This window comes from Candoia aspera, chromosome 13 (genome assembly GCF_035149785.1).
Source record: "Candoia aspera isolate rCanAsp1 chromosome 13, rCanAsp1.hap2, whole genome shotgun sequence".
Classification (NCBI taxonomy): Eukaryota; Metazoa; Chordata; class Lepidosauria; order Squamata; family Boidae; genus Candoia; species Candoia aspera.
This window is the reverse complement of record NC_086165.1, coordinates 19,175,668-19,727,539: the sequence shown is the minus strand read 5'-3', so window position 1 is coordinate 19,727,539 and position 551,872 is coordinate 19,175,668. Positions and strand designations below refer to the sequence as shown.

General features: G+C 42.7%; 4 protein-coding genes across 7 annotated transcripts; 2 read left to right on the top strand and 2 right to left on the bottom strand.

Annotated features, from left to right (window-relative positions):
* Positions 1-21,475: 21,475 nt before the first annotated feature.
* Positions 21,476-40,726, bottom strand: SYNM (synemin). Of its 2 annotated transcripts, XM_063314537.1 has the most exons (4): positions 39,893-40,726; positions 33,749-33,873; positions 30,667-30,740; positions 21,476-27,885 (listed from the first exon to the last, which is right to left on the bottom strand). In XM_063314537.1, exons 1-4 carry the CDS (start codon positions 40,667-40,669, stop codon positions 24,107-24,109), a joined length of 4,755 nt encoding a protein of 1,584 aa, XP_063170607.1. In that variant the 5' UTR covers positions 40,670-40,726; the 3' UTR covers positions 21,476-24,106. The 2 variants fall into 2 exon arrangements, with proteins under 2 accessions (XP_063170607.1, XP_063170608.1); XM_063314538.1 differs by lacking the exons at positions 33,749-33,873; positions 39,893-40,726 and adding an exon at positions 31,652-31,770.
* A 45,380-nt stretch (positions 40,727-86,106) lies between these two features.
* IGF1R (insulin like growth factor 1 receptor) lies at positions 86,107-281,897 on the top strand. Of its 2 annotated transcripts, none has more exons than XM_063314540.1 (21): positions 86,107-86,304; positions 111,882-112,424; positions 238,928-239,240; positions 242,387-242,532; positions 245,884-246,028; positions 249,177-249,391; positions 251,033-251,159; positions 252,133-252,371; positions 254,922-255,089; positions 256,206-256,410; positions 259,068-259,357; positions 260,993-261,129; positions 263,163-263,322; positions 264,050-264,152; positions 265,552-265,622; positions 267,131-267,360; positions 268,534-268,644; positions 270,785-270,944; positions 272,349-272,478; positions 275,796-275,930; positions 280,264-281,897. In XM_063314540.1, the coding sequence occupies exons 1-21, from the start codon at positions 86,211-86,213 to the stop codon at positions 280,628-280,630; spliced, it is 4,089 nt and encodes a 1,362-aa protein (XP_063170610.1). In that variant the 5' UTR covers positions 86,107-86,210; the 3' UTR covers positions 280,631-281,897. The 2 variants fall into 2 exon arrangements, with proteins under 2 accessions (XP_063170610.1, XP_063170609.1); XM_063314539.1 differs by having other exon boundaries at positions 264,047-264,152.
* A 25,634-nt stretch (positions 281,898-307,531) lies between these two features.
* On the top strand, positions 307,532-352,100 carry LOC134505029 (protein FAM169B-like). 2 transcript variants are annotated; one of them, XM_063314543.1, is made up of 9 exons: positions 307,532-307,605; positions 320,753-320,886; positions 324,950-325,049; positions 331,695-331,780; positions 335,941-336,115; positions 342,800-342,982; positions 346,054-346,182; positions 349,727-349,803; positions 351,636-352,100. In XM_063314543.1, the coding sequence occupies exons 1-9, from the start codon at positions 307,560-307,562 to the stop codon at positions 351,843-351,845; spliced, it is 1,140 nt and encodes a 379-aa protein (XP_063170613.1). In that variant the 5' UTR covers positions 307,532-307,559; the 3' UTR covers positions 351,846-352,100. The 2 variants fall into 2 exon arrangements, with proteins under 2 accessions (XP_063170613.1, XP_063170614.1); XM_063314544.1 differs by lacking the exon at positions 349,727-349,803 and having other exon boundaries at positions 351,636-351,774.
* Positions 352,101-495,690: 143,590 nt separating this feature from the next.
* On the bottom strand, positions 495,691-510,275 carry ARRDC4 (arrestin domain containing 4). The gene is made up of 9 exons (XM_063314047.1): positions 509,955-510,275; positions 509,119-509,123; positions 503,612-503,681; positions 502,197-502,344; positions 499,988-500,090; positions 499,211-499,467; positions 498,573-498,735; positions 497,374-497,528; positions 495,691-497,276 (listed from the first exon to the last, which is right to left on the bottom strand). Exons 1-9 carry the CDS (start codon positions 510,269-510,271, stop codon positions 497,220-497,222), a joined length of 1,275 nt encoding a protein of 424 aa, XP_063170117.1. The 5' UTR covers positions 510,272-510,275; the 3' UTR covers positions 495,691-497,219.
* Between the last annotated feature and the right edge of the window lie 41,597 nt (positions 510,276-551,872).

Sequence of the window (551,872 nt, the reverse complement as noted above, 5' to 3'; positions counted from 1 at the left end):
ACTGTTGCCCAGGGGATGCCCGAGGGGGCTCCTTTCATGTCCCTGTTATTTTCCCACCGAAGTGGTACCTATTCATCTACTTGCATTTGCATGCTTTCGAACTGCTAGGTTAGCAGGAGCTGGGACAAGTTGACGGGAGCTCACTCCATCACGAGGCTTGCGCTCTCAGGTTTCAAACTGCCGAGTCGCCGACCTTAATGATCCTCTGACTCAGCGTCTTAACCACTGAGCCACCGCAGCCCCTAGACTTAACCCCCAAGTAGGACATGAAGGCATGGCATTACAGTAGCACATAAACCAACTAAAACTCTTCAAAACATATTAAGCAACCCAAAAGACCCAATAGCCCAAGAAGAAAAAACAGGAGTTATTTACAACATACAATGCAAAGACTGTAACAGCCACTATGTAGGACAGACAGGCAGAAGACTAGCAGAGTGCATCCACTAACACCAACTAACAGAAGACACAATGAGAACTCCTTAATCTCACCACACATGGACAGACTCAACCACAGTTTCAACTGGGAAACTCTGAGCATCCTAAACCAAGCCAAATCCAAAAACGCCAGAGAATTCCTGGAAGCCTGGCACTCAGACCAAGCAGCCATCAACAGACACATAGAGGTAAACAACATTTACATACCATTCAAAAGAGACAATAGAAAAGCCAAAAGACCAGTACACTCCCTTGCCAGCAATCAACACCCAGATATGCAAAAATCAACACTAGGATTAACACCAGATGAACCATCAAACAGCACAATACACCCTAATCAAGGAACTATTGACTCAGGCAATCAACCAAGCAGCAAACGGCCCAATCAAGGAACTCCCAAGGAGAGAACAACACCCCCACCAACACAAGCAGGGCAAGCCACGGTATATAAACTGAGAGCAAGGCCCACTCCCTCCTCACACTGAAGATATTGCCTAGTCTGGCAATGAAACGTCTGTAAGAAAACAACAAGGCTCAGAGAGCACCAAGGACTCCATGTGAAGGCAATGTTTGACTGACTGTTGCTGGGGGAGAGGACAGGCCTGCTGTAAACCAGGGGTGCTTCCAAGTTCAACTCAAGGTTGCACCCAAGATGTGTCTTGGTGATTGGGGAAGGAAAGTCCTGGGAATGGGTGCTGTGGGCTCCCAGGTTTTGTAAGGGGCTACCAATACCTTTCAGCGGCAGACACAAAAGAGAAAGAGAAAGCAGTGGATGTAAAATTATATAAGCAAATTTCACTTTGTTCTCTTGAATTTGTTTTGATGTATGGTTTTGAATGTATCCATGTTTTCTAGTTGAGTGCCACTTTTAACACGCACAGTGCTTGGTTATTCTCTCATTGTCAGTACAGGTAGCATTATAGCTTCATGTCAAACAGCTATTGTGCACAGTCAGAATGGGATAATCTTAGGTACACACATTGATGCTTACTCCCTGACTGAAACCAAGCCAAGGTCAACACAGGCTTCCTATTTGAGTTCTCATATCAATTAAGAACAGTTTCTTGTGACTAATTCAGAACTAGACTGGTTGGAATTGTGATGGAGCAGTTCATTCACAGGAAAGAGCTACTTATTGGAGTTTCTCTTTCAAAAATTGTGGGAAAAGCATTATTACACTCCTAAATTTTAAAGATGGTACAAACCAGGGATGTGGTGGCGCTGCAGGTTAAACTGCTGAGCTGCTGAGCTTGCTGATCGGAAGGTCGGCAGTTCGAATCCGCGTGATGGGATGAGCTCCCGTTGCTAGTCCCAGCTCCTGCCAGCCTAGCAGTTCGAAAACATGCAAATGTGAGTAGATTAATAGGTACCGCTTCGGCAGGCAGATAATGGCATTCCATTTAGTCATGCCGGCCACATGACCACGGAAGTGTCTATGGACAAACGCCGGCTCTTCGGCTTTGAAACGGAGATGAGCATCGCCCCCTAGAGTCGGACATGACTGGACTTCATGTCAAGGGAAACCTTTACCTTTACCTATACAATAAACCAGGCAACCACAAACGTATTTTCTGATGCTTCTAATTAGTAAAAAAAATTTCCCATGCTTGCTTCAATCTTCACAGAGTTTCAGTATTAACCTTATCAAAATACAAGCAGCCATTTCATTTAAACAATATTTGAGAAATTTCCTGACAAGTCCAAACCCATTAAGATGACTTTAAGAACAACCAAAGGCTTGGTGTCTTCCATTGCATCAAGCAATCTGCTTTTAAAATTGCTCTTTGTAAGGAAATGGGCGGTGACAAAATTTGAAATATCAATCAATCAGTCAGTCAGATAATTCTTACTTCCAAAATAGTTTTGCCATTTGGCACAGAGTTCTCTCTGGCACCTGGATGGTTTACAAAGTGCTTTGGATCCCGAGCTATATTTGTGATCAGACGCCAGTTTTCTTTCACATAATACCAGCTAGCCCTGTTTAAGGAACATCCAAGAGAGAGAATCAATTTTTTCAGGACTCCAGAAATCTGAGGCTCTGGATTTTCTGTGCCACTCATTTCAATGCCTGGAGTAATCTAGATGCCCAAGTGCCATTACAGTCATGTTGTTTCAGGTTGGGGTGATCTATTAATTATGCACGTAAGTTATCAACATTGTTATCCAGCATTTAAAACTGGAAGATCTGCCACTCAAATATGGACAGCTGTATTAGTGTTTTCATGTTGGAAACAGTTCCAGTGCCATGCTTTTTAAAGCTTGATTAACTACAACCGGGAAACAATCACTCGACAAATCTCCAGGGGAAGTCTGAGCTGATGGGTCGAAATCTGTGAGTTCACAGCAAGAAGAAATCCATCCTATTAATGGCTTGCTTAAATTTTGTTCCGCTGTACCTCAACTTACTTTTTACAATCTGATAAAACTTTAACAAGATTAAAATACATCCTGCATTGAGATTCCAACCGTATCAATTCAGTAAAGGAGATAGGAAAAAGGATTAAAGATGTAATTGAGACATGAAAATATATGTACTCAACAAGCTCTTTGAATTTCAGAGCTTCTAGAAATAAACCTCTCTCCAAATATTAATTTCAGCAAGATTCTTGTGGCCTAGTCAGCTATCTTTTAAACTGCATGGTGCCAAAGCACTAGCTCATCACGAAATCTGCACTTCAAGTTCATTAAAAAACGGATTTCCCCCTAGCAGATGAGGCGAGATCCTTTCTTAAATAAACTAGACTGCAGTGACCTTCAAAAACTATTAACGGCACTACAGACCACCAATAAATAAGATACAGCTTTCCATGGGTTATTAATTGCTGTTGTTAAAAATGAAGCAGAAATTTAGATCACATTTTGTGGTTATATGGCAAAAGGAAGCACCCTTAACAGGTGAAGCAGCCATGTCCTCCAGAAAGTTTTTGCCCAATTGCTAATGATGGCTTTGTCTTGCCCACATACGTGTGCCCAGGCAACACTTCCATAGGGTTGCTGATGAAAGATATTAATTGTCAGATACAAAAAATGGAATTATACTGCTCCATACTAGACAGAACATTCTTATATCCCTAACCAACACACAAGAATTCAGTCGTGTTAGAAAAACTCCCTGTCAAGATAAGGATACTTATCTTGTAAGGATACTTATAAAACTGATTAGAATACAATGTTCTAAGGGGGGTAGTACACTCCATGACAAAGAAAAATGCCACTCTAAATCCTTATAACAGATAAGAATTCTATTATTGCTACAAACGGTATTATGGGTATATAAATATCTGTATATTTATAGGTTCCCTGAGTAAATAATGAAGCTGCTGTAGATAAAATAGTCACATAGCAAGTATTTCGCATGGTGATATTCCTTCGCTTTTGTTTCATAGGATAATGTCTATAGGTTCACAGACATTACCCTGCAACATGGGGAATGCCAGTACAGGTAGTTCTTGTTTAGTGACTGCTTCATTTAGTGACCATTCACAGTTATGACAGTGATGAAAGAGTAACTTTGCCACCAATCCTCGCATTTATGACCTTCATAGGTCTGTAAAGCAAAGAAAAGCTGAAATCAGACTGTAAGCTCAGCTGAGGTTTTGCTTAATGACTGAGTTGTGGGTCCCAATTGTGGTTGCTAAATGAGGACAACCTGTATAGGAACACAATTAAGTCATCAAAAAACCTGAGTAGATCAGGTCTTCAGTAAAACAGGGAAGAAGAGCTCATAATATACTGTTATATTATGCTGAGGCTTTTTAAAATGGCTTGATTTATAGGAAGATATCTGAAAGAAATACAAAGATATTTTCCTATAAATCAAGTCATTTTTAAAAGCTTCATGCTGTGGTTGGGGCTGTTCTTCGGCCCTGCATCAGTTAGATATTTTTCTAGTTGAAAGGTCTTTTTTTTTCTGGGCCAGCCATTTTGAAGGTTAGATGTTAGCAAGCATCTCTGTGCCAACTTGAGCACTAATATCCAGAACCCTATTTGAACATGTCCTTGGCTTGGTGGTTGACTGAGATTAAATATGGAAGTGAAAATCCATGGAGTGAGATGGTCTTAGAAAACTCAATTTAGCTATGCAATAGGGTGGGACATAGAATCGTAGAATTGTAGGGATGGAAGGGACCTTTGAGGTCTTCTAGTCCAACCCCCTGCCCCAGCCCAAGGCAGGAGTCCTCATATGATCTCGGACAAAGGGTTGTCCAATATTTTCCTGAAAACCTCCAGCGATGGAGCACCCACAACCCTGGGAGCCAAGGTGTTCCAATGCTCAATAGTTCTCACTGTCAGGAAGTTCCTCCTTGTTTCCAGGTTGGAGCTCCCTCTGACGAGCTTCCACTCATTGTTTCTTGTCCTACCCTCAGATGCCATGGAGAATAAATCGATCCCCCTTCCCTGTGGCAGCCCTTCAAGCGTTGGAAGACTGCTATCATGTCTCCCCTCCATCTTCTCTAAACTAAACATAGTTCCTTTAGCCATTCTTCATAGGATTTAGCCTCCAGACTCCATTATCATCTTTGTTGCCCTTCTCTGCACGCTTTCCAGGGCCTCAGCATCTTTTTTGTGTTGTGGTGACCAGAACTGGACACAGGATTCCAAATATGGCCTCACCAGTGTGGTATAGAGAGGCCCTATTACTTCCCGTGATCTTGATACTATCCCTCTGTTGATGCAGCCCAGGACTGCGTGGGCTTTTTTGGCAGCTGCAGTACACGGCTGGCTCATTCCTAACATGCCAGACTGTTCAACAATACGCTTTTTTGGCAATCAATCATGGTCCATTGAAAGTATCTTCCACCAACATTACATTAAATTAAACATTACATTAAATCTCATCTTTTGAATTCTCACTCCAGCCCTCACCGCAGTGTAAATCTTATGCAACAGCAAAAATAACATTAATCAGTAAGGGATTACACAGCCATGTATGCAATTATATACTGTGTACGGTATATCTGTTTTCTATTCCTTTCCCCTTTTCCCTTTTGATTGTTTAGTTTCTTTCTGTTGCTTTTTACTTAACTAATAAAATAACAAAAAGTGTCACAATTAAAAACTAATGTATTTAAGTCTTTAGTTAAATTCAAAGCCCCAGAACAAGTACCTCCTGTTAGATTAATGTAATACAGTAATTTCTTTAGTTGTTGTTTTATGATAATAGGTTGAGATTCCGCCTTGTAACTTGTAGCTAAATGTAGCTAAATGCACCTTCATATCTATTGGTCACATCCAGATTATTTTGTTAATCAATTCTCTTAATACAAGACTGTTGATATGAGCATAAAAACAATCAAGGCTGATGTTCTCATTGATTCCTACACGTCTACCTGAACTTTCAGAAGTACTTGACACTGGCCAGGAGATGGCGCTCTTGTATATCTAATGACCAGCATTCAGCATTTGCCTGTCAGTGTTTCTCAATCTGGGCAGTTTAAGCTGTGTGGACTTCAACTCCCAGAATTCCCCAGCCAGCATTCTGGGATTTGAAGTCCATCCATCTTCAAGTTGCCAAGGTTGAGAAAAACTGATCTAGATACAGCTAGTCCTTGACTTACAATTATTCATTTAACAACGGTCCCAAATTGAGTCAGCCTTGGAGTGGGTGCTTTACGGCCTGTAAAGCACTTCTGAGCATCACAAAAGTTGCACCACCCCCGTGGTCACACGATCACATTTTGGGCACTTGGCAACCAGCTTGCATTTATAACCAGCTGCAGTGTTCCGTGGTCACGTGATTGCATTTTGCAACTTTATTTATTTATTTAGCACGTTTTTCCACCACCCATCTCAAACACAACTCTGGGAGGCTTATACTACATTAAAACAACAACGGTTCATATCAGTTAAAAACATTATAAAATATAAATATACAATATAATAAAACTCTAAAAATATATAAGTATTATAAAATATATAAGATAAAAAGCTAAAACCCAAGAAGGTAAGATGTTCAAATTCCCCAGGGCCGTATTATGGCGCCAGCCACCCCCACTATAAAATATCCCCTCTTCCGCCCCAAGTGAGGTGGCCCAGCCACGTCTTAAGCCCCTTCCGGAAGGCCATTTAATTTTTGCCATTTTCCAGCAAAAACTGCCCATTGGGGAAGCTGGATTCACTTAACAACCTGTGATTCACTTAACAACCACCATAAAAATGGTTGTAAAATCAGGTCCGGTCCCATGGTGACTCAGCTTATGACAGCAATGACTTACAGTGGAAATTCCAGTCCCAGTTGTGGTTGTAAGTTGAGGACTACCTGTAGTTTAATAAGAAGCACACAATTGCTTGTTGGGACCAGTCCAAGTAGTTGTGATTGTTGTTGTTGTTTATTCGTTTAGTCGCTTCCGACTCTTCGTGACTTCATGGACCAGCCCACGCCAGAGCTTCCTGTCGGTCGTCAACACCCCCAGCTCCCCGGGGGATGAGTCCATCACCTCTAGAATATCATCCATCCATCTTGCCCTCTTCCTTTTGCCTTCCACTCTCCCTACCATCAGCATCTTCTCCAGGGTATCCTGTCTTCTCATTATGTGGCCAAAGTATTTCAGTTTTGCCTTTAATATCATTCCCTCAAGTGAGCAGTCTGGCTTTATTTCTGGAGTATGGACTGGTTTGATCTTCTGGCAGTCCAAGGCACTCTCAGAATTTTCCTCCAACACCACAGTTCCAAAGCATCGATCTTCCTTCTCTCAGCCTTCCTTATGGTCCAGCTCTCGCAGCCATATGTTACTATGGGGAACACCATTGCTTTAACTATGCGGACCTTTGTTGTCAGTGTGATGTCTCTGCTCTTAACTATTTTATCGAGATTTGTCATTGCTCTTCTCCCAAGGATTAAGCGTCTTCTGATTTCCTGACTGCAGTCAGCATCTGCAGTAATCTTCACACCCAGAAATACAAAGTCTTTCACTGCTTCTACATTTTCTCCCTCTATTTGCCAGTTATCAATCAAGCTGGTTGCCATAATCTTGGTTTTTTTGAGGTTGAGCTGCAAGCCAGCTTTTGCACTTTCTTCTTTCACCTTCATCATAAGGCTCCTCAGTTCCTCTTCGCTTTCAGCCATCAAAGTGGTATCATCTGCATATCTGAGATTGTTAATGTTTCTTCCAGAGATTTTAACTCCAGCCTTGGATTCCTCAAGCCCAGCACGTCGCATGATGTGTTCTGCGTACAAGTTGAATAGGTAGGGTGAGAGTATACAGCCCTGCCGTACTCCTTTCCCAATCTTAAACCAGTCCGTTGTTCCGTGGTCTGTTCTTACTGTTGCTACTTGGTTGTTATACAGATTCTTCAGGAGGCATACAAGATGACTTGGTATCCCCATACCACTAAGAACTTGCCACAATTTGTTATGGTCCACACAGTCAAAGGCTTTAGAATAGTCAATAAAACAGAAATAGATGTTTTTCTGAAACTCCCTGGCTTTTTCCATTATCCATCGGATATTGGCAATTTGGTCCCTAGTTCCTCTGCCTTTTCTAAACCCAGCTTGTACATCTGGCAATTCTCGCTCCATGAATTGCTGAAGTCTACCTTGCAGGATCTTGAGCATTACCTTACTGGCATGTGAAATGAGTGCCACTGTTCGATAGTTTGAACATTCTTTAGTGTTTCCCTTTTTTGGTATGGGGATATAAGTTGATTTTTTCCAATCTGATGGCCATTCTTGTGTTTTCCAAATGTGCTGGCATATAGCATGCATTACCTTGACAGCATCATCTTGCAAGATTTTGAACAGTTCAGCTGGGATGCTGTCATCTCCTACCGCCTTATCATTATCAATGCTTCTTAAGGCCCATTCAACCTCACTCTTCAGGTTGTCTGGCTCTAGCTCACTGACCACACCGTCAAAGCTATCCCCGATATTGTTATCCCTCCTATACAGGTCTTCTGTATATTCTTGCCACCTTTTCTTGATCTCTTCTTCTTCTGTTAGGTCCTTGCCATCTTTGTTTTTGATCATACCCATTTTGGCCTGGAATTTACCTCTGATGTTTCTAATTTTCTGGAAGAGGTCTCTTGTCCTTCCTATTCTATTGTTTTCTTCCACTTCCGCACATTGCTTGTTTAAAAATAATTCCTTATCTCTTCTGGCTAACCTCTGGAATTTTGCATTTAATTGGGCATATCTCCCCCTATCACTGTTGCCTTTTGCTTTCCTTCTTTCTTGGGCTACTTCTAGCGTCTCAGCAGACAGCCATTTTGCCTTCTTGGTTTTCTCTTTCTTTGGGATGTATTTTGTTACTGCCTCTTGGACAATGTTGCGAACTTCTGTCCAGAGTTCTTCCGGGACCCTATCTACTAAGTCCAGTCCCTTAAATCTATTCTTCACCTCCACTGCATATTCCTTAGGAATATTAGTGAGCTCATATCTAGCTGATCTGTGGGTCTTCCCTAATCTCTTTAGTCTGATCCTAAATTGTGCAAGAAGAAGTTCGTGATCAGAACTGCAGTCAGCTCCAGGTCTTGTTTTTACCGACTGTATAGATGTCCGCCACCTTTGGCTGCAAAGGATGTAGTCAATCTGGTTTCGGTGTTGTCCATCTGGGGAAGTCCATGTATAAAGCCATCTCTTAGGTTGCTGGAAGAGAGTGTTTGTTATGCACATTGAGTTGTCTTGGCAAAATTCTATCAGCCTGTGTCCTGCTTCGTTTTGTTCTCCCAGGCCATGCTTACCTGTAATTCCAGGTGTCATTTGACTGCCCACCTTAGCATTCCAGTCTCCTGTGATGAAAATAACATCTCTTTTAGGCGTGTTGTCCAGTAGGTGCTGCAGATCCTCATAGAACTGCTCTACTTCAGCTTCTTCAGCATCTGTGGTTGGGGCGTATATTTGGATCACTGTGATGTTAGATGGCTTGCCCTGAATTCGAACTGAGATCATTCTATTGTTTTTTGGATTGTACACAAGCACTGCTTTAGCCACTTTACTATTAATTATGAAGGCTACTCCATTTCTTCTGTGGTCCTCTTGTCCACAGTAGTAGATCTGGTGGTCATTTGATGTGAAGTGGCCCATTCCAGTCCATTTCAGTTCACTGACGCCCAGAATGTCTATCTTTAATCTTGACATCTCACCAATAACCACATCCAATTTGCCCTGGCTCATAGATCTTACATTCCAGGTTCCAATGATGTGTTGATCCTTAGAACATCGGATTCGCCGTTCACCACCAGCACCGTCGGCCGCTAGCTGTCCTTTCGGCTTTGAGCTAGCTGCGTCATCACGTCTGGGGCTAGTTGAGCTCATCCTCTGTTCCTCCCCAGTAGCATTTTGACCATCTTCCGACCTGGGGGTCTCATCTTCCGATGGTATACCGACATATCTCTGGTTGTACTGATCCATTTAGTTTTCACGGCAAGAATACTGAGGTGGGTTGCCATTACCTTCCCCAGGGATCGCATTTAGTCTGACCTCTCTGTCATGACCTTCCCGTCTTGGGTGGCCCTTCACGGTTTAGCTCATGGCGTCATTGAGGTGCCGAAGCTCCAGCACCACGACAAGGTAACGATCCTTTGCTGAAGCCACCCAAGTTGTGATTAGAGGAGACTAACTCCAAATCTGGAAGGTGCAGCTGTCTCAGTGTCAGTGTTTGTACATGAGCGCTCTGGATAAGGGGGATTGTCGCACTCCCAATCAATTCAGTGCCACCAAGGGCAGAGCATCCACCTGGGCCAGTGTGAATCCCTTCCTGCATGAGGGTGCAGGTAACATTGCCTGCAGAGATTAAACCGCACAGAGATGACCAGTCTGGCCTTTCCTTGTTCAAACCTTGCCGGCCTTTGCATCCTAGAGTACTGCTACGTTCTCCAGATCATAATCCCTCTGGATAATTCACCAGAGGGTGCTGGTGAATTCCCTCCTGGCTTGCAGTAAAGGTGGCATTACCTGGAAAGAAGAATTTCAATGTACGGTCCACCTGGATGATGAGAAATTGATTGCCAGATGGGCTGGTTTTGCACTTCAATTAAAACGTGACAGGGGATCATGAACGGTGGATATCGGAGCGCATTGTAGCTGAGATATCAGTGGTTAAATTAGGATGACCAGACGTCCAGCAAAAGGAGAACACAACCTCTTTGTCCTCACCTTCTCCGTCTGGCAGGCATAGCCTTAAAATCAAATATTGTCCAACGTTTTTTAGTGTCTTTTTAAATTTTTAAAAAACTTTTGGGCCATTTTCACAATATTTCGCGTATTGGGACCTAGTAAATTGTCTGTTTTTTCTTTCTCTCATTCGTCGATAGACTATCCAAACTAGATTTATGCGTTTTAATTGATGTCCTGGTTCCAGCCATCAGCTTCAATCCAGCCCCTTCAAATCGATGATTGCTGTAGTTTGTAGATCGCATGACTTACCCTATGTTTCTACGTAAAATTTGGAAAGCGCATCATTGTGAATTCTATATTATTGCTAGCATATGGTCTTGAAAATAAAGGTTTGTTTTGCAAAATATTGCAATGGAAAAACCAGTCTTTCTGGTGCTGGAAAAAGTAATTTCATATACATGTAGGCTAAGGACATTTTTTTTGCAGTTTTTTGCTATAATCTTTGTTGAAGATGCCAAGAAAGTTAAGCAGTTAGTGTGTCCTTCTTTTCCTCTTTTCCAATTGCCTATGCCCTCCTTTGCCTGTTCAGATATCTGGTAACTTGAGCTGAACTGACTTCCAGAGTTTTTGCTTTTGGTTCCCCTTTTTGTTTGTAGCCAGATCAGGGTGGCTTCCAGACTTGCAAGATTGATGTTAGCCCTTGCGAGGTGGCCCAGACAAGAAGCACAGCCAGAAATAGCTCTGTCTTTATTGTAAGGTTACATTAACATAGGCTGACCATATTTCCTTGAGCCAAAAATGGGACATTGGGATGGCAAAACAGGACAGAGCTGGGTGACGGGCTGGATCGGCAGGCAGGAACTTGTCCGGTTTTCTCGGGCTGGGAATCTTCGGATTCCTTCGTTTGCGAGAGGCAAGGCTGGGCTGGAGAGCCTAGTGAACAGTTGTCCCCGACAAGCCATTCCTCCTCTGGCCGTGCTTTTACATTCTTTTCTTCCCTGCCTTTCAAGGCAGGAGCCAATCGGCTCGCCCTTTTATCACCGCCTATCAGCCAATCCTGTTTTTTTCTTTTCAGGTTTCCCGCCGGGTTGAGCTCTGCAGCTTTTTTCCCGCCATTTCTGCTGAGCTCCCCCTCCTTCCACTCAAAGTCAGACTGCATTCTGACAGGTTCGCGGGAACTTTCAAATTTTTAAGTAAGGTTTTTAAGAAAACGGGACAAAATGGACATTTATATTAAAACAACAGGACGGTCTGGAAATGTTAAAGAAACAGGACTGTCTCATTCAAAATGGGATGTATGGTCAGCCTACATTAATAGAATCTTGCAAGTCTGAAAGTAACCCTCCCACCTCTCATATTTACTCTCCCCAAAGCTAGAAAGTCCTTTCTGAGATGCTATCACCACCCCTCCTCCTATGGACTCAAATTTCATTTATGAGACTGTTGTCCAGGCTGTGGCTCTTCCTCTTGTCTCCCAAGGTCATTCCCACATACCATTATAGTCCCTAACCTGGTCCTTCAGGTCTTCCAATGGTGTCCCCATCACCACTGTGACTGAGGCCCTCCACCTGGCTGCTGGTCGTCCTCTTCTTTTCTTTCCTTCCACCTTTCCCAGCATCAGAGCCTTCTCCAGAGAGCTGCTAGGTATTTGCATGATGTGTCTGAAGTAGGATAATTTGAGCCTGGGCATTTGTGCCTCAAGTGAGAACTCTGGGTTGATTTGTTCATTGATCCATCGGTTTGTTTTCTTAGCTGTCCACGGTTTTCTCAGGAGTCTTCTCCAACACTGAAGTTCAAAGGCATCAATACTCTTCCTATTCTGCTTCTTCAATTAACACATAGCAAATGTGGGTCTGATAATATTTCCAAGGGAAATATGCTGGGTGTCTCTGTGGTTTATCAACTACTATATATGCCATAGTCGATACTTTTCTCAGGTTATGTACCTGGACTTCCCATAAATACTTTGTTCCCACAATTCTCATGTTCTAAGAAAGTACAGTTTAAAGCTTACTCATATGATTTAGTTATTATTTTACTGATTATTTACTACTTTCAGTCTATGTAAGAATAAAATGTTCCACTTTAAACAGTCTATGAAACCACCCAGAGTCCCTCTTCTCAGGGAAGATGGGCGGTGGCAAAATTTGAAAAACAAACAAACAAACAAATGATTGTCTCATGTTATAACAAACCACAATTTAGCTGATTTGCACAACATCCTAAAGAACACCAACTGTTATCTGCAAACTACACTAGTGAGATTCACAGAACATATTAAGCCATGAACAAGCAATCAATCTTTTCTCTTTCCTCATCCTCTTAGCAAAATGTATGAATCCAGCCAGTGGAACTTACTTACTAAATAAGTTTGCCTTAGAAATGTATCGCAGGGGTCCTCCAGTAACTCCCAACTAACTTGTTGGTTGCCGAATGAAAATAATTCAAGCTTTGTGAACTTGAAAAGACAGTTACCATCAGTTTAATACTAACATTTCACCCTAGCACAGAGGAAGCATGCAAGACATTTTGGTTTTGTTTACAGATTGTACATAAATTACATTCAGTCAGAATGTCTTTGAACAGCAGCATTTACTTCAGTATAAACCTTTAAAGGCCAACATGTAAAATGGGTTGGAAATTGGCAGCCTTGTTAGGAGTTGTTTTACTCTCTGCAGTCCACTGCTATGCCTTTTCATGGTTGACTGCTATTAAAATATTTGAATACAAACTCCACAGTAGATACTGGAAGGATCTTTATTTAACAACCCTTTCCTACCACATTTAGCAGCAGAAATAATGGAGTGGACAATAAAGTGCTCTTCAAAGGATTCCTTCTAAATGTCCTGCTGAACCTACAGTTATTTTCTAGGACTCATTTTGCTACAGCAAAAGAGGAGTCCTCAATTGGTTCAGATGTAAAACCAATTTCCAGCCAAATTTATACTGTAAAATCCAGATTAAAGGATTTTCTGCTCGCTTCTTTTCCCTCAAGGTTCCAATGCAAAAGAGCACCACAGAATTCCTTATTGTTGGCAACTGTGTACTAGAAGTAAATTTTATTTGTACAGTGTTATACCAATCAAGTTACAAAAATAAAATAAGCACAAGTGTATGCTTAGTTGAGATCATATTTGCAGGCGCCAGCATGAACAAATTTCTCCCAAGAAACAGATGCAAACCAGGCATTTCTGGTGATGGCCCCAAGAACGTCATCTTTAGCAGAAGACGTAAAGAATATTTTATAATGATCTGACCAATTAATTTTGTTCTGCAGGATGAGTGACATATATTTTTCCCAGGTCCTTGCAGAAATAACACAGTGAAGCAAACAGCACAGTTGTGTAGAAGAGGTCAGCTTGTGATGCAGCATAAAGTTTGCAACATAGAAGTTTATACTAGCTCCCAAATATAATATGGGGCTCAAATGCTAGGGCCGGTTCTTTGATCTACAGAGATACCATATGTAAAATTTGACCTTGCTGATATAGCAGCCCCATTACAGTCCTATTTTGGGGGTAGCATTAGCAATTTCTTATTAAATGGGATACTCTGTATGTATTTTGTGAAATATGCCAATTGTCCTTGCTTGGATCTTTCAGTTACTAAATTAACCCATGACCTTTAGTGAAAGTATGGAGCAACAGATGGACGCTCTTAAATGAAACCGTCCTGAGGACCAGGATCCAACATAGTTTCTTTCATGCTGATTTACAAGCTAAAGATGACAGCTAAGTTGTGCTTTGCACAAAGAAAGAAAAACCTGAAGCTATAATTTTATTTCACCACATCTACTATAATAATCAAATACCCAAAGCCAAGATAATGCGACCCAGTCTTCCCTAACTACCTCTAGAATGCATTTATTTGTTTGTTTGTTTTTTGTTAGTTTGTTTGTGTGTTTATTTTAAGATTTATAAGGCCGCCCAACTCAGACAGTGTGACTCTGGTTGGCATGCAACATAAACACAATAAATCAAAAAGGAGAAAAAAAGAAATATCTAACAACAAACAAACCATAGATAAATACAAAATGTAAAATTGGCAGCACAACTGCCTGGATTTCCAAATTAGCCTATTTGCAAAGTGGGATTCTGGGAATTGAAGTCTCAAGAAAGGCTGGGGAAGACTGAAGTAGTAACAAAGATTACTGAGGGTCCTTGTTACTTTCTCTAAACATTTTACCTGATGATAAAGCAGGGGAAAGGGGCAGATCATTTACTCCACCCTGAGAAAATCATCTTTCTTTCTCTTGAGAAAATGGATTATAAGCCATCATATCACAATGCTGACTGAGTTATAAACCAGGATCTGAGCTCATTTCGGGATGAATACTACCTGTGTCCCAAGGAGGAATCCCTTTCAGTCGGCTGGTAAAAAACAAGCTGAGAATTTTGTAAATGTCTTAAACAACTGGCAGTTTTCAGCTCCTGTTTCTAACTTCTCAAGATTTGTTTTCTTTACAGAGAATTGCACCTACATTAAATGTCATGGGCTACAAAAGGTTCTTCCTTTTACAGGCAGATCTCACTTAATGATTTCCACTTTGCAGTGCAGAGGCTTATTGGCTCCACAAAGGGGGAGGAATTGCTGGCAGAGAGGCATATGTTTAGCACGCAAGATATTTAAGAAGTTAAAACACCTCCTACGCTGGGCAGAACAGGGTGACATTCATCTTAACGCAGGTAAATTACATTCTGAGGGAGTTGCTTGGTGAGCTGAAAGTCTCCTGTAAAATGATGTAAGTTGTGGAATGCCCCTGAATTCCCAGGAGTGATGTGAATAAAAACATTTAATAGATGCTTTGCCCTAAAATTCCTCTTCCCAGTCTTAAAAGGGGTTATCACTTAGCATTTAGTGCCTCGGCTGTTCTCAAATTGTCCAAGACCAAATTAAATCCCTTAGTAGCCATTTAGTCCCATGAGAAATTTAGCAATTTTTTTAAAAAAAAGCAGTTATATGTCTGCCTGCTCAAAAAGAAGATCCAGCAAATTCAATACAACTTACTTCCAAACTACTCCTAAAGAGAACAGTTAACTATCAAGTAGTACATCCCTTACTTTTACCTGCAGATCTGCAAGAAGAATGATGCCAAGGTACCTTTTGTTTTCTTTTGAATGTTGTTAATGGTTTCTGATGTGTGTTCAGCTTCTCTGATAATTGATGGAACTCTGTGAGGTTTCCTTTTGCAGGTAGTCCTCACTTAATGGCCATTTGTTTAGTGACAGTTCAGACTTATGACAGTGCTGAAAAATCCTACTTACAACCAGTGCTCATACTTAAGACCATTGAAGTGTTCCCACAGTCGCGTGATCATGATTTGGGTGCTTGGCAACCGGTTCACATTTATGACTGTTGCAGCATCCTGTGGTCACATGATCGCCATTTTCAACCTTCCTGGCCGGTTTCTGGCAAGCAAAATCAATGGGGAACCATGTGATTCACTTAACGACCATGTGGCTTGCCTAATGACCATGGTGATTTGCTTAATGACCACAAAAAAGTCATAAGATTGGGTCAGATTTGCTTAATGACCATTTTGCTTAGCAACCAAAATTCCATTCTCAATTGTGGTTGTTAAGTGAGGCCTACCTGTATTCATTTGGTGCACCCACAGTTTAGAAAGGTATAGACACAGTTGTTCAGAATTTCCACATGTGCTTATTTAGAACAGATGTTGGGAGAAGAAAATGCATTGCAGCACAAAACACACCACATTGGCATGACTGCTATCTTTATTTTGTTGTAAGTTAGCTCATAAGGTTATCAAAACCCAAAAGCAAGTACTTGGAAATTACATAGGGCTACCATGTTTTGACTTTTGAAAAAGAGGACACTCTGGAGGGCGGCTGGTTTGTGTACTGCCATGCACAAAATATATTCACTGATATTTGTTCCTCTACTATAGTGAAACTGCAAATGGCTCATTGAAGCAGTTATGGTTCCTTTGGCACTCCTATTAGATATAACTGGACCTGCAGCAAAGTTTCAAAATAAAAGTCCCTAAACCAACATTTATGATATGAATCACAAGTCCTTATGCGTTAAACTTAAGCGTGTCCACACAGTATAGTAAAAAAAAAGTTAAGACGATGACCATGATGGTGCGATCGCCATCATGGCAACGTAAAATTCAGGCAGAGCTTTGATCACATCATCATGGTCATCATCTTGACTTTGTTGATCCTACCCCATGGATATCCCTGGTTAAACCAGCAGTCTCTGTGACTGATGCCTTTGTCATTTAAATCCATATTTCTATATGAAAACACCAACCTTTGTGAGCTAAACTAGTGTTTGTGATATGCAGTCAAACAATGCAATTTAAACCAGTGTTAGTGGTATGAAATCACAAGTCTTTGCAGTTTAAACCCTTGTTTGTGGTATGAAACCAGTAGTATGTTTGTAGTATGAAATAAGCATAACCTAGATGGTTGCTGGTCTTGTTGGCTCAATAGCATATCGTTTACTATGGCTCATACAAAATGTGACTGAGAATATTGTGTATCAAGGGTCAAATGAGAATAAATCTCATGTTTAAAATAGCTTTCCCCAACCTGGTCTGTAACGATTATGACTTAGAACTGCACGGCCTGAAGGCTTGTGGTATAACTGAGTTGTTGAAGATGAGCTTATGTGAATCAATCTTGGTATTCTGTATTTAGCTTCTTAGGAGAAAGGTACGTTTTGTATTAGATCGAGTAACTATTGATAGATGTGTTCACAATTAAATAAACACTGCTACTCACCGCCAAATATGGTCGCACCCAGCCAGCCTTGACTGATCTAAGAAAAAGCTAAGAAGCATGGACTGATGGGCATCTCTTGGTACCCATCAGGATGCCAAAATGATGAAATGAGGGTTTTGCTACATTGCTTCAAGAACGTGACAGAAGATGCTTCCTAAAGAATGGAACTAAACTTCCACCCATGTAATCCTTGCTTATTTTTTTTGTATTTCTTCATATGTTTGATTGATTGATTGTCTCTTTTGCTGACTTCTTGGCAAGGAGAAGAAGAGTCTTGACATCCTAACACAAGCTCTACCTTCTGGACTTGCACTGCAGAATTGTATGCAGGTACGTAAGGAGCAGACTTTGCATCACAACATTGTGATGTACGTTTTGCCACTTTGCCCCCCACCTCATCCTCCTCTTGCAGATGCCAGTGGTTGGTCCAATTAATGCTTGGAGGGGAGACTACCAGGAAATCCAAGTTCAATAAGCCAAGTTGAAGAAGTTGAACAAAAACATACTGAAAGAAGGCAATAGTTACTGTTTCTGTATTCTGCCAAAAGAACCATATGGATAGGCCCATTTAGACCCTGGGGAATGAGCTTGACAAAGAGAATTCATAATGTTTAGAATCTCCATTAACCTTAAAAATTAAAGGGTCCTCGGCTCATGTTTATTATTTACCCATCCATCAAAACGTGTCCTTTTTCCTCAGACGGAAAAGATGGGTTTTTAAAAAATCGACAGATACCCGGGAGTCAGCCATAAGCTAAATCTGTGCAAGACCGGTATCGTTCCAGTGGTATTTCTGAAGCCTTTTCCAGTAGTTCAGAAAGGATACATTGCATGGCTTCTCGTAAGAAAAAAAGAGGGTGGAATTCACAGGGCAATTTGCCTAAAGCGGAGTAAACTCTCTTGCTTGTGAAGCCTTTTAAAGTATTACAGCTGTCTCTGTAGCTCCCCTGTCAGAGTCTGCTGTTCTTCAGCAAGCGTGCCTATTTTTATATTCTCTTCCTGGGTTCCTGTCCTAAAAACTTTGCTAAATACGCTATGTCTATTTCTGCATTTTAAGGGTAAACATTTTGGGTGGAACAAAAGGGTAGATCAATAGGTAAAGAAATATTACACTTTCTTAAATGTATTGCATATTAAAATGGTCCTTCTTGAATTTTTTTTTAGTGTATCTTTTTTTAAGCAGTCTGAAGATGAAGACAAAGGGTGCTTTATCTGCATTTTGATTTTGCTGGCTACTCTTGCACAACAAAATTAGCCAGCTTCAGTTTCTCTTAGCGTGTTTTTGCAAAGCTGACCTGTGGGTCTTGCAAACCTAGTTCATTGGATTGAGTGAACTATGGTTAAGCAAACTCTTGACTAGCATGTTATACAAGCAGAACCACATTCAAGAGGTTCCCCCTTTACACGTGTTATGAGATGGTTTGTGACCATCGTTTATTGTCTAAAGCACTGCTGGGAGGATTCATATAGCCTGCTCCCAGAATAATTCTTGCAGTTCAAAGTTTACAGTAGAATTTGTGATTGTGGACAGCAAAGTAAGCTATACGTGACTACAGGCCTTTTTATCATGTACAGTATGTCACATTGTACCTTGAATTACATATTGGCTTTTTTAACAAAACTATTGAGGTAATAGCTTTTTAAAATATATATTTATTTGAGCGTTTACTTATTTGATTTATTTATCCATACTTACCTGGCAGGGAACATACCATGATCATGAGGGTGGTTTTCCCAGGGTGAGGCTCATCCATTGCACTCCAAGTGTGCTGTGATTTCCCCAAATGAGATAATATCAGACTTGCTCTCAATGGCAAGTTCCTGGTTATAATTTCATTTAATTATAGGTCTCAATTCACCCCCAAAGCAGGACGGCACCTTCATCAAGTAAGCCTCTTTCTATGGAGCAGGCTTTAGCACCAAAAAAATGAATCCTTTCTGATAGGGTCCACTTCAGACATTAGAACACTTCCCAACATATTGGTCATATTGATCATAGGTAGTTATTCAAATCCACAGAAGAAATTCCTTTCTTCTTTGCATAGAAAGTAATTGGAAGCATAAAGGAGACGAGATCACCAATGTCTTCATGACAACCTTGCTATACAGTTGTCCTTGTCAATTTAAGATGCACATTCCCAAGCAAGAGTGACAGGCAGCTTATGTCACAAAAACACCGTTTGAAATACAAACGTGTCACGATACCAAAATCATTCCAAGGCTACCACTTTGTACAGTAATAGCTGATTTTGGAATCTTGTCTTTCTCCAACAGTGGCATCGCTGATCTAATTCTGGCATGATGACATTTGAAGAGTCACTCTGCAGTTTTTCATTTGATAGTATATTACTGTTACCAAAATTGTGATTCACAGTCCTGGATTGATTTTTTTTTCCCCATTCCTATCACAAAGACAATGGTGGCCCCAGTAAAACAGGAGAGTTTGCTTCATTAACCCATTCAGAGACAAGCCACCGGCTTTGTCAGCCAAACTTGTTTTGAAATGTATATATGTCACGAGCACTGGTGGTGAGCAGGAGGGGGCCCCTATCCAGGGGGGAAAACGCATGCGTAGTGGCGAGGAATTGAGCAGTCATTCAAAGAGACACAGAACAGACCCGCCTTGACTTTTGGGGCTGATCTGTCTGGGTTTTTTCCCACGCTTCTTCAGTTTGTTAGGATTTTCTGTCTAACGTAGCAGTAATAAAACACTTGAGACCTATTCCTCATCTCAGCGTGGTTCCTGACTGTTAGGACAATATACATTTTAAACTGTCTATACATTTTTTAAAATTGTAACAGGGATGCCAACCCCATCAGCATGTTGTTTCATAGCTTAGACTTTGATGCAGAATAAACAGAATTAGCTGTTGATCTTAAATGTATTTGATGGACCAATAAAAGGTTCCTTGGGGATTACATCAGAGTGCGCACACACTCTAATATACTTACATTTATTGTAGGAAGTGCTCCTACGATAAATGTAAGACAAAGCTTATGTGCCTTTATACACCATAGTAAGCCTATGGAAGTGGGTGTAGAAAGCGGTTGGTGACCCATACAACTGCACCTCCTGGAATCACAATTACCCAATGATGCCACATTCTAGGCCAGCTGCAATGTCCAGAGTACATTCAAAGGCTACCCCATTGCAATATTGCAACTTTGGGTTAGTAGATCGAATCTGAAAGGATCTCCCAAACAATTCTCAAAGGGTTGAGCAGACATCTCCCCATGACAGCAACTAGAGAAGTAGGAATGAATCCACTGCATAACAGAATGTTCAACCCCAAATTTCTCCTGAAGCTTCCAAAGAATAAACATTTAATGTTTGAAAAAACATGTAAAATCCAGGAATAGCAACAGGGTTGTACTTCCCCATCTCTCTCCCAGGACAGGACAGGTGCTCCATCAGGTTGGCCAAGATGTCCCTGGACCAAAACTGGATTTCAACCTAGACAGAAAAGGGTTTAGATGACCTGTTTCCACTAAGAGTTATCCAAGCTGCAGGGCCAGCTTGCCCAGCTACTGTGCTAAAAACAGATTACTGAACTTTAGGCAATGGTTGTTCAAGATGGGCTCTTAAGAACAATCTCACCACCTCCTTTATGATTTGTTAAAAGGAAGGCAAGAAGTCTATACCGTAGATTGTCCTGGCAATTTTAAGCCACAATTAAATTCAAAATCTGAACTGCAGCAATTGCAATGTGGTAGAACGTGTGCTTTTTAATTGTTAAGGCTCAGATCCAGTTCTCAATAATCGCAGTTATAGGACTGATGGGAGTCAGGCTGGGAGACCCCCCCCCATTTTAACAAATAAATAAATAAATTGAAACCTATTGTTAACCAATGTAGATTCAGAGGATCATACTTCCTATTTTTGCGATTCCACATCCAATATGGGAAGGCTGAAAACCAGTGTGCAGCAGTGACCAGGGTAGTAAGGCTAGAATAAACGTAATCTAAATTCTGTAATTAGGAAGCTTAATGGTGACCACTTGTAAACCTCATAACAGCTGGTCTTATGCAGCATGCTAATCCAAAATAAAATATGCTGCTTTGTAGCTTAATGTGATGTATAAATCCAATCATAATCCACTATAGATGCGCTGAAGCCCACTTGATTGCTTCCCATTGGTCCAAACTAAGAAGAATGTAAGGTTTGGGAATAATACCTGGGACGTTTTCTTGTTCCATAACAGAACTTTGGCATTCATAAGGAGAAACAGACACCTTCTTTTTCAATGTTTAATGCTCAACAGAAAAAAAGTGCAGTCATAACAGTGTTAAACCATCACCAATGTTACAACCAGAACTATCCAGAGCAAAATAGACTACCAAATCCCATCTGACATTACTCACCAATTAAAGCATCTACTAGACTTTGAGATCACCTACTATTGCCATCTTCAGTCTACAAGTGTGCAGATCTTACCCTGCAGCTCAAATGCGTTTTTCATTTCACTTGCTACAACATCAAGCTTACTACAGTTAAAACCAATGGAGCAAGTTAGTAACAAGTACTTCCACCCTCGCTTTCAATTAACTTAAATCCTGACACTTTATTAATTTCAGGTCCTGTGCTATAGTGAGAAGGCACATCTGTAGATGAAAACTTCCGTTGAAGAGGAATTTGCTTCCAGATTAGATTTTCAGCATTATGAAGCGGAAGAGTCTTCCACCCTTCGAAAAAAAAGTTGCCTAAACATGTATTTTTATTAAATATTTCCCTCCAAAACTCCACGTTGCCCACTTTCAGTTAAAGTCTGAACGAAAAAGTTTGAATAAGACCTACTATGAGCAATATTGCTGAGGTAATGGTAATACTTTCTTCAGTGCACACATTTAAATGGAAGATTTGCACAAGTGCATATTTATATAACATTAAACAAACCTTCATTGGTTCTGCTCTTTGTGAGAAAAACTCAAGCATCAACCAAAACCAGATCCAGTTCTAAATGTACAAAAACTAATTGTGAAATCGGCTTAAATTAGAAGTGCAAATCCATTCATGTCACAATTTAAGCATCTGTTTATAAATTCTGCTGGAAAGAATCAGTCAAATCAGGCCGCAACATTGAAGAGACCTCTGTTTAAAACCCTGACAATGTTGCCAATAGATTGTCTTAGATAGCACATAGAATAAAAAAGAGGACAAAAAAATGACCTAACATGTATATGCACTAAGCTATAGAGAGATTCAAAAATAATTACGACGACTTGCAGAAATGCAGTCTATATATCACAATTACAAGACCGTGATTGGTGAGCTGTGGGCCTGTTCCCTAGATGCATCCGGTGGATGGGCAATGTTGGGGCCTCCATTCTTCCTTCTTTTTTCTTTAAACCCAACTTGCCTTTCAATGGAAGACTTTCAGTGGAAGGCTGTCCTCTAAAGTAGAGCACAAGACTATTAATCTATGGTAACTTTATTCATGCCTCTGATAGATTTAATAAACTATTTACTTAGAGAGGTTTGAGCTAAATCTGTATGGCGTATCATTTGCAGCAAGATTATTTTCATCAGCAGCTTGGGGTTTCCCAAAGGCATTTGGTTGGTCGCTGGTAAAACAATTACGTATACTGGGTGATGGGCTGTTCTTAATTTGAGATTCAAAGCTGTAGTTGTGTTGGCTTTTCTCCACAGTGAACAAATTGTAAGTCATGTAACTGAATACATTCTAAGTCATATAGCTTATGCTAGGAACCTATCTCAGAATCTCCTGCCCATGACGACCCTTGACATGATCCTTGATAGGCTGAGAAAATTGCTGTTAGAAAATGGTCACTTTTTAATGCAATTTCTCTATTCATATTTATTTGCCAGCATTAAATGCTGCTGCTTTAATTAATTTAAAGTGCTGAAGTATGTTCCAACCTCTAGCACCTCTATAAAAAAACGGAGCTTATGCTCACTGGATCCCAGGTTCACGGTGAATGCCCTCTCCTTTGTGACCCAGCCAATTCCAGAAACTGGAGCTGTGCAAGAATTGTGCTCCATGTAGTTCATTTTAGACAGAGTAGGTACCTGCTCCTGTGACTTTAATCAAAGCACGACACATTAATTTAGCGGCTGAAGCTTTTCTCATGCTCTTTCATTCATGAAATATGGAAATGCATAAGAGTGAGAACCTATTCCTCATAAAACTGGCATTATTAGTGAAACATCCTCATTGCATTCTCCATTTTGCAACAAGAGTGTAAAGTATATATGCATGTGGTGTGTGTGTGTGCGTGCGTGCAAAGAGAGAGAGAAAGTACAAATGGCACCGAACTAGAAAGGCCGATGAGCTAGGACACAAGGCAGCCTCTTTTGTTCCTATTTGGTCACTTACTTTTGAAAAACGTAGCTGAACAAGAGTTTAGAGTTAGATCATCTGGCAACATTAGCCACACATTTTTGCTAAATGTGTACAGTTTAGACTTGTTTTGCATAAAATGCAATCATAACAAGCCTGTCTTTATTCCTTAGGTTGTTAATATGTTTATTCTGGGCAATCCCTGTGTATCAGTATGATTTCGACTTAAATGATCAGATTGTTGTCTCTCTTAATGGCCACTCTTTTTAAATTCAGTGGAAATGGTGATTATCCTATACTCACTTAAATTCTTTCTCAAACAGAATCAAGGAAACTACAAAAAACAAAAAACAAAACCTCTTTCAGTGTCCACAGCAATAATGAAATGAAATCTAACATAATGTAAGCAGAGAATGCTGCTAAAAATATTCTGGTATCAGAAAAGGTATATTCAAAACCATCAGTTCATTGTTAAGGGCAAAATTATGAGAAATCCTAATGTTTAAAACTCAACAATGCAGCAATTAAGCTTCTAGGCTTAAAAAAAAACTTGGAAAATGTACTCTTTAGAACCAAGGTCCATCATCCTCCTCTTCCCCCTCATTCTCATTTAGATAGAGAAGGGCAATTTTCTTTTCATCAGAAATCACAGATCTTTGGTCAACCATTCTTTGCAGTTGCACACTTCGATCAAATGTTGACTCTTCTGACTTTCGTTCACCTTCCATGTGGTCTTCAGGTTGACTAGTATCTTTTTCTTTCCTACTTGATACAACAATTGTAGCTTCTTGTTCTCTCCCACCCACTTTGCTTATGTCCATCTGGAAGATAAAGGATGTTTCTTTCTGTCCTATTTTTATTTGCCCAATAGATTTGCTGCTTTCTGATGGCCCATCTGTTTGAGAAAATTCCATACCACTGGATAGTTTAGTATCAGGACTATGGAACATCTGCCCAGTTTGAGTTTCAACTGGGCTCAGCTGAATGTGGTGCGTTGATCTGCTGATCTCTGCAGTACTTACTTTTTTCAAGGTGTCTTCCTTTGGGGAACCGATTCCTGAAGATTCCAAAACGGAATCTTGGTACACAATGTTGTCACGACTCTGGCCTTCTTTCTGCCCTAATTTAATTTGATTTACTGACCCTTCAAAAGAAAATACCTGCCCCTGTTCACTGAGCTTTTGGTGCTGTTCAGAAATGGGCTCTGTAAAAACAGTTTGCTCACTTACAAATTCCTTTGGACTTAATTTAATATGTCTGATTGTGGTGTTAACATCCAGCATCTTCTCCTCACTAAGCTTGTCTGAAGCATCACCAGATGTCTTGGTGAGAGAATTGTCATAAATACTTTGGTCAGATATTTGTGTGTCCTTCTGTCTTAATTTAATCTTTTCTGCTGTTTCTTCAGTCAGATCATGGCCTCCAGTGGTAGTATGCCCAGATCTGAAAAAAGGTCCTTCATATATTTCTTGTTCAATATGTACTTCCTTGGGCTCTATTTGAATGTGCCTTATTGATGTGCTGATTGCTGTTGGACCTTTCACCTGTGAAAAGATGTCCCTGTTATTATTTGATGACAAGTCTGAAGTTGATCCCTCAAAAATGATTTCTTCAACAATTTGTTTTGAATCTAATGTAATAGAGGATCTAGTATCACTTGAAACCTGTGTCTGAGTAGAATTTTCAGGATCACCAACTTCCACAGATTTATGAACAGGGCTTCTGTAAATTATTTTTTCTGTGGTTTGAATTGTTCCAGGACTCAGCTTGATTTCCTTCACGGATTGACCTGTATCTGCTGGTGCTCCTGTGGTAAAGTCAGCTGTTCCGAACTTCAGAGTTTCAGAAATAGGACCTTCATATAAGACATGCTCAGTCTTGCGAATTTCAGTTGGACCAACTACAACATGACGGATATGTCTGTTGATATCAAATGATGCCTTAGAAGGATATGCATCTTCTCTGTTACTGGTTCCTTCTGTGGTCCAAAGTGTGGAAGAAACGTCTACTTTATTTTTTTCATCAGAGCAAGTTTCTGGCTCTTGTTTTATGTATTTATCAAAACCACCTTCATTTGGTGAAGGTTTGGGCAACTTTATCTGATCAGTCACAACTTCACCAAGCAATTCGGTATTGAACTGGTCAGAGTCAATTGTCTGGGACAGATTAACTTCTGCAACAATAGTAAATAAACCCTCTTTTTCAGGGTGCTTTACTTTTTTAATATCCACTTCCAGGCTACTAGAATCAGCTTTGCCTTCTTTTGTTAGCTCACAGAGTTCCTGTTTTACACTTTCTGGAAGAGTTTCTTCAAGCTTTTCTAGTGCCTCTTTCAACTGATGTTTAGGGTCCTTTGACTGGTCATAAAAAAACTCCTTTATTGACTCCTGAAACTCATGTGGGATTTTAATCTCCTTCTCAATAACTACAGATTCAGCATGGGTCACCTGTTCCTTTGGGGCTTCTGTCTTTGAAAAAAAGGGCCCTGCATCTGCACCAGTTACCTGATAAATCAATTCTGGTGAAGCCATACTTTCCTTTACCTTTGTTTGCGACCCTTGCAGAAATTCATCTTGCCAAGAATATCTAACTGTTGATTCTTCTTCAATGTGGATCTGACCATATGTAGAGCTTTCATCTTGCTCATATCCAAATGGGCATTCATCTGGCGTGGAAACAAAGTACTTTTCTTCATCAACTACATCGTCTCCCTCGGATACTTCTTCCACATGAGACACAATCACGCTGGGTTGTTTTTCCTTAGATTCTCCAGTATCACTTGTGGTAGCTTTCTCTTTATCACTATAATATAGATGTTCTGTCATATCTTCTGCTTCCTCTACTTCAAATGGTGTTGAAAATTCCATTCTTTCATCAACTATAGTTACCGGCTCTTCAATTATCTCCACTTTAACAGTCCTTTTGGTTTTGTCTTCCATTCCCTTCATCCCAGCATTAATTATATCTTCTATGACATCTTCAGCTAAACTTCCTTTACTATCATCCAATACTTTTTCAGTATCTTTCTTTAAGAAACTTTCCCATTCAGACTTATTAGAAACATCAAGGTCATCTTCTTGAACTGTTGACTCTATACTGATCTCAGTTTTCACTTTTCCATCCTTAGAAATTTCTTTTTTTTCAAAGGAAGTTATTTTCGTATCAGGAAGAAGTCCTGCATCAGAAGATTTCTGTACAAAACCTTTAAGAATGTCAGAAACAATGTTCTCTGCTATACTTTCAGTAAGCAATGTATCCATTTTAGAGTTTTCTTCTTTACTTACATTATCCTGAGTAATTTCTCTGCTGAGTTTAAATTCAGCTCCACCTTTTGGCTTTTCCAGAGAAGTTTCGAAGCCTTGCAGTGTAATGTCTATGTTGTGACTACCCTCTAGGATTTCGCCCTCAGTATGTCCTGAATGAATGGGGATCTCAACAGTTTCTTGGCCTCTTGAGGACATGCTCACAATTTTCTCCCTTTCCAATGTTGCTGTATCTACTGGAATATTTTTTTCTTCTGCTTCCACTTTAATCTGTTTCTCCCATCTTGTAGGAGGCATTTTATCTTTCATTAATTTGTCTTCCTTTCTGGTATCTTTAAAGACGACATCTTCCACCGTATACTTTTTCTTATCCGTGCCTTCCTTAATTTCAGCCATTACTCCACTCAATTTCTCACCAGCCTTAATGGCGGAATCTGTTACTTCTCTGGCCAACTTTTCCTTTGGCTCTGCTCCTTCTACCAAAATATGGCTTTCTCCTTTCACTGGCTTGCTCGCTTTGATCACTTCATTGATCTGGGCCAAAATCCCTTCTCTAGTCTCATATTTAGTTCCTTTGGAAGGAGAACTGGAGCTGTAAGATAGAGATGGAGAGATACCTACTGTTGTCCTCATACTTTCAGAACCGGTTGGTCTTCTCATTTGTTTCTGAAGAATGTTTGATTCCTTTAAAGCAGACGCCATACTTCCCATTCCAGTTGTCTTTCCTTCAGGCAGGGTTCTTCGAAGAACTTCACTTTCTCTGCTAATACGATAAGGTGATGTCAAGTTCTGCCGTTCTCGTTGTCCTATCAGGGTTCTTTCATGAGTCATGTATCTTTTGGATGCTGCTGAAGGATGCGATTCTAACCTGAAGGGCTCTTTCGGTAGCATTTTCTCAGGGAGAATCGCCCGCATTCCAGCATTTTTTGTTCTCGGTGAAGAAACCACAGAGCTGCTAATATTTGCTTGAGGGAATTTATATCTTATGTCAACATTCTGGATTGCAGGAAAAGGTCTCTTTCCTTTCTCCTGTTGATAAGCAAAGTATCGGTCGCTATACTCGTAACGCATGTTTCGTTCACCTGCCAGGAGATAAATGAAAATGGCTATTAACACAATGTACTTAAGTCATGTTCAAACACAGGAATGTACATTAGGCTTAACTCTTAATCGTAGCCTTAACCTATGAAAAATAGATCCTCCTTGCTGTCCAATCTATTCATTTTTGCATCTCATTATGAAACAACAGATGACAAACTTGGACTATAAGGTTTTATACTTGCTTCAGTTTTTATTACAATATATAGACAAAGTAAATGAGTTTTGCCCCTGCCTAACAAGCAAATGATACTTCTGCACACAAAATGAAATGCAATTCCATGACACACATTCAGCGTGTCATTATTACAAGACATTTACAAGGAAGCCATAGTATTCTATGCCACAAAATAATGTCCATGCACATTTTAATTTCTTTCAATTAGCTGATGCGCTGAAATCCACTAGACAAAAGAAAACTATATTCACAGTACTTACTTAGGTCACCCAAATGTAATGATAACTTTATAAATTGCGATGATCTTTTCTTATTTTGCATGATGAATCCTACAACTCTTACTACTTGAATTAACGACATATAATCACTTATCCTATTTACCATTATTCTGTTAATGTTACGTCTTGATATGGTCCTGGCCAGGGGCGTTTATAGGGGTGGGGGTCAATGTGAGAAATGACAGGAATGACTGGGTGATCAAAGCATGCACATAAAAAGGGGCAGGCTTTGATCACCTTGGTTGTGCCCATTCTTTTGATGCTGTTGGCCCTCCTCACATGGACACCCCTGACCCTGTCTACAACACACCATTCTTCAGAAGCCAGATGGGTATCCTGCTCTTCTCAAACAATTCTAATATTTTCTCTTGCTATTCTTTCCTCTCTCTCTTTCCCTAACCCCCCCATGAAAATCCAACTTTTCAGCTCTTCATTGCCTTTAGCCCAATGAAACAAAGTACAGCACTTGCATGTCCTTCCTCCACTGATCCCGCCTTGTAATCACTCTCTTTCCCTGATGTTTTTTCCTCTATAAAAATTATTGTAAGCAGCTTGGGACAGAAATCTGAAATATTTTTGTTGCCCTGTTGAGCGTGCATGAACATGTATGGTCATGGGGCAATACAGAGCATTTCCATTCCACCTTCTGACTACTGTAAATTTTAAAATCCTTTCTGGATCTCTGAAATTTCACATTGCTAAACATATTCAAACATCTCTTCAAAGATAAGAACTAAGAGTTAGGTTATTTTTTAAAAAACAAGAAAAATAAAATGGGGATCATCCGGTAATTAACTTATATTAGGTTGCAGCTTTTTCTGTGGTTCCGTAGAAATTCTGTGTAAACGCCGTGAGTAGTTGCTGGATGGGAAAAAATACGGAGCCCAAGGAACAGATACGGTCATGTACCAATAAGTCTTTGGTATGATCCCCAATGTTTGTTTGTTTTGACCCTAAAAGAAAGCATGTTTACAATTAGAGTACTCTGAACTACTCTGGAGTCTCCAAACTGTCAGGAGCTGGTACTACAGAAGTAAGTTGAGATGTTGATTCTAAGGAACAGAAGCTGTTTCTCTTGTTTAAGATTCCAAAACTGGCTAAATTGGGAAGGGAAAAATAAATACGTTGTTGAACAAATATAATGTTTCCAGAATTGGCTTAGCCAATCTTGAACTTTGAAGAAGACTACAATTTATGATGGCAGAGCATTTGCATACTTTCCCCATTGTTCACCAGCTGCCAGCTTCTGTCATGTGCCAAATCTCACTGCTTTGGCCATCTCTGAAAGATCTCCATCCTGGAACCCAGGGTTTGCCCATACCCCTTTCCACTTAGGAACCCTTCATCCAATTTTTAAACCTACCTTTAAAAAGTAGGCATTAAACCAGGGTTTCTCAACCCTAGAGTTCTGTAAGAGGTCACTAGGGGTTCCCTGGGAGATCATGATTTATTTACAAAATTATTTCGAATTCGGGCAACTTCACATTAAAGAGGTAAGTTTCATTCTTTATTTTTAATTTAAGAACACTGTTAATGCATACAGTATATACATGTCTACCCATGAAACTAATATAATAATTTTGTATCTTCTGGCCTATACTTGAGCCTGAATGTGCAGGGGTTCCCTAAGGCCTGAAAAATATTTCAAGGGTTCCTCCTAGGTCAAAAGGTTGAGAAAGGCTGCATTAAACCCTTGGGGGGGAAAAAACCTCCTAATCTTTTTTGTTTTATTTCACTGGCTGTATTGTAAAAATAGATATAATAAAGGATCCATCAAGTCTTGGCTTCCCAACCTGATGCCTTCCAGATGTGTTGGGCTTTGAAATCCAACCTATCTGGAAGGCACCTGGTGAGCATGGACAGATGTACAGTAGCTTCCATGAATGTGTCTTATTCCTTCATAAAGTCATCTAAGCTTTCTCATGCTCTATGAAATAATGGTTTATTTTGGCTTCCCTAAAACTACTGGCAGATGTGCGGGGTCCATGAGGAGGCAGATGACGACACATGGATGATGATGCAATTACACAGATGCTGCAATTGATGCTAGTACGTTATTGTGGCATTTGTGTGTTATTGTGTGCCTGTCATCCTTTTGGCATCAGGGAGGCTTGCTGTGTGCTGCTTCTTGCAAGTTATTGTCATTGCTCCCGCCCTAATTTCTAGTAATGCAAACGCTTAAAAAAACCATATATACAGTGCATCTAATTATACAGACGTCCATATAGTTTGAAGCAAAGCAGTAAAGGTGTTGATGCATCCCTCCCCTTCTGTTCTTAAATGCATTCATGTATTTTCATTATTTGTACCTTGTGATAACTTTTTTCCACGTTCTTCATTCCACATCAGGATCCACTGATTACTCTCTCCTTCTAGCAAAGTTCTATCATACATAAAAACAAAATGTTATTAATACCAAATTAAAAAGTGTACGTCATGCAGACTATGATCCAGTGCAACATCCAAGGTTTTTAATTTTTCCACTGATGCTCTTATTTCTTCTACTACTACACTGTCTGTCTCACAGTGACAGATTTTTCACCTCTCTTCCCTTTGGGGCACTAATTGTTTTGCCTGTGCCATGAATAGAATCAGTCTTGATTAACATTAACCAGGGTTTATAAATAACTCTCACCAATCATGTTTTTAAACTGATTTAAAGTTAACCATAAGAAATCAAGAATATTCAAGTTATACTGTAGCATTTCCAGAACCAGAAGGAAATAGGTATTGCATGTCTACTGACTGACTGAATTAACACAGCATGTAATTGAAATTCGGTCTTCCACATTCAGGTTTTTTTTTAAATGGTATTGGAAGGATGTGGGAATTTTACACACTGGGATAGCAGCATTAAAAAAAGATTGAATACATGAATTAAGCTTCATATCACTATTGCAACTACAGGAATTGATATGTGGACCCTCTGGAAGGTTTCCTGTTCAGTCTGCAGCATCTCCAAAGTAGGGCTGGAAAACGTCTCTGGATGCTTGAAGCAATTCAGATGATCAGTAATATTCGATAAGAAAGATCAATAGATTTAATTCACCATAAGGCAGCCTCCACTATTGTTAGAATTTCTTTTTCAACATTAATTGCTAACCCACAGTGGGCTCATGCTCTGAAACAGAATTTTTTTTAAAAAAATGTATCCTTTGAGACTTTGTAGTTGTATTATGGATAGAGAAAGAAGGGTGCTTAACATGGTTAAGGTATAATATATCTGTCCACCAAAGTGATAGCTGGTATAAATGTCTTCATAAGACAGAAATGTCTTCATAATTTCATACAGACCCATGAAATTCTCCTACAGCTGTTATTAAATGCTGGGTTCAGACAGCAAGACTTTTAAACTGTTGTAGCCTCTCAAAACAACATTTTCAGCTTCACTCTGCCAAATGCTTTGAACAGATAATACAGAATGGCTACCTAGCAGTTCTCGAAGGAGTTCATCTGGAAAAGTCTGATAGTGGGACTTTTGAGTTCCTGGAAAGCCAGATGAAATTTAAGCCACTTGCCTTTAAAGGCACACAGTGCTCAAACACAGAGGAAATCTTGCTTATTCTGAGTTATAAAGCAATAATGCAGCCAAAGAATTTCACAGATTTCTAATCAGTTTAATAACTGCTACAGGAATTGAAATGTCTAGTAAGTAAAACGCAGTGGAAGTAAATAAATGGATACAACCCTGTGTGGAATACAGTGGTTAATTTTCTTTCCCCTTTGGACATACTGTATTATACTGTACTTATTTTTTTAAAAATGTAGGCTGTGGTTAGAAGCATCATGATGACAGGAAGCAGCTGTTTCTTCTGTCCCAATCAGACTGCATCTGGTATAGTGTGAGAACTGCTACCAGCCTCAGATTAAGCAGGACTTTAACAAACTGGAGTACACAATTTATAAAAACATTTGAAATGACTACTTAGGAAGATGTAGAAGGTAGCACAGATGTGCTCTCTGTTGCTCTGGAATCAGTGGATGAAAACTGCAGGAAAGCAGCATTCGGTTAAACGTTAGGAGCAAATTCTCAGTATTACAAAATGGCCAGTAATGGAACAATGGCTTTGGCAATAAATCTCGACTCTCCAGACATTATTTGGTATTTAGGAACTTGCTTGCAAAAGAAGCTTGCAAACAGGACAAAACCGACTAAGTTGCTTTGCTGCAGACAACAGAAGCTATATACGCACTGATCTACCACGGGCCTAACACAGAAATCAACGTCTGCGTGTTGGCTCCAGGGTTTAAATTCTTGAGACTGGGAAACACTACCTGCGTTGTGTAGACAGAATGGTTCTGTCGGCCCTGGTTCCTTCCTCACCATCTCCTATCTGAGATGCGATGGGCTCTCTCTCACTGGAGAAATTTGAGCAAATAAGACTGGGAAGATATCTGTCCCAAGATACTTTATTTCTGTTATTCCAGCAGGATTAAATATTACAATGGGAATCAAAAGTAGCCTCTTGGTACAAGTTTCAGCAACTTATTCTGAAACCAGATTTCTTCCTATCTTTGGACTTTTCTCCTCAAACTACACTACATGTAAGAGCCCTGGTAATATTGCCAAGTAACCTACAAGCTTTGGGATAACCTCATTTTAAGAATCTGTTTTTATTGTTTTTCTTGGACTTCTTGATTTTTGTTGTCACCTGTGAGGATAAAGAGAAAACTGATGTCTTCTCGTTCCCACAAAGTTGCCGTGTTACCCCCATTTCTCCACGCAAGAACTATTACATTCCAGAAAAACAAATCTGAAGGTCTTCTCTAACTCCTTCGCAACCGAAGTCCCTGAAAGCCTTAACTATGATGACAGAACGCAGGAATGCAGGAAGTTTGACGAACGATGGCTGGCTGCTGATAAAACAACAGTTTGCGCAGTTGCCAGAGTAACATAGAAGTCACTAAAAATAAGTCTCAAGCAGTGCAGTCACTGTATATGGCAAAAGGGAGCCATGCACAGCTTTAAGCTCCATCTCAAAGCATGACTTGAAGAAACAAGTCACACATTACAATAAAACATTGACCATAAAAACCACTTGACAAAGACAAAAAGGAAAAAAAAGGGAAAAAAAGGAAAGGCAGTGCCTCATTGCTTCTGATCTATCTCTGGTCCAATTTATGAAACAATTGCTATGACGCTTATAATCTTGGGGAAAAGTACAAAGGAAATCAACAGTCCACCCCTAAATTGCTTTCAAGCACCTGCTGATAATTTCATACTCAATGGTAAGACATTAGGTTACTCATCAAGACTTTTTTCCTTTCTTCAAGTTCTGCAGAAATTTCATTCCAGCAAGAACCTCGAAAACTTGTGCTGAGATTTTGCCTAGTGTAAAAGGAGGTTAAGGTTTCTCCCCATGTCTTCCTGCAGTGTAAAAAGATTCTTACCTGTAAGTTGCAATTTCAAGACTGAGACCTGCTTTCACCTGCAGGAGTTCATGGTAATCCTTCAGGTACCCTGCAATGGACATGGTTAAGAAGTGCTTTTCTTCTTCAAGGGCTTCAATTATCATCTAAACCAAAACACAGAAATAATCACAAGTGTTGGCTGGATTCTTATATTGCACTAAACCATAGTGTTGCTTAGTAGATTGTGGCTAATCATCATTCAGATTTGTAAGCCATGTTTTATGACTTGTTCAAAGAATCATGGGTCAGATAAACCACAACGTGTGACCTATAAGTCTAAGGGTATGTGGGAATGACCTTGGGAGACAGAAGGAAAGAGCTGTAGACTAGACAACCGCCATGCAAAAGGTATCTCAGTCCACAAAAGCAGAGGGGGAGTGGGGAGGGTCTCAGAAAGGACCCTCCCTAGTTTCCGGAGAGTAAAAGGAAAGGAAAGAGGAGTACCTTCAGACTTGCAAGATTCTGTTACTGTAACCTTACAGTAAAGATAGAGCTGGTACTCCTGGTTGTGCTTCCCTGGACTACACTGAAAGAATACCAGTGAGTGAACTCAAGGACCAATCCCTTGCAATGACAGACTCTGCACAGGGATGAAGACCATCAGGCACTTTCTCCAACGGAAGAACCCCGGACAAGGCCACTTCCCACGTTCATCTTTGCTGAATCAGCCGCAGTTCCTTGCGAGTGTTCACCCTGCTCACCTGAGGGTTAATAGTGGGGAGGAGACACGGATGCGTCCAAGTACCCTCATCCCCTTTATTCTCAACATTCTTGTGATGAGACTTGAAGGAATGTTGACTCTGCCCATCTTCGCTTGAACAGGAGTCGGTATCTTCACGTGCACAAAAGCCCAGCTTTATCAATGCTTGGTTTATAGTTACAGGGCCTTTCCACACTGCAGCTTTAAGCTGCTTGACACCCATGCATAGGCTGGGAGGAAATGATTCTGCTTTAAGAAATCCCTTTACGGATTTCAATCCTTTCCTCCACTGTGATACTGTGATAGCCTGGCATTCTGTTTGCGCTATTCACAGCCCCTGATCGGTTGATGCTACCTGCTTCTTTACATCCTCCACTCATTCCACAAAAGCAAGACCAATTTCCTCCCCCCCTCCAGCTCTAATAGGAACAGTAACCTCATGAAATGTGTTTCATGAGGTCACTATTCCTACTAAGGGAATCTTCAGCCTTTTTCAGAGCCCTAGGAGTCCTCAGGTACACCCAAATATGTGCATGCAGGAGAAAGGGAGAAAGCTGCAGAGGGAAGGCCTTGGTGCACACACGCTGACTTGCTACCAGTCCTCCATTTCTAATTACTTATTTTTTTGCTCCTCAACAATCTCCCTTTGAACTCAGCAGAAGAGCTTCCAGGAACAGTGAAAGGAGGCACAGCACTGATAACAATTCTGGGAAACCACTGATCTTCTGTCCTGCTGCAAATTCCACCTCCCCTCCGATTTACTTTAATGAGATTCCCAAGTTAAACTCTCCCACTGAATTTAAAAGGAGATGACTGCTTTGGGGCTGGGAAAAGGAAGCACATCATGTCCTTTCCTGGTCTGGTCACTGCACAGAAGAAAACACTTATTTTCAGCCCAGGGATGAACTTCATCAGCCTTGCTGCAGAGATGCAGTAAAAGGACTGTTTTGTGGGAAGTTGTTTTGAAAGTGACTTTTTTTCCCTTCTTCCCTGTCCCTATGAAGCAGGATAAGGAGAGTATTGATGCTTTTGAACTTTGGAAAGGACTCCTGAGAATACCAAGGACAGCCAAGAAAACAAACCGATGAATCATTGGACAAATCAACCCAGAGTTCTCACTCAAGGCACAAATGCCCAGGCTCAAATGATCCTAGTGAAAGGATTGAAATCTTTAAAGAGATTTCTTAAACAGAATCATTCGGATACATGATGCAAGACCCGGCAGCTCTCTGGAGAAGGCTGTAACGCTGGGAAAGGTGGAAGGAAAGGGAAGAAGAGGATGAGCAGCAGCAAGGTAGAGGGACTCAGTCACAGTGGCAATGGGTGCACCACTGGAGACCTGAAGGACCAGGTTAGGGACACATTGTCATGGACAAAATCTTTCTGTGTGGATATTAGGAGTAGAAAATGACTTGATGGCACATAATCAGTCAATGACAGGGACAGTAGGAAAGCACATCATTGGGTCTGTAGAAAGGGCCATAATTTTAGGTCCTGTCTTCTCTTATAATTTACCACAGCATATCACAGCATCATCCTGCCCTGACCAACCTTCCTTCTCAGCCATGCTACCCTCATCTCATCCTCAGCCCATGAGTCAAACAGCCCTATGTTGTCCCTTCACGTATTGGACTAAAAGTAGTTTTCTTCCTTTAAAGCAGTGTTTGTCAGACTTAGCAACTTGAAGATGTGTGGACTTCAACTCCCAGAATTCCCCAGCCAGCATGCTCTGTTCTGGTCCTTCACCAGACTCATCTGCAGTCCTTTCTCTCTTGCCCTCTCCATTAGCTTCATGTTTCCTGAGCTCCTTTCATATTCATCACCTCTCCCACCCCTTTTTCCGAAACCAAATTCTCTCTAGGCTTCCCGTGAGAGAAAGGGCTAGAAAGGAGACTTTGACCATTCCATTTGGAGATGAAGAAGGAGGGCACATGCACAATTCCATATTAGTTCTACTCTGCAATCGGGTGAGCAGGCATCTTTCTCTAGCAGAGGTCCTACCCTGCTGTTCTGCCGCTCACAAGGGATCTTAAAGGGGGATTTTGTCAGTTTCCCAGTATTTGTCAATTTCAATCATTTCACATCCCCCATGGTTGTTCAGCCACTCAGTTTTACTCATCCGGCCTCCCTGCCTTTCTTCCTTTCACATTATTTGAACTTGGAAAGATGATCAAACGGGGGGTGGGAAGAGGAGCAGACCTATGAGGTTACGGAGTCAGGCTTGCTCCCTCTACTGCAGGACTCTACCTGGTGGATGGCTGGCGACATGCTGAAGAAAGAACAGCAGCAACGCCAGAGAAGGAAATTAATCACGTTAACTGTAACAACTGGCACGCTCATAAATCAGCACCGTTCAGTAGTGACCTGGAAAGTCACAACAGAGGACAGGGTAGGAACTGGCAGGAAGGCTGGCAAACATCTTGGCCACATTTTTGCTGACAAGAGGAAGGGTGGGCAACATTTTGCTTTACTTCAATAGTAGGGGAAATTCCTTTGGCCCCATTGCGATTGAGTTGAAAGGGCTCAGTAGCTTGGCCAGGGAGACATAATGGAGGTCTTTAAATATCCGAGTATCTCATGCAGACGATAAGAGAAAGAAAAGGCAGAACGGTAAGAGTCTTCAACCTATTACAGAAATGGCATTCTGACAATCCAGACAAATACAATTCTGCCTCTTCCCATTCAGTACATTCTCAGGATCGGCCATTACTTCGTTCATCATGCACCTAAAGGTAGTCTTCGTTTAGTGACTGCCTTGTTTAGTGACCATAAACCATTCTAACGGTGATGAAAAGTTAACTTTATGGCCAATCCTCACATTTATGACCTTCACAGGTCTGTAAAGCAAAGGAAAGCTGAAGTCAGACTGTAAGCACAGTCGCAGTTTCACTTAACGATGCTTCACTTATTGACCGAGTGGCCAGCCCCAATTGTGGTCACTAAATGAGGATGACCTATATTAGCACTTGCACGTGAGTAAAGTATGCATTAACAGGAACAAAATGTTTTCACAGGAAACTGAGGTAGAGAGCTGAAGTTAATTAACTTTCACCTAAGCCTTATAAAAATGGCAGCCACCGGAGAGGAATGGCCCTAATCTCTTCAGTAAGAGTACTGGCAAAGGTTGCTTTGCAGCAGGGCACAGTTCCATCCTTCCTCAAAGATGTTTACTTCAGAGAAATTCTCCCTCCTAATACAAGATTGTAGGGGCCAGCCAAGGTGATTGGTGGCATGGAATTCAGAACAAAGCAAAGATGTGCTTTTTGTAATTATTTTCCAAAATGTGCTGCCAAAAGGCATGACAATGGCCATTAGCTTAATGGCAGGAAGATGGGAGAACCGAATTACAGTAGATGAATTTATGACTTTTCAGCACAGAGAATCCAGCGGCAATCTAACTCTGAACGCCAAGGGTTTGGGAGCAGCAAGAGGCACAGTGCTTACCTTCCCTCCTCATTTGGGGGTTTCTCAGTGGCACTTAGTGGGCCAGTGAGGGAAGCAAAATGTGAAATAAATGGAACTTTGATGTAACCCAGTGAGACTTTTCATACACACAGTTATATTGTCTCAAATGCAACCCATGTCAGCAAGAGACCAAAACATACTCAACTGATATCAACTGAGGTCCTCACACTTATGGATCAGTGACCCTCCAAAATGCAACAGCTACCACATATAGGCCAGTTTGGTGTAGTGATGAAGACGCTGGACTAGAGATCAGAAGACCACAAGTTCTAGTCCCTCCTTAAACATGAAAGCCAACTGGGTGACTTCAGGCCAGTCCCTCACTTTCAGCCCAACCCAACGGGCTGTTGTTACAGGGAAAACAGAAATTGTCTACTTGAGTTGGACAGAATTAAGCTGAGATATAAATCTAAAGAAGCTTCTCACAGTTGGCTACAATTGTTATGTAGACATACAGGATGCTTATCCAGACCATCCCAGAAATATATTTATTACACTTTGCTAGCCTACTTTTCTACTCCATGGTACAGGTGCCTTAACACCTGTCTTTTCACACTGCGTACACCTGGCCGTCCAGAAAAAAAAGTAGCTGATTGCCATTTCATCTGACTATTCTCTGGTGTTTCACTACAGCCAAAAACACTGTAGAATAGTCGTGGCAGGCTGCCCTTGGTGAAATTTAAACCTGGCCATGCTATTCTCAGCAGGGGAGAGTGGAAAGGAGGCGACATGTCTTAATTTCACTCTTACAGAGAGAACATTTTGTCCTGGGCTTGGACAGTGGAAGCCAAATGTGAGCCATTCTGAGTCCTCTAGTCATTTTGTTTTGCTTCGTGGGACAAGACGGAATAGGTTTTCAGGCTGAATTTGATTCCCCACCATGGCATGAATAACTGCATCTAGGCCTGTAGCAAGGGGAAAGTAACAGGAACAAGCATCTACAGCAGAGTTTCTTGACCTTGGCAGCTTTCAGATGTGTGGATTCCAACTCCCATGGCTGGCTGGGGACTTCTAGGAGTTGCGGTCCACGCATCTGAAAGCTGCCAAGGTTGAAAAACACTGGTCTGCAGCGAGGCAAGGGATCCTGAAGATCAGAAATCCTGTTATGAAAGATCAATCATCATTGTAGTTTAAAATTTAAAGGCAGCAAAGAAGATATTATTCTAAAGTCTGTGCAGAAAAGTCCACCTATAGCTGTGCCAGTTCCCCATTGCTACCACCATCTCCAGCCCAGTAAGAATTGGTCTGGGAGCACTGGAAGCTGTGGCATGGGTGGCGCAGTTTAATCCTGCTGTTAAGACATACATGGTTTAAAATTTCTAAAGCTTCTTGACCTATCACTTGCTGAAGACTGAAGCCAGCAACAAAAGCCTGAACAATAAAATCCAGTAATTAGCCTAGAACAGTCTAAAAACATTACTAAAAGTCGATTTAAGCAGTTCAATTTGCAGTTCTACAGTGTCCAGAGTCTTGCGGCCAGTGAACACGCGGCCACTGAAATCAGAATTATAAATAGGCAAATTAACAGTGTGAGAGCCAGTTTGGTGTAGTGGTGGAGGCATCAGGCTAGAAACCGGGAGGCCCTGAATTCTAGTCCTGCCTTAGGCACAAAGCCAGCTGGGTCACCTTGGCCAGTCACCTTCTTTCAGCCCTAGGAAGGAGGCAATGGCAAACCGCTTCTGAAAAACCTGCCAAGAAAACTGCAGGGACTTGTCCAGGCAGTCTCCGACTCAAATAAACGGATTAAAAAAAAAAATACTACAAAATTAGTTCAATCACTTCAGGGGGTCTGGCAAGGGACAGCAAGGCTGGCCACTCTGAAAGAGGGGAGCAACCTTTTCCTACCACTATTTAAAAAAGAAAAGCCCCAGCCCCGGGCGAGCGCCAGCGGCGTTGCGCACGGAGGCTCGCCTTTCGCCCGGCCGCCCCCGCTCCCCGGCCCGACGGAGCGGCCTGACCTGGCAGCGGGCGAGCTCCACGCCGTGGCGGTCCTGCTGCGCCCGGCGCTCCTCCTCCAGGCGCTCGCTCAGCGCGCACAGCTCCTGGCACTGGCGCTGCAGCTCCGCGAGGCGCCGGCGGCTCTCCTCGTTCTCGGCGCGCAGCTTCCGCAGGTCCTCCAGGCCAAGGCCCCCTTCCAGCTCTTGCAGCGCCCGGAGCTCGGCCTCGTAGCGGTCAAGGCTCCGCGCGCAGCTCCAGCTCAGCACCAGCGCGAAGTCGGCCTCCAGCCGCCGCCGGTCCACCCGCCGAGTTTCGGCGCGGGCGGCGGGCGGCGCGCGGGGCGGCTTGGCCGGGTGCTGCCGCCGCGCCTCCCGCAGCCGCTCGCGCTCCGCCAGCAGCTGCCCCAGCAGCGCCTCCAGGGCGGCGCAGTCCGCGCCCAGGCCGGCCAGCCGCTGCCACTGCTCGGCCAGCTCGGGCTCCAGGCGGCGGCGGCGCAGCTCCTCGGCTTGCGCGCCCAGCCTCTCCAGGCGCGCCAGCTCCTGGCGGAGCGCGTCGCGCTCCAGCTCGGCTTCGCCCTTCGCCCGGCTCAGCTCGGCCACCGCCCAGCGCAGCTCGGCCACCGCCTGCTCCTGGGCCTGCCCGCCGCCGGCGCGCTCCTCCCGCCTGCCCAAGGCGGCCAGCTGCTGCGCCAAGCGCCGGTTCTCCTGCTCCAGGTCCCGCACCCGCGACACGTAGTGCCCCAGGCGGGCGTTGAGCTCCCGCAGCTCGCTCTGCTCGTCCCACTCGTCCCGCTGCATGGCTGCCTCCGGCTGTCGGAGCGGCCGGGCTCGGCGGCGGCGGCGGCTATCCGGCTCCCGGTCCCGCCGGAGGGTGCTCCTTCTCCGAGGCGCGCCGGCGCTTTGCCCAGCGGCGGCTGCTTCGGCGTTTTGGAGACGGGACGGCCGGAGGGTGGGGAGAGCGCCGTGTCGAAGGCGGCAGAGCAGCGGCCTCTGGTGGCAGTTTTCGCCCCTGGGGGGCCTCGTGGGCAGAAGAACCCCCAAGTCCCCTTCCCAAGAGATTTTGGCCTGCGCGGGGGAGAAAAATCTCAAGTCACCGTTCCTGTTGCTCCGAGAGTTGAGCTGAAGGGAATATCAAAAAGTTTTCAAGGAATGTCTTGAAAGTTTTTGAGGGGAGAGGCAAGAAGCCCATTTTCGCACATAAATGGGGCAACACGCTGGATCGAGGTCCCCCTCCTGCCTTTTTGCTGCCTTTGATTTTTTCCCCTCCATTATGAAGTCCTTGAAGTTCATGGCCCAATAAACAGGAATGTGTTGGGAAAGCTAGAATATTGAAATACAGTAGAGAAGAGGAATCATTTATGGTCTTAAAGGAAAAATATGGATCCATGTGATCATTCCAAAAAGTGAGCCGTATTTGGGATGGAGCTTCTCCACCTGGGGTGCCTGTAGCAAATGCCCCTGTTGCCTGTCTAGAAATTATCTTTTTGATACTCCCTTCAGCAAAGTTCTCGGCCTCCTCCTCCCCCAACTCCTGCTGCACTTTGTGCCACCCCTATTTTTGGACTTCAACTTCAACCCATCTGCAGGATCAAAGGGGATGGTTATCCAAACTTTCTAGAACTGTGTTTCTCAACCTGGGCAACTTTAAGACATGTGGACTTCAACTCCCAGAATTCCCCATCCAGCATGCTGGCTGGGGAATTCTGGGAGTTGAAGTCCACACGTCTTCAAGTTTCTGAGGTTGAGAAACGCTGACCTACAGAATCGGAGAGCAGGTCACAAGCTCTAAGATAAAGACTCCCTTAAATTAGACTCAACAATCTTGATGCCTTCACACATCCACAGATTTTACTTGGCACAAAATGAAAGCTTTTATCACTGCCCCCTTGCCTTCCTCCTGCTGCTTCTAGCTTTCAGCCTGGGGATTTCCAGGTGCTTTTCCATCCAACTGCTGGTGCTGCTTAGCTTCTTCAAGATTTAAAAAGTCAAGCCGATCATTAACTTGTCTACTTTCTAATTGATCCAATGATAAGCTATCCCAGGAGAGACCTATGGAGAGAAAAATGTGATACACTTTTGAAGAATTTTTTGTTGGGGGGGGGGGGCTATTGTGGGCCAGACCTTTTCTCCCTGAGTTGGTGTTTCCAGAGAGTGCCACTACATCACCTCTGCTGCAGCTGTTCTTTTTTTTAATCTGCTCAGTCGTGTCCAATTCTAGGAGACCGCCTGGACAAGTCCCTGCAGTGTTCTTGGCAAGGTTTTTTTGGAAGTGGTTTGCCCTTGCCTCCTTCCCAGGGCTGAGAGGGAGGGACTGGTCCAAGGTCACCCAGCTGGCTTTGTGCCCGAGGCGGGACCAGAACTCACAGTCTCCCAGTTTCTAGCCTGGTGCCTTCACCACTGGACCAGACTGGGTCTCACTGTAGCTATAAGCGCAATCACCATCCCAAGGGGACATAACAGTTTCTTCTGCCCCAAAGAAGCCAGAGAGAGAAGCATAAAAAAAATCACAGATTTCCTTCCCTCTCTCATTTATTCCAACTGGAAGAAATAATCCTTTGTGAGAGGGCTGGTTTGTAAAACATGGTTACCTAAAACTCAGCCATGGGTGTGTAGTTTGCAGTCATGATGTTCAAATGGACTGGAGGGTGAGGGGTGGGGAGAGAGTGTCCAGAATAACAAGACCAGAGAGTTGTTTAAGTTGTATCCTTCTGTTATTATGAAAGTAAGCATTCAGGACAAAATAGGTACTAAAAATAAACATAGTATTTAGAACTGTTATTTTAATGGAAAAAGTCCAATGTTTACCATCTGAACAATTCAGTTTTTTTTTTATCCATTCTGATTCTTGGGGACTGCCTGGACAAGTCCCTGAAGCTTTTTTTGGCAAGGTTTTGCAGAAGTGGTTTGCCATTGCCTCTTTCCTAGGGCTTTGTGCCCAAGGTGGGATTAGAACTCATGATCTCCTGGTTTCTAGGCCGGTGCCTTAACCACTACACCACACTGGCTCTCTTGAACAATTTGATAGATTCAAAAAATTCTAAAGATATATAGAAACATGCTATGGGTTCCCACGCCCTGGAAAAATACGTGGATGGGGTTTGGAGGATACTCTGCAGCAGCTTGCCTCCAAAGCAAAATGGACACCTATCCTGTTATCCTTTTGGAAAGCAGTTAAGGCGGTGCTTTTTTGCAGAGCTTCCCAAGAGGAGAGCCCTGCTTAAGGCAGGCAGCATTTGGCAGACAGCTGTTGGCTTGGCCAACTCAAGCTGTTATGGTGCCTGTTGCTAACTTTGTTTTTATTGCTCTAGAATTGTAAGCCCCTCAGATCAGTTGAGTAGCAGATATACAAATACCTATAAATAAACTCAAATAAAAATAAAACTGTAATTCTCTGAAGACTGAATTTTCAGTATGAAACAGCCTGTAGATAGAGGAGATATATGGCTTAGCCCACAAAGCCAGAACAGGGTGAGGAAGGAACGCAAGACTGGCACACATTGACTCTCTTGGGTAGAAGCGGGCAGGAAGGGGAAGCACTGACAGGCTTTCCAAATTCTTAGAGCCTTTATCAATAAAATAGAGTTCTAGTATTTCTGGTGGAGTCAGAATCATAGAATCACAGAATCATAAGGTTGGAAGGGACCTTGGAGGTCTTCTAGTCCAACCCCCTATCTCTTTCCTGACCTGGTCTTCCTGCACAAATTTGCATGGGTGCATAAAAGAAAAAGAAGCAACTTGATCACCTGTGTGACTTCCCAGTTCACCCCTTTGTGTCTTCTGGCTCATGTTATGCTAATAAATAGAAATTATGCTAATATGTGATCTTTTAAACACCACTGCTTCTCCCACAACTACAGAGCTAGGGTAGGCAGGTGGCACTAAATTGCATTATAAATACATCAGATGTGGCAATGTATTCATTAACATGTCCCCAGAACAGCTCAGAGATCCAGAGAGACCAAGGCCACTTTCTATATTTGAGAACCTTTGGCTGTTATAAATTTTTTTTTAAAATGTTGCAGGGTAAAAAAAACCCAGAAGGTATCCCCTTCCAAAAACGAGACATGAATGTGTTTAACATTTGAATATGTTTAAGTATTAAGAATAAAAAGGTTATACCATCTAGGACTCTGTTTGACCGTGGTGTACTGACCGAAGAGCCCTCTTGCCTCTTCTCAGTTGGCTTCTGTGTTTCCATCAAGTGCAGTTTAAGAAAGAGGAGAAACTCAGCGCAATGTTGCCTCAGAAGCCAAAGAGATTAAACATGAGTGTGGATTCTGCCACATTCATGTTTAAATGCATTGACCATGTGCATTTTAGCAAGCCAGGCAGGCTATCCATGTGTGTGTGTGTGTGTGTGTCAAAACAGTTGAAGTGACAGCCAGAACCATGGATCAAAACCCCGCTATCTTGATTTTTTTGACCCCCTCCCTGCAGACACTCCATTAATATCTTGGGTGGCTGTCAACCATGTTGTTGGTGAGTGAACAATACTTGTGAATGGGATTGTTGTTGTTTATTCATTCAGTCGCTTCCGACTCCTTGTGACTTCATGGACCAGCCCACGCCAGAGCTTCCTGCTGGTCGTCAACACCTCCAGCTCCCCCAGGGACGAGTCCATCACCTCTAGAATGTCATGCATCCACCTTGCCCTTGGTCGGCCCCTCTTCCCTTTGCCTTTCACTTGAATGGGATAGGCTCTTTAAAAGCGCATTTAAATATGACCAAATGGCTTTGAGATGTTTCTCCAGCAAAGGCTTTCCCCATAACTTGCATCTCCCTTACCGTTCAGATTAGCAAGGTGAAAGAGTCCTGAATTTATTGGGTTCTGCAATAAAAAGTGTCTGAGGTCTGTTATGAGAGTTTCTTTGCATCTAGGTTTCTTTGGATCACACTGGAATGTCCTCAGCATGGAACTTAACCCCCTGGATGAAGTGCGCTGTGAAGGAATGTAGATCTGATGTTGGGAAGAGGGAAGGAATGAAGAAGCTGTTAAGAGGGGGACTTTGAGAAAAGATTAGTTCTGAGAAAGGAGAGTGTGAGAATGAAAGTCAAAACAGCCCCCCCCCCCATTTTGTTTTGCTTTGGATGAGACACAGAGAGAAGCTTGGACTGGTTTTCAAGATTCTGTTATTGTGATTGATCGATCGATTGATTGATTGATTGTCATCAAGACATTTTTGACTCCTAGCAACCACGTAGATAGATTTTCTCCATGGTGATCACTCCCTCACTTGGTCTTTCAGTTCTCCCAATGGGGCGCCCATCGCCACTGTGACTGGGTCCCTCCACCTGGCTGCTGGCCGTCCTCTTCTCCTCTTTCCATCCACCTTTCCCAGCATCAGAGCCTTTTCCAGAGACCTGCTATTCTATTCTAGTACAATAAAGAACGTTCCTGAAATCCTGCTGTGCCAGTTTCTTGACCTTGCCTAACTCAGAGGGTTGACAGGTGCCTCTTGCTAATCTAGTCAATAGCTTGATCATGTTTGCGTGATGCACTGAAACTTAAATTTACAAACTTTTTTTTTAATCCATTCAATCATGTCTGATTCTCAAAGACTGCCTGGACAAGTCCCTGCAGTTTTCTTGGCGAGGTTTTTCAGAAGTGGTTTGCCATTGTCTCCTTTCTGAGGCTGAGAGAAAGTGACTGGCCCAAGGTCACCCAGCTGTCTTCGTGCCTAGGGTGGGACTAGAACTCACGGCCTCCTGGTTTCTAGCCTGATAAAGCTCAGCAAGGATGTGTATTCTACAGGCACAGTTGTAATAAAGTTAAAATATCTTTAGCAACCCTCTCCAAAGAAAGGACAAGATTGCCATATTGTTATTGTTATGCTTCCTATGTGATAAAAGAATCCCTTCCGTTTAAAGGCTATTAGAGAACATCTCTTTATTTGTAGTTATCCTGCTTGTTCAAATCTGGTGTATAAATTAAGAGACAAAGGGGCCTTGAAATTTCCTATTCAAAGTTTTCTCCAAAGTCAGGTTTATTTCATATAATGAAAAATACATTTTTATATGAAGTATGTTTCATATATTTCAAAAACATTGCAAAGGAAAAATGTATATGTAGTATACAACAAAAAATAACAATTATCTGCTTCTTTTTGCAGGGAAAAGTTGATGCTGTTCCTATCTTTGTGATGTATAATTGTCACAATGCATATTGATCCAGTTAAATTTCTCTTTTCCTTAATCGTAATCTTATGGCTTTCTTTTTCAGACAGTTCATCCTCCTTCCAAGCAAGCTTTTCCTTTTATTCATTGTATTAGGCTTTCTTCAAGTGTGTCTGTTTTAAGATGCTTGCAATTCCCGAGTCTGCCTCTAGATGGTGCATTTTATTCATTTTAGGGCTAAAAACAGAAGGCTTGTTGTTATTATTACATAACAATCTGGAAGAATTAGTGGCACCAGTCTGGGAGAAAAAAACATTGTTAAGAATGAGCAAAATGGATTTCTGAAGATCTTACATTTGTAGCAATGGAAGTCTGACACTTAGATTCGTATTTTGAAAGGAGGTTGTATATATGGAAAATGAGTTAGTATATTCTCTTTTCTATCCATCTGTATTAGAGGATTAAAAATCTGTTTTAAAAATTAGAGGATTTATAAATCTGTATTAAAGGATGTTACAATAACAATGCAATCCTGTATATGTCTGCGCAGTGCAGCTTTCTTCCAGGAAGGGTTGAGCGAAGTAAACTTGAAAATATTTTGATTAACAGAAAATTTTGGCAAGCTTTTTATAGAGAATGCCCTTCCAAGGAGATTTTTTTTAAGACTTAATATCCAAAAAATGTTTTAGATATAGAGTGTGACCCACATTAAAAGCTGGCAGAACTCTGATTCACAGCTGCACCTTGATTTTTTTTTTTTACCATACCTTGCAGACCTCTTTGGATCCATTCATCTGACAAGATAAATCCCATTTAAATGATCAGAAGAGAGAGTATCTAAAATACTAAGATAACTGGCAAATTATATGCAAAGCTACTGTGGTCCTGAAATATTGGAGGTCAACTCAAGGGCTATATGTTTAAAGGTTCAACTGGCCAAATACTGCTGTGGCTGTTGAGTGTCCCTTGAAATTTACTTTGACTTCAGGAGTAGAGCGATTTGCAAAAAAAGAAGGACAATTTCCAGGATAAAGCTGTTGCAGCATTTAAAGATGGCAGTCTTTAAGTCTCAGGCGCAGAGAATCTTACCAGCCATAAACAGCCAGTTAGGTAAACTTTAAAACATTCTTTGTTTGAAGAGAGCAAAGTTAAACCATTTGGTGGGCGCCATGAGGAATGTTTCATTGAAGTGTGTAAAATTTCACATTCCTGTATTGGGCTCCCTGCAGAAAGGCTTTCCAGGGCTATTAGTCTTTTATGTGGGCTTCTCAAGGTGTTGCAAAAGCTTTTATGGAGATTTCAAGTTGTCTTCTCCACTCCCAGCCCAGATTCCAAATCCTGGGGAGCTGTAAAGATCAAGGTTATTAAAAACCTATATAGGGATGTTCCCAGCTGCAGAACCACATATGGAGAACGTCAGTATGGATTCAAATCTCGGTAACAATATGATGGCCCCATGTGGAAGAAGAAGAATTTGAGGTAGACGACTGTGATCTTTCCTCTCCTTTACTTCCAGTCTTCTAGCTCCAGGGTGATAGTCTTTCCCCCTTCCCATGTTAGGGATGGGTTGGAGAACAAAAGATTTTGGTTCTTCTTGCCTTCTCCGTTGTCTATGACCTTTCTTCAGCCTCATGCCTTCAGGGTACTGAAAAAAAGATCAAGCTGGTGGCTGTGATGGTGTGACCAGAGCTCCATCCATTTGTGATGAACATCACAACTGAACCATTGTGGCTGACACCTTGGTTTTTTTGGCCACACCCTGCGGACATCCCTGGTCCTAAACATTCTATGGACTCTGGACCACCTCCTAGAGACCACAGAATTAAGATCGTAAGAAGAAAAAATATTGATTGGAAAATCTAAGCATTATCAATATGTTTTGTTGGTTGCCTATTAAGCTGATTATGTCGTATATAGAGGGATGGGCAGACTGGATGTAAGTGTTTGGAATTTACAGTAGCATGCCTTGAGAACAGGTCCATAAAACCAGAAGAGCATCCTGGGAATTGGTGCCAGAAAATTGGAAGAGGATCTTACACTGGAACGTCCATTTAATAGATCAGTTGCGGGAAGGTGTCCACTGCTCCCAAATGTGCATTAAATGGCAAATTTCTTCACAAGGGGTTATTTATAACATTTGTGTAGTGACGTCATTACTGAAAGGATGCCAATGACCCAGCCACATCAAATTGCATCATTTCAGATGTTGCAAATTGCTGTAAAGGTTGTAAAACTAATCTAAATTCAACTTTTTGACCCCAACTATTTTGGATGCAATGGAGTTCCCTGTTATGGGGGGCAGGTGGGCCTGTCTGCCTGGAAATTTGGACTGTTGCATCTGAAGTCTGTTAAATGGAAGTCTGTTAAATCTAGGTTTCACTGTAGGTGCATTTTTATAAAAGGATATTGATGGTCCCCATGTTAGTGCTGTTAGCTCCTTCTCCCCACCCCACCAAGAAAAAAGATACCACAAAGAAATGTCCCAGTAGACACAGCAGAGGTCAGCAGAAAGAGATGCTCAGCCATTTCTTGTCTCAGGGAATCTCTCGGTTGCTGTTGATCAACAGTGTAGCCTGATTTGCAGGAAAGGAATCTGTCTCTTAAAACCTCTGGGAATTTTTTGCAGGGGGCCCATGGCAAACGTGCCAGGAATTCTAGAGACAAACCAGTATGTCTCAATCATATAATTTTATCCCATCTATTCTGTTCCCACTGTCATCAACCAATTAAAAAAAAGAGAAGCCTTAATATACATATTTTAATCAGTGGTGCCATGAAGGCCAGACTCTCAGGAACAAGTTCAGGGCGAAGTGCTTAAAGGTGCCCCAATTTCGGCATCATGCATTTAAAAATAAATGCAAAAGTCATCAAAACTTGTTCCTCCTCCTCTTCTCCCCTGAAAACCCGTTGGAGAAATGATGATAGGAAGTGCAATTATAACAGCCTTCTTACGTAGCTTTATGTACATAAAGGGATTTATGTAACCCCAAGTTAAAGAGAAAAACAACATGTGAGTGTTGCTGAGTGTGTTCATGGGGAAAGGAGCAGCAGGGACCTTGGTGAGAGCTGTGGGAACATCCAAGCGTCTGCATGTGGAGCACCAGAGGGCATCTTGCCCAGGATCATGCCAACTCTGGTAGCACCACTACTTTTAATATATATTTAAATGCATAGTCTTGTATATTTGAAGTGCCAAGAATTGCATCACCATTCTAAGAAAAGGCGCAAAACTTGTTAGACGGCTAAGTTGCAATCTCAGAATGAGCTCAGGGAATCCAAGGGAAGACATTCTGGGTAGGAATTAGAAAAGGTCCAGGTCCCTGGCCAACTGGAGGGATTTGCCAGGAGAGAGTCTCTGGGAAAGGAGTTCCCTGAAGCTAAAATATTTAAATGCCACTAGAGGGAAGTCTATCCTTGAATTGTCTTAGAGCTTCAGGCAGAAAGCCACCCTTGGCCAAGATTCGTTTCCAAATCAACAAGCTTTTTGTTTGCATTTCATTAACTTCAGCTGATCCCAAAGCCCAATGACTTACATCTATACTGTGAGAGTTCCTTCTCAGCGTAATCAAAAAAGTGTTGGCTATCAAAAGGGCAAACCGATGCAGACTGCCCCTCCTTTTCAAAAGAGGGGGGTCCTTTGCCTAGAAAAAATGCTAGGAAATGGACGAGAGTTTTGACACCTGAAAACCGACTCTCTGCCTAAGAGTTTCATTCGAAAGCAGAGGACTCGTTGGAATTTTTGTGTTGTACCTCTCACCTTCCTTCTAATAAATACTAATAAATGTTATTACTAATCAGAGCACCCAGAGTCCTGTTTTTTGGATTAGCTGTTTTCAGATCCGAGGGAAACAAGGGAAGGCTGACCATATTCGCCTGCCCCAAATGGGTTCCATACAGAAGCGTTAAATTGTAGGGCTGGGAACTCTTGAAGGCCACGCTGGCTGGAAATTCTGGAGTTGCAGTTGAAACACCTCTGGAAGATACCAGGTGGATAAGGTTGGTCAATGCTGAGCAGATGCCATGTAAATGCAATCACATTACCCTGGTTTTATCAATCTCATTTTAATTCCATGCCATGCTGGAATTATTTATTGCTGCTGATGCATCTGTGCAGTTAACTTTCTTACTTGTGCACTTAATATTTAGCGCTGGCGTTGAAACTGACCTGAAAGGCAACCGTTCCTTACGATGCAAGACTGTGCTTATAATTTCAGAAAAATGTTTTATTTTTATTCAGGACAATTTAAGCATGGGTTGTTCAAAGAGACTGATTCACAGCCTTCTGCTCAAAGAATCAGTATCTTGAGTAACAGAATCAATGTCATGGTTACTGGTACTTTCTTCCCCCAGCGTCCAACCATTCTTTCTAAGCAGCTGGTTCACTTAAATTGGTTTGGTGTAGCATAGTAGCCATGCCTTCTGAGTAGTATCATTCCTGTTCCAGAGCAATATTTATTTTGTATTGAATTACAGGTTACTTATTGTTATGAACTATGTGCACCCATGTTGCTTCTGGTCTTGCCAAGCATCTGTTGTTGCTTTTTAAGCAGAAAAGGATGCCGTTGGATTGCTGTGGAAACAAATGCTAGGAGGTTTCCAACATAAAAAGCTCTTCTCTTTGTCCCCCAAAGTGCATGGTGCCTAATTCATGCGCATCAGCTTTGAGATCAAAGGCAATATTCCACTCACTAAGTTTGTTCTAAATCCCAGAAACAGCCACTGAGAAGACCCTTTCTTGTCATCCAGATAAGCCACTCTGGATGGATCCACAGGATAACAATCCCATCAGAGGGAAAATCAGCAAAAAATTACAATCTCCAGAGAATCTAGGTAATAATAGATGGCTGGAGGTTTGCGGGGGGAAATGGTTTTTAAACACTAATGGAAAATGGCAAAGAAAACAATTAATATGATCACTGAAGGAGGGAAAAATGTCAGCTGCAGAAAAAAGTCAGTCCTGCAGAAGCTTCCATGCCTCAGAAAGCAGTGGGTTGCACCAAACAGCCTCAGCAGTGATTTTAGATGATGGATAGACTCACCTGAGAGAGGAACCCTTTTAAGTTTCAAAAGGAATGACCAGCAGATCAACATCTGCTCAGAAATGGATGGGAAGCCCTGCATTTAATCCTGGTTAAAATGTAACAGCCACACTCTGTACTAACTGAGGTTTGTAAACATTCCTGGGAACAACCCCATATAAGTGAGTATTGTAAAACTATCAGTTAAAATAATGCCTATTTGACTGTGGCTAGGTCTAGGAACAGACTTGATTTGTGACCCAGTTGAAGATAAAAGCAATTCCGTACATGGAAGTTTTCTCAATGATCAAGAGCAAAGCTGTGTTTAGGGCCACCCCCATTTAAATTTTTCTAAGGAAGCCTATTCCCCTATAGAATGAAATGACATCCTGTCTGGACCTCATTTATGGAATATCTATCATTCAGAGATCTGCGTTGCTACCTGATTCTCTCTCTAAAAAGACAGTGGCATGTGTCGGTTGAAGGCACACTTCATATTTGCAGAGTAGTGGGTTATCTGACCCCATCCCAGCAATCTTCATCCTCAATGTATACGTGGGGATGCCTGCTTAGATGCTTCCACCCAATGGCAATTGTTCTCGGTTGGTTTGAGCTGGAGAAAGTTCATTGTCATCCAAAACATCCCATGCAAATGACCGTCCCAAAGTACCCAGGCATTCTTAAATCCATAAATCTTTGTTCTTTTTGCTGAATTACACCACAGTCTGACAAGTTACTCCAATATTATAAGCTACATGTTTTTGCACACTTCTGGAACTATCTGGGCTAACCAGTCAAAACAATTCTGAAGCCAGCTGGGCCTTTGCTCTGGATTGTTGCAATGGTCAAGAGATGCTTTCTCTGAAATAGTGTTCCCTTCTTGTAAGTACCTCAGCAGCAGCTTTTCTCTAATGATCTCTAATGATCATTTCCTCCTCTTCTTCCCTCCTTCTTCCCCCACGCTCCCCCCAATCTGCAGCTCTTCTGTCTTAATCCTGAAAGTGCCTTTTGTCTTCCGTAAAATTCTGCACCAACCTGTTTGCCCGTTTGTTTAGATCTTTAAACACATCTACAATCTTAGACAAGTATGCGTACACTAAACGATAGGATAAAGACAGGATAATAAACACAATAATAATAATATAAATAATAGCATAATAAAAATAACATACTAATAAAGATCAAGCGAAACTAGGCAGGAAAAGTCGAGCAAAGGAGATCAGCCTGGGCTGACAATACAAATAAGCTAGGCCCGGCTAGCCTTGTCAAGACGGGTCCTCAAGTTATAGGGACACCTGAAAAGAGAACCGGGGATCATTTGAAGTAAATCCCACTGACTGCTCTTCTCCCCTACTAGGAAAATAAAAGGATGTGTTTCAAAAGCCAAGCCAAGCCTTATTCAAGGGAGCCACATTGTGCGATATGGGCAGTGTTTTCTCTTGCCTGTCTAAACTGAAAAATGGTCCTAGTCTGATTGTGCATATTTCTGCGAGGCTGGAGAAATGGAGACTTCCTGGACAATTCAAGTCAGAAAATGAGGACAAAGCATGCTGAAAAGTCCAAGGTCAGATTTCACATCAGGATCATGGCAATGGGAAAAAGCATTAAATCTTTCCTCTTGTATAATTTACGTAATAGCATGCGATATGCTTAGTTTCCTATCGCATATGGCTCGGTGCTGGGATTACAAATTGCTCCAGACTACAATACAACAGATCAGAGACCATCTTCTACCCTTTGCTGCATCCAAATTGTACATTGGTTGGAAACAGTTGGGAATTTTGGCCTGGGAAATAAACTCCTTAAGTTTGGCTGCAGCTGGCATGGGAGCGTTGGGTTGGGGATGACAGAAACTGAATCCAATGCCCTGAAGAACATGAAGTTGGGGAACGCTGATTTATTGCACAAAAACAGCTGAAGGGACAAAGCAGTGTGGTCATAACAGGAAGCTTTGCAAAGGGCATTTATGGGAATCTATAAACCATGACTACTTTCTCTCTCCTTTCTTCCTCCTTCTTGTTTAGCAGCACACCAATTACTTGTCATTGTGGCAAAACAACCGGGGTTTCATTATCATTAACATTCGGAGGGTGGTAAACAAGTTTATTTATGCTTTAGCACTGCAGAAGAAACAAGTCCCACAGAAAAAGGGAAACTCGTAGTAGGTGGCCCAGATTTTTTACGTTGTTTTGTTTGTATCTCCCTCGCTCACTCCGTGTCTGCCCTGGAAAATAACTTTCCCAAAATCTGAACTCTCAGAGACAGTCTGCTGCTATGCAAGCCACCCTGGGTTAAGGAAAGTACTGGGTGTCCTTGTGAAAAAGGACCAGGACACTAGCAGTCATGGGTGATCACATTGTAATGGGATGATATGCCACCCTTTGCTCCTTCCAATGTTTCTGTCTTTAACTCTTTCCTCCTAAAAAAGGCATCTTTGAGACAATTGCCTGTTTCTCCCCTAAGGGTGGGCAAAGGGAGCGAAATCTGGTATTCATTTCAAAACCAGTGACTAAAAACAGGACTTCAGCATCAATGAAAGTAGAGAATGTCTGTACTGTATCATGTTACCATTTCAGATGGGGGTTAGGGAAGAAGAGACTTACAGGATTAATCAACGTCAGCATGAAAGAAAGCAAATTCTATAACTATGGAGTTTCAGCAGTGAAATCTCATCCTGACCGGTAGACTCGCACACAGTACAGTGGGCCCAGGTCATGTCAGCCAAAAATGGTAGCATTTCCCTTGAATTGCACTACTTGTGACTACAGAACCAAAGCTTGCGAGACTGAACAATCCCGGGCACTGTATAGAACTACCATTTCAGTCTAGAGTTCTCCTTAACTTTTTAAAAAGAATTCTTTAAAATATTTTTCAGCCTCTTGCTGGCTTGAAAATGACTAGAAAGATGTTTATAGTAATAAAAGTAATACATTAAATAAAAGACCTACATTAAAGCTACATGTTCGCTTTAAACTCGGGGGGAGATGGGCCGTGATAGAATTGTGAACAATAAATAAATAAGATATTGTAGAACTGTGTTAAAAAGAGGATACCCATATTACAAGGAAGGCATATTAGCATGCTAGCTAGCTAACATGTATAAATCTGGTGACAGAAGGAGATCAGATCAAAAATCTAACCATCTTTCTTTGGACAAGAGATTGCAGACCTCCACAACTAAATATATGCTTCCCACTAGTCCTGTTGAATCCCAACAGATTTGGAATCAGGAAGAATTTTAAAAATGCCTTAATGTGGAGTTGGATTCAGATGGATTTTGTGGAGGAGAAAGCAGAAGTCCTTTGAATCCTGAATTCCGAACTGTCCAAATTTAAAGTTAGGATATGCCAACGCTTTGAACTGCCCCTGGAAACAGAGCTTAACAACACACAGCTTTAAGAGCTGGCAAGATATATTCCACCCAATCAAGCATGTCACTTTGTCCTCTGGCCACGTCACTCTAGCATGTCACCTAGTCAGCAGGAAATAGTTTATTACCTTTTCCCCCCTGCCATGGTTCAGGGGTATCTGCAAGGTATGATCAGTAACGTAAAGGTGGTGGTCACGATGGTGCGATCAAAGCTCTGCCAGCTTTTTATATGTGTTGCATCTCATAAGTAAATGGAGCCACTAATTTTTCTTCTTTAATTTATTTTCAAATTTCTATTACTGCCCATCTCTCCCCAAAGGGGGACTCTGGGTGGTTTACAATAAAATTAATTGAGCCATGAGCATGTTATCGTTATAAAATGAGCAGAAGCAGTGAGCTGGCCAAAGATGAGGTACTCTAAATGGCATATAGCCTGAAACACGGGGTGACCGCCTCTCCCTGCTCATCCCTAAATTCAGAATGTAGGTAGAAGATTAAGGAGCCATTCCTCTGTAGGCCTGGATGCTGTGAGTGGGTGTGAGAGTATGGCAGGGTTCCGATCTCACATCTGCCACAGTTTCTTCACCATCCTCCATGCCTCTGGGCAAGGTTCCTCACTTTGCAGCTCCTTTTCTACCCTCAGTCACAGGTAATAGGAGGAATATATTATATATTACAAACAACCTTCTTTAGTACAGTGTCCTCCAAATGTCCTCCCCCTCCTCCTCTTCCTCCTCCTCCCCCCCTTCTTTATCTTCATCTTCGTCTCCGTCTCCATCTCCTTTTTCCTCACATAACATAGAGATTAAATTCACACATTGCCCTAAGCCATGATTTAATTAATTATGATTTACTGAATAAAACACACTTGGCTGTGTTCCCTCAAGGGCCCACCATCCATGGCTTACAACCTCGGCTGGATTCCTACATTTATACAAAACCAAATTCCATTGGGGCTTCATAGTTGATGACTGAGCTCATACTTTGCACAAAGGTATGCTTCGCATTACTGAATAACACATTGTTGGTTGCCCTTACACCAACAAGGCCAGAATTTTAACATACGTAGACAGGGCTGGGAATCACATACCACTTGTGTTCGTTGGGTGGCTCTCTCAGATGAAGAAAGATAGATTTTTTTTTTCTTTTTCCCCTCAGTGGAATCCTTGAAAAACTATCATTCGATTTTGGGTGTTGACAACGAAGTGGTTTGATTTTAGAGAAATAATGTTTTTAAAAGTTTAACTAAGAGTCAGGGATCAACTTTTTTATATGCTTTTATATCTGTGAGGTAGAAAGTCAGAAGTCACCTGTCCTTTATACCTTTCTATCTATTTTTGCACTGTTTTAATTCTATTTGTTTCTTTTTAGATCTGTATTCTATCTGTTCTATATTCTGTATTTTAATTATATTTCAAAAAAGATTAATAAAGCTTTAATTAAAAAAACTATCATTGTCAATATATGCCACCTCCTGAAGATTCATGAAACATTGCATATGCTCAGCCCTTTCTGCAGGTACAAAGCTATCATCTAAATTTTTCTTCCCCTAGATCAGTGTTTCTCAACCTTGGCAACTTTAGGGTATGTGGACCTCAAACATGCTGGCTGGGGAATTCTGGGAGTTGAAGTCCACACACCTTAAAGTTGCCAAGGTTGAGAAACACTGCCCTAGATCCTAAGGACCAGAACTTTAGGAGACTGTCCCTTAGGACCACTTTCAGTCTGAGAAGAGTTTTCTTGCCAAGGCATCACCACCTGATCAGCACTTTTAATATCCTTTATGCTGCAAAGAAGGAAACCACAACTGGCTTCAGATGCCCACAGTGTTGAATGCCATATATTACTAGCTCCAAAGTCTTGGGGATTCTTGAATATCATTTGGAGCTGACTGAGCTAAATTTGATTAACCGCATCTGTTTTTGACACCAAGTTGACAGTATAAACCTAATAGGCCTTCAGATGTCAAATCCTGCCAGCCATTTAAAAACACCTCCCCTCCCAAAGATTCAACGGATGTTGTATAATCCTGCGTAAAGGGGAACCATTACATGTGCATCATCACATGTTGTCTTGACTTTTCTGACCATCAGGACTGTCTCAGTATTGGACATCAAGCACCATGTGGTCATTTTCAGTCTGATAGAAAGAAAGAAAGAAAGAAAGAAAGAAAGAAAGAAAGAAAGAAAGAAAGAAAGAAAGAAAGAAAGAAAGAAATTGTATAATTGTATTGAATTAAATTTTAAATTAAATTGTAAATGTAAATTAAATCTACATTTTGTCCTAAGCTCATCCACTTCATGTAACAACTCTTCCCTTTTTGCAAGGTTCTCTTAGCAAACCATTCAAAAGTGAGGTGAAGCTAAATGTGTTAAAGAAAAATACCTTCTTGGGCTCATCCAGAAAACTACTTTCGTCCAGGGCATGAGGCAGCACAAAAGAAGGCCAGCATTTGCTCCATCCAGTTAGCCAATCTCTATTTTGGCTCAACAGTGAGGCTATCCTTACAGTTTCACTGCAGTTAAGGGAAGCAGTTGGCGGGGGAAATAGCCACCAGTAGATCTTCTTAACACTGTGATGGGCCTGGATTGAGTGATTCTTTTTTTAATCCATTCAGTCATGTTCAATTCTTGGAAGACCACCTGGACAAGTCCCTGCAGTTATCTTGGCAGAGTTTTTCAGAAATGGTTTGCCATTGCCTCCTTCCTAGGGCTGAGAGAAAGTGACTGGCCCAAGGTCACCCAGTTGGCTTTGTGCCTAAGGCAGGACTAGAACTCATGGTCTCCCCGTTTCTAGCCTTGTGCTTTAACCACTACACAAGACTGGCTCTCGGACTGAGTGATAGGAGCCTGGAAATTAGAGACCAGTCACTAGAAGCCTGTTGACAATCTAAGTAACATATCAAAAATATGATATGTGCTCCATCCCACCTGTTCCAGTGGATACATCACGAATGTTACTCTGGGAGAATGGTAGACACACATCCCCGCAAAACCCAGGTTGGTAGCTCAGTGGCATGGTTCAGGGTCATGGGAACACGTGGGAGGGAGCACAGGAAGAATGCTAGCCAAGCTCTGTCCCACTTCATCACAAATCCAGCTGCCCTTTTTTGACAGCTCATCACAAAGATTTACGGGAAGACCACTGTGAGGTTTAAGGCCCAATCGGAGCAATGGTGGAGAGGAAACTTGCTGACGATCTTCATAACAATCTTGCTCCTGCTGCGCCTTATCCGTCTATGTTTTCTAAAGAGATTTCTTGAAAAGAGAGATCTACTGCAGAGTTCTTTCTGTCCCTCTGAACAGGTGCTTTGAAAGAAACCTAGGACTGTTTCATAACAGAGATGAATATGTATTACCAAATGAACATCTCATGTAGTTTCTACCCATCCTACATACTGTAACTAGGCAGAATCAGCATGCTTCGGGTCCTACTGATTAAACAATGTCACCCAATGGCACTCAGGAGGTGGGCCATCTCCGTCATAGCACCTGTCCTCTGGAACAAGATCCTCCCTGAGATTTATGTGGTCCCCACCCTGGCCTTGGGCTATATCAATGGATGGAACTTCTGGGGTTGTTCAGCTTGGCAGTGTTGGTGTTTTTTTCCAGATATTCAGTTGTATGGTTTTGTTTTATTGTTGCATGCTGTATACTGCTTAGGTTGTTATGGAGTCAGGTGTCTTATCAATCAATCAATCAATCAATCAATCAATGTGACTTGTGCTTCAGCAAGTGTCACCCAGCCATTCTGTAGGCAGTTTCCTGTGAAAGTAGGTGTCATGGCAGTTGATCAGCACAAACTAAAAGGGTCATAGAGGACAATGCCCAGTGAGTAGAAGGGAAGGAGCATTTACGCTACAACTGGAAGTAGCCAATAGTAGCTGAGATGATGCTGTTCCATCGTAACCCAACCATGGTAAGAGGCCTCAGTTATGGGCATCACAAGGATGTCCTTAAAGAATGGTTAGTAGGGCATCTTCAAGCCACACTTAAAGGAACGTGTGGATGAGCTTAGGCCTACATGTACAGTATATGGAATTACTTTTTCCAGCATCAGAAAGACTGGTTTTTTAATTGCAATATTTTTCCAACAGATCTTTATTTTCTGGAACATATGCTAGCAATAAAATAGAATAATCAACCTGCTTTTCAAATTTCACCCTAGAAACTTATGCCAAGTCATACTTGGCATCTACAGACTACAATGGTCATAGATTTGAAGGGGCTGGATTGAAGTCAATGGCTGGAATCAGGCAATAAATTAGATCATGTAAATCTAGGCCGTTGAGTCTGTTGATGGACGAGGGAAAGAAAGAAGCAATTTACAAGGTTACAATACACAAAAATTTCAGTGACTACTGTTGTGAAAATAGTCCAATTTTTTTTAAAAAAACAAGATACTCAAAAAGCTGGACCATATTTGATTTTTAAGGCTATGCCTACTGGCATGGAGGACCAATTACATCTCATGGAAGTAGATAAGGGGTAGAACTTGTTTTGTGAAGTTACAGTGCACATTTTTCCATCGTGACAAAATCTTGGCCTGCTGCAGATGCCCCAAGTTGTTGGAGACTTTTTATTCTGAAGAGAAGATGAAGTCATGCTGGGTTCACCTAAACTAGGCTGTAAGTCAGTCTGTTTGGTTTTAGTTAAGGTTTATTGCTCTCTCATTGCCTAAGAGCGAAGGCCTGTCTGAACCTAACCTGCACCTGGGCACCTCTGTGCTTGCCCTTGTAACACTAAATCACGGCCTAATGTTACATGCAACCTCACTATCCCATGTTATTAATTTAATTTGGCTTACATTTTGCACTTTTAAATCTTAAGTTTTGTCTAAGAAATGGAATTTTTTTGCATTAAACATAATGCTGAAATAAGTTTATGTTCTATCCTTTTTATTAAAACCTACAAAACCACCCACAACCACCCACATACAAACTCTGCAAGCAACCATATGAAAAATATATTTAGATTCCTCCCCTGCTCCATTTTTTAAAATTTGTTTTGGTTCCCAAACTGAATTTGTTTAATGGGGCAATGTTATAATTCATAAATATGAGACAAGACCTATGCGGATCTTTAAAATATGAAAATTATATTAATATATGCATAACACTTTTCCTTAATGAAAAGTGTTATGACTGAAGTATGGGGAGCATTGTTAGGCATGGTAGATTTTTTGCATGTGCCATAATCTCTAGCAAGAAGGCATGGAATCATAGCCCTAAATATAATTCCAGAAAGATAAAAATGAGGAAAACAGCACATATCTGCAGATACTTCTTCAGTTCAAAGATTGTGGGGGTTACGGATTGCTATAGACCAGTGTTTCTCAACCTTGGCAACTATAAGATGTGTGGACTTCAACTCCCAGAATTCCCCAGCCAGCCATGCTGGCTCTCAAACTTGGGAACTTTCCTCCCAGAATTCTGGGAGTTGAAGTCCATACATCTTAAAATTCCCAAGTTTGAAAAACAGTGCTATAGACCATAGAAAGTACCATGACAGCGCTTTGGTGTTTAAGAGAGATATAGCCTGTAACACGTTCTACTAAATCAGAGCTTGTTTAACTGTGGTTTGTTAAATAAGCCAGAATGGCTAGATACAAACAACGTGCCAAGCCAAAGTGAGAAGAACTGACCATTTAGTGTGATGTATAAGATTACCCAGCAAGTGTTATTGTTGATCTTCACCTTTACAAAATCCATGTCCTATGACCAATAGCTAACCAAACCATGTGGACATTTTGGGGAGGCATGCGTAGGAAATACCAAGCATGTAACCCTAAGGCAGAGATGAGAGATACATCACTTTTTCCCCAGCTGGGGGCCACATTTGAGGATGGGCTTGTCCTCAGGGTATGGTCAAACAAGTCAAATGAGATTGAAGTTCTGCCTGTATGTTTTACGTGCAGTCTTGACTTTATTTGATCACATGCTGTAGACTGGGTCTACACCTGGGTCCTCCAAAGAAAACGGTGAGGTCATTACATTATTTACATTTACATTTAATTAATATTAAATTAAATTATATACAGTGTATATGATTCTCCTTCACATTTTAATAGTCTGTTCCTTCTGTCACATTAAAAACCACCTAAAATGTTGATTACATCACTCGGAGGATCTCTCAGGTGGTGTATCAAATATTTTAGGGAGCTGTAAGAGGCCTCAGGGCTTGTCTCATAAGCCTTAATGATATTGATTTCATGAAAGGGCCAGCTTACCATCTAATATACATCACAGCAAAAGGGGAATTTGTACCCAGACTTCCATTAGTGCAGTCTAGTACATTAATCATCACAATGGTTTTTATATTAAATGTTTATTTCTTTCAGAATTGTGGCATTAAAAGATTCTAACCTGCAGATCAACCCCACTTTCTCTTACCCGTTAATGCAATGTTTCTCAACCTCGCCAACTTTAAGATGGGTGTACTTCAACAGCGTGGCTAGCTGGGAAATTCTGGGAGTTGAAGTCCACCCATCTTAGAGTTGCTGAGGTTGAGAAACACAGCTCTAATGGAAGAAGCTGGGTCAGAAGAAGTTGGTCCTTCTCAGCAACTAAAAGTACGAGAAAGATTTCCTTTTTTAAGTGGGGAGCCCTAATTTAATAGCAACCATAGCATCGTACTATGTAATCAGGTTGGCAATGAATGCCAGGACTCTGGTGGTAACAAGAGGAGACTTAAAAGTTTCCTAAGGTAACAAATAATGGCATCAAGGATCCACATTCCTTTTTCTTTCCAGTCCTGACTTTGCTCATCACTTTCAGTTAACCTTGAAACATCCATGAACAACTGCAAATGGTACTAATGTTTGTGGACAAGTATTCATGTGTTTCCAGTCCTGAAGACAGAGCAGCAGCCACAAAGAAGAAAGAAAGGCTTTTGCTGTTGTTGTTGTTGTTGTTACTGTTGTTGGTAAAATAATAATTTCCCTTTTTCATCTGGTGGAGAAGTGTTGCCATGACTGAATTTCAGTGCAGGTTCATCATGTTTATTCCTTTCTAGTCTCAGAGATCTGGAATGGGATAAGGATTGAGTGTGATCAAATGGAAGTCTGCAATGTCTGTTCTTTGACCTGGGGACCCCAAGGTCCGGTGCTGAAATCTGGTTCTTGAGTAGGAAGGCCACAGGTGTCATCCAGAGGGACCTTTACCCAGCTTCTCCTCCTCATTCAAATAACCAGCATCAGTGGAGTCCTTGGTGCTCTCTGAGCTTGGTTGCAGCTCCAACAACCCAGCTCAGAGAGCACCAAGGACTCCACAGTTCGACCCTGAGCTACATAGATTCTCTTCTATTGTGGTCATCTTCTGTAGGATCTCCCTTCATGGCAGACAGAAGGCTCAACTGCTGTTCCTTCAAGGAGCCCCTGGCAATTTTTTCACTGCCCACCTGGACAGGAAGACTAGCTTCTGGTGGCAATCAGCCGTCTTCATCCAACAGAGGTTCCATAATCTATTTTAGGTGATGGCTTAAGTAAGATTACACAGGAAGAGAGAAGCAACGGGAGCAGGGCTGTGGCACTGCAGATTCCCAGCCTGTATCAGAGGATGCAGAATTTATGTTCAGAACTATAGAAAGTGATTCTGCAGCTAGAGTACAGGATAGCAAAGCCAAAGCCAGGCTAGCGTTTGATTTCAGTGCCTCTCCCAGCACCGCTGTAACTAGCTGAAAAAGTAAAGAATAATCTCTGGTAGGCTTTTCTACTTTTCTCCAGCTAGTGCGGATTGGACATGTAGTAAACCAGTTAGAAAATCCTCATTGAAATCTTTGGGTTTGCTAGAAGAGTCCAGACAGTGTTCTTTGGAATCGCAGAGTAGCAGCAGATCTTGACAAAGTCAATGGGAGAAGGAGTCACATGGCCCAGGCACGGAATCTGAAGGAAAGGGAGTGATCTTGACATTGGATCCCTCTGCCTCCTGGGGTGGATGCGGTGGCTGTTCACTAAAGGAGGGAAGAGTTGCCTCCTTTAGTGCAACTCCAAAGAAAAGCCAGGGGTTCAAGATAGTGTTGTTGGAAGTCCTGGCAAATCCAGCATGCCTCATTTGCATGTGAATTAACACGTAAATTGAGTTGTCCCACAGTGCAACTCTGAGGAAGCTGTTTGTTGCCAGTCCCACTTCCTTCCCCTCTCTTCCTTCTTCTCCACCAGAAGCCAGCACACGGACGTGTGCTGCTCTCCTCCATTCTGGGCACCATATGGTGGGCCTGGAATTCTCCTTTCTTCCACGCAGCTCTTGGCAGCTGTAGGGCTGAGAGTTTAGGGCAAACTATGTAATTAGAAAGAAAAGAAGAACAAAGGAACTTCATCTTTTCCACCAAGATGGATGTAGCAGAAGCAACAATAAAGTCAGTAAGAAATTATTTTACTTATCTCAGCCTAATGTGTCTAAGCCTGTGATTCTTTATGCTTGGGAGGGCTGAATGTGTAAAAACAATAACCTGCATTACTCTGGCATGCTCACTGAAGCTATCGAAGACAATTTTCCTTTTTCTGTGCCAGCTTCTCAGCTATGTTATAAGTTCTGCTCCATTTCAGTGGTTCTAGCAGGCCACTAAATTGGCTTCAAGTGTAAGGATGGAGAACCCAGAAGCAATGGCTAATTGCGACTGGGTGCTCCAACCTTACACATCAGGGGGAATGAAGGACAGAGGAGAAACAGTGGAGGGGCAAGGGATGAGAAGAGAGCAGCTAGCAGCAATCCCACTCACAACTGAGAGACGGAGAAACCACCATCACGCAAACTGTCAACGCAGTGAAAGGGGTGCAACAAAGAAAAGGCGGGAGGAAGCAGAACCCAGTCTTGGCTTTAATGGACTGAGATACAGACCTAATAAAGAACTTTGCATATCCATCGTGGCTTGTGCTGTGAGTTTCTGAGATTAGATCTTACAGTCAAGACCCTCACAGATAGCCACTTATCTATTAACTAAAAGAAGGGTGCCAGAGGGTTTCATAACTTGCAGAAAAAATTTATATAGATGTTACATATGCAAATATATGTGTTTGTAGTAAAATTTCTTCTCTGAATGGAAGAAAGCTGTTTTCTCTGGGTGATGGGTTGGTTCCCTTCATAACCTGGATGCATTCAGGGAGAGTTTGCACAGCAACTCACTCTCCCCTACCTTTGCACCAGCACCGTTGCCACCCATGCACCAGCGCCATGGGCCGTGTCACACCACCGTGCAACGCATTACTTGCTGTCAGCCCTTCAAGCTGGGCCAAGTCAGGAAACAGACAACAAAAGAAATACTAGGTTTACAGATCAAGGTTATAACAACAGAATCTTGAAACCCTGATAGCATTCCTCTCCACCACCACCCCACCATACTTAAGCGAGTGGGGTGGGACAATCTTGATTTTCTTTCTTATGCCTTCCTGTTTCCCAGGTTATGTTAATATTTTCCCACTGGTGACCACGTATTTTCTTCAAGGCTATCTCCACAGTCCTTTGCAGTTACCAACAGTTTTTGGAAGGGAGGAATATTCATCCTGTGGGACCTTTGGGAATTCTGAATCCACTACCTCCAGATTCCTCAAGAGTCTCTCTTCAAATTATGAAGCATCCAGGAAATTGCTGACAGGTGTTGTATGCTACAAGACATACTACTACTCTGTAGCATAATACTACAGTATCTTCAGAAGTTTTCTGATTATCCATAAGAGGCCGCAGATTTAGCAGGGGTGAGGGGCTCAGAGGACACATCTGAGTGTCAAGAAGCAAAGACAAGAACTCTGTGGCCTGACTAAGAAGAAGAGAAAGAGGAAGCAATAGGGTGACTAAACCATATCATTATTTTATCCACATTGCTTCTCAATGATCCTTCCATTCATCCTATGGTCAACTAATTCTAATTCTGATCTTATTTTATGTGTGTTGCATACGTGTTAGTAGTACTGTTCTTACTAGGCGTTCATTGAGTAGTAACACAACCCCAAGAAATTGTCAGCCTTGTGAGGTAATCCTCACAAGAAGCATGCTCTAACTTCATTGTAAGGTTCCATTGACAGAATCTTGCAAGTCTGAAAGTGCATCTCTCCCTCCTCGTCTGTAGAGCCCAAGAAACTAGGGAGGGTCCCTTCCGAGACATTTGGCACACCCCCATTGCTTCTGTGGGCTCAGCTGCCTTTTATCTGACCCTTGTCTAGTCTGCAGCTCTTCCTCCTGTCTCCCAAGGTCATTCCCACAGACCATTACAGATATTGACAGCTTAGGGTTAGGGTTTCTTCAATTCAATTAATTTTTACTGGGCCATAGACCAGCAAATAAAACAAAATCACAATTAATTAAGATCAAAAGAGAAACACCATAAAATTCTACAATATCTAAGAAAAATTAGAGATATGCTACAGCTCATTATGCAAACTATGGAGCAATGCTTTTAGCTGTGGTCAACGAAATAAAATCAGATTGATCTGACAGTAACAACTTAAGATAAAATGAGTCAGAACAACCAGGGTGTTTAGTGAAGAGTGGAGATAATTCTTCACATTCTGGGATTAGGGTTTCTTCCTTACTGTTGCATTCCAAAGTTTTTAGCTGTGAAACCTTTGGCACAATCCTCTACGTATATGCAGTCTTTTTATTTGTCAACAATACTACCTTTATTAGTCCTCTGAAGAATCACTTGCATGAATTAATCCTCTGGAAAGGATTCCTGAAATTAGGCTAAGAGCTGCCTTGTGGCCAAAGGATTACTAGTTGCCCAGTCTTGTGGTAGGACAGTTCACTTCTTTTGTGTCAGTCTGCTAAACTTGAGAATGTTTAGTTCTTTTATAACCTCTTATATTGCATGCTAAGATCGAAGGAAGTGATATACTCTCCCATACTGCTTTTTAAAATTGTGCTTTTTTAAAACAAATCTATCTATCTATCTATCTATCTATCTATCTATCTATCTATCTATCTATCTATCTATCTATCTATCTAGTGGAAGGCCTAGCATGCTTTTCTTTCACAGTCCTGTTTATGAAGCCAGCAGCTCCTTGGTTGTTTCTCATTATTTCCAAGGCTAAGAATGGTCAACTGAACTTTCTCACTGTATCTCCTGAATGTGGACCTGTGTGGCTGAATTGTGCATGACATAATCACCGATCATGTAGACACCAATTATCCTTCTTCAGCTGTCTCACAATGGAGTTGATTGGAGCATTATTAAAAGGTCTTTTCATCAGCCAGAACGCGGTGAAGGAAGCCATGCCCAAGTCCTCTTTTGGATTAGTTAAGCATCATTTATGAGAAGCCTGGCAGAGGATTATTGGATGCGTGGTTTGACAGCCTCCCTCTGCAACATTGCTCCTTGCTCTGGCCACCCACTGTGTTTATACTTCATAGGAATTTCATTCACACAAGGATCAGTATTGGAGAGTCTTTGTATATTATATTATACATACATTAACGACCATATTAGCATGGAGGACAGTCCCAGGATCATAATGAGGCGAAGCTGACGGCTGTGGTGCGTTGGCCTCCTTTTTCAACACTGCGTCATCGAACAATCTTTAAAAGACTTCAGTCTAGTTCTGCTTGCTTTCCATGCCCATCAAGATGTCTTTCTCAGCCACTGCGCTATCCCTCCTCCACACAGTTAATGCTTGGCCTTACGTTTTAGAAGAAAGCTGTAGAATTAAGCCTGTGTTTATTTCTTTAGCTCTCTGAAGAAAAAAAGCACATTGTTTTCAAGTATGGAACCCTTTCGTTTAAAAAAAAAAACAGTGAAAGGTCACCCAAGGTGAAAGAAATGGAACGGGAAGAGCTTGCAAATTTAGTACCCTTTGTGGTTGACTGCTGTGTTTCTTAGAAGCTCAGAGGTTTTTATTGTTAGACGCTTCCTGCTTCCCAAGGCGTGTTGCTCAAGTTTTATTTCCTCCAGAAGAGGCATGCTGGAGACTTTGGGTATTTTAGTGTTTTATTTACAAAAGTATAATGTTCTGATAGATGTAAAGTGGCACTTCTCCAGATCAGTCCAACATTAGACTCAGTTCCCCTGCTTCATCCCCCTCCTAAGAATATTTTCCCCAAGGTTTTTTAGCCCTTTCATAGCTCATTCACTCTGTGACCCTGTTCACAAAACATGGTTAATGAAGTTAGGGAATAGTGAAGTAGGAATGTGCTCACCCTGTCACTGGGGGTGGAATTGGTAGAAGAAAGTCTTTTTAGCCCCAAACAGCCCCCTGTTTTGTTCTGGCTGAGGGCCCACAGGAAGTCAGATGTGGCTAAGTATTAACTGAAGTAAAGATGTGATAAGCCAACGGGCAGCTTAGCAAGAATGCCCACTCTGCCATCTTAATATTGTCCCACACTTTCCTTTATCCAAGGTCTATGGTTTGTCTCAGTCTACACATTTCTCAGAACCTGGTGTGGCTGTCACTTCAAGTTGATGGTAAACGGGCTTGAAATCAGTTACTAATTTTGCTTCTCACCCCTTCTTAGCATGTCCCACTTGGTTGCGGGTCCATTTGTGTGCAGTGTGCTTGCCCAGTTCCCAAGCAATCAATGCGTGATGTGACAAGAAGGTTGTTTTTCAGCTGACTTATCACAAAGCCTGGCATTGTTTGGGGGCTGAGAAGGGGCAAGTGGCTCAAGGTGACCCAGGTGGATTCCCTGTCTAAGAGAGGACTATGACCTGGGTCCCTTAGCTCCAGCACCTTCACCACTACAACACACGGGTTCTCAACTTAATATTATGTATACTGTAATAGAAATGGCAGCCATTCCAAGTTCAGGCAACACATGTAACTTTATGGAAGTCTAGATCCTGGTTCAAGAGCTATGTGAAATAAGAACCAAGATGTGGCAGCGGGCGTTCTCCAGTTAATATGATCAGAGAGTAGAAGAAGCTTGTGAAGGCCTGTATTCGAATGGCCTGTTAAGCCAAACTGAGGTATGTCATCTGAATCCAGAAACTTGTTATGACAGGAAATTAGGAAGAAAGCTGTTAATGCGGATTAGAAACCAAGGATTATCAGAGGTCATGATGTACAGTACTACCAATGGTTTAGCTGTCTTTTCTGAACTGAGATAAGACAGATAATTTAAGGTAAACCCTAATTCTTTGCACCTGAAAACAGAGGCTAGAGCATGGCTGGCAGGGGAATTCTGGGAGTTGAAGTCCACACGTCTTCAAGTTGCCAAGATTGAGAAACACTGAACTGGATCAGCTGTAAAATGGGGCAGCCCTAATCACAGAACCCTTTTGTTTCTTTGTTTATTAGTATTATCCTCTCTACCACACAAAGTTCTTTCTTCACCTACCCCATCTGCAGCGATTCCGACACAGACTGGCCACATCAATTGTTAAATGAAGCTGTATGGGGAAATAGAGGGAAGGTTTGCCAATGACCGTGAACATGGTTTTGATACCAGATGATTTTGATTCCAACCAATATGGATACTAACCAGCAAACCAGGGTTGGTCTTGGTTTGTTGTGTTGTCTAGAGCTGGATTAATGGCTAAGTAGTTTACCAGACATGGGTAAACATGTCACCTAGACAGACATAATGTTTGGAGTCTGACAGAACCCTGGGGAGACCACTGAAAGAAGTTACTGGTCAGCTTAATCTCAGCAAGAGAATTATTATTCCAGGAGCTATTAATGGCCAATCAAGGCTAGAAGTAGGCTTCCAGATGATCCCTAAGCTCTGACTTGGTGTGCTGCTGATTCTAAATTTAATGAGTCCTTTCCTAAGCCTTGAGCTGTATCTGTAAGATGTTGTTCCTATAAATCTCAGCTAACATGCCTCGATATTGCTTTCATCATGTGTTGGTCTTCTACTAATGTTTGTGATTTACTGTGCTGTGCGGGCTTAAAAAAGGACACCATCCTGGAAGTCCAGAAACTGGGATCCATCTGCTTATCCATCTACATACCTAAGTAGCTTCCTATATACCTACCAGATTATGCACATGCACACTAGTCCTATGCCGAAATCTGTTCTTCCAATTTTCTGAAAGTTATCTTCCCTTCCCCTTTGAAAAAGACCTCTGTTTTTATATTTCACTCTCAGGGTGCTTTAGAATTCTATTAGAATTTCTCTGGTGGCTGGCTATGAGCTTACTTTGTGTAGAGGAGTGTGGAGATAAACTTGAAAAATGAATGCAAGAACGGTTAAATAAACATCATCTTAGCCCTGGGAAAGAAGAGCGGGTGAGAAAGAAACTCAGGATAGCCTCACCTTGATTCTCTTTGGTATAAGAGTCACCTTATGTGAGATGGGCAGCTATATAAATGTGAGCAATAAATTAGTAAAATAAATAAGAGAGGGCAGAGAGAAACTCTGTCAGGCTTTCAAGATTCTGTTATTATACCCTGAAACAATAAAGTAGCATTCTTAGAATTCATGTCATGTCTGTCTCCTGACCTGGTCTACCTCAAAGAGCTGACTCTTTATGAGGTAGAAGAAAATGCTAATGTGGTTGGCTTTTTCCTCTTGCAGTACAGGTAGTCCTCGTTTAATGACCGTTCATTTAGCGACTCCGGAGTTACGACAGCACTGAAAAAATGGACTTATAACCATTTCTTGCACTTACCACAGTCAGGTGATTGCGATTTGGGTGCTTGGCAACCGTCACGCATTTACAACTGTTGCAGCATCCCATGGTCACATGATTGCCATTTTTTACCTTCCCAGCTGACTTCCGATAAGTAAAATCAATAGGGAACTGCATGATTTGCTTAACATGTGATTTGCTTAATGATTTGCTGCAAAAACGGTCATAAAATTGGGTCTGGATTCACTTAATGACCATATCACTTGGCGACCTAAATTCCGGTCCCAGTTGTGGTTGTTGAGGGGGGACTACCTGTACATCTTTCCCTTGCTTTGCACCTTCCCTAACTCTCCTGTTCCCTGATTTGAAAACAACGCCCCCCACCCGTGGGAAGAATTTTTTCTAAGGTTTTCCCTCGGGATTTAATGGACAGACGGGAAGCTGAGAAGCAGCAGAGCCACGATACTTGAAGGAGAGACTGGACACACCCGCATGAGCCCAAGCGAGCTGCCAGGACCTCCCGCATAACTTTCTCCAGTTTCTAATTCTCCTCTGAGCTACAGGTAGGTCACGATTAGTGTGTGTCCAAATGATGCAATATTCGCGTTAGCATGAATTGTAAACTGATACCGGGTTGCGTGTAGTGCAACCCCAAATTCAGTGAGTGTGATGCTAGCACGTGCGCAACTGAGGCTCGTGCGTGTGCACTTGCGGTTGGGGTTTAAGGCCTCGCTAATCTTTGTGTGTGCAGAATGGAGGAATGGAAGATTCCATCAGAGGAAAACCCAACGAGTTTAATGCTGTGACTTTGTTAAAAATAAAATATATCAGTTTGATTAGTGCAGATTTGAATAATGGAACCATTTCGTGGGATTCACTAACCGCACTAATCGAGACCTATCTATATTTCTTTTTCATCAACCTGCATCGGATTGATTAAAAAACGTAGAAGAAATTTTGGGCATGGCATTTAGACGTCTAGGCAAGGGTAAAGAGAGGAAGCTTTGTGTTTATGGCTATGCAATATGTATGGAATTAAAGTTCAATATACAGGATGTCCCAGGCTTATATGTATGAAAGAACATCACAATGATAATTTTCAAAGTGATGTTGATGACAGCAGGGATATCTTGATCTCAGAAAGCTAATTAACCCTGTGGCTAATAGAGGTAGTCCTTGCTTAATGACCATTCATTTAGCGATGGTGCAGACTTATAATGGCGCTGAAAAACCAACTTGCAACCAGTCCTTACACTTACGACCATCGCAGCGTCCCCACAGTCACATGATCATGATTTGGGCTCTTGGCAACCGGTTCACATTTAAGACTGTCACAGCATCTTGTGGTCATGAGACAGCCCTTTCAACGTTGTCGGCAAGCTTCCGGCACACAAAGTCGTTAATGCTTAACGACTGCGATGATTCACTTAATGACTGGTTGTAAAATTGGATTGGATTTGCTTAATGACCGCTTTGCTTAGCAACCAAAATTCTGGTCCCAATTGTGGTTGTTAAGTGAGGACTACCTATAGGTGTATTTTGCACGCAAGCAAATCCTTGCAAGTAAATTCTGGAGTCCTGCAACCAGCATTCTTTAGAACAGCAGTCAGAAGTCTTAAGGTGTTAGAAGAACCCAGAGGAGATGTTAACGGCTTCAGTGCGTAGAAGCGGCGCCATGACCACCTTGCGTCTTTATCTTTGTTCCCATTCCTTTTCCAATGCTTTGAGGATGGCTTCCTTTGGTGCAATCATATTTTTCCTGGTTTCCCAGAAATCAAACGGCACCATGTTGCGTTGAGTCATTTCCTTGTCTATCATTGTGATGGTGTGCTAAATCAGATATTTGCTTATTTTGGCAAAATATTTTGGGATAAACACACGGCTCCACAACTCAATGTCTCCAGTGTAGGGGAAGATCTGCCTGCCTGCCTGCTTTCTTCTCCTGCAAACAGGATGAACATTTCGGTTGTACCTTGCGGATCGTTCCAAGATGCTTGCTTCCTGTTTTTGTTGCCCCTTCCCGCATTATCTAAATATTTTTAGTTTCTTATCATATGCTGAAAAGCAGAACAGTCTTCGCAGGTTAGGAGCTGACAGGTGTCTACCGCTTTTTCATTCAGTTTTTCAAAAGATGCTTGCTTACTTCTTTCTCTGATCCCGAGAAAATTCACTCCCATCCCAGCTTCCACCAGTCTCCACAGACCCAAAACTTTCCCAGTAGTTACCTTCCTTCAAATCACACCTTCCCTTCCCTTCCCTTTATTTTTAAAGCAGTTGTGAGAACAGCAGTTTAAGGGTTCAAGGATAGATTTCCCACTTTACGTCTATAAACTCTGATAGTTCAGTAGAGTAGAGATAATGCTTTGAGCGCAGCTCAGCTTCTGATGATTCCATGGTTATGTCCGTCTACTTTTCTTGGCAACGAGATGAAAATTATTTGCCACTGTCTGCTTCAAGGAGGTTTTTCAACTTTACCATCTAGCTCAGTGTTTCTCACACCTGGCCACTTTAAGAGGTGTGGACTTTAACTCCCCATGCTGGCTGGGGAATTCTGGGAGTTGAAGTCCACACCTCTTAAAGTGGCCAGGTTTGAGAAACACGGGTCTAGCTCATAGCTGGGTGATGTTGATTTCCCATTCAGTATTAACCAGGTCCAACACTGCCAGCTTTTCAAGACCAATCTACAGTTCTGGGATTTCCTGATGCTTCAAATACTATGGTGCAAAATTTCTGTGGAAACCTGAAAATGCAGCTTCTGTAAGAGCACCTGTAACTGCAGACTTCTACGCATTTGCAAGCAGAGAATTTAATTCGATCCCAGCCAGAGAAGGATTTGGGGAGTTTAAAATGTGGTCCCATTTTAAAAGTGTAGAGGGGTTTTACGAGCTTCAGCATTTCTGAATCTGGCTTGGAAGATGCTTGTCAGCATTTCTAAGAAAGCGCTTGAAACTTAAAATCAGTCATACAAGTGTGGCAAAGCCAACCTCCAAGTTTTGCAAGCAGGTATCACTGTTTCTTTAGTCCCAGTGGACTTTTAAAAATCATATTTAAAGTATTTTCCATCTATATTGCTAGTGCTTTCAAACCCCCATTTTTCTTCTTGTGCAAAGGAAACATTCACACGTGATGTTTTCTCCTCTGGTGGCAGAATGAATTTAGGTTACTGTTTTTCATTAAGTAACTGGACATTAATTCTGTTGAAAAGTAAACTTGGAATTTAAGGGAAACTGATGTAATATGTCTGTATCACAGACAGAATTGTACACCGTTCTATGCACGTATACCGACTTGAAGTCCTAAACTGATGAGGACCAGGCTACGAGTTGTAGTTCTGGGAAGCAAGGTTTAAATGAAGAATTACATAAACCAGGACTTCTGGGTAGAAGCCGCAAGAATTTCCTATAACCTTGTAAAAATAAGTCCGGATTCACACGCTGCACTAAGCTCTAATGGGGTTTTGTTGGTTGGTTGGTTTAGCTTTACTGACTGAGCTCAAGCAATGTGGTTTATAAAACATACTTTATGGCTTAGTACATTGTGAGAACACAGCCAGTTGTGTTTATTGGATAAACCTGGGTTGCAATAACCATGGCTTAGCAGGGTTATTTGCATGCTGTATGCAGAAAGAATATTATATTTGCTTTTTGCTATCCGGATTCATGTATGTTGTTTCTAGCGGAGGCCAGTGAGATGAGAAGCCTAGCAGGAATAAAATTGGAGGACAGTGGTAGCTGATCAAAACTTGTACCCAGATCACACGTTGCCACTATATACTTGCTTATTTTTCTTGTGCTGAACACATACTCTGTGGTAGTATTTCTCAACCTTAGCAACTTTAAGATGAGTGGACTTCAACTCCCAGAATTCCCCAGCCAGCCTTAGCTGGCTAGGGAATTCTGGGAGTTGAAATCCACTCATCTTAAAGTTGTCAAGGTTGAGAAACACTGCTCTATGGCTTAGAGTTACTTTCTACGATACTTAGAAATTGAATATGTGCTGATAAACATTTTTCAAATTCAGAATTTGACAGGGCTAATTCAGAAGCGTTATACTGTATACTGGGGACTTATACGTTCATGTATGAATGTCTTTGGCATAGAGAGGGGAAATATGTATGTGCTTTTCAGGAGCTGGCTTTATTTTCCTTTTCATGTTGATATTAGCTGCTTTTTACATCAGCTAACATAATGCAAATATTGCATGCCTTTAACTTGGGCACTTTTTTTAAAGGGTGCAGAGTTTCTCCTGGAACAACCAATATGCCCAACTATATACTAAAAAAATCCTCCCACTCAGAAGCAAGGTTTGAAGATCACTATAATCAAACCAGGAAGGAGAATGAGTGGGAACATTTATTTCAACCTGCAATGGGGTATCTGAATGGCTGACCCTTAATTTTCTGACCAGTGTAAAGAATAGAAACTCTAAGCCATGTGTTATTATACTGCTCCCTATATAAGGACTCTAGACAGACCCTTATATGTCTGATTTTGAAGAAATTTCCAGGTGGGGAGTGTGATTTCTATTTAATGATACTTCTTTCAGACAAGGACCCAAAAATATCCTCCCAGGTTGCCCAGTTTTGTGCTACCATCTGCACAATATGCCACACCAGTACTTAGGTTTATAATTTCTTAAAACAGTATGTTATTTTAATTTATTTTAGTATTTTTATTCTTAATTATTTTTAGATCCTATCATACTTAATGCTTTTCTGTGAGAGAGGTATAGAGATAGAATACTGTTACCACCAGATATTTTGATTGTATCTGGCCTTAGGGCTGTAATCAACTTGATTTGACTTGATTTGACCAATGTACACAATGCTTGCCGTTTGCCTGGTCCTAATACTTTGGTGGTTCCGTTTCAGCAGGTGCATTAACTTCACCCCCATTCTATATACGGCAGGGTAACATTCAGATACTTAAAATACACAAACAGACTTGCATAAACAACGGATGAGTAACCCGAAGGACCGTTTTCACATCCACTTCTGTGTCCTTCCAGGGTCTCCCTGCACCGTCTTGCTCAAACACGGTCCGTTTTCTCACGTTGGTTCCCCAAATAGTAAAATGTCTGCAGTCTCCTAAGCCCTACCCTTGGAAAGAAAAAAAAAATAGAGTCGAATTTTAAACGACAAGATGATGGCCGAGACTGGTAGACGCTGGGCAGACGAAACCTTCTGGTTTGGGTGCTGGAAAATGCACCAGAGCGTTTTCTAGTGGAAATCGCAGGAAGGCAGATTTCAGGAATGGCTGGTCTGCCTCGAACGCGTCTGATTTCGGGTGGATTTGCCTGGAGGCTCTTCTTGTTTTTTGCATCGGGGAAGAAAGGCTTCGGGAAGTCGCCGCCGGGCATAACCACCTCCCAGATTCCATTGAAACAATGGAAATGCCCCTTCCCCGTTTCTCTTCCATCTTGCTTCCTATTCGCTTCGCATTTCTGTCTCTCTTCTCGGCCGCCTCTCCCGTTTGCACCTCCGTGGCTGTCCAGCGAGCCACAGCCCTGTTGATCAGAGTAGCGTATATTAAACCAGCATTAATTTAAACTGTGGCTACCGAAGCGGTCTGTACGCCCGGCGGGGCGCTGGGGGAGCGCGGTCTGTTTGGAGACTGGCTGGCACTGCCCAGGGAAATGCACGTAGAATAAACAGGGCCTATTTATAGCTCGGCTCAGGCAGCCTGCAGGCTTTTGTGTCGCGCTGTTTTCGTCTTTAGCATTGCATGAATGGGGTGGGGTGGGGGGTGGGGGGTGGGGGGTGGGGCTCAATCCAAAACCGGGTTCCGGAAGGGAAAGCAGGAAAATCTGTCCCGGGTTTTCTGCATTACAGAGAAGGCAGCTCATATGTCATAAGCAAAATATGCGATGCCACAAAACCCGGGGTGGATTCTTGCGTGGGCGGGATCAGGATTCTTCTTAGCCTGAGAAGCATTGAAATCGCGCGCAGGCTGATTCTTCTTGCAAAGGTCGGAAGGAAAGGGGACGCCAGCGGGCTCCAGTTTCTAGCTCGGATGTTGTGCAATTCATTAAAGTAATTGAGACAGTGTGGCACCTGATTGGCCGTGGATGTTGTCCCTGAGTCTGAAGGACACATAGGTCATTTGCTGAAAATGGTCTCTTTAACAATTTAACCAGGAGATGAGTTCAAGTTTGAAGCAAACAGTTCCCCAGACTGGAATCACTCACCCCAGACATTCATGGATTGCTGAACTACAGTTTATTGAATAAACCAGAACTGCCTGGCTTTATGCGAGAGACTAGGCAATAAACCATGATCAGGTTTATACTAAACCAAGACCAAACAAGCCCAGTTCAGGGAACTGCTCAATTGTTAGATCTCAGCAAACTTGCAGTTTGGACTCCACATCCTTGGACACTCAGACCCCTGGACTCCAGCAACATTGGAATGCCACAGGTAGCTTAGCCCTGTCTTAGGGGGTTAGGCAAAGTAGTTCTGCCAGCTAGAAACACCGAGAGAGAGAGAGGAACTGACTTGGCTGTAGAAGCTAAGCTCCCTCTTCTTTTTTTTTTAAATTGATACTTAATATACACATCTGATTGAAAGGAAGATATATAAAAATTACACTCCTTTAATTCACCTAGATATTGAAAGAACTTCACCTGTTGAATTTCTACCTAGCTTCTAGCAGTTCTAAGTACTGGAGCTTTGTCTGTAAGGTCTAGAGCAGTGTTTCTCAACCTCAGCAACTTGAAGATGTGTGGACTTCAACTCCCAGAATTCCCAAGGCTGGCTGGGGAATTCTGGAAGTTGAAGTCCACACATCTTCAAGTTGCCGAGGTTGAGAAACACTGGTCTAGAGGGCAGCTGGGGATTTCTGATAACCTTTTCTCAGATTAATTCATGTTCAGCCTCCGTGGCAACACTCTGCTTACTGCAGCCTTGACCAGGCAGGTATTTTGCTGCTTTGGACCTTCCATTGCCAGAATTCCTCAGATTTTGGGAACTGCAGCCCCAATTCTGGAGAGTGCCAGAGGCTGAAATTTTGTATGCTTTGAGTCAAGATGGTGAACTTCTGCTCACGTTGTTGGGGAAAGCACCTGCTGATGTTGTTGTGTATCTTCTTGGGAGAGAGTTGTATACAATTATTTAGGATGAGAGATGCAACCCCAAAAGTAAAGTAGAAGGCTAAGTATGGAGACCCCATTGTGGTTGTGCATGAAACAAGCTATCCTATCAGACATTTCTGAATTAAAAAATTGAGAACTGAGAAATTGAGAATTCCTGTCCTGGATACATAACTGTACAACAAGTTTCTGAGTACAGGAAACAATGGATTTCTTGAAATATCCTAGCTCTCTCTAGAAAAAATGCTAACGGTTGATTGCTTTTAAAAAACAAAATCATATCGTTCTAAGATGATGGAGAAATGCAAGTGATTTCTCTTGTGTGTGAGAGAGAAAGAGAGAAACTCTCGATAAACATTTATCCAATAACATGTGAATAGATATTTACAGAAAATGTTTTGTTGGTCTTGTAATTGGGTAAGAGGCTGTACTTTTAAAAGGAGAAATTATCAGAACTTATATCAATCCATCAATCAACCAAAATCAGAACATAGGGAAAGAGCTCATTTCATATTAATTTTGAGAACTCCCTGTCTGAAGCTGCAAAGTCATGTTGTTAAGTTCATGGATGCATCCCAGTAAATTTTGCATGAAATGTGAGTATGTCTGACATAACAAAAGCACCTTTCCTTGGTGCCTGCCCTAGATCCACTGATACTGAAAAAAGGAAAAATGTTTAGAAGTCTTGAGAAGGTGGTGGTGCAAGACGAGGGAGGCAATTCACCCAATAATGCTCTGTTAAAATGTTTCTGCTGCTCTTTCTGAGCCCCCTTCCTCCATAACTGGCTAAGATAGTGAATACTCAATTTCCAAGGTAACGTGCATCTTAGCCTTCCTGGTTAATTAAACATTCCAAATGGAAAAGTTAGATAGTTCCTGTGTTGCAGAAAAATCTCAGGAAAAAAGCAAAGAGTTCTTAACCTACGCCATATAAACAAATTGCTGCCCAAAGACAAATAGTGAACTAGTTAAAAAACCAATAAAAAGCTGTAATTGCAGTACAACTCTAATTTCTGGGTTTAAAACGTTCAGTCTGCTATTAAAAGTGGTCAGTGAATGTTTAATACTTCTTTCCTCTTCCTTCATCTCCATCTTTTTTCTTTCTTTGCTTAACATTCTTTTTTTTCCTATTTGTTTCCCTCACTCATTTCTTTCCTCACTTTAATAGGTCTACTCAATCTGATTTATATCCAAAAGCATGCAGAGAATGTTATGCATCAGAGAAGAAACCCCATGTGTTGATCACTAGATTATGTAAAGCATTCAAGAAGGGAGATTGGGAAAAAAATTTGTTTTCAGAAATTACTGAAAAGCAGCAAGTGATGAATATGGCTTTATTAAATCCAAAACTCTGATTTAAATAAATAAGCCTGTTGTTTGTTTTAAATATATGCAGTGACAATGGAGTTCATAAGAAAGGATCTGAAGGAGTGGAGAGCAATGCAATGGGAACAATATTTTCATATTGTTTTAATTATGCAGTATCCAATCACTTTTGCAAAGCTCATTCTCAGTTCTGTATCCAGCATTTTTCCTGGTTTTTATTCTCTTCTCCTTCTCTTTCTCCTTCTTCATTTATTTCAGGTTCTGAATAATATTTGCTGGTCATTTTTTCTCAGTCTTAACTGTTCAGAACCAAAACAATGGGTTAAAAGAAGACTCCTGGGACCAAGATTGTGAAATGGTTCAGAACCCTTATGTGAATGTTTAGTTCTTTAAAGAAAAAAAAACTTTTGTAGGCTTCCAAATAAACGTGTTCAGGCACAGATGGAAAATCCATGGATTTGTTGAGGGAAAAGCATAGAATAGAGTGTAATTCCTCCTAAAACAGGTATACAATGAACTATGCAACCAAATGGGTTATTTGATTAGGGGTTCAACTGGATGACCATTTATAAAAGTCTGAAGAAAAACTGAAAAAACAGGCAAAAAAATTGAAACAGTGAAGATGACATTTTCACTAAATTCACATATCACACTAAGTGACTGTTTTATTGTAATTAAACCATCATAGTTTACAAAACACAGTGCTTCAGCTTGGACACATGTTGAACTGTAACCAGACAAAACACTCCATATAGCATAATGTTTAACGTTTGAAATTTGATGGCTTCTTGGGACCACTGGTCTTTCCTGAAGCTAGCTCTAGTTTCTTGTGGTCCTACATTTTCTTTGTTCAGTAAGTTGAACAAACTTGTCTATCTGTTGGACGCAAACACTGGAGGGGTATTAGAACTGTGTGACTCTGAATGAGGGTGTGGCTGACTGCCTGGGACTTTATTAACTAGGTAACACCTACTATTCATCTGAAATGTTGCCACTCAGATATGATATCCCCTCTATTAAAGAGACTTATGGAGTCCTTGGTGCTCTCTGAGCCTTGTTGTTTTCTTGCAGACATTTCACTGCCAGACTAGGCAACCTCTTCAGTGCCACTTGACACTTGTTTTTTTCTATAGTTGTCAGCCCTTTGAGGTAGGTCAAGACAGGAAACAGACACCACAAGAAATACTAGAACTCTACTTATACCAAACAAAGTTAAGGTAGGGCAACACTGAGTTTCTTTCTCACGCTTTCCTGCTTTCCCGGGCTAAGCTCACGTTTTACTAACAGTTGCTGCATATTTTCTTCAAGGCCATCTCTGAACCCCTCTGCAACAGTTGATTCAGGCAGATGAATGGGCAAAAAGACTTGCATCTAAACCACTGAGAAACAAGATGGTAAGTATCAATGGATGAGGAAAAATCTACATTAAGTTACGCAGGAGAGGCTCAAATACAATCTAAGCCTTAAAGTGGTGCATTTGGCACATTGTGTGAAAGGTTGTGTGAACTCAACAGTTGTGGCTTCATTAATAAACCATGGTTAAACAAACCAGAATTTAATCTATCAGCTACTGCTCACAGGCGATGTAGATGGCATTGTGACATGGCATCTTGTGCGACTCTATTGCCACCAGTCAGTAAATAAAATAACCTATCATATTATATACCACAGGGATACCGAAAGCAACTCATTTGTTTTGCAAATACTGCCACAAATTGCAATAAATATGTACAAGCAATGGTGACTGAAAAGTAAGAACTGAGTTAATTATTTTTTTTACTAGTCAAAAGAAGGTTCAGATGTAATCTTCATTGCAACCAGCCAACTGCAGCATTCATCACACAGTTTTAACAGCATGATTTGGGAGTAGCAGCTAGTCTTGTTTAGACTCAGATGTTACCTAGCCTTTTAAATTTGTAAGCACATAAAAACGTACTACCCATTAAGATCTTCACTCTCTCAGAGTTCCTCTGCTTTCTTAGGAACATTATGTTTTCAAGGAACAATCCTATCATTCATAAAATAAAGGTTTTGTTTGATGCAACTGGTAAACTGAATGTCTTTAGAATGAACCCAACCCCGTAGCTTAAGAACTATCCAGGCCAGAGGGTGCCAATCCTTGGTTCACCAAATATTGTTGACCCTCCCTCAAAGCCAGCATGGTGGGGAGGGATGTTATAGTAGCACCTGGAAGGACGTCAGTTCTGAGCATGTTGACTTTACATTAAGTCAGTCCTGTCCTGCTTCTGTTACATTCCACTATCACTTCTTTTGCATAACTCTGAATTTAGGACCATCACTAACAGGAACGGAAGTGCAGTAGTAACATTAAGGCGCTGGTGATGAAAGTCACCTGCCCTTTGGCTCCTAAGATGATCACCTGCCTTCAGGAATGATGGAGACAATATCCTAATGTCAATATTTAAGAAAGATGAATTTGACACTTCTATATAGAATAGGGAAAGGGAGCACCACCTTGTTCTTCATCTCAGGTACAAAAATGTCTTGCTTTGACCCTGCCAAATTCTGCTACAACTCCACTTACTGGGAACCATCAAGAGAGTTTAGAAATGAGCCTCTGATTTCTTGTCTCTGTTGGTCTAGGCCTTCAAGTAGACTTCCACAGCAGACGTTCCCTGTAGCTGATGTCCTGTGAATGGACTTTTCAGATCGAGGAGGGCAACATCCTCTATCAGGCCTTTCAATCTAGGCTGGCCTGGTAAACTGAGCATCTTGGCTTACTGGTTGAATTTGCATGACATGCTGAGCTAAAATGGGATTGGCTAGTTTGGGGCTAAATATGTGGTGTGAACAGATCTGTACAACTCTTTACGCTTCAGTGCTCTAGGAGCACACCAGTAATGGAGCTAATTCGGTAATTTAACATGCTGTGCACACTCGCTCTCTGGCTTACTCTGCATGTCCTTTGCTTCACACCTGTACCGTCCTGCGGCTTTGTCTGCACAATGTGCTGATCCGTGACTGAGCTCAGTATAGTTGGTTGAATAAGGCACAATTCACTTGGTTCGTCCAACACTCGAAGCCACAGATCTTGATTTACAGTCTGAGGGAGCTGAAGAGGCACTAAATGAGCAAACCATGTTTTGGCATTCGTGTCAAGTGATCCTAGCCAGTTTCAAGCTTTGTATTACATCTTTGGCTTCTCCTGAACTTCCTGTTTCTGCCTGGTATCACACACAGGCTAATCTGGTTCTAGCCTTCAACTGTCCCCCTGCTAGCTCTATCCATAGTCCGTCTGGTTCTGCCTATAATTTGCAGGATGCCGTCATAATTCAACCTTGCATGCGTCGTTCTGGCTCTGCCTTTGGCTCCAGTCTATTCTCTGGCCTGAAGATTTCCCTAGAGTTCCTTAACTCTGTTCTCCTGGTCCTGCTGAGATAGCTGGTATTGTTGTGTATTGTTAATATAGGTAATCCTCCTTTAGCAACCACAATTGGGACTGGCAACTTGGCCGTTAAGCGAAGTGGTCCCTAAGTGAAACCATGACTGTGCTTATGACCTGACTTCAGTTTTCTTTTGCTTTACAGACCGGTGAAGGTCGTAAATGCAAGATTGGTCGCGAAGTTACTTTTTCATCACCATCGTAACTAAGAATGGTCGCTAAAAGAGGCAGTCAATAAATGAGGACTACCTGTATTTGAGGGACGCGGTGGCGCTGCGGGTTAAACCGCTGAGCTGTCGATCGGAAGGTTGGCGGTTCGAAACCGCGCGGCGGGGTGAGCTCCCGTTGCTCGTCCCAGCTCCTGATCACCTAGCAGTTCGAAAACATGCAAATGTGAGTAGATCAATAGGTACCGCTTCGGCGGGAAGGTAACGGCGTTCCGTGAGTCATGCCGGCCACATGACCCGGAAGTGTCTATGACAACGCCGGCTCCAAGGCTTTGAAACGGAGATGAGCACCGCCCCCTAGAGTCGGACACGACTGGACTTTACGTCAAGGGAAACCTTTACCTTTACCTTACCTGTATTTATTTATAGGTCCAAAGTAGAGAACCTGTCAGAAAAAAAGAAAAACCGATGCCACACTTATAGTTGAAATTTTATTTAAATAAACTGTAATTATAGTCAAGTCTATAAATGAGAGCTCCCAAGGGCTCTTAGGAAGTTTCAAAATGGCTTTTGCTTATAGTTCCTCCTAAGAACCTTCGGTACAGATTGTGGTGTCCCCCCCCCCCCCATTTTATCCTCACAACAACCTGCTTGAGGTAAGGCTGAATGACAAAATGGATCCCTCTTATATCCACCTCGGGAGAGATTTAAAATTTAATCTGGCTGCAAAGATCTGAAACACAGCTATCCTGCTATGCGTATTTCGTACACAAAGACACCCGATGAAAGATTGGTCAGTCAACCATGTTGGGATGAAGGCCAGGGCTCTCCCCAGTTACAGCACAATTCTTCTTCATTCAGAGGGAAGTATAAAATGATCTCAATTGTACAGATAAGTTCACACAATTTAAGGTTCTTTTATGTGAAGTATCGAAGCCAAACAAAATCCCTGTGTATAAAAAGTAGTTACCAGGCAGAAGACTAATGATACATTCTTAGATTCCACCTAATTTTGGATCCTTAGATGTTGGAGAACCTCCATGATCCCCAGCCCCATGGCTGAAGCAATGGGACATAGTTCAATATTTATTTGGGAACTATCCTATCTTCACATGCTACTCATCTGGAGGTTTTAACAGGAAATGATACTCCATTGCAGTGTTCCTCAACCTCGGCAGCTTGAAGATGGGTGGACTTCAACTCCCAGAATTCCCCAGCTGTGCTGGCTGGGGAATTCTGGGAGTTGAAGTCCACCCATCTTCAAGCTGCTGAGGTTGAGGAACACTGCTCCATTGCATCACTGCCGGAATCTCTCACTCACCAATGCAAAAGCAATGGCCGATATTCCACCCACAGTAGCCAAGCCATCTTTCCAGCCTTCGCTTATATAGCACATCTGCAAACAAAGCCATTTCTAAGCTGCACCCTTTCCGCTGCCGCATACCTCTACAGTTGTTTCTTCATTTAAATTTTTTTTAAAAAGCACAACAAACGTTCAGTGACTTTTTCATCATAGAGAATCACTGGGAAGGATGTTGAACTGCTGGGATTTCCAGAGAATTCTAGAGAAATGGGAGATGCCTTTTTTGAAACCCGCCGGCATTGTAAAATGCTAACCAATGCCAGGAATGCTGGATAAATACAGCCATAAACTTGCCACCTCTGCTGCTTGCTAACAAGGCAGAAAGTGACTTACAATTTGAAATAATAAGCTTAACCATCCTCAATCCGCATGGCTATCGGTGAAGTGCTGTTCCCATTCAGTTGCTTAACAAAATCTGCAGATCTCAGCTTGCCTCATTGATTATTGTGTTTTAACTTAGTGTTCTTGGCACATGGATCATGCCCAACCTTCTTCCTTTCTCTACCCTTTTGTGACTACAATGTTACTCGGCTGGCAGTGTGTGAGTGGTCCGTTTTTCCAAGACCAGCTGTAAGGAGCGAACATAAGCAACACACAAGAGGGAATGCAGGGGGAAACCTGATGTCACCTCCATGGCTATGGAGTCTCAAAATACTTTTCAAGAGTATGTTTTACAGCATGTGAAGTTAAGATTTACAGGTTACCCGGGGGTATTAATAGTACAGCACAATACACAATACTTTCAAGCTACACATTTGTTTCACCATTTGCATTATAGACTTTTCCTCCCCACTTTGGGGAGTGAGCACAGCAAGATTTCAGACTAATTTTTCATATGCATCCGTTGGAATGAGCAAAGGACGTTCAACTCACAAAGTGGTACAGACAGCTAAGCCATCTTTATTTAACCGTGGCTTACTGAACAAACCACACTTGACTGGATTTCAAGCCAAGCAAAAACCCAACGCACCATCTCAAGAACGTTCTGTATAAACCAGGCCTGTGTTTCTTGACTCCCCATTTGTCTTTCAATCCCATTAGCCATTGATTTTATTGAAATTGTTAACGAAGATTTGTACATTTCAAAGCTGCACAGAACGAACCGGCAGCCAGAAACTGTTTCTTTGGATTGCACGAGCGTCTACTTGACTTGCTTTAATATGCAGATGCTACTGATGGATATCTCCAGCTGCACATTTTATAAGGAATCAGTTGAATAACCCTATCAAGTGAAATGGATTAAAACTGATTTGGTCTGCATAAATTCCACACAGGAAAAAAAATACTTTTTTTTAAAGCATTTCTGCTTTGTGTCGGCTATCATGTCAGAAGAGGCATTCCTCACTCTTTGGGGTGTCTCTTCTGGCTGCAATTATTTTGCTAAACACTGGCTGGTCAATTAATAAGACACTTCACAGGTGTTCATTTTTAATCTCCCAGCCAATTTAGCAAGACTTGTTTGGGGGGCTACCTATAGAATTGTGCCACTCAGCCACAAAATCCTGCTTTCAGTTGTGTTGTTACCTCACAGGTTGTGAAGATCTGTGTTTGTCAAGCCACCTGCTGTTCTGAATATTACGGATAACCAGTAACTTCTTAGTCTTTCACTTCACTCCTTGAAGGTTCAGGCAAGTAGAGGTTTATTGGCCTTTACATTTAAATCCCTTGATGGTGGGTGGGTGGCTGGGGGCAGTGGGAGAATACAAGGTCACTTAACACCTGAAAGAGAAATGTAACTTCTTTGTGGCTTCAGATTTGGATAAACTGTGGATAAACCACACACAAACCAGGTCAATGTATTGCTAGTAGACTGGGTGAGTTCACAAAAGCTGGTTGCCTTCACGTGTGCTCGTCAGGTTGAGTTTTAATCTTGGTTTCCCACCTAAAGTCAACAGAGCCACCCTCATTAGTTTGTAACTGGTGTTGCTGGAACCCAAACAACTGGATGGGGAGGGGGTCTGCGCATCCGGCCAGCCAGGAAAGGAGCAGTTACTGGCCTGGCGAACCGATGGAAGTGGCCGCCCAACCAGCCGTGCTTGCTGAGCTGCGTTCACACGACACGTGAAACCTCGTTGGATCGAAGGCATCGGACGGGCTGGCTTGACATGCCTCGCTCCGCTTTTACCGTCCCCCCGAGCTGGGTCTGTCCAACGCGCCAAACCGGTCTCCAACCCACCGCATTCCGGTGGAGCGGGTTGCGTGGCCCAGGGCTGCCGGGCCGGCGTGCCCCGACTCGCGTCGTTGCCCAAGAGTCGCCGCCTCCGCCGCCGTGCAGGCGCGCTCGGCTCCCCGCGCCCCCGGAGGCTCCGTTCCCAGGCGCCCGACCTTCCCGGGCTCCTGCTCTTATCCCGGGCTTGCCCGGGCCCCGCGGCAGACCCGGGGGCCGCCTCTCCACTCGCGCGCCGCCGCTCCGCGCCTCTCTATCTTTATTCCTCTCTTCGCCGCCGCCCCCCGCCTCCCTCCCTCCCCGCCGCTTCGGGGCGTCCCGGGAGCAGCCGGCAGCCCCGAGGACGCCGAGCCGCCGCCGCGGCGAGCCCGGCGCGGTCGCCCCGCTGGTGCAACCCGAGCCGCGCCAGGCAGCGAAGGCGCCTCCGCCGCCCTCCCCAGCGCGAGACCGGGCGGGGGGGGGAGGGACCGGCCGCGCGGCGCTGCTCCTTCCGCAGCGGCGACAGCAGGAGGAGGCCCCGCGCGCAGACCAGCCCGGAGGAGGCGGAGGAGGAGAGACGGGCGAGGGCCGCCGCCGCCGAATCCGCCGCCCGCGCTCGCCGCCCGCTCCGCAGCCGCGCCGGGAAGCCGCCGACAGGCGGCGGCTCGCGGGCTTTGTTCGCCGCCTGCGCGGCCCGCCGGCCCCGGGCCGCGCTCCTCCCCCCGGCCTCGGGCGCCTCCCCGCGCTCCGCCCGGGCTCGGCTGGAGAGCGGGGCTGCGTCCGAGCGGGACTCGCGGACGGCGCTCCGGGCCGCGGCAGGGGCGCGGCGGCGGCGGTGGGAGAAGGGCCTGCCCTCGCGCGGCGCCCCTCGGCGACGCTTTCGCCCCGCGGACGGCAGCAGCGCGGCGCCCGCGGAGAGCGGGCCGGGACGCGGCGGCCGGCGGGGCTCCCTCCGGGTCGCCTCCCCTTCGGAGGAGCCTGGGAAAAGGGGAGGGGGAGCGGGGAGGAGGCGGCGGCGGCGCGGGGGAAGCCTCGCCGTCCTCCCGCCCTCCATTCATCGCGGCGGCTCCGGATTTTGCCTCTCGCCGAGCCCCCGGCCGGAGACGGCGCAGGAAGCGGGCGGGAAGGCGGCCGCGGCGCGGTTGCGCGATCGCTTTAAGGCAGCCGCGGGGCTCCGGCCAAGTCGCAGCGGAGCAGCCCGCCGCCTCGGGAAGCCCGGTTTCCGCTCCCGCTCGGACTGAGGCGCTCGTGGCGCGCCTCCTCCCCCGGCCGGGCCGGCCTCGCTGCGAGCCCGCGGTGCCCGGAGAGGCGCCGGGCCCCGCGCCCGCCAGCCCTGCCCCGGGGGCGCGTTCGGTAGAGGGAGCCGGGCCGGGCCGAGCCAACATGGAGGTCGAGGATGCGGATCGCTCGCCCCGGCGCGCTGCGTGCGGGCTGCCCCCGGAGGCGAGCAGGCGGCGCTGAGCCTGCCCCGGCCTCGCGCCGTAGCCGGAGGAGGAGAAGGCGGCGGCGGCGGCGGCGGCTCGGGAGCCTCCTGGCGAGCCCCCGACCGGGCTTGGACCCCCCCGCGCCGCTCCGCGTCCCCCGAGGGGGCCCGAGAGAGTCCCCTCCTCAAAGCAGGCCGCCTCTTCCTCGGAGCCGGAGAGAGGAACCGCCGGCCGCTTTCCTCCCATCTGCCGTCCCCGTCGGCGGGTGGGCTTTTTGGAAGGGGAGGGGTTGCAAGCTCCCCCCTCCCCGGTGTTGTTGTTGTTGTTGTTTGCTTGTCCCCGGAAGGGGCGAAGACCCAGGACTGAATTGCTGGAATTCTTCGAAGGCCATTTTGATCCCAATCACTAACCACCAAACAGAGGAATGAAGCCTGGCGTTGGAGGGGGGTCCCTGGCCTTATCGAGGGGGCTCCTGGTGGTCTTGGTAGCGCTTTGCCTGCGGCCAGGAAATGGAAGAAGTGAGTATTTGGGAAGCGGGGAGGGGGAGGGAGCGGGCCCGTCCGGGCGTTAGTCGGGGGGGCGGTGCGGTCGGTGCCCTCCTGCCGAGGCCGCGGGAGATGGGGGGCTGCGCCGGCGGGCTTCCCGGTGGGAGCGGGCTCCCGAAAGCGTGCCGGGGCGCCGCTCGGCCGGCGGCGTCCGCTGCCCTCGGGAGGGAGGCCGGCGGGTTCCTCCCTTTTCAGCGGACGGGCTGCAGAGCTGGGCATTCCCGGCCTCGCCAGCCCCCGGGTCTCCCGCGACCCTCCTTTCCAGCCTCGCGCAACTCGCGGCGGGCACTGACACGCCGCCCCCCGCGAGCCGCCCAGAGGGGCGGCTTTGGCTCCAGGCTTGGCAGCGAGGCGTGCCCGCCGCCCGCTGCAACCGGCTCGGCTTTCTCTTCTTCCCGGGGGCGGCTCGGAGACGCCCGGCGAGCCAGCCGTTGCGTAAACAAGGAGAGCCGCGCCGGGACCCGGAGCGCTGCGCCCGCCGGCGGGCGACCCTGGAGGGCCGGCGGCTGAGCCCTCCGGAGGCCGGGGCGGCGAGCCTGCTTTGGAGAGCCCCCCGCCTTGTTGGTTGGTTTTTGCGGGGGCTCTTTTGTGTCGGAAGGGGCGCACGTTTGGCGGGGAGCGCGCGCCCCGGCCGGTGCGGGGAAGCCTCTCTTGCAGACAAAGATTTGGGAGGGGGGGCCTTTCTGGGTGAGATGGGCCGTAGGTGTTGGGGGGAATCTCTTAAAAACACAACCCCCCCCGCTTTGGTTCCCTCTGTGCAAAGGGTAAATGCGGGAGAAAGGAAGGATGCCTTTATATAACCCTCCGTGTATTTATATAAAGATGTGTAAGTTGCAATTAAAATGTTACTCAGTGAATACTCACCGTCCACGGTCTGTGGCTCGTAAAAATAGGCAGGCGATGGATGCCTCTTTGTCCTCCTTTCTTTTTCACTGAAATGTTCTGATTTTTTTTTTTTTTGAAAGACAAAGGGGGAGGGGGAGAAAGAGAATTGGGCAGGGCCCTCTTTGGTGCAATTCCTGAAGCTCTGCCCTTGGACAGCTGGAGTCTTCCTGCTTGGGCAGAAGGTGTGGGTGGGAGAAAATACAGCATGACCTCCGTGTAAATGGGGTGGCGGGGCAGAGGGGAAGAACTTGCTTTGATGGCTTGTGAATCAGTAAAATGGGTGGAGAAGGCTACACCCTCCAGATTGTCTGGGGTGATCCTGCCCTTCCCTTAGTGCAGACCTCTCCTTGTATAGAGGGAAAAAGAAGACACAGTCAGGTTCAATAACGTGTTTTGTGTGTGAGTGTGGCTTGTTGAGTTTTGTGGAGAAAGCAGTTTCACATTTGGATTTTTGAGAAGCCTAAACCCAGTTCCAGCTATGTTTGTCCTTAGGGACAATGCCTCCATCACTTCGTTTTGGGATTACAAGGTCAAAATGTGGGTCGTACATCAAATTTCTAAAAGGTTTTGTCGCACCTCATCTTCCAAACACACTCTCCCCGTGGGAATAGCAGGGGATCTCTCGGCCCGTTTGGTGTTTTTCTGTCCAGGTTTAATCTTTGACTGCACGTAAGGATTTGGGCCGGGGTGGGGGTTGAAGAAATGGCAAAACTTTAATCCATTTAGAGGTGGAGTAAAATGAGAAAGAGGCAAGTAAACAAACAGTGCAGACAGTGGTGTCCAGGTCTACTTAGAAACCCCACTGATTTCAGCGAGTAACAGTGTACTGATGCATAAAAAAGAATATCCTGCTGGGTGTAGTTCTTTTAAAGTACAGCATGTGCATAAAATGGCATTTTATTTGCTGTTGTTATTGATCTAGTTATCCATTGTTTTCTTAACAATTGCACTGCCAGCAGAAAAAAACAGGCTTTACATTACTATATTTAAATATTCACTGATCAGTAAAAAAAAAAAATTCAATCAGAGTGGATTGTTTGGGAGTGAATCAGTTTTTGCAGCTGATGAAAAGAATGAGAAAGCTTTGGCTTGCTAATTTGTTTTGTGACTTTAAGGAAAAAATAATCCCTTGAAAAGATGCCCCCCATGGTCCATGGTACATTACTCTCCCTCATTGTAACAGAAGGAACATCTAGTCTTAATTTTATGTGGGTTTTTTTTTTTAATACATAGAACTTGTCATGGCACAACTTGCTCTTCCATTTTCGGTCATAAGAAGTCATGCATTCCTAAATAGGAATACACAAGAGTTGGAACCAAGATAGTATGGGAAGGCTGTCTGCGTGATCTTCAGTTAATATAGTTTTGAAATCTGCGGCATGATTGGTAGGTAAAATAGTAATTAGGATGTCAATTGGAAAAGGGGGGAACTTGGCTTGGCCCTTATGGAAGAGGTGTCCCTGTTGGGGAGTGAATTTCCATCAGAGGTTTGGTCAGCAATGCTTTGCAGGCCTTCAAGAAAATCCTCAAAACTCACTGACTTGGTCTTGACCCTCCCTTGTGATTTTGGGGTGTGGATTTTACATGCCGTTGTCAGATGTCATCTTTTGTTGAATTGTTTCCTTCCTTCCCTTGGGCTGGCAGCAGTGTTTACGGCTGAAAATAATTTTCAATAGAATAATACAATGTGTGAAAGCCTGTTCTGCTGGGAAGTTTGAGGGCAGGTATCGTGAATGGATTCAAATGGAAAACACGATTTTTGCATGAGGTGGGTTTTCTTTGTGCTGTAGAGTGTATTTTTATTTTTTGTGTGTGAGTGTGGCTTGTTGAGTTTTGTGGAGAAAGCAGCTTTCACATTTGGACTTTTGAGAAGCCTAAACCCAGTTCCAGTGATGTTTGTCCTTAGGGACAATGCCTCCGTTGGCTTGGCCCTTAAGGGAGCGGTGTAGAAAGGTGGTTGCTGTTGCAGAAAGAGCAGAACCAGTCTTCCCATGCCCTTATGAAGTTACCTATATAGTCTGGTTGGCATCTAAGCCCATCTTCTCCCTTGTTTTATTGAGTGGTGAGGCTTCTATGTGGGGAAGCTAAGTTGCTGGTGGTTTGGTGCCCTAAAATAGTGTTGTTTTAATAGACCGTGTTTCGGCTCCTCCGTGTTAGATCTCTATCTCTGGACACTTAGTAAAATCCTTATAGCTGTAATTGTGTGTGCATGTGTATAGTATCAACATCAATATCTCTTAATGCACTTGCTGATAAAGCAAACATGGTTATTCTGGGAGAGAAGATCAGGTAATTCCCTGCGTAATTTAGATACCGGCATGTAAAATGGTTTTGCCACTAAAATAATTGTTTTACCTTTCAGGAATCTAAATGATAGAGGGACTGAGGATTTCTTTGTAAAACAGCTGGAGAGGGCTCTGCCAAGAGATACAATCAGCAGTGAACTCTTTTTCCTGGGAAATCAGGCCTGCTGTCTTCAGTTTGCAAACCAGTGATTGTTTGGGTTTAACTTTGGATGCTGCAAAATGGTTTGGTACCTTAGGACAGGATAGCTCATGGTTTGTTGTGGATGTTTGTTAAGAAACTAGCATTGAGGATGTCAGGGCTTAAATTTCAGGGGCAAGTACTATTAGCAAGGAATCAGTGGGTGCCTTTATCCTAGCACATGGTGAAAAATGACATTAAGAATCTGCTCTAGATACTACGGTGCAAAAGCATGCAAATAATTGAGTGCAAGAGAGGATGTAGTAAACAATCTCAGATAGAGCAGCCAGCAAGGCATGAAGGAACTGGCATGTCGTAAGAATTTGAGAATTTCTGCAGCTCTATACCATAGTCATGGGATTAAGCCACATCTTTCCCATGATTCTCTCTGGTTGGTAAATCCTGATTGTGGAGTCCTTGGTGCTCATTGAGCCTTGTCCCTTTCTTGCAGACGCTTCAGTGCCAGACCTGGGTTGATTCCTGTTATTTCCTGGTTCCCGTTATTTAGAGTCAGAATATAAGGGCTGGGTTGAGCTGAAATAAATAGAACTGCTAAATAAAATAACACTTTTCAAATAATCAGCAGGCTAGATTTACAGGTGGATTTATTTTAAAAAAATTAATTATGTATTATTCTCCCACTTTTCCCACTTAAAAGCATTGAAAGCAGCTTTAAGTAGACTTAACTGGGCTATAGCATTAGATTTGATGATCTGTTCTTAAATGGATGTAATTGTTGACATCATCCATGATTAACTTGACCATGGTTTATGAAAACAACCCAGGAGGTTGGGTTTGCAGGGTGCACTGAACCTTAAATCAATGATTAAATCAATGATTAAATTAATCATATGGAATAGAATGCTGATGCTAGGGAGAGTGGAAGGCAAAAGGAAGAGGGGCCGACCAAGGGCAAGGTGGATGGATGATATTCTAGAGGTGACGGACTCGTCCCTGGGGGAGCTGGGGGTGTTGACGACCGACAGGAAGCTCTGGCGTGGGCTGGTCCATGAAGTCACAAGGAGTCGGAAGCGACTAAACGAATAAACAACAACATGGAATAGAATGAATTTGCCCACTGTACCTAAGTTAAATTGTGCTTGGCTGGTTTATGGTGGAGCAAAAAGTACCTGAGCTATTGTATAGAACTTGAACAGAAAAAGGGATCTTGTTGATTCTTTTTTCAGTACTTCCAACTGCGTTATATTTCCTTTGAATCATGCTCACCTATGATGAGTACATGGATATTTCCATGTAGTTTCCCTGGCAATAATAGGGAAATGTTTTGGAATTTTCTTTGGAATTTTTTTTCCTAATTCCAAGTCTAATGTGCAGTCTTGGAGTTTCTTAACAACATCCCATCCCAATACTAACTAGGTCAAATTCTGCTTGGTTTTTCCTGAAGTCAGCTAAAGGGTACTTGGGACTATAGCTTTCATTATCATTGTTCATGCTACTTGGGTAATAGCTGCCTAAAATATTTGGAAGCTACTAGGTTGACTTCCACTTAAAGAAGTGTCAGCACAGAAGAATTACTAGTTGACATTTACCTGTATTAGATACTGTCTCTCCTAAAAGAGGAGGATGCTTCATGTAAGCAATTCTTCATGGCTAAAATGATCAGACTGATACCTGTTTAACAAACCATGCTCTGAAAGCGTTGGATTTATTCTGAATTGTTGCTGGATTTGTTTGTTCATCGGCTCACTTCTTAGCTCTTTCATTTACCTTCACTTGTTCGGCTGGGGCATCTTCAAATGATGATGTTTTGCTGAATACAGGGATCTATTTTCTGAACTGTCCCCATGTAGACCATCTTTATTCTTTAGGATAGCTTTTTAAGTTGATTTGAAATCAGAACCTAGGAAGAAACAAGTGAACAACGTCCTATGTAGAAGGCTTTTAGGTTTACATCTCATCATCTTTGGATTTAATTAACAAAATAGTACTTAGGCTTATAAAGCCTGAACCCAAACGTTACTATTTTCTTTCAAAAGCCAGTGCAAGTTTAAAGCCAGACTCTTATCTCAGGAAATGCACAATACATCGCTGATTTCTGCTGAGGGTGGCTTAGGGTTTCAGCAGTGCTGAAGTAAGTACTTTGCAATTGTTCCTAAACATGTTATGATCAGGTATGTACTTCTGAAATGAATTGGGAATTTCTTTTAATTATATGCTTAGGATCAAAATGGATGTTTCTAGAAGCGTAATTACTGATCATCTGAAAGTTCTTAATCGAAAGGAGTGGGAGGATACAACCTTGCTGCAGTTCTGGAGGGAGGAATATTGCAAATGCAGGTTTCACTCAGTTGATCCATTTTAGGTGGGGAAAATGTGTTTGCCCAACCTGTCTCCTTAACTCTTTACGAACAGTGGAGGACCCCAAGAGAGGCTTAGCCAAATGAATTGTAAAATTCACAAAATCAGCGACCTGTCCTTTGGTTACACAGAGAATGAAAATACCAGTTTCATCATCAAGATCATAAATACTGAGAGCTGGAATGTTCTTTACTATTTCATCATATTAAGACACTTCCTTAAAAGAACAGTAGTACTGAAGACCTTTCAAAACATTCTTGTGGCTATGGCTTTTGAGGTAATATTTCTTAAGAAAAGATCTTAGAACTGTTTGTTGTCATCTTGGCCAGTAGCAGTTAAGGGAAGTGTTTTTGCACTGAATTCAGTGAGATGGACCCAAACGCATTTTGCTGGTGTCATTTAAGAAGCTTTTCAGCACATGTGTGATTCTTGGCTTATTCTCTAAGAAGCATGTTGGGGATTGCAATTCGGATAGCACAAAAGTAACCCACGGGCTTTTGAGTAGGCCAAGCAATAATTTCTAAGAGCGTTAGCAAAGGTAAAAGTATTTTGAATGCAGAAAAATGTTCTGAGAATTTTAAGGGTATGGAGACTTTGAGAGTCTTGTGTTTATTTAGAGGGAAATTCCATTGGGAATCACTGCTAAAGGATGGGAGCCATACCTTCTTAAATGTAGAAAAGAGAAGTGCTTTGGGTAAGTTTGGCAAATTTTTCCAGAGGTGAAAAATGCTTTCTAAAATAATTGCTGTGGATGTTGTAGGAAGCCTGGAACTGAATTCATTTGTTTTATTGTTGTGGACATAGATAAAGATAATACGCTCTGTTTACAAAATCTGCAGAGACTGCATTTGCTGGCATGAGTGACGTGGTCTAAATGTGCGATAGAATTACAGTCAGTTGCGGAGTTCGTAATTTGTTGTAAGCTGTCATATGATAGGTTTAGTTTTAGCTTAGCTTGTTTGGCAGACAGGCAAAGCTGAAACAGTTTGCAAATCATCACATATGACTCAATGTGTTGTGTGAACCTGACTAGGGTTTTAGTAAGAGCCTGTTGGGAGGGGAAAGGTGTATGAGAGAACACATATAGTAAGTGGTTAAGGCGATGGGCTAGAAACCAGGTGGCTGTGAGTTCTAGTCCTGCCTTAGGCACGAAAGCCGGCTGGGTGACCTTAGGCCAGTCCCCCTCTCTCAGCCCAAGAGCCAATCGGGCATCGTAGGAGCGTTCTAGTCCCGCCTTAGGCACAAAAGCCGGCTGGGTGCCCTTGGGCCAGTCCCTCTCTCTCAGCCCAAGAGCCAATCAGGCATAGTAGGAGAGTTCTAGTCCCGCCTTAGGCACAAAAGCCGGCTGGGTGCCCTTGGGCCAGTCCCTCCCTCTCAGCCCAAGAGCCAATCAGGCGTGGTATGAGAGTTCTAGTCCCGCCTCAGGCACGAAAGCCGGCTGGGTGCCCTTGGCCCAATCCCTGCCTCTCAGCCCAAGAGCCAATCAGGCGTAGTAGGAGAGTTCTAGTCCCGCCTTAGGTACGAAAGCCGGCTGGGTGCCCTTGGGCCACTCCCTCTCTCTCAGCCCAAGAGCCAATCAGGCATAGTAGGAGAGTTCTAGTCCCGCCTTAGGCACAAAAGCCGGCTGGGTGCCCTTGGGCCAGTCCCTCCCTCTCAGCCCAAGAGCCAATCAGGCGTGGTAGGAGAGTTCTAGTCCCGCCTTAGGCACGAAAGCCGGCTGGGTGCCCTTGGGCCAGTCCCTCTCTCTCAGCCCAAGAGCCAATCAGGCGTGGTAGGAGAGTTCTAGTCCCACCTTAGGCACGAAAGCCGGCTGGGTGCCCTTGGGCCAGTCCCTCTCTCTCAGTCCAAGAGCCAATCAGGCGTGGTAGGAGAGTTCTAGTCCCGCCTTAGGTACGAAAGCTGGCTGGGTGCCCTTGGGCCACTCCCTCTCTCTCAGCCCAAGAGCCAATCAGGCATAGTAGGAGAGTTCTAGTCCCGCCTTAGGCACAAAAGCCGGCTGGGTGCCCTTGGGCCAGTCCCTCCCTCTCAGCCCAAGAGCCAATCAGGCGTGGTAGGAGAGTTCTAGTCCCGCCTTAGGCACGAAAGCCGGCTGGGTGCCCTTGGGCCAGTCCCTCTCTCTCAGCCCAAGAGCCAATCAGGCGTGGTAGGAGAGTTCTAGTCCCACCTTAGGCACGAAAGCCGGCTGGGTGACCTTGGGCCAGTCCCTCTTTCTCAGCCTGAATCACCTCACAGGGTTGTTGTTGTGGGGAAAATAGGAGGAGGAAGGAGTATTTGGTATGTTCGCTGCCTTGAGTTGTTTATAAAAATAATAAAGGCGGGAATAAAATAAAATGAAAATAAAAAAAATAAATTTGAATCCAAAGAGTTGATTTACTATCATTAGGATAAAATATATCCCTATAAACATCCCTGTACATGCAGTCCTCACTTAATGACCATTTGTTTAGTGATGGTTCAGACTTATCATGGTGCTGAAAAAACTGACAACCAGTGCTCACACTTATGATTGTCACAGCATCCCCGTGGTTGCATGGTCACAATTTGGGTGCTTGGTGGTTGGTTCGCATGTATGACCATCATGCCACTCCATGGTCATAGGATCACCATTTTCGACCTTCCTGGCTGGCTTCTGGCAAGCAAAATCAATGGGGAACCATGTGATTTGCTTAATGACCATGTTGAGTTGCTTAATGACTGCTGCAAAAAAAGGTCGTAAAATTGGGTTGGATTTGCTTAATGACCGCTTCGCTTAGCAACTGAAATTCTGGTCTCAATTGTGGTTGTTAAGTGAGGAGTATCTGTAATACTCTGTGCTATGATTTGCTAAACAATAATATATTGAATACACCACGGCTGGTTCGGTTTATCTGATATATTGAATTATAAACCATGGCTTATGAATAACAGGTGGTTTAATGTAGTGTGCTAAGCACAAGCAAGTAAGAACACATGGTTTAGGGTGTTATGTGAACCTACCTTAAAAATTCAGGCAGCTGCTTTTCTGAAGATGCACAGGGTCACTTGCAGAGCAGGATGTAGAAACTGCTTTTAAAAGATCTTGTTAGAGTGGTGAATACTATTGATTTGTTTCTGTTTTAGCCATTGATTTTATTTTGTAAACCTTTTTTCAAACGTGGGGCATTAGCAGTTACTACAGCAGAACAACAGGACTGAATGTAACTATTTTTATTATTGTTAGATTTATATCCTGCCTTTATTTTGTACAGCTCAAGGTGACGTGCCTAATGCTCCAGCTCCTTATTTTTTCCACAACAACCACCCTGCGAGGTGGGTTGGACTGAGAGGGGGGGCTGGGAGAAAGCCACCCAGTCAGCTTTCATGCCTGAGGGAGGACTAGATCTTGCTGTCTCCCAGTTTCTAGTCCAGCTAGTCCACTGTTATAACCACCAGGAAAGATCTCAACAGGTAGTCCTTGCTTAACAACCGTTTGTTTAATGATGGTCTGAATTTACGATGGCCTCAGAAAAAGTGCTTTATGACCTGTACTCACGCTTACGACTGTCACACACCGTTGCGTCACCCCCGCAGTTCCCTGATCGCAATTTGGGCACTGGCAGCCAGCTCACACTTACGACCAGTTGCAGCCTGTGGTCATGTGATCATGATTTGCAACCTTTTTTTGCTGGTTTCTGTCAAAAAAAAAGGCCATTGGGGAAGCTGGACCCAGTGATTCACTTAACAACTGTCATAAAAATGATCATAAAATTGGTCATATGGTGACTCAAATACTGCACTGCTTAACAACCAATTTTCTGGTCCCTGTTGTGGCTGTTAAGTGAGGACTACCCGTATTTTGGATGAAGTTCATCTGGTAGTTTCATTTACCTAAATAGCTTTTGTTTTGAGTGGGTAATGACAATAACAAATCACAATATATATTTATATTGATTGTTTCCAGAAGATGCTGAATAGCTAACAATCCCAATTGCCAAGCCAAAAGCATACAAACCGTATTATAGCTTGGCATGCTACGTGACCCAGACCATCATGTTAAGCTATAAGGTGATACATGTTTTGTTTTATTTAGAGGCTTTGGGAATGTGTCCGTTAATTAAATGAATTGCGTGAACGCAGATATTTAAACAATCAACAAAATAGAAGAGAAGCCAAACAATTATTTTAAGCAACCAACCGAACAGTGGCAGTAAATAATAATACTAACATTTTAGTTACAGTCAGTCCAGAAGCCTTGCTCAGAGGGAAAAAAAATGCATAGTAAAACCTGGTTAATAAGAGCAGGGTGTTTTAGATTACCCATGTGTGGTGGTGGTCTTGGTAACATCATTAGTGTCCTGATCCTCCTCCTCCTCACGATGGCCCTGATGATCATGGCCTAGTTGGTCATGAAACGTCTGCAAGGCAACGACCAAGCTCAGAGAGCTCCAAGGACTCCAAGTTCAACCCTGAGCTACAGATGTTCTCTTCTATTAACCACAAAGATTATGTTCATTCACAATCACATCTAAGGATTTTTAGGCTGTGGAAAACAAGTTGCGAAGTGGTTTACGCTGAGAATAATTTAGATGACAGAATCCAAAAATAAAAAAAATGGCCTGGAGGTCTGAAATATTTTAAAGCTAGTTAACGTATGTTAGAGTAGCACACTTTCTGCTGTCTTGTTGCTTGGGAATTCCACAAATCCTTGCAAATGTTTGTGGCTGGTAGGAGTTGAAACCCTGAACAGTTGGAGGACACCAAGTTACTCCCTTAAATTGTAGATTTGTCGCACCATCGTTTGCTGTCCACAGGGCCGCAATGGGGGGAGGCAAGCGGGGCATTGGGCGTGGCATCCATGTTTGCCCCAGGTGACACAGACCCCAGTTGCGGCCCTGGGTGTCCATTCACATCCAGTAAAAGGAAGCTTCTTGGAAACTCGGGTCTCAGGCGGGACGATCCTCTGAAGAAGCATCCCTGTTAACTGAAGCTTATTTCCAGTTACAGATCTTGAGTGGTGAAATCGTGACTTTTCTTCTGCTTAGGGAGTTTGTCCTGGGCACTTAAAATCACATCTCTTTCCCTTTGTTTTCCTTCCCTTTTCCTGTTTTGGAGTGACTTTCGTTGACTTTGTTTGTACATGAGGCCAACAAATAGCTTTTTTTTTTTAAGTTATGGGGAGAATGTTATCATGTGCAGCCCTGTGATTGATGACACTGCACGATAGCTTTGTTTACTTAGAAGTGTGAACTGAGAATGCAGCCCGAAAGGGCTGGGCCTCCGCTGCGTTTGGAAGCTTGCTGCTGGTGAGGACAGTGTTTTTTCGGAGTGGAGGTCCAGGGGAGCCGAGGGCTGGCCAGAGAAGATACTGTGGTTCTGTGTCTGTGCGAGAGGCCAAGACGCATGCTGCTTGATGCACTTGCTGCTCTGCATCTGCAAACAGCCCTGACCTTCCTGACTTCCTCCTATCTTCACTATTTGAACAGTCTCGCTATTAAAACAAAATATAGAGCAGTGACACTCTTGTTTTCTAAGCTTTCCAGATTTAAAACAAGGCTGAGCTGTGTAGCAATAGCAGTTGTGGTAGCCCTGGTAACTTCCGCTGTCTACATCGGTGCTTAAAGGTTTGTGACCTCTTTTGAATTTTCGACATTCCTGTATGAACACAAGCTAAAACGTGATCTCTTCTCCCCACCAGTCCTACAACTGTTTAAAGAGAACCCACTTGGACAAAGGAATCTAAAACAGTAGACTTGTTCATTGATTTATTGAGGAAAAGGATCCAGAGCTACATAGTTGTCTCTGGCAGAAGTAAGTGAACCTCTAGATCAACCTTTCTCAACCTTTTGACCCCGGAGGAACCCTTGAAATATTGTTGAGGCCTCAGGAACCCCTGCACATTCAGGCTCAAATAGAGGCCAGAAAATACCAAATTATTATATTCGTTTCATGGGTGGGCCTGCATATATGCATGAACAGTGTTCTGAAACTAAAAGAGAATGAAACTTTCCTCTTTAATGTGAAGTTGCCTGGATTTGATACAATTTTTTAAATAAATCGTGATCTCCTGGGGAAGCCCTAGTGACCTCTTGCGGAACCCGAGGGTGCCACGGAACCCTGGTGGAGAAGCCCTGCTCTAGGTTATCCATTCATCTGAAGGAGAAATTAGAGCCAGATCTTTCAGTCAATGGGATGATAATCAGGTGTGAGTGTGGGAGGTCCTGCCTTACTTAAAGAACAGAATTCTGGGTATTTGCTATCAAAGTCTGATCATCACAACCCAGGTACAGTATGTGGGAGTGTGTCATGGCTCAAACAAAGGAGATTTTTGAAGATCAAAATAGCTGTTGATGCTCACCAGGCGGAAAAAGGCTACAAAACTACTTCCAGAGAGTTTGGACTCCGCCAGTCTACGGACGGGCAAGTCGTGTACAAATGGAGGCAGTTCAACACTCCTGTTACCCTCCCAGGAGTGTTCGACCAACCAGGATCGCACCAAGAACAAGATGTGTAATGTTTTGGGAGGTCTCAAAGATGCTCAGGGTAACAAAGAACTAACTCGCCTCACAGGGTTGTTGTGGGGAAAATAGGAGGAAGGAGTATTAGGTACATTCGCCGCCTTGAGTTATTTATAAAAAAAATAAAGGGATAAAACATTTAAAAAAATCTTTTGCATTGGTAATGTCAGAGTTCATGAGACCACCATCAGGAGAACAGTGAACGATAATGGCGTGCATGGCAGGGTTGCAAGGAGCAAGTCGCTACCACTTCAAAAAGAGTGTTGCTGGCCATGTACAGTTTGCAAAAGACCACGAGGACAAGCCCGAAGGCTATTGGAGGAATGTTCTGTGGATGGATGAGACCAGAATAGAACTTTTGGGCTTGAATGAAAAGCGTTATGCCCGGCAACAGGCAAACACTGCATTCCAGCGTAAGAACCTTATCCCATCTGTGAAACGTGGTGGCACCATCATGGTTTGGGCCTGCTTTGCTGCCTCTGGACCAAGGTGGCTTGCCATAATTGATGGAACTATGGGTTTTGAATTGCACCAGCAAATTCTACAGGAAAACGTCATCAGGTTTATCTCTGAACTGAAGCTCAAGAGAAAGTGGGTCATGCAGCAGGATAAGGGACCCAAAACATACTTGTCATATGGCCAAAGAACGGTTAAAGTAGAAGAAAGTTAATGTTTTGGAATGGCCAAGTCAAAGTCCTGCCCTTGATCCTATAGAAATGTTCTGGAAGGACCTGGAGCGGGCAGTTCATGCAAGGATGCCCACCAACACCCCTGAGCTGATGCTATGCTGTAAGGAGAAATGGGCAAAAATTCCTCCAAGCCAATGTGTAGGACTGAGCAGCAGTTTTTGGGAATGTTTAGTTGCAGTTATCGCTGCCCAAGGGAGCCACACCAGTTCCCAAAAGCAAAGTTTTGCATGCTTTTGCCACACCCAAATATGTAGCTTTGGATCATTTTCCTCAATAAATCAATGAACAAACAATGTTTTTGACTCACTCGTCCAGTTGACTTCTCTTTGTCTAGTTTTAGGGCTTGTGCGGAGAACACATCGCATTTTAGGTCATATTTAAGTATGGAAAATTCAAAAGGGCTCGCAAGCATTTAAGCACCGCTGTAGGAGGCATGCGTTCTACAATTGGAAAAGTGACCTGGATTCAGTACACTGAACAGGGTGGGCAGCTGGAATCCACATTCAGTGTTGTCCTGGAGGCCGGGTGTGCAAACACATGGGCATGCATGCATTTATATGTGCGCACACATGCAGATGCTCAACGGGGCATAGCCTCTCCCTCAGCTTTCTAAGGGGAGGACATGGAAACCTCATTGCCCACCCCCTACTTATTAATGATTTTCTGTGCTTTAAGGCCCCAGAGACCCGAAGTCCTCTTAAGGGGGATCTTAGTGCATTGAATCCTGGATAAGGTGCCATGGCACCTTATAGGAAGGCAGTCCTTTTTTGTTTTTTTTGCTTTTGAAAGTCTCTGAGACTTCGTTTGGCAGAATGGCTAACTTAAGGTTCCTCTGCAGAGTATTGGCGTTGTGGTTGTGTCCCTTAAATATGTTAAGATGGGAAGTGGCAGAACAAATGGTTCCTCTAGTTTGGTCTTACAATTCTGCTGGAGAAATAGTGTTTTCTACGATTGGCCAAAGCAATTAGACTTTATTTGCTCCATTGCAAAAGTTGGTGTGCCATTTGCCATTGCTTTCTTCTGAGGTTTTTCTTGACTTTCCTGGTCTCATCTGCAGCCCTGGGATCTCGTGATGAAGATCTTGTTGGCAGAGTGCTAGAAAGCATTTTGGCCTAGGAGAGATCAGAAAAGTCACACACCAGGCATTTCTGTAAAAATAATTTATTTACAGAAAACAAATATATTTAAAGGCTGTTTGCTGAGAGGAGAGAGTTCTCTCAGCTGCATATTCTCTGCAAGCCTACACAGAAGGGAAACTGAAACTAAAACAAGTTCAGGCAAGTTCCTCCCTTAGGCAATACAACCATTAACAGGTGAAAAGGGGACAATTAAATTCAACATCTTCACCCGGCCAAAATGATTAGTTACCATAGTAACCTTAATCTGTAGTAGAAAACCATATTAACAGATCTAAATTGAAATAGTTCATGAAATCGCATCTTAGGAAGAAGGAGATTTGGTTGATGCTAAAGGAAGGATTTGCAGGTCTAGCCTGAATCATGGAGACCTGATTGGGAAAGAATGGGGATGTAGCTCTGTCCAAAATCTGCCCAGTATTTTGGATGTGCCAGGAGACTTCTTGCCACAGCTGGGGAAGGAGGCATGGCGATGATTGTGAGACTTTGCTAATGACCAGAAGCCCTGCCTACCAGGTGGAAATACCTATATGCTACATTAGGCCTCAGGGATGGGCTGGGGCTGTTGCTACTCTATTGACCATCCTGTGGCCTGGCTCTGGCCCTAACCTTCTGTATCTTGTTGTGGGACTCTTGGTGAATCTCCTGGACTTTGGGTGCTGGGAAACTTGAATCTCCATGGTAACCCTGGTTTTGTTCCAAGCGATCACAGGCCTGGCAGAGGCAGCCACCTGGTGGATCTGGCATTTAGGTTGGAGTAGGTGTAACATGATCAGAAGGTAAAGAACATTGTTCTTAATCCTTTGCTGTGGTCAGATTACTTGCTGATTCACACGCACTGGACCTTTTGATCAAGATGGTCTGCCCTCGGTGCCTGAGGAACCCTCTGAATTTTCTGAAAGTACTTAGGGAATTCCTCAGTGACCCTGCAGGTGGTTCCACCACACATCCTTCAGATCCTTGAAATGCAGAGGCCGTGGGGGCATTGCACTAGAGTGTCTCCTCACAAATCCCTATGGGCTCCAGTAATAATAATAATAATAATAATTGCATGCCACCCAACTCTCAAAGACTGGGCAAATGAGGGGTCTCCCTCTCCTTTGCCGAAGGCCTGGGTGGAGCCAGAATTACTGAGAAGAATGAGGAGTTGTAAGAAATAATGCAAGTGAAAAGACTGCTAGTATGACACCAGAGGAAAATGAAGACAGTTTGATATCCACGTTCAGGAAAGTATCATGGCAATAATTGCATCAAAGTATGCACTTTTTTTTTTTATTGTGCCTGCAGATTTCAGTTGAGACGCTGAGTTCGAAGTCACCTTCAGCAAGGGTGAAGATTGTTTTGCAGACCTTTGGGACACGTCTGTGAAGGTTTTTGTAGATAAAACTGCTCACAGGGACTGATCAAGAAGACTCGTGTTTTGTGAGGCTGTCTGGGATTTTTTGAGCTTGTCGAGGCCACGGGGGTGTTTAGCGCGCTCTGTGGAAGTTGGTTGGTGCCTGTCTGAGAGACGTTGCAGTGCAGTCTGCTCAAAAGGAGCGGCAGTGATAGTCTTCCACTTCAGAGAGGCTGTTTCTCAATCCAGCCATGGGCCGCATCTGACCCTCTCTTCTTGGGAAAGGTTTTGGAGAAGACAGCAGGGCTTATGATGGACCCTTTGAATTACAGATGGGGCTACAGGGAATGGGTTTTCTGGATCTCTGTCCTTTGGGGTGTGGAATAGAAATGGCATTGGTCGTCCTGGTGAATGACTTTTGTGGGACCTAGATGGAAGGAGTGTGCCCTTCCTGGTCGTACTAAAACTCTTGATGGCATTTGAGCGCATCAACTGTGATAGCCTTCTGACAAAGATGGGGATTGGAGGCCACTGTTCTCCCGTGGTCTCACTTATTCCAAATTGGGCAGTTCCAGCGACTGCCTGGGGCAGAAATGGTTGAGTCTTTGGCTGTTCCAATATGGGATGCTATAGGGCGTAGCCTTCGCTGTGTCATTCGGCATCTATACAGAATCACTGAAGGAGGTCATCCATTGACCTGGGCTGCTAGTTATCACCTATGAAGCCCTCCATGGGTAGGGTCCTCGGTGTTTTTAGGACCATCCCTGTGTCGTTTGACGGAAGGATTCCCACCTCATAAGAAGTGAATCCAACTTTGCCCTCTGGAACATCTTGCTGCCTGGGGTATTCATTTAACTCATGCCCTTTTATTTTTTACAGCCCATGGCAGTGTTCATATTATTTCCTCCTCCTGTTTTGCCCACAGCAGCAACCCTGTGAAATGGGTTAGACCAGTGTTTCTCAACCTTGGTGACTTTAAGACAGGTGGACTTCAACTCCCAGAATTCCCCAGGCAGTATGTCTGGCTGGGGAATTCTGGGAGTTGAAGTCCACTTGTCTTAAAGTCACCAAGGTTGAGAAACACTGGGTTAGACTGAGAGAGAAGTACTGGCCAAAGTCACCCCTAAGAGAGGACTAGAATTCACATTTTCCTGGTTTCTAGTCCAGCACCTTCACCATGAAAACACACTGGCCTTCATTGTTGGTTCTTGGGACTTGGTTGTGCTGCAGGGTATTTGAGCACTAAAGGTGATAAGGCTGCCTTGTGCTCGTGAGTTTTGCTTGCGTGTTTATGTTGCTTTCTGAATTGTAAGTTGTTTTGCCCTGGGGTTGAAAACTGCCTTGAGTTTACAGGTATATACAAAACTTTGCATTCATACATAAATGATTGTTTGGAAGACATGGTTCATGTTTTGTTGCATTTTTTGGGTGAGAGCTTTAACAGGAATTCTGACAATCAGGGTTAACTCCCATGTATTCCATTGCTTGGTTTGGAGCAGAGAGATGAACACAAATGGATGCAGGGACTTAGTTTACGCCTAACTGATGGTCTGAAACAAAACACTGTAAACCCAGGTGAATTGTTGAATTGATTCTTGAGTAACGTACCAGTTTGGACAATCTTCTCGTTGCACCTCCAGTTGTGTTCCCAACATTCAGGGGTTCAACTCTGAGCGTCAATGCTTGTGATGCTGTGCATTCAGGTCTTCAGACTGTGTTGAGGACGTGTTGCAAGATAGGACCTGTGGGAGGAGAATTTGGCATGAGTTGCCCTTGGAACTTCAAAGTGATTGTGTTTATCTGACCCAAACACAGCCTGCCTTTGTGGGGGCAGGTGGAGAGTAGTAGCATATTTGCTTTAGAAGTTCCATTGTACTTGTGTCTTGAGTTGATGAAGGTGTAACTGAAAGGCAACCCCTTCTGTTTCCTCCTGTAATGACTAAAATATTTCTGTTTCTAAGAAACTAGCAGGGGGGCGGCTCAGGTTTGGGGGGTGTTTTTTGCAGCTTCCAGAAGTAAACCCCTAGATTCTGTGAAAATGAATGGGAAGGAAGCCAGGTACAGATACAGGTGTGGACCTCTTGTTCTCTGGAGTTGTTTAAAATGTTGTTAAGAATGAATTTCACCAGCCAGATTAGAAAAGGTAAGTTGCAGTGGTGGGGGGTAGACGGTCAGGTAAATAAATGGAGCATCTTTGGTGTTAAAGTGTTCTGCATCCTGGTTTGAATGGATCTCTTAGAAATGCTTGAAACTCCAAGGCTGTTAGTGATGGACCTCTGCATACTTGATGTTCTAATGCTCCAGTTGTCAAATTTCAGAAGTTTCCATTGGAAGAATAGACAAGAGAGAAATGTGGCCAGAATGCAGAAATGATTGATTATTGTTTCTACTCAATATGGTTCAGAAAGCCCAAATTCCTTCCTCCAAGGGCAATTTAGAAATATATAGGCAATTAAGCACATGCTTAAAAAATATTCGTAAAGCATTAATAACTGTTTAAAAAACTCAACCGGAAAAAGCAGCAAGAGACCACATCTCAAATAGGTTTTTGTTGATTTATTAGCTTGCTAAGAAAAGTGAACAATTAAAAAGAATTTCCATCCAGTCGTTTAATAGGCACATGCTGGTATCTGCTCTTCCATTTTATTTATTACCGTTTTATCTCACTTTTCAGAATAATAGTCCTCCCCCCAAAATCTTATGGTTTACACAAGTGTAAATAAAAATGCAATAAATATTCTAAAATAAATTTCTGCGGTCCTTTCTAGAGCAGTTGGTGGCCGGAGTTTTGGGGGGAAGGAAAGTCCAGCTGAGCAGGCAGCAAATTAAATGACAGCAGAGAAATGATACATTCCAAAGTGCTTAATTTATATTAATCTGTGTAGGAATTGATGTTCTAGTTTTTATTTTAAACCAATACCCAGCTTCATTAATGTTAAAGTAGGCTAAGGCACCTGTTTTAGACAGTGCAAAATCATTCTCCAAATGTATAACAAATCTTCTTATCCCGTGGAAAGAATATACTCTGTGTGTGTTTTTTTAATTTGTTCAGTCATGTTGGATTCTCAGAGACTGCCGGAACAAATTCCTGCAGTTTTTTTGGCAAGGTTTTTCGGAAGTGGTTTGCCCTTGCCTCCTTCTTAGGGTTGAGAGAGAGTGACTGGCCCAAGGTCACCCAGCTGGCTTTGTGCCCAAGGCGGAACTAGAACTCACAGTCTCCCGGTTTCTAGCCTGATGCCTTAACCTGTATCCCAAACTGGCTTTCTATACCAGACTTTCTCAACCTTTTGACCCTGGAGGAACCCTTGAAATATTTTTCAGGTCTCAGGGAACCCCTGAAACCACATTCAGGCTCAAATATAGGCCAGAAGTTACAAAATTATTATATTCGTTTCATGGGTAGGCCTGTATATCTGCACTAACAGTGTTCTTAAACTAAAAATAAAGAATGAAACTTACCTCTTTCATGAGAAGTTGCCCAAATTTGAAGTAAGTTTTAAAACAAATCATGATCTCCCAGGGAACCCCTAGAGACCTCTCGCGGAGCCCGAGGGTCCCACGGAACCCTGGTTGAGAAACCCTGCTCTGTGCTATACCTGTATCTATATATTTTAATTTTGTGAATTTCTGTATCCAGTTCATAGTGTCTTGGATCTTTTAGACAGCTTTGTTTGTGAAATTTTCGGAGTGGGAGGGTTACATCTATACCTAAAATAATCCTTTCTCCTCGTTCTTGGTAAAGTGCCCTGTGTTTGCTGAGGCCTCCTCTGATCGCCACGGGTCCCCTCTTCGAAAGCGGTGGAAAAAAGGCTGGGGCAAAGCAACCTGGCTGATTCAAAGTTCCTCTTTCAGTGACTGTTGTAAAATGGACCGGTCTCCTTTGTAAGGCTGTGGAAGTGCCCTGTGTCTGAGGATCCATTCTCTGCAGCACCAGGATGAACTCAGGGCTGCCCAGGCCATGTTGCCTGGGTTTTGGGGTGGAGGTGGGGAGGCCAGATGCTCTGAATAGCTGAAATTCCTGACCCTGCCAGGTAAGAGCTCCTGTATTCGTGCAGGCTCCCCTTTTGCAAGGCATAAACACTTCTTTTCTACTTCCTGATGTGCTCCTTGCAAGATTTATGGGTAGGTGGGGGTTTGGGGCAGATTGTTTGTTGCTATTTCCTTTCTGTGTGTAAAGGCAGGCTTTGAAGGAGGAAAGGGTGCTTGTTGTGATGTTTGAGGTTACAAAGGGAACCAGTCTTGGACTTTGAGCTACTCCCTTGGGGGCAGTTGGCAGTGGATGAAGGAGGGCCCCCCTCTTTGTCCTGTCCGGCATTATGTATCTTGGGTTTACACAGCGAGCGAAATCAAAGTGTTGCTTATGGTTAGGTTTGGGCTTATGGAAACCAGACTGTGATTTGTATGATTGTATGTGTGTGTGTGTGTGTGTGTATTTGTATGTATAGATATTATTAGAATTTTTCAGTAGGGTACAAGTATACAAAACAAAACAAAGCTATAGTACAAAAGAGGAAAAGGAAGGCAATGAAAACAAACAATTATGCCTTCCGCCCTTCTTTCTGTTGAGTAATTATCTTAATCCTTTCCTCAACTTCGTCTCTTTTTAATCCCCGAATCTGAGGTGAATTGCAAGAAGTCATTTCTTGACTTGGGGGTCTTTTTCTACCTCAACCCTTCCCTGATCTCTCCCTCCCTCTATCTCTGTTCAGTTGTGTCCGATCCTCTACCTGGACTAGTCCCTGCAGTTTTCTTGGCAAGATTTCCGAAGCGGTTTGCCATTGCCTCCTTCCTAGGGCTGAGAGAGAGTGACTGGCCCAGTCACCCAGCTGGCTTTGTGCCCAAGGTGGGAGTAGAACTCACGGTCTCCCGGTTTCTAGCCCATTGCCTTAACCACTAGACCAAACTGGCTCTCAATATATTTAAGATCTTTTAGTGTTGTACTAAACCATGGGATATTTTAAGAATCGTGGCCTTACTGTGATATGATGGTAACCCCCAAACCATTGTTTAGAGATGCCGAAAAGCAAACAGCTACATTGTGGTTTAGCAGGATGCTTAAACCTAGGTATTGTTTCATATTTGCACTGTGGTGCAGGGTTTTTTTTTAATGAACATAATTTTGTGGCTCTCTGTATTTTGAAATGGCTGTGGTATGGTCTTAATCCCTGGATTGGTTACTTTTTTTTAATAGAGACTTTGTGTTGCTCTTTTATTGATAGTTTATTGTGTTCATTTTGTTTTAATTAGTGTGCCACACAGGCCATGTTGCTCCTGAGTGTCTAATACAGTGTTTTTAATCCTTGGGAACCTTGAGATGCGAGGACTTCAACTCCCAGAATGCATGGCTGGCAGGGGAATTCTGGGAGTTGAAGTCCACACATCTTAAAGCTCCAAGGTTGAGAAACACTGATCTAATACAAGGGAGGACTAAATGAAAAGCTAAATAAATGTGTATTATGGCCTCTTCAGGAGGACTTGTATTATGGTTATTGAAGTGCTAAAAACCAAACTTGGAATAACCTTTTTCCTGTTCTCCTGTGATCAGCAAAATAAAAAGTAAAACTATTAAAGAAGAATAAGAGTGTAGGGTTATATTCACACATACAAATAAGGATTCCCAGCAGAGTGTGAATGAGTTGTGTGTGAGTGTACGACGGCTGCTGGATTCTCCTGCTTTATTACCACTTGGATGACCAGATAAAGAAACGAGGAACTGGTGTTTGGGGTGCATCTGAACCTGCAGTTCTACTTTGCTGTTCCTGACAAACAGGATGCTGAACAGCAATGCATCCAAGCTTATTGTTCATTGAGGAAACTGGCTAGCTTGAGTGTAATGCAAAGACCTCAGCTTGTGATTGGTTTATTTGTTTAGGAAGGGCAAAGACATGTCACGTACCTTAACGCTGTAAGCCAAGTATCTTGGCTTGCCGTTTCATGCAAACAATCGGGGGGGGGTTGTCTAGTAAGCCAGAATTATAAGTGATCAAGCAGTGCATGTGAGAGCAGGCAGCTAGGAACTTCTGCAGAAAGTTTTATGCAAGATGGAATGTAATTTTCCCCTACTAGTTATAGCTAGTAGGGCTGTGCCTGTGAATTGGCATTCCAATGCATTGGAATGTTTGCAAAGCGTCTCTTTTTCAATGGTTTAAGCAGCTGTGTCATTCACAAAGCTTGTACAGCTGCCCCAGAAGCTGCCCCTGGTTGTCCCCACACGCATGTGCCAGCACAGCTGCTTTGCTTTCCCCCCCCCAGCAAAGTGAAGTGGCTGCGCCCACACACACGGATGGAGATAGCCAGAAGCAGCAATGATGCAGTTGCTTTAATGATGCCAAAAGAAGTGCTTTGGGAAGCCTGCTGCTTTTGAAACATCTTTTTCAATGGTTTTACACAGCCCCATCAGCTTGTAGCACATCCCAAGTTTGTCCTGTCAAAGGATGCCCTTCATCATTTCGCTTTCCCTTACAGTTATATGCAGAGAGAGAGAACCTTCCAGGACTGTTAGATGCCTGCTTGGTGAAAGTTGGGATAATAGAAATTCAGGTTTGAATGATTCATGACCCGGAAAGTCTGAGTAAAGGTGGTTTTGCTCTGTAGCAGTAAGAACTAAATGGCTCGGTGAGCAGTTGTAGCATACACACTGCTGAATAGAAACGTGTTCTGGAAGCTGGCTAGTCTAAGCTTCTGCATAGCTGAATTATTCCTACATCCCCTACAACTTTTAATTGTCACTTCAGGGCTAAGGAGAAGCCAGGCTCAGATTTAGGACTTGGGCCAATCAGTGGTATTTCTAGGGAGGACTTCGAAAACCCGGAATACCATTGCATTACAATCGGGGCTCACCCTTCGTGCTAAACTGTTGGCATAACCATGGTTTGTTGAATAAATCACAGTAGCCAGGTTCAAAACCTGCTAGGGATCCAAAAGCAAACAAGACTCATTAGGGTTAGGGTAATGTATGAATCCAGCCACTTACAGTCCAAATTATCTAAATGGAGTGATGGCCACGGAGGGCTTTTTTTGGCTGGCATAAGGGCAACAGGGTGCCAATTCAATATGTACTTTGGCATGAGCCATATCTTCTGAGTTTACTAAAAAGGCTGGGTTCAACCATTACATGAAATGACAATGTGGTCACCCTGGTTTTGCCATAGCGTGCTGTGTGAACTAGCCATTGTGGTTTATGAGCCGAATATAATGGCTTAGTGTGACGATCCAGTGACTGTTCTGCAAACTGTGATGAAATGCATACACAGCTATTGCATAGACTTGAGCTGCAAAGGTGCTTTGTATTTTAACCTTGGCAACCTTTGTAATTGTTTTGAATTTATTTTAATTTTGTTCGCCTCCCAGAGTCACTTGTTGAGATGGGTGGCCATATAAATTGGATGGATAAATAAATAAATAAATGGAGAGCTTTAGGAAGTCATAATTTTCACTGGGTACTGTAACACTGAAACAATTGAAAGTGTTATAAAGCAAAATTTGAGTTATTTTCGATGAGATACATTTGTCTTCCTTAATTTACCGTCCTTTTGTCCTAGTGTTCAGCTCTCATGCTTATGAAAATTGAAATTGAACACATCTAGAGGGCACCAGGTTGGAGAATAGCAATCATGCGTAGTTAAACTCTCTGAATTACTTAGTGGTGAGAAGAAAATTAAAGAGAGTTTGCATGAAATGCTGAATGAATAATATTATGTTTGATTTTATACTTTGGAAGACACATCGCGGTGTGTGTGTGTGTATGCTGTACACTTGTACCTCTGTGTCTGTGTGTAAACCACAGTCCAATGAAAACACGCAGCAGCCAAAAAGAAACTCTAATACTCTTTGAACAAGGATTAGATTGTCTTTTTATTACGTTAATTTCAAGGCAAAATAAACAAAAATAAAGAACTGACGTATTAGGCAGTCGTTAACTATAGTTGAATGGAAGAACTTTTAGAAGAAAAACAAGGTGGAACGTAAGGGCGAACTTGGCTGGATAAAGATACAATGGCTGAATGTTAGATATGATTTATTACATAAAATATTCAAATCTTATTAAACCGTCATGTGAACTTCTTTTAAAACCTCTAAATTCAATTTCTCTGTAAGCCAAAGCTTTCCTCCAGGGGAATAAAAGGCTTATTAAACTGTTGGAAAATCAAGAGCTGATTTTCCTAGTTGAATTCTTACTCATTCCCCCAGTGTTGCCTGGGTTCACACTTTGCATTAAGCTATGGTTTGCTGAATAAATCACCGTTGGCTGGGTTTACACAAAACTAAGGCACAATCTCTGGGTTAAAAAAAAGCGGCGGCTGGATTTACCCCATCACATTAAATGCAGATGGCACTCTGTCCCTTATGGGTTCCTGTGAATCTAGCAATGGTTGTATTGCCAGCGGACCAAGAAATAGAACTGAGCTGAGTCAGTGTAATTTGTAGCTGGCTTGAATTAGGTTTTTAGAATTAGGTGTTTTTTTTTTTTGGCTCCCTTGGGTCTGCTTTAGCCTAATGCCAGACCCTTATTTAGAATTTTGTGGACAACCCCTAGACTTTGCATTTCCCATCTCCAGTACATCTGTAAGCAGGATGTATTAAAAACTTGATTTTGCAGTTTACTCTGGCTACTTACTTCTATCTGGAGTCAGCAGTTCATAGATAATGCAATTAGTAGAAGCTGCGCAGGTACTTCTTCCTTTTTTCCCTATACGCGCTCACATTAGAGAGTTCGTTGTGATTTTTATTGGCCTGGGCCTCGTGCTAGAGGCCTCAAGACGGCTTCTCCTTAAGAGGGGGCTCATGTCGCTTTAGATGTTATATACATCTAGTACAACCAATGTTTTAGGGTGGGGTTGGCCCAAATTTTTTATTTCTGAGTTTTCTACTTACTGGAACCTTGGGACCTCCATCAATGGTTGTGGCAAAACAGCCCCCCAGCGGAAGAATGTAACTAAGAGCTGTGGACGTATACGGAATTCAGAAGTCGACGCCTACTCCCCCTTCCAGATTCCTGTTTCTGCAACATGATTGATTGATTTAGGCTTCAGTGCTACTCAGTTCCTGTGAGCTCTAAGGAGCTTCCAGAATGACACAGCAAAGCTTAAAATAAAATTTAAAAAAATCCGGTACATAAAGACCTCATAAACCTTGACAGTACCATTGTGGGAGTGGGCTAAACTTTCACACCCCCAGATTCTTCAAACAAACCATATTATGGGTTAATATGTAGCTTAGTTTTGGTTTGTGAAAGCCCTAAATATATACAGGTAGTCCTCACTTAACGACCACAATAGGGACCAGAATTTCAGTTGCTAAGCAAAGCAGTCATTAAACAAATCCAACCCAATTTTATGACCTTTTTTGTGGTGATTGTTAAGTGAATCGCCACGAGTGTTAAGTGAACCACATGGTTGTTAAGTGAGTCATGTGGTTCCCCATTGATTTTGCTTGCCAGAAGCCAGCCTGGAAGGTCAGAAATGGCGATCTTGTGACCACAGGACGCTGCGATGGTCATAAATGCAAACCGGTTGCCAAGCACCCAAATTGTGATCATGTGACCGTGGGGATGCTGCAACCGTCATAAATGTGAAGACTGGCTGTAAGTTGGTTTTCCAGCACCATCGTAAGAGCCGCTTTGGTCTAGTGGTTAAGGTGCTGGGCTAGAAACCGGGAGACTGTGATTTCTAGTCCCACCTTAGGCACGAAGGCCGGCTGGGTGACCTTGGGCCAGTCCCTCCCTCTCAGCCCAACCCACCTCACAGGGTGGTGGTTGTGGGGAAAATAGGAGGAGGGAGGAGTATTTGGTATGTCTGCCACCCTGAGTTATTTATAAAAATAATAAAGGTGGGGTATAAATTAAATAAATAGTAAGCTGGAAACATCACTAAACAAATCGTTGTTAAGCGAGGACTGCCTGTATCTTAAATTCTGAGTTGTTTAAAGAAAATATTGGCAGAGTAAATAGTGGCAAGTGTCTTGATAAAGCTATCTTTACCAGTGAATGATGGCTTATAGTTTAGCTTGACATGTGAACCATCTATTATCTTCCTATGTTAATAAGCTACCTAATATGCGAAGTATACAGTCTGATAAAGAAATTCTGGAGTACATTAGGTTGGGGAAGCCTTATGTTAGCCCAGGTTATGTTTTGCTGAAATTAGATTTGGAAGGGAAATAGATTTATGTTTGCATTTCTAAAATCATGAACTGAACCATCTTAAATCATGTCCTTTTGTCTCTCCAGTTTGTGGGCCAAACATTGACATACGCAACAGTATGGAGCAATTTAAGCAGCTGGAGGGCTGTACAGTGGTTGAAGGATATCTCCAAATTTTGTTGATCCAAGGAGAGGACTTCACCAACTTCCGCTACCCAAACCTAACAATGATCACGGACTATTTGCTGCTTTTCCGTGTGGCTGGCCTGGAGACCCTCAGTGACCTCTTTCCGAACCTCACCGTGATTCGGGGCAAAAGCCTGTTCTACAACTATGCGTTGGTCATCTTTGAGATGACCAACCTCAAGGAAATTGGGCTGCACAATCTGCGGAACATCACTAGGGGAGCCATCCGGATCGAGAAGAATTCTGACCTCTGTTACCTCTCCACGGTGGACTGGTCTCTGATCTTGGATGCTGTTTCCAACAACTACATTGTAGGAAATAAACCACCGAAAGAATGTGGGGATTTGTGTCCAGGAACAGCAGAGGAAAAGCCCCTGTGTGAGAAGACTTCCATTAACAACGAATATAGCTACCGCTGCTGGACTTCCAACCACTGCCAGAAAAGTAAGGATTGATTGATAGTTCAGTTTCAACTAATAATGCTGTGACCTGTGTAATAACACACTCCTGCAAAAGTACACATGTATATATTTTGTCTTCTCCAACTTAGTTTCCATTAGAAGTATTGGAACTGCAATTCCCATATTCCCAGTAGGAATTGTCAAGTTATTTGGTAATTCCATTCCCAGCATCTGGTGGGTACTGGTTTGGGCAAGGCTTTCTTGGATAAATTTATCCTGAGTATACTGTGCTGGTGTTGATTTAGGACGTGCCTGTAGAAAAACACTTTTTAAACCATTATGCATTGGGCTAAAATGGCCTTGAGTAAGTCAGTTTGTGTTGTCTTTTTGAAGCAGAAATTTCTAGGAAAGAACACACAAGACAGCTTTGTTCCTTTCTTAGGTTTACATCCTGTTTTTGTTCTGTGAGGGAACTCAAGGTGATCTGTAGAAGCCATCTCCTATCTTGACCTCTTTAACTTCAGCACATGGTTGTTCATATCAAGTCCCCTTGAAGTGTCCCGTTTTGACCTGCAAGTGAATAATAGCGCATTACAGCGATGCATTGAAAGAATGGCTTGCTGTGACTGATAAGAACGGATTTATGGTGGTGGGGGAGACATATACTGGGAAACGGTGGCTTTTATCCCTCCACCCTGGACACTTGCCCAAACTGGTACAGTCCAGAAAAAGTGTAATGTCTCTGAACTAAATGGATAAACGAGCTTTAGCCTTAAGTAGCTTAGCACAGGTAATGAGGTCCCGGGACAATGGAATGTGGATGTCATTGCCGCCTTGAGTTATTTATAAAAATAATAAAAGCAGGATAGAAAATAAATTAAAAAAGTAGATTTTGTTTTCCAGAACGTTTTCAAAGTTTTCCCTGTAACTGGCTTTGAATGGTGGTGTGTGTCTGTGTGTGAGAGAGAGGACTCAGCCACAGAGCAGATAGTGGTTAGGATACAACTGTGGTCTTACGTAGCTCTGAAATTACCTACCCCTCCCACCCATTTGATTTCTCTTGAAAAGTATAGCCTTATGGAACCCGAGACCAGGGCAAAGGAGGTAGGTCTTGAGAACTGGAGTTCATGGTCTTTCCATACACACGAATCCAATCCGGGTTATCTCCTCACTTGCAATCAAAGTAGTTGCGGACGGAAATGTTTCTTGAATAAATATTATGGGTGTTTATTAAAAATGTAATTGTTACAGCCAGCTACATACTGCAGCCTTGTTCTTACTGGTGAGTTTTTAATCAAACAAAAGCAAAACAAGTAATTGGGCTGGGCTTTCAGCAAGCCTTTTGGGGTGGGCATGAGGAAATATGTCAACCTAGCTTGTCTCTGGTTAATGAATATTCTGTTCATTCAGGGGGCATTGAAAACAGTGGTTTTGAGTTGACAGAGTGTATTTTAAGCATGGAAAGAATACCTCATTGACAGCCTTTTCATATGCTCTCTAAGGTAAATGGAATTTTTTTTTTTTTTTAATCTGTTCAATCGTGTCCAATTCTCAGAGACTGCCTGGACAAGTCCCTGCAGTTTTCTTGGCCAAGTTTTTTAGAAGTGGTTTGCCATTGCCTCCTTCCCAGGGCTGAGAGACAGTGACTGGCCCAAGGTCACCCAGCTGGCTTTGTGCCTAAGGCAGGACTAGAACTCTCAGTCTCCTGGTCTCTAGCCTGGTGCCTTCACTACTATACCACACTGGCTCTCAAACTTCTAAATGGAACTTGTTACCTTATTTTATTTACTATATTTTACCTTATTTTAATGGATGGAAATGGAAGTAGTTAGCCAAAGGATCTTGGTTGAAGTGGGCATACCAAACAGTTTCTGTTTTACACTTACCCGTTTTGCTGTAAAAATTATTGTCTAAACTCTGGCATTTTCTTGTCTGTTTTTTTTCAAGTCACCAAATAGTTTTTATTAATCCATTTTCAGACAGACGTAAAATAAGATGAACAATTCTTACACAAAAATAAAAATATAGAACAAATAAATACATTTAAAAAACCAACACCCCCCTTGTAATTACAACCTGTTGTTTAATGTGAAAAGTTTCTCTTGGGAGATGGTGCTTGTGAAAATGCCACAACACAGTGCATTTTGCTGATTGACTTCTTGAAGGTGATGAATATGAGAACTTAAGACTCTTACCTAGTTAACTGGATATAGATTATTTGATTCCATGGCTACCATAAATTAAAGTCGGAATAGGAAGCTTCATATTTTATTGCAAGTGAAATCTCCAGACTTCTGCCCCAACCTAAAGTCAGGAAGGTGCATGGAATCAGCAATTAGTTTGATTAAGATGCTACTCTTAATTTCCCAAACGTCAGCATCCATTGTGTGTTTGTCACAATTCTTTATGCATCCTGGAAACCTGTAAAACCTAAAAAAGATTCTTCTCATCATTACCAAACGTATCCTAAAGAGACACGGGTCCCTCCTTGTGGGGGAGATGGGCGGCGATAAAAATATGATAAATAAATAAAAATAAACATTGCTTGCAACTGTGGGTTAGATTTCAGGTCCTCTGCTCTGCATCAACGAAAAGGAAATGGTCCTGCAGGATCTGTAACCAGCCTCCTTCGTTCCTGAAGGTGCTGCAGGGCATCTCTTGAGAATCGAGAGCCATGTCATTAAAAGGCCTCATGGTAATGAGCCTGAACTGCAGGAAGGAAAGCTTGAGTTTTGCCAGCACTTGCTTGGGGGAGGAACTACTGCCCTTTTGGAAGTAAAAACAAGGGAATTACAAATGTTCAATTGTTTAAAAGGAAGCGTCCTGTTTACTCTGCTTGGGAGGAACAAGAAACGGAGGAGTGCGACAGAAGGGGCCAGGCGGGGAGGAGGCAACAGACAACAGAGTCTCTGTGTTTCAGGACAATCCTGAACTTAGGATCCTTATACTCAACAGCACCTAAGTCCAGTAAAACCAACGTAGTGTTTTTGTAACACCTCCAACGTGGTATAGTTGCAAGGAGGTGAATAACAACAACGATTGATTAAACTTGCTCTCAGTGACTCTGGGCAGCTCACACTAATTAAAGAAATTATAGTCAAATCAACGGAAAGGTAAAAGCTGGCAAGTGTGATGAGGCAAGGGGTTTCACTCTGCCTTGCCAAAGGCCTGGGTGAAGACCCAGGTCTTCATGGCTCATCTAAACAACAGTGGAGTGGGACCCACTCTGGTCTTGCTGTGGGGAACCTTGTTCCAGAGGGCAGGCGCTGCTGTGGAGAAGGCGTGTTTCTGGGCTCCCCATAGATGGCATTGTTTAATCAAAGGAACCCAGAGGGCACCGATCCTGCAGGATTGAATCAGCCGGGCAAACGTTATGGGAGATAGGCAGTCCTTTAAGTAACCAGGCCCTGTGCCATATGGTGCCTTAGCAGTGGTAGAGCAAATGTGCAGTGCAAAAACTGTGTATTCTCTGCTACAGCATCAGAGTTTATATAGGAGGGGGTGCTGGGTTGGGATTGCAAGAGCTGAATGGAGCCTCCATGATCAGATGCTGTCTACCCCGGAGTGCTAGACTCAGCAGAGCCCACGTTTGGGGTTAAGCTTTATATTCCTCCCTCTGAGTCAGTAATAAATGTTATGCCATTATCATTCATACTGCTGCTGAGACAGAACCAGCGATGGATCTCAGAGATCCCACGCTATGGTAGGAAGGAGGAATATTTGAATATTTAAGAGGCAGGGCTAAGTTTAATAAAATTGCCTGATTTACAGAGTAGGATTCTGCACTTGATTTGCCTGCCTTCCAAGGTGTGATGCCTAGCATAATTTTCCAAAACAGTTGATTTGCTGTCACCGTTTCCCATGCCAGGGATCCCCCCTATTTACCTGTGTGATAGTGCCCCCTCTTCTTTGGAGTCCTTGTTTAAATCAAAATGAACCACCCTCCCTATAACACGTTTAGCTTATGGGGCTGTTTCAAGGTCATATTTCGGAATTGTCGTCTTTCTCACCTGTTGATGCCAAAACTAAGAAGAGCATCCACCTGGCGTTTCTTGTTCTTCACTATTCCCTTTGCTTTCTCCTGTGGTCAAAACTTTAATGCACCCAGGGAACAAGGATATATCATATGGAAGGCACTGATTGATTGTTTTAAGGAAGGAAAAGTTACTTAGGATGCATGTTTTGCCTAGGCTTCCCAGAAATGCTGCTTGGCCACCAAGGAAACAGAATGCTGGACTATATTATTTTGGGTTGATGCAGGAGCAATTTTCTTAAGTCTGTATTGATCTGAAGCAGTGTTTCTCAACGTTGGCCACTTTAAGACGTGTGGACTTCAACTCCCAGAATTCCACTGGGGAATTCTGGGAGTTGAAGTCCACACGTCTTAAAGTGGCCAACGTTGAGAAACACTGATTTGGAGTATTTTTCAACTAAGAAGGCTCAGAATGATCTAAGTAGAGTCAATAGCAGAAGGTCTCTTGCTGCCTTCAATGTTATATTGAAGAGACATGAGGCAGAAGGGAAGTAGAAAGGGGAGGGAGGGAGGAAAAAGGAGGACAAGGTCCAATGCCGATTCTTCAAGTTTGGAAGTTCTAAAAGACTAAGTTCTGTAGTAGAGGCCCGCAAGATACAATTCAGAGAGAGAAGGCAGACGGAGCAGATTTTTCAGGAGGGATTATGAAATGTCCTGGTCTCCTCTCTCAATGCTTTGGTTCTGTCTTGCTCTGAAGCCCTTTAAAGGTTCATTTCTTCTTCTTTCTCCTGCTGGCTGGTTGTCTTGGGGAAGGACAGAAGGCTGGTGGTTCCACCTCCCCAGGAAACCTGTATTCAAATCCTTTTGTTCTCGTCAAGTCCTTCCACTAAGTGGGCGGGCAAATGCTGCACTGGGAACGCTTAGTTCTTTTTGAGGAAGCTGGTTGTTTAATTCTGTCCCTGAGCAGAAGCTGGTTATTGCAAACAAAGGAGGAGGGGGAAAAATCTGTTTCCTTCAGGATGCTTCTCTTCCAGAAACAATGAGGAGTGGGCAGGGTGAGCCGCTTCCAGCCACTGTGCGACGATTGATGGTGTTTTTGTAATAATAACTAAACTCAGTGGAAAAGTGCAGAGAAGAGTTTTTGTTCTTGGGTTGTTTTTTTTTAAATGGTGGGTGGGGAGGAAACTCCAGTTGCCTCCTGCTGTCTTTGGCCGCCGCCTCCTCCTCCTCCTCACTTAACCTTTGGGGTAGTTGTATTCGGGTAAGTTCCCACAGGCATTTGCAACGTTGATCCTGCAATATTTACTCTTCGCTTTTTTCTGGGGCTGCAGAGAAGATGCCAACTGCTTTCCACTTACATCTCCTTTTGGCAGGAGAACTGGGGAATGATGTTGCGATTCCGGATTTCCGGAAAAGCGAAGTGTTTGGAAGGTTGCCACAGCTGCTGGGACGAGTCCATCGTTGTTGGTTTCTCCCCCTTCCTCCCAGCCTTTCTCCCCTCCCCCCCGAAGAATTGGGATATGTTGTGGAGAAAAGCTGGCACAGCGATCATTCTCCCGGAGACCAAGTATGGAACCTCCTCACTCCACGTTGCAATATAAACGTTAATGGGATCTGCTTTGGATAAAACAGCCAACCCTTCTCTGGTAGTTTCACGATTATCTTCCGCCATGGGCCAATACCATTGTTTTAAAAAAAAAAAGCAGAACTACACAGGGTTTTTTTTTTTATGCTGTTGCAGCTTGTGAGTGTTTTCAAGGCCAGTGTGAGAATTGGTCTCTTGTATACAGGTAGTCCTCACTTAGTGACCATTCATTTAGTGGTGGTTCGGGCTACGACAGTGCTGAAAAAACTGACTTGTAACCTAGCAGTCCTCGCACTTACAACTATCACAGCATCCCCCTTATTATGATTTGGGCGCTTGGCAACGGGTTCGCATGTACAACCATCACAGCGTCCTGCGATCACGAGATCACCATTTTTAACCTTCCCAGCCAGCTTCCAGCAAGCAAAATCAGTGGGGAACCATGTGATTTGCTTAACGACCACGCGATTTGCTTAATGACCGCTGCAAAAAGGCCGCAAAATCGGGTTGGATTTGCTTAATGACTGCTTCGCTTAGCAACCAAAATTCTGGTCCCAATTGTGGTCGTTAAGCGAGGACTACCTATATGGTTAAGAAATGTCGGTGTTCCTTGGTCCAGGTTGGACTGCCTTGGGAATAAATGGGAGGTGAAGCGTGTGCCACTTTGAATTCTAAAGAAAAGGTGGTGTATAAATACAGCACATCAGGTAGCCCTTGCGGGCCTGTGCCCTAATGTGCCATCTGGTAACCCAGCCACAAAAGAAAGCATCTTTATCAGCCAGGGCTTTTCATTTGTGTCTATCTCTTTTTCGTCTGGCTGGTGTCTGATGCTTTTTATGTCTTCAGTATGAAAATGTGATTTATTCTGCTTGTTGAGAAGAAGTACCCCTCGTGTGTGCTGTTCGTGCTATATGCTGATTTTACGGAAAACTAGTAAAGAATTTAAATGGGTAATTTAATTGAAGTCTGAAATACGCTTTTTAATAATATGTTATATATATATATACAGTACATTCCTGAAACCTACCTGGTCATGACTTTAAGAACTGATGGTTCATTGTTTTTTCCCCCCTCTTTGCTCATCATTTCTTCTTCTGAGTCATGCTGTTTAGAATATAATCTTTTGGGCTAAAAAGCAGGGTAGAAGTGTTCTAAAAACACTCACTGGAATGCTTCTGATCATCAGACCCAGGGGCAGTCATAAATGTGGAATGAGGCGCTGAGATCTCACCAGAAGTATCCCTGTCCTGTTTTTCCTTTGGGCCATATTCAAACACTTTACCCATCAATTCTTTGTGGAACAAAACCTTTGATAAAGCACCTAACCCCAAAAAGTGACTTGTTGGGGCCACACAAGGAGTCCAGAGGAAGTCTGAATCTTGATTTACTTAGCCAAAATTTAAAACTGGTGAAACGTAACTCTCCCCTGCAGTGTGGATCTGTTTTGTGTGAAATTGCCCCTTTGCAGAACAGTTCCTTTCAGTTGATCTACTGTAGGAGGGAACTGCCTTTGGTGTTTGGATTTAAAGTCTGCACTAGGGCAGGAAACAAAACTGCTATAGAAACTGGGTGACCCCTTCGCTGCTGGCATGCGCTGAATTAAGCGGGGCTTGGCTTTCAAGTCCTTGTAGCTATTTACGTCAATTGGAAATCTTGTGCCGTCAGCTTTTGCGGAGTGAGTTACAAGGCACACCCGGCCCCGGTCTCTCGTCTTCTCCTTCAGTCACCAAACCATGTTCTTTGTCCTTTAGAAAATGTTGAATCTATGTGAAGTATGCAGGCATGAATGGAAAAGGGAAAAATGCTTTTGCTTCTGAATTGGTTCCTTCTGTTATATTTATAAGCAGCGGCTTGCGTATGTGCTCTGCCCTGGAGGAATGCTGGAGGAGCCCGCAACTGATCCTGAAGCTGGGCAAGCAAATGTCTGAATCCAAAGAACACGTAGGCTTTGCATGGGTAAAACGCAGACCATGCTAAATGAATAATGCTCTCAACATTAAGATGGGCTCCCTGGCCCCCAAAGGTTCTGGAGCTCGGACTTAGTGATGTGTGATTCCCATCCAGTTGTGACTTACTCAGTAGACCACAGTTAAGCTGTGTTTATTCAACAAACCATGATTAAGCATGCTATTTGGACACAACCCATGTGTATCAGTTTGGAAACGCATTTCCCCATATCCCTGTTAATCTTTTTCTTTCTTCCTCATGGGGAGGAATTTTGGATTGTTTCTTCTGGGTGAGGAAGAGTGGCCAGTCTTTGGGTTCTTGGCCAAACTCCTGATTGCAGTAGATATTCAGGGGAGGAGATATCAAGAGAGGAGGAAAAGTAGGGTTGTTCAGAAAAGTGGGCTTGGTTAAGGGTACAGCTGGATGGAGGGGGAAGCTAGACTGTCCCCTTCTGATTGTATTGCTGCTGAGCAAGTACAAGCAACATTTTGGTGACTAAGGATCACACCTAACCTTGGGGCTGGGACTACAGACTGCAGAGTGGATGGGGCCATAATACCCACGTCCTGCAAGTCTGGGAGCTCCCTTCGTTCTTTACCTGGGATCTGTTGATTACTGCTAATCCTTCAGTTCTATTATTTCCTTCCTCAAAATGAGGAAAACTGCCTTGTCAGTTTTAAGCAGTCATGGTTAGGTCTTCAGGGGCTGCAAACTGGGACCTGGGGCTGCAGATTGACCACCGTTCTTTTAAGGTACCGGATAAAGGGTCGAGGTTCAAGATATTTCAGTGGGAAGGAGAAATGGCGCACGTTGGATGTTCCAACCAGGGTGCCCAGGGAAGCGATGCTTGGGGAAGTCCATGGACATGGTGCCCTCCATTTGAAGTAGGCAACCTGGTGTTCTTATAGTCCATTGCTCTGGATTGTGCTATCGGGCTACGGTGATGGGAGTTGAAGTACATGACGTCTGGAGGGGGCTAGTTCAGAATTTCTTAAAACTGTGTCTTGCAGATCCCTAGGAGCTCTGTGAAACACTGAGGGGGAAAAAAAATCAGTTGAACGAAGCCAGTTTTTATCACTAGAGCTTTGCCTCTTGAACAGGGGTTCCAGGTTTTTTATTTTAAACTAAAGAAGCCTGAAAAACCCTGGGGTAGGTCAACTGATGCCATCTAGATTTGGGGCTACAATTTGGTAGTCCCTGGTGGAAGAGTACCAACTTGGAAACTGGCTTAACGTAGCCAGGTACGCTTGTCAAGGGCCCTTTAATCAAAGTAATTGGCTTATGGCCTGCACTTCAGGGCGATCGCTTCCCAGAATTCCATGTTCTCCAGAACAAAATGGAATCCCTCAGGTGGAAGATGGGTTGACTTTCCTTTCCTTCCTATATGCCACCGGTAAAGAAGAAGAAAAACCTTTTTCATTCAAGAAGGGGACTTGGTTTTAAACCCAGGTGCTATGGATGTTGCATTCTTGACTGCTGAACAGACAGGGCAGTGTTGAAATGGACTCACAGGGTAGTAGTTTTTGTCGTCATCTGCTAATCAGCCTGTGTCAAGAACATGCAGATGGTTGCTAATCTGGGCTTTCTGCCTTCAAGATAAACGCCTGTGGGGTCAGTCTCTTGAAACAGCCTTAACCCTGGACCTGGAAGAGCCAGGGTTCTGCTTTCTGGAATGCTTTGCTAGCATTTCTTACGGATTCAGTCATCCTGAATGAATGATGCTCAGCTTTTTGATGGTGCTCTGGCGTGTTAGTAAATGCTCCACGTATAATCAAGTAATCCTTCCGGTAGCTCTACAGAGCGTGATGGTGACAGTTGCACATGCTTTGTGTGCCTGGCTGGTGAAGCCTCTGACACTGCTAGCTACGGTGGTTACAGCCTTCCACCACCTTGGTGGAAGTGGTTAGCAGCTTTCTCCTTGAAAAACCTACAGTTGATTTCTTGGCTTTTGACCAGTTGAGAGAAGCAAAAGCCTAGAAAGTGATAACAGACACTGAGGGCAAAGAGTCTTCTGAAATGGAGCACTTTGTAATTTTAGGGAAATCACTTTTTTTCTCTAGAATGATGAGGTATCTTTTTAAAGCATACCTCTCAGTATGTAATGCTGCAAAGAATTGTGGGGTCAGTCTGACCCAGTTTGGCACAATACCGATGCTCTTCTGTTTCAAAAGAAATTGGTGATGGATTCCTTTTACAACCCTGGATGTACAGTAGATGATTCCTCTCCTTAAAGTATTGGGAAGGTAGTCTTGTTCTGGCTGGATATGAATGTGTTTTGGGAACTCAAGATGCTTTTGAGGAGAGCGGGGGCTGGTTTGGAGATTTAGGGGACTACCTTCCCCCAGTTGTTTTTCAAGGGAGGTGATTGAGGGAGAAACATTTAAGGCTTCACTGCAGAAAACTTTTGTTTGCTTGCTTGTAAGCTGTGAATCTTCTACACTGGTTCTAGGTCATTCATCTTCTAGCTGTCACAGTCTAAGGACAACTGGCTGTTAGTTTTGTGGCCTGCTTATGGTCTTCCTGAGGACATTTAGTTGTTTCTTGTTGGAAAGAGGATGCTGTGTTACATGGACTTTTGGACTCCTAGCCAAGTTTTGGGTGCTTATGCTAACTTAATTGCAAGAGTGATGATGTCTCTGGTGGACTCTGCAAGGCCCATCTTGGCTGGTGGGTTGGTTTGGAGTAGAATAATTACAGTGTTGGGGGTCATTTTTAAGGATAATTACTAGTATTCTGAAGATGGGGATGCAGAGCCTTTTTGGTGGAGAATAAGTGAACATAGAAGATACTAAGGCAAGGTTTTGTAATTCCTGCTTAAATTTCATCTTCCCTTTTTTCTCTCAAACTGTAGAAAAAATGATGAAATCTTTGAGAGGGACAACTTTGCAAGAAGGCAACTGTTTGCAACCCTTGATTATCACAAAGCCTCCAAATAATCATCAGTTTATGCATACAAATATGGTAAATACCTGGGAGTCGTGATGGCCTGATGGCCAATCCCTGCATCCACCCCACCCCACCCCAGTCATTTGCATATCTTAGTTGTGCTTGTCTGGTGACTTGTGGGTCAATTCCTTCTTTGCCCAGAAGCCTGAAAGCTACCTTAGCAGGACAGAATACTTGCAATCTTGAAAAGAGATAACTTATCTCTTTAAGGGAAGGGAAGGAAAGAGAATGGGTAGTTCTCCAGCACAGGACTGTTTAAATGCAGAGGTGCAGCAAGTGTGTATACTTCCTCCTTTACTTCTCCTGAGGATATCTAACCCTCCATGCTTCCTGCAGTCTAAGCAATGATAATCTGCAGACATCTTCATTGATGGCTTTTCCAAGTTGGATTCCTCCCCCCATTTTGGAACAATGCAACGTGCATGGTGGTGCTTGTAATTACCATAACTTTTTAACATGACTATTTTTAAGAAAACAATCCAGTATTCAGAGTCGGGCAATATCTTCATTATTAGGTAAAGTCTCTTTTGAGATGAGCTCAACTCCTGGTGACTCTTGGGATGCATCAATATGGGAATGGTTTGCAGCTGTCTTCTTCTGCGATGGTTTTCAAATTCTCAGTCGAGTCTTATTTTGTATTTTTGTGACTTCGCGTCAGCATTGACTAGTCCCTGCAGTTTTCTTGGCAAGGTTTTTTGGAAGTGGTTTGCCATTGCCTCCTTCCTAGGGCTGAGAGAGAGAGACTGGCCCAAGATCACCCACTTGGCTTAGTGCCCAAGGCGGGACTAGAACTCACAGTCTCCCAGTTTCTAGCCTGGTACCTTAACCACTACACCAGACTGGCTCTCCAGTCCAGCCTACACCCAGTGATTCCCTAGAGATCTTCCATCCAGCTGCGAATCCAGCCTTTCTCTGTATACCCATCGGCGTAGTATATTATTAGAACCAACCCAATGGCTTCTTCATCCTGATGGCTGTCTTTAGCGATCCCGCCAAACTGGAATGCTGCACAACATTTTTAAAGCAGCGTTAAAATCAACCAGATGGTAGACCCTAGCTGACTTTCTCTGCACTGGGAAGTTAAGCAGGGACAGACAGGTTTCTAGTTGGACAGGAGACCACCAGAAATACCAAAATTTTAGGCTACACTGAGAAAGCAAAAAGGGTCTTGGAAGAAGGAAGTGACCAACTGCTGCCAGAGGAACTTCTTGGACATGCCCATGCAGTTACCAAGAGTGCAGCTCAAGGCAAATAAAACGTCATGTTATAAAAAGTGACAGTTTGTGGGCAACCTGCTCTTCTGTCTTTTTGTAAAATGTCCTGGAGTTGTAGTTCATGGCTGAGACAGTAGGAAAGGAAAGTGAAAGAGAGATGGGTGGAGGAAAAAAAGCTTCTAGTGGAAAAAAATGCTTATGGAAATGTGGTTATGGAATAAAATGGAGGGATTGGGGATTTGAGAAGAAGGTAGGGCTTCCTCTGAGGAATGAGTTGGTAGTTTACTAACCAGCCACTATACAAGATGCTTGATTTGTTTTCCAGCTCACTGCAGCAGAGTAAGTAGCTGAGTGACTCCCCAAGACTAGCTGCAGCATTGCCTCCTGCAAACCACACAGCTTGGTCCACAGATTCCGGAGATCCGTTGGATGTTTGCTATTTTGGGAAGCTTGAATGGGAAAGTTTGCTCTAAGTTTGCCAGTTCACAGTGCAGATTTTAGAAGCGGAGAAAGAACGATTTGGAGCCCTTGCTGCATCAGGGCTCTTGGATGGCTTGATTCTCTACGTCAAGTGTGCGAAAGCGACGATCGTTGTCTCGTGCTGGGAGGGAAAACGGGTGAGACAGATAAGGGAGGGCCTGTCTTCGGCTAAGCTGCCGGTTCTCAAGGGAGAGTTTTTGCACTTGGTAGTAGGCTGGACAATAAGAGTGGAGAATGTGAGAAATGGCTTGGGGCAAGGCAGAGGGAGGTGGTGAATTGTGGAAAAAATGTCAGACAAATGTCAAGTGTAATGCCAGATGAATGCTGTCTTGCAAATGCTGAGTGGCAAAAACTCAGTTTAGGATTAGCTCCTTACTATTTTTTTTTAAAGGAATATGTGAAAACAGGAGGGCAGGTGTTTCCAAATTATGCTTCAGAAGGAACCCACGCTTTCTGAGGCCTTATTTCCAATCTTCTCATGTATCCCATCTTCCTGTGGTGTTAGAAGCATTGTTTCTCTGGTTTGCAAATGAAGTTAAGGTAGCCTCACTTAATGACCATTAATTTAGTGATGGTTCAGACTTATGACGGGGCTGAAAAAACCGACTTACAACCGGCGCTCACACTTACAACTGTCACAGCATCCCTGTGGTCATGTGATCACGATTTTGGCGCTTGGCAATTGGTTCACATTTATGACCATCACAGCATCCCGTGGTCAAGTGATTGCCATTTTCGACCTTCCTGGCTAGCTCCTGGCAAGCAAAATCAGTGGGGAACTGCATGATTCACTTAACAGCCATGTGATTTGCTTAATGACCATTGCAAAGAAGGCTGTAAAACCTGGTTGGATTCGCTTAATAACCGCTTCGCTTAGCAACAAAAATTCCAGTCTCAATTGTGGTCATTAAGCGAGGACTACCTGTATTTAAAATGTCCAGTATTGATTCTGAAACCAAAAATGAAATCCTGTTTAATTAATAGTGAGACTTCCTTCTGGGGTTTTTTATGCATGGCTCTGATCTTGTAATATATAGATCTTCTGTTAATAGTTCATTGACAAAGAGGGCTGTTCCCCTTTTCGTGTTTCAAGAAAGACTGTATACAGACACAGCTCATTTCTGTAATGAAATGGTGTTCTTCAATTTCCTGTCTCTTGCAAAGTTTTTCTATGTTTTAAGTTACGTTAGGTCAACAGAGTTTGCAAACAAGGTGCATGTCAAGGACTGTTGATCAGGCAAGATGGTTTGACAGTTCAAAAGAGAGGGAAGAGGTGAAATATAAATGGGCAGCATTGGGCATTTCTGCACCATGAGACAAACTTGGGTGGCGGCTTGGGGTCTGCAGATGTTCAGCCTCTTCCTGATAGAGTTCTTGATAACTCAGAAGCTCACAGTGGTTTTGTAATCCTTTGGTTGGCCTAATAAAATAGGAATTTTGTCACTTGTTTTTTAGAGAGCATCATATGCACCATTCCAATAATCATTTACCTAGGAGTAAAGGATGCAGGCTTTTTTGTTTTGTTTTGTTTTGTTTTCCCCCTGCTGGAGCAAGATGTGAGGCTGAAGTCTTGCATTACCATAGATCTTCAAATCTACAGAATTTATGTACCTGTCAAATTTAGCTAACTCATGCAGACATATTCATCTGTGTCAGCCATGTACTGCTTCACTAGCCTAAAAACAGTGGCATTTTTATACTGCGTTAAGTCGTAATAGGATTTACTTGTCCTTGGCTTGCAGCATTGTGTAGATCCAGCAGTTGTGGTTTATGGCTTGGTGCTGGGATCTGCGAATTGGGAAGTTTGGAAAAATATTGAGGTTGCCATAAGTGTGGATCTTGCCCGTTAGTAAGTAAATCCTATTACGGCTTAACGCAGTATAAAAATGACTTGCACAGGAATTGTAATCAGTTAGAAACGTCCATTTACCAGAAGACAAACTGCTGATGGTCCTAGATACAGATGAGCACGCTTCCAAATTAACACTGGGCTGCAGCTGTTCATTATTTAATTTCTTAAAACATTTCCTGGGACCAGACATCCTTGGAAGGTTTTTTTAAAAATCATAATTATAATGATTCTTGTATAAAAAATTCCAAACACCATACTTAAGTAATATGCCTATTAGGCTCAGCTAGAATAACACTTGTGTGCAAGCTTTTGAATTCTGAAGCAAGATGATACCAAAAAACAGGTGATGGAGAGGAAGCAATGCCCTTAGAAATAAAATTAAGAGCATGTGAGGGAGAGGCTTTCGTTTCTAATTTAATGAAATCCAGGTGGAGAAGGGCTTCAAGGGAGGTTTCCATGGGTCCAAAGTTATTGTGTTGTCAGAAGTCTGCCAATTCTTGTTCGTTAAAACAAACACACAGGACTTGGTAATGTGTGATCGCAACTGAACAAACATCTTGGTTTGCCCAAGATAGTTCTTCACTACAGCAAATAGTATAGAGGTAAAAGACTGAATTGTAAGCATCCGATTAATTATGTGCCATCAAGCTGTTTTCAACTCTTAGCAATCACATAGATTTTCTCCATGACGATCTATCTCCAGCCTGGTCCTTCAGGTTCTCCAGTGGTGCCCCCATGACCACTGTGACTGAGTCCCTCCACTTGGCTGCTGGTCGTCCTCTTCTTCCCTTTCCTTCCACCTTTCCCAGCATCAGAGCCTTTTCCAGAGAGCCGGGTCGTCGCCTAATGTGTCCGAAGTAGGATCGTTTGAGCCTGGTCATTTGTGCCTCGAGTGAGAACTCTGGGTTGATTTGTTCGATGATCCATCGGTTTACTTTCTTGGCTGTCCATGGTATCCTCAGGAGTCTTCTCCAACCCAAAGTTCAAAGGCGTAAATACTCCTCTTATCCTGCTTTTTCAGAGTCCAACTTTCACTTCCATAGAGTGTTACAGGGCTTACATGATTTTATAGGTGAAGACAAATCACAGCATTTGAATATTTCTACCAAGTGATAATCTGTGGCATATTTCTTGACTGCTTGTTCCTTTACTGATTATGGTTGATCCTAAAAGGGAGAAGCTATCCACCATTTGCTATCTTCATGGCCAAGTCTAAGGCTGGTTGTTCTACCTGTTGTCATTAGTTTGGTCTCCTTTATATTTAAATTTAGTCCCATTTTTCCACTGGGCTCTTTGACTTTTAGCTACTATAGAAGCTGTCAAAATAATGTCATGTTCTTCATGTCATTGTATAAATGAGGTCATAATGTGATTGATGTCTTTGGGGCAATGATATCATGCTCCACACATTGCCTCTCAGGTGCCCATGCTTTGAACTGACCCATGGCAACTTCTAAAATCTGTTTCTTTCTGTTCCTGTTGCGTTCTCTTAGCCATATTTTGCTCTGTATCTCTGGGGTAAGGAAATGTTGACTTTCTGGTTCAAGTACATTTAAGTGCAAGCTTCTCCCCCAAGTACACCAGTTATTGTCGGTGTACCATTGTCTTCTTTTAAAGTTCAACATGTATTTTCCAGGTACTTCTTCTTTTTGTCTAAGTAAAATGACCTTTGGGATTTGAGCCCTTGCCTGCTGCAGAATATTCAGTTTGCAAAAGATTTTCCAAGGTATTGGGGCGTATTTCTGCTTTTAGATTAAACGCTGCTAAAGCTGCATTTAAAGGGTTGTCTCTCTTTCACCTTTAGAGAATCTAACCGTTAGTCATTTAACGCTTATTTTTATTTGCCAGTTCGTGTTGCAGGACGGCTTTGCGTTGCTTTTTCAAAAACGGTTTTTATTGAAACTTTTAAAAAAGAGGATACGAACTAGTATGGAGTAAGGAAGGAAAAGGAAAAAGAGGAATCAAAGAGAAAGCAAAAAGTGCAAGAAGAGGGGAAAGAAGATGAAAAGAATAGAAAAGAAAGAAAAAAGGTGCAAGGAAGTGGCTTCCATCTTCTTCACAGCAGTTATCTTTTAACTTCTCTCTGGAGTCACATCATAACATCTTTCTATCATCTTTCCTGTGTAATCATCAAAGCCATAAATCACAAGTTCATTTGTTTCATTTTTAGGCAAAAAGTCCTTTGCTTTGCCCTTTTTAGTTCCGTGAATAAATGCAAATGCCTCCTTTTTTTGCAATTTAGTCCGACTGAAGATCGGCCTGCGAATGCTTCTGAACCAAAAGATGGATTAGGTGCTGGAGAAAGGAGGCATTCTAAAGTGACTCTGAGCACGGGTGGGTCTCCGAAGGCGGCACGTACCCAACTGGGTGGACGAGAACTCGGGGAAGGAGGTTGGCTAATCTGGTTTCCTCCTGTGAACAGAAACGTCCACTATGGGGTGGCATGGGCTTGGTGGCGTCTCTGTTTCGAGTGGGTAGGGGGTTGCCTGTCCCTTTAAGTGGGTTTATAATTGGCCAGGAATTTTTATCAGCTTAGTCATTCTAGTGCTGGGCGGATGAAATGGGGTGGGGGTGAGGGGAGAAGCCACAAGCCCCATCCGTTAGAGGCTCTTGGATGAGGATGTGTCATCCCTAAGGAATGTATGTGAACAAAACATGCTGTGCGCGCGGCTGCAGCCGTTGGCCTGAACAGTGATGCATTCTTAGAGCGTAGCTCCGAGTCAAATGGAGCCAGATGGATTGTTTCACTAAAATGGAAGCTGTTTCGTTGTGGGAGAAGTAGTGTCTGTAGTTTTTAATGGGTCTGCCATTGGAGACGAAGGGTGCTGTGGGTCAAACGCTGAGGTGGGATCATTAGGAAGGGATTTAAAAGCAAAACTGCCAAGAGGGTAAGGACCTTAATACAAATCGGTGACGCATCTGCCTCTAGGATACTCCGCACGGTTTTGGTCACCACACTTGAACAAGGATGTCATAGAGCTGGAGAAGGTGCGGAAAAGGCCACCCAAGGCTCAGTCTCCATTTTGAGAAGAGGCTAGCATATTTGGGACCCCTGTGCTTAGGAAAAAAGGAAACAGTGAGGATATGTTTGAGGTGTGTGGAATTGCACATGGCAGGGAGAAAGTGGACAGGGAGATGTTTTCTCCCTCTCTCCAAACGTTAGAACCAGGGATCATCCAGGGAAGTCACTTGGAAGAAGGTTTAGGATGGACGGCAACATGTATTTCTTTGCATGGCGCATGGTGACCTGTGGGATAGGTTGCTACGAGATGATGTTGCATTACCTGGTTGAGAAAGGAGTTTATGGAAGAGAAGGGCAATTTAGGCAGGTTTGGTCTCTTCTCCTCCAAAAGATCACACAACCATGTTTGGTGTGGATTTATTGCACAGTCCCCATCAGAAGGGAAACTCCGTAACATAAAAGAGCACGTTTGGCAATATTACCTATTCTGATCATAAGAAAATACTTTCTTGTTTACATTGTGATAATACAATTTTGAGAGTGCAGTAAATAGGCAAGTTATCTCCAGATCGCTTGCTATAAAAAGCAGACGGAAGAATAGGGAGAGCCCAAGTGGATACGGAAGTCATGAAATCTGTGTGGTAGAGACTGAGGGTAGAATATGGGAGAAAAACAACAGATTTCAAATAGGTGTTACGTGGTGCTGTTCATGGTTTCCAGCTGCACCCTGCAGTATCTCTAGGAGTGATGGGACCCGGAAGTAAACAGTAGCCAATCCTTTGGGAGGGGTGGAAGGCCTGAGACTTTCAGCAAGTAGAAAACAGGAGTAGAGGGAGACTGACCAGTGTTTATTTTAGTAAAAGTAGAGGCAATGCCATGGAGTCCTTGGTACTCCCTGAGCCTTGTTGTTTTCTTGCAGACGTTTCATTGCCAGACTAGGCAACCTCTTCAGTGTTACCAGTGTGGAGTCTCTTTGATTAATACCAGTGTAGCAAGGCATCTGTAGAATCAACCACCATCTTGTTTTTGTGACATCCCTCCTCCTGCAGATGACCGCAGGCATAAGACAGAATTGCCAGTAGCTGTGGGTGGCTAACAGAACTTACAGGTGCACTTGCTGGAGAACTATAACAGATGTTAGAAGTACATGAGGAAATGAAGTTTGAACTACACAGAGATGACCTGATGGGTCATGGGTATCAAAGCTCATTCAAAATTATCGAAGGATATAGTAGGTTTCCAGGATATAAATCTGAATGGATGGGATTCTATTAGTCAAATACTGAAGACTTGAAAAAGCCAGTAGAGGCTTAAGGATGTTTATATAAAGAAACTAGACCATCATTTAACAGCTTGCATAGATTGTAGATGCTAGATAGTTGATTGAAGATAATTCTGTGGCCTGATAGGAGAAAACTATTCAGTGCATAGTTATGAAAAAGATGAGTATCTCGTTGCATTGGTGTTGTGATCCAAACCTTCAAGATTTGGATTGCCTTAAGAATTGGGTTTTGGTGCCAAAGAGTTTAAGTGGACTTCAGATAGCAGAACCATCCAGCTTGATGGGGAGAGCCTTCCGTCATGGAAGTGGAGCAGAGCCGGAAGACGGCCATCTTTTGCCCATGGTGCAATGCACATTCGTGGAGAACCCAGTGCTAAATCATTCGTAGATGACTTGATTTGCAACCATTCCTAGATCACAATTCAATATATGGATTTATACCACATCCAAAATTCGGGTTTCTATCTGCATAACATCTGTATTTTAATTTTATAGGACTTCTAAATTAGAATAGACTTTTTTTTTTAGTATGGACAGAATTTATTGCAGCTCTTAATTTCATTTTATGAATTCTATTGTGTTGACCAAGATTCCTGATTTCTGTGCTTTGCTTGGAGTTTAATAGTCATTTTCAAGCTTTAATAACAATGTGACGTATTCAGTCACTCTCAATCAGTTAATGGTATACTGCAAAATTATCATCTCTATGACATTTGTAAATCTCTTGTTTACTAAATTGTATACTAATCTGGTATCTCTTCCTTTTGTTCTTTTTCCTTCCCTGGCCCTGATTATATATTTTCTCTAAAATGTCTCTGTCTCTCTAGATAGATAGATGATAGAAAGAATGAATTTGGTTTTGCAAATATATAGGGATTTAATTTGTAATAAAAATATTTAATAGAGTTAACTTTTAAAAAAAAGCCTGGTTGAGAAGCTTCAGTTCTTTCAATATTTAAAGAAAGATACTTGTTTGATAAAATGCCAGAACAGTTGGGCTTAAGAAAATGACAAGGGGGGGGGATTATTAACTAAGTAGAGCAAGGAAGGTTAAGGTATGATTATATCTAACTTAATTAGAATTGAATCAAAATGGGAGAGTGGCATGGAGAGAGCTCAGAGAAGAACGGGTGTTGTTTTTCAAGGCTTACTTTCAAAACTAATGCAAAATATACCCCTAGCATTTCATTAACAAAAAGTTTTGATAGTAAATACATTAAACTTGCATTTGGTAAATGATTTTAGTTGTATGTTTTCTGGAAGGTGAATGAATAAAATGGAAGAAGAAATTACAACCCTTCGCTTACTTAATTCACGGTATTGACAAAGGAGCAAATAGTGGCAAAACCACAAACCTGTAATTGACTTGAGCCCTGCTGTTGATCTCTGGAGTTCAGTCTGCAGCATGCATGTTACAGGTCTGTGTTGTGGTGCTGCTGCATACAGAGATGTGTTTGGATGTTGCCCATCTAAAGACCTGGCTCAGGTGAGGTGGTGTTTTAAGGCTCCTGGCTTCTGATTATGCTCCTGAGCCTTGCATTTCACTTGGACTCTTGCCTGTTTTCCCCCTGGAAATCTTCACCCCACAAATACATTAAATGAAAGAATCACTCACTTAAGGATTTTCCACTTTCCCTGTTAATTTCCCTACTGTATTGTGAATCATGCCTTCCCTGCTCAACATTACATTGCATTAATGTGCTTTGCATTTCCAATGTTAATGCATTTTGCGTTCTCAATTTATTTCCATTCTACAATGATTTTTGGAATTTGGGGGAAGAACTAGGTACAGCTCTTTGCTTCTGGTGTTGCAGAATGCCCAGAATTATCTGGCAAACCCCAGAGGCAGCCAGGGAACCAGTTAAACAGGCATTGATGCTTCTGTTAATCAGACCTGTTTGGGGGAAGGTTCACCACTCCAAGAATGGATGCAAACTCTAGTTAATTCCTTTTGGCTTGGAAAGGAACAACTTGTTCCTCTCCACAACTTCTAGGCTGTCCCGACTTTTTGTCTAAGAGCTGTGTCGAGCAGCAGGTCTCTTTGTCAGAATAAGCCCCAGGTTGCAAGTGGACGGGAGCGTCTTTGTTTCTTAACGGTTCAATTTTTCCATAGTAGACTAAACAGCTCTTGCATGTCATTTGTTTGTAGCAGGAACAGCATGAAGAGAACAGCCATCTTATAGAAAATGTGTGAGTCACTCATCCAGATGGTCTTGTTCTATGCTGTGCGTGGAAGAACTTGATGTATTAAATCAGTCCCTTTTTTGGGTTGTTTACAACTTCCAGATCCTTAGTCGGATCACTTTGGAAGGGTTGCTCAGCTGCTGTGTTACAGCAGATCTACACAGCCTTGTGCAAAAGTTCTTGATCCAGGTCTGTTGGCTTTCTGTTTTCTTCCTTTGTAATTGGTGCTGTGAAGTTGGGTTGAGTTTAGAAGGCAGGTGCTGATGTCTGGAAGACTCTCTCCAAGGCCTCCCTAAGCACCAGAAGACAACATTGATGCCTTCTCCAGGACCGTATCAAACTCCTTTTGAAAGTGCCTCTTGAATTTGAAAAAGGTCTGTTTCCAATGGAAGTGGGAGACATTTGAGTCAAAACTGGCTCCCTTAAGTGCTGCGCTGAGCTATGGGTTACCTAGCCTGGAAAGTTTGGCCTCCGTACTACGCAATCCTGAGAAACAGTAGTTCGGTGAAAAGTTTCTATATTTAAGACAGTTTTCCTGCCTCTGCCAGACCACAGAAGCTTTCCCTCCAACTCTGGGTGCCCTCCAGATGTGTGGTCTTTAGATCCCAGAATTCTCAGCAGTAGCCATGCTGGCTACTGAATTTTGGGAATTGAAATCCATGCCCAAATCAGTGTGGGCTTCCTAGCAGGCTATTCATCACACTCAGCCAGTCTGAATCTGAATCTGATTCAGATCTGCAGATGTTGTCCCAGTGGCTCAGACCCTAGTGTTAATGTTTCACTGCAACATTTACACTGCGTGCACAATTATTAGGCAAGTTGTATTTTTGAGGATGAATTTCATTATTGAACAACTGCAGTGCTTTCGGTCAATCCAAAATGTTAATAAACCTCAAACCTGAATATTTAAGAAAGTAAAAGTGAGGTTTTGGCTTCCTTAGGAGCATATCTATGTGTGCACAATTATTGGGCAACTATCAGTGTGCAGAATTACTATGCAACTAAATGAAAAACGAAAATTCCCCCATCTCATTCGTTTATTTTCATCTGTTAAAGTGAGAATAATAAACAACTCAAAATTTACAAATAAACATTTCTGACATTTCAAACAAAAAATCGGTGACCAATATAGCCACCCTTCTTTGCAATAACAGTCATAAGCCTTCCATTCATGGAGTCTGTCAGTTTCTTGATCTGTTGACGATCAACTTTTTGTGCAGCGGCAACCACAGCCTCCCAGACACTGTTCAGAGAGGTGTACTGTTTTCCTTCACCGTAAATCTCCTGTTTGAGAAGGGCCCGCAAGTTCTCAACAGGGTTTAGGTCAGGTGAGGAAGGCGGCCATGTCATTATTCTTTCATCTTTGAGGCCTTTACTGGCTAGCCACGCAGTGGAGTACTTCGATGCATGCGATGGAGCATTGTCCTGCATAAACATCATGGTCTTCTTGAAAGATGCAGACTTTTTCCTGTACCACTGCTTGAAGAAAGTGTCTTCTAAAAACTGGCAGTAGGTTTGGGAGTTGATTTTGAGTCCATCTTCAACCTGAAAAGGTCCAGCTAGCTCATCTTTAATAATACCAGCCCATACCAGTACCCCACCTCCACCGTGCTGGCGTCTGAGTCGAAGTGGAGCTCTGTGCCTGTTACTGATCCAGCCATGGGCCCATCCATCTGGTCCGTCAAGAGTCACTCTAATCTCATCAGTCCATAAAACCTTTGAAAAATCTGTCTTCAGATATTTCTTGGCCCAGTCTTGCCATTTCAACTTATGTGTCTTGTTCAGTGGTAGTCGAGTTTCAGCCTTCCTTACCTTGGCCATGTCTCTGAGCACTGAACACCTTGTACTTCTGGGCACTCCAGGTAGGTTGCAGTTCTGGAATATGACAGCACTGGAGGATAATGGGTTCCTCGTAGCCTCACATTTGATTCTTCTCAAATCTTTGGCAGTTAATTTGCGTCTTTCTCAACATGTTTCTTGCGACCCTGTTGACTATTTGCAACAAAACATTTGATGGTTCTGTGGTCACGCCCCAATATCTTAGCAATTTCAAGAGTGCTGCATCCCTCTGAAAGACTTTTTACAACTTTTGACTTTTCAGAGTCAGTTAAATCTCTTTTTTGGTCCATTTTGCCTGAGGAAAAGAAGCTGCCTAATAATTATGCACACCTTGATAGAGGGTGTTGATCTCCTTAGGCTACAGCCTCCCTCATTGCACAAATACATATCACCTGACATGCTTATATCCAATAAGCATTCAGGTTTATACAGCTTGGAGGTGGAAAATATGCATAAAAATGATGATATGGTCAAAATACTCACTTGCCTAACAATTGTGCACACAGTGTATTTGATGTGGGAATTCATCCTGGCATTGTCATGGTTTGAAGAGAGAGTTAAGAATCTGTCCTTCTCAAATGACTGTCTTACCCCATTTTTCATGGTAAATGGAATGAAGTATCATGGAGAAGGGTTTTTTTATTATCCCTGTCTCTTTTAATTGATGCTGTGCTTTATTAAACTGGGAGACAATATACACATCTGTAACAGAGATGGCAATGTGATATAAATTTAAAACCATATAACGGAGACGGTTTTACGTCAGCTGTTTTGGATGCGCTACCTACCACTCTCATCCGTCTCTCAGCCAGCAGAGAGAGCGGTGAAGGATGATGGGAACTGCTTTTCAAAATATTCGCAGGGCACAATGCTGGGAAGAATATTTTGACTTCTGCAGCTTGTTGGCGTTGGCTTAAAAATAGAGAAGCTGATAGGAAAAATCTGCTCTAGTTATTTAAAGACATTTCAGCCGTGTATCTCAATTTCCCATTTCTCTGGAGTCAGCCATTTTATGAAAATAAATTAGAAATGAGTGCCACATGCAAGGGGCGGTCAGGCATCTCTCTCACTCTGTTGATGGTATTTGTTTTTCATTGTCATCACAAAGTCCACCAAATGGCTCAGGATGGAATTCTATTAGATCAGTGTTTTTTCAAACTTGGTGACTTTAAGATGTATGGACCTCAACTCCCAGAATTCCCCAGCCAGCCATGTTGAAGTCCACACATCTTAAAGTTGCTGAGGTTGAGAAACTCTGGTTTAGAGACTCTCTCATGGGAATCACTGGTGCCCAAATCACTACATCTTAGACTTGAGGAAGAAAAAACTGTAATTTTGGCTCAGGAATATATTTATCAGAACCTGGCTAGTAAATATAATTTTTGTTTCTATTGCACACCCACTAACCCAGGATTGCTTTCCAATTCTGTCCCCGCCCCCCCCAAAAGAAAGAAAAAAAGAAAAAAGGCAGTTTAATTTAGGAGTACAATTTATTTTAGTAAATGTTTTGTTAGAATTGGGAATAATCCAGAGATCTGCTGCTTACCTCTTTCTGCAGATAAGATGGGGAAGAAAAAAGAAAGATAAAATGTTGGTTTATTCAGCTGGTAACAATAGAAAGAGTATGAAGCTCCAGTCTTTCAGTTTTGGGGAAAATGTAATAATGCCTTCTTAAATGGGATGGCAGCGAATTTAAATTCTATCTTGTTCCTTCCTTTCCCAGGACAACAGCACACACAAACACACAAAACCCCTCAAGAATTGCTTAAATCAGAGAAGGGCAATATGATTTGTTACTTGATTTATAGTTGATAAATCCTTGGATAGAGAGTACAACATTTTGTAAAACTGCAGTAATGGAACACAATAAAATAACCATACACTTAAAATCATGTTATTGATGATGTGCCATCAAGTCGTTTTTGACTCCTAGCAACCACATAGATTTTCTCCATGATGACCACTCCCTCACTTGGTCCTTCAGGTCTTCCAATGGGGCGCCCATTGCCATTGTGACTGAGTTCCTCCACCTTGTTGCTGGTCATCCCCTTCTTCTCTTTCCTTCCACCGTTCCCAGCATTAGAGCCTTCTCCAGAGAGCTGCCAGGTCTTTGCTTCATGTGTCCGAAGTAGGATCATTTGAGCCTCAAGCGAGAATTTGTGGGTTGGTTTGTTCAGTGGTCTATTGGTGTGTTTTCTCGGCTGTCCACGGTCTTCTCCAACTTCCAGTAAAATTAAGCTATACCATCTACTACAATACTGGTCATTCATTCAAGCTGCAGAGGTTATTAAACAGCAGGCTAAAAATAGGTTTTCATTTCTTTAAACTGACTTACCACTCCTGTTTCCTGGGGGAAGAAAATTCTGTAAATCTCCCAATTCTCACTTATAACCCTCTCCATTTTAACACTCTGATGTCATGAACTAAGCAAGTAACTAGTACTCCGAGACTGGAAGCATTGCTGCATAGTTTTCTAGCTTGTCATAAAGCAAGTTCATACCAGAGTTTCATGTTCTGTCCATTTACTTATAGCATCAACAGGAACCTAGTGATTTCACTAGCCCATAATTACCTTATGCAAAGATATTACACTGTTTGAGAGTGGGATGATCAGATGTTGTCTTGTTACTCTAGGCGAAGGGGTAGCAACCTAGCCAGACAGGTGGATGTACAATAGAAGAGAATCTCTGTAGCTCCACAGGGTTGAATGATGGAGTCCTTGGTGCTCTCTGAGCTTGGCAGTTTGCTTGCAGACGTTTCATAACCCGACTAGGTAACATGCATCAGGTTGATAAATGCTGAAATATCTGAATATAAATATACATATAATTGCATATTCTGTCTTTATCTTTTGGATGAGGTTATTGTGAATTGGGGAGGCTCCATCAAAGTTAATGACTTGTGGTGCTTCACTGATAGGCATTTTTGATGAAACTTTATATGTGTCCATTTGATGAGGTTTTTTTTTTTTAATTGCATGGCATAGCAGTTTGGCGTTCATGCTGCTTTTTTCTTGCTGGGAAATCCTTGTGAGGTCCAGCAGCCAGATGTGTAGACTATTTAGCCCTGACGAGTCATGTTGCCCAGGGTGCACCATGAGGAGGCTCGTCTACATTGCACCAAGTTGGGCTGAGAGGGAGGGACTGGCCCAAGGTCACCCAGCCGGCTTTCGTGCCTAAGGCGGGACTAGAACTCTCCTACCACGCCTGATTGGCTCTTGGGCTGAGAGAGAGGGAGTGGCCCAAGGGCACCCAGCCGGCTTTCGTGCCTAAGGCGGGACTAGAACTCTCCTACCATGCCTGATTGGCTCATGGCCTGAGAGAGAGGGAGTGGCCCAAGGGCACCCAGCCGGCTTTCGTGCCTAAGGCGGGACTAGAACTCTCCTACCACGCCTGATTGGCTCTTGGGCTGAGAGAGAGGGAGTGGCCCAAGGGCACCCAGCCGGCTTTCGTGCCTAAGGCGGGACTAGAACTCTCCTACTACGCCTGATTGGCTCTTGGGCTGAGAGAGAGGGAGTGGCCCAAGGGCACCCAGCCGGCTTTCGTGCCTAAGGCGGGACTAGAACTCTCCTACTACGCCTGATTGGCTCTTGGGCTGAGAGAGAGGGAGTGGCCCAAGGGCACCCAGCTGGCTTTCGTGCCTAAGGCGGGACTAGAACTCTCCTACTACGCCTGATTGGCTCTTGGGCTGAGAGAGAGGGAGTGGCCCAAGGGCACCCAGCCGGCTTTCGTGCCTAAGGTGGGACTAGAACTCTCCTACTACGCCTGATTGGCTCTTGGGCTGAGAGAGAGGGAGTGGCCCAAGGGCACCCAGCCGGCTTTCGTGCCTAAGGCGGGACTAGAACTCTCCTACTACGCCTGATTGGCTCTTGGGCTGAGAGAGAGGGACTGGCCCAAGGTCACCCAGCCGGCTTTCGTGCCTAAGGCGGGACTAGAACTCACAGACTCCTGGTTTCTAGCCCAGAACCTTAACCACTTGACCAAACTGGCTCTCCATTTGATGAGGTGCTGCTACATAATTCTAGGAATTGTAATCTTAACTCTCCTGGAAGCTAACAGGTTGGGAAAGGCCAATCTCACCATTCCTATTTCTCCCTTGGGTACCATTTGCTCCGGGGATAGCAGAAGAGATCTTCATGTTTCTATAGAGGATGTTAACTAAATGTTAGGCGCACACATTTTTGGTTCAATTTCTTGTTGAAGTATCAAGAGTTCATGCATTTCTCCAGTAAACATGTGTTCTGCTTTTTTGCATCATGACATACTTTCCTTATTTGCATTACTTCATGTGGCTTTCATTTTGTATCACATGCCTTGTTTTGGAGGGATTATGTAAGTAACCGTGTGGTCTTTAAAATAAACTTGATTGCACATCTTGTTTCGTATGCTAGAGTGGAACATTTTGCTTGGATAAATGTACATATCACCTTCCCTGCAAGGATCTTAAAGCATAACGGCTCTGTGAGACGTAGATTAAGCTGAAATGATGTAGGGGTTCGAAGGCCATCTGTTGAACTACATGATCAAGTCAGGATTTGTTCATAGTTTATTGTTTTTGAGTCTTCTATTTTAACAGATAAAACTGAACATTTTGGTAGAGGTTGTGGTGCATCACTGGAATTAGGTATCTGTGGTTTACTCAGTCACTGCACTGTAGGCTATGACATGAAGCACACTTAATTCATCTTAAAAGCTTTTTTTAAATGGACAACTGTTATTCAGAGGTTGAAATGAGTGTAAAAATGCTGAATAATTGGAAGCTTTTGATGCATCTTGGTTTTTCAGCTGACTATGGGTGATTATGTACTAGTACTGCATACACAGCAGGAAGGAAGGGAGAATATGAATGTGTGTGTGTGTGTGTGTGTATATATGTATGTACATATATATGTATGTTGCATTTCTCCTGGAGAGCTCTGATTTCGTGTCTACTTAGCGGTAATTTCCTCCTCTGAGTCTGTGAGAGTGGAGAGGTTTGTCTCTGCTACCTGTGGCAGACAGAGGTTCTGAATTCCTGAGTGGAGGAGGGGGGAGTCTGTATTTACTCCCTAAGAACTTGAAGACCTCCTGAGCAGTTTGGGTAGGGGGGAATCCATTTTCTCTTCTCTCCCTTGGAGCCTGAACAGCTACTCTGCAGCTGCAGCATTTTAAAACTTCACAGCATTTTTTTTACAGCAGCATTTCCTATCCTCTTGTTGGTGGAGCCGTGGTCCCCGTTGTGCTCTCCCCGCATAATGCAGCACTTTTAACTTCCGGGTCCGGGGCCACCTTCAGTGCCAGCCTTCTCCAACTTGGCAGTCCCAAATTGCGTTTCATCCCCATGGCCATTGTTGGCCAGGCCGATTAGGGTCATTATGATTTGGAGGTGGTTATGTTTGGGGGAGGCACCAAGGAGAGAAGAAGGAAGTCCTCTTTAAAGCTTGTGAAGCACTCATAAAGATGCCGCACTGATGAGAGCCCATATGGGCAGGTTCCCGATTACTTCTCTTTGATGTATTTTCTGAAGGAGAGCCTTAATACCTGCCAGTCTGGAAGCAGATGGTTCTCCCCTCCCCGATTAATTAATGTGGAGTACGTGGCTGTGGATGTACAGCTGTGGCTGCCATTCAGCCTATGAGTCAGAGCAAAGAAGGGAATCGCTGAAACCACCTCAGAACCCTTGGTTGTGTGCAGGAGCGTAGAGTTGCAATTTTGGCTGACTGGCAGATCAAAATTGAGGCGCAGCATTTACCAGTCTTAAATTAAATGCCAGTCTTCCCGGAGTGCTTGTGGCTGATTATTTGTACAGATTGGCTTCAAGAGAAAAGGGGCACTAACTGGATGTTTGCCTGGGTGTCGATGCTTAGCTGTTTCAAGTGGGCAGCGCATTACTTGACCATTTAATAGCCCAAGTGAGACCAGTGTGTCTCCAGCTGAATCAACCAGTTGACTGATCTAATGTTCAGGAGTTGATCGGAGCATTTTGAAGCTTGAGTTGCTTCCCATTATCCTCTGGTCTGAGTTACTAGGGCATGGCTGGCTGGGGAATTCTGGGGGTTGAAGTCCACACCTCTTCAAGTTGCCCCGGTTGAGAAGCACTGTTCTAGGGTGTGTGCACAAGCCATGCACAGAGATGGCAGTTCTTTTAGTAAACAGTCAAGACCAGCTGTCCTTCCAGGAGTTTGCAAAGCATGTTGGGATCACATCTGATTAAACATTTTGTAAACTCAAGATATGTTGTTTTTTATTGCCTTGATCAGCTGGACGTTTTAGGTAATTGAGCATGCTTGTTATAAAACTATAAATTAGGAAATGATGACAGTTTGGCAAATAAAAAAAATATTGCCTCCTATATGGGGGGAAAAAATAAAACACTAAAAGGATGCAGGGTACTGTAATTTCTACATGTGGATCATATCCAAACTGTGCAAGAAGAAAAGGCTCCCGTGGAATCCCGTATGAAATAATTTGGCTGAACTTTGGAACATGGAAATCGAAGGGGCTCTGCTTTCCTTTGTTGATAATAGGCTCTTTGAAAAAGGATTTGTTCATGAATGGAAATAGGGGAAAAAATGGCATGTTGCATACAAGAGTTAGGTTTTGCAGTTTGAACTAAGCCAACACGAGCATCCCGTATGAATGAAAACGACCTCGGGGCTGAAATGTACTGTATCGATCTTCCAAAGTCATCTTGAACTTCCATTTTTTTCATGCACGGATTCCAAATGTGGGGGAATCCCTGCTGTTTTTATTTTGCAAGTGTGCCTGCATCTGTTGTCGCTTGCCACCGTTGCCTTAAGGTGTCAAGCCACCTTATAAATCGCACAGTGCCGTTGTAGAACAGGTATGATGTGGTTCTAATAAAGACTCTCTTGCTCAACAAGTAAATATTTCTCTTAAGGCTGTTTCAGACGATTTGCAGGCTCATCCACACAGAATGATCCTGATCACAGAACAACGCGTCTTGCTTGTCTCCAGGGAAAATTAATGGTACTTGAAATTTCCTTGAGTGGGACAGCATCTAAAGAAAACCAAAACGACTGTTCAAAATCAGTAGTCGCCACACTGGCTGTGAGAAAAAACATCCAAAATCCCTAAAGACGTGCCTTTTTTTTAAAACAAATGTTTACTGAGCAGTTGCAAGTGTTTTAAATTTCCAAGGTCTGTTCCTCAGACAAGATGGTTAAAAGTCAGGGGGAATGGTGGGAGAGGAAAAATGTGTCTGATTTTTGAGCGATACCTCAAAAACCAGGATTCAAAATGATTAATATTGGGGCTTTAAAAAAAAAGCTTAGTTTTTTTTTAAAAAGACAGTAAAGGTGGAAGAAAATTGAGATGTTTCAAATTCTATTATGTTATGGAGAAAGAAGATAAGGAGAAGTTTTTTTCCCCCCCTTCCCCTAATGTTAAGACACTTAACATTACTGGATCATTAGTTCAAACTGGATTACGGAAGGGGCAGAACAGGGAGGAATCATTTACTGCCCTTTATAAACTGTGGGACGTGCTTCCACAATTCCACCTTGGTGGTTGTTTCCATACAATGCCCAGTTATAATGGTGGAAATTGTTTCCATAATTTGCTTCCCTAGTGATGAATGTCAGTTTGGGTTTGAAAAGCTGATGGAAAGGCTATCAGCGAACTGGGTTCTCATGTTACATGAAGCTCTTGCACGATTTGTTTGGTTTGGGCTTAGTGTAATGGATGAACCCACCAGTTGTGGTTTGTAAGAGGGGTTTTGTGTCTTACTGTGATACGTGAATTCAGCAAATGTTGGTCCTTTCAACAAGCCATAGTTTGGCATGGCATAAGTTTGTTAACAGGAGTGCCTTAACTCATTTTCAAAGTTTTCCCTTTCATTTGAATACTATTTTGTATGTTGTATACATGTTGTATGTAGGACCATGATATTTATTAGGGATAATGATTAGGGGAGTAGAATGGTAAAGAATATGTATTATATATCATAGTAATTATTTTTTGTGAGCCAGTTGCAATGAAATTTCATTTTAATGTGCACTTTGGTGTAAGGTGGAATGACAAAAAAAGTCTGTTCTGTTCTGTTCTATTCATTTCCCGGTGTTTCTCAACCCTGGCAGCTTGAAGATGTGTGGACTTCAACTCCCAACATTCCCCAACCAGCTGCCAGGGTTAAGAAACACTGCTATTTCCTGTTTGAATTCCCCACCCCTGCCCCGGTTCTGGGGAATGGGAATGCCTCCTGTAAACAGTTGGTTGTTTTGGAGCCCCAAAGAACCATGAGAAGTTTACCAGCTCACCAAAAGACGCTCACCTGTGTCCCAGCACGTACCCTAATCACGTGGCTGCTTTGTCTCCGGCAGACTGACTCACCTACTGAGAATGGGGACTTGCCTAAGGCAAATAACTGATCTTCAGTTTGAAACTCCCAAGTCATGGAGAAGAGCAGGCTGGGTTCTTCTCATCTTCACCCTCCAGCTTAGCCAGAGCTTGAGCTGGAAAATTCACAGGTGCTTGGGATGATCCCTGGGCTAATAAAGTTTGTGTCATGATCGCCGTTGCGATGTTTGTGACATCGTAACGGCTCACATGACAAAGCGCGGATGCGTGTCAATGGCTGGAGAGGTGCAGGTGATAAACCGGACAAAGAAGGTAATGGGGTTGGGAGATCTACTGAACAAACAAGGTCCCATCGCCCGGTAATCGGCCATTGACGCCCCTGATAAAGGATCAGGGCGAGGTTTGGAAAGGGGACATCCCACACCACTTGGAGACTCCAATACCCCCAGACGCCTGAGAGGAAATTCTCAGGACTGCCGATCGGGCAACAACTGGCAGCGCCGAGGATGGACAATCCCGTCACACCGGACAGGATCAGGGCTCTGGAGTCCAAGGTGCAATCATTAGAGCACATGCTGCAATCCATGTCAACTGTGGTGAGTGAGCTCACGAAGAGTGCTGCTGCGCAGGGCGCAGGGAGGGGTCTCGGCATCCCACCCACCCTGTCGCCGGCCCAGAGAAGAAGGGGCCAGGCGCGGGACTTTTTCCCAGGGCCCCGTGGTTTTATTCCGGTGGGGGTTACCCCTACTCACTCACAGGTTGGGGTTTCTCCAGTTGGTGGGATCGCTAAAGACTTTCCAGTAAAATTTGATGGCGACCCCACGAACCTGTCATTTTTTTTAACCAACGCAACAAATTACGTACAGCAATACGGACATCGTTTTGCATCGGAAGGGGCTAAAATCTCGGCTATTGCCACAAAACTTAAGGGCAGAGCCACGGACTGATACGTACAAATGTCAGAGTCTGGAGTCCCAGCCCTGCCTACCTTCCACACCTTCCTGGCCGCCTTGAAGTGGTACTTTGAAGACCCCCTGGCGAAGGAGAGGGCTAAAGGCGCTCTTAAAGAACTCAATCAGGGCAGAAATCGGTCGCAGATTACGCCCTAGAATTTAAGGTCTTGGCAGGGAAGGTCCCTGAATGGTCGGAGGCCACCCTGATCGATATGTTTAAGGATGGCCTCAATCGAGAGGTATTGCAATGGGCGCTGTACAGAGACGATCCGGACTCACTGCATGACTGGATCTGTCTTGCCGGGAAGGCTGAACACGCCCAGTGCACCTTCATGCTGGCGACTAAGAGAGACAGGCGTCCTCCCAGCGGGAAAGGGCCAGTGCCACAGTCAGGCAGTGAGACACCGAAAGACAACGTCGCTTTGCCCGTGGGCAATGCATCAAGTGCGGTAAGGCAGGTCACCGTGCGGCAGAATGCCACAAGGCTAGGACGGCGGATCGCCCACCTAGACCGACGCAGAAGGCTCCGCAGAAACCACCCAACCCTCCCCGATGGCTAATGGGCACTAGCGACCCTGGACGAAGAAGAGGACGTCTACCTCGCGGGGGATGGGTTGGCCGCCCCGGAGCAGCCGGTGGAAAATGCCTTCGACCTGTCCTAAACAGCGCCGCTGGGCAGGTGGTGGAGAATGGGCGCGATACCACCAGGGTGAGTGCGGACTGTCCCATCCTGGCCGTAAAAATTGAACTGAGCTACTGCTCCAAGACCATAGAAGTCAGGGCGTTGGTGGACTCCGGGTGTTCCAGATGCCTGATCCACCCCAACCTAGTCGCTGCGCTAAATTTACCCTGTTTCCCTCTCCCAAAGCCGCTGATCTTCCAGCAACTCGATGGTTCCACGGCGGGGGGGGGGGGCACCCACCAGGGTACAGGTAACGTTACCCTACAAATAGGCACGCACAGGGAAACCATAGAATTTGTGGTCACCCCGGTGGGCAAGCCTATAGTGGTTCTGGGAATCCCCTGGCTAACTTGCCACAATCCCTACATTAACTGGAGGACCCGTACGATAATGTTTGAGGATGGGTTCTACCAGGCGCCTGCTAAGGGGAAATCCCTCACTTTGACTGTGGGGAGGGCTGAGATTGTCGACCCTCAAGTTCACGCTTCCCCCATGGAGGGGTTGCCGGAACAATACGCAGACTTCACTGACGTCTTCGGGGAGGAGGAGGCGGACCAGTTACCCCCCATCGCAAGGCGGACTGTGCCATTGAACTGCTCCCTCATGTCCCATTGCCTAAGCCAAAAATTTACCCAATGACACAAAAGGAATTGGCGGCGTTGCGGGACTTCCTCAATAAAAACCTCGCTCAGGGCTTCATCGAACTGGCAAACTCGCCAGTTGGAGCGCCCGTTCTGTTCCGCGAGAAGAAGGACGGTACCCTAAGACTGTGTACAGACTATCGTGGGTTAAATTCAGCCTCCTTGTCAAACAAGTACCCCCTCCCCCTCGTGAAAGATATGTTGGCACACTTGTCGACTGGAAAGGTTTTTTCCAAACTTGATCTCCGTGAGGCGCATTACCGCATTCGCATCAGGGAGGGGGACGAATGGAAAACAGCTTTTAACTGTCCCTTGGGCTCCTTCCAGTATAAGGTACTGCCTTTTGGTCTTGCAGGGGCCCCGGGGGTTTTCATGCAACTAATTAATGAGGTTCTGCATGACCATTTGTTTAAAGGAGTACTGGTTTATCTGGATGATGTCCTGATATACTCCAAAACTGAGAGAGAACACGAAAGATTGGTAAGACAGGTTCTCACCAAGCTTCAGCATGCTAAACTTTATGCTAAGCTTTCCAAGTGCGAATTCCATAAGTCGCGCCTGGATTACTTAGGTTACAGGATTTCAGATAAGGGCATTGAAATGGATCCTGCAAAGGTTCAGGCTGTTTTGAGCTGGGAGCGCCCAAAGTTTCCTGGGATTCGCAAATTTCTACAGATCCTTCGCAAAAGGGTTCGTGGAGATTGCCCTGCCCTTGACTGATTTGTTGCGGACCAAAGGCGTCGGGGAAAAGCGCAAGGTAAAAAACCCAGGGGCCGTGCTCAATTGGACTCCCGCCTGTCAGGCTGCTTTCGACCGGTTGAAAGCTCTCTTTACAGCAGAGCCAATTTTATCCCATCCCGACCCCGAACGGCCTTTTGTTGTTCAGGCTGATGCCTCTGATTTTTCAATTGGAGCTATCCTATTACAAAAGGATTCTGCCGGACTCTTGAAGCCCTGTGCCTATCTCTCCTGGAAATTTTCCGAGACGGAAAGGTGCTGGCATGTCTGGGAAAAAGGCATTTGCAGTAAAAGTGGCACTGGAGGCTTGGCGTCACCTTTTAGAACGGGCGACTTGCCCTTTTGAGGTCTGGACAGACCACCGCAACCTTGAGGCGCTCCGCACGCCCAGGCGCCTCAGCCCTAAGCAGATTCGCTGGGCTCAATTTTTTCAGCCGTTTTAACTTTCAGCTGAAGTTTATTCCGGGGAAGAAGAATTTTTTGGCAGATGCACTTTCCCGACAGGCGAAGCCTGTCTCCGACGTCGTGGGGACTGTGCTCTCTGAGTCTCAATTGGGTTTGGCTGCTGTCACCCGGAGCCGCGCTTGGGAACAGCCTCCCCCCCCTTGCGAACGACTCTGGCGCAGCCCGCTCTGGGCCGCAGGCAACCACAGATGCTGGGTGGGTTGCGTGCAGATTTTGCCCTCGCATTAAAGTCCGATCCCTGGCTCCTTGCTAACCCTGACAAGGTTTCCATGGAACAAGACCTCACCTGGGTGGAGGGACGTTTATACGTCCCTGACTCGCAACGATCAACTATCCTCAGCTGGTCTCATGACAGCAAACAGGCTGGTCATTTCGGGTTTCTCAAATCCCTCCACTTGACCCGACGCCAATTTTGGTGGTCCTCGCTGAGGAAGGATGTCAAAATGTATGTGGCATCCTGCCCTGTTTGCGCAATGTCTAAGTGACCGTCTGGTAAACCCCAGGGGCTGCTGCAGCCCGTGGCTAACCCTTCATGCCCTTGGGATGAAATCTCTATGGATTTCATTGTGGATTTACCACCCAGTGAAAAGGAAACAGTCATTTGGGTAGTCAAAGACTATTTTTCCAAACAGGCTCATTTTGTCCCCTGTGCCTCTATCCCATCGGCGCAACAGCTGGCGAAGCTCTTTTTGGTGCACGTGTACCACCTTCATGGCTGCCCCTCTCGCTTGGTGACCGATAGGGGCACACAATTTACCTCACGGTTTTGGTGGGCTTTTTTGAAATTAATTGGCACCGAGCAAGCATTGTCAACCTCCTGGCATCCCCAAACTGACGGATCTACTGAGATCCTCAATGCCACCCTTGAACAATTCCTCCGCTCCTACATCAACTACCACCAGGACGACTGGGTGGATTTGCTTCCTTTCGCGGAGGTTGCATACAATAACGCTGTGCACCAAAGCACGGGACAAACCCCCTTTAGGGTGGTATCGGGTCGGGACTTTGTCCCCATTCCTGAGCTCCCACAGCCCCTGTCTCCAGTAGTGGCGGCCTGTGATTGGGGTTCTAAACTCGCAGACTCCTGGCCTGTCATTAAGGACATCCTCAATGAGGCGCAGACCTCATACAAACTTCAGGCTGACAAGCACAGGCACCAACAGCCACCTTTTCGAGTAGGGGGCCTGGTTTATCTCTCCACTAAATTTATCAAGTCACCTCAGCCTTCCAAGAAACTGGCCCCCAAATTTATTGGCCCCTTTCAGGTTACACAAATTGTGAACTCGGTCACGGTGCGTTTGGATCTACCTCATACTTTGAAGCGGCTGCACCCTGTGTTCCACTGCAGCTTACTCAAGCCGGCCAGTGACCCCTCCCGGTGGCATCCACGCACTCCCCCCCCCTCTACCCGTCATGATCGACGGACAGCAGCACTTCGAAGTCAAGGAGGTTCTCGACTCCCGCAAGCTTCGTGGCTCTCTCCAATACTTAGTGCGCTGGAAACACTTTCCCCACCCCAAGTGGGCCGCTGCCCACGACATTCAGGCCCCCGAGCTAGTCTGCAACTTCCACGTTGCATATCCCTCCAAGCCCTCGATTTTCTTCAGGGGGGTGGTATGTCATGATTGCCGTTGCGATGTTTGTGACATCGTAACGGCTCGCATGACAAAGCACAGATGCGTGTCAATGGCTGGAGAGGTGCAGGCGATAAACCGGACAAAGGTAATGGGGTTGGGAGATCTACTGAACAAACAAGGTCCCATCGCCCGGTAATCGGCCATTGACGCCCCTGATAAAGAAAGGATCAGGCCGAGGTTCGGAAAGGCGCGTCCGGGCTTTCGAGGAATATCGAGGTCTAATCGCCCGGTAATGGACCATTACCTCGCAGGAAGATAAACAGGGCAATGCCCGGGGTGAATGGGGCTGGACGACCTCTCACCTATCGAGTCTTGATGGCCTGTCACTCCATGGAACTCGTGGGGCACACCCGGGGAGTGTGGGGGTGGAGCGCTGTTTGGCGCAAGACTATTTAATTCAACTTTTGGCGCGCTTCCCTCACTCTCAGCTTTCTACTGGTGTGCATTCTATTCTAAATAAAAGCCAGAGCTTAAACTTGATTTAGAGTCTGAGTCTTTTATTTGGTCTTAGGCATTCCTTACAGTTTGGCCGTTGTGTTTGGCCATTGTGACACTGACATTTCATAGTGTCAGATTGATGCAGATTCAAATTTTCTTTTAGAGCTCTGGAATTTCAAGTATTTTCTCCCAAGCTTTGTGTGCAGGTGTGTGGTTGCGTGCAGAAATCTAATACATCTTTTATATCCAGCGATGGAAATGCACTGTGTATTTCTTCCTGCAGTTTTTAGCCTGTCTGTTCCTGTCAATTAGTATTTCTCTCTACCATTCCTGTTTTCTGGAAATTGAGGTAAAAATGAATTTACCAGCATTTTAAGACACAAGTTCTACAACCAAAGATCTCAATTTAATTCCAAGCATCTTTGGATAGGTCTAGAGCAGGGTTTCTCAACCAGGGTCCCACGGAACCCTATGGTTCCACAAGAGGTCCCTAGGGGTTCCCTGGGAGATCACTATTTATTTAAAAATAATAATTTCAATTCCAGGCAACTTGACATTAAAGAGGTACATTTCATTCCTTATTTTTAGTTTAAGGACACGGTTAAGACATCTAGACAGGCCAACGCATGAAACAAATAGAATAATTTGGTAACTTCTGGCCTATATTTGAGCCTGAATGTGCAGGGGTTCCCCGAGGCCTGAAAAATATTTCAAGGGTTTCTCGGGGGTCAAAAAGTTGAGAAAGGCTGGTCTAGAGGATGTCAGCTGCCCAAAACTGGGTGAGGATTAGTGGCCTCTCAACACAAACAATATTTGAACTATAAGTACAAACCCATTGTCATGATGGATTGCAAATTCAGTTTTTCGGTTTCTGCTGTGGCCGTTTTGTGTAACGTATCAAAGGAGTCCCATGTCCAGAAGCAGTATTAGCAATCTTTTTATTGGTTAATAAAGCTTAATGGCAAGGACCCTACTGTTGTAGGGTTGTGCTTGTGAGCTTCCTTCATGATTTGCATAACCATTGTTTTGAAAGGGGACCTGAACCAGCTGATACCCAAGTTCTGGTATTGTGCTAAGCCAAATCTGGTTGGTTGGTTTCTTGCCCATTCTGTTGTGTGAATCCAGCCCCTTGTGGCTTATTAAAATAGCCTTGGTTAGGTGCAATGTATGAGCCCTAACCAATAGGCCACCCTAAAGACAGGTTGCTTCTCCTGGAGCTTAGCTGCCATGAGTTGATGAAACATTGTTCAAGTAGATCTGATTCACATTCTTTGCAGTAATATGAACTGTGAGGCAGCCAGTTCGGGCTGTTGGTTTGGAATATTAAAAGCTGAGAGCTTGATTCATCTTAAGATGAATTAAGGCTGTCCTGTGCTTTGAGAGTCTTGGTGTGAAGACAAGGAGAATTTTGAAGCGTCCTGCTTTTCCAGTGTAGGTAGAAGACAACATGTTTAGAAACTGCTTCCGTTCTCTTGCCCCCTCCCATCTTTAAGGGAAGTGTGCCGTTTTTTAGTTGAACTCCAACTTTACGTCATAAACCAAAATGCTTATTTCCTCTTCATCCCACATTAGAAACTTTTAGCATGGCTGACTGGGGAATTCTGGGAGTTGAAGTCCACACATCTGAAAGTAGCCAAGGTTGAGAAACACTGCTCTAAAGGCCAATAGGATCAATGCTTAATCATGTTTGAAATATCTACTCTTGGCTCAGTCATTTTACTTATAAACTGCCTAGCTTTTAAACATATTTTAAAGAAAGAGACTCTCTTAGGACACATTTCATGAGAGGTGGTAGCAAAAGTGAAGCATCTTGTCTTCATACTCTAATTAAAAAGCCTTTAATTTTATTGTGGCTGGTGAGCTTTTAAACATCAAATTTAAATTCATATTTCAATGGCACTTGAATGCCTTCACTGGAATTTCAGAGTTTCATATATTAGATGAATCTCCCACCTTCCCTGCCTGCTCCCTTCACCTTGGAAAATGAGACTTTAAGGTTGTTTCTGCTTTGAAAAAAAGGGGCTTAAGCAAACTGTAATTGCCCTTCAACTTGAATGTACACAGCATCGGATTGAAAGCTTGATCAAGTTACCAATGTGCCTATGTGATGAAATGATGAGCCAGGAGAAGCGTATAGGGGTGTGTGTGAATGTGTGCATGCCAAACCGCCCCCCCACTTCTAAATTAGATAGGGATGGCTAGTTACCAGTCATACAGTAAATGTTTCTGAGGTTGGCATACCTATTGGTGCCCCTGAACTGCTAGGGTTTGCTCCTCAGAATGATAACAGGTGGATCGGAGGCACGGGGCATCATTTAGCCATCCTTGGCTGGGAGGATCTGGTTAGTGCTTGGATGGGAGACCCCCAGGAGAGCCCAGGACTGCAAGTTAGATTGGACAAGTGAAGAAGCATTCCAGAAGAAGGCAGTGGCAAACTCTTTTTCCTTTGGTCCCCAAGAAAAGTACAGGTAGTCCCTGTTTAGTGACCACAGTTGGGACCGGCAACACGGTCATTAAGAGAAGCAGTCTTACTTCAACTTTATAGATCTGCGAAGGTTGTAAATGCGAGGATTGGTTGTAAAGCTACTTTTTTATCACCATTGTAACTGCGAACAGTCACTAAAGGAGGACTACCTGTGTGTGGATGTGGAAGTCTTGGCCTGCGGGATGAAAAGGACTGGGGCAAATCCTGCACTACCAGTTTTTGAGAGACTCAGATCTTCTGAAATTGGCCTAAGGGGGAAAGGGGCTGGTGCACATATTCTGAAGAGATGCCATTTGCCCTGTTTTCTTCCCTGGGTATTAAATCACATACAGAAAACCTTCCAGCGAGCTGGGGGACTTACAGTTGTTTCTGCAACAGCGAGTTGCTGTTGTTACATCTTTTCTTTCCTTACATAATGGTCAAGGCAGTTTTACATTCCTTTTTTTTATTACTTTTAAGGGGAAAAAGAAAGCCAAATACTGTAGAACTATAGCACAAATGAACCAGTAATTCCCCATATATTAATATGCAACCTTGTAATCATAATAAAGTAGTACCAGGATATTAACAGTTCAAGCATCCTTCTCCAGTTTGATGCACCCCCAGATTTATTGGATTAGAATTCTTAAGAGTGTCTTGCCAGCATGGCTGCTAATGGAATGGCTGGGAATGCTGGCAATTGTCATCCAGCACCTGGTCCTCTTGAAGAAGTTTCATTAAATGGGTTAGGCAAACTTTACACCCGAAGTGATTAACACAGGCAATAATCACATAATAGACCAGGGTCTACAGTTCGACCGATAAACTCATTCCATAGGAACAGTTCTCCTGCAGCAGGGATCCTTGAGCCGGTTGGAATAGGATACGCTTGACAACAAGTGTAAGTGACTTGGAGCAGATGGTCTTTTTCACACCATAGAGCCTCTGGGCATGTTTTGAGAAGCAGGGCCCTTTTTCCTTAGAGTAGGTTCCTTTGCTCTGCGCTACACCCATGTTAGTGACACAGGGTAAACATGCTCCAAAGACTACTGTTGGCAGTTGTCGCCTTTGTGTGTAACTCTCAAATGGCTCAGCATGTTAACCTCAACCTGGTAGCCATCCAGGTGTGTTAGACTACAACTCTGATGATTCCCAACTAACGTAGACTTGCTTCGTTCGTTTTTCTGGATTTTGGCACTCCCATTCTAACAGCTTTTCCTGTGAAAGCAGAGAATGGGCTGCTCTAGAGTTGTCGGATCATGAAAAGGGTTCAATTCAAAGCTGGCTTGACTTGTGTTATGACCTGGTACCCTTAAAATCAGAAGCTGATTAATGGGATGGCTGCTTCAGTGTGCAATCTCAGCCTCTTGGCTGTCAGCACCTCAAGTCACAAGGCCCCTGTGGTGTGCATTCCTTTTTGGTACATGATGGAATGCTGTAGAAAGAGGGCCTGGTGCCTTCAAGCAAGGGGTCACTCAACAGGCTGCAGAGTGGAATGCTGTGCTATTTAGAGTTGTTGAAAGACCCAGGGTCTTAAAAGAGTTGGGGCACCTGCTTGTCACTTGATCAGGGATCATTAGTTAGTGAGTTACCTGTTGCACCTTGGGGTATGCAGGCACTCCTGTAGCTTCTGTTGCTGGGAGGGTACCTTTCCTAATCTGCCCTTGGATATTGCTCTGAAATGCAATCTGGTAATAGTGTTAAGCATAGGTAGGCAGTGTTAGAAAGCCAGTCTGGTGTGGTGGTGAAGACACCAGGCTAGAAACTGGGAGACTGTGAGTTCTAGTCCTGTCTTGGGCACAAAGCCAGCTGGGTGACCCTGGGCCAGTCACTCTCTCTCAGCCCTAGGAAGGAGGCCATGGCAAACCACTTTTGAAATCTTGCCAAGAAAATACAGGGACCTGTCCAGGCAGTCAACAGAAGTCAACACTGACTCCAAGGTGCGCACATGCAGGTGCACACACACAAGCCAGTGTCATCCTCATGGGCCCAAAGGATCTGTCAGCCCTTCCAGGTAAACCAGACAGGAAACACGATTAGATGAACTAATTCTACTTTATTATTTAAGAATATTGTTTTTATTATATTTTAATCGTTATTCCAGTTTTATTGTAAACTGCCCAGAGTTGCTCTTTGAGTGAGATGGGCAGTGATGAAAATCGAAATCGAAATAAATAAATAAAATTGTAAGACTACATTAACAGAATCTTCTAAGTCTGGAAGTACAAATCTCCTGCCCTCCCTATTTACTGCTTGAGTGGTTGGTCATTCCTAAGTTTCTTCTTTAGACCGTCACCCTCTCTCAGACTCCCTTTCCTTTTATCTGATCATTCGCTAGGCAGCATCTCTTCCCTTGGTTCTTCAAGGTCGCCCTCACATTCCATCACAGGATCCTCCATTGGCTTTGATTTTTTTAAATATGCCGTTAATTAAAAAATAAAAGAGAAGTAGATACGGTTTCAACCAAAGCGTCAGCCTTCATCTTTCCGAATACTGTACGCTTCTGGACCACCCATGGATCCTATCGGCTTCCTTAGAAAATAAGAAATTGTGCTGCAGCTCCCTGTTTTGCTTGGAAGAGTATGTGTTGGTTGAGAAAAAAAGAAGACAAAGGTGTGTTAGGGTGGTGGAGAACATTTGATAACGGAGGGAAGCCACACCAGCAGTTTATCGTAGGGCCAGAGTAGCTCTTTGTTGAGAGTGCCCATCACACGTTCTCAACATTACAACCGAATCAAAAAAGTTGCTTAACTCTGCCAGATAAATTCTGCTTTTGCTTGTGGTTGGCAAAGGACCCCCACGAAATGTCAGATACTATTTTTTCAATTGCTTTGGTTTTCACTAAAAAACAGTGGAACAACTTGCCTCCTAGAGTTAGGGGTGCTCCATCGCTGGAGGTTTTCAAGAAAAGATTGGACAACCATTTGTCTGAGATGATAATGAGGATTCCTGCCTTGGGCAGGGGGTTGGACTAGAAGACCTCCAACCCTATGATTCTGTGATTAATGAAACCTTTGCTCCATCACCCACAACCTTCCTGCTTCTTCTGCTTGTAAGTCCCCTGTTGTAGCTCGGGTCCCCTCTGGACCATCTCCCTTATTCTTTGGCCCCTAGATGAAACCCCAGAATGTACACAGGATGTCCCCAGGATGTCATAGTGATGGTGTGCTTGCTATTTTTCTGTATTTTAAAATTAGAGGGTGCAGGACGGTGCAGACCTCTTGCTTCAGAAGCCCACCCACTCTTCTGTCCTCCTGTGTGTCATTTTTTTATAGGAGCAGACACTCGGCAGCCACACCCCATGGAAGGGGACTTCCCTGCGTCTCTGCATCGGACTGATTTAAAAGATCCAGTCTGCCTGCAGAAACGTGGCAAAATTGCTTTGTTCCCTCCAGAAACCAACGGGAAGGAGGCTAGCCCAGAGCAGTGAACTGTGCCAGCAGGTTACCAACAGCCCCTCTCTGCTTATTAAATGTATTTTTCTGGCCAGCTTGGCTGTTCCCTTATGGCATGGTGGTGTGCCCTGGCACGCAGTTTGGGAATCACTTCCTTACTAGCTCCCCGTATGGCAATTGCCATGTTGAACCTGTTGCCAAATTGGGTGTGCTGCTATTCAGGCATTTGAATGTATTGCCACTGGCATCTTGCCGGCTTGGGAGATGGGGGGAAGATGGCAAAGTCTGTTGGATTCTTAATTACCCCAGTGCCAGAACCTGCTTTGTTTTGACACCCCACCCCCCCATTGCCTTGGCTGTCTGTGGCTTTTTCACACCCAATTTTGCTGCCTTTGTGCTGTGCACGTTGTCTGTGTGCAATATTGCGTGTGCAAATACATTCTGGATGCGCATGTTAAGCATGTTAAGCCCAGCTGTAGCTTCAGTAGCATCAAACCCTCCCCACACCTCCCCCGGAAGAGGTACATTGCCCAGCTCAAGGCAGTCCAGAGAGAGAGGATGCACTTATGAATTCTGAGTGTCAGAGACCAATTTGGGGTCATTTTATATCTCTCCGGAGTAAATAAAATACTGCCGTTGTGTTCACTGATGTGGGACAATCAGTGGCACAAAGCCAGAAGTTATTTTTTAATTTTTTAATTACTTTATTACAGTAATAAAGTTTAATAACTTTATTAAATTTTAAAATCGAAAGATAAAATCTAACAAGAACTAACAATTCTTTAGCTCCCAAAGAATAAAGTAATCAAAATGCTCATATTTGCTTCTGCTGAGTGCTGTTATTTTCTTTTAGTAGGACATCGTGCATCATCATTATCATCACCATCTTTGCATTTTCTTTGCTGGTGCTTTCAGAGTTGAAACTTGGCTGTAGATTGCTAAAAGCATCTTTTCACACATTCATGCCACCAGAGCACTAGGAGAACTTGAAAATGATTTTGAACAAAACCATTTTTCAGGATGCAGCTGCTGGCACCTCTGGCGGCTTGGCTGCCTAGGCTCAGTTTCTGTCACTCAGAATCTCTTCCCCAGATTTTGTATAGTGAGGAAATTTCTTCCAGTGTTCAGCTGATATCTCTGCAATTTCCACCCATGGCTGGTAGACCTGCAGGGGAAGGCACATCAGTAGTGTTGTCTGTATGAGGTTTACTTGGGCATTTGAAGTTGTCTTTCATATATGGTAAATCATATAATTAGTTGTCCACTGGTTCTCCAACTATTGGCAGTAGAAATTAATTCTTGTATCACCCTGGCAGTAGAATTAAGATCTAAGTCAATCTGCAAATGCTATTTGTTCTACACATCTCTTTCACTATAGGGAGAGGCAACAGCTTGAAGGATGTTTCTCCCAACAGGCTGAGCAAGAAAGCTTGTTTGGTGAGCGTGTGCGTGGTGCCTTTTTAATTTCCCCTCACGCCATTGTACAACTGAAGTTTTAGGCTTACTATGATGGTTGATGTTGAGTTGGAAGTCTTGGACCCTTTTAACCAGGATGCTCTCATTTACAAAGTGCCTCAGGACAGCGTCCAGTGTAAAGGGATATCAAATGCCTCTTTGAGTCTGCATGACGAATAAATCTAAAACCTCTGTTAAAGAGGGCTGGGGGTGGAGCAAAGAAATGTCACAGTGGGCTTGTGGATGCCCCTTGTTCAAGATGTCCTGTGAACACACTAGCAATATGATAAAGTTGGTAACTTCTGATATGATGAAGTTCCTAAGTTCTCACTTAATCTGATAGGGAATTGGATTACTACTCGTAGTAATAATCCTTGCTGCTTGGTTTTCCTGTAGGTGTTAAAGCGGTCTTTTGCAGTACTTACAGTTGAGGATTGTTAGAATACCAGGTTTGTTGTTGGGACCCTAATTATGCCTAAAGCATGAACTGCAGCTTTAAAATTAATAGAAGATGGCTTTTGAGGGAGACAGATGACGATTAGTAGAAGATGCTACCTGTATTTTTTTTTTAAAAGCATGAGTTACCAGCCACTGATGTCCCTAAGAAATCTCAGTGATGCCAAAATGAAGGTATGCGCATGACAATGCCATCCTACCAATGCTGCAATTGTTTACTCGCACCACAGCAGAGGTTGCAGCTTTGCATAATGCACGTGTCTCCTGGTGAGTGCCCGTGAGCAGGTAAGCAAAAAATGGATGTTCCTGATATTCCTGGCAGTTTTTCTCCAGCGGATGCCCTTCAACTGAACTGGATGCCAAAATCCTGTAGCCCAGCCGAGCTTGAGATATTAACTTGGCCTTGCCTGTCTAAAGATCCAGATTTTTTATTTTCTGAAAGCTTTTACCTCTTTCTTTTGAAGATTCCCCGCCTCTCCTTTCCTTTGAACATTTCAAAAGCTGTGGGTGGATGTCAGCCTAAATTGAAGTTTGCACTTGGTTTTTCAGCTCTGGCGATGGAGGGTGGTCCCCTTTTGTGAAAATATAACACTCCCCACTTTTCAGTGGCCTTTTGCAGATAATGCATTCTTTTTTGTTGTTAATGTATAACTTCAACTCTGCTTCACCCTGGAGATGCTTTTTTTCCTCTTTCCGGCATGGGCTTCCTGGGAACCCCTCCTCAAATGCCTTTCCATAAGATGGCCCCTACTTCCTTAAATTTATTTATTTTTTTTCTTACAAAGAAAGGATCCTGTATGGATTCCTTTTGGCACAGGAAGCGTACTTAGGTAGTGAAAAACATCCCCTGTGGCATTTTTAGTCTTCAACCTCATCTATTCCATTGTTCCTCTTCGTTGGTTGTGTTCATAACCATGCTAATCTATATTTAGTTTCACTATGGCTTATTGGGCTGGCGTAACACATAAATCATAAACTATGGTTTGCAAACTGCAGTAAATGAGGTCACTCAGCTGGAAGCAAAATTCAGCGTGGTTTAATAGATTGTGTGAATCAGATTTTGGCTCGGTTGTTTGAATTCCAGCCTCTCAGTGTGTATCTGTGAGAGAGGAGAGGGGTGGAGATTGGATATGGTTATCATGGTTTAAATACATTAATTGTATTAATGTACACGCACAAAACTGGGTGTCGTTGGCAGAATTTCACCACCCATATTCAGTAAGCCAAGATGAGACATCTTTTGCTCACCAACTGTCTTTGTTCTTCTCTTTCCACAAATAGTAGTTAAGTTGGGAAGTCCTTTGTTAATCCTCTTTGCTTTGGTAACCATGTTTGCTGAGATACCAGCTGGAGAGCAAGTAAGGAACACTGCCCACTTTGAAACCAAGATTCCTGGGCTGTTCAGATGCTGATAATCAGGACTTCCCGGCTTGGTCAAAAAGGGAAACGAGGATTGCAAACTTCTACCACTCATTCAAGCATATTGAAAGAGCAGCTTTTGCCATGATCTATGGGAAGATGGCCGAGAAGGTGTCGTCCACCGTTATTCCGTTTACTCACTAGAGCCAAATTTTTGTTTTGGTGTGTGAGGTGCTTTTTCTGGCCCTTAGGACGAAAAGTGTGTTTTGTGTTTGGCGGCAGTTCTGAAACATCCTCCAAGTCTAAGTTAGTCCTGTATTTCCTTTGCCAAAAAGGGAAGGCATTTTTATTTTATTTTATTTTTTATTTATTTTCTATCCCGCCTTTATTATTTTTTTATAAATAACTCAAGGCAGGGAACATACCTAACACTCCTCCCTCCTCCTATTTTCCCCACAACAGCAACCCTGTGAGGTGGGTTGGGCTGAGAGGGAGGGACTGGTCACCCAGCCGGCTGTCATGCCTCAGGTGGGACTAGAACTCACAGCCTCCTGGGTTCTAGCCCAGCACCTTCACCACTAGACCACACTGGCTCTCCATTTTTGCTTCAAAAGGACTGTTATGCACAACCTGCAGTCTTATTACTGCTTATTCTAAAGTGTAACACCTTTCTCCTTACTACTGTACTGTTTTGCTTGTGTGTGTGTGTGTGTTTTTTTTAAAACAACACTTTCCGTTTTTTATTTAACGATGGGATTTATATGCTGTTTGTCTACCACTGGATGATGCTCAGGTTGGGTAGCAAACCAAAAATAAACACACAAACAATTGCAACAAGCATACAACGTTAGTGGCAGCTGTACTCCTATGAGTAGTTAGGGGTTATTATTTTAAAAAGAGGGATGTGTAGTATTTAAATATTTAAGTGAATAATTTTCTCCAAACTAGATGGGAAGTTGTTAGTCCTAACAGAGCCAGAAGAAGGCTGAACTCTGGTGATCGGAACATAGCGGGAGCTGTTTGTAGGTACAGGAGCTGAAGATGCGTTCGAGGCATAAGCCATCACGGTGATGCAGTGAGGCGAGAATCCATGTCCCCTTCATATTAAGAAAAATGTACTTGGATGAAGAGGTGAATCCACGTGGATTAGATACAGGTAGTCCTCGCTTAATGACCACAATTGGGATTGGAATTTCAGCTGCTAAGCAAAGCAGTCATTAAGTGAATCTGACCCAATTTTACGACCTTTTTGCAGCAGTTGCTAAGCGAATCACTGCAGGTGTTAAGCGAACCACGTGGTCGTTAAGTGGATTATGCAGTTCCCCATTGATTTTGCTCACTGGAAGCCGGCTGGGAAAGTAGAAAATGGCCAGTCATGTGACCATGGGACGCTGCAATGGTCATAAATGCCAAGTGTCCAAATCAGTGGTCACATGACCACAGGGACTCTGCGACAGTCATAAGTGTGAGAACCGGTCTTAAGGTTTTTTTTCCAACACTGTTGTAAGTCCAAATTGTCACTAAACGAATGGTTGTTAAGTGAGGACTACCTGTACTAATGTTAGCAAGCAGAGATGTGTGCTAGCAGTAGACCAGAACTACAAAAGGCCTCTTTTCTGGCCCTTTACTTTTTCTGTATCTTAATGAAGCATTGAAGTTTGTTTACTGAGTGATAAAATATAATTACTGGAGTTCTGGCTTTGGGCCCAAACGATCTTGCCGGAGGAGTGGGAAGCACGAACATTTGCAATGGCTTTAAAATAGTGTTTTAGAGTTCTTTTCCATAATGCTATCTAATAATTACCTTTATTTACCAAGCAATGCCTGTTGCTGGAGAGTTTGTGTACATAATAATGAAACGCTATGAATGGCTCATTCTTTCCTGCCGTGCTGCTCAGTGGGGCTTGCCCGTTAGGAAGTGCATGTCTCTGGGTGGTGTGGCATTCCTTGGGAAAGGCTTGCATTGTGGAGAGATGCACAGAGGCCACACCGTGTTGGGTGTTGCTTTGCAGGAAGGTGGTCGAAGAAGCAGATCATGGCCTCAAGATGGGGAGCTCCGATTTAGTGGTTGTGCTGCACAATGCTTAAGCCATAGTTTGGTTAACCATGGCTTATTGAATTCAGCACAGTTTGCTAAATTCACACAGTACACTTAACTGCACACCAATTTACAATTTACACTAGTAGCAGAGGACTATGGGAGGTGATCAAGTTGCCTGTCCCTGATTTATAAGACTGTATTGATTGGATTAATATGCATGCATGTGTATAATCTTTGTGGGAATCGGTCAATGTTGTTGTCTTTTAGACAGGTTTGCCCTTTGACTTTCTACCTTTACAAGATCATGGAAATGTCTCTTACATTTTCTTCCAACACCTCACAATAGAAGACCAAGGTCTAACTGGAAATGTGGGATCACTTCAGCCTCACTAGTTTGTGGAAGACTTGGACACCGTTGGGTGCTTTCTCAGCAGAATTCCTGAAAAGTAGGGTTCTGACTGACTTGCTTCATCAGAATCATTTTTATTGATTGAAAAGGCATCAGATGGAAGATTGATATTTTTTGATATGAAAACAGTGTGGTATCATTCTTAGAAGGGGAGGAATAAGATTTGCAATGAGATCCATTCCTCTTTAGCTTCTGGCCTGTGTTCGAAATGGAGTCTGGCGTGGTTGCCCCAGTGATTGCCTGAAGCTGGAGGAAGTGTGGGGAAAGGGCAGACTTACTTGTAGCACTGGGCTCCTCTGAATACAAATGGGTCCATTACAGTCTTCGTTTAAACAATCAAGATTTATTCACAGCCCGAGACCAAACTCATTGAAAGACCAGCATATCATATAACTATAAAAAGAAATGTTTAAAATTACCAGAAAATCCTAAAACAATTAGCAGCTGACAGTTGATAGCATGAGGGGGGAACTAGATGGTTTCTAACAGCTATGGCTGTTGCTAAGGATTTGGCGACCTTCTTAAGAGGGTTCTGTTCACCCTGAAGAAGTGTAACAGCAGTGGCAATTAGTTATTAACAATTTGGAAGTATTAAACAGACAATCAACTGAACTCCTCCTGTTGCACTTTCTGTTTTGCTTTCGTTGTAATCAAATCATCACATCAACAGGATACGCCCTCAGCAATATTCCAAAGGATTATGCGGTAAAGTTAAAGAATAGATTTAATGCATGAGATTTGATAGAGTGCCTGAAGGACTCCAAGCTGAAACGTGTGACATGATTAAAAATGAAGCGAACCCAAATAGGCTAAAATGCAAAAAAGCAAGGTGAGGTGGCTCTCTGCTCAGGTCCTGAAAATAGCTGAAGGAAGGCAGATAGCAAAAGGGGAAAGGCGGGGAAGAAAATTTGCTCAGCTAAGCACTGAAATCCAGTCAAGTGCAAGAAACGACAAGTTTTACAGGTAGTCCTCAACTTATGACCATTCGTCTAGCAACCCCTCAAAGTTAAATGGCGCTGAATGAAGGGACTTAGAACTAGTCCTTGCACTAGTCCTTATGACCATCGCAGTGTCCCTGCAGTCACATGATCAGAATTCAGGCACCTGGCATATATTTATGATCATTGCAGTGTCCTGGGGTCATGTGATTGCCATTTGTGATCTTCCCAGACAGATTCTGACAAGCAAAATCAATGGGGGAAGCTGGATTTGCTTAACAAACACGTGATTCACTTAATGGCCACGGCAAAAAAGGTCGTAAAATTGGCCATGACTCACTTAACAACCTCCTCGCTTAGCGATGGAAGTTCCGGTCCCAACTGTGGTTGTAAGTTGAGGACTACCTGCATCTAAATCTGCAGCGCAAAGAAATTGAACATCACGATAGAACGAGAAAGAGGAGAGGTTTAAGAAAATTGCGGAAATGAAGAAAAACCCTTATGCAAAGATTGATGCAAGACTAGGCAACCAACACCAAGATCTACCATGGAAGGAAGACGTAAAGAAAAGATGACATGAATATGCAGAAGAATTGCACAGAAAAGACCCCCAAATCAATCATGGTTAGGAAGGTTTGACCGCTGAACTAGAGCCAGTCATTCTGGAAAGTGAAGTTAAATGGGCCCTAGAATATATTAGTTGCAGGAATGGATGAAACACTGGCAGACCTATTTCAAATCTGACAAACTGATGTAGTGAAAGCACTAAACGAGGTTTGAAAGTGGGGATAGGAAAAATAGCAGTAGGAAGGATCAATTTGCATTCCAGTATCAAAAGGACAGTGCCAAGGAATGCTCAAACCACCCAACAGTTATGTTTATCTCCCATATGAGCAAGATAATAGGTTTTGAGATGTTATTTGCTCTTAGCTTAAAGCAGCATTCTGCAAATACTTTCCATCTGGACACGTCAGGTGGTACCTCCCGTCCTCTTTGTCCGAGACGACTAGAAGTTGCATTGCAGGTGACCCCAGGATGGAGAAAGCTGGCTTATACTATCCCATTGGTAAAGGCAATTCTGCATTCTCAACTTTTAGCCCCCCCCTCCCCTTTTGGGAATTAACTATCCCTGAACTGTTCCCACAAGACAAATTACTCCTGTGGAGCTTGCAATGAACAGATATTTAATTTGCATTTATGACATTTGCCTGTCTGGTCTCTCTGCCCACACCTTTTTCAGTGGATGATGATTAGATTAGGATCTTTAAGAGACTTCTAATTAAACATAGCTTTTATTATAGTGAAGTTAACACCCCCACCCCAGCGGACAAGCAGGGAGAGGATATTGCCGCTAAATGGAGATGCATCATAAGGAAATCATTGTTTTCGTTAATTTTAGACCACAGGAATTAATTGTTTTATTGATGCATTGTATTCTTTTTTAAATCAACAAAGCAAGATTAGACTTGGCCCAAGAATGAGTCACCTGCAAACTGCCAGTGCATTCCTAATCCAGCTGTCATCGTAACTGGCCTGCTCGACTGCAAAGAAGTTACTCAGTCACAAAAATACATTTATGCTCCCAAGCAAAGCCCTGGGCTGCAGCCACCTACCAGTTTTACTTTCTAAAAATGCTTATGGAATCTCTGTGGGATACAGAGGTCTTCTGGAAAATTAAGATTATGTTTGAGGCAGGTTTCCATTTAAGATTTAAGGATCTTAAAATTAGGTGGGACATCCAGACTGGTGATACCATGTTGGGAAGCCCACTATAATTACATATTTTGCCAAATCTCAATTGTATCCATATCACAAAAAAGTATTTTAAACTTGGATTATAATCCTGGTTGCAAATGGTATCAAAATAGGACTTTCAGTTCTGGCTTGTACTAGCAGTTAAAACTATGGATTTCTGCTTCAAAGTAGAAACCAGGACTTAAATAATACCTACTGCTTTTTGATGCACCCAAAGTAAGTGCAAGTATTGTGAGGTGTACTAGAGGAGTCTAAGGCTGTACTAGTACATCATGGAAATCCATGGTTTTATTTACTATGGCTTGTTGAACAAGTCAGAAATCAGTGTTGTAGATGAGCATTGTAACCATGTTTTTCTTTGGTCAGTTTCTAGTTACTTCTCTATCCATTTCTTTGGCCAGTATCCAGATTTCCTTAGTGGAGACCAAAAATAAACCAGAACTAAGCTATGATTCTGAGTTTAAACAAACCATAGTTGAAACATAGCCAGGATCTGGGGTAAGAATTTCTAGACCATTTGGAGCTAAAACCTGCCAACCACATAATGACATACTAATATGGTGTATACTACCCATAGTACTGATACATGAACCTGGCTATGGAGCAGCGCCAGCCATTGTGATGTTTTCTCCCTTGCTGCTTATACTGATTAGACTTGAAAATATGTCAGGGTTGTTCTGTATCTTTTGCCAAGGCATTGCTTGTCCTTTTGGGATGCACAGCATGTCCTGGTGCCTTTCTTCTTATAACCAGAAAAGGGTCCAGGTGATTGCATCTCCTTATGTGAAAAAGGAGGTAGGCGGTTCATGGTGGACCAACTGGTTCCTTCAGTTAATTGAAGCGGTGGGGCTTAATCTGAGTAGAGTGAGAAAGTTTGAACATGGTGGTATTTGGTTAAATGTTGGGGGTCTGCGAGAGAAACTGGAGCACGTTGGGTCACTGCTTTGCAAAGCCCTTTGGCCTAGAGATTACAGTATATAGATGGAATGGCTTCGCGAGAAAAATTTGGCTAACCCAAATGGCAGACTTAAATCCAGCTAGCAAACCATCTCTTTTTCTGAATGCTTGGTTGAAGAGCTGTTCCTGAAATGCTTTGCAGATAATGTCCTGCTAGTTTCCTTTTGGCTCATCAGGCAACGTTGACGTAGTGTTCTGCAAGACATTTTTTGGGGCATTTATTAACGCTCAGCAATGATTTGGTCTCTTAAGTTCAGACAAACTGGAGCCCTCAATGCAGGTCTTCCCCATGCAGATAACTTGCTGGCGTGAATTGTCACAGAGCTCATGTATGGGAGGTGAGTCAGATTTGCCACAGCCCTTAATAGCACTGGTTTCCAGTAATTGCCAAAAAGACACACACCTACACATGTGCACATGCACACCATTGTTCCTGAACTTCAGAGGAGGGGAGAAACCTGTTCAGCCTCCTGAAAATAATTCATGAGCTGGAGGGCACAGTTCATTTCCCTATTTGATTTGCATGCTGAGTTGAATTTGCTAACTAGACTGACAGTCTTGACAATAGGCAAATAACACATTCCTTTGGGAAAAAAAACTTGTCTTAAACCACCCTTTCTCAACTTTTTGACCTGGAGGAACCCTTGAAATATTTTTCAGGCCTCAGGGAACCCCTGCACAGTCAGGCTCAAATATAGGCTGGTAGTTATGAAATTATGATAAATCGTTTCATGGGGCGGGGGTGTTAGTTGCCGTCGAGTCGATTACGACTCATGGCGACCCTACGTATAACAGAATGAAGTGCTGTTTGGTGTTGCGCCATGTGCCTGACTGTTCCAGTGTTTGCATCCATTGTTGCTGTGATTGTATCAATCCATCGCATTGAAGGCCTTCCTCTTTTCCACTGGCCCTCGACTTCACCAAACACGATGTCCTTTTCAAGCGATCAGTCTTTCCTGATGATGTGCCCAAAGTACGAGAGTCTCAGCCTAGCTATCTTCGCCTCCAGGGAATGTTCTGGTTGTATTTCTTCTAGAATTGATTTGTTTGTTCTTCGGGCAGCCCATGGTATTTTCAGTAATCTTCGCCAACACCACAATTCAAATGCATCAATTCTTCTTCTGTCTTCCTTTTTTGACGTCCAACTTTCACAGACATATGTGGCAATTGAGAAGACCATGGCGTTTCATGGGTAGGCCTGTATATATGCATGAACAGTGTTCTTCAACTAAAAATAAAGGATGAAACTTACCTCTTTAATGTGAAGTTGCCCAAATTTGAAATAATTTTTAAAATAAATCTCCCAGGGAACCCCTAGTGATCTCTCATGGAACCTGAGGGTGCCACGGAGCCCTGGTTGAGAAACCCGGTCTTAAACTGGAAGTATTTGAATCTTCTTTTGGAATTTTTTTCACCTGTGAACCTTCAATGTAGGAATGCATGTCTTGTGCATTCGTACATGAAAGATGAACGCATCTCCTTTCCTTCTCCCTTGGAAATGTAGTTGTATGTGGTGAAAATGGAGTCTCTGTTAATTATTTATAGGTAGAATTTGCAATCAATAACCGGAAAAGCATTTTCCTTGTCTTTAATTTTGTCTAGTTTAAATAGCTTCCTGCATGGGAAAAAAAAAAGGGGGGGGGGTTTATTAATCACATTTGTATAACTGCCCATCTCACAGTAAAGTGACTCTAGGCGGCTTACAATAAAAACAACCATAAAAAACTAAATGTTAAAAACTACAATTAAAAGATATCCATGATGTTATGAATGACAAGATAGTGGAGAGAATTGATGTGAAAAACAATGCACCCATCTCATCAAATAGCCATTTCCTTGAGACCCCCTGGCCTGCTGACATAGCCGTATTTTAAGGGACTTCTGGAAGGATGTCAGGGATGGGGCCACTCTCACCTCAAGGGGGACACTGTTCCACAGGGTGGGTGCCATTGCAGAAAGGAAGGCCCATCTCCTGGGTCCTGCCAGATGACACTCTTTCGCAGACAGGACCTGCACCATACCTCTTCTGCTGGACCTGATTGGATGGTCAGATGTAATTGGGTGGAGGCTGTCCCTCAAATAATTCCTGGGGGAGTAGCAGCTTTATTATTATTTTTCCTCCTTATGTAATTTATTTATTTCCAGGACCTCTATACCACCAAACTGTAGAAACTTGAAAGGGCTTGCAACATGCAGGTAGTCCTCAACTTATGACCATTCGTTTAGCAACTGTTCAAAGTTAAGACAGCACTGGAAAAAGTGACTTATGGCTGGTCCTTGCACTTACGACCAGGGCAGCGTCCCTGCAGTCATGTGGTCAAACTTCAGGCGCTTGGCAACTGGCATGTATTTAGAATGGTTGCAGCATCCCGGAGTCATGTGATTGCCATTTGTGGCCTTCCCAGCTGGCTTCCGACAAGCAAAGTCAATGGCAGAAGCCGGATTCACTTAACGACCATGTGATTCACTTAACAACCACAATGGTTCACTCAATGACTTCAGCAAAAAAGGTTATAAAATGAGGTGTGATTCATTTAATGACCACCTCACTTAGCGATGGAAGTTCCGGTCCCAATTGTGGTTGTAAGCCGAGGACTACCTGTATAAAACAGAGCAAAAGCCATTTGATAACCATAAACCCAGAGGTACAATTAAAATTAAAATAGAATTAAAATAAAAACCAAGCATTAAAATAAATCTGATATGCTGAATGTTAAGCTCTGAAAGCTTTTCAGAAAAGCCTGGTCTTATCAGCTTTCGTATGTATGGCCAACATGACTGCCATCTACTTTTCAAACAACGGGGAACTGCTTCCAAAGAACTGGGGCAGCAGTAGTGAAGCTTTCCTTCTAGGCCATACCCCTAAATATATGGATTATTTTCCCTTTTTGTAGAGAATTAACAAGCCAGCTAAAATTAGTTGGAGGGACCCGATCCCAGAGGTAATGTGCATCCAATCTCTACAGGGCTTTATGAGCCTAGCACCTTGAATTGTAGCTGTTGGAAATCAGTGCAGTGCCTATAATACAGATGTTATATCATTGAGCTGGCTCTTGCCTGTCAGTGTGCAGATGGTTTCATGTTGCACCAGTTGCAAGTTCCAAGTAGTCTTCAAAAGCAGCCTCAATAGGGGCTCACTGCTGTAACCAGTATAGAAGTAATAAGTGTGTTGGGGTCACTGTTGCCAGAGCCTCCTGCTCTAAATAAGGCCCCCACGGAATACTAGCCATAGCTGCAGAAAAGCACGCTCAGCATGGCCTCTTCTGTTGATACAGCTGGATCTGCATATTCAGAAGCATCCTGAAGTTGTGGACCTGCTCCTTCAGGGATAGTGGTGTCCTCTTCAGAGCCCGTGTAGGAACCAACTAATGATGCACTTTGTCTACAAATAGGCACTGTCTTGCTAGGATTCACCTTCAACTTGTTGCATCCAATCCAGGCTGGTTTAGTTTCCAGATATTAAGTAAGGACCTTCCCAGCACCTTCTGCCTAGCTCCAAGTGGAAATGTATGGATGGAGATAATCAGCATATTGATAATACCCACTCTGAACAAATGGGATGACCTCCTTAGTGGCTTTGTATAGATTTTGAATAATGTGGAAGAGTGCTGAATTTTGTGGTACTCTGTATAGGAGAGGTGAAAGACTGGACCATTTATCCTTCTCCACAATTGATTGGTAGCATCCACTTAGGAAGGAGTGAAACTGTAATAGCATAGTCTCCCCAGTTCTTAATAGTCATAGGCAGCCCAGGAGGATACTGTTGTATCTGAAGTCACTGGAAGGTCTGTCAGGACCAGGAGAATGCACTCCTGCCATACCAGTTATACCATGCAGATCCCAAAGGAGCTAAACCCAGGATTCTTTGCAGCTGAAGTCCCATCACTTTCTGCAAAATCTTCCCCAAAACCCCAGAGTGGAAGTTGAGATGGTTGTTGTACAGTGCTGTGAAGTCAAGACGTAGCCTTTCAAGTGGGCTGGACCACCACCACCTTCAAGATGATAGGTACTACTTCCTAGCTCAGAAGGCCTTTGCCACCTTCCAAACCCACTCCCTCATCCCAGTCTTAGTTACAAAGTGAGGAAGGGGTACAAACTACAAGTGACAGAGCTTAGATTGCCCAGCATCCTGGCCATATCCAAAGAGAGGAGAACTTTCTACCTATTTCCTCAACTAACCATCTGGAGGCCTTCCTCGCCTTTATGTGTTTCCTTTCCTTCCCAACTTAGAAGCTAAGCAGGATCCAGCCTGATTAATTCTTGGACGGGAGATTTTCAGCAAATACTAGGATTGTAGACTAAACTGGGCAGTTGAAAAAAAATCCCAGAAGAAGGCAATAGCAAACCGGTTGCCAAGAGAACTAGGTGGAAGTGTCTATGAAGTCACCAGGAGTCAAGGTCAATTAGGATTCAAATAATTTCATTTCAAGTTCAATTCCCCTTGGATTTGCAATTACTTTATCCCAGCCTCCCTCAGCCTGGTGGACGGACTCCCTCCCTCCCTTCCCCACAATTACGGAAGTGAACTTCAACACTTCCAAAGGGCAGTATTCCCACCTTCCAAGGAGAAGGTGAATGGAGTCTAGCCCAACTGAAAGGTGCCAGGTTTTGGGACATTGTTTAACTTGTTCGGTAATTATGACCAGAACATCTGTGATGTCTCAGGTTCTTTGAATTTCCTACAACTGCAGAATAGCTTCCTTTTCTGAAATGTGGTTTGGTTTTAGGCAAGGCTTTACATTTTCCAAATTCAACTTTATCTATCTTGAATTTTGATTAGTCTTTGAAATGGATCTGAGCTACTGGTTTTGAAGAGGGAGGACTGCAAACCTGTCACAGCTGCCCCTTCCCTCACCTCCAAGTTGAGGCTTTAGGAAGGATTAGAGATATTTTCAGGAGCAGAGATTCCAGAAATTCCTTAACCTCTGGCTGATTCCCTTATCTACTGATTTGGTAGGCTAATCTAGATAGGATCTCCTTGGTGATTTCATGGACATGAAGTTTTCATATCAGTTTACTTGGTAACTATAACCTTTATAGTTATAACTAAGTGATTTGCTCACGGTTTCTCGTCTAGCTTATAACTCCAGTATTTCTTGTGGACTCCCATTTAGATGCTAGCCAGATCAGATCCTGCTTAGCTTTCTGAGATCAGCCAGTTTCAGCTTGGTGCTGCCACCTGGCTGGGCATCTTGCTCCTCTCCCATTGGTGTTGAATCAAAAAACTGGGTGGGCTTGAGATGAACTAGAGATGAACGCCTTATTCAATGCAGGAATCAAGAGTAATGCATCTTGAATGTGGAGAAATTAAAATAAATTATAAAACCACAGAAATGAAAAACTAGACAGAAACCCAGGGCCTTTTAAATTTCAGTCTTCCAGGCATTTCCTCAGGAAATTTTAGAAAAGACTGAATATTGCAAAGAAAATTGTGAGTCACATGTGTGACTTTGGGCCAGTCCCTCTCTCTCAGCCCAAGAGCCAATCAGGCGTGGTAGGAGAGTTCTAGTCCCGCCTCAGGCGTAAAAGGCAGCTGGGTGACCTTGGGCCAGTCCCTCTCTCTCAGCCCAAGAGCCAATCAGGCATGACGGAAGAGTTCTAGTCCCGCCTCAGGCGTAAAAGGCAGCTGGGTGACCTTGGGCCAGTCCCTCTCTCTCAGCCCAAGAGCCAATCAAGCGTGGTATGAGAGTTCTAGTCCCGCCTTAGGCATGAAAGCCAGCTGGGTGACCTTGGGCCAGTCCCTCTCTCTCAGCCCAAGAGCCAATCAAGCGTGGTATGAGAGTTCTAGTCCTGCCTTAGGCATGAAAGCCAGCTGGGTGACCTTGGGCCAGTCCCTCTCTCTCAGCCCAAGAGCCAATCGGGTGTGGTAGGAGAGTTCTAGTCCCGCCTTAGGCATGAAAGCCAGCTGGGTGACCTTGGGCCAGTCCCTCTCTCTCAGCCCAAGAGCCAATCAGGCGTGACGGAAGAGTTCTAGTCCCGCCTCAGGTGTAAAAGGCAGCTGGGTGACCTTGGGCCAGTCCCTCTCTCTCAGCCAAACTCGCCTCACAGGGTTGTTGTTGTGAGGAAAATAGGAGGAGGAAGGAGTATTAGATCTGTTCCCTGCCTTGAGTTATTTATAAAAATAATAAAAGCAGGAATGAATGAATATGAATATATATATATATATATATATATATATATATATATATATATATAATAAATGAAAATAAAAGCAGGATTATATAGATGGATGGATGGAATGGAATGGATAGACTGGATTTTGTTAACCAAGGGACTCTAGCATTTTGATACTGAGCAGGCTGAGTAAGATGGATATCTGTGTTTATAATAAAAGATTAGAAAAGTTAGGATATTTTTAAATGCATTTATTTTATTAGTTTTTTTTAAAGAATACACAAAATACAAGAAAAAATTAGCAATAATAAGCAGACAAAAAACTGAACATAGTTAATAACAAAACAGAAAAAAAATATGGAAAATCTAGTCATATCACCTATATGCCAAGCATTAAACAATATATGAACATTTCTAATTAGAAAGGAAAAAAGCTGCCTCCTGTTGTAAAATATCCTGAGACAGGTTAGATTAGCCTTACCTGACCCAGGTAATGGTCAGGGGAGATGGTCCGTCTCCCTGCAGACGTCTCTGGATTGGAAGAAGCTTGTTTGTCTCAACTTTAGGTAAATAATTCAGCTGTAATTATTAAGGACAATGTCTGAATCCAATCTATGCATGCTTAATCCCTAAATCCAAAAGGTTTGAATTTCCCGGAGTGGCGGCATTTGTCGGCCTTAGAAAATTGCCTGTGGTAGAACGTTGTTCCTGTTTGGAAGAACTGGGGATGAGTGGATGTGCAAGAAATAAACACCATCACACTTTTTTTGTGTGTGTTACAAATCTCCCCCTGCTCCCTCCCAAAGACCTTTGAGTTGGGGATGATGATAAGAGAAGAGGATTTAGGATTAAAATTGTTGTCTACACATAGTCCTGAAATAGTTCATTCAGGGACAGCTTTGCTACCTGTAAATAGAAATTAATCCAGCAGAGAAGCTGCCCCACTGTATATGAATTTTGTAAATAAAGAAGCCTTGTTGAATCATTCTGAGTGAGAATTTTGATGTATTAGCACTCCCCTTGTAAAAAATCACCCTTACCTTGGCAGTAAAATGAATTAATTTTAATTGCTTGTGATTTGCGCTGCCATGTGTGTTTGGTGAAGTAGCAAATCGTGTTTGCATTCTGTCTAATCCATCATGGGATTGCTACCCAGGATGAAAGGAGAGATGGGGTGCACAGGCAAAATACGCGCTTCAGTCATGCACAGCCCTTTGTTTCCAGATATACTGAATGATAAGTTCCATCATCCCCAGTGAATGCATCCAGAGGGTAAATAGGTGGAGGGAAAGCTGCTTCTAATAATTTGAGAGAAACTGGCTTTGCATCTCACAGTATAAACTTTTCTTTTGCAGTTGCCTCTGGGCCAAGCAAGTTTGGCAGGATGTTTAAACAATGCAAGAACCTGGCAGATCTCTGCAAGCAGAATTGAAGAGAGCGGGGGGGGGGGGGAACCCCAAACACAATTGCTGCTTTTGTAGGCCCCTGTCAATCTCTGAAAACTGTTCTTTCCTCTCTGACCAAGCTTGTAGCGCACGGGTGAGGGACCTCTAGACCTCTAGATGATGTTGAATTATTATTAGACCTGGTAGCCAGCATGGCTGATGGGGAGGGATGCTGGGAGCTATGGTGAAGCAGCCCCTGTGGGACTATCTGCCTGCCTTCCCTGCTGTAGTCGAAAAATGAAAGGTATTGGTTCCATGCTGAAGTAATTTCTTGGGTGCCTGTTTGCAATTACTTTATTATTTTATTTTATCTTATTTTTTGACTTTATTTTATTTTATTTTATTTTATTTGTTTTTTAAGATTTACATAGCCCAGTGCCTGTTCACAATTGTTTGAATGATTTGATTTGATTTACATAGCCACCTATCTCAGGTATCATAACCCCGGGTGGCTTACACATTTAAATAAAACAATAAAAAACATAAAGGCCAGCATAAAAACTCCTGGTGCCCCCCAAAGCAACTCGCCCCTCACATCCAGCCAACAATTTTCCTGGGCTCCAGAGACACGCACCACCCAGCACTAATGGGAAATGTCAAGATTGTGCTGGTTCATTCCACGCCATCTTCTCTTATCGATTCCTTGGTACCAATGTAGCTTGCCCTCGAGGATCTGTGGGCGTTATGGGTGGGTGGGGGGTCTCCAGTTCATCCAAGGGGTAGCTAGAAAAAGTAGCAGAGTGGGCTGGTTCTGTGTACAACCACCTCGCTTACCAACCACCCATTCAGTGATCATTCAGAGTTACAACAGCACTGAGCGAATGGTAGTTACAGCCAGTCCTCGAAGTTCTGGCTGTCGCAGGCCCCCCCCCCCCATAGTCACATGATCAAAGTTCAGGTGCTTGGCAGCCTTCCCACACTTACGACTGCAGAGGCACTTCAACCCTGCCATCTATCTCCCCATCCCCTCCCGGGAGGAAGATGATGATGAAGGTTGGCTGGGGGCAGTGGGGGGTGGCAGAGGTACGTGGCAGAGTGCAGGGCAGGGCAGCCAAAGGGGCAGAGGTGGGGAGGAGATAGGTGGGTGGGGGAGTTGAAGTGGGGGCGAGTGCGGCAGAGCAGGAGAAGCATGAGGTCCTTGCCTAACAACTGCAACCTGGACTACTGGAACTTTAATTTTCATTTTTTAATCTTTAAAATATTTTTTAATTTTTTAATTTTTAAAATTTAAAATTTTTAATTTTTTAATTTTTTTTAACTTTTTATTTTTAACTTCCTTTATTTAAAAATGAATGGGAAACTAAGTTGCTGCAAAGCCAACCAGCTTCAGGTATAATCTATCTCCCACAATGATTTTGAGTCTTGTAGATCTCAGAGGCCTTTTTAGATAATAAGATGGATTAGCTCCAACCCAGTCCTCTGCTTTCCTTTCGGTAGATGGATGTTTTGGGACTGCCCTCTCTCCCCACAGGAACTATTTTGTTCTGGTAACGTGCTTTTGAAATTTCAAGCGGGCACACAGGGTCAAAAAGTTTTGGAGGCTATGACCCATGGATTTATGCCCCCATTCTAGGACATCAAATCTAATCCAGCTTTTAAATTAGAAAAATATGAATCAGACTTAAGCTATCATAATGTAGGAGAAAATAAAAGGAGTAGCCTAGAATGAAGAATCTGTTGAATCTTGTTTTGTGATGTCTGTAGCCACTTCTCTGGTTCAATTATGTTGTTCTGCAGTTGCAAGCTTTCTTTACAAGGGTTTAATTCCATTAGTGGACATTAAGTAAAGATGTGCAAAATGGAATAGTTTGTGTCCAAAATGTTCCGTATTCCTCTGGAACGTTCCACTCTTTCCTTGGAATGGGTGGGAAAAGGAAGTGGCTTGTGGTGTTCCAGATGGGCTGTTTTGGGGCTCGCCTGTCTCTGGAACCACCACAAACCACTTCCTGTTCTGGATAATACACTTGCAGAAAGTCACAAGGCAGACCCAGAATTGGGATTGGCCTGAAATGCTCCATTTCGGCATAATTAATGCCAAAGAAAAGTTAACCATTATCAAAGATGATGGAATGATGTGAGGAATTAAACGATTGGTTGTAAACTTTGATTTTCATCAGCAAAGTTGGAACTGCAGACGTTTAGCCTCTGCAGCTGGGAGATAATTGATCCAGCTTCTGGTCCAAAGCACTTCAAAACCAGATGTTGCTCGCTTAATCCATAAAAAGATTCTATTGTAGTCTGTTGTTTAGAACAAACACTCAACGTATCATGAGAAAAAAATGCAAGTTGTCTTTTTCCTTGACGGTGAATGACCGCCATGGTTTCCTTTAGACATAGTTGTGGAACAAGCCATTGTGGCTAGGTTCACAAACCATTTTGTCAAAACCCAACAACCCACGTTATGCTTTAGCATGATATATGGACTTGGAGGTGACTACCTCTGCTTTCCCAAACCAGGAACATGTAGGCAGGATTTAACCTATGCCTCCCATTTCTACATATCCCCCAAAGAAATCATTATTCTGCATTTCTCTCTTTTTTCTGGGTCTTCTATTATGCAGTATTTTTCTTTTTCTGCTGTTCAGTCATGTCCGATTCTTGGTGATTGCCTGAACTAGTCCCTGCAGTTTTCTTGGCGAGGTTTTTCAGAAGTGGTTTGCCATTGTCTCCTTCCTAGGGCTGAGAGAAAGTGACTGGCCCAAGGTCACCCAGCTGGCTTCATGCCTAAGGCAGGACTAGAACTCACGGCCTCCTGGTTTCTAGCCTGATGCCTTAACCACGACACCAAACAAGCTCGTGGCTAAGGCATCAGTATATACATATTGTTAAATTTATTTCCTTTCCTTCAAGAGAACTTCCCAGGGCAGCTTATAAACAAATCACCAATATGATGAAATAACAACATTAAATTGCTGTAAAAGCAGCATAAAAAACAATTGCTTCAACACCAGCCTCGAGGGCAGAAGCCGTTTCCTTTCCTTGATATCGGCAGCACTTCCCTTTGGCCGAAATTGGGTTTCAGTTAACTCTTCCTTCAATTAATTACCAAGCCCAGGTCCTTGTTCAGCACTTTTGTTTCCTGACCTGTATCAGCTCTAAAGGCAAGAGAGTGAGATACTGGCGGTCTGTGGACCCATTATTCCAGGCCTCCAGATAACTCAGTTTTGATTTCACAGAGAATGCTGAAGCAGTTTGGGGTTAGTGCTGCTTCCAGGCCACATGTGCAAGAGCAGTGCACTTTGTTTTGGTTTATCATGACGAGCAATGCAGGTAGTCCTTGCTTAACAACCATTCGTTTAATGATGGTGCTGGAAAAAAACCAGTTTATGGCCGGGCCTCGCATTTACGACCATCACAGCATCCCTGTAGTCACATGATCACAATTCGGGCCCTTGGCAACCGGTTTGCGTTTACGACTGTTGCAGCATCCTGCAGTCACATGATCGCCATTTTTGACCTTCCTGGCTGGCTTCCAGCAAGCAAAATCAATGGGGAACCATGTGATTTGCTTAATGACCACATGGTTCGCTTAATGGCCGCAGTGATTCACTTCACCACCACTGCAAAAAAGGTTGTAAAATCGGGTCAGATTCACTTAATGACCACTTTGCTGAGCAACTGAAATGCCAGGCCCCATTGTGGTTGTTCAGCGAGGACTACCTGTAAATGGTTATGGTTTAGTGTTTAGAATGAGGCCATTATGGTTTGTTCAACAAAACTTAGAACATTTTGGGCTTAGCGTTCTGGTATATGCAAACCAAGTGAGTGACATGATGAAGTTAAAAGAATGAACAGACTCCAGGTGTACGCAAACAATATACCGTAACACAAATGCCATTTAACCATGGAATAATCTGCATGGCACCATCGCACTGAACAGCTGATCCTTGTTGGACACACACCGTATAGTGGGATTTTCCGTTTCTACTCCAGGTAGCCCACCTAGAGAGGTGCTGTACTTGGTGACATGGGATGCTGTGGAAAGCTGCAGAAGGTTAAGCAGCAGCATGCTCACCTGCCCTTTGTGTGACTTTTGGAGATTCGTTGCAACTTGCGACTTGTGTGACTTCTGGAGGTTTGCGGCAACTTCATTTATTTGAGTTTTATGTATTTATGTGTTTATTATCTATCACCGCCCATCTTCCCCTGAAAAGGGGGACTCTGGGAGGTCTGAAAGGTCAAAGCAGCGTACATGAAACCCTTCCTCCTCTCCCCCCCCCCGAAGAGCAGCGTGATGTGAAAAATTGACCCGAAGTCACCCAAATGAACTTCCATAACTGAGGATGGACTCACTTCTTAGATCAGTTGTAAGGTGGTTGTTTTGTTTTGTTTTTTGGTAGCAGGGAGACAAGCACCAAATGTAAAAACAGTACATCCCAGTTGTCTGAAGACAAAACAAAGCAGTCAGAAACATTTTCCACATCTGCAGGCAGGATGTGGCCACTGAGATACTTTTATGTAGATAATTATTATTAATTAAATTTATATCACCGCCCATCTCCCCCAATGTGGGACTCTGGGCGGTTTACAATAAATAGCATTAAAACATAGCCAGATAAAAATTACATTAAAATATACATAAAAGCAAACATGAAATCCAAGTGGAGATGGATCACTAAGGGGTGCTGTGGCGCCAGCCATCCCCAGGTGGAGCTATCTCTCTCCCCCTCCCAAGCAAGGCGGCAGAACCAGGTCTTCAGTTTCTTCCGGAAGTCCGAGAGTGAGGAAATCTGTCTCAACTCCGGGGGCAAGATGTTCCAAAGGGCAGAGAAGGCTCGCCTCCACTCTGTCTTACCAGGGTTCAGTTGAAGCCTGTTGTTCCCCATCCAGGCCCCCACGGCCCCCAGGCACCTGGAAAGGGTGGAGACCGCATCACTTACTTCACCCGGGATGGAGATATATAACTGGGTACCATCAGCATATTGATGATACCTCATCCCATGGTGACAGATGATCTCACCCAGTGCTTTCATGTAGATGTTAAACAGGAGAGGAGAGAGTACCGAATCCTGCGGCACCCCACAATGGAGGGGTCGAGGGACGGATCTCTCCTCTCCTATCACCACCGACTGGGACCGGCCCTGGAGGAAGGAGGTGAACCAGCGCAAAACTACCCCGCCCACCCCCAACCCCCTGAGCCGTCCCAGAAGGATACCATGGTCGACGGTATCGAAAGCCGCTGAGAGGTCCCAGAGAGCCAGGGTGGATGCACTGCCTCCATCCCGCTCCCGCCAGAGATCATCCGTAAGTGCGACCAGTGCAGTCTCCGTCCCATATCCTGGCCTGAAACCTGACTGAAAGGGGTCCAGATAATCTGTTTCCTCCAAAATTCTCTGGAGCTGCAACGCAACCACTTTCTCAACCACCTTTCCCAAAAAGGGAAGGTGGGAGACAGGGTGAAAATAAAAAAAAATTTGCTTTGCTATTCTCAGTAGGTGTTGCACGTTCTAGAATACTAGGAAACTGTTTTCTGTGCTGGTCAAAGGGCTGCTGTGGCTTCTGAAATACGCTTTAGTCGTAAATTTGCATTCTGTTTGGAGACAGACCGTCTTTGCCAACAGAGCCGTTGCGATTTGTTTTAATCTTCAGAGAAAGGCAAGCTCTCCAGTTGAGGTGGGATATGGAATCGTAGGACCAAAGCATACTGGGTGTCCTCCTCCTCTTCTTCTTTTTTTTTTTAACTACTTTTGGAGGGTACCAGGCCTGAAAATCTCTTTGAATACATTCCTTTGAGGGAGTTTTAGACAAATATTTTCATATAAAATGTAGGAAGATACTTGTTCTTTTCATGATATTTTACCTGTGAAGCATGGCGCTCTTTTTGACTTTTCTTACTTTCTTTTGAGTGCCAACAATGACTTCTTTGGATTAGGGATTTACATGTAATATTTGGAAATAAACTGTTTTCCCTCATATCTAGATGACATGGGCTGGTGGCTGATTTCCCTGCCTGCCCAACAGTTAATTGCACTCTTTCTCTGCTCCTGTTATAAATAATTCAACCCATTGTCTCTCCTCCTCTTCTGTTTTATCCTGGCCACAACCCTCTGGGGCAGGTTAGGCTGAAAGAGGAAGTGTCCCAAAGTCACTCTGTGAACTTTGTGGATGAGCCAGTTGCTTTCAGAGTTAGCACCAGTGATGGTGAGAATAATATGGAGGAAGCCTGATATATAACATGCTTCCTGTGAGGTTAATTGAGGTTTACATGGATCAGGGTCACAGACAAATGAAAGATCAAGAGCAGACTCCAGTTCCTTTGGGGTTTGCACTGAATCCCTGGAGCACATGCCCTTGGTTCCTTAATGGTTTTCCCAGAGCTTGCTGAGGACCTGATGTAGCCATATTCTTGGCTATAGATGATAGGAGTTGATGTTTGTTAGGAGAGTACTTGTATCTTCTTACAGATAGGTGCAGTTTTGTATTGAGAAGGTTTTTCTTCGTCTCCATTGTCTGCGTGCAAATAGGAACTTCTTTGAGATTAACTGATTTGTAGCAGCCATTAAGGTTGTGGGCTTACCTGGAGAAATTGGATCTGGGCACTGTTGGGTTGGGTAAGCTGGCAGAAAGCGAGTTATTGTAGGTGGTTGCTACTACAGGATTTCTCCTTCCTTCTGGAGGTTTTCAAGAAGAGGTTGGACAGTCACTTCTCCTAGATCAGTGTTTTTCGACCTTGGCAACTTTAAGATGTGTGGACTTCAACTCTCAGAATTCCCTAGCCAGCATGAGAGTTGAAGTCCACACATCTTAAAGTTGCCAAGGTCGAAAAACACTGTCCTAGATGGTTTAATTGGTTTTCTTGCACTTTGCAGTGGGTTGGACTAGATGATCCCAGTGTTGCTTTCCAACGCTATAATTCTATTGTTCCGTTCTCTGGCAACCCACAGATGTCATTATGTAGATTTGGGTAGTGGTGTGTGTTCCTCCTCTCTAAAAGGGCTGAAATGTTGATGACCTGCCCATAATTTTTTATTTTTAATGGGGGGTGTGTGTGCAGAATTTTCACCAGATTTGCTGGTTACAAGTACTCTCTGCTATTTCTTACATTTCTAATTTAATTTGGAGAGGTTTTAGGTAGCGAACAATAGCCATTCTTGTGCTGTGGAAGTTTTGTACTTTTAATTTGTATTGCCAGTTAGGGTCTCTAGCTTTCTCCTGTAAACCTGATTTTTTTTTAAGTTTTCATTTAAATGACCATGGTTTGCAAGCATGATTGAATGGTAAAAAAGATGTAACTAATCCTTAAAAAAAATCGTGTCTGATTCTCGGAGACTGCCTGGACAAGTCCCTGCAGTTTTCTTAGCAAGTTTTTGGAAGTGGTTTGCCATTGCCTCCTTCCTAGGGCTGGGAGAGTGACTGGCCCAAGGTCACCCAGCTGGCTTTGTGCCCAAGGTGGGACTAGAACTCACGGTCTCCCAGTTTCTAGCCCAGTGCCTTAACCATGACACCAAACTAGCTCTCAACAACTAATCCACACTGCACTTTCTGTGCTTATCTATCCTTCCCCCCATCATGAGCTTTACTGTTGCCTTTTCTCTATCTAAAGTTTGTGTATGAAAGAGAAAATCTGAAATAATTGGATGTCAATAACCCTCCCACTGGCTTGCTCACCTTCAAACCTTCAGGACCTCCGAACAACTGTGATTATTTTTAATAAGGGTTTGAATCAAACCAATTACACATCTCCTCAGCATGGGATTGGTGTTCACTAGGTATGTGTTTTCACTTAAACTCCCTATCAAAGGGCAGTGAAAGGACTAGACTGAAATCAGCCGCAGAGTTTCCTAACACTGCCCCATGAGCCAGGCACAGTTGCATTCCACATCCCCTGTTAATCAGCTGTCTGTGTTTTATAATTACTGTTTATTTGAAAGAGAGATTTTAAAGCTACCCAGAGAGAAGGTGAATCATAGTGAGTCCTGGCCTTTGCAAAAAGAAGGTCTTTTTGTGAGAAAGTAATATTTAATCTGCCTCTACCCCATGTTCTTTCAAGGTCCTGCTTTATAGCCACACTCTTTCAAGCTGGAGTAAGAGAGATTATGTTTGATATTCTTACACTTTTTTATTGTTGTCTTCATCCACCAAAGACATTCCTTGAGTGGGAGATTCTGTGGCTTAAATGCTCCCTGGTTGCTGCTGGCTGACAGTCCTTCCTTCCTTCCTTCCTTCCTTCCTTCCTTCCTTCCTTCCTTCCTTCCTTCCTTCCTTCCTTCCTTCCTTCCTTCCTTCCTTCCTTCCTTCCTTCCTTCCTTCCCTCCCTCCTTCCTTCCTTCCTTCCTTCCTTCCTTCCTTCCTTCCTTCCTTCCTTCCTTCCTTCCTTCCTTCCTTCCTTCCTTCCTTCCTTCCCATGCCCTTTATCAAAACAACTTGGTTCCTGCCTGGAAGAACAGGTTTTCATTACATCAGTCTTTAGTTTTCAAGTCCCCTTTGCTTGCAGAGTTGTTGGGTAATTGATGCTTTAAAATCTTTTTAGATCTGGGGATAAAAAGGCTGGAGGAACGGATCCAAAACTACATCTTGTGACTAATTCAACCCCCCCTCCTTCTCCAGAATTACAGATGCAGATATTCCGAGGCTTAGCAAGGCTGGAAAACCTCTCCACGCTTGGTTGTGCTTGCGTAGAAAGCAGTATATTGGTCAACATCAAAAGTAAATGTTAAGAGTATGTGTTCTCTTCTGCTTACGCAATGAAGTTAGGGCAATTGTCTTCTGTCTAATCAAGTGGTAGAGAGGGGGGAATTCATTACATACGTGTTGCAGCTTCACTCACAACAGGTTTGCTTCAACCCACAGGTTCCATCTGGGTTCACATAATAACTCAAGACTATGGAAACATAGTTTATTAAATAAACACATTTCCCTGGGTTTGCCTGACACGCAGTGGTGCATGGTTTACAAATCACAGTGGTGTGGATCAGCCGCATTATGATTTAGGGCAGTGCTTCTCAACCTCGGCAACTTTAAGATGTGTGGACTTCAACTCCCAGAATTCCCCAGCTGAAGTTGAGAAACACCGATTTAGGGTGTTGGATGAGCCAGCCCAGTATTTTTTAAGAATTAGAAGTATTAGCCAAGAATCCTGTTTTAAGCGGTTGCACCTTCAGACTTAACACCCTTCTTGCAAGCTCAAATATTTAAGGAGGGCTGGTTGTAAAGCCCCAGAAGAGTGTTCCTGAATCAGAAGCCACTTAGTTCACTAATTTAACGTAAACCTGGATCAGCCCCAAGCATTAAAACCCCTTTGGGACTGGGTTTTGTTTGCAGTCCTCTGCATAAAATTTGCAAGTTTTTAGGATTGTGCAGTCAACTTAAAACCAGGGTAGAAATGCTCCTTGTTTCATGCAAAAAAATAAAAAAAGTTTCTGCTTGGGTTGGGAGAAAAAGGGGGGGCCCTTGGCAGCTTAGAAAGGCTTTCCTGGGAAATATTTTTCTCCACCCTCTTTGGAGGCCCAGCGCTTGCTCGCCTGCTCCAGGCATGAGAAGGCTCTGCGTCAGTGAGGCACCTCGAAAGGGGGGTGGCAGTGGGGGTGGGGAGAGGAGAGGAGGGGTGGTCCCTCTCCGCCCTTTGTGTGCAAGGAAGGGGGGAGAGCTTTGGAACTCTGCACCGGGAGCCGCTCTGGAAGCCCAAAGCCAGTGGCCTGAGCACGTTCTTCTTTTGGATCGTCAGTGCTGACCGCTCATATCCAGAACTTCTCTGGGGCACAAGGGGCTCCGTGTAGGAGCTCTGCATATGCTCTTCTGAGAAAGCAAAGACAGGATTAATGGATTTGCTTCCTCTACCTGTTAATCTCCATTTCCTCTGTCCTGCGAAATGGATAGCGTCGGGTCCCCTCCTTGGCTGCATGATGCGCGTCCAGCTGCTGGCAGCAGAATATTTGCCGTTTCGCTAGGCAATGGTCTGCTCTTGCGCTGATTTTACTGACCTCGTGCTTCATCTCGTTACAGCTCACACAACTGCTCCATTAGGGAGCAAACAACTTTGGTGTTCCTCTGGGTGTTGTTTTTCTGCTGAGAAAGGAGCAGCGAGTATCCTGTTTGTTAGGAGCGAAAGATTCATCCCCAGAGTTGACCTTCCATGATACTCCAGGCCACGGCTGTGTGTTTCTGCAGATTTGGTTGGAGAACCCTCATGTCTGAACGGTGCAGAGATAATTGGGCTCCCACTGTTTTATTTTTACATTTACCGTGTGTCCAACTCATCTTTAAAAAGGGTGTTTTCTTCCTTTCTGCCTTTCCCTCTCCTCCCCCCCCCTTTTTTAAATCAATGTATGTAGGGCCCTAGGTTGCTTAGGGAGATAGTGATCAGCACCCGCTACCCCAATGCATTTCACGTTTGAAGCAGAATGTGAACTTCGGTTTCCCCAGCATTGCCTTGATGCTCTGGTCACTACACTGCATGGATTTCTAAGACTACAATCCTATGTGATGCATGTCAGTGGGCTTCAATAAGTTAGGGTTAGGGTTTGTGTGTTTGCTCCCTATCAGTTTTGTAGGGTATATATGCTTACTTTGCAAGTCCTTCATACATTTTGCACCCATCGGTGGTTCCTTTAATTCTGGCTTTCTGAACAAGTGGAAGTGGCCTAGTCCACACTTTTAACACAGGTAGTCCTCGTTTAACAACCATGTATTTGGTGACTGGACTTATGACTGGAAAAAACCACCTTGCGACTGGTCCTCGCACTTATGACCGTTGCAGCATTCCCCCAAGGTCACGTGATCATGATTTGGCCGCTTGGGAACTGGTTCGCATTTATCATTGTTGCAGTGTCACATGGACACCTCATCGCCATTTTCAACCTTCCTGGCCAGCTTCCAGCAAGCAAAATCAATGGGGAACTGCGTGATTCACTTAACAACCATGTGGCTCAGGTACTGCTCGTGGTGATCCATTTAGCGACCGCCACAGAAAGGTCATAAAATCAGGTCAGATTCACTTAATGACTGCTTCACTTAGCAATTGAAATTCTGGTCCCAATTGTGGTTGTTAAGTGAGGACTACCTGTAGTTAGCTCTGAAAAAATGATGGGGGAATGAATTGATGTGATCTGAAAGAAGATTTATAGCCAGCTCTCCAGCTTAAAATTGTATTTGAGGTCAGAGTTCCTCCATTCCTTAGTTAGCAACTGAAATCTCCACAGATCGGGTATTTTTGTTCAAGAACAGAATACAAGTGTGGTTTCCATGGTTTCTCCTTCTCCTGCTATCAGAATATCTTTAGAAGCTGACTTTCCATGAGGCAGAAGACACGGCTACATTAAATGGGATGAGAGTAATCAGTTTAACATTTCGAGGAGACCAGATGTGGCAACACACATCCAGCTGTGCAAGTTGTCAACCCTCCTAGCCCCTGCTGCAAGTGGAAATTTCTCCCAACAAACACATTGATTTATTGGAGGTGGAAAATCCACGTCTCTATTGAGTCCGGTTCATTGATAAGCTGCCGAATTTAGAAACATGCACTTCCCATACTGAAACATTCCTCAGTATATTTATTACACACAGCTTGCATTTTAAAAACCTACAAGGTTGGGATCAGAACAAGGAGGAGACCAAGATTCCCTTTACCAACTCCACAGACCGTTCTTTCCGTTTAAATGCCGGCGCCTGTTGATCGTGTATGACAGCTTTGCCAATGCAATTCCATCCGTTCCTGTACTTTCAAGAAATCAAGGATCAGAAAGGAATTGATCTTTTGATTATACAGATTGGATTAGCTGGATCTCTTCCCTTTTATTTTACTGTGATTTTAGCTGAATACTTAAGGCATGTAGAGTAGGATGTGGTAGGAAAATATTATATCACAAATAGAGGATTTTTTTTTTATATCAGGCCACAGTGCCTTGGTTCCTGCTGATAAAATATAGGTATGGATTTGTGGGGTATTTTCCAATGTGAAAAAAATCATTTTGTGTCTCCCGTGCCAGATCTCCAGCCAGCTGACGCTGACAGTATAGTCGTGCCAACCCTAATGATCCCTTTTATCCTGCACGTGATACAGTTTTTGTCCCCCAATATGCTATTTATTCATTTATTTATTTCCCAGTGTTGGGGCTGTAATGAGAGTCAACTTGAGCTAAAATGAGGAGTACATATTAATATTTAGTTATTTTAGGACAAAACTGCCACTGCCATCTTTTCCTTTCCCTGAATGCCAGGGGCTATTAATTGCTTGCCACCGTCAACCCGTTGTGTAAGAAGAGACTCACCCATGTGTTAGTGGCATCTGTAGTGTTACACGGCTTTATCAGTTTTGTACCGGACCACGTGCCACTTAGTTAGCGGCTGCAAGAAGGTCGCACAGACTGACTGCAGACGACGACCCAGCAACGTAGCGACCATGGTGCGTTGGAATATCTGCAAGAAATACCCGTTGCCTGCAAGCAACAGCTGGTGGGACCACAAAAATAGACAAAGTAGTAGAAAACGAAGAAGCCGAAGAGTTCTGGGTCTTTCGAATTTGAACAGGCAAGCACCTGCCACCCAACGCCCCAGACTTAAAAATTGTTGATAAGAAGGACAAAAAAAGTCTGGTTATTGGACATGGCGGTACCTGGAGACAGCGGAAGAGAATGACAGTTTGAATGACACCGTTGCAAAAAAAGGTGGGGGGGCTTTTCTGTCCTGGAATTGCAGCTGGGGGGTGGGGGAGCAACATGCTAAACCTGAGATAGATGGTAACGAGTTTTTGAGTTGCCCCCTTTTGGCAAATTTCTGTTGTATTTTTTCCAAAGGGCACACCTCTGTGTGCTTGGGCTATGTTCTCCCCTCATTTTTTCCTCTCGTTTTCTGCAGTCCAGGGAGAACTTCGGAGCCGTTGCAGCTCTGGCCTAGGACTTCGCTTGTGCTTTGCAGATCAGGAAACAACATTTTTAATGGGCTGCTCTACATTGGAGTACCTTTTTCAGAGGAGCTCTTGGGCCCCCTTCCTGTGCCCTGCCAAGCTTTCTCATTCTTTGCCAAAACATTCAAAAGTGTAGGATTGAGCAATGCTGCTTTTAATCTCACCACCTCCAGAGCTACCCCCAGCAGTTTACAGGGATGAAATTTACATGCCCTGAACAGCTCAGTTGAAAGACCCTGCTACCAAACCCAGAATACAAATTATCCTGCTAAACCTATACAGGTAGTCCTCGTTTAGCGACCACAATTGGGACCGGCAACTTGGTCGTTAAGCAAAGCGGTTGTTAAGCGAATCCATGACTCTGCTTGTGATCTGACCTCAGCTTGCCTTTGCTTTACAGACCTGTGAAGGTCATAAATGTGAGGATTGCCCAGAGTCGTCATATGCGAGATGGGCAGCAGAGAAATCTGATAAATAAATAAATTGGTGGCAAAGTGACTTTTTTGTACGGCCGCTAAATGAGTCAGTCAGTGAATGAGGACTACCTGTATAAAGGAGAATGGGATCTGGTTACATCTTATGCTAACCTATGTTATGGTGGACTCTGATTAGTAAATAAACTCCATTTGGTTTATACAAGACACTAAACCAAGGCTAGGTAAACCGCGTTACAACTGCATGAGAACCCAGTTATTAGCCGTATTTATTATTTTTTAAAAACTGTTCTAGGACAGCATTTGGCAGGATGGAGTTTTTCCCTCAGCCTCCCATCTCAGAGGATGAGCAGTTGACTAAAAGGAGAACAGCTCTGGGGTCCTTGGGCTCCAGCCAGTTCCCTTGCCCCCTCCCCTTCTTACCAGTTACTCTGGAGTATTTTGCAGTTTGTGGCATTTCAGTCACTCCTGTTGTTCACAACCGTGCTGCAGTTTTTCTGACCGTGGCACCCTTGTTTCCTATTTAGTAAGGGAACGAAGAGACTGACCATTGTTTCAGGGCATAATTGAGCCTCTATCGAATTAAAAACAACCACAACAACAACAACAAAGACATGGACAGTCCAGTTTAAAGCTGGTCATTTGAGCCTTCTAACTGTGGTGACTGCATAGGATGAGAAACCTAATTAGAAACAATAAACTCTTTGAAGCTTGTGCTTCATGCCCTTTGTTGGAAAAGGACTTGCATCCACAGAAGGAAAGAGAGAGAGGGGAAAAAGAGAGTTCACACACACACACACCTCGTTGTGAAATAGCTGTTATTTTATCAACACTGGATTGCCACTCTTAATTGCAGGCAACAGACATGCCCGTACTCAGGCGATCAGAAATGGATACCAAACGACGGAAGGCAGTCCTCAATAATGCTTTTATTCCTTCTCCCCTCCTAAGTCTTAAGTCTCTTGTCTGTTCCTCAGAAGTATCAGTTGGTTCCCAAATTTGAACCTTGTTTCAGGATCTAGATGTGCCACGGACTTCCTTGTGTGATGCTGGTTGATTCAGTGGCCTGGTTCACACACTGTTATAAGTCATGTATGTCACAGTTCGTTGAATAAAGCTTAATTGATTGCTTTTGCATAATACATGAAGCCATAAATTCTGGTTTACAGATACAGTAAACTGGGTTGGCACACCGTAACTGTTAGCACACTATATTTACAAATATAGTAACTGGGTTGGCACACCATGAGCCAAAACTGAGCTGATACTTCATGGCCCAGTGTGCTGTTTGCCTACAGCCAATGTCGTTGTCTTGTTCTCTGGCTTGTAGAAGAGAAAAAGTGTGGTCTTTGGTTTAACTACAGGGTCAGTTAAGGAATGGTCCCATCCACTACTAGTCACTTCTCTTGGCTCTGAAATCAGATGGAGTTCATTGTTTGCTTCATCCAAGCTTACTTCTGTTGGTGCACGGACAACCACCCTGTGCCTTTGAGTAGTGCCTAACAACGTGAGCACAGCAGTTTGATTCGAAGTAGGTTGAAAAGCCACAATACTGTGGCACATTTGAGATATATTTGGCTTACCACCATAGTCCATGTACACTAGTTGAAAATGATGGATGTGATAATGCAACACATCTGGAGGGTATTGGAGAACACCGTGGAGATATGGAACCAGGGTCCCGAATGTTCAGGATGGCTTTTTTCTATTAGGATTCCTACCAGTGGTCATAATTATATGGGATTCTATGAGTTGGATAACAACAGCTTGGAGAAGGTGAACATAGGTGGTCTTTACCCATAGATTGTTACATCAATCTCCCTGCAGTGTGTGGATTGTTTGCAGTGTATGTCAAGAAAGTGAAAATATCAACTTGTATTGTCATTAAGGATAATAGAGTCCATCACCAGCTTTCATCTTTCTTTTCCAAGGGAAGTAAAGAAAGAGAATCTTAAGTGAATAGCTTGTCTCCCTTGTTTACATTCCCTCAAGGCTTGTTCAATTCATGTTTTGAGTGTAAGAATTTATCTGATTTTCCTGGAGTGCTGTTATGACTTGCTACAGAAGTTGACACAGGTTGCCTACACTTGTCTTATTTCTTAAGTCCTAATGAGTAATTAGAGTTATATCTAAGATGTTGTAACTGGTTCTTAAAGGGCCTAATTTCAATTATAGTTGGAAATGCATCCAGTAATAAAACTGAAGGATTTCGCTTATTCAAGATTGCCCATTAAGGTCTCTGAATTTGTCTTTTACTCCGTGTATAGCATTCCTCATTTCGAGGGCTCTGGGTGAACAGCAGTAAGTTCATTTTCAACCAGTAATAGAATTTTAATGGTGGATTGAACTTCCTTTTTGCCTGGCTGTTCTTTCTGAAGATACTTACGAAGATGATCTTGAACTTTGGGTCAAGAGTTCCAGCTTGTAGTTCTGATAGATGCCTCTAATTGTGCCCAGCTTCTCTTGACTGTAGTAGCTGAGGATTTTGTGCCCCACCCAACTACAACCTAATTCACACATTAAAACATAATGTTGCTTGTTTAATTTTAGCTTGACAGTGAATTATGGCTTATTCAGTAAAATACAAGCCATCCGTGGCTTGCTGCAACACGTGAAGCGGTCAAGGTACAATCAGACCAAGGTATGTAATTGGTTATGCTCTGAATTTCGACTTCTCAACAGCCTTCTTCAGGCATTTAATTTTAGGGTTGCTGTACATTGAATCAGATTTTTGAGAATTACATCCTTAGTGACCTAGAGATCACCAGATGGGGAAAGGAGGTATAGGATTGTCGCATGGATAAAGCCCTGGGTGTTTTGCCTTTTTTCCCAGCCCTCATTAAATAGATGTGTGCATTGATCACAAGAAGTAGTGACAGAATAGCTTCCATGTAGATGGATTTTGAGATTTTCTTATTTATTAAACAGAAATGTTTCAGTCTGCTAGGTCAACATTCAGCTTAAAGCTTCAACATAAATCTCTTCACTGTACACCAAAAAAGGGAATAATAGGATCAAAAGTCTTCAGTAGGGCACATCTGATATTATTTTCTCTGGCATTAAAGTTAAATTGAAGCTGCTGTGGGTAAAAGGTTGGTAACATTCGAGTTGATCTGATGCAGAAGGTAAGAAGGCAGGGTGGGAGGTCTGTGGATCACGATTCTCCTGTACTGCTGTTGAAGGACATGGGTGAGGTTCTTGATTCAGCAGTCTTCCTTCTTGGGAATGCTTCTCAGCTCCAAAGAAGATTCCTGTTTGAAACCACTGAGCACTTGATGGATCTTTCTGTACTGAAGTCATTCTCACGGTTTGCTGATGACTTCATAGCCCACGCTGCTGCACCTGTTTTGGGATTATTTAGAATAGCACGTTCCCGACCTTACAGCAGGATATAGAAGACAGTTTTGGGATGGCTAGCAGGGATGACCTATGGGGAAAGTGGGGGAGGAAGAGGAGGTGGTGAAACAGATGGTACTTCAAGGCAGAATCTTTCCCCTCCCTGGCCCGTCAAGTGTGAGCTGATGAAAATGGTCTTCTGGATTTGTTCAGGTAATCCTATTAAGAGTTTCAGCTCCGTTGAAAACAAATTGGCTTGGGCAAAATTATACAAACTGTTTAAAGAACCATTTGCAGGTTGATGTGGTGCTGGTAGGAATCAGGGATCCAATATCGATCTGTTCTTTGATCATGGATCTCTTCCCCTTTGGGTTTGGCCTTGGAGTTAAATGGGTAGTTTTTGTCTAATGCCAAAGCGGTGCTGTTCGTTGGAATAATTCTTCAAGCTTTGTGCATGCTAACTTTGCCTTGTCTTCTGGTTGAGATGTGGAATTGTCTCCCCTCCCCCCAATTTTTGAATTGTTAAATTAGCCCTCCCCCACTTCCTTAAGCTGTTACTCTTCCACGTTGTGTTGACATACTAATGTTTTTCTGCATCCTCCCCCCTACACCTGATTCCAAAGTGTTAACTAGAATGTGTGCACCTGGATTCCAGAGGGGCAGCAGGTGCAGGTGTTTACCGCTCACCTGGAGGGGTCAAGTGTGTTGGGGAAGGCATGACTCTGCTTAAGATCCCACCCATCAGTGCATGTTCCTGGCGTGATGTTTATCAAGCTTATCATGGCCCGGTTGCTGATGGGCCTGCAAAAGCTTTCAAGCATGGCCCTCTTTCTCAATATACATTTTTGTGTCCTGTAAGCAAGGATGGCCAATTCCAAATGCTATATATAACAGAGAAAAGGGATTGTCACTTTTGCTTGTGTGTATACGTGGATCAGGGATTTGTCTAGTACACATCTAGCTCCTCCCCAGTTTTAGATTGGGGGGACATTGTGAAATTTGAGAACCAATTGTAGGCCTTCTTGGGGGGGAGAAGGTAATTACCGGGCTACCTGCAACCAGCATGGTCCTTCTGCTGCTTATTTTTGTTCTTTTTCCAGGCAGATGAGTGCACTTCCTAGTAAAGTGCTGGGCTGTAGCCCCTGGTCCCCCGTTTTAATTTTTAAAAAAATGTTCATGGAATCCATTTGAGATCCTTAAGCATTTTTGAAAATAAAGGTAACACTGAAGGCTGGCTCTTTGCTTTATAAGATTCCAGCTTCCGATTTTTTTGAAATGTACAGGTGGGCAGGGATGCGTCTGCGAACACACAGGTGGCCCTAGGTACGTGGGTGACCCTAGGCATAACAGGGTGGAATTAAATGCCACAAAACTAGAATTATGCTCCTTTGTTGGCTGTGAGCAATAAAAGTGGAGATTTTATTGTGGGAGTGGGATGCTCCTTACGTCTGTTGCTGAAACGTTTGTGCTTTACCCTAGTCGTACTGAGAAGATGGCATTATGTGTGAAACCATAGAACAGTAGCTAGGATTAGCTGCACTGGCTTTCTGTTTGCAGGAGCCCAAGAATCAACTTGCTGAATCTTATGATTCCCCTTTTTGCTGCCTGTTCTTTTTTCCTGAATGTCGTGTTGTGCCTACAGGATGGGGTAGAGGTGACTTTACCTGTATCCGATCACACATGGAAGGTCTGACAAGCATTCGTGCTGTTTCCACTGGTATCAATTCATGCAGTACAAGCACTCCCAGCCTGGAAATGTTCCATAATTTTAACACACTGGGTTAAAAGAGTAACAAAAAACTCAGCCGGAAACTCTACTACAATCCCTGGTTGTTCTTTGCTACCAGTAGAACGGGAAGGCATTTAGAGGGCATTTGGAAGGAGAGGAATGGGTTAAAATCTGTCCCCATTTGATGCAGTAAACACACTGTTTGCTGAGGAACCAAAGAGGTTCCCCAGGCAAAGATTGTATAAATGGTTGCTCTTCAGATGGCCATACCCGTCAGGGGGGCCCTGGTAAAGGGAATAAACTGCACGGGGCCTCCTGCTCCGCAGCTGTTTTAGTTTCCAACTGGATGCACATTCTAGGAAATAATAAAACCGTAAAATGGAGTGGGAAGTGGGAGAAGGGAAAAATCTTCAGAAGGGAGTGTCTGGACAAAGGTGGCCATGAGGGCAGGAGATGATCAGTGGTGACCAGCGCGGGTGGGGCTGAGTTGGACCACGGGAATCCAGACGTTCAAGAGTTTTTATGCTGGGGAAAGGGCCATTTATACTTATGCCCAGGATGATAATTGAAGTCTGCTGTGAATTGTCAAATAGTTTACGAGCAGTTTCCATCTTCCACTTGATCTTTCTTGTTTATTTGTTTGGAAGGCTCACTCTCTAAGGAAAAAAAAAATCTCTTCTTAAGTGGGGAACACCGAGGATTAGTCAAGATAATCGAAGGCAGTGTTTTTATATAGCGTGGGGTCTTTTTTGTAGCAAATAAAATATGCTTGTTATTTGGGATTTGTTAGATCGGTTGCCCTTGTCTGGGGTGTTCTGAATTTGTGAAGCGTACCCCACCCCCCATCCTACACCTCAGCTGGGGTTGTACAGGGCACTCAGGCAGTTTTGAGGATGGTTTGTTGACCAGCTGGCTGGGTTCACAACCTATACACAGCCGTAAAGCACACTATCAGAGTTCCCTTGTTACATTGCCGCAGACCAGTAAAACACAATATAAAATATAGCTTTTCCTTGTCTGTATTTGCACGGGAAAGATGCTGAACCAGCATGCCTGGTTATAATGCCTTTGGAGACAGAGATACAAATTCATTCGGTCAGACATGCCTTGACTTACAACCATTTGTAAGTTACAATGGTGCTGAACGAATGGTGGTTACAACCGGTCCTCAGAGTTCCGGCTGTCTCAGCACACACACCGTGGTCACGTGACTGCGATCTGGGTGCTTGGCAACTGGCACTTACGACTGGTTGCAGCGCCCTGCGATCACGCGATTGCCATTACGACCTTCCCTGCTGGCTTCCCCAGAAAGTCAGTGGGGAGGCTGGCAGGAAGTTGCCTCACCTAACAACCATGGGATTTGGTTAACAACAGCAACCAGGACTGCAGGGATTGCCGTCACTAAGCGATGTGGTCGTGGTTTGCAACCACGTCCCTTAGCAATGGAAATTCTAGTCCCAGTTGCCGTCGTAAGTTGAGGACTACCTGTACTTGCTATTTCTTGCTTAGTTTTGCTTGTTTTAGGGCTTTTCTAAATCTTCTAATTGTCCTTATCAATTTGACACTCTTACTTGTTTTTAAAATAATGTTTAAAATACAGACTATCCTTACAAGAATAAATCAAAATAAGATGATGATAACAATAAAATTGCCTGGTGTCAATGGTGTTGATAGACACCTCCTGCATAGGGGCATTGTATAATTGGGGCATTGCTGTTTCATTCTTTAAAACATTGTTTCTCATCCTTGACAACTTTAAGATATGTGGACTTCAATGCCCAGAATTCCCCAGCCAGCCAACTTTAAGGTGTGGGGACTTCAACGCCCAGAATTCCCCAGCCAGCTAGAAAACTGGGGCTTGTTCATCCAGTAGGAATATTTCTATTTCTTCAGCATTATCTCTAGATTTTTCCCATTTGTCCTTCCTTAACCACTCAGCTGATTGTAGAAATACATTTAATTGGCCAACTACCCATTCTGGATTGTTGTTCTACAGCTAAGTGGTATCTCTGAACTGAGGGTAGGTGACGTCCTTGGGTATCTTCTCTTAGGACTGGGTGGCGCAGATTTACCAAAACCCATAGCCATTGGATTGAGGAAATTCCCCAAGGAGAGAGAAAATTGCGATTTTTTTAGTTCCAGGTACTGTAATGCAAGCATCAATTGAATTTACTCCATTCTACAGCAGTTGGGCAGCTGGTAAATTTGAATACATCATTAATAATAATACAGGTAGTCCTCATTTAATGTCCACTCATTCAGCAACCATTTGAAGTTACAACAGCGCTGAATGAGGGGTACTTACAGTTGATCCTAGTAGTTGCAGCCTTTGCAGTGCCCACGTGGTCACGGGATCGAAATTCGGATGCTTGGCAACCGGCAATTACAACATCGCAGCGTTCTGCAGTCATGCAGTCGCCATTTGCAAAGTTCAGCCAGATGTTTGTCTTGCAGGGTTAGGAGACATCAATGAAGAAAGCAACAGAAGAACAACTGCAAAGAAGAAGCTGAAAGCTCCATTGTTTATTTAAAACTTTTAAGTCTTGAAATTGGAATCTGGAAAAGCAGGAGACAGTTCTCTTAACAAAATTACTTAGTAATCCTGTATTTTGATATTAGTGTCTTTGCAGTTGAATTGTGATGGCATTTGTTTACCTTGTTTAACATTTATTTATTTGATTTACATCCCACCTTTTATGTCCTGCCCTTCAGTGATGCAGTCAGGGTGTCTTGGAAGAAGATATTAAAAGCAATCAAATAATTAATGGTCTTCTCAGATGAGAAGGAAGGGATGGGGCCAGCGAAAAGAAAATGCGAAGATGGGAGGGAGGGATACAAAAGAGAAAATGTGAGCTTCTTTGAGTCGCACTTGATTTCTGTTAACTTCATTGATTCAACTGTGGGATTTTTTTCTAATTGTTCTTAAGTACTTTAACTGTAGGATATGGTCAAAGTTCTTGGCAGAGATTGGCCAAGTACTTGAATTCTTGACTTTTAGACTCAGCATTCATATGCTAAGCCATATTGGGATCTCTTTGAGTTTGGTGTAAATTAATATGCGAGTCCAGCTGTTGTAATTGATGACAGTATGCAGATGCTAAACTGAGGTTTCTATGGATGATAGCTAATCAACCGATGCCAAATCTTGACAAAATGGATGTGTTGGTTGTAAGCCATTGGTGTGCCAGTTCTTCATGGGACCTCATCTTCATAATTGGACTTGCTGGCTTCATGCACAAAGTTCCTTTTATAATATTTAATCGGTTCATCAGTGACAACCATTTTTGGATGATGATAATCTTGCAACAATCTGTATTTTGGTAATGTTTCCATTTAGATTTCAGTAATGCATTATATGTGGAATTGTCTTGAAAACTGCTTGAAAGCTTCAGTTAATCCAGAAAGCAGCTGCTAGAATTTGTACTTAGTATAGTTATGTGGTATCATTGTATATTAATTCTGCAGGAGGTGTGCTGTTCTCTGCTTCTGAACCCAACTTAGGATCCTCATGCATTCTCCTTTCCAGTAAAATAATTGGAATCCAAATTTCTGAAGAAATCACTCTTTGCATGAAGACCAGGAAATCTGGAGAGCACCAGTTTGGAGAAATCCCCAGATAACAACCTATCTGTAATTGAGGTCCTCCGGAGAAATTCTTCTCCATCCTCTCCAAGTCCTTTCAAAAGGCTTGTCTAGTCCTGGCATTACAAAACTTAGACCAGTGTTTGTCAATCTCAGCAACTCTAAGGTATGTGAACTTCAACGCCCAGAATTCCCCAGCCAGCCAACATCTTAAAGTTGCTGAGGTTGAGAAACACTGCTTTAGATAGTCAAGTTACAGTTTAGAAGGTGTTGGTATATCTAATGTCACTTTACTGTTATTTTTTAAAGCTCTTTCTCAACTTGTTGGGGACTTTGACCACTTTCAGTTATGTTGTTGTGCCCCCCTCTTAATTTTTCAAGGAAGAAGAGGGGGTAAAACTATTTTTGAATATACAGGAACAGTGAATTCACCTGATTTCAAAGTAGAACTGTTGACCTGTGGGCAAAGATGATTCTGCTGGAATATCAGTTGCATCCTAACGCCAAAGCCATTTTCTCTCTGGGTCCCCATGAGGAGAAAAAGCCCTATTCTGGTTATGAAACTTTTTAAAAAGCTAGTTGCTATTGAAAGCGTAGAAAAAACTAAATATTTTAAAAGTGTTTTTTTCTTTTTCCTTTTTTCCTTTGCAAGACTCTCTGCTTGTGCTGGGGGGGGGGGAGTTTCAGCTACACTTGGGAAAGGAAATGCACTCTTGGAGGAGACTGGAGGGAAAATTTAGCAGTGCAGAGCCCCCATGCTTCCTTCTGAAAGCAGTCCTTTGTATGTCCCCTTCCTCTCTCCCTGCCCCGCTCTTGCTTTGCTCATGGCAAAACATTACACAATCAAGCTATTGTGTGTTTAGGAAAAGCGACGGTATCCTATTGCAATTATTTACGGAACGAAATATTTGATGTTTTTGTAGGGGGTGGTAGAGGGTGGAAAAAGCTTGGATTCTCTTTTATATCTATTATTAGAAAAAAAAACTTATGTTTACAGTATGTCTGTGTATGATTTGTGTGTGTGTGTATGTGTGTGTTCTGCGGGGAGCTCCATATATCCCTTCTGTTATTAAACGTAGTGGCTATTTTGATTCAGGGCAACTTGGTCCCTGTAAAGAACTGATCCTAAGCAGTTTGTACTGGACAGTCTAGCTATGCTAATCCATTTATGGACTGTTGGGTTGTGAAAAAGCTAGAGAGACTTAAAATGTCCCTGTTCCTTGAGTGACTGTTTACAATCCTGATGAAACGATTCCAGTTGGTAAAAGTGCTTTCCAATGGGTTGATGGATGGAGCTGGAAGGCTGAGATCTTCTATTTCTCCTCATCCTTCCAGCACATATTGCAGGGGTTCTGAGTAGAAGGCAGTTGTACACAAAGTTGTTGACAGTTGCCCCATGTGAGCCCAGAATTTTGTATTGCATCTTGAAAATATTTACTTTTCTTATGGCAGGATTAGAAAATTGCCCACCTTCATGTTGAAAGAATGAGTTTGAAGGCACAAGACATGAAGATATGTCCAGAGTAGGTAATGGAAGGGCATTCAGCTGGTTGTCTCAGGGATGTGTTGTACAAGTAGCTGAGTGGTTGTCATTACGACTATTACATACATTTGTCTAACGACTGTATGTATATTTATTTGCTTTTTTCTTTTAAGTCACAAGGATGCCCATGGCTCTTTCAGTGTTCAAGACACCACACATGTGCTGGTATTGTGAAAACAACTAAGTTACTTGATGTTGGAATTAACACTTGGTGAGTTAAGCCTCTGTGTGTTTATATGGGCCAATCTTGTGCTAGGTTGAAATGGAAGAGTAGGACAAAGGCAGATTCTAGACAGGAGAAGTGGCCAAAGAAAAGGATTAGCATGCAAGGCCTTAGAAACGTGCTTTTCCTTTCAGTTCTCCTCCGTGTGACTTCATTTCCAAGAAGAGGAGTCTGTGGTGCTGGCAACAGGGTCGTTTAAATAGGCTTGCAGTAGAAACATCTCTGTGATTGATTTCTGTCCCTAGTTCATTTGTAGTTCATTTGTTCCATTGCTAGAAGCAGCTTTACCAATATAACAGATGCTTCGTCCTTCCCTATGTGGTAGGTGTTTCATTCCCAGTCAAATAAGTCTCTTGGTGTACTTTCTGCTTAGCAAATGCTGCTGAAAACTTCTTCCATATGGTTGTCATCCCTAATCGAAGCGAGCCCTGGGCACTGGACCAGAATTGGTCTCCAAGTTGTTCTGTTATTGCCAGTCCCGCGGATGTAGTTGCAAATTGCTTATCATCTCCACTTGCCTTTTCAGATCGGGGTTTCAAAGAAATGTAAGAAGATGGCGACTGGGCCCGTCCACACATACCTGTGGTTAATTTGGGTCGAAAAAGAAATAACTTCTCTCAAGTGTGCTTATTTGGAAACAGTCTTTTATAGAGAGAATTGGCTATTTGTGAGTCTGCTTCAGATGGCTTTTCTTTTCTTTCAATAAGGTCTAGGTAGGATTCAACAATAGTTGACGCTTGACATTTTACAACACTTTCCCCATTTTGTGCCTTCCAGATGTATTAGACCACATTCCTGTCATTTTGACTTGCTGATGATGGGAACGGTAATCCAACACTGGGTTTGGAATGATTGTGATAGAATATGAAATAGCTCTCAGACAACTTACAAGTAGATCCTGGTAGGGGAAGGGGAGAGAAAAAGAATTGGGGACGTATGGCCAATCCAGCTATGCAAATGGAAGGGTTCTGTAGGTTGGGTTTGACCACAGAAAATGTTCCTTCTTCTCATCTCCATGAGACACACTTCTATCATAGTTGGAACCTACCCCGCTCTCAAATCTAAGATAGGGCATGTTTATAAAAGGATGTAGTTCTAAAGTTATGTATCCTGGGTTTGTCTCATTAGATCTTTTAAGATGACTACCAACCAGTTGACTTGTGCTCTGAGAAGTGGAGTATCAGCATCCCCTTTCTTGCTGTTGCTTTTGGGATCGGTTCGCTTAATGGAACCTTAATCCGGATCTGAAAAAGCCCTGATGTTTTATGAGTTAGTGTTCAGCTTGGCTTGAACAAGAAGGTAGTAGAGAATAGTTTGGAATGTTATTTTACCCAACATAGTCACCAGAGATCAGGATGACTTAGGGCACTTTCCCCCAGTTTTGGCTGGTTTGCCAGTTAAGATCTTTCTTAAGTAGGAGTAGGCAGCCCACAGTGGTTCATATTCTGGTAACCTCTAGGTTGGATTTAAATGATCCAAAACTTCAACTGCTATGATTATGCTTATTTGTTGAGCTTGCAACTGTATCACCCTAGTTTTAAAATACTTTTTTATTTATTAGATCAATGTCCTGCCCTTGTTCTGGAGCTTGAGGCAGTGTACTCTCCTCCATTTTCCCAACCATAACCCTATGGTTAACCCCCAGTCACTCTCATACCAAACTATCTGTAGGGTCATAACCCTATAGATAGTTTGGTATGAGGGTGACTGGACCAGTTAGCCAGTGAACTTCTGAGTGGAGGAAAAACTTGAAACTGGGTCTCCCCACTCCTGGTCTGTAATTATTATACTACACTGGCTTTCAGTAACCTGTTTCTAACATTGCTTCTATTCTTAATATAAAGTATTTGTTAGTTTCACAGTAATAAGCAACTTAGGGTGCAAGTGTCTTTAGGAGTGCATTTTTTGTGTTGGCCATAGATTGGAATCTCCAGAGGAGATTCTCCCCTGTGTAGAATTCTTCCCTTGTTTTACATCCTTTGATAGCCCCCAATGTTAGCCCTTCGAGGTAGTCCAGACATGAAGCACAACCATGAATGCTAGTTGTACCTTTATTGTAAGGTTACATTAACAGAGAGAGCCAGTTTGGTGTAGTGGTTAAGCATCAGGCTAGAAACCAGGAGGCTGTGAGTTCTAGTCCCACCTTAGGCATGAAGCCAGCTGGGTGACCCTGGGCCAGTCACACTCTCTCAGCCCTAGGAAGCAGGCAATGGCAAACTCCTTCCGAAAAATCTTGCCAAGAAAACTGCAGGGGCTTGTCCAGGCAGTCTCCAAGAATCAGACACGATTGAATGGATTTTAAAAAAAAACCCAACAGAATCTTGCAAGACTGAAAGCTCTTCTCCCCTCCTTTCCTTTTACTCTCTGGAAAACTAGGGAAGGTCCCTTCTGAAACATTTCCCACGCCTTCCCTCCTTCTGGCTGAGATACCTTTTACATGCTGGTTGTCCGGTCTGTGGCTCTTCCTCCTGTCTCCCAAGGTCATTCCCACATACCATTACACCTTGGTTGGAATACCATGCTGACGGAAAGGAGATTGGCACCAGGTCTTTGTAACTTTAATTCACAAATTAAAATGTTCCTGCTTCCCCAAGTTACCCTGAGGGGTACTTTGAAATTTTAAAAGTGTTTCTTGGTATTTTTGCTTCATTATAATTTTACTGCCGCAGTGTATTTTCTGTAGAATTTTATGATCCTGCCATGGGTTCTATTGCCTTTGGTGATAGAATGTGACAGAAACGTCAAAAAAAGAAAAAGAAAAAAAAAGCAATATTCTTGGAGTTTTGTAATTGCAGGGAAATACAGCTGCTTTTTTGGCTTATTTTGGGGGTAGAGGAAGTGAGGGAGCCCCTACAGGTGTAGCTTGTGCAGCAAGAAATCCTGCCTCTTCTGTTCTGAACGGGATTGAATGGTGTTGAGTCTTGGTGCTTGGGCAGGGTAGGATCTGAGACACAGAGACAAGACAGTGTAATAATAAAGTGATGTCATGGCAAGCCTGTCAAGAAATCTGATATTTACATGCCTGCTGAGACATGCTTTGTGCATCCTTTGGGAAAAACAAACTAAGTTGGCTTGTACTTGCCCGCCATGCTAATTGTGGGGAACCAGGCATTTCACGTTGTGGCCTGGAAAGCTGCTATGAGGGATCTGGTACCACCAACGTTCTAACAACCGGCGAGAGAGTCTGTGGCCTCCAGAAACATAACCCAAACAGCACTGCAGAGACATGTATGTGTGGGTAGATGTATTGTAACCTAACTTACTTGCGTAATTTGAGCTGAAACTCATTTCATCCAATGCATGGAGTGGCTGAACTGAAGTGAGATTTGCGGCATGTCTACAGGTAGTCCTCGCTTAACAACGGGAACTGAGACTGGAATTTCTGTCGCTAAGCAGTGTGGTAGTAAAGTGAGATGTCATGTGACCACATCGCTTAGCTATGGCAATCCTGGCAGTTCCCATTGCCATTGTTAAGCGAGGATTGCAGGTCGTTAAGCGAGGATCTCACATGACCGAGACTTGGGACTTCCTGCTGGCTTCCAGCAAGCAGAGTCAATGGGGAAGCTGGCAGGAAGCTGAAGTCCCAGTCATGACAAGCCTTTCCTTAGGTGGCTCCCAAGCGGGCGGGCGGGCGAGCGCTTCCCAGTGCCGGGCATGCAGGCGGATGCTGCTGCTGGGCCGGGGAGGTGCTGTGGCCTGAGTGTGGACAGGCAGGGGGAAGTACTATTGGTGTACATGTGGGTGCACGGGTGAGTGTTGTGGCGCAGCAGAATGTGGCCCGGTGGGGGGTGAGTGCTACAGTGTACAGGGGGTTGCTGAGGCTGGGTGCACACTGTGGAGTACCTAGGTGGGGGGGCACCACGGGGTGCTGTGGGCGGTTGCACGTGATTGAATACAAGATCCCCAGAATCTCATACTCCTTAGCAGGGTTCCTTGGGAGAAAAAGCGACAGGAGCAACTTGGCGGCCTTCCCTGCTGGCTTCCCCGTTGACTTTGCTTGTGAGAAGCAGGCAAGGACGGTCACAAACAGCGATCGTGTGACTGTGGGATGCTGCAACCGTCATAAGTGCAAGCTGGTTGCCGAGCGATCACATGACTGTGCGGGGTGCTGGGACAGCTGGAACTTTGAGGACTGGTCATAAGTACCACTCATTCAGCGCTGTCGTAACTGAACAGTCACTGAACGAGTGGTTGTTAACCGAGGACTACCATTCCTTTTTTGAAAAAAAATTGCAGTAAAACATTGCAGGCTTGATTTTTAGCCATTTAAGCTGAAGTGTTGTATCTACTTCTACTTTCTTGGCAAAGCGATGAGTTGATCAGGTATCTCCCTTCTCCCACTTCTGTCTATTTGCTTATGTCTGTGCATGTTGGTAGATTTGGATGTGGGTAGTTAGGCTCTCGGGAGTGAAATACAGCAGAGAATGGGAGAAAAGAACCATTCAGCACCCAAGCAAAAGTTGCATGTTCTGTGACTTAATTGGAAGCTTTAGATATTTTGTGTGCTCAGCCGAGAACATAGATTTTCTGTTTCAGAATATATGGATGATGTTTTTAATAGAGGAAGTTTAAAAGTTTGAGTTGCTGGGCCCTAAGGCATTGTTACTTGCTGCTTTGGAACATCCTGTGACCTGCGTATCTCCTTAATATGTACCAATTCTGAGCTTCAGGGAACAATGGCAATATTGGCATTCGTCTTTTCTTCCGCCTCAGTTTTTATTCTCCATAATTAAATACTGAAGGATAAAAAGTGCTTTATAGAGGCAGTTCCTCCCTCCTTCTCCTGCAGGACTTTTATCACATCTTAAACATTTAATAGCATAATTCTTGTTGCCCTTAGAATTGGTGTACGCAGAATAGAATAGAATTTTTATTACGGTCACAGACCAGAGTTACAGATAGAAGCACATTAAGATAAAAATACAAGTAGTCCTCACTTAATGACCACAATTGGGACTGGAATTTTGGTTGTTAAGTGAAGTAGTCATTAAGGAAATCCAACCCAATTTTATGACCTTTTTAGGGTGGCTGTTAAGTGAATCACTACAGCCATTAAGTGAACCATGTGGTCATTAAGTGAATCACATGGTTCCCCATGGTTTTGCTTGCCAGAAGCTGGCTGGGAAGGTTGAAAATGGCAGTCACGTGACTGCAGGACTCTGCGACGGTCATAAATGCAGACAGGTTGCCAAGTGCTCCTAATTGTGATCACATGGCTGGGAGGAAATGCTGCAATGGTCATAAGTGTGAGGACCAGTCGTAAGTTGTTTTTTCTAGCACTGTCGTAAGTCCAAACCATCACTAAATGAATGGTCATTAAGTGAGGACTACCTCTAAGCAAAATCAAAACAGGAGAGAAAACATTACAATTGGTGGATTCAGGATGGGCAATCAAAAAGTCTGTCTGCGTTTACAAGCAGTATGACAAAATTTGGCTACGTTCAAGGAGACTGAATTGTACCGATCTGGTAACAACAACTGTATATAAAAAAGATGAGAATTTCCCAGGTGTTTTACCAGGTAGGGAGTTACAAGGCGGGTCCTTGAGTCCTTATAGAGGGTACCGTGTAGCAGGACATGACCTGCGGTTTCAACAGCCCCTTGTCCGCAGGGGCACAGTCTCAGCTCATAGGGGACTTTTTTGTATCGGCCCTCCCAAAGTGCTGTGGGGAGAGCACTGAAGCACGCCAAAGTTAGTGCTCTTTGGAATGGTGTATGCAGGAGATGGGATATATTGCAGGAATTCCTTGCCTGATTGGGATTGTGGCTATGAGAAGACATTTACAGTAGTCTCTTTGCCTATACTTTCCCTAAAACCCTCTTTTGCTGAGCACTGTGCACAATTCTGCATGACAGTGTGAGGTAATGATAAAATAATTGTTTTAAAAAAATGATTGTAATCTTGTGAGACCTATGATTATGTCAGAGTTCAGCTGTTATATATATTTGCGCGTGCGCGCACACACACACCTGTCTAGCTATCTATTGCGAGGGGTCCCCTAGATGCCATTTGGAGGATGTTGTGGGCAACATGGCACCTTTGCTTGATATGCTGCTGAATCCTGCCCTAAGTGGCGCCCTTAAGTCAAGTCTAGTGGAAATACAAGGAAACGGTCATCGTCCAAGCTCAGATTATTGGTCAACCTAGCCAAGTATTTGGACTCTGAGCAGAGCATCTGTCTGAGGTTTCAGACAGGTGGATTTCAGCCTTGCCTGGAGATGCGCGAGACTGACTCCAGAACATCTTGAATGCAAAGGATGCACTCTTCCACTAAGTTTCAAACCTCTAATCCAGTGCTCCTCAACCTTGGCAGCTTGAAGATGTGTGGACTTCAACTCCCAGAATTCTTCAACTTCCCCAACATCCCCTGAGGAATTCTGGAAGTTGAAGTCCACACATCTTCAAGCTGCCAAGGTTGAGGAGCACTGCCCTAGCCCATTCCTTTTTTCTTACGGAAGTGAAGAGTTCATTTAAATTGGTGTAAATAAGGGAATTCATTCACCTACATGGGAGAAAAAAAAGTGTGTGTTTGTGGAGAAGCACAAGCAGTGAAGTTTGGATCAGCGCCTGCTTGCTTCCTGTCTTGACTCCAGTCTTTATGAATAATGCGTATCCACAAATGTAATTTGTTACCGTGTTTTTCTTCGTATTTTCAGAAGAGAAGCTTAGCATGGCTAATGGTTCCTTAATAAAGCCAGATCACTGCAGATTTGTAGTATCGATGAGCTTGAAGATCAAGCCGCGCCCGTGGTAGAAAATGCCTGTTTTAAATAGGGGTTCCCCATCTCTCCCCCTACTCTCCAATTCTTTTCTTCTCAGCAAGGTGAAGCAAAAAGTGAAGCTTTGAAGACGTGTGTTTGGCATTTAAGGTCAAACGGGCTGTAGATTTTAATGAAAGAAACTGACTCTTTTTTTATCGTTACCTGATATTTTTCAAGGTATAAGTTTTCAGTGCATTTATCCTGTATTCTCCAGTTATCCTGATAGGCAGGATAATTGCCGATACTATATAACATTTAATTATCAGGCAGGCTTGGAAATAGTTTCAGTGCTTTGCTTTGTCATGCTCGCTAAGTGACCTTGGAAGAGTGTTTTGCTGGTAGTTTTGAAAAAACGAGCTAGTTGCTCCGGCTTGCTCTATTTTCCTTTTAGGTTCTCACAATTTGTAATATCTCTATGAACTTCCTATATTCTATTGACAAGAGCTCTGAGTGTGGGAAATAGAGAACTAAGAGTTTGTCTTGGTGTACAGGTAGTCCTCGACTTACAACCACAATTGGGACCGGAATTCTGTTGTAAGTCATTGCGGTCGTAAGTTGAGTCACCATGTGACTGGACCCTGACTTTACAACCATTTTACAGGGGCCGTTAAGCAAATCACCTCAGTCGTTAAACAAATCCAGCTTCCCCAATGGGCATTTTTTGCCGTAAAACAGCAAAAAAGTCGCAAAACATGATCATGTGACCACAGGGTGCTGCGACTGGTCATAAATGCGAGCTGGTTGCCAGGTGAGCTGGTTGCCAGGCAAAATGCGATCATGTGATTGTGGGGGGTGCGACATTTTGTGATGCTCAGAAGTGCTTTATAGGCCACAAAGCACCCATTCTGAGGCCGTCGAAACTTCAGACTGTTGTTAAACGAACGGTCATAAGTTGAGGACCACCTGCATTTCCTCTGTCTGGTGTCTCACTGGTGCTTGGCTCTAAGATCTCTAAAACGGCATTTTGCTCCCTGTTCAACTCCTCCTTTCGGAGTATTTTGCAAATCCGGTGGCTTGTGCTCTTCTGATACGAAAGCATCGAAATGCATAAAGGGAGCGATGGTGGTGCAGCTAGGATATGCCCGTCCGTTGAGGAGAAGATGCAGTGCCTCAAGGTAAGCAAAACATTTTCCGAGAAGGGCACCGTTTCAAAAGCTGAGGTTCTGCAGAAGGGAGTCGGTGCCAAAAATGTAACCTGTTTTTCATAAACATGGTGGCTCCTTTCAGCCAAAACAAACACCATGGGTCCTTAAATGAACCCAACTGAAGAATGGGTAGCTGTAGCACACGGTTGAATTTTATAATACGATTTAAATATGCCCTTGAGAGGAAGAAAACAGCAGTTTTGATTATGTGCCTCTCTTGGAGGTTCCAGAGTGCTTCAGGAGTTAAAAATATGCTGAGAATATTGCTCGGTATGACATACAGTGTTTATAGATTGGTTGGCGCCCTGTTTTTACACAATTGGAGCATGTCCCTTGGTGACAGTGGAAGCCAAAAATAACCTGGCTTCCTGATCATGTGGGAGAAGTATGTTGGGGGGGGGGGGAGGAAGGAAGGAAGGAAGGAAGGAAGGAAGGAAGGAAGTTCATACTTCACTCAGGGCATGAGGCAGATGCTGTGTCCTGGCCACATCTAAATCCTGGGCTGAACGGTATATGGCCAAGTATGATTTACTCGGTCCATGGCTTGGGCAGCCTTTAACCACACTGTTCTCCAGCTTTCCGTGTGTTCAGATGCCATTTTTGACATCTTTGTATCACATATATAATGTGATGGTTGATGGTTTTGGATCCTAAAAAGGTCCCAGTAGAAGAGAATAAATGTAGCTCAAGGTTGAACTGTGGAGTCCTTGGTGCTCTCTGAGGTTGGTGGTTGGCTTGCAGATGTTTCATTACCCAACTAGGCAACATCATCAGTGCTAGTGAGTGTTGGGTTTGCTCCCTGTTTATCTACAGTAGCTTGGCCTGCCAGTGAGGGTGTGGTTTTATCCTTGGTAGTTCCTTCATTAGGGTATTGTTTTCTGCTTGATTGTTTGTCTGGGGTTAATCCCTGCTTATTTGGATGTTGGTTGCTAGAGAGAGTGCTCTGGTCTTTTTGTTTCTTTGTTAGCTTTTTTACTGTCTCATTTGAATGGTGTGTAAATATCTGTATCTATTGATGGCTGAAAAGGTCCTTTGGAAAAAGAGGGACATGAACATAGAGTCTGCCTTCAGTGCTTTAAAGTGTCTGGGTCCTTTCCCAGCATCACTTAGCGGCTGCAGAGGTCCACTTCCCAATGCCAGGAGACTGCTTTCAAGAGTCGCAGACCAGCTCCATTGGCACCCTGCCTGCTTTGCAGTGCTGCACAGCCCAAATGATTCTTATCACGGGGTAATGTGGCAACCAACATCTTTCCTGATATCAGTGGTCACACTTGCTAGTAGCCCTTTGTAGGTGTGCTTTGGATGTGGAAGTAGGACTCCCATTACCCCTGGAGGGCACCAGGTTACAAGAAGGTTGATATAAAAGGACATAAATGTTTAGAAATCAAAGCATTCAGATAAGAGTTTGTCTGTGTTTAAACGAAATATCTTCATACCTGGTTCAGTGTGTGTTTGAGTCTTGGGAATAGTGTTCACCCACACAGCAGGTCTGTGAGATCCTACACTTGGAACCCTTTAAGCTAGAAGAGTGATTTTAAGCATGTGTGAAAACACAACTACCATCACGCTTTAGAAATCTCCAGCAGCTGGCTGGAGAATTCTGGGAGTTGAAGTCCACACATCTTAAAATGGCTAAGGTAGAGAAACACTGCTTTAGATTATTTATGAACTATTGGGCTCCTGCAGGATGACTTTACCTCATCAAGGACATTTTTAAAAATGGTTTCTGTGGAATTCATTAAGGCTAGGTCTCCTACAGATGCGTTCTGTTTAATATTACTTTGGCACGAAGCATCTTTTGGTAGGAAATCACTAGCTACCCTCTCTCAGCACTGGGACACTGTATGAAATTTCGTCAGCTTGGCTTGACTATTTATATGACTTAAAAGAAAAAAAAACCCACAATACTGTAATCATAAACCGAAAGGAAGCACAGCAAGGAGATGGGTTAATCTGGGTCATTAAAAGAAAAATGCTAATCTTTCTGCAACATTGCAACCCTCACTCCTTCTAAGGTTCCTGACAGGCCATTCTTCTCCTTTGGTGCCTCTTGGACCCAGTATTACTTAAAAATAAGCCCAGTTTCCCAAACAGTGAAATTTGGTAAATGACTGTTTGTCTTCTTTTATTTCTTAACACTGCGGATTCTTGTTCTTAGAAAACTGATTTAAAGTTCAAATATATAATGTAGGGTAGCATCTTGGTAACCCTGCACTTTCCATTTCTACTTTTGGAGTATTGTTAGAATTGCATCCCTGCCTTTCTCCAGTTAAGGAAATGATCTGTGGTTTTCTTATCGTATTTTGCATTTTAGATGGATGGATGGATGGATAGGTAGATAATATATAGCCTTAAGTACTTGGTACCAAGTTACCTCAAAGACTGCTTTTATCCTTATGAGCTTTCTCACACATTCTCTCTATATAATTATTATTGAAGATTTTTACATGAGTAAAACATGAAAACATAGGAAAGTTAAGAAATAGAAAAAAAAGATAAAAGAAAAAGTGTGAGAAACAATTGAGATAAAGAAGAAAAGAAAAAAATAATTAAAGGGGTGACTTCTGATCTTCTTTACAGCATTTACAAACAAGCCTATTATCCCTCCTCCCTCTCTAATATTACATTACCTAGTTCCCCTTAATCAGCAAATCCAGAAATCACCATTTCATTTTTTTTCCAATTTCAGCAAAAAGTCCATAAAAGGTTTCCAGTCTTTTATAAAAGTACTTGATTCCTGATCAAACAGGTCAGTTTTGCCATTTCTGCAAATTCTGCCATCTTCACAATCCATTCCTCCGTTGTGGGTATTTCAGTATTTCTTCAGTGTTGTGCGTATAATGATCTTCCTGCAGTTACCACATACAGCTTTCCCACACATTATTACGCTTGGGCTCCTGTGCCCACCAGCAAGGCCTGCCAGCTTTCGTAATGGAAGTTGAAAGACCTTCTCAGTGGTGATCTCTCAGTGTTCTGCCTAAATTGAATTTTGCCTTAGGAACCTCTCTCTTTCAGTTTTCCTTCCCCTTTCACCCCTACAGTTGATCCTTGTGAATTAGAACTGCTTTTGAATATTGAAGATTACAAATCTGATGAATGTGACCAAACGATTTACTGCCATTTCTAGTGCTTTGAATGCGTGCCATAGAAAAAAGGACCCAGTGATACTATACTACCGTTTGCACCTGTTTTCTTCTTCATAAATGTGCATGCCTCGAAGGGGAAATTCATTTAAAAATGACCGTGCCATGCTCTAGAAAAGTGTTCTGGATACCCTTCTTCTAAGCATTTGTTTATTTTGGTGGTAAACCAATTCAGATCTTGGGGGTTTAACACTGTTAAAAAGCATAAAATAATGCAAATTTCGGCACAGTTGGCAGCATCTAGATCTACAAATTTGGCTGTGTTGCTTTGGATTTAAATGATGTCACGGCAAAGAAAGAAACAGTAAATGTTGCCTTTTGAGTGGAAGAGAACAAATCCGGTGTATCAAGCAGACATTTTACTTTTTTAAAGTGGGTAACAATATTGAATATTACAGGAAGGTGATGCATCCAAATGATTTCTTTCTCCCGGAAGCAATTGTTTTCTGTGTTATGCATAAGTATTAAGTTACACTGCTAATTGCTGCAAATATCAGTCATTATCCCTAACTGGGGTTCCTGTTGATCTTTTATTTCTCAGAAAGGCAAGGATGTATATCTGTGGCAGAGATTGAGAGAGAGAGAGAGAGAGACTGGATGAGCAAATGTCTTTCCTTTACCTTACCTTACCTTGGTTGGGGAGATAAGATGAAATTCTTCAGCAAAAAATGTCTTAGTGCAGTGGTTATAATTGTTTTGGATGAAACAGCCTGTATATTGCTTCTCTGGTGGAGGGGGCCGCATTCTGGAGATACATCATTGTCTCCAAAATCCCAGGCTTGAAGCCTCCCAACCAGAAGATATTCGTGTATTGTGGGTGGAAGGACCAGACAGTTCTGAAAAGTCTTTTTTGTTTCCCACTAGAAATGATTTTTTCCCCACTGTTTTAATTTCACTTTGGGTGGAAGGAAGGGAAAAGACAATCATTGTTTCCCTGGGTGCCAAGTCCTTAGACAACAATTGAACTATTGTTAGGCTGCACATGTAATTCCATTTGATAGAAAGGAACTGGGTAGGAAAACATGCTCAGATTTCATCTTTACCTGCAAAATATACTGGCAGAAGTGCAATGGCATGTAGATTACCTAAATTCAGATGAAAAAAAAAACCTGCCATACATTTTTAAAGTCTTGGGGAAATTGAGGTGGTCTTCTTTTGTTTTCGCGTATAGTAACCTTGCCTGTGAATGTTTCAAAACACAAGCTTGCAGCAGAATCCTTCCTCTGGGGTCAAATTGTTCAGTGATTCCAGAATAAAAATCAATTCATATCAGTGAATTAAATTGAATTGAATTGAATTAAATTAAATTAAAAGAGCCAGCTTGGTCTAGTGGTTAAGGCACTGGGCTAGAAACCAGGAGACGGTGAGTTCTAGTCCCACCTTAGGCGTGAAAGCCAGCTGGGTGACCAGTCCCTCTCTCTCAACCCAACTCACCTCACAGGGTTGTTGTTGAAGGGAAAATAGGAGGAGGAAGGAGTATTAGGTATGTTCACCCCCTTGAGTTATTTATAAAAATAATAAAGGCAGGATAGAAAATAAAATATAAATAAATAGACAGACAGACAGACAGACAGACACTGGCTGAAATGAAAGGGGATGAAGGGAAGGATTTTATGTGTTTTCTTTGGTCTCTTACCAGCATAGAAATGTGTGATTTTGTAGAATTTTCGAAGATCCCTTACGTCTTTTGGTTGGGTCAGCTTGGAGTCCTTGCTTAACAACCATTCATTTAGCGATGGTACTGATGGTGCTGAAAAAACTGACTTGCAACCGCTTTTACACACTTACGACTGTCGCAGTGTTCACATGAATGCATTTCGGGCACTTGGCAACTAGTTCGCATTTATGACCGGTCGCAGCATCCCACAGTCACATGATTGCATGTCGCAATATTTTTTTGCCATTTTCCAGGAAAAAATGCCCATTGGGGAAGCTGGATTCGCTTAACGACCTGTGATTCACTTAACAACTGCTGCAAAAAAGGTTGTAAAATCAGGTCGTATTCGCTTAATGACAGCTTCACTTAGCAGCTGAAATTCCAGTCCCAATTGTGGTTGTTAATTGAGGGTTTGATTGAAAAGACTTAGGTTAAAATCTTCATTTGGCTGCAAGGTTCTGCTAGATGAATTTGGGCCAATCGCTATCCCTCGACCTCATGTAGCTTTTGTGCTTCTCAACTTCTGGGGAAGAAGGGCAGGATACTAGCAGAATTATTGGTGTTAAGAAGATCAGCTTGGAAAGCGTTGTGAGAATCTCTCTCCCCACCCACCATTTTTCCCCCCGTTACTGAAAACTACATTTCAAGTAAATACATTTATTTAGAAGTAGAAGGGACTCAAAAACATATGAGATCTTATTTCATGAAGCAATTTCCTTGAGAATCAAAGAATGTAAAAATACTGTTTTGTTTTTCCAGTTCTGGTACTCGAGGGAAACGTTGTTATGAAATCTAAGCATTAAGAGCATGCATTATTTTAGCTCTGTAAGAAGGTCAGTAATATCTACGTAAATGTGGTGCTTGAATACTGGGGCTGATGCAGATTGTTTGCCTACCCCTCTCCTCCCATTGGGACTCAAGTGGTGCAGCACGATTTGGATTTAGAGTGTGACTTGTAACCACATCAGATTCTGCATGATCCGCTGGTTGGAGCTGGGTTATCGTTCAGAAAATTGCTTTCTCAGCATGTACCTGCAGGAACAATTGGATAAGGAAGCCTTACAAACAAATCCCTGAAAGCCCACTTACCCACTGAAACTTTTCCTAACAGAGTGTAAATACATGTGTATCTAGTCTGATAATTTTGTGAAAGGCTGTTCATTAAGGTTGAGAGAGAAATGTACAAATGCTCTTGCCAATGCATGCATCTTTTGGAAGAAAGTCTCCCAAGTGATACCTTCTTGGCCAAACATGCTAATTTTGATTATCATTACAGCCAATTTTAAATAAGGAATTCAAAGGTAATGTTGTTCGATGCAGCCCAGGGCTATTGCTATTAAAAGTGACAGTGGTAGTGGGCATGTTGGGGAGCTGTTATCCATAGCTCGAGAAAACTAATACAGATAATTCACATGAATGCTACCACAGTCCCTTTTTCTGTGCCACAGATGGGTCTGTTTAGCTTTTAGTTAAACATTAATTTAAAAAAATCAATTTACAACTTCTTGTGAAGTGGATTGCGGTAATTCTCTCTATTATCTGTTGTAAATAAGAAAACATTTCTCAAGTGTGAACAAGCAAGAAATCTTGGCACAGTTTCGTCTATAACTGAATGTTTTGGTGAGTCTCCTTTTTATCCTTTGAAGTTTCTTGCATGTGTTGTGCCCTGCGTGATGGAAATAAAACCATACTGAATGTATATTGGAAGGTTCGTGAATGTTTAAAAGCATTGACGTTGCAATGTGTTCCTTGACTGGAACATGGAGATGGTTTCTATCAGACAGATATTTGGTGTGCACATCTGTGCATTCCAACTTCCAAAACACGTCCAAATCAGAGTCTTAGTCCTTATAACTTCGTAAAGGCGATGGTGATGATGATGATGATGATGATGATGAGCCATCCAGTCATTGTCAACTCTTAGCAACCACATGGATAGATTTTCTCCGTGATGATCTCACCCTAACTTGGTCCTTGGGCTCTTTCAATGGTGCTCCCATCGCCACCTTCCTGGACATTAGAACTTCTCCAGAGAGCTAGGTCTTTGCATAATGTGTCTGAGGTAGGATGATAACTCACTTAATAAGCCATTTTATTATAATTATAATTATTGTTACTGTATTTATTTTATGTGATACGTCAGAGAAATTTAGCAGGTTATTAGAATGAATTATGTGCATGGGGAGAGATGCAGACAGAAGAGGAAGAATGAGGAAGGGTGAATTCTCAGGCAGTCTGCCCAAGGAACCATCTCAGTAGTCCTAAGACCAGCCTGTTGACAAGACTCTCGGTCAATACAACAAGCTGAGCTATAGTCATTTCTAAATTGCCAGCTTCTAATCTATGCTAGCTGGGGAGTGGACAGTTTTTTCCCTTAGAGGATAGTTTTCTTGAGAGAGAGGTGGATAAAGAGTCATGCTCCATTCCATTGGTCATAGATTAGCTTGTAAAAAAATGTTAATATTCAACTTTTTGAAGCTTATTCATATGGCGGGACATCATTCCTTAAAAGTACAAAGGAGTCAAATCAGGGAAGTCTGAGAAGGAAAAGTTGTTTTGAAGAAAAGTAAAAGCGGGATAATGAACAGGGAGGTGATCCAGCTATAAAATGTAGAAAACTACAGCAGACATTTTCTCTAATGTAGATCTATATATTGATTATTGTGGCCAAATAGATTTGCTGAAGATTCTTTGTTCTATGCGATCTTTGCTTTTGTCAGGAGAGCCTAACTAGAAATTCAAGAAGCATTAGGAACTTTCAAAAAGAAGTCCATGTGGCAACTGTTTAGTTTTTATCTTATTTAATTTGAGCAACGCTGGTTGAGGACTTTCTTTGGTCAGTGGGTAGCTATACAAGTAGGCAAGAGAAGTCTTGTGAGCTTTGCCAGAGTTTAGTTAAGTAAGTGAAAATAGTTGGGGGAGTAACTTACAGAATAGGAGGAGTAACTTATAGAATTACAGGTAGTCCTCACTTAACAACCATTCATTTAGTGATAGTTCAGACTTAAGACAATGCTGAAAAAACTGACTTGCAACTGGTGCTCACACTTACGATTGTCACAGCATCTCTGCGGTCACAAGATCACAGTTTGGGCACTTGGCAACCAATTTACGTTGCAGCATCCCATGATCACATGATCACTATTTTCGTCCTTCCCAGCCAGCTTCTAGCAAGCAAAATCAATGGGGAACTGCGTGAGTTGCTTAACAATCATGTGGTTTGCTTAATGACTGTGGTGATTCACTTAACGACCACTGCAAAAAGGTCATAAAATTGGGTCAGATTCACTTAATGACCGCTTAGCTTAGCAACAGAAATTCTGGTCTCCATTGTGGTCGTTAAGCGAGGACTACCTGTATAAGACAGTCTTGGGCATTTGAAAAAGGATGCTGGCTGAGGAAGGCAGTAAAACTGCACTCCAGCCAATTTATAGAAAGCAGCTTTGGAAAAAGTAAGAGTGTTTCCATCATAGCCTTGCTCTTTTCCTTGTTTATGACAGAGTCACTAGTCTGTTCAAGGTTGTCGTAGATTCTTAATTTGGATGTACAACAGTGAAATGACTCTCAAGTGAATTGTGGTTTAGTACTCAAAGTTGAGATAAAATACACGTAGCCATTGTGAAGCGACCAATCCGTTGTTCTTCCAAGATTAGTAAGTGGGGAAGTGTCAACTATAATTTCCTATGTATTTTCCAGATCTTGGGGAAAGATTTTTAGTGTATGTGAATTGCTAGTGAGCTCGCATATTTATCTTAATTTGTTAGAAAGCAGATCACCTTGTTTTTAAAACAATTCATTGCTATTAGACATTCGTATTTTGGTCTGATGTTTTGGCTCAGGCAAAAACACGTGCAAGAGGCAAGGAGACTTTCTTCATTCTGCATAACAGCACACTTGAAAGCAGTATCTTTCAGTTTGAAGTATCTGTCCGCTGTTGCTGGGATGTCATGCTCAGATGATACTATAATAGGACAGCCCTCTCCGGTTTGTGTCCTCCAGCTGTTCTGAGCCAAAGACTTCGCAGGAGCAGTGGGCTTGGAAGTGGCGTCATCGTCATATCAAGTTTTGAGATGGCTGAAAAACACCATTCAGCTCAGTTACAAATTTCAGTGTACAATCCAACAGCGTAACGTATTTATTAAATAGCAGTGACTGTAGAATCTCTCAATTCAGAGAGTAAAGATTAGCATTCCTTAACAAGAAAACCTTGATTCTCTGGACCTGAATTCTGGACTTTGAATGTAATGGTCAAAATGTTATAGCAGATTTCATCCCGAAACAGTAAGTAGACTCTTGCGTTTCTGAATCAGTCTGGACCGTTCATGTAGTTTACTACGGTCCCTGCCCAGAACTGCAAACAAAAACACATTAAAAATGAAAATAAAGTAAAAAACGAAACAATATAAAATATTACAATTGGTGGTGGGTTTGTCAGTGGATAATCAAAGTCTGCCTAATTTTACGGGCGGTGTAACAAAATTTAGCTACGTTCAAGGAGACTGAATCGTACCTGTCTGGTAACAACAACTGTATGCAAAAAAGATCAGAATTTCCTGGGTGTTTTAACAGGTAAGGAGTTATAAGGCAGGTCCCTGAGTCCTTTATCTCATTTTATTGTACCTTACTGTGGTTGTTGCCCATGCTTTGATATGGTCAGCTGACTAATCAGTAAAGTATATCTACTGTCTACTCTAAATAAAGCCTTACCTGCAGAATCCTTATAGAGCATAGCAGGACATGAGCTGTACTTTCAACAGCCCCTTGTCCACAGGGGCACATGAGGAGTGTTATTTGTACAATTAAATTTCATCATTTTTGCCATTGGCATCCATTTATGTCAGTCTGTGAATTGTAATTATGTAAATGTTGTGAATTGACACTTGCTGGAAAACATCAATTATGAAATTATAGAAAGGATGCTAATTATGTAAATGTAAATTTAATGGACATTTGGATTTAACAAGCAGCTCTTTTCCCCCAAACTCTCTCTCAAATCATAGTTTCGCTTGCAGTTTAAAAGCAGTCTGGAAAACCTTCCACCACCACCACCTTTTTTTTTTTTTTAAGGGATTGGAAGTTGCGGGAGAACTGGGCATTTTTGGGAGAGCTTTCCTGCGTGATTGGGCCACCACTGGAAAGCCTCTGTCTCCTGTCCCTGCCAACCAGACACATTTTATCAGTGGAGAAGTTATCTGTGTGTCTGAGCTGTTCTTAGGACCCTGGATGTTTTTTTAATAAGTGCAGATAGTCTAATAACTGGGTCCCAAGCAATTTAGGACTGTCTAGGCCGTGTTTCTCAACCTTGGGAACTTTAAGATGTGTGGACTTCGACTCCTGGAATCCCCCAGCCAGCCATGCTGGCTGGAGAATTCCAGGAGTCGAAGTCCACACATCTTAAAGTTCCCAAGGTTGAGAAACACTGGTCCAGGGAATCATCTGCTAGATCAGGAAACCTACTGGCAACCTGTGCAGGTGTTACACCTGCTGAACATACAGTTCCTATAAGCAGTTGGGGTCCATGCCCTCTGAAGTTTCCAAAGCAATTTTAATTTTAAGATGGCTTATAAAAAATGAAAAAAAACCCAGGTGGGGTTTTTTTAATTTTAATTGTTTGCTTTAAATAGAATGGCACTCCAAAGTAGAATGGCACTCCAAAAGGCACTCCAAAGAATGCAGGATTGGTTAAGCAAAGACAGATTGTTTAATCGTTTTAAAGCTCCTTTCCCATTCTCTGGGGGATAAAGTCTCATCCGAATGGGTTCCGTGCCCATCTTTGCCAAGGGTACAGGTCGTGATGTCCTTTGATTTGGGGACAGGAGCATAATTCTTGCTGCAGAACACAAGGAAAAGTGCTTGTCTGTCTTTGTTTAGGGTTGGTTGGGCCAAGCGGGAGACGGTGAGAATCTTCCACCCTCTCTTCCAGATTCCCCAGGATGAGCGGGTAAAAGCTAAGCATTTCCATTGTTTCACGGTTCCTGTTATTTTTTTGATTAGGTTCTTTCTGTGGCTGTATTTCTGGGAGCAAGCCGAGGGGTTGTAATCGAAATGGCACGTCAGCTATGTGTTTTTCTCCCCCTGCCCCTTTTATCTCTCCCACCCCACCCTTTTATGCTACTTCCGTCCAGTAAATTTTTAAGGGGGACCGTGTTTGGATCACAGCAGAGTCAACAGCATTTCACTCTAACCGGCGCAGAGATGGGGGAATCTGAACCGCTTCCTAATTTTCCAGTATATCAATGATACGCAATCCAGGAAGCCCTCTGAATGATTGTCCAGAGAGTGGCAACTCTTTGTGTCAGCAGCACAACCTGTAGCATCAGTCATTGAAGAGAGTGGTGTTGTGCGTCTATGTAGTTCTAGTTGAACGTTGCATTTCTTACCTTAAACACCATCCTTAGGACCTCTTCCCATACGTACGAGATCTAGAAGGACTTCATTTTTATAGGTAGTCCTTGTTTAGCGACTGACTTGGACAGCGGCCATTCGCAGTTACAACAGGGACAAAAAAGTAACCAATCCTCACATTTACGTCCTTCATGGGTCTGTAAAGCAAAGGAAAGCTGAAGTCAGATTGTAAGCACGGTTGTGGTTTCACTTACCAACCACTTTGCTTAACGACTGAGTGGTCGGTCCCAGTTGGGGTCGCTAAATGAGGACAGCTTGTACTACAGTTTGTCACATATGGGCAGGCGTCCCTGGTGAATTTAGCAAAGTGGCGATAATTTCATGTGTCTCCATCTCCCAGCTGTTATGCTATCTGCTTCTCTTGTTTCTGCCACCCGTTCCTCAGCACAGCCATCATTTCAAGAGATTGGCTTAGGTGGGCACTTGGATAAGGCAGGCTCGTGCTGCAAATTTTCTTTTTTTCCTCTTGCTTTGGTTATGATGACAGCGACATGTGACTTATCTGCTTTTGGCTCAGCATCATTTGTGAACTTGGCTAATGGCAGCTCATCCAATCTATCACGGTTAAGCACAGCAAAACATAGCTTAACGTGCACATCCAGTGTCTGTCTGTCTGTCTGGAGGCTGGATGGATGTTAGGACAAAACAAAGAAAATAAAGAATGAACAACAAAATAAGTATGACTCAGGCTATTTCTGAATCATCTCATTTGCTAGTTGGGGGCTGAGATCAACAAGGCAAAATGTTTGTGTGTGTGTGTGTGTGCGCGCGCGCATTCCTCTGTTTCACGTGCAAAAATGGTTTGAGTGGCAACGTCCCTATTTTTAAAAATGCAGAGCAATAAAGGCAGGCATAGAAATACCGACAATTACAAGAAAGGAAGGGAGGTTGTACTTCCCTAGAAACTGTTCTGATCTCTGATTCCCCCCTTCCCCCCCCCCAGGGGTAGGGAAAAAACCGTTAACCTTGCAGAAACTGCTGAAATGCAAGAGCCTCTTCCCAAATGCCGGTGAAGGGGCCGAGGAAGACTTGTTGTCCTTTCCAGCCTTCCTGCCCCTCCAGGTTGTCCTCCTCTGTGTTGTAGCACGCCACTTGAGAGGGAGGCGCCGAAGGGGCACATGACGTTGGCGCTCACCTCTCTCTCTCTCTCTCTCTCTCTTGCCAGCCAGCAAGAGGTTGTTTACTACTTTCTCTTCTGAATAACATGCCAATCATCTGGCACCGCCCTCCATGCTATCCCGCTGGTTGCTTCAGAAATGCCACCTTTACAGCTGGCCTGCTCGAAGCTGGCTGGCTGGCTGGCTGGCTGGCTGAGGGCATTTCTGCAGAGGGTCCAAATCTGCACCGCAGTGCTGTGGTTCATTGTATTAGGGAGGCCTCCGCTTCTGGTTTGGCAGGGTGGGGTGGGGTGGGGTGGGGAGGGAAGTGCTTCCTGTAAACAGGGGAGAGTCAGGACATGCAACGGAACGCTTCCCTGGAGGAAAGCTGTGATCTTGGTGGAAATCAAGAGAAGCATTTCTCCCGACAAACTTGGGGAAGCAGCAGTTCTATCGCGTCCAAACCATGCTTTGCAGAATGTCGTTTTCTTCCCCCGTTTTATCTGACCATGTTTGTGCTGATTTCCAAAGGTGGTGTTCCGGGAGAAGCTGCAGTAATAAACTGGCCGCTTGCTTATTTTGGGAAGGGTAGCGGATAGGAACAGGAGAGAGTCCGGGCTTCTGCCTTTCTCTGCTTTGGATCCGCTCAGCTGTTTCGCCCTCCAGCTTGTCCTACCAAGAAGAGGCAGGCAGAATCAGAAGCCTGATCTGGTTATCACTGCGGGGATGAGCTTGGCTGCTCAAAGTTGTGCAGAGAAGGAGCCTTTGGGCAGCTGGAGAAACCCTTTCTCCCCATTTCCAGTTTTAGGTGTCACGGCTTCCCTCTACATTTTTGAACAAGCCTTTGGAATAGAAAACAGAGTGGCATTGTGTTCAAATCATGTGCATGTGCACGCGCACGCGCACACACACACACACATCTAAGGACAGCTTTTGCTATGACCTGAATTAAGCTTGCTTTTCCAGGCAGAAGATAGTGCCTGATTCAGTATGACAGAGGAGTGGGCATGACTTCTTTCTGACAAGGCTGCCCGTAGCATGCGGCATGGAGTCTTCATGCAGAGTGGAAGCGTTTCAGCATTATGGAGGTGGTGGTGGTGGTGGTGCATTGGGGTGGACCTCTTCGTTCTTGAAATGCCTTAACATTCGCATCCTCCAGTCAATTTGCTATTTGCACTATACAGATTTCATGTCTTCCTTAAATGTTGGACTCAGACTAAAAGCCTGCTAATAAGAACGGTGTGGCAGGACCAGGCGTTGCTTTAGAGCAGTGTTTCTTAAACTTCCTTCTTCCCACTTTTAAAAATTACGGAGGACCCCAAAAAATCTTTTGTTTGCATGGGTTACATTTATCAATACTTACCGCATTAAAATCAAAATTGACACATTCGCTCCCGCTTCTCATGATTGTTTGATGGGATTTTAATATTGCATTAGTTTTCAACATAGGCTGGCAAATAATTTTGATTTTGCGGACCCCTGAGAGGGTCTTGGGGGATCCTCAGCGGTCCTAGGACCACACTGTTAAGGAACGCTGTTTTACAGAAATGGTTTGTGCGGGATCAGCCAAGTTTGGCAAAAGCCATCATGGGACTGACTAGGGCATTTTGCAGGGATTTTACTTGCTTGCACACTTGCAAGTGCATCATTTAAAAAAAAAAAATCATGCACAGATTAAATTCACAATGGGGCAGTATCAGGATTGGTTCAGATGTTGCAAAAGAGCAAGCAAGAATTCATGCCTTTTGGGACTCATCAACATCATCGAGTTTGAAGAGGGGAAGCTTGAGACAATGTTGAGTTCCTCCCAGATCTGCATTCCATGATCGTATGAACCGGAGTGACCAGGATAGCTCTTGTTTCAATGATTTAATGTCTTTTTGAAACAACTGTGTGCAATACATAAAATATATTCCAATGTTGAAAGCTCCCTTGGCTTTATTAATGTCTCTTTTATATTTTTAATTTAAAAAAGATCTTCTGTAGTTCAAACATTAAAAGACTGTCATTGGGCAGCATATAAAGCAGCTATTATTATTCACTAAAAGTAAAGTCCTCTTGAGTTGAGCTCAACTCATGGAAACTAGGTGGGTGCAGCCACGTAGTTGTCTTTGCCAGTAATACGTTTTTCATTGTCGTCGTGGTCTTTTTTGGGATGCTTTTTCTGCTTTTCAGTCAAGCCGGTTGCCCTGGGATTTCACAATTTTGGTAAGCTTTTTGAGATTAGCCAAGATCAGCTGCCAAGTAACTGGGTAATTCAAGTGACCTACTTTTAAATTTTAATCTTGCCCTGAAACTCCCAGCCATAAGCAAGTTTGCCCACCCTGTCACCTTCCAGGTGGAAGAGCCTTTGAGCCATCTGGGAGCTGAAAGATGGAGTATGAGGTAGGAGAAAGTTGTTTGTTTACAGCAGGTCCCCGATTTAAGAATCTCACAGTTTACGGACAACTGGTGAAGAATGGACTGCCATAAAGCCTATTAAAAATTTGAGTTAAGTGCAGTGTTTCGAGTTAAAAACACAATGCTACTTTGTGTATTATTACGTTTAAGATGTTTTAGTGTATTTGGAAGTGTTTCTTAAGTGTTTTATATAGAAGGGTAAAATATATACTACGTATGAAGACAACCATTTGACTAACTGATGCTAAATGGCTTACATACAAACTCGACTTAAGGACAGACCAAGGAACGGAACTCGTTCTTAAACTGGGGACCTGCTGTATTTGTTTATTTATTTATGCAATTTCTGTGGCCACCCATCTTACCTTGGTGACTTGGGGTGGCTAACAGCAGTTAAAAACAAAAGCAACAAGGCAAAATGAAATACAGAACCGTAATCGGGCAACAATTAAAATAAGCATCTCTCAAGCCGCTCAGGAACACCACCACCTCTTTGGGGCCTTGCAAACGGCCGGCCGGCAAGCTCAGTCTCAGTTGATACGGAATTGCCTTAGGCTTAGCCCAAACAATAACAGCACCAGTCTCCCTCACAAGGTTATTGTGAAATACACTGAATATTTGTGTGGTGCACGTTTTTCTCCTGAGTATTTCTGGTACTTTCTATTGAAGATCTCGGTTTCCATTGTGCAGTTTGCAAACCACGAGGTGAATTAACCATATTGATTCCTGACTCTCGTGCGTGGAGGGAGGGGCTATTTTTTTTTTTTTTAAATCAAGCTGCACAATAGAAGAGCTGCGTGTTTGGGCTGTTTCTTTAGCATCTCTGAAAGGCTCTATTTCGGCCAGGAATGAATTGTGTTGGCTGGGCCACGAGCCAGCCTGTCAGGCTTCTGAAAGCGAAAGAGTAAGTCGTGCACAATTGATAATGTTTTAATAAGAAGGGAAATGGTTGGTGCTCAAGTTGATCCAATAAACATAAAAATTGTGTTATTGTTTAAACAACATCCTAGAATAGCCCAATGCCTTGATAAAAGAAGGAATGTGAAGGTTCTGGGAATATTAGTGGACTGTGCAGGGATCTTCCTGAGAACAGGATTAAGGCATTGCCCTTAGTCAGTTTAACTTGGTGAACAAGTTAACTTGGTGAAAACATGACCCCGGTGGGTCTGTCGGAGGGAAGGGGATTTATTTCACGCTGTCTCCTCAGCTGAGAAGGAAAGGTCTTCATCATAAGCCTAATGTCAGGTTACTCTTCTGGGTCTGCACATCGGTTTGCTGCTGAGAAACCACAGTTTGTGTCCCAGTGAATCTCAGCGTAAACCTGCGCAAGCCTATTCAAGGGTGGATCGTTGGTCATTATCTCATCAAGATCAGCAGCAGTGGATATGTTAAAAGGGATGCTAAAAAGGTATTTTGGGGAAAGCCAAAGGAAGCAAAATACATTGCCAAAACAGCTAAAAAGCAACTGATGGACCCAGTGAATTTCATTTGGTAGAGAAGGGTGCTGGCAGGGTCCATATCGAGTAAGGACCTAGCTTGGCTTTTTGCCAGCTGTATGATGGGCCACCCACTAGGGATTCAGTGAGCTAATTGGAGGAACTGGCATTCTGATCAGCTTAAAAAAGAACATTACATAAACATTATCTTGGATAAACAAGTGTCGGGTTTTCTTGGCCTGCAGTATGTACATATGTGTGTTTTTTATTTATTATTTATTCAGTTTTGATGCCACTCAGCTCTGTATTGAACTGATGATACTGTATTGGCCTACCATAGAAGGCTTCCTTAGCACCAGAAATCAGTGGCTGGGGATGCTCAGTCATACTCAATAAACACGTTGAATTACACAGTTGGCTCTAGTGACTATATGGTTAAATACTAGAATTGTATGTCTTTTAAATCAAATATAAGACTACCTTGAGTCCTGCCCAGTTGTAAAAGAAGCATTTTGCGACCTCTCTGCATTTTATTTCTAATCTCTCGGTTCTTCATCTTGCCACACCCTCCCAAAGGTTGGCCTTCACCAGATTTTACACTGGGTTGTGCGTGGCAAAAGCCATAATGGAACTTTTTGTTCTGTCTAGACTTCTTAACAATGATGCTGACAGTAAATGAGGCCAGAAAATCTGGTGGATTAAACACAGTCTGATAACCACATGAACAAAGGCAGGAGAAAGGGAAACGCGGCAGCATTTCTGTGTCTTCCAAGCAATCCCGAGTTACTTACAGGGGCTTTTGCTGTGTTCTGTTCCTTGTCATTGAGAGTTTTTACAAATATAAAACAAATGTTGGCTGGAAAATTACTTTTTTAAAGTGAGTCAGATACCCGTCAAATGGATGATAAAGGCATAAAAAATCTGCAAGGATTTCCTTTCTATAGAGCATCCATTTCTAAGTGGCTGGGGTGCTGTTTTTTTTTTAAGGGTTTTTTTTAAATGGCTGCAATAAGAAATAAAAGTCTGCTAAGTCTGTACTTAGCATGGCATTTAATTATTTTCGCATGTCTCCAAAAGGTTTGCTTTGCACACCAATTAGAGAAAAGCAAGTTGAATCTCTGAGCCGGTGGTTAAAAATAGAAATGCTTCATGCTGGATCTTAAGCTGAAGAGAGAGAGTGTGTATCAAGGACAGTTGTGGTGAGGGTACAGTCCTCATAATCCCAGAAAATACTTACTTACATTGCTGTGAAGGGCCCAAACGGCTTCTTCTCCACATGTAGTCTTTACAACAAACTTGTAAGGCGCTTCAGTGTTACTTTTCTCCATGTTGTAGGTGGATGTGAGCTTGCAAAAGAGGGTTGAATTAATGGAAGAATTTGGATTGAGTGATTACTGATTTATAGCTTCATCTCTCAGCTATTGTATTGTCCTGAAATGCAGAATCTGTTTCATTGATCTCTAAAAGCTAAGCAGGATATGATCTGGCGATAAATAAATGGCCAGGAGGAGACCTCAGGGCCCAAAATATTGGGAAGAGAGCAAGTTTCTGCATCCTGCAATTTTTCTCCCCTGATATGAATAAAAATGCCGTGTATTAATACTGTGTTAATAGCAAACAAGCCCACTGTAGTCTGTGGAGAAAATGTCACGACAGCGGCGTCCCCCCAAAGGGTCAGACATGACTCGGTGCTTGCACAGGGGACCTTTCACATTAATACCTTTACTTATGTTATTAAAATCAAGCATTCAATAAGGAATAGGACAACTATACTTCAGAGATAGCTGTGTGTCTGTATAAGACCAAGCACTGGTTTTTGTAGACCTCTCCTTTGCTTCTTCCTCTAAAGCAGTGTTTCTCAACCTTGGCAACTTGAAGATGTGTGGACTTCAACTCCCAGAATTCTATGCTGGCTGGGGAATTCTGGGAGTTGAAGTCCACACATCTTAAACTTGCCAAGGTTGAGAAACACTGCTTTATAAAGAGATTAGGTGTCTTCTTTCTTACGTGCATTATAAACTATAGTGATGATAATAGATTTTTGTGCAAGTACTAAGTTTTTGGGGCAATGCAGAGTAAATAAATGCATTAAATGTATTTTTTCATTTAATCAAATTTGTTATAATCACCCAACTCCAATGTAGTTATTCATAAGGTGTACTCACACTGTGTATTTGTGTGCACAAATGTTTCGCATGGGATTAAGCCTTCAGTCTTGTGGCATCACCTTGCCAAGCTTGACTGATCTCAAAAAACTAAGCAGGATTAAAGTGGTTCCTAGTTGGATAGGAGACCACCAGGAAATCTCAAAATCTCAGAGCTCTAGATTAGACATGGAAAAAGATTGTCTGTCTGTCTGTCTTATTTATCTCCTGGAAGAAGAATGGCCAAATTTCTTGGTCCTGTTACCCCAAGGAAATTTAGCATATCCATATAGCTAGTAGGAGTTAAGCTTGACTAATCAAAAATTGTTTCTGAAATTGTGGTTTAATTCTTGTTTTATCTTTTTTGCATGCAGTTTCTTGTCTCTGTTCTTTCGCTCATGATCAGAATAAGGGTTGAATTGGAAAAGTTTTGCTTTGTTTTTTACGACAAGAGGTTTCTGTCCCTACCATTGGACTTCTCTATACCATAATCAAGTCTTTCTCATCCTTTGCAACTTTAAGATGGGTGAAATTCAGCTCCCAGGATTCCCCACAACTGTATATCCACAACTGTATATCCACAGTTAATAATGCAGATGAAGATGTTCAATCTGGCTTGAAAGGGTTGGTGTGGTTCAGTTTCCAGATATCAGTTGCTAATGTCTGATGCCCTGCACTTCATTTCTTTTACTTAAATACACACAAGTAAAGATATGGACAAATGAGCAGGGAAGAACAGACTGGCATAAAATAAGTTGGGTATCTTTCCTTCCCCTGCTGTGAAAATTCCTCCCACCCATAACTACGTTCCCATCATTCGGTGATGGATAGAACATCAAAGGCATAGTGAAAGGAAACAGAACCACATAAATACAGTCTTTAATAGCCAAGTTTGGATATTTGGCAAAGAGCAGTGTATTGTTCTATGTTTTTCTCTTCATAAAATCTTTAAAGTTGTGGACTATAAGGGTAACATGATTCATAGAATACGGAAGCCCTTCATGACTGAAGCAAGTTTGCATTGTTAAAAATAAAGTTTGCATTATTAAAAATAATAATGAAATAATGGCTCTTCCAATTCTAGGGGAACTCAAGCACGCTGCCCAGTGTAGTTGCAGGGACCATGTCTGTCTTCCCAAATCTCTTTCTTTTACAGAAATTGCTAGTCTTTTGAAAAGGCATGTGTAATACTGGTTTGGAAATCTGAGACGTCAGTAAAGACGGTCGGACAAGTTTTCTAGCTGATGGGTGGGGGGCTATCAGGTTGGGCCATTCTCTTTCCATTTCACCGCCTCCTCTCTCTGGGGCTACCGAAACCAAGAAAAATAATTGTAGTTGCTTAGCAGAAATGAAAGATCCCTCCCGTTCTTGACTTTGCATAAATTGTTCAAGTCAGACAATAGTGCTTTCTTGAAGCTGAGTGGCGTTTACTGTGGAGCAGAATTTGAACGTTTTCTTTGCCCCGGCACAGAGTCGTCGTCGTCGGCAGAGCTCGGTCGAATGAAAAGTCTTCCCACAAAGAAATCTTTGCTTCTTTCTGAAAGCTTTTAACAGATAGATCTTTGGCAAACTCAAGGCTGCTTGTGGCTCCTTAGCAAACAATTTTGTTGTGCCAACTGCTTCCATTGATTAAAACAAACTTCCCGGGGTGGGGGTGGAGAGGAGGCTGAGGCTGAAATTTTTGGCCAGCCTTAGTTGTCTGCGTCTAGAGCAGTCTTTCTCAATCTTGGCAACTTTAAGATGTGTGCACTTCAGCTCCCAGAATTCCCCAGCCAGCATGCTTACATTGTGGAATTTGCTTGCCGGCTGTGGTCAATTTCATGCTGCAGTTGTAAGAGTCCTGGAGTGGACAATCCAGAATCATCACTCATTCACAGATGAACTGAAACTGGAGGACAGCAAATTGCTCTAAAGTAGGATAGGCCCTAAAGTAGGGTAGGGCATGAAGTGGGCAGCAAGCTTGAAAGGTAAGCTGGACTGATAGACCACTTCCTGGAGTAAGCTTGGGCAGTAAGCTTGAAAGGTAAGCTGGACTGATAGACCACTTCCTGGAGTAAGCTTGGGCAGTAAGCTTGAAAGGTAAGCTGGACTGATAGACCACTTCCTGGAGTAAGCTTGGGCAGTAAGCTTGAAAGGCAAGCTGGACTGATAGACCACTTCCTGGAGTAAGCTTGGGCAGTAAGCTTGAAAGGTAAGCTGAACTGATAGACCACTTCCTGGAGTAAGCTTGGGCAGTAAGCTTGAAAGGTAAGCTGTAAGCTTGAAAGGTAAGCTGGACTGATAGACCACTTCCTGGGGCCCAAAGGAGGAAGAGAACAGTAGTGACAAGTGTTTCTCAACCTTGGCCACTGTCAGATGTGTGGCCTTCAACTCCCAGAATTCCCCAGCCAGAATTCTGGGAGTTAAAATCCACACATCTTAAAGTGGCCAAGGTTGAGAAACACTGGTTGTGACAAATAAGGAGCATCCGAAACAGCCCTCTTGCTGCCCAATTCTTTGATGTGAGAATGCTCACTAGATGCCAGCAAGATTCCGTATTAGACCAGCAGCCCAAACGTTCAGCTACTCCTGGTCCACCACCATGGAAAGGCATTAAGAGTACAGAGACAGAGTTTGTTCAGCGCTATTTAGTAAGGTGTCCTGAATTGGTTTTCTTTTGGTGTAACAGATTTCTTTCCTGTATAGAAAGAGGTAATTGGAGGGATCACGGGGAAAGGTTCTCCATAAAGGACCTTTGGCTGTTGATGAGGTCAGTTAGTGGGCTGTTCTTTGGAATCTTTTGTTCATCTTCTATTTGAATGACTACACTTCGACAGATAGTGATGAAAAAGGAGGCTGGGAATAATAGCTCATCAGCACCTGAAGAGCTGCTGGTTCTTAATTTCTGGAGTCTTGGCGTTTACTTGCTATTTTACATTCAAAAGCAATTAATACATTTTTATTTATAAGTCACTTTCATATTCTTAATAAGCAATGATTTTAAGCTGAGTGACTATAAAGTACAGAGAGCTCTCATCTATAAGAGAAAGATCACAAAACCTTTCCTTTCTCCCGAATTGCATAAATATTATATAACGTAATTGGTTTTTTTTTAATTTATGCATTGGATTTTAACTTCTTTTTTTTTTTTTTGGCAAGTTTGAGTGTGGCTTGGTAGCTGCACTGTAATCCAAGCAGGCTAATTCACTGAATGCATTCCTGTAAATTCAAATACCTTCTTTTGAATGTGTTGCCTCTGTTTCCTTTACCGACATGAACATGTTACAGATTGTGTTCCAGGTCTGTCTTCTTGATTTGACCTGTTGGATTCCTTCTTTCTTTACCTTCAGCCCAATTTCTCTCCTCCACCCCCCTTCCTGTTTCCCCCACCCATGGGCATAAGGAGTGCTTCTGTTCGTTACCACCCAGCCATTGCGCATCAGCGTCTGCAAGATTCCTCTCTCTATGGGAACAGATACTTAAATCCAGAGATGAAAGGGAGGGAGGGTCGAGTGTTTTCAGCTCTGTTTTTATAATGGGAACTGAATTTACAAGCGAGATAGGATTGGTATGACTAGCGTTAATTATCCCCCAGATGACTTCAGTGTGTGGCTTTTTTTGTTGTTGTTTCAGCGGTTTCTAATTGTTTGTGAAACATGTTCTGGAGCTGCTGGTACTTGCTCTGAGTTGCTGGGTGATTTTTTTGCCCCCTGTCTCCCAAGCACTGGAGATGAGCTCATTTGACACTTGGTATGGTATGTACATCTGGAAATGAGCGTCATAGGGTCCAGGTGATGGGGCCAGTCTGCAGCCAAGGAGCAACATGGGTGGTAAGTCTCTCTTAGACTTCCATAATTTGAGAGAATAGGAAAGAAAAGAGCATGAGGAAGGCTGAATATCTAGCATCAGAGGGGAAGAGGAGGGAGGCATAATTTTGTGGCAATAGCAGTGATTTTTCATGAACAAGGTCCAGAGTGTGAACAGGATTCATTAGTAAGATTAGATCTAACATGATTAGATCAGTGTTTCTCAACCTTGGCAACTTTAAGATATGTGGACTTCCAACTTGCAGAATTCCCCAGCCAGCATGGCTGGCTGGGGAATTCTGGGAGTTGAAGTCCATGTATCTTAAAGTTGCCATGGTTGAGAAATACTGGATTAGATCATTATTATTTGGCTGAAACTTGGGAAATTCACTGCTGGTCAGAGTATATCAGCCTTCCCCAACTTAATGCAGTAGACTCTCAGCACCCATTGGATTGGTAGATGCCGGATAAATGTAGTTTCTGGTTGCTTGAGAGTTACTATTAAGCCCTAATACCCACTAGATGGCAGCAGAGAGATGCAGATTTTTGTGCTGGTTGCTTGAGAGTGCCAGTTGCTTGAGTTCCAATTAACTGAGAGTCTACTGTATCCTTCCAATGTGTTGGATTACAAATTATATCATCCCTAATTAGTATAACTCCTGCTGCTTGGGGATGTTGAGAGTTGCATTCTTGCACATACAGTATGAAGGACTTTACTTCTCTGTTCCTGAGTATGGGAAAGCCGTCGATTCAGTCAGTGGTTGGATTTCGTAATGCGGCAATTTCCTATGGCCGTGTTAGAGTTTTAATTCACAATGTATTTGTTTCCAGTGAGGGAGGTTGCCTGGTTTACCTGCAGTATTAAATTATAAGGTGACCTTTTCTCTTTGGTGTGATGTGCAACCCCTGCCTGATGTGCAAGCAAGAGGCCCATGGTTCAGTCAGCAATTTGTGGGTAAATGCAACCATGACAATCGTAGATGGGAATGCACCCTTTTTCTTTTTTGTGGCAGGGTAGGAAGAGGCGATAAAGCTGAGGGAGCCTGAGTAATCTTAGTCACTCTCTGTGGGAACTAGATTTTGAGCAGGCAATAGTTCCCTTGCTGTGCAATCATAGCCTCATCCAGTGGCTCCAGTCAACCACAGATGAGTCCTGCAGGTGGTTGGGGCTCATTAACTACCACCAACCATTCCATGGATCTATGTAGAGCATGAATCTCTTGCAGGGAGAAATGGAAGACTGTAAGAGGGTTGCCCTCCATCAAGCTGTCTCCATTCTGACCGGTTAAACAAAGGGAGGCGTCTCCCCTTCTCGTAAAAGAAAATTCAGGGGCAGTTAGAGCTCAGCAAGTGGTTGTCAACCTGCAAAGACCCAAACTGTCTCAGGTGCACCACCAAACTAGAACGACCAAGACATGACCTGGCACCCAAAATGTCTAAAATAATGCTAAAATAATTAAAAATACATAGCACAGCGAAGGACAGATTAGTGAAAAAAAATAGTTTTGAAGCCTTAAGAGTAAACAAAGGAACAGGAGGTAAAGTCATCCAAAATGTAGATTGAGACCCTGGAAAAATAGTTGGGAGAGGAATCAGGCAAAGCATTGAGCATGTCCAAAACAACGTTGAAACCTCGGATGATGCCTGACTGATTACTGCCGATCATAGAAATCTGCATGAGTCCTGGACATTTGTCACTCTCTGGAGCCTGGAGCAGATCCTGTCTTCTTTTCCTGGGAAGACTCTGAGATAAAAAGCCTATAGTAAGTTCCTTCCTGGCTATTTAATCTCAAGGTCAAGAGAGGAGTTGTGTTAACATACAAATGTAGCCCAACGGCCCTCCTTGTTTTTTGAGAAGGTATTGCATTACGGAAACATTGGGGTGTCTTCTGCTCTACCTTGCTTTGCTGGAGATACCCATTACTGGGGCAAGTGATTTACTGGTATAGGCTTTCACGGCTGGTATCTTTTGGGCAGCGCTGGGCTTCAGAGTTTAGTGACCGTGGTCTAGACAACAGCTTTCTGCAGACCACCTTCCTACTGAAGATGCCAGCCCCAGGTGCTGGTGAAACTTAAGGAAATCTGTTGACTAGACACAGTCACTAAACCCTGAAGCCCAACATGGGGCAGTGATTGTTGAAAATTGCCCACCTTCCCATGGGCAGTAAATTAAGTTTCACACATACGACATATTTTTGACTTTGCTTCACCTAGTGACACCCTGCACAAGAAGGTAAGATGCGGGGACATGGAAGCCCTTCTCATTTTGCTCTTCATATTGAGGAAACAAGTTACAGAGGCATTTCCTTGGGTTGCATATTGTGGGGAGCCCTCTAAAAGGAATCATATGGGACTACTTTTGAGCCAGACTCTTGGCTCACCTTGCTTAGTATTGTTGATACTGACTAGCCGCCTTCCCCCCCCCCCCTCCACTGAAGGGATTTGAGATTGTATTTATGATCTTCTACATTGAAAGCAGGAGAGATAACAGGATGCCCTGAGAACCAAGCTAAGATTTAGGTCTCTTGTTTCAACCCTGTGTTACCTATTAAAAGTTTCAGAGAATGTAATTTTGGGAAAACATTTTGATGTTCTTGCTAATGCTGTTTGTCAATAGCCATTTATAGCTTGCAGAAAATTTGAAAAATACAGTTCTGATCCAAATATTACCAATTGCATGATCAGAGAGGAAAAGGAGGGAGAATGACTGAAAGTGATGAATGAATTATGCATCCAGATTTTGATGTGGAATTATATGAGGCATATAATTTGCACATAAACAGTTCCTGGTGAGAAAGCCAACTGTCTTTGAGTTCAGCACACTGTCTCAGAATTTCACTTGCAGAAAACAGTCTCTGGTTTGTTCTTCCTTGGACACAAACCTGACTTGTTAGGGAATAAGTTTGGAAGCCCTCATACAACACTTGAGTGTAGCAACACGATGTGGAAATGCATCCTATATCACCCCTCTCCAGGACAAACAGCTAGAAAATGATAAATGTAAATAGTCTCTAAATTGCTGTGAAGTGCAAGGGCTGTGGAGCTTAATAAACTTGCAGGTAATATGCACGACACTTCAAATATTTAAAGTAAGTTGTTTGTTAAAATCTGTTTTTCTGGAAAGCATCACCATGATAAACAAGGATTAATGGAGTATGTCTTGTATATTTGAAGAGTGATTCTAACATTTCCCCTCTCAAATAAATACCCTCTGAAGAGCAGCGATTTAAAAGAAATACTAAGGTATAATAGTGAAGGAGAAAGAAGCTGCCTTCGCTAGTGGACTTCTACCTCCATTCCTTTATCCCAAATGAAAGGGGTGGTGCCTGTGTTTGTCCGTAAAAAAAGAATACAGAACCAATCAGCCAATGCCTTTATTATTCTCAACTGAAGAAGCCTCACTCTCTTCATAAGTTAAGAAGAAGAGGAGGGCCAAGGGTGTTTTGTTTTGTTTTGTTTTGATTTGTCTTGTTTTGTTTTAAAAAAGGATATTGAAGTCTAGGGATCTGCATGGTTGGACATACCTGAATAACACCTGGATTTTATATTTTCAGGTGCAGGGAAATCTGGCTCGTCACTAAAGCCTGTAGGATATCTTGTAAAGGCTGATCTGTTGAGGTCTGCATGTCCCATTTTAAGACTGTAGCCATGCAGGCTCTTCTTGTAGAGTTATGTATGAGATTAGTCTAATTCAGCCTTCCCCACTTGATGCCATCAATGGCCATGATGCACTGGGGTGGGTTGTGGTTGAAAACATCTGGGGGTGTCTCTGTCAGGTTGGTGAAAATTTTTGCAGTCACCGGTTGGCCTTGTCCAAAGGAAACAGGCATGTATTTTCCTCCCGACAAAGAGAATTTGAAATTGGCCTTTTGGGCTGTGGGAACATGGAGAAAACATTCCCCAAAACACAGACTCGGCGTTTACCGCAGAAGGGAGCTGTTTACTTTGAGAGCGTGGATTGGAGGAAGACTGGCACGCAACTGAACTATTCTTTTTTGTGCCTGCTGAAAAAAATAAAAACAAACGAGAAACGCCACCCCAAATAAATCGACTGTGTGATTTTGTGCGTGTCCTTGGGTGCACTGGCCTCCCGAATGAAATTAAAACACAGCCTTCCGTTCCTTAATACAGTCCGGAGGCTTTCCAGACACCCCCCCTTCCCAAAAACAGGGTGAGCTTGATGTGGTTTGTGGCAAGGAAGTGTGGATCCTCTGTTTGGGTGAATTAAACCAGGAAGAGTTCTCTCCTCAAACCATTTCATCCTGGTGAGCTATTTTCTTTTAGAAGTGAAAGGGAAGACTGCCTTCTGATTTTTATGCGAGTGATTTTTTTTTGCTGAAAATAGAAATGATAAAAGTGGGTTGTAAGGGTCTTTTGCAGATCTCCCCCCTTCTTGCAATCCTCGTTTTATCCTTTCCTTCCTAAAGAACTTTAAGGGCCTTAGATTGGAGGCCAACCACCCCCCCCCTTTTTTTTTTCTTCTTCTGAAACTTTGATGGAAGTGTTATTTTTAGGAACAACTTGTGCTAAGCAGTGTATGCCAGGCTGTGGATATGCTGGAATCCAGAGCATGATTTCTTAACCTTATATGAGGCCTTTGTTTGCACAAATGTCTATAGTCACATCCACTGTTGTTTTCAGTTATATTTTGGATTTGAGCGGAAATTATTTATCTATTTTGTGTTAGTTGAGTTGCAAATGTAAACAGGATCTGGAATTGACATACATTCACTAAACGCTCAATTTAATGGACTAATGGAGGGAAGGAGTGTCCCTTACAGCAGACGGTCTGTTAAATCCAAATGAGATGTTCTGCACTCATATTTGAACTATTTTGTTTTTATGTATTTCTTGCTTGCATAAAACGGTGGACAGGATTTTATGCTTGTGTAAAAGCCGACGGTGTACAAAGCAAATTTGTCTGCTGCCTCTGAACTCAGCTAAACCGGAATTGGTTAAATTGAGGGTTTATCGTAAAACATGAACATGTGAAGATAACACAACTATCCTAGCTGTGTTTTATCTATCGTTTCCTCATGATTTTAAGTTGAATTCAATATGATGCAAAGAAGCATCGTGTGTCGGGTTAAACTAAACATGCCATTCATTTAAATAATCAGAAAAAGCAACATTTGGAAATAACATTTTGCCTGGATCTTTTGGCTCATTCTCTTAAAGGGCTTTACGTATTGAGGAAAAGATTAGCAATGCTGGACTTGAAGAAATATGTGCCAAACGATGAGCATTTAAGTGGGATGGGGGCGGGGGTAGAATATAGTTTATTATTCTCAGAAATCCATAGGAAGTTGGTTTGTGAAGGAGTTTCTTAATCCTTCTTGAGAGCCCAAAAAGTCATGAGAGTTGCTGGGAGTTGGGCGGCAAATAAATCAAATAAATAAATAAATAAATAAATAAATAAATATTATCATCATCAGCTGGAAATAATGGAAAATTGTTTGTGGAAAATACTGCTTCCAGCAGGATCAAGGACTAACTTTGAGGAACAAAGTGTCCATGAGCAACTGCTCAGCCCAAGGATTTTATTTCCTTTACCCCGAACTGGAATTTGTGCTAAACGTTTTGTCTCCCCAGAATTTCTCAATCTTAGCCATCTAGTCTTTAAGAGAAAGGGGCCTTTTTTTCCCTTTCCTTTCCTTTCCTTTCCTTTCCTTTCCTTTCCTTTCCTTTCCTTTCCTTTCCTTTCCTTTCCTTTCCTTTCCTTTCCTTTCTGCTGTTTTTGTGTTCTCAAACCACCAGGAGCCAAAAACACTACTGCAAATTGCACCGAGGTCCACCAGGAAATCTGGTTTGAGCACTCAGTTGGAAGCCAACCCACGGTCCAGCCTCTGAGAGCTTGCTTCAACTTGGGCTTGTAAGCGTAATCGACCTCCTTCAGCTGTCTGTATTCCATGTCCCAGTATTCGGGAAGAGGACTTTCTCCTGAAGGTCCCAAGTGGTGGTGGAAGCTGCCAAGCAGTACATCTTCCACACACCCAGTCAAGAAGCTGGGAAGTGGCCCTCTGGAAAATCCTTGGAATTGCTTGGAAGAGTGGCTCTGCTAGAATGGAACAGGAAAAGCAGGGTAGTTCCTGCACTGAACGTGGCTCAAATCGAATTCTAGGGCAGTTGACGAGATGCCCTTATGATGCTGCTGAGCTTCTACATTTGCTCCAGAGGCTTTGCAAGAGCTGGCCGTCGTTGCAAATGTGCGAGGCTTAAAGCAAAGGCAGGTAATTGCTTGTAATTCTAAGGGAAGGGAAATGCTTGGGGAGGGGAATCTTACAATACCCTGGCAATCTCCCCCCCCCCATCAAGAAAGCTTCTAATTATAGCTTAACAATCAGGAAAAAGAGGAAGACGTTCAGCGTTCAGTGTTCTAATGCTTGCACCAATGACACTTTGCTTCTCGTGGTTCCTTCACGGGGGGGGGGGGGGAGCAGCGGGTCTCTGCCCTCCTCCCGTCCCCCTGATTTGCCAATAATGTGCTTCAGCGTGGATAAATTGTTCACTACCTACCTGCAAGATGGTTGTGAGGAGCAAATGACTACCAATAGTCCTCGACTTAAAACCGTTTGTTCAGCACCCAAAGTTACCGTTGTGTTGAATGAAGGCACTTACGACCTGTGCCCGAAGTTACAGCTGTTGCAGCACCCCTGCAGTCACGTGACCAAAATTTGGGCGCTTGGTGGCCTGTCGGCACTCACAACTGCAGGGGCAATTCAGCTCCCCCCACCTGACTATCTCCCCCCCATTTATGCCCTTTTGGCGCCCTGCGCTCTGTCACCCCAGTTGACCTTCGCCATCTTCTTGCTCCCGCTGCTGACGAGGCGTGCCCATGTGGTTCTGGGGCTGCTTGGTGCCCCACAAGGCAGGGTGCAGGGCAGCCAAAAGGGCAGAGGTGGGGGGGTAGGTAGGCGGGTGGGGGGAGTTGGAAGCAGCCCGTTACCTCACTAAGGCTCAGGGCTGGGAGGGACCAAGCCCAGAATGGCTTGGATTGGGGCGAGTCCTTGGCTAACAACCGGTAAAATTCATGCAATGACGGCAACAGGGTGTACCGGGATTGCTAAGCGATGTGGTCACATGGCGTCTCACTTTACGACTGCATCGCTTAGTGACAAAAATTCCGATCCCATTTGTGGTTGTAGTTAAGGACTGCCTGTAATCTGCATCCTTTGCTCTGAGCTTCCTGGCAGAAAGCTCCCCTATAAATACAGTAGAGGGGCAGAATAGTATCATGACAGTGGCTGAACGAACATAGCCGAGCATCTTAACACTAGATGAAGCTTCTTTATACATTCTTTTTCTGCACTTTATGAGTACAAAGGGGAGTTAATATATCCACAGTCTGGTGGATAATCAGTAGTCTGGCACAAACATTTTGAACCTTTGTCCTTAGAAAGCAACTGTCAGGAATGAATGAACGAACGAATGAATGTTTCTTACAGTCAGAGGACTCAAGAACAAACATAATAAAGAAAGAAAACAGCATACATGTTGACGTTTCATAGGAAACAGGTCATTCAGCAAATAGTTCCTGATTTGGCTCCACTGGAGTCACGTTGGGCCTAGAGTTGGATAAAAAAACATTTGCATATACGTGGTTTAAATGTCTTGGTTGAAAAATCAATAAAGGGGAAATAAAGGGTTCTCTCAGATCAGGATATAATCCACAAACCAAAAGTATGTGCTTCACCAACTCTCCTTCTGGGTTATTACAGGTAGTCTTCACTTACCAACTGTAATTGGGACCAGTAACACCATTGCTAAGTGGTACGGTCATTAAGCACAACATCAAGTGACCGCAACTTGGGTCTTCCTGCCAGCTTCCCCATTGACTTTGCTTGTTGGAAGCCAGCTGGGAAGGTCCCAAATGGCAATCACACGACTGCAGGACACTGCAACCGTCGTAAGTGCGAGCTGGTTGCCAAGCCCAAAAACTGTGCTGATGTGACTGTGGGGACGCCGCAACCGTCATAAGTTTGAGGACCAGTCATAAACCTATTTTTCAGCGCCATTGTAACTTCAAACAGTCACTAAACTGGGCAGTTGTTAACAGAGGACTACCTATAAAAGGGCAGGACCTGTGATGGAAAGGCCTCTTTGCAAAGGCGATCTGGTAACTGGCATGAAGTTATCTGAAGCTCCAGAAGGGGCTCTTTTGGCTACTCCTTTATCCTCACCATAACTTTGTGAGGTTGGGAAGCATCAATGGCCTGCTGTTGCTGGTGGGCTTCAGAACCAGGCTATGATTTGAACCTGGGCCTCCCCAAGTGAAACCCAGCAGTCTCCTCATAGTGGCTCTTCTGAGACAAATAGTGTTCCCAGATTTGCCAAATTCTGTCAACACTGATAAAGACCAGTGCACGAAGAGATGTTTGGTAACCCACCCCATCATCCCCGCCAAGATCTCCCTAACGCCTTGCTGTGATTGGGCTTCCTGGCTACGGCCGCATCTGGGTTTGGATCAGTACATGACCTGTTGTTCTGGGGAAAGGGTGGGAAAGTGCTTCGCTTTAAACTTACCGAGAACCAGAGTCCCATTAAAGAATGGAGATGTTTGATCTATATGGAGCTCGGGTCAAAGAAATGATTTTTTTCTTGTGAGGTTGCGAGCCAAATCTTGCCCTTCCCCAGGCCAGAGAGGGTCAGTAGATGTGAGAAAGTGAAACGCAATAATTTGGCCCCATTGGAGAGATGATAGGGTTAGCTTACCTTATAGGATGGCTGCGTGTATCACTGAGGCCCTCTGTCTACCTAACTAGCATTCAGGAATGAATGCTTCTGTAGGAAGCTGTGCTAAGTAGTTAAAAAATAGTTGGTTGTTCCTGTGATTGTTTATGGCTCTCCTAAGGAAGAGGCCATTCCAGGGTTTCAACGGTTACTGTTCCCAAATCCCTTCATGTTTTTCATAAGTGAAATTTGACCACTTGACTAGCTCCTTCTGGTTCCCTTTTTGGACCTAGATTTTTTTGGGGTTGAAAGATTTGCTTAGATGAGGATTTATTGGAGAGGGGGTGGATGGGATTAGAAAAAGACTTGAATATCATTTTATGAAAGGAGGAAGGAGCTTTCTTTTTATTACTCTTGATTTTTTTTAAAAAAAATTGTATGTCTGGCAACTGGGTCTGCCCATGTGTGACTGGCACATTGCCAGTCCTGGCAAAGGCAGTGCCCTCTGCTTGCCAGAAGCCATAGCCCACTGACAGCAGTTCTCATCCTCTCCAGTGGATAGTTTGCTCACTTGATAGCTCTTTTCAGCCTTGCTCATGTCACTGTTTTAGAAGCAGTAAGAACAATGAGCTGATCCAAATGCCAGGGAAGCATTTCTCAACTACAGCTCCCAGAATTCACAGGGTTGAAGTCCCATGTTTGTTTTTTTTAATCGCATGGCATAGCAGTTTGGTGTTCATGCTGCTTTTTCTTGCTGGGAAATCCTTGTGAGGTCCAGCAGCCAGATGGGTAGACTATTTAGCCCTGACGAGTCACATTCTCTGGGGTGCACCACAAGGAGGCTGGTCTACATTGCACCGAGTCGGGCTGAGAGGGACTGGCCCAAGGGCACCCAGCCGGCTTTCGTGCCTCAGGCGGGACTAGAACTCTCCTACCACGCCTGATTGGCTCTTGGGCTGAGAGAGAGGGACCGGCCCAAGGGCACCCAGCCGGCTTTCGTGCCTCAGGCGGGACTAGAACTCTCCTACCACGCCTGATTGGCTCTTGGGCTGAGAGAGAGGGACTGGCCCAAGGGCACCCTGCCGGCTTTCGTGCCTCAGGAGGGACTAGAACTCTCCTACCACACCTGATTGGCTCTTGGGCTGAGAGAGAGGGACTGGCCCAAGGGCACCCAGCCAGCTTTCGCGCCTCAGGCGGGACTAGAACTCTCCTACCACGCCTGATTGGCTCTTGGGCTGAGAGAGAGGGACTGGCCCAAGGGCACCCTGCCGGCTTTCGTGCCTCAGGAGGGACTAGAACTCTCCTACCACACCTGATTGGCTCTTGGGCTGAGAGAGAGGGACTGGCCCAAGGGCACCCAGCCGGCTTTTGTGCCTCAGGCGGGACTAGAACTCTCCTACCACACCTGATTGGCTCTTGGGCTGAGAGAGAGGGACTGGCCCAAGGGCACCCAGCCAGCTTTCGCACCTCAGGCGGGACTAGAACTCTCCTACCACGCCTGATTGGCTCTTGGGCTGAGAGAGAGGGACTGGCCCAAGGGCACCCAGCCGGCTTTCGTGCCTCAGGCGGGACTAGAACTCTCCTACCACGCCTGATTGGCTCTTGGCCTGAGAGAGAGGGACTGGCCAAAGGTCCCCCAGCCAGCTTTCATGCCTCAGGCGGGACTAGAACTCTCCTACCACACCTGATTGGCTCTTGGGCTGAGAGAGAGGGACTGGCCAAAGGTCCCCCAGCCAGCTTTCGTGCCTCAGGCGGGACTAGAACTCTCCTACCACACCTGACTGGCTCTTGGGCTGAGAGAGAGGGAGTGGCTCAAGGGCACCCAGCCAGCTTTCGTGCCTAAGGCGGGGTTAGAACTCACAGACTCCTGGTTTCTAGCCTGGCACCTTAACCGCTAGACCAAACTGGCTCTCGTCCCAGGTGAAAAAGTGCCATACAGCAACCCAACAGCTCCCAAAGATGGGCTTTTGGAGGATTCTAGAAATTAAGTTTTTGGTGTGCTCTGTGCTTCCCTAAATAATGTGGTGTTGATTTGGGAGCTGTTAACTTCTCCTGATACCATTTTGCATTTGAATGATGAATGATTTTCTGTTTAATCTGCCTCTTTGTGTGCGTTAACTCATTCTTTTAGGAACAGAAGAAGCTGCGTTATCAAGTTGAATTTATTCTCCATATAATCAAAGTGATTCTAAGATCTATGGGGAAGAAAATTACGGGGTCACAAAGAGGCAGTGGGGGCCAAATTATTATCTTCCCCAGTTTTGGATGCTGAATGGCCTGCAGAACCTACATTTTTAGTTGCTGCATTTTTTTTTCTTTTATGTTTCTCTGTGGTTACCTTTTAATGTCCCCCCCATCCAAGGAAATGTATGAACCCTCTGGTCTTTCAGAGCTGGCAAACTAAGTACCTGGACTGTTAGCCTTCAGCAAATTGTGTCTCTTTGTCAGCATTTTCTGGCTGGGTTAGATTTATTGTCACTTCAACCAACTTTGCCCCAAGACGCCTGGATTCTACTTCTCAAAGCCATAGCTTGGAGTGATATGATTCAATGTGCCGAAGCTGGCAGTAGGAAACGGGCAATCCACAAAGCAGGACACCAGCATATAGCATTATCTTTATTTCCAAGAATGTCATTGGGCCATATTCTTAAAAGTGAGTGGCTGTGGTCTGTAGAGATATATTGATCCATGTGGAATAAAAGGGCAAGCTGGTTGAGGATAACTGGACGGTATCATAAATATTTAATACTATACCAACCTATATTAGAAATACTAAAGGATTGTTATCAGGTAAATGGCATTAGAGAACCAATTTGGTGTAAGGCACCAGACTAGAAACCAGGAGACTGTGAGTTCTAGTCCCATCTTGGGCACAAAGCTAGCTGGGTGACCTTGGGCCAGTCCCCCTCTCTCAGCCCTAGGAAGGAGGCAAGTTTGCATTGGATTCTTTCAATCTTACTAGAAGTGTTCTAATGATCATTCCGGAAACTCACAGCACTTGGGATCATTTTGGGAATGGTTGTGTCAGCACTGGAACATTTCTGGTCAGATTGGAAGCCTGGTTGAAAGTTGTTGTACCCGTTTTGAACTTGAAAAAGGTAATTTTGAGCTGGAAACATGAATTTGAACTATTTTGCAGACTTCTAGTAACAACCAATTCCCACTTAACGTAGCTACGCAGCCATGCATTTTCCAGTTTGAATGCTCTGTTGCCAGTTGGCTCCAGATGAATTTGGGACTGATCCATAGTACAGAAGCACTGCCTGTCTTTTATGCTTTGTGTAATAAAATGCACATGGTAACCTATAATATTCTCTAGGTATCATGAGCAAAGCTCTTCAGAGGCATGGCTTTGTTTGATATCCTTGTGTAAACGGGAAATCTCATTATCATGCTAAATCTTACATTTTGGCACTCGTGGGGAGCAGCAGTCCATCTGCTTGCAAGGCGTACTGTCTGTGGAGTTACCGAAGAAATCTCTTAATAGCCTTGGAGACTTCTAATATTTACATACATTGAATGAGGCACAGCTCACTGGAGGCTAACAAGTCTGGCATCTGAGCAGAGAGTCCTCATAACGTCGAGTTAATAGCAGTTCACTGTTCCAGCCACTTGTTCAAGATAATTCTGGGGATGGTCACTGAGTATCCTTAGCTTGAAATAAAAATAAAAGCCAACGGTCACTTGCAGCTGGGCTGCTGTGATATCACAAACATTCTAACTTCTCTAAGGTGCAAGTATCAGGAAAAGGCTGCTGATAGTTTTGCTCCTATGAGCAAACATAGCTTCGTGGTAGAGCACGTGTTTCATCTGTATAAGATGCCTAGGTTCAGTCTTTGGCATCTCTGGCCTAAATAGCTGAGAAAACAACTGATGGAAAGGGTTTCCTGACAGACTAGAAAGTTGCTCACCTAGGCAGCCCTAACCCTAAAGAGTTTTGGACTCAACTATCCATCCTATGTCTGAAGGAAGCTCATGGACATCTTTTGACCTGTTGTGATGCACCTTCCCTTGTCAGATAGGCTACAGGAGAGTTAGGTAACCTTTGGGACTGGCTGGGGCATGGGTGCAGTTGATATGGTCAGTCACAAAACATTTATTTTGCAAAGTTCTGCCTTAGGTTTTTATTACCTGTCTTCGGCTGACTATGCAGTGAAGATACTTGCGCAGATGAAACTTGAGGGACTGAGCAAACAAACGTTTAACGTTGACATACCAGAGGCTCTTGGTTTGGAATTTTGGTGATTGGGGAAGAGGTGACTCAGATCATCCAGAGTTCCCCAAATTCCTTGAGGACCACCTAAACAGCTCCTGGAAGCTGCTGGACTTGCCACTGGTTTTGGATGCCAAGATAATAGCAAGTGTGCTTATATCAGCTCTGGTTGCTGTATCAATTGGGAGCTAAATTTTAAAACATGGGCCTGATTTCAGATGGTCACTAGTTTTAAGTTTTGGGCTGATAGTTGAAAACCTGTTTTCAGATCCTTGATGATATGGATGGTTAGGGCCCAGTTACCCTAAGAACTGTCTGGGTTTGCTCATTAGCAATAATAATGGCTTGCTTTATTTTGCACCTATTACTAAGTATGTTACAAGATTACACTAAGACAGCCTTTCTCAATCTTCTGACCCCGGAGGAACCCTTGAAGTATTTTTCAAGCCTTGGGGAACCCCTCGCATTCAGACGCAAATATAGACCAGGTTACAAAATTACTATAATTGTTTCATGGGTAGGCCTGTAGACAAGCATTCAGTGTTCTAAACTAAAAATAAAGAATGAAACTTACCTCTTTAATGTGAAGTTGCCCGAATTTGAAATATTTTTTTAAATAAATCGTGATCTCCCAGGGAACCCCTGGTGACCTCTCGCAGAACCAGGAGGTGCCACGGAACCCTGGTGGAGAAACCCTGCACTAAGCTATGGCCCTTTGCCCTTGGTTTATCGGCTAGGTGTGATTTCATTCTTCTGTTGTGTTTGTGGTTCGAGATACACCTCACATTTTCTATGGTGAAGCTGTTATGGATGCTCTAGGAGAGGTTGGGAGGCTATATAATTAATTAACTTGACTGATGCAGCAAAGTGTAATTAAAGGTGCTTTTGTTATGCACGTGTAATCCCGTAATCCTAAAATGTTCTTACCTCTTGCATCTGCACCTTGTTAAAGTCTAGCTTTATGAAACTTGGGTGGCAGGATAAGCAGGATGGGAACTGATAAACCCTGGCCGGGGTCGTGTCACCCTTCTGTCTTTGTCTTTCTTCCAGTTCAAGCTGGCCTTTTCATGCCTGCTGCTCTGCTCTTTCTCTCTGCAGCATGTCCCAGCTCCTGCGGCAAATATGCTTGTACGGACCAGAATGAATGCTGCCACCCCGAGTGCTTGGGCAGCTGCACAGCCCCAAACAACAACTCGGCGTGTGTGGCCTGTCGCAACTACTACCACGATGGGACTTGTGTGCCCACCTGCCCGCCCGATACCTATAAGTTTGAGGGCTGGCGCTGCATCACAAAGGAAAACTGTTCCCGGATACCTTCCTCGGATCTACTTGAATACGAGAGCTTCGTGATCCATGACGATGAGTGTGTGCAAGAGTGCCCTCCAGGATTTGTGCGCAACGATACCCAAAGGTAATGGGTGTATACTTGTGTTTGCACAGGAATGGCAAGTGGCCTTTTTTTTTTTTTTTTTTTTTTACAGGTGGGGGGAAGGAAGAGTCTGAACTTTTAATGTGGGTCTCTGAAAATGCTTCAAGTATTAGGCTTTTTTCAATTCTATTTTAGTTTTTGTAAAAGTGTTGTACCTACAGGTAGTCCTCGCTTAACAACCACAATTGGGACCAGAATTTTGGTTGCTAAGTGAAGCAGCCATTAAGCAAATCTGACCTGATTTTATGAACTTTTTGGCGGTGGCTGTTAAGCGGGTCACCGCAGTCATTAAGCAAACCACGTGGCCGTTAAGTGAATCTCACGGTCCTCATTGATTTTGCTTGCCAGAAGCCAGCCAGGAAGGTTGGAAATGGTGATCACTTGACCAACTGTTCTTGGATTGTACTACTTAATGTTGGTGGGATGCTCTTCCCTGTTTATTCTGATTTTGAGAACATGTGCCAAGGGTTACCTTTTGCCCCTCCCAGCCCTTTTGCCTTGTATGTCATGTTATTTTGGATGGAAAATCTAGGACAGACTGCCGATGTTTACTTCTTCTTTTTTTTTTGCTAGAACACACGGTCAACAACGACAATGGTACAAGTTTGAATACACATTTGTAAATATTCAGAAGTTAGTCTGCCTAGAGAAAAAGCTAACCAAGGATTTTCTGTGTCGTCGGTCCATGCAGACAATTTCTGCATGTAGGGAGTATTAAATTGCGCGATCCTCTCTTGTCAGGGCTAAACGTGAACAATCCAGGAGCGCATTTCTCTCAGCTGATCTTCTGTTGGGTTTGTGTGTGTGTGTGTGTGTGTGTGTGTGTGTGTGTGTGTGTGCGCGCACGCAGAGGGCTTCAGTCCTTGAGCTGTGAAAATGTTATGTAAACTTGCACCTAAGCTTCTTGTGGTATCACAGCCTTTAAAAAAAAAGGCTTTCTCCAAAATCTTCTGTTTAAGCCTTTGGCCAAAAGAACTTGGTGACAAATTCCGGAAGCATGGCCGTGTTACCGTATATAGTCGCAGCTAAGACGAGAATTTTATGTGCTGAAATACACCCAAAAAATTGGGTTCGGATTATCCGCGGATGGGCTTATCCGCAAGTATGTACGGCAATCCTTTTCAAAAGTACCCGTATATCTCGTATATACCCGAGGATAAGCCCATCCGTGGAAAAACCGTCCCTCAAACTTTTAACCAAAATGCTCTGAAAAATGCACTGCCTGCGGATAAGCCAATTGTGAAAATTAAAACGTCTGAAAATTTCAAGGGGCGGCTTATCCGTGGGTGGCACATTTTTCATGGTATTTTGGTTAAAAATTTGAGGGTCAGCTTATCTGTGGGTGCGTTTATCCACAAGTATATACAGGAGCTGGTAGCCGTTATACTGTAGAAATGAAATTACCGCTGAATCTGCTTTATCGGAGGCATGATTGAGAGAGTTTGGCATTTCTGATCCATGGATAATTAAAAAGAAAATATTCCTCCTGCAGAGCTGTGTTTTTTTAATAATTCTTCTTGTTGTTGTTTTTAATGACCTGGACCGCAGGCCTTTATTTGGGTTAGGGAGTTGAGCTCCTGATGACATCTGGTGTTTCTTGCTTTCTCTGAAGCTGTGCAAACAGACCTCTCCTTTGCCCGAAGAATTTCTAGTTTACATGCAGGTGCAAACTCGTGATCTCTGCCCCTAGCTAGAGACCAAATGTTTACTGGGAAATGTTTTTTCCTGGCTACTATCTGACCACTTGTGTTTTCAAGTGATTAAAAACCCTCATAAAAAGTGCAGCGGTGTTTATCTTATCCGAATGTTCGTGGTGTTAATGGAAAAGATGGGCAGAAAGCGGGGCATGATAGCCAGGTTGCTGCGTGGCGTGTGTGCGTGGCGTGTGTGCATGTGCGTGCGTGTATTTCCGCTCCAATCTCTCTTGATAGCACATCAACCACTGCAAATGAAGGACTGAAAATTCTTAATGTGCTTTCTCAAAGGCTACTGGCGTGTATCAACAGTGCCTTGTGCTGAAGCATTTGAAATACGAGCTTGCTAATTCATGTAAAGGCATCATGGGAGCCGCTGGCTTGCAAAACTACCATGTGACGTATCCGGGAATCAGCTGACAGAAGTCAAGGGAAAAGAGAGAGGGAGGCAATGAAAGAACACAAAGCCCGCGTTGCTTGCATGCTCAACTCTAGCCGAATTCGTCTGCCCGTGCCAGAAAAGTCAGAGGGCAGGAGAAAGACCAGTCTGGCTGTGGTGTGAAAATGTGGTTGATTCTATTACAGTTGAAGACTGAACGCCCCCATCCTAAGATGATAGGGCTGCTAAACTATCTAATTTCACTGTGTGAAGTTTCTCTACACGGGTTGGTCCTTCTGGCCAGCCTTCCCCAACCGGGTACCACATCTTGGAGTTGCAGCCTGAAGCAGAAGGCATTTTGGAGGGGGAGGGGGAAACTTGGGTTTAAGCAGAAGTTTGCTCTGTTAACCACTTTATATTGCGGCGATTGCCTGTTGATTATGTTAAAATACGCAAGAACTTCCAGGTTTTGTAGAAACCTAAGGTGTTTCGTACAAACAATCCTCAACTGGTACGTGTGGCAGTTTGTGCCACTTCCACTTGCTTGTGTGGAAGATTGGCTCTGCAGACCCTCAAAAGCATGGGCTTTTGGAAGTGGCTCCCATTTTGGACTTCGGCAGACTTCAACTCACTGAAGGGCCAAGGCTCTTGGGCTAAGTCGCAGGAATAAACTAGGAGGTAGGAAGGCCCGTTCGTAAGAATGCCTTGAGGCACTGAAAAGGCAAAAGGTGCATACCGTAGGATAATGGCTGACGGACATTCTGGAATGAAGACTAGAGCTTGAAAGAGAAGAACGATGACTTGGTGATGCAGAGGGGTGTTAGGAAATTGGTTCAGGGATTTGGGGAGATGAATTACAGAGGCCTGTCTCATCTTGTCCGAAGGTGGCTCTGCATTCCCTCCAAAATGTAAAGTCTGGACTCCTGAACTGAGTTCCCTTTCCTTTTTGAATCTCAGCTTAGTTTACCTGGAGGCAGATCATCATTTGTAAGAAGGGTACTCTCTCAGGAGGGGCAAATTGTGCTGATTTCTTCATACCCTTTGCCTTTTACCAGCATGTTCTGCAGCCCTTGTGAGGGACCCTGCCCCAAAGTGTGTGCAGACGACAAAATCATGACCATTGACTCTGTCACGTCAGCACAGACGCTACAAGGATGCACAGAAATCAGAGGGAACCTTCTTATCAACATCCGTCGTGGGAGTAAGTTGATGCTTGTTTGTGAGAGTGTAAGAGTTGGTAATCCTGGTTAAGCATGCAAACCCCAATATAAACTTCCTAGTTTGCACATAATGCTAAAGAAACCATGGATGGAATGTTATGGTTTCAATAACTATTCCCCCTCCATCATGGAGAGCATGGGCAGTGTGTTAAAATGTATACGTGATGCTTTGAGTGGACATTATTCTGAAGCAGCAAGGTAAACATACATAAATAAACAGCAGAGAATGTTATGAAAAATAAATAACTTTATTGCGGTCATTAACCAGCACAAGGAAATTGGTATTCAAATATCCAAAACTAAATTGACAATATCAGGATAATTAGGAAAAGCACATAGTTTCCTTCTTGATCAGTTTTAATTGCCCTTTTCCACCTGGGAGCTCAATAGGTAAAATACGTTAGTTTTTTTTTTTTAAGTTTAAGTTCTTTTTAAATAATAGAATTAAGTACCAGCTTTGGAGAATGCTTTTCCCTCGGTGTGGAAAATACCTTTTGTTCCATACAATAAGTAAAAGTTTTCCCCAGATAACCACAATAAATTCTCCAGGTAGCCTTGCAGGGGGTTCCCAGTTTGGGCTTTCAAGAGCAAAGTTCACAGGAGGAAAAAAAGAATTATTATTAGGTGGCACATCAGTGGATTTAGTTATTTGCCCAGCGGCAAATATTTTCCTGCTGTGTTCATGATGCCCTCTTCAAATACTGGCACCATAGTTCCATCCTGTATTTCTTAGTGCTGAGCTGGCCATGTCTAGTACATGTCTTAACAGAAAACGAGTGTTCAGTTAACAATTTGTCAGAGTGGTGAGTCACCCTCTGGGAAAATTCCAACAGACTTTCTTTCTTTCTTTCTTTCTTTCTTTCTTTCTTTCTTTCTTTCTTTCTTTCTTTCTTTCATTCCATTATACAGATACATTATACAGATACATACCATATCTGTACCCCACATGCACCAAAGTGAAACAAACAACAAGGAAATGAATACACTTCACTTACAAAGGACATGTTTTGCATGCCAAAAGTCCCAGGTCCAGGATCCAGTATCTTCAGGTAGAAGTAGGAATATCTGTGCTCACTAATTGTTAAAATCAGATCCATTTAATGCTAGATGGACTCACAGTGTATCCTTCAAGCCAACAGCATTGAGTAAAACAGTCTTATATTACTTAACTTCTAGAGTTAAGCTGATTTTTTAAAAACTCCTTCAGCTATTCTAAAACCCTGTCTGTTGAGGGAAATGAGGTGACATGCCCAGATTCTTCTCTCTCTACCTCAGTGTTCTCATGGAAATGGAGGAAGGTCCATGCTGATCATGGGTCCAGTATTTCAGATTATCAGAAATCCTGACCGCATAACGTTCACATGTGTAGCTAAATGTCACCGCTTTACTGCAGACTTTCATTTTTGGTTAAGAATAGTCCAGAGGCAATTTCCCATCCATACATAGAAGTTTATATATTAGATTTCCATAAGCATCTTAAAATGCCAGTGTTTGTTTTGTGCTTTGCTGCCCTACATTCAGAGTATACACTTTCATTCATTGGAACACAGTTGACCCAGTTTGAGGAGGGAGGGCATTCAGTTGTCCTGACAGGTGATAGGGCACCCATTTCATCATCTAGAACCCCACAAACACTGTGGGGTTCTCTCTGCCTCCACTTTGGGGACCACATGTTATCCTCCCCAGTTCTAAGTCAAGCAGCCTTGTTATTGATCTGTATGATATCTTCAGATATTTTAAAATGCAATTTCCTTAATTCCCAGCCAGGCAAGTCACACTGGTTACTCAGGGAAAGCTGGTCTATAGCATCTTACATTGACCCTTCAATCATTTGCTAAGTTAGGTCACCATTTGCCTGAACTGGAATTTCTAGAACAACTTTCTAAGATAAGGTACTTGCTTTAAAGTTGGGACTTGTTGCAAAGTTGGTGAAAGAAACATTTTTTGGGGCCTGAGTCACTGAACCAATCTAGAAATAGCCTAATTTATTTTTCTTTATGTTTCTGGGAAACTTAAGTTCCTTAATTCCTCAAAGCACTTAGTTCCTTAAGGAACTAAGACTGATTCTCTTAAGAGGCTGTAAAGAATGTCTCCTCTCTGTTCAGCTGTGTGTTGTAAACATTCCCACATGGGCCTTCCCATTTATATTAGTTTGTTCTGATCCCCCAAAATGGCCCCATGGACGGTTTAATCTTGGTGAAACTTAACTCAGACGGACTGTATACCAGAAGCACTGAGACAGTACCTTCTCACTTGGGAATGATCAAGGAGTTGATGCTGGTGGTTCTCTCTTACATGGTTTCTCCTGGAAGCAAATGTGACTAAGAGATATAGACAGTTCCAATTATGCTTAGCTTATGGCATGTGTGAACAGGTACTTTGGCTTGCTCCTGTTAAGAAGTCTTTGTTTTGGCCTTCTGACTCTGGCTTTTTTGGAGAAAAACAAGGAAGACTTAATAGTTCTCATGTCACAATAAACTATAGGGCTGTGTTCTTAAGCCAGATCCATTAGTAGGAGAAACTATGCAGGAATGATCAAGCATTAAATACAAATAATAGGTTTGTTCTTGACTAAGGCAGAATGCTAAAGAATTATGGTCTGCTACTGCATGCAAACATACCCAGTAGAAATTTTAACTTAGATTACCCATTGAACCTAAGTTTGCTCCTGCTTTCTGTACCATAGTTAAGTGAACCCTGCTTTATCAGGGCCAACCTACCTCTAATTAATTAACAGTGTGACTTAACAGGAAAAATATATTAGTGGTCACAGGTGGCTTACAAGTTTTCAGAGGCATCCGAGAGGATAAGCTCCAATGAGGCAGTTCTTTCGAGCTTTCCATTTGTGGGGGAGAAAAAAACCCTTACCTTGCTGAGAACGGTCAGGATGTCTTGAGGCATGAGTCAAGGTTCTCCTCAATGGGACAGTTTTGGCTAGCAGTAACATGGGTAAAGTTTACATCTGTCACCGAACATAACAGGAGTTGTGGCTTCCTGTATGCTTAGATTTACAACTGGCCAAGAAGAACTTGCCAAAACATCAGCTGTTGTTGAAAGCTCAGAATGTGATGCTGGCATTAGCAGCGAAAGTTCAAGGGAATGGGCAGCCACTGCACCGGCCGAAAAGTTAACTGGATTAAATGGTAGTGGCATTTAGTTCTGCATTCCATCTGCCTCGCTCGCATAGGTAAATCCTACAAGGTTGAGTTACATAGCAAAGAGTTGACGTTCGTAGAAGGCCAGAGTTAAGCCGATGAAGCTAACTGTGTGCAAAGAGAAATCTTGAAATGAGGAGGTTTTATTCTCCCCCCCTCCCTTGGATTGTATTTCAGACAATATTGCCTCTGAACTGGAGGACTTCATGGGCTTGATAGAGACGGTGACCGGATATGTGAAGATCCGCCATTCTCATGCTTTGGTGTCTCTGTCTTTTCTGAAGAACCTGAGGTATATTAATGGAGAGGAACAACTGGATGGGTAAGGATGGTCTGTTTCTACTGTATGGCCTGCAAGTCATGCTGTTGAAAGCAACATTCTCAGACAAATGCTGTTGAAGGTCTTGTTAGCGTTAAGGCAATAGGCGTTAAAACCATCGTCTATGAGCTGCAGGCCATATACTGCCCTTGGAACCTTGCCCCTTTTCCCTTCTCCTATTCAGCTGCAAGGCATTGAATAACAGCTCTTGCACTTTCTGTTTTTATATGTTGCCCCCCTCCCCCGTATGGCCCTTAGTTTCAAAAAGATTGCTACTGATGCATCATCAGTATCTGTATACAGATTGACTTGATCCATAGATTTTCCTTTGTTTTCCTCTTGGGAATGGTTCAGCCTGGATGCTCCTGAAAGCCATCTGAGGAAAGTTTCAACCAGAGGGTGAGCTTTGGATGTGTTAAGATGTATATGGGATATTTTCACTCAGTACACTGGGCAGAACTGGATTTGCCACCTGGTGTTTGCTCAGCTGGCCTGAAAGGATGATCCTGTTTTGGGATGGACAGGGTACCTTGGGTTCTCAAACACAGAAGAGCCTCTAACTTCGTAATGTTTTCATCATTCTCCCCCAACTTGATGGTCCCCTTAAGTATGTTGGACTACACCTCCCGTCGTCTTCACTCAACCCATGCACTTGTCAGGCTGTCAGGGATACGGAACCATGTAGTTCCATTTCAGATACCTCTGAGAGGACACCAAGGTGGGGGAAGGATGGTAGGAAAAGAATTGAGCTCTATCATTCTTGGAGGACGTGGGGCAGGAAAAAGAGATGGTTGCAGTCAGTCTGATAGGGGCTGCATTCTGCCCTTAGTTCTAAGTCTGGGAAATTGCCTTGTTTCTGTTTCTATTATCTTTTCTCCCCCACCTCCAAATGAAACAATTCTTTTCAGATATCTGTTGCATCAGTAGTTAATAAACAGGAATTTGGGGGAAACTGTTTGAACAAGGCGGTGGCAAGGTCATGGGAACAGCTCTCATTGTGTCTGATTTAGCGGGCCTGAAAGGATTATCTTACAGGATGAGGGTTTCTTCTCAACCTCTCCCACCCCCCACCCCCCACTGCAGTTTGATCAGCCCCACATTCTTAAAATTCCACAGAGTGATGGAATATGTTGTAAAGGGCAGCACTGCTTTCTTCCACCCTGGAAAATTCCTCCTGTCTCTTAAGTACACAACCAGGGTAGTTGGTTTTTCCAGGATGCATTTTCCTACCTTGAAAAAGGCAGGCACAAAACTTATGCCACTTTAAATGCACTGTCTGCCCTCTCATAGTTTCTCAGGGTGGCTGTAGTCCAATGTATCTGGAAAGGGTCAGTTCGGAACTTACTACTTCTGATGCTGTCAGGCACAGGCTGTATCCCAGCAGCCTAGAAGTTGGCCATATCTTAATATCATAGAATTGTAGGGTTGGAAGGGACCTTGGGGGTCTTCTAGTCCAACTCCCTGCCCAAGACAGGAGTCCTCATACCATCTCGGACAAATAGTTGTCCAATCTTTTCTTGAAGACCTCCAGCGATGGAGCAGGTTCTACTGCTCAATAGTTCTCACTGTCAGGAAATTCCTCCTTGTGTCCAGGTTGGAGCTCCCTCTGACAAGCTTCCACCCATTGCTTCTTGTCCCACCCTCAGGTGCCATGAAGAATAAATTGACACCCCCTTCCCTGTGGCAGCCCTTCAAGCATTGGAAGACCACTATCATGTCTCCCTTTGATCTTCTCTTTGTTAAGCTAAACATACCCAGTTCCTTTAGCCGTTCTTCATAGGATTTGGCCTCCAGACCCCTTATCATCTGCTGCCTTTCTCGCATTCTTTCTAGGGTCTCAGCATATGCCAGTGGTTAACATAAATGTTTAGCTTAAAATATTTTTGATGCATTAATGAAAATGAGATTTAGATTTTTAAGACTGAGTGTCTTGCCTTAAGAAAGTGCCATCTATGGTAGAGATGCATGACGTGGGACCTCCAGAACTGTTACCAAATGGTAATTTTTAATGTTTCACAGAGGAAAAACTACTACTAATAATGGGATGGTGATCATATTAACTAACTAAAATTAAATTAAAATTTGAATAGAAATGAAATGTGGTTTTTGTCCTGGACCAGCAGACTAGATTTGTAGCATGGTCCAGGTGTGCTGCCCTTGGTTGAGAAATGTTCTTTTCCTTGTGCCTACCTTGTGTCATGTTCATAGCAGACAGAGGCCTTTCCCAAGCCAATTAAGTGGGAATGACAGGGTGTGAATCTGGTACACATGCTTTGTTGTTGAGTTTTCAGTGTTCCCTTCCACTAAAGATACCACTCCCCACCTTCCTTCTCAACAGCATGAGAAGAAACTATGCTTTTAACCAAGCATTTTCACCTCATGCATTCTTAAGGCATTTCGTTGTGCATAATTACTGAACCCCTGATTATTCTCAGGCTGCACAACATGGAGCATTGTAAGAGGTGGAGCTGTGGCTCTGGGCCTTCCTTTAAAAAACTGTAACTGTAAACCGTAATTGTTGGCCTTACCAACAATCCACAGAACTTACAGTCTCCCTTGGATTTCTTCACTTTTGCCTTCTAAGCAAGCCATTTCTAAATCAGAAGGCAAGAAGGGGAAACCGGCTCTGATCACCTGGAAGTGATTTTTGATGGGCCATTAATGACTAGATAGGGGTCTATTTTTAGTACTGCACCATAAGACTTAGAATACTTTCTCTGGATCAGACTAGTAGGTTTATTTGGCTACTGGTGTTTCTTGGGAAAGTTCTGGATCTGAGCGTGAAATCTCCAGAGATGGTTGATGGGCTTTTCCTGGTTCATGATCATTGGCCATGCTCCTGGAGAATGATGGAACAGAAATCAACAAGGGCTGAGGACCCACAATTTGCCACTACTTCAGCCTTAGAAGCAATGACTTAAAACTTGGGGTCCTACGTTAGGAATGTTAATCTGCTGCTGTAGTTCTCGGGGATGGCATTGCTTCTTTTAACCATTTGCGTGAGATGCTCTGTAGCTTCAACTGACAAATTCTTTTTGGCAGCTATAAGGTTCAGTCATCCTGCGAATTTTGCAAGGGCACCACCAGCAGAATGAAAAATGTGTGCATTTATTTACATGGACTGATGGGCTTCAAAACATTTCCTTTTTAGGAATTACTCCTTTTATGTGCTGGACAACCAAAACTTACAGCAGCTGTGGGACTGGAGCCATCATAATCTGACCATCAAAGAAGGGAAGATGTACTTTGCTTTTAATCCTAAACTTTGTGTTTCTGAGATTTACCAAATGGAGGAGGTTACTGGAACCAAAGATCGACAAAGTAAAGGCGATATCAATCCGAGAAACAATGGAGAAAAAGCCTCCTGTACGTGAGAAATTTAGCGAAGGCATTAAATTGTGGCAGAATAACCAGGAATGGAAGTTGCTTTCTTTCTGAGCCTAAATAACAGGAGGTATGCAGTGATCCAGATTTGAGGTGGGAAAGGTCATCTGGAGCATGCATAGGCAGGCATGTTGCACCTGTTGGCAAATCCTCAGCAAGCTGCACCTTTTCCTCAACTCATACAGACTTTGGATTGCTGCATAACCCTAGTAGTGTTTCTCAACCTGGGCAACTTTTAAGATGTGTGGACTTCAACGCCCAGAATTAGGAAGTTGGCTGGCTGGAATTCTGGGCGTTGAAGTCCACACATCTTAAAGTTGCCCAGGTTGAGAAACGCTGGCCGAGCAGCTTGCAAGGTTGAATAATACAGATAGTCCTTGCTTACCAGCAGTAAACAGGCTGATGAAATTGTCTCCTCTCCACCTTTGGCATCTGAAACAGACATTCAGTATGTTATTTTTTAAGAGTTTTCCCTCTTTTCCTTCTGTGTAAGTGTTTATGGAACTAGGATCCATTTCACTTATACAGATACTGGTGTGTATTGATACGCAAAAGAGGGATCACGCACATCCCTTTGTCAGCCTTGGAGATGTTGCAAAAGCTTTGGCCGTTCTCTCCTGTGTTACCACCAAGTTCTGTGCTAGGCGTCACTTGTTTCCTTGTTATTCTTATAAAAAAAGCCCATTTGTCTACATGGACTTTCAGATGTGTGCGGGGTGGAAGAGGGTTGAAACTTTTGTTCTCTCAGGATTGGCAAACTGTTGTATCAAAACAAAAAGCAACTGAAAAATTGTATGCTGGATTCTCAGGCCAAGAATTAAGGTTCTCTAACATCAAACACCCACAATTTGCAAAACAAACAACCATTCAAACTTGTTTTGAATGGGATAGCTTTTGAAGATGTGAAGGCCAGACTTTGCTTTTGAAATTGGATTAAGCCCAACCCCGTCAACTTAGATTGGCTAATGGGCTTTGCATAAAACTGGGTGTGTGTGGTAACAGAAATGTGTTGTTCATAGGTAGATTGATTCACACACAACCTTTTTTTTCCCATGTGGATGTAAGAAAAAAGCTGGGAAGGACAAAACACATCATTTCAGGGTGGAATTGTTGCATGGAACACCAAACTGTGCCATTTGGCTGGTGATATGACAGTCTTTCCTGCCCAAAACACTATTAAGCACTTCATGTTCTGCCATATTTGCTTCTGGAAAACTGCTGGACTTCCCCAGAACAGCTGGATTGGTGTGACCGAAGCAAAAAATTGAAAGTTCTGGTATCTCCCTGACAGTATGTTTTGCATGACCTATATGATCATGTTAAAAAAAAAACCTTTAGTTCTTGAAAGAGCTGCCTTCCCTATCAAGTCTGGATCAGCTGCTTTCTGCTGGGAAAGGAAGAGGTAATATTCCCATAATGCTGGTCTGTTTTATCAGAGGAGAACGTGTTTTAGCTCCCAGAATTGTGATTCATCCACTTCTGAGCAAAACCAAGGAACCCATCTCCCAGTTGCGGAGCATAGTTCCAGAAAAACCACTCAAATATTAGGAACTGAGCGTCGTAATAAATTCCATTCCTGTGGGTTAGTGGCAGTTCAGCCAAGTGTGTTGTTTTGTATTCCAGGTGAAAGTCACATCCTGAAATTCGTTTCCAACACTACAATGAAAAATCGGATCAAATTAACATGGGAACAGTATCGCCCTAAAGATTACAGAGATTTGATTAGCTTCACCGTTTATTACAAAGAAGCGTGAGTATGCAGAACTAGACATTCCTGCTGAGGCCACAGTGAGGATGTGTGTTTTATTTGGCAGTATTTCCCAACCTTTGCAACTTCCAGATGTATGGACCACAGCTTTCAGAAGTTTCAGAAATGATCCTGCTAGATGAGGAATTCTGGGAGTTGAAATCGATGCATCGGAAGTTCCCAAGGTTGTGAAACACCGAACAGAGTGGAATAGCAGGCTGTATAAAGAAAGCTGTTAGTTGAGTTGAACCAATAGTTACCCAGTCTCTAATAAAGGGCAAATATTGCCACGATAATGCCACATTTTTTAATGTCACAGCTCCATCAGAGTAATGTGTGTAGGATAATTCAATGGAGATTGAATTATGCCAGTTTTACCTTAGAGCAACCTTCAGGACATATTTAGGTTACAATATTCTCTGCTTTCTCTTTGAAATCTGAAGTGTATGGCCATTTTTGGACCAAGGCTATCTTTATCTGTGAGGGGCACGGCAAGTATCTCATTTCCCCAAAGTGGCTGGGGACAGATCAGGTGAAAGAAGACAGAAACTGGACATAAACAAATATGGCTAAATGTAATTAGATTGAATTAAAAGTAATAGAAACTAAATACATACCGTTCCTATGATGATTCCCCGTATATTTAACAGTTTTTGTAAAAATTTACAGTAGCAACATTGGCCAAGTGTCAGGGAGACTCACCAGAGGCCTTAAAAATGGACACGGCCTTGTCGAGGAGGGTCAGGAGCAAGGAGATCAAGGGAACATATCTCAAACATGGGCAGGGTTGGGTGGAAATGTGGGTTTTTCCTTTAGTGGTACTATGCCTATGGGAAGTTTAGGTTGAAATTTTCATCCCTTCCCACCTCAGAATGATGGGGAATTTGCCTCCACTTTTCAGCAGTTCTGGTCAGAGTAGTATAAGAGTTGTTTGACAAGAAGGACAAGTCCTAGCTCCTTTGGTTGCCCATTTCAGAGCATTCAAGAACGTGACAGAATATGACGGGCAGGACGCATGTGGTTCCAATAGCTGGAACATGGTTGATGTGGACCTGCCTCCTAATAAAGAGGACAATCCAGGGATTTTACTGCAGGCTCTGAAACCATGGACTCAGTATGCAATTTATGTCAAAGCCGTCATGCTCACCATGATGGAGAATTACCACGCCCACGGAGCCAAGAGTGAGATAGTCTACATCCGCACTAAAGCCGCAGGTAAGAAGTCATTGTGATTCTTGATGAAGAGGGAAAAAAAGAGTTGTGTTTCTGTCTGGTGGCGTTGATTGGGCAAGGAGGACTCTGCATTTGGAAAAGTGATCCATGATGTCTTCCATGAAATTTAAACTAGCAATAAATCTAAGTATTTTGGCATAATCAGTTTTTGGCTACAAACATAGATGTTTTTGTTGTTTATTCGTCTAGTCGCTTCTGACTCTTCGTGACTTCATACAAGCATAGATACTAGGATGTAAATCTGCTTTCTTCCTAAGAAGTCCTTGTGGGCCTTTTTAATAAATCTGTGCAGTAGCATCAATTTGTAACTTGGCATCTTATATTGGAATGGGAAGCATTACACAGGTTTTCCAGCAGATGGCCAGAAAATGCAGTTACGTTTGCAATGTGTCATTCATCCATGCTTTGTGTAATTCAAAAATTCAGAGTTTGGAAGGAAAATGTAGCAGTAGATGTAAAAAAGGTAAAAAAAATTAAGCGCTGAGTTTCAGAATCATTTGCATTAGTATCATTGTTTACCAATGTGAATGATGAATGCTACCAAGGTTGGAGTTATTCCAGAAGTCTGGTAGTACTGAAGGGACGCCAGAAAACCCAAGGGCTTTGCACACTGACCATTTGCTGTCCTTACCTTGTGAATCCTCTTGGTTCTTGAATTCTTGATAGATGAGGATTCAGTGGCAGCTTGCAAGCTGCATCAAAAGGATGAGGCTGTATTTGCAGAGTGATAGGAAGATCTGGACCTCTTGGAGTCATCCATGCTGAACTTGGAGAGTGTTTGGTGCAGAAGGGGGAAAATGAGGGGGTGTCCTCACCGTCATATGGGATTGATTTTCAGTGGCAAAGGGTTTTAATGGATGAACTGTTATTCTTGGCACCCACCCTTACCAGTTTGCTTTCTTGGGATCTCTGTTTCTTGTTAGCATACCAAAAAGCTCCCAAAGTTGATGGCTGATGGTAGTCTACTTCTGCCTGCCAGAACTTAATTGCATCCAAAGTTGGGCACTGTAGAGAGGTGGTAATTGTCCAATTAATCAGACACAGGAAAATATCCAACAGCATTTAATCATCTTGAATGAAGTCTTTCTGAGGGTGGAAAAAATATTTATTTATTTGCTTAAGGTCATTTATATGCCACCTAATTGGCAGACTCTAGAAAGCTTAGAATATAATATCTGCCTTGGTGACAGAGGGCAGAAAGTGCCTGTGTTGAGCACTGAGTTTGTATTTTCTGATCCTAATTAAGGTAGCAAAATGTAAGCATTTATTCTTCTTGGGTATTTGTCTTACAGTTGAACTTCTCTTTTTTTGAAGCTGACCATGATTTGAGTGTTCTTAATTCAGGTTCTGAGCCTTCTAATTTGTCCCTTTGGATACTAAATGATTTCCCAAGCTAATTGGTGTAGGCCTGATGCCGTGGGCTGTGGCTTGGAAACTTCTATCTCTTCCAGAAATCCCGTGCATGTCAGTTGATTTGCTCAGGAATCCATGTACACTGTAGAGAAGAGTTACTTGAGAGCGATGGGGAAGCATTCCAAGCCACGGGCATTCTTTATGTGGAAGCTTGAGTGCCCCACCATAGTCCCTTGTGTGAATCGAAGGTTGCGTCGTAAAACACTGTCTTCCCATAGTTCTCTGGCTAGATGTTGCATGGAAATAACGGAGGGGCAGACTTTTAGGTGGGGTCTCTACTCTTGCCTTCTCATTAAGGGATAACCGACTACATTTCCGAGAAATGCAAGAACCATTTTCAGTGTGCTGTCTTTAATGCAGTATCCTGGAATGGAAGAGTTTCAAACTCTTACGCTCACAATCCCCTATTGCCCGAGAGCCAGGATAGGAAACAAGGGGTCCTTCAGATATCATTGGGCTACAGCCAGTGGTGTGCTGATTAATACTTAATAATCAGTACTGCCGGCTCCATTGCTGTCACTGCACTGCACAGCTACCCACCAAACAGTGGATTGCATGCTAGGCATTCAGGTTCACCTCTACTTTCAGCTGTCTTGCAAATTTCTTCATGAGCTGGCTCCAGCTGCCAAACATTTGAATATTAGGCACACTTTCAGGTGGTAGGACTGGCTCATCTGGTCAGGCTTGGAAGCTAAGCAGGGTTGGGCCTGGTTAGTACTTAGATGAGAGACAGCAAAGGAACGCTAAGAGTTGTAGAGTAGATTGGAAGTTGAAGAAACCTCCCCAAGGAAAGCAATGGCAAATCCTAGTACGGTCAAGAGACTACCTGGACCTGTCCACAGAGTCACCAGGAGTCAAGCTCAACTTGAAGGAGAACTTTACTTTAACGTAATGGCTGGTGTTGCTGCTGATGTGTAAAGGAAGACCTTGTTTCCTCCCCACTGCTTTACAGCATGACATTTTCAGAGTGCCTCACTTCTGGCATGTATTCAAGGGTGTGGCCAGAATAGAATGGAAATGTGCTGAGAATAGAATGTTACTTATTGATTGACTTCGGTGCGTTATGGGCTGCTGGAAGAGATACTTAAAAAGGTCGTCATTTGCTTCCTTTTCCTCTAGTCCCGTCCATACCTCTGGATGCCATCTCAGCATCCAACTCCTCTTCACAGCTGATTGTGAAATGGAATCCTCCCACTTACCCCAATGGCAACCTGTCCTACTATATTGTAAGGTGGCAACAGCAGCCTCAGGATAGTTACCTGTATAGGCACAACTACTGCTCGAAAGGTAAGGCCGGCACGGAGACATCCTCGTGTGCACTTTGGGATGGTTTTTCCTCATCTTGGCAGAGGCAATTTCCTAAATTCATACTGAGCTTCCCTTCCAGTCTGGGACCCTCAGGATGCCTTGGAGGTCAACTCATCTGCAGGGCACTGAGTTAGGGAAATGGTGATACGGGGTACGGGACGTGGGATATGAGCTTCTTCAAAGTTCAACAGTAAGTCGTCAGAGCTTAATTTATATATGCAATCCCTGCAAATGGGAGATGCTCTATTTGCATGTTTCCCCAGGTTAAAGGCAAAACAAAAACTTCTTTGTTTTTGAAAAAGCAGCACAAAAATGTAGATCAGCAAAGAGCCCGCTCAACTTTCTCTTTAGCTTGAAGGTCAAACCTCCTGTTTGGGTGGCCGTATAGTAACAAGGGGCACAAGTATTTATGCTTGTAGTGGAAACAGTGGGTGCTGCTAGAAGCTAAAAAGCTACGTCGTTCTCACACGCCGCTTTGTGATCAATGAGGTTGCGCTTCAGCCCTTTGGGGGAAGGTGGGGGGTCTTCCTGCACTTGTCTTCCTTTTCCATGGCTCTCCTCGTGTAATTGGTATCCAGTCTGTAAAATCGGTCAGTGCAGTTGCAGTCTGAATAATCTCACACGCTCCTTGTAATCAGGGAAGCGACAATACAGTAGCTGAGTTCAGCCGCAGAATGTATGCTTGGCTTGCAGCAAGAATAAGCCCACCCTCCAATTTCCCCTGGGTGGTCTGGATCCTAGCAAGCCACTGCCAGTCGGTTTACACTTTTCTGAGTGGTTGGGAATTCTGGGGGCTTGAGCACATCTGGAGAGACCCAGGCTGGAAGAAGGGCAGTGTGGATAAAGCCGGCTTAAGTGGACCACTGGTCTCATTTGGTCTTGGCCATGCAAAAGGATGTTTTGGGCTGCCTAAACTCCTTGGGTCTTTTTCCTGCCTCTTTATGCAGAGCCCTCCCCTTATGTGGCTGGTGCCATGTCAGGAAGGGCGCAGCTGGCGTTAGAACGTCTTCAGCAGGAGGGTTACAGCTGCTGGGTCAGTCCAGCAACACCTTTTGATTTTACCCTTTCTTTGGCACCTCTCTTCTGCCTCTCAAGATAAAGTCCCGATACGGAGATATGCTGATGGAACTATAGACACCGAGGAAGCCACCGAGCCTACCAAGCCAGAGGGATCGGGCAGTGAGAAAGGACCTTGCTGTTTGTGCCCAAAGACTGAAGCAGAGAAGCAGGCTGAGAAGGAGGAAGCAGAGTACCGGAAGGTCTTTGAAAATTTCCTCCATAATGCCATCTTTTTGCCCAGGTGAGGGGGTCCCTTCCCAGCATTTTGTTTTCAGGGAGCGGGATCCAGGATGATGGCATTTATTTCTTGGAATAAAATACTTTTTGTTTAGTGATCGTAATGCTTACATTCCGTGATAAGAATAAAAGGGCCTGTAGGGATTTGGCCAAGGGATGTAGGTGTGGAATGGGATGCCTTTGAAGATGAGCTTGAGCATCTGCTGTTACTTGGGAGGGGGCTGCTTGCCTGCTGAATTTAACCCTTTCTGTGACATGTAAGCACAGCTCCCTCCCTCCTTCCCTCCCTCTCTTCCTCTCTCACTCTGTCTCTTGCTCCCTCCCTCCCTCTCTCACTCCTTCCCTCCCTCTTCCTCCCTCCCTTCCTATCTTCCTCCCTCCCTCTCTCCTTCCCTCTCTCCCTCTCTTTCTCCCTCCCTCCCTCTCTCTCCCTCCCTGTCTCTCTCTCTCTCTCCATTCCTGCTTTCTTCTTAACGCATCTCCATCCTCTTTTCTTCTTCTTTTTGCTGGAAGGAGGGAAGAAAACGTTCATGTGTCTAGTGTGTGTTTGTGTGTGTGTGCGAGAGAGAAAATCATTAGTGCACACAAATGGGGATCCGCTAACTTTACAAGTTGGGTACCTTATTTTATAGACAATTCATTTTAATTAATAGCTGCTAAAAATTCAGTTCATGAAGATTTTTGTTTTGTCCCGCCCTGCTTGTGGGGAGGGATTGTGGCTTCTGATCTGATAGACTGGTATACATATGCAAGTGAAATGTCTGTACCCCCACTTCATCTGTTGGAGCTGATCTGCTCCTCCACCCAGTGTATTCTAGGGCCATTTTGACTCTGGCTGAGTTGAGGATACTTGAAAGGACTCGGAAGAGTCTCCCAGCTGAGCAGCCTCTCAGTCCTCCCCCTGTATTCTTCTCAGGGCTTTAACAGATGCCAGAATGACTCAGGAGAGAACTGCTTGGCTTTGGGGAGAGTCGGAAACTCAGCTTTCCCAACGAAACTCCCAATATTTGTGTGTAGACTTCTGAGTTGCACAGCACTGCTTAAACCACTTTCTCCGCTGAGCCGGATTAGCCCCGCTGACCCAAACTCTTAGGGTTGTTGCTAGTTCACGCAAACCTCTGTTGGTTTGTTCTTAGATTTCTCCTGCCGCGCACCGGAGAACCTAAGAACGGCAGACTGAAACCTTCCTTCCTGCCTTGGATACCACCCGCTCCTGTCAAAACGTTTTGTAATGGGATAACATAGCCTGCTCCAAAATAGATGCCGTATTTCAGAAAACGCTTAATTTTGGAGCAGTATGTGTTAACCGTGTGACTTTCTTCAAACGGCCTCTTCGTGCCTACGTGTGGGTGCTGGGTGGAACAAAGGGTTACTAGCATGAGAATCCAGAGGAGAGCACGGGCAAGTTATTAGCAGTCTTAACTTTCCATAGATTGCAGTTTGTAGGGAAATATGTACGTGGCAGGGTTTCCTGATGTGAGACTGACTGCCTGGGCTTATTCCCCTATCTTGCATTCATAACTGCTTTCTTTTTCAGCATGCTAAAAACCATGTGGGTGGAGCTCACATTTTGTAGCTCACCAAGCGGCTAAAATGATTACTAAGAATCCTAAATGTCAGGGAAGTGTGAGATTACAACATTAAATGAGATTTCGCTCCGGGTCTTATCTCTGTCCGTGACCCATCCTACATCTATCACTCCCCGCCCTCCAAGGATATCAATTCATCTGTCACCCCAGATAGTACATTGTGATTTCAGTCTTCTTTTGAAATCTGTGACGCAGTTCGTACATTGCTTTCATTCATAGTTCGCTTTGCTGTAGTCGAAGGAAATCCAAAGCGGCTGGGTTCACGGGGCACGTTAAGCCCTGAAACCTGGCTCCGAGAGGACAGTGGCTGGCGTTTCCCAAAAGGTTGAGGCAAAACGGAATAAGCCACGCTCTGGGCTCAAGTAATGCATGAACCTAACATGCCTCTCTCGTTACGCTGTTGTGAAAGGAGCAGAGACCCATGCTATGGGCTTTCACTCCAGGTTTGAAAATTCACTGGGTTGTGATTTGGTTAAAAATAAAAAAGGCAGTTCTCTCTCTTCCACATGTAGCTGTGGCTGAATTTGCCCTGCCATTTAAACCGGTTGCTTTTCCATAGTTATGTCTGCATCACTGTCCTGTCTCATTTTTGCTTTTCTTTCTAGTAAACGTCTCTTCTGGGGTTTACGATAATCCATCGTGTGTCATTTGACTTGGGAGTCCGCCTGAATCCGCAGCACTGGGGTAGCCCTTGAATCCTACTTTTGTGGGCCCCGGAGCTCCAGCGCACAACCCCCAAATCATTTTGTGGCAAAAAGTGCACACAAACTGTAGTGAAACTCATGGCATTGGCTTAATCCAGCTTAAACTAAAGCAGAACACCCTCTTCTCTCCCTGCAGTTGTAGGCCATGTGATCCTTGCCTCCCCTTTAAATTTTTAAGTTTGACCCAACTCTGATTTAGGACTATTTTGGCTAAAGCTGCATGCAGGAGTGGGCATACGTTTGTTTGTTTGTTTTTAATCTTTTAATACCTTCCAGTGCTATTTTCTCTCAAAATATTGTGGCCTTTGAGTGCGGATTTGAATATCTGAGAGATTAAAGTCTGATTCTTACGGGTTTCTTTGGTCCAGGCCGGATCGGAGGCGGAGGGATTTGTACCGAGTTGCAAACGCAACTTTTGCCAGTAAGAATAAGACTGGGATAGCTCCAGAACATTTTAGCAACAATGGAACCGACCAGGAAGAGGGTGAGATGGAGTTTCCCTTCTACGAAGCTAAAGTGGAGGGCAAGGAACGGACCCTCATTTCTCAGCTCCTGCCTTTCACCCTGTATCGGATCGACATCCACAGCTGTAATCACGAAGCTGTACGGCTGGGCTGCAGCGCTTCCAACTTTGTCTTCGCACGGACAATGCCTGCAGGTACGTTCTCTGCACTTCATTTGATGCGTGTGTAGCTTAAGAAAGTGTTGTGATCCAATCTGGCACATAAACTCCCTTGTAGTCTGATCCTACGTTGATCCCATGTGTTGACGAAGGAAAGGACATCGGTGTGATTTGAGCAAGGCACGCTCCCCTCTCCAGGCAGAGGGCGGTGCCTGCTGTTGATTGACATCCTGTAGTGGGTGGGCTAGAATAAACTTAGGTAAAGGTAAAGGTTTCCCTTGACGTAAAGTCCAGTCGTGTCCGACTCGAGGGGGCGGTGCTCATCTCCGTTTCAAAGCCTTGGAGCCGGCGTTGTCCATAGGACACTTCCGGGTCATGTGGCCAGGATGACTCACGGAACGCCGTTACCTTCCCGCCGAAGCGGTACCAATTAATCTACTCACATTTGCATGTTTTTGAACTGCTTGGTGTGCAGGAGCTGGGACGAGCAACGGGAGCTCACCCCGCCGCACGGTTTCGAACCGCCGACCTTCCGATCGACAGCTCAGCGGTTTAACCCGCAGCGCCACCGTGTCCCTTAGGATAAAGAATAAACTTACATTTCATTTAATTAATTTTCATACGATTGGCAAGGTCATTCCCAGGGATTTGATCATTTTCCTCATCTGTCATATTAAAACATTTCAGTTTGGCAGTAACTTTTGAAAGAATTCTAGCATGCAGCCCTCTGGTTGCAGATTGTGTGGGCAGGATTAGGAGAATGAGGGCTTCAGTAAACAGTTGACAAGCTAAGCGCTGAGAGCTGCAGTATGATTCCTTGAAACCACTTGATGTCATGGTATGTGGGAGTGACCTTGGGAGACAGGAGGAAGAACCGCAGACTAGACAACGATCAGATAGGAGTGTGAGTCTTGCTAAGTACTCTAGACAAGAAGCGTGCCTAGAAGTAGTAGTTCTAACTTCGTGTAAGGTTACATTAACAGAATCTTGCAAGTCTGAAAGTACATCTCTCCCCCACTTACCTTTACAATCCAAGAAACCAGGGAGAGTCCCTTCTCAGGTGTTTGCCAAACTCCCATTGCTTGTGTGGGCTCAGCTGCCTCTTATTTGACCATTTGTCTAGTCTGCGGCTCTTCCTCCTGTCTCCCAAGGTCATTCCCACAGACCATGACATCTGCCGTGGCTAGTATCTCTTGTGCTCTTGCAAGTATGGTGGGTCCTTCAGCTTGGGGTTGGAGAAAGAGCCAGATGGTCTTTTCCAACAAGCAAAATCGTAACTCTGTCAGTTGCTTTTGAATGAATGTGGGCTATTTGGGGTGGGGGTGGTGAATCTTAGGGAGAGATCGCTGTTACTGTTTACTTTGTTCCTGGTCCTGGGTTCTAACATGCTTGCTACACTGATCCCCTTCTCTGCCCATGCCTGCACATCGCTGGTCTAAGTACAGTCTTGTATTGTGGTGTCCACTCTCCCTGGGAGATGTTTGCAGGATCTTAACTGACGAATTAGGAGGGTCTCCAACCTTGCGCTGGGAATGTAAAAGTTCCTCTTTTTTTAAACTTTCTTTTTTTGGTAAACATACAGCTTTTGGCCCAAGTTTGTTCAAAGGTATGCCATCTTAGACTGCAGCTCTGGTTTTGAGTTACATCATCTCTTGCACTCACTTTCCATAGAAGGGGCTGATAACATTCCAGGAACAGTGACATGGGAAGGGAAGGAAGAAAACACAATATACCTGAAGTGGCCAGAACCGGTTAACCCCAATGGGTTGGTTTTGATGTATGAAATCAAATATGGACAAAATGGAGAGGTAAGAAGGGTGATGACTTCGTTAATATTATTTGATTATATTTCTAAACTATTAATTAAAATACAGTTCACAGGTTCAAACATCATGAATGCTTATATGGGCAGTCCTCGCTTAACGACGGTTCATTTAGTGACTGTCCAGAGTTACGACGGCTTTGAAAAAACAGACTTGTGACTGTTCCTCACACTTATGACCGTCACAGCATCCCTGCGGTCACATGATCGTGATTTGAGTGCTTGGGAACCATTGCACATTGATGATGGTTGCAGCATCCCATGGTCACATGATCGCCATTTTTGACCTTCCCAGCTGGCTTCTGATAAGCAAAATCAATAGGAAACCACATGATTCGCTTAACAACCATGTGGTTCGCTTAATGGCCATGCGATTCACTTAGTGGCCACCACAAAAATGGTTGTAAAATCGGGTCTGGATTTGCTTAATGACCGCATTGCTTAGCGACTTAAATTCCAGTCGCGATTGTGGTTGTTAAGGGAGGACTACCTGTATAACATCCATTCATATCTTTAGAGTGAATATTGGCCAAAACAACACAGTGTCAAATGTCAGGGTAAGATCTTAACCCAGAGATATATCTTGCAGCAGAGGTTGAAAACACAACATAGCAGGTAGCTCATGTTTCAAGAAAGGACACTGAAAAGATTTAGCTGAAAGGCTGGTGATCAGCTCATTGCTATGTGACAGTTTACAGAATAAAGTACAATTAATAAACTCTTCCTGGTGACCATTGTGGTATAGTAGGTTTATAAAGTAAGTAAGTCTCTCATCTAACTACATTGCAGTTAATGGCCTGCGTCCCCATTCAGACTAAGGCAGTATTTCTCAACCTTGGTAAATTCCAGCTGTGTGGGCTTCAAATCTCAGAATTTCACAGCCAGCATGGCTGTCGGTAAGAATTCCGGGAGTTGAATTCCGGGAGTTCTACATACCTGGAAGTTGCCACGGTTAGGGAAATACTGGACCAAGGCCTAAAATGGTTGGTTTTCTTTTGGCTTTCCCCAGTGTGTGAAGTCATTCATGAAGGCTTTCACCTTATATACCAATCAGGCCACTATGATTTATTCACTCTTGGTTTAATGCTATTTTTGAACCCAACAGTTGTTACTGTTTTTGTGTAGGTCTTCGTGGGCGCAGCTTTACTGCAGCTTCCCATTTATTATGCCTTGTTCTAATTTATAATTAACATCTATACAATGAAATTGAAGTCAGGCAGGGCGAGGGAATCTGGTAGGCTCACTGAAGCCATTTTGGTGATAGATACCACTCTGTTTAGCAGCCAGGTGAACACCGTAGGTACGCTTCCGTGATAGAGGGCGCATTCCCCATGCGAAAGGCCTCAGGTTTCACTCTGCTACCTCCGGGTTGGTGGGACTCCTGTCTGAAACCCCAAGGAGTCACTGTCAGCCAATGGAACTCACCCTTCCTGAGCCTAGACCCCTCCAGTTACTTTCAGCATTTATTTCCAACCACCCTAACCGGGGGCCAGGGATGATGAGCATTACAATTCCCGAGGGACCTGTATTGGGGAATGAATCATTTTCTGATCTGGCGTAAGGCAGTTTCCTGAGATGGCTGTGAGGTCGCTAATGGAACTCTGCCATTTTGGAAAACAAAACAAGCAGAAAAGCAGGTTTCTCTTTTTTCACTGTCAAAACTAAACCTTAAGAAGAGCATTTGTATAATGTTCTCTTTTGTTCTTCGGTGATCTGTTTAAATCAAAATAGACGATGTAATGAAGGACTGGATAGACCTTTTAGCAAGTTCTCTATATGGTGAGTGAGCGCATGCCTATTTCCTTGAACCACTTTTTTATAAGATTGCTCCGATTTTGTGCACTTGAGGGGGGGAAAAAGACAATTAAATGAGGAAGAGAGGAAAAAGACCTGCCAGAGTAGTTGGAGAAGGTCCCAAAGAAACCCGAACTCCTTTATTATTGCCTGACCTTGCAAGAGATATAAAGGAATAAAAAAACAATTTAACTCCTTCTCTTCTCCGTTCACCCAACTTTGTAGGAGAAACGGGAATGTGTTTCCAGGCAAGAATATAAGAAACTTGGGGGAGCCAAGCTGACCCATCTGAACCCCGGGAATTACACGGTTAGAGTCCAGGCCACTTCACTGGCTGGGAACGGATCCTGGACGGAGCCAATCTCGTTCTACGTCCAACCCAAACGTAAGCGTTTTGGACATTGGGTACCCTGGAAGAAGGAAACAGATCTAGGATGAGGAATGGTATTAATTTCCCCCCGTTATTTCATATATTCGTTAGACACCAGCTCTTTTAACGGGATTCTCTACAGCTCTGGAGCATGGTTTTCCTTGATCATTTAGTCAAGATTGCTTGGAGTGGACCTTTAACGCATTTAGAAGCAGGGTGTATTTTTGTGCCTTTGTTGCTTTGAACAAGAGCTTGATTGGGGGTGCTGTCGAGCTTGTTCTGGGAAGAAAAGTGCCAGCTTTGGGGTGCTAAGGGCCCTTTCGGTCTTGGCGCGGGGCCAGGGCTACACTCCAACATGTGAATGGAGCAAGAACAAGGGAGCAGGGCAGGATTTTATTTGAATGTTGTAAAAATTATAATAGACAATTTTGGAGCTGTCTACAGATATAGCTAAGAGCTGTGCACTGACTGGGCAGTGCAAATGATACCTTCCTCAAACCACACCTTGTTGACACACTGGACTGTAAGTCCTATGTTCTCCAGCTGGCATGGCATGGCATCTTGGACAGGCTGACTGGGGCTCATGGAATTTAATAGTCCAACATTTCTGGGATATTGTTTCCTGGAAGGACTGTATTAAGACTACCTCTGAAGGGTACCAGGTTGGGGAAAGCAAATCAAGATACGCAAATAATTGTGTGTGTGTGTGTTTTAAATGCTGGGTACTCTCTTGTTGCAGCAGCAGACTACGGGAATTTCTTGCACCTGATCATCGTACTCCCCATTGCAGTCCTACTGATCATTGGCGGACTCCTCATCATGCTCTATGTCTGTAACAAGAAGAGGTGAGGCCTGAGCAGAATTGCGGATGGCTGGATTGGTTGGTTGGTTGGTTGGTTGGTTGAGTGATCAGAGCCACTTGTAATGAAATGTTGATTACAGTCAAAAAACCCCGTAGGAACTCCTTTTAACCTGACCTCGATTTGGGATCACGCAGGGAAGGGATTCTTATGAAACACTTTATGGTTATATAATCTCTCTCTCTCCCCAAGCAAATCCCAGCAAACGGTATGAATAATTCTGACAAACATTACAGGCAATATTAAGTAGTCCAAAAGTAGCTTTTTCTTCCTGTCCTTCCTCCCCCTCCTTTTAGCAACTCCCACACTTCCTTTGCAACCTTTCTTTTTTCATTTAGGGACATGGCTGACTTTTGCATAATTAAAAAGAGCAGATGCGGGTCTCAGGGTGTCTTTTATCATTCATCCTTCCTTCGCTGAGATGGAATACAATTTTCTGAAAAGTTGTCACTTTCTTACCACAATTCTCATCCAACATCGCTACTGTCAGCTTTTTCTATTATTAGTTGAACATCTCTTTCAAAACTTCTGGAGTAATAAATGGTTAAGAAACCTAGCAAGGACAGGTTCCTTAAGTCCACATCTCCCCCATTTAGCTGGTATCACCATATCATCCTCCCCTTCTCAGGATGGTTGAAGGAAGGGCAGTTGACGACGTAGTAAGTCTTGTAAAATCCCTTATCTGTGTTGTTAGTGTACCTGTTCGGGAAGGATGGGTCTTTACATAGTCAAAAGTGGCATCCGCCACGTTGGGTGTGTGTGTGAAAAGACATGTGCAATTCAAAAATTAGTTCTTGTGCATGCATGCACACACATACACGCATATGCTGCTATCTTGTTCAGACCTACAGAAAATCGGAAAACTGTAACAGAAAGGGCTAAGGACAATTGCAGATCTCTTCCTGGTAGAACAACAACCATATATTAAATGTATGCTTATGACTCCCAGTGACTCTGGCGGTTTACAAATGGTTAAAAATGTTTAAAAACAAAAGCAGTGCAAAAAACAACACAAGGAAAACAAACCCAGATGGGAACAAGGGAAAGGAGGAGAAGGGCTGTCAAGTGTCCTCACAAAGGCCTGGGCGAAGAGCCACTTTTATGCCACTCCAGAGATCAATTTTAGGAAATAAGTATCACCTGAAAATGAAAATTCAAGGGGTCCACCATTGCATAAGATGTCCATGGGAAGTAACACGTCAGATTCCTTGCACCTCCGTACAATGTGCTAAAAGTAGTTATCGGGATGTGTGGGTGTGGGTGTTTTAAAAGCAAGTCCCAGAACAGAGCTCCAAGTGAGAGGCCCAAAATTCTGTGAAGATGCTGTCCTCTTTTTTGGAAAGGGGTATCAACGCGAAGAAGTAACTGCTTATATTTTTAACAGGAACAGCGACAGGCTTGGAAACGGAGTTCTTTACGCTTCTGTGAATCCTGAATATTTCAGCGCTTCGGATGGTAAGTTAGCTTTTGACGCTCTTCAGAAGCAGAGTCTTGGAACAGGGTGAAGGGAGTTTTGCAGAAGCGGAGACAAGCATTCACTCCCATTGTTGGGCAGGCAGGCAGTTGTTAAAGATAAAATACCTTTCTTCTCCTTCTCTCCCTCCCCTCTTCCTCCCCCTCCTCCTCCCCTTCCTCTTCTTCCTCCTCTTCTCTTCTTCTTCTTCATGGATAGTCAGTGCTTGGAATGATTCAAGTGGCTTCTTCAAAACTCACTGCTTTCAGCTAATAATTGATACAGCTGTCCTTCGATTCTCAGATACCTTACTATGGAGCGGGTCAGGATGTCTTTTAGTTAAGGCAGTGTTTCTCAACCTTGGCAACTTTAAGATGTGTGGACTTCCACTCCCAGAATTCCCTAGCCAGCATGGGAAACAAGGTTGAGAAACACCAAGTTAGGGTGATGGTGGCCAGGATGCACGAAAAAAGCTCTCCTGTTTATTTTCGTTTTATTTTTAAGGAACTGAACAAAATCAGCCCTGCCTTCAGCTGATGGCCATGTCTCTCCCCCTCCTTCTCCGTCACGCATCACAGTGGCTTCTAAAGATTCTGTCCCCCGGGCTGAGGATTTTCAGCTTACCAGTTTAGATTTAATCTTGAGAGGGACAGCTCCTTTTTAGCATCTGAAAGAACCGGGAAAAACAATGAACACTGGGGTTAAAATCTTGATTTTGTTGTTATTTTTGTAGCCAAAAGATCGGTTGCTGTGCCTCATTTAAAAAGTTGTCGTGGGATCAGGAGAAACAAGTGCTTGAAACATGCTGACGAATGTAATTTGAGATGTCTCTACCTACCTGAACATTCATGTGTCCCCAACTGATTTTTAACCACATTACATTATTTCACACTCCAGGAATGCAGTTCAGATATTAATTGGAATATTCCTCTCCTCTTTTAAGGATGCTTTAATGTGGCATTGTGAGGCCAAATGTTAAACTGTCTGACAGAACCAGCTCTGAAAATTTTGGCGTTCTGGGATTCAGCTGATTATCTGTATGTGTTTCCCTCTGTAGCATCTGGATATGTAAATTCATATCCTGTTTGAACCATCAACCCTCTGGCTGTAATTGGTAGTTTTAGCCATAATGTTATATGTGATTGGTTTGGGTTTGGTTTAGGCTTAGCACATTGTGTAAACGCAGCCGTTGTGGTTCCTTTGCTAAGCCATGACTAAACAGACACAGTTCAATGTAACACGTCAACACAGTCACTTGATATTCTTGGGCATCATCCATCCCCAACCTGCAGCCTAGGGGCAGGTTTTCAACAGGATGGAACAGCGTAATGGTTTCGGAGCATTTCAGTTTGAATGTAGATATTGGAAGAATAATTCTTAAAGTGTTAAATTTGGCATTTTGTTGTATGGTATTACTGGAAATGAAACTTCCCTGTTGCTAATGCTGTCAGCTTTCCCTAAGGCTTCCATACCAGAGTGATTTTCACCACGTTTTTTTGTGATTTTGCAGTGTATGTGCCAGATGAATGGGAAGTGCCCAGGGAAAAGATTACTATGTGCCGAGAACTGGGGCAAGGCTCTTTTGGAATGGTGTATGAGGGGGTAGCGAAGGGTGTTGTTAAAGATGAGCCAGAAACCAGGGTGGCCATCAAGACTGTCAATGAATCAGCGAGCATGAGAGAGCGGATAGAGTTTCTGAATGAAGCCTCGGTGATGAAGGAGTTCAACTGCCATCACGTTGTAAGTCCCTGAACTGTTGATTTCTTTCATCTTTCCACCACACCAGGCTCACATAGACATTACAGGTAGTTCTCGATTAACGACCACTCGTTCAGCGACTGTTCGAAGTTACGACGCTGCTGAACGAGGGGTACTTAATGACCGGGCCTCGAAGTTCCGGCCATCCCAGCACCCCCCCGGCGGTCACATGATTGTGATCTGGGCGCTTGGCAACCAGTTCACACTCACAGCGGTTGTAGCATCCTGCAGTCACGTGATCACCTGCCAGCTTCCCACAAGCAAGGTCAATGGGGAAGCCAGCAGAGAAGGTCACAGGTCACTCCAGTAAGTTGCTTGTGCTTTCCCCCACCTGGGAGTAGCCAGCCCTGCCTCTCGCCTTGTGGGCCACCTGCACACACTGTGCCTTGTGGGCCCCAGCCCAACAGCAGCCACTTACCTGCCTTCTGGCCTGCTTGTGAGCCACCTGGGACTTGCTTAGCGGCTCCTGATCCTGGCTTAACAACAGCAACAAGGAGAGCTGGGATAGTCATCAGTAAGCGATGGAGTCACGTGGCATTGCACTTTACAACCGCACCACTTCCAGTCCCAATTACGTCATTAACTGAGGACTACCTGTACTAGAACGCTGGAATATATAATTTAGCATAGAAAACTCAGAGCCAGTTTTTTGCTTTTCTTCCATTTTCGTACATAACTGGACGCATGACATTCCTTAGCCGTTCTTAGGTTTTGTCTTTTTTTTTTCTCCCTTTTGGATTTCCCAATGAAATGCAGGCTCTTCGCATCTTATATTTAAAAGGTATTGTAATATGATAAAATCAAGGCTAAACTACAAATGCACGGATAAATCTTTATTATTAGAAATGCTAAAATTGGAACCTATCCATAAGAGAAAAGTTAATGTGGTCCTTGCTGGAAAGAAAAGATGAGTTCTGAAGCGGTGCTGTAGACAGCTTCGTTCCATACAGTAGGAATCATATTCAAGATCGAACATTCTACGAGGGCCGACCGCAAGGACTTTCTGCTCCCAGTGCAAATAAAATAAGGATGCTCCCATTAAAACCAGCTTCCCCGACATGATCCCCCAATCAGCGTGACCACCCATCCCAATGATTGATCTTTTCCCAAGTTCCTGTGCCCATAAGCATGTAATTTGCATATTTCTGTTGACAGGTTCGGCTTCTTGGGGTCGTCTCTCAAGGCCAGCCCACGCTGGTCATCATGGAACTCATGACACAAGGAGATCTGAAGAGCTACCTGCGGTCTCTCCGGCCGGACACAGAAGTACGTGTGTGGTAGCGGGAGGGAGCGTGCTTCGTGGAGAGAAGATGGCCGTCTTTTTTATCTGGGGTCCAGTCCAGGTCATCAACTGTAGTGCTGGGAGAGTGGTTCATGGTGGATTTGCAGCCCGTTTACTGACGGATGAAAAGGGAGATGCAGCATCCTCACCCGTTTGTTAATCCCTGGAGAACTTTCTGTCAAGCTGCTGATCCTTCAGTTTAAAAGCCTGTTAGTTCACTGATGACCTTTCAAGCAACTTCCTTTGCTTTTTGGTTAAAAGATTGCCGTAGCTTATTAGGTACTCCTAGACAAAGTTAAATGTTAAAAGTGCAAAATAGAATAAATAATGGCAAAAATATGGACGCAGTACCATTATTCTCCAAAGAGGCTTCGGAAGGACAGTTTAAAAACTTCCTGTAACCTAAAGGGATAACTGAAGGAGGCTTAATTTAAAAAAGCAATGGCAGCAGGGGAATTGTAGGGGGTCCCTGAAATGGCATGTCGCCCATCAGGACCTAACTTTGGCTGGTGTGTGTGTGTGTGTGTTTGTGTGTATGAACTCTGACAGTTTTAAGGCATCTAACCATACAGTGCTAAAAGAAAATGTGATTGAATTATATAGCCACATACCCTGACTAGCAAGAGCAGCTAGCTTAACTACCAATCCGAAATTTTTAGCATTCTTAGTTTTATTAAGCAATGTGATGGTTTATTGGTGTTCGGTTACAAGTAATCAGTCTTCTTGTGCCTTTTGGATGTGGTTGATTGCAAATCCCAGAAGCATGACCATGGTGGGGACTTGGAGTCATGCGTGCTCTGAGAGGGAGGGTCCGGCTGTAGAAAGTGGTAGAGTTAAATTATAGTATTCTTAACACAGGTGCATTTAAATGCAGATGCATTGCGGACAACACTTCCTTCTGAAACTTCCCAAGTAAGATGGGGTGCATGACTGACACCCCTTCAGATTCTTATGCTGCTTCTGTGTTGCTGCAGCTGGAACAGCCCTATTCTGCTAGCCCATGGCTTCCATAAACTTGGTTTAGGCAAGCCACCACTTTTTCCTTGGTCCCTTGCCAGTTATGTTAAGATAGGAAAAAGAGTCAAGATGTTCTACAATAGACACACATTTCAGTTTTAGTAGCAGGTGGGGATGTGTGAAGAAGAAAAGGTGCAATTTGTTGTACAGTAATGCTCAATATTTGAGCAACAAGAAGCATTTCCTTAATTTATAGCAACCTTTCAGTTCTTACTCTTGTAAGTAATAAAACAGCAATGCTCTAGCCATGTTGCCCATCTAATTGTCAGTGGCTGCGCACGCCTTCCTTTGTTTTTGCTGCTAAATCAGCTGTGTTTCAGGTCTCGGTTTGAAATGTTTTGCCCTTACTCGTGACTCTGGATAACCCAGTGTGGTGGTGTAGCATAAGACAGCCCTCCTAATTGCTCATGACTTTCAGTACGACACACTGCTCCCTTTGGTTTTGCCTTGAATTATGAATGAGTTTTGCAACAAACACTAATATTTAATCATGCAGCTGACATTTAATATTCATACTGGCAACAGAAGATGAGTAGCGCCCCACCCCCACCCCCCGGTGTGTTCTCACAAGTTCCAAGTAAGGCAGGCGAAAGATCCTCAAGAACCAAATAAAGGTGAAATTAGGGCTGGCAGTACACACTGAGTTCTTCCTGGCCCTTGCCGCCTTAGTGGATGGCTTCTGTTGTAACTAATTTATGGTGAGATAGTAGAAGCATCTGGTGTTTGTGAAGGAGGAAGATTAAAGTGTGACTGTAAAATGAACAGTGTTCCTTGAGATGAGGCACAGAAATACCTTAGCTCCTAAAAACATGGTTGTGGAAATGGAGGATGGGAAAAGGTTCGATGACATATATGGCCTCTCTCTTCTGTTTCTTTCCTTCCTCTCCCCTTCCACTTTTTTGCCCTTTTGCTGGAGGTAAGAGGCGGGGAGCAGCGTGTGAACTTTTTGGCACACACTTCAAGAGAGAGCAATTAGTTACACTGGGCAGCCAGTGAAATGAATTGCCAACCAAGACATTGAAAAACGAGCCAAGTCTGGAGGTTTTCATAAGGGAGAAAGCCTAACTCTCTTTACTGACTTGGTGATGATCTCCATTCCTTGCTTAGAATAATCCAGGTCAGATGCCTCCAGCCCTAAAGAAGATGATCCAGATGGCTGGTGAGATTGCAGATGGCATGGCCTATCTCAATGCCAACAAGTTTGTCCACAGGGATCTTGCTGCGAGGAACTGCATGGTGGCAGAGGACTTCACTGTGAAAATTGGAGGTGTGTCTTCTTTGCTACTTTATTAAAAAAAAACAAAGAAATGTTTAGTATTGTTGTAGACATAAAAGGTTGAAAAACGTGCAAGCAAGGCTTTGTGAAATCTCCCGATGCTGGAACTGGGTAGGGCAAAAAATTCCAAGTTTTTGTAGGGTAAAATGTTGACTCCTTGATAGGCTTCATGTTCATTCCCGTCAGGACCTCTTTGGGGCTGGAATTTGGAGAGCATGTCCTTGGTCCTTTCCCAAAAGTCTGCACAGGGGATGAGCTTCTTCTGGTGGCATCATTAAATAGCTACTGTTCAGAAGAAAAACTGGTGGGATTATTCCCTAGGACCCCCCATCTCTCTTGCCCTCCCTCCCTTCGTTTCTAACATTTCCAATCCAAACACTGGGGTGTAGCTACCAACTCTTAATTTTTTGGGGAAATGCTTTTGGATTTAAGGAAATGCTTTTGGATAGAGGAGGATGGACATAACTTTGAAAAGGAGAATGCAAGGGCAGTTATGTAAGCATCCGCTTAGACCTGGAAAGGAGTTGGGGATGAGAAAGAATTCAAGATTCCTCCACCTTGATTCTCTTTGTTATAAAAGGGAGGAGAGAAAAACTCTGGCTTTCAAGATTCTGTCCTTATGCTACAGTAAAGCTTTACTGTGGCCAGAAGCCAGCAAAACAGACAAACACATAGACAAAAAAACAAGCCAGGATTATATGGGTGGAACTTGATCTTCAGGAAGTGTCTCAGGAACGTTTGACCTGGATGTTTCCTGGACCAGGAAAGCTAAACAGTAACTCATGTAACTGCCCCAGAATTGTTGCCATAAAAGGAAGAATTAAATTTTGACATAAACCCAAATAAAAATTGCAGTGGAGTAGCAAATGTGTGATAGCTTCAACTTCATGCACATTACAAGGGCAGAGGCAGCAAGTAAGAGGAACCTTATAGTCTCTCCCTTGCAATAGCTCAGAGGAAGACAAAAGTAGAGCATAGTAGTCTTTGTGAAGCCTGTTTCCTCCCCTGGCCCACCTCAAGGTGCTGACACCATACGAGGCCAAGAGGGGTTCTTGTAATGAAGAGGACGTTAGAGGATGGCACTTGGTTTTGTAGCCTGGCGCGCTCCTTTTGTTTTTTAAACTCAACAATATCTTTAAAATAATAAATAAACGATGCTGGGATTGATAGGAAACCTGGTGGCCACCACATCGACTCCTCAGCTTGTATGATTGGAGATGAAACGGGGGCTCTTAATACAGCCCATGGGTCCTGTGAAACAGAAATAAAAGCTTGGGGTTGGTTGGTAACAGAGATTCACAGCCACAGTTTGCCAGCTGAATTTTGTTTCGCTGTTACTTTGGTTTCTACGTAAACTGCAGTTTGCTGAGGACGTATCTCTTGTGTGCTGTGTAGATTTTGGCATGACGAGGGATATCTATGAGACCGATTATTACCGGAAAGGTGGGAAGGGCCTGTTGCCGGTCCGCTGGATGTCCCCAGAGTCGCTGAAGGATGGTGTATTCACGACACACTCGGACGTTTGGTAATAAAGAAAAGCTTCTTTGCACTCTCTGATTGCTCTTTGCTGGCCCCTGAAACTTGATTGTTATGCCAAAAGCACCTTCTTGGGTTTGGGTGGCTGTGGCTTTGAAGACCCTCAGCTGCAAGCTGTAGGCATCTCTCAAGGGATTTCTATTTCTTTTTGGGAACGTTTGTCATGCTCAGACCCAAAACAATTTTAAACCATTTGGTTTTAAAACTGGCTCATTTTTCTGATTACGCAGGGCTTCTTACAGGGACCCATACAGGTAGTCCTCATTTAACAGCCATTCATTTAGTGACAGTTCAGACTTACGATGGTGCTGAAAAACTGACTTACAACCTGTCCTCGCACTTATGACCATCACAGTGTCTCCCTGGTCACATGATGATTATGTGGGTGCTTAGCAACAGGTTCACATTTATGACCGTTGCAGTGTCCCGTGGTCATGTGATCACAATTTTTGTCCTTCCTGGTCGGCTTCTGGGAAGCAAAATCAATGGGGAACTGCGTGATTCGCTTCACAACCACATGGTTCGCTTAACGGCTGCCACAAAAAAGATCGTGGAAGATCATAAAATCGAGTCCAATTAGCTTAATGACTGCTTTGCTTAGCAACTCAAATTCTTGTCCCAGTTATGGTCGTTAAGCAAGGACTACCTGTAGTGGAAGTAGCAGGAAGAACCAGATACTGGAATCACCTCGAGATTTAATTCCTTGATATAGTAGCTTTCCAGTTGTAATAGTTAAAAAATTGTGTCATTGTGTTTCTGTGCTATTTTCCCACAGCCCCAGAGAAGCATGTTAGAACTCCAAGCTTGGCAGGGATGCTCCTTACATAGATTTGTATATTTTGGAAACCTTTTGGCTTCCCACTGCAGAATTCTTGGGATGGGGGAACCCACTGCTCGCTTGTAGTCTTGCCTTCTGGAAAGGCTAACTTTGGAGCTGAGCTGCCTAGTTTTTATTTCAGATTCCACTGACGGAATAAAAATAAACATGGCAGAAATAAGGTTGCGGGGAAGAGATAATTTGAATCCAGATCCCAGAGTAATGGAATTCTAGTTACTATCAGGGGAGTTTCTGGATTGATTCCAATGTTTGAGTACGTGTGGAGAATGCATACATGCAGTAGATGTGGCCTCCCTCTGGATAACACATTCCTGTGAATATTTTGCACACAGCAGGCATGCATGACTTGGAACGAAAAGTCCATTTGGGTCTTGTGGCATGAATAAATTAGGCAGGAACATCACCTTCTGGCAGACTTTTTCTACAAATCATCCTTGGATATTTCTGCCACTGAGGCTCTCCTTGTCAAAACTGGACTTGGACCTCCATTCCGCAAAAGGCAGCTAAACTTAGTGCCTTCTGAAAGAGCCAGCCTATTAGATGATTCTCACTCTCAGCAACTTTAAGATATGTGCACTTCAACTCCCAGGATTCCCCCAGCCAGCAGGCTGGCTGGAGGAATTCTGGGAGTTGAAGTCCACACATCTTAAAGCTGAGGTTGAGAAACACTGCATTAGATGCTTTTTGTAACTCCAGATTTCTTTCTGGATAAGAAGAGGCCACATTAACCTGCGCATGGCTTCTTGAACAGGGTGTCTGATGTGGGTGAACTCACAAAGAAGCACAAGGTATATTTGTTTTCGGTCCCTCTACTGCAAGGTGTAAAAGCAATGCTTTGAGAGTGCCTTTCCATCGTGACTAACACAGCTCTCGGTATCTTCTGTTCCACTCCTTTTGAGGAGGGAATATTGCTGAGAATATGGAGGCTAAGCTCCAGCTTCAGTTGTTGTTTGCAATTAAAGCTATCAGTGGCCTCTCCAGCCTCCCAGTGTGAGTTCCTGGGAGTTGTATACTTAGCATAACTCTGGCCAGTAGTATTTTGAGAATTTTCCATAATAACCAGTGATAGGTAACTCAGGGAGGTGTGAATGGCAGCAGTGATCCACCTAGGAAGGTCATTAAGTAACATGAGTTTTCTGGAAGATGTTGAATTAAGAAACATTTATAGAATATGATCCAGAATATTCTGAAATATTCTGAATATTCTGAAAGCCAGTTTGGTCTAGGGGTTAAGGGACCAGGCTAGAAACCAGGAGATGGTGAGTTCCAGTCCCACCTTGGGCATGAAAGCCAGCTATGTGACCTTGGACCAGTCCCTCTCTCCCAGCCCAACTCAACTCAACTCACAGGTTGTTGTTGTTGTGGGGAAAATAGGAGGAAGGAGTATTAGGTATGTTCCCCGCCTTGAGTTATTTATGAAAACAGTAAAGGCAGGATAAAAAAGAAAGAATCCATTCCATAAACCAAAAAAGCAAGTTAGTTTTACAAGGAACATTGGTATTTTAAACTTTTACCTCCATATAATCCAAAATAATTGAAACAGGAATTATATGGGGGGGGGAATCAATGAAAAAGGGGGCAGTGGGCTTTCTCCTGGTGGATTTCCATCAAAAGCTGTTAACTTCCACTGCAGTTGCCACCAGAAGGGGCTGTGTTGGAATGATGTTTAGGGTTGGATGGTTGAGTTCTCCATATCAAGCTTAGAAGGTCACCTATTTTGAATTTGGGCCACTACTTCTGCCTTCCGCTCTCTGCTTACTGATTTATATTGCATCTGTGTTTTTCTTTTGGGCTCTGACCAGAGATTCAATAAATAAAATAAAAATCCATTAAATATTCTTGAAGCATATGTAGGTGTTCCATTCAAAGCTGGATTGGGGAATTACCTTGGTTATTGGTGTTAAAACTATTCACAATTGAATAGGATTCAGTGTGGCAGTCTCATGAAGGCAGGTGGTAAAAGCTTCCGGTCTGTTTGAAACAGATCAATTTATTATTTTACCCAAAGTGTAGCTTGTACAATGGACTCCAAATTAAATTTCACCAGATCGGGCCCTATGGTGCTTTTCTTTTAGAGCATATAGAGGGCAATGGTTAGTATTACTGATTCAGTTCATGTCCATCTTTCTAGCCAGGTACTACTCCAAGTAACTTACACTCACGTCGCAGTATTTTTCTCCCCGTTGGTTACATAACACTGCATTGTTTTATGGCAAAGCTGTCCACGCATCTGTGACAAACCGTGTCGGTGCCACAATGGCAACATGTGCTAATGAGGGCGATGGCACAGTTGTGATGCAAATACACAAGTTACCTTTGTGCGATCTTGTCATCCCGGGAACCGCATGCCTCTTGCATGTGCCCCCCAATGCCCATGTGTTCATGTGCGTTCTGTTTCTGGGTTGCACTGGAGAAATTTTTGCGTGGCGTGGCTGGAATGTTTCTTAACCTGTTGGCGTTCCTTGCAGGTCTTTTGGCGTGGTCTTATGGGAAATTGCCACCTTAGCAGAACAGCCTTACCAAGGCATGTCCAACGAGCAAGTTCTTCGTTTTGTGATGGAGGGGGGGCTTCTGGAGAAGCCAGATAACTGCCCGGATATGCTGTATGTATACCCAGTCCTTCTGTGTCCCGGTACCATCTTTGCCTCCCTTGTTCTCTTCACCTAACCGCTATGAATCCTGCTGACTGCATGGACATGCATGCAGTGGGGCAGGGGGTGGGGGAAGCGGGCCCTCGCATCTTTGCAAACTGAGCAAGTGATTTTTTTTTATTATTATTTTATTTTGTGGGGGACCACAATGGCCCATGAAATTAACTCATCCAGTGACATGGTTTGAAAGGGCAGGTTTAAGTGTCAGGGTCTGACCTGGCTTTTCTAGATATAAAGTGCTTTTTAATCTGGAACAACGCAAAGACTCAAAGCTCCTACGGCAGTGTTTCTCAACCTTGGCAACCTTCACATGCGTGGATTTCAACTCCCAGAATTCCCCCTGGCTGAGGAATGCTGGGGGTTGAAGTCCACGCATGTGAAAGTTGCCAAGGTTGAGAAACACTGTCCTACTCTTAATAGCGGAAGGAGCAACTATAGACATGAAATGGTGCTTCAGTCGTGCGAGCTGTTGTGTTAATCCTCCGATTTTATGGAAGGGGAGACCAGGCGATTTGAGCGCCCAGAAAGGGTCTTCTCCCTTGTCTCGTCCTTCCCGACAGATTTTCCCCATGCCCGTAAAATTCAAAACCTTAGATCTAAATTTTTGAAACAAGATAGGGATCTTAACGTTCGATCTGTTTACCATCCTGGCTTGAATCTTCAACTGGAAACTTCCAGGTTGCAAAGAGGAGAAGGAGCAGGTTGTAAAGGCTTGTTCATATCAAACAGGGACGTGATCCTTGGGATTCAACTGGGGAGCCTCACGTACCAACCTCTCTCCTCTCTATAGACCAGGCAGCCTACGTCACTTATTTTTCAAAGCTTTATGATTATTTGCAACCCAGTTGTGTTGGGCTGGGCTTTGTGTTACCGAACATGGAGCTTGTTTGAATAATGGCTGTCTGGAAGGAACTGCTCTCTTCTGCTGGGCATTTTTTTTTCCCCCTTGGTCCGAGGCCCGCATGAGGGATGCAAGTGATTAAGGGGCCTCAGCTGTTTGAGATTCTCAGGAAAAAAGCTTATTCAGCCAGAGGGCCTGGACTGGGATCAGGTGACAGTTCAGCCTTGTTTTGCTGCTTGTGAGCTGGAGTCTAGCAAAAGGAGGCGCCTGTTGGACGTTGCTAAGGAACTGGATTTCCCACCTTTTTCTAGGATGGGAAATCTCCAGCGAGCTTTGAAATTCTGCTCCACACGGGGTGGGGGGACATTTCGCAAGGCCAGCCGGGGGGTGGGGGGAATGCAGATTGGCAAAGCAGAAAAGATTTCCCAGTTTAGTTTTCACGGGGAAGAGTATTATTAATAAATCAAGACATTCCCTTTCCCCCCCCCCCAGCAATTGAGGGTGAAATGAAGTATAAGCGTTGGTAATTAAGGTTGGGGATTTGTCTGAGAATAGCATTTAACTGCCGTTTAACAGGGAACTGCTAATAGGTATAAATGGACATAATTTCTTGGATGATGAAGAAAAAATTATTATTATTATTATTATTATTATTATTATTATTATTATTATTATTTAGTAAGCTTATCAAATTACTCTCAATGGCTGGCCAAGCCTTCCAGTGCTCCCTTTTTGAAGGCGACTGATTACAGCAGATCCACCCCATTTCTGCCCCAATAAATAACTTTTGAAGCTATTTTCCTGCCCTGGCCCCTCCAGGTATGCTGGAATTCAGCTTCCAGGCAGCACAGGGACGTAGCTTGCCACAGTTGCTGCTAAAAACTGCTTTGACAGAGCAGGAGCCCAGATCGAAGCCAGGGGTGCCTTTTACTCCCATACGATTCTGCCCTTATTTTTTAATTCATTCAGTTAGGAGCCCCTTTCCATGGCATAACTGGGGCATGGGTCGTTATGAAAATATAAGATACGGTAAAACAATCCACTGAAGCAAAAACAATTAATAAAAAGCAAGCGAGGGCCAGTTTGGTGTAGTGGTTAAGGCTCCAGGCTAGAAACCAGGAGGCTGTGAGTTCTAGTCCCACCTTGGACACAAAAGCGAGCTGGGTGACCTTGGGCCAGTCTCTCTCAGACCACGATGGCAGGCTCAGGTGACAAGCCGGTCAATTGATTGCTTTCACAACCAACAGATCAACACTCGGTTGACCCAAAAAGCAGACCCTGCACCCTCAGGAAAAACACTAGGAAGAAAAAATAAATGAATAAAAAGCAGGTATACTTAAAAGAAACCCCAAGAACGAGTCCCCACGGCACATATCTGCTCCTGTGGAGCAATTCCACAGCCCTCTTGCTAACAGCCGGATTGGGCCGAAGGGGTGGCAGGGGATTCACGCAGGGCCAGTCTGGCCAGGAATCAAAGGGCAACAGCTGAGATGTTGCTCCTGGTTCTGAATGCGGCATGCCAAAGGAGGGTGCTGTTCGAAGAGTGTTTTCATTCCTCCCGTGTGATTGGAGCAGCACAGCAACCTCGGTTTACAAATGTCTCTCTTCCTCCATTTCCGGAAGAGCATTCTGTTTCCAAGGCTGTGTAAACAAGGCCTCAAACCCACCGTGTAGGGAAAACTCCCTTTTATGGGAAGCTTAATGGAATGGCTTAAAGGAAGTGTCACATGTGCTTGCTGGCACATGTGTCCTGCTGGCCTCGTTGTGGTATCTCCTCTCCTTCAGGCAACGGGGCAGAGCGCTGATATCCCGTCCTTGGTCCCAGCTGGTGCTTTTAGTGAGAGACAGAGAAGTCAGCTGGGGCCCTGCAGGGGCGAAGTAACTGAAATGGATCTTGGCTAGATCTGTCGCAGCTTTCTTTATGGGGTTGGGAGGACTCAGCAGGGAGCACCGATGGTTGCTATAGGCTGGTGGTTCTCCAATAAGGGAAGGTAAAATAAAACCCTACATCTGTGGAGCTTTGTTTTGCCTTTAAGATGGGAGGGAGCATTTCACTCCTGTGGCCGTGTACCCTCCAGGGGGGTGGCTGGCTGAAGCTTTTCATATCAAAAGCCAGTGGCATCCCTCAGGTTTGCTACACCTCAGAGCTGGATTGCAGATCGTTTTTTTTAATTAATTTTTACTGAGAATTTTTTCCAGAATAAAAGCAATACAAACTTAGGAAAAAAAGAAAAGTAAAGAAAAATGGATAGATAAAAAGAAAGCGAAGAGATAGAAAAGAAGGATATCAAGGAGTGGCCGCCAGTGTTCTTTGCAGCAGTTAGAAATGCTTTTATACTTTATGCTCTCTTTAAAATTACATCATAACTTGCTACTTTCCATATTTTACCCATTCTGATCATCAGACCCATAAATCGCGAGTTCGTCCTTTCCGTTTTCAGCAAAAAGTCCGTAAAGGGTTTCCGATCATTAACAAATGTAGTTATTGTCTTCTCCCTAATCAGACATGTCCCTTTTGCCATTTCTGCAAGTTCTGTCATCTTCACCAACCATTCTTCCATTGTGGGTATTTCCGGGTATTTCCATCTTTTGGGTTACAAATCTGTACTGTAACCTCCAACTGTTGTTTTGCTGAACCATTTCTATTCCTCTGCCGGACTCTGGGCAGATCACAGTGAGTGGACACCTTCTGAACATCTGCAGCAGAATGCTCTTTGCAGCCCGTGCTCTAGACTAAGATGGCTTATGAAGGGTTAGTGATTAACTCTATATGAAAATGTGGCCCATGGCGGCAGCGTTAGGAAGAAAGCAAGTGGTTCTTTTTTGTTTGCATCCTTTGGGCTTGCACTGAAATAATTGGCCTGGGTGCATAGGAACCCAGTATGATAAATATACGTGAGCGCTCCCAAGCTGGGCAAGTTTTAGACACGTGGGCTTGAACTTCCAGAAATCTCAGCAGTAGCCATGGTGGTTGAAGAACTCTGAAGTATGGAAGATGCTCAGTTTAGGAAACAACACTGTCATACGCAGTTGTTCACCTGCTGCTTTATAACTGTAGGCACTCAATTCCTTGTATTAGAGCAGTCCCGATTCTGGTTTCTGGACCATTTTGATTTGATCTACAGTAGTCAAAGGCAGCAAGTACTTGGGGTGGCATCCTTCCTTACTCTGGTGTCCTACGGGTGCATTGGGTACGTAACTCTCAGCCTCTCTAGCCAAAGGGTGGCAGGCCAAGCAAAGCTAGTTGGGAACAGGGAGTCAACTTTAACAGTCCCTTTTTGTCTTAAAGGGTATAATTCAGTGTGTACGTTTTCCCACCCAAAGCAAAAGTTCACCATATTTGCATGCTGCCTCATCAATCGACTCTTTAAGTGTCATGAAACCATTCGCTGTTCAGTCCTTCTGAAATGAGACAACACATGCTTTCCTCTCTTCTCTTCCCAGCTTCGAATTGATGCGTATGTGCTGGCAGTACAACCCGAAGATGAGACCTTCTTTCCTGGAGATCATCGGTAGCATTAAGGATGAGCTGGATCCAGCTTTCAGAGAGGTCTCCTTCTTCTACAGCGACGAGAATAAGCCTCCCGACACCGAAGAGCTTGATTTGGAGACGGAGAACATGGAGAGCATTCCTTTAGATCCTTCCTCAACCCTCCAGCCTTCTGATAAACACTCAGGACACAAAGCTGAGAACGGCCCAGGCGTGGTGGTCCTGCGGGCCAGCTTTGAGGAGAGGCAGTCATACGCCCACATGAACGGGGGACGCAAGAATGAGCGAGCCTTGCCTTTACCCCAGTCTTCAGCCTGCTGACCTTGAGAAACAGGTTTTTGCAAACGCATCCGTGCTCGTGCATCTGAAGGGGGTGGGGTGGGAGGAAAGAGCAAATGAAGCAAGGAAGAAAATAACAATATATTCAAAAGCCGACTGTACCTCAGTGGATCTTCAAGAACTGTCATGACTGCACACAGTCAGAGAAGAGAGACCCTTCTCTTCAATTAGAAGTTGAAATAACTTTTTCCCCTTTTTTTTCAATATGCAAACAGAAGATTGTTTCAAGCAAAAGAACTCTGTACGTGGGGCACAGTCAGCCTTCTGAAACTTTTAATATTAACACTTAATAGCAACAGAAAAAAAAACTTGAGAATCTGATGTGTGTCTCCCTTTTCCCTCCTTTCTCTCTGCTTCATAATGGGAAACTTGTCTGTGTAAAGTTCAACTATATGACACTTTTTTCTTAAAATTACATCCGAGGAAATTGCAGGCCAACCAGCTCTCCTGTTTCCCTTGCAAGCACCTGCCTGACACTGTAGGTTGTTATAAAAAGAAAGAAAAAAAAAAAGACTGGATTTTTACTATTATTCCTTAAACTTTTTAGGATCACATAAAAGATGGAAGGGTCATTCTTTTTCCAGCGCTGCCAAATTTTGCCAAAAAGAACTTTCTTTTAGGGTTTTTCCTGGTTTGGTTGTTTTGTAGGCATGGAAGGAGTACAATAACCATATGCTCCATTTAAACGAAATACAGACCAATACGCTCCTATCGTACACTGGCATTTTTAAAAAGTTCAAAACAACAACAAAAAATTTTTTTTTGACTGGACAAAAACCTGCTTTTTTTTTTTTTTAAACATGATTGAGAACATAAGGGATGGGGTTGAATAAACAGCCCATCCTTACATTCTGGACAAAACTGGCATTGATGAGCCAACTGAAAGGGCAGGGGAGAGATGTACCTTTTGCAGAAATTCAACACAGCACTCCAGAATGGAAATACAAACAGACAAAACAGGCATTTCCGTGAGTTGTTTCTTCTGGTCCTTGGCAGGCTTGCGGGGGAAAAAAAAACTTAGAGAAACACTAAAATGGGAGAAGAATAGCCAATTAAACGGATTCAGGCACCTAACGCTCCGATGACACTTTTTTCTGTTATTAAGACTTCAAAGGGTCTTGCAGTTCTATGTTAGACCATGGCTCATTTGCATACACATCGTCTTTTTGTGTCACTTTTATAACTTTTTTACAGTTCAGATACTCATCTATATGTCTGTACAGAAAAAAAAAGCTGCTATTTTTTTGTTCTTTATCTTTGTGGATTTAATCTATGAAAAAATCTTCAGGTCTACCCTCTTTTCCCCCTTCCAGCCCCAGTGAATTTCTTATGCTTTGTACTATAATGTGGAACTTCTAATCTTCCCCTGCCACCTCTTTCCCAAAGCACCATACCTGAAATCATGATTTGCCACCAGTTGTTTAACACCTTTTGAAGATTTTCCTGGTTTTTTTCTTTCTCTCCCTTTCTGTCTTCTCCCTTCTGTTTTTTTCCCCTCCAAATATATATTACCGTCTGTTTGGGCTAAAGCACTCTTTGTGGGGCTGATGGGGGGAAGGACATCGCCAGTCTACACTCATGCCTGGTAGGTATTACCCTCTTTACCAACCATCCTCACCCTTTGCCCATAAAGTGCTCATGTCTGTTACAGTGCAAGGTAGGATGGAAACTCAGGTCAGGAAAAAACAAAAAAGTTAACTATTTAGTATGTTCTTCTACTCCTAGCGGTGTGGGATGGCCTCATCCTTCTTTCCTTTGGCCCTTTTAAGCTTGGGTTGTCTCTCGCCAACAGCCACACACGCCGAAGTACATCAGATGCATGTTCATGGCTGGGTGCAGCCTTTGAAATCACTCTTCCTTCCCGACGTCACACCCTTCCATCCTGTGAACAACACCTATTTTGTTCTCCGCCAATGGTGATTTTACAAGGTCACTGAACTTTCCTCTGATTTGGGGATGGGCTTTGGCCACTGTTGTTTCCAAAATGAGGAAAAAGCAGGTGGCTAGAGGGGTGGAGGTGGTAAAAAGTGAAGCTGTGTGAAGTGTGTCGCATGGGTTTCATTGAGAGAGAGGAGAACCCAAGGGGCGTTAACGCTGGCTAATCCACCTGTAGGTCGGACATGGAAAAATTCTATGTTAGCACTGATTAAACCAAAAAATGTGGCGGCAGAGGAAGGTTTGTTCTGGGTTGGAAATATTGATTCCCTCCCTTATTTTTTTATTTTATTATTATTATTATTATTATTATTATTATTATTTGGTTGGGGGTTTTGTGTTTGAGTAAGAACAAAGAATTATAAACGACTAGATTGTGACTGGAGATAAAAGTTATGTTTGTAGTGCTTTCTTTTTCTTCTTTGCGTAGCTTCAGTCCCACCATTTTTCACCTCCCCGTAGTTAGTTATTTTCCCCTTTTTAAAAAAGAAAGAAAGAAAAAGGAAAAAAAAAAGTATTCTGTGTAGGATTTTTTTTTATTTATTTTTTGTGCTCTCAGTTTAAATCACTGTAGAAACGCCCCATAATACATTTTAAATATTGAGATAAGGGTTTGTTTTGAGTTACAACGGGACAGTTTTTATTTTTGTTTTCAAACATTTTATCTACCTCACTCTCTTTTTTTGTGCGTATATATAAAAATATACATCTCACATTTCTCAGCAGCCGACAATATACTGTTGAATACTGGCAACCTCATTTGTTGTACAAACCACATCCTCCAGGTTTTAGAGAAGGAGGTCACTGCTGAACAAAAAAGGTCCCTTGAAGAAGTTGGTAGTTGCTATTTGACACTCACAAATGCTTTGCTTTCTATGGTGTGTTGAGGAATGAAAGCAGTTGTTGCTTGGTGTTTGAATAAAAATGAAACGCTGCTGTCCACCTAGTTAAAATGAACAGGCTGGTGGAAACCCCTCTGAAATGGTGTGAAAACAGGTTATCTTGGGGATGAGCTAGCTGTTCTCTAGGGTTTAAAAATGGGGTGTGTTAAGTTGGTTTGGCACTAGTCACGTGTTGAACATGGACATGGGAAGAGGGTCTAAGCCTTTCGGGGTGCCTCCCAACCCTGAAAGAGATGTTGTAGCAAAGGGACATCTACCTAAAAATGAAGTATAGTAGCTTCAGTTCTTTGGCAGATCAGTAAAATACGATTTCCTGAAACCAAGGTTTGTGTAGGGTTGGGAAAAGGAATGAACCGATTCTATACGGCATGACCACAAACACATGTTTTGTGTTTTTAACTGAAATCTCTCATAATTTGGATTGTTTCTCCTGAACTTCCAAACTATGTTTTGCAGTTGTCAAAACTCTGTTTACAAGCTTTGGCTTAACTGATCTGCCCGTAGGGTGGTAGTTCTCAATTCTGGCAGTCATTCTTACGGTGCTCATAATAACCTTCCCTAGTCTGGAATCGCCCAGCTGTGTTGAATCTGGAGCTGTTAGGATTCTCAGCCAATCTGGCTTTTGGGATGTGCAGGCCTAGCACATCTGGAGGCTTCCAGCTGAAGGAAGACTTTCTTGTGGGTCTGAAATAATGTGACGCTCAACTGCATGATATAAAACTTAGCTGGGTTAACATACACCAGTTGGCCCCTGGAGAGATGAAAGCTAAGGCCATGCTGGATTTTAAAACGGAGTTGGGTAGGGAGCAGATGCCTGATATCCTGGCAATCCTTTGCTTGATGTCCTTGTTTTCTTTGGGGTGATTTTTTTTTTTTTTTTTGGTGGCTTCAGTGGTGGCCTCTCCTCTCTTGCAAATACTAATCTCAGACTGTTTAGATCTTCAGATCTTTCAACTGGTTTAAGAGGATTTTTTTCCCCCTAAACTGTCCATGTTACTACTTTCAGTTGTATGTAGGTGATTTAAAATATTAGGAGAGAACACTAACATTGTAATGCCCATCTAAACATACATTTCACAAGCATTCGAAGGTTAGGCAGCCATCTGGTTAAACAAGTGGGCATATGCAATTGGTCAGCCCACCTGAGTCAAACCACCTCAATTCTACCATAGTGTTCTGCATTCATGGTTTTTTAATGCCCATGCTGGTTTCCACAGAACCCTTTTGTATGGGAATCTTGTGTGTGTTGTCCCAGATTACATTATCTACCTGGGTGTTTTTTTCATATGGTCTTTCTGTTGATAGTGAACTCATATTGTCTATGCATGTCAAACAACGTTGGCTTGATATTGGGCACAGGGCTGCAATGGAGAACTACCTTTAATTCTTGATGGGGTTTGAATTGAAATGATACAACCTCAGTCACTGGATGTGATGGTCAAGCATAGAACTGAATTGGGTTCACCAAGGGGATCAGAAAGTTGGATAAATTGTTCCATTAATTCATGAAAATCTAAAAACAGCCTGTCTAAGCCCAACCAAGGGTCCATCTGATCTAAGTTACTGATTCAAACAATGCCCACCCCCCACCCCGGTGCTCCCAATACTTGGAGGTAACAGTGTTTCCAATCTGCAATTAACAAGTGATGCTCATTGTGTGCAAACCTAGAACAAGTGTCATCATGCTTGGCTCGAATGGACGAGCTCGTGCAGGCTGGAAATAATGGAAATTGTGGCCCAACACAACTGAAGGATGCCAGATTGCAAAACAAAAAACCTTGCCTAAGGCCTCTCCTTAACTTCCCTGGTTTACAGCCATTGATTCTCTGTAAACCACTTTTTATAGCAGCATCCAATCCAGGGGCTTGGACCTGTAACCAGTCTATTGCATTGTGTGATCCTGAGTTCATGCATTATGCAAAGAAGGTGTATCTTCAACCATACCCTCTCCAGCATACATATTTATTAGAAACTTAATTCAAGACTGGTTCTGACTTGACTTCTCATAGGGGAGGATCCAACTCTGCACGGATTGTCCATTTTTATGCCTTTGTATATAATACTGTTGAGATGGGCAGGGGGTAACCAATAGTTGTACTGGCTAAGGATTATGGGAGTTAAATCTGATGCCTGAAGACCATCAGTTTTGGAAGGCTGGCTTAGACAGTACCATTACTGCAACTTTATTTTCAGTCCCTTTTAAATTATTGGTAGCTCAGCCGCTGCCCTCGAATCATCCTGCAAGGAAGCCAGTTAAAATTCACCATATTTTGTTTTTACAGCCTTTGCATGTATTGCTACCCAGTGATGTTTGTTAAATTTTAATGGCCCTGCTTTTAAAGAACACAACTACTCTTGAGTTTACTTCTTGAGATGCCCATTCCTTCAAAGAATGGTCTCAGTCCCTTGGCTACTTCAGTGACGTGCAGACTGTGGTTTGGTTTCAGAGGAAGGACTCTTGTATCAAAACAGAGCTGCTGCCTGCTGTTGGTTTGATTCTTGTTTGTCAGCAATGACACACAACAGCAGAGCATTCAGTGTGTCTGGTTTCCAGCTTAGCTTCCTCCTCTACATATGGTGTCTTCTTCAAAGAACGGTTTCACCTAAAGTTAAGATTTAAGTTGGTTAGCACTGATGCGCCTGTTGATGCTATAGAAGCCAGTTATCCCAGGACTGGTGGCAAGATGGAACTGCTGTTTAGATCTCTGGGAAATGCTGAGGGTTGTTTAGTACAGTCTGTAGGTATATGAACAACACTCCTGTTGTTGGTATAACGTTCTATATAGTTATATTTTTAAGAAATTCCATTCCAGTAGTTGGTGACATTTCACTGTTACTTTTATTTAATCTTGTCAAAGATGTATTCCCATTGTCTATTCAGGTATTCATGGTGCACGTTCTAGCAAAAAGATCAGCAACTTTTTCAGGCACCATATGCCCCCACCCCCATTTTTTTAAAAAAAAAATACGTTTTGCAACTTTGCTTAAATCCCATATAAGATAATCAGATTTTGCAAAATATGAACCATTTAATTGTTTTTTAAAAAAATATTTTTGTTGTTTAAGTTAGAGGTGCCATGTTGGTGACCCCAGCTCTGGTCTGATCCTGGCCACTCCCTAACTTCTTTCTTGATGGGGAAGGTCTGAAGGGAAACTGTGACCTCATTTGGCTGATCATAACGAAGTTCTCAACACGCAGAATGGTTACATTCCTTTTCTCAACACGGAGATTCGAGCTGGGAAAAACGGCAAGAACACAGCCTTCCCTTCCCTGCTCCATGGCTAGGATTTTTGAACACCTGAATAGGGCTAAGGATTTGATCAACTGCAGTTCATGTCATGATTGCCTCTCCCAACTCTTCTTTAAAAAGTGTGCACAAACTAAAATAACGAACATGCTCATTCACGGTGAGCTTTCTTTTTCTGGAGGTGCTGAAGATACAGAACGTAATGGGCTAGGTTCCACAAATCATTAATCAATGTCTCTGTTCGAAAGACCAGTTGGTTCCAATGTGAAGCACTTACATCTCTTCTAATAGGTTTTAAGAACCACGAGGTCGATCCCAATTGAAGGAAGAAACAAATTATGGGGCAGAAGTACTGATCTGCAAAACACAGGTTGACTGGAGTTGAGTGTATTTACAAGTATGAGAACATCCATGGCCAGGATTCCTATCTAATTTGGAACTTGCGAGACCAAAGTCTAGTTTTGGAGCGTTTCTGCTGTGGAATCCAGTACGCTGAGTAGAACTTCATATAGGCTGCTGCATATTCTAACCCATTTACCCTGAGCCAAATCTCCCTGTGCATATGGAGCTCCCTTACGTGCAGGTGTCCCTAAGCATCTTAGTGAAAGGTGACTCCCATTGGAGTCTGGGAGAAACACTTGCTGGGACATGTCAGCTCCATCCATGTATATTGGGGCATTTGAAAGGGATGGATTATGGCCCCCCAGCCATAATTAGGTGTTGTGCAAGTTCCAGGCAGCTTTGTGACACATGTATGTGGGATGAGTGCATACCAGTGTGAGATCGTCACCTTTGAATTCTGTATCCTTTCCGTTGACTAGCAATCCATTAGCATTTTTACCGGGGCTCTTCAGTCCAGTAGATTACGGGTAGTCAGTTGACAAAGATCTGGTTTACAGAAAATAATTGCATATTTCACTACATTTTGCAAGAATATAGAATAGTTTTTATAGAAATGTTTGTAGTTTATAAAACGCTAACAATAATTTAAGGGCACTTTTCAGTGTGTGTGGTTTTTCTTTTTAAGGATACCGGTGTTACGTACCTTTACAGTATGCCAAAAAAGAGAGAGAAGGATCCTGTACTGTACCCTCTTTTCAATCATGGCTCATTCGTTGCCCTGTGTACACCATAAACCCAGAATGTGTTCTGTATCTTCAGTAACCGTGGCCTTCCAGAGATCTCTGGATAGGTGGGATCATCGATTAGTTATTTCACATTTACTGTGTGGGTGCAGGTTGGGAAAACCTCACTGGTTAAGAGAACAGAATGAGTATTGCGACTAAGCAGTCTCTGGCTTCAGTTCTAAGCACGCTTCCTTGGAATTACGTTGACGCTGAAAGTGGGGGAGTTCACTTCCAAGGAAATACATTTGGGACTGGAATCCTGCTTGCATAATTGCTTTATCATTACTTAGATTGAAGGACCTGATTGCATAGTCAGTGACATGATGAAAATGTCACTTCTAACATTAATCACTGCATGGAAAGAGCACTAGGCTTATCCATTCTTTCTCACTTCTGTGAAAACAAAAGGTGATTTAGAAGCGTGTCTGTACAATTTATGTAGATATTTAACAACATTAAAGCTTTCTTTCAAAAGACCACCAAAGGTCCCTATTTATTATAATTATTTAAACAAAAATATTGAAGATTTTTTTTTTCTTCCCTCAGAAGTAAAGCTCTTTCCCCTCTTCTGCCTAAACGATTTTGAGTCTTTTGTTACTTTTTCAGAACGATGTTCTGTTGTCTGAACCAGTGAGGTTTGAAAAGAAAGGACTGGCCAGAGATCTTCTACCTCTGGGACAATAAAATAAAATAAAAGACAAATAAAAAATTAATAACACCCCCCCCCCCCCCAAAGGCTCGAAAGTGCTAAGGAACTGAAGGCATTTACAAATAGATTTTCCAACTTACCTTGTTTAAAATAAAAACTTTTTTTAAAAAAATAAAAAAATAAAACAAATAACATGCCAATTTATTACAGGAAGACTTGCTGTGTATAAATTATTCCTAAATAAATTCCTGTGTTTATATTAAAATGAATCAGTAGATGATGGAAAAAAGATCAATGTTTTTGTATATTCTGTTGTAAGAATTTATTCCTGTTGCGATATACTCTGGATTCTTTACATTATGAAAAAAAAAAAACCCTTTGTCTATTTTGAATGGCTGATGCTGAGTCTCTCTTTAGTTTCTCTTACTCTGCTTTTTTCTAGTAGTTACAGTACTACATGATTAAGTTAAATAAAAAGGATTCTGTATGTATTTATGACTGTTGTGTTGTTCTTGTTCATGATGCAAAGAATACTACAAATATCCAAGACTATAAAAAGTTTCATTATCTTTTTCCAGAAGTTTTCTTATCCACTGTTCAGCCAATCGTTAAGTCTTCACTTTAGAATACACAGTAATTCATCTCCCCTGAAATTCAGTATTTCCCTTTTTAAAAAGTCACTTAGCTTTATACTCATGGTTTCCCATATCTATTTAAACTTTTGGTACTCTTTACCATATGAAAGGATTACTTAAATTTGGGAGTTGAAGTGCACACATCTTAAAAGTTGCCAAGTTTGAGAAACACTGATTTAAATGCTTACCTCCCGCCCAAACCGCTAGTAACATCCATTGCGGCCATAACATTCCATTGTCATGAAGCACAATTTGCTTTTGTGTGGGAAGCTTAAATCCACACGAGGGTATGCAATACATGGTAGGAAACCAATGCAGTGTGCGCTTTCACAGTTTCCTTTGAATTGCAGTAACCCACAGTTACCCCTGTGGCCCCTTTATTTCTTTAAAACCTATTTTTCTGCTTGCATCATTCCAATGGCTCAACGATAGGGATCTGGTTTCTCTTGTTCCACTGTTGGAGAAAAGAAGCACATGGATAGGTGGTAGAGGTATAATCAGACACATTAACTGCAACGTGGGAAAAGGTACATTTCAGGCTTCATTATATCTCCTTGCATACTATCTCTGGCTTGACACCATCTTTAAAATCAATCAATTAATTAATTAATTATGTTGCATCAGAAGTCGTAAAACTACCAGCAGCTTAAAACAGGTTTGGGCATTATGGCAAGATTATTGAATGCAAAAAGTTGGAAAAGCAATGAAATGCCTATGGTGGAAGATTGGATTATAAAATTAACTGAAACTGGCAGAAATGGCAAAGCTGACCAGTTCGGAGAAAACGTGATGATAACGCTTTTGAAAGACTGGAAACCTTATATGGACTTTTTGTTGAAAGAAGGAAAAAGTTGATGATTTGGGGATTAAAAATGAGACACAGGTTGGAGAAAAAATTAAGATAATTGCTCGATAGAAGAGCGAAAGGCACAATGTTTTTTTTCTTTTTTTAAATTTATTCTCTATTTTCTATCTTTGTTCTTGTCTGTTTTGTATATTTTACTACACTATAACAGCACAGCCCTCCAGATGTTGAAGACTGGTACTTCTCAGCCGAGGCAGAAGTAGCTGAGATGCTGAAAGATGCAGTTCAGTATAGCACCAGGAGCATGGAAGCTTCCTCCATGTTTAAACTAATGAACTGAAGCTCAGGAAACATTTTGGCAACTTTTTTTTTTTATTTAAGCAGGCATATTATGATTCTGATGCTCTGGGCCACTTAGCTACCTGGTGGCTGCTTATGGCAGCTTTCAGGCACTTTTCAAGACTAGCCAGAAGTAAAATGTGCTGCGGTGGTCTTCAGCATGATGTGACTGAGAAATTGCAGCAAGCATTTAAATGGGGAGAGAACTTGTCACCTTCCAAAGATTGCTAAATCACAGCTCCCACATCCCCAGTGGTTTCAATCCTTGCAAGATGATGCAGGTCAGATGCTAGGTGCAGTTTGACAGCAGGTGTGGGAAAGGGTAGGGATTAAGAGACTAGAAAAGATTGGTGTACAGGTAGTTCTGACTTAACAACCATTCGTTTAGTGACAGTAGGGACTTACAATGGTGCTGAAGAAATTGACTTACGACCGGTCCTCACATTAGGACCATTGCAGCATCCCCATAGCCACATGATCACAATTCGGGCGCTTGGCAACCGGTTCACATTTATGACCATTGCAACATCTGTGATCTCCATTTTTGACCTTCCCAGGCAGCTTCTGGCAAGCAGAATCAATGGGGAACCACATGATTGGCTTAATGACCACATGGTTGGCTTAACTCTCATCATTTGCTTAATGACCACAAGTGTCATAAAATCAGGTCTGATTCGCTTAATGACTGCTTCACTTAGACATCTGATACTTTGGAAAAAGACGACAAATCTAAAAAATAATAAAATGCGAAGACATAACACTAATGACACAAACGTTGTCAAGGCCATGCTTTCCCCAGCTGCATGACTGAAAGCTGTATCATTGGAAAGGCTGAAAGAAGGAAAATGGATGCCTTTGAACTGCAATGGTGAGAAATCCAAGACAGTGTTTAACAGAGCGAATCATTCAACGCTAGATGAAGAAAATCCAGGCTGCTCATTGGAAGCACTAACAAACTCAAATATTTTGTGCACGTAATGCAAAGGCAAATGTCAAAGATTTGGATGCTTGTAAAAATCAAAGGTGATCAAAGAAGCAGCCAACAGAACATGGCTAGATTCTATCACAAGAAGAACTCAGAAGCAGGAACTCATAGTCTTGCCTATTGGGTCATCAAAGGTTGGAAATGACTGAACCATAATATCCTTCATTGGCCAGTATTGGCTCCCAATATCTGTACTGGGAGTTCTAGTTCAGTATCTGAAGGCCTTAAGTTGCCTACCCTTGCATTAAATATGGTGTGTAAAGGCACTTCCTGCCTTTGCCATTATCTGAAAAATTAGGGGCAGCATCATGATTCAGCATGATTTTAAAATCTAAACTGATTAACTCCAGCTATGATCAATGGAAACAAGCCAACTTAATAAATCATTTAAAATGGGCTTACTAACATTCACCATAGATAAAATTACTATTAGGCTCCAAATGAACAGCAAGCTATGATGAATCTAAAACTAACAGAAGAGCTGTGTCAGAGCAGAGATGAGAATATATAAACCCAATAGTTATTTTTATCCTAGTCAACACAAAGTTCTGCTAACTTACAGAAATGTTTGTTCATAGATTAATTAGTATGCCTGCTACAAACATATTTCACCCCAATATTATTTGCTTGTGTATAAATCTAAACACAGAAAATGAACTGTAGACTTGGTATCCTCTGCAAATTGATTAAAAGCATTAGTGTATTTTCAAGCAAAATCATTAATATATACTCATAAAATCACTTGCAGTGATTTGAACTAAATATAAATTCCACTCAAAGACTTTAGAAGGATTGAACTTGCTGAGCTAACCATAATTATGCAAAAAAATCTAAGTTTGACTTTTATCAGTGATTCTCAAAGTTGGTAGTATGGTGACCCAACTAAAATTATAAATTAATTTACATAAATGTTGGACAAGAAATATGCAACTTTTAATTTTTAATCTTTATGCTTCTCAAACTTCACGGCAAAGTCTAGAGCAGGGGTCCCCAACCCCCAGGCCATGGACCAGTATCGGTCTGTGGCCTGTTAGGAAACGGGCCGCACAGCAAGAGGTGAGCGGTGGGTGAGTGAGCAAATTTACAGCCTGAGTGTTTACAGCCGCTCCCCATCGCTCGCATCACCACCTGAGCTCCACCTCCTGTCAGAGAAAGCAAGCCCATTGGCTGCTATCTCCAAATGGCACGAAGAAAAAATAATAAAAGGTCAGGGAAAAAGAGGAAGCACTTAAATCATCCCAAAACCATCCCCCCACCGGTCCGTGGAAAAATTGTCTTCCACAAAACCGGTCCCTGGTGTCAAAAAGGTTGGGAACCACTGGTCTAGAGTGACTTGTCTCCACTTGACCTGCAGAAGCTTGATCAGTTTTTTTTTTATAAAAAATTCTGATCTGTTCTTTAAGTTGCTTCTGCTTCTTCAGGGTCATGAACTACAGCTGGAGAACCTCTGACTTAGTTTAGACTGGGCTTCTCATCCTGGGGTCCTCCAGATGTCCACAGCAAATGATGGAAAAGATGGAAGTTGTCCACAGACCAATCTAAAGGGCACTGGAATTTGGGTGGACATTTCAAACCCAATAGAAACAATACTTTTATTAACCAAATGAGTTTCAGCAACCATTGCTACCTTATACCTTTCCAAATTCTAAGAATATTCTCTTTTGCTTCAAGTAAGTTCTTCAATCTTTCTCAATTCAACTGCATCTCCTACTCTACCTCATGATGGACATCCCTATACCTGGTCTGTTCACTTCCCACTATGTATGAATGAAATGTCAACTGCCATCATTCTAATATTTTATTGTAATACTCATTTCAATATTTGGATTGTTAGAAGCTGTGGTACATTTCATACACTGTTAATTCACAGCACTTCTGCTTAAGTACTCCCTATTTTTAGATTTTTTTTTTTAAATTGTCCATTAGAACCATAGAACTTTAGTTTTGATAGTATCGTTTTTTATTATTTATGTCCTTATGTTCAAATCCATGATGTTTATGTGGGTGGTTCCTGCTATATTCTGTTTGTATATGTTTGCTTTATCTGGTCACTGACATAAACACATTCTCTCTCTCTCTCTCTCACACACACACACACACACACACACACAGGCACACACGGCATATCTTCCTTATGTACTAAATCAAAATTTATCTTCCTTCATCTCTAGAAAAAACAAGAACCACTCCTTTACTCAAATAGTTTTCTAGACTTCCTTCATATTAACTGTACTCTCAATTCTTTCTGGACCAACAGATCTGGGAAGCCCCTGATCTGGTTGCTACAGAGATGAAGGAGATTACAACATCTCTGTAGGGGTTTTATTTTTTGAGGAGATACTCTTTTTACTATCAGGAACTCCTAACCAATTTAGCTATGATTTAGTTTTATTATCTGGTTTTGTTGTTTATTTGTTCAGTCGCTTCCGACTCTTTGTGACTTCATGGACCAGCCCACGCCAGAGCTTCCTGTCGGTCGTCAACACCCCCAGCTCCCCCAGGGACGAGTCCGTCACCTCTAGAGTATCATCTATCCACCTTGCCCTTGGTCGGCCCCTCTTCCTTTTGCCTTCCACTCTCCCCAGCATCAGCATCTTCTCCAGGGTGTCCTGTCTTCTCATTATGTGGCCAAAGTATTTCAGTTTTGCCTTTAATATCGTTCCCTCAAGTGAGCAGTCTGGCTTTATTTCCTGGAGGATGGACTGGTTTGATCTTCTTGCAGTCCAAGGCACTCTCAGAATTTTCCTCCTACGCCACAGTTCAAAAGCATCTATCTTCCTTCTCTCAGCCTTCCTTATGGTCCAGCTCTCGCAGCCATAGGTTACTACGGGGAACACCATTGCTTTAACTATGCGGACCTTTGTTGTCAGTGTGATGTCTCTGCTCTTAACTATTTTATCGAGATTTGTCATTGCTTTCCTCCCAAGAATTAAGCATCTTCTGAGTTCCTGGCTGCAGTCAACGTCTGCAGTGATCTTTGCGCCTAGAAATACAAAGTCTGTCACTGCCTCTACGTTTTCTTCCTCTATTTTCCAGTTATCAATCAAGCTGGTTGCCATAATCTTGGTTTTTTTGAGGTTTAACTGCAACCCAGCTTTTGAACTTTCTTCTTTCACCTTCATCATAAGGCTCTTCCATTCCTCCTCGCTTTTAGCCATCAGAGTGGTATCATCTGCATATCTGAGATTGTTAATGTTTCTTCCAGCAATTTTAACTCCAGCCTTGGATTCCTCAAGCCCAGCACGTCACATGATGTGTCCTGCATACAAGTTGAATAGGTAGGGTGAGAGTATACAGCCCTGCCGTACTCCTTTCCCAATCTTAAACCAGTCCGTTGTTCCGTGGTCTGTTCTTACTGTTGCTACTTGGTCGTTATACAGATTCTTCAGGAGGCAGACAAGATGACTTGGTATCCCCATATCACTAAGAACCTGCCACAGTTTGTTATGGTCCACACAGTCAAAGGCTTTAGAATAGTCAATAAAACAGAAATAGACGTTTTTCTGAAACTCCCTGGCTTTTTCCATTGTCCAGGGGATATTGGCAATTTGGTCCCTAGTTCCTCTGCCTTTTCTAAACCCAGCTTGTACATCTGGCAATTCTCGCTCCATGAATTGCTGAAGTCTACCTTGCAGGATCTTGAGCATTACCTTACTGGCATGTGAAATAAGTGCCACCATTCGATAGTTTGAACATTCTTTAGTGTTTCCCTTTTTTGGTATGGGGATATAAGTAGATTTTTTCCAATCTGATGGCCATTCTTATCTGGTAGACATCTTAAATTATTTCCAGTTTTAGTAATATAAAGACTACTTAGTTGATATCTCTTTCACTGGCCAAGAAATGTCTGCATCTCAAAAAGTATGGAAATAGTTTTGATATTTAACAGCTGGAATTTTTATTTCCAAATATAAGTGACTCCAGAAAGCTTGCTTGCTTCTTCCCAGAAAGCATTGGGAGAGTCCATAGTTCAACCCAACAGTCTGGATGTGATAATACCTAATTTGTATGTCTGGAGGCCCATCCTTACTTCAGCCAAGGAATAAAACATTCCCCACCACCACCCCCAGCTTGTTTTCCTCTGTTTTCTGACATTCTTGCCTGACAAAGATTTCTTGAAATTCAAAATTTGAAACTTCAGGGCATTTAATTGAAATACTGCCTCTGTGGATGTTGGATTTTTTATGGCCAACATAGTCAATGTTGTTTTATTGGAAATTTAAATAATCCTTCTGAAGATTTGGTATAAAAACACTGATTATTGACCATATCTGTGGCTCTCTGAGCCTACACAGTAGCCTGTTCAGAATGTTCCAGAACTGAGCATAGCATCTTGACAAGAGCTGCATCTTCCTTCTTGGCTGCACCGTGAAGACAGTTCCAAAGATTACCATAGTGAATGGAAACTAAGTTATCTTTGAATCTAAGCAGGAAGGATGGGTTGGTTGTATGAATTACAGTGTGATAGAAATTCTTCTCAAGTTCCACCATGCAAGAGAGAATGGTGACAATTCAGGGAGATACAAGGCAAAGATTTGGCATGTGCAGTGATGAAACAAATTGGTACAGAAGTGAAGAACTTAACTTGGAGGATCACAACTGAATCCTCACCCAAGGAGTCAATCAGAAGATGAAGGATCAGGTGATTATTTATTTATTTATTTATTTATCAAATTTGTCACCACCCATCTCCTCCGACCGGAGGGACTCTGGGCAGTTTACAACACAAAATAAATATACAATAAAAACTCAAATAAAAACACAGTAAAATTCCAATAAAATCCCATTAAAAACCAAAACAATTTCTTAACTACCCCAGCTCATAAAATCCAGATGGCTATAATCTCTTCAACCATCATGTAGGAGGGGCACTTCAAGGCACCAGCCAACCCCAAGTATGTCGATTCTCCTCCCTGCCCCAAGCCCGGTGGCAGAGCCAGGTCTTCAAGTTCCTCCGGAAGGCTAGGAGCGATGGGGCTAATCTTACCTCCGGGGGCAAGATGTTCCAAAGGGCGGGCGCTACTGCTGAGAAGGCCTGCCTTCTGGACCCTGCCAGATTATTAGACACTTAGGATCAGATGCCCCATGAATTCAAGCTTTTTTTTTTTTAAGCCATGCCTGGGGTGGCATCAGGACGAGCACTAATTGGATTACATGGGTGAACAAGAGAAATAGTTTCTCGGAGGTCTAACAGAAACAGCAAGGAAAAGCGTGCTGTGAATGTGCTCTTGCACACCTGACGTGGTGTGACCACCATTAGACATCCAAGAGAGGTAAATGATGGGCATTTATGAAAACCCATGCCACCATTTGGTACACAAGCATTACAATTGAGGCATTAGAAAACATCTTTAAAAACTGAGGAAGCATCCTCATGCTGGTTATAATCTACCTCAAATGCATTATATTAAAAAAAAATGACTTTAGAAAAATACACATTTCCTTAGCTAGAAAAGAAACTGGGTGGGTACGTGGCTAAGGAGAGGGAAGATGGGCCCCATTTTTATTTTCAGATAAAGAACTCAAAAGCTCCACACTTCGCTTAGGTGGGTGATGAAGAAACTTGAGTGAGTGCTATTTAAAAGAAGCAGGATATTCTCCCACACCAAATTCTCAGTCTTGTTGTTGTACAATATGTCAGCTGTAGGGACACATGGTGATAAACCATGGTTAGCTTTAACAATGGTTTGTTGAACAAGCTCTAGTGGCCTGGTTCACATATACCACTGAGCCATAAACTAAGATTTAAAAGCCATGTTGGCTGGGTTCATCTACCACTAAACTCAAAACCAAAGCACGTTAGTGTGAGGTGTGGGGTGTGGTTTACAACAAAAATGTGTAGATTTTAATCTGAATGTTCAAGCATATGTTTAAATCAGTGGGAAGGTTTTACAACATCAGACTCTCATCAAATCTCCTATGGTTTGCTTTCACTTAAGTTTAAGTACTGCCTTCCTCTCTCTATAGTCACATACTGGCCCATAAGCCATGCTTTGCTAGTAATCCTGTCTACTTTTTGGTAAGTCACTGGAAGTTCCAAGAAATGTAGGCTTAAATTTTTATCAAAGCTGAACCTGGACAGCTCCTAGGAAGGTGGTTTAGGAGAGCTAAAACATCAGATTTATTTCAAAAGACGCTTGAAGAATTCGGCAGACATGTCAAGCCTTTTCCAACATGGCACCCTCCAAAGGGACTACAAAGCCTATTCAGCACTCGTTAGCTGTGAGGATTGGAAATCGTGGGTTGCAGTTCAATACATCTGAAAAGCGGATTAGGAAATCTATCGAATACCTAATGAGCTGGCCACCCAGAGAAAAGACAGTGGATCGGACAGGGGTGGGCAACTGCACTAGTGGCAAGCTGAGGACTGCACTTGAAACCTCAGCAAGGGGGTGGGCTAGAGTGAACAGAAGTGTCAATGGGTTTATTTATTAGATTTGTAGCCCACCTTATAGTCCCTGCAGTTTCCTTGGCAAGGTTTTTTGGAAGTGGTTTGCCATTGCCTCCTTCCCAGGGCTGAGAGAAAGTGACTGGCCCAAGGTCACCCAGCTGGCTTCGTGCCCAGGGTGGGATTAGAACTCACGGTCTCCCGGTTTCTAGCCTGGTGCCTTAACCACTACACCAAACTGGCACTTTTTAAATATATACCTATTTAATAAAATAAAACGACCAATAAAATCAGAGGGCAGACAAGCGCTTCCAAGGAGCTCAGTGACACACAAGCAATTTGGTCACCAAGTGGGAACATCTGAAAAGGAAGAAGAACATGCAGAGGGACGCAAAGTGCAGGGTGGCATGGGAAGCGACACAGAGGATGTTTTCCCTGATATGGATGTGTAAATGGGACAAAGTTCCTCAGTAAATTGCTACAATATCCTCCCCAGCATCAACACTGATTAGCTCAGCTCAATAAACCGTTTGACCCAAACGAGCCAACCATTCTTTTTTCTATTAAAGCTTTATTAATTTTCAAGATACAGTTAAAACACAAAATACAGAATATAGGACAGATAGAATACAAGTCTAAAAAGGAAACAAGAAAAACTGAAACAGTGCAGGAATAGACAAAAAAACATATAAGACAGGTGGCTTCTGACCTTCTCCAACACAGATATAAAAGTATTTGCTTCAGTATTGGCTGAAAGAATGAAGAAAATTTTACAGGACTTTATTCACCAAGATCAGTGTGGGTTTCTATCCAAACGGCAATTAAGAGACAAGGTGAGACAAGCCAACCATTCTTGCTGGCAAAGTAAACACATGAGAACAGGGCCAGCTGTGTTTTTCCTGGGGCATTAAAGGTGCAATTGACCATCCATGCCATCGTCCAACTGGCAGTTTATTTTCTCTCTCCCTTTTTAATTTCTGTGGTCACTCAGACACTTTCGGTGAGTGGCCAGGTAAGCAGTGTTAACCTCCCTTTTCTGCTTCTCTGCAAGAAATTGAGGATAATGATTGTTTGCTGTTCCTGTTATATATAATTCACCTCATATCAATGGAGTCTGTCTAATTATACGCAATGGGTTGGAGATATAAAAAAAATAAATTTGCAAGGCAGGGGCACATTTTTCCCCTCCATTTTGACAAAAAACCTTACACAAGATTCTCTGATGCACCGAATTATACAAAACAACATCACACCTATGGCTTGTATTTATACCATATGGTTAATCTGGTCAATGGTCGTAATGGTTTGAGCAGGCTAAGCCATAAAACACTAATTAAGGTTGACCTTAATCAAACTTAGCATGTGGAAATTGACCTGACCTGCTTTCTCATCTGTAATTCACAACTGGTTTTATTTTTGACAAATATGGGTTGCAAAACAAAAACCAAAAGCCATACCTTAAAGGCTTTGAACCTGCTGAATTGTTTTGTAGGTATATCATCTTTAGTTATGGATTAAGCATTTCAACTAATATGACCAAGGATGAAAGCTCTGATGTATCATCCGTTGCTATAAGATTATAGACATTCTCAACAGGTTACAGAACATATATTTTTTGCATTCCAGGACTTGACAATATATTCATTTAGACTTTAAACCTCTCTAGTGAGCAAACAAGTCAGACATTTTATTTTTGTCCAGGATTCTGTAAATTGGGGATGGGGGGTATTAAAAGCACAAGAAATTGTGATATCTCAACTGAGTTAGGATCAGTAGAAATCAGAAAGTAATGAGTAACTTTCACTTGTGAAGATCAATGAGATTTGAGTCTGGAAGAGAGAGAGAGAGAGAGAGAGAGAGAGAGAGATTTCTTTGGTTTCTTGAAATGTTAAATCTCTACAAAGAAGGTATTGTTTTAGTTTATTTATTTATTTATTAAGCAAATTTATATAGCCACCCAACTCACGCATGGTGACTCCGGGCAGCTTATGAATTAAAATCTACAATACAAAAACCTAGCAACCCCCCACCCCCTGTTAAAATTGCATTGGGTATTTAATCTTGTTTTTATGCCAGTCATTAAATTCTTGATGGCACTGTTTTTCCAGTTCTTTTACAAGGCAGCCCATTTAAGGGGATACAGCTGTTTTGAGGAACACTCTTGTTAACTTAGGTCACTGGGAAGATGGATGATGATCTGAATTCTCAAGGACTTTTGGTACAGAACTCTTAGATTTCCTTAGAATGTGCTAACAGATAATCATTTGCTGTATAATCTTCATGGTTCTGGTGTCTTAAATTCACGGTCATTTTCAAATCATCAATTTCTACCTCACCACAATCACAGGACACTCAGCAGCTCACAAAATGGAAATATACAGTAACAATAGGAGAACGTAAGACAATTAAAGCCCAAATACAGCAACATGATATCAGGCCCCAACAGCCCTCTGGAAAAGCTCTATCTTCAGCTTTTTCCAGAAGGCAAATGATGTTGAAGAGAGTTGAACGTCCGATGGGAGGCCATTCTAGAGGGCTGGCCCTGTCAGTGAAACACACTTCAGCCCCTTGACTTTGTGGGTATGGGAGTAATAAGTACAGCTGGGATCAACAAGTATAGTTAAGTTCTTGGTAATTACTCACTTAGCTCTATAATATACAAAATGGGTTGTACATGTAATTATTGAGCTGCTTATTTAATGATTAAAATATAATCAGTCTTGTTCCCTAAGAAACCCTTTTTTCTGGAATTCTGTAGAAAGGGCATTCTCACCTTTACTGTTTCTCAGCTGGTGTTAACAAGATTCTGACAGAGGGGGCCAAAGTTTTCCATTAATGATGAAATTCGATTAACAATTACAGGCTTTGCAAACTCTTGATCCATATCTTCCTGGGGTCCTTGGTTTCATGCAATACTTTTTGCATTCAGGCGCCCTGAGTGTTCCTCTGGCCTCTTTTCAAAGCTGCGTTAAAAGGAAAGCTGCAATCTTTAATAAAACACATAGGATGACGTTGACACTTTTTTTTACCAACTAAAAGGGTGCATTTTCTCCCCCAGTGAAAACAAGGTTGGGGATAAAAATTACCCTGCTAGAGCTGGGTCATACAAGACAGCGTAAACATCAAGCTGTGAGCTGTCTTTTTTTAAATATGTCACTTGCAACTGCCATAAGAAACCCTCTGCTAAGGGTGAAGAGCTATCTAGAGAAGTGACTTCATCAGAACAAGTCAAGCATTGGGGTCCTCAAACCAATGCAGAGATCAGATTGGCCAAAATAATATTAGGTGTTAAAACGAGAAAAGGGACAAAGATTCTGTCACAAGGAAGTGAAAAAATATCCAAAGCAAGGGCGTTTCTAATAAACAGGCGTGCCTGCTGTGAAGACAGCTAAAACCACCAGATGTCTACTTCAAAGATGTTCCATTTTACCGTTGCCATTTCTCTCACTCATCCTGGTCCTTAGCCAGTAATATTCTATACCCATTAAACAGGCCTGGGATTCTGTTGTTTCCTCTTTGCATTTTCACACATCTTTTCCAATCCAGAGACTTCTTTTTCATATAGATAATGTGCTACTGAGGGTACATATTCTGCAAATGAGACTGAAATAAGTATACAGAATATTGCTTTGAGAAGTATTTTAGAAGCAAAGAGGTTCTATTGTTATTATGACACCCAGCTATATGGGGAAAAGACCATTTTTTTTAAAGCATTTAAAATCCTAGTTTGAAATCTATAATGTATTCAGATATCCTAGCACTTAACATGCTGATAGCCATGCTTTAGACCTGTTACTTGCTCAGCTTCTGTGCGGGGTGGTGGTGGTGAGGGAATAGATCCATGAATTTCCAGCTGTGGAAAACTCACGTTTTTAAAGAGCCAAGATCCAAACAATAGTCCAAAACTGAATATGCGTGATACATTATTATACAACTGGAAGACTGAAGTACATCTTTCATTAGATCTATAAGAAATTGCTCTAGCTGAAAAATTGCCTAATCATATATTCTGAATGTTTACATATTGTTGCTTTGTTTAATAAAAAGCAAGAAACAAAACAAATGCCTGGTATCATTTCTCTGCAATGCAAACTATTTTTTACAACCCTCTCAGTTCAAAGGTATCTTGTGCTTAGCTGTTTGAGAAATACAAATTTAAAAAAAGCTTTCTGGTTGATGCAATTTTTTAAAAATTTCTTTGGATTTGTGCTTATAACATTCTACCTCATAAGTGTTTGCTAAGCACTGTGACTATTTTTTTACTGGTTATTGAAATAACCATTTCATTCTATTTGCTAGCCTTACAGAAACCTAAGTGCCTTTGATTCTTCCCCCGCCCCCCGTCCCCCCACAAGTCCTAGCTAGTTAAATCTCTGAACTTGCTGTCTTTCTCTTTTGCAGTTGTTTTAACTAACCCCTAATAATCTTCTATTGCATCTTTATTGAAAACAGCAAAATTCAGGTTCTCTTTGATGTGAGGACATCTCAAACCTGTATCAGTTGTCTACAGTGGAAAAGGGAGAAAACTAATCTTTCAAAATTCACCAAGCCTGTCCATTTATTTAGTTTAGTGTTAGTTTAGTTTCTGCTTTCGAAGACTTACAAAATCAGGTGAAGTTGGGATATCGCTGTAATTACAGACCATTTGTTTATTGTTTTCTTTATCTGTTTACTTGTGTGTGTTGTCTCTTGTATGTTGTCCATTGTATATGTTTACTTGTTGTGCACGTTGTCTGTTTCATGCATGTTTGTTTGAAAGTGGATTAATAAAAAGATTATTTAAAATATATATACAGTGGAAAACAATTGCACAATACACACACAAGCTCCTACGGTAGGTTATGGCAGTAGCTCAGCATAGAGCAACTGAGTGCAGAAGCACCGCTTTGCACTTTTCCAAGCTCAGTATCTTTCTGATGGGTTCTGTCTACAACTGTGATTTAGTATTAAGCAGAACTGGCAATGAAAAACTTTCAAATCTGACTTCAGGCAGGGGCCCTCTTCATCATCTTATGAATAACATATACGTATGCACATTCATTCATTCAAGTGTCAGTGGGATAACACCCTGCCTCTTGTTTCCTCTGTTTTTTAAAATCTCATGTTTGCGAAACTGAAAAGGTGAAATTTGACATGAAATTGCTATCATTCTGGATCCTGATTCAGAATTGGGAGGCAGGCCTGCTCTGTAGTTTCTTAAAGATAACAGGTTGTTTGACCTAGGCGATAGGCTTAGGGCATAAAAATATGTGAACAGATTCTTCCAGAAGTGGCAAGCATATAGATCAAGGATAGCATGCGTGCTATTTTTTAAAATCCCACTGAGACAGCATCTGATTTTCTCAGCAGGTTGCAAATAGTGAGTTATTTTCCATTTGGAAATTGCAATAGGTCTATCCGCTAGCAGCTTTCAGCAAATGTTTGTGCTAAAGAGCAGACAATTCCATATTGGCTAAAAGAAGGCAATTCTTCCCCCCCCCCCCCGCCCCATAAAGCTATACCTATGACAACCACCGTCTTCGTATTCAGCCCAATTTAACGCGGATTCCCAAATTAACCTTTCAATTCCTCAGAGCAACAGCCCACTCCCTCATTATTGGTAGCACAGTTTATTGCAGCTGCTCATGTTATATTCTTTAACCATCTGTTCCAAAATGTCCCTCTTCCTATTGGTCAGCGTAAAAACACTTTACCAAACAGGGACTGGTTTCATATGAAGTGAGATAATTTTAATTATGCAAGTCCCTGGAATCTTGGCTGTGTAGCTCCTTGTGCATTTTGCCTTCTCAGCACAGAATGAGTTGACCCTATCTTCTTAGCTAATGATTTTAAATCTAGCTTTAAAACAATCAGAAATAAGATTTCTAATTAAAATCTCTGCTGCACAGTCGTCCTGAATTACTAAAATAGGACTCTGTATTTTATCTTTAGAATTTATTATTCATATCTAGCTCTATAGAAACCATTTTATTTTATTTGACAGAGCCTACACTATTAATTCCCAGAAACCAGACTAGAAATCAATTTACAAATGTATAAGAAAATGGGCAAAAGTGTTAATGTTTTTCTATTTACTGTCACATACTGAAACAAAAAAATTTGTGTGACATATTTATCTTTGTACAGAAGGAAAGGAATGAATCATTGAGAGTTTAAATGGCACACAAGTTTAATTAATTGAGAGTTTAAACAGCATACAAGTTTAATTAATTATTATTAATTATAATAGTAATAATAGTAGAGGTTGTCCTGTTCCCTTGCAATTTTCTTGTTCGGTTTATGGATATTTTTTATTCCTACAGCTCTCTATACCATCCCAATATATTACAAAACTTCCAAGAAACTGTTAAAATTCACAAGAAAGGTAACAGTATATTTTCCTGGCTGTTAAATATTGTTTGCTGGAGAAAGGAAGGAGAAAGGGAAAAACTGAGGCGTGTAGCCAAGATTCCTTAAAAGTGATATTCTGGATATGAGAGGTGGAAAGGTGAAAGGGTCCCCCCAGTAAACCACTGCTGGTTGGGCATTTTATGGTGCGTTACCAGATATCTGCTACCCCATTATCCTTCGCCACTTTAATATGCAAAATAAGATGCAAAAGTTAGAAATATGGAAAACATGGGTTTTATGGAAAACACAGCAAAAATATCTGTCAGGACAAGCAAAAATGATGCTTGCTAAGCATTCCATCAGCTAGATAGTTCTTCAGTGAAGACAGCCAACACTTCACCTGGAAGGCAGTAACTTGGGCTACTCTGTCAGTTAGGACAGAAGATGGCCTCCATATGACTGTAGAGAGTCACAGAAATGGTCTTGGAGAAGGAATGCGACAGCAGTTAGCAAAACGTGACGTAAGTCCTGGAAAGGAAGAAGATGTTAGGAAGAAACTTAAGGGGACCCTCCCTTGACGCTCTTTGGTGTAAGAGTGTAATGGACTGAAAGAGTGACCTTGGGAGACAGGAGGAAGACTAGCCAACCATCAGGCAAAAGGTATCTCAGTCCACAGAAGCAGAGGAGGCGTGGGAAGGGTCTCGGAAGGAACCCTCCCTCGTTTTCTGGGAAGTAAGAATATGGGAAACGTGAAGTGCTTTCAGACTTGCAAGACTGATGTCGGCCCTTCGAGGTAGTCCAGAGAGGAAGCACAAACCATGAGTACTAACACTACCTTTACGGTAAGGTTACAGTAACAAAATCTTTCAAGTCTTTTACAGGTTGTCCTCACTGAGTGACAGTAATTGGGACTGGAATTCCCATCACTAAGCAACGCGGTCATAAAGTGTGACGTTGTGGGACTGTGCCAAAACACAATTGCCTTAATTTGCAGTCCGCTTCTGGAATATAACCGATTCATGCGCAATCAAGCCACACAATAAATTCATACTAATAATTTCAGTGGAATGTCAGTGAAATGAAATGGCGTCTTAGTCGGTGTATCACCACTACACACACACACACACACACACACACACAGAGTATACACAAACACACATATTTGAAGCACCAGCAGGCAGTCAGTTCTTCCTATAATGCTAAATGATAGCTTCCTGTGCGTTCTTACAAATCCTGCTGTTAGAAATAGAGGGATGTGTACCATGAACAGTGTTTCCGAAAAGGATTATTTCTATCCCCCACAGAGCTCCTGATGCCAAATGAGCTGGATAGGAAAGAGTGAAACAGAACTAACTTTATAGTCATCGGAGTGTCGTGAGACAAAAGGACAATTGATTTTCTGTGATAATGTGATTAATACACATTTACCTGCTGAGACTGAATGATTACAAGCTGTACCTCTTCCATCTAATTGCTATTTTACAACCCCCCATTAAATGCTTTTCTCTATAAGGGACATGGTTTTTATAATACATGTTTGCCAGCTGAGATAAGACGGGGGATATTGGTTGGTGACTTCACGGGGGGAAGCTGTAGATTAACTTGAGTCTGGGAGGAGGTAAACAAGTTTAGGAGTACAGGACTGTTTTTTTACCTACATCATTACAGTAATTATCAGTTCCCAGATCTCAGTGAGAAACGAAAGTAGGTAGGAAGTAGAAGGCAAAAATAAGTTCCTGCAAACAAATTAGGCAGCCTTAGCCTTCATTAAATGCAGATGGCTTTACTTCAGCTGCTTCTATAATAGTTCCTCAGCTACTGTAATGAACAATACTGGTTGTTTAAGATTTCAACAGGGTCCTGTCTTACCGTATTTACACACATTTTTCTGTGCTGTGTTATAGTCCCTTTCAGTGTTTCTCAACCTTGGCCGCTTGAAGATGTCTGGACTTCAACTCCCAGAATTCCCCAGCCAGCTGGCTGGGGAATTCTGGGAGTTGAAGTCCAGACATCTTCAAGCGGCCAAGGTTGAGAAACACTGTAGTTAAGGACTGGGAGGCGGGCACAAACCTTGGTTTAATACACCCTCCTCTATGGGAGCTCTGGGGCAGTCGCAGTCTCTTGGACAACCCATTTTGCAGCACTGTTTTGGGAAGAAAAGTGTAATGGAGATCTAACAAAGATTTGCAGTGCAAACTTGCCCCTAGGAATTGAATTCCTACAGGAAAATATTGCCTGAATTTTAGGGTTTTATAGCTATGTAAAATGTGTTACGCTTTTTACGTGGTTGGATGTTCTTTTGTCATATGCAGTCACGGAGTTCAATAAAGTTATACTGCCATCAACAAATCATAACAATCATAAAGGGTGAGAGCAACAATCCACAGAACAGGACTTCATTTTTATGAGCCACAAAGCAACAAAAGAGCCCTATACCTGAAGGACTCAGGTGTGTGTGTCTATGTGTGCGTGTCTATGTGTGTGTGCACATGCCTGTGCAAACACAGACGCAAGCCCTTGTTAAATTCTTCATCAGTGATTGCTTACTACAGATAGTCCTCACTTAACCACCGTTCATTTAGTAATGGTTCCGACTTGTGACAATGCTGAAAAAACTGACTTACAACAGGTCCTCACACTTACGACCATTGCAGCATTCCACCAGTCACATGATCATGATTTGGGCGTGTGGCAACCGGTTCACATTTATGACCATCGCAGTGTCCTGTGGTCACACGATCGCCATTTTCAACCTTCCCAGCTGGCTTCTGGCAAGCAAAATCAATGGGGAAACGTGTGATTCGCTTAACAACCACGTGGTTTGCCTAATGCCCATGGTGATTTGCTTAATGGCCACCACATAAAAGGTTGTACAATTGGGCCTGATTCGCTTAATGACTGCTTTGCTGAGCAACTGAAATTCCAGTCCCAAGTGTGGTCCTTAAGCAAGGACTACCAGTATGTACAGGCCTAGGAATGGTCAAATAATCATTGTGTGATTATTTTGTGTGATTAGCATCTGCAGCCAAATCAGTTATTAATATCTTCCCCAAATCTGAAGTTACCCACAAGAGGATTGCTGGGTGTTTACTTTTGGCACTGTTTGCTCAGCAAGTCCCACAGCTTATATGAGCCACGATTTATGGCTTACTGATGAATGTGAATGTGCCAGAGTTTTCAATCATTATTTATTGTTGAGTGCTCTGCATCAATCCAGCCAGGGTAGCGTACAAACCGCTGTTCGTGGCTTAAGAAGTTATGCAACTGGAGCTGTGGTCCGTAAACCATTGTTTACAGCTTGGAAAGCGGGGTTAGCCAACCGCAGTTTGCCAACCGTGACTTACAGGCCCGGGGGCCGAGTGGATCCAACCGCTGTGCTTCTCAGCGGGCACAAACGGCGACCGGCGTCGCAGGGCGCGTGGCCCTAACTCGCACACCGGGATTCAGGGACGGGCGCAGGCACGCGGCGCAGCGCGGCTCCCTGCCCCGTTGCGCAGGGGCGGCTCCCGAGCAGCCCGGAGGGCGGGCAGGAAGGGCGGCTGAGGCGGCGGCAGCAACGGCCGGGGGGATGGCGGCGGCGGCCGCTCAGCTGCGCGCGGGGAGAGGCGGCGCCGGTAAGGAGCCGGAAAGGGCGCAGGGCAAGGGGAGGCCTCTGGCCATGCGCAGAGTGCGGCCCTTCCTTCTGCAGTGGCGCGGCGCTCAGGGAAGGGGCTGGGCCGGGGGCCGGGCGAGACGTCCCGGGCCGGGAGGGCGAAGCAGCGGCCGTTTTGCGCCCTGCAACGTGCGCGCTCGCCGGCGCGGCGGGGTCAGCGGGAGCTGCCGGGGCGCAGGAGCGTGGGGCGCTGCCGCTGCCCGCAGCCGCTTTGCAGCCCCGCCGCGTGGGGGGGGACCCCGGGGGCTTAGCCCTGGGAGAAGCGGGGGGCGCCTCCTGCGGGCGCGGAGTGAGCCGGCGCCGAGCGGGACGCGTTTCTCCAAGCCACTGTGGCCAAACCAGAGCCGCAGAAACCAGGTTGCATTTTAAGGCCCGAACAGGCCGTCCCACTAAGCCACAGGGGGTGGTTTGGGCTTAGCGGGTTGTGCGCGCGCGGCCGTTGCGCGCCCCATCCTTTCTTCCCCCAGATACATTTCGTTATTGCGCTTGAGGTTTTTTAACATACACAAAGGCTTTAAAGAACTTGATAAAGTCAGGGTTTATCCACCAAGCTATAATAGGGTTAGGATGTAACAGGATGCTGAGCGAATCTCACTCCTGGCCTTTCTAAATGGTGAGGTAGCATATTTGAACCCAGACAATTGTGGTGTATTCAAATTGGACAAATAAACCAAGCCTTAGCCTGATCTATAACAGTGGCAAATGTGGTTTGTCATCTTGGGTTATGGCTTGGTGCATTGGTTGAAGTCAAAGTAAGGCTTATTCAGCAAAGCTTAAAACAAATTGGGTTTATGGAGATGTGCAAATCTTGCCACAAATTCGGTTTGGATGCACCTCAAAAGTGCTGCAAGTTGTAAATGTTGTAAGTTATAAATGCAAGTTGTAAATGTTGCAAGCTAGGAGCTGTAGTTTGGGGACCAATCTTAGCAAGAGAGTATTGCCAGCAGCAGATGGCAAGTGGCTTTGATATTCTTATTTTTGCCTGTGAAGAATTTTTATAGAGTTAGCAGAAAATAGCTGCATAGTTTTTTTTGGGGGGGGGTTGTAGAAATAAAACCCTAAAAATGTTGAATTCATTAGATTCCCTTGGCTTCTCCTGAGGCTTTTGATAGAGATGGCCTTGCTGCATTTTTGAGTAAGTGCCCATTTGGTAACAATTGAAAGTCTGTGTCCTTTTAAGTAATGTTTATTAGTTTGTAACAGATGCTGCTTAGAAAAGTAATGCTGTCTAATGGGCTGTGCTCTTAGACCAGTGTTTCTCAACCTTGGTGGCTTTAAGCTGTGTGGACTTCAACTCCCGGAGCTGAAGTCCACACATCTTAAGGTGGCTGAGGCTGAGAAACACTGTTTTAAATTAGTCATTGTTTTCCTCTCCTTCAGTCCCATCTGAGGTCTAAAGGTATGGCATTGTTTAGGCAAACTTGAAACAATTTTTGCTCTGAAAGCAAACTTTTGTGTGTTCTGTTTTTGTTTTCTTAAGTCAGGCTGGTAGTAATTCCTTTCCTCTCTTTGCCATTTTCTACTTCATGTTTTGAAGATTTGTCAGTCCGGTACAATCAAAGCTCTTTCCTCCCTTTTCTGATCATCACAGTGAATTTATTCTTATTAGAAAACCAGGGTATTGCTGGCTGGGGAATTCTGGGAATTGAAGTCCATGCACCTTAAAGTTGCCCAGGTTGAGAAACACTGCCCTAATAAATAATGTGCTTCTATTTCATCCATTCAACAAAGATTTCGGTTAAACTAATAACATTCAGGCTGGCTGGGGAATTCTGGAAGTTGAAGTCCATGCACCTTAAAGTTGCCCAGGTTGAGAAACACTGGTCTGCAGGATAGGGCTGTTGAGGGCAGTGTTTTCTTTTCCTTTGATTCTTTTGTATTCTAATTTTTTGCTAAATGGATTCAAGAAAATTCTTAATTTGATTTGAACCCTGGGTTCCTGTCATGTTTCCTGTTTAATGACCAAGTTCACATATGATATTAAATCATGGTTTATTGGTTCATTAAAGAAATCACAGTTGGCTGGGTACACAGTGTACAGTAAGCCATAACTCATGTTTTCATACCACAGTGGTTAGTTTCTGGCTTAGCATGCTGTAAAAAAAAAATCTAAATTATGGGTAATATAATCATGAATCTAGCCTTTACTTCTTGTACTGATTTTCTGTATGCTTTGTAATCTTAGGTCCATGCTGAAAAGTAAAAATACCAGTATTTTTCCATGATACATCTGTCCATTAATAGTGTATTAAAATTGTATTTTTGATTCTTCTTTTTTGGTACTTGGCATTTTCAATCTCATCAGATTTCTAACTTTTTATTATTGCTTGTTAATGTTTTATTCAGGGTGATACCAGCATTTTTTTTTCAGCTTGATTTATTTTATAAAATGAACTGCAACTGTAGCGTTTACTTCATAAAGTTAGTTTGGCTGCATAAAACAGGTTGTAGAGACAGCCAAAGGTTACATAACCTGCTGGAATTCCAGTGAAATCTACCATGCTGGACACAGTCCAACTTAATTTGAAATGTCGAAATCTTTTTATCCATCCCTTCTTTTAATACATGGTATTATTTTTGGAGCTGGTTTTCATAATATGCATGAAACAGCTTTCCTAATAAGGAAGTGTTAAAATTAAAACCAACTTGAGGGCCAGTTGATTATTAAATTATGATTCAGAAGTATTCAGAATTTCTAGTTCTTGGCTGGAGGCCCTTGAAAAGGATTTGTGAGAGGGTTTCTTTTGCTTATTGAAACAGATTCTTCTGGGCCATTTTGATATTCATCATGGAAAGGAACTTTCCCACACCCTGGGTATTTATGCTCTGAGTGGGTCACAGTTTTGCTTTGCTATAGGGCAGTGTTTCTCAACCATGGCCACTTTAAGGTGTGTGGACTTCAAATCCCAGAATGCCCCAGCCAACCATGTTGGCTGGGGGATTCTGGGAGTCAAACTCCACACATCTTAAAGTGGCCATGGTTGAGAAACACGGCTATAGGTGGCTAAATTGACTTCTTTGATTAGGAAGGGGACAATCGCTACTTTTATAAAATATTGGAAACCCTTTATGGACTTTTTGCTGAAAACGGATAAAAATGAACTGGTGATTTCTGAATTTACTGATTAAAAAGGGCTGTATATGGGGAGAAGGGAAATACGTAATTTTGAAGAGGGGGAATGGTATTATGTTTATAACTGCTGTAAAGAAGATCAGAAGTCGCTGCTTTAAATTTTTTTCCTTTCTATTGTTTCCAGTACGTTTTTCTTTATCTTCTGTTTTTTTTTGTGGTTATCTTTTAGCTTTGTAAAAAAATTCTTGAATAAAAATTATATATATATAAAAAAGAGAAACTGCTGTAGTGTTATGAAGTCACATCAACTTTCCTTAAAAGTTTTCGTTGTGCAAATCAGGGCTTTCCTTTCCATATTTGAAGGATGGTAAGAGGATGTGTGTGTGTGTGTGTATGTGTGTATAGTTGCTTAGCAGTCCAGCCATCCAGTGTCTTTGCTGAAGATCCTTCATTCCATCTCCCTCCCCTCCTTCAACAGAAGTCCATAATTGGTGAGTATACCTGGTGCTCAGTATATTTTGCCCATCTTCCTTTTGAAGTCTGTTTTCCTGGAATGTTTATACAGTATTTCTGCAGACCTTCCCTTAGCCTGTCGATGTTTCCTTGTTGAGAGGTTGATGCCTTGGCTCTTTGAAGATCCACAGTCTGGGAATGACTTAGTGGTTTTTTTTATAGCAGTTTGGCGACTGGCAGCCGTGAAACTCTGGTGGCACCACCAGAGTTTGGCAGCAAGCTACAAAAAGTTGGTAGCCAAGTTTTAGGCAAATTGTAGAGTAAATCTATTTGTTAAGCTTTAGGACACCCCTACGCTACCACCTTTTCCTTCCCCAGACCCTCAGAAGCAGTGTTATGCATGCCAGTCTGTGATTGTCATCGCTTCTGCTGAACTGAAATGCAGAAGAAGAGAGGGAGTAAAAAGCACAGCCTTGCTCTGAGCTGTTGCAAGTCCAACAGTTACCCCCTACCCCCACCCCTGGAAAGCAAGCAAGCAAGCAAGCAAGCAAAGTCTGGTACTTTTTATGCCAATTTGACTTCTCCAAAGCAAGGAAGAAATTGACAAAATACTTGTCAGTTTCACCCACCTCATTTGCTCTGGGCTGCCCAGGGAGAGCTGCAAAGCTGTCAAGCTGGCCTTGCCCTCATAGAACCTGAACCTTTGCCACTAGGAGAAAAGGTGAAATGAGAGTCCCTTCCAGAGAGAAACAGAGCCACGACACCTAAAAAACAGGGATAGTATCAAGATCATGGTAAGCGGTAGTACCGCTCTATACCGCACTGGTGAGGCCGTAATTGGAATCCTGTGTCCAGTTCTGGTCACCACAACAGAAAAAAGATGCTGAGGCCCTGGAAAGCGTGCAGAGAAGAGCAACAAAGATGATAGGAGGCTAAATCCTATGATGAACGGCTAAAGGAACTGGGTATGTTTAGCTTAATGAAGAGAGGACTGAGGGGAGACGCGATAGCAGCCTTCCCATGCCTGAAGGGCGCCAGCTTATTCTCCATGGCACCTGAGGGTGGGACAAGAAGCCATGGGTGGAAGCTCATCAAAGAGAGATCCAACCTGGACACAAGAGTTCCCTGACAGAACTATCAAGCAGTGGAACTGCTTGCCTCCTGGAGTGGTGGGTGTTCCATCACTGGAGGTCTTCAGGAAAAGATGGGACAACCATTTGTCTGAGATGGTATGAGGATTCCTGCCTTGGGGAGGGGTTGGGCTAGAAGACCCCCAAGGTCCCTTCCAACCCTACGATTCTATGGAAAGCTGTATGGTCCTTTGAACTACTCTGTAGCAGAGTCAGAAATATATCTGTTCATTTCTCCAATGCCTCTATCATCATGGGCACACTGAAGTCCACAAAGGCTTTCAGACTGGTGCAGAATCATCTTGTGGGAGTGCACTTGGACATGGTTTAAAACCTTAAGAAAAACCTTCGCATCCCTCCCCGATACCTCTGAAAGCCACCGATTCAGAAAATTACCTGTGTCTTGCTATGTTGTAGCATCATCTGTTAGCCTCACCGGGTAAACCAGATAGGAATCACAGCCAGAGGAGCTAATTCTGCTTTATTGTAAAACGACACTGATAGAATCTCCCCTCATCTCCTTTACAGCCCGAGAAACTAGGGAGGGTCCCTTCTGGGCCTCTTGCCCTGCCCGTTATCCAGCTGCGGGCTAAGCTGTCTCTTATCTGACCATTCCCTTGGCAGCATCTGTCTGCCCAGTCTCCCAAGGTCTTTCCCACATACCATTACAACCTCTCATCTTTCAGTGCATCCCCCCTTCCCCAGGCTGTTGAAACTTCTACTTGTGAGATATAGCATACACTGTAATTTTGCTTGTATAATAACTTATGGTCAGTTCTTAGAAGAATTCTGCCTTACGGGAAGATAGAAGTGCCTCCATCATAGTTTGCAGCCACTTTGTTTTTCTTTGTGGGATTTCACTTCAAAGCAGCTTGGCTTTTGTTTGCTTGTTTTTATGGTATTGAAAAAATACGTTCTTTTGGTTGTAGAGTATTTCTGTCGTTGCTTCAGCCCATGCTATCTTGACGATGATGAAATCTAAGCCTGTGGTTTTGAGCAGTCAGAATTTCACTTCAAGACAGTGAAAGACATGCTACAATTGCCTGGTGGTGTAGTTTTTTATGTCCCCATGGTTTTAATTGAATTAATCACATTTCTGGGTTGATATAACCACACTGGCTGGGTTTGAACAATGTGGTAGGCTAAAATGTAGTTGATTTGTCTGTGTGTCAAGGATACTGTATGACTAGTCATTTGGCCAGTGTTTCTCAACGTTGGCAACTTAAGATCTGTGGCTTTCAATGCCCAGAATTCCCCTGCCAGCGTGGGAATTGAAGTCCACTTATCTTAAAGTTGCTGAGCTTGAGAAACACTGCACTTGGCATATCTCCACTTGACAGCCGCATCCCAATCCAGGGCCCTCAAGATTACGTCTCCCATCTTCTACAGCCATTGGGTGTGGGGCTGAGAAGGGTGACTGTTGATTTTTTTTTCTTACTTTTTCCATTGCCTCCATGAAAATGGTTGAAAATGGAATCTTTAGCAATGTGGGGGGGTTTTTTTGGGTGTATCCTAGAACATCCTAGAGATTGACTGGAAGCTTATTAACAGTTCCCCAATGAGAACATCAGTTGTAAAAAAATGATTTTTCTTGAAATATCACTTGTGTAAGTGGTAACTTGTAACTTATGTATCTCTAGGATAGGGATGGGCGATCTGAAGCCTCCAGACCTAACATACCTTTTAGCAAAAGGGGAAAACACCTCTTCCAGTGACAACTTTGCCATGCCTACAAGACCCGGGTGCCTGAAGTAATATTTTAAAATTAAAAGTACAGCCTCTGAACTGAAAACATCATCAACCTTAGAACTAGGAAAACGGTGGCAGCACATTCTAATCTGGGAATTAGAAGAAGAAAAACAAGCTCCGTTGATGCCACTCTCCTACCAAGGGCTAGAATAGTCGCAGAATTAAAATCGCTTTAAGAGATCATCCTGTAAAATAGTCTTTCCTGAGCTGGGAACCTCCTGATGCGTGGATATCAATCCCCACAGCTTCCTAGCAAACATCATCATTGCTGAGATTTCTAGGTTGATGTGTACGCCTTGGGATGGGACCCAGATTGGAGCAGGACTGTCCTAATACTGCAAGCAAACAAATGGGGAGAGCTGCATACTATACATAGCATGTAGCATGTAGCTTAATCAGTAGCCTAGTTATTAATTGATTCAGAAATATTAAGCAAAGACCTAGCTCTCAGGAGAGGTCTATAATGCTGGGAAAGGTGGAAGGAAAGAGGAAAGGATGATCAGCCGCGAGGTGGATGGACCTGGTGACAGCGGTGATGGGTGCATTGCTGGAAGACCTTGATGGTCAAGCTGGGAACCAACCTTCCTGGAGAAAATCTATCTGTGTGGTTGCTAAGAGTCAACACCGACTTGATGGCACACAATCTATTACAAATATAGTACAAATGAAATTGGGTGACTAGAGGTGGCGCACCATCTGTCCAATGAGAAATCAACTGATTTCTGTAACTGACTTTAATTTTTTCAGGTAATTATGTCTAAGAAACCCACCTATTAAAGTTCACAGATTTGGGCGTACCTTAACACAGTTTATCTTCCCCTTAAAATCTAGTGTAAAATGAAGTAAATGTTGTTGAGCTGCCATGCCTTAAAATATTTACAGCGATTCCGATAAAAATAATTTCTAAATAAACCAGTAACGATATGTAATATTTAAACGCACACTGTGTGTTTTTATCAGCTTCTTTTTACCCCAAGCAAAAATTTGACCTCAGCTCCTTTTCTACTACTGCAAAATGTCTTTTGAGATACCTAAGCAGCGTGTAACATTTAAGATGGCATGCGTCCTCGTCCTAGTTTTGTTTAATGAATATCTCACACGAGCTGGCCATGTAGTTTCTCAGCCCGTCCTCTGAGTGTTTTTCAGCACGTGTTCTGATTTGTAATTTTCAACCACAGCGTTGTTGAAATGCGGTGGTTCTACGGCACATGCTTAGCAGATCTTTCAAGAGAAAATTGATTGGTAGCAGACGTGTACCTAATGCAGATTCCGTTGTCTGCGGAGCTGGTCCTGTCTGTACGCAGAAGGGGGCAGCTGGTTTGGAGGGTCACGAAAAGGCAGCAAGTGTTTAGTTACGCATTTACGATCCCTGCATTTTGATGGTGGGAGGGATGGGGATGAACCATTTCAGGCAATTTCTGCTGCAGGGGGCAAAGTTGCGTCTCCATCCTGGGGTGCTGTTAACCTTGAGTTGTGAGTATATGTGTGTGGCACATTTCTATGTCCTGTGTCAGGCAGCGCGCAGTTCTGCTCCAGTTAAAACCAGTGAACTAACTGCAGAGGTCACCTTTTAAAATCTAACCACGTTTATCAAGTTTTCCTGGAAACTTTATTTAGGAGAGAGCCATTTTAAAGATCTAAAGTAGGGATTTTTCCATCCTTTGCCTCGCCCTCGGTAATAGGAGAGATCAAGAGAGTGCCATCAAGAATGCATGTTATTTCCTTTGCATTAAGCAGGATCCTATCCTCGCCAGCGTGAATGAAGCAAGTGGCTGGGTGTAAAACGGGGCCAAGGCTGCTATCTACTGGCCAAGATCTTTGTTGACATTGCGGCTGTAGAACCGGTGCATGTGACGTCCTGACCTTGTTTACCAGTTTGGCTTATTTAAGATGGCAGAGTCCCTTTCAGCTCTGCAGAAATGTCTGGAATCTCTCCAAGGCAGGCGGTCCCTTGTTCTAAATTTACTCTCCGGATGGTTATATGGTACCTTTTTTCTGGTGGCAGAAGACCACCCCTCTGTTTTCATGATTTACAACTCTAGCTCCCCCCGCCCCCTTTGTTAATAATATACTGTAGGTTTGTTTTTAAGATCACTCCAGTGTGGGCTTATGGTAACTTTCCAACAGAATATCCTCTTTATATATCACTGTGGAGAGTAACTTTTTTAAAGTGCAATCCAGCCATTTAAGTTCACTAATGTTTTGGACTCTTGAGCTACTGGGGCAGGGAGGGGGGCGGAGGAGGGAACCCTTTGTAGAAAGGAGTAAATAGAAGAATAACACCGACAGTTTTCAACAAAGGGATTTTTATTTTGTAATTGCTGGGATTCCTCCCCTCCCCTGGTAAACTCTTGTCTGGCTGATATATTAAGCAATAGCAAGTGTTGTTCTGCCTCAGCAAAATACATCAGTTTATAAAGATAGCATAAATATGAAAATAGTATGGCTATTCTATTTTCTCTTCACTTGCAAATATTTTAAACAGAAGTGCAATAGATACGTTAATATCCCTTCCTATATTTGAGAAAGCTGAGATACAGTAGAAATGCTGCACAGTTCTGGAGCCTAGATCTAAAAGTAAATAAACGTACATCACTAATTCAGATTTTTTTCCCCCCTAACAGCCGACACGGCTGTAAGTTTTGCTTCGATCCAGCTATATTTCCCCGCAAAAGAAAGCTGGCTTCAATCAGACGTGAATGAAATTCCTGGGTTTTCGGGTGGAGCGGAACGCTGAAGATACTGGCTGGCAAGAATTAAAAATAAAGATTGCTCCACTTAAGGCTTTGCCCTGTGATATTTCCTATCTTTTCCGTCAGATAGCTCATCATCGCATTAGCTCGGATGAATGAGTGTAGAGAAGACTTGTTTGCTGGACGTCTCTGGAAGTTGAAAGTGAATTTTGAGTTCTTGGTAGCATTTTTATGAGGATAAGAAATGCTATATCTGTGATTCCAGCATTACTGGGAAGGAATACAGTGTGCTGTGTCTTGCTGTTCCTGGAAGCACGTGCCTTGTCAACTTCAATCTGTACATAAAGATGTTAAAAATAAGATTGCTGTTAATCCTACAGGGCATTCCTCCACTCAGAAATATGTCAGCACGTTTAGTAATAATGATGTCTGCTTCCTTTTTTTTTTTTTACATGTAGAATGGGTACCCTTTGCCTTATACGGTGGTTTGACGTGCTTTGTGGACAGTCATTTGCAGTCTTTCTACCTCTCTGTTCAAGTTAGATACCAAGTATTGGTTTATGTTTTGTGAAGGAATCAAAACAACAACTGTAATGAGAACCTTTGAGAAGTAGGGTTTCGGTTTGAGGTCTTCGGACCAACGTTCTAGCTATGCAACCATGCTCAAAAGTTTTAGGCTTAAGAAGGAAGTAATTCTGAAGCCCGTCCTTCTAGACCAGTGCTTCTCAACCTTGGCAACTTGAAGATGTGTGGACTTCAACTCCCAGAATTCCCCAGCCAGCAAGTTGAAGTTGAGTTGAAGTCCACACATCTTCAAGCTGCCAAGGTTGAGAAACACTGGTCTAGATAGGGCTGAGCAAACTCTGGCAAATGGATGTAACAGTAGACGAGCAGCCAATTTGGAACATTGCTGGGTGAAAGATCCTAGCTGACCTTGGCTGATCTTGAAAAAGCCAAAGGAGAGCCAGATCTGGTTAGTGCATGCATAGAGATCTTAGGGCTGTGGACTAGACAGGGAGGTTAAAGAAAAAAAGGGAGGTACAGAAAACCTCCCATTTAATGGAACTCATCCTGTGGATTTTGAATGCAAGGGGGAAAATCTGGCCATACACTATATGCTTTTACATATCTGGAAAATCCCATTTGCCATTCTATGCTTGGATAGAATAGGTAAAATATGCATGTGTAAAATCCCATTCCCATTTTTACACATGCATGGAAGGCATGAGATATATAAAATAAGCGTGCATAAAATCCTATTGCCAGAATGCATATTATAATAAAATAGGAGCATGTAAAATCCCATTTGAATTTAATGGGCTTTCTTCTTTAATGGAGATCCCTCCCCACTATTGGCACATTGAGTTGCGGGTTTACTATAATGGAAAACCGCTTCCATGTTGCCGCCAAAAGAAAAGCATGGAAGTGTCCATGAAGTCACCAGAAACTGAACTCAAAGGAGGCTTCATCTGGCAACCAGTTTAAATCTGGAAAACCTTGGAGTAGGAATGATTGAGAACAAGGAAACAGTTAAAGAGGAGACAACTGACTCTTCATCAGTGTGCTTTCTCACCACCATGATGTTCTCCCTGCCTGCCCACGGGGAAACATGTATTTTCAAATAATTTTTAATTGGTAATCTGACTGTGAGCCGCGCATTCAAGCTAGTGGACAGATTTCAGTGACATGGCAGCTTCTAATTCTGGCTCTGTTGTGAACATGCCCTGGGCTGTTCCACCCACCATTTGTTTCTAGGTTTCTCTGTCATCTGAATCTTGTGTGATAATTTCCTCTGGTTGGAACAGATCAGTAAGGAAGCTTAACTACAGATTTCCTGCTTTGGCTTGTTCTGGTCTGAAGAAGCATCTGCCACATTTGGATAATACAGGAAGCTAAAAACAGTCATGGAGTCCCTCACCATCTTTGTGGCTATCCCACTGTAGGCTGCAGCTGCGCCATCCAAATGCACCCAATTGTGCACCTAGAGTTCAATTCACTAGTAAATCTTCTGTAACTTTCCTCTCTGGCTTGTTCTGACAAGCACTGAAGAAAGAGGAAACCATGCTTGGAGAACAACAAGGACTCAGCATTCATGCTCCAATGAGACAACACTGTACCCTGTTCTTGGTGGTTGAAATTGTGCCCTTTTGTGGTGGTGGTGGTGGTGGTTGGTAGGCTGGGACATTCAAAGCTAAATCAGAGTTAGCAGTGGTCATCTCCTTCAAATGCTGCCATTGAGTAAAAGAAAATCTCTGTGGTTAAGGGCAGCAGTGACTGACATGTTAGGAGTTGCACCAGCAAAATAGGTTACTTAGCACTTCATATACATAACAGAGCTTGCATTTTATTAGAAATCATCCTGAATCACAAGGGAGAAGCCAGGGTTGTGTGCTTGGGGCTGTAGGAAAAATGGCTTAATAAATAAAGGTTGCCATTTCAGGCCATCCAGGTCTGCAAAATATCGTGATGGTTATCCAAAGAATTAGAATACTATAATTCCAATTTGACAATCTTGTGTTTCCAGGGTGGGTAAATCATGTCAGGGCTTGCAGGCCTTTGTCTTGGCTGGAAGATTTATGACTTTGAAAGCCCAGGGAGAAATTTTGCAATAAATGGGATATATTTGAAGGCAATGGCTCTCAGATTTGTTTAGCCACTTCAAGCACTGAAAGCTTTCCATGCTTTGATTATGTGGAGGCCTAAGAAGAAATCTTTGGTCTAGTGGTTAAGGCACCTGGCTAGAAACCGGGAGACTGTGAGTTCTAGTCCTGCTTTGGGCATGAAGCCAGCTGGGTGACCTTGGGCCAGTCCCTCTCCCTCAGGAGGCAATGGCAAACCACTTCCAAAATCTTGCCAACAGAACTGCAGGGACTTGTCCAGGTAGTCGCCAAGAGTCAACACTAACTCGAAGCCCCCCCCCCAAAAGAGAGAGAGAGAGAGAGAGAGAGAGAGAGAGACCTAACTTGAACTACTTGTTCTTGTGGTTCTCCTACAACATTCAAAAGGAGGTAGACACGTTCACTAACCTTCCTTTAAACTTCAAATTGATGTGATTTCTCAGCCACCGCAGTGAGACAAAAATGGTTTCTGTGGTTTTGCTTTCACTGTGTATACTTCCCATTGTTTGGCTCTCTGAGGTAGACATTGAAGGAGACATTTCTGGTATCCCTGATGGGGCCAAGTGTTGAGTATAGAGAAGAGTAAAGATACTGCCTCTCAAAGTTTAAGTTTTAATAGGTTGAGTTTTAATAGATTATTGGTTACGTTTCACTGGAAGATAGTAGTTTGGATTTTTAAAATACTTCAGAGATTGTCTATCTCATAGCTGCCATAAGGGTTGGTAACTTGTGGTCTCCATGTACTGCTGATGTCAAAGCCCACCCAGAGTCTGCATGGCTGGTGTCAGGGTTTCAGCCCAACACCTGGGAGGCCATAAATTCCCAGTCCTTATGTTAGAGCTAAGCTTGTAAAAAGAGATTTGTCATCTGTAGTTTTGTAAGTACTTCATACACATGTAGCACATGTAACTTGGTTACTGAATTAAATCATTTTCTGGGCTCACACGGTGGATTCAGCCATAAAATGCACTGTGTTTGCACAATGTACTAGGCTACAAACCATGGTTAATATTAACCAGACTTGGCACGTTGTGTGATGCTAAGTCTGATGCCTAATCTAACAAGGGATTTTTATTTTTAACACATTAATCTGAACAACTCACTGATTAAATTTGCTAATCTCAGCGGTCAGTAGCATAGATCTTTGGGAACATCAACATCTAAAGAAACACTGAGAAAAAATGTTGGTGCAGTTTCCTCAACAGGCAGGATCAATAACCGGTGGCAGGATTTGATGCTGATAGTGCGTTTTGCATGTGAAAAAGGGTGCGGCTTTGATCATGCAATTACAGCTGCCATCTCGACTTTTTTGCCCACATTGCAGGCCTCTTTGGTGGTCAGGATTTGAGCAATCTGTGTCAAGGTTGACCCTTAATATTCTTCCTCCTCCCAGATTGTTCTTTTCTAGTGGATATTAAAGATGAAAACCTGGACATTCTGGAAACGGGGCCTCGCAAGAATCACACAGAATTTATGAAAGAAGCATCATCTGCTGCGCAGCGTTTCTCTGTTCCAGGCCAAGAGAATGTAAGTATACTTTATTTTTCGTATATCAAAGCGTCTGAAGCACTCCCTTTTCCTGTGTTCCTCCACCGCAGCAACCCTGCGAAATAGATTGGGCTGAGACTGTCTTTAGGTCACACAATGACCTTTTGGGTCTCCTCAGCCCTCATCCCACACCTTATCACTAACCATGTTGAGTGGGCAGATCAATGTTGACATCAGCACCATCCAAGAGAAACTTCACAGTATGTTAAATACCACGTCATCTATTACTTTGGAAGGAAATAGGCAGTGACGGGGAATAGAGGTAGCAGAAGTCAGACAGTGGTTGGTGATGGGGACGGCAGATTTCATGCTGGTATAGTTTTCTGCTGACTCAGGGATGGGTGGATAGCCCTTCAACGCAGTGGTGTGGAACAGCACAGCGTCAGTGATACTGTTGCTGCTGTCCAAGGTAAGATAATAGCCCATTATGCCAGCCTTACTGGTTGCATTGGCTGTCCATGGCAGGAATTGGCCACAGAAAGCTTTGATTTGCTGAACTGATCACAAGTGGCTGGGTTCAGAGTAAGTCGTTTGGTGTGACCCAGGGGACTTTCCACTGGTGCTCCGGTGTATGAGGAGCCCGTTTTGAAATGGAGCCGGCGAGGTATTTTCCAGAGCTTTGATTTGTCAAGTGGGAGACATCTGTTTGGTGAAGAACATGAGCAATTATCCAGAATGCATGCAAGCCCATAGATGGGAGTGAAGTCCGTCTTTGGTTTGGACTCTGATCTGGGGGAAGAATTTACATCGTAAATAGAAAGTTCTTACTGTATGATCTTTGACTGCTTGGATACAGTTGATTTCCTTTTGGTACCGGAGGGAGTTTTTGATTCTAACAAGTTGAGGTTTTTTTAGTATGGATCATGTTACGGAAAATGTGAACCCAAAAGGCTTGATGGGGAAGAAATAAAAATGCGTGCAGATTATGTCTGCAGCCCAGGCTGTTCCCACTGAAGGTGGATGTTGTGTATACAGTATGTCCATCTCCCAGTCTTCATCCTTTGAGTTTCTTTTTGCAGCGCAGATTTCTGCTTTGCACGTTTCTCTGATGTGCCAGGCAAGAAAAGCCTTCAGTAAGTGCCCGATGCTCCTGAATTGGAGCGGTAGAAGAGCAAGTTGAAATCAAGGCTTTGTGCAGTTTTGGGGCAGAGCTGGTAGTGATTTCCAAGAAGAGAAAGCTAGCGTGTCTGAGATGGGGTTCTGCGTAGCCAGAGAGAAGAGCGAGTCTGGCACAAAATACACTTCTTTTGCCCCCTAGTGTCCAAGAAGCACAGTTGTTTCCCAAGAAATGGGGCTTGGAAATGACAGAAGGGGGTCTTCTGTCATTAGCTCAACCTGTGATACCTGGATTCAGCGTTGGCATCCTGCCCGGTGCCCAGTCGGAGCTTGGAGGCAAGGAAGAACCAACAGCTTAGCGTGCTAAGTGACACCGCAAACCTTACAATAAGACGTAAGTGGGTGATCTGAGGTTGCACTCCTGGCCTTGATTCCAAAATTTCTTGATTTCCGTGGTTTACGCTTGGAACGTAAATATTATTTCAATGTCCTGCTCCACTTAGGGTGGGGAGAAGTGAGTCTGTAGCTGCAAATGGAACTGTAACAAAGCAGTCATTGCATTACGGAGCTTTCCCCCCATCTCTGTCTAGGCACTCAAAGTCGGTCTGAATTCAGATGAGATTATAATGCAAATATGAAGGTTGGAATCTCAAAGGCAGAGAAAATTGGGCACCGGAATGGTTTGAGAAAGATTGCGTTGAAAAGCCGTGTTACGCTTCCTCTTTTAGCTCAGATAGCACTTCACCAGTTTCAGCCTGGACGTTGTTACTCTGGTACTTTTGTGAGGTTTTTGTTTATTTTTAAGACAGGAATCGTATTTATCATTTCCATCCATTGTTTATAAGAAGTGAAACCCACAAATAAACATCTGTCTTCTTCCAAGATGTAGCATGGTTCAGGTTGAGTAAACAGCACGATGGTTTAATCCAATTTTTGATTGACTTAGTTACCCAGAATAACCTTTGCAGGTGGCAACACTCGGATGACTTGGCTGCATCCAACAATGCTATGGAGGGTTGGATCTGGTTAGTATTTGGATGGGAGACCACCAGTTAATCCCAGGGCAGGAGATTAGTTTGGGAAGCTGGAAAGAAAGCAGTGGCTTCCATACTGTTGTCTTGCAACCTCTGAAGAGCTTTTTCCCCTGTGAAAGAGGCTCCTGTTTTTCTACCAGAATCTTAGAATAATCTTAGAATCTTAGGTTGGAAGGGACCTTGGGGGTCTTCTAGTCCAACCCGCTACCCAAGGCAGGAGTCTTCATACCATCTCGAACAAATGGTTGTCCAATCTTTTCTTGAAAAGAATCCCAGAATTCAACAACAAAATATTCCCAGAATTCAATGTTCTTTCAAATTTCTCTTGGTGGCAGTTGGATTTATTGACTCTGCATCCTGCCACAGTCCTGCTCACAGTCATAAATGAAACACAATAATCAAGCAAAACGGTTCAGAAAGGTATTAAAAAATCCCAAAACAATTTATGATGTCTGACCCCAAAAGCCGTTGTAGCAGCTCTGGCAGAAGGCTGATCATGTTGGAGACAGGTGGACCTCCGATGGGAGTTGGGGGTCCACCTAGCTAAAGGGTTGTCTGGAGGCTAGCCCCATCACACACACCCCGCCCCCCAAACAAATTCAGCAGTTTTCTGGGCTTTGGTCCTCCTCGTCCCTCAAAAGCCAGCTGCTTGTACTGGCATGATCAAGGTGTCTGATTCTGGTGGAGAAATGCAGTCCTGCAATTGTCCCTTGAGATGGCGCTTTTTTTAGATTTTTTTTATCCCGCCTTTACTGTTTTTGTAAACAACTCAAGGTGGGGAACACACCTAATACTCCTTCCTCCTCCTATTTTCCCCACAACAGCAACCCTGTGAGGTGGGTTGGGCTGAGAGGGAGGGACTGGCCCAAAGTCACCCGGCTTTCATGCCCCAGGTGGGACTAGAATTCATAGTCTCCTGGTTTCTAGCCTGGTGCCTTCACCACTAGACCAACTGGCTTTATTCCTGGAAGAGACTGCTGCTCATGTTGTTTTTCCTCTGAGTCATCTTTCATCGTTCCCTAGCTGTCCACTTTTCCCAGTCTTAAAAAAACCCTGGGAGCTGTCTTTGGTTGAGATAGAATTGAAGGTAGGAAAGCTACGGATGAGTGGAGAGGTTCCACCATAAAAGTCAAGACAATCACATGTTACCTCTGTGTGACCAAATGAGCACAGGAGCACCGCACTCCACCTAGGAGGTTTTCACCAAATTTCTCTTCTCCTTTGAAATATATTTTGAAAACTACTTCTCTTTAATAAATTGAATGAGAGCTGAAAGAAGAAAGTAGAGGAAGGTATTCTGCATGATACCATTGTATGTTGAGTTTTAGGGTATTGAAAGTTTTTCACAGGCATTGGTTAAATCCAGTATTAATACAAGAAAACTATGATTTTCTCTTATAAGAAAAAGCTGTGATAATCCGTTTGTCCCTTCCTTCCTTCCTTCCTTCCTTCCTTCCTTCCTTCCTTCCTTCCTTCCTTCCTTCCTTCCTTCCTTCCTTCCTTCCTTCCTTCCTTCCTTCCTTCCAGACATTGCTCCCCATAACAAATGAATACTGGAAACTGTAATTTGTTTATTTGTTTAGAAAATGATCTAAACTAAATGATCCTGCCCACTCCTTTAACAGCTCTAGATAGTTACAAAAACCAGCAAACCGCCATTTTCTGAAATCCTGATTTGATATAATAGCGATACCATCTTCTCCCATACTTGGAACATTAGTGCTGTTTGCATAATCGAATGCCAAATTCAGTGGTTCATATGGTTGCCCTCTAAACCATTGTGCACCAGCCAGGAAAGCGAAATGTCAGTCTAAAACTGCGGTTGATCCAAAAGCCCAAATTTAAATAGCATTGCTGTTCATTAGAGATTTCCTGTTTTTTTCCCTTCACTTTTGGTTTTTGTGACTGGCATACCTTGAGAACATGAATGTAAATAACCTCTTTGCTTACAGATTAAAGTGGAGACTTTGTCAATGGGTTTCCTTCCTCTGTACGGAGATGACAGTAAATGCACACTCCTGGTACTAACTGATCCACAAGATAAAAACAGAGGTTAGTAAATAGATTTTTTTCCTCATCTATTTTGTTTCAGCATGGTTCTGAAGGCAGATAATCTGATTCATCAATCAATCAATAAAAAAAAAATCCATCAAACAGAACTTGGCACCTGGGATGTGGGCATATGGAGAACCATTTGGGAATTATATATGAGCTACTCTGAGTTTAGAGGAAGGGTGGAAGATTAATATAAGTTGGCTACTAAATAGAAGAAGCTTCCACAAAACGTGTCTGCTCTTGCTTGTCAAAATTACTCCAGGGTTTTCTTTGACCAAATAGGTCCTACAATAAAATGTTGTGGCATGGAGGGATCCGAATCCACGTGAGCTGGGAGGGCCTCTTCTGCAGGACATTTCATTCTGTTTTCCCTCCTCTGCATTTTCTCTCTTTCTCAGCCCTCCTTACCAACTCGGCTTCTCTGGCCATCGGTGAGCTCCTTAACATTTCCCCTCCCAGACTTAACTTTTTCTCCACGTCTTTTTTCCTGTTTCCATAAACTGGAATTTCACCAAGCTTTTTCATAAGTGGGTGGTGCTCTTTTGGCTACGTAAGGCTCCAAAGTCAAAGCATGATTTGCTGTTAAGATAAGGTGGTTCTCCAGGTAGTCATTTAGTGGCCGCCTCATTTAGTGACCGCTCGCAGTTATGACAGCGATGAAAAAGTAACATTGCAACCAATTCTTTGCAGGTCTGTAAAGCAAAGGAAAGCTCAAGTAAGATCATAAGCATGATCACGGTTTCACTTAGTACTCACTTGCTTAACGGCCGAGTCGCCGGTCCCAATTGTGGTCGGTAAATGAAGACTGCCTGTATAACTTTCCATAGAATGTTCAGTGGCGGTCTAAGCTGCCTCAGGGCCTCCTGTGCCAGCTCTTGCTTGCCTTGGCCTTCTCCTCTCTTCTGTTTGTCCTCTCACCACATAGCCCCTTTTGCTGCTGGAGTTGCCACCAGATGGGTGAGTGGTTGCAATCCAGAGCTTTGCTTAGAATTGTACTCTTCTTCCCAGGAAAACGGATGTTTGAAGAATTTGAGATTTGCTAGTATCTAAAACAAAGAAACAGACCAAGTTGACTTGACCTGTTGACTTGACGTGTTCTCAAATTGGATAATAGATATACACTCAGAGTTTTCTCTAGCTAATGTAAAATCTTGGGATTTTTTCATGTTCAGAAGACAGAATAACAGAAAGGTCTGGCATAGATCTTTTGTCTAGTTCAGGCTAACAAATTTAGCCGCCCTAGATTTGAGCAATGCACTTAGCCTTAGGTAAGCCTCAAACCATGGTTAAGTAGTCATGAAAGATATGAGGGCAAGTTGCAGTCACATTATCTAACACTGTGTGTTATGGAGATCTTAAAAGTCTTAATACAGATTAAGATTAAAAAGCACAGCATGTTTTCCCTTTCAGTAGGCCTGTACCGAAACATGGCTACATTTCTAATGTACGCAAAAATGCAGTTTACCAATACTTCGGCCAGGCTGGTGTTACCATGTATGCACTTTACAAATGTTCATGTACCCTGGTGAAATTTATTTAAGAATTCTTAACTTTGAAGAAGCATATTTAATTTTTCCTGCCAAGTTCCCGCATCACTGCTTTTCAAGAGAAATTACTTTTTATCTGCCTAAGACTTTGTAAGTAACCAGAAGGAAGCCAAGAGAACATTATACTCTTGGTATTTAATCTTATAATTTTGTATGTACTTTTGAATTTTAATGTGTAACCCAATATATGATGTACTGTTCATTACTGAACCTTCTTAACTGTTCTCAGTGATGATTTGCCACTTTTAATTTAGGAACACGGAGAGCCAGTTACAGCCTTTCTTCATTTATTTTATTATCTCCCTGCCTAGAAGCTTTAAGATTAACATTTTCCTTTAGCCTGATTGTGATTGCAATATGGTAATGGCTTAGGAGGGGAAGAAAAGAACATGCTGTTTCTTGATATCAATCTGATATCGATAAGGGAAAACCAACTTTTTAACACAGTGGTTACAAAAAGTTTTTATTGCAGTTTTCTGGAACACCATGTCTTATAATCACTTTCCATTGGATTATGAAAAGTGTAGAATTTTGCAGTCCATGTAATTGGTAATAAAACATTATCCTTTCCATGGCTGTTTTTTATTTAACAGGAAAATAAAGGCTAGGCAGATCCATCTCTTAACATCAGTGAGAAAATAAATTCAGGTTATGGAATGTGTGCAACTTACTTCATAGGTGCTGAGCTAGTGCTGAGTGCTAAGCTGATGGTGTGTCTGAGTTTGATCTAATCTGGTTTGAAAATGGGGATCTGTGGCATGGTGGGTTGGAGCCTGACTGTTGTAGCTTTTCCAGTCAACCTGATCAAATGTAGCATGGCTTAATGCGATATTAGAATCCTACTTTTCTCTCTCTCCTTCTGAATGTGTAGAGCAGTGTCTCTCAACCTCAGGAACTCTTAAGACGTGTGGACTTCAAATCCCAGAATTCCCCAGCCAACTATGCTGGCTGGGGAATTCTGGGAGTTGAAGTCCACACGTCTTACAGTTGCCAAGGTTGAGAAACACTGGTGTAGAGAATCAGGGAGATGACCTTGAGGAAAATAGGCAGGAAGAGGGATGAAGCAGTCCTTAAGCCCTGAGAAGCAAGGTAACATTTGGAAAAGATTCAAACAGGATCTCCTCTGATTCACTGGGATTTGAGAGGGAGGGGAGGTAAAGCGTAATCAGGCTTGCAAGATGGATGTCAGCCCTTTGGGGTAGACCAGGTCAGGAACCTCCACTGGAAGAACTGAACTCTGCTTTATTGGGATAGGCTGTAATAACAGAAGCCTGGATGCCCAGTTGTGCTTTCATAATGGTTCTTGCCTCCCTGATTCTCTGTGCCGCCTGTTCAGCAGCAGTTGGAGATAAAACCAACACCTGGTAGATTCCTGAGCTGCCTTTTTGAACCTAAGGGTTTTTATTATTATTATTATTATTATTATTATTCCACCATCCTACTTGCAGATTTCTCCTCTCTTGCTCCATTTTGACCACCTCATGCCCTACTTGGAGGATGCTATTAAGAGTTTCAGTGTCTACTTTAAACATGCCCCAACTTTTCTTCTTTTTGCAGTTGGTCTGCAGTAGTTTGCTGTCATGAGGTTCTAGTATCATTCAGGTGTATGGGGAAGTGATTTTATTGGGGAAAACGGTGACCAGCAATGATGACTGATACCAAGAAGGTTATCTCCACCCTCTATTCTCCCCCAAATAATCCTGGCTTCCCACTTCAATCTCTGAAAGAGCTGAATGTTGGATTGGCAGGGTGGAGAGGGCATGTCCCCCATAGTAAGCTGCCCTTGAGGACTGGCTACCTGGGGTCTCCAGACCACCACTGTTTCAGCCCGTGCTGAGCTAAAGGACCAGTAGCTTGACTCTTTCTTTGTCAGGGTCACACCTCTGCTCCTAGACCTGGCTGGTAAGTCTACCTGTTGGATGCTAGTGTTTGCAAAGACACACTGATTCAGGGGTTACAATTTTAGATGTGCTTGTGAGAGATCATACATGTCACTGGTGAGGCAGGTCTTGATGTGGGAGTTAGGTGGTTGGAATGGAAAGCATGTTGTTGGTTTGAGAACATGGAGCATCAATGTGTTTTGCATTCAGAAGAAAAGTCAGTGAAGGAGGAATCTGCAGATGATTCACAGAAACCCAGGGGCAGGGATCCATTATATTATAGTGAATGTGGCTTCCTGTGCAGTCTTGGGAAGTCTTCCCTTCCTACTCATGCCTTAAGCAAAGGGCATATAAAAGCCAGGAGCCAATTACTACAGGGTGACAGTTGATATGCTAATTTCACTCAACTTCTCTCTCCCTCTTTTTTATCTCTCTGAATTATTGAACAGCACAGTCAATAAGGAAGCCAAATCGTTCCACAGATTTGTCAGTTTCTTTAGACTTCTCACGGGGGTGTGTGTGTGTGTGTGTGTAAGTAACATGCATGCAGGCTTAGTGCCAAACCAGCCTGCTCTTCAGTGCAAGCATTCTCACGAATGTGGAGTTCCTTTCGTCCCAATATACCTGATCCTTGTTCCCTTTTTGCCCCCTGCCTGTAACACAACGTGGCACCTAATTGTCCTTGAAGACAGCGTGGGTTGATTATCTTTGGGAAAGCTGCGCGCACATCGCAAAGAGCACCATTTGAAATTCAGTGCATCCCACTCTCCATGGTGTAAGGAACAAGGACTAGCTGTACTCCTTGGTGCCTTTTTCCCCCACCATGTGCGCAGAACACATTTTTGGCACACATCTTTGTAATTTCTTTAAAATATAGATTAATGGAACCATTGCTGTTGCCTTAGGAGCTCATTTGGAAGCTAGTGAAGAGAAGCCCGGCTAATCTATGCAGATTAGGATTATTTCTGGAAACATAGAAGTTTTTAAGAAGAGAAACATAATTTATAACTGACTTTTATCATTTGAAATACACCTCTTTCCCCATTTTGCATGCTGTTATATAATTCTGCCATGTGTACGCATAATAAATGCCCTGTAACAGCTGATGACTGTTGCTGTTTCTTGGCAGCTTTGCTCTTTCTTTGATGAGTTGTATTTGTAGAAATATTTCCCTATTGTCTTTTGAATTAATTTCAAAGTGTGATAATTTATTACCCTAAATCGGGCAAACAATCCAAGGCCTGGGAACACGTACAGTATGCCCCTTTCCAAAACTTTTCTGTTTGTCCTCCAGAGCATTTCTAAAAATTGGCTGGTCAGTTGTGATTTTTAGAGGAACAGAAAAAGAAGTTACTGAATATAAGGAAGCAATCACTTTAATATTTACTTTTCGTTTTAATTCAATCAAAATATGTTTTTATTCAGAGCCAGTTCTTTTTTTTTTTTGAGGGTCCTGGCCCTATCCACTTATATTAGTATGTGATCCTTGGTGTGAGAATTGAGTTGCTATCTAGCGGTCTTCAGGTCAAAGATGGCAGCTTTGTAAACAACTTCAGTTTCTCAACATCAAGGGCACCAACCACCATGCCAACAATTTGTTGAATTGTGGGAAGGGCAGGAGAAAGAAACAGGTTTAATCCCATATAGGTATAAGCAACATTTGCACCAAAAGTTGTGGGCAATCAGCCCTTTTGTATGTCTCCATTCTTGTCTACAATAAGGATTCTTATCTGGTGAAGCCAAGTCTCAGAGACTTTGGCCAAGTCCAGCAGAGGGGCTGAGTGAAGCTGTGAAGGGTCAGGCAATCTATGATTTACTGCCAAGGCCTATTTATTTTATTTTCTGTTGCGCCTTTATTATTATTTTTTTATAAATAACTCAAGGCAGCGAACATACCTAATACTCCTTCTTCCTCCTCTTTTCCCCACAACAGCCCTGTGAGGTGAGTTGGGCTAAGAGAGAGGGACTGGCCCAAGGTCACCCAGCCAGCTTTCATGCCTCAGGCGGGACTAGAGCTCACCATCTCCTGGTTTCTCGCACAGCACCTTAACCACTAGACCAAACTGGCTCTCATTTGTGGGAGTCCAGCATACCTGATAACGCTTCTCAAAGGACAAGGTCAGCACTTGATCCTAAAAAGTAGGACATCCTATCCTAAATGATCTAGAGGAAGTGTACTGACCATCTTTGCTTTCCACTAAAATGGTAAGATCCATTCAGAACAGTCTCTGAAGTCCATCATTTAATGGACTTCAGCCTTGGTGCCCTCTAGAACAGCCTTTCTCAACCTTTTGACCCTGGAGGAACCCTTGAAATAGTGTTCAGGCCTCAGGGAACCCCTGCACAGTCAGGCTCAAATACAGGCCAGAAGTTTCAAATTAACAGTGTTCTTAAACTAAAAATAACGAATGAAACTTACCTCTTGAATGTGAAGTTGCCCGAATTTGAAATAATTTTTTTAAATAAATCGTGATCTCCCAGGGAACCCCTGGTGACCTCTCGCGGAACCCAAAGGTGCCAGGGAACCCTGGTGGAGAAGTCCTGCTCTAGAAGGTGTGGCATAATTGCTGACAGTGGATGATGGAAATTACAAGGTGGCTTTTGGGGAAGGTGTCTGGTTGGGAAAGTCTGTGCTAGCTAATGTACCTAAGGGATTTATTCTAACTGATCTTCAGATATAAGAATTCAGGGTCTGTCCCTTACATTTACAATTCTCTTCTTTGGAGGTTTGTTGAAGCTCAAAAATGGATCTTCTAGAGGCAAGTTTTTCTTCCAGACGCTTTGTGAGGGACTTGTGAGGGAGGTATGCTTCAATAATGCACACACCATTCAATTAGTGTCCTAAGGATTGGAAGCGGGTATAAACAGCCAGAGAGAGCTGCCTCTTTATCACTCTGGGTTTTTTGTAAAATCTCTCCTGATGAAGAGTTGTGGAGAAGCCAGACTTGTGCATTCTTTTGCATAGATTAGATTGCAGTAGGTTTACATGTGTTAACAATTCTCTCCTCTTTTTCTCAAGACTTCTTAATTCCACCGCTGCTGAAAATTGTGGAAGAAAAATGTTTTTTTGCTGACAGAAATGTGAAATTCATGGCAAGAAATACAGACAAGTTTCCCAAAATTTATGAGAGCTAATGGTACTAATGGGACAGTCTTATTGAAATAGAAGTTCCTTGCTTCATTCATTAATTCTTTTTTCCCCTTCTTTTTAATAGTGTTAGCAATTTATTTGAACAATTCTTGGTGGCGTACTGAAGATGTAGTAAAGACGTCTGACCCTTCCCGGGAAGGTCTGATGCAGGTGAAAACATTACTTTAAGCCATAAGTGCGCAAGCTGGGATCCCAAGGCTGCAGGCTGCCTCCAGAAGCTATTGTGGCCCACGGAGCTTCTACAAAACTGCTAGCAAATTGTAATGTGACAGGAGCAGGAAGCTATTAAATAAATGGAATAATCATATTAATTGTATTGACCTAATTTAATCTGGTGTTAATTCACTTTAAATTAAAATAAATATTGTTTATTCTTTAGTCTATAACTATAATTTCTAATCTGAGTTTGCTATAAAATATATCATTTAGTTCATTATTTCATTCCCCTCTGTATATGTGCTAGTTGGAATGTGGCAGTGTATGCTGGCTAGCAAGGTAGTCCCTAGATTAGAGATCCTGGCTTTCCTAGACGAGCATGAAAATGCTTGGGGTAAAACTGCTTTGGTTGTGTTTGTGGCAGTCTGGCAAAATGCATCAAAAGTGACAAGTACTGGGAATGTCCTTAACTGTTAGCAGGGAGTGCTGCATTTGGCATGAGCATAACTAATGCTGATAATCTTGGCTACGCTTTCTGTTTCTTAACTAAACAGCCTTATGTAAAAGCCTCGACTGGCCAAAGCAATGAGAGGTGATGGAGGTCAGTATCTGTGGGCCCATCTGGTGACAACCATGGTGAATGGAAGACTGTGACTTGGAATGGAAGAGGAGGTAAATGGGAAAGAGCATGAATGAATGAATGAAATGACTTGAAAGAAAAATAGATGCATTGTATATCTGTGAAAGTAAGAGAAAGGGGAAGGATGTAATAGACCTGAATAAAGGTGGTGTGATCTTGCGGAGTGGATTGAATATACTGTATGCAGAGAAGTGAAGGGGTAGGTTTGATTATGAGTGAAGGCTAAAAAGTATGTCAGTAAATATGAATTGGTATCATTTGCTGTAGGTTGTTATGGGTGCCTATGAGAATAGGACTCCAAAGGTTGGTGAGAATTGCATGTTATGCCCCAGTGAATGGTGATTATGGAAGAACCAGATATGAGTTTGGGGAAGAACTGCAACATTCTGAATGATCCAAGGGAAAAATACTTACTCTGCTAGGTGGCATGAATGGGTGGCTGGGAACAAGAGAGGAAAATTCAGAAAAAGTGATTGCCAATTTGGAGACCTAGGAATGAATGAAATAGAGACTGCTTGGGAGAAGATCTGTTTGTTTCAAATATGTGGATTACATATATTTATACAGTATGTGAGACCCAGCAATGACAAATCTCAATAAAATAGTTATGAGCAGAGACGTCACACTGACAACAAAGGTCCGCATAGTTAAAGCAATGGTGTTCCCCGTAGTAACATATGGCTGCGAGAGCTGGACCATAAGGAAGGCTGAGCGAAGGAAGATCGATGCTTTTGAACTGTGGTGTTGGAGGAAAATTCTGAGAGTGCCTTGGACTGCAAGAAGATCCAACCAGTCCATCCTCCAGGAAATAACGCCAGACTGCTCACTTGAGGGAATGATATTAAAGGCAAAACTGAAATACTTTGGCCACATAATGAGAAGACAGGACACCCTGGAGAAGATGCTGATGCTAGGGAGAGTGGAGGGCAAAAGGAAGAGGGGCCAACCAAGGGCAAGGTGGATGGATGATACTCTAGAGGTGACGGACTCGTCCCTGGGGGAGCTGGGGGTGTTGACGACCGACAGGAAGCTCTGGCGTGGGCTGGTCCATGAAGTCACAAAGAGTCGGAAGTGACTAAATGAATAAACAACATGTGAGAGCCAGTTTGGTGTGGTTAAGGCTCCAGGCTAGAAACCGGGAGACTGAGTTCTAGTCCCGCCTTGGGCACTAAGCCAGCTGGGTGACCTTGGACCAGTCACACACACACAGCCCTGGGAAGAAGATTCTACTGAGAAGCCTGAGGGATTTTTGCAGCTGTTACCATGTACAAAGCCAATTCCTATGCTTTTATAAGAATGTAAGATTTAAATGTGTTAAATGATGCATTGAGGAGTATGAATTTGAAAATTAATGTCTTGAAAACCAAGATAATTGTGCTTCACAGGGAAAACTGAGTGAGTGATTGCTAACAGTGGAAAACTGGAGCAAATAGACTGAATATGTGTACCTTGGTAGGAGAAAAGATGGAAAATGGATGGAGAAATTTTAGAAGGTGCAAATTATGGAATAAAAATAGTGAACGTTGTGTGGTCTATTGCAAGGATTGAATGTTTGTCAAAAGAATTGGAAATGGCTGTCTGTAAAAATGTGCTTCTGTCCAGTTTGTTACATGCAAGGGAGAGTTGGGTATGCCAGGAGAAAAAGTAGGTTGAAAGTGTTGGAAATGGGATACCGAAGAGATGAGGTGAACAATGAATGGGTGCATGTACAAAAGACACAGCTTGCAGTGGCTTGGATGTATAGAGAGGATGAAAGAGGATCACATTACAAAAACAAATTATATGAAACTAGAGTACATGAATCAAGATCAAATGAAAGAGCAAGGAAGTGAGAAAGCCTTGGTTGGGCGGAACTGATGGGATCCTCAAAAAGAGCTGAGAAATCCAGGAACAAAAGGTAATATATGCAGCGGTGTGTGGAGGTGATAGAGGCAAGGATGGGTTGCGAGGCCAGAAAGGATTGAGAAGTATAGGAAGTGGTGTTGGTGCAATGTAGCTTTAGCTATGTTTCCTTTTCTTGGCTCATGCCTTTAAATTTACTTTTCATACTATTTTTATTCCTTTTCCTTACTCTGCATACCATTGCTTTCCTATAAAGGGAGCAGAGTGATGAATGCAAATATGTTTTTGCCCTGGTTTTACCCCCTTATTCACCCTGATCTCACTGAAGATGTTAGGCCACCAAATGGTCAAGGGTGGCTCCCATCCTCCCCAAATTATGGCTTCTTATTTGAATTTGACTCACTGTCGATCTCTGAAGGATCACTGCTTGGAATTTTCTGCCCATGCTTGGGATACGTATTTCCAATGGCAGCCAGCAGAATTGTTAGTTGATGAATCGGTGTTTTGTGTCATTAATGCAAGTTTATCATCACGGCAATTTCAGGACAAGGCTGATGCCTCTGATGTTTCTGTTCTTCCCCCCCAGTCCCTTCTGCTATTTGGCGTGGCAGAGCGAAGCAATACAGTTGAAGGGCCTGATTTTCTGCCCTTTTTCCTCTTTGTAGAAATGGGATACGGTAAAGGAGTCAACTTCTGCCCATAGCATAGTTCTGGTCGACTTAAAAAAGAGCCACCGACCCATGAGATCATGAACGTCCCCCCTTTCTATTTCAATCAGTCTGACCTCAGTAGAAGTTGGGAAGTCAATTTATGTTTATGCTTCCTGGGAGAGCTGTATCGTATGGCTGTAATATCTAAAGAAGGATACAGACTTGGTGTGCGTGTGCATGTCTGTATGTGTGCGAAAATGCATTGGATGCACCTTTCTAAATGCTTTTCCTTTTGTTCACTACGCATTCCCACTTGGAGGATGTTGTAATTGCTGGTGATATTCCTCCGCCTTCTTTCTACCTGCCTGCTAATTTCTCCCTTCCTGTTTTTATGTCCATTTTGCCCCCTTTAGCAAGTTGCAGAAGAGGAAATCGGAGAACAGTGTTAGTCCATCAGCTATAACAGCAGAATGTCAGTGCGGCTGGATTGACCATCTGTTGGGAAGAATCCGTCTTACTCCCTTTGGCACAGTGTCTTCCCCACCCAGCCTTTTGCAGATGCTTTTTGTTTGGGATCATTTCACCATGCCTTGCACTTATTTCATTGGGTACTTTGTGTTTTTAGAGATTTTCTGCAGGACGTTGGTTTTAATTTTTAGGCAGTTCGGCCTGTGCCTTTATTTCATGCATTTCTCAAGGGATTGACCCAACAGAGTCAATCTGTTCTGTGGAGATGCTATGTAACAAGAAGGCCCATTCGTCTGTGTTGGGCGTATTGTTTCTGCCTTTTCTAGCAGATGGGTGTTTTCCAGTTCTCTCAATAGGAACGTTGTTTTTTCAGTCACGTTCTGCTGGACGTATCTTCTGTGCAAACCCAGCGTTTTCAGGCAAATATACGTTTTTATCAACCAGTGAACCTCACCATAGATATTTTTAAGCCATATCCGTTATCTTCTTTAAAAAATAAGATTGAATTATTGTTCACGCTCTCTTATGTCTCTTCATCTCTTTTGTCTTTCAAGGTCCAAACGTTTCAAGAGAGAATTGTTCTCTTTGTCCTTAACTGCATCATTTTTGGCATGTTGGAGAGGAGCTTGACTCACGATACGGTTTTTGTTCCTCATCCTAAGACGGAGCATTCCAAAATACTCTGGAGAAGTGGAGAAGCGGCTGCTTTTTATACCATCAAAAGAAAAGGTATGTCTGTGTTGAGGACCCTTCCCATCTCTAAGCTTGCTTAACAAGAACAAGAGGCAAAAAGGACCAGTCTACTTTGGATGATCCTATCTTGGCTGAATGGATGGGATGATGGAGAGCATCTATGGGGTTGTTTGGCTGTGAGGTCAGTGGGTGTTTTGTGGTAGGCTCTGCCCACTGTGACAGGTACTCTATAGGGTCTGGCTTGTGAATACAGGTAGTCTTTGTTTAGCGACCACAGTTGGGACCAGCTACACTGTCATTAAATGAAGTGGTCACTAAGTGAAACCGTGAATGTGCTTATGATCTGACTTCAGCTTTCCTTTGCTCTACAGACCTGTACAGGTTGTAAATGCAAGGATTGGTTGCAAAGTTATTTTTTCATCACTGTTGTAACTGCAAATGGTCGCTGTACAAGGCAGTCACTAAACAAGGACTACCTGTAGACCTACCATTTGCTCTCAGAATTCCAGTATAATTTGCTGCCCCCAAAGTCGCCTTCCTCTGTCCTTACATGATAGCTCAGCGACCAAATGGCTGGTGTCAGTGTTGGGTAAATTGCTTGTTAACCAGTTGATTTCTCCAAAGCATATATCACGCATCTTGCTTAAACCATAGTTTCTTGGATAATCACAATGCCTGAGTTTGCCTAAGCCACTAATCCAGAACTAGCTAACATGCTCCATGTTCTAGACCACCAGTGATTCCCTCTTTTCTATTCAACCACTTGGCACTATCAGAGTGTAGGAAATTTCATACCCCATAATCAGTTGGGCTCATTTATAGACTGCCTTTCTAAGCCATTTGGATTTGGTTTAAAGGTTGTGTGAACCCCAGCTTTGCAGTTGGTAAATCATGGCTTATGGTTTAGCATTCTATTTGAACTTAGTTATGATTTATTCACTAAGCTGTGGTGAAAGGGACCATGGTTTAAGGAAATCTATTTCTATTTATTTCTGCCGACGCACCCGCCCTTTGAACATCGTTCCCCTGGAATTCGTTTGGCCCCATCCCTGTTGGCCTTTTGTGAGGCCTTAAAAATCCTGACCTTGTGCTTGACCCTGAGCATGGGCTAGAGCCCGTCTCCTGGGTGCATGGATGATAGATTAGATTGTGCCTGGCTGCTGCTTGTTTTTTAATTTTTGTTTTATGTTACGTATTTTGTGGGGTTTTTGTGTTTTATTATAAGCCACTTAGAGTCAGGTAAAAGTGAGATGGGTGGCTATATAAATCAAGTAAGTAAATAAATAAATAAAGGTATGAACCCAGCTATGCTTGAGGGTGGATAAGGCAGTGTTTCTCAACCTGGGTGACTTTAAGATGGGTGGACTTCAACTCCCAGAATTCCCCAGCCAGCCATGCTGGCTGGGGAATTCTGGGAGTTGAAGTCCACCCATCTTAAAAGTTGCCCAGGTTGAGAAACACTGGGGTAGGGTTTAAAGCAATTTTTTTTCCCCTTGGAACTGCCTTGGACTGTCTGCATCCAGAGGACTTACCCTGCTGCTGAGCCATGCTATCTTCTGTAAGCACGCTTAGCTGATACGGTAGCTCTTTTAAAGGTCCCTTTTCTTCCATTACCTATACAAGTTTCTTTTACACTTCAAATTTTCCACAAGCTTCCCAATACCTCTGTCACGTAGCAAAAATGATTTCTGGGTTCCAGTCACAATGCAGACACAGCCTCATCTTTCTGTCATTTTCTTTGGTCTCATGCATACATTTTTTTTAAAATGAATGTTTTGCAAAACTTGGAGTGTAATTTAATGAAATGAACGCCTGCTGCAGGCCAAGCCCGGCCCAGCCTGCTTTTAATTTGATTTGAAGCCAGAGATTCTGCTCTCTTCCTACGGCTTCTTCTTCGGTGTCGGCATGCGTACACAAAACCCTGCCATGGGTTGACTTTGGGCCCCTGTCAGCAGCGGTGTGCTCTCTCCTATTAGACCAGGGCATGCTCTGCCAAAGGTCTCACCAGGCCAACATCTGCCAAGCCAGCTTGTTAATTAGGGAAGGAGCTGGAATGTACAATTTTGTTTGGTTTGGGTCCTTTAGATGTGGGGCGGGATGGGGTAGGATTTTTCCTGGGCTGTTGCATGTTTCAAGAGTGTTAATGGCTGTCTCCTTTCTGTGCCCTTGTAATTGCTGTTTACCGCTCCGCTGGCTTATAGGTTAGCCGTTTAGCCTAACCAAACAGATTAAAGGCTCCCAGGGAGTGAACTGCACAAGGGCATCTTTCTTTGACTTCGCTTGATTTTCCTTGTCTTGGCCTTCAATCGTAACTGCTCAGGTGTTTCTACTGAAAGAACAATAGAAGGGCTTCACACATCGAGGGCTTCACACATTGCTCACCTAGCTGCCACCGCCGCCTCTAACGTTGGTGCCCTAATTGGTGCACCAGCCCTCCTTGCAGCTGTATGCCCTGCAGTAGTGAAAGAGGATTGACAGTCTCTATGGCTTTTCTCCACTCTGGGCCCCAAAGAAGGGAGAATCACACACTTTCGCACTAATCCCAACTAAATGAGTCCTGGAGCCCTGCAGTATGTGGTCAGTGGCCAGGGTCCTGCCCCCCTCCACTCCATCCCTTTATCTAGGGCTACTATATCTGGGCTGCAAATGGGTGGATGGCAGCAAAGATACAGAGAGGGACTCTTGGCTACCATCTAGTGGTGGTTCAAAGTTTTGCATCCCGGATATGATAGACTTACCTTATGCATTTATAGGTAGTTCTTGTCTAGCGACCACTATTGGGACCGGCAGCTCTGTTGCTAAAAGAAGCAGTCACTGAGTGGGAAATCACATGGCCGCAACTGTGCTTCCCTTTTTCCCAACTTCCCCGCCCTTTGGAATGCTCACCACAGTGCTGGATAATTAGCAAGAAGGGAATTAACCTTCGTATTCACATTCATTGGAGAGAAAGGGATCGCAAGAGAGTAAGCAGGCACACAGTGGGGAATACACATTGAAAGCAATGTGTTGATGCTAGCAGCTGTGAGCGGACTTTGCAAACAGCCTGGTGTATTCCCCAGTGCCAGTGACAGAGCATTGCTTTTGATGTGTATTCCCCACTGTGCGCCTGCTTACTCTCTTGCAATCCCTTCCTCTCCAGTCTCTCCGCTCTGTGAGGGGATGGGAAAGAAAAACAACAGGTCAGGCACAGGACAATGTGTACTGACCGTAATGGCGATCACGTGACTGAGGGATGCTGTGACGGTCACAAATGCGGCCATTGGTTGTAAAGTTATTTTCAGCACTAATGTCACTTCGGTCTCTGAATGAGGCAGTTGGTAAGTGAGGATCACCTGTACTGTGTAGGGAGGGAAGGTGTATGCCAGTGTTGTATCAACATCTGCCTTGCTGCTTCTCAGAAAACTTCTTCCCTTGTGAAAGAAGCTTCTGTTTTTCTAACTTAATCTCAGGATGCTTCAGAAATGCTTTTCAAATTCTCTTGATGGAGATTTTATGCTTTTGTTGGAGGGGTCAAAAAATACGCTAGCCTCCTTATCTGTGACACATCTTTCCATCATGTGAAATCCTGCCTGGATGCCCAGGTCCCCAGTTTTGCAAAAGTGCCATGGGAAGGATGTTTCCCAAACATGGGAAGCAAGATGGGGTGCTGACTCTGTTGGCTGTTGCACCAGTAAATGAATTCAACAGCACCCTCTACCCACGAGATTCCATCAAAAGGCTCTTCTCCTCTGAAAGGAATTTCACAAGCCAGTGTTCTTTCATCAAACGTAAGGGAAAGTGGTAGAGGAAAAATGGAGGGTTTTTTTTTCCCCTGCATGGCCTTAGCGAACGCCCCAGTCAAGCAGAGTGTGAGAACAAAGCATGTAACTGTGCCAGGTGTCTCCCGAATGGAAAACAAGGGTGTTGTGGAGATGACCTACCTTGATTGGATTGCTCAGTTTTGACTGACTTGACCCTCGTCATCTATGCGAGTGCTTCCCCTCCCCATAAGTCTCAAAGGGCTGTTCCATTTCACAGAACTGTGTCTGCTTTCGGCGAAGACTCAAAACCATGCCAATACGACGAATACGTTCCCCTTTTCTTTGCATATGATTTGACAGAGTGGTTTCCCTGCTTCTTCTAGGTGAAGAGTTCCTTCCATTCCCTCTCTTCCAGCTCAAAAGGTATTTCGGCCAATTTCCGAAACGATTTCTCAGATTACCCTTTTAGAAAGAGGACAAGAACCAGCCAGCTTCAAATGGGAGTTTCTCACCATTTTGTGGAAGATTCCTCCGTGGGTTGTCCGTTTTCTTTCTGGCCTTCACCAGATGGCTCATTTTGGGCCTCTCAGATGACACATTGCGGGCTTCGTTTTGAAGCGACATGAAATCACGTATGCTTTGAGACACCTCTGGGGTCGTGTGTGAAACATTCATGGTTCTTTCTCATTCAGGCTAAGGGTTTTGTCCTTTTAACAGTTAACTCAACTGTTAGAAATGCAGAAGAATGTAGAAATGCTCAGGAAATTTGAATAGCTTTGTTTTTCCTAAACCTTAGTAACTGGAAAGAACACAGAATATGCAAGTTGCATTCAGGAGTTTCCTTGTTCACCCACCAGCATCTTCATCTCCATGCCAGTCTGGGAAAGGCCCTGGTGTGTTGGCAGTCAGTCGTGAGTTAGACAGAACAACGACCATTTACGGGGCTCTGGGCTCTTTGTTTTAATGATCAAAGTGCAGTGGAAAGACAATGGTGGAATAAGTTTTGAGGTTATTGTGAACATAATCGTGAATCCTTCTCAAGATGCACGGGGGTTAAGCCATTAGAATAATATTTCAAACGTAATCGTTAAATGGCCAGTTGTCCTACATTTTACTTCCTATGAGGTTTTTTTTTTGCAAATAGATTCTCTGCCTACTTTTCATTGCATTTCTGTTTTCGTTTGGTTGATGTAGCTTGAGGCTGCAATCTAAGATACCTGGTTCTCAGAAAGAAGAGGACTTTGTTTCTAGATGTTTAAAAGCAAGTGTCTTCTGTGCGAGTCCATTCAGTTTTGTTACACCTTTGTCTCCCTGATTTGTGTTTATCGGTTGTTTGTGCACATTCTTCAGTGACCCCCCATTTTGCTGCCTGTAGTGGCCCTTTCACCCACCAATCCCATTCTGGGAATTTGGTTGTGGTTCGTGCTTTGTTGGGGCAAGGCTGCATCCCATGAATGGTTGAGATGGTGAAAGGCTGGTTGTGTTGACCGTGACAGGGTCGATGTGGAATGGGGCTACAGCAATCATACAATCCCCTTTTAAGGCCATGGTGGACCTCATAGCACAGACTCTGTCAGCTTCCCAAAATGAATGGTATCCTGTGGCCAGAATCTGACATCTCTCTTGGGCTGCCAGGCAGTCCAGCTTGCGTTGGGTTTCTTTGCTCATTGGGGGCCTTATGCTTTTCTTAGCTCTGTCCGTACGCTCCAACTGTGTGAGTCATCGGAGAGCAATCACGCCCACCCAAAGAGGTGCCTTATGCTGCAAAATTCTTGGGCAGTTGAAGAACTGGGCTGCCCTTGTAAACGTCACAGCAAAGACATACTGTTCGTGGTTGGGCCGTGACAAGGCAATGAGTAAGCCTGATAAATCTGCTGATGAGATCAGGGAAGGAAATGAGAGCTCGCTTCTCCAAGACCTCGGGACTCCTTCTCCAAAACAAGAGCCTGTTTTAGCCGGTCGTGCAGACTTTATAATTCAAGGAGCTCAATGACATGTTTTGTGATTCTTCTGGTTTCTCCAGGAGGCACCAAAACCAGAAAGTTGCAAAGACCTTGAAAGGTCACAGATCAGCCGTGTGTGTCTCTGTGGGGCAGCATCTTCCAAAACACGGTTGGTGTAAGAGAAGCCAATCTATTTTAAGAGTCAGATAAATTTTAATGAGTGGGTTCCTTATACAGATGCATCTTACTGTCCATGCTTGCCTGAAGCCTGAAAATAGGATTCCATAAGGAATAGGAGAAAATTGCTATAGGTCTGTGTAGATCGAAAAACCAAAATAGCACAAAAAGATCACAGAATCATACGGTTGGGAGGGACCTGGGATGTCTTCTACTCCAACTCCCTGCCCAGGGCAGGAATCCTGGTACCATCCATGATTGTCCAGCTTTTGTCTGAATACCTACAGTGATGAAATAAGAGTCAGTTTGGTTTAGCAGTTAAAGTGCTGGACTAGGAGCAGGAAAACATGAGTTCTAGTCCTGCCTCAGGCACAAAGCCAACCGGGTGACCTTGGGCCAGTCACACACACTCAGCCCTAGGAAGGAGGCAATGGCAAACCACTTCTGAAAATGCTGCCAAGAAAAGTAGCATGGACTTGTCCAAGCAGTTGCCAGGAGTCAGGACTACCTGGAGATGGATGGATAAATAAAAACAGGAAATAGTCTCTTCCACTGCCTACTAGTCTCACCGTCAGAAAATTCCCTATTTCCCATTTGGATCTCCCTCTGTAAACCTTCTACTCTTTGTTTTTTGTCCTACCCTCAAGTGCTGTGGAGAGGAAATCCACATCCTTTTGAGTTCTCCAGAACTTTTAATCAGGCAAGAGATGATCAAAAACAGGATTAGGAACAAGTGAAAAAGTCCAAGAAGTGGGCCATGTGTTTCAGCCACAGGATGGAGATTCATACAGCAAGAAATTGTTCATGAGTTCCCTTGAAGATCTGTTATCTTTCTGGGCTGTTTTGTGCTCTGCTTGCAGGAAATTTGTGTGGCGGACACACCGGCCAATGTTACATGCTCCCTGTTTTAGACACCATGTTTGTACGGAAGAAGTTTAGAAGATGTGGGCTTGGGATGCAAATGCTTCAGGATTTTTGCCAGTCTTTTCCATCTGAGGATGTCTTGGGACTCAGCTGCCCTCTTTCTTCTGGAATGGAGAAAGGTAAAGTTCCATGGTTCATTAGAAGGAATAGATTTTAAAGATCACGAATGCGTACAGGCAAGGGTCATAACTGTCAGTGCAAACAGCCCCAAGATAAATATTTGGCATTTTCAGGTAGGGCTGGGAAAGAAACTGACAGGGATCGCTCTTGCCAGAATAAGCCACAGTGGACAGCCCACTGGCCTCTTTTGCCTGTTCTGAATCCCGTTGGCTGTCCCTGAAGAACTCGTAAGGTCCACCAAAATTCAGTGGCAAGATGACCAAGTTTTGAAGCAAAAATGCTAAAATTGCTGGTTTGCATGCCCCTTGAATAGGAACATTCCACACTGCAATATTTAATTTCAAGTCCCACTTTCAAACGGGCTGTTTAACTTTTTTCTGAGAACTAATGCCCTTGCAAAACTTACTATATATGGCTGTGATGATTTCTGCGAGCCAAAAATCCTCAGTGTCAAGGCTTGGAGACTCGCTAGGAGTGCTTCTCCCCTGTGCTGTCTCTCCGCTTCCAAGCTTGCTAGAAAGCCCCACCATGTGCCCCAAGAGCAGCGGGTCGCTCCACCCCTGGAGCCAGCAGGGATCCTTCCAGGTGGTCCTCTGCTGAGGTAAAAGGTTCTGTACTGTATCCTGACAGGCTCTGATGTCATGTTTTGGTTCTTGGAACAGCTCCAGGTTCTCCAAGTTGGATCCGATAGATGGCGGTTCCAGCTTCATTCCTGGCTCTGCCATTCTGAGAGCTGCGGCTTCAACTGAAGGGCAGAAGTGGTGGGAGGACACACAGTGTGGCCAGCCAGATGGGGAAAGGATAGTGAGACATGCAGTAGTGTAAAGCTCACCAATCACATTTGTAGGCATATAGCTTTAGGATTTTAAGTGTGTGCAGAGTAAGGTAAATGTGCAACTTAAGAGACCTTAGTCTGAAAGCTGGGATGAGGAAGTTCAAAAATGCTTTTGAGGACTTTGAATGTGTTAGGAGGAAAGACGTCTCTTCGCAGGGGATGCAGGCTTTTGAGAAATTAGGCTTTGACCTAATAGACCCATCAGCGTGGTATCTCATTACAGGTAGTCCTCAACTGACAACCATTCAAAGTTACAACAGTGCTGAAAAAGTGACTTACGACCGGTCCTCGCACTTAGGACCGTCACAGCATCCCTGCGGTCATGTGATCAATTTTCAGGCGCTTGGCGACTGGCATGCATTTATGATAGTTGCAGCATCCCTGGATCAGGTGATCCCTATTTGCAGCCTTCCCCTGCTGGCTTTCAACAAGTGAAGTCAGTGGGGGAGCCGGATTCACTTAACGACCATGTGATTCACTTAACATCCAAGGCAAAAAGGTTATAAAATTGGGTGTGACTCACTTAACGGCCACCTCCCTTAGCAACAGAAATTCCAGTCCCAATTGTGGTCCTAAGTTGAGGACTACTGCACATTTGCTGTAAACAATCTACGCTTGATCTCAGCCAATAGACCAGGAAGTAATGTTACTGTAAACAGACTGTTACCTTCTGGTATGACTAGCAGTTCTTTGAGTTTGGTACGGCATTCATTGCAGGACGTGGGCTCCGAGAATTGGAGGGCGGGGGGCTTGATACAGGCATTTTGAGTGCAGCAGATAGATAATTAAGGCGGCGTTCATTCCTAAGCATCAGACTCTCAATGCTGTCTTTAATTAAGCCAGTGAAACCTTTCTTAACCTATTCTTGCTGGAATAATGTGTGGCATCAGTCATACCTATGGAGGGACTTCTCCTTATAAACAGCTGTGCAGTGTCTACTGAGATAAATCACTTCCTTTAAAAAAAAAAAGGGGGGGGGCCAGACGCTGTTGTGAAGAAAAACTTATGGTTGACCGGAAGACATAAATCCAGCTTTCCAGACAGGATTTTTTCACTGCTTCCAAATGTTGTTAGTAAATGTTATGCAAAGAACCTTAGAAGTCCCAGACAAACTCCATCAGGCCACATTCTTACAGGCTGAGATACAAGTGAAGAGAAATGAAATGCTCGAGTTGTTGTGTAAGGGGTCAGTTCCATACATAAAATGATAATTTCTGCCTGCTGTCTCTCCTAAGCTGTTGGCGGAGCAGGCAAGTCCCTGTGAACTGCTTGTCCCAATTTTGCTATTCTGCTCGTCCCCTAAAAAATGAAATGTCTTGGATTTATCTGCTGTGTGATTGTCAGTACAGTTTTGGATTCTGTGTGGTCCTTGGTAGGATCGCTGCGGATCTTGCTAAGTTCCATGGCACCACCGGGGCAGGACTTTTGGTCTTGATCCCAGACAGCATACTACTAATGAGGAATGTCCTGAAAGCAAATTGTTGAGTGGAATGATTGGGTGGTTGCTGAGGAGGAGAACGTGAGAAGTGAGATATTGCGAAATATTTTTCCCTTTGCAAAGATGAGTGGGCAACACAGCGGGTGTAACACTTTGCCTTTGAGATACGGTTCCAGTTTCCAATGCCTGCAGAAGAGACTATGGATAGTAAGCGATAAATAACTCCAGGTTATGTGCACAGAAGATGGAAAGATTCAGCACTACCCACTGTGGAGGAATGGTTGATGAAATTGACAGATCTCGCTGAGATGGATAAACTAACTTCTTTGATTAGAGAAAAGTCACTCCCTACTTTTGTTGCTGACTAGAAACCCCTTAGGACTTGTTGTGTGACGGTGAAAAAAATGAACTTGTGATTTATGGCGTTGATGATTAGACAGGGGTGGATTATAGAAAGAAGAGTATTGCGATGTGACTTTATAGAGAGAGGTTAAAATATAATTGTACTTACAACTGCTAGAAGAATATCGGAAACTGGGCTTTGTATCCATTTCCTTCCTTTTCTGTTTTTCTTGAACTTTTTTTCTCTTTACCTGAACTTCTTCCCTTTCTCTTTGCTTTCTTCCTTTTTCTTTTTTCTTCCTTGCTTTATATTAGTTTGTATTGGTTTTTATCTTTTTAAAAAGTTTCAATAAAAGTCATATATAAAAAGAGAGAGAGATTAGAAGAACACGTGTTGGAGGTAGCAAGAATTTGTACATCATCCCTTCCTGCCTTCCTGGTCTTTCCCTGTTTAGTGTGTCAAAGGTTCTTGGAGACTTACCCGAAGGAGCGATCTCGGCTGTTGGAAGTGGAAGCACCAGGGGACTGGACCCAGCGTGTTAATATCTGGCTAAAAATCCAGCTGGAACAACCCTTTCCAAAAAGTGAGTTGAAGAACAGTGATTTTTGGCACATCTGTTCATTTATATCCTTAACAGTTGAATGTAAAATGGCAGAGGGCCTCCTGAGAGTGTTTGAGCGATAAATCATTTTCTGGGAAATTGGCAGATATTTTTTTTTGCACTACTATAGCAGGTATCTGTCTGTTCCCCTGATCAGATTCTGGTTCTTTTCGTGAGGAAAGAGAATACAGGTAGTCCTCATTTAGCAACTGCCTTGTTTAGTGACTGTTCGCAGTTACAGTGGTGATGAAAAAGTATCTTTGCAGCCAATCTTTGCATTTACGACCTTCACAAGCCTGTAAAGCAAAGGAAAGCCGAGGGAAGATCGAAAGTGCGGTTGCGGTTTCACTTAGTGACCGCTTTGCTTAACGACCAAGTTGCTGGTCCCAGTTGTGGTCACTAAACAGGGACTGCGAAGTCATAAATGCGAGGATTGGTTATGTAGTTACTTTTTTGTCACTGTCGGAACTGTGAACCGTCGCTAAACAAGGAGTACAAGTATTGGCAAACTTCACAGATGCTTTTGTTATTTCCCATTTGTGGAGTCAGTCTTGACTCCTGCCTTTAACCACTACACCAGACTGGCTCTCTGTGTGATCCCTTTAACTATTTATTAAGGCTAAGGCTGCCTTGAGTCCGATGCTTGTTCACCCTCCTTCAGGGCTAGAGAATTCAGACAATTCTGCTTTAGCCTGTTATTTTTACCTTTCGGAAACAGCCAGTACGTTTCCCGGAGTGATTTCGTAAGGGATTCCCTGAGGCTCTTCCCATTTTGGACCGTGTGGGTTTTTTTTCCTTCTTCAAGGCTTTTACTGTTTCACTTTTTGCCCTCTGACAATATCATTTGCTGTTGAAACAAGAAACCTGTTTAAAACAACAGCAGCAGTAAAACAAGGGAATGGATTAAACAGACAGACACACATATTATGGGGTGTGAGACTGGTTTCCCAAAACCTTCCCCCTGCCCCCTTACGTCAATGCAGCCTTGCACGTTGCACCACCAGTGTCATCTGGTGGCAGATGTCTGCAACTGGCCATGGGAAATGTTTGCAGGGTGTAGTCCTAAATGTGTTCACTTGGGGTTGTTGCAGTGACTTTTGCAGTTTGGCAGGGAGGAGAGCAGGGATAATGATAGAATAATCATAGGGAGTGGAATTAGATTTTCCACTTAGATCACTTTGTTTGCAGAAAATCTTCCATTTCTGGAAGCATGTGATTTTAAAAACTAGAGGAGTACTTAGGAACGGTCAAGTTGAGCATGCAGAATAGGTAAGTCAAGCTTAACATGAAAGTGTTTAGCTATGAAATCACACAAACCGAAGCACCTGGTGCAAGCTGTAGGCTGCACATTGCAGTGTCATCACGTGAATGATGTGAAGCAACTCACACATATTACATTCAGGTAGACCTCGCTTAACCACCACAGTTGGGACCGGAATTTTGGTTGCTAAGCAAAGCAGTCATTAAGTGAATCCGACCCAATTTTACGACCTTTTTTGCAGTGGTCATTAAGCAAATCACTGCAGTCATTAAGCAAACCACGTCATTGTTAAGCAAATCACATGGTTCCCCATTGATTTTGCTTGTCAGAAGCTGGCCAGAAATGTAAAAAATGGTGATCGCATGACCACGGGATGCTTTGACAGTCATAAATGCGAACCAGTTGCCAAAGTGCCCAAATTGTGATCACATGACTGTGGGGACACTGCAGTGGTTCTAAGTGTGAGCATCAGTTGTAAGTCAGTTTTTCAGCACCGTCGTAAGTCTGACCTGTCACTAAACAAATGGTCATTAAGTGAGGACAACCTGTAGTTTGTGTTATTTGCATGATAATGTCATGCATGTGCCATGCAGATATAGGCGTACTACAGTGGGCTGTTAGCAACATTTGTAATTGGTATTTAAGGGAATATTGTTGTTCATAGCTAAGGGTTTACAGAAATACAACCAGTTTTCAGTTCTCCCTTTCTCCTGTTTAGAATATAAATAATGCAAAAAAAGCATATATATCTAAAAATGCTTATAAATATTCCAAAAGTGTTTGAATTTGTCAGAATAAAATATTTAAACATTAAATGTGCTCACTTATCCCATAATTGCAATTCAACTACTCTTACATATTGAAGGAAGATTAGAAATATTTGTATACCTTTTAACACGTATACGTTATACATATTATATGATTATAGTTGGATTTTATTGGAAACCACCTAGAGTCCCTCTTTTGGGCAGTAATTAAATTTGAATTTGAATAATAAATATCGCTAAGTATAAGTCAAGCTTAGGTATCTCAGAATTTAGCAGTTGGAAGCAGGACAGCTAAAAACCAAGGTTTTTTTTTTCTGTAAACCTAGGGATTTATGTTTATAAATCAAAAGAAAACGTAATTTTAAAAGGGGCCCAGTAAGAGCAGGACATTTTCACTGTTTCCAGAGACATGTCAGCTATTAGTTGAAAAATTATTGTGGGAAAGGGAAACTACTCCAACTATAATAATAAATAAATAATATTATTTAATCCAGGGGAAATGATCCCCAAAGTTTAGGTTAAGCCAAGCCAAAAATTAAATCTGATTTAATTTATATTTAGTGAAAATGGAGCTATGTAATTACTGCCCACTACGTATATAACAATTAAAATGTTATATACATAGTGGACACATTAAAATTTACAGTTTGGGGAAAATTTTGGAAGACTGCACCCCTGTGTCTTCAAAGCCCCATGTGATGGTGGGGGTTTGCACCCCTGGTTTCTAATATCCTGGAGGAACATCTGGCTTTCTGGCTGGAACCTTGAATAGGGTTTACAGGGAATGATCATTAGACGTAGAAGACAGGCCGCAATCTTACTAAAGTCCACCTTTTCCTTGTCCTATGATATCTTTAAAATGCAATGCCTAGCGTTCTGTAGTTTCATAACCAAAAGGAAATTTGTGGTAGAAAATGTGTTGGTCGGTTTTGTGCAAAAACTAAAAGCATTGGCAAGTTCACACCTCTCGTGCACGACACAAGAAGTTAGCTTGTGATGGACACTTAATGGAATTTTATGCAGTTATTTGTAATTGTCAGCTGACTTAAAAATTAAGGTGTATATTAACCCCATGAACGTGTACAGGCCATCCACATTTCCCAGTCTTCCACGTGAGAGTTTAAACACCACCAAGTCAGTGGGGCTGATCGTTCTCCACCCCACCTGCCAATCTTTCTTGGAATTAGGAAGGGATTTGCCGATTCCATAAACGGGATAAGGATTTGCAGGAGAAATTCCTTGCAGGCCATCTTAAAAGCTCAGATGAGGAAGGCAGTTGGCTAAGTCACCTGGCCTTCTGAACTGTTGACAGGTCAAAACTAGCCCTAAGTGCTGATCCTTTTATTACAGCCAACGCATCTCCTTAAAAGCGGCAATAACTTAACTTGAGAGTTGATCAGCGGACATTCTTTCGCTCACTGGCATTCCTACATGGAAGAAAAGGGGGTATCCAGTAAAACTGGGGGCATGCAAGCAATATATGAAATGTCTTTTCTAGGTGTGGATCTCAGCTGTCCTACGCCAAAGTCTCAAGATGGTGAAGCAGAGCAGTCAGAGGAAGGACGGCTGAATCCAGTGAGCTGATAAAACTGGCGCCTGTATAATGTGCTCCCAATTATTTGAACGGGCTGGCTGGGTGGGTGGGTGGGTGGGTGGGGGGCTATTGCCAGCAGTGAGAGATGCCCCCTCAGTGCTAGGCAGTTGATTTATAAGCTTAGTTAGTAGAGACTGGGTGACAAACATCTGTTACCGTTAAAACTATATTCTTTTTATTGAGATGTATGAACAATAGGTGAATTTTGGGCATGGTCCTCTAAACTCCACCCAGTGCCATGAAGTATTTCCCCTTCTGCTCTTAACTAAATTCTAGACTTTGCCAATTGCGAAGCATCTGCAGGGCCACTTTCAGAGCAACATTTGAGATCATTCATAGGATCGAAGATTTAGGTTAGAAGCCCCCGTTTGGTGTAGAATCCAGTGCAGAATCTCTGGCACGTGACCATCCAGCTTATGTTGAAGACCACCAGCAAAGAACAGTTCACCACTTCATGTGGCAGACTGTTCCACTGGCTCATATGGTCAGGAAGATCCAGCTGATGTCCATTCTGAAACCTCCTTCCTTCTAGTTTAAACCCACTGGTTGTGGTTCTGCCCCCTGGGCCAGTGGAGAGTAAGTTCACACCTCCTCCTGTGTGGCAACTGTTCAGCTATCTGAAGACTTCTATCATAACTTCCCCCAGTTTTCTGTAGGCTAAAAATACCCAGATCCTTTAACTATTCTTCACAGGACTTGGTTTCCAGACCCTTTACCATCTTAGTAGTCTTGCTCTGAACTTGCTCCAGCTTCTTACTGCCCTTTTTGAACAGTTGCACCAGTTCTAAATCTGCTTGATGGCAGTGGCAGATGGAGATGAGTTTCATGGCCATGGTTTCTAGTCATTCTTTGGAGGATCTAGGAATCTCTAGGAAAGGTTATAGCAACTTTATAACATTAGTAGCCAATTGCCTAGTTTGCTGGTGCAAATCATTTGGCCCTGCAGGTCTAGGGGAAAGTCCTCAGCACCAGGAGGTACCTGTAAAAGAAAGCAATACTTCACTGAACTCTGTGCAAGCATAAAATGTCTGGCCAGCTAGAATCCTCTTCTTACCAGGACCGATTTCTATGTTTCCGTTCACAAATACACAAACATTGCATGTACTGTGTATACATTTTTTAAAAAGATATTTGGATGTTTTGCTGAGGTGTGGCACGCCTACAAAGCATTACCCTATGCTAAAGTTGGGAATATAACTGACAAATTATTTAGAAATGCCTTTCCTCAAACTCAGACTTGCATGGTTTCATGAAGACTTGCATAGTTTCTCTGTTGTGCCCTGCCCCACCCAGACCATGCCCTGACTGGATAAAAATGATCATCAATTGGGATTTTTTCTACAGGTAGTCCTTGATTTACAACCGTTCATTTAATGACAGTCCAAAGTTACGACGGTCTCAGAATGGGTGCTTTACGGCCTGTAAAGCACTTTTGAGCATTGAAAAATGTCACACCACCACACTGTGGTCACATGATTGCATTTTGGGCGCTTGGCAACCAGCTTGCATTTATGACTGGTTGCAGCGTCCCACAGTCATGTGGCCACGTTTTGCGACATTTTTTGCAAAAAACACCCATTGGGGAAGCTGGATTCACTTAATGACCACGGTGATTCGGTTAACCGCCTGTGATTCGCTTAACAACCACCGTAAAAAAATGGTGGTAAAATTGGGTCCGGTCACGTGGTGACATGGTTTATGACTGCCACGACTTATGGTGGAAATTCCAGTCCCAATTGTGATCGTAAGTCAAGGACTACCTGTATTAGGTGTTTCCACGATTCCTAATGTGCAGATCTGCATCTGTTTTAAGAGACTTGGCTGCATTGCATACCTTGGACCACTGCGGGATGAAGCCATGGCATGTGCTGATGACAGCAGAGAGGCCCTGGAACGTCCTCCTCGGAGTGATGAAGCCCTAGTTCAGTTGAAAGCTGAAGAACAAAAAAAATTGAGGAAAAGAACGAACAGAGGAGAACCAGCTGAAGGGAGTGTTCCTAAGCACTTGAGAACCGTGTCCTAATTTTTGCAAACAGCAGAAGCAAAACGAGGCATGAGATGCAGCGGGGCACAAGAACGCTGAGGATCAAATAGCGGGACAGAAAATCCCTGGTAGATATTTCTTCATCAGTGGACATATTTAGCTTGCTGTACACTTTGCCTGGTTTTTGCGACACAGCTTCTATAAGAATGACCTGTTTTACAGAGCCGTTGTAAAGGATGAATGAGACGGTGTTCGCATCCTGAAATGTTACATACATAGGCATTTTTCTGATGAGGATGATTCATGGAATAAACTATTTTGAAGAGTATTTAAATTAAAAAGAGTGCCTAAGGTGAAGTTCTTGGATGTTTTTCCTTTTAAATTCCAGTGCAAACTCCCCTTTTAATTTCTGATGGTATCTTCATCTTTCCAGAAGAGTTCAAATTACTCCAGAAGCAAGTGATGGGAGGAGATGGGCGGTGACAAAATCGATAAATGTATGTGTGTATGTGCAGGTTTCTCTCCATATGCTAAAATTAACATTTTAATTGGAGGTGAGAAATTGCATAGATCAGGGAAATAGGAAGAAATAGAATCCTGAATCCTGAAAGGGAAAGTGTCTGACCCTTTTCTGGGTTTTCTCCTCTCTCTCAGAAAGTCTGCTTAGTTCTAGATTGTTGGCTCATACACTTGCTTTCTTGGAGTGAACTCAGCTTCAAAGAGTATTCTTAGATGAATGAAAATTGGAATATTTTCTTCCTGGAAGCTTCCATCTCACCTTGGGGGGGTTTGGGGCGTGGGGTGGGGAGTAAGCGTTTTAGTTTGCTCTGCTTTGGCTGGTCAGATGCATGTGCGTTTACGTCCTTGTGATAGGGATGAATTAGTCTTCATATAGGTGGCAGTTGTGTAGGTTTTTTTTGAATTACGTCCAATTCCTTGAGAACTGTAAGTAGATGTAAGTAGCGCTGTAGCAAAAGCGTCTGCATCTTTTCTATCACATCGGAAAGAGAATCTGCCTTCCAAATACCTTTGCAAGGAGAAGTGAATTTTTTTAATAAAGACTTTATTAGAGTTTCAAAATACAGATAAAATACGAAGTACAGAGAAGCTTGAAGAAAGAGCTAAAAGGAAAAAGAAAAACGAAAGAAGGGCAGAAATAGCTAGACAGAAATTCAAAGAAAGTGACTTCCGACCTTCTCCAACACAGATATGAATACAAATATTAATGCTTTGATCTCTTATCTTAACTAAACCTTAATAAACATTATTTCTATCAAAAATAACAATTTAAGCATCAAAACCCAAAATCAGAACTTCATTTTTTTTTTTCAGTTACAAGCAAATAGTCCAGAAGCGGTTTCCAGGTAGAAACAAATCCAGTCACAGTATTTTCTCTTATCAATGCTGTCAATTTTTGCCATCTTCGCCAACTCCAATAATTTCACCATCTGTTCTTCCAGTGTGGGAATTTGTGCATCCTTCCACCTTTGTGCATACAAAAGTCTTGCTGCTGTTATCATACACAGAAATAAAGTCCCAATTTTTTTCCAAGTTGTTGGTCCATCAAGTCCAAAAGAAAAAGTTCTGGTTTCAATTGTAGATTCGCTTTAAGAATCTTTTGGATTGCAACACACGTTTGCTCCCAACATTTCTTAGCAAGTCCACCAGAGGTGATAAAAGGTACCATTGTTTTGGCAGCATTTCCAACGCACATTTAAAAGGAGAAGCGAATTTTGATGAAATGCTTGTGGGTGGAATGCACTGTTCTCGGAATTACGGGATGGCCAAGAGTCGAACGTCTTGTCCCACGCAATCCCCACTCCAAATGTCTGCAGCCTCTCTGGCTTCCTTTGAAACACCAAACACCCAGAGAGGCATCAGGGAGATGGGAAGACGCATCATCGAAAAGAGCAGTGGGTCCTTCTGTCATTTCCAACAACGAAGTATGAAAACAGCATCAAGTTGGAAATAAATCCTCAAAGTCGCAAAGAGTAAGAGAAATGAACGCTGCTTAGAAATTGTGGGGCCGATGTCAACACAGCATCAAGAGAGAGAATCATGTAAGGCCGTTTGTACGTAGGTGTGAAGAGTTGCATGGGTTCCCACCTTTCGACCCTCTGTTCCCCTCGCCTGCTACTCCTGTCCTTGTAACACTTCTGTTTTTGTGTGTGAATGTTGCATTACTTTGCTATGATTTGATAACACCACAAGGTGGTGCCACCACCCAGCTTAATCACTGCATCTGCGCCCTGGAGCTCTCGACTGGTGGAGCTTCAGTTCCACGTGAACTGTCGTACGTTTTTTCTTTTTCTTTTTTACAACTTTTTAGTGCAGATACGAGCAAGGAGGCAGGCAACCCTTGTCCCTGATATTCACTAATCAGGTTCACTTTACTTCTGTGAGGCTCCAGCTACGGAGGGTTGTGTTGTTTGAGGACTTAAGGTGAAATTGCAGACGTCCTCTGCAAGCAGAGGGAGCAGAAATGATGCCCTGCGTAAAGAAAATTGGCAGGGGTGCTTCTCTGCTAGCTGAGGATACAGATTTTGGAAGCCACCCAACTCCAGGCGCTGAGAATTAGAAATGGGCTTTGCGTGATTGGCACTGAGTTTCTTGAAGTTATTAATTACACAGAGCGAGAGAGAATCTGCTTTTGGTGCTGAGTCTTGCAGAGTGAGGGCGTTGCTAATAGAGGGGTTGTGGATTTTGCATTTCTGGGCTCTGAAATCCAGATCTTGGTGATGGCTCATCCTACAAAATATCAGCAAAAACACAGCGAAAATGCATTAGACAAGACCCTTCCTAGTTCTCACAAAGGTAAAGGGGGGAGGGGAGAAGTGCATTGAGACTTGCAAGATTCTGTTACCATAACCTCATATTAAAAGTTGTATTAGCATTCATGACTGGTTTCCTGATCTGGTCTACCTTCAAGGGCTGACATCAATCTTGCAAGTCTCAACAGTCTTCATAGAAGCTCTTCCTCCTGTTCCTTAAGGTTGTTTCTTCTCCCCATTATGAAGAGGGACTTGCCCCTTCAGTGATAGTGCTGCTTCACTCCCTTGCGCACCCCTGCAGCTCTCAGAGATGGACTTGCAGCTCCCATCAACCAAAACGTGGCCCATCTTTGGTCTACTGACCAGCAAGAATCAATTCTTACTAGCAGGTTCTTACGCACAATCAAAACAAAACATTAATTGTATGCACTTGCAGCTCGGGGCTTGAGGAGGAGGAGGGGGAGAGGAAATGGTTGCTCAAGCCTGGGAAAATAGTGCGAGAAAGAGACCCACCTTCAAGATGGAAGTCAGCTCTTCAAGGTTGATCAGGTCAACACCGCTGGGATTCCAAGAATCTTTATTGTTGCAGGTATATTAACAGAATCTTGAAAGCCTGTCCAAAACCTTCACTGTCTCCTCTTTAAGAACAAGGGCAGGGCTGTTCTGAGTCTCTTCCCCTTGTTTTCTACTTTCCCAGGGTGAGCAGCTGTTTCCGCTCCCCTTCCTCCCCAAGGCCAAAGCTACATTCCTCCACAGCAATCTTCCTACCTAAATATTTTAATCTCTTCTTTCAGAGATAGGTGTTTTTTCCCATAGATTGCCTTCTGTCTCAATTATCAGCGGATTTATGGCCAGGTCCCCAGAGATCCTAGCCACTTAATTCTGATTCTGCTGGAGAGATGGCATGAACACTATTTCTCCTCTAAGCCTTTGTTAGCATCTCCCCTTGTTTTAAGAAGTCTACCTTTTCTTACTTGGTAGAGGAGGTAACCTCTGTGCTTGGGTATGTGATCCTAAGATGCACCTCAGTTGGCCTTGTTGGCAGATGCTGGGAAAGCCTTTAGCCCAGGAGAGGTCAAAAAAGTCACACACCAAGCATTTCTATAAAAATAATTTATTTACAGAAAACAAAACAAAAGCAAAACATATTTAAAGGACTTAGCTCCCTTGGAGCAAGCCTTTCTTGCCTACATTGCCGGCAGAGAGAAAAAATAGGAAGTGAGAAAACAAGTCCGGGCAGGTCCTCTCCTCCCCCCAGGCTATTTTGCATGAAGCACGTGAGAGGAGACAATCAAATACAACCCCTTCACCTGGCCAAATGATTAGGTATAATAGTAGCTTAATCTGTTAGTAGGAAAACCTCAACAGGCCTGAATGTGGATTGAAACTCAGGTGTGGCTGGCTGTTGGGGAATGTGGGGTGGGGGCCTTGCCTGCCCATCCAGTAGAAGAGGATCATAGCAGGCTGTAGCCAGCTTCAGCTTGGCTGATGTTGAAAAGCTTGGCTCATACGTAGGTGGGTTAGCAGGAGGCTGAGGCCGCAGGTGATCATACCAAGAATGATGGCATCTAAGGCTGGACCTCATTAGTAGGTAGACATCCTTGGAAAGTGATGCTCTAATAGGGAGGGTCCTATTCCAGGTTGTCCCATAACTTTGGCGGGATGGTTTATTCATCTCCAGTCAAGGTTTCAGTAGCTTCCTAGGTTCTCATGGGAGCGAAATAATTCTCATTCTACACTTCTAAGAATTCTACCATGAATGCTTCCCAGATCACTGAATGCCTACTATGGCAGGTACATTTTTACAACACCCCCCCTTAGATCTTGATCCAATTCAGGTTGATCCGGTTTGGCTAAATGAGACCCATCCTGCCTTGATCTTCAGGGGGAAAACACCCTGGGTTCACGACAGCAAGTAAACATTTGGCCTCATCTTGAAATGGGAGAGATTGTTCGTAGTTAGCTGTTGGATGATTGGACCCAGTGTGTTACACCAGCTTTTTCTCTACTCCCTGCCCCCGTGCCCTTTTCTCAGCAATTAAGGAATGTAATTTAAGATCACTGGATGGGTCACTTGTGCTGGAAGGATTAGATTATCACTGGCAGAAACGCGTCTAGGCTTACCAAAGACTTTATTCGTCTTCTAAGACATCCTGATGGTTAGCAAAGATCTAGTCAACCGTTAAGTGGTTTATAGGAAGAATAAATGCTTCTGATCTGGGGAGCTGAGGACAATGGATTAGTAAGCTTTTGTGAACCTCAAAAAAGGGGGAAAGCATGCAAGTGTATCTGGAGCTCAGTGTAGTGGAACCTTCGTAATTAATGATCTTATAAATTGAGCTGCCGTGGTTTATAAGTTCATTTGGTCTGCTAATCAGCCAAACAGCATCAGCACAAACATCTATGTTGCATCCAGTCTAGTAATTTAAAGCAGAATAAGCCACTGGATGGATAATTAATCTAAAACCTATTAGTAGGGAACTATAAAAATGGGGTGGTTGGTTCAGGATAGACCAGAGAAGAACCTGCTCTGAAGTTGTTTTGAAAATCAAAACTAAACGGGTCAAGACCCTGAAAGGTTTTTAGGACCTCAGTCCTTGGTATGATATGGTGGCAAATCATTAATTGCATTAGCTTTGAAGATGGTATTAATTTAATGTGACCTTGGATCAGGCGGGATCACATGTTCATTAGCTTGCAAAGGTTCCTCATCCTGAAAACATTGATCCCTCCCGCCACTAAACGTGCAGGAAAAGGATGAACCTTTTTCACCGTGGCCACAAGGTGGCGGCATTGCACTTTATTTGGATTTATTTAATTTCCTTCCCCAAATTCACCCTAAACAGACACCTGAACTTTTTCTCTTTGCTTCCAAGAGCGTGTTTTCTTTTTTGATCCTTGCACGGTATATTAAACACATCTTAAACGTATTAAATAAAACAACATTCACCACTCAAAACTTCTTATTTTTCTAGCTTCCGCACAGCACCTGGTGATCAAAGGTAGGCACTGCAACCGAGCAGTTGCTTAGTGATGCGTCAGCACTCGACGAGCGGGTTGCAAAGTTCTGTAAGAGGACGGAGAAGCAGACGGGCCCAGCAAGGCAAAGCGCAACGTAGAAAGGGGCAAGGGCTCAACATGCTGGCCATTAACAGAGGAGAAAAAGCAGAAGAAATCCTAGAGAGAGGAAAAAAGAACAGACTCTGTAAGAAGGAAGCATTGATGTATACTAGTAATAATATAGACCAGGGTTTCTCAACCTCAGCAACTTTAAGCTGCGTGGACTTAAGCTCCCATGGCTGGCTGGGGAATTCTGGGAGCTGAAGTCCACGCAGCTTAAAGTTGCTGAGGTTGAGAAACCCTGGTATAGGCCATAGTATATTGGTAATAGTATAGAACAGTACAGTACAGTACAGGTAGTCCTAACTTAACAACCACAATTGGGATCAAAATTTCGGTTGCTAAGCGAAGCAGTCATTAAGTGAATCTGACCTGATTTTATGACCTTTTTGTGGCAGTCGTTAAGCAAGCCACATGGTCATTAAGTGAATCGTGCGGTTCCCCATTGATTTTGCTTGCCAGAAGCCAGCTGGGAAGGTTGAAAATGGCAATCACATGACAACGGTCATAAATGCGAACTGGTTGCCAAGCACTCAAATCATGATCATGTGACCGGGGATACTGCGATGGTTGTAAGTATGAGGACTGGTTGTAAGTTGTTTTTTAGCACCATCGTAAGTCTGAACCGTCACTAAACAAATGGTTGTTAAGCGAGGACTACCTGTTAGTATCAACATAGCAATAGTAATTTTCATAGTAATAGTATAGAAAGAGCAATCGAATAGAATATAAGATAAAAGTAGTAGGAAGCACTCACAGATTCGTAAATTTCACGTATTTATTTATTTATTTTTCAAATTTCTGTCACTGCCCATCTCCCCCAGAGGGGGACTCTGGGTGGTTTACAACAAAATAAATTAAAACCATAAAACGTAAGTTATGATACAGACTATCATTATAAACAGTTAAATATAAGATCCTTGTGGGAAAAAGCTCTCAGTCAATGGGGAGGGCATTACGGTGATATGAAGATTTTATATCTTTGTTTTGCAGCATAAAACGTCTCCCCAACCCTTATAGGGCGATATAAAGAAACCGCCTGCTCCAGGGTCCTGTGCTTTGGGGTCTCTCTTGAGCCAGGGCAAGTCTAATTGGGCGTGGTTCGAAAAAAGAACCATGATACCCTGTGGGAGCATTTGGGGGGGGGGTGAGGGGGCTGGGGAGAAAAAAGCTTTGGACCTGCCCATGGTCTTCCCCTCCCCTTATATCACCGGGGTGGTCCCCCTGGAATTGCACAGTCAAAATTTGGCCATTTTGCAACCGAGTTTTGACTGCACAATCTCAGAGAATTTGGGGGACTGCAGGTGCCCCCTACAGCCCTCTGGTTGCCCACCTGGGACTAGCATCTTGTATTAACTCAGCCCGTCAGGATTTCCTGAGGAAACCATGATTAAGCAACAGTTTTGCATGGTTTCTGCTTTGAGTCTGTAGTTGAATGCAGAGACCCTGACTCGAATATCTGCCCATTCCTCCCCTCACCCAGATCACACTTTTTTATTGGCTTCTGAAGGTGGTTTTTAACAATCAACCACCTTTATTGTAGTCTTTGCCCCAAACTGTGGACAATTTCATAGAAAGTTACAGGGCTCCCAAGAAAATTAAACAGTATATGGATTAAGATAAAACTAAACTAAAATACAATATACTGTATTTTACCTTTACCTTTAAAATACAATATACTGTAAATAGAGAAAATCTAAAATACATAAAAGTTAAACTGCTCAATTGCTCAATTACCATGCACGTAAAATAAAGTATCAGATACTAAAACGGTAAGCTACTCTGATGCTGTAACAGAGAATTACTAAACTACTAAACTATCATAATACTTAAAAGATAAACTGATTTAACCATCAGTGGAACAGTCACTTTATGGAGATTGCAGACCCATGTCAAAAATTCAAGATTTCATAAAAGCGATGTAGATAATCCCTATCACTCTAGACCAGACCTTGTTCTTTTCCATGTGGCAGGACCATATTCAGCATGCTGCAGCCAAATTTTCTACTTGCTGTGTAATTTTAGGATCTTTCCCTGCAGGCAGATGATTTAAATAAAAATCACCCAGAGCAATTGCCAGGTTGTTGTATTATGGGCTGTCAAGATTCTACAGCTGTCCCTAGAAAGACAATTCAAAAGCCCACGGCGGACCCTTTCTATCAAAGCTGTTGATTGGAGGAGTTGCATATCACCCTGCAAGGACTGCTGAAGGGAGAATGTAAAAAGGGGACCTCCCATTTGGACTACTGCAATGCACTCTACGTGGGGCTGCCCTTGAAGAGGATTTCGAAATTTCATCTGGTACAGAATGCAGCTGCATGGGTTGTAAACGGTGTCGGCTATTCAGCACATGTAACACCACTGCTTCGGGAGCTGCGTTGATTGCCAGTGTGTTTCCAGGTGCAATTCAAGGAACTGGTCGTCACCTTTAAAGCCCTCCATGGCTTGGGACCAGGTCACCTTAGGACTGCCTTTTCCCAGGTGTTTCGACCTGTCCAATCCAGTCCGGCAGGATGGGCACTCTCCGGGTCCTGTCAGCCAAGGAATGTTGGCTGGCGGGGACCAGGAGATCTGCCTTTTCTGCCATAGCACCTGTTCCTGAGATTAGGATGGCCTGACCCTTTTGGCTTTTCAGAAGGCCTTGAAGGCCTGGGGCCCCGACTGTGAGAAGGGCCATGTTTCCTGGTTGTGCTGACACCGACAGATTATAATATCTCTTGTCTGCTATTTGTATTTAATTTCTTTTTGTACTGTGTTTAATTGTGTAATTGTTTCTTTGATTGTTCACTGCCCAGAGTCGCTGGTTTGAAATGGGTGGCTATACAAATTGAATAAATAAATAAATATATTTTTTTTAAAATGCAAAAAGGTGAATGCTCTGTGGGAAGTTGGAAGAGTCAGGAGCCTGCTTGTAATTTTGGAAGTTTGGGGAGGCTGGGTAAGGTGTGATCCCTCCCCTGGAGAGGGTGGGCATAGAACTGTGCAAAAGGTGAAAATATCTGCTATGAAGCCTGGATGCCCTCATAGAAGAATATGGAGAAGAAGAATGGTTTTCCAAGAGTGGAAAGTTCTTCACCTCAAGGAAGAGCTCTCTCCATATCTTGATACCTGAATAAGGAACACGATAAGATGCCCAAAGACACTCATGTTCTCTCATCTGAGAACTGTGGAAATGAGGATGTCTGAAAAAAAGGTTTGCTCACAAGAAGGAATACACAAATTTACTTGGATTCTCCGTCTTAAGTTTCTCTTCAGCCCTAGGGGAACAACAAAAAATTGTCTCTTTTCTACCACATCATGATTCTCAGAGTTTATTGAATAAGGACTGTAAACATGTCAGCATTGTCTATCCATGTTTGTTGCACAATTGGCACCAACACAATAAAGACTTGAAAGAAGCTTTCAATTTCAGAAGAACTTGTGTGTGCATGTGGGAAGCATATTTTGCAGAGTGCTGGAAAGCATTTGGCCCAGAGAGATCAGAAAAATCACACACCAGGCATTTCTATAAAAATAAATTTATTTACAGAAAGCACAAAAACATATTTACAGGCTTGTGCATTTACACACGTGCTCAGAAAGGAGAGAGCTCTCTCAGCTGCTTACTCCCTGCAAGGCTAAAAGAAAACTAAAACAAAAAGTCCCGCAAGCTGCTGTCCCCTCAGGCAATGCAACTATTAACACCTAAACTGAGGACAATTAAATTCGACCTCTTCACCTGGCCAGAATGATTTGTTACCATAGTAACCTTAATTTCTGTAGCAGAAAACACTATACCAACAGCATACAGTATGTGTTACGAAGTGTTTTGTTTGTACTGAATATGTTGGTCTAGACTGATTCAGAGCTGAAGAGATGGTGAAGATGGAGCAATGAAAGTATGAAATTAATATCTGGATGTTGTGGGGAAATGAATGCATCATGGTAGCTGTTCTGGGTGAGAGAATTCAGTTTCCTCTGTTGCCTTTAAGATTCTCGTGTCTCCTTGGCCTTTTCCCTGGTTGCCTCTTTGCAAAATGTCAGGCAAAGGGCGAGGTGACAGATTTGGAACTGGCAGAAGCAGGTTCAGATCCTGAGATGGCAATAATCTGGCTTTGCCCCAGTAATTACTCCACTATCATCCTTGGGGAAACAGGATAATAGTGACAAGGCGGTGAGTGAGGAAGAAGGTACACCATCACAGTAGTAATGATCTGGGTCTCTCATGGGCCCTTCTGCAGGTCAAAGGGTCTATCCACTTTCTCCCAGTTGCCAGACAAATGCCTCTAAGAAGTCCAGAAAAGCCAGCAATGGAGAACCTACAGAACCTCTGCAGGTGGACTTTTTCATTGTTGCACAGATCTTAAACATCAGAAAGTTTTATATGTAGACAAAATATTTGTGGCTACAACTTACACCCATTATTTCTGCTCCTAGTTTCTGTGGCACTGAAAAAGAGTTCCTGACCATCTTCTCTGTGGCTTTATGTACTTGAACATAGCTACCATGTCTCTCAATCATTTTGTGATGACTGCCTGCTCAGCTTACCATGAAATCCGATTCATACGTGATTAGGTAGAAATCTCTTTAATGGAGCACAGTGTGCAGTACAGAGAAAAAGCTGTGAATAGAAGTTCCCGAGTTAAACCACCCAATGAACTCAACCCCCTCCCCCTTCGGTATGCAGCCCCCCTTTCCGTGCCAGTCCATTCAGTTCTGTGCAGATGTCTGCAACGGCTCTGCTGGTCGACCTTGGATGCCAGGGATAGTCCAAACAAGAGGCTTTCACACTCCTGGCTTGTCCCCCCTCCCACTTCTATTGACTCGCAAGTCTTGACCTTTGTTGATTCCATTCATGCATGCGAGTCGGATCAGATGTTCTGGGAACATTTGATCTGGGAGCATGACACATTTTTCCTCCAGATTGGAAGTCCCAAGTTCCTCAAGTCCTTGTATCATCTTTGTCATTGTCCTCTGAACCTTTTCTAACTTGTCAATATCCTTCGGGAGATGTAGCACCCAGAATCATATATAGTACTCCAGATGTGATCTCACCTGTGCAGAGTAAAGGGAGTAAGGACTTCACACGTCTATGATATAGCGCATCTTCTGGTGCACCCTAGAAGTTCATTACCCTTCTATCAGCTGGCTCCCACAGTTGGCTCATGTTCAGTTTGCTGTCAGTGACCACACCCAAGTGCTTCTGTGGTGTATTCAGTAAAAGCTGGTTAGCTCTGACCATGCTTAATCTGGAGAAAGCTAAGCTGGGTCGGAGCTGGTTAGTACTTAGATCAAAGACCAAGAAACCCCTGTGCCAGCAGCAGCAGAAGAACTTGTTTTATTTGTCACCCAGGATTGTAGACAAGATTGGGAAGTGAAAGAAGGAAAGGAATAGGGCAAACTGCCACCAAACTGGGTCCAAGAAATTATGCAACCATAGTCTAAACATGATACACAGTATGAACTAGATATTTCTTCAGCAGAGATTCCAGTGTCATTTTTCCTTTCATGGAGGAAAAAAAGTATATAAAATAGGAAGGTTGGCAAATCTGCAATGAGATTGTAATTGTGGTGCCATCATTAAGAAGACCTTTGCCCCTGTCTGATATACATGGGTGGGTCAGAAATCCTTTGTTTTGGTTAAGTATTAATAAAAAAAAAATCCAACCCTTCTTGGTCTGTGTGATCAGAACAAAATCAAGTTTTAAATCAGCACTATCAAGTGCTCCCACAGTTAATTAGGCCTCTGTCTTATTTCTTAGTATAGTAAAAAGGCATAATTAAAACTTCTGAGTCTTTGGAGTGGTGATGAATACACCTCTTTGAATCTTAGGCTGTGCACATGGCAGGGAATTGAAATGAACCCAAGTGTTTTTTTCTATCATTCCTAATAGAAGTGTTACGCAAAACTTATTCCCCCTTTTCTTTCCTCTTTCGCTCGTTTCCAGTTCTTATAGACTATGGCAGAAGTGGTGTGGGTCATAAGATCTATTGATTATACGTCAGGCCCTTCGGTTGCTGTGATCAATAGCACTAACCTGTAGCAAAACAGACAGAATTGTTAAATCACCTTAAGAATCCACATCCTTTTCTGCCTTATTTTCAGATTGGCTTCTCTCTCTCCCCGTGAATATTCCAGGGAACCAGAGATCTGCATTTACCTGAAATAAGAATTTTTATTTTTTCTTAAGGAAAATTTCTGTTCTGTCATTTCTAGCACTATCCTATTACATTAGGAACGCACACTCAAAACACAGCTAAGATGTGCAAGGAGAAATAGAAATAGAAAGGAGGTTGAGGAAAATAAAATGAAAGGGGAAAAGTTAAAAAACAAAGATATTTACTGAAAGCAATGGATAATGTAGGAATTTTACAGTGTGTGGAATCTGAATTTCATCTTCTCTCTCAAGTATTCTTTTTTTTAAATTAGTAATTTTATTAAATATGCAGATGATACCACTTTGATGGCTGGAAGTGAAGAGGAACTGAGGAGCCTTATGATGAAGGTGAAAGAAGAAAGTGCAAAAGCTGGTTTGCAGCTAAACCTCAAAAAAAACAAGATTATGGCAACCAGCTTGATTGATAACTGGCAAATAGAGGGAGAAAATGTAGAAGCAGTGAAAGACTTTGTATTTCTAGGTGCAAAGATTACTGCAGATGCTGACTGCAGTCAGGAAATCAGAAGACGCTTAATCCTTGGGAGAAGAGCAATGACAAATCTTGATAAAATAGTCAAGAGCAGAGACATCACACTGACAACAAAGATCCGCATAGTTAAAGCAATGGTGTTCCCCGTAGTAACATATGGCTGTGAGAGCTGGACCATAAGGAAGGCTGAGAGAAGGAAGATCGATGCTTTGGAACTGTGGTGTTGGAGGAAAATTCTGAGAGTGCCTTGGACTGCAAGAAGATCGAACCAGTCCATCCTCCAGGAAATAAAGCCAGACTGCTCACTTGAGGGAATGATATTAAAGGCAAAACTGAAATACTTTGGCCACATCATGAGAAGACAGGACACCCTGGAGAAGATGCTGATGCTAGGGAGAGTGGAGGGCAAAAGGAAGAGGGGCCGACCAAGGGCAAGGTGGATGGATGGTATTCTAGAGGTGATGGACTCGTCCCTGGGGGTGTTGGCGACCGACAGGAAGCTCTGGCGTGGGCTGGTCCATGAAGTCACGAAGAGTCGGAAGCGACTAAACGAATAAACAACAACAATTTTATTAAAAATTACAATTACAAAGATAAAAACTAATGCAAACTAAAAAAATAAAAGAAAAAAAGTAGCATAGGAAAGGAAAACAGAACAATAGAAAAGAAAGGAAAAATAAGTATATAGTAAAGAAAAAATATTAAGAAATGACTTTCCCCTTCATCACAACAAGAATAATCAATTTTAGTAACTTATCATCTTCTCTTAAAATACAACAAATGATCTCTTTTTCTATATCCCATCTCTTATCTATAAAGCTTTGTTGTTTCAGTCCTGATGTCAGCAAAAGTCCATTATGGGTTACCAGAGATAACAACATATCTATTTTAACCTTGATCAAATAAACCAACTTTATATTTTTTCTTTTTACTTTTAACAATCTTGGTCTTTAGTTTATTCAAATGTCTCTTGTTATTGTATATCTCTTTTAATTATTAAGACATCAGCCAGTTTCTTTTGTATGTCCAGTGTAGCATCTTTTTTCATATCATTCTTGTAACCTGTCATTTTATTTTTATTTATTTATTTATCTAATTTGTCCCCGCCCATCTCCTCCCATCGGGGGGTAAGTAAATCTACTTTCATTTTTTTTTATAAAGCTTTATTAATTTTGAAGATATAATTAAAACACAAAATACAGAATATAGAACAGATAGAATACAAGTCTAAAAAAGAAACAAGGAAAACTGAAACTGCAAGAATAGAGAGAAAAACATAAAAGACAGGTGACTTCCAACCTTCTCCAACACAGATATACAAGCATATAAAAGTTAATCTCTTGCTATTAATTAAACATTTTAGTAACATCATTTCTCTAAAATCAAACCATTTACTCATCAAAACCCAAAATCAGAACTTCATTTTTTTCTGTTATAAGCAAATAGTCCAAAAGCGGCTTCCAGATAGAAACAAAACCAGTTACAGTATTTTCTCTTATCCATGCTGTCAGCTTAGCCATTTGCACCAATTCCATCGACTTAATCATCCAGTCCTCCATTGAGGGGATTTGTGCATTCTTCCATCTTTGGGTATGTAAGAGTCTTGCTGCTATTATCATATATAAGAACAGAGTTCCATGTCGCTTTTCAAGCTGTTGGTTGATCAAACCCAAGAGAAACAGCTCCGGTTTCAATTGTAAGTCCACTTTGAGAATCTTTTGAAGAATAATACATATTTGATTCCAGAATTTCTTAGCTTTTCCCCAAGTCCACCATAAATGATAGAAAGTTCCTTCACTCTGTAATCATTTCCAACAGACATTTGACACCCCCTTATACATTTTAGACAGCTTATCAGGAGTTAAATACCAAAGGTACATCATTTTATAAAAATTCTCTTTCAAATTATAATTCAAAGTAAATTTCATACCTTTGTTCCACATATTCTCCCATTGTTCAAACATAATATTACACCCAAAATTCTTAACCCATTTAATCATACAATCTTTAACATATTCATCTTCTAAATTCAGTTGCAACAACATTTTATACATTTTCTTAATAAGATGCTCATCGTTTGTACAAAGTTCCATTTCAAATTGTGTTTTTTTCATTAACAAAATTATATATCTTCTTATCCAAATTAAATTGTTCTGACAGTTGTGTGTAATTAAACCAGTGACAAATATGACCTTCCAATTCTAGTTCCCTTGTTTTAAGTTCAGGTATCTCTTCTTCAAAATGCAGCAAATCTTCATATCTTAACCAACTTGGTTTGCCTGCCATCTCTCTTCTAAAAAAAGCTTCTTGAGGGGACAACCACATAGGTCCATTAGGAGACAATATTGGTTTATATTTATTCCAAACCCTCAGACATTTTCTGTCTAACATAGCAGTAATAAAACACTAGGGACTTATTCCTCGTCTCAGCGTGGTTCCTGACTGTTAGGACATCAATCCTAACAAACTGAAGAAGCATGAGAAAACCCATATAGATAAACCCCAAAAGTCAAGGCAGGTCTGTTCTGTGTCTCTTTGAATGACTCCTCAACTCCTCACTACTACGCATGCGTTTTCCCCCCTGGATAGGGGCCCCCTCCTGCTCACCATCAGTGCTCATGACAGTTATTCTGAAACAACATACAATTCATGTTTGATAATGTCACCCCCAAGTATCTGACCCTTTTTTTCAATTATAAAACCAGTCTTACCCATCAACATTTCTTGATTGTGTGTAATCATATTCTTGATCAACATCTTTGTTTTTTGTTTATTTACTTTAAGTCCAGCTAATGACCCAAATTCCCTTAATTTCTTCATCAAATGTTCAACAACATTCAAAGGGTCTTCTAATATTAAAACTAAATCATCAGCAAAGGCCCTCAGTTTGAAGTCGTCCTTCTTTATCTTCAAACCCTTTATTTGATCATCTTGTCTAATGTCTCTATTCAGGACTTCCAAAACTAAGATAAAAAGGTGACAAAGGATACCCTTGCCTTGTTCCCTTCTGTATATGACAAGGCTCAGTTAAATCACCATTTACAATAATACATGCTTTTTGAGGCACATAAATTGATTTAATTCTTTGAATAAAATTATCTCCAAAATCCATATTTTCCAAAACTTTGAATATAAAAATCCAATTCAAATTGTCAAAGGCCTTCTCTGCATCTAGAAAGATGAGAGCTGCCTGCTGTTCATTGTGGTGTTGTAGATATTCTATAATGTCCAAAACTATTCTCACATTGTCTCTTAATTGCCTTTTGGGTAGAAACCCACATTGATCTTGGTGAATAAAGTCCTGTAAAATGTTCTTCATTCTTTCAGCCAATACTGAAACAAATATTTTATAATCATTGTTCAACAATGAAATTGGTCTATAATTCTTAGAGTAATATCTTGGTGTTTTTTTGGTGAAAGTGCAATATTGGCTTCTTTCCAAGAGTCCAGCATTGAAGAGCCCTACAAAATAGAATTCATCGATCTTTGAGAAGGCTGAAGAAGCTGATCCTTGAAGCACCTATAATACATCACTGGGAAACCATCTGGACCTGGTGCTTTCCCCAGTTTGGTTCTTGTTATGGCTTTCACTATTTCAAAAGTAGTTATAGGATTGTTCATTAATAATTTCTGTGATCATGAGAGTTTTGGTAATTGTTGTTCTCCAAAAACTCACCTGTCTTTTCCAGAGAAACTTCTTGTGGAACGATTTCTTAATTCCTTCATTATCCATTAATTCAATATTTCCTTCTTGAATTTTTAATATCATTTTCTTTTCTCTTTCCTTCCTTAATTTATAGGCCAACCATCTTCCAGGTTTATTGGCAAACTCAAAATGTCTCTGTTTAACATAATTCAATTCTGTCTCAATTTCCTTCACAGTCAACATACATAATTGTTGGTGTAATGCTTTAAGTTGGTGTAAAATACCAGCATCCACTGGGTTTTTCTGTAACTCAATTCCTTTTACTTTAATTTGATCCAAGATAGTTTGCATTTTTGTTGACACTTCTTTTTTATATTATAGTTATGGTAAATAAAGTGATCTCTCATAACTGTCTTACTGGTGTCCCAAATAGTTTTTAGGTCAGTCCCTTTGTCCAAACTGATGTAAAAAAAAAAATCTTTTAAACTCCTCTTGCAATCAACCAAAATGTTTTCTGTTTGTAAAATAGCTTCATTCAATCTCCATCGAAAAGCCATAGAAGATCTCTTTATTTTCAAACTTACTGGATTGTGATTGGAGAAAGTCTTTGGTAAAATATCAACCTTACAAATTATATTAGCTAAATTATTTGAAATCCGTATCATGTCAATTCTTGAAAAGGATTTATGTCTTTCTGAATAAAAGGTATATTCCTTTGCCAATCCATTTTTGTGTCACCAGAAATCTACTAATGCCAAATTGTCTACCATGTCAAAAAAAAGACTGTGGGAATCTTCCTTGTTTAAGCTTAATTTCCTTTTTGGATGTCCGGACCAATCGTGGAGAGGTTACACCATTCCAGTCTCCTAGTGGACACCAGCTTTGATAAGAAAAAGATGACCATTCAGAAGACATCTAAAAAAATTACTTTCATTCTTATTTGATACATACATCCCCACAACAACAGAGTTAAGTCCATTAAGCTTGACTTCTACTGCTACATATCAACCCTTCAGAAAGCAGTAAACTCGGTTTCAGTTATGGTTTAACTTATATTACAAGTTCATTTATCTTCTTCAAACCTGCTGAAATAAGTTTCTCTCCCAGATTTTTATTCATCAAATATTTAATATCTTTTTTCCTTATATGAGTCTCCTATAGGCATATCACATCATGGTTTAACTTCTTCAAATAATGATTTTTTTTTTCTTTTGTGCAGGGCATTTGCCCTGTTCACATTCCAAGTAAGGTAAGTGCAAGCCATGATTAAGCAGACATCTGATCAAAGTCCTTAGATGTAGCACCCATGTCTACACCTTGTAGAGCAGATTATTGTGGTCTAGTTCCAGGTGCAGGTCTCTCCTCTATACCCCAATCCAAACTAGGTCTGTATCTAGCAAGAAAGTCCTTGGCTTTATGGATGGAGGTCAGTCTGAATCTTTGCTGTTGGACAATAAAACTTACACCTTCCAGTCTTTCCCATCGAAAAACAATTTTATTCTTTTTCAGAATCTCTGTTAAAAAAGCATAGTCTTTTCTCTTCCTCAAAATCCTTACAGGAAACTCCTTCAAAACAATTATATCCACATTGTCAATATTCAATCTTGATTCAAGGTGAGTGTGCAAAACCTGGTCTCTTGTTTTCCTTCTAGCAAATGAACCAAAACATCTATTGGTTTATTATTTACAGCTGCACATCTAAAGTTGATGGGAAAACCTTTATCTAATTCATCCTCCATTCTATCTTCCTCCCAATCTAATAATTTTGCCAAAGCCTGTAGGATTTTTTCAACAATATTCTCCCCTTTCACCTCAGGAACTCCTTTCAGTCTTAGACAAAAATCCATGTCCCTAAGTTCTAACAGAGCCTTTTTATCAAGCACTTTTTCTCTCTCTTGCTCAGTATTATCCATCTTAGTTTCTTATACCTCCATCCGATCTGTTACTTGTTTCCCCTCTATAGCAGTTTTTTCCATTTGATGTTCAATCTTTTTCTCAAAGTCAGAATATTTACTTTCCATCATTTTCTCAAAGTCTCCATATTTAATTTCCATCTTTTTCTCAAAGTCAGAATATCTATTTTCCATTTTCTTCTCAAAGACAATGTCCTTTGAAATTTATACTTGGGCTGATGTGGCTCTCTATATGAGGGTGGTTTTTAAGTCTTCTCCCTACACTGAGCTATTTCCCCTTTTTCTGGTGAACGAGAAAGTGTATGGCATTCTTTCAGGGAATGAGGCAAAGCTTTTAATTGTTCATGCATAGTCTTTTAATGTTTCTCGGTGTAGGAGAGTTATTATTAGATTCATTAGGGCTATAACGCTACATCCATCATTTAATAAATAATAACTTATATTATTAAGTTGTGACTTAGGTGGGTATATTTAATATAAGTGCACAGAGTACATGATAAAAATATATGGCCACAGAAGATCAAAAATATGGGGAAAATATGTAGTTTAATTATGAAGCCTTTGTTCTTACATCTTCTCACAAATGTAGACCACTTAGCTTGCGTGGAAGAGAGATCTCATTGAACATGGAAGCCGGTCTGAGTTTTGTATTCTTACTAAACAGAGCTAAACTAGAAGTAATAAGTCTATTTCCTGCATTGTACTAATTAGAACTCCTCTTTTTACCTGTGCTTATTTGCATAAATACCATTCTTGATGGGTGGAGATTAGCGAACCTTACCATGTTGTTGCCTTGTATCACCTTGGGGGTTCCTTCCTGAGAAACGTTGAAATCTATCAGATCTTGTGGTTGAATATTCACATCCATGCAAGGGCTTCCCTTTTCTGGTGGTGTTTAGTTCTGGGAACATAGTAAAAGTCAAGAAATAAAATCCAAGAGAGCTTGTGACAAAGTCTTGTCCAGTTTAATTCAGACATTAAAGGTTTGCTAGCAAGGTCAAAAGTAGTGCTGGCCCAAGGGTATTTGGCTTCCATTGATGGTGCCACCCCCCCCCCCAACAATGTGAAGATTTGCATTTTTAGAATGATTTGGAAGGAGGGGTGGTGTTGGTGCCCACTAAGCTTTGGCACCCTAAGCCAGGGCCTACTCGGGCATAGCCTAAAGCTGGCCATGGTCAAAAGCACAGAATGCTTAGATTATTTCTTTATTTGTTTGTTTGTTTATTGTCCTCTGAATGATCCTGAGTGGAAATAAAAGGCAAGAAATAAATAGTTCTGCAAAATTTCCCTAAGCAAAAAGAACTGGTTTTTTACCATGTAATTGCAGGTAGTAAATACCGATCTTCCTCCTGTTTTCTTCTTTCCCCCTATAGTCTTGTGCCGGGAAGGTCCAATTAAAATCTCAGAGCTGTAATTATGTAAAAAGTTATCCTTCAACGGAAAAATAGCATGCTTTTTTTGGTGTCAACAAATGTAGAAAATGTTTTTTTCCCCCTTAAGATGAATCTCCTCCTCGCTGATCTAAATCTCAGTGTTCCAGTCTCGTTCCTTTAACAGTCTGGCATATTTATAGTTCTAAAGGTAATTTTTAGATGGCCTAATAAATCATACAGCTCTCAATACATGGGGACACAGAGGAATTCATGCCAGCTATACTGCACAGAAAGTACTATATGTATATGTATACATATATATAAGTGTCCCTCATCAGAGAAGAGAAATTTTAAGCTTTATCTTGACTTTAAGCTCTGCACACAAACTTCTTCAAAATTCAGTGGGAAGGATTACTGATTTTTACAAAAGTCAGCAACGTGTTGTCTCCCAGCACCACTGTAGTTGGCAGGACTCCAACATTAAATAAAAATTAACAAAATCAAATGCTGATTGTTCCCACCCCAAATCTTCTGATATTTCAAGATTGAAATTGCTAAAATCTTTTGAGATCTTTGCCATTTTACTGATTTTACCAATTGGTGAAATGTACTGGCAATTACGGCGGTTAAACATGGACCTGGTGCACATTACTTCTTCTTACAATTGTCTATGGTCAGCTGATGTGGTCAAAGTCTATTTATTTATTTATTAATCAAATTTAGCCACCACCCATCTCCCCCAAAAGAGGGACTCTGGGCTTTTTACAATAAAATCAAGCACGAAATATAAACATTAAAATCTCATAAAAACAGTTATTATAAAATACAGTAAATAAATAGAATCCAAGAAAGGTATAACATCCAGGCTGGTGGGAGGGACTATTGCTGAGCTTACAATTGTATGGCAACTTTATTTTAGCAGGTGGCCAAATTTGGCTGACCTCAACTGGACTTGGAATCTAAGCAGGGCCAGGACAGATTAGTATTTGGGTGGGAGATTATCTGCAAGTCTGGGACTATAAATTAAACTAGAAAGTTGAAAAATATTCCAGAAGAAGGCAGTGACAAACCATTTCTGTAATTTATTGATTATGTGCCATCAAGTCATTGTTGACTCTTAGCAACCACACTGATAATTTTTCTCCAGGACATTACCCAGAAAAGTACATGGATAAGTCCATGAAGTCATCAGAAGTGGAGCTCAACTCAATGGAGACTTTACTTTTATTACTTAGAAAACATATGAAAAAAAAAGGTGAAAGGTCCCCTGTGCAAGCACTGAGTCATGTCTGACCCTTTGGGGGGACACTGCTTTCGTGATGTTTTCTTGGCAGACTATAGTGGGGTGGTTTGCCATTGCCTTCCCCAGTTGTCCCCTTCCCCAGCAAGCTGGGTGCTCATTTGACCGACCTCGGAAGGATGGAAGGCTGAGTTGACCTGAGCAGGTTACCCAAGAATCCAGCTTCTGCTGGGATCGAACTCGGGTCGTGGGGAGCGTTTTCCGTTGCAATACTGCTGCCTACCACTCTGCGCCACATGAGGCTCCTATTATAAAACATATACTGTATGTAACATATATGTAATGGTTGCCTATTCTAAAACACCATCAGACTCATGAGTAGGAATTCAAAGATATCGGATTTATTAAAGAGCAGTAAGCAGGATCACAGGCAAAGCTGAGAATGATGAAAGCGCACCAAATTCAAACTAACCCCCCCCCCGGTGCAAATGAAATCTCTCCCCCCGCAGAATCTTCTCAAGTCCACAATCCCAGGTGCTCCTAACGGTTTCTCATGGTCTGCGGGAAAAGGCCTTGAGCAGAGAACACAACCCAAACACATTCCATTGTCCTGATTTCACATACAGAGCTTGGTACAAGGTCTCACAGCAGCTCCCTCCCAAACAGAAACGCGCATCAGCACCATGGCATGTGAAACCTTACGATGTATAAACTACATTGAATCAGTGAACATGACACATATACTGTAAGTATAACATATATAACATAACATATAAAATTACCTTAGGCAAGCTCTCAAACTGTCTGTCTACCTAGTATGGTTTATATAGGTCTTTTTCCTCTTGATTCTTTCTAGATGTGTTTGATTACAATTCCAACCACTTTTACTCAGCAGACTCAAGAAGGCTGTAGCTAATGGAAGTTGTAATCTAATACATCTACTTATTTCCACTGGAAATAAGAGGCTGAACACTGAGCTTCCCCCTTCCCCCAAGTATTATTGTGTCATTGAGGATTGTGTGCTTTTTCATGTCCATGTGTGCATGCACGCACACAATAGACCTACACTTCAGTTCCTAAAATGTCACTCTTTAAGAATCTGTACTTCTCTGAATTTTGTAATGCATGTTGCCAATAGTCTTCCCCATGATTTATAATAAAGTCCTTACAAAAACACATATATTGGTTTAAAATAAGTTACAAAAATGCATTATATTAGGGAAGTTTGTTTGGAAAAATATGTTCATTAGGCTAAATAGCATAAAAATGCATGGATTAGAAGGAATGCGCCTCAGTAACTATATACATTTTAATGGCAACAACATTAACTTAAGATACTTACCAAATGGAGAAATGGAGAGAAATAGAAATTGACAGATTTTCTCATCTGTCACTACTGCTTTAGTGGGCATGAAATGTTCTGTGTTGTAACAGTAATTCCTACATAAATTGTCTAGGATGTTGCAAAGTATGTCAGTAAGGGAAGCTCAAGTGTTTTCAGCAGCAGCCATTCGTATCCAATAATATAGATTAAGATGCCTTTATGGAAGATACAAGATTTAGCAACTTTAACTGGAATTAATAGACTAGGATATTATGTAGGGGTTTGGAAGAAAACAAAGCACATGGCAGGGAAAGTGATCTGTGTAGTAAAATAAGTTCAGTCTCATTTGCAAAAAAATTAACACTTTCCTGGGTTGAATTGTCTACAGCATTACAAGGGAGTTGTGGGGGAGGTCAAAAAACATGGCTGATGTTTTCAGCACCATCTCTGTGTGTGCATAAGATAATAGATCCAGCTCCATTATACAAGATACAAGATTTAGCACCTTTACCTGGGGTGAGTATAGAAAGATATTCTTGTTTATCCTCAAGCCTGTATATCTGTATATAGTTACCGAGGCACATTCCTTCCAGTCCATGCATTTTTTTGCAATGTAGCCTAATGAACATGTTTTTCCAAACAAGCTTCCCTAATACAACACATTTTTGTAACTTATTTTAAATCAATATATGTATTTTTGTAAGGGCTTTATTATATCAACAATTGCAATGGCATTGGGGAGGGTGAACATATTTTATTTATTTATTTATATTTTATTTTCTATCCCGCCTTTATTGTTTTTATAAATAACTCAAGGCAGCGAACATACCCAATACTCCTCCCTCCTCCTATTTTCCCCACAACAACAACCCTGTGAGGTGAGTTGGGCTGAGAGAGAGGGACTGGCCCAAGGGCACCCAGCCAGCTTTCATGCCTAAGGCAGGACTAGAACTCACAGACTCCTGGTTTCTAGCTTGGAGCCTTAACCACTAGACCAAACTGGCTCTCACATAACCTTTTCACAAATTCAGACAAGGGGAAAAAAAAAACCCTCTTGGAAAATAGCTCAAATGTAAGGTTAATTGGAGCCAGAAATGTCAAACTAATGTAGCAATTTACCCTGGGAGATCGCCCTGGCCTTTGAATTTAGCAATAGTATACACTATTGAATAGAATCACAAAGAAATATAATAGGGTTTTATGTACTCTCCTGTCATATTAACCATTCCTGGCAATTAATTTCTTGTTGAGAGGGTATTTCGGTTGCCCTAGAAATATACTTGTACATTCTTTACAGATACCAATGAAGGCCACCCAAGGAATTCAGCTGAGAGGAAATTAAACATGCACACTGGATGTTGTGCTGGGAGATCATTGTATTAAGGAGATTCAGCAGAGAATCTCTTTCTGGACAGTGGGTCCCTCTCAGAGTACTAGGGGTACTTCAACCTGTGGGAAAAATGGATGTGAATGCACTGAATTCTTGGTTGACTTTGGGAACACTCCAGCTGTAGATGGAGTCCCTGAATGGGCTTCCAAGTATATGCCGGGAAGCTCTGTATTCTGGAGGCACGTGTGTGCATGTGTGTGTGTATGTGTATCAACAGGTAATCAGCACCATTTTGAAGAGGGCTGTAGGCCTGTATAGAGCGTTGATCTGAATACTTATGTCTCACAGGAGTCCTCTGTGCACACACAACTGTAGAATCTCTTTCAGATTGATGTCAATTTGGTATAGGCTGGGGATCATGGTTTAAGCATGCACTAGCATTTGGAAGGGATAGGCCAATACATTCTTGAAAATGCCTTTTGGTCATCATTTCTCTGCTTGACCTTTCCAACTTGATGCCTTGGTCTGTAGGAATGTCCACTCCATGTAGCAGTTTCAACTATTTCTACAGACTAGGAAAGGCTCTTCTCAAGGGTCTGTACTCGTAGGATTTGGCTGGTTATTCATTCATGCATTTGTTAGAAGTATACTCCATGTTTCCTCCAAGATCTCAAGGGAGGGTAGACTACATACCCTCGATCTAGGTTTTTTCCCCCACTGCTCCTCAGTGAAGTAGGTTAGATTGTGTGACTGGCCCAATATCATCCAGTTCTTCTTCATGGCTGAGAGTTGACTTGACCTGATCCCAGGCCAGTACCTTATAGCACATTGGCTCTGCTCACTGTATTAATGATATTGGTCATTGACTTGGAATACTGTGTCCAGTCCTAAGTAGCAGTCTAAAGACATTGACAGACTGGGGTAAGGCTCCCAAGAAGGGACTGAAAGCCAAGACCTATGAAGAATGGTGAACGGAACTTAGTATGTTTAGTCTGCAGATAATGAGAAAAGTGAGGAAAGATTTGATGCAATCTTCAGATATCTAAACGGTTGTCTCGCCCTGAGCAGCAGATTGAACCAGGTGACTTCTGAGGTCACTTCCAACTCTATGATCAACAGCTAACTTGAGTGTTGGCTGTTCTTATTTAGGATAGTAAAGTGTAAGAATATGAGTTGGAAAAATCTGTATTCAGTTCTCAAATCTCCACCGAATTCATTAATTGGCCTTACGCACATCTTTCCTACTGCCCTTTTCTCCAAGTTTCCCATACTGGAATAATTCTGAGGTACAGACGAAGGCTACTAAAGTGACAACTGTGTTTATTTATAAGTTATTAATGGCTTCTTTTTCCATCCCCCTTCAGGAAATTTTGGATGTATTTTTATTTCATTTTGTCATGTTCATCGTTCTGATGGTCTGGATACATCATAACGTTTCGCATGTCAGTTTCCTGATCCGTGTCTGTCATTTACTGGGAGGGGAATTTCAGCCGTGCCGGGCTGTACTCTCCTTCATGTTACTGAGGAATGTGTGTTTGGGTTATTGTGTGTGTTCAAGGTTACTTTCCCAGGCCGATCTGTGTGGTTACCAACACCTGGGAGGGGGTGGTTGCTATGGTGGGGCGAGGGGCGGGATCGGGTTTGAAGCGAGGGGTTTTAGTTTGTATTTGGCGCGCTTTTGGTCATTCTCAGCTTTCTTTGTATTTGCACACTATTCTTTCAATAAATCAGTTTTCATTAAGAACCTGCTTGTGAGGCTGAGTATGTCAGAACAAGGCAACCATTACATAAAGCTGAGATTCTTAAAACTCTTACCACTAACCTCCTTCCAGTGTTACTGTGAGGAAATAAAGTTAGTGATGACTGAACCTACTTCCCGCTCGGGAGAGAGTGAGGATTCCAGCGTGGGGGAAACGGATTCCATGAGGCAAAGAAGGGAAAGGACCCTCATGCCGGAGTCGGAGGAGCTGTCGGAGTCCTCGGACGCCAGCTCAGCTACTGCAAAAGCGGTGAAGTCCAAGGTGGTCAGAAAGGAGGAGGGAACCCTGTCCGGAACGCCCCAGGCACCTGTGAAGCCAAGGTATCCGCTGTCCCCAGATGTGGCCATAAGGGAGAGGAGTGGGTCGGACGTCTCCGAGGCCAGTGAGAAATCACAGAGGTTGGAAGCCAGGGTAAAGTCTTTAGAAGACATGATGGCAAGGATGTCATTTGCAAGGGGCAGCCAGGACAGAGGAAGAAGGGAATATCACTACAGACGGTCGTCTCCATCTGTTTCTCCCTCCCCCACCCGAGTGTGAGGAAGAAAGACCGGAGGAGGTACTGGGGGGGATCACCACTGCGCAGTCCCCGGTGGGTGTCCCCATCGCCCCCGCGGCGGGCGGAGGATGCAGGGAGGGGACGAAGCAGGGATCGGAAGAAAAGTCCCAAAGTCGGAGTTGCGAGTTCCCCCCCCCCCTCGGGAGAAGAAGTCTCCAGAACCCAGGAGGAGGGCCAGGGGAAAAGAGAGGAAGAGCAGCCCACAAAGAGCCAGGTATAGGGATTTCAATGTCAAATTTGATGGGGATCCCACAAAACTGTCATTCTTCCTGACTAATGCGAAAAGCTATATGGAGGAGTTTGGCAGGCTGTTTCCTTCGGAAAGGGCAAAGATAAACACTGTAGCTACCCAACTGGAGGGGAGGGCAGCTGATTGGTTTGTCCAATTAACCGAGATGGATGCCCTGGAGTTGGATGATTTCAGAGACTTTCTGTGGGTGCTAAAAATGCATTTTCTGACCTGTTAGCAAAAGAAAAAGCTAAGGTGGCTCTGAGGGAACTGATCCAAGGATCAAAGTCCGTGGCAGATTATGCCCTAGAATTCCAAGCCCTAGCGGCCAAGGTTGATGATTGGTCGCCAACTACTCTAATAGAAATGTTCAAAGACGGAATGAGACCCAACTTACTGAGATGGGCGTTGGGAAGGGCACATCCGCTCACCCTATGTGACTGGATTCAACTAGCGGCGAATGTCGAGCAAGCCCAGGCTAGGTTCGCACAAACCAGGAGGGGTCCCAAGCAAATGGCCATGATGAGGACGGCCAAGCCACCGGCCACCACTGGCAGAGCGGGACATACAGCCTGGCAGGAGGAGAGGGAGAGCCGTTTTGTGAAAGGGCAATGACTGCGATGTGGGAAGGAGGGGCACCGAGCAGCAGCATGCCCACAGAGGAAGACTGAGGAGCGTCCGGCAAAGCCATCAGGGAAATCCCCCTCCATGCCCAGGAAGATGAAGGCAGCGATGGCTGAAACCAAGGCTGAGAACGTCCCTTTCTATGGGGACGAAGGGGAGCTTGAGCTGTCTCAGCCGGTGGGAAACGCCAGCCACCTGCCCTAAGAGGCGCCGCTGGGCAGGTGGTAGAGGAGGGGCGTGACCACGCTTTGGTGAGTGGAAACTTCCCTACCCTGACTGTGAAGGTGAAATTGGGGTCACGGACACGGACTGTGGAAGTGTGGGCAATGGTGGATTCGGGGTGCTTGCGGTGTTTAATGCACCCTGACATGGTGGCAGCATTAGAGTTACCCATGTTCCCTTTGAAAAGACCCATGATCTTCACCCAATTGGATGGGTCTACAGCGGGGGGGAAACCGGTGACTCACTTCACAGGGATGGTGGCATTGCAAATGGGCGAAACTGGGAGAAACTGCCTTTTGTGGTGGCGCCTGTGGGAGGTCCGCTTGTCATTTTGGGGATGCCTTGGTTCGTCCAACAGAACCCACAGATAAATTGGGTGCACAGGACTGTGACTTTTGCAGATGGGTTCTACAAAGCCCCTGAGGGGGATGACTTGGACAACGGTGCTGTGGGGAGGGCGGCAGCAGCAACTCTGCATTTCCTTACCGGTCCGCTAGACGGGCTGCCAGAACAATACCAGGACTTTGCAGATGTGTTTGATGAAAAGGAGTCGGATCAGCTACCGCTGCACCAAAAAACTGACTGTGCCATAGAGTTCATCCCTAATGCACAATTACCTAAACCAAAAATTTATGCCATGACCCAGAAGGAACTTGCAATGCTACGGGAGTTTGTCGACAAAAATCTGGCTAGGGGTTTTATTGAACCAGCCAATTCCCTGGTAGGTGCTCCTGTTCTCTTTAGACCAAAGAAGGATGGGACTTTGCAACTCTGCACAGATTTCCGTGGATTAAATGCAGTAACAATATTAAATAAATACCCCATACCGTTAATCAAAGTCATGTTAGCACATCTGGCGAAGGGGAAAATATTCTCTAAGCTAGATCTGAGGGAGGCATATTTCCGAATTCGCATAAGGGAGGGGGATGAATGGAAAACTGCTTTCAATTGCCCTCTGGGCTCCTTCCAGTATAAAGTGTTACCTTTTGGGTTGGCGGGAGCGCCTGGGGTCTTTATGCAACTGATCAATGAGGTCTTGCATGACCATTTGTTCAAAGGGGTCTTGGTGTATTTGGATGATGTGTTGATTTATACTGAAACCAGGGAGGAACATGAAAAACCGGTGAGACAAGTGCTCAGCAAGCTGAGAAAAGCTCAACTGTATGCTAAGCTATCCAAATGTGCATTTCATAAGTCTCAAATTGACTATCTGGGTTACAGAATTTCTGACAAGGGTATTGAGATGGATCCAGCTAAGATTCAAGCCATCCTAGAATGGGAGCGGCCAGAGTTTCCTGGGGTTCGCTAACTATTATCGGCAATTTATCCAGGGGTTTGCTGAGATAACGTTGCCCCTCACTGAGTTACTCAAAACAAAAGGGTTGGGTGATACCCGAAGGGTAAAAAACCCTGGGGCGTTGCTTAAATGGACGCCTGCATGCCAGGTGGCTTTCAACAAACTTAAACAGCTATTCACTGCTGAACCCATTCTGCAACATCCCGATCTGACCAAACCTTTTGTGGTTCAAGTGGACGCCTCTGACTTTTTCATTGGGGCACTCCTGCTACAGGCTGATGAGTCGGGGTGTCTCAAGCCCTGTGCTTACCTATCCCGTAAATTTTCTGAGACTGAAAGGCGGTGGCACGCTTGGGAGAAAGAAGCTTTTGCAGTTAAGGCTGCTTTAGACACTTGGCGCCACTTACTGGAAGGGGCGACACACCCTTTTGAGGTTTGGACTGATCACAAGAACCTTGAAGCGCTCAGTGCGCCGAGGAAGCTCAGCCCAAAGCAAATCAGGTGGGCTCAATTCTTCAGCCGTTTTGATTTCAAACTAAAGTTTATTCCGGGAAAGACAAACTTCCTAGCTGATGCCCTGTCCCGCTTGCCCCAGGATTCAAGCTCTGTGCCTGACGTGGTGGGCACAGTGTGGACTGAACCCCAATTGGGTATGGCAGCGGTGACTCGCAGCCAGACTCGTGCACAGCAGCCCGTTTCACTTTCACCCCGTGCAAGAAGTTTGCCACTTCCCTCTGACTTGCAACAACAGCTTCTCTCCAAATTGAAATCTGACACTTGGTTGCAAGCGAATATGAACAATGTTACTTTTGACCAGGGCTTTGCTTGGAAGCATGACCGTCTCTATGTCCCTGATGATTTGCGCAAGGACATTTTGCTCCATTCCCATGATGATAAAGTGGCTGGTCACTTTGGGTTTGTGAAAACACTACATTTGGTGTGGCGCCAGTTCTGGTGGCCCACGCTCAGGCATGATGTCAAGGACTACGTCGCCTCCTGCCCAGTGTGTGCCAGGTCCAAAAGGAAGGTTGGTAAGCCCCAAGGGTTGTTGCAACCAGTGGCCAGTCCCTCTCACTCCTGGGAGGAAATTTCTATGGATTTTATTGTGGATTTGCCTCCGAGCCAGAGGAAAACTGTGATTTGGGTGGTAAAAGACTATTTCTCAAAACAAGCCCATTTCATTCCGTGCGCTTCTATTCCCTCCGCTCAACAGCTGGCCGGCCTCTTCCTTGTACACGTGTACAGGCTCCACAGGAGCCCCGCCCGTTTGGTGACTGACAGAGGCACACAATTTACTTCCCAGTTTTGGTGGGCTTTCATGAAATTGGTGGGCACTAAACAAGCATTGTCTACTGCGTCGCATCCTGAGACTGACGGATCTACAGAGGCACTTAATTCCACACTGGAGCAATATTTGCGTGCTTTTGTTAATTATCAGCAGGACAATTGGGTCGATCTCCTACCCTTTGCTGAGGTTGCCTACAACAACGCGGTGCATCAAAGCACCGGACAAGTCCCTTTCCATACCATATTTGGCCGGGATTTTGTTCCCATTCCTGAGCTGCCTCGACCAATGTCTCCTCCCTCGTCCTCTACGGATTGGGCAGCACATTTGGGGGACTCCTGGTCCAAAATCCAACAGGCTCTGGCAGATGCCCAGGCTGCCTATAAACGCCACACGGATGCCAAGCGGGTGCTACAGCCAACTTTCAAAGTTGGGGATAAAGTCTATCTCTCCACCAAGTTTATCAAATCCCCACAGCCCTCTAAGAAGTTGGCACCCAAGTTTGTGGGTCCTTTCCCCATTGTGGACAAAATTAATCCTGTTACCTTTAGGTTGGATTTGCCACATAATCTTAAACGTTTGCACCCCGTCTTTCATTGCAGCCTGCCCAAGCCTTTCCACCAGTCGGATCGCTGGCACCCACAACCTGCACCTCCTGCGCCCATTATGCTTGATGGTCAGCAGCACTTTGAAGTTAAGGAAATTCTTGATTCAAGGCGGCTTCGTTCTACACTGCAGTATCTCATCCATTGGAAACATTTCCCTCATCCTGAGTGGGTTGCTGCCCGAGATGTTCACTCCCCTCTTTTAACTGCCCGTTTTCACACTGTGTAATGATTGCCCTAGCCCCAAATACTCAGACTCACAAGAGGCTGCTAAATGAAATCTGATTTATTGAAGTACTAAAGACAAATACAGAGAAAGCTGAGAATGAGCAAAAGCGCGCCAAATACAAACTTAAACCCTTGGTGCAAACGTATCCCGCCTCCCTCGTAACAGCCCCGCCCGGCACAGGTGCTAGCAATCGTCAGCGTTGCTAGCCTGGGAAAGTAACCTTGAGCGCAAGAGATAATACAAATACATTCCAAAGCAAAGCCAAAAGATAACCGTTCCCATCCTCCCCAGAAAGATGAAACACGCATCCAATTAATGACATGCGAAACGTTACGATGCATCAAAGACATTGAAACGGCAAACATGACATACCGCCTCCCTAAAAATACACCTAGGGACCTGGTTTTGTGGGATAAGCAGAGTGGAAACGGGCCACCAGAACAGGGGAAGCCACATCTGGTGCAGCGACCCACTCTGGATGAGGGAAATGCTTCCAACGAACTAAATATTGCAAAGTATTTCGAAGGCGTCTAGAGTCCAGAATTTCTTTAACTTCGAAGTGTTGCTGACCATCAATCATGATGGGGGTGGGAGGTGGAGGTTGGCAATGCCAGCGGTCAGAAGGAATAGTCGGTTTGAGTAAGCTGCAATGAAAAACAGGGTGTAAGCGTTTAAGGTTATGAGGCAAGTCAAGTTTAAAAGTCACAGGGTTAATCTGAGCGATAATCGGGAAAGGACCCACAAACTTAGGCGCAAGTTTCTTTGAAGGTTGTGATGACTTGATAAACTTGGTAGAAAGGTACACCGAGTCCCCAATTTGGAATGCAGGTTGGGGGGCCCGCTTCCGATCAGCATACAATTTATAATCCGCTTGTGCATCAGCCAATGCCTTTTGAATCATTGGCCAGGAGTCAGCCAGTTGTGTTGTCCAATCATCTGGAGTGACCGCACCTGCCGGAGGTTGCGGTAGATCAGAGATAGGTACAAAGTCTTTACCCTGAGCTACCCGAAATGGGGTTTGGCCAGTGCTTTGATGCACTGCATTGTTGTAAGCCACTTCAGCAAACGGTAGGAGGTCTACCCAATTGTCCTGCTGATAATTCACAAAAGCTCGAAGGTACTGCTCTAGAGTAGAGTTAACCGCCTCAGTGGCCCCGTCCGTCTGAGGATGCCAAGCCGTGGACAGGGCTTGCTTCGTGCCTAACAGCTTGAGAAACGCCCGCCAAAATTGTGAGGTAAATTGTGTACCTCTGTCCGAAATCAAGCGGAAGGGACATCCGTGTAACCTGTACACGTGTACCAGGAATAGGCGAGCCAATTGACGTGCCGACGGAATGGACACGCAAGGGATGAAGTGAGCCTGTTTGGAGAAATAGTCTTTGACCACCCAAATGACCGTTTTGCGTTGGCTGGGCGGTAGCTCGACAATAAAGTCCATGGAAATTTCCTCCCAAGGGGAAGAAGGGGCTGCCACCGGTTGCAGCAGTCCTTGGGGCTTGCCCACCTTGCGCTTGGACATTGCACAAACAGTGCAGGAGGCAATGTAGTCTTTAACATCTTTACGTAATGTGGGCCACCAGAATTGCCTCCGAACGAGGTGCAAGGTTTTTACAAACCCGAAGTGACCTGCGAGTTTGTCATCGTGTGAACGTAGTAACACATCTTTTCTGAGGCTTTCAGGAACGTAGAGGCGGTCGGATTTCCAAGCGAAGCCTCTGTCAAAAGTAACATTGTCTTTATTCGCAAGCAACCAAGTATCCGTTTTCAGTTCTTTTAGAAACTTTTGTTGCAACTGGGAGGGAATTGACAAAGTACTTGGCTGAACAGCGCTTGTGGTGGGCGGCTGCTGCGTGCGCGTTTGGCTTCGCGTCACAGCCTGCATGCCCAATTGGGGCACCGTCCATAGGGTGCTTACCACATCTGGCGCTGCCCCAGAGTCCTGAGGTTGCCTTGACAAGGCATCAGCCAAGAAGTTCTTTTTCCCTGGAATAAATTTGAACTGAAAATTGAATCGATTGAAAAATTGAGCCCAACGAACCTGTTTGGGGCTCAGTTTTCGAGGGGTACTAAGAGCCTCCAAGTTTTTATGGTCAGTCCATACTTCAAAGGGATGATTTGCCCCTTCCAACAGATGCCGCCAAGCTTCTAAGGCAGCTTTTACTGCAAATGCCTCCTTCTCCCAAACATGCCAACGCCTCTCAGTCTCGGAGAATTTGCGGGATAAGTAGGCACAGGGCTTGAGGCATCCTGCCTCGTCTTTTTGCATCAACAATGCCCCAACAGAATAATCAGAGGCATCTGCCTGTACAACAAACGGCTTTGAAGGATCAGGATGCTGTAAAATGGGCTCTTTGACGAAAGCTGCTTTCAGCCGCTCAAACGCCGTCTGACAAGCAGGCGTCCACCTCAACAGCGCTCCGGGATTCTTTACTCTCCTAGTATCTCCCACCCCTTTGGTTCGCAGCAGCTCAGTTAGGGGCAAGGCAATCTCAGCGAACCCCCTTATGAACAATCTGTAGTAGTTGCTGAACCCCAGGAAACTTTGAAGTTGCCTGCGGGTGCGGGGACTCTCCCAGTCCATGATAGCCTGCACCTTGGCAGGGTCCATTTCTATGCCTTTATCTGAAATCCTATACCCCAAGTAGTCAATCTGGGTCTGATGAAAGGCACATTTCGACAGCTTGGCATACAATTCAGCAGATCTGAGTTTACACAATACTTGCTTTACCAGAGCTACATGCTCTTTCATGGTTTCAGTATAAATCAACACATCATCCAAATACACCAGTACACCTTTGAACAGATGTTCATGCAAAACTTCATTGATTAGTTGCATAAATACCCCAGGGGCCCCAGCCAACCCAAACGGCAACACCTTATACTGGAAAGCTCCCAACGGGCAATTGAATGCAGTTTTCCACTCATCCCCCTCCTTGATTCGTACACGGTAGTAGGCTTCCCTTAAATCAAGCTTAGAGAAGATCTTTCCCTTGGCCAGATGTGACAACATGTCCTTTATCAATGGCAAGGGATATTTGTTGGAAATTGAGACGGCATTTAATCCGCGGAAATCCGTACAAAGTCTCAATGTCCCGTCCTTTTTTGGGCGAAAAAGAACCGGCGCCCCCACGGGTGAATTCGCCGGCTCAATAAATCCGCGCGCCAGATTTTTGTCCACAAATTCCCTCAACAGAGTCAGTTCCTTCTGCGTCATGGAATAAATTTTTGGTTTAGGCAATTGGGTGTTGGGCAGCAGTTCTATGGCACAGTCCGTCTTTCGATGGGGGGGCAACTGGTCAGCTTCCTTTTCACCGAATACATCAGCAAACATCCAGTACTCGGCCGGCAAACCTTCCAGAGGAGAGGCCGGGTAAGGCGGAGTCGCAGCTGCCGCAACCCCCACCATCTCCTCTGGGGCACCCTTCCCCTCTGCCACTTGATAAAACCCATCCCTAAACGTGATAGTTCGGTAAACCCAATTTATTTGGGGGTTTTGCTGCACCAGCCAGGGTACCCCCAACACCACCAATGGTCCCCCTACAGGAGCCACGACAAAAGACAACCCTTCCTGGTGACTGCCCAGTTGCAAGGCTACACGCCCGGTAAAATGGGTGACCGGTTTGCCCCCTGCCATGGACCCATCCAATTGAGTAAAAGCGATGGGTCGTTGTAAAGGGAAAGTGGGGAGCTCCAAAGCCGCCACCATGTCGGGGTGCATAAGACACCGGGAACACCCCGAATCAATCATGGCCCATACTTCCACAGTCTTGGATTGGGAGCCCAATTTCAATTTCACCATGAGTATGCGGTAAGTGCCACTCACCGATGGAGGCTCGCGCCCGTCCTCTACCACCTGCCCAGCGGCGCCCTTTAGAGCAGGTGGCTGGCGTTTCCCGCCGGCTGCGGGATTTCGGTCTCCCCTTCAATTTCGTAGAACATGACATCGTCTCCCTCGGTTTCAGCCACCGCAGCTTTCTGTTTCCTCGGCAATGCAGGGGACTTTGTTGGCGGTTTTCCGGGCCGTTCCTCTACCTTTGCCTTCGGGCATGCTGCCACTCGATGCCCCTCCTTACCACATCTCAGACACAAGCCTTTAGCGTACCGCTTCTCCCGCTCCTCGTCCCAGGGTCGTTGTCCCGGTTTCCCCCCGGTGGTCGATGGGCGGCTGGGCTTCACCTCCCGCCCCGACTTGGCGGTCTTCCGCTGGGCAAAGATCTCCTGGGCATGTTCAGCCCTCCCCGCCAGCAGGATCCACTCATACAGCGTGTATGGGTCGTCCCTCCCCAGGGACCAGCGCAGCACTTCTGTATTCAAGCCATCCTTGAAGAGCTCGATAATGGTTGCTTGGGACCAGTCATCCACCTTCCCAGCTAGCGCTTTAAACTCCAAAGCATAATCGGCCACTGATCTGAACCCCTGCTTGAGTTCCTTCAGGGCTCGCTTTGCTCTCTCCTTTGCTAAGGGGTCCTCGAAGTGTTGCTTCAACGCCCCGAGGAACTCCTCGAGACTTTCCAGTTCAGGCGCCTCCGACTGGCACATCTGGACATACCAGTCTGCCGCCCTCCCCTTCAGTTTGGTGGCAATGGTGATGATCCTTGCCTTTTCCGATTGGAAAAACGCCCCCCATTCTTCCATATAGGCTTTCGCGTTCGTCAGGAAGAACGAGAGTTTGGTCGGGTCCCCATCAAACTTGACAGGGAAGTCTCGCATGCCGCCTCCCACCGGGCTGCGCCCCACCACCGGTGCTGCCGCGGCTTGTGTTTCCCTGGCTCGGGGCGGCACGGGGCCCCGGGGCGATCGCCCTGGCGATGCTGCGATTTCCATCTGGACCGACTGGTCCCCTTCGCGCCTCCGCACCACCCGTCGCCGTTCCGGGGACAGCCCCTGGGAAGAGGGGGTTGAATGCCTCTGGCTTGATTCTTCCCGGACCTCTCGCAACGAGGTCACATCCAAGCTCAGCTGTTTCAATGTAGCCTCCAACGAATCCATTTTGGACTCCAACACTCGGATCCGATCCGGAGTGGGTGAGCCCTCCGTTGGCTGCACCTGCACCACGTTGGGGGATAATGGGTATCTCTGCCTCCAGGAGGGACCCCCCGCTGCCGTGGCATCTCCTTGGGTCTCATCCCAGGTGAGCAGCTCGCCCGGAGAATTTACGGTGGTCTCTGGGGCCGTTTTCAGCCCCCCGGCTTCACTCTCCGACTCGGAGCTCGCCTCCTCTCGGATGGCTGACAGCTCCCCACCTTGGGACGGTCGGCCGGACTGCCTCACGGTCGAGTCCGGTTCCCCTTCCTCCATCATCATGATGTCGGGTTCAGTCATCGCGGGCTCTCTCCCTCACAGGGTTAGACGCTTGTCTTTCCTGGACAGGGGCCAGCGGAGTTAGGAACTTAGATTCTCAGCTTTATGTAATGATTGCCCTAGCCCCAAATACTCAGACTCACAAGAGGCTGCTAAATGAAATCTGATTTATTGAAGTACTAAAGACAAATACAGAGAAAGCTGAGAATGAGCAAAAGCGCGCCAAATACAAACTTAAACCCTTGGTGCAAACGTATCCCGCCTCCCTCGTAACAGCCCCGCCCGGCACAGGTGCTAGCAATCGTCAGCGTTGCTAGCCTGGGAAAGTAACCTTGAGCGCAAGAGATAATACAAATACATTCCAAAGCAAAGCCAAAAGATAACCGTTCCCATCCTCCCCAGAAAGATGAAACACGCATCCAATTAATGACATGCGAAACGTTACGATGCATCAAAGACATTTAAACGGCAAACATGACACACTGCTTATCCTGCTAAGCCTGCTCCTTAGTTTGGTTTGTTTAGTTTGTTTAAGGGGGGCGGTATGTCATGTTCATCGTTCCGATGGTCTGGATACATCGTAACGTTTCGCATGTCAGTTTCCTGATCCGTGTCTGTCATTTGCTGGGAGGGGAATTTCAGCCGTGCCGGGCTGTACTCTCCTTCATGTTACTGAGGAATGTGTGTTTGGGTTATTGTGTGTGTTCAAGGTTACTTTCCCAGGCCGATCTGTGCGGTTACCAACACCTGGGAGGGGGTGGTTGCTATGGTGGGGCGAGGGGTGGGATCGGGTTTGAAGCGAGGGGTTTTAGTTTGTATTTGGCGCGCTTTTGGTCATTCTCAGCTTTCTTTGTATTTGCACACTATTCTTTCAATAAATCAGTTTTCATTAAGAACCTGCTTGTGAGGCTGAGTATGTCAGAATAAGGCAACCATTACACATTTTCATTCATGGCTCATTCATGGCCATATCTCAGGGGAGAAGGAGAATGTACTCTGGAGGTCAGAGGTCCTACATTTAGAAAGCGATGTTGAAACTGGCTTAGGTACTAGTGGCCCTTCCATGTAGTGGGTAGAAATAATCTATGTTGGTATCATTTTAGATATGGTGAAAATACAGTAGGAAGGTAGAAGCTGATGCGTGAATGGCATTACAAGATTTTGTTTTCCTTTGTTTGTTGGTCCTAGCAGCCAGAGAGAGTAAAATGCAGGCAATAAAGTATCTTTTGTCAATTCTGGGTTTGACAAAAGCCTGCCTGTTTTGATTTCTCTCATGTTCTGCCTCTTCTTGTCATGGGCAAGCGAACAAGAAAGCTTTTAGAGCCGTGTTCATTTGGATAGAGGTATCTGGTTTCAACAGGTGACGGCTTGGCTTGGAAGCTAAGTAGGATTGGGCCTGGATAGTCCTTGGACGAGAGGGAATTCCAGGGCTGAAGACTAGCGTGGGCACAAGAACTAATCACTTCCACGTTGTTGCCGGAAAGACCTACAGATGTGTTCATGAAGTAACCAAGAGTCAAACTTGACTTGAGGGAGACTTTGCCTTTACCACTGGTCACACGCAGCATAAAGGAGAGCCATTCACTGACTCCAGATGGTGTATATACATAAAAAAGCTGATTTGATGGAGAGGAGGCAACACAGCATAAATTATAGTTACTTTTTGGTGGAATTTTTATTGTCTGGTGTTCTGAATAATGCCATGTAAGAGACAATGGTTATAAGAGTTTGGTGTAGACACACACTTCTCTCTCTATGGCCTCAGTGCCAGCCCCATTGGATGGACATCATTCTCCCATGCATGGACACATTTGGAATCAAAGGGACATTTCACCCAAGGACTACGAAACCAGGATCTGGGGTTTTAATTCAACCAATCTATAGGGAAAGATGGTTTTCTATAGGAAAACTATGGGAAAAGTCTCCATTCCATTCTTGCTGTTGGCCAATCAGCAAGTATTTTGGCTCAGACTAGCAAAATGACAAGTGGCTTAGTCCTCAGAATCACCTTTCAGTATCAACCTCCTCTTTCAAGTCAAGGATATTACCACGGCTTGAAATTAATTTGTGACAAAATGTCATATTAGTACAGTGCAGCATCCCTGGGGATAAATATGGCCTTTAGTTGAGCTTTCATGGCGACACTGTATATGGGACTGCAGAGGATTGTGAAGGAGGTTTTGTCTTTACCAAATGTCATGTTACCGGAAGAACAGAGTGCTTAAGTGGCGATCACAGAACAAGGCATTACAATGATGAGTGAGGGGTTGTGACATTTTCTTCCCCCTCCCCAACCTCCATATCTCATCCCTAATTACACTGGCGCCTTTGGATGACATCTGATTAAGAAAGCAACAGGAAAACTGACAGGTATCTATAAATCTGATTCATTGACTAACAGAGGATCGTGCTGATTGCCGTGAAGAAATGTTGCTTTCCTTTGAAAGAATGGCTATCTGCATACTTGTACATGTTTCTTGGACAGGCATCAGCAACTGATTACCCATGAGCACAACCTGGCCCTGGGAAACTTTTTTGCACCTGGCCCCAAATGATACTTGCTGAGTTGTTATCTAGGCTTAAATAAAGAGCTTTCTCCTCCACTCAATTCTGGTTTGAACAAGTAAGACTAGGATTCCTGTTGTGGGAATAATTTAGTAACTTCTTTGAAATCCTAGTAAAAGCTAAAACCTGGAAAGGTGTTTGTCAGGACAATCCTAACTCAGCGAGATGCTGCATTCATACATCAAGCGAAGGAGCCCATCATATTCCTCAAGCTTGCAAGGTTTTCCAAGCTAAGGTGGTCCCTCAGCTTCTCTATGGCTTTCAGATCTGCTCCCTTGCTAAGCTCAATTCTATTGAAACCATCCAGAATAAGTTCACTAGAGCCATATTGATGGTACCAAAAAGTATCAAAAATGCCATCCTACAGGTAGAAACAGGTGTAGTTTCACTGGATGCCAGAGCACGGTTCCTTCTTCTTACCTTCTGGCTAAAGTTAATTCTGTTGCCTATAGGTTTAGCCCCATTAGTATTTAGAGATCATGTTAAGTCATCTTGGCTAAAAAAAGCCGTAGACAAAATTAAATGGCTGGGCTTCCCTATGGAAAATCTGTGCTCGTTAGGATTTGATAACGCTAGAACCGCCCTGAAACAACGAATCTGGGATGTAGATCTCCAAACAAATTTAAGTAAGGTGCTACACCCCAATATCTGTCATCTTCTTCCGAAAGAGTTCGTTCCAGCTCCTTATCTATCATCTATCACAATTTTGAAATTTTGTAAATCTTTCACTTTAGCCAGGCTAGACGCACTGCCCTCAGCAGTCCTTTTTGGACGTTTCAAGGGTACTCCCATGCACCTTCGACTATGTCCTTGTGGTGATGGGTCAGTAGAAACCCTAAGCCATATGTTGTTATATTGTTCCCTGTATAAGGACTCTAGACCGATCCTTATATATCCGTTATTGAAGAAATTTCCAGGCAGGGAGAGTGGCTTCTACCTAATGCTGCTACTTTCGGACAAGGACCCAAAAATATCCTCCCAGGTTGCCCAGTTTTGTGCTACCATCTGCACAATACACCGCACCATCACTTAGATTTAGAATTTATTAACATAGGGTTTTTTTTCAATTTATTTTAGCATTTTCATTCCTAATTAATTTTGGATTGTAGTATACTAATTGCTTTTGTTTCATATATATGTATTAATGTAAGATTGTTGCTATTGCATAGTTTTATTGTGTCTGGCCTTAGGGCTGTAATAAACGTGATGATGATATATAAAGGAATCCGATTGCATCTGCTAAGATTAACCAAGTAACATTTTGCAGTCTTTGTCTGTTTGCATTCACACAACATGCCTAACTAGGTTACTGAAATTACCAGTTTTCTGGGTGTGCATGAGACTTTGAATCATAAGCAAACCCATTAGGCTGGATTTCCAGCACGTGCTAATCCACAAGTTTTTAACTGACCTGAGTTTTTAACTGACCTGGTTAAGCATCTTGGGTGAACAGAGCCCAAATTACTCTGCTTTCCCCCTCCCCTGCTTTTTTATGCACCTGTTTTTCTATTTTTTTTAATGATGGTGGGGTGATTTTAGAATTGTCTTGTAAAGCGCTTTGAGATGTGTTTGGAAACATAAAAGCATCTTAGGCAAAGAAATAAAAAGCTTCATTCAGTCCCATTTTTGTATAAGCATATTTTACTTGCCTACTCTGTGAGGTTTGTTAATGGTTTAGTATGTTGTGCAAATAAAGAAAATTGGGTCAGTTGGGTAAAATGTGGTTAAGTGCACCACAATTAAACATGTTGTAGGAACAAAGCCATCCCTTTAGAGAGGCTCTGTATTCAGCACACTGTTGAACTAGAAGGCCTTAAATTATAATTTTGTTAGCAATTTTCAGGAATTACTAAAAAGTAAGCATTGCTAACATGGAGAAAGAGAGAAGAAAAATCTCAATTAGAATGCTCCTACTGTAGCATTAGCAGCACCTCTGAGTGGCTCATATGATCCCTTGATTTAGAACTGCACTACAACTTTCAGTTGTCCTCGTTATGGGCTGGCCGGAGTTGCTGGGAGTTGGTCCAGCCACATCCAGAGAACTGCAGTGATTTTTTTTTTTAGCCCTCTAGGAACTCAGTAGTCTGACCCAGGAAATCAGGGACTTGGCTTCAATAGATAAGACACCTCATTGCAGATACAAGCAACTTTAGTTACCACAAAGATCAACTTCTGCAAAAGTTTGAAGGCTAGTATGCCTCAAGGTTTAAATCTCTTTCTCCTGCCCTTTTGTTAAAACTGCCTGTAGTTCATTTCTCAGGCTGGCTGGCTGGCTGGCGGCACCTGGCCTCTGTTTATAAAACCTACCTGTCTTCATTTCTTGCTGGTTCCAACCTCACACCTAAAATCTGAGGCTCCTCACCATGAGCAGAACCAAATGCTATTCCTGATCAGGCAGGGAGGGGTGTGTGTGTGTGTGTGCTAGCTCTACCTCCAAGGTACCTACTAACACACACACACACCCTCCCCATGTCTGAAGAGGGTTTCTGTTGTTCTTTGCTTGAATCCTGATTGCCACCAGAGATTTTGGAGCATTGAAAGATTTTCCCATTGCACTGAGACATCTGTGTCTGTAGAAGCAGGACAGGCATCGAACCCCTCTAAAGGCCAGCCTGGTAGGACTGTGGAGTTTGCAGCAAGGGCCTGAACTTCCTGCCTCTTGTACCCTCATGCGTGTCTTGAACTGGACTGAGCTTGATCCAACCTAGGGAAATCTTGGGTAGTTTTCCGTCTTTGAGCATGCAATGTTTACTCTTTATTTATTTATTCGAATTTTTGAATACAATAAAAGTATAAAAAGTATAAAAGGTTAAAGGAAAGAGAAGAAAATGAGAAAAGAAAAATAAAGAAATTATAGAATTTTGACTTCTGCCCTTCTTGCTATCGAGTAGTTGGCATCTTACTCGTTCCCCTCCCTCTTTTGCCCTTTTTAGTCCCCAGATCCATAAATCATCAATTCAGTCTTTATTTCTTCCAACAAAAAGCCCATATAAGGTTTCCAGTCTTTCAGAAAAGTCTTTACTGTTTTTTTTCCCCTGACCAAACTGGTCAACTTTGCCATTTCCACAAGCTCTGTCAATTTTATAATCCAATCTTCTACTGTGGGTATTTCATTATTCTTCCATCTTTGTGCATACAATAATCTAGCTGCCATTACCATATATAATATTAATTTCCCATATTTCTTTTCTAATTTCACATCCATAAAACCCCATAGAAATACGTAGTTCTGATTTCATCGTAATGTAAATCCACAATATCTTTTGCGTCATTGTATGAATTTGCACTCAGAATTTCTTTGCTTTTTCACAGGTCCACCATGCATGTGTGATGTTTACTGGCAGATCTGCCAGATTTGCTGGCAGTGCTAAGAGCAAGTAGTTGAGTGGTACTGCAAGATGTCAGAAAGGTGTGTGTGTGTGTGTGTGCATGCTCATGTGTGTATAAATAAAAATTACCTTCTCACCCCTATGGGTGGTATGTGCCTTCCTCAACCTCGGGTCCTCTGCCAGAGGCCTGGGAGTTTGAGTGTTCTGTGCAGGATCTGAGCTGTTCCAGGCTCTGCACTCTTCTGGACAGAGAGCTCTGATGTTGCCCCTGGGATCTGCTGGAGCCCCTCTCCCAGCTTGGGAGTCACAGCCCCGAGTGCTCCCACCACCCCTGGGACCACTTTGGCCTTCACTTTCCACATCCTCTCTGGTTCCTCCTTCAGGCCCTGGTAGTTCTCCAGCTTCTCCAACTTCTCATCCTCCTTCTTCCTGATGCTGCTGTCACTGGGCACATATATATCTATCACCACCACTGTCTTCTGGTCCTTGTCTACTACCACGATGTCTGGTTAATTGGCCAGTATCTGCCTGTCCATCTGGATCTGGAAGTCCCACAGGATCTTATCCCTGTCATTCTCCACAACCTTCTGTGGAACCTCCCCTCTGGACTTGGGAGGGTCTAGCCCATACAGTGTGCAGATGTATATATTCAAAAGTTTCTTAATGTTGGGAAAATATTATGCTGGCTTACTTCTCAAGGTCCTGCTGAGCCCACTGGTATTGGAATGTACCCTTTCTAAAGTTTATTGAGGCCTGAGGCATCTTTCTGAACCGGTCAATTAATCTATTTTTTTAATGAGGTAAGGGATCTCTGTTTGCAGAAAACTACTGGGAAACCTGACCAAATGCCCTAAGCTTGAGAAGGAATAAAATCATTTGAAATGGTACAAAAGGAAAACCATCGTATTGCAGTTCAGGGAACAAACTGCCATCTCCTTCCAAAGGGGTTGTGTGAGACAAGTGGATTCTTGGCTCATGGGGGACAGTCTTTGTGAAAACAGATTATCTGGAGATCTGTTGGGAATTGAACTGCAGAAACCAGCCCCTCCCTCCAAGACCAGTGAGTTCTATTTAAAAGCCTGTTTGTTCCATGCTGAAAGTCCCAATATGAGGCAATAATTAATAATATTGCAAGATTAAGAAACATGTTCTGTAGTGTTCTGCTTGCTTTCTGGGCATGAAATTGGATTAACGCAGAGACGGCGTTTGAAATCAGCAGAGGAAACCAGCAATTATGTCAAAACTCACAGACGTTAAGCTGTTTATGGAGTGAAGTTAATGCTTATGAGCCGTAACCAGTTTCCCCTTTCCATCCGAAATCCCAATTTAGTAAAATGCCTTCAATTTTTCTTTCAAATCTATGGGAGGACTCCTTAATTAGCATTTTTGTTATTTGCCTCCTTGGTTTTGCAGAACAATATTTCTTGCAGCATCAGAGAGGTTACCAGCTGTAGGCTCCAGGCCAACTTGGTCTTCTGGGACAGATACGAGCAGATTCCTCCATCACCTTATGACAAGAAAGATGTATTTGAGGCCAAGCAGTAATTGCATCAACAGGCTGTTGGCTGCAAATGTGGAATCAATGGATTTTTTGTTTTTGGTCTCCCCACTTCCTAAAAATTTCCACCTTAAGTTGCAGAAAACTACTGGGAAACCTGTACTGTAAAGGCTATTCAGATGCTAACATCTAGCTGACCTTCTCTGGGCTCAAAAGTTAAGCAAGGTTAGTATTTGGAAGGGAGATCTCCAGAAAATACCAGGGTTAGGCCTGGCTGAGAAGGCTAGGCTGAGAAGTTGCAGAACATCTCAGAAGAAACCATTTCTGTACTGTTGGCAAGAAAAGTCGATGGGCCTGCCCATGAAGTCACCTGGAGTCAAGCCTTGGTATGATAATGACTGCATTAAAGCTAAAAAGGCTCTCTTAAACTCAGTAACTTCCTTTCGCCAGGAAAATTCTGCAAATGTCTCAAAATTACTGATGATTAAAAAAAAAATTATAACGATCTTTTAAAGATAAAGAAATGGCAGGCTATAAGAGAGAATTGAAGTAATTTAATTTTAGTAGCTTTCAAGAATTCCACTTGAAATTCCACTTGGTTCTGGCATTTAATAATCAGTCTCTTACAGATACACTTTTTGACCCTATTACACAAATGGGAGGCTCATTCTAATAACATCTTTAAAAGGGACTCTGCTGTAATCTCAGATGTGATTCCCTCTTGCAATGACCTCCCAGATTGGCCGCCAGTATCCATAGCTGAGGTTAAAGATCTTATTGTCCAACTAAAACCAGGTAAAGCATCTGGAGGTGATTTTATCCCCCCAGAATTAGAGAAATAAAGACTGATGGGTCCCAGTTTTGGCCACCTTATTCACACACATTAACAACACAGGACAATTTCCACCTGACTGGAATCTGGCCGTTGTTATACCGATATACAAAAATAAAGGAAATAGACTCGACCCTACAAATTATAGGCCTATCAGTTTATTAAACACAATAAATAAACTTTATGCCAGATTTTTATATTCAGAGTTAGTGGATTGTGTACAAAATGAAAATATTATTGCTGAAGAACAGGCCGGATTTAGAGAGGAACGTTCAACACTAGAACATTTTTTGGTTCTTCACCATTTGGCAGAAAGATATTCTACCCCTCCTCGTGGTTCCCTTTCTGCAACCTTTGTTGATTTTAAGTCAGCTTTTGATCTAATACCAAGGGAGAGATTGTGGGATGTTCTGAGACATTCCATGATTGACAAAAGGCTGCCAGCTCTTATCAGTTGCTATTCAAACACCTCCCTGAAAATTAGATGCACCCCCTGGGGACATCTGTCTAAAGCAGTCCCAACTTATAGAGGGGTAAGACAAGGCTGCATATTAGCTCCATTACTTTTCAATTTGTATCTAAATACAATAATTCAAGCGCCTGCTTTTTCCGCCCATCATCCACCTATTTTGGCTGATTGTGCAATTCCAGCACTATTGTATGCCGATGATAAAGTCATTATGTCTACTTCACAAGCGGGAATGAGAAAAGCACTTAGGGAACCAGCTTTATTATGCGCCAATCAAAAACTTTCAATAAATTATGAGAAAATGAAAGTCTTAGTTTTTGCCTGACACCAGCATAAGATTCACAAATGGCAAATAAATGGGACTTCAGTTGAACAGGTGCACACCTATAAATACCTTGGAGTGCAGTTCCATGCTTCCTTATCCTGGAACGCTCATTTTCTTTACCAGGCAAGTGTTGCACAGCGTACCGCATCAGCTATTGCAAGATTCTACCATTCCAAAGGAGCCCATCATATTCCTGCAACTTGGAAGGTCTTCCAAGCTAAGGTGGTCCCTCAGCTTCTCTATGGCTCTCAGATCTGCTCCCTTGCTAAGCTCAATTCTATTGAAACCATCCAGAATAAGTTCATTAGAGCCATATTGATGGTACCAAAAAGTATCAAAAATGTCATCCTACAGGTAGAAACAGGTGTAGTTTCACTGGATGCCAGAGCACGGTTCCTTCTTCTTACCTTCTGGCTAAAGTTAATTCTGTTGCCTATAGGTTTAGCCCCATTGGTATTTAGAGATCATGTTAAGTCATCTTGGCTAAAAAAAGCCGTAGACAAAATTAAATGGCCGGGCTTCCCTATGGAAAGTCTGTGCTCGTTAGGATTTGATAACGCTAGAACCGCCCTGAAACAACGAATCTGGGATGTAGATCTCCAAACAAATTTAAGTAAGGTGCTACACCCCAATATCTGTCATTTTCTTCCAGAAGGGTTCGTTCCAGCTCCTTATCTATCATCCATCACAATTTTGAAGTTTCGTAAAGCTTTCACTTTAGCCAGGCTGGACGCACTGCCCTCAGCAGTCCTTTTTGGACGTTTCAAGGGTACCCCCATGCACCTTCGACTATGTCCTTGTGGTGATGGGTCAGTAGAAACCCTAAGCCATATGTTGTTGTATTGTTCCCTATATAAGGACTCTAGACCGATCCTTATATATCCGTTATTGAAGAAATTTCCAGGCAGGGAGAGTGGCTTCTATCTAATGCTGCTACTTTCGGACAAGGACCCAAAAATATCCTCCCAGGCTGCCCAGTTTTGTGCTACCATCTGCACAATACACCGCACCATCACTTAGATTTAGAATTTATTAACATAGTATTTTATTTTATTTCAGTTTATTTTAGCATTTTCATTCTTAATTAATTTTGGATTGTATTATACTAATTGTTTTTTTATACTTGTATGTATGTATGTATGTGTGTGTATGTATATATATATATATATACACATACATACATACACACACACACATACATACTGTATATACACACTGTATATAAATGTAAGATTGTTACTATTATATAGTTTTATTGTGTCTGGCCTTATTAGACTATAATAAACAGCCTAATAAGGCCGTTTTGTTGTTGCCTTCAAGGAGACGTTACCTTTATCCACCCAGGAGAGAGAGAGAGAGAGAGAGAGAGACATCTACTGTAAAATACTCCATCAAAACTTCAGAAAAATGAGAACTTAACACAGAAAAGCCTTCCCCAACCTCATCTCATTCCAGATTTGTAGGCTTCAATTTTCAGAATTTGAATTTGTAGCAATGGCCATGCTGGCTGGGAAATTTTGAAAGTCCTGCATGTGGATGCCTAGGCTGGGAGGTGGCATGATAGGTTATTAGTGGAAAGAACTGTTTCTTTGCTGATTTGTAGGAAAGCTGTTAGGAAAGAACTAAGACAGACTCCACCCTAAAGTTTTGGGGGAATAAATGGGTTTTAAATTGGGAATAATTCAGTTGCTAAAGCTCTTGTAATCCTATATCTTTCACTTCAACAAATGTTGTTAAAGAAGACTCTCAGAAAATTTTGCCCAGAAGAATCACTTTCGCTTGGGTCAGCTACAAAGAACCTGCTGACAGTTAGTTCCAAACAAGGGAAAACAAGAGGCGGAAGTGAAAAGACAAATAAGTTGTCCAAGAGCTGAATACAAGATTGGGTGGAGGTTCTGAACTTCAGGATCCCAAGCCACTTCCTCAACCATGGATCTCCCTCCCTCCCTCCCTCCCTTCCTTCCTCACACTATAAATAAGATGTGCAACACAATTTTCTGGGCTGAAGGCCACACCTGATTGTAAGCGACATGCTGGAGACCAAATTGCAAATAGCAATGGTTATTGCCAGGACAAAAATTTCTATTTAATTCAAACTCAGTGTGATTTCTCTCCCATCATGAATTTAATAATTTTGTTTTAATTTTCAAGGATTACAAAGAAAATACAATTTCTGCAATGTGCTATGCTGGACATTACAATCCCCATTACATTCCCATGGTTCATAGATGGTAGTTCTTCCCTTGCACCATTGCTGAGAATGCAAAACATCTGTGGACTCATAAGCTCAGGCTCCCTTAAGCTTCTCATCAAAGTTCTATGTTCCTGGAGGGCTCTGCTACTTTGGAGACCTAGAGAAGTACAACTGGAGATTTTGAAGCTGCTTTTATTCCCCTGAAATTGAAATGCAACAACAATAACAACAAAAACTGAGAACATGACATGGATTGGCACCTTCCTGTGCCACTTCAGGAAAGGAACATTAGCCTGCAAGAGAACTAGCCCATTGAATATCTTTTGTTTTTCTCCAGTGAGGGAAGTTTGCTTCCATCTTTCATCCTGGTAAGTTTGTGTTTTCAAGGCAGTTTTGATCTGCAGGGAGAAGCATACAAATCTTTTGGCCTTCCTTTAAAAAAAAAAAAAAAAAAAAGTGGTATACTAGAAAGAACTAAACTGCTGCTAAAACATTGCATTTGAACAAGCTTATCCTTAGGATCAACCATCAATGGTAAAGGATCAAGAAGTCAAGAAATACATCACAGACTACTAGCACTTGGTAGAGCAGCCATGAAGCCCTTGAAAAAGATATTCAAATGCCATGATGTGTCTGTACAAAGGCAAATTGTGCAAGCCATGGTATTCCCTGTAACACCCTATGGAAGCCAAAGTTGGACTTTGAAAAAGCAGGATAGGAGGAGTATCAATGCTTTTGAACTATGGTGTTGTAGAAGACTCCTGAGAATACTGTGGACAGCCAAGAAAACAAATAAATGGATCATCAAACAAATCAACCCAGAGTTCTCACTCAAGGCACAAATGACCACACTCAAATTTGGACACATTAAGCAACGACCCAGCTCTCTGAAAAAGGCTGTAATGCTGGGAAAGGTGGAAGGAAAGAGAAGAAGAGGACGACCAGCAGCCAGGTGGAGGGACTCAGTTACAGTGGCGATGGGTGCACCATTGGGAGACTTGAAAGACCAAGTTCAGGACAGATTGTCATGGAGAAGATCTGTCTATGTGGTCACTAGGAGTCAAAAATGACTTGATGGCACATAATCAATCAATCAGTCAATCAGTCCTTGAGGTGACATGATGCTTGGAAGATTGCTTTTTGAAGATTCCCAAACACCTTTTTGCTAAATTCTGGTTGTACCAGTTGGCCATGCTCCTTCCACTCATTTTTATCCTTGTTTGTTCATTCTAAGTAAGCTTTGCCCAACCTGTTCTTTAACAACATGTTATTTTTTTTCCTTCTGCTTCCCACTACGGAGGTTCTGTGGAACTGAGATGCTTTGCACAAAGCCTTGATGAGAATCCCACTCCACTTCCAGATCTGTGAGGGAGGAAGTATACAGTAGGAAGCACGCCACTGAAAATCTCCTCTTAATTCTGCCAATTAACTGGCACACCGTATTTCATCCCAACTAGTTTTGGCTTGGGTAAACTCTTTGGCTCAGTGGTGCAGTAATTCAAGCAGTGCTATAGTGCTGAACTTCTGCCAAGTCCTTGCCTTTCTAACTGAAGTATCAGTAGGGAAAATTGCCTTTTTAATTCAAGAGAAACCTTGCTACTCTATTTCAGTCAATGACCCACACATGACAAGATACAAGAAAGCATAAGTGAAAGTTTCCAGGCCAGATTCCATTTTTCTGGAAGCTCCAGGAGAAGGCAATTCTTTTGCATTAAATCTCTTATTATTTAGCTTTGTTGCTACTTCTTATGAAATCAGAGTTAAAGATGAGACATTTTGAGAATACACGATTTATGCATTCATTGATTTAGGCTGCAGTTCTAAGCGGACTCACATAGAACAGAGAAGATGCCAGGGACGGTGTATCCATTTCACTCAGTGTAGCCTATTCTGACTGGCAGCAATTTTTGGATCATCCACTTAAATAAATGTTATGTGAGGCTACATCTCTGTATTGCTCAAACTTGCAAATGAATGCAATTGCTTTAGAGAAGAATTATACTCCTATATTTAGGAATATAGTTTTTGGGTGGGTGGTCAAGAGTCACAGGCATGGCTGAGGCAGAGCTGAGGGTCCTCGAATTTTCCAAGTTTTTTTTGTGTGGGAGAGTATTCTGCAGACCATACTTTTAAAAAAAATCAGTTGGCCTCTAAAGGTATGCTGTTGCTGGAAGCAGTTTCTTTTAAAGTTTGATGTTTCTTATTTGTACTTCTTAAAGAAACAAAATTGGGGGTTTTGCTTGTAATTTTTTGCAAAATAAAACAAAGAAACACAGAAAAACAAAAACACAAGGAAAACACAAGGAAAACACAAGGAAACAAAGAATTGAAATTGAAAAATTGAAAAAAGACAATGTTGCATCAACCAGGGATCTGCATGTGGCCTGTGAATTAAATGTTGTGGTTCACTTTCAAAGGCTTTTTCAAAGCCAAGATGTCCCATCCACCTCTAATAAAAGTCAGTTGTTCACAGCAGGTTGAACTGACTTTGTTCATGGAAAAGGCCATGTTTTAAATTTGTGACAACTTTACGCTTCCAAATATTACATGTTAAACTCCGGTCATTCTGTTGTAGTCTTCCTCATTTTGCACAAAGATTTCTAACTTCCATCTGCAAAAGATGAACCTGACTAGCTTATGCCTCTGATTTCTTTAAATACTTTTTTCCTGCAGCCCTTGAGAGCAGAGTCTGGTAAAGAGGTTCTCTGCAGGGCAATTGATCTGTATTTAACTTGCTGTTGGATGCTGATTTACAATACCCACAACTGCAAGTGGTGTTTGACAACCTATGGGCATCTACCATGTAGACAACGACCAAAGCAAACAGAATTTCCATGTAGGTTTAAGAAAAAAAAAAATCTAAAATCTCCCACATTCCAAATCAAGGTGATTTTTGAAATGTAGAATGCTGTTGACTATTGCCACCTGGCTGAATGTCTTAGCTGGTAGGTTAATGACACAGGATACTAAAGCTGAATAGTATTCTCTAGGACAGGGTTCCTCGACCTTGGCAACTCTAAGCTGTGCGGACTTCAACTCCCAGAATTACCCAGCCAGTAAAGCAAATTCTGGGAGTTGAAGTCCGCACAGCTTAGAGTTGCCAAGGTCGAGGAACCCTGCTCTAGGAGACCCCCTTTGAGGTATATAACTTTGCATTTCTTCTTTGTTGGTATCCAAGGATAAGAGATGCTGTCGAGGGCTGCACAAGAAGACAGACATCATCTTGTCTATTTGCCACATATTTCCCCGTTCCCAGAATGGTCTAATACAGGAAGTGTATTCTGTCTCTAGTGCTGCTATTATTCTGCAATTATTATGGCCTCAGGCCAGACTTGTGGTATGGAAGAAGTCAGCAGAGAGAAATTGCCTCCTGCTCTCATAATAGTGAACCCAATGGCATTAAGGCAGAACGATGAGCGATTCAGGACAGATGAAAGGGAGGAACTTCTTCAAGCACCCCACGGTTCAGGAGTGCAGAATATTTTTTGAGGTTGAGGCTCAATACTTTGGTAACACTTGATCTTTGCTGGAGGCTGCACTTGAAAAGAGAGGTGAGGCCAGGACAAAGAAAGTGTAGAGCAAAGACAACAGCTAAATTGATAGAGTGAATATAGTTAGAGCCCTTGTATTTTCCTTTTGATGTATTAACATAGCAATTCCGGTGGAGGGCCAAGACTCACTTGTTTAGGATGTCTTAATTTGGATGTCTGCAGTGAACGAAGGATTGGTCTTGATGGCCTAAATGTCTCTTTCCAACTCTGATTCTGTGATGGTTGGGAAAGACTGGGGTTGTGCCCTTGTGCCATGCTTGAGCGATGGAATTTTTGACCTAACAGCAGCACCTTGGAAAGCTTTAAAAGGGGATGCTACAGTAATGCCTCCAAACCAGGGTTTCTCCACCAGGGTTCCATGGAGCCCTCGGGTTCCATGAGAGGTCACCAGGGGTTCCCTGGGAGATCACGATTTATTTAAAAAAAAATTTCAAATTCAGGCAACTTGACATTAAAAAGGTAAGTTTCATTTTTTTATTTTTAGCTGAAGAACACTGTGAATGCCTATCTACAAGCCTACCCATGAAATGAATGTAATAATTTTTTGACTCCTGGCCTATATTTGAGCCTGAATGCGCAGTGGTTCCCCAAGGACCGAACAATATTTTAAGGGTTCCTCCAGGGTCAAAAGGTTTGGAAAGGCTGCTCTAAATATTGGTTGCTGGGAATGTTAGGCCCAGCTCTGGGGCTTTTTATAGACCCCTGCTTGGTGTCATGAGAAATAGGATCCCGGATTATGTAGGTCACCAACCAGAGGCCCTCCACATGAGGTGGCCGGCGGTGGAATTCCAAAGAGCTGCAATCTTCATATTTTTTGAGAGTGCAAGATTAGGGAAGATTGAAATAAACCCATGAACCAATCGGTCCGAGATCTTCTGTCTTTATAACTTCCTTCTTTTATGAGGACAGGGCTGTTCTAAGGTAGAATGGATTTCATGGTTCCAAAACAGGTTTTCTGTGTTTTTTTTTTAAAAATGGGCACAAAATAAGGCAGAACATGGGTTTGTTCTAGAGGACCTGAATATGAAGTTTATCCAATGGTTTGGATAAAAGTTAGATTTTGTGCCACATTTTGCACTATATAGTTTGTAAAGATACGATTAAAATATAGCAGTTTTAAATAAGGTTTTTGCAACTTGCATTGGATGGGATGCATTCTTTTTTTATGTTTGCACATTGTTGAGAGACCGTCTGGGTTGAAAGGCAGTGTGGGCATAAACTGTAGCCTACTAATCTTAATTTCAAATTTTTTCCTGAATGCTGACATTCAGGAAAAGAGTGATCTATCCCCTCCCCTGGTTCCCCAATGGGCAGAAAAAGAAGAAAGGCAAAGAATCAAACAGAATTCATGTACCGTAATAAACTAAATTAAAGTTGGCTAATTTATGGCTCACTAAGTACGCAAATTCTCACAAATGGACCAATAAACAATGCCACAATAAATGGAGAAGAAATTGAAGTCATCAATGATTTCATTCTACTCGGATCAACGATCAATGCCAAGGGAAGGAGTAATCAAGAAATCAAACGATGTATCACGCTGGGAAAATCTGCCATCAAAGAAACTAGCTAAAGTTTTCAGAAGTAAAGACGTCAGTTTAAAAACAAAGGTGCGCCTGACTCACACCCTGGTCTTCTCAATTGCCACATATGCCTGTGAAAGTTGGACATTAAAAAAGGAAGATAGAAGAATTGATGCATTCGAATTGTGGTGTTGGCGAAGATTATTGAAAATACCATGGGCTGCCAGAAGAACAAAAACTCAATTTGAGAAGAAATACAACCAGAATGTTCCCTAGAGGTGAAGATAACTAGGCTGAGACTCTCATACTTTGGGCACATTGTCAGGAAGGACCGATCACCTGAAAAGGACATCGTGTTTGGTGAAGTTGAGGGCCAGTGGAGAAGAAGAAGGTCTTCAGTGCGATGGATTGATGCAATCACAGCAACAATGGATGCAAACATTGGAACAGTCAGGCACATGGCGCAACACCGAACAGCACTTCGTTCTGTTACACATAGGGTCGCCGTGAGTCGTAAACAACTCAATGGCAACTAACAACAGCAACAAGTATGCAAATATAGCTAGTGTGGCTACTTAATGGTTCAATACCATTTCCTACCTTTGGTAATTTTCAGATGTATGGACTTCAATTCTCAGAATTCTAAGCTATGGCAATGCTGTCTGGAGAATTCTGGAAGTTGAAGTGCTCACCTATGTGCCATGATTGGGAAACATTGGTGTCTTCTTGAATTCAGGAACTGGATTAAATTAGCTAACGATGGGTTAGCATGTGGTATGAATGCAGCTCCAGAGGAAGGAGAGATGAGGTAGCTTCATCCCTGATACCATGCAGATGAATATATATGACCCATATGAGGATACAATCTCCCCCTCCCTTCAAAGACCCATCTTTGGTCTTAAAAGGACCTCAAATGGCATTTCTTGAAATGTCCAAGAAGGTCGTAGAGAGCCAGTTTGGTGTGGTGGTTAAGGCATCAGGCTAGAAACTGGGAGACCCTGGGTTCTAGTCTCACCTTGGGCACGAAGCCAGCTGGGTGACCTTGGGCCAGTCACTTTGTCTCAGCCCTACGAAGGAGGCAATGGCAAACCCCTTCTGAAAAACCTTGCCAAGAAAACTTCAGGGACTTATCTAGGCAATCTCTGAGAATTGGACAGGTTTGAATGGATTAAAAGAAAAGTGTTCTTGTGCAGTTCACACTTGGCAACACCTGCTTACTTCATCCTTGTCCAACTTGGGGGCTTACCCAGATCTTTGGACTTTGCATTTTCAGCCATGGCCAGACAGGTTGGGGAATTCTGGGAACTAATGTCCCAGCATCTGGAGAGGGCCCTGTTTGAGAAAGGCTGTTCTTTATCCTCCTGCCTTTGCCACATTCCAAATTAGGTTTAAAAAAGAGGGGGAGAAGGAACATAGGGCAAGAATGAAAATAAGAGAAACTCTGAAACGTAGAGGAGTATTCAACCAAAAGCAAGTTATGTGTGTGCATGTCTCTGTACAAGAAGGTGGTTAAGTTTAAAGAAATTGAGCTAAGCATACAGGAAAAAGGATCTGCCACCGGGTCAAACTGGGTGCCATGCGTATATATAGATTTTTTCATTAAAGGAGTGCAGATTTAGAAGCCCGGGTTATTATTTCCAGTGACTTGAGGCCCTGAGGGGCAGCAGGGGAATGGAAAAGAGCACAGCAGCCTGCTTTTGGAGCTGATGCTCACTGAATCTGAAAGGTCACATCGTGTTTTCTGGCAATTGACTCAATGGGTTTGGATTCTACAACATAAGGTTGGGCTGTTTTCACTCAGCACATGTTTACTGGGAAATGTGCCTTCCAGTTGTTTTCACATTGACCTTATTACCCTGCCACACTGATGAGGTTGGCACGGACTCTACTTTTTGCAATGCATTGTGTATGTGAATGTGGAAGGAGGGGCGGGGTGTTTTGTGCTTAAGAGACACTCACTCAGTGTGGGCCAGGGAGACAGGAACAAGCTGGAGTTTTGCTGTGTGCCACCCAACCTTCCACCAAATCTTTTTTTATCTTGCCCGCTCACATACTTTGGGAAGAAGCTTTGCTGCTGGGGACGGTCCAATCTACTATTGTTGTGCTCCTAGCCGTCTCCTTCCCATGGTTAATTGATTTCACAAATGCTTGCTGGATGACAAAACATTAGCCAGTGTCAACTTTCAAGGTAGGCCGGGTCAGGAAACAGGCACCACAAGGACTCCTGGAACTCTATTGTTGTAGGGCACAATAAGAGAATCTTGAAAGCCTGCCAGCGTATCCCTCTGCCCCCTCTTATACCAAACAGAATCAAGGCTGGGTTATTTGGAGTTGTGATTTAATTTAATTTATTCAGTCTAGGTACCACCCAACTCCAACTTGACTCTGGGCAGCGCACAATAATTTATATATTTTATTTATTTATTTATTTATTTTTCAGATTTCTGTCACCGCCCATCTCTCCTGAAAACGGGACTATTTTCTACTTTCTGAGGACTGAATTATCTCTTATTTCCCCTTCACGGCTCTTGCATACCTCTGTCAAGGTTAACTCTGCCTTCCTCGACAGCCAAGAATCTAGCAGGTCAGAACAGGCCAAATGGTGGCTTTGGGCACTGTGATCGAAGTCCCACCCCTTTGTATATGCTGGTGATGAAGCACATGCAAAAAACGGGGGTGGGGGGCTTAGATTACAATGCTGTGACCAGGAGATGGAACCTGGAGGAATCTGACAGGTCAAGGCGAAGGGACCTCAGTGGAATCTAGGATGTAGGTGGTGTCATGGCCAGGTGGACTCTGGCAGGTGATGGGTGGTGCCTTATGCAGCACGGTGCTTACTGGCTTTGTATTGATATCCATATCTGGCAGAATATAATTTTACTGTCTGATGCCATTTGGCTTGCGGCTAGGGAAAAAGCCCTATTGGACTGGGTGTCAAGCAGTCACAGTGGTCAAACGTATTCTGAAATGAGGATTATGCGGACTTTCACATTCTATAGGAAAAAAAACAAGGCCATCCAAGCCGAAGACTCGCTGTGGTTTTAGTGCAGTTGAAAGGATTTGGTTGAACTCATTTCACAGCTTTTGAAGTGCTGATAATACTCCATAAAACTCATGAATGAGAGCAGATGATGTATGGACAGGTAGAGAGACATAAATTATCAGAGATCAGGTAGAATAAGGGGCTGCCATGGAGAGGAAATTGGACGATCACAGAGGCCTGCAAATTGTTAGTAATTGACTTCATTATTGTTGTATTTTTGGCACTCTAGTAGGAAAGAGATGCTTCAGGAATTCTTTGTCTCAGCACGTCAAAATAGCTTGGCTGACCTTGGATAGTATGCACATTAACTTGGTAGACAAAGGAAAAGCCATTTTCTACTCAAGCTTGGGCACTAAAATGTCCTAGGTTAGCCATACGGGCATTCACACCTTCATCCAGCTACCTTTGCGGGTGAAAAAATAAATTTCTTTCTAGCTAGAGTGTCATTAATATTACACTACAGGGATCTTTAAATAAAAAGAGGGTTGTGTGTGTTTTGAACAATAGCAGAATAATACCTGCATTCTTTGCACACATTCCACACACATAGTCATTCTCACTAGACAATATTGTGAAGAAAGAATAAAATTGCTTTCACGTTGGGGAAGGGCAATGGGTATTGTGTGAGTCAGTTTTGAATTGCCCGTAGTCTGTGGGGCAATTCAGTGAGGCATCCAGGGCTTTTCACGGTACGGTGAAATGACCAGTGCCATCTGGAGTCTTCAGCCAAACTGTGGGCCTTCAGCATCTGTGTGCTCCACATGACTGAAGGCTACATTTGTACTTTCAGTTGGCATTACATTGTGTCTGGGGATGAAGACAATTTGACAATGAATAAATCAGGCTGATGCCCTAGTCCAGACAATAAAATTTGCTCCGATTATACTGACTCTAACTGTTGTGACCTCCCCAGCTGTGCCCTATTTTGAATCAGAATAAGGAGTTTCCAGTTCAGAAAATCCTGCGTAGCGTTGGCCAAGAAGGTTCCTGTTCCCCTGGAGAAGATGATTGGAACAGGCCTCAGAAAATGCTTTACAAGGACCTTCAAGGCATGGGGATCTCCCTAGCTGTCACAGGAGGCACATCAGAGCCACTCTAGGGCATGCCAATACTAGAGGTGAAAGGCTGAGCACCCAGCTGGTACGCATGCACCTGCCCAAGAGCTTAAAAGCAAAGCTTACTACTCAAGAGTAAGAAGTTTCCTTGTGAGTAAAGCTCTCGAGAACTCTGAAGATCAAGGCCAGCTAAACCTTGTCTGTGAAGCCAATTTAGTGGCCTGCTAGAACCACTGAAATGGAGCAGAGCTTAAAACACAGCTGAGAAGCAGGCACAGAAAATTATCTTAGATAGCTTCAGTGAGCATGTCAGAGAAACACAGTTATGAATCTTACACACTCAGCCCTCCCAAGCATAAAGAATCACACGTTTAGACATATTAGGTTAAGATAAGTAAAAAAATTCTTACTGACTTTATTGTTGCTTCTGCTATATCCATCTTGGTGGAAAAGATGAATTTCCTTTGTTCTTCTTTTCTTTCTAAATACATCATTTGCCCTAAACTCTCAGCCCTACAGCTGCCAGGGGCTGTGTGGAAGAAAGGAGCAGAATCCTTCATCAAGGCCTGAGCACATGGCCCTGATGAATGGAGAGCAGAGCAGCATGCTTGCTTCTCCCTGGGTGGAAGAAGGGGAAAAAGAGGAAGTGGGAGCAGCAACGAACAGTTTCCTCAGAGCTGCATTGTGGGACAACTCAATTTACATGCTAATTCACATGCAAATGAGGCATGCTGGATTTGCCAGGACTTCCAACAGTCTGGAGCTCAGTGGGATTCCGTGTGAAAAATCTCTCTAAGCTGATGTTGCTGGAATTGGCATTTGGAACTTACATTAGCTTGTTAGGCCTGGAAGTTATTACCTTCCATGGGACTCAAAGCTATTAATACAAACAAAAATGGAGTGTGATAGCAGTCTGGAAGTATGCCCACCTGCCCAGAAAGAAAAAGACTAAGGTAAGATAAGAACATAATAGAGAGCTGGAAATGAAGGGGGAAGCAATTTCACCAGTTTTCCTTTGGGTAAATGAGTCTCTTGTGATTGGACATTCTTGCCATGCAAGCGGTGTTGTGATGCTAACATGCTTGCAGATGTGCAAGCCCTGTGCTTATTTTCATATTTCTCCTTGTAAAAATGAGAACCAGTTTGGTGTAATGGTTAAAGGCAGAGGGCTAGAAACTAGGAGATCATGAATTCTAGTCCCACCTTACTCACCCACCTGGGTGACTTTGGGCCAGTCACTTACTCACAGCTCTAGGAAGAAGGCAAGGGTGAACCATTTGCAAAAATGTTGCCAAGAAAACTGTATGGACTTGTCCAGGTGATTGCCAGGAATCAAGAATGCCTTGAAGGGTGGGGGGGACACAGTAAAAATAGTGACAGAGTGACAGGACCACTCCAGAGGAAAATGGAACAAAGATTGTACTGGGGGGGCCTTTTGATTTGCCCTGTTGGAGGAGTACAGAGACAACCTTGAACAATGAATGTGAAGGCAGCTATATAAATACCAGTTCAGGCTTGAGAAAGAAGGTATGTTTATTTATTTATTTCAGTTGTAGACAGCATAAAACAAATAACGTAACGGTCTAAAATAGAAATAAAAATTTTAAAAAAATCAAATTGATAGAATAAAGTAAAAATGAAACTATTCACATAAAGTTACAAAGTACAAGGATTTAAACCCAGGAGAGACCTATAAAACTACAATCAATTTTATAATCAATAGTGTGAATGCTAACTAAGATAGATAACTATAAAAATATCTGAATGCTAACTAAGATAGATAACTATAAAAAGAGATAAGAACTACTAGGATTTGTAAAACACTATGAAAATGTAAAGCTATACCAACTTATATTGAGTCTAATACTTGCTGAAACCCTACAGATTTTGTTGGGATTATGACAGTTATGATCCAACCAACTGCAACTAAGAAATAGCAAAATAAAACAGAATGGTCTGTGTATATTTAAGAGGGGGGGAAAGGGGGGAGGGAAGGAGGGAAAGATTATAGAATATATTGAGTTAGGGGAATGTGGTGATATAAATATCAGCTCATCCTTGAGAAGAAGAGGGGGTTAAAAAGAAACTCAAACCCTGCCTTGATTCTCTTGGGATAAGAGAGGGGAGAGAAAAACTGTCAGGCTTTCAAGATTCTGTTGTTATACCCTACAACAATGGAGTTCCAGTTGTCCTTGTGGCAGCCTTTCTCAACCTTTTGACCTGGAAGAACCCTTGAAATATTTTTCAGGCCTGGGGAACCCCTGCACAGTCAGGCTCAAATAGAGACCAGAAGTCACAAAATCATATTTGTTTCATGGGTGGGCCTGCATATATGCATGAACAGTGTTCTTAAACTGAAAATAAAGAATGAAACTGACCTCTTTAATGTGAAGTTGCGCGGGTTTGAAATAATTTTTAAAATAAATTTTGATCTCCCAGGGAACTCCCAGCAACCTTGCGCAGAACCCGAGGGTGCCATGGAATCCTGGTGGAGAAGCCTTGCCTTGTGGGGTCTGTCCCTGACCTGGCTTAACTTGAAGGGCTGACAGAATGATATTGAAAAGCTTCTAGAACAGAAAACAGAACCAAGGTACTTTATATTAGAGATGCCAGTTATATCCTAGCTGTTCTTAGAAATCTGTGTCCATCCTTGAGTTGCTGAAGGCCTTAGCAACAACAGCAAGTGGCACTGAAAGGGAGAATGGTTCCTCTGACGTGAATGCCCTTGTATGGACATCAACAGCCAGCATTCTCAAGAATGGTCCTGCTGAGGACCAATTGAATTCATCACATCTGAAACAAGTGACAGAAGGTTGCTGTTACTATAGAATTAGAGATGTGACTTCCATGGACCTTTTTTCAGGATGAGATGCATGAATCCAATTTCCCCCAAATGATGTACAGTGGTCAGGGCAAGGGAGATTAAATCTAGCTAAGTCTAGCCCCTTGACGTTTTCTGTCTTTAAGCTGGTCCTCTCTCCTCTCATTGGCCATTTTAACTTAAAGAATATGGTCGGGTTTAGCATTTGTTAGAAAGAGGCTGCTTGTTAGATTTTTTTAAAATTGAACTATGATTAACAAACATTGCCAAGTAATAAAATAGCACAAATCCGTGATGCATAGAGAAAAACGATATAGAAAATACCAAAAAAAGTTTACTGAAAAGCAACGTACTTTACCACATATGTAAAATATTACCAATAGTAAGTTTGTTGTTGTTCAGATAAACTATAAAATCCATCCAAATTTGATAGAACGATGGTTCCTGCTTCTAATATTTCATTATTTTAACTGTGGGATTTATTTTTCTAAAGTAGCAATTGATGCACATCTAACTGTTGCAGTATGAAGAGTCTTCCAGTGTTGGGCAATTATTATTTTAGCTGCTGAAATTAGATAATAAGTTAAATAGATAATAAGTTCCATATTTTTCAGCTTGAGATCCTGTAAATAATGCAGTAAGTCTAACTCTGGGGAACATTCAGTTCTTTATTTAGTAATCTCCCCCAAACATTTTACACCAAAAGAGTATAGCCTTATCGCATGACCACCACAAATGAAAGAATGAGACGTGTTTTTTTTGACAACCTCTCCAGCATTTGGAAGGATAATATTGATATATATGTGCCAATCTGACTGGAGCCAAGTAATAATCTTAATTATTAATAATTATTAATAATCTTCCACTGCAGTTCTTGCATGAATTAAGCTGAGGTGAAACCATCCGATTTCCATAATTCCTGCTAATTTGTCTCCTTTATGGGTTTACCAAGATCAGTATCCCAAGCATGGGGTAGATCTCTTCTTTCTAATGGCAATAGTAGCCTATAAATTTTTGAGATGGTTGCTTTTGGTTGTTCCAGATAATTAAGTATTAAATTCTCAAAACTGGTGTAAGCCGAAGTGCTGAAGCTCTGAAATTATTGTCCAGTAGAGATTTAAATTGATACCAACCCCACCACCACATGGTAATTTGTCACCGATTTGTCATTCTACTGTTCTTTATTGAGAGGTTCCCTACTGATACAGAAAACTATTCTGTAAAGCTTGTTTCCTCTCAAAAGTGTCATTTGAGCCAGACCATAGTGATTGTCCTATTTTACATATGTTAATAAAGGAGTTAGAAGATCAAGACTATACTCTTCCAAATTTGGAGCGTCATCTTGGTAAAAGCATTTTCAATCTACTTCAGGTGGAAGAACCATGGATTTATAAAACGTTTTGGCTCTAATACAATTTCAGTTTGGACCCATTGTTTAGAAGGGTCTTTGAAAATGAATGGAATCATGTGTCCAACTGTGCAGTTTGATATGATACCCAAGGTTGGTGTGCCTCAGCCTCCCTGTTTCCGGGGTCTATATCAAATCCTTGTTGGAAAGGAGCTACTGGGAACTTTTTTTTTTCAGGCCAAGGTCCACATTTGCCTTTGCACAGTATGCCAGGGGTCACGCTACCAAAATGGGTTGTTCACATTTCAGTTTATTGCTTGGAAATCAAGGGAACAATTCCAGTGCATCTGGAGGTCACCGGATGGGTGAAGACTTGCCTCTATAAAGCTTAATTTGTGGTGTGCTGGGATTTTCTTTCATCTTTGGCCTCATAACTCTCCTGCAGATGCCTAATGCTAGTTGTTTAGGCTTCACATGCTCCTGATTCTTTTTTGCTTCACATCCTCTTACCTGCCATGTTCACCAACAAAGAGTAAACTGTTTCTGAATCTTCTGATCACCGCAGTCATGTATAGCGAGAGCAGGGAGCAGATATGCAAAGGCAGATTACAGTAGGCACCTTGAGGGCAAAATGAAAAACTTGCGATCACTTCTTTTTAAGGACTTCAGGAATTCTGTCTTTGTTTGCAGCAAAAGAAAATTAGCTCCTCTTGAAAAGACTACTACAGGGGTGGGGGTTGGAGGGGAGGAGGAAATCCCTACTCCTTCAAAGTCTTGCATTTCAGGAACTGCACATACTACAAATACCTGTAGGATTCTTTTTTAAAATCCTTATTCTGAATTACAAAATTTTGTTGTGGGTCCCAGTTGTTATGGGCCTATCAGGTTTCCCAAATATATGTGTTCTTACAGATGATGTTATATGGTCTGAAATCTTATGGGGGGGCAGGCAGAGCAGGCAGAAAGGAAGGAATTGCATCTCCTTTTGTTCTTCCTAGATGAACCCTCTTTCTTGATGGGGTAACCGATGATGGATAAAAGAGGATTCCTATTTTATGGCATTGCGTTGCGTCAATATCCCGTCCCAATCAGCAATCCCTCTCTGCAATTTGGAGAGATCGAAATGGAAGAAGCTTTCTAGGAGATTGAAAAATCCCTTTTTCTCTAGTTAGAATATTCATTTCATTTAATAACTTGTCTGCTTCTTTTTATGTTCTCACCATACACTGCTTTATCGCTATGAAGTCTTGGATGGAATGCTGCACCTGTTTTCAGTTGTGGTTCTATCTATCTATTTATTAGATTTCTATCCTGCCTTTCATTCAGGAGCTCAGGGTGGGGGTATTTAGCACTCCCTCCTCCCATTTTTTGACTCTCCACTACAACCCTGTGAGGTAGGTTGACATGGTCGAAAGTCACCCAGGGAGCTTCCATGGCACCTTCACCATCTTGGCTGGCTGTGGTGCATTATAGTTTCTGTTGTCTTACATGCTATCGTCATAATTCCTTTTGCCTGGGGCTGCCCTGTATGGCGTGTTCTGCTGCTCACTCCCATCCTCCTAAGAGCTTGCCCAGGCCAAAATGGAAAAACTAAGACTTGAATTCCATCTCTTGTATATTTCATACCACCCTGAAATCTGTTTTCCAGTTTCTTGAAAGTTTTCTTCCCTGGTAAAATAGTTTGTTTCGTACCTAAATCTCAGGTTACCTTAGAAGTTTCTTGGACAATGTTTCTTGGAGACTTTGAGCTGCCTTGATTGGTGCCAAATTATGGAAAAAGGTGCTCCCCCCACATTCTTTGTTACTCTTTCCCTCTGCACTTTCACTGGCTGTTTTATACTTCTTGATCTGGAAAAGCTGCATGTCAGGATTTCTCATCTCATGCCTTATCTTGGGATTTAATCGAAACGGAGGAGCACATGAGTATCTGGAAAGAGGATGAAGGATAAATATAATGTCCACAATAGGGTTAGATCGGTGCTGCCCTCCCTGAGAGTGCCTGGGAGAAGAAGAATTTTGGGATCATTGGCACATTTCCACTTTAGAGAGTGTGTGCTGAGTGCACTCATAAAATGGACCCTCTAAGAGACTTGCCTGGTCCCAAAAGGATTGATGTGGTGGCCTTGGCCACTTAAAAACCCATCCTTTTTGTTGGAAAGAATTAGCAATGTCTTCTGGCCCCCTAGTAGGGCTCTTGTGAGACTCAATGGCTTGGCGGCAAATGACAAATCACGCTGAAGGCTCATGCTTTGCATTGTAGCATTTCGCCTTATTTATCTTGGTCTATTTATTGTTTTAAAAATCAGGTGTACCGAGGAGCTTGATAACCATCATGAGCATTTGATAACTACCAGTGGTGGGGCTGCATTAAAACTTGCAGGCACTAGATTGAGAGTCATATACAGCAACATGCAAAATATTAATGTACTCATGTATCTGATTCCTTCCGACTTGGGCATTATTAGCTTACTTCTTCTGTAGTGTAAAAGCATCCCCATGCATGATGTCACAAATGGCTAACAACTTGCCTGCTCTCTCTCTCTTTTAAAGTCTTCTGGCTGTGAGGAGGTTCTTTTGAGAAATGGTACAGACCAGCAGCTGTTTTTATCTTCCCTGCATTTTCCCTGGGAGGATTTTATTTTAAACAATTAACAGACTTACTGATTTTCTACCTTACCGCTTATTAATATGCCTATTCTATCTTATACAGACCGATACTAACATCTGTGTCTACATCCTATTCCTCAACTGTCTATTCTTCCTGTTGCTTGAGCTTACACCAAAGTCTTTAGCCACCATTTAGCAACCTTCAAGTTGGCTTCTGTTGCTGACAGATGCTGTTCTAAACTGCTGCTGAAGTGTTGCCTTGGCAGTTTCTCAGTCTGTGCCAGGGTGAGAAATGGAAGGTGCTTTACCAGCTGCTGGCCAGCTGTAGCTCCTCCATGTTGCTGCTGGAGCGGTGAAGTTGCTGGGCTCCATTTCTCCTTTCAGCCTGTCTGCTGCTGGTTTGGTGAAGTCCAAGTCCTCTCCTCCTTTACCACCAGTTGCCAGTTGAGCTGACAGCTGCTTCACTCCCTCTGCTGCAAATTCTTCTTTCTGCTCTCCCGCACAACCCATCTTCCCCGAAACACACCTACACACCCACACTCCGGTGCTCTTGGCATTTTCCTTTTTTATATTTTGAAAACAGGTGTGGGACAATGCTCTTCAGGTTGCCTTAAGTTCCCAGGGGAGAAATCAACGGGAAGGAAGAGCTCATGCTGACCGCTGCAAGGCTTTCCTTCTACACTGGCCTATGCACAGGTGCACATGTTGACACACCCTCTTGAAATGTGGAGAACAAATGCAACCATCTCTTTTCCATCAAGGCTACAATTCTACAGCTTGCTCCTGAGCACCATGGCCGCAAACACCAGAAAATCTCTTTCTACCTCCTTCCCATTGTATCACTGAATGGATCCAACCCATTACAGGTTTTGTTTTATTTTATTTTATTTGGCTCCATTCTGAGACATCAGGCACTATAGCTTACCAAAGCCAAGCTCTAAAAAATGTGTCCCCCAGAATGGACAGTTCTGAAATTTGGCTTCTTTGCTCATAGGTTCTGGTGATTTTATCATCTTAAATAATGCATTTTGGATTCATTTTAAGAGGATCTCCCACCAACTCCAGTGCTGGAATACAGACATGCTTGGTTCAGAGGGATACGATTCTAGAAGAGAACAAAGATATTTGTGTCTTCTTATTCTACTATTACAAGCTGAGTAAACTCAAAACTCATAGTCCTTGTGTTTGCCATTTGGCCCCCAATCTGAGTTGTTCTTCTAAGGGGTGTGTACAATGTAAACATTTGGAATATTAGAAATCTTGTTTCTGAGCTGATGGAAAAAGAATGAAATTGTCTGAAATATGGCATGGGGCAGGCAACATGGTGACCATCAAGACTTCTCTTGGGACCTGTCAAACTATCTGCCCCATGGGAGTTGCTTTTTTCATAATGGTTTAATTAAAAAAAAAGTGCTGAAGAACGTTCATTCTGTGCTCTCGGAATGTTTTGCAAGGATCACCCAAATATCATCTTAGCACTTTTCTATATTATATCAGCCTTAGCACATTTCTGTATTATATCTAATATAATTTTCCCCTTTTCACTAATCTATCATGATTGCCTGTAAGTTATGCTGATGCAGCTTCAAGATTCTTTTGCCTCCAGATCAGCATACTTTCTTGTTACTTAATGGATATCTCAGCAAGTTTTGGATAACCTAAGGTGATTTTCCCTGGAGATTTACAGGACACCTGCTATTTTAATCTTAAGTAAAATATTCACTCTGCTGTGAACATATACAGAATATATATCCTTTGGATGCTTGTATGCAATTTCAAAATCCCAGACATCTCTGTTATGAGAAAATGCCAAGAATGTGGGAAATTTCCTTACTTATAAAGTAAGTTAGGGCAAGAGAGCCATCTCTTCGGCTAAAACAGGATATAATGGAAACAGAATGCAATAGTTATCCCTTTCCAGTAAACTGTCACTTTAATGACTTCACTATAAGGACCTTGTCTGGATATTGAGAACCCAAGAGCCAAGTGCAACGTCTTTAGTTCTGCTTCAGGATCTGTCCATGGTGCTGCAAATCTCATGCCCAGTTAGCTGCTACGTTCATGCTAAGTAAGGGCATATACCAGTCAGGAAGTATCTTGTCAAGATTTATTTAATCACTCTTTATTCAATATGCCACCCTGGCCTCTCCAATCCAGGTATGGAGGTCAGGCCTGATGGCTGCTGCACTCAACATCTGCTCCCTCCTCTGCCTGCGAAGCCGTGGAATTTAGCCTTGAAGTTCTGATGGAGCATCACTGCGTCATTGATATAAACACTGACATTTAAACATCCCCCTTTATTGCTTTATTCATAGAGCTGGGCCATATGAATCTCTTCCCACTTCCCTTTAAGATCTGCCTGATGCTAGCTTTTGAAACGTTTGGACGTGCACACCCACACAGAAACAGCATCTTTCCTTTCCTTTATCAACCTCCTGGCTCAAAAAAGGCCATCTCTAATTCTAGAAAAACTGGCTGGAACCAAGGTAGAATATTTAAATTGCATTGGCTCATTCTAGGAAGGCTTAAACACACCACATTTCTGAAACCCTTTAGGAATTTTCACCCCCCCCCCCCAAAGCATTAAGGGGATTCAGGAGCTAGTAGGCTTATGATTCAGGATGTTTTTCTTAGCTTTTCAGGTGATACTGTTCCCTTTGTTATTTCTGCTGTGACAGGCGCCGCTACTGCCATGGATGAAATGAGGTGTTTGATGCCGCGGCAACGTTTATGAGCTGCCTGGAGCTGCAGGCGTGGCTCATTTGGAGCTCAGGTGCCATCAACCTCTGCATGGCAGGAGTCTCTCTCCATCACTGAGAAAGCCCTTTGACACCTTCATATGCCATGATAGATACCTTCCTAATGCTCAGTGTTTTTTTAGGAGTTCTTGAAATGGCCGGGAGTCAAATAGCAGCAACGGATGTGGTGAATCCTAAGGCTTGGAGTTGAAAGATGGCTAGAGGAAGCTGACCATAATGAGAGTGGCTGTGTATTGCACCCAGGCAGAAAGCTTACCCCTCTAATGAACCTAAATATTTGCACACAAGTCAGCTAGCCCTTTTTTCACCAGCTTGAGTAGAGCTGTTCACCTGGGTGGAGATCAAATGAGCTCCCGCTGCTATGGAGATGGTTGAAGGCCTTTCCTCTTCAGATCTGGCTCATTACCTCCATGAATAAGCACCAGAAGCAGTGCGCGGAGAGAAGGTGGGCGTTTGACAGTAACTAAGCAAGGCCTTCGGTTGCAAAACTCAAGCGGGGACAGGCAACCCTTTTTCCTTGCTAAGCAAGAGAGGGTTGTGCTTATTTTCTTCAGTGGCAGCTCCGCATGCTATAATCCAAGGGGAGCTAACCATTGGGGCTGGGAGCCCCTTGGGAATTGTGAGGTGTGGGGGGAGCACAGTGGAGAAGATTTGTCTGGTTCACAAATGGCTAGTCTATTTGGCATGGCCAGCTGCGAAATCCACGGGTGATAGAAAGCGAACTCTCTCCCACCCAAGATGCTCTAGGACGTCTTAGTATACAGCGACCATACATCCTTTATGGTAAAGGACAGTCCTTTATTTTAGAGAGCTGTCCTTCAGATTTATTTATTTTTCAAAAACTCACTTTTGTCCTTTGTTTCGGTCATTTAACTTTTACCCTACGAATGGTACACGTGCACAGCCTTTCACATTTCTGTGAAAAATATGGAAATTGAACTGAATCTTTTAAAATTTTTAATTAAAAAAATTAATTGAAAATTGGATCTTTAAAGGATAAATTTACATATACTGTTTGATTTTAGATATTTTTATTAGAGTACGCATTTGGGCAAGTTTTTCTTGGTTTTGCTCTTGAGTTTTCCTTTGTAAACGTAAACAATTTTTTATTGTTTTATTTTTATGAACCTCTTTCAGGTTTGTCCTTCATGTTTTCCCAAGAAAACATGGTCACCGTATCTTAGTGTGATCTTTATGAGGGACAAAGACATTCCTATAAGTAAGTCCAAATCTCTACTCATTGATAAGCCTCATGAGGTGAATTTGGGCCAGTCACACCCACTCACCTCAGGTGGCTGTTGGGATAAAATGTGAAGCAATTCTCATGAATTTTGCTTTCCAGAGGAAAAGTGGGATATAAGTGTAATAGTAATTAACAATATTCTAATCATAATTTTAAGGATTTTGCCTTTCATCTTTCATTCAGGAGTTCAAGACAGCATACGTCGCACTCTTCCTGGTTTCCCCCCCCACAACATCCCTTTGAAGTAGTGGGGCTGAGAGAATGGCCAGCCCAACATCTCCCCAGGGAGCTTCTGTGGCTGAGTGTGGACTTGAACCTGGGTCTGCATGGTGCCAGTTCAACATCTTCCCCACTGGACCACACTGTCTAGTCATCATCATCATCAATATCATTATCCTGCTCTTGTATGGTCAAGCACCCCTACTCAGTGTAATCTACCATAATGTTTATTTAGGAAGGATCATCCTTCTGCTATTCTGAGGCCATCTGCAAGATTCAAAGACAAATAGAATGTCATGTTTGGGCCATTATTTTCTCCCAAATATCATAAAGGGACTGCCTTTATGATGATGACAATAACTGTAATATAAAACAAAGCGCTAGAACTGAATCAGAGAGACCAGAAATACAATTTCTATTTAGTCATGCAGTAGGTGTTCCCCTTCACTATTATTCAGTCCAGCCTACCTCACAGGGTTGTTTTGTGAGAGCCGTATAAGCTTTGGGAAGAAGAGTGTGGTAATATAGGTAGTCACATACTTTTTGACTTTCGAGTGGTCAGGCTACTCACAGATAATCATAGTTTGTCTTATTACAGGTTAGTAAACCATGGTATTGATCCCATATTCCAGATGGAAGAACTGAGGTTGTTCTCCACAAAGGCTGTTCAGTCTTTTCATTTTCATTTCAAATCATAGCATATAGCAAGTTAGTTTAATTTGGGAAATAAATATAATAGTTAAAGATTTAGATGTGATGTTAAATGATATTCCTAAAATATGGAATTCGTCATTTTATGAAGAACTTTTGCTCAGTTGAAACAGGGGCTCAGCAGAGAAGATAATCTTATATAAATGGAAAGAAACTTATCCTCTTAATATTAAGGGAATGGGTTCAGGATATGAGTCTGTTATCTGTTTTGGAGAAGTCTTTATATTCTAAAAATGAGAAGATGAAATAATATGTTCCTGCATGTCTAGATTTAATGATAAGCATAAGAACTGAATTAATCCCATTGTGATACAAATGGATATTATATGGATCTCTTTTTATTTTGCATATTAGTATATATAGGTTATTTCATTATATAACCACCACTGCATTTTTTTGTTGGTGGTGTTATGGTGTATTTCAGTGTATAATAAAATAGTAAAAGGAAAAACAAAGAAAATATAAAGGCCTGTTCAGGCTGAAGAGAGATTTTCTACCAAGGACTTCCAGGTTCAGATTTTCATAAAAAGTAGAAGTCGTAGAGAAAGAATGAGAAATGCCCGCTAGATATTCTCAGAAGAAGAGCAGGATAGTTATCTGTTTATTTAGGTAGTTAATGTATCACATCACACTCTTTGATTGGTCCTACAAATAAACTAATTGCCTTGGAACTTGGCAAGAAGGGGCTGAAAACAGCACAAGATTAGCACATTCCATTTTTGAAATCCATGAGCTGTCTTTCCTTGAACCACCTCCTTTAAATTTTGGGTCAGTAAAAAATATACCTGAGAGATTTTGGAGAAGGTGGCATAACACTGCTTTAAAATAAATAACCATTAAAAGAATGAGATGATTGGATTACTTTGGAAGATGTGGCTCTGTAAAAGTGTCCACGAGTGACTTCTGACAGTTTTCCAGATTTCGCGGTGAATAAGAAAATCCGACAGGATCCCGCAGTGTGTTCTAATCTTGTTTCCAAGGGTTTCGATAGCAAACGGCTACATGTTTCCGTCCAATTGGCACCAGGGGGCTATTTTACTTGTTTTAGTGTGGACTGGGGCGGGAGGGAAAATATTGCAAAATAAATATATGCTGAGATTATTCCGTTAACTTCTTAAAAGCCCAGTGACGCCTTTCACGACTGCCTTAACTGTCATGGAGAACACAGTTTCTGTCCTGATGATTTTTCTTCTCCTGTATGAAATGCGTCATCTCTGATGAATGGTTCCCTTGCAAGATCGATAGCAAGGGGGCCACATCTGAAAAAGGACATAATGCAGCTGGGAAAAAGCTCAGAAGAGGGCAACCAGGGTGAACAGGAGGTGCAAATGCTTTCCTTATGAGAAAGGCTAGAAAGTTTGAGACTGTTTAGCTTGGGAAAATGGGTAACTGAGAGAGGAAGTGATCAAGATATGACGTGGGAAAGGTGGACCAGGAAATGCCTTACTCTTTCCTCCAAACACTAGGACAGACTTGAGCGCTGGGCCCTATCCAACAAGATGAAGTTCAATGGCGAGAAATGTAAGGTCCTGCACTTAGGCAGGAAAAACCAGATGCACAGGAACAAGATAGGCATTACGTGGCTCAACAGTAGTGCCTATGAGAGGGATCTAGGTGTCCCAGTAGACCACCACTGAAGTATGAGTCAGCAGTGTACTGCTGCTGCCAAAAAAGCCCACGCAGTCCTGGGCTGCATCAACAGAGGGATAGTATCAAGATCACGGGAAGTAATAGGGCCTCTCTATACCACACTGGTGAGGCCATATTTGGAATCCTGTGTCCAGTTCTGGTCACCACAACACAAAAAAGATGCTGAGGCCCTGGAAAGCGTGCAGAGAAGGGCAACAAAGATGATAATGGAGTCTGGAGGCTAAATCCTATGAAGAACAGCTAAAGGAACTAAGTATGTTTAGTTTAACGAAGAGAGGACTGAGGGGAGACAAGATAGCGGTCTTCCCATACTTGAAGGGCTGCCACAGGGAAGAGGGCATAGATTTATTCTCCATGGCACCTGAGGGTGGGACAAGAAGCCATGGGTGGAAGCTCATCAAAGAGAGGTCCAACCTGGACACAAGGAGGAATTTCCTGACAGAACTACTGAGCAGTGGAACAGCTTGCCTCCCGGAGTGGTGGGTGCTCCATCGCTGGAGGTTTTCAAGAAAAGATTGGACAACCATTTTTCCGAGATGGTATAAGGATTCCTGCCTTGGTCTTGGGCAGGGGGTTGGACTAGAAGACCTCCAAGATCCCTTCCAACCCTGGGATTCTATGAGGACCGAGGGTCATGAACTAAAGATTAACTATGACTGGATTTGTTAGCTTTTAGTTTACCTTGGTGTTGTTTGCTCAGTCCTAGTTTAGGACTAGCAATTTGCAAACAATAATGAAAGAAAGTTAGCAGCTGTTTTCTGCTGCTTATTATTTCCCAGAAAGATGGGATGGCAAAGGGAAGGGAATGTTTTATGGTGAAGGGGAAATTATTAAATGTACAGGGACTATTGGCTTAACCGTATTAATTTCAATTAAGTTTAAAGCAAAGTTAGTTTTTGTCCTGGAGCCTGTAGTCATAGGCACTTGGTTATTATACTGATTCCAAATGCCATGATCCTTAACTCTGTTTTCTTTTTCCTGTTATTTCGCAGAGGTGTGTTGTATGCTTTGCCCTCCCCAGCCACTGAAAATACTTGCATTCTTCAGGAACATTAATATAGATGAAGTGATAGAAATTAGGGCTCAAGATCAGACCGAAGACTCACCAGCACCTTCCTATTTCAAGTTTTGCCCAGGTAGATGCTTCTGGGAGCCCAGAAATTGAAAATGCATTCGCCTTATCTATTGAACTTAATTTCTTGTATCACAGCCTTCTTCGAACTCTTCCTCCTTTAATTTAATTTATCCTTGGATGCTTTTTTCCCCTAGCTTCCTTTCCTTTTCCCCAAGCCAGATTGGATGTTGTTTGGGGGTTGGAAGACGTCCTTCTCACGTGTTAGTATGACACTTCATTAAACGATGGCAGTGTTTAAGATTCAGCTTGTTGTGTCCTATGCCTTTGAAATAGTCCGGGAAGTGATTGGTTCTTCTGAGGTAGCTGTCACTCATCTGTCCGAAATAGCTGAGGATTTAATTCTGTGTCTCAGATTTGACAAGTGACAAGTGAAAGCAGATTTACTGCATCCAGCAGAACAGCAGCTAGTTATAATCTCTGGCTCTGGGAAGACAACTTCCTTAATTCCCCTTTCTCTTAAATGCTGCAGACCCTAGAATTTCTAGATTTGTTTTATTATTATTAATTATTATTCAGATGTTTGCTTTCTGCTATGGAAATAGCCTTAGAACCTACACTTGATTCTGGTTTCGAGAGAGCCTTCCCAAATGCTAACTCTTTGACACATAGGTTGGGTTCACTTATACTACCTATTCCATCCCTTATTTAGTTCAGCTATTGAGGTCATCAATTTTCTGGTTTCACACAACACAATGAACCATACATTAACCAAACTGGCTGGGTGTGCCCAGCACATTAAGCCACAAAAATCCTAACTGAGATAATCACTAACCAAGCTTCACACGGCTAGGTCTTTAGCCAACCGACTTACAGTAAGTGGATGGTCAGAATATCGCCAGGTCCTTTCCTTCCATTTCATCTTATACATGAAGACACACTTTCGTGTAATGCACACGAAATTTTCTCAGTAATCCACAAGATGGCACCACAACTATGCCACGTTTGGTTGTGCTTAGATGGTCTATTGCATCTCTGCATGAATGACTGAACTGGAAATATATATGTCTGTGTGTGTGTGTGTGTGTATATCCTTTCAGAGTTGCATTAAGTCAAATGAGGGTCATTGTTACTGGAAAAAGCCAGGCTGCTTTAATGAAGGGTCAAGAGGGGATGGGCTTGTTCCTGAAAGTGCTACTGAGTTGCTTTCAAAGCATCCACAGCTCTAATAGGTGTGTGTGTATACACACACACACAGAGAAACTGTATATCTATCCATATAGCTCTCTATGAAGCATTAACTTCAGTAGTCCCCAAGCTGCTGAATTCTAGTTCTCCACTTAAATGTGCATTGATCTAAGGCAGATCAATTTAATAGTACTGCAGAATTTAAATCATGCACAACCTGTAATTTAAATGATCAACAGCTCATTTCCTGTTAGTCTCAGCTGACCTGGACATGATGTCTTCTACTTGGAGAAATGAGTCAGCTGCTGCTAACAAGGATTGAAAGCTTTTCATAAGGGAACCAGCCCTTGGCCTGGGCTGAGCTAAGCTAAGCTTAAATTTGACTTGTCAATCTCATGATGGGAATGTCTTCTTCTGAGACATGGAGTGCATCTCCTTTGACTTGGATTGAGGTGAGAAGCACAAAATCCATCTATATTAGGGTAGAAGAAAGTTCATTAGCCAGTTGCGCCCAGTGGTGAAGAGGTTGGACTGGCGCCCTGCAGGCCCAGGTCCTAGTCTGCTCTGAGTCATGGAGGTGCCCTCGTGAACTTTGGGCCAGGCGTTCCCTTTCAATCCAACCTCCTTCACAGGGTTGTTTTGGGGGAAAAACAGGAGGAGAGAATTCTGTGTATGCCATCTCGAGCTCCTGGATGAAAGGCAGGCTATAAATCAAATAACTAAATAAATACATGAGTAGATTTGCACTCGACTAGCAAGAATGTCAAACTTTGAATGCTACTTTCTTCCTTCAGTCATAGGGCTGAAAAACAATTCTACTCAGGAGCTGATCATTGTGAAAAATCTTGTGATCTCAGTTCTGGTTCTGAATACCAATTCCTGGGCTGAAGATGAACTCTTTCCCATGGTCAGCAGGGCCACTATTTGCCTTCTCTGTGGTTGCCATGGGGACATTGCTCAGAGTAGGAAGGATTGCCACTAATGGTGCCTTGGGATCTGCCTTGCAATTCTCGAAAAGTCTCTTCCCCTGTTAAAGTGGCTTCTCTTTTTCTAACTTCACCTCAGGATGCTTGAGAATTTCTTTCCGATTTCTCTTGGTAGTGGTTCTTGAGTTTTATTACTGGAGTCAGTGGAGATGCTCCTTCAGATGTTGTTTTTCCAGAACTGTCCAGCCATACTTCCCATTCTGAATAAGCTCATGGGAAGAGTTCCCTCTGGAATGTCCTCCCTTGGGACTGAATGGAAAGGTGGGAAGAGGAAGGCTGCAGCTGCCTGGAAAGTCCACATCCTGCAGGGACTGCTTGGTCATCCTCTCAAAACCACTTCTCACCCATGAGAATTTCACCCAATTTTCTTCTCCTTTGAAAGAAATGTCTACAGCACATTCTCTTTTGACAACCAGAATGAAAACTGATAGGACAAACGTGCAGATGGATTTTTCAAGCTGGTGCTAGGACCGTGGCTCGGATGACTAGCCACTTGGAGATTGACAAGCTTTAACCTTAGTGAAGTGGCCCATCTGGAGACTGGGTCATGTGGACAGTTGACGGGGACATGGCTGAGTTTACTGGTCATCCCTGTATGTTTATTATTATTCAAATTTAGTGACCGCCCATCTCCCCTAAAAGAGGGACTATGTTGCCTAACGTAAATTATTTCATGGTTCCAAATGGTAAGTCAGCCCTGAAGCTGTGCATGGGGCTGAGGCATCCTATCCCATAATACTGTATATCTGCATACCTGAACGGTTATTTTGTACCTGGCTTCAGCTGGTGGATTTCAAGGTTGCAGTCAATCACAAAATAGATCCCACAGATCTAAAGCTTGTCTGGCTGTGCAAACTTAGTTGAAGACGTTTGTGTCGGGGTGTATGTATGTGTCTGAGAGAGAAAGAGAGTGGGTGCATGTGTACACACACATATGGCATATGATAAGAGATGGCATTTAGGAAAAGCTCTATTTAGAAAGCAGGTTTTTGTTTAATAAAAAAGGGATCAATCAAATCGATTAGCATTCCAGCAGGCTGAGGTCCTTCCTCATAAATTGTCATTTGTGTGTGCATGAAAATATTAAGCAGCTGTTTGCAGAATCCCTTTCATTCCATGAGGAACAGAGAAAAAAGGTAATTATTAAAAGCCCCCCCCCCCGTCTAATTCAGCATGTCAATCTTGCAGAAGTTGGGATGGCGGGGTGGTTTAGGTTTTGATGGTCAGTTTAGCGATGCCGGATTCTCCTACAGAGTTAGAAGCACGCCTTCCAGATTTGGGGGGGACATCTGGCAAAATGGGCCAAAAAAGGCTTTTCCGTTTCTCAAGTGTTTTCTTCCCAATGCAAGAGGTTTCCTCTTTTTAAATCTTACTCTCAGGTCCATGGGGGTTTGCTTTCCAAATTCTCTTGGTAGTGCTTTGCGGCTTGTCTTCCTTAGGGAAGTAGAGAAGATGGCTAAATCTGGAGCTGTCACACTTCGTTTGATCCCTCTGAAATTTCCCTGGCTGCCCTCACTTCCTGAAAGGCCAAATGTGGGAAGTTTTATTTATTTACTTAAAAGGTTTATATGGCCACACATCTTATATACAATGATCTAGGGTGGCTCACAAAGTACAGGTAGTCTTCACTTAATAACCATTTGTTTAGTGATGGTTCAGACCTACAACCATGCTGAAAAAACGACTTGCGACTGGTCCTCACACTTGTGACTGTCACAGCATCCCTGCGGTCGCATGATCATGATTTGGGCACTTGGCAACTTGTTCGCATTTATGATCGTTGCAGCATCCTATGGTCATGTGATTGCCATTTTCAACCTTTCTGGCTTCTGGCAAGCAAAATCAGTGGGGAACTGCGTGATTCACTTAATGACCACATGTTCACTTAACACCCGCGGTGATTTGCTTAATGCCTGCCACAAAAAAGGTTGTAAAATTGGGTCAGATTTGCTTAATGACCACTTTGCTTAGTCTTGGTCCCATTTGTGGTCATTAAGCGAGGACCACCTGTAACAATCAAATGTAAAAACAATGACACTAACAACAGAAAATAGGCCTCTCATGGCACCCCCAAAACAGCACTCTTCCATAATCTACTGGGCTCCAGTTCCCTCATGATGTCTTCCCTTGAGGTTCTGTGGAAGTGTGGGAATGCAAGGACCACTGGAGAGTTACTGGGACTGGCCCCAAGTCGCCCACCTGGCTTTTGTGCCTAAGGCGGGACTAGAACTCTCCTACTATACCTGATTGGCTCTTGGACTGAGAGAGAGGGACTGGCCCAAGGGCACCCAGCCGGCTTTCGTGCCTAAGGCGGGACTAGAACTCTCCTACCACGCCTGATTGGCTCTTGGGCTGAGAGAGAGGGACTGGCCCAAGGGCACCCAGCCGGCTTTCGTGCCTAAGGCGGGACTAGAACTCTCCTACCATGCCTGATTGGCTCTTGGGCTGAGAGAGAGGGAGTGGCCCAAGGGCACCCAGCCGGCTTTCGTGCCCGAGAAGGGACTGGAACTCACCGTCTCCTAGTTTCTAGCCCGTTGCCTTAACCACTAGACCAAACTGGCTCTCTTTCAAATTCCTCTTTGAAAATCCTTTCTTCTTCATCAGCTTAAAAGGAGTGATAGGAAGGATGCAGGGTTATTATTCTGCATAGTGGTCATGGTCAGTCGTCCTCCTTCTCTCACTGAATTATCTCCTACTTTCTGTGCTGTCACCCCTTTATTTTCCTCTCCTCCTTCCAGGCCCAAGTGGCCATGCAGCCTCTCTATGGAACAACAGGACTTGGCGTGTGGAGATGCCTGCCTTTTCTTCTTGTTTTTCTCTCAAGCTCTTTGCTTGAAGAAGGCAGGTAAACCAGAAGTAGAAAGCAAGTGGTGGTCCTGGAGAACTGAGCGGCTTTAGCAGTTGGTAGAAGATCATCTGCCACAACGTGATTGTTGGCTGTGGCCCAACCATGCTGACTTCAGCGTTGGTGTTGGCAGTTAGAATATTTGGGTAGAAATCACACTCATTCAGGTGTTAATAGCAAAAGATCTTCAGACTACTTACTGTATATGTGACATCTTTAACTTATATTACATCGTCAACCGATACGATGGAAGTGAGCTGACAATAACTGATTGGTCAGTTGGCTGTCTTCCAAAGCTTGAAAACATTCTTTGGTATTTTTAAAGTCAGACTCATGGAGTATTACACTCTGCTATCCCAGTGCATTGCTGCAGAGAAGAAAAATGTGCCGCTACACCGAAATGTGGCTACTTTCAAAATTATAATTTGAATCAAATATTACTTTCGCTTCTGTCCTTTTTTAATCCTCCAATTCCCTCTGTCCGCTACTGTTAAAGACCACCCCACAAGTTTCATTTGGTATGTCGTTACTCTTCTAATTACCTATAAATGTAATTATGAGAAAGACAAATGACAGTTTTTGCTCCCGTTTTCCAAGACAAGAGTTAATTTCAGTCTTTGTCCAGAGCAGTGTTAATCAGACACCACTTGTGTTCTCTGCAGGGAAATACATCGCTGCAGATTTAGGATAACTGGTCTCTGCTCTTACCTTTGAATAATGAAGGAATACTGCGTGTCACTGCCAACCAACTCAGGGGTTGAGACATTAACAAGGCCACTCTTTCAGTTGATTTATCATCTATTACAGGTATACTGTACCCTGTAAAGGGATGCCATCTTCTGAAGAGTCAAGAATGGGTGCCTCATTTATTTTCTGCGTGGCTTCAGTTGGACTTAGACCCACCTTGGGCCTTCAAGAATGACAGTCAGCAAAGAAAAAAAGGGATGCTAATTGAGGTATCTCGGGGGAGGGAAGGGATGAAAACCAGAAAAAAATAATTAGGCCCAGAGCATTTCCACCAGTGCAGGTAGAATCAAACAGAGGGCATTTTAACCATGTTATGCAGGGACAAAAGCTCTTGGACGATAAAGGGAGAAGAGGAAGGAGGAAGAGAAAAATAAAAACCTTAAAGAACAGAAGAGCCTCTTCGTACTTGAGGAACAGAGAAAGAAAATGATTTCAGGAGGAGGACGAAGTTAAAAGGGGGAAGGGAGACAGCAGCAGTAAAGGTGATATAAGAAAAATTGGTTTGCAAAATTAAATGCATTAGAGAAAATTGCAAACAAACATGCCTCTCATTAGACAACTCTGCTACGATATGCTGTATATATATAAATTCTAGTCCAAAAAGAGAAACTGGAAAAAACTTGGCTAGAAGGCCAGAAGGCAGAATCCGTGATATCCCTGAGGGGAGTCAAGAGTGACAAAAAGAGCATCATGGCATCATAATGCAAGATCTCTCCCTCTCCTCCCTTTCTTACATGTGTTATGATGTTAGATGCCCACCCAAAATGGGCAGAGCTTGCAGCCGACACCATGATGCTGCATTTGTCATCCCAACAAAAATAGTGATTGCTCACAGATGCTACTAGGCAGAATATTCACTGCATCCCCTTCTTTCTTCTCTCCTTTTCTCTATTGTTTTATGTCCAATGAAGTCGACAGTTGAGTAAGTGGAAGTGTTGGAGGAAACAAAAATCAGCTAGTGAAGGAGTGGCAGATCTGATGATTATTTCATCTTCTCTGGAGCTTCCAAGGGCTAAAAGTAGTCCATGATAAAGGTGAAAGAAGCTGAGCTTCTTAGTTACATCTTAGCTCCAAAGCAGTCTCCAGTTCTCAAGAATGGAAAACCATCTCTGGAGGATGCTCCATGAAGCCTGCAAATTTGGAGACCCTCTTCTTGCCTTTCCATCTCTGCTTGTGGCTACCACTGAATAAATGAAGCCCACTGATGGCTTTAAGAGGAAGACTTAACACTGTTTGACTTCTTGCAGTGGTAAGAATGGATAAATGTATATTGGTGGGCCTGCTGAAGGGAAAATTAAGGCTTCAGAGAAGTGCCAGTTCAAAATTTATTCATGGTCCAAGACCAAACACAATAAAGGACCAGCATACAGCCCAATATCTATAAAAGAAAATGTTAAAAATTGCAAGAAAATCCCAAAACGTTTAGCAGCTATAATAACTATGAGGAGGAACCAGATGGTTTCTAACAGCTGTAGCTGATAGAGGTTTCTGAGGAGGGGTCACCCAGGAGAAGGGTAACAGTCTCTTGATCACAATAGCAGTTAGAATTATTAACCCTTGGGAGTATTAAGCTTGACTGCCATTGGGTGTACAACGGACATTTTAATAGCACATATGAGATGGATTCTACCTCCAAGTCTGAACAGAAACAAGTTTGGCTTTCAGGTGGGACACTTATCTATCTGCTGGTGGTTGCCCTCTTCAGAGACGAGCTGGAGCAAGAACTGTAAATGCACCTAAGTTTTCTAGTATTAGCCATTTGTTTGGCTCTCTCCCCGCCCCGGCCCTAAACCGAGGGTTACTCTGCCGAGCAGTTAAGCCACCATATTGCTGGGGCAGTGTACGTAGATGTCTCACAATATTAGCTGTTTATTTCATTGACCTTCTTTAGAAGAGTCTTTAGGGAGCCCCTTCCAGGAGGCAAGACCTCGATGTAATATACAAGGTCTGATTCCGATATTTCCCTTGATAACCATGCTCTACCTTATTGGGGTCGGATGTCAGGCAGGGTTGAATAGCTGCTCTAATGTTCTCTGTCACCAGTAATAAGTACAAAGGGCTTGTTCAAAAAGCTGGCTTATAAAACTTTAAGGTAATTTGGATTGCCTAAGTGGACTTCTAAAGCTGTTTGGTGAAGGGATGTGTGTACTTGTTGTGTCTGTTTATATTTTGCTATCTCTAAAGTGTGAAGCAGTGCTGATTAATTTATGAAGCACATAGTCTTGGGACTGCTGGATCTATTTGTGGGCATATGTACACACTGAAATAATATAAAATATAGGTAAATCACACACACATACACACATATCTCATTAAAGAAATGCTAGAGAAGTTTTAGTACCTTTGCCTGGCCCTCCCCTCCCCTCACTTGAGGATGAAGCCAGAAGATGATTAAAGGTGTGATACAAAGAAAGAAACAGGTTCAGAAAATCTTCACCTACCCCTTCCCCATTAATCTGATTTCAAGTGAAGTTCAGTCCCTGAAAAGGAATTTGTGGATTTTGAACCTAAAGGCAAATAGCAATTAGAGGAATATCATCAGTCAAGGTTGATTGCAAGCTTAACCTTCCTTTCATTCTTGGGTGGATATTTTTGATCAGATGGTGCTTTGGAGTCAGTGGCTATTAAGAGCAAAGTTTTAGTGGCATACTAAAGTTTTGGCATAGTTGTGATGCTCATGTTGTTTTCAGAGGTACTTCGCCAGCAATTCAAGTTCCATTCTTGAGAGAGATGCTTGATCATCTTAAATAAGCCGCTTGCAAGGACGGAGACCAAAACATTTCTGTTAAGTCCCACAATTCCATGAGGTCTCCAGAAGCTTTACAGGGAGCCCCAGAGATTCTCCAAAGGTTGTCACCAAACTGCAATATTTAATGTAAAAGCAGGATACTATTAAATATGTGGGGCATAAATCTGTTCAGGTGAAGACTTGCATGAGTTCAGTTTGACTCTCAGTAACTTCATGGGCATCTCCTTGAAGTACAAGGTTGCCACTGTTATCTTCTGGGATGTTCTTCAACTTCTCAGTCTAGGTTACAGCTTTGGGATTTCCTGGTTGTTTCCAATCCAAGTACCAACCAGGTCTGATTCTGCTTAGCCTTTCAAGTTCAGCCGAGGTAGTCTAGATGGTGCCATCTGCTGAGGCATTTCTGTTCAATGAAATCACATTTAGTTTTTCTCTAGTTTGTGCCCTTTTTCCTGAAAATCTGTTATCAAGGTAGGGCAATTTAAATTAAGGGAGTAGTATTTTTTGCAAAGGGTTGTTCCCCTCCCACCCCCTGCACCCTTTCTGAAATATCTCTTAAATAAAGCAAGCATTTTTGGCTCAGCATTAGTAATTTGCTTATAGGACAAAGCAATAGACATCTCTTATTCAGCTGCATGGTTCATCCTTCACTCCCAAAATACCTTCTCAATCTGTAAATATTAATGCATTAATATTTACAGATTGGGAAAGTATTATGGGAGTGAAGGATGAACCATGAAGTCTTCATATCACAGCCCAACATCTGTCCAACATCTCAAAACTGTAAATGCTTCAAATAAAATTGCTTCAAAGTCTCCTTTGCAGACTTCTGTGTCTCTTAGGTTCCTTACCACCCTGCTTTCAATATATCAGACACTTCACATTATAAACCATGGCTATGACAAGCATGCTTCCTTCCCAGGTGCTACTAGGTTTCTGTGCCAAAGCAGTGGCATTTATTGCCTCTCATTTAAGAGATTATAATGGGTCTGAGCAGGATGTTTTATGAAGCTGGAAAGTCCTTTTAATCACAGTTAATTGCACCCTCTTCTCTGCAGCTCCTTTGTTGATTCAGGTAACACTCAGTAGAATAGTGTCCACTTAAAGGAAAATGTGGAGGTGTTCCCTAAGTACGGTAGACCTAGGGTACACAGGTATAAGACAGAAGACAATCCTCTGGATGCTAATTTGTAATTTTGATCCAAAGCAATGTTTTGTTTTGTTTTGTTTTAATGCCTACTAAGTAGGCCCACTCCTACTTTTAGGAAGAGGGATGAGCAAAAGATAATTAATTTACACAAATTGGAATCTTTTGCATCGAATCTGCAGACTTGGCCATTCTACTTATCACACTAAAGTTGTATAGGAGCTGTTGGTTCTGGACAGTATGAAATGAATATGCCAGAATATTTAAGACTGATTTAAAATGGAAAATTGGGTACTAACATAACCCTGGTCTGCCCAGAAGTAATATGCATGCAAAATTATTTCTCAAAATAGGAATGTAATCCCAGCAGAGATATTAGGAATAAACACCGTCTGACATACTAGTGTTCTGTGTGCATGGCAATTTTGTTCCTGGTGTGCAAAGAACGATATATTCTTTTCTCTTCATCATGATAATGCTTTCTGGCATCGGCGTGATTGAGCATGTCATCAGATTGAAGCTCACCATTCACAATCACCATTCCTTTATTGGTCTAAAAGTTTATGAAAAATGTTAATTCTCTATTAATTCACTGCATTTATTTCACACCTTTTCTGTAAGGTAGGTTGGTGTAAGAAAGAAAGGATGACTGCTCCAAGACTTGAACCTGGATCTCCCCAGTCTATGAGTAATTTTATTGATTAGTCTAACGACCATATCAAGAAGTTGGGCATCAGCCACTATAAGATATAAAATATAAAATATGATACCATAAAACAGATAAAATACAGTACGGTAAGATAAAATATACTATGGTAAGATAAAATATGATAAAATACAGTAGGGTAAAATAGAGATAAAATTGTAAGTCAAAAATGCAAGATATAATAAAACGAGTAATAAAATACAGTAACAATGTGAGTTCAGATGAATTCATCACCTTTACGTGCCACCCCAATGTGTTCTATAAATTGCGTTCTCAGTTGGACAGCCCTAACTATAAACTTAACAGCTCTACTGATCACATATCTATTTGTGCCCTGGAGGAAGTAACATAGTCTTTTCTCCCCAGTCATATATCCCAACCACTACTGTTACTAATAAGCTTCTCAGAGGCACCTGGTTGACTACTATGTGACACAGAATTCTTGACTAGGCAGATCCTTGGCCTAATCCAGTATAGAGCTTCTTGTGTCACAATGGTGAGATCCAGTTTCAAGCAAACATAAGAATGTGATGTCAAATTGGAGTGTTATATCTGCCTGTCTCTATCTTTAAGTGAGAGCCAATCTGATGCAGTGGTTAAGGCATCAGGCTGGAAACTGGGAGACCGTGAGTTCTAATCCTGTGTTAGGCACAAACCCAGCTGGGTGACCTTGGGCCAGTCACTCTCTCTCAGCCCTAGGAAGGAGGCAAACCCCTTCTGAAAAACCTTGCCAAGGAAACTGCAAGGACTCATCCAGGCAGTCTCCAGGAGTCAAGGTTAACTCAAATAAGAGAGCCAGTTTGGTGTAGTGCTTAAGGCACCAGGCTAGAAACTGGGAGACTGTGAGTTCTAGTCCCGCCTTGGGCATGAAGCCAGCTGGGTGACTTCGGGCCTGTCCCTCTCTCTCAGCCCTAGGAAGGTGGCAATGGTAAGCCGCTTCTGAAAAACCTTTCCAAGAAAACTGCAGGGGCGTGTCCAGGCAGTCTCCGAGAATCGGACATGATTGAGCAGATTAAAACAAAATCTTTAAGCAGTAGTATATTTGGATGTTTCTATTCCTATCATATGATGCCTTTCTGTCTGCATCTTCCAAGTACCGCTGCACTGCAAATCATCCCATTTGGCGCTTTGAATAGAGATTAATCACATCATTATGGTATACATCTCCAAATACTTTAATTATGAGAATATTAACTTTTTTCTTTAAATCCTCACTGATACATGCAGTTCTCTAATTGCTGCTTAGTGCCAGATTTATTATGTAGATGATCCTAGCCAATCAGGAATCATGCAAAATATATCTTGCTTCCATCACAAAGATGGTGGACTTGCCAATCTGTTGAACAGAGAAACGCTGCAATGAAATCCACCATGATGCTCGAAGTTCCATGATTCTTCCATAAACTTGTCTTTTCTTTGCTCTCCGATTAGTCTTACACGCCTCCCACAGGAATTTGGCTGTGTCATCATATCCTTCAGCATTCTAATATATCATACTAAGCTCTAAGCCAATTAGGAATGACTACTTACCATGCTGAATCATAGGAAGGAAAAAGGATAATGCGTCCTTCACATAATGAATCCCCCAGCCCACCTTAGTTTATTTCAGCAAGATAGATGGAGGGAGAGATTTTGGCTCCCCTCTTTTATTTTCACTGCCTCCAATTAGGATGTCGCTAGCTTTCAAGACGCGTCCATTTTTTCTTTCTTTTGAGACGACTCTTGGAGAGTGATGCTGAAATGCCTGACCTGATATTAATATACTTGCTACTTACTTAGCACCTCTGGTCTTTTGACATCCAGTGCCTGCGTGAAGGTGGATAATGTTCTTGCACTTTGATGGGTTGAGAAAATGAGGCACAAAGAAAAGGGATGAAACTGGGCCTCTCATCCAAAAGGACAGGAAAGGCTGGATGCAGCATTTGCCGACTCTGCTAGAAGTTGGCCAGAGGCTTTCCTTTAATTTAAATGTTGGCGTTATTCCTTCTTTAATTTAATTGTTTAAAAAATCCTTTTTAAAATTTAATTTAAAATCTTTAATTTAAATGTTGGCATTATTCATCAGGCCCAAATCCAGAGCTGCTGAGCTTGCCGATCGGAAGGTCGGCGGTTCGAATCCGCATGACGGGGTGAGCTCCCGTTGCTAGTCCCAGCTCCTGCCAACCTAGCAGTTTGAAAACATGCCAATGTGAGTAGATTAATAGGTACCGCTTCGGCGGGCAGGTAATGGCATTCTATTTAGTCATGCCGGCCACATGACCACGGAGGAAGTGTCTACGGACAAACGCCGGCTCTTCAGCTTTGAAACGGAGATGAGCACCGCCCCCTAGAGTCGGACACGACTGGACTTAATGTCAAGGGAAACCTTTACTTTTACTTAGACTGGGGAAATACAGTACTAATTCCATGGAGAAGATCTCCTTCCTTTTTCAAATGTTCCCTTCCCTTGTGAGAATGCTTTCGTATTTTATTTTATTCTCAGGGGGTTTGAGAGTTTCTTTTAGATTTCTCTGGGAGTTGTTTATCAGATGACTTTATTGTTGGAGGAGGTGGGGAGCACTACTCCTGTTTTGTTTAACACAGCTGCCCATCCCTTTGATGTTTCTCTGACTGCTCACACTTCACCATCTTAAAAAGAGCCATGGGTTGAAGTCCCTTCCTTTTTTTAAATAATAACTTTGTTAAATTTTAAAACAAAGAGATAAAATCTAACAGAAACTAATAAAGAAAGAGAAAGAGAACAGAAGTGCAGAAAAAAGAAAAGAACAGAAATAGAAAAAGGAATACAGATAGTCCTCGCTTAACAGCCATTCGTTTAGTGATGGTTCAGATTTACAACTGTGCTGGAAAAACTGCTTGCAACTGGTCCTCACACTTACAACCATCACAGCATCCCCACAGCCACGTGATCACAATTTGGCTGCTTGGCGACCAGCTCACACTTATGACAGGTGCAGCATCCTGCGATCACATGATCGCCATTTTCAAACTTCCCAGCCAGCTATTGGCAAGCAAAATCAGTGGTGAACCATGTGATTCGCTTAATTACTGCTGCAAAAAAGGTTGTAAAATTGGGTCAGATTCGCTTAATGACTGCTTCACATAACAATCAAAATTCCGATCCCAATTGTGATAGTTAAGCGATGCCTACCTGTAAGTCCCAATTCTTTTTCAACAGATACAACTTAACATCCATTTTTTCTATTGTCAACTAATATTATTAATCATCAAATTTGTATGTCATAATTTCGTTCTTTCCTGTTTCATGCAAAAAGGCCAGCAGGGGCTTCCAATTCACCATAAAATTAGTCAATGTCTTTTCTCTAATCAGAGCTGTCAGTTTTGCCATCTCAGCCAACTCCATCAACTTTACCATCCATTCTTCTGTTGCAGGTGATATCGAGAACTTTCCACCATTGAGCCTATCAAAGTCTCACTGTGGTTATCATATATAAAGACAAAATTCCATGCGATTTTTCCAACTGTTTGTCCATCAGTCCCAAAAGAAATGTCTCTGGTTTCAACTGTATATTAATCTTTAAAATCTTCTGGATTAATATACGCATTTGAGTCCAAAATTGTTTAGCTTTTTTCATGTCCACCAAATATGATAAAAGAAAAAAATCTCTTCTTGTTGTTCACATTTCCAACAAATAATTGAAGTCCCGTTAGGGTTGAAGTCCCTTCTGATGTCTTCCCGTGAGACTGACTGGGAGTGGAGCAAGCCAGGGAGGCTGCAAACAGCTGGAAGGAAGATTGTACAATGGAAGACAGGACATTCCCAGGCACTCCTAACCCCGTTCACTCAATAAGTACAAGAATATTGTACTCCATCCATAAGAAATCCTCTTCTGCTTTGAAAGAAATGCCTAAACTTGAAGCAAGAGAATTTTTTATCTGGAAAATTTATGCAGCCATCCATCTTAGAACGGAATAGAAATATAGAAATCAAACAAACAAGCAAGTACATCTTAAAATTCATAACTCTGGCCGGTGAACTGTATGTACAAAAACGATATAATAACCCATAACCCATTAAAATAATACAACATAAGGAAAGTAACCGAGGCACTGCCCACCATTGCATAAAACATACATATTGGGCTGGCCCAATGCTTAGGGGAGAAGCCAAGTTTCAGCACGTTCTGGAAGGCCAAGAGGGTCACGGTCATCTGAAAGTCAGGTGGGAGGCTGTTCCATGCCTCTTCAGTCCTGCAAAATGGCCCTGTGGGATAGAGGGGGCCTGAAGCTTGCCCATACTGTCAGATCTGGTGGAACAATGAGGCAAGCCTTGGAGCTAGACAGTCCTGCAAATAATGTGGCCCCCTGCTGGACTTTTCTTTAAGGAGAGCTAGTAAGAAAAATAATGTAGGGTAATTTTCTGACGTGACATTATATCCAGTCAATTCTTTGCACTTGATTCCCCCACCCCCAGCTGATGTTTGGTTTGCTGGGTTCTTCACAAACTAAGAGATACTGTGTACAATCTGTGAATATTGGATGGCAAGGTTGCATCTTTGCTCTGGTGGATGGGCAATGTTACAGCCAAGGCTTCAGTGGAGGACCTCCTGTGGTGTCTCCAGGGGCTTCCAACTCAGCCAACTTTAAATTTTTTAAAATATTACTTTAATCTTTAACTGATAGAAAGAGAGTATAAGCAGGATGTGAAGTCTCTAGCATAATCTGTATTTACAAATATACCTCTGTCCTATTAAAGAATAGTTTTATAATGTTTTATTTAGAACTGTGCTCATTTTCTTCCTCCTCCAAGGTCAAATTTAAGCAACAGTGAACTAGTGAACTAACCCCACTGTCATTTGCAGTCTGTGATAACCATGTGTAAATGCATTTAATTATGGTTTATTGAACAAATTAAGGTTTAATGAACTAAAGCTCAGTTTAATGTAATAATCCAAGAATAATGCAAAAATGGAAAATAACAGCCACTGTTTTTTTTTCTGGTCCCAGATATTTTAATCACTCCAATATTGGTGTGAAAGTCTGTAATTTATAACAGCCCAGTATCTATTTTAAACCTCTAATGACAGCTTCATTTTCAAGTATATTCCTTGTTTTATATTCCTGAACTTAATCCAGCTGGAGTTCCATAAATCAAATCTCAGCACTAAGAAGGTTAATAAGTTTACACAGCATAATTGAAAGCCATCTTAGATGACTTAAAAGGATTTTATGTATCACCCTTTGAGGTCACCCACTAATTATTTCCAGTGCCCAAGTAATAAAGTATGTAACTGGGCTTTCTTCGAAAGCATGACAAAGTGGGAGTAAAATGAAATTTTGCAAAGTGCTTTTTAATGTTTACCCAGGTTTTTGGGTGAGAATTCAGTGGCGCTGATCAAAAGAGGGCAGCGGGGGGTAGAGAGAATTAAGGATTGCTCTGTGTCCCCTCTTTGTCTCTCCCTCTGCATTCTTTGTCCAAGAGATTCCTAATCAGAGGTCAGTTCCTTCTGTCTTTCCTTCCATGCACACATGCAAGGTGAGCACGCTGTTGGACTCTCTTCCCGACAGGATGTAGCTGGCTAGGTGCTAGGCTTTGCCTGGCCTTACAATGTGTTTCCTGTCAACACATCTCCTTTCAGTTACAGTTATAAAACCACTACAGGTAGTCCTCACTTAAAAACCATTCATTTAGTGACGGTTTGGATGGTTCTCCATTTTTTACCTTCCTGGCTGGCTTCTGGCAAGCCAAATCAATGGGAAACTGGGTGATTCACTTAATGAGGCTTCAGTCATCGCTGAGGTTAGAATGCCACTTCCAGAATGCTCACACCCATGCAGAGAATTCTTCTTCCTCTTCTAGCGGTACCAAATTACAAAGGATCGATACTGAAGGCTGATCGTATACATCTAGGGGGTAACATTTTGAGTGATGGTGCACATGTCACTGCTAAGGGAGAATCCAATTCTTGAGAAGTAGAGAACTTCTCCTTCCCCAGAGAAATTTTAGAAAAATTGTCCATCCCATTTCTCTGCCTGCCAATTTAGTGCAGAATCTGAAAAGGCTATTTGTGCCCCACTCTAGGGTAAAAATTTCCATTATTTTTGTCTTTCCTTCCACCTTCTGGGCAGCAATCACTTGCCATTTTACCATCAGGAACACATTTCTCAATATTGTTTTGTCATCTTCATGCAGTTTTTGTCTCCTTAAGTGGCTTGTTTAAAAACTGCCCAAGCAAATGTGTGTTTAGATACTTTTCATAAATATTTCTTTTTAATTTAAGGGTTGAACATGCTCAGTATTTAGATAGGCTCTAACAAAGTTATTGGACTGAGTTTTGATCTCTTTCTCTTTCTCCCTCTTCTCTCTCTCTCTCTCTCTTATTCTCTAAGTCCAGAAACACCTCCCATGACGGAAAGTTTCCATGCATTCCCTGCATGCTAATCATTTACAAAGGTAAGATCTTCTTTAACAGAAACATGCTGGTGCAGAGACATACATAACTGATCTCTTTTTTTCATGAGTAAGGTTGATTAAAAAACCAAACCCCTGCTCTGTTCTTGGGTGTACTGGTAGATAGATTAAGTTACAGGTAGTCCTTGACTTACAACCACAATTGGGACCAGAACTTCTGTCGCTAAGCAATGCGGTCATTGAATGAGTCGTGCCTGATTGTATGACCTTCTTTGCTGCGGTCGTTAAGAGTATGGAAAGGAGCCTAGGTAATATCATGTGCAGCAAAAATATTCAAGGTACCGATGATCACCTTTAAAGCCCTACATGGCATAGGACATGGTTATCCGTGGGACTGTCTTCTCCCAAGAACATTTGCCTGCCTCACACACTTCCACAGAGAGGGCATGCCCCAGGTCCCCTCTTTTAAACTTTGACATCTTGTGGGATCTAGGAAGTGTGCCTTTTTGGTGACTGCCCCTGTCCCCTGGAGTGATCTCCCCCTGATATAGTATGGGCCCCAACTCTGCTTGCCTTTAGAAAACCTGCATTTGGGCCCAGTTGAGTGGAGTCCTTTTGGACTGTATAATTATCACGTCTGGTCGCTATTTTATATTTTATAAATTGGGTTGCTTTTTAAACGTTGAATGGGGTTGGGTGTTTTGGGTTTTGTTTTTTGTTTTGCTTTTGTTGTTTGCCAAGCAGAGTCTCCTTGTTTGAGTTGAGTGGCCCTAAAAATCCATTAAATCAATCAATCAATCAGTCATCAACGTGGCCAGTGTAGAAAAAATTCCATGCTGATAACATTCCAGAAATGTTTTGCTGCACATAACAGCTTCTTTCATTCTGACAAAACATCAGGACCAATTACATGCTTTTAGCTTTCTGGATCTCTCCTACTTTATTTCAAAAGCTTTGGGGTGGGAGGGAGAAGAAATTAGCATTAACTGATAGAAGGAGTTCATATTAATCAATTGATTCAAAGAGACTACTTTGCATGCTTATAAATAATGCATCTCCATACAGCAGTAGAGCTGAAGAAATATACATTTGAGGGCATTTTATATCATGAGCAACAGTTTGCAGCAGCCTTTTAGGTGAGATGTTTCCATGCTCAGCTGTGTTTGTATTAAACCATAATGTGGTTTGCAAATCATGGTTAATCCCCCAGCAAAATATGTGAACCCAGTCAATTATGTCTGATTCAATAAACTATGGATGAAGAAACTTATTTAACTTGGCCTAAAGATGAGCTAAGAGAGATAATGACACACACGATCCCTGATTTTGGCAAGTTCTTTGGCAAGGTTTTGGCAAGATTGCACATGATCCCTGATTTTGGCAAGGAAAGCCCTTGTGTTAAGCATAACTGAGAAGCTTCTAAAAAGCTGCTGTCATCATTGCTGTTGTAATCTAAGCCAATGGTTTGAAACGATGAATCTGACTGATTCCTCCAGCACGTCTCATAACTCTGCCCAGATCCATGGGAAAAAGGTGGAAACCTTTGAAGGGAAAGTAAATGACTAATGAATGATCGAAAGATCTCCTAGAAGTTAAGCAAAGCTATTTTGCTCTGCCGCTCCATTAGATATGTCATGCAAAGGCCTTTAGACGCTGGCTGGCAATTACAGAGGAAGAGGGAGAAGAAAAGCACCCCCCCCCAAAAGAAAGCATCCTTTGCTATGCAGTCTATCCATCACACCTTGCAAGGCCTAAATGTTACCAGCAATTAAGTAAGTTAGCGGGGAAAAGCTGACAAGCGAGTTTCATCACAGGCTTGTCTTGCTGGCCAGAAAGTAAGTGGGTCAAGCTTATTAGATCCCACTTCATTTAAGGTAACAAAAGAAAACCTACTGCCAGCAACTTCCGACACATTTGAGTGCGGGTGAGCACTGAGCTGTGGGTGGTGGGAGCAAAAGGATTTGCTGTTTCCCCCTGAAGAAGGGGAAATGCCTCCAGGTTTTTCTTCTCCATTCACCAAGTGCCATTAAATTCAGGGAACTAAATCACACACCCCCCACACACACACATGAACACGGACCTCATCCAGTTATAAACTGAACATATGGAAAGCTGTGCCTTTCCTTAAAGTGATGTTTCCTGCCTTTAATGGATTTGGCGTTGGCCAGGAATCAGGCACAAGCTGTCTTAACTAAATCTTTGACTGATTATGCATTTTTGTCTCCACTCCCTCCCTTCCCTTACCCGTACCAGATAGATTCATCATTCCAATTTGTCAAGCTGGCGAGGTTCCAATTAATTACACGCAGGAAGGCTCAACCTGTATTACAGCACTGTCATGCCTAATCTAGTACCTCATTCACTGCAGTCCCAAATGAAGAGATATCAGAGATGTTGTTTCTCTTGGTACTTAATTTGATGAATGCCCTGGCAGGACAAGACAGGCGGCCGAGTGGCGCGGGAGCCTTGTCTTTTTTTATCAGCCGCCAACAGCGAGGGAGCCTTGCTTCCTACAACTAATTTGAGTGTTCGTCTGTATGGATGGTTTTCCCCTTCCTCTCTTTCTCTGGAAGCAGAGCTGGGGTGTGCTCTAACTTGTTCTTCTGTTTTGTTTTGTTTTTTAACCAGCAGACTTAGTTGGAAGTTGGAGAGCAGTTCTGGGATTGCCTTCCAAAAATGGCTGCCATGATGGTGGTGGTGGTGGTCACCAAATGGCCATTGTAGTAGGTGTGGTCACTCACAAGACATTCAGTGGCATTTGCCCTTTAGAATAGCTGCCTTTTTGCTGAATATCTTCCTGCCCTTTATTCCAGCTTATTAAAATAATAATAATAATAATAATAATAAAATAATAATAATAATAATAATAAAAAAATGAGAGGTAGTTCCACATGGGCCACCTTTTGTTCCTTTGAGCGAAGTAAGGATGTAAGAAATAAAGAAGGATAAATCCTGGAAATTTAAGATGGTAAATATTTTGACTGAGGGGGGAGGCACGTTACATGAAAATTCCATCAACATTTTATGCTGAAGTCACTCCAACTGCATTTTATGGTACTACATATAAGTATCAAAGGGACCCTGCCCCATGTTGGCTTTACTAAAGGGAAATATTTATTTACTGGATTTCTACCCCCTTGCAATTGAAAGACGCTCAGTGGTTACAAAACAGTCATCAAAGGCACTAAAATGTCCACAGGATAATACTAATACACAGAAGATATATAAATATAATAGAATATGTTAAAACATCCATGGCAACTGTCCAGAAAATAAAACAAACAATAAATTCCTAGCAACATTTTATAACTCAAAGTCTCTCCTAAAATGAAAAGCCAGTGAAGAGGGAGCTGATCAAATTTCTCACAGGGAGGGTGTTCCAAAAAGCAGGTGCAACAAAAGAGAAACAGGGATGGTGAGCATCCAGTCCCCCTTTCCTTGCAAAAGAAGAGGACCACTAGCAGGTTCTCCACAGATTTCAGTTGGATCAACACTGGTTGAAAAAGATGATCCTGGAGATCTCTCAGACCCAAGTCATGTAGATATGGAATGGTTACACCCAAGAATGAAAGAATGAATAACTTTATTGATTAGACAATTGAACATATCAAAATACATCCAAGAGAAACTAATTAGTTGACCTTGGATAGTGAAGAGAAGTCAAGAAGGCCTCCAATTACTCATTATTAATTAAACTGCCAACATTAGTGATGATGATGATGATGATGATGATGTTTCTAAGGAAAAATATAAAACCATGTATGTGTGTGCACATGCACTTCTGTCATCACTAAATCTTTTTGTGAATCGATCTGCTTCTTGAAGAAACATGATTTTCCTTCAGATTGTAGAAAATGAACTTTCTTTGAGAATAGAAAAATGAAAGAAGTTAAGCAGAATGGATTCTTTGCTCCAGCTCTGTCATTATAGTTCAAGGGGAAGAGTGGATTAATGAAAAACATTTGATAACCATCTCTTGTAAAATGTGTTGGTTTTGATGCAAGAATGTTTCCAAGCATGGACAGTCTGCATTTTCCCCTATCAATTGTCATTCAGTTGGTTGAAACAGACTTTCCTTTCCAAATTTATTTCAGTGAAGAGAATTTTGTAAACACTCTTGAAGAAGAATGTGACATTCTTGGACTGATAGTTAATAAAGGATGTGTGTAAATGTCCCATCTCATTTTGCACACCCCTGTTGCACAAAATTGTGTGGTGCTGAAAAATATTGGTGCTGAAAAAGAAACAGCCAACAAACACACAGGAAGTGCTCATTTAGAGATTAACTTTTTGAGAACCGTTTCAAAGAACTGTTTCAAGAATTTGGCAGCTAAATTATTTCTAGCTGTAATTGAATCATTTAGCTAAGGAACCATTTCAAAGGGCCATTCGCCTTGAAGTCATATCAGGCTTTGCAATCTTCTCCCTTCATAGTCTTATAATAAAATGGTTGTGTGAAATTCTCTTCTACAGATTGTCCTCGACTTATGACTGTTCGTTTAATGATGGTCCAAAGTTACAAAGGCCTCGCAATGGGTGCTTTATGGCCTGTAAAGCACTTCCAAGTATCACAAAACGTTGCATCCACCCACCCCATGGTCACATGATTGCATTTTGGGCACTTGGCAACTGGCTCACATTTATGACTGGTTGCAGTGTCCCGCAGTCACATTTTGTGACATTGTTTGCTGTTTTACGGCAAAAAACGCCCATTGGGGAAGCTGGATTTGCTTAACGACCACAGTAATTTGCTTAACAACTGCCGTAAAAATGGTCATAAAATCAGGTCCAGTCACCTGATGACTTGAGTTATGACCACATTGACTTATAGAAATTCCAGTCCCAACTGTGGTCGTAACTCGAGGACTATCTGTATATTGTTTTAGCAATTCTTTCAGTTTGATGAAAGAGGGTTTACCACTGAAATTCTTTTTGAGGGAAAAGATGAGGAATTTTTGAGGAAATATTTGAGGAAATCTCCTGGGTTGAGTATGGTGCTTTCATGTTTATTTTGTGATGATGTGGCCAAGGTTTTGCGGGAAGGTCTTCTCCTGAATTCTACATTTTTCCCTTCGGTGGTCCCTGGTTTTCCAGCTTCCATTAAATCTCAAAGGAAGATTTTAAGAAAGGATTTCTTCTAACAGTTGTTGTGACCTTGAGTAGTAGTTAGAGAATTTCTCCTTTCCACGGAGAAGGTAAAACACCCAGTCCAATTTGCTCCCATCATTCTGCAGCCAATCTTGAAAGGCTTCTGGATATTATTTATTTATTTATTTATTTTTATATCCTGCCTTTATTATTTTTATAAATAACTCAAGGCATTGAACATACCTAATACTCCTCCCTCCTCCTATTTTCCCCACAAGAACAACCCTGTGAGGTGAGCTGGGCTGAGAGGGAGGGACTGGCCCAAGGGCACCCAGCCGGCTTTCGTGCCCAAGGCGGGACTAGAACTCTCCTACCATGCCTGATTGGCTCTTGGGCTGAGAGGGAGGGACTGGCCCAAGGTCTCCCGATGTCATGAGCACTGATGGCAAGCAATTATGATGTCCCAGCAAGCTGCAGTCCTCTGATGGCAATTTCCGACATGCCCTGCTGGCTTCCCACAAGCAAAATCAATGGGGAAACTGGCAGAAGTCTGAAGTCGCAGCCACATGAGGTCCTCGCTTAATGACCTGTGCATTCCTTGCTTAGTGATGGCAACTGGGACTGCCGGAATTGCCACGCTAAGCGATGTGGTCACATGACATTGTGCTTTATGACCACATTGCTTAGCGATGGCAATTCTGGCAGTCCCAGCTGCCATCGTAACCTGGGGATTACCTGTAATCATGTAGACACACCACCATGTCCATGAGAAATTCTCTAAAATCCTCTTCTCTTGTGAAAAAAATGTTGACAATGAATTTGCTTTCTTCGAACTGAATGGGAAGTGATAGAAGGAAAAAGCAGAGCCTTCCTTTTCTCTTATTTTTGCAGGAAGCTATTTCATACATGGGACAGTATTTGATCAAATCATTGTGTACCAGCCTGTGATGCTGCTTGCCTATGCAGTTCTCAGTGCTCTGAACAGAAATTATTTTTGAGTAGACATGACATGACTAGACTCTTAGACTTGTAATTGTGTAGCTCGAAAGTTTTTTTGTGTTCAGTGTGCACATTTTTAAAAAAGAAATCCAGAATGCTTAGCTTTCTACTTCTTGGTTGGCGGTCAGCTGCTGTAACTGGAATGGTTTGCATTCATTTCCACCAAGGTCATGCAACTTCTCTGTGACCAGGGAGTACATGGTTTTAGTTTTTATTTATATTTTTAAAACCTAGAAGCTTGATGATGAGGTTCATCAGAAGGGACAGGGATGAAATTTCCCACATACTTTTGGGGGTTAAGGAAGAGGAGAATTACATTCTGGAATGTGTCTTAAGCTGAAATGAAGATTCACAGATCTGTTCAGTCTTTGTGTATAAAAACAACCACCACCACCCTGAAATGTCACATTGATCTATTTTGCTTCTGAGATCTGGGGAACTCTGAGGGTCACCAAGAAGAACATGGGTGCCGTAAGTTGTCCATGACTTAGACTTAAGATAGCTGGCTGGGGAATTCTGGGAGTTGAAGTCCACAAATCTTAAAAGTTGCTGAGGCTGAGAAACACTGACTTAGACTAATGTTCTTGTATTCAGGCAGTTTATCTGGCACAGTTGCCATCTATCCCAGAGCCAGTAGTAGATGATTAGGGATGCCCCAAGGCTCTTTGCAGAAAGAGCAACCACCATAAATTTGACTGGGTGAAGGTTACGTTTTGTAGTTTTTGTTCGTTTTTTGGGGAAAAGAATTATGTTGGCTTGATTGGAATCAGAACCACCATAGACAAAATAGGAGGGAGGTTTAACTTACCACCCACTTTCTGTTTTAACCACCTATGGGACTATGGGGGGGGGGGAGCAGTGAAAAGTAGAAAAATCAGAGAGTGTGAGTTCCTACAGCCACCCAATATTTATCAGGTCATTCTAGGCATTTGTCTGCATGCCAGCAGTAGGAAAAAGGGAAATATCTTTTGTACTGACAGGACACCATTGAGCAAAGAGGTTAATTTAAGCCAAAATAACTCCAGGGTTCTTTTGGGTTAAAACTAACACTCTGTAATCCCTGTGTTGTCTGGATTATATTGCTCAGTGACACACTAACTCCCCTTGAAACCCATGTAAACATGTTATATAGGCTAACCATATTTCCTTGAGACAAAAACGGGACATTGGGATGGCAAAATGGGACGGGGTTAAAAATGGGACATTGGGATGGCAAAACGGGGCCGGGCTGGGTGACGGGCTGGATCGGCAGGCAGGAACTTCTCTGGTTTTCTCAGGCTGGGAATCTTCGGATTCCTTCATTTGCAAGAGGCAAGGCTGGGCTGGAGAGTCTGGTGAACAGTTGTCCCCGACAAGCCGTTCCTCCTCTGGCCGTGCTTTGATGTCCTTTTCTTCCCACCATTTCAAGGCAGGAGCCAATCAGCTCGCCCTTTGATCACCTGTTTTTTTCTTTTTAGGTTTCCCGCCGGATTGCGCTCTGCGGCTTTTTTCCTGCCATTTTTTCCCTCCTTCCACTGAAAGTCAGACTGCATTCTGACAGGTTCGGGGGAACTTTCAAATTTTTAAGTAAGGTTTTTAAGAAAATGGGACAAAATGGACATTTATATTAAAACGACGGGATGATCTGGAAATGTTTAAAAAAACAGGACTGTCCCGTTCAAAACGGGATGTATGGTCAGCCTAATGTTATACAAAGACGTGCTTTATGTCTACTACATAACCCACATACCTGTTCAGAACTCCTTTACAACAACCTCTGAAAGTGTCTGTGTGTATGTGGCAGCTTTTTCCCCTTTTTCTTTTGCAGAACTGAACTTCAGCATATTAAAAACTTGCCAACGGTGACCTTAGAGGGTTTCCTTCCTCCATCAATTATTTAAAAACGATCCAAGTCTCCCCTGCTGAGCTCAGAGTAAAAGCTGAGGGCACAATGATTCCCAATTAGCTTGGTGCTGTGCCTCCCTGTTGATTCACTGATGAGAAAGGTTGATTATAGAAACTCACCCTTAAGTACCTTACACATCTCTCTGCACGGAAACAAAACAGGAACAAAACAACAAAACACCTGTTTAAAAAAAACGTCAATAAACTACAAGTCTAGAATTAATGACACAAAATGGTAGATAATTCCTCCAAACAAAACAGAGAAGGAGAGGGGAACTTGCCCCAAAGGCTTGCTGGCCCATGACTCAGAGGTTTCATTTTGCACCGAATTCCAAGTATTTTGATCTCCATAATGAGCAAATGGCTCAAATCCATTCCAGAGTCAACTGGCAGTTAATGCATGGTAGTGTGTTTGCAGTTTCCCAGATGGACGGGAAAGCCACAGAATGTGTGGATGAAAGCAGAACCCGCCTCCTTGTGATTTTTGTACGGACAAGCTTCTAGAGCAGTATTTCTCAATCTTGGCAAGTTTAAGATGAGTGGACTTAAACTCCCAGAATTCACACATCTTCAAATTGCCAAGGTTGAGAAATACTGGTCTAGACTATTTGGTTGCAAAGATATGCTGTATCATGACTGCTCTTGACACTTTCGAAATCAGAAAGGTAGCTGCATGTTTGAAGGGGAAGCCGAAAGTGGTGGAAATGGTGGTGAAGATGATGGTGCTGACAGTAATAAACTTATTCAAAGCCTCAAGTTTCTGACATTCTGTTTAAGAACTGCTTAAACAGCAGGATATTCTTTTCTTCCTGAAAAGAGACAATTAAAGAGTCCCTTCCCTTCCCTTCCCCATTGATAGGAAAGTTTTGGAACACGGCAGCCCCACATACAATATTTAGGAATGAACTTCAAGTGCTTAATAGAATGAATTTACTTGTGGATGCAGAGAGAAGGGCTAAGAAGTCGAAACTGTACAAAAGCAAATTTTGGCCAAGTAATAGGACAAGTCTCACGACACAGTTATTTGACAATGAAAGGGACAGTTCTGGGATATGGGGGACATATTAATTTGAGGTATTTAATCTGTGATTACACAGCCATCCACCAGAAATACTATACTTACGTTCGTATAGCAGTTCCTTAAAGCCAGAGTTGGACTGTAAAGGTACGATTCACAGCCGTTTCTTTAATTTAGTTTCACCGCTTGGATTTTTCATTCCTTATTTTTTATTTCTATTTATAGTATTTTTTACTGTATTTTACTTTTTGTATTATTGTGATGGTTTTAATCGATTGTTGTAAACCACCCAGAGGCCCCCGATGGGAGGAGATGGGCGGGGATAAATTAGATAAACAAACAAACAAACAAATAAATAAAATTAATGATTTTTTCATGCGTTTCCCTGACTTTTTAGATTTTAATGTTTTTTTTTTCAGTCCATTCAGTTCTGTCCGATTCTCAGAGACCACCTGGATGAGTCCCTACAGTTTTCTTGGTAAGATTTTCAGAAGTGGTTTGCCATTGCCTATTTCCTGGAGCTGAGAGAGAGGGACTGGCCCAAGGTCACCCAGCTGGCTTTGTGCCTAAGGCAGGACTAGAACTCTCAGTCTCCTGGTTTCTAGCCCAGTGCCTTAACCACAACACCAAACTGGCTTTCTAGATTTTAACTAGTGTCATCCAAATATTTTTGAACCTATCTGCTGTCCTAAGGATTAGAGACTTGCTTTTCTTCTCTTGTTTAAAAAAAGCTGTCACTCTCAAGAAGCTGAATGGTATGCCTATTGCTTCTTCTAGACTTTCTTCTGTCCAGCCCTTTTTCTCATTGTTTAAAGAGAGTTTAGCTCAGGAACGGAAGAAGGAAAAGGTTGCTTACTGTGTGGGCATATGCTACTTGTGTGTGTGTGGTGTGGTGTGGTGTTTTTATTTTTTATTGACTGGGCTAATGGGGAAAAAAACTGTCAGTGAACTCCCATTGTCCTGCAAGAATCATTCAAGGCCAGAATCTTTTAGAAGGTTAAAAGTGGTTGGAGACATTAAAAGGATAGCAAATGCTTATTAGTTATAGGCAAGGCAAAGGGTTGGGGAAATTACTTAGTGTAGCAATCTGGTCAGAAGGAAATGAAAGCTTGCTAGTGTAATTGCTAATTGGGTGCTTACTTACCTACTAATTTGAGCTGGGGGGTCAGCAGTTGTATCTGCATCCCGTACTAGAGGTCAGGCTGGAATGATCCATGCAAATTAAATCTGAAAAAAGGAAGTGGGAAGGAGGTGGCAATTCGATAATCAGGGAACGCCAGTGCTACTGCAATTAAACTGGTCATGTTTGGGTCAGTCTTCAAACTCAGTTGGGAGCCTTCTTCATTGCCTTTTGGGGCCTTTTTGTAAAAGTACTGCATTTGATCTCTGTTAACTTCTGGAGTAGGAGGTCAAAGAAGGTTTCTACCGTTATACGTAATCTGCTATGGACACAGCAACTCTCATCATCCCCAGATGGACTTGATTGTGAAAGGGCTTGTAAAAAAGAAACCAAATGTTCTAGACCAGGGTTTCTCAACCAGGGTCCCATGGCACCCTAAGGTTCCACAAGAGGTCACTATGGGTTCCCCGGGAGACCACAATTTATTTAAAAAATTATTTCAATTCGGCTTCAAAATTCAAAATTTTTCAGCTTAAGAGCACTGTTAATGCATACCTACCAGCCTATACATGAAATGAATATAATAATTTTGTAACTTCTGACCTATACTTAAGCCTGAATGTGCAAGGATTCCCCGAGGCCTGCAAAATACTTCAACGGTCCCACCACAGTCAAAAGGTTGAGAAAGGCTGGTCTAGAGGCAGATGTAGATAAAAAGACCTGGAGAACCATCACCCAAGGAACTGAACTCTGCTACAGTTCAGCTCAACTCCAGGAGCTGCAGAATTGAATTGTTAGGTGTCCAACTGTGTTATGCTAAGCGAGTAGCTATCACATACAGAATATCTGATTTGTTTCTTTTGCTTTAATGTGGGACGGCAGGGCCTAAAGGTTAAACCTTTTCCCTCAACTATGATCCTGAAGTAAATTACCCCTCAGGCACGGAGAAAAATTTTCCACTGGTGCAAAAAAAGGAGTTTTCCCCCCCCCTTTAAAGCAGTTAAATTGCAGAGTGAGGAGGACAGGTTATATCAAGCTTGAGGCTGGCAAGGGAAGTGTTAAGATTCCCCTCCATGAATTTTGCCCTCCTAATGACAACTGTCATCCCCAACTGTTTAGGATGGTTTTTGAAAAACATCCACATATATTTGGGAGCCACGCACATTTGGCCCTGTATCTCTGCGTGAAAGCTCAGAGTAGGTAGATGAGTTTTGCCTGCAAAAGAATTCCTGTTCAGGTATTGGCATCTCCAGACTGAGAAGGGGTCTCAGTGGAACTTCTGCAGAACTTGCCATCAAGGTAAGAAATATGGAGGTTGATGGAATAATGGCGTAACAGAAAGCATATACACTTACAAACACATACACACTCCAGTCTCCAGTTGCAACAGCCCAAAATATTGCAAATGGGCATCGATATGAATTCTTCTTACAAACTGATTTGCGTAGTTCCGTTCTTTCCCCTCCTTCATATAAAATGCAGCGTTAAGCAATCTGACAAGAGAATTGCACTGCTCTCTGAGAAAGACGCAGCCCTTGCAGATGTAAAAACGTGATTTCCTAATATCCTTCTTTGACCAACAAACATTGTACACCTTGAAATGCTGCAGTTTGGAAACTTCTTAAAAAGTAACAGAAAAAAATGGGAAAGGAGAGGAAAAGAGCAGTTCAAGTTAAATAAAGAGGAACACTTACAGAACAAGGCTAGAATACACACCCCAATGCAGGGGTGAAGTTTTGTGGAGTTTGTGAAGACATCGCTAAGAGATGAGGAATGTATTTTGAGGCTAAAGCATTACAGGTAGTCCTCGACTTACGACCACAATTGGGAACAGCATTTCTATCACTAAGCGAGGCAGTCATTAAGTGAGTCGTGCTCAGTTTTATGACCTTTTTTGCCACAGTCGTTAAGCAAATCACTGTGGTCATTAAGTGAATCACATGGTTGTTAAGCAGATCCGGCTTCCCCCATTGACTTTGCTTGTCGGAAGCTGGCTGGGAAGGTTGCAAATGGTGATTGTGTGACCCCGTGATGCTGCAACTGTCACAAATACATGCTGTTTGCCAAGCACCTGAAGTTTGATCATGTGACCACAGGGATGCTGTGATGGCTGTAAGTGCAAGGACTGGCCATAAATCACTTTTTCAGCACCGTCGTAACTTGGAATGGTTGCTAAACAAATGGTTGTAAGTTGAGGACTACCTGTAATAGCTACCTATTACCTCCAGGGACCAATCTAGGTTAACACTGTATCTATGTATTATGATGTCCAGTTTACGTGTGCTCCGAATGATGCACTAGTAACTTTTCTCCTGGTGTGTTTTTCCCCACTATATTTGTTTTTTAAAATGGCTTTTCTGGTGACTGTTATTTCTCTGTACTGCTGAGCGGTGAATAAGATCTATTAAGTGTATCGCCCTTACCAGTGGGAGGAGTTTGTATACGTTAGATCCTGTTCTTCAATATTTTTTCCTTCATTTTTTCTTTTGAATATAGGCAGAAGGGGAAAGATTAACAAGTAAGAAATTTATGGTTGCCTTTTCTGGGTCAAACTATTTTCCCTGCAAACCTCTATAACTGAGCAGCTGTAAAGAATCACACGGTTAATGGAGATGCCCATGCAGTGGAATGGACTTGTACAAATCCTGAAACAACATCATGAAATATGAGTTAATAAAACCATGAACTTGTTGGACTCCCCTGGATGCTAAATTGCTGGTGGGAAGCTCTTGAACAGAGGTGTGCGTGTCATCACAAGACTTAAATGAAAATAAGGTAACCCTGAACGATAGTGTGGCCCAGGCTCTTCCTGAATGCATGACCTTCCTAACTCCATCTGTTTATCCCACAAATGTTGCAGGGTACTAGATTGTATTATAAACCCAGTGAATATACTACTTCATTATTTGAAAAGTGGCAATTAAAAAAATTCCCTAGCATTTTTGGATTTGGCTTGGTTTAGGATGCTCAGAGTTTCCCAGTTGAAACTGTGGTTGAGTCTGTCCATGTGTGGTGAGATTAAGGAGTTCTCATCATGTCTTCTGACTGCTTGTTGGTGTTTGTGGATGCGCCCTGCTAGTCTTCTGCCTGTCTGTCCTACATAGTGGCTGTTACAGTCTTTGCACTGTATGTTGTAAATAACTCCTGTTTTTTCTTCTTGGGCCACTGGGTCTTTTGGGTTACTTAGGATGTTTTGAAGAGTTTTAGTTGGTTTATGTGCTACGGTGATGCCGTGTGGTTGTAACAGTCTGTTGGTGGTTTCTGAGATGTTTCTGATGTATGGCAGTGTTATCCTTTTCATGGCTTCTGTTGGTTGGGTTGTAGTGGGTTGGGTGGTGAGGCACTTTTTGATAAAGTTGAGGGGGTATCCATTTTGCTGCAAGATGCTGTATAGATGATCTGTTTCCTTTTTCTGGTGTTCTGGATTGCTGCAGTGTGTTAGTGCTCGTCTGAATAATGTTCTTAAACAGCTTCTCTTGTGGGAGGTGGGATTGTTACTTTGGTAATGGAGCACTTGGTTGGTGCGGGTGGCTTTCCTGTAGATGTGTGTTTCTACCTTGCCATCATTTCCTCTACTGATGAGGATGTCCGAGAAAGGTAGTGTGTTGTTGTTTTCTTCTTCCCTTGTGAATTTTATTCCACTGAAGATGTTGTTGATGGTTTCATGCGTTTCCTCCAGTTGTTACTTTTTCATTATGACAAAAGTGTCATCCACATACTGGATCCATACTTTGGGTTGTGTGTGTGGGAGTTCCCCCTTCTCTTATAATGCCTTCTCTTGGAAATGTCGAAATAATGATGATGATGATGATGATAATAATAATGTGGACAAAAATGCCAAATCCAGTCTAAAAGTCTGGCTGACCGTGCAACCAACCATAATAATAACAATAATTTATTAAACCAGGGAAGGGATTGTTCAGGGAAAGGACATCAACATATTTAATCTGTGACTGAATGAATCCATTTTTTTTGCTTGTTTGTTTGCAAGTTGGCATTGCAATAGCACCTTTTTTTTTACGCTCTGCACCTCTATTTTCTTTTTAACTCCTAGCCTCTTTTGCTTGCCTAGAATCACTTGTCCTCTATCCTTACTGCCCTCCTAAATTGATTAGATGGGCATGGGGAAAAATAAGAAGATGCTTGGTCAAACACAGGTCATTCAAGTCCTAGCACAATTTCCAAACAACTGAAAATTGATGAACTAATCCTGTCTTTGAACAACGATGCAGGAAGTGGAGACTTTTTCTCTTTCTAAGTAACTGAGATGATCCTCTTGACTTAGCTGAAACTGGACCTGGAATCCCATCACTTGACCATGAATTAATTCCACCTGCCCTCCTAAAAGTTCACCCAAGCATTCAAGCAGCTCTGGGAAATCTGACTTACCCAGCCTTCTTTAACAGCACCCTTCCAGAAATGTTGACCAAGCAGCCTGGGTTGTCTGAACATGCTCAACCACCAAAAGGCAGACAAAGGCTAATACTAACCAGGCTTATCACACAATGTGAATACAGCTGCTAGGTCATGAACAGGGTAATCATGACGTATGAACATAGTCAACATCATCTTCTATCCAGAAAAATATCCCTGTGATTTTCTCCCCCTATGAAATAAATTTCTAAAGCAAATTTTCTTAAAGAGGGTTTTTGAAATTAGGCAGAAAAGGTTGCTGGCTGAATGTGGCCATCCCTGAGTCTAATCCTGCAGGGCTCACTTTACGCCCTGCAGCTCTATAATTTCCTTAGCAGAATTTCAATTGTAAGAATGCTTAAGACTTGAGTATTTGTGCCTAAATTAAAGCATTTCTGTTACACTAAAAAAACTGAAAACTGACATGCGTGTAGGAATGCTAGAAAGATACCTTGACTGCTAGAAGCATATCTAAACTAGAAACATTTACGATTTTCTCTTTTATAAACCAGGAGCATAAAGTATACATCGTCCAAATAGTGGCCATATTAAATACTAATATGTGTCATTATCCTGATGTTGTAATTAAAATATATCCAATCCCAATAATCATAAAATGATTGTTACCTACGATTCATCCTTTTGGCTTAAAAGACAGCAAACAAGTAAAAAAGACAATTTTCCATCATCAAGTCATCTGGAAAATTCCTGATTGGTCTATGAATACTGAAAGACATATTGACTCAAAGAGATTTGAGGTTAAAGATGCTTACAGCTGCAGTTAATGCTCATTTTCTAACCTTTGTTCACTCGAAATATTGCTTAGTCTATCAAGAAAACAGAGATGGGAAACTTCAGCGAAATAGCCTTATTTTATCAGCAGATGGTGTTAGAACCCCATGGAATGGCTGCAGCGGTGTTTGGAAAGATTGGCCTGAAATGTATGGTCTCGGGCTAGAAAAATAAAACCAAAGGTGCATTTGCTAAGAATCTTTCATCAGATCACAAGGGACAAATCTAGCATTGTTTAGTTAAAAGTGCTTAGTTTTATTAATTTTGAGTGGCTGAATTCTGTGTCTCCTACTGGGAAACGTCATGCTGCTCTCACCTTTTTCAGATACGTCACATATACTTAGGAGCTGCTTTATTGAATAAAGTTAAAACAGTGCAAGGCAGGATATAAATCAGTCCCTCCCTGCTTTTCTCGCTACCCTGTTTTAAAAATTTCCAATGGTGTTTGGAAAGTCCGTAAGAAATCATGGCTTATTCATTTTTGGAAGATGATTCAGAGAAGGGTATGATCAACAGCTGATGTGCATATTTTTTTCGCAAAGCCTGCAAGGCCGGGTGGTGAGTAAGTCAGAGAAGATTAATGGCCATAAAAATAAGGATGTCCACATCACTCCACAGATCCTCAAACTCTTGCTTTGAAAGAATCCATTCTGACATGTAGTTTGAGCAAGTTGTTGATGGATGTAATGTGCTTGTGTGAACCCACTTAAACCTGCATACACAAAACTGTTCTGAGAACCTATTTTGCAACCTCACCAAATCTGGTTGTAGAGACCCCAATTGTGGTGCTGTCTGAAACTATATTGTCTCAGCTACATTGCCTGAAAAGTAATAGCTCACTCTTTCCTAGTCTGTGGCAGACATAAAGCCCTAGAAAAACCCACACAACTGGAGTCCTTTAGGGATACCATATCAGCTGCTGTTTTGATTTTCATCTACTTTGGTAACATGGGTCGGATGTATGTAAGCAATTATGTACCCCAGCTGAGCCCATGGCAGGTCTCACCCCAATCAGGCCCCTGAAGGTTCCACCTCCCACCAGCACATATTGAGAAAAACCAGATACCATTCGCATACGCTGGGTTTTCCTGGACCTCAAGGACCTAGTCCTTCCTTCCTTTCAAATGTTAACCCCACAAGTACCCTGCAAGATAGGTTAGGCAGAAAAATAATGAGTGACCCAAAGTCTTTCAGGGCTTCATGGCTGCATGAGGATTTGAGCTGGGATCTTTTCAGTTTCAGTGTAATCATCCAAATGATCAACCATATATTTTATGGATTTGTGTGCATTTTGTTTTCAGGGATATTGAAAATGGATGGAACAGAGATAAAAAGAGGCAATCCTCTCACAGGGTGGCCATTGAATGATTTATCTGCCTCCAGGGGATGACAAACTGGGTAACTGCTTACCCATTTTCAGGATCTTCCCCCAGTTCTTCTCCACAGTCCTGATCCAAAAGGGGGAATTTAGACTAGTTGTTTGCTGATTTTTTTTCTCTCTCTCTGCAAACAATGTTTTAAAAGTAGGGAGGGATGATTTGGAGACAGATTCTCTCTCTCTCCTTTTGGACTGATGGGCTGCAAGTTTTCAAATATCAAAGGAATTCCTACCTGAGCACAGGTGTGCCCTGCCCAAAGTTAAAACAATTGGTCTCATGGGAAGTAGCCCCCTGGTGGCATAAAAGTATGTAGATAAATAAATCTTCACTCCATGCGATGCGTCCTTAGTTGGCAAATACATGCAAACATGGCTATATTGCAAAGTTAAAATATGATGGAGGAGGTAGGAGGAGAGAATGTTGGTGAGCAGAATACATGACAGCATGGATATCACCTGCAGTAGAAAAGAAAAGGTGAAGTCAGTTTGAACAACTGTTTTCCCTCATATTTCTGTTTAATTTGTGTGCCTGAAAGGCTATCAGATATTGTATCTGGATATGGCCCTAGAAGCAGTATTTTGAAGAAATATATAATGCTCGATCAAAGAAATTTGTCTCAGGTTCATCTCACTGTAAAGAACAAATCCAGGTTTATTATGAAGGATCAGACTGTCATGTTCATCTTATGACTGCCAGGAGAGGGATAAGGTTAGACATTTTATTGCCTAAGACAGAGACCAAGATGGTGTCCCTATCACTTTGCTCCATATGCAGAAGCTGACTAAACCGGCAGTTGAATTTTGCTTCAGTCCTGGTTATGGGGCAGCTTCTTTAGACCTCCACTTGACCGCAGCAGATCGAAGCTTGAAGAGAGTTTGAAGGGAACAGATGGGAGATTCTGCTTGCTGCAACATCTGTCACCTCTCAAGAAAGTTGCTGAGATGTTTGCCTCTCTCTGTCCAATGATAGGGCTGGCCTTCTTTGCTCCTCTGCCTCAGCGTTTCTGGTCTTATAACCTTACAGAGGCAGAATAAAGCAGGGTTGTGGGGAGAGAGCAATTGAAGCTGGTGTCTTTTTCTGCTGCTGCCTGATGGAATGGAGGAAAGTGTGTTAAACAGGCTGTCTGGATGAGCCCTTAGAGAAGAGCTGCTATGCAAATTAGACACTATGGAGCCTTATAAATTCCTGCTCTCTTTGCCTTGGAAGCTCAATATGTTTAAGTTTTCTATGAGTAACTTGATTTGCGACCTGATCTTATTTAGATCAGGGTGCTTGTCTGGTACATTTTATATATTTTTAAAAACCTATGCAGTGATTTGCTAGGAAGGAAATTGGTTTTGATTTTTTTTCTCCCTATAGAGAAAAACATTCCTGTGACATTTTCATGAACTGGTTTGTATGGTTCCCATTCACCCCCCTTCCACTTTTTTAAAATTATTTGTTATAAATCTTAGTATATTGTGATATTTCCATACACTGATGTTTGTATGATATTTAAAAATTATTAACATTCTGTTATTTAAGTAGCTTGGAATATTGAGAATAAAAAAGAGAAAAATATTCTATCCATGTTAATTTCAATTTAGGATGACAATTTTACAAGCATAAAATTATTTAGCTTTTTCTAAAGTTGAGTATAACATTGAAAAAGAATCACTACAACCCACATGAAAATAATTGTTATATACTAGAGGTTTCGATCTTAAGCTGGTTACTTATTAAGGTCTCCCTTGCATTGTTATTTGAGTCTGTATGTGTGTGTGTGTGTGTGCGTGCGCGTATAAAATATCTATTAATAAAAGGAAAAAATAAACAGAGCAAATTTAACAAGAATTAATTACCAAAAAGAAAAAAGAGAAAAAGGATAATAATACTAATATTACTAATAAATACATAATCTGCTCACTGTCAAAATTTCCATCTGTCAATCACAAAAGGCCACACTGCTTGGATCTGCACATATACTACGCCAATACATTACGACATCCTGGGTTCTTGGGAAGAACTCAATGCGAATGAAGGCCAACACCAGCTAGCTAAAGGACTGGCAGCTGTGGTTTCAATAACAACAACAACAACAGTTATTGAGTTTCTGGATCCCCCCACCCCGTGCTTTTTATACATCTGCTGATTTGCACCCAAGAGAAAAACATTCCAGGGACATTTTTATGAGGTGATGTGTGTGGTTCCCAAATTTTCTGTAGCTCACATGTGGTCTCAAGTGTGTGTGAAAGTCCTGCCCTGGGTAGTGTTTTCATTTCTCCATAGTCTGAACTCATCCTGGTTTCTCCCAGTGCCATTAATTCCTAATCCATTCTACGGAGTTCGGATCAGAAAGCAGGCCAGCTAGGAAAGGTGGATTGGCACCAGCCTACAGGGGAAAGGAAGGATCTAGACTGATGGAAGATTTATCTTTGAAAGCGACTCCCCCATTCCCATTATCCACAGGCCCTCTCTGGAATGGGGCCTCTAAAAATAATGGCAATGATTGACAGTCTCAACTGCCCGCAGGGATGTCCCTGATTCGCTGCCATTTAATCAAGGAGCCACGAGGAGAAGCCAGCCTAACCTTTACAAAGACAGAAGTGACACAATGCATATTTGAACACCATGAGAAATTGCATCATGGAAGGGGGAAAGTGAGTCGGTTAATAATGAATGGCACATCCTATAAAATACCACTGCACAGCATTTGAGGCCCCAAGAATGATGACATAATTATTAGGAGGCTGGGAGATTAAGATATAATTTAAAAAAACATGACAGGGGAGGGTGTAATTGGGGAGACAAAATACACAGGAAGTTTGTAATTTACATGTCAAAATACCTTTTTCATGTTTTGATTGGATTGGACGGTGCCTTTCCACTTCATTTATCTCGGCTTCAATTAGAGGGAGCAGAAATGATGCTGGGCATTCATATTCTTGACACCCGTGGCTCACCAACACTTCCTAATTCTAACAGACAGTGAGGGGAAAAGGGAAGCCAGTTTCCGTCTCCATCATGGACTTCTTCGTTAACCCCTAATTTGTTTCTAAATGAGGCTGTCATTGCAGTTCAAATGAATATACGCTTAGGAATCAGGGTTGCGTGATTGGGCTGGGCCTTCTTTGCCAAAGACTGAAAGCATTTCAGGGAAGGGGGGTGTCCTTCCTTCACTCATCAGTCTGTAAGAATTGTAGCCTTCTGAGATTAAACATAACAAGGAAGAAAACCTATTATGGAAAGAAACTTCCATTTTTCAGCATGGGATTTTTTTTTTTTTTTGGCATTAAGTTTGGGTTCATGGATTTCTTTGGTTTATCTGAGAATCATAGGAATGGGGAGTCGGAAGGGATCACAAGGACCATCTAGTTCAACCTTCTGCAACGTGCAGGAAATCCAACCATCCATGAGTGGTGGTTGTCCTGCTGATTCTTAAAAACCACCAGAGATAGTGCAAAGGTAGCTTTCTGTCCTACTCTATATACTTGAAGTGGTGTCTGAAGAAAGAAAGAAGGAAGAAGGAAGGAAGAAGAAAGAAGAAGGAAAGAAATATAAATATAAATATAAATATAAATACATACATACATACATACTTCAAGTGTCGAGGTCGAACACAGCAAGTTGCCCAAAGTGGTCTATTTAATGGAGTAGGAATGTTGTATTTTTTTAATGAGGACAACACAGAAATGCTGAAAATGAAAGTAAAGAGGATCAGGACTGCCTGAAAATTGCACGGTTGAAGATCAACGGAAGTCAGTCATTCCAGATTAAAACATAAGTGGCCTAGGATTGCAGGCATACCCACACAATGTAATTTTTGTGAAAGAGGAAGGCAAAGAGTCCCCCTGGTGGGAGGAGATGGGCAGTGACAAATTTGATAAATGAAATAAAATAAATAATTAAAAAAGGTGCCCAAGTAGAAATCATGCTAACTACATTTCATTTTAATTAAGTGTAAAGGAAATGAAGTTAAATCAAATTTAGTTTTGTCCTGCCCTCAACTGTTACTTTTAGGAGTGTGACTCCTGACATGTCATTCAAAGGTCAAGAGGGAGTCATTGGCTCAGAAAAATCTGTGCATTTTTGCATTAAAGTATCAGGTGATGGGCACCTACCTTGTCTCCAGGTCATTAGATCCACTCTTGAAATGCTCTCGCCATAAGGTTTTTCTCAACGTTCAACTGGAATCCTCTAAGTTAAGACCATAATTTTACGCCGTACGCTCTGAAGTAGGAGAGGACAGCTTTTAGCCCTTTGAGTATTTGAAGAGCGCTCTTTGGCCATCTGTATGTTTCATTGCTTCATTTGAAATGACTGAATATTTATTTGTTTAACATTTTGGGGTTTGGAAAGAGAGGTAGCTTAGCAACAGAGGCTATTCTTTGCATGCCAAAGGTCCATAGGAGGCTTTTCAGGATTATGCTAAGATTCCCAGGTGTCTTTATTTGTACATAAGAAGGCATTATACATCTTTTTGCTCAACATTCTTCATAATTCTGTCCCTGGGATCACAGTTTGTGCTATGTGAATACATTGGATACTTTTTCTTTAGACTAGATATTGGCTTAGACCTAAGTGTGATCAACCACAACGAACCCTACTGAAACCAATGGGACATCAATTTGTTTTCAGTGTGCATATTTTCCTGAAAATGAAATTTTGAAATGAAACAAAACCTGCCTCCAAATCAATTATGTGTAGGATCTTGGCCTTAAAAGAATTGAGGGCAGAGAGACTTTTATTTCCTTTACTGAAATATTCAAAATGAAAAATAGCAGAAGCTAAGGGAAACTTCAGGCGAGAAGTTATCATACCCCAAAAGACCCTGCTTGAAAAGGAATATGAATGGGATGGCAAAAACTCTGCAGAAGCCCTGCCCAGATTTTGATTCTTACACTTCAAATACTTCCTGTTAATATTTAATGCGCAAGAGCGCACTGTAATAGTCCCAACTGTGTAATCTAATATTAACAGCTATTTCATAAACCAACAAGATCTGTTCAATTGGTGACCATTTAAACTATAACACACCATTAAACCATAATGATGGCAGCAATGAAATCATGATTAAAGGTAATAGATCCATCAGGATGAGATTCAAGGAAGGAAGTTGGCCAGGAATGTGTGTCAGTGAACACATTTATGGGACCCTTGTGGTTCCTAGACTTGCCTGTGAAGAAAAACATAAGACATTGGAGGCTGGTGTTTTGCACTGAAGGATGTCAACTTCCCATTTAATGCTTGCTTTAAAAGGAAAAATCACTAAGAAAAAAAAATAAAGTTAGTTGTGGCCAGGAATCTAATGTTGACCAAAGGAAGTGTCAGCAACCACACAATGCTACCAATAGCATGTTACCTGTATGTTCAAATGGTGAGTACAGAACTTTTATGAAGCAGAAAGACTTCACAAAAGCTTTGAGGGCAGGATCCCAGGACCTTGCATGCAATTAGCAGTGTCCATAACAAGCTGCAATGACACCAAAACAATGCCATCATTCAAAGGATGCAGCTTAGTACTTGTACCACAAAATCTAATGTAACACATAAGTCATGTCATTTATATCACATTATGTCACTTGGAGCCCCACCTCTTATCCCTCCTGTAGACCCCCATGCATTCAATTATTCTAAAAACGATCAAGCCAAGCTTGTGTTTGAGTCACCTTCCTTTGTTGAACGAGTTTATATCCTTTTTTACCTTTGGATGCATCACACTGAAAGCTGAAAGATGAATGCTTTATTAGAGGGGATTTGGGGGGGGGAGTTATTTTTACTTATAATGTACTGTACAGTACCGCAAAAGGAAAAGGTATGTTACTTAAATATATATTTAAGTTTATATAAATATAAATATGTATTTATTTATAAATGTGAATACATATTTACCTATATTTTACATAAATATTTATGAGCACAACTGTGGCAGAGAATTTTTTAGATTTTTATAGGACTGACTGTTATCCTTCATCTGTGGATGTATTTGGCAGAGCTGCATTTCCCTCTAATGCAGAGAAAGGATAGAGATTTCCATTTCTGCAGATCTTAATGTTACAGCAGGGTCTTTGAGTCTAATCTGCCCCATAGTGTCACCATGTGAATACATTTTATTTTGATGATCTTAAGGTACTTACGTATCTCCTTTTAAGCAGAACCAAACTGGTTTGTAGTACATCAGTTCAAATGAGACATGATAACGGATCAGCTGCAAATTTTAATGGTTATCTGCTTCTTAACAAATGAAGCAGTTAATTGTGTTATTAAGTGTAAATGAAATTCTATTACTGGAACTTCAAGATAGGGACCTTTTGGAGATACTGACAGCACAATATATGCATGCCAACTCAAGATGCTCATATTGTGTTCAAAACCTATGGAGACTTTTGAAATTCTCCATCCAATTTGTGTTATGTAGATAAGGTAAAAGCTAGTATTTCCCAGATGGGAGAAAACTTTCATGAAAACATATCTCAGCCACTTCAGTTAAGCAGCCTTGCAAGTATCTGATAATTCAGAAGGGTGGAAGGAAGAAGTCTGGAGTATGCATTTTTCAGCATAGCTGTATAAAGTCTCAGAGATCTTTGGACTGCACTGTGCAATCAACAGTTATATTGGAGACTTCATTCTGGGCCACAAGAAAGATTCTAATCCAGGAGTCTTCTGCCAAGTCTAGCTGAAAAGGGACTTTGGGATTAAAGATACGGAGATCTGTGGTTGCTTGCCAAACCCAGGTATGAAACCCGACACTTGTAGGTGAAGAAATTTGGTAGATTTGATAGCAAAGATAGTAGTACCCCTTTGGAAAAGTCTTGTGAGAGGAGTTCTCTATAATATCTTTCTTTGGGATTTGAGTTGCTTCATACTAAGTCTGCACATCTATTATGTACCTCCTAAGTAGGGATTTTAAAGGTTCTTCCTCTGTGGGAGATTTTGGCTTTCAGGAAGGCTGTTAAAGCTGAACTATTTAAGGCTTTCGCCTTTAAGGGTTAAGATCATAGTCATATGGGATACCTAGTAAATTATTGTAATTGTAATATAGCAGCAGTTACAATATAATAATGATATATGGAATTCCTGTCTGAGGAGAGGTATGGAGTCTCTGGTTACCTATAAATACCTGGCTGGATTTTAATTAAAATTGTTTATCTTGTTTTAGCCTTGGTCTATTGTGCATTGTCCAAACTTGCAATATACAGTTTGGGTGGCCATATACATTCTTTAAATAAATAAAAATAAGATAAATTAATAATAATATTTTTTCATTACTCATGAATTATATGTGGCTGTAGATATTGTCAACCTTCCCAGGTAGACCAGACAGGAAACATGAGCAGATGAGCTAATTTTACTTTATTGTAAGGCTACATTAACAGAATCTTGCAAATCTGAGAGTACAATTCTCCCACCATCTCCTTTACAGCCCAAGAAACTAGGGAGGGTCCCTTCTGAGCCTCTTTCTCCACCCATTATCCAGCTGCAGGCTAAGCCATCTCTTATCTGACTGCTCCCTTGGCAGCATCTCCTTGTCCTGTCTCTCAAGGTCTTTCTCACATACCATTAGAAGATAGCTCTTATTTTTAAGAGTAAACTAGTATGAGTCCTTTGCAAATGTGGCAGTGTAAAAATATAGTAAATAAATGAACAAATGTGGGAAGCCAGGGAGAGTATAGATTACCAGAGAGCAGAATGTACATTAAAAGATAGGACATTGGCACAACAAAACAGACCAAACCAATTGTAGAACATGTTGTACCAAAAACAAAATGGCTGCCATTCTTTAGAAAGAGTGAGAGATTGTGGGGATGCTGGGAAAGGAATGGAAGGGAGATGAAACAATCAAGAGATAGAAAGGGAATTCACTGGAAGATTATTTCCTAAAGGGGTACTCAGCCCAGGTGGCAAAAAAGATGTAAGAAGCATTTCAGATCAAAGAAACTCCACCTTAATGAACTCACTTCCTTGATCTTACCCAGCTGTGTGAGGCTTGACAGAAAGTTTTTATTTATTCTTATATGTTTTTGATGAGACAATATTATATGATGTGAATAAAGAGAAAAAGGATGTAGTCAAAGCAAACAAGAATTGGTTAAGAGTAAAACAAGCAGAAAAAATGCAGAGTAATTTTGCTGGATATTAAAAAAAACAATGAAAGGAGTGAAAAGGACTAAACAAGGAGTTTTCAGCAGAATAAATAGGATTAAATAATTTGGATTGAAATTGAAGTGAAGAAAAGATGGAAGGATAATTTTAGAAATATGTATGGTATAAGCAAAAAACCAGTCTTACCCCTCAACATTTCTTGATTGTGTACAGTCATATTCTGGATCAACATCTTTGTTTTTTTGTTTATTTACTTTAAATCCAGCTACCGGCCCAAATTCCTTTAATTTCTTTACTGGTTTAGTTTTTTCTGTTTCTTTTTTAGACTTGTATTCTGTCATTCTTATATTCTACATTATGTGTCTTAATTATATCTTGAACAATTACTAATTAATAAAAAAGGGGAAAACAAAGAAATATGTATGGTAACATTAATGATTGTTGAATAATAGAATTGAAATGAATGTTACAAATGTTAGTGTCCAAGAAAACAATGATGAAAAGAAAGACATATGAGCTATAAGAAGATTGTGTAATGATTGCCTATTCCAATAAAAGGAGTCTCATCAGTAATTACTAGAGAAAACTAATTTATTGAATGAATAGTATGCAAAGTACGAAGAAAGCTGAGAATGAGCAAAAGCGCGCCAATTACAAACTTAAAAAGCCTTGCTCCCGTTGCGAACCCTCCCCTCAGGCTAGCATAGCAACCACCCACCCCAGATGCTAGCAACCGTTAGAATCGGCCTGAGAAAGTAACCTTGAACAGCAGAGATAACCCAAACATACATTCCAGAAGATCACAAGTCAGCACAAAGGAAATTTACCAGCGTGGCCAGGCAGGCACGCAACTGCAGCTATGACATGTGAAACGTTACGAGGAACCATAAACATCGGAACGGGAACATGACAGATTGACAAAAAGAATCAGGTTGCAGGTGTAGATGGTGAAACTGGGAAAATGTTAAAATATGAGTGTGGTTTGCTTATGGAGTTCCTGTGCGATGAATGCTTAATGAATGAATGTGAAGAATGTGTGTATGCCTTATGTGTGATGAAATATGTCTATGAGAGCCAGTTTGGCTTAGTGGTCAAGGCACCAGGCTGGAAACCAGGAGTCTGTGCATTCTAGTCCCACCTTAGGCATGAAAGCTGGCTGGGTGCCCTTGGGCCACTCCCTCTCTCTCAGTCCAAGAGCCAATCAGGCATGGTAGGAGAGTTCTAGTCCTGCCTTAGGCACGAAAGCTGGCTGGGTGCCCTTGGGCCAGTCCCTCTCTCTCAGCCCAAGAGCCAATCAGGTGTAGTAGGAGAGTTCTAGTCCCGCCTTAGGCATGAAAGCTGGCTGGGTGCCCTTGGGCCAGTCCCTCTCTCTCAGCCCAACCCACCTCACAGGGTTCTTGTTGTGGGGAAAATAGGAGGAGGAAGGAATAATAGGTATGTTTGCCGCCTTGAGTTATTTATAAAAAAAATAATAAAGGCAGGATAGAAAATAAATAAATAATAATAATGAAGCAGGAGGCGATGTGATGGACTACAGTAACGCAGCTGGTTCTCAGGAAGGAGGGAGCACATTCCAAGGAGGGGGGCAGGACAAGAGACAACATAGCTTAGAGATAGAGTGTCGGAAGACAAAGAGATTCAGAATGGCCCACCCTAGAGCTCTCCCAAGTTATTTCCCTTTAGGTTAGGTAGAGTAACGTTAGTCTGGCAAGATTCTGTGTATGTGGTGTGGGCAAATAAGGAACTGAAGTTTGGCTGGACCAATTCCTCATTGTTCTTGGGTGGAGCCCGACATTATGTTGAAAGAATTGTTATTGTTTATTGTTTATTGTTGTTATTTATATGCTGCCTGACTCCGGGAGTACCATTATTGTTTCTATATTTAAAGGAAAATACCAGGAGCGAATGGAAAATTTATAGTGGGGATTAATATTATGTGTTTCTGGAAAGGTCATTGCAAGCTTTCTCATTGAAAGTGTATGAATGCCAAAGAACAAAATTTGGGGAGAGTTGTATAGCTTTATGCTGGAAAGGAGGTGTGAGGACCTTGTTAGCTGGTCACTGAAAAAGTACGATGGTGAGAAAGAAGTTTATTGTGACTTCATTGATTTGAAGAAAGCAAATGATAAGCAAATACAATTATGGAATTTTTGCATGAATATGAGCTTGAAGGTTGGTTCCTGTATGCGGTAAGAGTAGTATATGATGGAAATAAATCATGTATGAGGGAATAAGACAAGATGTGGGCCCATGGGTTGTTTAACGTATTTATGGTAAATGTATTGGGAATGTTTATGGTGATGTTACAGTGCGTTGGCTAGGGACATGAATGTACTTTTGTATGCAAACAATGCCGTGCCAGAGGCTGACAACTTGAATGATTTCCAGTGAATGTTGGATTGATTGCATAATGCAACAGTGAGCATGGATGTGTTATCTGAACATATCAAAGTCCAAAGTAGTTGTGCCTGAATAACTGTAATTTACTAGAGCTAGTGCATGAATTCACAAACCTTGGTAGAAAATGTATGAAAGTTGGGAACATGCTTGAAGAAATGTTAATATGTGCAAATAGGAAAATAATAAGTGGAAAGAATGCTTCCCACGAAAAGTAGAAATGGCTACGTATAAGAGCGTCCTTTTGCCCACTTTGTTATGTGGCAAAAAGAGTTGGTTATGTCAGGGGAAATGAAAATAAACTGAATGCAGTGGAAATGGGATCCTTAATAAGAGTGTGTGGTAAAACAAGATGAGAGAGGGTCAGGAAGGAATGGATCCTGAATGAATGCAGGCTGAATATAAAAGTTAGAGACTGAAAGAAGTATGTTGAGGTGGTTTGATCGTATAAAGAGAATGAATGAAGATCAAATTGCAGAGTAGGTACATGAGGGAAAAGTAAATGGGATGAGAGGGAGGGAAAGGCTGAGATAGTAGTAGTAGGATGGAGTTGATGTCAGCCTGTGAGTTAGTCCAGACAAGAATCCCAACCATGAATACTAGCTCTGTCTTTATTGTAAGGTTCCATTAACAGAATCTTGCAAATCTGAAAGTATTTTTCCCCTCCTCTCCTTTTACTCTCCAGAAAACTGGGAAGGTCCTTTCTGAAATGCTTCCCACACCCCCTCTCCTTCTGTGGACTGAGATACCTTTTGCATGATGATTGTCTAGTCTGCGGCTCTTCCTCCTGTCTGCCAAGATTATTCCCCCAGACCATTATAGTTGATGAGATTCTCAAAACGAAAGCAGTGAGAAGTTTGAAGAACAAAAGGCAATATATGAAGTGGTGTTTGGGTGTAGGAGAGCAAGGATAGAAATTATGGGGAGCTGTGGTTAAAATAGTGTTGATGCAACCTACATTTAACCACAGTATGTTTCCTTACCTTTCTTCATATCTCATGTCTTTAATTTTCTTTGGCTTACTGTCTCTTATTCATTTTCCGCACTTTGCATAATGTTGCTTATCTTGACAAGGAATGGTGTGATGAGTATATCTATGTGCATGAATGAATGGGTCTTGGATAAATCCTGTTCTAAGGAAACTTCGTGTGAGCTAAACAAGATGTAATTCTTATTCCATTGAGTAAAATGAAGAGTTGAGCTTGTTGGCCTGTTTAAAATATCTGAGCATTATCGTTAAGAAAGGATTTTATCCCAAACATCTAAACTTTCCAAGGAACAGAGTATCGGATTTTCCTGGACATTCACTCATATCCCTTGGCTACTTCTTCACTTAACTACTGTGAGTGCAAGAAGAATATTCTCTGTTGATGAGTATTTCTCTGAATTGCCCTTTTGCTTCAGAAAGTGTCTGTAAAGCAAGTTCTGTTTTTCCAAATTGATGATAAGGGAACCAAATGCAAAGTTTTTTCTGCATGACATTAAGAGAATAAGATCTACTTGGTAGCCCCAGTAACAGAGAAAAGATAAATTAGAATCGAGAAGCATTCTTACTTTTTGCTGCTGCTGGCTCCAACCTGGAAAGACGGACTTAAGGCAACCTGCCCTGAGCTGACCCCCGTGCGCTTACCATTTCCTATTTTCTTGTCTCTCTCTTTTTGGGCCTGGGTTGTTCACTCAGTGGGAAAGTACAAAATAGGAGGATCCTGGGCTCTATCTAGCCATTTGTGCTACTCTGTGTACGCTTGGAGAGGGTACGTAAACAGAGAAAATGAGAAAATACAGCACACCCCGAAGATAATTGATATTGTCCTTCCTGTTCTTCGGGGTTCAACTTTGATGGGTGTCTAAAAATGCCATATCCTGACTCCAGAACTCTCTGGTTTAACTGCTGCTCTTTCAGAAGCACTTTCCAAAGACCATAAAGGGAGAAATGGAAACAACTAAAGTGGAACCTGGGAAGGAGTTGTGCAGTTTCCATTGGCGTTGTCTGCGGTACATGCCCGTTACTAATGATCTTCAGATCTTGAGATGTGCATCCCCGAAAACAGTGTTCCTCGGACTCGAGCCAATTAGTACATCTCGCCAACCCCATTATCCCGCATTAGGGGCTAGCATCACGATGCAGAGAACCAACGCACACATAATTCTTCCATTGCTATTATTCCCATAGTCCTGTTTGTCTTTTCTCAGAGGTGGTGCGTTCCTTTCTTGTGCCATCTTGGCCAGGGGCATCGAGGCGTCCCCAACTGTTAAGATTTGTAAGGCATTTTTCGACGCTGCTGAGCATCCAAAATAATATCATCTGTTGAGCTTTCATGTTTTCAAAGAGCAGCCACCGATCTTAAGGGGCAGATTAGACGCTGGCATATTTGATCCCCCCCCCGCCGCCGCCTCTTTTCCCCCTTCTGCTGATAATAAGCCTCTGATGGATTTTGCTCTGAGATACTCTGCATTGTGGGCATAAGTGAATCTGAAAGCGCTGTGAGTGTGTAATGGACCACACACTGGGATCTGTGGTTCACTGCAAGAATATAGAAAAGGCTTAAAACACCCAGCAAAATGGAGAGCTCTCCTTCCTACCTCCCGCTTTGTCCTTTTACAACTCCTGAAAACTCAAGAGGGCTGGAAATGGAAAAAAATCGAAGGCCTCTGATGCAAGTATTTCTTACAGCAAACAGTCTTTCCTCCATGAAATAGCTCTTAAACACTCCTCCTCGCACTCTTAAGAGTGACATGCCAATCATTCTGGGAAGTACGCTCCTGTAATACCAGTGCCCGGCCTTTCATTTTTTTCTTTTTTGTTATGGGCAACGCTTTACAGTTCAGCTGTAAAAAGAAGGAGAAGGAGAAGGAGAAGGAGAAGAAGGAGAAGAAGGAGGAGGAGGAAGAGGAGGAGGAGGAGGGGAAATGGCATCTACATGGCCCATTTCAGATTTTATTTATGGCGCTGTTGAACCCCATCAATGTACGCTATTAGAAGCCGGCACATTGCATTTGTGTAATGCAGCAGAAGAGAACAACTAGAATTCCTGCTCGGGAAATGTAACAAACTCATTTCCCCCCCACCACTCCCTGTGTACGTTGCTTCTAATCGAAGAGCGTTGCAGCTGAAATGTGTCATTGCTCTGATGAGGGTAGCCACTAGAGCCAAGGGAGGGCCCGAAGCTGCAGGCGTTGAGTTCAGTTCAGACAAGGCTAGTCACATACAAGGAATGTGCAGAAGAGCTAATAGGGGGTCTCCAGGGTGCTGATCCATGAGTGATTTTAGAGCAGGAGGCTAACTGTACCTGGGCAGGAGCTGAGCCAATGGAAAAGGATGCTAGAGCTGATCAATTTCATTCTAAGGGCCAAGCCAAATCCCAATCAGATTTCGAAGATGCTTCTCTGAAGCCCTGGAAAGCTCCTTACTCATGGATACTTTCTTGTTGAACTTTCTTGTTGAGCTTCCATAAGTGTCCTTTCAAAGAGTTTTTCTGAAATAGTTTTCCCACCTTGACTTTTATTTCTAGAAATCAGTTCCTTTTACCCACACTTGGATACCATACGATATGTTAAGTTGCAGTGTAGATGCTGGAGTGCTAGAATAGGACCTAGGAGATATGGGTTCCTTGTTCTACCTCAGTCACAAAGTTCAGTGGGTGATCTGTGAGATATATATTCAGATCTCACCTCAGCCCTGCATTTCCCTGAGTGTGCTTGTAGCCAGTGAAAAGCATGGCTTAATAAGTGTACTGCTCATTCAAGACTTTGACCAAGTATTGTGGCTTACTGAAATGTGATTTTGGTTTTCAGGAAACTGGAGCTTGGAATTTATGTTAGATCTTGGTGTCTAGATATATAAAACCCCATAGGTTTTGTCAGCCCAGAGAACCAACCATCTAGGTCAATGTTTCTCAACCTTGGCAACTTTAAGAGGTGCGGACTTAAACTCCCAGAATTCCCCAACCAGCAAGCTGGCTGGGGGATTCTGGGAGTTGAAGTCCATACCTCTTAAGGTTGCCAAGGTTGAGAAACACTGATCTAGGTGCTCCATACCTCGCCAACATCGCTCTAATGAGAATAGCTTCCTGCAGACATTCGTCTCATAATTAAAGACATGGAGGAATGCCATATTCCACCCAGGAGAATTTCACTAGAATTCTCCTCTCCTTTGAAAGGGTTGAAAGAAGATGCTCTTTCACCAAATTAACTGAGAAAATATAATTCAAGAGAGCTGCTGTGCCTAGAAAGAGGAAGGATTGTGTGGCCTAAACTTGGTTTTGTTCCACAGATCACCCAGCATTAAGTCCAAGAGTAGCAGAACACAGCAAGCTTCTTTCCTCCATTACTACAAGCAAACGTAGGTCAAACGAGGTCACTAAATAACCTTGAGGGTTCGCTTGGTTGAGGAGAAGATTGCAAAATATCTTGGTCCTTTATTCACTTAGAGTAGAAATAGCTACCTTGCCCTGGCATTGATAGAGCCTCTGGATTCTCAGTACATTTGGCATGTATAATGCTTTGGTAGCAATTACTTCTGGTAGAAGGAGGAATTTGGCAGAACCTAGCTGATCTTGGTTGATCTTGAAAAGGTAAGTGGGCTCTGATGAGGTTATATGGGAGACTTCTCGGAAATCCCAGGGACGTTGGCTAGACTGGGAAGCAAGGACAAAAGGTCTAGAAGAAGATTGTGGCCATAACCAAGTCAGCAGGAGTCAAGCTTAACCTGGAGGAGACTTTTTCTTTATATATAAAAGCAGGAGAGGATAGCACATAATCACACCAAGACTGGGACAAAGCAAAACAGAAGACTGTGGAAATCACTGGGTGTCCAGGACCACAATGAGTCCGGTAGCATCTTTTCTGACTAACAGATTTATTAAAAGGCAGAAGCTTTCCATTGCATCTGATGAAGTGAGCTATGACTTATGGAAGCTTCTGCCTTTTAATATAGTTGGTTAGTTGGAAAAGGTGCTACTAGTTTCGCCCTGCTTCTTGTCTGCTTTAGGGTGACTTGGTTTTCCTCCTACAATGCAAGCTCAGGAGAGTTTTGGGTTTCAGGAGAGGGAGATGGAATTGGGAAGAAGTCTCCAATTTACATTTCCCAAAGTTGGCAACTCTAAGCATCTAGTGGTCATCTAAACACCGCGTGGAACAGATTTTCCCCATCTCTGCATCCTTAGCTGTGTGGCTACACTGCCTAAAGAATTTTAGGAGCTGAAGTTCCCTCATCTGGAGGGTGCCAAGGCTGGAAAAGACTAATGATGTAGTATTCTGCTTGTTAGTCCTGGGGCCTTTCTTGGGAAGAAGAGTTCTGTGACAGACTAGCACTTTGAAAGAAATGTTTCATGATAGGAACTCCTTCTGGATGCCCTATGGACATTGAGGGACGAGCCACCGGAATGCCAACGTGGCCAGCCATTTTAACCCCCTGATTACCATGGAGGATTTTCAGATCAAGGACTTGCTGGAAACTGTCCAGCTTGACTGCAATGTCATTTAGCCAATGCAGTAGAAAGATCAGAGTTTCTGCAGACAAAAGGCAGATCTCATGGGAGGGTTGAATAATGTAGTTGTGGGGGGTGTGGGAGGCTTGTTCCAAGAGGTTATCTCTACTACCTCCCTGCTCCAGGCAGTGATTTGGGCTGAAGCTTTGGAGGGTTAGGGAGGAGACCAGTCTTGTTATTGTTGCGTTCTTTGGGAGTGTAGGGGTCCTGAAGCTGTAGATCTGTTACTCAGGTTTTTTGTCATCTCTGTGATGGGAAGGTAGGAGTCAATCCTCATCCGTTTCTCTGCTTTGGTGAATTTATGGGTGCCAGTATCATTACTAGGGCTAGTCCGGGTTCTTTTCATGCTTCTGGATGGCAGTTTTGGGCCACAGGGCTAAGCCAGAGGGGGTGAGGCAAGTTTTTCATGATAGTGTTCAGCCCTCTGTTCTGTGGGGACTCAAGGGCAGGACTGAAGTTTGAGAGAAGGAGCCTCATAAAATAAGGAAAGGAGGAGAATCCAAGGTGAACCATGTGGCTTGTGCATGTTCTGCTTTTGCTTATTTCTATGTTTAATGATTATTCACTTAACCATATTTATAGGTCATCCAATAAAGCAAATTACGTGGACCTTCATAGCAAATAATAACAGTGATTATATGATTATAAAGCCATGCAAAACAGTCAGATGGAAAATGACTCCTTTCTAACCCTTTCTGAACCCAGTGGGCTGTGGGCATCTGTTGAACTGTACAGCTTCTAAGAACATCATTTCACTACAGGTTGCCTGACCATCTCGTGGGATCCCATAGTGATCCTTCCAACAATCTATCCTGAATGGAAAACAGAGACAGCTGGCAAGACTGATGGACCGGATCATCCTTGGATTTCCCCATCTGGTGAACTTTGCTGGCAATCTTTTCAAACAGACGCTTGGCTGTAGGCAATTATTGCTCACTGGAAACATCTTCCCCATGTTCTCTTTGGACCAAAAGGCCTGTGCAAGAGAAATGTCATGGAAACTCTCTGGCCAACATTAAGAAGCGCTGAGCCCCTCAAGCATTCCAGGGTACAAAATAGGCTGTGAGAACTCATGTGTATATTCACACAGGCTAAAGGGTTTTCATTCACTGGGGAGTCAAAATAGAAAAAGACGGATTATAAGCAGCGCTCAAATAATATTTGTCAGGGCCCGTTAAGCCCAGTCCTCCTCCTTTTTGCAGTGTTTTGATCTCTAGTGCTTGTGATCAGAACATTAATATTTTGTCTCTCTGCTGTGCATTTTCATTTGGGGAGATTAAATATGCAAAGGAGAACAATCCGCATCAGTGGTGATTGTGTGTGCATGATTGTATTCAATATTGGGAGCGTGGGCTGCCTGATCACGGGAGAGAAATAATTATTGTTACACCTTGGAATGCATTAACGACTCCATTAATAATTGATCCAATGTTATATTTGCTTCTAATACTCATCAAAACCTTTCCAAATCCAAGGTACAATGTGTAGCGTCTCATCATAGCATTTGCTCAAAAGGGGGAAAAAATCAATGCATTTCTAACTTATTTGTGTCAAAACTCATTTATTTCCACAATAACACAAACTGTCAAATCTTGACACCCTGTTAATAACATCCAGCCTATTTGCATATTATTCAAATCTCTTCCCTTTCTTTTATGAAATGGGGAACTTAAAAACACACGTGGGCAACAATAAAGGTGTTGCACAGGCTCATTCAAAGGACTGCCCATACCCTCATGCGGGCTGCTCCATGGTGTAGTTAGAGAAGGGTTATCTCTAGCAACTCATTATGCAATAGTTTATGCATATTAATTCGTATAGTGAGCAGCTGCTGGTCTAGTCACTGGGAGAGACCAAGAGGAGGGGAACACAGCAAGAAGCCTTTGAGTGGCAAAATGTGGGTAAGGGAAGACAGAGCATTCTCTAGATTTTTCTCTTCAGTTTGCCCCCAGCAACCAATCCAGGGTGGGTAGGATGACTCAGTCTCTTTCCCATTCTGAATTGTGGGGAGTGAAGTCAGATTTGCCTGGGCATAAAATAATTGACCGCTGCTGGCATTCCATGGCTGTCTTTAATAACTCATGTCTCCCTTTTTCAGAAGGAAGAGGGGCGTGTTGCCTGGTGTGCTTTGTTCTTTCAAAAGGTGTCAAAGACAAAAGAACTGGCCAGTTGGATTGGACCAAAGGCAGAAAGCAGGCAGAAAGGCCAGGTGTGACTTCTGTTACTTACACCAGGTGTCTAAAGAAATATGGTGCACCTCCTCTAAGTAGAAGTTTCCCATAGCACCTCTTGGCAAATAAGCTCTCTGTGTCCTGTGGTCCCAAACCTCTGAAACTCTCTTTTTTGACCAACATGATTTCTCCTGCACCATGTGATTGTCTTTCCCTTCCTGTCTCCATCTGCCCATGAAAGACACTGGATGTTTGGGGAAAAAGAAAAAAGAAAATTGGTGTTGTGTCTTCACGTCCTTGGCTTCTCCTTTAGGCCACTATATGATCCTGGTTGCCTGCTTTGCCTTTATTTACTTGTTGCTTGTCCCTCTTAACTGTTCCCAAGGAAAATGCAATAATAAATAAGTTAAGATGCTTTAAAATGGCTGCAACAAAAAGAATAGAAATAATCACACCAGTAATAATGCTGGGCCAAAAACTTTCTTCCTTTAAGAAAGAGGCTGTTGTTTTTCTATCTCATTCTCAGGATGCTTGAGAATTTCCTTTGAATTTCTCTAGGCAGGTGTTTTTGATAATAATAAAGAGGATGATCATTTGTTAATAAGTTTATATGCCGCCTGACTCTGGGCAGTTTACAAATGAAACATTAAAAATGAGGAAGATAACAGGAGACAAAAATGAAGAGTAGAGAGCAAGGATGACTAAAACTGGATGGGAACAACCTACAGTCCAGTGGGGACTTCACTCACTCTTGCCAAAGGCCTGGGCAAAGAAGCCTTCATGGTCTTCAAGGTCCTTTGAAACACCAGTAGGGTGGAGGCCATTTGTATCTCAGGGGAGGGGGAGAGATCATTTTTGGAAGCTTCCTTTCTTCTTGGAGGTCAGGGATGGGGGGACAGTTGGGAATTCCTGGATGATGACTCCCTTAAGCTTTAACTGAAATGTAGGCAGCTGTGGAGGCTCTGAACTGCTGGAGTGATGACCGGGTGGTGAAAAGCAGTACTTGCACATGTTTTCCTTGGCCTCTTCGTGAAGTATGAGCACCACCTCTACTACCCACTCCTGAGCGTTCTCCAAAATCCTCTTCTTCCTGAAAAGAAATCTTGCAAGCAAATTCTCTTTCACCCAGTGGAATGAGAATTGGAGAAAAACAAATGCATAGTGCAAGTTAAAGTGTCAGCTATAAACTCGGCTGCTGAAATGCATTTTCAAGGCCTTGGTAAAGGCCACCAAAGATGCCAGCCTTCTAATCTCAGTGAGGGTTTCTTTTCCCAAAGGTCAAAGGCATAGAGAGATGTGACCTTCCCAGATGACTTGCATGAGAGTGGGGTCAGGTAGAAGGAAGGGCTCTAGTTGCCACAAATTCAAAACATTTCGGCCTTTACAGAAAATCACCAGTGTTTGTATTTTGCTGGAAACAAAAAAGCAGTTGGTACAATGATTTTAATTCTGGAGCAACAGAGTCTCAGGTCTAGCTGACCTTTGCTGATCTTGAAAAACTGAGCAGGGCTTGACCTGATGAACACCAACAAATCTATCTCAGATTTTAAGCTAGACTGGAAAGTTAAAAAGGAGAAGGCAACAGCAAGCTACTTCTATGAAGTTGCCAGCAAAACTACAGGGCCATGTCACCAAGACTCGAACCTGATTTGAAGGCGGCTTTTACTCAGCTGTGTACAAGTAGCCCTCGACTTATGACCACAATTGGGACTGAACTTCCATTGCTAAGCAAGGCAGTTGTTAAGTGAGTCATGCCCGATTTTACGACCTTTTTTGCTGTGGTCATTAAGTGAATCACCACAGCCAATAAGCAATCGCCACGGTCATTAAGCGAATCTGGCTTCCCCCATTGACTTTGCTCGTTGGAAGCTGGCTGGGAAGGTTGCAAATGGTGATCACATAACCCTGGAACGCTACAACCATTATAAGTGCAAGCCAGTTATCAAGCACCTGAATTTTGATCATGTGACGGCAGGGATGCTACAATGGTCTTAAGTGTGAGGACTGACTGTAAGTGACTTTTTCCGTGCTGTCGTAACTTTGAACGGTCACTAAATGAATGGTTGTAAATTGAGGACTACCTGTAGTTGTCCAGTACCAGCAGCTTGATGCAGTGCATGGAACTGGGTAGATGAATTTCCTGGTTTTCTGGCTATTTGCGAGAGGCTCCTTAATTCAGTTTATTATAGTAGCTATCAGTCTTAATTGTACTACAGTATTTTGGATTCTCCTTTCCAAGTTTCTTTTTGAAATGTTGATGTAAGCATTCCATTAAGCATCCTAGAACTTCCAGCTTGTCCACCAGAGGCCCAGTTTGACCTCAGATGCCATTTGTCCCTCCGTTTGTTATTGAAAGGGTCATCAGGAGCTAAAACCTGGGGATCCAGAACCAGATTTTCTGTAGAACAGCATAAAATTAACAGCATAAAACTAATAACATAACAGTCATTCTAAAAGAGAAGTAAAAGTAAAAAATAATATTGATAGAATAAAATAAAGTAAAAATAAAACTATTAACATAAAATTACAAAGTACAGGGATTAAAACCGAGGAGAGACCTCTCAAGTTACAATCAGTGGTCTGAATACTATAGATAACTAAGATACCGATAAATGAAGACATAAAAAAAGGTACTAGGGTTCATAAAACACTAGAGGAATATAAAGCTATGCTAACTATTATTGAATCGGAGACTTGCTGAAGCCCTACAAGAGTTTGCTGGGATTATGACAATTATGATCCCACCAACTACAGCAAAGTAATGGCAAAATAAAACAGAGAAGGGTGTGAGTATATTTAAAAGGAAAAAAAGCAGGGAGGGGGAGGAAAAAAAAATGAAGGAAAGATTATAGAATATTTTGAACTATTGGAACCTACGTAAGGCTGTTGAAGTCCACACATCTTAAAGTTGCCAATCACCTCACCTGGTGATAGCATGTGTTATGAGCCCAACCCAGTTCAGTACATCATGCAGAGTTCAGTGGTGAAAGGTCCCCTGTGCAAGCACCGAGTCGTGTCTGACCCTTTGGAGGGATGCCGCTTTCGCGACAGTTTCTTGGCAGACTCTAGAGCAGGGTGGTTTGCCACTGCCTTCCCCAGCCGTCTCCTTCCCCAGCATGCTGGCTGGGGAATTCTGGGAGTTGAAGTCCACACATCTTAAAGTTGCCAAGTTTGGAAAACGCTGCTTACAGCATCTCCTTCCTGAACCTGGCAGCTTCCAGATGGTTATAGTGTCCAGCCATTCGTCCAAAGGCCACATGGCTGGAGCCTATGAAGGGCGTTACATTGGCATGATTAGTTTGGGTTCTGGGAAAACTGGCAGCAGCTGCTCTCCAGGCTAATCAACGTCCTGTGAAATTTCCACCACGTTTTCTTTGTACAGTTACAGCAGGATTCTCATGGGTGGGGTGTGTGATGTGTCTGCACTTATTTAGTCGTGAGGTAGCCAAGGGGTGCATGTGAATCTCATCCCTTTCGTTGCACCATCTTCTTCTCAGCAGTCTGCAGCCTCCTTGGCTTCCCACAGCATCACTGAACTCCTCTTTTTCCAGGAGAATGGAAAGTGATGAAATGTGAGTTGCACGGTCCTGACTCAAATGCCACCTGTTCTGTACTTGTGTGCAACGTGATGCAAATATCATGGCATTATTGTGGTTAGGATCTTAATGTATCCCACTGGGCAATTTTTAATAGTGGAACTATCTTGTCTTCGCTGAGGGAAAGTCACGCCCTTGAGAATTTCTTGGAGAATTTGTTCTGTCCGAGGGGTGGGGGAGCTCTGACTGGCACAGTCCACAAAACTGTGGAGCATTTTGAAACGCCCTGTGTGGCCACATACAGAATCAGCAGCCAGCTCTGATTGAAGAAGATACCATTGCAAATCAGCTGGGTATGCTGGACTCTGATCTCTCTCCAGTACATAGCACATGGCTTCTCCAAAGCTTGTGACCCAAATTGGGTATAATGTCATAGGTGCACTTAAAGTGTCGAGAAGCAGCCCGGCCCTACCCCAGGGAGCCCACTAGCTGTTTTCCGGGCCTTAAACGCCTGATGATCAGTTGAAAAGAAGAGAAGTCCTTTTGAAGAGAGGGAGATTTGATTTCATGCAGTAACAGATGTTTCTTAAGCAGTAACCACAGTGGCAGATAGATTAATCAGATTTCAGATGCTTGTGCATCTCTCTGATTAACATTCCATGGCACGGTTCCTCAGCTTGTAAAATGTAGCAATCAACAGAAAAGGGCTGAGGGACAATTAGAATTGTATTATAATTAAATCAAGCAGAACGGTCCTTTACCATTTTAAATTTTAGTTTGACTAAACTTTGATGCTGGACATATGAAAGAGGCAGAGTAGCCTATTCAGAAACAAAGGGTCGGTGCGGGTGGGTGATAACTGAGGAAATATGTAAAGGGAGCTTTCAGATGCATTCCCCACCAGTTTGGCCACTGATGGCATTGACTGGGGTGCATGGTGGTTATCTCCCAGCACATCTGAAAAGGCATCAGGCGTGGTTGTAAAATCATTGCAGGGATGATCCTGCTGTTGATACGGTCTGGAGCCCAAACTGTAATGGTTGCCTATTCTAAAACACCATCAGACTCATGAGTATGAATTCAAAGATATCTGATTTATTAAAGAACAGTAAGCAGGATCACAGAGAAAGCTGAGAATGATGCGCCAAATTCAAACTAAAAACCCTCGGTGCAAATGAAATCCCTCCCCATGCAGAATCTTCTCAAGTCCACAATCCCAGGTGCTCCTAACAGTTTCTGATGGTCTGTGGGAAAAGGCCTTGAACAGATAACATAACCCAAACACATTCCATTGTAATGAATTCAGATACAGAGCTTGGTACAAGGTCTCACAGCAGCTCCCTCCCAAACAGAAACGCGCATCAGCGCCATGGCATGTGAAACCTTACGATGTATAAACTACATTGAAACAGTGAATATGACACAAACATCTGAAACCCCTTGATCTCCAAAACTTGTTCATAAATCATTCTCCAGAATTCCATCAGCCTGCTTTCCAGAAGGCGTAGTTATTTTTCCTTTTGTTGGGGTGAGGGATGGTGGTATAATGGTTAAGATGATAGATTGGGACTGGGAAGACACTGGTTCAAGTCCAGACTTAGCTGGCAGCGTTTCTCATTAACCCGAACACCAATATTTGATTTCACAACTGCATGAATACATAGTTTTTAGACATAATCTAGAAAACCCATCCCACCAAGAGCTGCCCCAATCCTGTTTTTCTGGTCCTTCTCTTTTCTGGCTGCAGAGAAATCTTTCCTTCTGTGGAGTCCTTGGTGCTCTCTGAGCTTGGTGGTTGGCTTGCAGACGTTTCATTACCTGACTATGTAACATCATCAGTGCGAGTGAGGGTGGGGTTTGCTTCCTATTTATATGCATTAGCTTGCCCTGTCAGTGTTGGTGGGGGTGTGGTTTTCTCCTTGGTAGTTCCTTGATTCATCAACAACCAAGCTCAAAGAGCACCAAGGACTCCACAGTTCAGTCCTGAGCTACATATATCTCATCTATTAGATCTTTCTTTCCTTTAGTTGTTTTTTCATCCACCTTTTTTTCATTCACTTTCCCTTTTCTTCTTTTATGTCTCCTTGCATGGCTGAGTCCTTCCTTTGCCTTGTGGTGGGGCTGTCTTCCACCTTGAGCACCTCCTCCTTCCTTCCCTTAGGAAGACCTAGCCACCTGGTCCATCTTCCCTGGATGGCCAGACCACACAGAGTTGGTACTCCAGACCTCTCATGCTAAGCAGCATCATTCTCTGGGGAGGGTAAGCGCAGGCAAGTCTTTCCTGAGGACCTGTTGCTTGGCATGAGGTCTCTGTGGCCTGGCCATTCAGACCCTGGCTGTTGCCAGGAGACCTTCAAGGGTGGTCCAAAGTGAGTGGTCAGGCCACTGTCACCAGAGACCTCTACTTGGAACCCTTCCTGTGGTCCAGCTACATGTCTATGCAGTGCTCAGAATCTTTGCCTTCCTGGGCAGCATCTCAGCTCCTGGGCAGTTTCATTTTCATTTTTATATTGTTATGAAACATTTTGCACAGGAAAAAAGGAAAGATAAACAAGGAAAAAAAGCCCCCCCACAAAAAAAAAAGAAAGGCAAAGAAAACATAAAGGGAATAAACAGGAAATTGACAAGCATTCTAGAATGAGGTGATTTTTTTCAATGTTTCATTAACTGATTTTACATTACAAAATATATTTCATAAAAAAAATAAAAGATCATTGTTAAAATCCAAGTCATATGTCAGTATCGACAACAATAATAAACGCCGTATAAATCAGTGTTTTTCAACCTTGGCAAGTTTAAGATGTGTGGACTTCAACTCTCAGATTTCCCCAGCCAGCATAGATCTTAAAGTCCATACATCTTAAACTTGCCAAAGTTGAAAAACACTGGTATAAATAATAAAATGTGATTAGGAAATACAACAGCCTTCAATACAGATCACTGACAGTTAGAATATTAAGACTTGATGTCAAGAGAAACTCAAATTTTGGAATTGGTACAAGCCCATGTAGAGAATTATAATCCAGAATTGGTTTCTAAAATGATTTAAATATTGTGTCAGATTTACTTTTGAAACAGGAAGTTATTCTGGCCATCAAGGTATATGCTCCCACCATTCCATCAGCCTTTCTTCCACAGAGGAAATTTTATCTGCTTTCCATGAGAAAGTGTAGAATATTCTTGCAGCAGTTATCATGTACAATGCTGGTCCAGTACGCTCTGTGAGAGAAATCTCCCCTCATTCCATAATGGGCTTATAAAAATATAGATTTCACCAAATATTAAAAACTGGAATAATGCAGAAGGAACTGTACATACTTCACAATAGGAACTGCGCTGCTATGCAGCATTTTGTGGGCCACAGTTGTGAGTTGGTGTCATGTGCTGTATTCCAATCCTCAAACCCTACATCACACTTGCTGTTCAGCAATCTCTGGAGCATCCCTAGAAAATATCCAGGAGAAGGGAGAGAAAGGAGTCTCATTCATTCGTTCATTCAATTTGTAAGGCCGCCTATCTCAGCAAGTGACTCTGGATGGCAAACAGCCTTAAAATAAACTAAAAACAAATTTCCATCATAAATACAAAAATTAAAATACACCGCAAACGAGGAAGATGTCACGATCGATGGTTGTTAGCACAACCAGGAGATGGGACCCTTCACACCCTTGGGACTCCAGGCCTGGGCACAGAACCAGGTCTTTAGGGCCTTAAGAAAGGCCAGAAAAGGCATGCTGCCTGGGCCCTGCCAACTGGCATTCCCTGGCCAATGGGACCTGGAGCATGCCCATCCTGCCAGACTGGATTGGATGGGTAGAAACAACTGGAAAAAGATTTCCTAGCACCATGGAGGTTCCCTGCCTGCTTGCGATATGCATCCTAGCTGGACGAGCAAACCAAGACAATGCCATTGCAACCGGCTTGAAACGCTGGTTCTCCTTCCCAGCAATGATGCTTTGCTAGCAGTAATGCAGACTCTCCCCTATTCTCACAGGGAGGCAGCTGAACCTTGCTACGTGCCAGCAGAGGGCCTGGATTCACCCATTAATAAATCAGAGGTGAAGAGAGCAATCTTGTTGAACGTAATGTATGCTAATGAAGTGACCTGGCTAATGGGGCCCTTTTCTATATTCAGCCGTTGCGTCAATTATAGAGCCTCAATTATAGCCCTGTTTTTGTATCGCACGACTGAGAAATGAGAGCCTTAATAGAGATGTTTCACCCAGTAAAATGCCTGATTAGGTTATGAAAGCTGAAAGTCAGGCAGAAAAGTGAAGCGAAGCTGGGGGGAGTTTGTGGGGGCGGCGGGCGGGCGGGTGGGGGGAGAGAAACCCAGAAGAGCAAAAAGATGAAGGGGGGGAGAGATTTTATAGCATGGCTTGATGAGGCAAAAGATGTCATTTGCATGCAGGCGGTGCCAAAATCAGCCTGATCCTCTCTCAAAAGTTTTCTGGCCTTGCAAAGAAAAAAGAAAAAAAAAAGCCTTCCAATTTTATTTGCTTGCTCCCAGGGGGCTTGGGAATTCTTCTGGAAGGTCTCCTGGGGGTTTTTGTGCCAATATTCTGGTAGGAAGTGATGGGAGAGTTTCTGCACAACGTTGTCTCCTGGGATTGAACTGATAGAGGGGAAGCTGCAGTGAAAGACAAAGATGTTCTCCCTTACCCTTGGCCACCCATTCTGCCCAGGACATCCTGTGAACATTTTACTGACATGCTTTTCTCCTCTGAGAGAAATTTCAGAAGCAGTGGTTGGAGGAAAAGGCTGAATGTTTGTGCTGGGCAGAATAGTGAGTATGGCCTAACATTGCCAAATGAAGCAGAAGCATTCCTTCCTGTGATCTGGACTCTAGAGCAGTGTTTCTCAGCCTTGGCAACTTGAAGATGGCTGGCTGGGGTATTCTGGGAGTTGAAGTCCACACATCTTCAAGTTGCCAAGGCTGAGAAACACTGCTCTAGGCTGATCTCTGCAGAAAAAAGCAGAGGTTATTCTCCGCACTTTAGGCTATAACCCAGGAACCTGGTTCTACTATAACAAGAAGCAGCTGGATCCCATACCAGCTTTGTCGGAGAAATGTGAACAAAAACTGGATGGACACCGGTCAGCCATGGTGTAGTTGGAGGTCTTCATGATTCCTCAACTGGGAGGCCTTGGTCATAATCACCCATACCTTAGTCACCTCCCGTATGGACGGCTGTAACGTGCCCTGCGTGGAGCTACCCTTGAAGACCATCTGGAAGCTGGAACTGGTCCAGAAGGCAGTGGCAGGTGCAGTTTTGGGGGTCCCGCAGCTCACCCCAGCAACACCATTGCTGTCTGAGCTGTGCCAGCTTCCAGTTATTTTCTGGGTGCAGTTCAAGGTGCTGGTTATCCCCTTTAAGGCCCTGCAGGGCACACACCCAGGTTACTTGCAGGACCATCTTTCCCTGAGGGTATCTGCCCATGCTACTAGGTTAGATAGGGTGGGTGTGCTCCAGGTTCCCTCCCTTAAATATTGCCATCTGATGGGACCTCGGAGGTGTGCCTTCTTGGTGGCTGCCCCTGTCCTTTGGAACAGCCTCCCACCGGAGATCAGAGGGACCCCTACCCTTTTAGCCTTCCAGAGGGTTGAGAAGACCTGGCTGTTCCCCCAAGCATTGGGCTCGGATGAGAGGTTGAGCTGTGAAGAAGTCTGGTCTGGCACCTGGGGGGAAGGGTATGTTTTGAACTATGTTTTATGGATTGTTGTTAGCCACCTAGAGTCATTGTATGAGATAGGCGGCCATATATAGTAAGTCCTGAAAATGAATAAATAAATTCACTTCATAGCAATATTTTGGCTGATCTCCCAATGCTAACTCTGGTCAGATCTGTTTAAAATAGGATAGGAGACCACTTGGAAATCCCACAGCTGTAGAATTAGACTGGGAAGTTTGTTAAAAAAAACAGTTATTGAAGGCAATGGCAGATGACTTCTATACTGTTTCCAAAAAAACTACCCAGGCAAACCCATATAATCGGCATGATTTGAGCTCACTTCAAAGATTTTATATCTGCATTACCTGGTTCGATTATTACACTTAGTCATAAAGTGGTTTCTTTGATTTTGACTTGATGTAAGCTCAGACATTGGCTTATAGACCATGGCTTGTACTGTAGCCTATAGCTTGAACTCTGCTAATTGTGGTTTATCCTACAAGCAGTGGTTCAACACACCCAGCCATGGACGGATGGGCTGCCTTAATATCATAACTGTTGCCATCCAATAACCCTTGGATGAATGCCCAGCAACAGGTGATATATTCCCCATGTTGACAGATTGAATTAATCGATACACTCCTTATTGATAAAGTGCAATCTTATCTTCCCCAGCTTCCTGTCACTTCCTTGCAAGCTTGCCAGAGAAAGGGAGCGAGCAAGAGAGAGATTTTCTCCCTGCAATTAAAATAATTAAAGCCGTATGACTAGTTATCTGTGATTATAATTGTGCCTGGGATGGCATATCCTTCAACGTTCTGCAGAGCTGAGCAGAGGAATTCTCCTGGGTCTTTATCATAACGGCCCTTATTCACACGCCAAGGGTCACTGCCTAAACCGTGCCACTCATCTCATTAATAATGGCTGAAAACGCAGATGCCACCCTAGGCAGCCTTTGTTGACATATGGGCAATGCTGTCCAGAACACCGATTGAAATGCAAAGAAGTTAGTGAGTTTGCTTTTCTAAAAAATTAAATCCACAGAAGTGTTGTAATCTGTGGGTCCCAGCCTCTAGGACACCTTGGCTGATCTTGAAAAAACTGGACATGCTTTGCCTGGCCCTTGAAAGCTAAATGATGTGTGTGTGTGTGTTTTAAACCACAACTATGACAAGAAAACAAGCTAATCTAGATGATGACTTGGCAACCTGAGGAGACCCCGCAGATGACTGCATGATAAGTGTGTCTGTGTCTGTGTTTGGGAGGGCGAGCAAGCTTTCAGGGTGGACTTTAATTTTATATTTCGTGTAGGGTATACATGGTAAAAGGTTTTCAGCAAAGAAAAGAGAGATCCCACGAGCAGATGGTAGACATAAATACCCAGCTGTGCATTAGGGTTGATTTTATTGCTGTTTTATAATCTTGTCCGTGCCTGTTTAATGGCAATTTTTCTACTATATGCAACGTTGCTATAAATCTCACGGCAAAATACATTATAAAACGTAGCTGAGGTGGGTGGGATCTTCTTACTCCCCCTCTGAATTGCAAGGAACTTCAAATGCGTAAGGATGGGTGGGAGCAGGAAATAAAAAACTGAGCTGAAAGCAAGCGAAAGCTCAGGGAAAATGGAGATTAAGAGAGTAAATGTGTTTGTTATGTAACCATTCTTTTATTTGTCCACTTGTTCCAGGCAAGCATTAACATTATCCACTAGGAGAGCCTTTTCATGTAGCGGCAATGCCAGAAATGCTATGTTTTGCATTCACCGTATCAGCAGTTCATCTTGTTTTCCCACCAAGTTCCTTATTAATTCCCCTTTCTTTCCACAAGATGTCTTTTAAGGAGAATCAAGAGGACAAAAAAGCCTTTAGAAGCTTTCTGACTGAATGCACCCTCGGTGTTCTAAGTGATACTGATGAACATACAACAGTGTTCCTCAACCTTGGCGACTTTAAGATATGTAGACTTCAGGTCCCAGAATTCCACATCTTAAAGCTGCTAAGGTTGAGAAACCTGGGATAGATGATAGAAAAAAGAGTATTAGGATGTAACTTTAGAGAGAGAGGTTAAAATATAATTGTACTTATAACTGCTGGGAAGAATATCGGAAGCCACTTTTTTTTGCCTCCTTTTTTCTTTCTTTTCTATTTTTCTTTAACTTTTTTTCTTGCACTTTTTGCTTTCTCTTTGATGTCTTTCTTTTACTTTCCTTTCCTTACTTTATATGAGTTTGTATTAATTTTTAATCTTCTCTTTGAAAAGTTTTAATAAAAATTATACACACACACACAGACTACACTACTACACTTGATCTTAGCCAAAAGGTTGAAAAGCTATCTCTATCTATCGTCTGACTGTCTGTCTAGCACACTAGACAGGACCCAAGGTGCAGACTGTGCAGAGAGGCCTCAGAGACAGTCCAACACATAGGGGCAGGGTGTAAGATGCAGGCAGGAACAGCATACACTGAACGGCACAACCAAGTAGCTGGCATTGTGTACAGGAACATCTGCACACTGTATGGGCTAGACCCTCCCAAGTCCAGATGGGAGATTCCACAGACGGTCATGCAGAATGACAGGGCTAAGATCCTGTGGGACTTCCAGATCCAGACAGACAGGCAGGTACTGGCCAGTCAACCAGACATTGTGGTAGTAGACAAGGACCAGAAGACAGTGGTGGTGATAGATGTAGCGGTGCCCAGTGACAGTAGCATCAGGAAGAAGGAGGATGAGAACCTGGAGAAGTACCGGGGCCTGAAGGAGGGACTAAAGAGGATGTGGAAAGGGAAGGCCAAAGTGGTCCCAGTGGTAGTAGGGGCATTTGGGGCTGTGACTCCCAAGCTGGGAGAGGGGCTCCAACAGATCCCAGGAGCAACATCAGAGCTCTCTGTCCAGAAGAGTGCAGAGCCTGGAACAGCTCAGATCCTGCACAAAACCCTCAAACTCCGAGGCCGCTGGTGGAGGACCCAAGGCTGAGGAAGATACATACAACCCATAGGGGTGAGAAAGGATTTTTTTTTTAATATAAAAGATCAGGAAGAAAGGATGGAGGCCTTCCCATTGTTAGCAGATTCCCCAATCTTTTTTTTTTAAAAAAAATCTCCATAGGAAGTTAAATTCGGAGCTCTTTACCCAGTTCTTGCCCCATATTATTTCTCTACGCATCACATCTCAGCCCAGCTTGCCTTAATGAAAAATGGCCATTGAAGGGAGAAAGCCTGGTCCCTACCTTTGAAACAGTGGCACCAGTCAGACAAGCTTCTGTAATTGTGCATGTTTCCTTTTTAAGGTAGGGACCACGTTGATTAAAGAGGTGTGGGAGGTTGGAGGAGCAAAGATATAAAAGAAAGTGTGAATTAATTTTAGGCAGTTGAATGCATAACACCTCTGGTCCTTTCACTGCTGTTGCAATTCTGAGAGATCTGCCTGTAATTGTAGCAGAAACAGGTGATTGGAACCTGGGTATTGTTGGGATGTTTGTGAAGAGGTCTGTGGGGGTGGGGGGTTGTTTTGTTTTGTTTCTGACAAAATGTACCATCATTTGGTATGACATTTTGCTGCCTGAGACAGAGGACAAGAAGATGGATTAAAAAAAAAATCTGGGACATGCATTACATTTAAAAATGAGACAAATGGAATAAGCTGTCCAGTTCAGATACGCAAGCCAGTCAGAATGGCCATTGAATCACTTATTGCCTTTATCTCCTGCTTCTCCTTCACAGAATTCAACGAAGCATGTGTGGTTCTCCTCATTTTATCCCACTAAAAGTAACGGATGAGGTAAGTTCAGGTGTTTCGTAGGGAGCTGCCATGATTGAGGATAAACACAACCCCAGTCTAGGTCCAACGTTCTCACCAGTGCACCATTGAACCAAACATCATCTCCCCTGAAAATGTGTATGCATCCCTTCCCTTCCCTTCCCTTCCCTTCCCTTCCCTTCCCTTCCCTTCCCTTCCCTTTCCCTTCCCCTCCTCTCTTCTCTCTTCCTTCCCCTTTTCCTCTTTCCCTTTCCCCTTTCCCTTTCTTTCCCTTTCCTTCCCCTCCCTCCTCCCTCCTCCCTCTCTCCCCTCCCCTCCCCTTCCCAGCTGAGAAGTGAAAATTGACAGGATAAATAAGCCATTTATGCTTTAAAATGCCATGTCTGACATGGAGAGGAATATCACGTTGCGGTCAGCCCCCCATGCCAAGGGAGGGTGTTCCAAAGTTGAGGTGCCATTCTTTCCCTTCTGAGTGTCAAGGGAGGTGGGTACATTGGCACAGCAGTCTACTCTAAGCTACACAAAGTATCAAATGGAAACAAACCTAATGTAGAAAGGACAATATTCATGGATCCATGGGGTGAGCTTTCAGTCCTACAGGACATGCCCATCAGAAAAAGCAAAGTGATTTCAAAACTCAACTCCAACACGACGCAGCCAAATTGCAGTGCGTCAAGGGATTCAGTCTGCCGCCTGCCTTTCCTGTGGTTTTGAAAGATTCGTTTGTTGAAATTAAACTTCTTGTGCTAAGAGGCTTACCCCAACACCGGGAGGTTTATGATGTCCATGGCTACGCTTTTGCAAGTGACCCTTCTTAAGTGATTTTCACTGCCTGCGCTTTCTACATAGGTTTTCCTCCTGGCCCCACTGTTTACCATTCTTCCCCCTCCCTCTCCCACAAATAGGTAGCTAATGTATAACATTATTTATAGACTATTTCATGCATCTGAGGAAGTAGAAGGCAGGCCAGGAAAGCTGACTCCATCCTAAATTGGTTAGTCTTTTAGGTGGCTGAAAGCTGGTTTTGTTTCTGCTAGATTTACAGGCTTCGAAGGCTTGCGCTACAAGGCTGTGTAACTATACTCAGTAGTACGTTAAAGCAACTGTCTTTCATCACACATCCTAGACAAGCTTAACATCCCATTTGGAAGCTTGGTGCTCCCTCCTTGAGCTGAATGCCTATCATTTTCTTATGTTCTGAAAACCACATTATGGGCATAATGTGACTTGCCAGCTGCTATTTGTCAAATCTAATTGTGCCTGGGAAGATGGACTTCAGCCTTTAGGATGCAGAGTGCAGAAACTAATTCCACCAAAGGATAGCTCTCTACATGCCACCCCCCTCCCCTGTTGGGAAGAGTTTGCCTCTAAACTATTTAGTGTCTTCCTTATGGCTTTTCAAGTCTCTAAACGGAAGTGTTGCGGGCTCTGTAGCTTTTCTTTCAATCTGTGCTGCTCTGAACGGCTTGAAGAACGGCAAGTACAGCACAGCCTGTAGCTGTTCCAACAGCTGATTCTGCTTTATGTCCTATTCTACTGAACTAAGTAATTTTATTACAGTATATACTTTTGTGTTTAGGACAGTTTTGTTTGTTTTTTTTAAGTTCCTTCTGCACAATGTGTTGGTAGAGCAGATGGAATCAGCCAACTATTTCAGTAAGACTTCAAGGACTGGCTTTATTGAACCACTTGAGCGGACAAAATTATGAAACTAAAGATAACTTATGGGTTTGAACTGGGGATTCAAATTAGGAGAGTGCAAGGTGGTGGATTTGGACACATTATGTGAAGGCCTAGCTCTCTGGAAAAGGCTCTGATGCTGGGAAAGGTGGAAGGAAAGAGAAGAAGGGGACAACTAGCAGCAAGGTGGATGGATTCAGTCACAGTGGTGATGGAGGTACCTGTCCTAACAAGCAGGAACCACGCCGAGATGAGATATAGGTCTCTAGTGTTTTATTACTGCTACATTAGACAGAAAATCCTAACAAACTGAAGAAGCATGAGAAAACCCCAAAAGTCAGGGTCTGTTCTATGTCTCTTTGAATGACAGCTCAAATTCTTGCTACTACACATGCGTTTTCCCCCCTGGACAGGGGCCCCCTCCTGCTCACCATCAGTGCTCATGACAGTACCAGTGGGAGACTTGAAAGACCAGGTTAGGGACAGATCGTCATGGAGAAAATCTATCTATGTGGTCGCTAGGTGTCCAAAATGACTTGATGGCATATCATCCATCCATCCATCCATCCATCCATCCATCCAAGGGGGTGGAGAGGCAGAGGGAAGTGGAACAAGGATCTTGAAGCCATTAGTGGACAGCTAGGACCACTGAATGGAGCAGAGCTTAACACAGTGGAGAAGCTGCGCACAGAAAAAGAATATTATCTTAAATACCTTTAATGAGCACGTTAGAGAAATACAGGTTATTGATCTTCCCAAACATAAAGAACCACATGCTTAGACAAAGTAGGTTTAAAAGTAAAAAGAGTCTTATTGATTTTATTCTTGGTTCAGTTACATCCATCTTCAGTGGAAAAATGAAGATTCCTTGTTTCTTCTGTTCCCTAAACTTAATGAACTCTTAGCCCTCATAGCTGCTAAGAGCTGCATGGAGAAAATGAGATGAATCCTTGGGCCTTCAAGGCCCAAGCATGTGGCCATAATGGAGGGAGAGAGAGCAGCATGCATTGCTCCCTCCTCAGTCGGTGGAAGGAGGAACAGAGAGGAAGTGGGAGTGGCAACAAACAGCTTCCTCACACATACTGTACATATGCTAAATGAGGCATGCTGATTTGGTAACATCTCCAATAGATCTCACCACAAATGCACCTTAGGCAGTACTGCAAAATAATGCTGGTTTGGGGGTAAGGTGCAAGGCACCAGGTGTCAAAAATCCAGGTGGACTTCATTCTTATGAAATGCATTTGGCTGCAAGCACATGGAGCAGTGGCTTTGAATAACACATTCCTTGTTTCCCATCTGCCCACAAGTTCTCGTCTTACTTTTCAAGCTATGGCTGAAGATTCACAGTGGTTTGAATCAAAACTTGCACTGCACACTATAGATGTCAATCGTTGGGCAGTTGAAGAGGTAAAACCTGTCCTAATGTGTGGACCCCGATTGCCCTTGGCAACTTTTCAGTCTGTGGGTACACAAGCCTATTGTTGAAATACTGAGGAATTCCGGGTCCAATTCAAAGTGTTGGTTATCACCTTTAAAGCCCTACATGGCATGGGTCCAGGTTACCCCATCACATCAACCCATCCCACCCGGTCATGCAGAGAGGGCATGCTACGGTCCCCGTCTGCAAGAGAATTCCATCTGGCGGGGTCCAGGAGGCGGGCCTTCTCTGCAGTAGCTCCCGCCCTTTGGAACATCCTTCCCCCGGAAATACGGTTAGCCGCCTCTCTTCCGGACTTCAGAAAACAGCTGAAAACCTGGTTTTGTCACCATGCTTGGAGCGGGGAGAGGAAGAGCCATTCCTGGGGCTGGTTAGTTCCCTAGCCCTGCAGGGACCAGCCTTATCCTTTATGGGCTGAATTGATCTGCCCTTATTTGGATTGTATTGTATTTTATATTGTATTTTATATTTATTGAAATATTAGTATTATTTATAATTTTATTGAATTTTAAATTGTTTTTCTGTGAACCGCCCAGGGTCCCCCATGTGGGGGAGATGGGCGGTGATAAAAAATATGATAAATACATAAATAAAAAATAAGGAAAGCCGCCATGAAGCTCATGTTGCAAACTGGGTGAGAACTCTGGGTGAGGAGATGGCTGGCTACAGAAGAGTTGGCCATGTTTTTGAATGCTGTGTTACACAATTCCATGCAAAGGCCCAGGTCCTTGAAGGGTGTCATGCATGAATGCTGAAAGCTAATGAGATTCTTTGCGAGATTACTTTTTTCCTTCTAAAAATGTTTAATTTGGGGCTGCACTGGGAGTTCACAGAAGCCCTTGAGGAGTATTGCAAAGCACAGTTGCTGACCCCTGCATCTTATATTGTCAAAAGCTGGGTGGGACTCAAAAGTCATTTGCTGGTTTCTTCATTCTGACAAAATTCACATCTATTTATTTATTGCTGACTGTGGTCAGTAGGACTTAAGCACCAGTCACCTTTCCCTGCAGCTTTTTTGATTTGTGATCTTTTCTATTTTTACAGACTGGAAAGCTGGCACTAGATGTGCTGACCATAAAGGTATTTTCTCCAAGCCCAAGATGGAATTCTACATATTGGCCCACATTTTGCTAGTGCAACTGATTCTGTGGATTGTCCTCTAGAACGTTAAAAAAAAACAACCCTTTCCGTTTCAATGAAAGTGGCTCTGAGGAAGCTTTGACAACCATGAGTTACAGCCCTCCAGATGTTGAACTACTAGAATCTCTCACTGTTGCCAGTTGGATGGAAGTGAAGCCCAGCCCATCTGGGAAGCACCAGATTAGGGAAGACTTGACTACAGCAGGAATAGGACACCCCTCCAGAAACTGTGGAATAAATTCCTCATGGCTGACTCTGCTGGTTGCAATTTAGTAACATCTGGAAAGCCACAATTCTTCTTCAAAGCTTGACTTTCCTAGGAATGTTAACCTACAGCACGGAGAGTCTATCAGTCCCAATTAGGACTCACCTCACATCCTGAACTTGGCTGATGAAGGGGAAGGAGCTGGAGCTGGCAAAAACAATCATGTTCTTCCTAGATAGCTAGTCCCTTTTAATCCTTTTGTGGTTGATTTCCCATAGACAGCTGAGTGGAGGAATATCTGTTTTGCCTCTTTAATTTCCTTTCCCCCCACCGGGAACCCACACTGGGCTTACTTGGCAAGAGTGGCATGTTTTTTTTTCTCAAGGTAGCAAATCTCTCCCTCTCCTTCCCAGTCTAGTGTCTAGTTCTAAAGCACAATATAACATAACAGGGTTTCCTACCATTAAAATCAATGTTTGGACTGCTACACTCCACACATCTGTGTTTCATTGTTCCTTGAAACTGCATTAAGACAACACAGGAGCAGTAAGAGCACTGCCAAACAGACAATTAAGCAGAGAACTGAAATAGATAGGGTAAATAAAGGGCTGTGTACAGATACCACCTGAGTTTGTTTTTGAGAAAGAAGCGACAGTTCCTAATGGGCTTCTATGCCCTTGCCGACCTTTCTTCAGACCAGAGTCAGAAAAACAGCCCTAAATCAACAGATGCTCTGGCATAATCTGCTGCAGATCTCTAAATCAATAAGGTGCAGCTTGGCTTGGCTGTATTCGAAGACTAATGCTTTGTCTAACAATGTTGTGTGTACCATTATTGGGAGAACTTGTGACCCTCCACATGCTGCTTAACTACAACATCCATCATCCCTCACCATGGCCACGTTAGCTGGACCTGCTGAAGTTCTGCAATGGCAGGAAAGTCACTTGTCCCCTCAGCCCTGGTTCAACTCTGTGGCGCAGATTGCTTTAGCATCCCACATCTACTTCAAAGTGGCAAGAGCTGAACCCAAGATATTCATGCAGTGGCTTGTTTTGAAAACGTATGGAACCACCGTACTGTACATGGTTAGCAACTGCTGTCCTACTCAAGAATTCACTGAGTGCGCAAACCCATAGCAGGTGCCACTTTTTTCTGCAGAAAATGGGATTTGACAGCAAGTTGGGGTACGAATTTCAAATCATGGTTCCTACAGATAGACGAGAGTGGCTGCTCTGGCTTGAACGATATAAATGGCTTCAAGTAAACTTGCACCTGGGTCATCTAGCCTCATGTGACTGGGGACTGGATGCTAGCCCATGTGCCCTTGCTAACTCTCTACCATTGTTTGGCATGACATTGGTACGTTGAGCCTTTGCTTAATGTTGCCAGCCACACTGGCATGTTCACATAACACACTCAGCCAAAATGTGCTGTGGCTTAATGTGGGGCCAATTGTGGCTTGAGGAGTGCTTAGGTTAAGTCCTCCCGATGAATATTTCATCTGAAACTGCTCTTCTTTTGTATCCATCCCATGAAGCTACCTTTTAGCGGCTGGGCTCACATTTTGCTCAGCTGTGCTTTGCTAAACCAAGGTTCACTGATAGCCATGATCAGCCAGATTCAAACAGATGTAAGCAAAGGAAAAAAAAAGAACCATGTTGGTTCAGTGCAGAAAACAAACTCAAGATACTGTCAAAAACTTAACGGCTGCTTTGCAATAGGGTTTTTATATTATTTTTATTAGATCAGCCAAAGGGTATGTGCTTTACTGTTTAAACATACGGTAGTCAGCCAATAACAATACACATGCTTGGTTGTACTTTGCAAACTTGCAGAAATATAAAAATGCATTTACCCTTGTCGGCTCTTCCCTGTGATTTTTTATCAAAGGAGCTTCTACTGGGCTGGCAGGCTTTAGATTAGATTCGGCTGTGTTCTAAGAGGCTTGCCTGCCCGCTCTCTTTCTACAAGCCTTTGTATTTTTTTCTTTCCCATGTAAGATTTAGAGCTCTTTCAGCCTGGAAAAGGAGGCTGCAGAAGTTGTATGATTACCCCCAAAGCACCAAGGACAGGTCTTTAGAATGAACTAAGTATGTCACAAGAGTCCAATTCAGTGAGTTATCGCAGTTAAGGGAATGATTGGAGCTAGATGTTAAAAATATTAACAATAGGCAAGGCAAAATTAACTTGAAATAAAGAAATGCAGCATGTTGTTCAGGAAAAGGGATAGCTTCTTTTCCACCAGTTTTGGTTAAGAGTCCAAAGTTTAAAAACACACTGCTACTCCAATACAAATCTTTGAGTATGCTCTACTGGGTTTTCCTGTAGCCTTTTACAGAGAATCATATAAAGCTTAGTTTATCTGAGATGCAGCATCTGTTCTGCTTGATGAAATCTGCACAGAGGTCAGGAGAAGAAAACTTAATGGATTGCATGCATTTCCTTCAAACAGCATTCTGCATTACAGTCACATCACTGCTCTTTGATCAAGTTATGCAGGAGAGGCTACGTTAAAATAGTCAAAGGCAGTATTAGAGGTGCAAATACTGTAAGCTAAGCTAAGCAAAATCTATGACAACATCGAAGAATGAAATATAAAAGTTAACAGGAGGTGAGAAAATTAAGGCTTGTGTGTGCTAAAAACAAAATGGAAACTGGACTTCAATTAGGTCTAAGAAAATTTCCAGAGGGCTTGTCATACTAAAGCATAAACAAAGTCTTGGGAAACTTGGCATTTATCAAAGTCATAAATAACACAATTCCTGGGCTAGGCTCCAAAAACTGAATTTAAAGCTTAATAGAATTTTCAGGGAATTTTTGTTCACTTGCTTTCTGTATGGCATTTCTCTAAAAGATTTCAGACTACATTTTTGCCTTCTTCACATATACCAACTTAAGATAACACCATGTATCTGATGAAGCAACTTTTAATTCACAAAAGATTATACCACATAACACCATCCTGTGCCTGGATGTGCAATTTTTTTTAAAAAAAAATCAAGACAAAAAATGCAACCTTTTTCTTTATTAAGAAAGAAACCCATAGGGCTCACATTTTAATACAAAGTTCAGTAATTTTAATTGATTATTTTGCTTGCTTTGCACAGAAATTGAAAAATAACAAAACATACCCTTTCATTATTGAATAATCATTGTGCAATATATATACATGATTAAGAAGCAAAATGTGTCCTGAGAAGAGAATGCAAAGTTTTGCTTATTCAGTTTTATACCGGGCCCTTGAAAGGCACAGCATGCTTAGGAATACTTTCCCTTTGTTTTCTTTTAACCAATGTTTCTCAACCTCAGCAACTTTAAGACATGTGGACTTCAACTCCCAGAATTCCCCAGCCAGCAAGACTGGCTGGGGAATTCTGGGAGTTGAGGTCTACACGTCTTCAAGTTGCTAAGATTGAGAAACACTGCTTTTAACCAAATAAGGCCACATTTTATTTGCATGTTACGCAATATACGATCCCAAGATCATCATCTTGATTTGTGCTGATCTTATTCTTCTGTTATATGATACTCATGATACCAATAGCCAGCTCTTACTAGCATCTTAATAGGTCCCTGTAAGCACCAAATAATTATCATGACTTCAATCTTTTAAGACATGCATCTTGTACCACTGTATTATTGCTCTTCAAGTAATAAAAAAGGAGTTTAGTAAGGAAACTTGATTTCCTCTGCATTGATTTCAAAAGCAAAACAAAAGGCATTCCATTTCTTTTTAAAAGGCATTGGTGACACCATTAAAGATTTTGGTTCAGGTTTCCTCTCTTGGGCTGTCTCTCAGACATAAACAGAGTGAGTGAGGAAGGGCCAGGATCTGAAGTGCACTTTCTTGCCCCTCTTAGGAGACTGCTAACAAATCAGCAAGTCCGTTTGCAACGTTTTGCCATCCTAAGTTGTACAAGAAATGCAAATTGGCTTCTCGGGAAGGAAGACGTCCCCTGGATGTTTTCCTTGACATCCTGCAAAAAACAGGGGGCTTCAAATTGTTCCCCCTTTTTTTGGGAAAAGAAATCCCTACTTAGTAAACAGCACTTCAAAAGTAAGCCTGGAGGACAGGGTAAGGGCTAGCAAAAGTTATCTAATGGGGGCAGAGGGAGAAAGAATGGTTTCTAACAAACTTGGCTCTCCTGTCCCAGACGAGAAGGCTTTTTTCAAATTTCTTGAAAGGATGGTACATAACAGGCAAGACATAGGTTCCTGCTGGAGAGTCATTACACACAAGACAGGATAAAGCTCTTCTATTTAGGATTCAGATTGCAACCAGGGGTGTCCAGGGGGTGGGGGTGGGTTGTCAAAATTTGCAAGAGGATGTATGCCACAATCCAAGCCCCGCCCTTTTGTCTGGGCGGGCAACATAGAGGCAGGTATGAAAAGGGTGGGGCTTGGATGGCAAGGCTGCACCCACCATTTTGCAGATTTTGATTGCCCCTATGGATGCTTGCAACCTAATTCCTGAATTATCATAGGAAGATCATTACTGATCGCTACTCTGTGAGGAAATGAGACTTCCTCTCACATTATGATAACAGGAAGGACCAACTTTCATGGATGCACATTAAGGAACTCTGATTTCTTTTTCCTCTAGGTTTTCTTAGCTTCCTGCCTCAAAAAGGGCAGGAAACAGGGTGCATGGCACCCTTGACTGATAATTCTGCAACTCTGGTGCAGCACGGGAGAAGGCTTGCAAGTTGCCTGCCTTTGATCTATATATCCACAGAATTCTATCTAATCAAGCCACATTTCTAAATGTGCAACTTTAGAGCTTCAGGGTACAGCTTCTCTTAGTCAATCAAATACTTCCGAAAGGCAAGGCAGAAGCGCCACAGTGCAGATTGCCAATGTGGTCTGCCAGCAAAGGAAACAGGGCATTTCTCCCCCTCCAGAACTACTGATTTTATTATTCACAAATTTTATGGACAGAAACGCAGGCAGTATTTCTGGCTGTGGGTTGTAGTGCAAAGGCTAGAACAGTACAGTACAGTTTCCTGGGAATTAAGGAACAAGGTAAGACTTTACCCTTAGAGCAGAGCACACTGACCTGAGAAACTAATCAAATAATAATCGCACCATAACAACAATTTCATCCTAAATCTTAAATCTGTGATCACCGTATCTACAATTCATTTCTCACAAAACTTCACAGGGAAGTTAATGCTCCCCACCTGCATTTTGTTAATCACAAGAAAGGCAAATCAAACTCAGTGGAAAACACTTTTGGTCTCAGCTCCCATCCAGGAGGGAGGGAGGGAGGGTGCTTTTTTTTTTTTTAACAGGATCTTCATCATTCCATCTACATGTTTCTATAGAGTTTCATCATTCTTTATGCAAGCTTTTAAAGAGTGCAAAAGCATCCTCGTATGTTCAGCCTAGCTGATATTAAGTGCCAAAGCAGCAGCAGCAGCAGCATTTCAGGCTGCTGAAAAAGTCCTGACTGAACATTTGGCTGGCCCAGCCTGTTGCCAAATCATGCCGTATTGCTGAAGAAGCAAAAAAAAAAAAGAAAAAAAGAAGCCTAACCACTGAAGCCCGGAGCAAGGCAACTCTTAAAATCCAGCCTTACCCCAAATTACAATTTTCAAAGTTGGTAATGATACCAAGCTTGCACCTATACAACACTGTATAGAGTATCTATTGTATAGAGTAAAAATGTTATAGTATTGCTCCATGATTAATGTTAAGAATGTAGTAATCTTTGAAGTCAAAATATCACATAAACTTGGTAGGGGACTGAAACTGTCAAGCAGAAATCCTTGTATCTGGATACAGATACAAATATTTGTATTCCCAAAGGCAGACCTCCTGTAGCTGTTGTCCTACTGCTCTCTGCAATAGCCTGGCCACAACTGGTAAGATGCACCACAACCTAAACTTTCCTTCTTCTCAGATATGGCCAATTATCTGGCCGAATGATGTCCGGGCTTGTTCTGGGCCAGTGGCTCCACAACGCATTCTTCCATGCCTCCCTTATTGTTCATGACTTGTTTTGACTTAAGTCTTCTGGTGTCTGTTCCAACTTTAAGCAGAAACGCTGATTAAAAAAAAAGCTTTCCTACAAGCAGAGGCAGTAGAAGAACCAAATCAAAGTGTTCCATCTAGTCAAGACGAGGCTTTTTTGGATCACCTTTAATCCATGAGTGAAACTGGCTGACTGTCTTCTACCTCAGTAGGATAGGGGTCAATCTGCACAGAAAAATAAAGTATTTACTGCTTGGCATTCATGAATTCACATAAACTTGTTGAGAAGCTTTAAAAATTACACTCAAGCATGTCAAATTACCTCTGAATAGAGAGGAGGAGGCTGAAATCGGAATTCTTGTATGTAGGCAAGCATAGGAGTACACAGCTGTTCTTCACAATCAGCTGAATGTGGATAAGCAGTAGCATGCCTTGCGTATTCCTCCTCTGACACTATGTCAGCATAACTGGGTGGTGCTAGGAAAAAAACACATGTGCATGGACATATAATTCTTTATCTCAAAGTAAAATCATACTACAGTGATTTTCTTCTGCACATAAATCAGTCCCCAAGCTGTAACTATGATGACTGATGATCCAAAATACAGCCATGATAATTTTAATGTAACATCAACCACTTAAAGAGTGCTTGAATACAAAGAGACTATCTGCCCCTGGATAAACTGATTTACAATCAAAAGCAATTAAAATTACGGAGAGAAAACCCTACTTAAAATAATTGACTTAAATAAAGTTTGCTACTGATAATTTCTCTCCATATTTTTCAAGCAATGGTACAAATCTAATAACTAAAACCACAATGTATAAATAACAAAGGGTATACTTTATGCAATTTTAGAGAACTTGATATTTACACAGGAAATCTTACAAGTACTTGCTCCTTATATCCAGCCATGGATGCAGCATTATAATAAAAACATCTACTCCACTATCCATTTCTAGTCTATCTCAATCCTTTCCTAAAGAATTTCTTTATTTTTTTTTCTAATGACCAACTTGCTTGGCCATTATGGAAGCTCAATACTCTATTCAGCTTGCACCTTTGAACATCTGGTGATAGTCACAGAAATAACTCTGAAAGGCCACTTATTTTAGAGTAAAAACTGTTATTTCAGCTGGATAAAACCATCATCAGAAGATTGAACATTTTTTAAAAATCCAATTTAAACGTATATATTTTTAGGTAAAGTAATTGATTTTATCCAACCTGTAATAAAATATCTCATCCAATCTCAAAGCCGTGCCAGGAAAACTTGGCATTATATTTCAACAGCCATCCTTTAAGATTTCAGTGAAAAACAGCAACTGATCAATTTATCTATAAAAGCTTTTATAGATAAATTGATTATCTTTCAATTCCACTCTCTCCAATCTAAGTCAAACACTTCACTCACTATACCAGCTTTCCTTTTGAAACTTTTTCAAGATTGGTCTGTCCCCTGCAACTAACACCCTAGCCCCAAAAGATGAAAGATAAATAAATAAAGCCCAAGGGCTCACCTTCTGGATGTTCTGGCATTGTCTGAGCCAGCCACCTCATATCCATAGCAAACTGGTTGACAAGGCTTGAGTTCCTGCTGGAAAAAGCAGTACATGGAATTGTGCCAATGACCAAAGGCAGTTCAACCATCAACTTTTTGGCACCAGGAATATGAACATACACCTGTAACAAGAGAGAAGAAATTTTAAACAATTTGCCAGAGGGGAACCAAGTTTACAACTTTCCAGGCAGCAAAGTCAGGAAATTCCCACAAACACAGTAATTCTGGGTAAAGCATAAGAGTTTTGCAATAGGAATCCCTTCTCCAAAGCCATATCCTGGAGCCCTCTAGCCTGTCTCAGAAGAACATCTTTCTCTCACTGTACTATTTAGTTGCAATTTAATGTTAAATCTCCTCTGAGTTAAGCTCCTGGCGACTTCATTGACATATCTAGTGTTCTGATAGTCTGTCTTTGGGAATACTTTCCAAGGTTACAGCTTAGTCTACAATTCTGCGATCTTCTAATGGTCTCCTCCTGAAGTCTAACGAGCCCCATTCTTCTTAGTTTCCAAGTCTAGATAAAATCAGCTAGGTACTGCCTCCTGCATTCCAATCTATTGATCAAGGTTTATTTAATTGGATGAAAACCATACTCACAGCTAAGGAATATTCAACTTTGATAATACAGCAGTCAAGAATAGAAGGAGTGACAGGTGGAATTTTCAAAGTTTTGCCATTCCAGGTATCTGTGCTTCCTGAGGCAACATGGTTTCCTCGCACATTGGCCACCATTTGACGAAAAGTCTTCATTTTCCCTCTAACTAAGTAAGTCTGTATTTGGAAAATGGCAGCTTTTGGAACAATTAACCGAGAGGAACAATTTTCTATTTCTGCATAAATTGGTATAACTTCACCTAAAGAAAAATAAAAGAACCCAGGAACACTAAGTTATAATGTACCTATGTAAGTTGCATCCTCAATCTTCTTAGATGTTTTCTTAAGCATGCCTTTGAACATAGTTATTGTATGATAAGGTAACATCCAATTCAAGTCTGGAAAAAAAATCTAATACTGCAACAGGCAACATGAAAAGTTCTACACGTGTTAACAAATTTATTATGATTAAAAGCATTTGCGTTTTTAAGATACTTCTCTCCAGCTACCTTGTTCTCTTGTCATTGTTCCTCTCTCTAGGCTAACACATTTTAAAATGTAAGCACTCGTCAGTACAGTAGGCCTTAAACGTAAACGTGTTATGATGGAAATTAAAATGTTTTAGTCGCACATATATGGGCTTACTAGATATCGCTTCCTAAATCTGTTTATGTTAAAAACCCAGGATATTTATAAACTCATAAACAACAACATACATAGGATATTCCAAAGCCAAACATGGTATTGTAAAAGAAACAGTTGAAATAACTTGATACTTACCATTACAATACCCTTTCCTATCGATTTTGGCACGCAGAGAAATGGGACCCGAAGTGAAAAACCAGCACCCAACCATTTTATCTTGAGTTTGTCTTACAGGACTCTGCAAATAGTGGCAAGAATAAGAATCCGTCAAATGAGCAGTGACTACAGTCAGCTGTGACCAACGTGCCAAATAACTGTTAAGAGGCACGTAAGGCAAGGGAAGCAAAAGGAGGTGCATTTCTTCACTTCCATTCTGACATTGTATCAGATTGTAGATTCCAATTCTCTCAGCAAGCTCCAGAATGAGTGTAATACTTTTTGAAGAAGATACCTGGCCCTCTCCTCCATTCCTAGTTGCAGTCTGTTGCAGAACACACACACACACACACACATACCTGAAGCAGCAGCACTTGCTACCTCATTGCTCTCTGGTGCAGCAATTACATACCTCAAGTTAGCAATCAATATTGGTTATTATTATTATTATTATGGAAATGACAGTATTGGACACAGCTGCAAAGGACCAAGCTCACAGTACAGTGCTAGAGGTAACTTTTCTCTAGAACAGAAAAAGAAGTTATTGAGACTGCAATGCTCAGGGGATCAAAGACAGGAGTCCACAGCAGTTCCACAGGAAGACAGACATGCTCTACCCCTCTCTCTGAAGTAAGAAGGGCCTCAGCTTCTGACACCTTCCTAAGTAGCATGTGGTTTTTACAGCTTATGATGTCCTTTTCTCCATCAAAATGGAACCAAAGGAAACCTTATGGAAAAATGCTACTTTCCTTTAACAATAGAGTAGAAATGCAAATCCAGGAAGTCTATTTTTTAAAAATGTTACTACTCTGTTATGCTGCAAACTTCTAGGCACTGCCATTCACATTCCTGTCCAATCCAGATCAAGGTGGGCAACTGGGGAAGGAATCAGATCTGACTCTGGAATGGTTTAAACAATGATGTAAGACTAGGTATTGTGGATTTGACCTTTAAGTCTTTCTTGGTCACTTGTGATTGCTGGAAAGTTTCCAAGATGATTCAGAGACTTTCTCTGCTACTTTCATTGGCTTTTCTAGTTTCATGAAGAGCCATTCATTAAACAAGCATTTTGTACAGGAAGCCTTGTTTTGCAAGAGCTCTGCAGTTCCTCTTTGCTTTTTTGTGCTAATCAAGGCCCAGCAGATAAAGACCCAGTAGACTGGGTCTTTTGTAGGTCATCTTTTCCCAATCTTCTCTCACTGGGCTTAGCTTTTCTTTCACAAGAGGCTGAGTCATAGACTTAACCCCCTAAACCACCCATTGAGCCATTCTCATTTCTACTCTTATTTTGAAGAAAATCTCCCAAAAATTCATCACCCCAAACCAGCTATTGTGCCACTCAATTTCAGTGGTGTAATTTCAGGGTTTTAGTGGGGCTGTAAGTTGTGCACCCTTGCATCACAATTTTATTGGCAAACCACCCATCAAGTTCTGATTTCTGATGATTTTATTTCCAAAATACCAAACTATCAGGGTTGAAAAATGATAAAGGTCCCAACTTTTGCTATGCAATTAATAGAAATCAAGACAATCAGATATGCAGACAATGAGTTTTAAATCAGGTAATGAACTCCTAGTCAGAATAATGACACAGGGCCGTATTTCTATGTCCTGACTACATATTACTTTAACCTGAACCCATTTTCTGCATCTCCCTAGAACATTAGAAGATCAGTGCTTAGTGCAAGCAAGCTCATCGTATACAGAAAATAACAGGAAAGATCCGAAGCAACAGCTTCTATGCCCTTATTGCTGCAAAATGACACGTACAACGGAAGAACGCAAAACCTAATGGCCAAGCTTAAATCACAGCTATGAACGATAAATAGCTAACTACAATTGCTGTTCCTCCTGAGGGGGGTTAGAACCTAGCTCTATACGTGTCGCTACTCTGATAAAAGTAAATACATTTCAATTTTTGTGTTACTGTTATTAAGAACCTTCCTGAAGCATGTCGACCCTTCCCCAGGTTTTCGAAGAACAGCTGTGATGCAATCAACGACATTTAGAAAGAAAGAGAAGCCAACACTATTTGCAATTCGCATAACCTAGGGCTATCTATTAATAGAGGAAAACTTAGAAGGGGGCTCACTGAAAAGTCAGCAGAGGAACAGCCCAAAATATCAAGGGCCAGACTGTAGCTAGGAACAAAGGACAGTGGGCATTGCACAGCTAGTTCTGCTCTTACCAGGAGAACTGGAGAGTTGACATCAATGTGGCTGATAACTTGAAACTCTCTCGACACAGTCTGATGGGGGGCTGTGGGACTTTCCAGGGTTATTTTCACAAAGTACTGAATGCTGCCATATTTCCCTGTGAAAGACATCGCCAAGGGACTGAACACAAGACAGAGAAATGGCAAATTTAGCACATTTTTCTTCTCAGAGACCGACTTAACATAGGCAGCTGTTTATAATTATCCTGCTAGAATGGCAACACCCCAAGGGACCTTGTGACTAACCAGGCATATTTAAGAGATGCTCAGGTCATGACAGATTGCTGTATGCATTCCATGTGCCTGGGCATGGACAAGTTGTATTGAACAGAATTTAGCTTCTGGCACATTATGATTGCTTGGGATGCTGTTTAATTGACCACTTACTTGTGGTCAGATAAAGCATGAAGCCCCAAAAGGCTGCTGTTTAGGTGGCTGTTCTCCAAGGTAGCTCCATGGAGGCTTAACAAAGTTATTTTGCACTTCAACTTTTTAAACTGAAAGCCTGCCACTGGGGACAAAAGAAAAAGAAAAGGGGGAGGGGGAAGCAGAATGTTAAAGCCAGAGAACTGTTCAGTGAATGTGTATTTTGCATAATATGCATATCAAACATCAATAAAAATGCATCTTACTGCAACACTACAACAGTTTATTTATTTTATAACTGGTACAAATACTAAAACATCCGGGGCCCAGAAAACTTTTTTGGTGTCTATTTTCAAAACATTTAATAGCTATTTAATCAAACAATCAACCTTAGTCAACAGCCCTTGACATGGTCAGGAAATGCACCAGCATCTCCTCAAAGCCGAGGGTCAAAAGTGCTACTGCTCACAGCAAATTTGGCCAGCCTTGAGTCACTGTCCTAATCACATTTTCCTTCTTTCTGCCCACAAGGTTTCTCAATCAGCCTAGTCCATGCAAATTATATTCAAGTTTATTTAAAGCTATTTTATTCATAGAGTTGGGAATCAAGGATTTCATCTTTATTCAAATGGCTGAATGTAGCTTTGTTGAATCCACATTTCCATTGCATCTTCCCCAACACAGTTTAATTGTGTTCTGTAATGCCTCTCCCACATGGAGAGTGGTGAGTGCATCACTCCATTCTTGCTGTAATTGTTAAGGACAAGGTTAGTAGAGTCCTAAAGTCCAACTTTTTGCACTTAAGGATTTTGCAGTTACTCACCATTAGCTTTTTAATTTTTTTAATAAATCAAAATTAGTATATAATGCAAATCAAAATTAAATCAAGATCATGCCAGAATAAAGTACTATGTCTAATCCACTTTGTTTATATTTGTTTACCATTGCTAAAATGTTTTCAGAGATTCCATAAGAACATTTACAATAAAAACCAACATTTCAATTTATATTGCATCACTTACTGCAGGGGAAGTTGAAAACTGAACGGGAATTTGTATTTTCCAGTTTCTAATAGGATGAAACTCTCATCACCTACAGGAGAAAGAAAAAAATATTATTTTTTAAAATCATGCTCATTAATCATACCCATTATAAAAAACCAAACAGTGAAACCAGTAGGAAACTTATGTGCTGTTTTGAAATGAAATTTTATTTGGTTCCACTGACAGGCAACAACTATGAGAGAACTATAATTAACTTGGGCCAGGTACAAAATATGATTTTGAGAATACAGCATTCAAAGTGGTTTGGGGAAATGTGCACATACTTCTTTTGCCCCCACGTCAACCCTATTCCAACAATGCAACAGAAAAACACGGAGTAAGGTAATGACTCTGCCTGTAATCTTCAGTTCTTGCAGGAGAGGGTTTATGTGTCCAACCTACTCTGCCAAATATCTTTGTTATAGAGCCTGAGAAGAACCCATGGCAGGCGAGAGAAATCTTTTTCTTCTTCTTACTGACAGCAAAGTTCACACAGTTGTGAACTCTTGTTTGTTTTGGCTTAGCAGGCCGTTTAAATCCACTTTCCATTTTCTAGTATTATGTGGAAGCTTGGCCACATTGGTTTGTTCAATACACCGTGGTTAACAATATTGGCTTAGCATTATATGTGAATTTAGCCGCAGAGTGCTATGTTTAAAATAGTTATAAATAGGAGAGCTAGTACAACATAAAAACTAAATCTTTCATATTGATCTGAAAAGGATTTTGTTAAATGCTGCCTTATCAACTCCTTCTAGCTTCTATAACGTATTTAATACTCTGACTTCCTACCCTGGCAGATAGCCTTGACAATTATACTGCTTCCGTACAGTTGCCTAGCGCGAGATGTGTCGCTGCTCCAATGGCCCTTCAAACAATATTGCCTGTTTCATGCTTTGCAGAACTTCCACACACTTAGTGAGCCGCAGCAGAGTTGTTAACAGCAAAGAATACTGCCCTCCGTTCTACTCTAAGTATAATTACACTGTTCTTATTGTTCCAGATTGTTCTGAAGGGAAAGTGTACAGCCAGTCTTTAGATGTTTTTTAACAAAATTAAAAACAAAAGTAACATTTCTGCTTTCAAATAGTGGAACATTATGAGCAGAAACGACATTCACTATACTTCCTGTTCAGTAACTCTATTTTAGTTATGTTAAACCAGGGTTTCTCAACCAGGGTTCCACCGTACCCTAGGGTTCCGCAAGAGGCCACTAGGGGTTCCCGGGAGATCACAGTTTATTTAAAAAAAATTATTTCAAATTTGGGCAACCTCACATTGAAGAGGTACGTTCCATTCTTCGTTTTTAGTTTAAGGACACGGTTAAGGCATCTAGACAGGCCGACGCATGAAACAAATAGAATAATTTGGTAACTTCTGGCCTCTATTTGAGCCTGAATGTGCAGGGGTTCCCCGAGGCCTGAAAGGTATCTCAGGGGTTCCTCCGGGGCCAAAAGGTTGAGAAAGGCTGTGTGAAGCCACGGTTTGTCACTGCATGTGAACTGATGTGACACACCCAACCTTCAGGCGAACCATACTGGGGGCAGAGGCAGACTGGGCTGTAAGGTGCACTTTACTCTCATGCTCTCTTTTCACACGTAGGCCAAAACCAGTCTCTTAAACCTAGTGGCACGTTTAGCACCGTCGACCCTTTCAAGATACTTGCAGAGCTTTTCAGTCGCTCCATTAATGCTACCACCCTGCCATGGGAATATTCCCCTTTCCAATGTAGCTAAATGCCTCTGACTTGAAGCACCATCCTTTACACACTGGATATCAGCACTGCACACCCTTGTCCCCAGATAGAAAACCGATTAGGAAAAAAAAAAAAAATCATCTGCCCAGAAGTATCCACGGGAGGGCCCACTGACAAAAGCAGCTTTACATCAACATGACACTTCAGGCATCTATGAAATGGGCAGAGCGACAGCACAATGCTGCTTTTACCATTTTGACAAAACTGCTGGAGTCTGCAGGTGCCCAGCACCTACCTCTAAATGAACAGGGAACAATGGAAACTTGGGATTGAGCAGTGGATGGTCAGTAAGGCAGTTCTTCCTTCCTAAGCCTTGGGATAGAATTCTTTCAGCAAGACCTTAATATACCTGTCAAAGTAGGTTTAAAATGTCGGTAAACTGAGTGACTCTGTTGCTTCATCCAGAAAATCAAGCCCATTTATTGCCATTCTCGGATGGTGACTTTTACGATCAAAGGCCTGTTATGCTTAAAGGCCCCAGAACACGCATTGCTTGGAAGCTGCATATGGAAACTGACAGGAGATGTAGGAGTGCTGTCAAATCAGCAGTTCAGAGACTGTCAACCTATGTTCTTCCCTGACGCACTTTGTGGAGACCCTGGTGCTCTTCAGGAGCTGAACGGTGAGAGCGGGACTCTGAACCATTCTATCTCCAACCTCGTAATGTATTTAGGAGAACACATACTTCAGTTTAACAGGTGAGTTTTAAATACTTAACGTTCTTGAATTGCTCTGCCGTCCATGCTAAGCAAAGAATTATGGGAAGTTTAAGAACACCTCCTCCTTCAAACAGTATCACTTAATCATAGTTTATCAAATAAAAAACAACTGGCTAATTTCACAAATTGTACTAAGTTGTAAATAATGGACTACACACACACAATAATTAGGTTCACACAACTCCCTGAACCCCAGTCCAAACAAACCAACAATATTTTAGTTCAGAGCAATGTGTTCATTAAAGTTTTAATCATAAAGGAATACATTATGCTTTTATTCCTTGCAAGATCCTCAAAAGACATGGCCACTGGACTGAAAGAAAGCGGAGTAAAAAGCAACTGCAGGAAATTCTGCAGGGTCAGTGAGAAGGACTAAACAATTTTATATGCCTTTTCCTATCAGGCAGAGGCAGAAAACCTGGGGGTGATGCTGAGGAATGCTGGAAGCTCTAGTTCTGCAACAGCTGGAAGAGCACAGCTCCTTCATCCCAGACAATGTAAACAAATACTCCAGAACAAAAATAATATTACAGGGGTTCTCCCATGCTTTGCATTTTCTAACTACTAACTATATCAATACCAAACATAGGTAGGTTAAGACATGAGCTACTGAATTGTGTATAGAAGTGGGACTAGTAGAAACAAATGTGTGTATGTCTTTGCATTCTGTATTTTCAAAAGGGGAAAACGTTTGCTATATCCCTTCATACAGAGAAAGAGTTTAAAAAGAGCAATGAACACAAGTTAACTTGGATAATGTGAATGGTATAGCACTAATCAGATTTAAATGTTGTAAGCTACCCCAAGGACAGCATATGCATTACCAGAGTACCTATGATTCCCACAATGTGCAATAAATGATTACACACGGCCAAGCCAACAGCAAAGCCCAACAGCTGAAAAACGATTTTACTGTATCTAAAGCACATAAACCATATAGAAATCCTGGCTTGCCTGAGAAACTTCCTTGTTTCACAGGTTTGTTTTCCAAGCTGTTCGAAGGGAAGGGCGATGCAAGCCAAAGGGCTATTACTGGGCATGAATTCAGCTTTATTCGTGGATTAAAGCACAAATAAGGATGCTCCATCTGACGAAGGCAATATTAAAGGAAGAAGAGTAAAAGGAGTTTCCTTCCTCCTGTGTAGAGAAAGCTCTAACAAAAGGCAGGGCTTCGGAGGGGAAGGAAGGAATCTGGCACCATGCCCCAAAGTCTCATACCTCGCTTGAAGTAGTATATGCACATTGCCATCGGCTCTAATTTGTTACGCTGTCTTAAAGAACTGGTTGAAACTGGTTTTTAGTTAGCTAGCTGGGATGGGATGAAAAGCCAACTTCATGCAATATAATAAATGCCTTTTAAAATGGATACATTGCATTATTTTTAATTTAATTTTCTTCATAGAAAAAACTATTTCTCAGGAATCTAGGCATAGGCAGGGAGTTTCTAAGTCTTCTACAGTCACTTAACAGCAAACTTCCATTCAGGCAATGAGCATCCTGAACATGATACAGCTGTTGGGGACGCAAACGTGCCTAGTTTCACCAGATATAGCTGCCAGTGAGAACGCAGCCTTAAAATAGAAGCTACTCAAAATCAGTCCCTCTGGAGAACTCAGCCTGCTCCTTCCAACATATCTGCCAGCAAATCCTGGAAAATTCTATTAGGGAGCCATGTTAACATGTGGAAGAAAATCCAGTAAAACATTTATAGGATCTTAAAAGACCCAAAAAGTTATTTGGCAAAAAACGGATGCCAAAGCCTCTTGCACTTTTAATAGCTGTGTAGAAGACAAAATGTCAGCGCTTCCTTCTTTTACATCTACCAGAATAACTCATGGATGGGTGGCAAGTTCATTACAGCAATAAATGAGGAGTAAGATACCACTTGGGTACTGCTGCCAAGAAAACTACACAGACATGTGTATGTGGCGACCAGGGATCAAACTCAGCTCGTGGGCATCACTACTTTTCTTCTCCACTTCCAATCCAAGAACTATTCCTCCAAATCAGCTGGCCCAAAACCTTTCTGTTCCCTGGCACATGCCCTTCTCCCCTGAGCCAAGGTTTCCCACATCATCTCAAGCAATCCCTACCACAATTGGGAATTACAGAGGACCTGCAACGATAGCGGCAAACCACCACTCAGACACACACACTCCTTTCAAGTCATCCTGGAGCTCAGTATGTTTCTGGGTACCCTTTCCTCTGAAAGAACCCCGTCACCTTGGCATAACGTTTTTCTTCAGAAGGGAACTGCAGACTTCATTCCCCCCACCCCACTATAGCTTGGCTTCAGCCAGCTTCCTATTCAACTAGATGAGCCATCCTTCCCCTTTTCGGAACTGCAGAATTCACTTCTTGAGTAGCATGAGTGTGTGTGCACATGTGAATGATTCTTCATTTCCTTCTTGGCTCAGTGGCCAGCACCTTTATTCCAGAGGGCCTCTGAAAGAGGCAGTGGCTGATAGTTTCTCTGACACTGCAGCTGGACAAGATGGTGTTTTGCGATGCTGGAATTACAGTTATTTTGCTATCTTAGAGGCTTTTTGGCAGAAACACGGCCACCGTTTTTGCCTGTTCCCACCTCACCCAAGCTATCCCTCCACCCCAGGGTTACCCTAGCCTTTCTCCTGCGCCCCCCTCTGCTTCGAATCAAGACCAATTAAGTCTGCCCCAAGCCATTCCCATTTTATTCATCCCTTTTTATCCACCCATATCCACTCTGCCTATGTCACAAGCTGGCTTTATCTTAGCTGGCTGATCTTTGACTGGCTGTTGCATATTTTACAGAGGGTATGATTCACCACACGCACTTTAAAAGCAAGGTCCTAATTGTCCTAGAGAGCCAACGACTTGTTTACAGAGCAGCAGACAGTTAAAATAAATGACGAAAATACTAAACAGTCTATCTCCACCCCACCAGTGGTTCTCTCCCCAGCCTCAATTAGACTCAAGCCTAATCAGCATGAGTTCCCAGCCTGCTGCTTCTCCCTCGGCCAGCTCTTTACTACCTTCTCTGCTCCTATAAATAAGCCTGGCAAGCTTTAAGAACAGGAGGTTTCCTCTTGATGGCTCCCTTCCGGGCACATTTTCAGAAACGGCACCCCTTTTGTGATCCTTAAACCGCCACAAACGGCCCTCACTGAGACATGCGTGTGCACTTAGAACCGCTTTCCTTCCCCTGTGGACTGAAGCTTCCATCATCCACAGCCAGGACCGTGGGAGCTGAAGTCGGGGCTGCACAGAAAAGACGGGGCCCAAGCGGAGACGGAAGTTAGTAACAGAAACCTTTCCTCTTTATCCCAAAGCACCGGCAAAGCTATTCCGCACACAACTCACCAGCCTGTCCTCGTCCAGCCTCCCCAGCTGTGGACTACAAGTCCCATCATCCCCCAAACAAGCGCACTGCCAAGGCAGAAGCTGGCCAAACCCATCTTAAAAACAGGAACAAAGAATGACTCCGGGACTCTGACGCCCACCCAAGCCCCCCACCAGCTTTCCTGGGCAGGGCCCCCTCCAGAGGCAGCAGACTGCGACCGGCTGGGGATGATGGGGGATGGAACCTGACAGCGCCAGTTCCAGGAAAGCCGCTCTGGGGGAAAGGAGCTCAAGGAGGGGAGTCGAGGAGGGGCCGCTCGGCCCTCCGACCATCCGGCCTGCGCTGCTCCCCCAGTGAGGGATGGGTCGGCGCTGGCCGGCCGCGGACGATGGAGACTGTAGTCCTGCCGCTCTGGGAAGGGAGGGGAGCGGCGCGCTCGGGGAGAGCGGCGGTAAAGGGGACCAAGCCGGGCGCATCCGTGCCCCCCCACGGCCGGGGATGATGGGAGCGGTGGTCCCTCGCAGCCACCCCGCGCCTGCCTCGCCCCTTCGCTCGCCTGGCAGCAGCAGCTCCCGCCGGGCGTCCAGGTAGGGCACCTCCGCCTCCAGTCGGGGCCCGGGCGCCGACTGAGGGGAAGGCGGCGGCGGCCCCTCGCTCCAAGCGGCCCGGGCGCCCCCGCAGGCCTCGAGGCGGAGGGCGCGGACCCGCAGCGGCGCCGCCAGCTCCAGCAGCACCTGCCCGGAGACCGCCTGCCCGCCGCAGTAGCCCTGCACCCCGCCGGGCGCCTCGGACAGCGCCACGGACAGCGCCTTCACCGGCGGCAGCGGGCAGCCCCGGCCGGCCATGGCGCGCCGCTCCGCCGGACTCGCCGCCGCCGCCGCCGCCGCGCAGGCGCCCCGCCTCCCCCGCGCGCCCGCCCCGCCCGCCGGCCCCGCCCGCCGCCAACCTCCGGGCGGCGCGTGCCAGCGCCGCCATTGGCCCAGCGCGGCAGGTCGGACCGCCGCGGCCAATGGGAGGCGGGCGCGAGCCATGTGCACGGGCCGGTAAACAGGGGGGGCGGGAGCGGGGCGGAGCTGAAGGCGGGGCGTCTTTGGGCGCTTTGGGCGGCCGTCCCCAACCGCGCGCTCTCCCAGAGCCCGCATCCCCAGGCTTTGGCCGCGATCAGAGCGGGGTCGTTTGGGCGTGATTAGCCGTGGCTCGGAGGGATCAGGTCGCCCGAGGCATCTGCAGAGGGCAACTGGCCCCCAATGCCAGGCAATGCATTGGTTAGGACTCGGAGGGGAGACCACTAGGAAATCCCATGGCTGCGAACTATACTAGTTGAACAACATCCTGGAAGAGGAAAACGTCCCCATATGAGGGGCCAGAACATGTTGATGGAGCGGATGTGTTGAAGTCATACAGGAATAATTAATAATAACAATAATAATAATAATGTTAAATTTTTATGTTACCCGACTCCTAGCGACTCTAGACTTAACTCCAGGGGAAGTGTCCCACCTCATAGTTTAGGCTTCCCAATTCTCTGGGGTTCCCTCCAGGGGCTGAATTATCTCTATCAATGGGACTTGGTTTGAACTTAATCAGTGCCTTAAGTTACAAAGTAAGACATTTGAATCCATTGATGCAATAATCAATATGTTGTTTTTCCCACAGTAGGATTACATGCTTCTGTGAACTGAAGTTGATCAACATCCTGGAAGAGGGAAATGAGGAAAGATTTCCCATATTCACGCCCAGAAAGCTGAGCGAACGTGTCGGTGAAGTCGTAGGGGGATGAACTCATATCCCGGGAAAGTTTGCTAGGTTCTGTTGAAATCAAGGAACCACTTCATGTGGTTTAGGTTGCCCAATTCCTGGGGATTCCCTCAAAAGGCTGAATTAACTCCATCAATCAGACTTGGTTTTAACTTAAGTGTGCCTTAAGCTAGAAAGTAACAAATCTGAATCAATCAAAGCAATAATAAATAGTTGCTTTTCCCACCGTAAGATTACATGATTCTGTGAATTGAAATGAGTGACACAGCACAAGTGTCACAAACATGCAGACCCAGGTGCTAATTGGAAGATGCAACCTTACATTAATCTAACAAGTTTTGTGGGAACTGGAGAATCAAGAGCGAGCCTTGCGGGTAAGCCTTTGGGCCCTGACCAGGCCTGCTGTATTTAGGCTGCAAAACTCTCTTTTTTAAAATAGTAATTTTATTAAAGATTATAATTACAGGGAGCCAGTTTAGTGTAGAAGTTAAGGCATCAGGCTAGAAACCAGGAGACAGTGACTTCTAGTCCCACCTTGGGCACAAAGCCAGCTGGGGGACCTTGGGCCAGTCCCTCTCTCTCAGCCCTAGGAAGGAGGCAATGGCAAACTGCTTCGGAAAATGCTGCCTAGAAAACCGCAGAGACTTGTCCGGGCAGCCTCTGAGAATTGGATATGACTGAACGGGGAAAAAAAAATTACAACAGTAAAAACTAATACAAACTAAAAAAAAGAAAAGAATAAAAAGAAAAAATAGAAGGTGCAGCAAAGAAAAATTAGAAAGAAAAATAGAAAACAAAGAAAAAAAATAATATAGTAAAGAAAAGGAAAAGAAATATATAAATTTATTTATTTATTTATCTATCAAATTTGTCACTGCCCATCTCCTCCTCCTTCCCCCTTCCTCACAAGTATAGACAATTTTAGGAACTTATCACCATCTCTCAAAATACAACAAGTGATCTCTTCTTCCCATATCCCACCTCTTATCTATAAACAAATCCATAAAGCATCCTCATTTCAGTCCTGGTGTTAGCAAAAGTCCATTAAAGATTACCAGAAATAACAACAAACCTATTTTAACCTTCATCAAATAAACCAACTTTACATTCCTTCCTTTTACTTCTAACAATCTTAATCTTTAGTCCCTTCAAATAATGTTGTAGAACTTGATTTCTTTTCAGTTTTTCTTTGTCCCTTCTCATGAGATTCTTCAAAACTTTAACAAGCCTCTTTTGTAAATCCAATATAGGAAACTTATCCAGCTCACTCTCTTGGTTTGTTATTTATGTGTCCCCTTTAATTATTAAAACATAACCGGTTTCTTTTGTATGTCCAGTGTAACGTCTTTTTCCATGTCATCCTTGTAACCTGTCATTTGTCAATCCACTTTCAACTCAGTCTCGATCTTGTCAGGTAAAACTTGTTCCTCTTCTATAACCCCTTTTAGACACCGTCTCTCCGTGGAGGCAGATGCCTCTGTTGACACTGTTAACTTCTGAGTCCATTTTTCAAAAATATCCTTCTGTATGTCCCATGTTCGAATATTTTGCTTCCTTCTGTAATTGGAAGTCGAGTTTATGTGCACTTCTCCTTTAACTGTAATCTTTAGTTCCCTCTAGTGTCCAGTTTTTAAAATCTTACTAGGTTTTTTAAATTCAAAACAAAAGCATTTTCCCACAGGAAGGATTCTGTATAATTAATTCCAAAATCTTATTTCAAATTTATCTGGACCCTTTGTCTGTTCGTAACTTTCTGAAATCAAAGTTTTAATCACCTCTTGCTGTTTATTTCTCCCACCCCCCACCCATTTTTTAAAGTTCTTAAACTTTGCTAAGGATTGAAGGAAACTCACCGGTGTTGTAAAACTTGTTGATCCAAAGGTTCCTAATAACTGAAAAGCAATTTCTGAAAGTGATTAGAAAAGGAAGTACAGGCCATTTGTTAAGTGATGGTTTGGACTTATGACAGTGCTGAAAAAACCAACTTACATCTGGTCCTCACACTTATGACTGTCACAGCATCCCCATGGTCACGTGATCACGATTTGGGTGCTTGGCCGAACCAATTCTCATTTATGACCGTTGCAGCATCCTGTGGTGATGCGATCACCATTTTCAACTTTCCTGGCCAGCTTCTGGCAAGCAAAATCAATGGGGAACCACATGATTTGCTTAATGACCATGTAGTTCGCTTAATGCCCATGGTGATTCACTTAACAACTGCCACAAAAAAGGTCATAAAATCAGGTCATGTGATCATTAAGTGTGGACTACCTGTATGCAAACTTAGTCTTTTCAAAGGCGCTGACCACAGTTTGAGCAAGATGGCTATTCCCTCATCTCCCACAGTTCTAAACCCACCAGAAACTGCTGTCTTGCAGTCTCCTCACAAGGAGCAACTGTCTGGAGCACTATTGGACAATCTCAAGCCCTCTTTCTGTCTGGTGAGGAATCCTGAATAGCCGGTCTACTTGGCAGCTCTTCATTCTGCTGCGGTCTTCACTCCACTTTTCTCAGAGCCGTCTTCAGCCCGCCATTTCTTCCTCCGGAAGTCCTAGGCTGCAGAACTCTTTACAACAAAAAGATCTTTGTCTTTGCTGCTATCCTGCAGTGATCTGGAGTTTTGATGGGTTTAACCCGGGTAACATAATTGTCCCCCATGGTGCTGCCCTCATCTCCTCCCCAGCCCCGAGGGAAGCAGCTTGAAGTCATCAGAAGATGTACGCATTTTAAAATAATATTTTCTCCCCCAAAGCTGACACTGTACCAGCACGGCTTCGAGATGTGTAAAATCTGCAAAATGGTGCCACCCATCATCTCGGGGTCAGAATCAAGTGGGCGTATTTGGGGCATACTGGGGGGCATAGATGCAATCGTTCCCCTCTGGTCCTTAGAGAGCCTCCAGGGCTGATGTTTGCATGAGGCCAATGCATGTGGGTGACCGATTTGGCATCCTCAGGTTTGCTGTAGATGCTGCTGGCATCTACAGAATGCTGGACTTTAGCCTGATCTAGCAGAATTCGTGCCTCCTGCTCCTTCAACACAGAAATACCCCCAATTTCAGGTGTGTGTCAGTGCCAGCCCTGGTCTGATTTTGCGGCCACCATGCAGAAATTCTTCCAGGTAACTTGCAAAGTGGCCGAAGGCTTCAAATAGATAGTCCTTGAGAACTTGGTGCCCGGGGCAAATCCCCCCCGTGAGATTACAGAAGCACAGCCTACAGCACCGGCTATGCTCTGCTTTTAATGGTACCTCCCAATGTGCCATTTGCGGTGGGCGATCTCATCCTGTTTAATGAGACGGCGGGCAAGTGTAGCCTCCGTCTTGGAGAAATGTCTTGCAGCTGGTTACATGTTATTTCGAAAGACAGCATGGTCCCCCCAGATCGAAACAGCAGTGGTGATACGGTTTATTGGACCCATAAAGCTAGATAATTGCAGAGAACTGGAGATACGAGATTTTTTTTATTGAGCTAGTAAAATGCATTGCTGTGGTGCTTTTATCAACTTAAGGCTTATCTTTACTTACATTTTTATCAGCAGGTAGAGTTACAAAAGATCTACACTTTTTTTTTTTTTTTAAAGAAAGCAATCTAACACCATTTTTCTAACCTTCCCCAGCCTAGCATCTTCTGGATAAGTGGAACAAAAACAATGCCCCGTCATAATGACCAAAGAGGGTTGTAGTCTTGGGAAAGTTAGTCTATAGGTCTTTCCAATTACCTGCCCCTTTATTTGGAGGACTGAAAATAGTGAGGGGGCAAAGTGGGATTACTTGTTCCCCTCTACTGAGTTGCAGTATTTGTATTCCTCCTTTCTAGTGCAAGATTCTGAAAAAGTTTCCAGCAGAAGCTAAAACAATCTGCACTACATATTGAGCAAAACTAATAATTTATTGTTTGCTTGTTTGCTTTCCCTAAGAGCAACAATAAAACCTGAGACCAGAAACAAAATGGCAAAAACAAGACAGAGATTAAAAACCGCAGAGGGGAAGAAAACAAACACCAGAGGAGAGTAAGAAAGCATTCCGGAGGAACGTGCTAAACACCAACAACAGAATTCTGCACCCGCAGTAAGAGCTTCTGATCCTGCATTGTGCCTTTTGGGCTGTCATTGAGAAAGGAATGGAGGGCAAAGCCTCAGGAATTGGCCTGAACTGTTTTTTTCCCCACAAGCCTTGTGAATTTTAGTGGGCAGTTAAAAGGATTGGAGCCTGACCGATCCTTATCTCGGGTTGGAGGCAGACGGGTGTATTTAAGAGAGATGCACGGGAAGAAACACGGTTTCCCTTTGTACCCCTCATCCTCTGGTCAAGCCGCTTCTGCAAGCAGGATCTGGGGGGAGTCGTAGTTCAGCTCTTCTGGATATAAAATGGGGAGGAGAAGTTGCAGATCAAATTAAATTAGGGTCCGGATCAGACTGCTAAAGTAGGAGCTGGGAAAGGTTTGTGTTGGAAGCTGGAGGTCCACTGCCAACTTATGTAGAGTAGCCTCCAGCAAACAGGGGCACTCCAGGATGGCTAAGGATTATGGGGTTTGGGACTGCATCAGGTTACTGATGGTTCCTGGAAAGCCTGCTTTTTTAATACATATGAAGGGTTTTATCTTTGAAAGTGCCAAAGAGTGGAAGATTGAAGCCTAAGTAAAAAGAAAGAAAGAAAGAAAGAAAAAAAGAAAGAAAGAAAGAAAGAAAGAAAGAAAGAAAGTGAGGAAGGAAGGAAGGACGGACAGATCCACATTTTGCCCCAATAGATATATTCCCTGGGAATCCAGATAATTTTTATGTGAACCATCTTCTTCAGGATTTAAAATCATACGTCACTTGTGCAGTAGCCAAATTTTGCGTTGCTGCAATAAAAATAAGACAAAACCGGCTAAAGTAATTACCCTTGTTTTCAATATTACTTCTAAACTGAAATATCTTAACTAATAAATTGTTAGGGGATCTATATATATATTATTTTTTATTTTGTACTTATTAGTGTTTTAGATTCAGACTACCTGGGTAACAAATGTATTAATATAGTACTATAGTAACAGAGGAATGAATGCTATTTTATGCGATCTATTTTATTAGTTGGTAGTATATTATTGCATTTCTTTGTTTTTGTCCTTTTAAATTTTGCTGGTCATTGACCGAATAACTATTATTGATTGTAAGAAGGAAGGAAGGAAGGAAGGAAGGAAGGAAGGAAGGAAGGAAGGAAGGAAGGAAGGAAGGAATCTAGATGCATGCAAAGGGAATTCATTCCTAAACAGCATACATTTGTAACATTTTCTTCACATTTAAGATCAATTGGCAGTGTGAGAAAACAAAAAGGAAGTGGAAAAACTTGCTGAAGCAGATGTGTTGGGAGCAATTTAAACCATTTTCAGAAACACAGAGAAAGTGCAGAGGATGAGGGGAGGGAAAGAAAAATATGTTGGTCCTTTTTGGTACGGTCACATTCAATGCAGTGCAGTGACACCTTAGATAGATTGACCAACGATGCCAATAGCTCTTTGGCTGAATCTGGATTGGAAGACTGGCTTCAGTTTAATGCTTCAGTTCTTGCAGAGCCATCCTTTCTAAGGAGCCATTGCTAGCAGGGGAGCATTATAGGTGGAGTGTACTGGTTGGGGAATTCTGGGAGTTGGTCCATGCATCTTAAAGTTGCCAAGATTGAGAAACACTGGTCTAAAGGAAGTGGATTCGCAGACACCTCCCTGTTTGTGTCAATCAATCAAACAAGTTTATTACAGCCCTAAGGCCAGATACAATTTTAAAAAATCTAATAACAGCAGTAATACATAATTCTATATAAGTATAAAAAAGAAAAACAGTAAGTAGGGTAAGATCTAAACATAATCAACCTAAAAATACTAAAATAAATCAAAATAAAGTATTGTTTTCAGAAATAATTTCCCTGTTTGTGCATTTTTTGGTTACCCTTGGTTTATTTAGTGAGACTGAAAAGACCAGTGGGCTGTTACCTAGAAAAGCAAGGTGACATTTGAACACAGAAGCCAAGAGGTGCTGTTTTTCAAAGCTAGAGCAAACACATCATGCCCACCAATTCTGATCTCTACCCATCAACAACATGCTAAGTGTAAGAGACTGTGCTGGTAAGTGGCTTGCACTATCTTTTGGAAGACAAACATTGGGTAACTGGCTGGAGAGTTGGATTGTGCTTATTTTAATCTTGGCCAGTGTTTGTTCTTCGGATAAAAGCAAAGCTGATTTTAGAATGCAAAAAATAAGAGTTTATCCCCCAGCCTGCCCTCAATTTATCTCAAAGTTAATGAAAAGGTTATGAAATGGATTGCAAACATCCCTGATGCTCAAAGAGAAGAGACCTTTTACTCAGAAGGCCCTATTAAGAAGGCATCTTTTAAAATTTCTTTTTTAAAAGAGCTGGTATCTTTTCTGAACTGCAAAATTCAACTCTGCTATAAACCCAGTAGGTAGCCTTACAGATGCCTTGTCCCCTGAGCCAAGGATGGTGAAACTATGACTCTCCAGTTGTGGCATGATCAGTGGTAAGGAATATTAGGAAGCATAACCCATCAACATTTAGAGCAGGGTTTCTCCACCAGGGTTCTGCAAGTGGTCACCAGGGGTGCCCTGGGAGATCACAATCTATTTAAAAAATTATTTCAAATTCCAGCAACTTCACATTAAAGAGGGAAGTTTCATTCTTTATTTTTGGTTTAGAACACTGTTAATGCATATATACAGGCCTACCTGTGAAACAAATATAATCATTTTGTAGCTTCTGGCCTATCTGAGCCTGAATGTGTAGGGGTTCCCCGAGGCCTGAAAAATATCTCAAGGGTTCCTCCAGGGTCAAAAGGTTGAGAAAGGCTCATTTAGAGACACAAAGTTTAACCACCTTTGTTGAGATTAAGCAATAGGCATGCTTTAATATTATATCATTTGATGTCATTTAATGTTAATACCAAGCCAGTTTGGTTGTAGTGGTTAAGGCACCAGGCTAGGAACCAGGAGACGGTGAGTTCTAGTCCCACCCTGGGCACGAAGCCAGCTGGGTGACCTTGGGCCAGTTGCTCTCTCTCAGCCCTGGGAAGGAGACAATGGCAAACCACTTCCAAAAAACCTTCCTAAGAAAACTGCAGGGACTTGTCCAGGCAGGGTGTTAACTCAAATAAGAGAGCCAGTGTGGTCCAGTGCTTAAGGCACCAGGCTAGAAACCAGGAGACAGTGAGTTCTAGTCCTGCCTTAGGCACAAAGCCAGCTGGGTGATCTTGGCCGGTCGCTCTCTCTCACTGGCCCTAGGAAGGAGGCAATGGCAAACAATTTCCGGAAAGTCTTCCCAAGAAAACTGCAGGGACAAGTCCAGGCAGTCACCAAGAGTCAAAATTACTCAAAGGCACATACCCACAAAGAAAAGCTTTAATATTATCAGTGTGCAGGGGTGGGGGAGAAGAGATCGTTTGCTAGGATATTCATGCTTGTCTATATAACTATTTCCTCCTCCTCTTCCCTTCTGTCTGTCAGTTCTTAGTATTGGAAATTACCTGTTATGTGCTACTAGAATGACAATGTATGTTCTTTCGTATTTAAGTTTTTTAAAAAACATACTATCGTGCAGAAATATTGCAGCTGATTAAGTAATCTTTCAGTCTATTACTTTGGAGTGACTTCTTTGCTATAATTTGCAAAGTATACATTGCGTGGAAAATCTTTGCAAGAAACCCCTCTGGGCTTCCCACATATGAGGCAATAGTAATATTGACTTCTCCTGTACAGTTTTTGTGAGAACAGTGGTGGTGCTGCGGGTTAAACCGCTGAGCTGCTGAGCCTGCCGATCGGAAGGTCGGCGGTTCAAATCCGCGTGACGGGGTGAGCTCCTGTTGCTAGTCCCAGCTCCTGCCAACCTAGCAGTTTGAAAACATGCAAATGTGAGTAGATTAATAGGTACCGCTTCAGCGGGCAGGTAACAGCATTCTGTTCAGTCATGCCGGCCGCATGACCATGGAGGAAGTGTCTATGGACAAACGCCGGCTCTTCGGCTTTGAAACGGAGATGAGCACCGCCCCCTAGAGTCGGACACGACTGGACTTCATGTCAAGGGAAACCTTTACCTTTACCTTACATTGCGTGGAAAAACTTTGCAAGAAACCCCTCTGGGCTTCTCACGTACAAGGCAATAATAATATTGACTTCTCCTGTACAGTTTTTGTGAGAACAGGATACAATGCAAACTTTAAATGTTAATTTTATAGCAGCTAGACACCAACATGTGAAGTGAAAGTTTTGTTTTGTTTTTAATTGACTTCTGGCTAGGTTGAAACAAATACTGGTAACTTTTTACCTGCTACTTCTCTGTGACTCTACCAAGGAGGCCTACTGCGCAGTCTTCCTCCCCCTCCCCTCCTCCTCCTCCTTCCACTACCCTTCAATTTCTTCAAAACAAATATTTTCCCAGGGCAGCTTACAGCTTACAAACTATTAAAAACCCGTATCTAAAAAAAAAAAAAGAACTTGAACTTCAGAAAGGGGGAAAAAGAATTTTGGCTTCTCACTCCAGCCACAGAATCATCAGGGCAGTTTCAGTGTTTAGTTTCTAGGTTTATCCCAAAGTGCACACCTTTAATTCCTCTGAATTAGCTGCCACTCCTTCCTATAGTAGGAGAAGTTAAAACACAGGCCTGAAACCCACAGCTGAGTGCTGTGGTCTCCTCCACGGATAGGTCATGCGCATTGAAATGTAACCATTAAGCTGTCTAAAAATAAATGATATTAAATATTCCATTAATTGAATTTTCACCCCACCCACTTTCAGTGTCTTTTGATGTACTGTAGCTTTACTCACTTGTACCAATTGAAGAAAATGTCTGCAGCTGGGGGTTGAACTTGCCCAGTGAAACATCTGCAAACAGACAACCAAGCTCAGGGACCACCATGGACTCCACAGTTTACTCACTTGTTCAGTCCTTCCCATGACATCCCATTCAAAGCCCCCACCCCCACCCCAAGTTCCATGCTCCTGAATTTAGGCTTTGGGACACATTCTCTGTAGGGTACGTGTTGTTCATTCATCTCTTTCCCTTCCTAATCCACTCATGCCATCCCAATGATAGACCTTTGGCTAATTTCTAATGATCATGGAGAGAATTGAAACTCCAAGGTGTTTCCCCCCCTCCTTTTTTAAAAATTTAGTTTATACGTCCACAATTAACAAGACAATCTTTAATCTTAAAGAAAAAGAAAATAAAAAAACACAAACTGAAAATACAAACCAAGAAAGAAAAAAAGAAAAGACATCCCCCCCGCCCAACCATATAAGATAAATTATGAGTTTTTAACTTCAAGGTGACATATCTGTGTCAACACTAATGCCGCAAACTTACCATTTATTGAGATAGATCCTCTTTTACATTTCCTGAATGAAGACAATCTTTTTCCAAATCATTTCACCTCTTCCCTCGAGGATCCATATTTCAACTGTGCCCGTTTTAAAACCATGCTTTGTTCTCTGCATGGATTATGAAACTCTGCTAACTCCCTTAGACTTGACTGATAAAACCCTTCATTCATTCTTTTGTGGAGTAGTGTTTGAGAAACTTTATGGCAAAATGGGAAAATGAGTTCATGTAAAGGTGAAGGTAATAGAGACGTGAAAAACAAGAGGATAATGATTTTAAAAGGGATAATAGTTGTAATAACACCATTAACCTCTTGCTTCAAATTATTGAGTGTGTAGTCTTTTACAAAAACTAATCAAAGCTCTGTGAGTGAATGGCAATGGAGCGGTATGAGCCAATATTTTGGTTTGGCCTCCCCACCTTTTTAAAGGTATTTTTTAAATCAGAAGCTTAAAAAGAAACATGTATTTTGTACCCATGTTTTCCACAGCCTGGCCTGGTCTTAATTGCAGGACTCATCTACTTTGAAACTGAACCCTGTTTGGGGTGATGGTGGTGACGGTTGAATACGAAGGTTGCTGGATGTGTTTCACCCTGTTTTTATGAACAAATTTTGCAGAAGAAGTCAAATGTAACTGAGGTTGCACAAGAGTTATCTTACAACAAAATGAAAAAAAAAACACCACCACCAAGAATCAGGTGCACGTACTGCATTCTTAAAAGATGGCTGCCATAAAGCAGATACAGAAGTTGTCGGATACTCAGGTGAACCCCATTTACCAGGTGGCCTCTGTATTAACACTTCCTTATATATTGGTTTTCTGTCTTAGGGGGAAAAAGCAGCTGATTACAGTATTATATTATACATGGGAGAAGACAGGACACCCTGGAGAAGATGCTGATGCTAGGGAGAGTGGAGGGCAAAAGGAAGAGGGGCCGACCAAGGGCAAGGTGGATGGATGATATTCTAGAGGTGACGGACTCGTCCCTGGGGGAGCTGGGGGTGTTGACGACCGACAGGAAGCTCTGGCGTGGGCTGGTCCATGAAGTCACGAAGAGTCGGAAGCGACTAAACGAATAAACAACAACAAGGCATATTGTATACATAGCCAGTGTGTTGTAATAATCTGAATGTTGAACTGGCATATAAACATACATACATACATAAACACACATATATACACTAAGTAACAATCCTTAGAAGGGACGCGGTGGCGCTGCGGGTTAAACTGCTGAGCTGCTGAGCTTGCCGATCGGAAGGTCGGCGGTTCGAATCCGCGTGACGGGATGAGCTCCTGTTGCTAGTCCCAGCTCCTGCCAACCTAGCAGTTCAAAAACATGCACATGTGAGTAGATTAATAGGTACCACTTCGGCGGGCAGGTAACAGCATTCCACTTAGACATGCCGGCCACATGACCACAGAAGTGTCTATGGACAAACGCCGGCTCTTCGGCTTTGAAACAGAGATGAGCACCGCCCCCTAGAGTCGGACACAACTGGACTTAATGTCAAGGGAAACCTTTTAAACAAAGCTTAATAAGATCTTAATAAGCAATTAGTGTAAGACCAAAACTACTATCATATAACTAATACTTTGACAGGAATTGCAGTGGTTCTTTTTTTATATTATACTTTACTTCGGATGAAGGATCAAATAATCTTACATCTCTAATACTGATATCCTAAACTGCAATCAGTATTGATTGAATATTTACTTTTCTCTTTTTCTCTTCAATACTTTAAGCTTTCCAAATAATACAATGTTCACAATTTGTAATCATATTACATAAATATTACATTGAAATCTGCATTGAAATAATACAGTGTATCAAGATTTATAACATTACAATAAAAGGGGAAAAAAAGAAAAGCACCCAAGAAGAATGCAAACAAATAAAATAAAATGTTGGACTGGGATTAGGGAGAAGTTCCCAGTCAGTGTTTTCCACTGAGTTTGGACCAGTCACTTCAGTCCAATGCATATTGGCAATGGCTCTTAGAAGCCACCTAGTTCCCATGTAATGTAAAATATTGTCCAGCTATTTCTATAGTGTATATTTCCTGAAAGATTACTGCAGATGCTGACTGCAGTCAGAAAATCAGAAGACACTTAATTCTTGGGAGAAGAGCAATGACAAATCTCAATAAAATAGTTAAGAGCAGAGACATCACACTGACAACAAAGGCCCGCATAGTTAAAGCAATGGTGTTCCCGTAGTAACATATGGCTGCGAGAGCTGGACCATAAGGAAGGCTGAGAGAAGGAAGATCGATGCTTTTGAACTGTGGTGTTGGAGGAAAATTCTGAGAGTGCCTTGGACTGCAAGAAGATCAAACCAATCCATCCTCCAGGAAATCAAGCCAGACTGCTCACTTGAGGGAATGATATTAAAGGCAAAACTGAAATACTTTGGCCACATAATGAGAAGACAGGACACCCTGGAGAAGATGCTGATGCTAGGGAGAGTGGAAGGCAAAAGGAAGAGGGGCCGACCAAGGGCAAGATGGATGGATGATATTCTAGAGGTGATGGACTCATCCCCGGGGGAGCTGGGGGTGTTGACGACCGACAGGAAGCTCTGGCGTGGGCTGGTCCATGAAGTCACGAAGAGTCGGAAGCGACTAAACGAATAAACATCAAAAACAACAATTATACATGGACTAATCCATAGTGTCAATGAATTGGATAACTTAAGGTACATATGTTGTTGTTATTATTCAATTGTACTATATTTGCTTTCTCCAGTGGAACTTTGTCTTTTATTACCCCCATCAATGGATAAAAGTTTCCTTTGATTTCTTTAATTTTCTTAAAGAAATCTCTTATCCTTCTCATTCTATTGTCCTGTTTAGTCTCTTTGCGTTTTTGTTTTTCTTCTGTCTTTTGCTATCTGTCCTTCAGCTATGTTCAGCATATCAGCAAGAAGGCATTTCACCTTCTTTTGGTTATTCTTGTGGTTTTTTGCATTTCAGGATGTTTTTGTTTTTGTAAAATCCAATCCATTGAATCTATACTTTCGCCACATAATTGTATGGAATATTGCTGACATCATGGCTTTTTGGTCTTTTATTTATTTATTTTTAATTAGATTAAACTGTAATTTTCAAGGAAGAGTTGTGATCTGAGCCGCAGTCAGCACTAGATCTTGTTTTGTGGCTGAATAGAACTTTTCTAGCTTTGCTTGTAGAACATATAGTCAATTTGATGTCAGGGTTGTCCATCCAATGATGTCCATGTGTAGAATCATCTTTTAGATCATGGTTGAAGTTATTTTCTAGAAACACTATCTGTTGTTAAATCCATTGACTTGGATCACTGTACTGTTGATCGACTTGTCTTGAACTGAGATCATTCTGCCATTTTGGGGGTTGTATCCAACCACTGACTCCGACACCATTTTATTATCATAGCTACTCTACTTCTTCTATGGGGTTTTTTTTGTCCCCAGTGGAAGACTTATGCTCTTTAGAAATGATGAGTTCTGAACTGTGAGAACAATCTATCTGTCCCCTGCTGGATTAGGAGGAAGAGGAAGAAGGAAGTGAAAAAAAGAATGTTGGGTTGGGAAAAGAGAATACCAGTGAGTCAGAAGGAGATACTAGGAGGGAGAAGATGATCACCTTTCCCACAAGTCCTCTGATTCCTTACTCCGCAGAGATTATCCTTGAGAGAAGGCAATTTTTGAAAGAATAAAAGATTAGCTATTCCAACTCACTTTGCACAGAGTCATTTTCAATTCTGATTTAATGGTCTGATCAAATTTTCCATTTCAGATGTTAGGTGCTTTTCTCCACTCACTTCACCATGTGACGTATCAACTATGCTTCTTTCAAGAAGTCACACCCTGTTATCTATGTATTCCTGGCAGGACTGCATTGTTGTCATGTTCATATTGTCATACCCTTGCTTCTTGCTCACTTGCCTTCCTTCGTCTTTCCACAGTCAACATTTGCAAACTTCATGGCCCAAAACTATGCAAAAGTAAAAGTAGAACCATCTCAGAAGCTCTCTTTTCAGGTGGAAGCAATGCTTTCTCCATCGGCAAGGATGTCTTTTGATCATCTGATCATGTGTCATTCTGTAAAGTGCTGTATATAATCTCTGGAAGTCCAATATATCTGGAGGAGGATGGTCGGGTGAAGTAGGAGGATGTTACAACTCTAAATCATCGTATCATTTTACAATTAAAGTAGCATGGTGGTCTTCTTCTCCGTGAAGCTGGGATGGCTGATTAAATCGTTGCCATTTTCATTTCTGGAGAGAATGTTCAGTCTGCATGTGAAGAGCCTTGTCATACAGCACCTAGTCAGTGGTGGTGGGAGAAACAAAAACTCTCCAGAAATCAATGCACATTTTTCTGCATATTTCTTTTACAAAATGATTCTCTTGTCTCTTCTTCTCTCCCCCCCCCCCCCACTCCCCGAATGCCTCTTATATCGTCACACTCTTTTTCATGCTCAGCAGTTTGAGTAAACTGCTATAGTTTTTACTTGGCAATCAACCCATTAAATCATCTTAAATACAATGTTTTAATGACAATTTGATGCTGCCAGCTGTGTTACGGTAGATTAAAAACAAAAATAAAATGTTCCCCCCATCCTTGACAATATAGCCATGTGATTTTAAACTTACTAAGTTGCTTCTGCAGCTGTTAGCATCTGCAAGCTTTTCCATTTCTCAGCCTTATATCCATCAAATGTTAAGCTGCTGTTTATACAGCTCTCAGTGGAACAAAAGCTGAAGTGTGCCAGATATGGCTGCTCAAGATCGTGTGGGGATGGTGAGCCCATTTCCCCAATGCCATCACCTTGTCCCCTCTACAGTCCCAGGCTATGGGGAGTCTCAGATCAAATAAAACTTTATGGCAGCCATTAACCAGCACACAAAGCAAAACAGGCCTAAAAATGGAAGTACAAGGATAGAAATAAATAAATTTTATTTATAAAAATAAATCAAGGAACTACCAAGGATAAAAGCACACCCCCACCAACACTGGCAGGGCAAGCTACTGTAGATAAACAGGGAGCAAACCTAACACTCACTAGCGCTGATGATGTTGCCTAGTTGGGTCATGAAACGTCTGCAAGCCAACCACCAAGCTCAGAGAGCACCAAGGACTGCACAGTTCAACCTTGAGCTACAGAAGTTCTCTTCTCTTGGAATATGGTAATCTGTGGAGTCCTTGGGGCTCTCTGAGCTTGGTGGCTTCCTTCCAGACATTTCATGACCCAAGTAGGTAACATCATCAGTGGTACTTGGGTCATGAAACGTCTGCAAGCCAACCACCAAGCTCAGAGAGCACCAAGGACTGCACAGTTCAACCTTGAGCTACAGAAGTTCTCTTCTCTTGGAATATGGTAATCTGTGGAGTCCTTGGGGCTCTCTGAGCTTGGTGGCTTCCTTCCAGACATTTCATGACCCAAGTAGGTAACATCATCAGTGGTACTTGGGTCATGAAACGTCTGCAAGCCAATCACCAAGCTCAGAGAGCACCAAAGACTCCATAGAAATAAATGACAGGGTAAGTGTAAAACAGTGATTTTACCTGGGAAAAAAATTGAAGGCAAAAAACTTTACTTCAAATGTAAGTGGGTTTGGCTAGCAGACAGACAAGCCAGTCCTGAACGGAGAGTGAGCTGTATCCAACAGGCCATAATCAAGCAGGTCCAGCTTCTTTTAGCATCTTATTATGGGAATTCTGAAGCTTGAGAAAGCCCGTGGCCTGAGGATGGGCGAACTCATCAGTGCAGAACTGATTACATCCAGCAGTGGTTTTATGAATGGTCTACAGATGATTATTACTGCCTGCGATGCTGATTCTATAATAAATATATTAGTCTTCAAGGTGCCCCAAGAGTCTTGGTTTTGTCGCAACAGCTTGGCGATGATCTAGAGACGTGATGGCTGATGTTGCAGAGATCTTTGCTAGCATAGACCACACCCTATGACTGTCAAGCAGTTAAAGCCCCTTGCCACCAGCTCCCTGCTGTCCCTGCTTAGCTTTGTGCACTTCCAAAGGAAGCTGTAGGTTATTACCACCCACCATTTTTATTTCCGATCAAAGTTTCTGGGGCCCTTTGGGGGTACTTGGAAAAAGTGTGATGTTGGGGGAAGGCTTTAGTTTGTTTTTTCAGCATGCAGTGCAAGACGTTTGTATAATGTTGGAAGACAGGTGGGGCTGGGAGCCTAATGGGCAGTAACGGAGATGTCTATGACAAGCTGAAAAATCCTGGCATGATATTGGGGGTCCTTGAAATTGTATATATTTGATTTATATCCCATTTTCTTAGGAGCACAGGTCATTTCAGACTTTCTGTTAAATGTGTGCAGCTCCAGAGGGGGAACCACTTGCTCAGATCCACTGCTTCTTTGTATTTTCTGTGAAAATGGGAAAACGTTTAAATAAGCCCAATTTGGAGATGGTTTTGAAGGAATGGAATGTTTTGTGATCTCCCCGCACTGGGCTGACCTCTGTTACTGTCATCAATTAAATCTATGAATGCCCAAGAAAGGGTATAAATTTATTTATTTCTTTAATTTTAATTTTATCAATCAAATTTATCACCGCCCATCTCCCCAAAGGGACTCTGGGCGGTTTACAATAAAACGTAAATGAAAATATAAAACCGTAAAACACTATAATACATAATAAAATAAATATAATAAAAACCTCGATGGCTGGAAGTTCTTTGTGATTCGCAGGCAGGGCTGGGTCCTTCTAAGAAACTAACCATCCCCAGGAATGGCTACTCTCTCTCCCACCCCAGGCATAATTACAGAACCAGGTCTTTAGCTGTTTCCTAAAGTCCAGGAGGGAGGGAGCCAATCTCACTTCCGGGGGAAGGATATTCCAAAGGGCAGGTGCTATTGCGGAGAAGGCCCACCTCCTGGACCCCGCTAGATGGAATTCTCTTGCAGACGGGGTTCGCAGCATGCCCCCTCTGCATGACCGGGTGGGACGGGTTGATGTGATGGGGAGGAGACGGTCCCTTAGGTAACCTGGACCCGCGCCATGTAGGGCTTTAAAGGTGATAACCAACACCTATGGTTGAATTGGACCATAAATGGCCCATTTTGTGAATAATGGGGTAGGTGGGTGGGGATATACCATCTGTGGCTTAGTAGAAATCCCTATTCTCCATCTGTGATCTAAGAGCTGCTGCTTACCGAAGCTTCAATCCTAGAGACATTCTGCATGAGAAAGATACTTCTGTCAAGGAAGCAATGCGTGGGAATATATTCCTGGCTTTGGGAATTTGCATCTCAGAAAATGACGTGGAATTTCTCCAGCCTGTAGCTTCGTGAGAAGTTCTGAGAGGTGGACTGGGGATAGTACCTGTTGCTATATTGTTTTCTGCTACAGAAATTAAGGTTACTATGGTAACAAATCATTCTGGCCAGGTGAAGAGGTCGAATTTAATTGTCCTCAGATTAGGTGTTAATAGCTGCATTGCCTGAGGGGATGGCAGCTTGCAGGACTTTTGTTTAGTTTCTTGTAGCCTTGCAGCCAGTAAGAGCTCTCTGAGAGAGCTCCCTCCTCTCTGAGAGCATGTGTGAATGCAGAAGCCTGTAAATATGTGTTTGTGCTTTCTGTAAATAAATTTATTTTTATAGAAATGCCTGGTGTGTGATTTTTCTGATCTCTCTGGGCCAGATGCTTTCCAGCACTCTGCAAGAGTACCCACCCACATATGCTGACTCAAGATTACTTTCCCAGAAGGATAGGGCTGTACCAAAGGCAGGTCGGGATACATATCACATCACTTTCTGAAGTATCTCAGACTGGGCGTAATTTATGCTAGTTTATACCAGTTTATACTAGTTTATACCAGTTTGTGCTAGTTCATGCTAGTTGTTCTGGACCTTGCATCAGGGTAATGACTCTTTCATTAATGTGGATGGGCTTGTCTTCAAGGACATATGACTTCCTTTATTTATTACCTTTATATCTTGCTTTTTCTTCAGACGTTCGAGGCAGTGTACCCAGCCTGCCTTTCCTCCAGTTTTTCACCTTGGTTCAGTGGTTTATCCCTGGATCTTGGCAAGACATCTTTTGCCAGCAAAAAAAGCCAAGATAAGGTGTCAGAGATGGGTGCTGTTTTAACTACAAAAGTTAAAAAAATCTGTGGGTAGGGAAAAAGTCCATAGCTGAGTGGGAAGAAAAAACCCCAGGTGAGCTGTAACTGGGGTGGGGTGGGGGCAGAAAAATGAAGAGCAAGACAGGAGGATAAATGGTTAGGTTGGAGAAGCAAATGTCAAATGGCTTTTCTTGTTTATGTCAGGTTCTAGAGTGGGATTCAGGAGGATTCCTGAAGGGACTTAGCAACAAGGTAAGTAAGTAAGTAAAGTTTACTGCTGTAACCACAGGCTACATAGGAATAGGAATGCAATACAATAACAATACAATGGTGAAGTTATAAAATAAAATAATAAAAGAAGCATTTGATGGGAGACCACCAGAAAGCCACAGGTTGTGGACTAGACTGAGAAGTAGAGGAAACATCCTGGAAGAAATCAAAGGGAAACGACTTTTGTGCTGTTGCTACGAAAACTGCCTTAAAAGAGTTGAGCAAGTTGACTTTTTTAACCAATGGGTAGAGTTTTGCTCTCGTGAGTAATTCTGCATGCAGCACTAACTGAACCTCCCATTTCACGGGGAGGGTATGAGCACAGCAGAGTTCCAAAAAAGGATCTCCTCTCTGGGGAGGTAAGATTGCACAGTGAGAAGACTCTGAAAGCATTTGGGATCTTTTTTATTTTCAGTCCATTCAGTCATGTCCAATTCTCAGCAAATGCCTGGAAAAGTCCCTGCAGTTTCTTGGCAAGGTTGTTCAATGGTTTGCCATTGCCTCCTTCCTAGGGCTGAGAGAGAGTGGCTGGCCCAAGCTGGCTTTGTGCCTTGAGGTGGGACTAGTAAGTAAAGTTCATTGTTGTACCCACAGGCCATAACATAGGAATGCAATAAAATACAGTAAAATATAATAACAATAAAATGATGAAATGATGAAATTACAAAATAAAATAATAAAAGAAGCATTAGATATAAAAAGGTTACAACAAAATAGAGCCAGAGCTACAACTAAGAACTTAAATATTTCTTCCTAAGTTTAAGTGAGAGCACAGCAAAAGTAGCAACTTGGTTGCTGACAGCTGGAAACACGTCGGCAAGAAGGTAAATCGGTTTTGCAAGGTCAGAGCCCTTGAGTTCATCTGCCATTAATAATCTGGCCCTGATCTCATTGTAAATGGGGCAGTGCAGGACATAATGGAAAACGTTCTCCACCTGAGCAACACCACAAGGACAGAGGCGTGGTTCGACAGGGAGCTTACGAAATCTCCCTTCTTCGAGATATGCGGTGGGCACGGTCTGCAGGCGAAGGGATGCTCAAGCCCTTCTCAGTGAAGCCCTGGTTATGTCAGCCAGGTACTGGGAGAGGCTTCTATGCTTTTTATCATGATGGTACCAGGATGAAAATTGGGGTGATGGTACGACAGTGGCGTCTTTATTAGCATCCCTGTAATGATTGCCTTAATCCAAATAAAACTCTCAGACTCAAAACCACAATTCAGGTTCTGGGTTTATTTAGAATAGGTTGCAAACAGGTAAAAAGCTGAGAATGAGAAAAGTGCGCCTAAACACCAACTAAATAGCATCGTTTCAAACATCAGTCCACCCCCTCCTTCGCATGCAGTACAACCCCACATTCCCAGGTGCTCCTAACGAGCTCTGCTGATCAACGGGCAAAAAGACCTTGACATTTAAGAGATAGCCCAAACACATTCCTCCCTGGCACAGTCCAGCACGTCTCCTGTACAAGGTCTCTCAGCAGCACCCTCCCAGCCAGCAACACGTATCAGCACTTTGGCAAGCGAACCCTTACGATGCAGAAGCACCGCAACGGTGAACATGACAATCCCTTTCAAAAAGCCAATCTCTAATATTTTCTCTATCCCAAGATCTGAGTTCCCCGAAAGGTGGTAGAGAATACATTTTTAGAATGGGTGACAAAAGTTTAGTCCATTGACTCCCAGCTGTGTAATGGAGAAAACAGAGTTTGGCAAGGTGGGATTCTTGAAGGCTTTCTAGTTTCTTATCAAGGCCCAATAATGGAAGGTGTAGCAACAAGGTAGAAACCTGATCAGTCCTCTGTGGTGCAAAAAAACCTGGGCTGCTTCCCTGGGGAGTTCAGGACCCTGGACAGTTCCTGGTGGAACAGCAGAGGTGGGCTCCACACCGGCTACTCTCATCTGCCAAATATAAATGGGATCTAGGCTTCATGACGATAAAGGGAATCAAAACTTGCAAGGTGCACAGTGGCTGGCTGGCTGGCTGGCTTGCTAACTAACAACCAACTAGGAGGAAATGCTAAAATAACAATTACCCGTGGAACTCATTGCTAGTGGGGAGGGTTTGCAAGTATTTGGGGAAGGTAGAATCATCACTGGTTGTTAGCTGCAGTAAAGAGAGTCACCGTCATTACATTAGAAGATGGTTTAGCTCTCAGTATCAAACACTGGCCAGTGATTGGGAGTAGGGAAAGGGGTTGGGAACAAGTGGCTTCACGCTTTCAGCTCTTGCCCTTGCAGATGGTGATGGTGATGGTGATGGTGGTGGGGATGATGATGATAACCCTACAATTTGTCATCAAAAGGATTAACAAAAATTGGTGGCTCTTTGCCCTTCTTCTCTGTTAATGGGCAAATTGTTCCATCTCTTCCCTCACCCGCATTTTAATCAACTCCCCCGGCCTGTTAGGAAGACAAGGAGAACATTGCTGTTCCATTAAATAAAATAATAACATCCCTGCTTTTATTTTTAATAGGATATGACCCCACATTTCCATTGCCTGTGTGGCCCTGCTAACACGCAATCTTATCGGAAGCAATTTTGGCCTGCTACCATTCTTAGTTTTTGATAGCACATTATGGATCATCAATTTTCCCCCCTGCATGCTCCCTACCATAATGATTCCTCTTCACTTTTCAGTAGCAAATGGCACTGGATCAGTAGGGCACCCTGAAAAGTTTGAACTCCAGAGGAGAGATCATCCCCTTCTCTCACCTAGGAACAGCACTCTTCCAGAGTGGTACATAGCTCCTGGTCACAAACCAACTGCTACTTTTTCTGGGGGTTCCTACTCCTGTATTATCAACATTTCTCCAATTCATAGGATGTAAGACCCTTTTGGCATCTGGTGTTAGAAGCCGTCCAGTCTAAAGTCAGAGATCTGTGCTTCAAGTTACTTCTAAAGTTACAAATGCACTTCTCTCGTTAGAGTTTGGGAGTGTCTCTGTTGTGGCCTGTTTGAGGCTCTGCCAATTAAAAACTCAGTTTAAACAAATCTGGGATAAGATGGGGAGTCTTTAGTCCAGCTTGTAAGGCTCCCCATGGAAGAATGAAATTATAACTGAACTGGTTCATTCTGGGCTCACCCCAAAATCTTTATCTATGCTGGGCTTAGATAAAATCTGGACTGAGGTCAAGCAGAGAATTCTAGATCTTGAAGTGCAAAGGGGTAAGCTTAATACCCCACTTCTCTGCTCTATATTTGTATGTAAGGATAATTACATTGGCTTGCTTAGATGTTTTGTCCTCCATAGTGTCAATGGGGAGATTTACCAATATCCCCTACCAAGACAACTTATGTATATTTGACCTGGTTATTTGAGCGAATGCCTCTCCCTGGGTACATCTACCCATCCCGTTAGAACTGGCAGGAGAGGCATGTTGTGGGTCCCATCTCCGGAAAAGCATCATCCGGCAGGACCCAGGAAGGGAGGCTTTTCTGCTGTGGCACCCACCCTGTGAAACATTATCCCCCTGGAACTTAGATTGCCCCCGACCCTCCTGGCCTTTAGGAAGGCCCTGAAGACATGGCTCTGTCACTGTACCCAGGGGTCCAGCAGTGGTGGGGAGCCCTTACAATGGCGTGTGGAGCTGATATAGAATGAATTCTGCTGCTGATCATGACTTTCTGTTTTTTAAATGGATTATGGACAGTTTTTATATGTTTGTATATTGGTTTTTAACTTGTTTTTAATTGGATAGTTTTTTACCTGTTGTCAGCCACCCAGAGTCGCTTAGATGATATGGGCGGCCATACAAATCAAATTAATAATAATATATATTATATAGTAATAATATATATTTGTTGAAACGCCAACATTGAGAGAGTTGCACATATACTTCTTAATGCCTTCTCTGTCATTCTTGGAGGACAGAACTAATCTTTCCTCTAATTCTAAATTATCTGACCTGGTCCCAAAAGGCCATTGTGGACTTCCTGTTAAATGAAATGGACTGCAAAAATTGTCCAAATGCTGTCCTGTAGCAAAATCTGTTAGAAATACTTCGTTTCTCTTTTTCAGAGGAAATTGAAAATGTAATTGAAAAAAAGGAAGGACATTTGGAATGTGTTTTTGGTTGTTGCAGTAATTTACACCTAGCTTTGGGCCCATGGCCATGTAGGGCTGGGTGAAGCCTGAAGACTGCGTTGCTGTGGTTGAAATCTAGCTCCAAGTGCCCCTTGGAGGTGCTATGCAAAGAGTTGAGTTGCGTGATATTTACCAACAGCTTGGCATGGCCAAGGGACACAGTGGCGCTGCGGGTTAAACCGCTGAGCTGTCGATCGGAAGGTCAGCAGTTCGAAACCGCACGGCGGGGTGAGCTCCCGTTGCTCGTCCCAGCTCCTGCTCACCTAGCAGTTCGAAAACATGCAAATGTGAGTAGATCAATAGGTACCGCTTCGGCGGGAAGGTAACGGCGTTCCGAGTCGTCATGCTGGCCACCTGACCCGGAAGTGTCTAGGACAACGCCGGCTCCAAGGCTTAGAAACGGAGATGAGCAGCGCCCCCTAGAGTCGGACACGACTGGACTTTACGTCAAGGGAAACCTTTACCTTTACCTTTACCTTTACCTTTACCTTTACCTTTACCTTTACCTTTACCTTTACCTTTACCTTTACCTTTACCTTTACCTTTACCTTTACCTTTACCTTTACCTTTACCTGGCATGGCCAGTCCTCCTCTAAGAATCAGAAGGCCTTCTGTCCTTGTGCTTCCACCAACAGTACCAGCCTATACCAATACAGTTCCCAATATTTGGGGAACTGAGGCGGCTTAGCTTTCTGCCTAGGTTGGTGACCCTGAGTGCTTGGCTTTTATGAGATGCAATGTTGCCCATTATGATTCATTCAACAAACCACAACTGAGCAAATTGTGGCTTAGCATGTTATGAGAATGCAGCCATTGCTTGCCCTGCGAGGGGCCCGTTAGGATTTCAAACAAGAGTTTTTCTAGCCCTTCTTAGGGATGTCAGTTGGCTTTGTCTCCTTTCCTTCATCATCTCCTTTCCTTCATCATCAACTATAAGGGGACAACATGGCCCACCTTTCTAAAGGTTCCCCCCACTCTGTTGAAAAAATAAGCATGATTTTAAAAAGGATTCCAAATTCCCCGGCTTTACTGTCTCTTTCTTCCCAAAATACTGAAGCACTCTGAGAAATAGCTTGGGTTTGATCTGTTCACATAGATCCCACGCACATCGGTGAGCAAAATCTGTGCAGGGATTGAGGGCACCATATGGCTTACTGAAACTCTCCAAGTTTCAGAGCCCTGCACGAGAAGCAAAACTGAGTGGGGAGGACTGATCTGTATGCTTGAAGTGCATTTCCCATCTTTCTTCTTTCTCCTGAATATAGAAAGGAAACAGCCTGTTATTAGGAAAACTCTATCATCCATTTATCCATCCATCCACCCATCCATCCACCCACCCACAGTATCTCTCAGTCTTTATGAAGACTGTGCTGCCAATAGAGGTGTGTTTAACATATATTGAAAATCAGTCCCAAGTGCCAAATTCTGCCCTGATATTGGTTTGGAATAGGGTTCCTGCATGTGGTGGCATGCATACTTCTGACAAAGTAGGGCCAATTTTGTTTCTAGACTAAGAACAAAATAACCGTCTGTATAAACTGGTCAACCTTCCTTGCAGAGAAGTGCCATCTGGTGTCCATCTAGCATCATTGCATGCTGCCCAGACCACTTGCTGATTTATTTCATCACAGCAGAACCCCAAAGAAATATCATGTTTTCTTCCATGACTCCTCCTTTCACAAAATGATTAATCTCTTTCCTGGGCAAGGGTGAGAAATGATGGAAAGACTGAGCCATATCTGTGGGTAGAGCAGCTGCTTTGTATGTGACATGGCCCAAACTCAATTGTTGGCATATCTATGGATGGGTTGGAAAAATACCTAGCAATCACTGTAGATCGCTGTTTCTCAACCTTGGTGACTTTAAAATGTCTGGACTTCAATTCCCAGAATTCTGGGAGTTGAAGTCCAGACATCTTAAAGTCACCAAGATTGAGAAACACTGCTGAAGATAATGCTGGGCTCACAGGGCCCATGGCTTGACTTAAGTGTCCGGGCTGACACATGGCACTGAATTCGTGCAATACACTTGACCTGTTTAACTGAACTAATCCGTTTTCTGCATTGGCCAAGACATTGAGCCACAAACTAACCGAGCTGTTTGGCTTCACACAACATGCTAAGCGTTAGAGAAAGTAAACAAGGTTGAAACTAACCAAGCTTAGACCGAAATGAGAATGCAGCTGCTAGGTTTTATATGTTGCATGAACACATCTATAGTAGGTTTATGATTTTTTTTGTTCTTGGTCTAGCGTGTTCTGCAAACCTATCCACTGTGGTTGCAAATGTGCTTAGCTTAGGGCTGGGAATGTGTTGTGTAAACCCAGTCTATTGTAACTTATTCAATGAACATTGCTTTAACAAGCTATGGCTTGGTACCATGTGTAAATTCAGACCCTAAAAGCCATTACTAATCTTGAATGCAGAGTGGTGAGGAGGGTTATCTGAAATAATCTATTGAAGGTTAACCCTTGAGGTAGGGTTTCTATATCAGGGCTGCAAAAACCCAGACACCACTAGGTCTATTTTATTTACTTATTTAACAATTTTCTATAGCCGCCCATCTCACTGAACATGACTTTGGGCAGTGTAAAACCAAGGATTAAAACAATGTCACAACCCTAAAAGATGCTTAGGAAACAAATGAAATAAAAGCAAGAATGCGGGATTTAAGCTTTAAGCATTATTTAATTTTTAAGACTTAAGATGTAATCAAATTAAATTAATTAATTAAGATTTAAGCTCCCTCTCCCCAGAATTTCTTACCTATGACACCTCACCTATTTGCTTCCAGGACCACTTACTTGTAGTTTTGAAGAGAAAAAAGGATGCTTGTTTCAGGCTTGGTTTGAGGAAAGCCTCCACACAAATTGGGAGGCATATTTTGAAAACTTCAGGGTAATTTTTTTTTTATCCTCTTGCACCATGTTCTGATCTCTTTAAGTTGGGGAATTAAAGATTCTGTTCTTGGCTTTGTTTGAAAGATCCTCTACTGCTCACTGATAGAAGTAAAATCCAAAATAAGAGGGTTAAAATCAAGTGAAGCTTGACTTTCTCTCTTAGCTTTTAGAGCCATGCGAGCAGAAACACATTTTTCCACACTGGAATGTTGAAAGGATTGCCAGAGTTTGTCAAAAATGATTAATTTACTATAGGTAGTATATTATTTCCTGTAGGTCCAAAATGAGAGCTAGTTTGGTGTAGTGGTTAAGGCAACAGGCTAGAAACTGGGAGACTGTGAGTTCTAGTCCCAGGTGATGACATAGCTCTTATTTCCTATATTGAGATTGGCTTTAGAAGATTATTGGCCAGACTAGCTGCTTATTGTGAAATGGAAAAACTGAAGATAAATTACAATAAAATAGTTTTTGGCAAAAGTAATATTAAACATAGATGGACAATTAATGCCCAACTAATAGAGCAATGTCCCTCCTTTAAATACCTGAGCACCACCTTTCATAAGTCCCTTTTGTGGAAAGTACACTTATCTAATGTCTTGGCAACTGCTCTGCATACAGTAGGTGCCATGATGCCATTTTTTTCTAGTATAAAGGACGGCAATTGGTAGCCCCTGTACTTAAAATATTCCAAGGCAAGGTGGTAGCCCATATGCTATATGGGGCTGAGATTTGAGGGTGGGATGAAAAGGTCATTGCCCAATTGGAAGAAGTCCAAAAAAACTTTATAAGGAAGATCTTGGGCCTCCCCAGGGCACCCCTCCTGCCTATTTAAGGATGGAGGTAGGACTACCTTCCATTGCTGTTAGAATACACCCTACATTGTTGGCCCTTGATAAGAAACCAGAAAGCCTTCAAGAATCCCACCTTGCCAAACTCTGTTTTCTCCATTACACAGCTGGGAATCAATGGACTAAACTTTTGTCACCCATTCTAAAAATGTATTCCCTACCACCTTTCGGGGAACTCAGATCTTGGGATAGAGAAAATATTAGAGATTGGCTTTTTGAAAGGGATTGCCATGTTCACCGTTACGGTGCTTCTGCATCGTAACGGTTCACTTGCCAAAGTGCTGATACGTGTTGCTGGCTGGGAGGGTGCTGCTGAGAGACCTTGTACAGGAGATGTGCTGGACTGTGCCAGGGAGGAATGTGTTTGGGCTATCTCTTAAATGTCAAGGTCTTTTTGCCTGTTGATCAGCAGAGCTCGTTAGGAGCACCTGGGAATGTGGGGTTGTACTGCATGCGAAGGAGGGGGTGGACTGATGTTTGAAACGATGCTATTTAGTTGGTGTTTAGGCGCACTTTTCTCATTCTCAGCTTGTTACCTGTTTGCAACCTATTCTAAATAAACTGAGAACCTGAATTGTAGTTTTGAGTCTGAGAGTTTTATTTGGATTAAGGCAATCATTACAGGGATGCTAATAAAGACGCCACTGTCATACAATCATCCCAATTTTCATCCTGGTACCATCATTATAAAAAGCATAGAAGCCTCTCCCAGTACCTGGCTGACATAACCAGGGCTTCACTGAGAAGGGTTTGAGCATCCCTTCGCGTACAGACCGTGCCCACCGCATATCTCGAAGAAGGGAGATTTCGTAAGCTCCCTGTTGAACCACGCCTCTGTCCTTGTGGTGTTGCTCAGGTGGAGAACGTTTTCTGTTATGTCCTGCACTGCCCCATTTACAATGAGATCAGGGCCAGATTATTAATGGCAGATGAACTCAAGGGCTCTGACCTTGCAAAACCGATTTACCTTCTTGCCGACGTGTTTCCAGCTGTCAGCAACCAAGTTGCTACTTTTGCTGTGCTCTCACTTAAACTTAGGAAGAAATATTTAAGTTCTTAGTTGTAGCTCTGGCTCTATTTTATTGTAACCTTTTTATATCTAATGCTTCTTTTATTATTTTATTTTGTAATTTCATCATTTCGTTTTATTGTTATTATATTTTACTGTATTTTATTGCATTCCTATGTTATGGCCTGTGGGTACAACAATGAACTTTACTTACTAGTCTCACCTCAAGGCACAAAGCCAGCTTGGGCCAGCCACTCTCTCTCAGCCCTAGGAAGGAGGCAATGGCAAACCATTGAACAACCTTGCCAAGAAACTGCAGGGACTTTTCCAGGCGTTTGCTGAGAATTGGACATGACTGAATGGACTGAAAATAAAAAAGATCCCAAATGCTTTCAGAGTCTTCTCACTGTGCAATCTTACCTCCCCAGAGAGGAGATCCTTTTTTGGAACTCTGCTGTGCTCATACCCTCCCCGTGAAATGGGAGGTTCAGTTAGTGCTGCATGCAGAATTACTCACGAGAGCAAAACTCTACCCATTGGTTAAAAAAGTCAACTTGCTCAACTCTTTTAAGGCAGTTTTCATAGCAACAGCACAAAAGTCATTTCCCTTTGTTTTCTACCAGGATGTTTACTTCTCAGTCTAGTCCACAACCTGTGACTTTGTGGTAGTCTCCCATCAAAGTATTAACTAGCACTGAAGAGTGGTCTAGCCAACTACCCACCGCTGGAGTGACCCTACATTTCTGAATGTTTATTTAATGTTTGCTTTTTTCCCCCTCAAAGAAACAACTATGCAAAAAAACATAAAATATAATAGTTCCCCCACCCCTCAGTGGTTGCCCAGCCTCTGCTTTTACTCATCCAGAGAAGGGCAGCTCACCATCTTATTTGGTAATTGCTCTGTGAATCAGCAGGATCCTCAGAGGGCTCAAAAAGGTCAAGGTGATGTCTGTGACTATGTAACTGAAGCCCCTGCCCCTTTTTACCGGCTCCACAGAGCTTTGATGGTGATGGCTGCCATTTTGACTTTATTTGACACTCACCCCATGGCTGTCCCTGCCATCCATCCATCCATCCATCCATCCATCCCCCCTCCTCTCTCTCTCTATCCAGCTATCATCTATCATCTATCCATCCATCCATCCACCCATCCATCTAATATTTTCAAACTCTAATCTCATCAAAGAGTAGAGAGAAAGCTTAGCTATAGAGAGATTGTCATATTCACAGGATCTCACACTGAACCCCTTGGATCTGCATTGACTGCATCTCAAATAACTGGTTTAGGAATTGTCTTTTTCTGCAGTGTTGGATATCTGCTGATGGTCAGAGCAGATCACGCAGTATCAGCTGGACCAATAGTCTTGGATTAAATATAAGGTAGTTCCATATGTTCTTAGAACATTTCCCAGTTCTCTCTCTCTCTGTCTCTCTCTCCAATAAATGCTTCAGCAAGAAACAGCATATGCCTGAGAAGTACAGTATGTGCTGGAAGAACATGATGAGAGCTTTGTTTATCACCATGTCGTCAATGCTGCAACAGTTGGGCAGCTCTGGTTGTGACGCCAGTGTGTGAACATGGTCTGCTTAATGAGTTACTACAACCTGTTTTCTTTCAGGACCACCTGTTGGTCAACAAATGGGGAATCAGGTTAGAGGAGGGATGAGCAAAAATGAATGTTCATCTTTCAGAGGAACCAGGATTCCACCTGAGAATCTGCCATGGTTGGGACTAGCTCTTGGCAAAAGCTGCTTGTCTCATTTTAATTTTTCGGTTTCTCTTTCTTGAATTGATTAGGAAGAGAATTTGTTTGGTGAACGAAAGCTGTCAGTTGCAAATGTTCTTCCTTTGATTTGAAGGTTATACAAATGAAGGTTCTGTTGAGGAAGAAGAAAAGCACTGATAACTTCAAGGGTATCTAAACTTAAGCTAGTAATGGATTTTGGGCTATAGGACTGCTATCCTTTTCTGTATACATTACAAGGTGGCAACATAAAAACTCTGCCTGCTAGTCCTAACATCAGAATTGAAAGAGGCCATTTAGCTGACAGAGTCCCCTTCCCCCTCAGTACAGGAATCTAAATTACAAGGATGATGGAGAACAGTAGATGGAATTCTTGTCGCCCCTCCAGGTATTTGAAGAACACTATCACATCTCTCTCCCCATCACCTGTCCATCTAGTTTAGTTGCCATGTGTTTGTCACCTCAACATGACAGGAAACTGTGTTGCTACTTTTCAGAATTTGTAATTGGGAGGGGTTCTGGAGACTTCAGGGAGGACAGCTGGGGTTTACATTCCTTTGGGACCTCAAGTTTGATTGGGTCTGAATCAGAACATGCTTAGATGTGAGGAATTGACAAAGTGATAGCCTTTTATCATTCATGCTTTGGTTCAACAAGTCAGCAGTTGTGGGAAGAAGGAAGGAAGGAAGGAAGGAAGGAAGGAAGGAAGGAAGGAGGAAGGAAGGAAGGAAGGAAGGAAGGAAGAAGGAAGGAAGGAAGACACTTGTGTGATGTGGCTGAAGATTTGCATTGCAAATGATACAAGCAGCTACAATGAGTTAAATCTCCATGAGCCTTCCCAGAATCTATTTCTATGGTGTCCCTGGACACAGAATCTGATACAGAAAGGGCTGTAACAAACTGCAACCACCTGGCTTGAACAAGCAGTCCTCACAGAGGGCCTCCAAGTGGGCAATAAGTACGGCAGTGAGTGGCCAAGAAGTCATGGTTTGTTCTTCTGATGGTGTCAAGACTTCAGAGAAGACTTGCTTATGGATAGCGTGACTCTCTTTGCTTCAATTGTGTCCATGCCATCCTATTGTTCCTTGGTACAGCTGATTTCCCTCTTCATGGGATCTAATCCTGGGAAAGGAACAACTTTTGCAGGTCCACTTTTTTCTCACCAGGGGTGCACAACTTTGACCGAGTTGAGGGCTGTATGCCAGATGTATCACAGGCCCTGCTGCAAAGGGAGCAGGACTATTATGCCAAAGGGCAGTGTGTCCTATAGAGGAAAAATGGCAGATGGGGACTGAGGTGACAAGAAAAAGCAGAGTTCAGAGAGACAAGGACAGTAGGAGTTAATGGGTCAGAAGCTGCCACTGACATGTGGTGGTAGCATCTAAGAGGAACATCCTGGGTTCTATTTATATCCTTAGCGGATATAATGTACCTTATGGATTGTGGGTTGTAGACTTACGTTCCATGCCAGGCATGATTTCATAGCCCTCTTTGAAGTGACCTTCTTTCCAAGCTAAAAGTTTCCAACTGTTGTAATCTTTCCATGTGGGGCAAGGGTGAGAAATTTTCAGGGGTCTGGGGACAGCATTCATTTATTTATTTTTGGCCCCTTATGTGCCACAGGAATGGTGTTATCTCAGAAGAGGGCAGCACTGGAATTCAGCTCCCCCCCTTTAAAAAAAAGGGTTTTGAGAGTTTGGGAGAGCTTTTCAAACATCAAACAGTTGCCTTAACATGCCTCTTCCTTGTAAATGGAAATTTGTACTGCTAATCTTTGGCTGATTTCTCTCTCTCTGTGTGTGTGTGTGTGTGTGTGTGTTTGAGTCAGTCTTGACTCCTGGTGACTGCCTGGACAAGTCCCTGCAGTATTCTTGGCAAGGTTTTTCAGAAATGGTTTGCCATTGCCTCCTTCCTAGGGCTGAGAGAAAGTGACTGGCCCAAGGTCCCCCAGCTGGCTTTGTGCCTAAGGTGGGACTAGAACTCCCGGTCTCCCAGTTTCTAGCCCAGTGACCTTAGCCATTACACCAAACTGGCTCTCTGGCTGAATTTTTGAGATATAATTTTGGGAATTTGGGGCTTCAAAAAAGGGTGGGAGACTGCTTGCAGCCATTGGCTGCCACTCCCAATGTAGGGATGTTGTGATTTCCCTCCTTCAAAGAGAGATTTGCTGTTTGTAGTCTAGAAGATGTAGTCACTTTGACATGAAGGAGTTTATGGGAACAGCTTTATCTTTAGATATCTTAATGCCAAAGCTTCTAGGGCTTTAAAAATAACATGCAGCTCCTTGGCTTTTGCCCAGAAATGAAGTGGTAACCAGGGTAACTGGAAAAATATACGAGTAACGTGTTCCAATTAAGATCAGCTTGGTCATAACTTTCTCTGTAGAATTTTACTCCATCTGTAAGTTTCCAGGCTCTTTTACAGGTTGTATTATTAAACACAACGAATCTGACCCCCCCCCACACTTTTTTTTTTTAATACCTAAAGAGTTTAACAGTTCTATCCCATAAACAAAAGGAAGGAGATCTAACAAATGGGTTGGGATTCCAATTCCCAGAATTCCCAATCACTATTACATTTAGGAATTCTGGGAGTTGTTGTCCCAGCTCATGTAAAGGACATGAGATAAGGGGATTGGAAAATAAATAAATAAACAACCAACCAACCAGCCAACTCAGCCAACTGTGTTTCTCACTGGCTTAACTGTCTTTTTGTTACCGTTTACCTGAAGTAATTCTGAAGGTGGATCTTTCAAGCATGAGGAAGCCTTCCTTCCTTGAAAGAAAGAAAGAAAGAAAGAAAGAAAGAAAGAAAGAAAGAAAGGGGAGGGAGGGAGGGAAATAAGGTGATGCCAGTTTATTCTAAGGTCAGAAAAAAGGGGAAAGATGTAGCACAAGAGTAGAAATCTACTCAGGCCAGGAGTAGGTTTGCATCAGGAAATTCATTTTTAGACATTTTATTATGACCGGTTTGTGTACGTGGTGAAGTTATAACTGAAGAGTTAAGCGAGGTCTGCGCATTATTTAAAAGACATCTGAGTTCACAAGACCAAAATCTCACCAGCGTAAAATTAATCTGCTGAGTGAAGCATCTGCAGCTTCCCATCACTTAAAATTTTACCAAGGATATAATAATATTTCCAATGTCTACTTAGGTTCATCACAGACAGAAAGAACTGTCTCCTCCAAGGGTTGCATTGGCACAACGATGTGTGAGGGAGGGTAGATTTTATCTGAAATATACCCTCTATTTTCTTAGAGAAGGCATATCGGACATGTTCTTTCTCTCATTTTAGGTTAGAGCCAAGCCATTTACAAAACTTCTGGGATCTCACAAAATCCCAATATCTCATTCATTCATTCATTCATTCATTTATTCTCCCTCTCTCTGTTTCTCTCAACTCAATACTTTTCACTGTTCAAGAGAGAGATTTTCTGTTAGGACCAGTCCTACCACCAGATAACATGGAATGCTTCGATAGGTGGCACATTTGGAATGTCATGAAAGAGTCACATCAGAAGCATCTGCAGAAAGACGGGTGGGGGTCAAAACAGTTGAAAGGTGGGTGCCACCATGCAGTCCAAGCCCTGTCTCTTTTTTACCTGCATGCAATGGGGTGTAGTTGCATGATCATGGCCGTCTTTACATCAATGACCTCCCCACCCCAGGATGCTTCTAAGTAGCATGTTGTTTTTTTATTTTGTTTGCTATTACTCTATTCATACGGCCACCAATTGGAAGCATGCTTACAGATTTTCTGTCTCATCACCCAGTTAACTTAGTTAGCTTTGGATATTATGTATTTGGATGTAGGCATACAGCATACATGGTGAGAAGCATTTACCTCTGGTAGCAAAATGTCTTGGGCCATCTCTGTCATCCAGAAAATCCAAGTACGATTAGAGTATGGCCTATAGGGTCTATCTTTCCAACTTCTTGCTGTTTCCAATGCTTTCAGTAGAACTTTTTTGGGGGGTGGCTTATCTGACTTCACCAGATACACAGAAGAGGCCACGATGGGATGAATTAATGCTTTGTTTTCTTGCAAAAAATAGGGTGATACAATGAGTCAAGGTGGTGAGCCCCAACCTCTGTTTCCAGGATACTCAGAATGATGTACTGTATGACCTGAATACTACCTACAGATAGTAGGCTAGTTTTAAACTTGGTTATGGTTTTTGTTTGTCTGTTTTGGGTGGCTTAGGGATAGTTACTAGAAGGATGTGCACATCCAACCTAGTTGATTAATGTATGATTCAGTATCTTGTGTGACAACAACAAAAATGTTAGTGTGCAGATATTAATATATATTTTATGGGAAACATTTTTGTAATATGAATCCCCCTGATACCCTTTGTTGTGAGTATTCTGTTATAAGCTCTTTTTAAAATCATAGCTATGAGAAGGATGTGAATGAAGTAAAATCTGATTTCAAATGATCAATTCATTTTGGAAAATCCATCCATTTCGGTTAGGATTTCTGAACTGAAATAATTTGGTTGCTTGGTTCCAATTTCCAATATTGGAAAAAAATAATCATGTCTATGCATGCACTAAAGTCATACAAATGGTCCAAATCAATCTGGTTTGGAAATTTGGTTTGGAAATACAATTGCCTTCAAATTAGATCTCTGAATCAAATATTTGCATCAACTGAATAGCTCATATTTTTTAAATGCAATTTTCAGAACCATGCTGTTTTTCAGAACTCTTAGTCACAAATAGTTTGGGTGGTGGTGATGCTGAGGATTAAAGATGTGGCTGATATATTCCCTCCTCTGCTGACATCTGATCTAAGAAATATTCTTGTTTTGCACAAAATCATGTATGGTTCAATGTTGTAACTTCTCCCTTCCCTCTAAACTGCTACATTGGTTTTCTAAGGAATTCTAGCCATACATATATGCCTGGTTTCTCAAAACCTGTTTTAAAGAAGCAGGATTGATCCTCATCCAATAAATATGCTGTAAATAATAGCAAGCATCTTTAGTATACTGTATCTGTCCTGGCAGGTAGCCCCTTTCTTCATTTCATCACTTGCCAATCCTCAGTCTGCTTGATTTCTCATTTGAATTTTTCATTGATTGGCCTTATCAGCAGCTTTCTTTTGCAGTTTGAAGTCTTTTAGTGGAGGTACTTATATACTGTACAGTAGTATAATCAAGTAACTTTTATCCTTCTTTCATGTATGTAAATGTATCCCCCAAATAATGAAGAGACTTCTTTGCAGGACCTCTGAGTTAGGGATATCTCAAACATCCATTCAATAGCACAATAATTCTACTTGACCTTAGATCATCAGAAGATTTGGACTTGAAACGAAAATGTGTCTGGGAGCAGAGGATAAGTGAGAAATGGATTGAGCAACTTGATCAAATGCTGGGATGGCTCAGTTCAAAGGTTGCGCAACAATTCCAGTCATAGAAGACCCAGTTGGTGGTGGGGCATGAGTTGCTTTCAATTGACTTTCAGTCATAAAGAGAGCTTAAAGAAGGTGTGATGATGTGGCAGAGGGTCCATTATTTTTAAAAATGTTTGATGAGATAAGAAACCTACCATACCCTGCATTTTAGTCCCTCTTCATCTGAAAACTGGGAACAATAATATTAGCACCTTACCTGATGTTTAAAGTCTCTTGTCCAAATGTTACATTTTGTTACTGTGAAATAGTTCAGACTGCAGTTTGAGATGATTGGTATATGCAAATAAGCAACCTGACAGACCCAACTTCAACATTGCCTCCATCTTTTCTGCAGAATGGGTTCATTCCAATGCCCCTCAAAATTTCTCAGACCTTCCCCCCCTTATGAATGTGGCATCTGTTTTGCTATTTTATTCTCAGGTTGCTTTAGAATGTATTTCAGATTTTTTTTTTTTTTTGCAGACTTTAGTGGTTCCAGCTGACTGTGCAGTTGGAAGGTGCTGCTGCTGATGTTTTTTTTCTAGAACACATCCTTCATCATTTTGTTTTTTGTTTTATTAAAACTTTATTAAAATTTCAAAATACAGATAAAATACAAAATGTAGAAAAGATTGAAGAAAAAACTAAAAGAAGAAAAAGGCAAATAAAAAGTGCAGAAATAATTAGAAAGAAATAAAAAAAGAGTGACTTTCAACCCTCTCCAGCACAGATACGAATACAAATACGTAATACATTAATCGCTTTTCGGCCTTTTGGCTAAGATCAAGTGTAGTGTAATACATTAATCTCTTGCTCTAAATCAAACTATAGTAAACATTATAAAACATCCTTCATCATTTTGAAGCCTCCCTGACTCCTTAGAAGTTCCATCCTGATATCCTTCCTTGGCAAGTATGAGAAGCCAGGGAGGCTACAGAAGACTAGAAAGATGATTGCAAAATGAAAAAGGGAACATTTGCATGCAACTCTTGGGTCCCTCATTAACAAATAACTGGAGGAACACTATATTCCATCCGTGAGAATTCCACCTTTCAAAGAAATGTGGAAATTGTCTTTCATTAAATGGAAATTTGTAGGAAAAAAACACACACTTAGTGACAAGTCATCAAACACAATCAAGCAACAGCTCAGCACGTAGGTACTGGCTTTAGGTGTCACATAACGATTTTGCCAGGCCCTCAAAGGAAGAAAAATGGACATAACGAGATAAGCAGCCAGTGTGAAGGGAGTGTCACTGAAGCTAGCAAGATGTTCCCTTATGTTGCTACTGTCTGAAGGAGTACAGTACAAAATGGAACATGGTTTTTGCCCTGCATTACGGATGCTGATTGACTGCAGTAATGCCCACTGGGTACCCCAGACAACTGGAGCCTTGTTAAACTCCCCTGTCTCCCAGGCATTGTTTGCTGACAAAACCACAATCATGTTCCTCTGCGTTGCAATCACAGCCAAACTCCATTAACAGCTCATACTAATTATCAACTTCTAAGAGTTTTCTTGGGTTTGGAGGCAAAAGCGTCGCTCTCTTTCTAGATGAAAAAGCTTCCCCTTTTCCAATGCTACAGCATCAGCCACGGTTAAGTCCTTTAGAACAGAACGCTATCTCTAAATTACCAGCGTACTCTTTGGGGCGACAGAGATCTTTGAAACTCCAATCATACAAGGAGATGTATTTGTTTGTTTCCATTTCCTAGCTGCTGTGTGTTGCCCACAAGGGCCTAATTAGCTGGATACAGATGCTTGTATCAGTATTAGCTTCTTGTCTATTTTTTTAAAAAAAAATGTAAGTAGGGTAAACTTGTAGCACAGATTGTTGGCCTGGAGGCATCCAAAGATCAACAGCTAGCTTTTGGTGATCCCATCTCTCTGGCGAAACAAGTTTTTCCTCCCAAGCAGTAAATAGGGAGGGCGGGAGATTTGTACTTTCCCACTTGCAAGCTTCTGTTAATGTAGCCTTACAGTAAAGTAGAATTAGCTCACCTCATTTTGTTTCCTGTCTGGTTAACCTGGGAAGGCTAACATCAATCTTGCAAGTCTGAAAGTCCAAACCTCCTCCCTGTTTACTGCCTGAGTAGTTAGGGCGAGTCGTTCCTAAATGTCTTTCTCTGGCTGTTACTCTGCTGTGGGCTCCTTTCTCTTTTATCTGATCGTTCCCTAGGTGGCACCTCTTCCACCTGTCTTCCAAGGTCACCCTCACATTCCAGCACAGCAGTAGAGTTATAGCAGAAGTACAGTCTTGTTTGGAGCACAGCTCAACTGAAAGGGCAAGTGAAAGGCTCATCCTGAGAAAACATCAGAATCCTGGCTGTAAGATCAGCCTGCTGCTTAGCTTTCATTAAATTGGCTGAACTAATTAAATCAGCAGGTGGATAAGGTGTTGGACTTGGACCAGGAAGACTAAGAGGGTTCAACTCAACCACAGAACTTGCTGGATGACTTTGGGCCATGGAACCATGACATACTGTTTCTCAGCTCTATCTATCTCAAATGAGTGTTGTTGGGGGTGGGGGGAATGGAAGGAGTCTTCTGCAAGCTGCTTTAAACTCATGGAGCAAAGATGGGATTTAAAATGAAGGAAGGAAGGAAGGAAGGAAGGAAGGAAGGAAGGAAGGAAGGAAGGAAGGAAGGAAGGAAGGAAGGAAGGAAGGAAATGTTTTCTTATGTAGTCCTCACCGTATTTCTCTTTCTTTTCATGTTTTCATTCATCTATTCCTTAACCATTTTTTTTCCTATTTAAGTGGTCTTCCTTCTTAGTTTAAAGCACTTCTACATGGAGGTCTATTTTTAAATTGTTTAGATTTAGGTATATTTCTATTGCTGATAATGTTTTAAAATAAATCGTTTAATAAAGAAAGAAATGGAGAAAGGTGGGTACAAAATACAGTCTGGGTGAATTCCGCAGGGTGTGTGTGTGTTACGTGTGTGTGCATGCATTTCACAGATATGTGATACATCAGAAGCCAGAATTAATGAATAGACAGGTTCAGGTATACACTCCGATCTTTCTCCGAATCCCCACAAATATATAGCTTTTAACTCACCTGATAGAGAAAACTGTATTACTTTGCAAACGTATGAACCATATGATAAAACTGATTGTTCCTATTTTTCTCCATTCTTGTGAATCCCCTGTAGCTGCATCAGGGATGAATTTCTTCTTGCCATTATTGCTGAAAACTGGTTGCATGGTCTCCCAGTATTTTAAATGTTATTAAAACTAATAAACAAAGAAACCACACTCAAACAACAACTATCCCAAATTGTCCTCCACACCTGGGAGAAAATCCCCCACATCAGATCTCTCCTATTTTACATCACGGGCCTTCTCATGCAGGGGTGTCTGCTGAGGGGATAACAGAAGTGGTGAGGTCTGTCATCTTGACTATTTTTACCTCCGCCCTACTCATGTAGACTCCTGTTCTAATGTCATGACAACTATCCCCTTTTTCAGCCAATAAAAAGTTGCTCTTGAATGCATAGCATCTCATCTTTCCTCTTTATCTGGTCTGGTTTAACCTTAACTTGCTAGAAACTGGGAATAATGGAAGTGAGGGCAGAGGGACCATGCAAAAATTCATAAAGAAGTTGCAGATTGTGGACCTGTGATCTGGACCATGGGGAGTTGTGCCTCTAGAGTCATGCATACAAAGTTCCAATAAACAAGACGCAGATAAAACTTGGGATTGCAGGAAGAAGAAATCTAGCAGGGGACATTGACTTATTATTGGCATCACTAATATTTTTACCCTCACCTCTTTTTTTTTTTTTTTTTTGCAAAAGTCAATATACAGCAACCACAAACCACAATAATCACAAAGAAAAGCACAAAGCCAATGGAACAGCTTTTAAAAACCCACCCTTGATTTCAAAACAGCTAATGTTTCAATAGCCTCCCATCAGTGCAATGTCATTTAAGAGGGAGGCTGTTAAGATCAGCCTCTAATGCATCCAGTGTTAGTACAAATACAGTAATTGGCAACTGCATAATGGCTATGTCGTTTTTCCCCCGAATCAGAAAATTAACTGGAGAAGTGCCAAAGGAGAAGGAATACGTGGCTGGTATATCTGCTTTAGCTTTCAAAATTTTGGCTTCCTCTGGCTACATTAGTCTATAGCTGCAGAATCCTCCAGCTGCAGGGGACATGCTAGACTAGCTGGGAATGATGGGTGCTACAGTTTAGCACATCCAGAATTTCCTTGACCTACAGTGCCTTTCATACAAAGAGAGGAACTAAACTATGAAGCTCTGAGATAAAATGTTTGGGATAGCACAATCTCTCCCCGGCCATGAAGTGGGGGATGCCAGTCAATTGTGTGAAAGGTCTGAATGATCTTTTAGCTGCAGAACGTGCACCTTGCAACAGGAGGTGATCCAAACAATTTTTGCCTGCTTAGGAAGTCTATAATCTGAGGTCCCCCAAAACTTTTGGTGTTGCTCCCAAATGTGTCCATTTTTGAAAAATCGATTTATAATTTTTTTTAATGCAATACAACGTAAAACAATTAAACACAAAACTAGAGAGTTTGTTTATTTATTTATCTATCCAATTTGTTCTTGCCCATCTCCTCCCATCGGTGGACTCTGGGCAGTTATATTAACTTATATTATATTATGAATTTAATATTTTTTTTATAAATTAAATTATATTAACTCTATTTAATTTTCAATAATTGGAAAGGAATTTAAATCATACTGAATTTATATCCTGGCCCTACTCACTACTTTTTGGAGTGAGGCTCCCTGGCATGCCATTCAAACGCCAAATGTGGACCTTGGCCCAGAAAACATAGTGCAGCTCTTTATTATTTCTCCTGCTCCCTTCTTGTTTGCTTTTTCCAATATAATCTCTAACAGTCTGCAGGGCTTTGATGAGGCTGTTCAGCTTAACAAAGCTTTAATTGGAGCCAAACTCTGAAATAATGTTCTCTTTCCAAGGGCCAGGTTAGTGAGCATCCTCACTTTAATCCAGACCTGAAAAAAGGCTTCTGCATAGATACAGCAGAAGCCCCTTTCCACCCAACTGAAACAGTTGGCTCAATCAAGATGTCCTACCTCAATGCTTCAGTACAAGGCAGATCAATTCCATTTTTTGAGTCAGGAATCGAGACTGACTTGAAGGCACAAGAACAACAACAATAGCACAACTATCCTTTTATTCAAACTACGAGAGCCAGTTTGGTCTAGTGGTTAAGGTGCTGGGCTAGAAACCAGGAGTCTGTGTGTTCTAGTCCCGCCTTTGGCCTGAAAGCCAGCTGGGTGACCTTAGGCCAGTCGCTCTCTCTCAGCCCAACTCGGTGCAATGTAGACCAGCCTCCTTGTGGTGCACCCCAGGCAACGTGACTTGTCATGGCTAAATAGTCTACACATCTGGCTGCTGGACCTCACAAGGATTTCCCAGCAAGAAAAAGCAGCATGAACACTGAACTGCTATGCTATATGATAAAAATAAATAAATAAAACCAAACTATCTTATCTTTATTGATGTCTGTCCATCCATCTGTCTGTCCATCCATCCATCCTTTTAATTATTCCACTAATACTTACACCACACTTTCATTTTTAATATTATACAGTACTTATATCTTAACTTTCTTCTGGGAGCTGGTGAGGTATTGTTGGAGGGCCCTATGAGATAGGTTGGGCTGATAGCTGCATTGGCAAAACCCACCATATAAAAAACTAGCCAACCACATTTGAGTTTGGTTTTCATATGAACCAAGACCATGTACTTGTTATGATTCAGTGCACTCTGCATATCGGTAAAGTAGGATTAATTGAGTAAACAATGATTAAATTAACCACAGGTAAGTGCATCATGGAAGCACAGCCAACAACTGGAGAGATTTTATCCCTCAAGTAGTATGGATGACAATCAACTGGGTAACAGATTTTCAGCTGAGGAGTGTCTTTACCTGAATAAGAGGTGATCCAAAGCATTTTCATCTGTTATAGAGGTGCAGAATCTGAGGCCTCTTGGCTTCATGTCTCCCCCCCAACAAAGCTTTAGGTTTTGCCCCTGGAAAATTCAGAAAACTTGGTTCAATGAGTAAACCATGGTTAAACTAACCACAAGTACATATGCAAACACAGTGCAGGAGTGGCCTGAAGTTACTCAGAGCTCCGTGACCAAGTGGAAATTTGAAGCTGGATATCCTTAGTCTCAGTGTGACACCTCAATCATTCCTGCTGTGCAGAGTTCTTCTGTTCCTCCAAGGCTCACTCAAAATCTTCCAAACAAGATCTCTGTGGCAGCTTATCATTTCTCACTGATAGCAATCTGGAGGAAATGGCTTTTGATAAAGATTGTCTAGTACCTTGGAAGCTTTTGGGGGGACAGGGGTTAGGATTGGGTGGGAAGGATATAGGATTTGCTAATGATGAAAAGTTATATTGTATGAGAACATGACTTCTTCATAGCTAGTGTTCTCACCAAACAACTGTTCCCAGTAAAAAGATGATATCTGAAAGATTACAACCAGGGCAGAAATCTGTCAGGTCAATAGAAGTATCTACCTTAAAAACCTCCCTAAACAAATCTGGCTTGATACAGTAACTGAGTTCCAAAATGTTTTAGGTTACTTTTATAGAGAGATGCTTTCTGAAGGGCAGATCAATTTGGGAAAGGGAAATTGTGTGCCTGTCGAGCAGTGTTTCTCAACCTCAGCAATTTCAAAATGTGTGGACTTCAACTCCCAGAATCCCACACATCTTAAAATTGCTGAGGTTGAGAAGCTGATGTAGAAAGTAAGGGAGGTGACCCTGACAGAAATATGCAGGAACCACTATGTATGTAAAGGGAGCTGAAACATTCTGTAAGTCCCAAGAACCAAGATAGTATTTGGAAGCAACTCAAGCAGGCTGCTCCCTGATTCATTAGGTTATGGGGTGCTGCAAAATCATTCTTGCAAGATTCTGTTATATTATAGCCTATCTTAATAAAGTGTGGTTTTGGACTTCTGT

Coding starts and splice junctions, on each gene's coding strand:
- SYNM (XM_063314537.1), bottom strand. CDS start 40,669: ATGCAGCGGGACGAGTGGGACGAGCAGAGCGAGCTGCGGGAGCTCAAC. Junction 33,874..39,892: donor TGGAGCTCGCCCGCTGCCAG/GTCAGGCCGCTC, acceptor GTTTTGGTTTAG/ATGATAATTGAAGCCCTTGA. Junction 27,886..30,666: donor TGGAAAAAAGTTATCACAAG/GTACAAATAATG, acceptor ATCTCCTGGCAG/GTGAACGAAACATGCGTTAC.
- LOC134505029 (XM_063314543.1), top strand. CDS start 307,560: ATGGCGGCGGCGGCCGCTCAGCTGCGCGCGGGGAGAGGCGGCGCCG. Junction 320,887..324,949: donor CTGTTCCAGGCCAAGAGAAT/GTAAGTATACTT, acceptor CTTTGCTTACAG/ATTAAAGTGGAGACTTTGTC. Junction 342,983..346,053: donor TTCTTCTGGAATGGAGAAAG/GTAAAGTTCCAT, acceptor TTCCCTGTTTAG/TGTGTCAAAGGTTCTTGGAG.
- IGF1R (XM_063314539.1), top strand. CDS start 86,211: ATGAAGCCTGGCGTTGGAGGGGGGTCCCTGGCCTTATCGAGGGGGCTC. Junction 86,305..111,881: donor GCGGCCAGGAAATGGAAGAA/GTGAGTATTTGG, acceptor TTGTCTCTCCAG/TTTGTGGGCCAAACATTGAC. Junction 261,130..263,162: donor AATATGGACAAAATGGAGAG/GTAAGAAGGGTG, acceptor CCAACTTTGTAG/GAGAAACGGGAATGTGTTTC.
- ARRDC4 (XM_063314047.1), bottom strand. CDS start 510,271: ATGGCCGGCCGGGGCTGCCCGCTGCCGCCGGTGAAGGCGCTGTCCGTG. Junction 499,468..499,987: donor TAGGAAAGGGTATTGTAATG/GTAAGTATCAAG, acceptor ATTTTTCTTTAG/GTGAAGTTATACCAATTTAT. Junction 497,529..498,572: donor AATGCCAGAACATCCAGAAG/GTGAGCCCTTGG, acceptor TTTTTTTCCTAG/CACCACCCAGTTATGCTGAC.